This window comes from Chrysemys picta, chromosome 3 (assembly GCF_011386835.1).
Source record: "Chrysemys picta bellii isolate R12L10 chromosome 3, ASM1138683v2, whole genome shotgun sequence".
Taxonomy (NCBI): domain Eukaryota; kingdom Metazoa; phylum Chordata; order Testudines; family Emydidae; genus Chrysemys; species Chrysemys picta.
In genome coordinates, this window is record NC_088793.1 from 163,228,530 (window position 1) to 163,724,619 (window position 496,090).

General features: G+C 40.0%; 1 protein-coding gene and 1 long non-coding RNA gene across 18 annotated transcripts; one reads left to right on the forward strand and one right to left on the reverse strand.

The window, feature by feature from the left end:
* Positions 1–14,685: 14,685 nt before the first annotated feature.
* Positions 14,686–486,309, forward strand: ESRRG (estrogen related receptor gamma). 17 transcript variants are annotated; one of them, XM_042850200.2, is made up of 9 exons: positions 14,717–14,981; positions 16,649–16,809; positions 207,325–207,480; positions 328,664–329,079; positions 343,422–343,538; positions 419,730–419,840; positions 424,794–424,955; positions 469,984–470,253; positions 482,993–486,309. In XM_042850200.2, the coding sequence occupies exons 3-9, from the start codon at positions 207,446–207,448 to the stop codon at positions 483,235–483,237; spliced, it is 1,356 nt and encodes a 451-aa protein (XP_042706134.1). In that variant the 5' UTR covers positions 14,717–14,981; positions 16,649–16,809; positions 207,325–207,445; the 3' UTR covers positions 483,238–486,309. The 17 variants fall into 17 exon arrangements, with proteins under 17 accessions (XP_065445509.1, XP_065445510.1, XP_042706134.1 ...); XM_065589437.1 differs by lacking the exon at positions 207,325–207,480 and having other exon boundaries at positions 14,686–14,981; XM_065589438.1 differs by lacking the exon at positions 207,325–207,480 and having other exon boundaries at positions 14,697–15,846.
* LOC122173684 (uncharacterized) lies at positions 21,932–39,274 on the reverse strand. Its single transcript, XR_010599873.1, has 2 exons — positions 39,168–39,274; positions 21,932–27,388 (listed from the first exon to the last, which is right to left on the reverse strand). It is a non-coding gene; the product is annotated as an uncharacterized LOC122173684 (long non-coding RNA).
* Positions 486,310–496,090: the final 9,781 nt, after the last annotated feature.

The following is a 496,090-nucleotide window of genomic DNA, read 5'->3' on the forward strand; positions in this document are numbered from 1 at the left end:
TAATGCTGCCCGCTTCTTGTTTACAATGTCACTTGAAAGTGAGAACAAGTGTTCTCATGGCACTGTCGTAGCCGGAGTCGCAAGATATTTATGTGCCAGATGCGCTAAAGCAGTGTTTCCCAACCTTGGAATGCCGCTTGTTTAGGGAAAGCCCCTGGCGGGCCAGGCCAGTTTGTTTACCTGCTGCGTCTGCAGGTCCGGCCAATCGCGGCTCCCACTGGCCGCAGTTCGCCACTCCAGGCCAATGGGAGCTGCTGGAAGCAGCGGCCAGCACATCCCTCGGCCCGCGCCGCTTCCCGCGGCTCCCATTGGCCTGGAGCAGCGAACCGCAGCCAGTGGGAGCCGTGATCGGCCGGACCTGCGGATGCAGCAGGTAAACAAACTGGCCTGGTCTGCCAGGGGCTTTCCCTAAACAAGCGGCGTCCCAAGGTTGGGAAACACCGCGCTAAAGATTCATATGTCCCTTCATGTTTCGACCACCATTCCAGGGCACATGCGTCCATGCTGATGACGGGTTCTACTCAATAACAATCCAAAGCAGTGTGGACCGACGCATTCTCATTTTCATTATCTGAGTCAGATGCCACCAGCAGAAGGTTGATTTTCTTTTTTGGTGGGTCGGATTCTGTAGTTTCTGCATTCGAGTGTTGCACTTTTAAGACTGCTGAAAGCATGCTCCACACCCTGTCCCGATCAGATTTTGGAAGGCACTTGAGATTCTTAAACCTTGGGTCGAGTGCTGTAGCTATCTTTAGAAATCTCACATTGGTACCTTCTTTGTGTTTTGTCAAATCTGCAGTGAAAGTGTTCTTAAAATGAACAACATGTGCTGGGTCATCATCCGAGACTGCTATAACATGAAATAGATGGCAGAATGTGGGTAAAACAGAGCAGGAAACATACAATTCTCCCCCAAGGAATTCAGTCACATATTTAATTAACGCATTATATTTTTAACTAACATCATCAGCATGGAATCATGTCCTCTGGAATGGTGGCCGAAGCACAAAGGGGCAAACGAAAGTTTGGCATATCTGGCACATAAATACCTTGCAATGCCAGCTACAAAAGTAGGACTGTTGTCAACAGATCGAGAGAAGCGATTATTCCCCTCTATTCAGCACTGGTGAGGCCACATATAGAGTATTGTGCCCCCCACTACAGAAAGGTTGTGAACAGATTGGAGAGAGTCCAGTGGAGGGCAATGAAAATGATTAGGTGGCTGGGCTACATGACTTATGAGGAGAGGCTGAGGGAACTGGGCTTATTTACTCTGCAGAAGAGAAGAGTCAGGGGGGATTTGATAGCAGCCTTCAACTACCTGAAGGGAGGTTCCAAAGAGGATGGAGCTCGGCTGTTCTCAGTGGAGACAGATAACAGAACAAGGAGCAATGGTCTCAAGGTATAGTGAGGGAGGTCTAGGTTGGATATTAGGAAACACTATTTCACTAGGAGAGTGGTGAAGCACTGGAATGGGTTACCTAGGGAGGTGGTAGAATCAACATCCTTAGAGATTTTAAAGGGCTGGCTTGACAAAGCCCTGGCTGGGATGATTTAGTTGGGGTTGGTCCTGCTTTGAGCAGGGGGTTGGACTAGATGACCTACTGAGGTCTCTTCCACCCCTAATCTTCTATGATTCTAAGAAGAGGGCAACATTATCTCCTGTAAATATAAGCAAACTTGTTTGTCTTAGTGATTGACTGAACAAGAAGGACTGAGCAGACTTGTAGGCTCTGAAGTTTTACATTGTTTTGTTTTTCTACATTTTTTTATTTCAATTACAACATAGAATACAATATATCTGAAAATGTAGAAAAACATCCAAAATATTTAATACATTTCAGTTGGTATTCTGTTTTTTAACAGTGTGATTAAAACTGCGATTAATCACAATTAATTTTTTTGAGTTAATCGCATGAGTTAACTGCAATTAATTGACAGCCCTACAGGAAATATGTAAATCCAAAAAGTGATGAAGTAATAGTAAGCTGACAAGACCTAGCCTGATCAGCTAAAGCTTTGACAACATTTGGCAAGGAGGAATAGTCCAATTAATGGGGTGCCTCTGGGCAGCTTTACCTTACATGACGGGCACTTCTAAAACAAGATCTTAGTGCACTTGGCAGCATTACCCGGGTAATAGTCATATAAGGATGAACAGTTTCTCCAGTATACTAGTCATCTGCAGGCTCTTCTTCATCATTCAGCATGGATGTCTTTCTGTTTCACCTTTTATTTTCTGTCAAAAGTATATTTATTGTGGCAATGTACAGTATAATCTGCTTCTTTGCTTCTGTCTGAGCTCCTTTCTCACAGTACTTCAGGGTATTAATGGAGTACAGGATTCTGTGTTACACATGTGCCTTCTTAAAGATCCCCATTTAAGACTGTGGTGCCCTTGGGCTACTGGTGGTGGTTAATAACTTTCTACACTAGTAGTTCTCTCTTCATCATTACACTAGCTCTTTTTTACCTTGGTATATAAAGATCTTAAGTGTTCCCCTTGACCAGTGGCCCAAGGATTATACAATGGCACTAGCAAGAGAAAATATAAAAGCTACACCTTTTAAACTATTAGAGTGGAAGCTTCAGAAACAGCCACATGAGTAAATTGTACTGAGGCACTTCTTCCCTAACCATCAATATAATATGAATCCAAATAGTTACACAAAGGAGCCTAGAAAGATTAGAAACAGAGAGTATAAATAAATGAGATTAATCTTGGAGAAATAGATATCAGAGGCTGATTTAAGTGATAGGATACAGATCACAGTTAGTAGTTTTGCAATTTCATATCTGAGTTCTTTCAGAACTTTTGACTGAATACCATCTGGTATCGGTGACTTCTTACTGTTTAATTCATCGGTTTGTTCCAAAACCACCTCTATTGACACCTCAGTCTGGGGCAGTTCCTCAGATATGTTAATAATGGCTCAGATGTGGGAATCTCTCTCACAATTTGAATAACATATGCTTGAGGTCTCATGCTGTCATCCTCGGAATTTCTAAATATTGCAGATGACAATTTCCTAACTCAGAAAGTGATGCATTCAACACATTAATAGATGCTCAAAAAATCACAATCTCAAAATCAAGGAAGAAGACCGTACTGGTTAAAAAACTAATCTGATTTAGTGGAGAAGTGAAGACAGCTATAAAAAATTAAAATAAATACACACATACACACACACACGTAAGAAAGGGGAAGTGGATAGTAATGAATGTAAATCAGAAGCTAAGAATTGTAGAAAATGGGTAAGAGTAGCAAAGAGACACAAGGAGAAATCTATGGCCAGCAGAGTTAAGGACAAGAAAACATTTTCCAAGTTTAAATAATATAGGTTCAGTTTAGGAATCAGTTTTTGAAAGTTTGGCCCCAGCCTTCCAAAGGCACACAATCTACTAGTATTGCTGCCTGGGCAATGCCACCTTTCCTTTTCCCTTAACACAGTCCAGCCTCATAGGAGGTGATAGTTGAGCTGATAGTGTGCTTTATGCTTATGAATTTTGTGTTTGTGTGAATGAGAGACAGAACACCAGGGAGACAAGGAAAACAATTGCTTAGTAGAGTTGGCCTTTAACTACAGGCTGAATAAAACTGTATTGTAAACTTGAAGAATAATAAAAGGGGGAAAGTTGAGCTGGGGAATTGCTTACTAGAGATGGTCCTTGATGAAAGTATACTGTACAGATGTATCCCTTTTATAGGCTCTGATGCTATCCTAATAGAAAGAAAATCTCTTTATGCAATTTCTAACCAAAGTTTTGAAACTGTTCCCTGTCTAGAATTCCTAAACAAAAGGAAAATCCTATGAAGACCTGGGGGGAAAGTACATTCTCTATCTTTGAGATATTTTACCCTATCTTTACATGTTGACCTTGTTTATATTTTCAGAAACTGTATATAGAGTTGTCGAGTTGGTCAATAAACTAATCCAGCCATCAATAAAACACACCTTCTTGTTTATTAATACATGATTAAAAATGTATATGATAAAAAGATATTGACTGCAGCAGAGTTTGGGTGACAAGAACAATTATGGTTTTCAAGCCTAATCACTACATGAGCTCTTTAACCCAATGAAAGTCAATAGTCTATTTATGAACAACCATGTTTTTTATTTTAAGTACAGTATTTGAATTTTATTAGGATTCTCATTCTTACTTCATTTACTATTGTAACTTGTACAAATCTCCAGAATGAAACAGACAACTGATAAAGCAGAAATGTAACAAAAGTGTTATGCTTATTGTATGACAAATCTGTATATATGTGCAAATGGTATTTGCTTTCATTATAGTTCTCTATCTGCAATTAAACTACGGTGATAATTCAGTATTTTCCATTTTTCAGTATATTACTAGTTACACAGTTGATAAGCAGGTTTTCAAACCCTCCTAATTTGCTTATAATCCATTTTAATAATATTATTTTAGGCTTAATTTTACTGCACTCAAGTGTAGGGCTTGATTTTTATCTTATTTAAAACTGTGTAAATTGGTGGAGTTACACCAGTGTAAAACTAATGTGAGATTAGAATCAGACCCTGTTGGTTTTTTTTCTGATCAAGTGAATTTCAGCTTTTTTTACTCTTTACCATAGTCTCGTACTTTCTCTTCCAGTAATATTCCATAGAAATCAAACCATTCTGTAATAATTGGAAAATCTAACATGTGAAGGCAGCTAGGGGAGGGATTTTTAAAAACAACTCAAAGAAGCAAGTCTCTACATTTTATTCCTCATTTACAAATAAAACTGAGTCAAAATATAGCCTGCTTGTTTAAATCTGACCCAGGCCAGTAGTGGCCAAAAGTAGTAAAAATCTGAACTTTGTTCTTTGGCCTTTGTGAAACAAGGACACTGTAAGAGACTATGGTGATAGGGTTCAGAGAAATTAGATCCATCTACTTCCTTGTGGACAGGTGCCCATATCACAAAATATTTCATCATGCTTTGTGGCAGAGGGGCCAAGCATGGGATTAGGTTAGGAACCTGAACTATCCCTTTAAATTTTCAAGGTTGAAGGTTCAGGTGTAGGGTTGTATGGGGAGACTTGCACTGCTGCTGCCTGGTTGGTTCCTGTTCTGTAGCTAGAAACAAGACTCCCAGACTGCTCAAGAAAGATGCAGAGTTAAATTCGTCTTTTAAAAAAAATAAAAAAACATCACCACAAATTACTTGTTTGACAGGGCAAAAGGGGGGTGGGTGGGTAGGAGATATATTACCAGATACAAAAAAAGGAATCACATACTGATCCCTGAAGTGGCTACATTTTATTTTATACTACATTACAAAATAAAATATATACATACTTTTAAAACAAAATAATTTGCTACTTTCTAGAAGCTTGATTCAACTCCCATTAGAGATAGGAAGGATGGTCCACTAGATAAGGCACTGTACGTGGACTGAGGAGACCTGAAATCAGTTCTTGGCTTAGCCACAAGTGTACTATGTAGCCTTGAACAAGTCACTTTATCTACTCTGTGCCTTAATTCACCATATGTAAAGTAGGAATAGTGCTTCTCTTCCTCACAGAGGAGGTGGTAGGATTGTGAAACCTTTAGGAAGCATATACAAACATAGAAATACCTGGATAGCTAAAAATAACATTGATAGGAGTCTTTCCGTTGACTTCCACAGGAATTGGATTGGATCCAAGCCACATGGAATAACTTCTTCAGTGAATGCATAATCATGTTGTTATCTCCACTTCTGTCTTAATTTAGGGGCTTGGATTCTGAAAACACTTATCAGGCATGGTGCTTACTTCCATGAGTTTGTCCTGTGGAAGTAAGCATTTCCAGGATCAGGCTTTTAAACTGTAAGATCTTCATTTCAAAAATCTTTTTTTATCACTACTCTAAAATGCCATGAACATCAAGCAATAATAATGACTAGCACTTACATAGATACTCCTTCCACCTATTTATGGTGTCTTCTTAATTCACTCGTTGGGTAATTTGGTAAACACCTCAGTAACAAAACCATTTGTTTGAAAAACTCTCATCCTTTATTGTGCTCAAATTTGTTTATTTTAGGCAATGGGATAATTTGCCATTTAATGAGGAAGAATGAAATTATGAATGAACTGAAAGAGGAAAGCAATCAAGGTACTCACACATTCCTAAATTTTATTCTGAAATTGTTATTGACATTATAAGCACTATTTTGCTACACACTCTGGTATCATCTGAGAGCTGATCCAACAAAACTGAAATCAATCAGCCTTTCCATTGACTTAAATTAGAATTCAGGTCTTAAGTCAATGAGGCGTGGGGCGGACGGGAGGAGGAATTATTCCACATCTTCCTACTGCAGAGTTCTTACACCATCCATTGAAGCATCTGATTCTTGCTCCTGTCAGAGACAGGATATTGGACTACATGGCCAATGGGCTGATCCAGTAAAGCAATTCCTATGTTCCTAATCAAAGATGTAAGAATTGACTCTGTCAACCAAGAGGAAGGCAGGGCCAAAAATAGGATGACCTGACAGAAGGGAAACTGCACCCCAGTCTTTGCTGTAGTCGCTGTTTGGATGTTCATGCTTCTGCTTGGAGCTCAGAGAGTGTTTATCCAACCTATTTTCTGTACAAACATTGAATTGCTCCCATTAAGGATCATCCCTCTTTGATTGCTTGATACAGTAAGAATACATCATTGGCTCAGAAACACACATTTGGAAAGGAACAGTCCATATTAGATCAAAAGGATTCTAAAAATCTCAACATTGAAAAGTAGAAATAGTATGAAGAGACTAATTTTTCCTCTCACTTATACCAGTATAAAACCATTGTAGCTCTGATTTGATACCAATATGAGAGGGAAATGGATTCCAAAGCAGCAAAAATGGAAGAAATAAAATATGCAACCAAAAACACCGAAAGAAAAATAATTCCCTGAAATAAAAGAAAAAATAATTCAGTGCACCTTAACACTAACAGGACTCTATTACCACAAAGGAACATTACCAAACAGAAGTTAAAACTATATATATTTATCAGAAGTTAAATTGAATACAAATGTATTAAATTTGAAATCCCGGGACAGTGATCACTTATTTAAAAATATTATTATTTGAGTTGAGACCTTGCACTTGCGTGCTTATCTTCAAACTCACTTTGACGAGGACATTGCTCATAAGACACTTTGTTCCAGTCTGTGACCTGATTCACTCACATGTTTAAAAATATTAGTACAGTACATTTAAGGAAGTTGGTACATTTGGGTCTAATTAATTATGTACATTGTAGATCTTTAGTCTTTCCGCTCAATGAACCAGAGTTTTAATTCATTTTAGGTTTCAATGTTTTGTTGGGACTCTCTGCCTCTGCTTTAAATCTAGCCTCTAGCATTTGATCGGGTTACTTTACAACTCATGATATTCAGGAACTCCAAATGTAAGGCTCAGATAAATTCTGAAAAACTGACATCCCAGAAGTATTGATATTGAAGAAAATATAGAACAGTTCTAAAAAATTACTCTTCAGGCACAGATACCAGTGATTAAACCCATTGAAATAAGATAGTCGGGGAATGTTTATGGAGATTTTGGAAGGTAATATATATTTTAATTAATCTTGGCCTCATTAATTGTCAAACTACTTCATCATCAGGTTCTACATATGTTCCTACTGATCCTTTATCTTCATCATCACAGTCTCATTCCATCCAAACAGAAGAAAGACCACACTGTGATGTTGCTGAACATCTCTGTCCTGGCCCATCTGTCCTCTATACTCTAGGGTACCAATTTGTGTGTCTCCGTCAATGTGTGTGCTATCTCCTGTTGTGTTGGTCTCAGTTCTACAGTTTATATCACACAGAACTTTCAATAACAGTTGTGTTTATCTGGTATATTTCCTTGGAAGGACTCAGAGAACTATACCACCAATAATTACAGCTGTGAAGTAGACAAGTTTTATTGTTCCCATTACTTTGAAAATGTGTGAACTGAGATGCAGATTCAGTAAAAGGCAGATTTTCAAAGGCACAAATGGCAGTAAAGCACCTAGCGCCCATTGACGGTAGGGTTAGGCTTCTAACTGCCATTTGTGCCTTTGAAAATATTCCCTAAATGAACTGGCCAAGGCCACAGAGCTAGTCACTGATAGAATTTGAAATTGTCTAATCATCCTTAATCTAACTTTGCCTTTCAATTTCTACAAAAAGATGCTGCTTGAATCAAAGATGGTATCCAGCAGGGAAATAATGCCAGAAAGGTGAATGTGACAGAGATAAACTAATAATTGCTAGTGAAGAGTGAGCTCCTCATGTTCAAGAAAGCTCTAATAATAATCTTATTTCTTATACTCTTCTTTTTTCTCTCTTCCCCAGGTTTGTGTTGGAAGGGTCCAAAGCAAAGGCAAGTTTCATTCATGCAGCAATAAAGCCAAGGGCCTTCACACATGTGGTCATTAATGATCCCACTGTAACAGATCTAAACCCTCCACTCAAGTGATTCACTGTAGGCCCTGCTATTGCTTTGCACTCCAAGGTACACCTAGCTAAAGAACAGATTATTTCTGTAGTCAATGGCAATACTTCTGTTGACTTCAGTGGGTGCAGCATCAGACCCAGGGCTCATAACAGTATTCATATTCATAGAAGTGTAGTGGTGCATTATGATCTCCCAGTGGTGTAAGGCAGGTATAACATTGGTGAAATCAGAAGTTACACCAATCTAAAACTCATCTACATGAGATTAGAATCAGGCCTTCAGTCTAATTCTCAGAAATTCAGTAAACTATTTTTTGTTTTCCATGATTTCTTCTTTTAAACAGTTCTTAGAATAACAGATCATTCGTAATAGGGCCTGTAAGATATGAGAAGCCCATCGCATGTCCCTGTAGATGTAAGCCGACCTAAGCTCCAGTGTAGACCTAGCTACCCTCTCTCACGGAGGTGAATAACCTACACTGAGGGGAGAATACCTCCCGTTGGCATAGGTAATGCCTACTCTGAAGTGCTACAGCAATGCAGCTGCAGCTGTGCTGCTGTAGTGTTTCAGGTGTAGACAAGCCTTCAGAGAGGAGGATTTAGTACAGCAATGGAAGAACCCCGGCCGTCGCTTTAGTAAGTGTCTATGCTACAGTGCTACTGCAGCAGCAGTGCCTCTGTAGAATTTCTAACGTAGACAGACCCTAAGACAGGGACGTGCTCTGCTGTCTATGGTGTACCTGATCAGTAGACAAACAGAGAAATACTGCTTCCAGGGCTACCAGGCTAGCACCTTTCATGAGCACTAAACTAAAGGCCAAATTTGAGTGAAATTTCATGCAGCTAGCAAAAGGCTCATGCCTGGCACAAACTCTACCAAATGTCAAGTTGCTTTTCTAATGCATTTTAAAGAAAAAGGCTCACTTTTTAAACAACGTCTCATTCTCAGAAATGGTCGGACCATTTTGGCTGAAATTTTCCAACATATTCAGCCTGAGGCAAACACCCAGCATGGGGAATTTCAGCCTAAACAGTTAACTTTTGGCAAAGTTTAAGTCACTGAAGTCAGGGTCTGACTTGGACATGGAAGTGTCAGGGAACTTTCATAAGAAGTGGTGTTATCATTACTGCCGCTACTGCCCATATAGAACCTCTCCTCTGAGGGTCTCAGATCATTTTTTCAAGCACTGGTTAGTAAAGCCACACACAGAAGCCCCATGGTGGGCAGGTGTTATTAGCCTGTTTTACAAACAGGGATACAAACAGAAACAGGGTTAGTATGAGGCCTGGGGACAGAACCCACCACTAATTCTAAGTCCCCCACTGGAGCAAGTTTTCTCCCAGTAGACTGTAACCTATTTCTTTACTCCTGGGAACCTGGCTCCCTCTGGCCTGCCAATGTATTGTGCTGCTCTGCCCCACAAGTGCATATATATTAGACAGACCGTCCCTTTTTTATTTCCTAGCTCTGCTCTTTCGAATTTTGTGATTTAAACTATTGTTGGGGAGAGGAAAGGGGGAGTCTGAATAATAAACTCATTCAGGACAGCTGCCTACAGTTCAGTTTTGTGGCTCCTATGGGTATGTCTGTACAGTATGGAAAAAAGAATTCTCAGCCTGAACTGAAGTGGCCTAATACACAGCCCTGCAATGGGAGGCCTGAGATGAACAACTCTGGGATTCTGTGGAGACAGAATGTGTTGCCTGTGTGACTAGTTAAATCAGGGCCGTTGACTTCATCCTTGTTTCAAAACCCCTTGCTAGGTGCATTTCATGTGACCGCATAAATTGCAGGGGCCAGGCCCTGAAGCTGCATAAAAGTTCATGCCACTGTCTGATTTCCTTAGAAAAGTGAGAACAATAGTTAAGTGCTAACAGTAACTGATGAGATAGCAGGGACCAGCTGGGAATGCATTGTAAAAAGAGTCCCAGCAACAACACCTTCCTTAGCTTAAAATTGCAGCCATCTTCAACAACCCAGAGTTTTCTTAACCAAACTGCTGACTCCTTTTTTCTTATCAAAACACCACAGCACCCATGTTAACAACCCAGAGTCAATCAAATGCAGGACCAGCTGGAGCTAGCCAGCTCTTGTCTCTCCCTCGATTTCAGGTGTGTGCTGCACTTCAGTGGCAGATGAATTTATGTTCTCAAAGCAGTGTGCGCCCCTAAAACTTTCAAAAGCACTGGGCCGTGCCAGAGATTTCCGATCCAAAAGACAGAGCTCTTCCGGATTGCCTCAAACCCCCGGATGTGGGTATCGGTGATTTTGTTTCCTGTAGTCTTTTGTTGAATTAAACCTCTTCTTCCATCGTGTAAAGACTTAAATCCACAGATGTAAGAAGCACTTGGAATTTGTCAGTGTGCATCTCTCTCGCCTCTTCCCTTTGGATTTGTTTGGGTCTGGCAAGCTCGCCTATAAAACACATGTTTAAAAGCTCCCTTTTAAATACAAATAAACGCGGAGAGGGAAATTCAGCCAATGTTTGTGATCGTAGCGAATTTAAAACAGTTTTCTTCTCAGGTCGTATCTGGTCAGAGGTGATTCTAATGAGTGTTTCTGTAGGATCAGTCTATTCTATTAAATATAAACTTGTGTTGCTATGAAGGGGGAATTAAAAAAAACGCAATACCTTTAATTATTACCTGCAGGGGAAGTTACTATTTAACTCCTGAGTTATACACTCCAGTCTCTCTGGCTGCATGTAGCTACTTCAAATGTAGGCTGGAATGAACGACCAACAAAAAAACATTAGCGAGATAAAAGTAAATAAGCGAAAAGGGGTTAAGATTTCAGACCACTGACCCCTATTTTTGCCTTGCGTAAGTAACACTCTCACACACACACACACACACACTTCAAAAGGTTTTATCAGTCTTGACCCTCTGTAAAACGCTGGTGGCTCAGTTACTACACGAGTATTTCTCATCCGTAGCCCGATCCATCCATCCACCCTTCTTTCCTTCCTGATGCTGCTTCTACCTTTTTCACATTGCTGAATTTCTCCAGTTCCTCCACTCCCACCCCCCGGCTACAATCGCCTATAGATAGCTATGGCTCCTCCAAGGTGTCCGGCTCCAGGAAGGCTGAGCGAAGCACGAAGCCTCTAAAGCTGCAGCCGCCTCTGCCCTCTCTGCACAGCGGTCCCCAGCACAGAATCCTCGGGCTTTCTGTTCACTTCCTTACGATGCAAAGGGAGAGATTTTAAACTGGGTGAAGTTCCAGGTAAAGCTCTTGGCTCGAATCAGGACTTAAAACGTGGACCTGAGCAACTTTTGTATCACAGTCAAAGCTCCTGCACACCCTGAAAGACAGCAACAGGGACCTCAGTCATTCAGGTTCTCGGAGTCCTCAAACTAAATCTTTCATGATTTGGCTGTAATTTTTAAAATCCCTCTTCAGGTTAAGGCTCTCTCTGATTTCTCGTCCAAATGACTGTACAAAAACACGACTACAAAACTCGGCTTCATTAACATGGCCAGTGTGTGTGAAATAACTGTATATTCCCAACATGTACACAAAGACTTCCCCATTTTGGTAATTATCCTCACCAACCTGGTAATTTATGCAGGATGTTTATATTTATACAACATGCACATTTTTGAAGGAGTCTGCTTCTTCATCAGGTCAATGTGTTAATTAAAAGTTGGTCCAGATTGGTCACTTTGCAGTCCCAGATGTGCTTAACAGCATGCAATTAACACGCAAGGAAAATCTTTTTGAAGATACCAGAATGTAAAAACTCAGTAGAAAGCCCTTCGCTTCTTAACATGAAATAGCAATGGCAGCCCCCCAAAAAGTCATTAGAGATATAATTAAATATGGAGTATTTTTGAAGAACGCCCTGCATAATCATCCAAAAATATTAAATAGTAATTTGATTTTTTTTCCTCTAGCACTACAGGTGCTAGCTCTGTTTTCCCTTCATTTCCCACACCATGTATATTAAACAGAGAGAGTACATTGCTCTATTGTTGATGATGACTTGAGACTTGGCTGAAATATTTTGCTTCGCGGTGTAAAATTGCAAAGTGGGTCTCTATCTAAAATGGCTAGCTTGGCTTTTATAATTACCTCGTGGGCTAAACTTCTCTACGGTCCATTTTTTTTAAAGAAGAGAAAAATAAGAGTTTGCCCTGGGTATTAACATTTCTGTGTTCAGGTGCTTCAAGCCAGGCTCCCAGTAACTGCAATGGCAGATTAGCCTAAGTAAAGACTGCAGGATCGGGCCCTATATTTTTATACTCACCCTGGTCTATCAGTCCATTCACAGCAACTTGACTGCCTGCCTGTTCTTGCATTCAACTTAGTCTAACCGTATCAATTTACAGGCCTCAGTGCAGCAGTTTGCCTCCCCTGAAATCCCCCCGCCCATGACCCCCGTATAATGCCTTGTCTTCCTTAGTCTCTGACCCTCGGTTCGCTAGAGTGTATTCCCCACGTATGCACGAGGGAGCTTGTATTTCACACCCCGGGAAATGATTTATCGGATTGTCGTGGCCAACAAAATCACTTCTTAAAATTGTTCATTTATTAAAATTGGCTGAATCTTTTTTCAACATATTCCTTTCCTAGGAATATTTCTCCCCTACGCAATAAAAACGACCCCTCATTTTCTTCTGTTTCATTATAATGATGCAGCACTCGATACCTCTGAACAACAATCTCCACACGACCCCTACCCCTAGGACACTGCTTGCATACTGGGCGCGGGTAGGGCCACGCGATGGCAAAAATACTTCGCTCTGTACCCAAAGACAGACAGACGCACAGAGGGAGGCTACACGGGTCCTTGCAAACTGGCTAGAATTGTAGCTATCAGACTGAAGCCGCAGAAGGGGCTATGATTTAAACCCAGACCCGTTCTCGTTGTTACCAAGAGTATATATTTTTTTCTCTTTTGTAGGATACAGAAGGTGAATAATGAAATCCTTTTGCTAATAGTTTATGAGCCATGAGATTGGAAATGTATATGGATAGACCAGAGCGCCAGACTAAAAATCACTTGAGAGAGTCTCGGAGCCTGATAGAAGAAACCCTTTAATATCCCCAGCACAGAGCAAAGGGAAACAAGGAGCTGCTAATGTCTGGGGTGGTATTTCTTCCCTATCCCCACTACCGGATAACAGCGGCCTTATTCAGAGAATAGCAATGCCCATACACCACTCATGCCATGTATATGTATACACACTATATATAATTCACACTCTATAAAGAGAGTCATTATATATCTGTATATAGTGTGTATACATATACATGGCATGAGTGGTCTTATTCCTTGAATAAGGCCGCTGTTATTATATATATATAATATAATATAATATAATATAATATATAATATAATATTCCTTATAGCTTGTATATACATGATGCACACACTATATATACATTCACTATGTATTTTATATGTGCGAGTGTGTACGTATGAGTGTATATAGTATGTACTGTATTACATGTAGTGTGTAGTTATAGTTTGTGTGTGTGTGTGTATATATACACGCATTTTAGTGGCATAGAATGTGTAGTCTAGGGTGTGTGTGTTATACCATTTGTGGTTCCAAAGTGATCTTTCTTTGGGGTCCCACCCCCCGTGGTGGAATTGGAGGACCTGTGCGGAGTCCCGCAGCACCAGTGTAGAGGCTGCAGGAAACACAGAGTGCAATACGAACCCACCCAACCTCCACCCCCAAAGCCACTTTTTCCTCGTGTTTTGCAGCACGTCACTTATGTGCCTGCTTCAGAACAGGCCGGCTCAATATGGGCGACGCTGCCAGCCCCGCTTGCCACACGAGCTCGCTTCTAGGCGAGCCTTCGCGGAGCCCACACCTTTATAGGAAGAGGCGTTGCACAGAAAGGCTGTGACACACGGTGTCTGGGGGCATCACATACACATACACCCGCTGCAAAAACAAACTCCACTCGGTGTATGCCATGGAGGAAAGTCGCCGCTGCGCGAACTGGCACCATCTGGCCTGAAATTCCCAGAGCCGCAGCACCCCTGACTGCTAGGGGAGCAAACCTCTGCATGGCTCCAAGGACTGGGCTCCTGTTGGACCTCGCCTGCAATTCAGTGCCCCCCCACCCCATAGGTAGTTGTCGTTAGGACGGGAGACCAACAAATGCCAATGCTGCTAAGTGCTAAGTCTATTCACAAAAATAGTGTGTGTGTGTGTGGGGGGGGGGGTTTGGAGCCCCGCCCTGACTAGCTTTTAGGGACACGTCCTTTCCCAGCCCCGCAGCGGGAGTGCGGCCGAAGGGTTGTTCTGAAGCGGAGGATGGAGCTGGAAAAGAGCGGCTCTGCCTAGGGGCTGCTGTCCGACTCTGTGAACTCCGTGTTGCAAGCCGGGGGGTCAACTCGCACAACCTCCCCATAACACCCCCCGCCGGACCTTCGCCAAGCGGGGCGACGGGTGTGAAAGGAGCTGGGACGAGGCAGAGACCCCCCAGCCCCGCCGGACTGGGCAGCGAGGGGTAGAATGGGCCCCTAACGCTGCTGCTGTTTGCTGGGCGACCTGACTCTTGACCCCTCCGCTCTCGGGTTTGTTTCTTCTTGAGTCTTTTTAAATTAGGGGTTTGGGTTTATGCAGGAGTTTTTTTTTTAAAGCCTAAATATATTGCAGAGCTCACGGCTGGGTGAAGGGTAGTAATCCCCGCCCACTCCCCCTGGGGGCTGCGAAAGTCCCTCGGACAGTGCCCGGCCAGTGGCGTACCCAGCTGGCCGGTCGCAGGAGAGAGAGCAATAGCCTGACACAGCCCAGGCTCAGACCATCGTCCTGTAGACAGAGCCCCAGCTCAGAGAAAGGTGGTGGGGAAAGTTTGCCTAAATACCTGTCTGATCCCTAAGGAAAGGGGAACAAACCCCTGTGAGGCCAGGTCAGCTCCCCAGAGAAAGCAGGGGCTGCGCTTGTGTCCTGGGGAAATCTCCTCTGGTTTCCAGCCCCAGCTACACACTGGAGAGCAGGGGGGAAATGAGAGGCACGTAAGGGAAAAGTTTATATTAGCTACACCACCAAACTGTTACCCGGGCTCTGAGGAAAGGGGCATTGGATTGAGGGGGGCATTTTCCTTCTCTCTCACTGTCCCCTTCCAGGTTTGCAACCTGAGATTTTTGCAGAGGGCTTGTGGGGCTTTGGTTGTTTGTAGTATCCGCTAGAGCTTTCAGGGTGGTAGGGATCCCCCTCACACACAAAGCAACATCTTGGCACCAAAGCGAGAGAGACAATCAACCCCAACGAGGGGCATACCCCTGTGCAGCCACAGAGCCTAAACAACAAGGGGGTTGTCTTTGCAAGGAAAGCTGTCCCTGGACCTCACATCACTCCTCTAGCTCAGGCAGGAGGAGTCAAACTGAGGAATTGATCCCTGCTGGGGGAGAGAAATCCAGACTGATGCAGGCAAACCAAGTAAGCAGCAATTTACAGAACAACCCTCCAAGATGCCCTCTTTGGGGGGTATGTCCCAGCCCCCTGCCCGTCAGGCTCAAAGCTGGTGCCAATAATTGAACACGCTCCTGCATTCTAGGATTCCTGGGCGCCTTAAAGCTCCAAAACGAGGTGTTTTTCGGTGGTTTGTTTTGTGTGGGATATGTGTATGGGCAGCTGGTTAAAAGCCCCAGCCAGACACCCCCCCCTCCGTTCCGTCCATTCTCTCCCAAATAAAATCCCCCCTCGAATAATTTCAGGCTGCATTCTCCAGCGTTCCCCTTTATATTTTTCAAGTAAGTGAGGGTAAACTCACTAATCCCCCCCGCCTGAGCCATCACCATCTCCTTCACTGCCACACGGACAGGTATGTGCTTTCTTGACCCCTCCTTCCTAAAAACCCATCAAACGCACCACAGAGACCACTCGGAGTGAAAGTCAGTGCTAATCCAGGTCAGTTTCTCCCAGTGGTTGGGAGGGAGAGGCGCGGGGGGGGGGGCTAATATAAATGTCCTAAGGAAAAAAAAAACAAAAGCAAACAAACAAACAAACCCTCAAACACAATCCCAATAAAGTCCAATTCCTTCCCACACACCCACAACTTTAGCCCTGGCTGCTGCCTGGGGGGTTTTTAATCTCACAAAGAGAAAGGGGGGCTCCATGCGCAAAATTACGCCTTCTCCTCTCATTTGTTAGCTGATTCCATCAAAAAGTTCGGTATTTATAGGCTACACACACGAACCTGGAGTAATACAAACCCTCCCGTGTTGTTCCCCTTGCAAAGTGACCGGTCCTGAAGCATCTGACCGGTTTTGTGTGTGGAAGAGAGCGAGACACAGAGAGAGAGAGACTCACACACACACAGAGCTACAATCAAACCCGGGGAAGAAGAGCTCAAGCTGAGAGATTTATTAATTGCTAAGAGCTGCTCTGCCATCCAGCCATGTGAGTACCTAACAATGATCACCTTTTGCACAGATGGTCAGTGATCAGACGCCGGCACTGTCTTTTTCCCCCTCCCCCTCCGCCTTTCTATTTTTTTTTTATTTTTTTTGCCTGTCCTTTCCCTTTCTCCCTATTTTTGATAAAGTTTTAGTTTGCCTGGTTTATGCCTCACGAAGAGGGAGAAGTAAACGTGGGAGGTGGGGGGGGGCGAAATGTGCTGGAGAAAAGGAAGGAAGGAAGCCGTGGTGGAGAGAGAAGGAGGGTTTATTGAGCGATCGCCTTGTCCCTTGAGTCCGATCCGACTGGGAATTAGTAACAGAAAAATAACGTAGGTTATCCCTCCCCCCTTTCTTTTCCTGTCGCGTTTAGCCCCCTAGACAATCACCCGGGTAGCGATACGGGGTATCCATCGGTATTAATCCAAACCCGGGGATGGGGGGGTGGAAGGAATATAAAAAAGAAGGAGAAGAGGGCTTGGTGATTTCGCATATAGAAGTGACTAGCGGACAGCTCCAAGCGTGATGCACAGACAGGTAGGAAATGCTGCACACAGGAGTCAATGCTCTCTCTGGCTGGCTGTGAATACAGTTTGAAGGGGAGAGGGCGGACACAGATCACACAGTGCGCTCTGCTATCCTGGTCTCCATTATTCTCCCGCAGTAGGTGCCCGCCTTAGAAATCAAATTTCACGTGGAGGGAATAGGGATTTTAGTGGGGTGGCTGAGGGGTGGTTTAGAGTTTGTTCCCCGATCTGTCCGGTGTCTTGCCTTGCCTCTTCCGATAGGTGAGGCTTTTCAGGCAGTCACAAAGCTCAGGGTGACACAATAAGTCAAGTGAAATCAAGCCACACACCGCATGCAGGGCAGAGTATGTGCGTTTCAGATAGTGCACGGATGACTCTTTGGAGCAAAATGCAACCTGTAATAGGAAATGTGACTCTTGAAAAGGTAGGTATGTTGCTTTATGCAATACTGGAAGAACCTAAGGCTGGGAGACCCTCAGCTGGGGAATGCGGGGCGTGGGAGAGTGAATTCGCTTCCAGCGTTTCTAAACCAATACTTGAGCTCCAATCATACACTCCCAGGTTAGTGTGGCATTAAATTAACAGTCGGGGTGATCCAGGGCGTCAGGCTGTGTGCCCGGGGTGGAAACTCTCTTCGTTTAGACACAAAGAAGAGAGCGAGAAGGAGTTACCCTGGAAAGCCAAAGAGCACGGTGAGTGTCTGTATTTGTTCTCCCGCCTCACCCCACCCCCATGATCAAAGTGCAGTGAAAACCAGCGCGTGTTTGTGTTTGAGCCCTTCGGAATCCCCCGATCACTTGCGGGTTTTAGCGCACTCGTGGTCATGCCTGGGCTTTAAACACAGAGGATTTAGACTCGAGCGCGCGTACAATAGCAGGGAGAACTTGCAGTGCCTTGGCTAGAACTTTGCTGCCTCGTGTGGAAAAAGTGACTTGGATCCAAGGCCATTTATAGGTGGCCGTGAAGCCTCCTTTTCAATAAGCAGCCGTGGAAAAGCGGCAGCGGCAAGCCGGCTGCCTTATTGCTTCAAGACGTTGGACCGTCAGATCCCCACTCCCCGCACTGCACCTACAAAGCCACAGCTCTTGTTGGCTGGGGCAACTGTCAAAAGCGGGAGGGCATCATGGTTTGCTGACCCCTAGTTCGGACACGTTTACTTGACAATCACAGGCATAGGGCACAAGAGTGCTAGATGCAAGACTTTCCCCTTGCCTTTCAGGACTACACACAATACAGGGCACCTGCAGGGCTGAAAGTGGGCCAGGGCCACACGGTAGGTATCAGATCACACACAGCAGAAGAAAGAAATTCAGTTAAAAATATATTAGTTCATATCAAAGGGCGAGCTTGATTTTTTTTTTAAACAAAGGTGCACATTAGAACAAGCTAGAAGCGTTTTGTGTCTGATACTCTCTCCACGCCCACTGGAAATAAAGCACAGCCTGCTCTTTCTTTGCGTCTTTTAAACTCCCTTTTAATTAGAATTGCTAAAGTAGGACACCCCGGTGGAAGATGTTTTCAGTATCCACCTACATCTCTGCTACAAGCAGAATTAGTGCCTGTTAAATCCACTGTTTGAAACCCAGCCCTCCTGCAAAACTCTTCCCCACCCCACGCGCTGTTTTGCCACCTTCTCATCCCCACAAATTGCAGGGTATTGAGGGAAAGGTTACTCTATTTAAAACAATCTCTAAAGCAACAATGAGGAGGCTGGATTCAAAAAGCCTTGCCTTGTTGCACGCACATCAGAAAGCCTGCGGTTGGGAGTATCCCTTAGAACTCATTTATTTTTTTTAAAAAGTTCAAACGTAGGTGTGCCCCTTCACACGTCTACTTTAATTTATTTGATTACATCATAAAAAAGATAAAATCGTCTGCTTCTGGTTATGTGCCTCCACCGAACTAAAAGCTGAAGCTGGGCTGAGCTGTGGCATCGGCACTAGTTAACTAATGGCAATGACCGAAATGAAGTTTTAGCCCTTGCTTCACTCGAAGCGGGATTACCACGGAACCTCATGCACTTCTCCTAATTTGCGCATCTTAGTTTCTTGCTACTTCCCCCCCCCCCCTTGCTCTGATGTTTCTGATGATGGCGGAGGCTGATCACATTTCTGCTGATGAAAGTGTCTGCCGAAACCATTCTTTTTGCTTCTGTTATCAATGGCTTCAGAGAAAAAATGAAATCCTTTTGATAATGAAACACCTTGAACGTGTTAAGTTTAGAACCACTGCTGGGCCAATGCAGGCTAACATGTAGTTTACATTTTCTATACCAAGATGACTATTTATTTCCAATGCTAAATAAGTACTAGGTTATATTCGCCTTCAAGGAAAGTTGTCCTTGTTAGAGCGCTAAAAACATTTTTAAAACCTTCCCCTTTAAAGCCTGGATCCCCCTTTAATTATTATCTATGTACAGATGAGTCTAAATTAACCCTTTAATATGAAGACGCCTGTCCACAAAGAATGATAATTCTCTTTCCTTCTTTCAAAGATAATTACAGGGAAGCATGCATTTTTTTACAGTTCATCAGTAATTTAACTGAACTATTATCCCCAGCATTCAGTCTGTTCAAAACGGTTTACCCTCTCCCCTACATTTTCTTTAAATACATTAAAACATGTTTGAAGTTGTGAAAAATAGTTTAGAATGTAGCTTTAGAATTAGCATGTGATCGCAATTACTGATCTGCCCTAACATGATCCGAATTATCTGAGCATAATTTAAAGTCTAACATTTGCTGACACAAATATGTAGCAAGCAAATAAAAACCACCCCCACAACAAATGCATAACAAACAGGAAGGAAAACCCCATCTTCTGCATAGCAACAGGTAACACACCTGCAGAGTTAAAGGGCTAAATGCCGGTCTTTAGCGGGCTAAAAACCGCCGGTATGTTTAAAACAAACAACTAGCGCACTTTCAACCATAGGATACCAACAGAAAAATATAGCTAATGCCCAACGAAATTCAAGAAGTTTTAAGCTACCAGTGCGATGAATAGGAAATCTGCCAGGAAATCAAAAAGATCAGCGAATAGCGACATAGTCTTGTTTGCAACTCACACCGCACCGCTAGCTTGTCAGTCGGCAGGAAGAAGAGGGCTTGCTTTTAAGCGGCACAGACACGTGTTGATAGTGAGCTGTCAAAGAATAACACGGTCTTCATAATGCCCCACCAGGCTAAGGACCCGTCAGGACTGAACCTCATAATGTCCATCTTGCCGGGACCTGGTATTTTATTAAAGCGTCTGTAGCGAATCCGTGGCTCGGCCGTGCTTCCCACGGGGCAGTAATGCAGCAAAGGGGCACTTCAGTTTGAGGGGGCGATGCACAGTCTGTAGCTGGTTACTTAAACGTTGGGGTCAGATGGGGTGGGGCGGGCGCTGAGTAACCCTGACAAAAGTAACGGGTCTCCATCACTGTGCAAACAGACCCCCCCCCCCCAGGGTTTGTGTGCGGGGCGTGCCCAGGTAAGAAATATCGGCCACTCTCCTGGCTCAGCCACCAAAAACTTCCCGAGAGCCGCCCGGTTTAGGGACAGCTCCTTGCTACCAAATCCAAACACACCGGCCCGGGAAATAACTGCCCAGGGAGAGTGTGGGTATTGGCTGGGACAGTGCACCTGCATAGTGGGGCTGATTCTCCCGTCCTTACCCGGCAAAACTGTCGCTGAAGTCAATGGGAGTTTTGCCGGAGTAAAGCCTGCAATCCCTGGCTGCTAGGAAAGGGCCTGAGATGTTCCGACAGGTCTTCCCTCGCCCTCCTTCCTCGCCACCCCTGGCTGGGTTTACGGGTTCACACACTTTGGAGGGCGCTCGGGAATGAAGATAAACGAGCAGCGTTCCCTTGCCTGATTCACTGAACTTCTTCCAAAACTCTATCCCGGCTATTAAAAGTTGTGTCACTCTTGCAAAGAACCGGTGCGCCGACTGGGAACGGGGCTACAATTGCGATGAATACTAATCCAGAAAGGGAAACTGTTTGAGAGAGACCTTAAAGATCCTCTTGGCCACAGGAGCCCCCATTATATATTGTATGCATTTTCTCTCTAATTAAAATCAGTTATTATTGCTGCTACAAAAAGAGAGTGCAACCCACAATAATATCTACAACAGACAGGGTGTATATTTCAATAATGAGCAGAGAAGGCAAGTTGCACAGTTGCCGAACTTTTTGAACATCATACCTTGCATTTTCAGAGTTCGGCTGTTTGAGCTGTACAGAGTCAGAATATATTTGGCCTAATCCGTTTCTTCTGGGTGTCCTCTTGGTTATACATAACAGCCCAATATTAAATGACCATGCAGTTTAAACACTTTGAGGAGATATTGAAAATTCTCATTGAGAAACAGAGCAGCTAAAAACAAAGCCATAGCATTGTTAAGGAGGGATGATGCAGTCCTAAATAACATTGACAATATTAATGTGACTTCTTTGGAATATGGAAACCTTTTCAAACAGCAATACTATAGCCATACTTTGACTTAAAAAATCAAAATTAATTGTAATGATACTTTGCAACTGTATTGCACCTTTCATCCATGGATCTCAAAGCACTTTGCAAGCATTAATTAACCAGCCATCACATACCCATGTGAAATAGGTAAGTATTATTACATTTATTTGAGTGTTGTGGAAACTGAGGCACAGAATGGTTATGTGGGACATTGGGCAGGGCACAATGAGTCACTGGCAGATGTGAGCATAAAACTTCTGAGTCCTGAACCCCAGTTCCATGCTCTGATAGATTATGCTTCCTTCCTTGTAACAAATAATAAAAGACAAGGACATTGTATTTTGAGATTCTGTGGAAATACTAATTTAATTCTCATATTTTATATCACCAGAACCCCTAAATGGATTTATATAAATGTATTACATAGTTACTTATTTTGTGTGTGTCTCTCTAACACATGCACAAACACATAAATATTGCAATACAATATTTTCACAATATTGACATATTATACAAATAATATATAACTTTATCAAAATGAACCAAATTTCATAAAGCCTGTACGGAATTTAATTGCACTAAACTTCCCGAGACAAGGAAAGATTAAATACACAGTATATGACATTCACCTGTTTTACAGTAAACTCTTTTTTTTAATATACATTTATTAATACAAGTTACACTAATGTCTACTGCATATGATAAACTTTGTGGCCAACATTTTCACACTGGCCTTTAGTTATGGGTGCCCAATTTAAAATTTTTTGGGCTTTTTTTCCCCAATGTTGAGCATTCAACTCCAAATTAAGTCAATGGAAGCAGTAATTCTCAGCATCTCTGAAAACCAGCCTCAAGGTGTCTCAGACTAGAAACTCAAAATCTGAGATTGTTCTTGAAAATGTTGGCCTGTGTTATTTAGGAGCCTTGACTCCTAATTTACTCTGAAGTTACAAGATCAGGTCCTAGAAGAGGCTCAGAGAAAGATGCAGGTATCCGATTAGGTAACTTGATTATACTTCACTGCTTCTAGCTCAGTATCTCTCTGCATTTGTCATCTTTATTAGCTTCTTGTTTAAATCCAACCAAGGATCAAATAATCAGTATGATATTAGTATTAGTATTTCAAAAATATTAATATGCCATATCTGGGTAAAATACATTCAGTACAATTTATAAAGGGAAGTCTCCCTTACACAAATACAATAATCAATAATGGCTAGCACAACCGAACAGCTGAAAATGTAAGTTTTGAAAGATGAAATATCATCACAGAAGTTGGTGAAGGTACCTCTTTCATTCTGCTGAAAACTGTCTGAAATAGAAACAGACTTTCAAGGAAAACAGTATACAGCTAGCTGAAACAAAGGGATTAATCAAGACAAACCAGTACCTTGCTGATCTCACAGGATGCTGTATTTAATGAATGGAAGCTGCTTCTGTGTTTGGTTGGGAGACCAGGTAATACTATTGGTGATGTTGGCCCAACAGAGGGTTTCCACAGTTTGGGATAAATTTCTGATGCAAATAGATACAACTCTACTGAAGACAATGGAGTTGCACCTATTTACATGTTGGTTAATTTGGCTCTTTTTGACTAATACCTTTTCATGAATCATACATATTACTTCCTGATGGATGAGAAAGTCATAAAAACTCTGCTCCACCTCTTGGAACCTTTAACATTATCAAATCCAGACATAACAAGGGATTACATCAGGCAATGCCTAAATCTACCACTGATTTTTCTTTTTTCTTTTTTTAAGAAAGGAAGATGTTCATGGCCAATTGATCCCTTGAATGAAACCTTTTATCTCAAGAGTTTTTATTACTTTCATCTACCAATAGATACTCAAAACAAAACCAAGAACCCCCTCACACCTGGGATTAAGTCTGATTTCATTTGCAGTGGTTTCCCATCTGTGTAACACCACCGACCGAGTTCACCTGATTTACTCCTGATTTACACTTATGCAACTGAAAGCAGGGCCGGCTTTAGGCCAATTCCACCAATTCCCCCGAATCGGGCCCCGCGCTTAAGAGGGCCCCGCGCCCAGTGGCAGGGCTGCCCAGAGTGGGGGGCAAGTGGCAGAGAATCCCTTCCCTGGCTAGAAGCATCTTTTTAATTTTTACTCACCCAGCGGCGCTCTAGGTCTTTGGCAGCAGGTCCTTCACTCGCTCCGGATCTTTGGGGGCACTTTGGCGGCGGGTCCTTCAGTGCCGCAGAAGACCCGGAGTGAGTGAAGGACCCGCCGCCAAAGACTAGGAGTGCGGCCTGGTGAGTACAAGCCCCACGTGGTTTTTTTACGTGGTTTTTTTTTTTTTTTTTAGTCATCCCTGTCGGGGCCCCGTCGAAACTGTTCAAATCGGGCCCCGCACTTCCTAAAGCCGGCCCTGACTGAAAGTAATATTCGGCCATAAGAAAATGACATAAACCAGCAACAAAGAGGAAATTTAAAAACTGAGGCTGACACTGTCTGTAACTTTGTTTTGTAATGTGCCAACCAAAGCACAGACACAAATAAACACACTGATCCAAACATTGATACAATTCCTAATTGAGGGAACACAAAGTTAATGACAAAGGTAAACTGTGAGTCATAATATAATTAGCAAATGATGATGTGCTAACTTCAGAAAAGTGTATAGGGGAAGGTAAAGGGGACTTTCCCTGCCTTCCCTATAGAGAAATCAGATCTTAGCTACATAAGAAAGAGAGAGAGAACAGAGAACAATGTGAGCTATTTTGAGGATGTACGGTTAACAGCTTTCATATGGTATTTCTTTTCTTTCATCAGTTTATCTTGGATTCTTAACATTATCAAAACATTTTTTCTATTGAATTTCCTTGTTTTATTGTATTGGAATTTACTCAAAAAACAAAGAGGGCTTCTTCAAAATAATGTAACTCTCTCTCAGACATACAAGCATTACAAGGGCCATATCATGTCATCACTACATATGTAGATTTCCCACTAATGTCAATAGTTAGCATGCATGTTGGCCATGACTCAAGAGCATGATAGTCCATAGATTATTTCTGCAAATACATATGGTCTGTTATATAATTTATCGGCTCTCCTATGTGCACTTTCACCTGAGGGATTATACACACTTTTCTTCAAAATTGTTCCGTGTCTATTCATTTAGGCAATTAAAAAAAAAGATTCTATATTCAATAGATAGCAACAGCTAAACTGATCTCCTGAATAAATACAGAGCTAGATAATTTTTTTAAAATGTATCGGGTGGTCTGGGACAGGTTTCATAGCATACTGTTTTAAAATGTACTTAGGATGTAGCTTGTGCATAGTAACCACATTTAGAAAAATAATTTGCAATAATGGCAAATATCTAATCTGTTTTGAATTTTTTTTTTTCAAAATGGACAGAGCAGTAAAGTCATACTAAGAATTGAAGACTTCCTAAATTTTATATTTTGAAATAAAATATATTTGGGGGCACATTATTATTATAATTTATTTGTAATTTGTTAGTGTCTCCAGGCCCTAATTCACACGCAAAAGAAAAAGACAGTTCCTCCCCTAAAGAGCTTGCAAGAGCAGTAAGCCATAGTCTAGGTGACTTTTTGCATATTTAAACCAGTAATGTAAAAGTGGCTGCTACAGTCATGCAGTTAATGAAAGCTGAGTAACACAAGATGACAAATTAGTATAAGCACCCTAAATAACTTCACTAATTGAGCTAAGGGCTCAGTCCTGCTTCCAATGCCAGAACTCCCATGGGCTTTAAGAGCCTGCTCTCATTGTTGGTTGTATTATGGTACCAGAGCATTGTGGCTCCATTGTGCAGAGCATCATACAAACACATAAATAAGACACGGAAAAGCTTATGGTTTCAGGCTTCAATTTTTCATACACTTTCTTAGTATTGTGGTGCTCTCGTCATGTTACACTGAATGCAAATTGTTAGATTGGTACCATATCTGAGAAGCTGCCAATGACATGTTACTAAGCTTAACATCTGTCAGCAACGACTTTTACATAGCATGGTGTCTTCATATATTGTTCTCGATGTAATTAAAAGTTATGTATATTGTTAAACCTATGAAAAACCCAAGCCCATAAACAAGAAAAACTCACTAACATGGAAACTGATGCCTAAATGAAATCATTCTGTGTACGTGTATATACTTATGAGTCAAAACATTTTCAATAGAGTCAATCACACTCCTTTTTATTTTATATCCCCCCGTTATAAATATTTTAATATTCATGAGAAAAGAACAAGACTTTTAAAAAGAAAAAAATGTAGATTCTAAAATTTGGATGGGGAATGATAATAGTATCGTGAAAGCACAGGATGGGATGACCTATTTTCTATTTCTACCTGGATCAGTAAGTTCTTATGTCACTGTGGGTAATTTCCTTTATCTCGCTCTATGCCTCAGTTTATCCATCTGTAAAATGGGTAGAATAATAGTTTCTTACTTAGGTTATGGCTATAGAGCAGCTGGGAAAGTGCTTATGGTGTGGGTACACAGACGTACTAGCTCTGCTTGAGCTAGCATGGTAAAAATAGATGAGTGGCCACAGCAACATGCATGGCAGCTCAGGTTAGCCACTCTAGTACAAACTCCATGGGACTGTACTGCAGTGTAACCCCATAATAGCTTATATGATATAAAGGAGCCAAAGCAATTTACAGCTCTACCCATACAGTACTATTGAAATGCAGCCACCTCTGGGGTGAAAGATCACAACCAACTGGATACAGTAGTGTAGAGAGGGAAAATTTTAGCCAAGGATAGCAGGAAAAACTCTTTTTAAGGGAAGTGTCATGGAAAAAGACTCCTGTATAGTAAACTGCATGGACCTCAATTTGTCTATGTTGGTAGAATGAAGAAATGGATAAGCCTGCAGGATCCTGCCCTCCTCATGTGTTCGTAATTAACACGGATGTAAGTGAGGATGACAGGTGGTGTGGCTATGTCGATGAAAGAGACCGTAGTACACAGCTGATCACTGAGGTCACACCCCCATTATCCAGCAAAGAGATCTTCATAAGTGTTGAAATCAAACTCTAGTTTTTTAAATACTTAAATGAAATCTTCTGCTTTTCTCTAACAAACAAACACATAAATATGCCGGATGGGGATTATGGGATTATGATTGGACCAACATAGATCTTTCCTAGATTAATACCAGGTGAAGGCCACATCAATTGTCATTAGAAAGGTGAAGGAAAGTCCTTAGCTTTGCAGTGAGGTGTCATTTGACCTCTGACCCTGATGTCATGATAATGTGGATTCTTAAGATTCATGTTCTTCAAACAGGAATATCTTCTAGTGTGTATGACTCTAAATCAAACTTGTTTTTTTATTATATTATCTATTAAGCTAGCCTCAGATGCTTTATAGAAAACAGACACAGCAAACCTGAGACTGGTAATAATACTAAAACACTTACATAGTAAACTTCATCTGTTGATCTCAAACGGCTTAACAAAGGAGGGTAAGTATCACTATCGCCCTGTGTATACAAAGATGCGGAGTCACAGAGTGGTGAAGTGATTTGTCCAGGGTCATATTGTAAGTCAGTGACAGAGCTGGCAACAGAACCCAGGTCGCTTGGCTCCCCTACAAACACATTATCTGTTAGGATTCCTATTGCATCTCAAAGCGCAAGAATTTTCTGGTAACATCATAAACTACTCAAACATTGCTCCAGTTTTCTTCAATGGGAGCTTTGCACATGCATCCAATGACAGCATTTCATTCAGTATCATAGAATCATAGAAATGAGGTCATCAAGTCCAGCCCCCTGTGCTGTGGCAGGACCAAGTAAACCTAAACCATCCCTGACAGTTGTTTGTCCAGGCTGCGCTTAAAAATCCTCCAGTGATGGGGATTCCACAATCTCCCTTGGAAGCATATTCCAGAACTTAACTACCCTTACAGGTAGAAAGCTTTTCCTAATATTGAACCTAAATCTCCCTTCCTACAGATCAAACCCATTACTTCTTGTCCTACATTCAGTGGCCCTGGAGAACAATTGATCACCGTCCTCTTTATAACAGCCCTTAACATGTTTGAAGTATACATCTGTACAGTATATGTATGTGTCTGTACCTGGGTGTTAACTAGAGATGGTTGATAAATTCCCCCAAATATTTTCGACTGAAATTAAAATTTAGAAAATTTCAACCATCTCTAATGTTAACCTCTATATTTCCATGGTTTTGATTATGCAAGCCCTTCGTGGGTGGAAGTACCTTTTGAAGTCAATAGGAGTTGCTTCAACATAGATGGCTTGTTGGACTGAGATATAGAAAGGATATCTAGCATCTGATTATTTGTTGCACCTCCCGGACAGCCCAGGGGGAAGGGACAAAGGTCTGGCTCTGGGGAAATAGCAAACGGACACGTATGTTGTGCCAGCACCAGTAGAAGTCTCCATGGAAGCAACGTATAGGGCTGGAGCAGAGGACAGAATCTGTCCTATAATATTTTAGCTTTAAATAGTGCACTCAGTTAGAGAATGATATAACATCCCATCAGTATAGGCATTAATATATGGGGATAGTTTTCTAGCAACGAGATATTAATGCTCCAGAAAATAGTAAGCTCTTAAATGCAGTATGATTCATACAGAAAAGGTGTAAAAACTAAAAAGGGTCAGTCAAAATGGTGGCCTATTGTACACATGGCCAATATGGCTGGTGATTAGGGATGTGGTTTTATAATGGGAATTTTTGTGAAAAAAATCATTGGATATTCGTTGCGTAAAAGATAAAGGTTTTGGAAATACAGAGGCACCAGGCTAAATCTCATTTAACTGATGTGCAAACCTGATGTCTCCCAGCATGTCTCACTGAAGTCAATGGAAAGGCTCTGACTGACTTCACCTGGGAGCTTGAATAAGCAGGCTCCAATAACCCAGTGATCCCATTTCTTGGCAATGATTTAGCGGCAAAATGCCCATTGAAGTCTCCTCCTAGGTAGATTGCTTTGATTTTACACAATATACAGTAGTGATGATGCAGAGTATTACCTTAAGTAATTAAAGTTATACATGTCAAAATAAATGAACATGGCAGATTGGGCATGATTGTGATCTGACTGGCTCATAAAAAGTGTAACTCCAATGAAGTCAGTGGAATTAAGCAAGTGTGAAAATTGGGGTGAGATCAGAATCAGGTTTACTAAGCTCACTTCTGCATTCCTCTCACATCCAAACACTGATTGACTTCAGTAAGAGTTCTGGGTGTGAGGGAATGCAGGACTGGGCTGTTTCGTGATGCATTATCCCTTGAGTCTTTTTGCTGTACTTGTGAACATAGCCACTAATTCACTAAAGGCTAGATTGTAACTTTACACCCTGAGTAGGAGGCAGCCGGTAGCTGCACTTGCCACCCAGGGCAGACCAGAGAAGGAATACGGCAATAACAGTGTTACAATTCCGCTCCTGCTCCCCCTTTTGCTATGGGGGGGAGTCAAGGGAAAGTAAGTTACTTCACCCCTTTCCTTGGAACAGCTTACTCCCCTGTGTGTGTCCAGCCACTCCGGAGCTCCTTCCACTTCCCATACTTTCCCAACCCTTCCCTGCCCCACTTGATTGCAGCAGGGGAATACTGGGTGACTAGCCCCCATTCTTCCTCCTTGCCCCCTGTGGCTGGAGTTGAGCTGAGTTGAATGAGGAGAGCTGAACGGAGGGGTAGAAGGAGTGGGGGGGGGCTCTACTCCCCTTTGCGGTCAACAAGGGCTGTGCCAATCTAGCCCCAAATTCACAATGGGTCTCCCTGGTATTAAAGTGTATTAGTGAGTTTCTACCATATAATTACAAAAAGGGTCAAAAGTCATGGGCATTATGTTGATCACCAAACAACCTTTATTTTTCCAGTTTTAGTGACATTAATCAGAACTATACTTGTGTGGTTTTGGGGTTTGTTTTTTCCTAATTTTGTATGAAGGAGAAACTCCCAGATCTGACCTGTACTAGAGAAGTTGCATCTGTTTAACTAAACTGATTCCCGATTAATCTAATTAAATGGGTGCAAATCCCTAATCTAGATAAATTTTAAATCAATTTAATTAAACCAGCACAAAAATTCTAATATAAACAAGACCTTGGCTTCTATGATGATGGATGCAGTGGATACAGCTTGACAGGAGATAAACAATTTGTCACCCCAAGAATTAACATCAAGTTGTATGCATAGGTAGTTTATGTAACCAAGCATTTCTGTTGCAATTATTCTTTCCCCCTTACTTCCTATTGTTTGTTACACTCAGTTGTGGCATCTTTTTTTAGCTTGTAGGCTCTTTGGTGCAGAGACCTTGCCTTATCATGCGTTTATACAGTGCCTGGCTAAGTGAGGCCACAAGGTGCTACCCTAATACAAATCAATAATAGTCCGTTCTCAGCTATGTTGGTATAAATCTGAAGCAGTTGCACTGATTTCAGTGGAGTTGCTTTGGATAGACACTGGTACACCTGAGATGAGAATCTGGCCTGGAAAGTTTACTTGTCTGGTCCTTTGTGATACAGGGGACTTGCTGCTAAGTACCTGCTGTCTTTACCTGCTCATTTCTGCGAGGTACTGAGCACCATCTGTTTCCACTTAAGTGTTGGAGTTGAGGGCACTCAGCACCTCAGAACACTGAGCCCCACAAGCCTTTTGTACCACCCAGAAATTACCTTGGAAGCTCTCAAAATTCTCATTAAAATCCCATTGTTTACTTTCACATCCATACACTCACATGTAACTCCCCCTCCCCCCTGCAAAAAAACCCCAACATGTTAAAAATCAGGGTTATTGGTTTTTTAAAACCTGAAAATCAAGGAATCCGTATCACTCATGATGGGGATGACACAGCTGCAGCCCTAATGATGATGTACCAACGACTGAAACAGTAGGGACAGCTAAAATGAGCACTCTTTTCTCTTTGCAAGTTTAACGGTATTCCATCTGGGTGCTGTGCTGAAATATGTGATATGTGATTGTAGAATCTGCCAAAGATTCTGCATTGGTGCTCACTTCTTCCTTCACTGCTGCATAAGTGTTTATTACCAATCATTTTATAGCATTGCTAGTGCTCTATGATTGTCACTGCCCTGGTTCCATGACAGAAACAGCAACTTCTCCATTTTTTCCCATAAACAGTCAGATGGCCAGATCCTCAGCTGGTATAAATTGGCACGGCTCCAGTGACTTCACTAGAGCCACGCCAACTTTCACCAGCTGCAGATCTGGTTCCCAGGCTGTCACCCTGACCAGCAGCTACTGAACAAGCCTCTTCCATGAATGCATGCAGCCTTGCAAATTTGTCTGTTTGTGTCTAGTATAACAGCATATGGGATTTTGAATGGGTTTAATTAGTTAAATATGATTAAATATAGTTAACATCTATTTTATAATAAAGCATTTTTTACTTTTCTCACAATTTCCCATGATACACAACTTAATTAAAATATTTTGCTGTTATTTTCCTTTTTTCTTTAAACTACTAGAATTAATTCTGTTAGAGTCCTAGCGATGTAAAAATCTGGCCCATTTTTTTAACACCCTGAGATGGACCATTTCACATCGGCACCAAAGGCAAATTTACGATGGGAAGTTCCTTGCCAACATTCCAAACTGATGAATACAGCTATGGTTTGTTTGCAGTGTTGTTGTAGCCATGTTGGTCGCAGAATATGAGAGACAAGGTGGGTGAGATAATATCTTTTACTGGACCAACTACTGTTGGTGAAAGAGATGGGTCTGACCTGAAGAAGAGCTCTGTGGAGCTCAAAAACTTGTCTCTTTCACCAACCCAAGTTGGTCCAGTAAAAGATATTACCTTACCCATCTTGTCTTGCAGCTATGGATTCTCAGTCAAACATTTCTTGTAACACTGACTATTAGGAAGCCTGAAACGTAGAGTCAAATTTTCAGTAATGCACATACAGCATTTGCCGTCCATATCTAGGCTTATCCTTGAAAACACAGGTTTTTGTGCATGTCAGTGGATGAGCTTGCAAATTCTGTGGACTAGGAAGACTGGCTGAAAATTTAGCTCTTTACAATGGACTTTTACAATTGCTGAAGATAGAAAATATTGTACAGCCTTGCGAACAGCATGCCTGAGCAGAATATGCCTTTTGTTCTACTTGTTAGATCAGCTTGCCACTTCTGACTTTGACACAGAATCTCTTATTATCTGCCTATTAACCTTTTGTGGGATAGAAGGACAGCTTATTTTGCATCATGGACATCCACAGAAGTCCCATCAGTAGAAATCCTTGGGAGCTGTCTAGTGGGTGCTCTGGCCACACGACCTCTCTAACTGGTCATACCCATTTGCTGTACCAGCTGGTTCTGATACTCCCTGGCGGAGTGGCAGTTTTGGAAAGCTTGCAGGGGCTTGTGCTTTAAACTGGGAATGAGTCATGATCATGGAGTGCTATATCTGTACATGCAAGAACAATATACCTTTGCACATACAACACTAGTTACAAATCATTGTCTATTCTGATGTATGTGTCCTTCACAGTGTGATAGATATCAGGTCCTATTCTGTATTCGTGTTTTAGAGGCTATGTGCTAGTAGTTTCATAATTCAGAACAGCTGGGGCCAGATTGTGACAGAGCCATAGGCTGCTATGGACCCTATGTGACAGACGCTTATACCTAGGGTTACCAGATAGCAACTGTGAAAAAACGGAACAGGGGTGGAGGGTAATAGGCGCCTACATTAAAAAAAAAGTCCCCAAAAAACAGGACTGTCCCTTTAAAAACGGGACATCTGGTCACCCTACTTATGCCAACCCTATGTGCAAAGTCCTTCTTGGTAACCCACACAAGGCCTCGTCACAATTGCAATCCCCCCTGCGCCAAGGGAAATGCAAAGACGACTCCATCAGTGTGTCCCAAAGAGAGCAAGAGGAGGTGGGGAGCTGGTCTCTGCACTTGCATGTGGAATGAGCTGGCCATATTAGGGGGCATACCCTGAGCAGTCCCTGGGCACACCAAGCAGTTCAGGGAGGGAATCACTCACTGAGCTCCCGATGAGGTGGTGTAACATTGCACTGGGCTCATTCTTGGGCCAATGGCTAGATGCCACAATCTGGCCCTCTGTAACCAACATCCAGCTTAATAGCTTGGTTTTCTATTTAAGTGAATTTTAGTGTTCAGGAATGATGCCAGATTGACTACTAGAAACTGGATTTAGAAGAACCATCTCTAGAAGTGGAAACAAATCAGTCTCAGTACCAGTTTGGTCCTCAGCCTATCTGCCAAGAATATCAGAAAGAGTGCCAGTTAGTGCCAACTGGGATAGTAGACTTTGTCTACTATGAATGAGTCCAATACCATTACATTTATGTTGTATTACTACTTCCTGATGGCAATTTGGCAACTTTTATCATTATCAAACTGAGCAGCTTCTAATCTCTGTACAAATTCACTGAGCTATCCAGTTCTCCTAAGAACAGACTCTGTTCTTATCAAAGATGGGCCCAAACTGTGAAGTTTAGATCTGACTCGCAACTTTTTCAGTTTGAGGAGGCTTGGATCCAGTATTTTGGTGGGGGTCCCAACTCTAATTCTGTACTATGATAAATAGTTGCTACAGCATCTGTACCATATTTTTTCACATAGTATTGCAGGAAGTGTAGAAGTCAAATAGCTAAGAAACATGCTTATGTATGTAAGATCAAATGCAATCCCACTCTCTCTGATTTACAGGTATGCTTATTCTGCATATGCATTAAAAATGCATGCATCTCATCCCCTACAGCTATAAACCAAAGTAAATTTGCATGACTCAGGGATTTCTTAATGCCTAGGTGTAAACTCCGGTTAGAGATGGTTATGGCCAAAGATTAAAACAAGACTATACTCTTTAGTATTAATACTATTGTTCTCATTTAATGCGTAATTCACACTATTGGTACAAAAAGAAAAAAAGCAGTCAGTGGTTTGTTATGGCGAGTGTTAGGCATTGGCCTTACCAGCATACCCCTCCAAAAGATTCTTCACTCATTTTATTGCATTGACTGTGTGCTGTGGTTGGTTAGGTTTGTTTGTCTGTATATGTTGTGCCATCATTTCATTGTCTTCGGTGGTCTCCTGGTGTTATTGACATCCATTTCAGCCATGTTTTCCCAATTTGTTCTTCTGTCCTTTCCCTCTCACATACAGGGCTGGCCCTGAGCACATGGATACCCTGCAGCTGCAGGTGGCTCCACTTCTTAGGGGTTCCTCATTGGGAACACAGCTTAAGATAAATCTAGTTGTCATGACCTCATGAACCATGCCAGGGTCTATTCAGTTGTTTGCAGGAAAGCATATGACCTCAGACCAGGCCCACTCATGTAGACCCCAAACTCCCATTGTCTTCACTGTTACTCTTGCTTGAGTCAGGCCAGAGAGCATAGCTGATACCTAAACTGCCCAACAGTAATATTTTGATTCTTTTTCGGAACCCTCTGTTTTACCTCTCCTCCATTACTCAGTGTAGAGAGAAGCTAATTTTCTTCCAGAAAGTAAGGCTGTATGTGGGAGAAGTATCGATAGGTGAAAATCCCTTCCCCTCACCTGTCAAGGTCTAGGGCTGCAGAGCAGAGCCCTGCCATGACCATCAGTCAAGCTTATGGTTTAGGGTACCATCTGAAGGCCATCATTGCCTTTTGCATGGGATGTGGGGCCATTCAATCTGCTTAAATGTGGATCTCTGTCCACGCTCCAGTCTGCTCCCACTGTAGCATCAAAGCAGAGGAGAGACCCTTTTCACAGCATATAGTAGTGGCTCAGCTCCTCCATGCAGGCTGTGTTTTTGTTAGGAAAAAAAACTTGCATTCATAACTCAAGTTAGCTAACTATCCCAGAATGATTAGTCCAGTTCAGGTCCCTGCTCTGCCTGATTTGGAATTCAGACTTGAACCTGCATCTCCCAGATTAATGCCTTAACCACTGGGCTACTGACTGTTCTGGGGTGGGTTTTTCTCCTCCCCCGAGTATTCGTGTTTTAGAGGCTATGTTTTGTCAAAAAGAGTCCCTATCAGCTCTAGTCAGAATGACTTTTGAACAGTTTTCTGCTTAGCATTAAACTATAGGATATTTTGGTTAGACTCTCATTTTCATAATGTTCCTATAAACCAGTTATGCTACAGGTGCCTGATTCTGATCTCACTCACACTGATTTTATACTGACATTACTGTACTGACTTCCGTGGAGTTCCTCCTGACTTAGAACTGTATGAGTTCTGAATCAGAACCTTATTCTTAAAGTGTCTTCTAAATGCCATATTAATTCTGCAACCCATTCTGTGGAAGTTTATTAGAAATTCCTCTTTAAGGTAATATGATTAACTTTTAATGGTGTTTCAGTTAGACCTACTGCTCTAAATGGAGCAGAGAATAAAGTAAAAATGGATCCTGAGTATTTAAAAGGATATGGCCAATCTATTTTTCATAGTTTTAAAATGTTTTTTTTTGCTTTTGTTTCTCATAACCCATTGGACATTCTTGCAGTTAAGGACCTAAGACTGCTTCCAATGAAACCCAATGGCAAAACTTGTACTGGAATTCAAACAGGAGTAAGAATGGGCTCTATAAAATCTAATTGTTTTCCATTGTGGCATATACCTGGGTATGTTATTGTAGAGTTGATCATAAATCCATGGCTGCTATTAGTGATTTTAAGAAAATACATTATTTTGAGAAAGAAAAACCTGCAATGAATTAACTGGGCTTCATAAACAGATAAAAGAAAAGTCGGTCAAATATTGGGCTAAAATACCTTTAGAGTATCCCTTGAGACCCAGTCCTGCATTGTTTCCTTGTGCAGAACTGTCTGCCACTGAAGCCAGACTAAGTTTTACATGTGAACGGTCTGCAGGACTGGGCTAAGTGGAAAAGGGTTGAATTTAACTTCATATTCTAATCACACTGGAGAAGACTTAGTAGGCCTACATTATGCACACATTTTTAAGCTATGCTCCTTTGACAACTGGGTAAACTGTCTGCTGTATGACTCTATAGCAGGGGTTGGCAACGTTCGGCACGCGGCTCGCCAGGGTAAGCACCCTGGCGGGCCAGGCCAGTTTTATTTACCTGCTGATGTGGTAGGTTCGGCCGATCGCGGCCCCCGCTGGCCGCGGTTCGCCGTCCCGGGCCAGACGGGGGTGGCGAGAAGCCGCGGCCAGCACATCGCTCGCCCGTGCCGCTTCTCACCGCCCCCACTGGCCTGGGACGGCGAACCGCGGCCAGTGGGGGCCGCGATCGGCCAAACCTGCTGCGTCAGCAGGTAAATAAAACTGGCCCGTCCCGTCAGGGTGCTTACCAGCTAAATTCTTACTTGCAGAGTTAGACTGAATTCTCTGTTGTTGGTTTAGGAAAGGCCTGATTACTCATTTATTTTATGGAAATTTAATATATTTTAAATACATAGACTTCTTTAAAGATACTTAATTTAAAAATTAGTTTGTAAATATTCACTCCCACAATCACAATCCATCCTTTCTTCTCACAGGGCTAGACAGTGAGAAGTGTTGAGCAACTGCAATTTACCTCTCAGGCAGCCATATCATGCCCTTAATTGTTAAGGAGAACTCTCCACTGCAATCAACTGGCAGTTCTGCTTAAAAACTGATGGCACACTATAGCCAAACATACAATATATTCAAATCCTTTAAGTAATGCATTCTGTTGCTCCAAGAAATGTTACATGCAGGAGAGTGTAGAAGTCTTATTTCAATCAGCAACAAAATGTTTTAAAAAAATAACAAATCACCAAACAAACAAAAAACAGATCCTGCAATTTTAGAGTCTGGCTATATCCTACCATATTCTAAAAATTCTAGGTTTTCATTTAAAAAACCCAATTCTCTTTCTTTCAAATTGAAAGATACAGACATCACAATGTAAATCAATGTGGTGTTGCCCTATTAACCCAGCCTTGCAGAAAATTGTCCAGTCAAACAACAGCAGCAGGAAAAGTGGGAATTTACCTCTGCTTGACCCCATCTTCTCAATAAAGTGCGAATGCCAACACCTAATTAGGACCATTTACGTGCTAATAACATGAAGCACAGACCATTTTTCCTTTTTTTCTTTACATATAAAAAACCCGGGAAATTAAATGGAAAGAAAAGTTTGTTAATCTAATCTTAAGGTTGCATAGCTGAAATCACAGGAATGCAAAAAGTAAAGTTCCAGCAATAACTTTACATCAGCCACATTGCTCACATGCAGTATTTGCGATTCCGGTTTTTCTGGTTAAATGTGACGCTTAGCATATTATGATTTATTATTAAAAGTAGGTAATAAAGCATACAGGAAGGTGCAAATGAGCAGAGTTAGCTCTTCTGTAGGACCCTTCATTTTTGCATTCCCTGAATTCTGCGATTTGAGTGTGCAGATTTAATATGCATTAGCACAGTTTTGGTATTTAAGGTGTATGTGTGTGTAAAATAATTAGTCTTTAGTTCTATAGTGCAAAAACCTAAGTTACTGCTGAGGTTGCAAAGTTAGTGTCACTTCTGCAAACACTTAAGCATGTGAGTAACTTCACAGATGTGAGAAGTTGCTTGAGTTTAGTGTAACTACTTATGTGTCAAGTTGGTCCACCCTTAAAAGTTAGGTTGACATAACTAGGGCCTGGTCTGCACTACAGGGTTAGGTCGATGTAAGCTGCCTTGCATCAACCTCGCTGCGGAAGTGTCATCACTTAAATTTGGCTCCAGCTGACATAAGTGCCTCTCTACACCAATTTAGTAACATAATCTCCCTGAGCAGCGCAGGGTCACGGTCGAGGTAATTAGGTTGACTCAGTGTCAATGTAGACACTGCGTTGCTTATGTCAACTGTTACTGGCCACCAGAAGCCATCCCACAATGTCCGACACTAACAATACAATCGATACAAGCGCTCCAGGTGAGCACGCACACCGTTGACACAAGGAGCCAAGTGTACACACACACGACCGATTTAATAACTGCAGTGGCTGTATGCCAACATAAGTTAGGTTCACACAATTTTGGCCTTCATCGGTCAAGGGTGTCAAAAACCCTGACATAACTATGCCCACCTAGCCCCAGTGTAGACACAGCTGTCTCAACAGAAGAATGCTTCTGTTGATGTAGCTAGCTTCATTTGAGAGGTAGTGTTCCTACACCGATGGAAAACCCCCTTCTGTCACTGTAGGCTGCATCTACATTACAGGGTCATGCCTGCATAGCTACGCTGACATAGCTATGCTGATATAATCACTGTAGTGTAGACACAGCCTAAGTGTTTTCAGGATGCAGCCTAAAACTTGCAAAAGTCAGAGAATGAAAAGCTAAGCTTCTTGTTGCAACTTTAATCCATTCAGACTGCACATATTATGTGCATTAAGGCAAACACTAAACTGACTAAGTAGATTTTTTTTAAAAAGTACATATGTGCAGTGCGAGCAAATTGACTTTAATGGTAGTTGCAGGATTAAGCCTATCTATCTATATAAAACACTTTATTACATTTTCAGAAATAAATAGTTTGGAAGCTTTGCAACAGATGTAGTGAAAGATAATCTTAAATAATAATGACAGGTTTCAGAGTAGCATCCGAAGAAGTGGGCTGTAGTCCACGAAAGCTTATGCTCTAATAAATTTGTTAGTCTCTAAGGTGCCACAAGTACTCCTGTTCTTCTTTTTTTAAATAATAATATTTGAGGAAAATGTTGTTCAAGGCTTTTTTTTTTTTCGAGACACCATTATACTGGTGAATTTTAAAAGTATTGGTTATACCTTCCTTTCTGCCCTGCTGTGTTCACTCTAAAATGAACACTAGGCAATCCCTAAATTTAATACTGTACCATATGGATACACTCAGCTGGGGGCTTTCCCCCTCCCCATCCTCCCAAGGAGCTCTGAAGCAAATTTCTGAGATACAGAAATATCCCTTGTGCAAGGCCTATACACTGTGTGTCTGCTAGAGGCAATTCAGACAGTGCAAAGCAAGAACATTATTGGACTAGCATTTCTGTTGCTCTTTCCCTTTGGCCCCCGATGGCTTAGAAAATGGCTTGTTTTCCTATGTGTGAGTGGGAGAAGCGTCCCGTTTGTTGTAGGAGGAATTTACTACCCAGCATCCGGGCTGGCTGAGGGTTCGCACCCCCTTTCCCCCACCCTTTTTTTTTTCCAGGTGGAACTTGGCGATGATCAGAAAAGAGCACGTTGGCACTGAATGTCACCCTGAAGGTAAAATGAAAGACAAAAAGATGAACGCATGCTTGATTCCTTCACAGCAGCGAAAAACACACACAGCGACTCCATCAACGCAAATACAGCAGAGCCGTCCGCTAACGACCACCACCATATGATTATGTATTTCTATAGAAAGTGTCAATTCCCCCCCCCCCCAATGCATGCAAAGAAACGTGCACATACCAGGTAATGAGCCCAGGGAAAACCTGGCAGCTTCCCCCTTCTCCTGCCAAGTTATCATTGAGAAAACAGACAGGCAGAGTGACGTCCTGGGTCAGACTGAGTGCGGATCGACTCTACCAAGGAAACAGGGAGGCCTCCGCATCCTCCGAGCACCCGCCGCTCCGTGGATCCCCTTAGAACCCGCCTCGCCCGGTGCAGAGCAGCCGCTTAGGGGGCCCCGGTGCCGCGGGGCAGCCCGCTGATCCCCTGGTCAGGGCATGGGGAAATGGCCTGGGCCTGCCTCGGGTAAGCCTCCCCCCTTCGCCGGCTGAGGTCGCGGGAGCCCAGTTAAAGGAGGCGTGTGTAAAGATTTTGCAATGTCCCTGCATGGTGTTGTAGACTTTCCTAGCAAAGAAACCGGCTTCGGCTTCTTTAAAATCCCCGACGACTCACCTGATTAACCTGCCTGCGGTTCTGACCTGACCAGGTAAACCGAGTCCCAACCTTACCATCATGCACATCTGCAGACTGACACCGCATCTGGGGCATGTTTTTGATTTGAGACTAGCAGCTGAGAGAAGCTCTATTACCTCCCCCCTTTCCACCTTCAGACCTTGTCAATTTCACTTGCTTAGAGTCAGTCCCTTAAAAAAATAAAATAAAATAAAAATCACACAACAAAGCCCAGGCCCCAGGGATAATCGATTTTCAGCTCTTTGGCGTTTTTTAAAGACTATATTATATATAGATTGTTATTTTTTCTGCTGAGAGATCCAAACCCGGCAGGTTTTGTCCTGCTCTACCCTCCCTCCCCCCCCCCTTTCCCTTCTTTCCAAAGGACCAAGAGTGCTGTGAAAGTGACAAGGTTTTAACGAGCCGGAGTTAGGGGACAGGGTCCTTGGGGCGGCTTTTGCTTTTGCGAAAGGGGTAGGGGGACTTGACTTTACAGCTGTTGTCACTGTGTGTGGTGGCCGCTGCTGCCCCGAGTGTGTCTCGCAGCCTTCCTTAGCGCCCCTCGCAGGGAGCTCAGAAGTTCCGCGGTCCCCGGGCTTCCTGGCTCGCTGCTGCTTTGCTGTCTCGGTCCCCGGGTTGCCAAGAGCAGCCCCCATCGGCCCAACACGATGCAGTGGTTCCCTCTAGATTCAGCTTCGTTAGGCTCCTAAGGAAAGAGCGACGGACCCAGAGAGAGAGACGCTTCCCTTTCCTCCCCCCTCCCCTTCTTCTTCCTTAAACATTTCTGTGAGTGATTCACAAGAGCCAAACAGGCCTGGTGGAAACCCTGTATGTCACTGTGGTGGGGGGATTCTCGTTGTTATTATTTATTATGTATTTATTTATTTCTGTCTGTAGCCTGGTTGCTTCAGTGATGTTGTGAAATTGCCACATTGGGCTGCTTGGCTAGGAAAGCACGTTTGCTCTGTTTGTGTTGTAGTATGTACCAGAATCAGTGGACATGCAACATGACACATCTATACGCACAAAGAAAGCAAGTCATTTGCAAACAAAATCCGGGGGGGACAAAAGGAAAGTGTGGAACGTGGAATGTAGTTCTCATCGTGGTGGTACCCCAGCTCCAATCTGGAGGGGTTTTACAGAAGTGATCTCATGTTGCTGTCTAAATGTGACCTGCCTGACATTTGTTTTTTAACTTACCATTAATGCTGTAAAAGATAAAGTGGTCTGAGGATATATTTTGAAGTGCTGCAGGGGCAGTTCTCTGACTACTTGGTGTACTGTTGTTAAAAGATTTCGCAGGCTACCACAAATCACATAGGAGGAATACATTTCAAAAAGAAGCAGAATAATGAAAGGGGCAAATAAAAATGAGTAGAATTTAAAAAGAAAGTAAAGTAAAGGAGGAGGGTGGGGGTAGAAAGGATGGAATTGAGGGCCTTGATCCCATTTTATTGTGATTTTTAACCCCAACTGTGTCATTTTGATGTAGTTAAGGGGACTTTAACAAAACATAAAAATTGAGACAGTACCACAGTCTGTGCGAGGGAGGGAAATTTGAATGCCCTTCAAATAAAAGACAGTGAAGAACTATGAACATAGCTCCTTGGTTGTATAAGGGAAGTACATGAGCTGCAGCAGGCAGTTAGTGGGGAAAAAAAGATTTTGGAATCTTCTGTTTTCCTTGCCACCCCCATCCCATTTTAAATGTGAAGAAGTGTAAAGCTTTGATATATCTCAAATTCCAAGCTAAAATGTGAGTACTCACAACATAACCCAAGTTAGATTGTACGCATGGACATTCAACCCTGTATTGCACTTCCACTGAAAACATCCAAGGGCTTGGGATCAAGAAATGATTTGTATGGTTACATTCTTGTTCCCTGTATTTTAAAGTATCAGTGTAACAAGTGAATTTTTAAATGCATAAACTGGAATCTGACAGGTCTCCCCTAGGGGGACTTTACAGTTTAAAATGTTCAAGAGGCAGCAGGAGGTAAACATGGCATTTGATGTGTTCAGTATCAAAATACAGCAAATACATCAATTACAGTAACTGTGTGCAATACCTCATTTATTCTGCACTATTTTTCAGAAATTAAAAGGTTACTATTAGAGTACTATATCCATATCTTAAACCTAGCACCACTTATTACTGCAACAGTATTTCAATATTAAGTGATCTTAAAGATAGTTCATCTTTCATTTTGAATCCTGAATTTGAATCAGCATTAGAATGTCAGTGCTGCAAGATAAGGTATAACAAACTAAGTAGACAGCTGAAGGGCTCCTGGTGAAGGTGTTGCTGAGAAGGATATCTTGGTCTGTTCTCAGTAACCTTGTTTACAGGGACATTTCAGTTGCAACCAGAATTTCAGCAAGAGGCTGCCTAGACTAATGTCTGTGTGTTTGAAATTGATCGTGAGTGTCTTTTTCACTATAAACATTATATATGCCTTAACAGCATACTCATGCAAAACTTTTCTGGAAGGTTATAGTGTTTTACTAAGAGGAAGACACATCTTTGCAATTGTATACAATAGGGGAAAAAAAGTATTTATAAGATTTGATTTTGGTTTTCTGATGTGTCATCCAGAGGTAGTTATACTGGCTTTTTAAACGTTATGTATAGGGGACACACACATATACAGGCTTTGATTTATGAGATTACGGAGTCTTGTGGGTTTTGAATGTATTTTACAGCCCACCAAGTAAGTTTAAGGTAAAATATGAAAATATAGCATTTATGCTGTGATTTACTGAATTTTAGCTAGCTTGTTTTAAAATTGTATTTGGAAAATTATCCAAATGTAGAGACTTGGTGTTAAATGCCAGCAGCCACATTAATGAAGAAAAACGCTGTTGAAATACTTTTGAATAATAAATAGGATATGTAATGGTCAACCGCAAGATAAAAATTTTACAGTGTTTTTATGGCTCTAAATTGGCTGCATTGTAAACCAAGCTTACTATTCTATTAAGTCATCATACTTTTCAATTATTTAACATTTCTAGACAGGCAATCTAGTATGGTCTTCATTGTGCATATCAGAAAATTATATATAAAGTAGTAATTGCTTGTTGTTAGTACATGAGGGCTTCATTTTGGATCAGGGTTGAATTTTAACTTAGGACAAATATTACAAAGTATGCACATAGAAAAAATGATATGGAAATAGTCCTACTCCTATGAAATGGGGATAGTTACTGTGCTGAAATGTACCTAATACAATTTGAGATCCACTCACTAAGAAACCTTGACAGTATCTGCCTTCCAGGTACTGTGCATTTGGAAATACTATATCTCCATTTAAATGCAGATCTTTGGTTTTCTCCAGGGGGCAGTTGGTGAATCTTTCGATTGAACCACTGGTACTAGAAAAACTAACTGAAGATTTCCCCATGAACAAGAGACTCTTTCAAGTCTGCCTGTTTGAAATAATGATTATAAATTTTTCTGATATTGCAGTTTTATATTGATTTTAAATACCTTTCAACAATCAAACTAAGGGAATAGGGCATTTTACTCAAACAAAGCAGTTTTATGTTCCACTCTTATGTGGGAGTCTGAGGAGATATTATAACCATTAAAATAAGTTCTTTGTTTTTACACTAGCATTGTGTATGCAAGCAAATTTCATCAAATGGACAGGGCAGTCTTCCTCTGATTTAGACCTAGATTCCTCTTGATTATTCCTAGAAAACTAATACCTGGTTATTTCCCACTGTGAAAATAGGTGAGCATCTTTTGATGCTCTCTAGGTGTGGCTGCATGGGTAATGGGCATACATGCAGTTAACTCTGTCCCTCCTCAAAGACTAAGGCTGGGTCTACACTACCCGCCTGAATCGGCGGGTAGAAATCAACCTCTTGGGGATTGATTTATCGCGTCCCGTTGGGACGCGACAATCGATCCCCAAATCGACGCTCTTACTCCACCAGCGGAGGTGGGAGTAAGCGCTGTCGACGGGAAGCCGCAGAGGTCGATTTTGCCGCCGTCTCTACAGCGGGGTAAGTCAGCTGCGATATGTCGAATTCAGCTACGCTATTCGCGTAGCTGAATTTGCGTATCTTAAATCGACCCCCCCCCTGTAGTGTAGATGTAGCCTTAGTTACTAGAGCCATGTGAAAAATGGTGCTCCACCCAACCAGGAGGCCATGCAAATATTTTCCTTGGTTTCGATCCATGTGGGTTTGCATCCTTTGGGTGTGGGGTTCAAACAAATCCAACATCTCACAGCCAAACCCTATTACAGCTGCCATGTTTGCTTGAAGCAGAAACCAGCATTACTAGAACCCAGGTCCAGATTCACTCGCATCTAGGCCCATATTCACCTAAAACTCAATGGTCGTTAATGGTCATTAGGAATCAGTCCTACTCCCACTGAAGTTAATGGTGACTACTCTCATTGATTTCAATGGGAAAAAAGATCAGGCCCTTAACAAATGTTTCCACAAAAATGCTCAGAGTTGCAGGGATAGGCAACCTATGGCACGCGTGCCAAAGGCGGCACGTGAACTGATTTTCAGTGGCACTCACACTGCTTGGGTCCTGGCCACCGGTCGGGGGGCTCTGCATTTTAATTCAATTTTAAATGAAGCTTCTTAAACATTTTAAAAACCTTATTTACTTTACATACAACCATAGTATAGTTATATATTATAGATTTATAAAAACGTTAAAATGTATGACTGGCACGCAAAACCTTAAATTAGAGTGAATAAATGAAGACTCAGCACACCACTTCTGAAAGATTGCCGACCCCTGGTTTAGAGTTTCTAATGGAAACCAAAACTAGGCAAGTTTCTTACGCAAACATTTTACATCTTAGTAGGGTGACCAGAGGGCAAGTGTGAAAAATCGGGACAGGGGGTGAGGGGTAATAGGTGCCTATATAAGAAAAAGCCCCAAATATCAGGACTGACCCTATAAAATAGGGACATCTGGTCACCCTACATCTTACTTAAATGTGTGAGGCCTAACTCTCCTCTCACTTAATGCCAGTGTCAGTCCTTGGATACCAGCAGAGTTACTCCTGGTTGGCAAATGTCTGAGTGAGAGGAGGATCAGGCCCAAGAGTTTCACAGCATGTACACTTTTATTAGCGTGTCGATCAATGAAGATGGCCCTTTTCTGTAAACTTGTGGTAAGACTAGCTTGCTGGTGTGAGTTAAGATTGGCACTTATTTTACAAAAGCATTTTTCCTTTTTTAATATGTGGGCACAGTCCCTTATTAAAACCCAGATATTAAGGGAAAAGAAAATGGAACTTTTTTCAAACAGCTTTTCTGATGGGGAATCTAGTGGCAGTTGCTTTGAAGCATGTGTAATTGATTATCATACATTTATTTTAAAAAGCAGACATAACAGGGAATCTAACATGATGTTTTGGAATATATCTGCTCTCCACAATGTTCTTGAGAAAAATGTAAGGTTGCAGGCATCATTTCATGCCCTGTATGTTTTTGAACATAAATCAAAGAAATTGTTGGAGAGTTATAGATGTTGATAGTGACTGTAGCTATAATAAACACATGCAGTATATATTTTCCAAGCTGTTTTGTATGGGTGAAAAGCTGAAGCTGACATTTTGTACGAACAATTCAACTTAATCACTGAAAATTTATTTCCTAGTTAGTGTGGATTACCAGTGTAGCATAAAGTCATACACCTTGGCTTAAGTTCATCTGGTTTTGAAGCCGTGGTTAAAGCCGGGAAAGAATTTAAATTAGATTTAGATGCCTAGAATTATTTATCCCAAATGTCACAGTTACCGTAATGCCTCTGTGGTGGTAGTTATAGCTATGTTATAAGTAGTATTTATATCTATATTGTTGTTAGTGCTATTATTTTATTATTTATACGTGGCTTAGAAGTGTGCTGGGCATGTTACAGAACAAGAAAAATCCCTGAATGAAAAATGATACAATCTAAATTTTATGCAAGACACAAAAAGTGAGGGTAATAAACAAAATGGGGATGATGAGGCAATGGAAGGTGATGTGGGCAAGAATTATAACAATGTTATAGCTCACACGTTTACTCAGTTCAGGCATGTGCATATCATGATGGTTTTATTAATTTTGATTAAATGTTTGTAGCTGACAAGGCAGAAGTGATTTTTTTTTGGAGGAATTTGAATGAGGAGAACGTGGTGACTTGGTTGAACAGGAATTCGGAAGGTATTTCATGCATGGAAGAATATACAGAAGGTGGAGCAAAAGGAAGAAGAGGAAGCAAAGATTGCATGGTGCTCTGATTGCATGGTGATGGGGACAATATAAATACCTAGACTGGAGACAGAAAGACTTATATGAATCTGATTCTGCAGCTCTTATTTGGGCAAAACACGTATTGCCTGAGTAAAAACTATACGATTGGTTTCTTGGGGCCTGGTTATGCAAACACTTACTATTGATTTTTTTTTTATTATAAAGACCTGTTTTTATGGATGCCTTCACACTGTGTGAATGAAATTATTTTTTTAAACTGTTACAGATTAGGGATTTGGGGGCTGGTCCCTGCCTTGGCCTCAAAATAGACTGGTGTCCCCGTGCATGAGCCCCCAGCTCTGTGCAGTTAAGTCAGATCACTCCCACCCTGTACTAATCTAATTAACTTTCCCCCCTCTCCTCATGCTCCACTTCTATATACTATGAAGGTGTATAGCCCTCCTTCACTGCAGGATTCCATTGCTACTGCCCCCAAGAAGGTCTTTGCTACTCTGGCCCCTGTCATGTGCCACTCTTTCCCCATTCCCACTAAAGAGCAGACAGAGGGACCCTGAGGCCCAGGAGCAGGCATTAGTTTACATGTGAGGAGAGGAGAAGTTGCAAGGAGCAGCTGGGCCTGTACGCTCTTCACTGGAGGGAGTGGAACCTCCCAGCCTGTGAAGAACTCAACTGCTCAGGGCCTGCTCCACTCCTAGCTCCCCTCCATTTCTATGATTAATGTAGGGAGCGCGTCTGTTTGCTCCTGACCCAGCTCTTACCTTCCACATATATGTTGGCTCTTACTGTCCCTCCCTGAAAGCCTCTCATCTCTCTCTGCTCCTTGCAGGAGGGGAGGAGGGATGAGAGTGCAGGAGACCCCAGAGCTGCTGGAGAAAGGGTCATCTCCTTCCTCTACCCCATTCCACCAGCCAGCTGCTACCCCTGCCTCACAGGGGGCACTTCTTGAGAATGAAGTGCAGGGACAGGGAGGGAGAGACAGCTGTGATGCAGAGTGTACCACCAATGGGGTACACTTGAGAGGTCTGGGGGAAGATGGGCTTTTGAAATCCCTGTGTGCTGGGTTGTTGGGTTCCATGCAGGCTCAGTATGTGCTGTCAGAGGGAGGAAAGTTGAGGGAAGGGGAGTCTCATTTACACAGGTGGAGTAGCTGGGAAACCTCACATGGGAGACATAAAGAGTGGATGCTAATCCTGGCTGGATGTCCTGCAACTCAGTGACATTCCCCAGGTTTGTGGGGTGGATTGTGTCATGCCCACTAATTTTAGAACAGAACAACTGCATACATCCAGAGTACTGGTCTTTATGCAGGACTCAGGAAGGTCAGTCTTTGTGGATAAGGACTTCTGCACATAAAGGCTTTTGGGCAGTAATCTTGACTCACTGAAATCCTTATCCTCATAAAGACTTTATTATTGATTGATTGAATGAATGAATGAATTAGTGCCTACAGGTCCCAACTGACAAGAGGGTCCCATTGCACTGGGCACTGTACATATGCATAAATTAGAGACAAATCCTGCCCTGAAGAGATCAATCAAAATAGACAGGATAGAGAAATGGTGGGAGAAGGGGATATAACATAAGAAGAATATTGGGAACTGAAGCAATAGTGATTTGCCCAAGTCACAGGGGAAGACTGCGGCAGAACCATGAGTTGAACTCAGAGCTTCTGAGTTTCAGTCCATTGTCTTCCTCCCAAACATTATCCCCATTTCACAGATGGAGAAACTGAGGCAGAGAGACTCTGCTCCCACTGACGTCAATGGCAAAACTCCTTTTGACTTTAATGATGCAGGATCAGAGAGGTAAAGTGCTTTGTTCAAGGTCACACAGCAGAACCAGGTCTCCTGACTCCTAAGTTCTCAGTTAGTAGTACCACACTGACTCTTTTACTTCAGTGCAAAAGAGATTTCTCCCTCCAGCAGGAGATGTTAATTCATTTTCCCAGTGGAGACACTCAAGGAGCTGACAAGCTCCTGTCCTCCTGCAGGAAACTCTGGGAAGGCAGCAATTGTTCGAACATTTGTTGTTGTGGAGGAGGATATATATGTTGGATTTTAATGATGGTCTCTTGATACAGACTGTCTTTTACCATTGTAATTTGGGTCAGGTGACCACTTTCTTAACCAATCAGATTGATTAAAAAAATTCAAGGAACAAGCCGTCTGATTTTTCAAAGGTGCTGAGCACCTCTGAAAATCAGGCCAGTAATACACCCACTAGGGCTGCCAACTTTCTAATCGCACAAAACCGAACATCCTAGCCCTGCCCCTTCCCCAAGGCCCCGCCCCCTTTTCCACCCATCCCCCACTCACTACATTCCCCCTCCCTCGGTGGCTCGCTCTCCCACCCTCACTCATTTTCACTGGGCTGGGGCAGGGGGTTGGAGTGCGGGTGAGGGCTTTAACAGGGGGTGCGGCTTCAGGGTAGGGCCAGAAATGAGGGGTTCAGGGTGCGGGAGAGGGCTCCGGGCTGGGGCAGAAAGTTGGTGTGGGGGAGGGCTCCAGCTAGGGTGTAGGCTCTGGCCTGGGGCCAGGGATGAGGGGTTTGGGGTGAACGAGGGGGCTCCAGGCTGGGGGTGGGACTGAGGGATTCGGAGTGTGGGAGAGTGCCGTGGGTTGAGGCAGGGGGATGTGCGAGGGGGTGAGGGCTCTTGGCTGGGTGTGTTGGCTCTGGGGTGGGGCCGGGGTTGAGGGATTCAGGGTATTGGAGGGGGTTCTGTACTGGGGCAGGAGGTTAGGGTGCGGGGGGGGGGGTGAGGGCTCTGGTATGGGAGTGTGGGCTCTCAGATGGGGCCAGGGATGAGAGGTTTTGGGTGCAGGAGGGGGCTCTGGGTTGGGGGGGGGCAGGGCTGGAGCAGGAGATTGGGGCATGGGGTTACCTCTGGTGGCTCCTGGTCAGCGGCGCAGCGGAGGGTGGAGGCCTAAGGCAGGCTTCCTGCCTGTCCTGGCACCACGGACTGTGCTGTGCCCCAGAAGCAGCCAGCAGCAGGTCCGGCTCCTAGGCGGAGGCGCACGGGTGGCTCTGTGTGCTGCTCTCGCCCGCAGGCACCTCCTCTCTAGCTCCCATTGGCCAGTTCCTGGAGTGCAGAGCCAGTGCTCGGGGTGGGGGCAGCACATGGAGCCCCGTGGCCCTCCCGCCTAGGAGCCAGACCTGCTGGCTGCTTCCGGAGCACAGCGCAGTGTCAGAATAAGTAGGGACTAGCCTGCCTTAGCTGGGCAGCACCACTGACTGGACTGTTAATGGCCCGGTTGGCGGTGCTGACTGGAGCCGCCAGGGTCCCTTTTTGATTGGGTGTTCCGGATGAAAAGCGGACACCTGGTCACCCTAACATCAACATAACCGTGAACCCCAATTTTACATGCAGGGGTTCTCAAACTTCATTGCACCGTGATCCCCTCCTGACAATAAAGTTACTATATGACCCTGGGGAGGGGGGAATCAGAGCCCTGCCACCCTGGGTGGGGGGAAAGGGGACTGCAGGCAAAGCCCTGCCATCCCAGGTGGGGGGAGAGGGAGCTACAGCCTGAGCCCCATTGCCCCAGGTGGGGGTGGAGCTCAGGCTTCAGCCCTGAGTTCCAGCAAGTCTAATGCTGGCCTGGCAACCCCATTAAAATGGGGTCGTGACCCACTTTGGGGTCCTGACCCACAGTTTGAGAACTGCTGATCTAAGTGATCATAAACTATCTTGCAAACGTCCAGAACAAAATATACAATAACTCTTCTTAACTGGACTCTATAATTGTGTTTAAAAATTGAACCATATTACATTTCCTTTTGATTTTCATGTTTGTGGCCCAGAAAAGAGAAAACTGACCCCTTTTTAAAAAAAGCACCTTACATGCTGTTCAGTCATGTTCTAATTGCAATGTATGCATGTTCCAGTTACTATTTGGAACATTATCCAGGGCTAAATGTTACAGTAAAAATCATGATTAATGATAACAAAAATAATTATCCACAAAGCGTGTTGCTCAGTTTGAGTTGCAGCTCCTTACCACAGAAGTCCATATAGCTCCCGCAGACTGATTCAAAATGTTGTTTTTCTGGTATTATTTGTTTACTTGGACATCACTAAGAAATTGGGACCCACATCAAGATTCTATACTTTCTCCTTCCCCAAGTTATGGAGTGTTTGGATCTGAAGTTTTGGTTAAGCCTGCTATAAAAATAGTGGCCAGCTCTGCAGTTTGGCTCTGAAACAGTCTTCTGAATCCTTTCAAAGTTTTCGGTTGTTGGAATCGGAGGATTTTATTCTAGTAGGAATGTGCCAGAAAGTTTGACATAGGACACTGTGTGTGTGTGTGTGTGTGTGTGTGTGTGTGTGTGTGTGTGTGTGTGTAATCAATCATATGCTCTATATCTGAAAAAATGCTAAGAAAAGAGTATGACTGATGAATGAATTTAGGGTCAGAATGAATTTAGGACAAACACAGGTTGTGTACAGCACCTGCTGTAACAGTTCCAACACATAAAGTGCCTTAGGGCACAGCTAACACCTTATCACCTGCAAAGACCGCTATCAAGACAAAGCAAAACATACTTGGACAAATACTACACTCCTTACTCAGTCTTGACAAAACCCCAATGAAGTGAATGGGAGTTTTGCTTGTATCAGGACTAAAGAAGGACTGAAGGATTTCAGCTCATTGTTAGCAAAAGTGACACAGTAAATACACAATTTTTAAAGTCCTCCTGGACATGCAGCAAACCCACTTATTTTAATTGTGTGAAGTTGTCCAAGGTTGCTTTGCTCTCCAGAGCCTGGCACTAGCTCCAGTGAAATGTGATGCCATTGGTTTTCAGTAAAGGTTTCTTTCTGCAGGGCTGCAAACAGAGATCAGCTGCTACTGTGTATACACAACTAGGGAGCAAATCAACCAGCACATTTAAGCAGCCTTTTTAACCCTGCGACTTTCCAAGATTTCTTCTTTACGCAGGAAGTTTCCTTTCTATTGTCAGATTTAGCACTTTGCTCATGTAATCAGATCAGAGCTAGGATCATTGCTGCACAGTAGAAAGACTTCCTTAAGACATTTGTCCTTGAAACTGCACCAAACTCTTGGAAGAACCCAGAACCTGTAAGTATGTATGATTTAGGCAACAATAGCACAGTGCAAAGCTGCAATCAACCATTATACAATATCCGATTAGCAGTGCAGTAGGGATTTTTTTTCCAGACGTTATGTTACATTCATTTTCAATTCGTTCTGAGGAAACAAATCAATTCGGGCTTCTGATACAGTGACTTTGCAGTAGATGAGCTAGTAATATGTTTGATTTAACTGTTTGTTGCTCTCATGTATCTTGTGGGACAATTATTGTAGCCAGCAAGGAGAACTTTAGTATAACCAATACTTTTAAAAGAACTTTTCTTATAGTATTAGGCATTATAAATGTGTGTGGTCTCCATCTTGTAAATAAGTTTTTTTGTTTGTTTGTTTTTTCAACCGCACCCCACAACGAACAATAAATAACAGGGCAAGTAGAATTAGTTCACGTAATCCTTCAGAGCAATAAAACATATTAGTTTGCAGGCTTAATTTACTAGTAAAGAACATTCCACTGTTGTTTTGTCTTAATTGAATTCTACTCAGTACTGTCTATTCTGTGTTTTACTATCTTGTATGTGTCTGTTTAAGTTACTTTGCTGGGACTGCAGTGTGGTTAGACCTGTGTTTAAGCACTATTTATATTCTAGGCACATGCCTGGTAAAATAAGTGCTCAAGATTTAAAAGCTTAAAAAAGGATAGTTTTATTAGCCTTGAAAGCTAGAGAAGGCACAACATGGATGAATGTCAGATGTAGACCATAGCTAAGTCTCCCATGCACTAAGTCAGATCTGAACACGTCCACTCTTGCAACTACAACTAATAAAAGCCTTGAGCTCCCTTTCTATAAATTTTTAATATGCAACAATACTTATGTTTATAAGATTAATTTCTCCCAGGTTAGCCTGATTGATAGCTGGATTGTGGTTTCTTAAGAGCTTTCTCCATGAAACTCACAGAAGAGCTGCATTCCATTTAACTAGTGAATGTAAAAACTGGTAACCATGGATTCAGCCACCACTAACTGCCGGGTGCAATGACTTGTTGTAAACAATACAAATGAGCCAGGGTAGCAGAATCAACCAGACATGAAATGATTTTAATAGAAATTACGGTAAAGGTCATGTGATACTGTATCAGCTTGTATTCAGTATTAAAGGGAAAGTATTTCAATTGTTCAGGTTCAATTTAAATTGTATATCTCCACCAGCCCCACTGTTGCACTAGATCCACTGAAGGGGAAAAAACATTCTCAGGAAATGTTTCTGTTTAATTATATATTATGACTTAGGCCATGATCCTGAAAACACCTATGCACATGGTTAACTCCTGTGAGTAGTCCCATTAAACTAAAAATCAGTGTGTCTACTCATGCTTACAATTAAGGGTATGTATAAGTATGTGTAGGATCAGGCCCTTAGTGGGTAAATTACTATACAAAAGATCTTTGTAATTTAAAGAAACAGTCAATTAATGCTGAAATTAAATTCTGAAATAGAAGTTTTAGTATTTTGACAAGAAGGATAATAGGTTATATCTGTCGTGGAGGTTTTAAGTGTTACGACTTTCATTTCTCATTCACCATTTCCCAATCCCTGGTCTTAGTTTATAGCCTCTGTCTTTTGGAGACCTGATAAACCAATGGTGTCAGCTAGTATAATACTGCATGATGATAGGCACATGCAGATCGTGTGAGCAGTGGTGTGTCTTATCTCAAGATTTTCCATCCCACCAAATCTTTGCTGACTCCCGACTGTCATGTGCCTCATCACTCACAAATTCTAACCATAACCAAATCCCTTTCCATGTATGTATGTGTATACATGTGTGTCTGTATTTTCATTTTCCCCCTTCCAAATTTCAAGCCCTTCTCAAAGCCTAGAACATTCAACTATTATCCTCCATTAATCTAGGATGCTTCTCTTTGCCACGCCTGTGCTAAAACATGTAGAGTTTGTAAAACAACATAATAAATCAAAAACAAACAACAACCCCCAAGAACTTTGCCATATAACAACTCCAATGATTGTAAATCTAAGTCCATAACTGTCATATCCCAAAAAACCCTTCCCTAAGAACTTTAACCCTCTTCTATTGTTTTTGTCACCCCTCAATCAACTCTCTGTGGTTTCTTGTACTTATTCTGTCACAATGTTATCTGGATGAATGCCACTGTAAGCTCCGTGGGCAGGGAACTTGACTTATTTCTATGACTGCAAAGTGTCACAGCTATGTCATATCAGTAATGATAATATATAGAGATTTCAGCCAGGAAGTGTTTTGAATTATTTATCATCACCCTGTTAGAATTGACCAGCATATGTCAGACATACAGGGTTACAATTAAAAAGTATATGTCTAGATAAAGGGAGAAATCCTGTTTGCTTTACTCTTGTGAGTAGTCCCACTGACATCAGTGGGACTCCTTGTGTGCGTAAGGAGAGTGGGATTTAGCCCACATGTAACAATAACAGGCCACTCACTACATATAGGCCCTGTTAGTCTGACTTCTATTGGAAAGAAGTGCATTTGAAAAGCAAGTAAAAGGAGAGCTCTCTGATTAGACAGGTATGTCAGAAAAATCTTTCAAATACAACAAAGACCTTTGTCATTGTATGAATTGTATGTATAAGTGTTAAGATTTCGGTAGCGCACAGAAAAGGGGGGGAAAATATGATTTTATGAGACAAAATAGTATCTTAAAAATGTGCAAATCAGGCCCTAACATAGCTCCCCCCCAAAAGGTGGCTTAACAGTGAAGATACCATACAACTGTTCATACACAGACTGACGGAGATCTAGAATTAAATTAAAATGTTTGGAGAAAAATCAAGACTAATATCCAAATAAATTATAAGACAGTACTGCTTCCCCCCCAAAGTGTGTTAATTATTGAACAAAAAACCCGGAAATACATACATATTATTGGGCCTGGCAGAAGCAGTGATCTTTTGAATGTATCAAAGAGATCTCAGCCTAGAAGAACAAAGAATTCAGGATCAGACATGTGCAGTATGGCTTCAGGGAACCTGTAAACATGGGTCGAGTGGCAGCCTTCCTCTGTTTCAAGTGGCACTTACTGACTGTGACACCAGTTTTTCCTCTATCTATTTTGAATAAGAGATTGGATTTATGACCTAAAATTTTGAGAAGTTAGAGAATGGGATGACAAAGCACTTTTCCCAACAGGCAGAATTGGAAAGTGAGTTTTCCTGTCTCCGATCCAGGATTCATAGACTATAGTTGTGGGCACAATATAAGAACCTACACAGAAAGAGAAGTCTATTTTGAGCCGAAGTTACCAGAAAACCTCTCTGCATGCTTGAAACTGAGACGCAGACACATAACACTTAGTGAAGATTCAGGGCACACAAGTTTTTTTAATTTTTTTAAAATCATATAACACAAGATAGAGCACATTTTAGGACACAGTGAAAGTAATCAATGATTACCATTAAGTATTAATATAGTTGATGGCAGCCTTGCATCTTGTAAACATCCCTATAGCTGATCTGCAATAAGAAAAAGAAACAAATCTGTTGGAATGGGCACTCCAGCTGGTTTTTTATTTTAACTGAACTTTTGCTACTTTTTCTAGGTACCAACATGTCTAGGTACCAACATGTTAGCACTTGAGGAATGTTTGTTTGGTTTTTGGCTTGTGAAAATACCAGATGGACAGTCCTGATAACTAAATTCCTGGTCATGTTAGTGTAAGCTTCTGCAAACTGAGTCAAAATAGGTTTGGAAGTACCACCTGAAAGGATGAGAGAGTGATTCAATATCCAAGCTCACTCAGTACTTGGCCTGTTCTGTTGAGGCTGCCCAAAGGGGTGAAAAATGTGTTGGTGTCTTTTATTAAATGGGAGCCTGCCTACCAGGGACTGGACTGAAGCCACAAATTCATTTCATATGGACCACTAAGCAGCCATCACCAAATATCTAGTCATCAAATATTTCAGAATATTGCTATTTAAATTCCTACACATGTTATAAATATTGTTAATATTTGAAACAACACAGTATTTTTAGATTCGATTTCTAATGTGGTTTTACACCACAACTAGTATGGATAACACAGGCCTTATCCAATTGAAGTCAGTGGAAGGCTCCTATTGACTTCAGTGGGCAATGAATTGGGCCCATACTGATTTTAATTGTCTTTTTTTATTTCTTTTTGCTTTTCAAATTTACTTCTTTCAGGGGTCATCAGAGGTGTTATGTTCTCCAGGACACAAAATTGTCTTGTGGTCTAGAAACAGAGTGATAATCAGAACCAGCTGGATTAAAATTAACTTCTTCTGACTTGAGCGCGCGTTTGATTATGCTGAAATATTCTTCCATTGTTTGTCTGTACCAGATGGTAGACTGGTACAGACAAACCGTGCCAGACTGGCCATCAGGATTCTGCATGCACACGCTTTCTCTTTCCTGGTAAGGCTTTAGTGTTTTGTAGTTAAAATTGGGCTGTTGGACCTGTTTAGTGTTATGCTAAGAATTTCAAAAGTGACTAGTGATTTTTGGACACCTCTGTTATCAGGTGCCCAACTTGAGAGCCCTTTAAAGGGGCTTGATTTTTCTGAGGATGGGTGCTTAGCACTTTCTGAGAATCAGTCCCCTTTAAGGGGTCTCAAGTTGGGGACTGTAGCGAGGCGGTGGGCTACCCCACAGCCCCGCTGAGGGCCGAACCTCCCCTACTACCAACGTGGGCGGAGCCACCGGGTCCGGCACCCGCCCCTCCGAGCATGGCCCCGACCCGGAAGTATAAAAGCCCGCCTGCAGAGCTCAGTGGAGCCTGGGCTGGCGGAGAGAGCAGACGTCCCTGGCCGAGCTCCCGCTTGGGAAACAGCCGCAGGCCGCGAGCAGCCTGCTGACTCACCGGGCCGGTCGAGCCTACCTCTCGCCAGGTACCCCAAGGAGGACTGGCCAAGCCTGCCCTATGCCAGCTACCCCGAGGAGGAGCCGAGCCTGCCCCGTGCCAGCTACCCCGAGGAGGAGCCAATGCTGGTGGAGAGCACCGACGACACTAAGACGGCCCAGGTACCATACGAGGGGGAGTGTGGAAGTAGCCCGGGGGCAGCCGACCCCAGTCTGGCTGCTGCACTGCCAGAGCCAATGTCAGTGTGTTGTGGCCAGGATCCCCACTGACAGCAGCGAGTTTCCACCGCTGCTAGGGCCCTGGCTGGGACGCTGTGGAGTGGCAGGGCCTGCGCGCCCTCCTGCCACCCACTCCTTGGGTGGCAGACTCCCCCTGTTCCCCCTGGCCTAGAGAGGCTGGGTACCTGATTGACTATTTGCTACTGACCCAGCCCCTGCTACAAGGCCTGGGCCGCTGTTTGACTATTGATTATTACCCCGCCCTGACCTAGGGCCTGGGCTGCTACAAACTCTGACCCAGCCCTTGCTTAAAGGCCTGGGTATTTGCCTGACTGTGTGATTACTGCCCCGCCCTGATTGAGGGCTCGGGGCTCTTTTCTGACTAGCAAGGCGGTGGGCTACCCCACAGCCCCGCTGAGGGCCGAACCGCGGCCCAAAACTACTACACTGACTCAAATCACTAGTCACTTTTGAAGATCTTCGCCTTAAGCTTTTTCAGAGCTGTAGTTGGATGATGACTTGGCTTGGAGTGGTGTTTTGTGAAGGCAAAATGAAACAGTGGCTCAGAAGTAGCTGAGTCGGTGATCCTATGCCATCACTAATTTTTAGCTGTACTTGTGCTATTTCATGTGTTCTAGCAATATCTATTATTTTATTTAAATCCAGCTTAGTTTCTTGAGTTATCAGCTTTTCATGTATTTTTGGTCAAATAGGCCCAGATCCTGTCCTGTCCCAAACTGATGTCTCCTTAAACTGTCTTTAGCTAATAGCTTTACCTCTATCACATACTGCTCTGAGTTCATTTGGACCTTCTACTTTTATACATTTTTCTAGCTTTTGTGGTGTCATATATATTGTAATGTCTTTCTCTTTCTTTCTTTCAACTGACACTTTTTATCCAAATTTTTATAAATGTCTTTACTTTTCTCTCCAGTCCAGATTAACAGTAACAGACTTTTTCCACCTCATTTCTAGATTTCAGGTGACCCTGAAAAATGAACTTTTCCCACTCCTCGTGAGGGATCCTGCTTTTTTAGTTCATCTTGAGTAGCTGAACTGAGTAGATATATATATATTTTTCCTTAGGTTGCATCTACACTTCTAGAACTTCTTATAGCTGTGGCCTTGTCTACGCTCCCACAGTAAGTCGACCTAAGTTATGCTACTCTAGTTATGTGAATAATGTATCTGGAGTTGACGTAGCTTAGATCGATTTATTGCGGTGTCTATACTGCGCTGCGTCGATGGCAGATGCTCTCCTGTCGACTTACCTTACTCTTCTTGTTCTGGTGGAGTACTGGAGTCGACCGGAGAGCGCTCTGCCGTTGATTTAGCGGGTCTTCACTAGACCCACTAACAGGGCCGGCTCCAGCATTTCTGCCGCCCCAAGCAAAAAAAAAAAAAAGCCTCGATTGGCGGCAGAAATTGGGGGGAGGAGGGGAAGCTGCAATTGGCAGCGGCAGTTCAGCGGCAGGTCCTTCGCTCCTAGAGGGAGTGAGGGACCTGCCGCCCCCGAATTGCCACAGGTGCTGCCCCTCTCCCTTGGCCGCCCCAAGCACCTGCTTGTTAAGCTGGTGCCTGGAGCCGGCCCTGCCCGCTAAATTGATCCTGCTGCATCGATTGCAGTAGTGACGATCTACCGGTAGTGTAGACCTGGCCATACAGTGTTATTGTTTACTTCCATGGGTATAATCCTGTGAACGATAGTGCTGAACCTAAGAAATTATTCCATTTGTACTAGGGTAGTGCCCGCTGGACTAGAAGTTATACAAACAGACAGGGGTGCTGGAACAATTTGTATAGTGGGATGCTGATAATGGAAACCATGTGTTTGGGGTTTGTTATTACTACGTTAAGTCCGGGGGTGTGGCTGCAGCCCCAGCATCCCTAGTTCTAGCACCACTGCAGACAAATAGTCTTTGTACCTAACAGCTTGCAATTTTACAAAATTCTAGCTAGAGAGATTCTCAGGTAGTGAACAAACTTTACTTGTAATAGCAGCTACTAAAAAGAATTGCACCATTTCTACCGAAATCTAACTGCCTATACATTAAGTTAAACAAAATTTGTAAGATGGTCTATAATAGCACCAGCTGGTGACTTCTAGTTATATTACACATGTATTTCTAGAACAACTGTTTTATCTATCTATCTATAGATCAGTTAGTTTAAGGGGTAGTGTATGTATTGTAAACTGGCCTGTAGATTTCAATTCAATAAACTCCTCTTTACAAAATAGCATATATGAACTCTAATGGGTTAATTTTGGTATCGTAAGACTATGAAAATTGATACGAGTCAAAAGAAATATTTCATTTTTGGTTATTTTAATGGACTAAAGTACAGCATTTCAAGGACAAACTATCTTGTAAAGTCCCTCAGTGTGGTGTGTTGTATGTGATGCTCATTTTAGAATGGATTTGGATTTTCCAAATCACCCCTTTTGTTGGTGAAATACATGCTGCAATTAGCCAAATATGTTTAGACTTTTGTTGCAGAAAGTCTTTTTCTCGTTTTCCCTGAAGATGTTAAAATTCTACATTCAGTGGCACAAATTAGATGGAGTGATATAGATTGCATCAAAACAGCAATTGCAGGCCAAGAGCAGCAGAAATCTGGTCATTGCTTTTAGAATGTCAAAGTAATGGTTAATGTATGTATGGTTAATGTATGTAGCCAACAGAAAATGCATGCTGGTCAGCAGATGCTCTGTCTTGGTGGCTGCCAGAACACTTACTGCAGCATGTTTGCTAAACCCTATATACAGGACCTCTGTTCATTGGGTTACTCATTGAGCTTTTAATAGTCAACTTAATTTTAGTTAAGGTTCAGTTTAGTAACTCTAGAAATTAATGGAAAATATTCTCCGTGTTAAACTGGTAAACTGTATTAAACACAATATGCACAGACACAGTATCTTTGGAGGTAGAAGATAAAAGATCAATTCCTATGGATCTTATAGTCACAAGCTTTTAAGGATAAATTACAGAAACTTTGTAATTATTGTGGGTAATCTTGCAGAAAATTAAATCTTGAGTTTGCATGTGTGAGGAAGTTTGGTCTCCTTTGCTCACCATAGCTGTGTAGTGTAAAAGCAGCTCACTGTAGTGTGGGCTCCTTGGTTACCTGTCAGGCTTTGTGTTTCACTTCACTGCAGGTAAAATGCTGTTTCTAAGACTGGCTAAATCCCTGGCAAAAGCAAGAGGTCTTATTGTCAAGGCATGTTTCTGAGACCTGTAGTTCTTACTTTCTCTGTCTCTTTGAAAGTGGCTTTAGAACCTGCTGAAGTTTACAAGGTAAGAGGGAAAGTCTGTTTGACTCTTTTCAGATATTTTTTATTTATTGGTTGTTTCATGGTTTCAGACTCCTGGTGGAGTACAAATACAGACCCCAGGCAAGACATTTTGTCCTACTTAAATAAGGTCTAATTTAACTGAAGAGGGCCAGTTATTACCCTATAGATTGAAACACCAGGGACTATAAATATACCGTAATTAAAAACTGTTAAAAAAAAAAGACAAGGGTACAGTATGGTAACAACAAAATGCAGCAAGAGGTTTTTCTATTAATTTTAGGGAATGTTTTAAAGTGCTCAGGAAAGATGTCTGATGTCCCTGGAGAATAAAAGCCTCTGTTTACCCACAGGACAGGTATTACAAGGAGATTTGCAGTGCAGACTTTCTCACATTGTCCTTTATGGCCTTGTCTACATTAGGGGTTTTCAGCCCCATTAATCCGAAAAGGTGCAGACCCATTGTGGGAGAGGCATACTATAAATTTGTCAGGGCTTAGGTTTGACCATTCCAAGCTGGTCTAGCATCAAATACTTAGGTTGTTACCAAAACTGAAATGGAAGATATCAAGGAGTTTAAAAATCTTACTAGAAATAAATGTTCTTAGCACCAAAAGAAAGCATATATTAGCAGTAAGGGGTACTCCAGACTTACCAAGGGGTGGGGTAGTCTTTCCCACAATAGCAGATGCAATTCTGCTTCAGATAGCTGAAAAGAGAATTCACTTGGGAAGGGCTGCATGGTCCCCAAATCAGAGCAGCATGCCTTACAAATGCCATAGACAGTCTTCAGATTCTTCTATTTTATAATCTTGCCCATCACATTATGTGATTTCAGCACAGCAATTGAGATATCTGTGGTGATTTTATTAACTATTAAAAGTATTTTCTTTGACTAACAAGGAGAGAATGTGTTTTAGTTCTAATGATCAGCGGATAGGGAGTCAAGACTCTTGGACACTAATCATAAAATAGATCTATAAATAGGGACGATAATAATAATAAATACCTACCTTGTAGGAGTATTGTGCAGTATGTTTGTAAAGTGCTTTGAGCGTCTTGAGTGAAAGGTCTTATAGACATACAAAGTATTTCTCACTGATATAGGGCTCTTACTTAGGCTCCCCTTTTAATCACTTTTATTTATAACAAAACCTTGAATATCAGTTCCAACATGGTTAGCCACCATAAATGATGTGATAATGAGGATGGAGTATAGGTCACAAGCCTGTAAATATGTGTGAGGAGATGGTGAGCTTAACCTACCAGGTGAAAGAAAGGTTAGTATACCAACTGCATGAACACTTCAAAGCATGTAGATAGTTTGCTGCACTAACTTAATTATCTGTGCTATAGATATGTTTGACAAACATATCTATAGCCCAGATACTATTACTTCACAGTGGGAGATAGCAGAGTGCTTCTGTTTGGTTGGCAGTTTACTGAATCCTTCCTTCTGCTTCCCTGCATTACTCTTTTCAAGGACTTTCCCCCCTCCTCTTAATCCATTTGATGAATGGAAACTTATTCCTTTCTTGGTAATGGCAGAAAATATTTTAAGGAAGAGGCAGTGTGCGGCCAGATAGGATGGATTTAAATGATTCTTAACTGAGACTGATAAGATTTCACTCTTTTTTTTATAAAATCCATTGATAACTGAGCACCTAAGTAGAAGCTGTCTCTCTCTTTTTCCTCTCTCCCCCCCCCCCCACTTTATTTCTTCACTGAATTGTGTTTTGGAGCCAGTTTTCTTTCTCCATGAAAGAATGCCTCCGATAATTATATAATGCTATAGTGTGCTTTTGAGCAACTGAATGTTGTGGACTTTTCTGCAAATGGTGTGATCTGAAATGTAAAAAGGGAGCATTACCAACACCACTCATCCCAGCAAAATTGATTGAAGAGACCTGTTCTTTGTCACCAAAATGTGGCCTGCTGTAAGGCTGTTGGTAAGCTGTGGGCTTTAATAGGTAGAGACTATGGGGAACCTCTCAGCTTTTTATCCTTTCCTCTTCTGTAAGGTCTCTTACACAGGAAGGTACAGTTTTTAGATATGGTTATTTTAATACTGATCCTCTGAGGTTGGCAGGTAGATGGGGAAAGAGAGAAGATCATGACGATATGCTAAAAAAAGCCAAAATGTTCTATATCAATAAAAATGGAGTAATAAAACAAATGAAATGAAATGAATTCATACACAAGGGGACTCCATTTTAGGAAGGCTCTTAATTCCAATGCTAGATTATCCATTATGGAAAAATGAAAAGCATTAACTAAGAGGCACTACAAGTATTCCTTTAATTCAGTGAATTCACTTGAATTAATTCAGTTGCCAACACTTCTAACCAGAGATAGCCACAGGTAAAATCTAGATTTTTTTTTTTTTCTTTCCCCTGTACAACTATGCCTTAGTTACAAACACAGACACAGAGGTTGGATATGTACTCGTCTTTGTACATACAATATATATATATATATAGGTTATATCTGTTGTGTCAGTAGCCCATGTATACTTAATACTGAATTTTGTTATTCAACAAAGACTCAAAATCCAGAGACACAGGCCAAATTCTGATCTCCGTTACAGTGGTGTAAATCTGGAGTAACTCCATTGCCGTTAGTGGAATTACTCCAGATTTCCACAGGTGTAGCTGAGACCAGAACTCGGCTAATGATCAAGTCAGTAATTTTCTGATCTGAAGATGCAGTTGATAAGGCATGTTTTACTTATATGTTCTGTACTAAATCTAGTGCCTGCCAGTTCTTAAGGAAAGCCTCAGCTAAAATGAAAGTGAAACTTTCAGTTTATCCAAGTTTTTTTTTATTTGTTGTGGTTTTTTGTGAGATTGAATTCATAAAGAAACTATTGTATTGTAATAATTCCTACGAGCTTTGGCTATTTCTTTGGGGGGAAAGTACTGACCTTTCCCTATTTTTAATAAAACCTTTATGGTTTTCAGTTTGCCTCCTCTATGATAGTGCAGGAATTTTTATTTTGTGTTGATGGTCAGGGAAATTCTATTTATTTCTTCTGTATATAAGAGATCTGAAAAGTCTTAGGGAGGAGGAAAGTAAATCAAATTTATAGGCCTGATTATCCTCTCACACTTGTGTAACTGAAAGGAAGATTATGTCTTATGTACTATATTGCCTATACATGCAATGTTACATGGAACAAAATAAGTACATTGTGATCTATTAATTTAAGCACAAGACATTTGGAACAAGTTAATAAAAGCAAGCAGTCAATGGTAAATTTATGAGGGGAAATATTGCCCTTTGGTGAACATGTGCCTCTTCCCTTGCCAGTTAATAGAAGATGTGCATACACCTAAAGGAAGCAGTGTGGTCCCGTGGATGGGACAAAGGACTGAGTTGTGGTTCTGCCACTGATGTTTTGTAAAGGGCTTTGAGCTCTCTGGATGAAAAGCATTATAAAAGAGTTAAGTAGTATTAAGCCTGCTTTGTTAGATGGTGGGCTTTATTGGTTTTATTTTTTTATTTTATTTTATGGTTTGTGCTTTGTATGAAAAGAGACTACTAGGAAAGCCCTTTGAGCTTTAGCACTGGCATTTTCCTTTGGCCTCCTTTTTCTTTCTCATGCCCGAGCTACTGAAAGTTAAAGGACATGGCATTTATTTACACAGAGTAAAGTTACATAAATAACCAGCATATTGTAATAGATCATCATTAACATGAACAAATAATTTTATGGATACCTTCAAATACCTCTGAAATAACTCCAGTCCCATCCAATGTCACTATGCAGATGTGACAGGAACAAACACTCTCCCCCCCTTAGCATTCATTTGTCTGGGACTACTCCTGTGTACTGGAAAAGATCCATCCCAGTCCCTTTTCCAGATCAAGGCTACTTCAGTGACAAACAGACAGAACTTCATGGAGGTGACATAAAACTAATGGATAGCACCTAAATTCCATCCACCACAGATCTGACCAGCAATTCCTTACTGTGTCACCCCACATGGCATTGAAAAGCATAATCTCCAGGGAGTTCTATAAATACAAGCTGAGATCTCTGAGAGCTGATCACTATCTGGAAGGAATAATATGTGCAGTGTATTGTAAGAAATTACCAGCTCCCTGGAAAGCTCACAACACAATCTTTCTGCATAGATTTCTCTTCTGTTCTTCTGTATGAACCTTATGCACTTCACCTATCTCCTTGTTTCCTACAATATGATGTTGTTGGTCAATGCAGTTTTTTCAAACACCTTCCTAGTAGTCATAGTTTTCTTCTCATTCCTTCCTTAAATGTCAGCCATCATGTCGGAAGATAGACTTAGAAAGCAGTGTGTATAATTGATCCCCCATCATTCCCCCTTTTCCTGTAGTTTGGTTTTCTCCAGCTGTGCACCATCATTTTGAAAACTACTTTTCTATTGCACCCAGGACTCAAACAAATGCCCACAAATCTATTTCTGCTTCCTTGCCTATTGGGTATCTGCTGTAGAGAGAACATAAACATGGAAATAACTGCCTGACCTTGTTCCTATTCTGTGCCTCCATTTGTGGTTTAACATTGTATAAATTCACCAGAATGCCACCTGTTTTTGCTTAATCCTCTCTTTGGCAAGTCCAGCTGTGAACTTGAGGAACCAGTATTGTGCCAAAATCTGCTGGGTCAGAACATGTATGGGGGAAAAAAATCCTTTCCTAAAACATTAAATATAAGAACCGGATATTGTTCTGGTTCTGACTTGCAGAAGAGGGCCATTCTCCTTTTTAGAATTGCTTAGGAATAGTGAATGTGTAGGCTAATGAGTCATTGAATGTTATATTATCCTGCAGTTGCATGAGTTCAGCTACTCATTTTTGAAGGAGGCAGTCCATATCAGTGGTCAAGTAGCTCCTCCAAAATGCTATTTGACTAATCTGAAAAGAAATTGGTCTTGAAAATACCCTTGTCCAGAGTTTCCAGAAAGTCCATAAGCACTTGATGCATGATGGATTCTTTCTTTATCAGGCATCTGCTTCCCTTTCCTAGCTCAATTCTCCAGCAATTTTTTTTCTTCTGTAGTAAGAGACAAGCAATATATTCCATATGCCACCAAGCTTTGTAAAGAAGCTTACTGCTGACAATCTCACAGCTGCTAAGGAATAGTCCAGGCCTTGCTTGTAAAGTGACACTAAGCACAAGAGTATGTATTCCATTGGGATTGACCATGTATTTTCATTCACCTTTTTTCCTTCTTGAAGGAAATATGTTAGTGCCTCCTAACTACATGCCTAACAGATGATGGCAGCCACCAATTTCCATAGCAAAGCCCCTTGGCCACAAAGCATCTAAAAGAAATCTGGAATTGGACAAGTTCATCTTTGCTGCGAGCTCAGCAGCAGATCATCTCAATCAAGAGCAGTGGAAATGACAGACTGAGCAATTGGCTTAGCAACACTTAAAACCTGTTTGGCCCCGAAGGAAATATGCAGGCGTAAACACTTCAGAATCTAAAACCTTTGATACTTAGGGACAGGTTTCAAAGGTGGTCAGTGTTCTGGGTGTTCTGCACCTCTGAAAATAACATCCTTAGTTTCTGACCACGGATTGCTTGAACAGCTACTGAAAGAGCACCCTTCAAAATATGCAGAATGACCTCCAGCTGAGACAAACTTAATATAGCTCCTGCTGGCTCAGCCAGGTGGAACCTTTCCTTTTGGCTCACCCGATTTGCTGCCCACAGACCATGAAAGTCCCTGGGACTTGGCTGTGACAATGTGCGGGGACACATGACCAATACAGAAACAGGATGGGACACCCTCCTAATTGGTTAAGTCTAGTCTAGTGTGTGGCCACAAGTTGTCAGATACAACATATTCCTCAGGTGATTCCAGTGGGTGGCCAAATTTGCTTTATAGACAATAGTTTAACGAACATAATGTACTTCAGATACGCTCTTTTTAAAACCGTAGCCAGGCCTCTGCATGCTATGGATGCCTGAAATAAACAGCAATGCTGCTTCCTCCTGAAGTATTCTCACATAAGTTCACTGATAGATTTTTATCAGCTCCTACAATGCCCTATATTGGAAAGTAACAGTAGCTTGTGAAAAATATGGTTGGGGCTTGTGTGACTTCCAGGAGGATCTCCCCTATATATGGGATATGAAGAGATACTTGCAGAACCAGCAGGTTTCATGCACATTTTGTCAGAAACACCTACCAAAATATAGCATGGTATCACATCTCCAGAAGCACAGAGCAGCTGGAAATATCTTCTTGTATATTGACTTGTGTTACTCTGATTAAAGGCATTGTTTCTCTCCTGCTGTCAAGCCAGCTAGCCCCCAGCAGCTGACAAAAATCTCAATCTGCAGCACGTTACCAATGAAGTTAAAATGACCACATGCTTTAAAGGAAAACCTATTGGCTGTTACAACCTGCACCAGCAACTGCTTGAACTCACTGGTCCAAGCTCACCCCTAGTGTAACACAACTGAAGTCAATGGTGTTCTGGCAGGTTGAATTCAGTCCACTGAGTTTATCCATGGGGAGGTTAGAATTCATTTTCCAAGAAAGAACTCAAGACCCTAGTGTCTGTGCTGGACTTGGACCATCTGTTTTTATTTTTTTACTCCAAATTCATTAGCTACTTCACCAGTGTCTTCTACTTCACTTTCTGATGTGATGGGCCCTCCAGAAACTAACCCAAATTCAAGCCCCAGAGTTGTATACTCTGATAAAAGAAGTGGTTATAGAAGGTGCTGCAAAATATTACAGTCCAGGAGTCTGTTTTTATCCAAAAAAATGTAGTTTGTAAATTCAGATTGTCAATGCAATCCTGAGAACTAAAACCATATACGTGTTCCAGCAGCAATTGAAAAGCAGATTCCATATGGACCCTTGTCCTGATTGGGATGTTTGACTGCAAGAGCATGCACTTGCTTGATTGGAAAGATGCATATGAAACCGAACTCAAAAGAGAGTCGATGTAATCATTAACTGACTCACCTTCTGGATGTGACAAGTGATGAATCAGCGTAAACTTGCCTGAAGCTTTCTTCGGGACAATACCCACAGGGGAAACCCTCATATGCTCAAGTGGAGCGTTATCAAACAGGCCCATTATTCTCCCCACATGCCAGTTCTTTTCTATCTTGCCTCTAACCACCTGAGGACATATAACTGCTGATCTCAGCTTCCTTGCCAACATTTCATCTTGGGGCCTGAGTAAGATGGTTTAAACCCTCCACAAAACCTGTACACAGCAATTGGGTGTGTTGTCAGCCGATTTCAACAACCAGGAAAACATTTTATCTGCCCTCACTGGAATTTATGCTCTTTGCAGGCCCCTTTAATCAACTCTTGGCTTTTTCCACTGTCTTGCTTTGATTTGGATGACTGCTTGAAGCACCTGCTAATGGCCTGGAGCATTTATGCCTAAATTTGCAGTTTCTGTACCACTCACAATCAAACTGTTAGTAAACAGCCTTCTGGAGCACCTGCTGCATTATTTGGGGCTAGGAGTCTGTTCTGTTTGCTGATGAAAGCATTTTGTACAATGCTGTCTTTCTCTACCCCATCCCAGTCCATCCCATCCTCCACCTAAATTGCACGCTGTACCTCAGCCACACATTGGCCTTAAAAGTAACATCAGAATTCTTGATCTTCTCCAGATACTTGAATAATGCGCAGGATTTTTCCAGGATATTAGGGTAATGGGAGTGGTACAACTATATAATAACAATCTAGGTCTTATACTTGTCATCAGTAGATTGCTAAGCACTTTACAAAGGCGGTCAGTATCTTTATTCCCATTTTACTTATAGGGAAACCGAGGCACAGAGCAGAGAATAACTTTCCGAAGGTGATGCTCTAGGCCAGTGGCAGTTCCAGGAACAGAACCTAGATCTCCTGATTCTCAGTTCATTGCTCTATTCACTAGGCAACACTGCCTCTAGATAGACATGCAGTGAAGGAAAGAAAAAAAAATCCTAGAAGCCTATAGAAAATCCCTGGTCTCTTTTCCCCAGGTAATGATCGCTCACATCAAAGCTGCTGTCTATTGGTGATTATCTTCACTGCTTTTGGGATTCTTTTGTGCCAGTCTCCTACATGTATCTGCTAGATCTTTTACCTCCTCTTTATCATGCATAAGCAAGAATATATGGTTGAGCTGCGTACACTGTATTTTCTCATTCATATCACCTGGCAACCCTAAGTTGGACTAACTATGCACAAGACTTCACAGGTATCATGGTCCAACAGGGCAACTGAAACTGTGCTCCTTGTTCTTTCTCTAGTGCATCAGGTTTCCTAGAACCCTGTTCTATGCCTACAACATTGACATGGGATTTCTCCCTCTAAAAGAATCATTTATTTCCTCTGTTAGAATAACTGCTAACAGCAGTTACTGAAGAAGCACAAGCATTGGGTTTGTCTGTTTACACCTACGTTACCTGCCAGTCTCATTATCAGAAAGATTATGCTTTTCCCCATCAAGTTTTATTCCTTAATTCAGTCGCATCATGCCTGCCTCCTACCTTCTATGTTGATGGAAGTGCCATTAGTGCAATGTAGGAGTCCCCTCAGTACCTACATAATATCTTCCCACCTTCTTGTTATTCCTGGGGGAATTCTGCACCAAAAAAATTAAAAATTCTGTGCACAATATTTTAAAATTCTGCATATTTTATTTGTCAAAATAACAGAACATCATCACACTGGTTTCAATTATTTTGGAAATTTATTTCAAATACTTGACATCAAGTATGTCTGTAATAATAAACAACAAAAAAGATTCAGAAAATGTTTTTTTTTTTTTTTTTTTTTTTTTTTTTTGATAAATGGATTCTTTACTAGGCATATTAATACAGAACTTTGAGCAATAATTCATTTAAACTACAATACAGAAATGTATTTTCCACATGCCTCAGAAACAGTGCAAAGGCTTGGGGGAGTCAGGGATACAGGGCCGGCTACAGGCACCAGCTTACCAAGCAGGTGCTTGGGGCGGCCACTTCGGAGAGGGGCGGCACATTCAGCTGTTCGGCAGCAATTCGGCGGACGGTCCCTCACTCCTGCTCGGAGCGAAGGACCTCCCGCTGAATTGCCGCCGCAGATCGCGATCGCAGCTTTTTTGTTTTGTTTTTTTGTTTGTTTGTTTGTTTGTTTGGCTGCTTGGGGCGGCCAAAACCCTGGAGCCAGCCCTGCAGGGGTAATAGAGGAGCTGAGGGAGAGGGAAGTAATTGCTAGGAAGGAGCCTGGGAGTGAACCTGGAGGATTGTTGGGTGTGGGTGGGAGAAGTATGGAGCAGGGCTTTTTTGGGAGGTGGGGAGGGATTCTGAGGGAGTTAAATAACCTCCCCCATGCAGACCCTTGCTGACCCCTACCTTCCCCCATTCTATCAGGTGCATCTGCCTTGTCCCCATGTGGTCCTGCACCCCCATTCAGCCACCCTCTTCCCCCCCCATTCCCATGTGGCCCTGTACCTCTACTCCCATTCAGCCCCGGCTCAGTGCTGTCACCCCACTAGTTGTTCTGAACCTCAGTTGATGTGCCCCCTTCCCCGTAGCCCTGTGTGCCTCACTCTGTCTATCTTCCCCATATCCTGTGCCTCCTCACCTGGCCCCGTGAGCAGGGCGCTGTGAGGAATGCAGCCACTGCCCCCTCCCTGTCCACGGCTGGCTGCTCTGGCCAGTGAGCCAACAGCCCTCTCTTTTGGTGACACAGCAGCCCCTGATGAGCGAAAAGTGTAACTGCAGCATCTCTCTGACAGAATCTATTTTCTGCAGAGAAAAAAATCTGGGGTGGGGTGGGGGGACGGACATGAATTCTGCACGTGTGCAATGGCACAGAATTCCCCCAGGAGTATCTTGTGCTGCAGACCATGTGCTCCTCCACAGTAGAGGTATCTGCTCTCATAAGATAAGGCAGCATCCACCATGCTGTTTGATTTCTCTCATTGTTATCTGCTGGTATTCTCAAAATAACCTTAATTCATATTGTTGAAAAGGAACATGTTGTCTACTCCCCTAGTGGGATTGCCCTCGATGTTGATCTCTTACATGTCTTTTGGAACACTTTGTGGCCTGAGCTTGATGACTATTGAGTTTCTCATCCTGTCTTTGACACTGTCTTCTGCTGTGGCTTTGGGTCTTTTGGGGTTTGTTTCCCTATTTGTAGAATGGGGATAATATTTACCTACCTATCTCACAAGGATATTGTGAGGATTAATTAACATTTAAGGTGTTTAGGTCTTAAATATAATTTCCCCATATCTGTTGTATATTTCTGGTGGTTTAGTTTTAGAAAATTACTCTGTTTTAACCACCCTTAATCTCTTTAGCCAGTTCCTCATCCTCATGTGTATAGGTCTGAGGAAGAGCATAAACTCCATTACTTCCTGTCCCACTCTAGCTCCCTTCCATCATTTGCTGACTGGACCCTCATCATACTTTCCGAAGTATCAGGTCAGCCGGTCTAGTCTTCCCCAAACCTTATTCTGAATGTCATTGATTCTGTATCAGCCATATTGCTGTCCCTGCAATTGATCAACAGCCTGAAGCTTGGACTTATAGTACCCCATCTAAAGCTAGTTTTATCATTCCTTTACTGGAGGAGGGCAGAGGACTGCTCCTTAATCCTTCACCTGGTATTTTTCTGCATCTTTATCCAGTGCTTGCTTGCTGCTGCTAAGGGATTGCATTGAACTGGGCTAGATTTGGATCTTTTTGACTTTGCCATCCTTCTTCCACAAGGCATTTTCTCTTTGTCTCTCTTGTGTCCTTAGCTGAGACCTTGTTTCTTGGCTTCTTAGTGCTGTGAATTGTGGCACAGCCACCCCAACTCTTTCAGAGTAACTTTTCCTGCCCTAGCCCGTAGGCCCTTTGGCAGGCAGGGCATCCTTAAGTCACGACATAAGTCTACTCTGGCCATTTAATCAAATAAAGAAAAGGGAAGTCCCCAGGATAAAACATCCTGCTTTCAATCCCTCAAGAGGTATGGGGCTGAGAGGAAGAGGACCTTATTTTTTTTTCTAAGATATTGCAAGTCTGTGATCTATCCTATTTGTGAATGCTAAAATCCTTTTACCTTAGGATTTAAAAAATGATCTATTACCAAATTCTAATTTCCCCCCTTATAATAGTTTAAATACTCGCCCCCCAAATCTGACTCTTAAAAATTAAGATAAATATTTGTCAAAAGAAACACTGTGTAATATTTCTCTGGAGGGTGGGTGAACATTCTTGTAGTTGAATCTCTGAAATGTAACTGCACCAGTCTAGTTGGGGAAAATTTTGTTTGAAGACGTATTACGTTCCACGATCAAATGGAAAATATGGCACCTGTCATCATATTTAGAAAACAGCTGGGTAACATGGCCAAGTGCCACAGTCTCTTTTCACATGGCCTTTATGATGAAACCATCCAAGCTCCAGTCTCAGCAACTGGAGAAACCCTGTGCCTTTAAATGGTTACAGAAACATCTACTTAAGGGACAGCTCTTATTGCAGCAAAGTTTGCTTCTGATGCTTCTAATTAGCAGTTAATGGCTTACACTTTACTTTTGTAACCCAGTAGGCTTTCTTCTATGGTCTTTTTCAGCTATTTGTGGCAGTCAGATATATGCATTTTGTGCTGCTTTCATGCTCTCAGAATATATTTGAAATCCGTCTCAAGCCAAGATTTCTTTAGTACTCAGATATTTAATTTAAATGAGTCAGAATTTCCTGTGTGTAGATTTTTCTTTTATCTAAGATATTAAAAAAACAAAAAAACCCCACCACCCTCTAATGGGTTAATTGCCCTTGCTGATCTAGTCTTTGATGCAAAATCTCCTAAATACATACATATATTTTTAATTAAAATATTTATATACACAAAGAAAACCTTGGCCTTTTTTTATATTTGCAAACATAGCTCCAACACAATCTCATTTAAGAAAATATTTTTCCAGCTGAACACAGTAAGGGAACATGCTGAAACTCCATTGCTATTTCAAAAAGCAGGTGTGTTGGTAGAGATTAGCAGTCTTCATACTGATTTTCAATTAAATGACAATGGGATTACTAACAAAGAATATATATTACAGTGTCTGAGTGTGTGTATATCATGTATGATAATGCATCTATAGCTGAATTTTAAAAAACCCTTTTTTAGAAATATCGCTTAATGGCATAATAACTTCATAACTGAATGAATCTTTAAAGGTGCCATTTTGCTGTTCCTTTCCAGCAGCAAGCCTATCCCATTGACCTAGGGTTCGAACCTGCTGTCTTTACTCACTTCCAATGAAGTGGTCTTTAACACAGACTATACTGAATGGAAGGGGGAGCTTTCAATGCACCAGCCAAGGAGGAGGAGCTGTGGGGAAGCACCTCTTTCCCAAGCCAGGGAGAAGAGGGGCAGCTTCCCTCTGCTTTGATCAGAGGTAGGTGAGCTGTGCTCTCACCCCGCTCCCTGTTACTGTAACCCCTGCATTGAAGTCATAGGGCCCAATCCTCCATCTCTTACTCATACAGGTAATCACAGGGTTCGTAAGGAATTACCGGCATAGACTCATTTGGAGGAAGTGATTATAATGCTTTAAAAGTTATTGTCATTTAACTTCTTTAAAGAAATCATGTGAACATGGAAAGGACCAACATGTACCTTTTTACTAAAAATAATTATGCCCCTGATTTGGATGAGAATGCTCAGTTAGAGATAAAATCCAGCTTTTCACCTGGCCAGCTCTCTCATGACACACGCAGGGCTCAGTCACAGCTGTGCAAGGACTACAGGATCAGCCTCTATCTGATATGTATCTCTGGGTATGGCTCCACAGGAATAAAAAACCCACAGCAGGCCCCGCTCAGCTGACTTGGGCTCATGCGGCTTGGGTTCCTGGCAGAAATATTGCTATATAGACATTCAGTGGCCCAGAGCTTGGTCTCTAGCCTGAGCCCGAACAGCTACACAGCAATTTGTAGCCCCACAGGCCAAGTCAGCTGATGGGGCTTTTATCCCCATGTAGACATATCCTAAGATGCAAATCCTCTTGCAGCTGCATTTCCAGGTATGGGCTGGAGTGGTGGTCACAGGCCCTCTATGCCACTTATTCATTGTGTTGGGGCCACCAAGCCCACATCAATTTTGAATTCCATGACCCGTCCCTGGTTCCATCCCAGGGAAGTTATGCAGGGCCAGCCCCAAGGTAGGATACAGTGGCTTGGAAGGCCTTTTGGGAGCCTTCCACGTCATAGATGAATTATACCCAGACAGAATCCCTCTCATCCACAATTTACCAAAAATCTTACCGCGAATCTGTCTTGTGGGATTAATTTCGAGCTCCGTATCCACAAATATGAGGCTCCCTCAAGTCATCTGTGTCTCCCAATGGATGGTCAGATTCATTAGTGAACACTTCATAAATAGTTCTATTTGTTTTTTAGGATTGCCAAGAAACATTGGCTGTTCAGAATCAAAACTCAACTTGATGCTGGAGGCAAAGAGAAATTCAGAACTTATGAGAGTATATTTTTAACATTTCTAATAGAATATATGGGAGAAATGAGGCCATGAATAATGGATGTCTTATTAATATCGCATGTCAAAGTGTACAGCGTCCTAACACGAGAGCGGACTGAAACTGTGACTTTCTTCACGAGCAAATAAAAAGATAAGTCATTCTAGAGTGGAAAGTCTGAGGGAGAGCAGCACATCACTCTGTGTCACAGGAGTGCTACTCTTGCCATTAAATTAAACCCCACTGACTGATCTCACTTGATGAACCCTTTTGGAAGTTCTTTTTTTAAAGCTAACAGATTGGACTTCTAATTTTAGTTCTGATGGCTTATAATTAGAAATATTTCCAAACTTGTTTACAAACACCTGCACTGGGAGCGTGTGCCTGCAATTTTAGAAGGACTCACTTGTCACCTCTAGCAGGGGGTGAAAGTGCATTTCAGTTCTCTGTGCTTGTACAGTTGCTTGACACTGGAGCAAAAGTTGCTGCTTTAAAAAAAACAAACACACTCTTACAGTGACGTTTTGAGTGGGATTCTACACGCTGAACTGACATCAATTTTTTTTTTCTTAAAGGAGCTTTTTACTGCTTTGAGATCAAAAGGATGGTTGGTCAGTGGCTAGATTTAAAGGAGAAAGTCCAGTGACTAATTTTAGCAGCTCTATTCTGCACTGGAGAGGATGATTTTTATGTTTTTTCTCTATTTATCCATAATATAAACATATTCCTTCCTTGGATACAGTCTTTCAGTAACGGGTTTGGAAACAGTTGTAAGAGACCATACTACAAGAAGCTGAAGATTAGAAATGAATACCTGTAGTTGAGCATGCAAAGCAATGATATCCTAAGATCTTGAGTGGGGCTTCAGCGGCATGTATCTCCTTATGTGGAATTTCTGTGCTAGGGTGAATTTCATGCTTGGCTCACTGACAACCATTTTTATCTTTCTAAAGAACAAAAATTTAATTTTGCCTACTGAGGACGGTATAAAATAATCAAGAACACACAACATTAACATTTATAGAATCACTTACATTGGCATTAGAACTGCGAGCTTAGCATGGCATATTGTGACAATAATTCTTTGGCTCATCATTCTTGCCCTTATACCCATTACACATGGATGCTAGCGTCTGTATTTAGATTTAATAATGTTGCTGGTGAATTTTCAAAAAAACAAAACAAAACCTGCCCCATTTTATGTGTCCCCAAGGGCCTTTTATGCTGCTAAAGGGGGCAGAAGGAACTCTGAGAAAATAGCCCTACTATGGGGTGGGGCAGTGATGGCATAAGCAGCCCTATTGGCTGCTCTCTGCAGTAGCTATTCCTAGCTGCTGTGCAGCCCATTGTTAGCTTTGGGGAAGCACCTATCCTGGGAGCCACATAAGCCCTAGAAGGAGCATTTAAACTGGAAGGGGTAAAGGTGCCATAAAGCAACTTTCCTTTACTCCCACCTCCTGTGCTGTGCCATATGAGTGGCCCAGATCCTGTGCTGAGCCTACATGTTCATGTTTAACACAGTAGAAGCAAGGTGAGTGTGGTCAAAGAAGTTACTTAGCCTTTCTGTATCTCTAGATCCATATATGTAAAGTGGGGGTGATAATTCTCACCTCTCAGTGGTGCTGTGAGGCTTAATTATTTAGTGTTTCTAAAGCACTTTGAGATCCTGGGCTAGAGGACACTGTAGGATACTCTGAGTTTTTATTATTTATTCTTGCACCCTTACAACAAATGTGCTTGACAACTGTTTTCCAACATGCTTTTAGGTGACATCATTTTAATAAGGCTTCCCTGTCAGTGTTGGACAGGTATTTATTTATTTATTTTAAACCATACTAGCCACAACTGTGCTTCAGATATGGCCCTTAGGAAGTCTAAAGAATAGTTTCTTAACAAGTGAAGATGCAAATCATGTTACAACCTTATTAGGCTGTGAACGTGTTTGAAAATAGCTTCGAACACGATTACAACCCTTAATGTGGTCAGTCTGAGCTGATCAGAATTAGAAATAACTGACATTCTAGAAATCACTGCTTATGATTCAAGGTTGACTGTAGACATTAGAGAAAAATAAAATCTCTTACCTTGCTGGAACTCGCACTTTTTGTATTTTATTGAGGGTTCCTCTGTTCAATGGGAGAAAAGAAACCACCTTCCAAATTGATGCGTGAACGGAAATGTTGCTTCATTCCAGCGTTATCAGTTTTCCTCTATTTTTGTTTGCTTGTGTCAGCTCTGTGCCCACTTTACTAAGTGTTAATATGTAGAAATGTTTCCAAAAGGTTAAGGGAGGCTCAGAAAGCCAGAACTATGCAAGTATGGAAAAATCCACCTCGCCAGCATGGTCTTTTTTTAAACAAAACCATACACTAAAGCTTTAGGCGTTCTTTGAGATTATGAGAGTAGAATGATTACAATTAAAATGACTGGCAAGATCTTAGATTTGCAAGATAAAGAGGAAAATAGGTGACTGAGATGCAACAGTTGCAATGCTATCCCATCAACTTCCCCTTCAGTCTGACCTAGTCTCTTATATGAAGGCTCATCATCTTTGGATGACTGAATGGACTGTGTGTGTTTAAGCAGTAACTTTTCCGGGGACTCTCATTCTGCAAGATGAGCAACCTTTCTTATGTGGTTTTCCGAGAGAGAGAGAGAGTGAATCTAGGAAACTATTAATTGAAATGAATGGAGTAGTCTCTAAAAGAAAGAATAAGCGCTTCAGTGTTCTGTTTTGGTTCTGTGCTCAGAATATCTTTTAGTTCCTTTTGTAGATGGGTTCTCTTTCTATGTTTAATAAGGGAAGGATTGCTATCCCTAAGAATTATGTGTAACTGAGTGCATAAGCTTGATGCATGTTGTACACTTGCATTCATATGCAGCTACACATAGGAAGCTTGGGGGAGGCAATCTGTGGTTGTTTTAATATCAAATATGATGGTTGCCAAAGGGAATTCACACAGATTCCCAGTCTGTGAAGTACCAGTATCTAAGCTAGAGCTGCATTCTCAGTGCAAGAACGAAATATCAACATGATAAAAAAAAAAATGGACTACCTGATGCAAATCCACTCACCTGTCCCATTTTCCATACCTGTTAACCAGTTCAGCTTTTTTTTTTCTCTCTCAAGGAAGTAAAGAAGAAAGCTAAGCAATTTTATTTACTGTAAAGAAGCAAAGATGAAGCGGGTCTCAAACTTTTTTACTGGTGACCCCTTTCACATTGCAAGCCCCTGAGTGCGACCCCCCCCACCCCCCATAAATTAAACACACTTGTTAATATATTTAACAGCATTATAAATGCTGGAGGCAAGCGGGGCTTGGGGTGGAGGTTGACTGCTTGTAACACCCCCGCCATGTAATGCCCTCACAACCCCCTGAGGGGTCCCAAGCCCCAGTTTGAGAACCCCTGGACTATGACAACCTGTTACCTATGAGAGTGACATTGACTACTGGAAATGATCATAATTTTTCACCTTTAATGCTTGGCACCTTCACATTATATATAGGTAAATGCAGTCATTTAAGAAAGTATTTGCATCTTTGAAATAGCTCCATGCTATGGTAAATACTCATTTTTGTTTGTTTGTTTTGTTTTTGTTTAATTGCATGTTAGATACTGGTTGTGCAACCAAGCTGAAGGGATAGTGCATGAGGTTGGGTTGTTCTCAAGCCACATCAGCACATATGCCTCTAGTTCACCAGAAATTTAAGGCTGAACTTTCCTTTCTGTGCAAAAAAGCCAGGACAAGACCCATGTATCATTTAAATCCAACTCAAGTCCTATTTGGAGGGCTTAAGTGGTACACCCTTAAATGTGAGGGTGGAGGGGGACCCTTTGTACAGGGTATGGATTTCACTCTCAGTGAGTACCAAAACCACCTCTGTCCTTAGCTTGGCATAAATGTGTGGCTGGAACGGCTTTTTTTCTGAGTAAAGTGTGGGAGTACTTTGGCTCAAGCATATGTACTTTTTAATGAATTGGCCTTGCTATAGTAGCGGAAGCCAAATAAGGTGCTCAAGCCTAGAACACTGGGGAGGAAACTGAATTGACACAAAGCACAGTCATAGTTTTTAACTTTATATAATGTATTTCGCAATATATTAGAAAATTAACTTTGTGACAAGTGGCAAGACCTGTTATGTAAGTAATCCAACTGTAGAGCTGGTTGGTGTTCTTACTTTCATTTGAGCTTCCCTGCAATGTGAGTCTTGAAGGAATGAATGCCTGACACAGTCCCTGCTTGGTTCTCTGGTAAGTCATTTGAATCTGTCTTTCCACATAGTCACTTTCCAAGCTACTGAATAAAAAATAAGGAAATTTTTCATGGAGTACTTTAAAAGAGAGCTGTTAATCAATTTTTCTTATTATTTTATGCCTTGTGATTTTTACACCACCCCCACCAGCTGGTTAATCATGCAAAAGCTGAACACTTCATTAGCCAGAACATGTTTGCCCATGGGCATTTCTGTAGTAAATTAGTTCTTTCTATTTATACAGGTAAGTCATGGCCAAAAGACTTTAAGGTGCCAAAGGTAAGGGTTGGAATTAATTCCTTTTCTGAGTCTTCAAGAGAACTTGTTTTTACTCTGAGCACCAGTGGTTTGAAAAAATTACTTTTGAATTAAAGATGATATGGAGAAAAGATCATTCTCAGGCTGGTCCAAAAAAATTGTGTCTTTCTGGATGTCTAATGTGGCCTCTGCTGCATATTCTCTCTCTCTCTCTCTCTCTTTTTTTTTTTTTTTAAAGTGTGTGTATGTGTGTGTGTGTAGGAGGCAGGGGGGCATATTGACCACTGTTAGAGCACTTTTTTTTTTTTCATAGTAGGTGCCTTTTAAACCATTAATTGAAAAGATGTGGTTTATAGATGCTTTGTTCCCTCGAATCAAATGATACTGTCTGAAAGCATAGAATAGCCCAACAATGAATTTAGCTTTCAGTCAAAGGCTGATATAGTCTTGCTGTATATCACCATTTCCTGGAATCAATGTCATTTTATGTCCACCTAGAATAGAAAGTCTAGATGGTGGTTGCCTTAATTTAACCGATCATCACATTCATTACAGAGCCAATCATGAATTCCTCACATGCCCACAACTCCCATTGATTTCAGTAGCTCCTTTGGGTGGATAAGGTGTGCAGGATCTAGCCCTAAGCCTCTAAAAAGTTGCCATTTTTTGTGACTAGTGAATAAACACTAAAATTCCTGCTAAGTTTAAGCTGTGGCTCATGTCAGCTTCCTTTTCTAAATGACTATAAGAGCATCCCAGAAATATATATTTGTCACCATATCTCTTGGGCTTGCTTTGCAGTATTTTACTAAAGTTTTGCAAATGAATTTGGTGCTTGGTACGCAGAAGGTGAAAATTACATTGTTGTGGGGGCGCCATTAACTCCTAGCTGGTGGGGAGCCATTTATAAAAATTCTGGGATTGGGTGATGTTTCAGTCAAGTTTGTTTTGTTGCATATTTACTAATTAAGGTGCTATTCTTACTCATGCTGAATAGCACTATGTCATGCAAATAGTGTGGCCCCCGTGGGTAGAGTGCCTGACTAGGACTCAGGAGGACCTGGGTTTTATTCCCAGCTCTGCCCCGGCCTGCTGTGTGAGCTTGGGCATGTTACTTCTCTTCTCTTCTCCTCTCTTCTCTTCTCTTCTCCTCTGTTTTCAGTTTACATTTCTGTAAAATGGGGGTAGTAATACTGACCTCCTCTGTAAAGTGCTTTGAGATCTGCTGATTAAAGCGACAAATTGTCCCGTGGCACCTTCTAGACTAACAGACGAAATTGGAGCATAAGCTTTTGAAAGCTCATGCTCCAATACATCTGTTAGTCTATAAGGTGCCACAGGACTCTTAGTCTGGATCTGTAAAAAGTGACAAACACGGCTACCCCTCTGATACCTGATTAAAAGTACTGTATAAGAACTAGGTGGTGATGGCAGTGTTATTACTTGAGGAATAAGGTATCCCTCAATATCCGGAACAACGGCACAATCTTGGCTTTGCAGATTTCTAAAATAAAATGAAGTATCCGAGACTGCCACAAAAGCACCTGGGCACTTTACATCGGTAGTTCTCAACCTTTCCAGACTACTGTACCCCCTCCAGGAGTCTGATTTGTCTTGGGGACCCCCCAAGTTTCACCTCACTTAAAAACTACTTACTTACAAAATCAGATATAAAAATAAAAAAATGTCACAGCACACTACTACTGAAACATTATTTACTTTCTCATTTTTACCATATAATTATACAATGAATCAATGGGAATATAAATATTGTACTTACATTTTCAGTGTTTAGTATAGAGAACAGTATAAACAAGCCATTGTTTGTATGAAATTTTAGTTTGTACTGACTTCACTAAAGCTTTTTACGTAGCCTGTTGTAAAACTAGGCAAATATCTAGATGAGTCGAGTACCCCCTTGAAGATCTCTGCGTACCCCCATGGGTACGCGTAACCCTGGTTGAGAACCACTGCTTTACATCAATAAAGCAATCAATTTTAAAATTGTATAGTGGAATTCCCTGCTCACTAAGAAAACCCCCATTCCCTGTTATGCCTAATGGTTGGTCCAATGGCTGGCCGAACAAATAGGTCTTACATTGTGCCTGTAAGCTTGGCAGACTTGGGCTCTGGCGGAACACCACAGGGAGCAGGTTCCAGACAGCTGTGTCCTCTACTAAGAATGTCTTGCCACTGCCCATGGAGAGATTAACTCCTTGAGTGTGACTCAATGGACTGCTGGACCTTGGCTGAGAGAGATTCGCTCAGATGACTGGGTCCCAGTTAATAAGGGGCTTAACCCAGTTGTAACCAACCCACTGAGCTGCTTCTGACGTCACACAGGCAGGCAGTATAAAATGCGCTGCCAGAGTTTGAATTTTGCAGTGTAGCTATAAAGACCCTTGTACTGAAAAGGGTGTAAAAGGTGTCTTTCCCCGAGAAATGTTATTGATAATAAATCTCCTTTTGGGCAGCCTGGTGAATCCTCTACCTATAAATCTGCCCGTGTGTGTGTGTGTGTGTGTGTGTGATGCTAATTTCAGTGGTTCTTATGCATTAATCCTGCAACCTGTGAGTAAGAACTGCAGGATTTGTTCTCAAGCAGTCTTTAAAGATGGATATTGGCTACCACTAAGAAGTGAAATCACCTACTTCACCTTCCTCATAATATTACACAACATTTTGGTATTACGAGATTGGATTTTTTTCTAATTTTTAAACGTTATATTTATTTGGTTATACAATGCTGCATCTTATTTTCACTTTTTATGCATGTTTATATCTTTGGGGCAAGAACTATGTGTTTGCAGTGCCTTGCACAGTGGGCAGTGGTCTTGATTTGGGGATTCTGGACACTGCTGTAATATTTATATTAAATAAAAATAATATATCTTGATGTCCTCAAATCCACTTGAACTCAAGATGAGCTTAAAAATCCAGGGTCTGATTCAGGAGAATTCAGTCCCATCTGGTTCGTGGGTAGCAGGTGTGTGTGAGTTTGTACACACATGTGTGGTGGGTTGACGATTACAGGGACTTTTGCTTTACACGTAAAGATTTAATTCTGATTTAATACTGTGGTTTCAGGCTCTCTGGTTGCAGCTTAAGTTCCTCTTTAAGGGCCAAAATCTACTATTTGTCTCCATATCTAGACAAAATAATTGTGTTGGCAAATGGCAGGAGCAATTAAGTGTACACCATTATGAAGAAATAAAGGTTCTAGGCCTTAAGATTTGACTTGATTTCTAATTCTACCCAGTCATCTCTCTATATGGGTATATGATTCTGAGACTTGAAGAATGTGTATGTTACAGAGATCAGGGGTATATAAAAGACAGGAAGATGTTTCATGTGGACTTTAGTGTGCAGATCTATTGTGTTATCGCACAGCAGCATAGTGAGAATTTCTTCTATTTATTTTTATACTATGGGCAGAATATTTGTAATTTCATCTTCATCGTCAGCAGGTGGTAAAAGAATAGTCACACTTTTTTTTTTTTTATCATTCTGATTTGGTACAAGGAAGGAATTTTGTCATTTTAAACAGCACCTTAGAAAAGTAAGTAAATCTAATAAACATAGCAAGAAGCATGACCACATTAACCCACTGGTTCCCTGTTCATTTCTTGTATTTCGTATAACCTTCATACATTTGTTCCCAGCCATCAGTATGGACCCTTTCTTTCTTTCTTCTTTTCTTTTTCTCCTCCATCTGCTCAATTTACATCAGCCTCCTGGTCTGCTTCTTCCTATCATCTGTATGTTTAGCAAGTTTAAGAACTTCCTCCACAACTTCTAGCATTGGGGGAACAGATTTCCTGTGTGTCTCTTTCAGTGATTCCATCTCTTTTAAAAAGGTTTACACTTTTATTTTTCTGTTTGTTTTTGCCACTGTATAATTTCAGTTTGTAAAGTGGTGTGTGTGTGTGGGGGGGGGAGGGTAAAGTTTGTATGTTGCACAAAATAAAAGGTAATAAAAAAAGCCCCCACATGCTTTCCATATCCTATCTCTATCTATATATAATTCTACCTCATGCAGTTTTCCTGGAGAACTGGGGTATGTTTGTAAGGAAGAGTGGATGAGGATGGAGGCTGCATTGTAAGGGAAAGTCTGTCTGTTTGGCAGAGTGAGCAATAAAGTGTTTATCTGGACATCTCTTTAAGGACTCCTCCTTTTATTTGTTTGCCTTACAAAGGTGAATGGGGAAGGCATCCTCTTTGACAGAGTAAATTTTTTCCAGTAATAGGACTTTGCATGAAAACATTTTTTTATTAAGCAGGTCATCCATACTGCACTGTAGGCTGTTTGAGAATAACAGTATGTTACAGACTGCAAAGTTAATGCAGTTAATATTCAACTGAACTTTTGGGGGGTTGCTAATCCCTTAGGCGGGCTTAGCAGAAAGGGCAAACATATTTATAGCACTTTGAATCAGACTGCAGCGAGTGAACAACAGTGTGTGTTATACCATGCAAATGTTATACAATTTCAGCAAAGCTCAATGCAAAGTAAGCTGTTGACAGTACTTAAACTGCTGAGGTATCCCTTCCCTAACAGACAAAGTTGGATTGGACAGACAACAGATTGGTTAAAATGGGGTTATCGAAAAGGTCTTGAATTTCTTCTTCTGGCACTAAATCTGTTTGGAACTTGCAGATATTAGCTCCTAATTGAACAGCCCATAACTATATCTTAAAATTCTGTCATTTATATTATTCCCTATTAGGATTTCATTGGACTTTGTCAAATATCGGAGTATGACTTAGTGCATGCAAAGATGTAAATGTTCTATTTTATATTGCCGTGTCTTATTGGCTGTGTGGGAGTCTGAAGGCCATCCTCCAATTATAGTACAGGCTCCTGAGTGGGAGGTTAGTAGTGGGTTGAGTTTGCTGGAGGTCAGTGCTCTGTACCCTGGGCCAAATGAGGGAAGAGTTAAATTGTGAGTGGCAGGAAGCTCTTTCAGTAGAGCAGGTAAAAGAGGTCCGATATGGAAGGGACAAAAAGAAGGACACTTCTGGCGGGCCAAGTCTATTCACGTTTACAATCAGTGGCAACTCTCCTTGACTTCAGTGATGTAGTCAAGCCCTAAATCACTAAGCACTGCTGACCCAGTGGGAGTCCCAGCAACAAGGGTCCTGTTCTGGCATTTTACATTTGGAACTCAAATTGTCTCTGCTAAAAAAGAGACATGCGACCTACCAGTCAGCAACAAATTCCTGCTGTATTTATGTTACTACAGACAGACAGACTTAAGATGGCTGCTGCTGACACATCCTTAATTTTTAAGGTAGATTTTTAAGGTGGACTTTTCAACTACACAAAATACCAATTTTAAACAAAGTGGCTACACCAGTACTCTGTTCTGTTGATTATGCTTTACAAATATTTTACTGTGTGGCTATTCCCTCCATTTTCTGTGGACATTATTTATAAGAATAAAATTAGACGCCTATGCCCTGATTCAACAAGGCACTTAAAGTCAATGGGACTGCTCATAGGGTTGAATATAGGAACCTGCTTAAGTGCCTTGCTGAGTTACAAAGAAAATGGAGATGGACTTTGTGTGTGTTGTTGAAATTTCAACAATCTAAAAAATTATGATTGACTCAACTCACATGCAGGTATACTAAATTTTTGTCTGAAATATAAACAAACTTTATTACACTAGATTTTCAAAGGTACGGTACATATTTTAAAAATATTAAATACAATTATTCAAATTAAATGTCTCTCTCACGGATTATATTGTTTAATATACACTTTAAAAAGCAATTTGTTAACCAGTTGTTGTCAAAACATGACTTTTAAACTTAAGGTTTATTGCTACTTATCCTTATGCCTTAAATCATCCAGGATATCCCATGAAAGTATATTTATATGACCCACTAGATCTTAGCTGCAGGATGTGCAGCAATCTTGAAGCTTAAAAATAAACAGGGCCACCTGCAGCTGTGTCAGGCAAATGAGGAGCTTACACACCAATTACATTTGTTTGTTGTAAAGATTATTACTTTGTTTTACTTCAAACTCTGCTGTGGTGCTATATAAAAGACTAATGTAAGTTTATTAATTGTAACAGTGGCACTCTCAGGCCCCAGTCAGGACTGGTGCACCATTGTGCTAAATGCTGTACGAACACCTAAATAGATATGGTCTGGTTCTTACCTTGAACTGGTTATAATTTAATTACACTCACTCATTCCATCTTGTGTTTAACAAACAATGGCAGAGGAGGTGTTGAGGACAAGAGTAATTGTGATGAGATCACTTAGTGCATATAGCTACCCTGTCCAGCTATCTTGTGGTTTCGAATGGTGTAGATATCTTTTATTTGCTCCATTCAGTTTGCATCCTCCTCAGAAAAGGGCCCTTAGGTTGACTGACTATTTATTTTGTATTATTATGTAAATAGGAACATAGGAATTGCCATGCTGGATCAAATTTAAAGTCCATCTACTCCAGTTCCTCTGTACAACAGTGGACTGCACATGATGCTTCAGAGGAAGCAGTAAGAACCCCATAATAATCACATGTGGGGTAATCTGCTCCCCACCTTAGGTCACATCCTAATTTTTCATTATTAGGGATTGGTGTAAACCCTGAAGCATAAGGTTTAAACTTCTGTGTTTGTTCCCCCCACCTTTTCATATAGACTATCCCCACAAGTACTCCTCCACTTCTCATTCCTTGTTTAAAATATATAGTATCCCTACAACTCCCACAGATGATGGGGCTTCTCTCCCTGAATAAGCCCCATGGCCCTTCTTTGGAGTGCCTCCTTTGCAGGGAGTTAGGTTATTGGGATTCTTTCACTTTCTCACTGTCCAGGAAACAGGGGTAGCTCCCTACATGCATGAGGAGCAAAAGGCAGGAATCCATTAATTATGGCCTGTATACTCGGATGTCACTGTGCACCAGGGCTGTGATGGCACTGCTGGACCACTCTAGTATTTTTACTGCCCAATTTGCAGTAAAACACAATAAGAAATAACCATCAATAAAGCTGCGAATCTTGGTATTAATTTTCTTTGCTAGCTGTGTTCATATGAGCAACTTGCCATTTGCATATGTGAATCTTGTCATAACAATTTCAGGAAGTGATTTGTTAATAATCAAGTTCTCAGAACAGCTCTAAATCAGTAATTGATGCAGGTCTGGATAAAGCAAACTGTCCGCCTGCCTATTTTGTGGAGCGTTTTTTGGCAAATTTCAAGCCTGCATGAAAACTAGCCATCAGAATAAAATTTAGGACAGCTGGGATGCTTTGCAGTGAAGACTTTTGGCTCCACAGTTCAAATAATCACAATAGCAGCTCAATTTAGCCTTTGGCTGGGTAGGTTTGGCAGGGCACAATGAAAAATAATTATTTCATGGCCTGCTTATTTGTCCCTTAACAAATAAACTCTCTGACCTATGCAGTCTTATGTAAAGATGTTGCTGTATGTAGGGCTGTAGAACACTGTAATATCCCCATTAGAAAACAGTTTTATTTCACCCTCATGTCACAATATTTTTTAGAAGTCTGTTTGGGAACCAAATAAAAGGAGCTGATGGTGTTGGAAGTTGAACTCCAGCCAGCCAAGCACTGAATCTAAAAGGCCATCAACCAGTGTCTTCCTTCTGAAAACATGTATGTTAGTATGCAGTATTGTCACTACTGTAATAATAACAATATAAACAAGTCCATCCCTTTACAGCCTTACCTCTCAGGATGGGGAAATGCAGTTCTTAAAGCATTTGGTTTTTGGCCTAAATGTAAGCTGCTTAACTAACCATGTTTAAACTTCCTTGTTCTCTTCTTCAGTTTAAATGACATCTTAAAATGTGCGACAGAGGAAGAATAAAAGCTGAGCAAAGTATTTTGTAAGGGAGGAAATATATATATCGTACTGTCCAGAATCACACAACCCCTTTTCCCTCTTCTCTGGATTTCTGTATCTGTTCTCTTTGAAATGAAATGCAGCCAATCCATGGCACTCTATTTCTGTTTCCCACTCTGGAGGAAACAAAACCCAAAACACATACACAGAAGCATTCAGAGTGATGTGGTTTCCTCCACTCCTATCATTTGTTTCTATAATAGTGAAAGGAAGCCTTTTTTCCCCCCCTCCTGATCCAAAAGATCTGTCTAGAATGTCTGCTGCATGCGGACACACACACACGCACATACACGCAAAAACAAAAATCAGACTCTCCCTATGATCATCATGATCTGTTTTTAATGAGTGGCACTTCTTCTCAAAGTGTCATTTAAAAAAAATCAGCAGTCATGTCATGCATCGGGATGAATTTCTAAATGTAAATGAGATTCTCTCAGTAATTTATTTACATTTGTTTTCAGCACAACAAATGAGACATCACGTAGCTTCATAATTTCCCATGACCGAGTCACCAGCATGCGGTGTGTAATTTACCATGATTTAAGATGCTTATCTCTAGGTTCTTGAAACAGTACCTGGTGGGTGGGTTTTTTGTTTTTTTTTATAATACTTTCCCTTGTAACCACCTTCTGTACCCCCTTCTGATGTTTTCAGCTGAAACAAAAAAAATATAAATCTGTTTTTTTGTTCTTGCTATCAAATCTTTTGACGAATAGAGCTGAGTGAGCTCTTTTTTTTTTTTTTTTTTTTGGTTCATGTATTCCCCCTCCTCCTTCTCTCTCCTGACCCCAATCTATTGGATTATTGTTGCTGAGGTTTGTGGAACTGGTAAAATTAATATTAAAATTTTCAATAGCCAGAGTGGACACTGCAATGGATTAGAGACCATTATAAAAGAGGGATATGCCATGATCATCAACATGCCTTGACTGACAAATGAGTGCCCAGTCATGTGATATGAGTGGAAGGGTCCTGCTGTTTGTGGTACTTTCCTTATTAATAAAAATACCAGGATTCTTAGGCCTATTCTCAGCTCTATACTGACTTTCTGTGGGTCTTTGACCTTTTATGACTTACGTTATACTCAGGTAGAGAAGGATAGAAATCTAAATTTTCAGGTATTGTGGGCACAATCTCATACCTCAAAACTCATTTAATTTGTGTCCACAGTTGAATCCACTTAGATATCTAATTCTCTGCTTGTCCATATAAGGCAATTAGATGTTTCAGTGGGTGCCAGTGTTTGCACAAAAATGTGCATGCAGTTTTGTGCCACTAATCTTGGAGGCTACATTAAGGCATGGTTAAAAAATCAGGGACATAGTATTTATTTTTGATATTGTGCTTACAAATTAATACAGGAGAACTGTGAGGCTTGGATGACCCTTACTATAAAAGTTCAGTAATCATCCAAAATACCACATCATACAGTTGTCTTCTTATAGTGTTCTGGGTCATCTCTCTTTAAAAAAATGATAATTTTATTCAGCACTTCCAGATGTATATGTTTATATGGAGATCTGCAGTGTAAACCATATGTGAGTAACAATTTTCTCTTTGAGAGGGAGTATGGAATTTCTTCTAGTTCATTCATAACATCAGAACTGAGTAAGCAAGTTCTAAAAAGAATGAATATTTTTGGTTTGTTTGTAAAAGTGCGCTGCAGACAATATGGTCTGGCTCAAATTCTGAGTGATCCATTCTGGTTGTCTAGGCATTTCCTTAGTATTACTTAGGCCTAGCAGTAAATTATGCCAAGGGCCAGTTTCTGACCAGATAATTTACAGGACTGCCTTTAAATTACAAAAATCTTCAAGAGGGACAATGCTGTGAGCAAATTATTTCTTCAAGGTTCCTTTACAGAAGACATTTGAGCAAGAGCTTAAAGGGGCTACATGAATCTTATTCTGGAAGGGGAGGGAGGCGGGAAGAAACAGCACACTTTTTTTATAAGTGTCAGGCTTTCTTCCTGAAACAAAAAGCAACAGACCTGTTGAAATTGCTGAGGTTTGTGGTGATTTCTGCTCTTGGAGACAAATTCTCAAAGTGTGAAAGGTGCACTGATAGGAGCAGCAGAGGAGCTTCAGCTCATTTATGTCATGGTCCCATTCAAGATACTGGGGCACAATTCTTTTCTTTAGATTTATGGGTATGCATCTCTGTTCACCTCATAAAATCAGCTACTGCGCGGTTGCATGCAGGTGCAAGCATATCAGCTGTTTTTTTACAAGTACTTTCTCATGTGCAATCCACCAATCCAATCCGATGGACTGATTTTTTTACAAGGGGCCGTGTGTGTGTGTGTGTGTGTGTGTGTGTGTGTGTGTATCTGAGAGTCCTTGGCATGTCACTCCCGGGGTAGTGTGATTCAAGCAACTATAGGGTTATCAAATGTACAAACAATATATTTCCCAGTGTCTAACCAATTCTCTATTACACTGTCATCCCTTCAAACTTCCACCCCCCAAAACATTAAGCATATTCCTATATGGAATATCTGTATTTGGTCTTATTCACAATAGCCATGCCCAGTGGTTCATTTAAAAAAAAAAAAGAATTTGAATAGAGTACTGCTTAAGGGCTCTCTGTACAATGTTATGCCTATCTGGAGTATTCTGTACGCTTGCATTTTTGTCAGTATTTTTTTTAAACGCTTTCATACTGTGAAACAAGAATGCCTTTTTGTGATGCCTATTTGAAGTTGGGAAAGCATAATGCTATGTGTTTCTGATTTAGTGAACATAGCAATGCAGGCTTGAAACTAATTCCCATGCACAGTTCCTTGTGAGGCTAGGGGGTACTTGAAAAGTTGAACTTTTGGTTTTCTTCTCATTTACATTCAATATGGGCCCTGCCTGCTGCCAGACTGGTGCGTCATCACAGCATGAAGTGTTGGGTCTGGATTTGAAGAGCCCACACTGTCAGAATGCCGTGGAGCTCAGTTCCATGGAGACTCCTTCCCCACCCACTTGCAGTGGGATTTGGAAAGATGGGCTTGGGGAAGGAGCAAGTTTTGAGCTTATGAATTGTGTAGAGCTGGCTCCACTGCACCCAGTGAAGCAGGCAAGTAACAGCAGAGTCTATTGCAGCCTCAGGGACTGCAGTGGTAGCTGTGTATAACTTAGGGGTAGAATTCCTCCCCCAACCCAATTATGGAATCCCCCATGTGTCATACTTGGTTTGATACAGTTTGGTCAATTGCAAATGTAACCCCTCTGGTCAGTGTGTGTGTGTGTGTGTGTGTGTGTTAAGTGTCCCCTGTTTCCCCCTCCTCCCCCCTCGTTCCTGATTCACCGAAGATGTGTGTGTCTCATCATTTCCTTGTGCACCCTCATTGGTCTGTGTGTATCTATCTGTTGTCTCTTGTCTTCTACTAAGGTTGTAAGTGCTTTGGAGTAGGGACTGTCTTTTTTGGTTTTTTTTGTTCTGTTTGTACAGTACCTAGCACAATGCAGTCCTGGTCCATCACTGGACTTCTAGGGACTGTGTATTGTCAAATAGTAAATAATTAATAATGAGCATTACAGCTCCCTTCTACGAAGACTAGCTCTTTAGCTCAAACTGAAGAGATGTGATTTTTAGCTCTCAAGGCCCCGGGTTCCAATACTCATTATGCCAAGATGGTTCCCATCACACAAACACTGTGACTTAAGTTTCTAAAACAACAAGAAGTTCCAAATTGTAAGTGCTTCATCCTCCCACTTCTAATCTATATCTCACTTATTGCTAGAGTCAACAGTCTATTAGTAACAAAAAACAAAACCTTTCATCATCTATCGATTTGCAGTCTTTAGAAAATGCCAATAAGCTATTTTTTGTCCAATTTCTCAATAAATAGGAACATTTATTGGTTTTTCAGTTTTACTGTATTGCATGAGAATATATTTTACTGTGTATTATGGGTAATGCAGCATCTGGATACATTTTTTTTTGTTCTGCAAGCAAATTCTGAAACCGCATAGCTCAATTGAGAGGTGTAAATATATTTGTAATATTTAGTTCAGATTAAAATGCAACCAATAATCAGGCTTGAGTTAACTCTTCTATTTGTCCTGTTTGATATTTTGACTATAGACTAACGGATGAGAATTAACATTAGAAAGGAATTACAGTAAAGGGGGACATCTACATTGCTCCTCATACAGGACAGAAAAGGGATTTTCTTATGGCTAAATGGTAGTTAGAAGATTGGCGTTTTGGTGATGGCTCCACCACAACCTTTGTATGACCTTGGGCAAGTTCTTAGCCTCTTAGCCTGTGACATACTGTGTTTCAACCTAGATGGAGTAAATTTTCACTTGAAGTAACACATGTTCTTTCTCAGCTGCCCATTCTATAGCTCTCTCTTTTGAGCATGGGTAAACAAATCACAGTGAGTTTCAGCCATGGCGGATCTTAGGATCCCAAGCCCTGAGTTGCCTGCCTCTCCATTCCTGCTGCAAAAGGGGAAAAATCACACAAAGGATTTTCTCCTCCCCCACACCCACTACTGGAGGTGAACAGTTGCCTCTCACTACCAGAAATGGGAATCTGGTGAGGTTTTCCTCCCCTGGTTGTCCCACTGCTGGAAATGGAATGCAGGCACAGAGTTGCCCTCTCATGAAATTCAGCCCTACTCCCAAAGGCAGTTAAGCCCTACTCCTTCTATCCTGTCATCAGAGAAGATGAGGTGAAGATCTCACTGCTGAGATGGGATGTCAGGAATAGAATTCCTATTTTTCCATTTCCACTGCTGGAAGTGGAGATCTGGGAGAGGGTTACCTCCCGCTACCATCCTGCTGCAAAGGTAGGCAGAACTCTCTCTCCTCTTGCTTCTCGCCAGCAAGGACCATTCTGGAAGACCCCCGAACTGGAAAGACTCCTTGGGCCCTGAAAAGCTTAGGACCATGTGCTGTCTCTTGTACTGTATGGGTACAGGATTAGCTCTGGTCTAAATGGGTTTCATGGAGCATAGGATTTATATTGAAGGATGGGGAGAACTAATTATTTTGTGCATAAAGCGGCATTTTCTGGGTATAGGGACGGATTCTGGGAAATGAAGAATTTCCTCCTGCAAGTTGCTGAGGGCCCTTAAAGGCACTGACCTCATTGGGAACTCAGCATTTCACTGGATCAGGCCCATAAAGAGTAAATAGATGATTGATGAGCAAAGCTGTTTATACTCTGGGCACAAAGATAAAGTGGAACATACAAACCTGGAAGGCAGAGCCAAGACTGAAGTTCTCGAAGTTTGTGGGTTTTTTTGTTTTTGTTTTATTTTTTCATTTAACTTTCCCAGGATCATTAATTTAATTCGTCCCCAGTTGTTTTAAAGCGGATGCAATACCAAACAACAACAGCATTCTTTTGCAGCAGGAGTCTAGATGACAGCATCCAGCAAATGCAAAATTTGACATTCATATAAAAGTGAGCTGAGCAAGACCAATAGAAGGGGGCCAAAGATTGACTGCAGCAAGAAGAATAAAGAGTGCTATAAGGAATCAACAACTGCACTATTTATTGAAATACCATTGCTGACCTTTAAGGTGGCAGTGCTACAATATAGAGTTATGCAGAGTAGCACAGAGAGAGATGGCTAATATAAAGGGAACATATGATTGGATGAAGGCTTGTTGCAAACTAGGTTTAGAAAAGGGTTGCCCTTCATTATTTGAGCATATTATACAGCAGGGTTTATTTCACTGTGCTGTTTGGAAAGGTTCTATTTTCAGGACCGCTGTTTGCTGTGCCTGGTAATGAATTTCTGAAGAGTTTAGGCCTGAACATATATTGTGGAGATGCTTGTGGCTGATTAGTAGTTGTGTGGCAGAATATGAAGCTTAGTTTGTTATATGCAGTATTGCTCTCAGTGAGGCTTCCTAAAGTGCTATATTCCAGTAATAATAATTAATTTTGAAGCTAATTGAACTCCTAAGCGTCAGATTCACCTCCCCGACAAAGACCATTCAGGGCAACATGTCACATGGTATTGTTTCTTTTCCCTAACTGGATAAGTTTTATAAGCTACCTCCTCTACTATCCAAACCAAATTTCCTTTAATCATGAATAAAGCTTTATTTTGTGATTAAATAAATCTAATTTGCAGGCTTGAAATTTGCTTTCCAGAAATATTTGTATGAACAAAGTCTCTTGAATGTTTGCAAAATGGGCAAAATGTAATGGAAGAGAAATTCTCTAGAATTCTCTCACTATCCACTCAGCACCTCAAATTCTCACGAGCAGCAACAGATTCACATTGCTATGATGTAGCCATGGTGGCAGATAGAATGGACTTCCATCTTGAATGGTCCATTGCAAGTCTTCTTCCTTCAGCAAGAGTTAGTGCAGGAGGGTTAAGGCTTCATCAATCCTCAAAAGCTGAGAGGGACATCAGAGATCCTATTGCAATTTTAGTAAGAATAGTGGTTTTCCCTGGTGCCTGGTATTTCTTCTCCTAACACTATTGTGAGCCTGCTGTGCTCCGCTCCAGAGGGTGCTGAATTTCTGTGCCAAAGTGATTCCTTTCTCTGTATAGTTTCATTTGGGATGGATAACACTGCTTACATTTAAGATGTAATTATTATAAAAAAGAATCACAATGGGAATATTTTTTTTAAACTTCAAAGAATTGTAGGGTACATGTTTCTGTTTCAAAATGCAATAGAGAATCCACCATGAAGGAACTCTAAAGGTGTAAAATAAAGTCTTAGGACTGAACTTACCCCAGAGTCTGTGTGTCCAGGCAAAGTGTTTATACATGCTCACTGCCATAGTATCGGAATGTCTGTCTTGATGTAGGCCCGAAGTGGTGGAAAATAACCCCAATCATTTCTATATCAAGGGGCTCTAGGGGGATAACGCAGACCAAAGAGCATGAATCCCTTTCGGAGAGAGACTGTGCTGGGAAATAAAATCTCTCCCCATTCTTCTGTGTATGAATAGTGCACTCCCATGGGTTGAATAGCACTGGGGGCCCAAGGGGCACCACTGCCTCGAAGAAACGTGATTTATACTTCTTTGTACTAGCTTTCATGAATCTGTCGCTCTAAATTTGCTACTGGTGTCACTACACTGAAGTCCTTGGAACTACACCAGAGACTAAACTGGCTCTTGCACTACACACATCCATTGCCTCAGACAAAAAAAATCATCACATGGTACTGAGTAGAGACTCTGGATTGATGGTTTATTACAACAATCTGTAACCCACTAACCAACCCCTGTTTCTCCTCCCCCTTCTTTTTCCTCCCTATGACTGGAGAAGTAGTAACTGGCCACTTCACCACAAATGGTGACATATATGTTAACTCCTTATGCTAAATAATCTGTTCCACCTTGTATTTAGCTCTGACCCTCTGAGTATATTTCCCAGATCTATGTAAGCTCGAAAGCTTGTCTCTCTCAATAACAGAAGTTGGCCCACTAAAAGATATTACCTCAGCCACCTTGTCTCTCCCTAGTATCCATTGCAACTAGAATATTACTCAGCGCCTGTGTCATCCTCGCACTCCATGAAATACTCTCTTGCCTCCAAAAAGCAAATATTACAATGGTCTTTCATATTGTTTCCAAATTTGAAACTAACTTTGATATGAGCTCTTAGAAAGTAAAAGTAAAATGGTGTTTTGAAAAAAGAAACAGCTAGAATAGGTGAAAGGTGGAACTGAAAGGGGTGGTGGAGTCAGGGTAGCTCTTTGCTTTACATAGATCTTAGAAGATAAAAAAAAGAAAGTATTATGGATCTTCTCCCCTTCTCCATTGTTTTCTGATCCAGCCCATCACACACATGAGGACCCGACACCTTCAATCATTTCATATCAACTCTGACACTTCTGAAGCCAGACTTCACTCTCACGCCTTTTAGCACTGTGTTCACTGACTGCATTCCCTTTGGTATTCTCTACAGTTATTTCTTTCCTCTCTCAACTAGGAAAAAGCACATTCTACTCACACACCTAAGTCAAAGGCCATTTGAGATCGCTTATATTTTTCATTATGTTCCTAAAGTAGTTGGCAAAAGGGTACAATAACCATTCTAACTGTTTGTTTGAGCTCATGGATGGATTCTGGCTTACTTGGTAGTTCTTCAATGGCCTGTCCTTTTTATGATTAATTATATTAATTTAAAGTTTCCCCCCGCCCCTCACTGCTCATTATATTCTTTGCCCAAAGTCTATGTAATGTTTGGCCCTAAGTTATGGCATATTATATATTTCTATTAATGAAAAGCATCTTTCAAACACCCCTTTGCTATTCAAAGGTCACACCAGCATGTTCAGTAAATTTGGTGATGGCCTCTACAATCTCCTCTACTGGGTCATCCTTCTCTCAAATGCCTAATGAGCATAGGCGCTGACTCTGTGGGTGCTCTGGGGAAAAATTGGTGGGTGCTCTACATCCATTGGCAGCTCCCCGCCCCGCCCCAGCTCACCTCTGCTCCGCCTGCGCCACCTCCCTGAGCGCACTGTGTGCCCGCTTTCCCCCCCCGGCTCCCAGGGCTTGCGCCGCGAAACAGCTGTTTCATGGCGGCAAGCGCTGGAAGGGAGGAGGAGGGGGAACCCGCAGCGTGCTTGGGGGAAGAGGCAGGGCTGGGGCGGGGATTTGGGGAAGGGTCCAATACGGGCAGGGAGGGGGTGGAGTTGGGACAGGGACTTTGGGGAAGGGGTTGGCATGGGGGCGGGGCAGGGCGGAGCAGGGGTGGAGTCAGGGCAGGGCCAGGGGTTGGGGTGTGTGTGTGCGAGCACTCACCGGCACTGGGAAAAATTGGTCCCTATGCTAATGAGGATGTAATACAGTGTCACCCAAGGATATAAATGCAACAATGTTCAAGAGAGAGAGAAGGTGCTAGAATAATCTAGAAAAATCCTGCGCTTTTTTGGGGATGTTGTGATGAGAAATCAGGTGGTTTTGTTCCTCTTTATCACCTAACGTGAGTAATTCAGGACAGTTTTTCTTGGTTGCTGATGCTCTCAGTCCATCAGTGCTGCTGTTGCTTCTTCCAGTGTTTACCACTTATTGTGTGACGTCTAGTCAGTGTAAATATAAACTTCATATAAAAATCTATGTGAAAAGATTGCTATTAAGGTTGCAAAGTGAAGCTTTCAAATCCCCTTGGTAGTCTTATTGCCAGTCTCAACAGAAAACCCAGTGATTGAATGGCTATGGAAAGCATATTTCCCTCTCTCACCTAAAGATGTTCATCTCTTCAGAAGCATTATCTGTGCACTTTTGATAGGAAACAGGAGAGAGGTTTGCATTCTGTTGCCTGTACTGTAGCTGTTCTGTGGATAAGAACTGAATTAAGTTTCCAGCTCTAGAATCTTTCCTGAGCACTATATTCATTGTGAAAATAACACAGGACATTTTATTTCTGGATGGGAGTGAATTATTGTCATTAGACGCTATGTAGTTTTGTGTCAAGGGGAAAAAAAATCCTGTGTACTGCCTTTCTGGAGTGTTATTTAATGTTCCATGCCAATCATTGCTGGGAACATGGAGTCCTTTTTAGTGCTAGTCAGGTAATAAGTCATTTTCTCTGTAGAAACTCTATGCAGCAGGGACATGAGTTATTTATTTACATAGTTATCAGAAGATCATGTGGTAATGCTAATGCAAATCGCCACAGAGTTCCCAATGCTTCCAGTGGAGTTTTGCCCCCTATTGGCAGTTTTATTGTAATTGAACAGAAGTAAGTCTTCATAGAAATTCTGCTCAAATGCAGATCTCTTTAACATATGTAACTCTGTTTATGCATGCCTACCAAACAGTAAACACCCTTCCGTTTTGGACATATCTACCAATTAACTGCAGCTTGGATTAACTGCAGCCTAACGCCATTTCCTGTCATCATTCTGCATGCAAAATTCCCATTGAGATTCGTGGTAGCTTGGTGTAAAAATAGCTAGGATACTAACCCAAATTAGACTTCATTGTGTGTAGTGGGAACGAGTCTTTAAATACATGCAGTTACATCAAAACAAACATTTTTGGTAGTTTGCTAAAGAAAGATGTGGCCCCATGTTTCGCAATGAAATGCATTCAGTTGACCTTTATAGCCATGTCCATCTCGTTCTGTAGACCGATTAGATGATTGGAGACCAGAGACAACGTAAAAAGGTAAGTTGAATTTTTAAAAAAGCATATTAGAGGTGCCATGTAGTTAAAAATGCATAGTTACAGGTTTTAAAAGTGCTAATCTCCAAGATGGTGCATGGATTGTATTAGAAATTTAGAGTTAATGAGATCAAGTTGTTACATCTGAGCCTAAAACCACTCAAAACCGCATTGGCAGCAGATATATCCGCTTCATTTTACAAATCCGTCAGTTTCCGAGGTCTGTTGACACTGCATATTCACACTGAGTCATTTTGGCTGAAGAAGTGTAGGTGTTTTTCCCCCCCCCCCCCTTCCCCTTTTCTCAGCTGCAATGATGATTGTTTCCAGTACTGCTAAAATATAACAAAATATGATTATCCCTCATATTCAGAAGCTGCTAGTGGCTTTCCTGAGCCCAGGAGGCCCAACAGGCAAGAGCAGGCATACATGAAAATGTTGAAAGAGTCCGATAAACTCATCGGAGACAGAGTTAGTGACAGCATCAGCCTCTATAATTTCTGAGTTGTTGGATATATCCTTCTTTTTCTGGTCAGTGTCTCCACATGGTGACATTAGTGTTTTCCAATAAATCAAACTAACCAAGCCCTCCATAGGTTTGTGGGGAAGGAGGTACAGTAGTTTCACTTAAATTCAGCCCAGATTCTCTTGAAAATCAGTCTGGCTGTATCAAAAGTTGATGAACCAGGGCAGATTTCTAGGTTTGTGACTAATTGTGATAGATGGGCAAGTTTTCATCTGCTTTTGTTATTTCCTATAAGCATTTAGCACAAACTATAATGTACACATGTAACTCCCGTTAATCAGCATCTCTTTAACATATGTGGGTTAATACCTATGTAACAGATATTAATAAATATATTTATAGAATATAAGCTTGAAAAGTAGCCTTTGGTTTTTATACCCACAGTTTTGTTTCTAGGATTAATTGCAGTCACATGCAGATGGCTGGGGATGCATTTTATAGCATTAGACATCTAATTTCTTGATATGTGATTGCAATCAGAAAGATAGCCATGTAAGTGCAACAGGATGGACCGTTAAAATTGCACCTGTCATTTCTTACGAGCTCAAAATAAGAGACCACTTTTGGAAAACAAACTTGTGATGGTTTAAGAGATCTCATTTCTACTCTAAAGACTACACACCACTCTCTGCCTAAAGTATCAGAGGGGTAGCCGTGTTAGTCTGAATCTGTAAAAAGCAACAGAGGGTCCTGTGGCACCTTTGAGACTAACAGAAGTACTGGGAGCATAAGCTTTCGTGGGTAAGAACCTCACTTCTTCAGATGCAAGTAATGGAAATCTCCAGAGGCAGGTATATATCAGTGTGGAGATAACGAGGTTAGTTCAATCAGGGAGGGTGAGGTGCTCTGCTAGCAGTTGAGGTGTGAACACCAAGGGAGGAGAAACTGTTTCTGTAGTTGGATAGCCATTCACAGTCTTTGTTTAATCCTGATCTGATGGTGTCAAATTTGCAAATGAACTGGAGCTCAGCAGTTTCTCTTTGGAGTCTGGTCCTGAAGTTTTTTTGCTGTAAGATGGCTACCTTTACATCTGCTATTGTGTGGCCAGGGAGGTTGAAGTGTTCTCCTACAGGTTTTTGTATATTGCCATTCCTGATGATAAATGGACACAAGTCAGATATCAGGAATGGCAATATACAAAAACCTGTAGGAGAACACTTCAACCTCCCTGGCCACACAATAGCAGATGTAAAGGTAGCCATCTTACAGCAAAAAAACTTCAGGACCAGACTCCAAAGAGAAACTGCTGAGCTCCAGTTCATTTGCAAATTTGACACCATCAGATCAGGATTAAACAAAGACTGTGAATGGCTATCCAACTACAGAAACAGTTTCTCCTCCCTTGGTGTTCACACCTCAACTGCTAGCAGAGCACCTCACCCTCCCTGATTGAACTAACCTCGTTATCTCCACACTGATATATACCTGCCTCTGGAGATTTCCATTACTTGCATCTGAAGAAGTGAGGTTCTTACCCACGAAAGCTTATGCTCCCAGTACTTCTGTTAGTCTCAAAGGTGCCACAGGACCCTCTGTTGCTCTCTGCCTAAAGTCAGTCTAAACTACACCACTCCAAGATTAGTCCCAGGAGGGTTTGTGATTCTAAGCCAGGATCCTGAGGGGTAGTAATTTACTAGTGGCTGATAGCAATAGTAATCGCTGCCCTGTCGCTCTTCCCCACCCGCTCAACTAATCCTGCCAATAAGTGAGGGGGGAACAGCAGTTCCCTACCCGCCTGCCGCAAAGAAGCGAGTAAGGGGTGAATAGCCCTGCTTGTTCCTACTCACCTGGATCCAAGGTAAGTATGTAAATTCAGCTCAAGGACACTTAGTCTTACTGTAATTTGATGCCATCCATATTACCTACCCTCTGTTCCTACCCTGTTTGTAAGTGCACTGCCTTGTATTATTATTGTTAAACATTTCCCAGTAAAATTTTAATGCCAAAAAAAAAAAGACTTGCCCAAAGCCGTGCATCGTCAGAGCATGGATTAGAATTTACGCGATCCTGACTCCTTGTTCTGTACTTGGATCATTAGGCGAAGTGTTTGGAATTCACTCTAAAGAGAATAAATGGTGAAAGTTTTCCATGTCATATCAGCTGCTCTTCAAGAATGTTAATGGTCATTTTTCTTCAAAGGCCAACCGAAGTTTCAATGTATGGTGTAGATGTCCGTTCCCCGAACCTATAACTGCCTTGCTCTTGGCCATTTCTGGAGTGAAGTGTACTTATAGCTGCATGCACTTACAGATATTGGGATTTCCATTTCAAAGCACAAACAATTCTAATATTAAAAAGCCTATCTCCCCAGTGGGAATATGGGTTGCAGGAGCTTCTTGACTTTCCTCTTTCATCTTTTTATCGTATGTAATAACACCTTTAGATCTCTTCATCAGTTTTTTTTGTCAACATCACAGTGGACAAAATGTCAGGTAAAGTTAAAGTAGAACATTTCCCTAGAGAAATAAAGACTCTCGCCTATGGATTATTGTTGCATTGTTTAACCTGCCTATATTCAGCCATGGTTTCCCCTGCTAGGGCACTTCATTGCTTAATCTGAAATTTACATTTCTGTTATAAATTGGTAAGAATTTTAGCTACCCAGTACATATAAGAATGGAAGGAGAGAGAGAGTGGGATTTCTACAGTGGTTCTGTATGTGTTCAAGACTTAAAGCTGTGAAATACCTGACACTTAAACTAACATTCAGTTGTTTTTCTGTAACTACTTTTATCAATGAGCCTTAAAAGCACTGATATTTTCAGGCTTTATAGCTGATAACTGCAGTGCCCTTGAACTATCCAGTAGCTAAGGGAATGATATTCCCAAATTCAGCTGGTAAGCTGCCACTTGCTGTCATGTGACACCTCTCTCTCTCTCTCGTGTTAGACTGGTACCCGAACCCTGGCTCATTGCACAGTGCTCATAGGCTTACCTGGCACTATTGTCAGGTGCTGCCTGGATTCTCTGTCCTCAGAAAATCTGCTCGTGTACTGCATCGTGAAGCTAATCCTTTGTTTAATTTTTTTTTTTTTTTTTACATTTCCAAAGGAAAGTAGGGGTCTTGCTCAGGTCTTTCCATTTTTGCATGATAGTACAGTTGAACAACATGTACATGTGTTAATTAAACATCCCTTCTTATCACTATTTTGGTAAGTGTCCTGTAAATTTAATCACTACGACACCTCTGTACACATTACAATCCTTTTAAAGATCTAGAGAAAAATCCTGGTGGATTATTCAAAGCACTAAATCACACAGAATTACAGTAGTTATTAGAGGCATTAAAACCTGTGATAAGAAGCTTTATCATGCATTTTGGGGGAGGCTTATTCTTTATCACAAATGACTGTAAATAGAATTGAACAGTAAAAAACTTGATAACACTTTAGTTTACAGTACACCGATAATCAGATACTGTAATTACAGTATAATTACATGATAACTATTGGGTAGTAAGGTAACTACAAAATATTAGAGTTTCCTTGTTTTTCCATAAGTTACAAACCTTCAGGGCATACGTAAACTAACATAGGGCCTGATTCCCCTCTCACTTACATTGGCTTTGCATCTATATTCTGATTGACATCAGTGTAGTTGCTTCTGATTTACACCAGTGAAAATGAGAAGAGAAGCAGGACCATACAGTGCGATTATTTATCTCTATATATCTGCATCTGTATATAGATCAGAATAAAGCTCTGATAATTTCATTTGGGCTGTGTGTATGCATGTTTGTTTACATATTAGCGGTAGTAACCTTAAATGTGTTTGGCTTTTTAGCGTTCAGTGTGAATCATGATACCAAGGTAAGTATGTGTTCATACCATTTACAGTGTTAAAGGTTCCAGCTAATTAAGACCGGCTGTGAGGTTGGCAAGAGCAATGTTGATCAACTTGAACTCATCAGGTTTTCTTGATAGTACATGATGAGTACATACTGATAATTTTTTAAAGCACATTAACATCTAGGAGGCTTTACTGGGGGAAGGTGATATGCCCTCTATTTGATCAGAAGTGGAGCAGGAGGAAAAAAACGAGATGCTTGGGTATCTGAAATAAAAATTATAAACACTAAAGTGGGTCATAAATACCAGCACCCACATAGGTGTAGTAAACTGTTGAAACCAATGAAAGTTTCAGGTGGTCAACATCTTTCAGGATTAGGTCATTTATATGGGGCCCAATCTTTTCTCAGTTGAAGTCCATGGCAAAACTCCCACTGGCTTTAGTGAGAATGACTCCTTGATTTTTATACTAGTATAATCCCTATGATCATGCTGATTATATTATTTGTGAATAACTAAACCACACTTGTGAGGTATGGATTATACATTTTAATAAGTAATTCTAGATTTAGCTAGTAGTAACTCCAAATGTAGTGACCCTGTCATTTGTTTTAACTTTGTAATTACAATTTCAGAGTAGCAGCCGTGTTAGTCTGTATCTGCAAAAAGAAGAACAGGAGTACTTGTGGCACCTTAGTGTCATAAAATAAAATTTGTTAATCTCTAAGGTGCCACAAGTACTCCTGTTCTTCTTTTTGTAATTACAATGTAGCTGCAGTGTCTAGAGCAGGGATTGGCAACCTTTGGCACGCAGCCCGTCAGGGTAAGCCCCTTGCAGGCTGCTTTGTTTACCTGCCATGTCCGCATGTTTGACCGATAGCGGCTCCCACTGGCCACGGTTCACTGTTCCAGGCCAATGGGAGCTGCGGGAAGCGGCGCGGGCCGAAAGATGTGCTGGCCGCCGCTTCCCGCAGCCCCCATTGGCCTGGAGCGGTGAACCGCAGCCAGTGGGAGCTGCAATCAGCCGAACCTGCAGACATGGCAGGTAAACAAACCAGCTCGGCCTGCCAGGGGGCTTACCCTGGCGGGCTGCTGGCCAAAGGTTGCCAATCCCTGGTCTAGAGTCTAATTACAGAGTAACTAACTGAATATTTCCTAATATAGACAGAAAAACTCTTCACTACCTGTCCTAATTGCTTTTTTTGTGTGGCCTTTTGACTAAGATCGTGTGGAGTATCAATTTAATATTAGATATGTCCTGATTATGGGACTATATCCTGTATTTGCAGGTGAAAAGACTCAGTAAGCTTGTAGGGCTTTCCCATCTATATCTTGTGTGTTACCATGACCTTAATGAATTTCAGTTTAACTTCTAAAATGCCTTCCTAATTTGCCTAGCCGAGGGCCTTGTTTAATTTCTGATAAATGTTGACACTTAGAGATCATTTCTGTCTGATTCACCAGAATTTCTTCCTCTAAAAACTGGTTTTCAGTTCAGCAGCAATGAATTAGGCTGGTTTGCACAGATTTCTGTAGAGAGATTTTTCTTCTGCATCAATGTATTGCTAATGATTACTGTATTTCTAAGCATGTAACTGCACTGAAATGATCACACACATTCTCAGGCACATAGAAAATGTGCATTAAACAGTGGTCCTAAAATTCTATGTCCCATTGCCCTGAGAGAAGCTTACAACTCGGATCTTAGAAACTCCCTTTTATGTACAGGTGAAGCTCACAGCCTCTGATCCACCTAGGCTGTTGTTAAATAGTGTGCAAAATGCCAGAGTGATAAGTAACATGGCGGAAGCACTGTGCCTCCAGGACAGAAAAGTTCAAATCCTGAGGATTAATGTGGAGGTTGCTGGGTTCATTTGTAAGTATTTTATCAGGCAACATGAGGAGGAAGGTGCTGAAATTGCTGTTTGTAGCTGTGGCTACTTTAGTGCAGTCCACTGAGTGTTGTTTGCAGTGCTCATTATACTGTTAGAATATCAGGGTTGGAAGGGACTTCAGGAGGTCATCTAGTCCAACCCCCTGCTCAAAGCAGGACCAATCCCCAGATTTTTTTTTTTACCCCAGTTTCCTAAACAGCCCCCTCAAGGATTGAACTCTCAACCCTGGGTTTAGCAGGCCAATGTTCAAACCACTGAGCTATCCCTCCCCCCCCCAGGCCTGGTCTCTGGTTTGGAGAGAAAGAGTCTCTAATGACTATCTGAGCACAGTGTGCGGGGGAGCCCTTTCCATTTCTTTTGAATCTCATTGCATTTTCAGAGTTAATATTTTTCATGGTATGATTTTCACAAAAAATGGTTTTATTTTAGGAAACATAATTTTATGAAGGCACATCATAGAGGAAAGGTTAGGATTATTTAAGGGAGGGGAATTAATTGAGTCACTTCTATAGGCATTAGGCAAATTGTCTCACTTGGAGTTAAGCGGCAACCTGGGAGTGTTTAAGTATAGGGTGCCTGCGACTCACTTTATGATAGTCTTAGCTTACGACCTTATATCATTTTATTTCTCTATTAAATCAAGACATTCCATACTGAGACTAGAATGGTGCATGGTGCAGTGGTTAGCTGCTCATGTTCAAAGGATTGTGCAGCATACTGTGATGAAATAATAAAGTTATACAGTATACATGGAGTTTGTACAGGAGCCCAAAAAAGAAAAGCTGCTGCAAGGTTAGAATATAGAAATATCCACACCACAGAATATTGTCACATATGGGGAACGTGTAGTGCCTGCTGTATGTTGTAGGGCTCAGACCTTTGTAAACGTATTCATCCTTGCGACTTAAAAATAATTAGTCACATCCAGAAATCTTTACTGGGCCAAGTCTTTGGCTTCAGTGGTAGTAAGGATTCAGTCCAGTAAAAATACTTAGCACTTCTCTCATCCTTTACTTTTTCACAGGGTTGTACAAATGTTAGCCAAGTAATATTTAAGCAAGTAGAGCTTTATTCTGTGCTGGGCCAACATGGGATGAGTTTCCTGACTTGGAGTATTCACCGAGCAGCCTCTGCAGGAGAGGCTCTTTGAGTGCCTGAGGGGAGGATGGTGGGGCTACTGAAAAGGGCATCCCTCCGGTGCAAGAAGAGGGTGAACTGAGCATATAAGATATAAGTATAGTATTAGATCTTCTTTTTTCTTTAAAATAAACCCCAGCCCTCTTTTCCATTCCTCTTCCACCCTTAGAAAGCTCCATGACTCAAAAATGTCTGTACTTTTTTCCACTTACATTTGCACTCAGATTAATTCAGTAAAAATGGCACACTAACTGAGCACCTGCTCGATGCAGAACATTTATGACTATCTCCATGAGTGGCTTTTAGGGTTGTGTTACAGCCTGGTCCTAGGAGGTGCTGAAATAGCCCCCAAAATGTGAACTGAATGTAAATGATGCAGTGATATTTGCCTCTATTTGCACAGCCAGTAGCTCTGAGAGGTGCAACTGCCCCTTTCGTTTTAGTGGGTGCTACCTTAGATTCCCAGTGATGATCCTTTAAATGACAACATTTGTTCTCTCCAGCAGAGAAGTGGGTTGTGTCATGGAGTGGTCCACCCAAATACCTTGAGAGAACCTGCTTCAATAAGAATTAAAATCCCCTCCATCTGGACAAGCCTCGTTGTCACCTACTGCCCCACACTGGAACCCACACAGGGTGTCATTAAACAATTACAATTGGGATCACATCCTGAAAGAAATCTTTCCTGAATCCCTTCTTCCCATTCTCTGAATGGCCTTCAGAGCCCCCAGCCTCTCCCAGCTCATCATAGAATTGTATGACTGGAAGGGACCTTGAAAGGTCATCTAGTTCAGTCCCCTGCACTCATGGCAGGGCTAAGTATTATCTAGACCAGTAGCTCTCAACCTTTCCAGACTACTGTACCTCTTTCAGAAGTCTGATTTGTCTTGCATACCCTCAAGTTTCACCTTACTTAAAAACTACTTGCTTACAAAATCAGACAAAAAATACAAAAGTGTCACAGCACACTATTATTGAAACATTGCTTACTTTCTCATTTTTACCATATAATTATAAAATAAATCAATTGGAATATAAACACTGTACTTACATTTCAGTGTATAGTATATAGAGCAGTATAAACAAGTCATTGTATGAAATTATAGTTTGTACTGACTTTGCTAGTGCTTTTTATGTAGCCTGTTGTAAAACTAGGAAAATAGCTAAATGAGCTGATGTACCCCTTGGAAGAGCTCTGCATACTGCCATGGGTACACATAATCCTGGTTGAGAACCACTGATCTAGATCATCTTTGACAGGTGTTTGTCTAACCTGCTCTTAAAAATCTCTAATGATGAAGTAAAAAGCTCCCCACAGACTAGGACCCATCAGCTCAAAGCTGCGCCAGACTCTCTGCCATAATAACATATGGAAAACCTGTAGACATATCTCCACTGCTACAAAGATCAATACCAACCCCCCGACCCCAATATACCTTTCAAGATCCATGGATCTTACATGGGCAAATCACAACATGCAGTGTTACATCATCCAGTGTACTAAATGCACCAATAACAACTATGTGGGTGAAATGAGACCACCATTATACTCTCAAATGAACTCACACAGAAAAATGACTAAAGACAAAAACACCCTATCACCTGTATCACTGTGTATCCGACCTCTCCATCCTCATCCTCATCCTCCAAGGAAACCTGCACAATACCTTCAAAAGAAGAGCCTGGGAGCTTAAATTCATAACTTTGCTAGACACTAAAAATCATGGACTTATTGAAGACACTGGATTTATAGCTTATTACAACAACCTGTAACCCACTACCCCCTGCCCTTCCCTTCCCTTCCCTCCCCCCCTCCACAACACTGTAGAAGTGTTAACTGGCCATTTTACTTTGAATGGTCCCTTGAAATGTGTTAACTACTTATGCTAAACAATCTGTTCCACCTTGTATTTAGCTGTGATGCTCTGAGTACATTTCCCACACCTGAAGAAGAGCTCTGTGTAAGCTTGAAAACGTGTCTGTCTCACCAACATATGTTGGTCCAGTAAAAGATATTACCTAACCCAACTTGTCTCTAATATCCTGGGACCAACGTGGCTACAATAACACTGCAAACAGTATTATTAACTGTTTCCTCACTCATCACAGTATGTAAGAAAAGTGAGGGAGGGTCATATTATGAAGAGCTGCACAATCAACTGTGAGGTATGGGAAAGTACCCACATGCCAAATCAAGAAGGAGCCTAGCAGAGCCAAGTGGGGCATCTGAACTACTTAACAGGAGACAAGCTCAATAAACCTAGTGGGGTATCTGAGCCTCTCCAAGGGCAAGCCAAGCCAGGGAGCCCAGCAGAGACCATGGGGTATTCTCGCCCCACTGAGGAAGTACTGAGCGCAAGGAACCCAGAAGTCTTGTGATCATTTTGTGGATGTTCAAAATATTGTCTGTAAGCAGCCTCTCATGTGCATGGAGCTTATTTTGTGGCTGGAGCTCAGAAGAGTACCACCACCCTTTTTATCTCATTCAGACCCTGATAGGAGTCAGTTTAGAATAAATTTAAGACAGCTGGTAAGCAAAGTGCAGTAAAGGCCTTGACAAAGAGAAGGAAGAACAGTGTAGTTCTTTAATTACATCTGTCTTTTGATATGCTGCTGCTAGCATATATAATGTTTTACTTGTTTGTGGATTTGGCACTGTGATGATTTGCAATTGTCTTTTTAAATGTGTGTCATTATGTAATTCAAGTCTAGTGAGAAAAAACCTGTTCCCATTGCCTCTTTAGGTGAAGCAGAGATAACTACTGCTTTTGTATCCTCAAATTTTCCCTGGTGGTTTGTGGGGCGTTAAATAAGAAATCCAAAGGATTTCCCAAAAGGGTTGGAAAAGAAATTTTAGAATGTAGTTTGCAGCAGAAATCATTGGAAAAACCACACTGTTCCCTTCTGTGGAAATTATATTTCCATTTCTGAATTCTCCCTATAAAAAAACATATTTTTTAATAGAAGTTCTTGCCTTCCGCTGTAGTCACATATGACTTGTTTTTTAGGGCTATGGTGTCCACCTGGGAGACTGATTTCTGTGGGGGTGAAATCCTGAAGTGTTTACTCAGCCAAATTGCCAATGATCATGGTGCTTTTTAATTGATTTAGACCTGTTTATTGGGAACTGGACAAAGACACCAACTTCAGTTCACATAAGGCTTCAAGCAATTGTTAGGTGGCAGTGAGTTTTAATTACTATCTTCTGGGCTAAGTTCAAACTGTTGATCTAAAAGTGAGCAACTCTGTGTCCCAGATGAGCTACCTGAACCGTCCAGTTATTCTTAGTGAAACATTTTAAATTGCTCCCGTTGTTATCAATGTGTAAAAGATCTCAAATGCTGTCAGAGATGCACATACAATTGTATGGTATGTGCAGTGGGCCAAAGATGGCTTCTTTTTTTGTGGCGCAACTTATGCACTGCAATTTGGCACCTATGTTTGAGTTGCAAGCACATATCTCAGTACTTGTCCCTGGCACTGCACAGATACTCAGACAGAATAGGTAATTAAAGGCACAAGTACTCTGATCTGCAACCACCTTATGGGTGCAAAATTACAGGTGCAAATTTTAGAAGCACAAACTGTACCTGGAAAAAGTAAAGACACAGTCTAAGCCCGGCTGAAAATGTGTGTATGCAAATAAGTATCTAAAAGGAGCGCACACATGGTTAATGCTTGGTACAATTGAATGTTCCTATGTGTAATTAAAAATATAGATCATCGGTTGTTTTCTCCAGATAACCAAAGTGTAGTAAAAGAAGAGTCATATACCATCATCCAAAACTTCAACCAAGCAACTCAGCTTCCTGAAATGTGTTGAAGCAGAATTTTGTTAAAGGCCTTGACTAAAAAACATGATTGTTACCTATTCTGGAGGAAGAGCTAGAGTGAGTTCTCAACACCTGCAGTATCTTGTGGTACAAAATCCAGCAGGGTCTGAGTTGCTCAGTAAGGTATTGCACATAAGCTGGCACTTTTAAATGTAAATAGCCTAGACTAAAACAGAAGAATAACTACCTTCATCTTAGTCTTACAACAACAAATGTTAGCTGGTAACCTCACACAGGTTAGTTGTTATGATGACTTCTGTGCTCAGTACATCTGTTATGAGAAAAAAAATTAATCCTAATATTATAATAGCTCATTATTTTTATAGTGCTCACTGAGGTCCTGATCCTAAAGGTATTGATCTCGGGCCCTTGATCAGTCCTGTTTCCATTGAAGTCAATTAAATTTTGCCATTGGGAACAGGATTTGGATAAAGGCTCAATCCTACAGTCCCTGTCCAGGTCAAAGTCCCCATTTTTCTCAAGAGAATTTTTGCAGGATCAGGCCCATTGCCTTTCAGAAAGACAGTTTACTTGTTTACATGATGATCCACAAGGAATCCTGTAGGATGAAGAATTAAAAAAACACACATTCCAAATAATCCATATTGGCAATTTTGTGTTTTTTAAAAAATAGTACAAAGAAATTTATACACATTGCTTATAAGAGTGTGTGTGTGTGTGTGTGTGTGTGTGCACGCTAAGCAATCCATATGTGGATATTCCTCTTTCGGGGCACAATACAAATTGAACTCTAGAAGCTGTTCAAGCAAATTTTAGAGCAAACTGACACAGGAACAGTGATCTTGGCATCCAGCATTTCCACCCCAAGTGACATCAAGATATGTCCATGGTGGAAGACTTGCCAACATCTAGTTCAAGTGGAAGAGAGGAATCCAATGGAAAAAGTAACAACCCCAGAAAACCGACAGCGGCATGAACAGCTAAATACGGTCTTTCAGAGAACAATGAAAGCTATGCAGAATGAGACATCAGTGAGGCACATTGCACAGGAGAATGAGTGCTGGCAGTACAGTGAAATCATATGCAGAAAATTGAGATTTTATTTTCGTAAGCATCATGATCATGCTTTATGAAACAAAAACTATAAGACGGTTTAGACCCAAAGTTTACGGTTTAAAAAGATTACTACTTTTTATAGAAAACCTAATATGAACAGATATATTTTCATGATATAAATAACAAATCAAGAAAACAGGCCTATTTCAGATTTATTGAAGTGCAAAAAGTCAACAAGCAACTTAAATGATGAAAGGCACATTAGAGTTGTATAATTATTTGATTTTTATTAACACAGAAAAAGTGTTTTTTTGTTTTTGTTTTTAAATACTTCCGTTTTGAGTGAGTCTCTATACTTAAGTAGGCCAATGGGGTCAATTCTTCTTTCTGATGCTAATGATACTGTTTTTTCCTATGTTCAGGAAAGAATAGATTCTTGAGAGATCTATTTGAAGATAAAACTGCAGATTACTGGAAATTTTGCTAGATCTCTGCATAGAACCAGGACAACAAAACAAATACCATAGTCCTGCCTTTTGAGTCAGTATGACGGAGGACAGGGTTTCTGTATTTATGCTTCTGACGAACATGGTCAGTGTTAAACCTGTGCCTATGGCCATGGTGTATGGATTGCTACTTAAGAGTTTCTTTATCTACCATCTGGTCTATCCACTTCAGAATCAGATTCCTAGTTACTTCTTTTTCCAGGCCATCTGGCTATTCATCTTCCACCCTGTGGCTTCAGGGTCTCTGTGCTTTTGGAAGGAAAAACAAAGCTCATATCACAAATCCATAGTATGAATTTGATGACTGAATAGGAGTTTTTAGCCTGTGTGCTGTATTTGGAGTAATACTTAAGAGACAAGTAGCAAGTTAGACAAATACAATTACTTAATTATGGAGAAGTGAAGTTCTGGCTTATTTTTGAATCCTAGCCACACAACTCTTAGACTGTGGAGTGACAGGGAATTCAACCAATGAAACACATCAGAACACTCCTGTTGCCTGAACATAGCCTCAAGGCAAGATACTTTTCTAGCAGCTTCTGAAAATTACTTCCTTTTGCCAATTAACCCATTAACATGACAGAGTAGATTTAGAGGAGTGGGTCCCAGTTTTGTTTTACCCTGGTGTAACTCCATTGACTTCAGTAGAGTTACTTTTGATTTATAATGGTGTAGGTAAGATGAGAATCAGAACACTGGAGTCCTGATTACTAGTCCTGCACTCTGACCACTAGATAATGTATCATCCTAGTTGTACATACAAAAGGCTGAAAGATGCTTTAACAACAAACAGCCCCCTCTCCAAACACCTCTAAGTTTTATTAAGAGGAAATTGTAATATTTGTAAATAACCCCTCTATTTAACAGTTTTAGAGCTGCCTAATGGATTGTTAATCCAAAGCCAGACAGACCTTGAGTGCAGCTTGTGCACCAGTAGGGTGACCAGATCACCCAGGTCAAATATCGGGACGTGGGGGGCGGGGCGGGGCAAAAAAAAAAGGTGGCAGAGCAAAAAACAAAACAAAAAAACACAACCCTCCTCCACAAGCGCTGGAGGGAGGCCCTGGAGACGCAGGGGGAGCGTGGTGCCGTGAGTGAGTCCGGCCTGGCCCCGAGTGCAGGCAGGACTCAGGGACTCAGTCAGGCGGTAGGGAGAGTAGGGGGGTGGCCCGCGGGGCCAGGCAGCGGCTGTTCTCCCCCCCCGGGCAGCGGGACTCGGGAGCAGCTGCTGCTGCAGCTCCCACTGACGCGGGGAAAGGAAGCGGCCGATGGCCAAACTTGGCGGCTGCGGCTCTGGCGCCCGGGCCCGAACCCCCCGAGCCTGGGCCTGCTGCAGGGACCCAGCAGTGCGCACGCTGTGCCCAGCTCCTGGCCAGTCGCGTCTGGGCTGCTGCCCAGCTGGTGCAATCCTACGGCAGACCCGGGGTGGGGGCAGCAGGCCCCAGCCCCCCCGCAGGGGAACGAACAGGGCTGGGCTGCCGATGCCTCCACCCCGGGGCCACTGCGGGATTGCACCAGCTGGGCAGCAGCCCAGACGCAACTGGCCAGGGGCTGGGCACAGCGTGCGTGCTGCTGGGTTCCCGCAACAGGCCTGGGCTCGGGGGGTTTGGGCGTGGGCGCCAGAGCCGCAGCCGCCAAGTTTAGCCATCGGGGCCAGGCCGGACTCTCACTCACGGCACCACGCTCCCCCTGCGTCCCCGGGGCCTCCTTCCAGCACTTGTGGAGGGAGGAGGAATGGCGAGCCTGGGGAAGAGACGGGGATTCGGGGAGGGAGCCAATGGGGGAATGAGGGGGCGGAGTCGGGGCGGGGTGGGGGGGTTTGGACAAGCACTTCCGGGCTCCGGAGCATTTGCTTGTTTGTCCAGTGTCCCGACTTAACATTGGTCGGGACGCGGGACAAACAAGCAAATATTGGGACAGTCCCGATAAAATTGGGACGTCTGGTCACCCTATGCACCAGAGGGAGCTGCACTTAAGTGCTGACGTTCCAGTGGAACATAAGTACTTTGTATAACATCACTGTGTTGGAGACATCAGCTAAATAACCTCAGATTTATGACACAACAGTAACAAAGCACCTCTCATTTCAAAGGATCTCAAAACATTTTACAAACTTGATAAGAAACCACTTCACCTGCCATTGAAATGCAGCCACCGATGCAGGCACAGAGTGCAGCAGCTGTTCAGCAGTGCCAAGCGGCACTACACAAAGTTTTGGAGGAAGAGTGTAGATGTGAAAATGCCATTTGCCAAGACACTGAAACTAACATCCCTATGCTGGCTAGTTGATATTGATATTCCATCACTTTTTCCCACTTCCCCCTGATGCCATGAATTAAGATCACAGGGCTCAAGCCTTTCCTCTCTGATATATTCTCATATTATAATAATTGTTTTATGTTTGTACAGCTCCTAGCATAATAGGGCCCTGGCCCATGACTGGGTCTCCTAGATGCTAAAGTACTACAAATAGATGGATAGTTATTCTTAATTAGTAATAATAAATACTTAAAGTTCTCAGAGTACTTTATAAAAGTAGAGAAATATTATCACCATTTTATAGGTAGGGAAACCAAGACACACAGAGGTGAAGTGACTGTACAAGGCCCCAGGATAAATCTGTGGCAGAATTTGGACTAGAACTCAGGTGTCCTGATTTTTGCTTTGGTGCTTTAACCAGAAAGACCACAGTATGCAGGCACATCTCAGCTGATACCTTGTAAAAAGTGGCTGCAGTGTTGAGTTCCCCAGCTTGGGTGGTAGTTAAATGGTTTTGTATTTTATTTATATGCTTTCATTTGCCTGTTGGGGAGTATGGATTACATGCTTTCTTTAGCTTATCAAACTCAGAAATGTGTTTTTCCCCATATCAGTAGGTGAAGGATGTTAGAAACCTTCATGTTTTTCTTTTCCAAGTAAGTAAGTAAATCAAATGGTGTGATTGTTTGCAGTCTGGCATCCACATATCCCAATGCACATTGAAGTGCTATTTGAAATAGGTGAGTCGGCCCTAGACTTTGTGACAGAACTCTAGACAGAAAAAATAAAATGAAACTCCTAATGTGGGGAAAAAACAAAAACAGCCCACCAGGCATTTTGGGCAAGTTCTGCTCCAAAGGAGGAGGGCTGGGGGGGAAGATGGCGAATAATGAATTCATCAAGCTGAAAATGCACAAGCCAATGGAGCGCTCAGGTTTCAATACAAGGCAAATGGAAAGAGAGCCCCCATTACTGTTGAGATATACAGACACTGCTCCACTAATCGCTTGGTCATGCTTCAGAGACAGTAAGTCATCACAGACCATGACATGGTGAGAAAGGGGTTCTGAGGCTTGTTAGAAAAAATTGTTTATTTAACATCCATAACCAAGATCATCCCACTCTGCTACCTCCTTTCCCTGACTCCCACTCCACATGTCTCTGCTGGGAAATAGTGAGTCAGAAAATGCTTTCAGACTCCTTTGGTAGAAAAGAATTTGGTAGCTATTAAAAGCAGTGGACCATTCCCCCTGTGCTGCAGAAGCTCAAGAATTTTGTAATGAGATGTGGAACTGGCCACTAGTTTGAATTGAGCCCAGGCTGGTAGTGACTAAAGGTTGTTACTATCCGGCAGCTATTTTGTGACTTTTTTTCTAAAATGAGCTGGTGGTGTCAGCCTAGTCCACCACCACAAGTAGCACTTGTTGGTAGTGTCGGCATTGAGACTGAGAAGATTGAGCATGAAAATTGTAGGACAGTATAAAGTCAGGGCTGGTCAATGTGGGGATGTTTTTCCCTGCTTCTTCCTGTGCTGTATAATATATTCTGTGTCACAGCTTCTGTCCCTTGGGCTGCCAATCCAGTACCTTTCACAGAACTAAATTAGTCACTCGGGTACTACTACATAAGAATCTAGCTAGATTTTCGAGAAACTCATCAAGGTTCCATAGTTAAGGCTACATCAGGCCTTTTGCATGGGACAGGACCGTAAAACCTCCCTAAGGCGGAAACAGTGGACTGCTTAAAAAATGAAAAGTAGAAAGGGGTCTTGGAAGGATCTGTGGATTTTGGAAGGTATTTGAGTCATTGGTAATTTTTCCTGCAAAAAGAAATGACCAAAAATCACACTTTTCAGATTTTGCACCATCTCTCACCAAATTTTGTATCCCTTTTGCTGAAAAGCTACAGCACCCTCCAATTTTAAAATTCATGTAGCTGTCAACATCCTCCTCCTTTTGAAGTAGAAATTGCCTTTTCTCAAAATCTCCTAAGCCTTCCATTTGTTTTTGCAATTTGTTTTTTTTTAAATGATTAATGTGTTGCATTTCTTTTCTAAAAGCAATCCTCTAATAGAAAAAAGAAAATAGATCACAATATACACAGTAATTAGCATTTTGATGGTTATATAATAATGCATGATAAAACAAAACTGCTACACTTTTTTTTTTTTTTTTTGTCTTTTGCTATATAATTTTGAGGTCTGTGCTCCACAGTTAATCTTTCAAAGGTTGAGCTTTTCTATTACATCTGTCTCCCCCTCCCAATCCCTCTCCCTGGAAAATAATACAAAGTTTGTTCTCTTTAGTCCATGGTTACAAAATAAGTACATTGATAGGCTCTTTGATATAAGTCTCCATATCATCTTTGAAATAACTATGTTACATGGAAGTACACATAACTATTATTGAAGGGGAAGGGATCTAAGTGTCCTTTCCACTTAGCCCCTGCATGCAGCTTTAAAACACAAGGAAATTCCCAAAGGAAAAAACTTATTGAAAAATAATCAAGGAATGGAAAGACCCAGCCACACAAACCCTTAAAACCAAGAAATGTACAGTTAATATTGCCTTCCTCAACATACATTAGCTCTCACAAATAACATTATTCACTTTCGCTGGCAAACTCCACCCCTCTATAAATTAGCCTCATCCAGTTCAAGCATGTACCGAGAAACAATATCCACACCACATTCCTCATGAGTGCAGTGTAAGACCAACCTTTAATTCTGACCCTACACTTCAGCATGAGAAAATACGACATCGTACGTTTTACTTATCTTGGCTGTTTTGTAATGTTGCTGAGGTCAGTTATGGTTTTCTTATTTCTTTAAAAGTTCTTTCTTAAAGTTCAGAGGCCTATGAATACTCTAAAAAAAACTTAAGTCTAAAATATAGAATTTTGATTTGCTCTGGGGTGTTCCAGTATGATTAAACTAAATTAGGAGGGAAGAGGTGGGGGACCCAGAAGCTACATTTTTTTTCCCTCCAGTGCACTTGAATTAGGCAGAATAAGGAACTGAAAATTCTTTCTTCTCCTCTTTCTCCCTTTCCTTCAAAAAAACTATAAGGATAATGAGGAAAGGAACACTGATTTGAGCTCAATCTATTGCTTAAGGACAAAACACAAACCTCCTTATTGAGTTAAAAATGAGTCTGAATAGCAGTTAGGCTCACGCACATAAAAATTACCACCGCTCCCGCAGTCCTTATTCAGATGAGATGAATTCTTTTCCTGATAGGAGATGAATACTGGCTTTGTTAAACGAGCCCGTAATTAACAGACTTTTAACATCTACAGCTAAAGTGTCTTAAAACCATGTTGCCATGAGAATGTCAGACCTGTGGAGACAGAGTTATTAAAGTTACAGTTGCTGAGGATAAACTTTACAAAGTGGCTACTGTGATTTGGGTGGTTGCCAGTCAAGTGAAAAGATGACCAGCAAGGTATCAAACCTTTTCATTATTAATGCTGATTGCTTTATCCTCTGGAGACCAGGGTTCAAGTTGTGGGAAATGGAATTAATGTGGTAATCTTGTTCTAGTGCCAACTATTTTATACCATCATAAAGCCACAGCACAGTTTGGCAAGATTGGCGATCTGTTCAGAAGTGCATGGACTGGGACAGCAAGGGTTTTGCGGGGCAACATCAAAGCAAACAGTCAGAAATTTGTGAAATAACTTGTAGAACACCTGGCCTCCAGAAAAACTTGATCCTGCATGGTTCTGAGTGTCCTCAAGTCCTATTAACTTCAGTATCAGGTGTGCAACACCTCTCAGGATCAAGCCCTCCCATTGGCCTGAGTGCAGACTGTTTATTTATCTACCTACTTGTGGAATTGGCTTGATTAGCAAAAGTTTTTTGCTGCACTTAGTTAACACAGACAAAGCCTGACTGTGTATATATCCATCTCAGTATTTAGACCATGTCCATCATCAGGGTCTATGCCTATCTCCTACCAGTGGTTTCAGCCATCACTTAAAAAAAAAAAAGTATCTAGTCTAATTTATTTGGAAGAAAAGAATTGACACTCTCCTTCCCCGTCCTTGTTTGTCCAGATGACACTGATAACATAAAAGATAGGTAAAGGGTAGGTCATTCAAAGAATACATAATATAGTAAGATGGTGGTTCTTTCAAGTTCATATAGCAATCTGATTTCATTTCTGAGTCCCCAATTGATGTTTGTTTTTATTTAAAATGTCTGTAAGGGTAACTGTTCTGAATGTACCATCCAAGATAATAGCATTAACTGGCATGGCTGCAAAATCAATAATAGTATCAAAAATATACATCTACTGATGAAGAGTGACATAAAACAAATTTGTTAACTAAAACAGATGGAGTCAACAGTTTAAACGTACACCATAAATGTTTAAACTCCATTCAGATTTCTTGTTTGTTTTAACTTTTAATAAATCATTTAAAAAACAAAGATGCATTGAAATACATACCAAAGAATGTGGAAAGGAAAGGAAAGGTCACTCAGACAGTGCTTTCCTACCTCCCAAAGGGGAGGGTAAAAAAACCAGTAGTAGACTTCACCCAGAGAAAGTAATTGAAAATGCTAATTTAGTGTCCATAGACTTAACTTTGAAGGACAGGTCTTTGTCATTTGGCTTCTTGAGAAACAGCAGAGCAGAAATAAAAATAGATCATTGACCAAAAAATATTCCTTTCCAGCTGGGATGTGTAAAGCACCACAGTATTTGTTCATTTTTAATCCTATATAAAACAGCTATTTCAAAACGACCCCGGAAGGAGACTAAACGACCAAGGTCAAGCACACAAGAATTTTTTTAATTGAAATGTAATTTGCCAAAATATAGAAAACCAGATTCTTTCTTTGAGCTCATAAAATAGTGACAAGGAATGGGAAAGCTGGGCCTGATCACCCCGTCTCTTCCAAACCGCTCTGTAGGCGTGCGGAGGTCTTCAGTAGATTGATCCTTGGTGGGGGCATTTGGAGACTGAGCCTAGAAATCAGGGGGCATGAACCACATTCCCTTGTGGCCCTCTATTAATCCTCCCTGCTTTGATTATTTGTATTCCTAGCATGAGTAATATGAAGGCAATGTGGGGATACATGGGGACTGCATGGGCACTCCCTTGCCAGTCAGCATAAAGGCACAAATTAATGCTGTAACAGTTTAAATTTCATTTTGAAGGAAACCGTGAAAAGACTCAGAATTTGGCTCAGAGGCTTCCATGCTGTTTGAGATTTGTTTTTTCTTGGAGGGAACATGGGGATAAAGTCAGATTTGGTTGTATCAATATTCTGTAATACTGTTGAATATTGTAGAGAGGCCCAAACAGTTTCTTGAGCCTAAATTTATTTTCAGTTTCTTTATTTTAGCTCTGGGAATCAGACCATGAGAGTACTGCCTTTCTCACTGCTCACATAGGTGGAGAGTGCCCTCAGTACAATGGAAGTGGGGTGGCTTCACTCTACACAGGTGACAAGATGTAGTAGGGATGTAATAGACACAAGTAGTATGGATCAACCCTTTCCTGTGTACTGTTCAAGAGTATTCTGTATGAACTCCTTGTAGCTCACATACAGAGGAGTTTGAGGATTAGGTGGGAAGCCCAGCTTGTGCGATGGTGGACCCATGACTACAAGGATCTACTGGCCAATGCTTACATCCCTGAAGCTGTAGTAGCAGAAGGGGCTTAATTGCAGTTCTGCAACTTATAGGAGAGGATTCCTTACTCCATAGAAGTCTCAAGTGACCCATGGGGCCAGATTTTCAACTACAGTACTGTAAATCCTCGTAGCTTCGTTGAAGTAAATGGAGCTTCAACAATTTGCACCAGTTGAGGATCTGGCATATTTATTCTAACTGTGAGCTGGTGATATAGCTGCGTTTTGATTGTGCCTCATGGCACTGTAGCATGGCGCATACAGAAGTATTTGGAAGACTTCCATTGATGCACCAGACATTGTGTAGAACATTTATTCCTGGCTCCTTTCTTGATGGACTAACACAACTCGGAGCAGAAATGTGGAGTAAAACTGAGCACTGATGGAAGACACAAAAATAAGAAGCTACTAATTCGGGACTATCAGAGGTAATAATATCTAAACACCTTAACCTCAAACTCATTAGTCTCACATATCTCAATCAATATGGATTCTCTCAGAAATCAATTTTCACCCGCAAATATGATTGTTAAATAATTCACAAGTTACAGGCCTTCGGGCAGGAAGAGGTTAGAGAAGCAGAAGGAAAATGGTGATCTCGACCTCAGATGCAATTTCAATTAAAAGAGGAGAGCATCTGTAAAATATAGTTTTATGTTTAAGGTGTCAGCCCGTTGTTTAAAGTGGGGGGGGGGGGTAAGGTTATAAATGTGCATGATATCACTTCGCAATGTGATATTTAAAAACTCAATTTTTACACATTAACAGAAAAGATGCTATTATATTTATCAGCAAAGAATATTTCATTTAAAACACTCATCCAGTTATGGTTGTGTCTTTACTTAGATTTTTTTTTTTAATTTTATTTTTGGTTTACTTTTGCTATCAACTGGTCTTAAATTACACAATTAGTTTATTATGATGTACCATTTAAAGACAAAGGCAGCAGACAACTTTAGGGGATTTTATCAAATTCTATGAATATTTTTAACCAAATGATATAGAATTTATACTTGGATTTTTATTTTTGTTCTGTCATCTGCTTGGCCCTATTTGTATATTTTCATACTAGGTATTGTCATAAGACATGCTAGCTTGGCTATGTGATAGCCATCCACAGTATAACTAGTTTATGGGTATAAAAAGCAAGAATGGGGACTTCTTCCTGAGGGTAGTATAAGGGGCCTGATTCTTTTCTGAAGTCCTGATTCAATACCTACTGCAAATCAGTAGTAAGATTCCCATTGACTTAATGCAGTGGTCCCCAAACATTTTACCTCACGCCCTCCCTTGCCCCTGTCCACGCCACTCTCCCATCCCCCGTAGCCGGGCCTGAGAGTGGGGTGCGGCTCTGGGAGGGAGGATGGGGACAGAGGTAAGGGGGCCAAGGCTGTGAGCTGGGGGCGGGGCCGGCAGCCCGGATCCTCATAGGCGGGGCTGGCAGCCAGGGCCAGGAGTGGAGCCCAAGCCCCAGCCACACACCCCCTGAACATTCCTAGGCACCCCCGTAAGGGGAGTGCCCACAGATTGGGGACTTCTGGACTTAATGGGTCTTGGATCAGGCCTTAGTTACATCTGTGTAAATTCAGAATAACTCCACTAAATTCAGTGGTGTTAAACTGGTATAGACTATTCAAATTCAGGCTCTGAATCCTCAGAATTTGTGGTTTAGTTCACAGTTGCCAACTTTCACATAGTAAATAAGCACCCCGACTTTCACAAAAAGCCAAAAATCAAGCTAATCCCTAAGAACCCCAACGCTCTATGTAACTAGATTCCCCCCCGGCATGCAGTCTGGGACTGTGGTGGGCCCGTTGTGCACCCCTGACTCTCAGCCCCTGCTTGCCCCCCCTTGCTCCTGCTTGCCAGGAGCCGATCAAAAAAAGAAGTAACAAGCTACAAGCCAAAAACTAGCCAACAATCAACTCACAAGCCAATTAAGCCAAAAACAAGCTCAATTTCTGCATTTTTGTTGTGGGTTTGGCATGTCTGGTTTAGTTATATCTATGGATGCAAACTGTAGCTTTAGCAACATTTTAAAATCATGATGTAATGCAAATTTATTTACTAACTTAATTATTTCTGTACTAGACATCACTTAGAAGTAATTACAATGATACATTTTAATTTGCTGTTATCTGTATTCTCCCAGGGACTTTTCAATGGACATGATCTGGATAAATATCAAACATTCCAAATGCATTTGAACTCAGCCCAGGTCAGTAATGACCAAAAGATATTACTTTTGGAAGGCCTTCCTCCAGTGGCTAAGTTAAATGAGCTGGTGATCTCATTCCATTTCTAAAGGCACTCACACACTCCACTGATGGATGTGTAAGGGCTTGTATAAATAGATTCTAAGTGAAAAGGCGTCCATGTAAAATACACAACTGGAACTTATTGGCCTTCTCTATAGACCTAGCTACCTTCTGACCCCTAGAAGTGGTCCCTTTAGGTCCAAGTTAAGACACTTTAGTGTGTGAGATATTGCGTGGTACCTAGGCTGTAGTTCTGCGTAGGGTCTCATTCTCAGGGATCTCAGTTTGGCACCTTTCCCCTGCAATAAATTTCCCCAAAGGTAAAAAAATAAGGTTTCCTTAAAAAAAAAAAAAAAAAAAGGGGGGGGGGGGCGCTCTTAAGTCTGTGGAGTAACATTAGGTATCGGCCGAAGATGTATTTCCCCTTATGAGAAAAATTCTGAGGAATTTAGCAGAACCATTCTATCAAATGTTATCCAGAATTAATTCTCTCCTATGGAATTCTATAGCAGTGGTTCTCAACCAGGGGCACACATACCCTTGTGGTTATGCAGAAGTCTTCCAGGGGGTACATTAACTCATTTAGCTCTTTGCCTAGTTTTACAATTGGCTACATAAAAAGCACTAGCGAAGTCAGTGAAAACTAAAATTTCATTCAGACAATGGCTTGTTTATACTGCTCTATATACTAGACACTGGAATATAAGTACCGTATCAATATTCCAATTGACTTACTTTCTCATTTTTACCATGTAATCATAAAATAAGCCATTTTTCAATACTCGTGTGATGTGACACTTTTGTACTTTGTCTGATTTTGTAAGCAAGTAGTTTTTAAGTGAAGTGAAACTTGGGGTACACAAGACCTATCAGCCTCACATGGAAGGGGTACTGTAGTCTTTAAAGGTTGAGAAAGGATGAGTCAAAACACCTAAAGAAATGATATCATTCTCTATTAAAATCTATGACTTGATTAAAATGGAGGTGAGGGAATCAAATAACTACACCTCTACCCCGATATAACGCGACCCGATATAACACGAATTTGGATATAATGCAGTAAAGCAGCACTCCGGGGGCGGGGCTGCACACTCTGGTGAATCAAAGCAAGTTTGATATAATGCAGTTTCACCTATAACACAGTAAGACTTTTTTTGGCTCCCGAGGACAGCATTATATCGGGGTAGAGGTGTATTGTTTTCCTCTCAATCAAATTCTATAAGACTTTTCCTAAGGGTTCTACAAGGGGATTCTAATCTTCATGGCAGTGGATAGTGATTGCATTGTGGTCAGAAGTGAAATGTGGCACATTGTTGAGAAGTAGTATAATATTAAGGGGTAAATTCATTTGCGCCATTATGACAGCGAGGGCAACTGATCCCACTTGTCCAAATCAGTCTGAGAGACGGGTATGTTATTCTTGTGCTTAGGACCCTTATTTCTCTCCCCGCACTCCAGCCCCTCCCCCAAAAAAGAAAGAAAGGGAGGGGGAAGGGGGAAATATTTGCATTATGCTGAAACAGAATAATAGCCAACCTTATTTAATATGATAAGTTGTAGAATTCAGTCAAAATGGGCTAAGAGTAACACACACACTGCTTTTCTAAATCTGGGTCTGGGTTGAATGAACTTTCTTTTAAAAAATATATTGTGAAATGTGATTAGTGCCAAATGTCTGTGAAATTTATTGTACTATTAAAATCCTATTGGGTCTTTGTTTATGAAATGTATTTTCCTGTATTTGAGGTTTAGGAAGGCTTGATAATGAGGCTCTGAAGATTCATGGCCCCTTTTCTGCAGCTTAATTTAGGCTCTATATCAAATATGTAAAATAACATTATATCTTCCTGCAGACTCAGTGTGTGTGATACATTTTTGTATTATTTCCCTGCCAATGTTATTTCTTTTATAAATGCAGAGCTGGTAAATAGTGACAAACTGACAAGAGCTTAGCTTTCTGTTATTTTCTAGGCCAGAAGGAGTAAATATGGAAGGTATTCCTGTCACTTTTCCATAACTTTTGATTAGGGGGGTTCATATGCCCATGCGCGCACACACACACATACATGCACACATAAGAACAGCCATACTGCGTCAGAGCAAGGGTCCATCTAGCCCACTGGCTGGTCTTCTGCCAGATACTTCCAAGGAAATGAACAGAACAGGGCAATCTTCAAGTGATCCATCCCCTGTTGTCCAGTTTCAGCATCTGGTAGTCCGAGGGTTAAGGACACCCAGAGCATGGGGTTGAATCCCTGACCACCTTGGCTAATAGTCACTGAGGGACCTATCATCCGTGGATTTATCTTGTTCTTTTTTAAACTGAGTTGTACTTTTGATCTTCACAACAATCCCTGACAGCGATTTCCACCGGTTGACCATGTATTGTGTGAAGAAGTATATCCTTTTGTTTGTTTTAAACATGCTCCTATTAATCGCATTGGGTGACCCCTGCATTTGTGTTTTGGGAAGGGCTAAATAACCCTTCCTTATTCACTTTCTCCACACCATTCCTCATTTTATAGACTTCTATCCTGTTACCCCCTTAGTCGTCTCTTTTCTAAGATGAACAGTCCCAGCCTTTTTAATCTGTCCTCATATGGAAGCTGTTCCATACCCATAATCTGTACCTTTGCCATTTCTAATATATCTCTTTTGAGATAGGAACTGTACTCAGTATTCGAGGTGTGAGTGTACCATGGATTTATATAGTGACATTATGATATTTTCTGTTTTATTATCTGTCCCTTTCGTGATTGTTCCTAATATTGTTAGCTTATTTGACTGCTACTGCACATTGAGCAGATGTTTTCAGAGAACTATTCACAATAACTCCAAGATATTTCTTGACTGGTAACAGAACTCTTAGGTGAATACAATCTGGTCCATACACATATGCACATACACTAATGTATGCTCAATTTTTGATCAGGCATGGGCAATGGAACAGCACCCAATGAAAGCAGTGAGGGAGATTTCAAAGGCATAAATGTGAGTTAAATGACCAACTGCCCTTTGTGCCTTTGAAAATCTCCACCCACGATGTTAGAACATTTTAAAATAAATTTTCCCTTTATAAAAACACTATGGGTGTTTCACCACAAAGTTCCAAAAAGTAGTAGCGACATAATTGTAGTACTGGAAGCATTAGTGAAGAATACTCTAGTATTTATTTGTATAAGGGCTGCAAGCTGTGATCAATTTGTGGGAATGGTTATGAAGGTCATGATGAGTTACCTTGATCTTGACAGAGTTGATCTAACCTCAGACAAGGGCTTGATCCAGCAAGTCACTGAGCACCTCCTGGGAGGTGCTGAGCTCCCTTAATTCTCAGTGAAGTCAGGATAAGATCAGACTCCTAATGATTTCAGTCTTTTGCAATGACATTTTGTGTCTCTCCAAGGGAAATCCTAAGATGTGTGATTTATGGGAACACCTAATATTGCTCATTTCCATGATTTAACTAGAACCTTTTATTCCTGTCTCATCTGAATACAATGCAGTATTTTCTTAATGCTCAATTCTGGCCTCGGATACCCTAGTCCGTGGAAGCTTCACCCAGGTATCTGAGGGCAGAGTTGGGCCTCTACTCTGGAAATATCTTATGATATTGACTCAGAAAAATGACCATCTTTTGAAAACAGGGTGGAAGATAGCTTTCGGGAATGTAGAAGAGGAGAGAGAATGAGGGGGAAATATTCACCTTTATTGTAGAATTTTTTTTAAAGCTCTCGGACAACGGCATTACTCTAGATTTACATTGGTGTAACTGAAATCAGAATCCTGCCCCACGGTCTATATTAAAACTGATAAATCAGTCATTGCCCAAATGAGAATTGAAAAATCAAAGGCCTGATTCGCCTGTTGCTCACACTGGTATAAACCAAGAGTAATCCTGTTGAAGTCTGTGGAATTACCTGTATAAAACCAGTCCCAATTCTGGTTTTCTAATCAAGCCCAAATTCTTTAGAAGTAGAAACTGCCATTCTCAAAGACATTTTGGTTACCTAGTGCTGGTTAAGATGTGACATATGGCATTATCAATCTCTGATGTCTCCAATAAAAACTCCTCTAAAAAATTAAACATCAGTATAGAACTGCTACATAAGTGTATCTTCCTTTGGTGTCTTCCAATCCCTCTTTGCGTCTAATTTCAGTATAGCCAAGAACACAAATCGTTGGGGGTAGATTTTCTTTTTCAGAAATGTCCTGGGAAGTCAAGAGAACAAAGCCCTGTTAATTGTTCTGTATTCAAGACGCATAGCATAATGTTATAATACTCAAACAATATTCATTAGGCAAAACAATTGCAATAATTATCTTATACAAAGTCAGACAGGGTAATTTCTTTTAAAATGAGGAAACTCTCCAGAGAAGATTCTGCTCCAGTTTTGTTTTTGTTTGTTTGTTTTTGGCCAAATGGTTTTAGATAGCAATTACTGAAGTGTCAGTGACCTCTTGGTTCAATTGAATTAGAAAACTTAAATGAAGTTTAACCAATATTGGTCTTTGTTGTCTTTAAGATAGAGGAAATTGGAGCCTGGAAAGATGCTATTAAAAAATCACCAATAGCAGCTTTGCTTTGAACCTGTGTATAAATCAGGGTGGTGCTGAGTCCTTCAGACAGTCCCCTGAAATTTGCAGGGACATTTTGTCCTTGGACGTCCTCAGGAAATGTTCTCATTGTATGTTGGATGTTTTTGTTTCCTTTATATATGGTTGGTTTCTGCGTGTATCTTTCAGATGGATGTAATAAAAGTGGTTTGCTGATCTAGAGACAGTCCAGCCAGCAACCTCAATACTTCGTAATTCTTCTGCTGCTACACTACCTGTACGCTACTACCAGGCTGAATCCAGGATCTTGTGACTGTGGCACATTCCTTCTTGCAGGCACAGATGAAGGATATGCCCAGTAGTTGGAATAATCTGCAGAAGTAAAATAGCAGTTTTTAGTGGACATTGGATAGAAATCAATCAAAAACTGGGACTATTCCTAGCAAGTCCAGGTTCTTCTTTTTGGGACCCTCCAATGTGATTTTCACATCAGACCAAAAACACTGTAAGATTAAATCCATATTAGCGTGACACTGCATTGATCTTTCTGATTTCATTACCCTAAATTATTCTAGACTACAGTTTAAAAATACAATTCTAGAATTCTTATCAACAAGAGCATGATCCATGACTATTTCTTTCCCATTCCAGTCATGAGACAGTAGACTAAATTTATGCTTTTGACAAAATACCAATGTATTGACATTAGGTTGTAAAAGATTTGTAATGGTTGAAAGGGACGCTTGATAAAGAAATTAGGTCACAGAAATAGAAGAAAGGACTAATAGCCCAGTCCTATAACACCCCCTATTCCCCTCCCTCCACACACTCCTTAAATCCATGAATAATCTTTACTCACAAAAATGGCCCCACTGAAGTCCTTGGCACTTCTTGTGTGAGTAAGGACTACTCATGCCAGTAAAGGTTTTCAAGACTAGGATCTATAATTTAATGTGGAATCATTTCCTGACAGACCATTGGCTTTTTTTTTTTTTTTTTTACTATTTCTCTTTGCTCACTAATTTTATGGGTTCTTTTTTTCTGCCAAAAAATGGTTGTTGCATCATTAATGATGGAGCTTATTATTGCTTTTAATATTTGAATTATATCTGAAAAAGCATGAAGATTTATCCATTTCCCTAGGAGCATTTAAAGTAAGACATAAAAGAACCTTTGAGTTATACTTTGTATAATTTTAAAGTAATTTTGGCATGTTTTCCCTCCTGGCAAGCGAAGTCTTTAACCTTATGGAACTTCGATTTGCAGTGACTTTCAAAGGCAATAGTATTACATCAGTGATCCTGAAATGGTAAGGTCAGAAACACACAAAAAGTAATTAAGGGATCAAATGATTATAGTGGAGCAAACAGAAAAATAAATGCCCCAAATACTAAGGGCCATATCCTGCTTGCCTTGCCCAAATAAATTGTCCCACTGCAGCCTATTCACATCTCATTTACACAAGTGAAAATCCAGAAAAATCCAAAAGAAGTCACCAGTGTAACTGAGATTAGAATGCAGTTGAGACAGAATTACTTACACATGAACAAAGCAAGCAGGATTTTGCCCTAAAGATACACTAAATGTGAATGTAAGTAGGAGGAAAATGAAAACATTGGGCCGAATTCTGCTGTCACTTATATTGATGCAGCCCTATTGAACTCAACTAATTTGACCTAACGTTGGCACAGATAAACGTCTGTATTTACTGTATAAACTGTTACATTTGAAACAATGAAATTGCAGCATGTGGCAGACAAAAAATAATTAGTTTCCATGAAAAATCCAGCAAACCTTTGAAACTTTTCTTTTTCGTCTTACAAGAAAAAAAGGAGTGGGGAATGGTTGTTGTTGGTGGGGTTACATAAATGAGAGCAGGTGCGGTCGTGCAGAGGTAACTATTCAGCATATGTAAGTGCAGTTGGAAAATCATTGTCTTGCAGAGAATACTCGAAATTGGTCCCTAATGGCCTTGGTTTTTGTCATATGGTCTTGATTATCAGCTAAAATTGCATTGCCAATGCCTTTAGTGTGAACGAGATGGATGAATAATTATTACGTGCATTGAATACCTTTCCGCAAGGAGGAACCAGGACGTCCCCTGGTCACTGTAGCTACCATTTCATCCTGCTGTCAGGATGACTATAAGCGGCCAATTCATCACTTCCTTATTTCTTTTTTTTTTTTTAATATGTAACATGCACACATAACTGTGCAAAGAATGGGCAATGTAAAATCCAAAGTTGGGAGGAATAACTGCAAGACACAATTGTCTCTGAGATTACAGATTAAGGAGAGACAGACTCATGGTGCCTTATCCTGTTTCTGAAGGCTTTACCTTGTCTTCGTATGCTTATAATCTCCTGTGAATGTTATAGGAATTAAAGAATGTCTAGCAATAAAGGAGGCACACACAGGATAGCAAAAAGAAGTGTGTGTACTGACTAGTAGGATACTCTTCAGCTATGAATTACTCTCCTTATGCCTCTTAAAAGGGGTACCATGCCCCATTTCACTTCCCTCTGCATTCATTTTGCTCCATTATGCATTAACCAATATAATAACTGAAGGTTCCAGTAATGAGGTTAACAAAAATCTTTTTGCTAGCACTAAGGATAATTCTCACTGGTATTCAAGAGTTCATCCCATCCCCCACAGAAGGAAAATGTGCTTGCAGGATCAGAAATGATAAGGTTCAGAACCACTCTAAGATCCATGACCATGACCACACTGCTCATTCATCACTGGCATATTTATTGTAAATCATGGCCTTGTGTGACTGCTGCTTACCCTCTATGCAATCCTTTGCAATCCTGGCAATTAATGATTAGGGCCACTAGCTCCTAAACAGGGTACTTTGAACTTCATTGCAACACAAATAAACACGACAAATTGCACTTCCTGTTGGAGCATTCTGAGTATCTGATCAGAAGGGTTATGTGGAGAGAGAGAGAGAGAGAGAGAGAGAGAGGGCACAAGCTTCTCAGAGCAAGATTTTCAGTGTCTGAAGATGTCCTGATTAATTGCTTGATGTCATTTGCCACTAAACCCTAATGAGGTGCCTAAAAAACAGTTTTGATTAAATAATCACCCAATCACCCCAACTATTCAGGTCTACTGATTATCTTTAACCAGCTGTTTTAACTGTGGGTACCCATATTGGAACTGAAGAAAATATAAATAAATGTAAAAACTTGCATTGTATAGTTCTAAATGTAAAGAAAAGAACCAAAGGTGGAAAAAAAATTGCGAAAATGCTTTATCTGTCTCTCCAGTCACAGTTTTAGCACCGTTCATAAACATTTCTCCAAATACATTATAGTCATGAATAAATTAATCCTTGCTGTACATTTACCCTGGAAGTTATACCCATTTTACACAAGAGGAGCTGTCAGTGACAGAACAGAATGCAGGAGTCCTGATTCTCACCCCCTGTCTAGGGTGACCAGATGTCCCGATTTTATAGGGATAGTCCCGATTTTTGGAGCTTTTTCTTACATAGGCTCCTATTACCTCCCACCCCCTCGTCCCGATTTCTCACACTTGCTGTCCGGTCACCCTACCCCCATCATAACTACTAAACACCGTCTAGACAGATTAAACATGTAGTACCAAATTCATCCTTGATGTAAAACCATTTATCAGTGGCATTGCATCAGAGAAGAATTTGGCTCTTGTAGAGTCAGCCAGAACAATACTATAGATATACGCCCAACCATATATAACAAGGATATTAGTATATTTCAGGATCCTATTGATATAAAAAATCATGATCTAAAACTTGAGTACTTTATGATGTCCGTCTCCTTTTAACTTTCATTTCTAATTGAGAAAATTAAATTGATTGCATCATATGAGTCCCAATTGAGCTTTTTAAAAAAACAAAAGCTAAAAATGGCTCAGCCAAGCGACTGAAATGTGATCACAAGCCAGTGAGATCAATAATTTTAAAAAAAGAAAAGGTTTTGAGTGACAGTTTAAAAATGGGAAATTTAAATATATATCACCACATTGAGTTCCATTGTGTATTGCATAAAATGCAATGGCAGGTTTTTTTAACAGTCCAGAAGGTGGTTTATTAGTAATGCTGAATTTGTATTTATGTTCCACACTGTAAACTACATTTATAGCAATATATCTGTATTAAGATATTAATGCTAGAAGTGCTACCTAAGCTTAACTTTACAAATATAACTCAAAATGTAGTTTATAGTGCTATAAGTAGTAACATCAGTATTGACACTTGCTGCATCATCTATGTCCCTAGAAAACTGTGACTGATTCTAAATGAAAATTCAGGCAGCTGACAGTACATAAAGCATAACAGTGAATACCAACAATATTTCATGGCTCTCACTGTTGAGGCTCTCTTGTGTTCTGTGCTGAAGATTTAAATGAGGGGTGACACTTCCAAATATTCCTATTTACAAAAATTGTGTGGATTATTTGAGTTACTGGCCTGTAATTTCATGTTAACTTTGTGTATGAGTACAGTACATGACACTACACAGTATAATGCACATTGTTTGCTATTTGTTAGAGATTGTTCATGAATGACAGCTTGTGACTTTACTTCTCACTGGATCCTGTATTGCAAGGTGTAGAAGAGTCCCTTGCATGGTACTCCTAAGCTCTCTGAACTCCCGTTGATTTCAGTGGGAGTATAGGACACTCAATATATTTCAGGGTATAAGAAGTGAGGAATTGAGCCCTTAATTTACTAGTGAGTTATCTGGTTATCCCTAACTCAAATGTATTCTTTGCTTACCACTGTATATTCTCATTCTCTCTCTTACACAAACATACACACACAATATGATGGTGCTATAAAAATTTATATTGGCTCTTGTTTGAGATGACCTGCATAACTCATTCATGTTTCCTTCTCTTGTGATTAATGTGGTCACCACAAACACAAGCAAATGGAAATTTCATAGCATCTTACATCATCACTATTTTCCGTAACACTCGCGTGAACTCTGTAAATATTATGATACATGTATGTAAACTGAGGCTCAGAGATGTTAAGTGACTTTTCCAAAATCACCCCATCAAGTCAGTGACAGATCGGGGATTAGAACCCAGGATTGTCCAACCTTTGCTCTAACTAGAGATGACATTGAACCAAATTCTGCCCTCAGATACTCTATTTTAAATCCCAGTGAGAGTCCTGTCACCTGCATTATTCACTTATGGCCCCATCATTTATAGCTAATACAGTCATTCCAATATGGTCACTATGATAAAAACAGCCCTGCTATTTTGTCATTGCTACATAGTTTGATATTTTAGTCTCCCTCTCCCTTATTCTCCTTAGAAATACAAAGTATGAGGGGAAAATATTATTGATATGGCTGGATATTAGTGACCTCCACAAATGCAGAATAAAGGTAGGTAGTTAACAGGACTACGTTAATGCAGACTAGATACTTTTTAGTTCATGCTAGCAAGGCCTAGCATGGGGGCAGTTACAGCGCAGCATTTTAGTGTACTCTGCATCTCACATCCCTGTAGCCCACAATATAGGGCCAAGTAGACAAGCCCAAAGATATCTTAATGCAGCACCGTTACACTCCTTTTTAACAGGGTATATGTCGTGTCTTTATTTTGAAGCAAGCACTTTAATTTCCTGTGCCCTAAACCCCACCCACCCTGTCTGTTAGTAGCACCATGATGGGACTGTTTGTGTGAGTTCATTGAGCAAGATTTGGTCCAGCATGTATTTGTTTGAGAGAGTTCTTTAATTGCATAGTATTAAAGGAGCTTTATATCATGCAGTGAAATTAAAGATGTAGGTTGTTTCCAGAGGAATCAAGGTGAGAAGCCCATTATTGTGTTGCCTCCTTTTCCTGCTCTTTCTCATCTTTTAATCTGTCAAGCTGCTGTCTGGACTGGAGCACAGTTTGGCTGAGAGAGAAAGGACGTGGCTCAGGTAGGCCACTCTGTGTGAGAAAGATAATGAAGGTGGGTCTGAGCAGCCCAGGCCCAAGATTATAAATGAGATTGGGGGTGGGATGGCAGTGGTGGTTCCCCATTATGGTAAGTCCTTGTGTAGTGCCTGCCCTGAAGAGTTTACAGTCTAATTATCTTTTCCTTTCCCACAAGAGGCCTTTTGAGGAGTTTTTAAAGAGATGGGTTCAACTTTATGAAAAGTGATAAACAGTGGTGCTTTTATGATGGGAAAGGTGGTTCAAGTATCAGCTTTAATGGAGAAAGAGTTATGTAGAATGGTTTTCATTCTGAGAGGCTTCCCCTCTCTCCACAGCATAGGCTGACATAGATGCTTTTGTTTTTTCTCCCTCCCCCCACCCCTGTCTCTAGATTTGACTGTCTGGGGCTCTGAAGGGGTCCTTCTTAGTGTAATGCTTTCTATTCTGAAATGTGCTTCCCATTTTGGTCAACCAGAGCCTGAGTTTGTTGACCGTCAGGGCCTGGTATAAGTTCTATCCCATCTCTCAGGCTTTTCCCTGAAGCGGTGATTGTAGGATGGTATATTCTTTGTTTTTTACACTGATCAGTATAATCTACATGTTGTTGGAACAACAAGTTTGAAGTTGTTAGTTGGTGTCTTAGCTTTGTGCCTTTGTCCACCCACAAAGGGAGCCAATGCTTAGTAATGCATACGCTGGCATGGCTCATTCTCGTTGGAGTATTGCGTCTTCATTTTAGATTTCATTTCAAATATCTTTTAAAACTATTTTAGGGCCTTTATGAAACATTTTGACAAAACAGTTCATAATCAGATGACAAGAAAAAGGTATGGGAAAGGCTAGGAATGCCCTTTCTTTATTCTTTTGACAATATTTATTAGATTTTTATTTCTTAGCCCAGGCAATTTTTAAAAAAAATAGTTAATAACATACCTTCCCCTCCTTTTTCTCCTAAGAGCCTTTTCTGCCTTTCAGCAGAAATTTGTGGTCCAGTGGCTTATTTGAACTCTCATAATTTAGGAATATTAAAAAGCACGTAATTCAACTGGATAACATAGCAGCCAGATTTGTGACTAGGTGATTAATATCCAGGTGATAAGGAGAGAAAGTGAAGCCAGGAAAGGCCAGAGGTAAAGACCTTTTTCACTATTATTATGTCACATCTCAGCTATTCATCCCTTCAAGTAATAGACAAATGGCAAAACTCGCATTGACTTTAGTGGGAGTAGGATTAAGCCCCAAATGAACAGCTTTCTTACATGGCTGAAAGAGTGAGGACTCAGGTGTTAATTCACAAAAAAGATGATCACAGATGGAGAGCGAGATGGCATGTGAAAGAATAGCTGGCTGAAATGCAGTAAGGGCCTAATCTTTTGGGTGCCATATGTTGACTTCAGTGGGAATTGAGGCCTTGCAGAACTGGGTCCTAATTTCTGCTGGAAATATATATACCTAGAGAGAGCTAGGAAGAAATCCCCCTTCTAACATGAAATCCTATATATAGGATATATGGGATAATGAACTCCATGAGGCCCCTATGCATGGATCTGGAGACCTGTTTTGTTCAGAATAAAAGGTAGGAAGATGGCATCCAGAAAGACAAAAGCATCCAAGGCAGCCCATCTGTAGTCTGACCATATGATAGACTTGGACAAATCTAAAGCTGCCAGCACAACTGCCCACAGAGTCTGCCAAGGAGCCAGATGCTAACTCTACAAGGATATTTTCCAGAGTTTGGCATTGAGGGTCTTATGACTAGCATCCAGGGAGGTGAGGAAGGGAAGTGGAACCATATAAACTTGTCACCTCACAGCATCAGCTTTAACATTCATTTGAGCTATATATTTCTATAGTTCTTGGGTAGAAGTAAAAAAAAAAAAAAGTAAAATACCATAAAAACTGAAAGATTGATTCAGGTTTTCTTGTAAAAAAAACAAATACAAAATCTTAGTTTGTTTAAATGTAGGGTACATGACCATTTCTCTGCTCAGCAAAGAGTCCACAGAGACATCGGGTGAGTCCCTGAGATAAGAAGCCAATGGCCTACTTTGAACTGAGGGTGTACGAAATAGAAAGTTAATTTTCTGAGATGTGATAGATAGATGCATTTTAGTGCTATAATATTTTTGTGAATTTTTGTGATTAATTGGCATGTAGATATCTCCACTAAGGATAATATTTACATGTTGAAATGTAATGAATATTACTAAGATAAGCCCAAATGCATGTGTACAAGTTGGGGATTTGGATGCGAGCACACACTTGTGCATACAAAGCCTGACTTACATGTGGAGATAGGGCAATTGCACACAAGCAATTCAGGCATGTGCAAAAGTTTATATGCAATTTAGTGTGAAAAACTGGGAATGGTTGGCTATAGTGGTTACATTTCCAGTGCCCGATCCTGTAAGTGAATGTTAGCGGAGAGAGTTCTGCACCCCTAAGAAGTGCACGGCACCTCACAGGATTGAGCCTAAATCTCTTCTTGCAAAAAGGAGTGTACCTAGAGTGTACAATGATTTTTCATAAGTTAAGGGTCTAGTTCAAAAAGAGTCTTTCCAGGGGCACTCCACATCTTACAGGGTGAGGTTCAAAGTGGGATAGAATCTGTGCAAACTTCTACTCCCCCAAGTTTTTTCAGCGTAGGTCAGACTTGCAGGGTCAGCAACAGTCCTCCATTTCAAAGGGCTTATTTTCCCCTTCAGACTTAGACTGAGAAATAATGTTGTTTTTCTTTAATATGGAAAAATATCCATTGGGACTAAGCTCAGAGACCCACCAAACTCATTTCACTTGTGAATGAAATACATTTTAATCAAGGCCAGCCGGGGGGCAGGAGGGGGCAGGGAAGTAAAAATCCCAGAGCATTAATCAACTCTTGGCCCCAGCCATTATTTTGTTATGGGTTTTGTTTGGGAGTCAGAGGAAAGAAAAAGAAAGAAAGAATCTGACACTCAATAAGTTGACCTGGACTACTTGTCCCCACAGGGAAGTTACTCCTGCCCTCTTTATACCTGGGTACTGACTACTGGACCTTTGGTCCCTCCCCTTGTTAACAAATGGTCAGGGAGTAGAAGGAGCCTTGGCAAAGACCAGCAGTAATTCACTACCTCCTGGAGTCCTGGAGCAAGATGGCAGCAGGGAGGGAATTTGTATTCAGAGGGGTGTGTCTGAGTCACAGTGCTCCGTGAGGCAATGCAGCTTACACACCACCCCTTGCTCAAAGCAGTGACCGAAGGCACAAACTAGCCAGACATTTGAAGGGGGGGGGGAAGGGAAATTTGCCCTGTGCTGCTGCTGGGCACCACAAAAGAGCATTGAAAATGATCTAAATTCATCATTTTCCTGGAGTGAAAGTTGTGTTAGCAGACCTTTTGAATGAATTCAGTGCATTCTTACTGTGTGTGTGTGTGGGGGGGGGGGGGGTTGTTTTTCCTTTCCTGCTAGTCTCCTTAAAATAGCAGTTGAAAGCAGCAGGCTGTGCAGCCTCAAACTGCTTCCTTTGTAGTGTTCAATCTTCTTACTCAAGCCCCAAAAGTTATTGGCCCAGGTAAGAACTTTCTTCTTTCCCTAGGTGTGATGCAGATCTAGGAACTGAGTCATTGGTTTTGATGGACTTTGAGTGCCAGCCCCACTGCATTGTAGAAACTCAAATGGGGGTGGTGTGCCAAAAAAGAGGTCTTGTACTGGTTTTGGCACCATTGGTTTGACTGGACCAACGACCAGAATAGTAATATCCTAAGCCACAGTAATTGAATCTCATTTGTTAGGACTGAAATATAGCAGCCAAAGCAGAGTTCCCTGTCTTGCTGTTTTTATGTGTCCCTGAGTCTAGAGTCATTTTTAAAATGTGAGTGATGCAATTTCTTGCACCTTTCATTTAATATGCTGCTTGGTAAACAGTGTTTTAGATTAGTATATTTGTAATTTAAATGAAGACAATACATCAAGTCAAGTCAAAGAAGAAGGAATGATTGATGCCTCTTTCAGTGTTATGCCCTGTTTTTGAAAGAAAGAAAGAGCGAAAGAAAGAAGAAAAGGGGTGGTGTGCGTGTTGGGTATCTAGCGGGAGGAAATAAGAAAGAAACTATCTTTCATGGGTAGAAACACACTATTTTTAAAACCGTCATCAGCCCTGATGGCTGAATCTGTTTTCTTCAAGCGCACTAATAAATTCTGCCTAATTCATTTTTTATTCTCTCTTGGGGTCTGCTTGGAGATTTGCCTCAACAAAGGAAGCATCATGTTACTTCTTTTAAATAATTGATGGCTCTCAGTCCAAGCCAGCTTGAAGGAAATTCTGAAAATAGGTACTTATTGAGTAAATACCCTGCCTTCCCCCCAGCCTCCCTCCCTTTTATTTATTTTTGCACTCTGGGTGACTGGCAATAGCCGATGATGTCACTGAAGCTTTGGAGATGCCCAGCACTTAGCAGCTCTGATTTCATTTATGTATTTATTTATATTTAAGAAAAGGGGAAGCTGTTAATTATAAACTGTCTGAGGCAGCTAAGAGCTCTTAATAAATCATCGGCAGTGTTACGCCATAATAACAAGTAGAGCTGGACTTGAAGCTTGGGCTTGGAGCTGGTGTCTATAAAGACACAAGGGGAGGAGGGGTGAGTTGAAGGCACTCAGTCCCTATTCTGGCAGGGAGGCGAGTTATGTGGCCTTTTCAGATGAAACAGTGGGTTCTACCATCTTGGTTATTTACATTCCCGGAAGTGCTGTCGCCTGGTAGCAGCATTATTTGCAGGAATTATGTCATTTTTTTGGGCCAACATTGATTTTCTTGAGGCTCTGTGCTTTCATTTTTAAAGTATTGCCTTCTGCCTCTGTGAATGTCGCAAAAACATGATGGTCTCCACAAAACATTACTGGACGGTAAGGGGGTTTCATTTTTTTTTGTATGATACCTGCTGACACGCAGGATCCCCAATTTCAGCATGACTTTCCTCTGTTCATACTGCATATATATATCGCAACATAAAATAAATAATAATTAGTGTATGGGGAAAAAGTCAGTCACCTGAATTTCCTGCTTTATTGGCGATCCAAAGTCTAGAAAAGTTTATATTCGAACTCTGGTTTTTAATCTGTTTCAATTTATGCCCCATAAATGTCTGATGTTGCTGTGTTAGACAAATGGAGAATCATAGAAATGTAGGGCTGGAAGGGACCACAAGAGGTCATCTAGTCCACCCCCCCGCCCTGTGTTAGACCATTCCTGACAGGTGAACAGATAGGGCAGAGTAACACGAAGAATCCCCAACCCCCAAGAGCTGAGTTCATCATCTCTGCAGCACTCCCATCCCCTGCCAAACCAGAGAGCAAGAGAATGGACCTGAGAATAAAACTTGAGATCAAGATTTAAAAAAAACCCAACAGTTTAAAGCAGGGCATCTAAATCTATATTAAGGTACCTAAAAAGTGTCCCGAGCATCCAGTAGTTCCCTTTGACTGTGTTTTGCCCACATAATATGGGGTGCATTCTGGTGATTGTGCATGAAAGAAATGCAGTGTATGAAACTGCGCACATCTATAGATGACTGCATATGCAGTTTTGTGCATGTGATTGCATTATTTAAAACCCAGTTACATATTTGCTCCCACGCATGCAAATTCCACAGATGCAATTTAGAAATTCTCCAAATTGTTTCTATCTGTAAAAAGAGCAGGTGAAATATAAATCCAATAAGAAGAAAAGTTTTTAAAAAAGACAAGGAGATGGTAGCTTACCTTGTGTGTTAATACAATCCTCCATAGAGGGAAATCAAAGAAATGCTGAAGGCACAGCATACTAAGTTATATCTATTAGTGTGTGCTTAACTCTATTGCCTGGGAGATTTTATTAAATGCAACGGCCAGGAAAATTGACCTCACTTTTTAAGGCGGGGGTTGGGGGGAGAGGATCTGGGGTGGAGGGGAGTTGGCTCCCTGCTCATGTCATATAAATGAACAGAGCTGGCAATTTACTGATTTATCGATGAAACAAATGCACGTGTGTGTGGGGGGGGTAATCCTGTAAGACATTGTTGCAGTTGATATGGTAAGATGCTCCCCACAAAATCAGGAGAGACTAATGGACTAAAGAACTCCGTAATATTATGTAATATAATGCCATATAATAAATATCACACCATGAATTGATCACCAGTTTCTTTGATGGGTAGTCTACCAAGGTTATAAAGTGCTACTGTAAGCATTCTGTTTAGGAAAGGAAGTTAAAAGCCTCTCGAGGGTTCACAGAAAATGCTGATACTGAATGTAAAAATGGTCACATTTTAATCCCTACGTTATTAATTATTACTCATGATTAATTATCTTTATTTTATTGCTATACCAAATCCTTAGTCAACTCTCACATTGAAGTGAATAAGAAATTCACCTAAGAACCTCTTGATTTGATGCATTCTTGTTATGTACCATCTATTGATTATTGGACATTATCATTTGTGCTAAGTATACCATCTGGTATCATGCTGTCAAATTACAGCATGTATTTGGGTTGCAGGTATAACACAATTTCTTCCTGTACCATCTGATCTAAATCTAAATGTAACACATGGAGGGAAGGGGCAACAACAACAAAACCAACACACACACAAGTTTCCCTAGATACAAATTGTAACTCGGCAGGTAGCTTACATGAGTTGAGTGTTCAGATTTGATGGACTGATGAGTAATTTAGGATTGGAATTTATTATTGAAGTTTCCCAGTGGAAAATCTTTTCATTTACCCCCGTCCCCCCACTTCAGATTGCATAAAGAAAGGTCTTCTTGAGTTTCCAGAAGAATCCCTTTTCAGAACATATAGCTCCTAATATACATAAAAGCAGTTTGCTTTGATCCTGACAATTAAACATTTATTTTTAAACTCAGACTGGGCTGCTATCCAGCAATGCTCTTTCCTTTGCATCATGCATTGGATCTAAAGTACCCAGTCAGCCTCAGTGCAGCAGGAAGTAGTTAAGAGTGAACTGTCTTGATGGGTGCTGCTGGTTCTTCCCCCCCCCCCTTTCCCCTCCCCACTAGTTTTGAAATTCAAATTGAATGCAATTTTCAGCTCATTTGAGCCAGAATATACTGTTGCTGAGCTTCAGTGGCTCTTAAATTCAAACTTGCAGGAGAAAACAGATATCATCTGTCACTAAGGGTGGGAAAGAGAGTCTTGCCCACATTTTATTCATGGGAACCAGGGCTGAACTGACTAATTCAAGCACTGGCAAACTAATCAGCTAATCAATAAGGCTGGTTTTCTGCAGTTTGGTCTCTTCTGATCTTTTTTCTTCTTCTTTTTTTTTATTGCTCCCACCTATTTAGTATTTATATTAAATGTCCCAATGCAGTTCTAGACAGAATGTGCAAGTGTGTTTGCCTCTGACTACCTCTGCTTATTCCTTTCCTTATTCTCTTCAAAAAACCAAAAGAAGGTTTGACAGAGAAGGGATGATTGGGGGTTCCAAATGATGTTAAAGGATTTGGGTTAATTAAAAAACATGCTTCAGAACTGGTGTTAGTAAAAAAAATCAATATTTAAAAAAAGAAGAAAATGGTTTTTATATATATATATATATATATATATATATATATATATATATATATATATATATATATATATATATATATATATATATAATAAAACCATGCACACCTGTGGCTTGCACACCAGAGCAGCTTCTATACAAAATCTGCCACATATTTTAACTCACAAGCCAAATATCTTTTGAGTCGTATCATCCCATTCATTTATAAACTGGCATTAGCGACTTGAAATCAGTGGGGAATTCTGCTTAAAAAGCCATGGTGAAATAAGGCCCCCCATTTAGCCTTGCTGACATAGCTATTTGAAACACAAAGGTCATCCCACAAATGGGATCCAATACTGTTACCATTGAAAGTCAATGACAAAACTCTCTTTAATTTTAGTGTGAGCAAGATTGGACCCAAGATTAGCAAATTTCTTTTTAAAAAGAAAAAATTACAAGCAAAGGGAATTTGGGTAGGCATGAGGGGCAAAGCTAAAGTATAGTCTGCACTACCTGGAGGGGAAAGTGGAGGGAATTAAGCTCATACAGCTGCATGATAGCAAGTTAATGCTCTTTTGAGCAATAGCAACTTGCTATTGGCACAATCCACACCATGGCTTAGCAAAATGCATATTACAAGGGATATATAGGAAATGGTGGAGAAATCTGTGGTCTTCAGGTCAGACTGCAAAGGATGGATACAAGATTGTGGCACATCTACTATTTTATATGCTATGGCCCTTGGTACGGTACTGAACCTGGCATCTCTCTGGCAGCACAGTGCTTTCCATCTTCCCCACTCCAGATTACTACAAAAAACTTCTTTTTTTCTCCTGTCTGGATGGCATGATATGTATTCATTTAGGGGCCAGTCCTCCAAACCCTTATGCATGTAATATATTCATCACAAGTTTATGCCACATGTCTTCAACCTGTTCCATCACTGTTCCATCTTCTCATCCTAAGGCTATTTTGGGGTGACGTAGTCTTTTGCATGCACTAAGACGATGTAACCCGATTAATAAAACAACAAAATAAAGATGCACACTAACATTTTCTGTGGTACAAACAAAAAAATATAAATGTGGTGGTAATTTCAAAATGATTTGTTCTGATACCAGCCAGTCACTTTGCCCACTGGTGGCTCTTGTCATACTTAGACGCTAAGCTGCAATACTGGTACTACAAAGCCTTAGAAAGGAACTTGATACTTCCAATGAGGTTCTAATGATGCATATAAATCAGCTGCCACATCCACACTGTCACCGCTTCGGCTGAAAAGAAGGGCAAATAGCTTCCTCAGTAGCTGCTGGAACAGTCAGCTATGCTGTGATTGATACCCCACCCTCTTTTTCCCGGAAACTTCGCATGTCAGCTCTTTCGTGTACCCTTTCTCTTCCAAGAATATATCTTCCCATTCCTTCAAATTAATCTGGAGCTGGGCCCTCCCATCTGTCAGTTCATTTTTTTTTTCTCCTTCAGGCCCAATAGACTCCCTCCCCCCCCCTTCCCCCCAAAAAACCCACCTTTTTCCAGATTCTGTTCTAGTCTATATAGGTTTTATATTGTGATCATCACCAGAGTATCTCGGCACCATCCAGCAGATTATTAAGTAATGTGACTAATATTCATCACCTGCTTTTTCTCTCATTGTCTCCCCAGGGGGAGACGTGTGTACGGTAGACTGTTTTGTTCTGGATATATAAAATATGTGTTTGTTAGAGAAGGCAAAATCAAATCTATGCACCTTGCACTTAAAGCAGCAGATGGTGAGGTTTGTGATGGGTCTTAATTCTTGTAAGAGTTCATTCCAGAAATCTAGGACTGCCTCCCTGAGAAAGCCCTGTCTCCTGCACCGACAAGCTTTGCCTCTTACTGCAGGAAGTTCCACAGTGCCAGAGGAGTGTAGTTGTTGACCATGGTCTTCATTGCAGAGCTTTAGTTGATTTTCTAGATATTCTGGGCCTGAGCCTTCAAATGCCTTGAAGATAAGGACCGAGACCTTGAACTTGATTCAGTATTCTATGGGAAGCCAGTGTAGGGAGGAGAGGACAATTTGGAAGTGTCTATGATAGCCAGTGTTGCTGGGGAGATGGGCTGTAGCATTCTATACTAGATGGAGTTTCCTAAACATTGAAGGTTTCACGTGCATTGCTGTAGTCCAGCTGAAGGGCGATGAAGGCGTGAATAACTGAGGCCAGGTGGTTGTTTGCTGCTTTCCTGATCTTTTCACTCTTGCTGATTTTGTGCAAAGTCTTTCTCATACATTGGAGAAAAAATCAGCTCCTTTTAGCTAAGATTTGAACAACTAGATAAAAGCAATAAATAAATAAAATAAAAGCTTATCTCCAGACAGAGAAAAAGACTGTGTATATGTATGTGTCTGCAAAATGCTAGTATATTAATATGAAATTAGTAAATATTACTGTCCTATCAAAGATATTTCACCAAAATTTGTCTCTGAATCCTAACCCTCCAGTACAGATCTCAGTTGCTTCAGTTAGCGTTACATCCATTTATGACATGGTAAACTTGCCCACCATTTTGTATAATCAATAACTGAGGTGATTATTGATAGTTGTTCCTTCCCCCCTTGCCTTTCTCTTGGTCATCCACTTCCACAGACGCTTCTATTATTTAGGGCCTAATTCTGTGATCTTAGGGTACATCTACACTACAGGGGGGAGTCGATTTAAGATACGCAAATTCAGCTACGTGAATAGCGTAGCTGAATTCGACGTATCGCAGCCGACTTACCCCGCTGTGAGGACGGCGGCAAAATCGACTTCTGCGGCTTTCTGTCGGCGGCGCTTACTCCCACCTCCATTGGTGGAGTAAGAGCGCCGATTCGGGGATCGATTGTCGCGTCCCATCGGGACGCGATAAATCGATCCCCGAGAGGTCGATGTCTACCCGCCGATTCAGGCGGGTAGTGTAGACCTAGCCTCAGTCAAGCTAAATTCCAGTTAATTTCCATGAAAATGACATCAGTGGGTGTTTTTCCTTGACTGAGGGCTGCTCAACTTGGATCTTCCTTATTTTAGGTGTTTACATATGAACATCACTCCAAAAAGTAAGTTAGCAGTTCTGCCTCTAGCCCTGATTCTGCAGCTTGTTCCCTGTGAGCAGACCTTGTGCCCAGCAATGCCCCATTACAGTTAGAGAGTCGCATGTGTAGAACAACTTGCCCGAATGGAGCTAAGTCAAAAAATGAGATTGATGTTTTGGGTGTGTGTGGGTGAGTTGGGAGGGGTGGTACATGGTGACCTGGATATCTTACTTGGTTATAACCTTCTAGTTAGATGTGTGGGAGATTCAGATGAAAAAGAAGCCTTCATCCTAAATGGGGAGGATTAATAGTGTTGAATAATATATATATATATATATGAATACTATATAAATAATATCACACTATTAAGATCAGTTTTCTTGTATTTTAATTTCATATTTACTGGGCTATCATTATATATTTGAACATTTGCCACTGTTTGCTACTCCTCCAAAACTAAATTATCATAATCATAATTTTCTGTTTATAGTCCACCGAGGAAGTTAATAGTGATCTCAATGACGTTAATGACAAAACTGCCACTGATTTTAATAGGAAGGATTAGTGGTGAAGGAGGAAAAACCCTAGAAAATACCCCTTTAGCAAAAGCACCAGCTGATTCTCAGATAACAGCCTTCATAAGCCAACTGTTTGCCAGAGTCACGTTTTGTTCCATCCTGCCACAAACCAGACTGGGACGACAAATTGTATCAACAAAGAGGCATGACATTAGCCTTGCGTATATTTTCAACAGCCTTTGTATTACCATGGCAACAATAGTTTTAATTATGGAGAGCCAAAATGATAACTTGTATATCAGATGTGGCTCAGTTTTCCCTGTGGACAAAACTCTGATTAGACATTTGAGGAAAGCTTTGTATCTTGGTTTTCCTCCCAGGCTGGATTTTATTATCTGCTTTAACAGAGAGCTGTTTTGCTCATGGTATGAACTTAGTGAAGCTGTAGCAGGCGGAAGAGCTGCTGGACAGTGGCCCTTTAGTTGATGAACTGACCCTTTTGTCTCAAAGGCAGTTTGGTACAGTAGTAGCTGGTGCATTTAAGAAGAGTCCTCTCACTAAAGGGCTGCTTTTGGCTTCCCTTTCAACCACTGGGAATCTATATATTTGGGAAAAGCCCTGTGTGAAGTGATGTCTAATAATCATCCTTGACAATAGTCAAGATTGTGCTGGGGGGACAAACAAGTAGTTCCATTATTGCAGTAGACATGGAAATTCACAAATCAGAGCCACATTCAAATCAGGGCTGTAAAGTGGAAATAAATGAAGTGTATAGTATGTGTGTCTGGGTGATGGCATGGGAGGTCAGGAATGGTTTTCTTCACTGATGCAGTTCTTAGCTTAGTCAGTTTTTAAGACCTGCCCTATACTGCAGATGATCGCTAACATGTACATAATCCAGAGATCTCGCATTGACCCCAGTATAGCAATGCCCTGAATAGAATCTTGCTGGTTTCTTCATTTTTAGGATAGACAGAAAAGATAATTAAATTGCCAGGTAGGTTAATGCTAATCACTACCTTCATTTTTTTTAATTTTTAACCACTTGAGTAGATCTTTGACATATTCATGAATTTATTACTGGTGGACAGTGACACTCGGTGGTTATGGTGGGATTGACTTTTCGTTGTGAACTTCATCACAGTGGTAAGGAACAGAGAAGTCAGTAAATGGATAGAAGAGAATCCCAAGCACCCTTTAACCTCATCTACAAATGGTTTGAGAGACTGATATTTTCCTGTAAATTTACTGAGTGAGGACCTGATCCAGTATGGTGCTGAGTGCCTACTGGGAGGTGCTGACTGCCCCCACCTCTCCTCCTAATCATTGAGAAATGGAGTTCTCAGCACCCACCAGAAGGCACTCAGCACCTTGCCAGCTCACATCATTCAGTTATTCAAATTCTAGTTTCTGAATGCAAGAGCATTGACAAACAAGTAGGCTGATATTTGGACTCAGTGAATCTCTGATCTTCTCTTTGACTCTGTTGAAATTGATTTTAAAACATAAATTCCCATACAAGTATTTCACTAGTAGCTGAACTGTTTGTTTCATTTGTACTTTGCTAAATTTAAGAAGCCTTGCCTGTAAGATTTTGGAATTTCAGATAATTAATTAAGCATTTGTGTGAAAGGAAAGAGGGTTTTTTCATGGGGGAGCATTACTGTTTGGTTTAATAAGATCTCACTATAAGAGTGGCATTGCAAGTCTGTCAGTCCCAGCTTTGCCGCATATGTGTAGCTCTGTGCTTTGAGACCCTTGAAATGTCTGTTTTTAGGACATCAGCAGGGGGCTAATGAAAAGGCTTTGTTGATTTTAACGAATTGCAAGTCACTGTAGCCAAAATAAATATAATCTGCTTTTTGGATTAGTTGTCACAGATGATTTTACCTACTAACAGTGATTAAAGGACCCTGGTGGACCAGAAGCATAGCTGTTCTCTGGTGACTCTTTGTAAAATAGCAATAAACAGAGTAAATAAAGACTTGGGGCATTAGTTATCTTTAATAAACAGTGACACTGCATATGATGTTTGATAGGACTTCAAAGAACTGCATCGTGTATAGGAGTGTCAACCTTTCTAGCGCGTAGAGCACTGGTCTTATTAGATGACTGTCTTATTAGTGCCGGATAGTATTTTCAGTGTCTCATGCTTCTTTTGTTAAATTATCAAGACCTAGAGTCACCTGTCTAGAACTGCCAAACAAACTGAACACCTTGTGGAAACATTTGCCACTGATCCACTCTCATTCTGCAATGGACGGTAGGAGCAAAGTTAAAAATTCCTGCAACTAGAGGGATTACAGCAGGAAGATGAAGGAAGTGTTAAGTACTTGTGTAATTACGTAACCTTCTAACCACTGTAATTCTATCCAGTTAATGAACAAGACCAATACTGTTTCCTTTAACCTTAGTGTTTATAAGCTGATGAAAAGAATTACTTGCCTATGCCGACATCTTTTATCCCCTGTATTTCCCCAGAAATAGTAAGTGGGTGAGTTCTTTGATTCCATTAACATTTGCTGGGAGAAGCAGGGGTTATAGCTGAGGGCCTTCCAAAACTACTTCATGTTAGCAGCAGCTCTTCCTCAAAGTACAGATGTAACCAAACTGGTACAGCCATCATTCTCCTGTCCTCTCTTTTATGACAAAAGTTTTAGTAATACTGAGCGTTGGTGTATAACTAGGACTAATGGAATGAAACTGTGCAGGGAAACATTTAGGCTGAATACTAGGAAGAACAGTGAGTCGAAGCAATCAATGGAATAGTCTCCCAAGGGAAGTGTTGGAAGCCCAGTCTCTTGGGAGTTTTACAGTTAGACAGCAAAAAACAGAAGAATGTGTCCTGTAGGGAACAATCCTACTACAGCAGGGAGATGGCCTGGATTATCTAACGGGTCTTTCCATCTTAAACTTGTATGAATCTGTGTAGATTCTGTTGATGTCCACAGCATCAGCACATACTATTCTGATGAACGGAAAGAATGCTGCTAAAGATACCTTTTTATATGACAGGCAAGGAACCCATAACTCTTAAGAGATTAAAACACCCTGAGGGCTGGATACCCATCTTCACTTTAGTTTTTCATAGCTTTTGTTTATTTGATTTGAGTTTATGGCTATAGTTTTTTGATGCATAGAGCCAGATCCTCAGCTGGTGACCTCAGCTGATTTACTCCAGCTGGGGATCTGGCCCATATACTCTACATAAGCCTGAAAAGTTTTGAGACTTTCTTGCTCAGTGCCTTAAAAAGTATATTAGAAACACATATTATTGCTTTCTTTTCTGGATGAGATAATTTAAAAAATATGCTTTAGTTCAAACAGGAATTAATTCAGAGAAATCTTATGGCCTGTGTCATGCAGGAGATCAGATGAGATGGTTACAATGGTCCCTTCTGGCCTTTAGAATCTATGAATCGATGGGGGAAAAAAAAATCTCATGATTAGACTTGTAGTGACACTCATCAAAAGCCTAATCCTTCAGTCTGAAGTCAATGGAAGTTTGGAAAGTTGCCTGATGGCAGAATTCAAGTCCTGACTGCACATCTTCTTTGTTAAAAATTAGGACTAACTCCAGCTCATCAGTTTTGCTAATAGCTGAAGAATCTATTAATTGTAATTAGTGAGTTTAAAAAATAATTAGCTTTGGTGATCATTGCTATCTTTAGGCCAGATTCTAATGCCCCTACTCATTTTGGATACCATCTTACTCTACCGTTGGGTCCATCTGTGGTGTAAGACGCTACTCAGCATGAGTAAGAGTATCAGAAACTGGCCCTTTAATTGTTGAGTAGCACAGTGGTAGAAAAGCTTTAGATAGATCAGGGGTCGGCAACCTTTGAGAAGTGATGTGCCAAGTCTTCATTAATTTAAGGTTTCGCGTGCCAGTAAAAAGGTTTTGCATGCCAGACCGGCAGTGCGGGCGGCAGACGGAACCCTAGTAAAAGGTTTCGCATGCCAGGCCGGCAGCAGGCTGAGCGGGGCCAGTGGCTGGGACCCTGGCTGGCAAGGGGCCAGTGGCCGGGACCCCAGACCAGCAGCAAGCTGGGGTCCCGGCCGCCAGCCCCGCTCAGCCCACTGCCGGCCCGGGTTCCGTCCATCCAGGCCAGCAGTGGGCTGAGCGGGGCCGGTGGCCGGGACCCTGACTGGCAGCAACGTGCCACTAAAAATCAGCCTGCATGCTGCAGGTTGCTGATCCCTGAGATAGATAGACAGACAGACATTGCTTTGGGCAAAATCATTGGGCTAGATTGTTCCCAGTCCTGTGCAATGGAATATTAATGTAGGGAGGGCAAAAGGGCTTTCTCAGATCCCTTTGCTCAACCGTATTTTCAGTCCTAGTGCTTCTCAGTTTCAGGGGCCATGATCCTCCTGATGCTGGGAATCTCAAAGGCTTTTTCTGTGTCAGCTATCTGAGCTGAGCTAGCACTTGGTGGAATACACGCAGCCCCCTGGGAAATGGGGGAAGCATTGTTTGCTGCTGGTGTGTGTATTCCTGGAGGCGTAGTGGCACAATGTCTGCAGGATTGGCCACCAGAGCATCCCTTTCTGTGTGTTGTGGCTTATAAACCATAACCGAGTTTTCAGTCTCTAGGTTTGGTTTGGTTTTTGTTTGATTTTTAGTTTACAAACAGTTTTACCCTTACATAGTATTTATTTGGGACATGCCAGCATTACCCGCCTCAACTTGACATGCTGGCAGTGACACACATACAACAGTACTTATTAAAATAAAAAATATACAGGTGCTTTGTGAGATTCCCATGTTTTATGTGGGAGATGTGTACATCAAATTGGAGTCTCATTATCCTACCAGCTACTGACATGTGGGCAGGGTCTGTCTGGGCAAACACTTCATGCTTCTTCCAATTCAAGTGAAACCATGAGTGTGTGTGCTTGGGAGAGGGAAGCATCCCCATTTTCCTCTGCTAGTGGTTGATCCTGTATTCATAGGTGGAATTTATGAAGAAACTCACTCACTGAAGTGCACTATAGTGCCAATGCAAAAACTTCATGGTAGCACAGATGGGATGAGAGAACTGCTGCAAGCCTGCATCACAATCATGCCAGTTTTGAAGAGCTCCAGACTGATTTTATTTTTTTGCTTTAAAGTTTAAAGAACAGAAAATAAAATGACAGTTTAATAAATGGACAAGGAAACCAACTTTTGGCTTGTTGTTGCCTTTTGAGCCACAGTCTGCATCAAAAAGAGGATGTAGGGGGACTGTATGGCAGTTGGAGCCCCCAAAAGAAATTGGGACTGACGTAGCTAGAATTTCTTCTAGGGAGATAGGTACCTCTATGCCCAGCTAGCTCCACTGGTTGCTGTCGGAGGAAAGAGGGGCTGGACCATTTATAGAGAGAATCTGTGATGGGGAAGTGTGGATAAAGGTTTTACTGGAATGAGTTTCCAACAGCTACGCTTGTCACCAGTGGTGAAGCCATGAGTGAGTTATGAAGGCCATCCCAGGCAAATGCTGATAAAACCTTCATACTGCACCAAACCATCTTGCATTCCAAGTCACACATCACCAGAAAAAAATGATTTCAGGAATGTTTTGGATAGCTTGTAAAGAAACTGAGACAATTTTTTTGTATCCTTCACCTTTGTAATCCAGGCTCCCTTTGTTACCATGAATCCAACTGTACAGGGTGCAGAGGGACCCATATAAATGTTTAAAATAATCGAAACCACTTGTTTATAGCTAAAAATGACATGGTTTTAAGGTAGGATATCTTGGCACCTTCTAGAGCCAGAAGTGAGTGCTGGGGACCTCACTGGAAAGATTAGTATCTCTTTTTAAGCTTCTCATTTCTAGCTCGCATAGCTGTGAGATACAGTTATCTATCGATGGATTGTACTTGTATGTCCCACATTATAGTAGTATCTGAGCACCTCACAAGACCCCTTTGAGGTAGGAAAGTACTGTTACTGTTAGCTTAAACCTGTCACTAGTCCAGAACTGAATATTGTCTGTCTTCAACTTCAGACTAGTGTAATTTTGGAGGGAAATTCAATATGTGGCTGAAAGAAGGGAACATTTTGAGAGAAGGTTTACGTAAAATAATTATTATAATAGTGCATTGCTCACCAGCCACCATTATCTTGGAATGTTAGAAGCAATCCTGGTAGGAGATGGATTAGTGACATACAGCAACTGAGATGGTCAAAAGTGCCTCATACATTTTATATATCACATGAATACCAGCGTTCTATATGTAGTCTGTTGATCGACTGAGTGCCAGATGATTGTGTGTGTGTGTGTATAGAGAGAGAGAGAGCTACGTAGTCTCAAAAACTATCATTCTTAACACTTTTCTTAATGAAGGTCATGGGAAATCCAGGTAATTTTTGTGCTAATATTTTGTTGATCATTCAGATTAAACTAATGATGATAATGCACGTATACTTATTCAAGCCCTTCGCTGGAGAGTTGCAAATGGTACGCTAGCAATAATTTGAAGCGTGCAAACAAAAAGAGAGAGAGATGCAGGGCAAAAAGCACAAGGGAAGTTTTTTTTTTTTTTTTTAATAAAGGATAATTTTATGATAAGACCATGTTTGAAGTGATGTCACCTTTTTTATTCTTTGAATTCAATTGCCTTTCTGAAGCTCGATATATGTATTCTCATGTGCAGCAAAAATGTTACATCAAAGGTTAATGTTTGAATCCAGGCTATTAAAAAAAAGAGGGAGATAGGGCATGGGGAGAAGGGAGAACCCTCAAATGACTAAAAGTTCTTAAAAGTAAGATATAAAAGAAAATAACTGTCTTCCTCCCCTGACAAATAGTTCAAAAAGTAGCCAGCAGTTTGAATCTGGTCTGTCACATTGCATACAAATGAATATACTGTCACTATCAGTTTCCTTTGAAAGTTTGTGATCTTATCTTCTGTGGTAAAGGGCATGTGACACGATCAGGGCTCCTATTCTATTAAATGTAGTCAGAGTCCCGATCTATTAAAATAGTTGTGACTGATTTCTTCTCTCAATATTACCTTGCTACTATTTTTTTCACTCCCCTTCAACAATTTTCTCCACTATGGGTTTATTTCTCCAAACTGATAGATTTCTTTTCTAATAACGAAGGGAAAGTTAGATTCCTTACTTGGGAGTATCTAGCTAATGCTGTACATTAGTGTTTCCCAATCAGTAATACTTGTGTGCATATTTCCTCCTCTCTGCCCCCACTTGACTTTGTTCTAGTAAAAAAATATGAGTAAAATTGAAATATTTAGGGAAGGAAGTTTTCACTGGACCTGAAATACCCATGACAAGTTACTTGATGCATTCTGGCAATTAGTTGCAGCTTCATTTCTTTCCTGGCCAACTTTAAACAGGAGAGTCAGAGGTGCAGGGCCAGCATTGATAAGGGATAGTAGAGAAAGGAAAATATTTCCCCCCACCCAACACGCCAAACCCCGTATTGTCCCTAGGTCAGAAATTCAGGTGCGTGATTAGCTACAGCAGTGGCCTGATCCAGCACTACTGAAAGCAATGGCAACTTTGCCACAGACTTCAGTGGTGCAGGATCAATAAAGGCTTAACCCTGCTCCTGTTGCAGTCAATAGAAAACTTCCACTGAGTTCATTGGTGTAGGATTGGGCCCTAAGGGGTTGGCCATGAGGGATGCTAAGCATCTAGAACCACTTCAGTGGGAATTCTGGCTATACAGCACTTCTTGAGGTCAGGCCAAAAAAAAAGTTCCAGTCCTGCGCTGTCGTTGCTGGGCTGTTCGATGAATTCCTGCTGAAGCCATGGAGCCCCCATTGGCAAATTGGCTTTAGTGTTTGAGACAACGGAGTAGCTGTCCCTGGGAAACTGGTGGTCATGCTTGGGATGGAGGGAAAGATTTTACACTGATTTTATTTGTCTGTTTTTCTGAGTAGGTGGGGTCCTAATGGCTGAATCATCACCGCCTTCCTGTGAAAAACAAGTGCATAAGTTATGTGCTCAATACAGGGGTAACTGGGTGAAATGTACTGGCCTGTGATATACGGGATAGCAGATTAGATGATCTAATGGCCCCTTCAGTCTATACGCTCTCTGAATCTATGAAAAAGTGAGGTCTGCTTTCCCCACAGCCTTTCAAACAATGAGCTGAATAATAGAGAACCATAAATAACCCCCCCCCCTCCAAACAAATAAAAAAGTACCCTGTCAGCTGCCCATAACTGGAGTCCCATCAATGCAAACTGTGCACTGTTCGTTACTACTAGAGGACTGACAAGTTGCATGTACACATTTATAGACCGCTTGTTGGCCATGCTTTTGTCACCAGTGCATAGTCGTTACGCTGAACATGAGTAACAAACAGAGAGACTGAAAGAAAGCCTGGAGCATGCCGGCATGTCTGGGCAGTACAGCTGGTTTAAGTGAAACAGCAAGTCATTCGCAGTGCTTGTAGTGAGAGCCATTTCATAGAGCAATTTTGTTCTTCGGTGATTTGTAACACTGCCAGCAATTAGACCTGTTTACATGGTAAAAATCCCTTTACATGCTAAGGCAGCTTATGTGAGTTCACCCTGACAGAAAAGTATGTAACTGTTTGCATGAAAGTGGCTTAGGGGCCCTATCCAATTGCCACTGAACTAATTGGGAATGTTTCCATTAGGCCTGTGGATCCCGGTTTAGCAAAGTACTTAAGCACATGCTTAAGTGCTTTGCTGATTTGTGGGCCCTAATGAGTAAGGTTTTATTGAATGTCAGTATAGTGTACAGGAATTGGGTAGAATCCCTTTAAATAGTTTGTGAGCCCCCTAGTGGCCCTCACTGTCTTCTGAATTCCAAATGCCACCAGAACTCTGCCGGAGCAGCAGTGTGCACAAGATAGGCCTTGCTTATTGAATATAGTTTGTAACTAGGGCCGTTTGGACCCCACTGTGCCCTTGTGATTCTTCATAAAGAACAAAAGACACAACAGTTAGTAATGAGTAATGATGGCCGAAAAGCCTTGGATTTGGATAGTGATTGTACCTGAGGATCCATCCAACTATTAGGATCTTTTAATATGAAAATCATCCAAATCAGAGTATCATTCACGATCTCTCCAAAAAGAACCCTCCAATGCGTACACACAGAGGCAGTGTCTTCAGCTGGTGATCACACGGAAGGAGATGAAAAGTTGGGTCCGTTGTCTCCTTTCTAACAGATCCATTAGCTCAGCATAGCCTGGGCTTTTTCAGCCCTGAGGCATTAAAGGACCAGTAACAGCAGGACCAGAAGGTCACTGTCCTTCTGAAAAATGTGGAGAATGGATACGGCCTAGGATTTCCCCAACGTTCCTTACATGGATTTAGTAGGGAGCGGGCCTACCAGTCAACCTTAAAACAAAGCAGGAGTGAGAAGCGGGCCCGCTGACTGGCCTGAAAAGATCTGTGGGGGGGAGAGAGGAGCCAAATGGAGGAGGAATCAAACAGGTGGGGACATGGTAGAAGATCATTGTGATGCCCCTCCCACAGTCACCACTGAACACTACTCAAGGTAAATCTGTGTGTGAAGAGCCCAGTCCTGCTGGGGGAAGGACAAATGGAATAACATGAGTCTTCTCCACTTCCTGAATGCACATCTCTCTTCCCCATTGTAAAGACCGGGTAAGGGGCTACTGGATCCAGAACCCCTCCTTTCCTTTTCAGATCCACTGTATGGTGAGCATCTTTTCACTCCTCCCCTATAGCACATGGTTCCCAATCATATGGGTAGGATTTTACTTTTTGGACAGAGAGAAATAAGAGAAGATGGGGGCAGGACTTGGATGGGGAAAAGAGTTATATTAAGGATTTGACAGTCAGACTACCTCTTGGATTTGATTCTCTAAATCTGGCTGCTTTGCATGGAGCAGGCAAGATACTGGCTATTTGGAAAACATTGGCTATTTTATTATAATAATAATAATTTAAATATTTTCCAGCTGTTAGCCAAAGGGTGCAATTTTTCTTTCCCATGCCATTATATATGCAAGTCCAACTGATAAACTGAAATGTATTGGTCTATAATTATTCTCCCCTGTAGCTTTAATGAGGAGATCTGTGTGCTCTTTGATGGGAGAATATATGCTACAAACAGTAACGCTGAAAGTCAAGACAAGTGTAATCTGCTTACTATAGTCTGTGAATCCTCACCATGTGGTTATGTTATCTGCAGTGCATGTTTATATAAAGATGTTCGTAAAGGGATTTAATTTAATAGAATAATGGTAACTGACACAATATGAAGGTGCTCAGATAATACGGTGATGAGAGTCGTATAAATACCTGGCTGGATGATAAAAATATGAGCTACTACATGTTTCAATTAATAGTGTATATAAGTGAACTACAAAAAATAAATACAAATTGAGAGGTGCTGTGCATTTAAAGAAAGTCTTCTGGTTATTACCAAACTAGTGTCGACCAGTAGGCTTTGGAGACGGCGTAGTGCTTAGAATTAAGCACATGCATAAGTCTTTGCAGAACTGAGGTCCCCATCTTGAAACTGCCTCTTTGTGGGAGACACCCATTAACATCAGTGGGGCTCTGCATGGCTGTACTTGTGGGACTAGAGCCTAACTTAGTCAGAGACCATACGAACAATCTCTTGAAGGCCAGGTAGTATGCTGAGCTTTACACTTAGAGCAAGGTATACTACATCCTTCCCATGTGGAGGAATAGTCTTCTGTGAAGGCATAAAACCAGGTGTGAGGGGAACTGGGGTCTATTCAGAGCTCCACCGGGCACTTCTCCTGTAACTTTGGAGGAGTCATGTGCACTGTGTGCCTCAGTTTCCTTACCTATAAAAGGAGGCTAATGATACCTACTTCCCAGGAAAGTTGTAAAGCTAAACTAATTTATGCTCCTAAAGCATGTTGACAAAAAACAATGTACAACAGCTGAAATTGCATTAGATTTATTATGAAAAAGAGTGAACATAAAATTAAGATAAAAAAAACTTTAATACAAATGTGAATCTAGTATTTAGTATTTCAAATGATGAAAGAAACAGAAATAGATCTCTCTGTGGCCATAATTTATTAGTTCTCAATCAGTCTAATCCATCTAAGGAACATACCACTCTAGTGTCTAGGTGCAGAGGGAAACTGGTCACCCTTTGGAGTTTACTATCTAACAGAACATGTATACTTGTCCTGGCTTTTCCTATCAACCTGTTTTTAAGTGCATGGTAAAGTAGTGGGCTACAGAGCCAGTACTCGGGTATTTTTTTTCTGATTCTTTGTGCCTTCTGTCCTTGAGACCGGAATGTGAGTGCGCAGAAGACAGCAAAAAGTTGATAGCAAGTAATATGCTAAGTGACATTGCCCTCCTCACCCAATTACTTGAAAGCCTTTGGGTTACAGAGCTCTGACATCATGCAAAGTTTATTTATTTTTTTAAATATTTAACCTTTTTGAAGTTAATGTATGTATATCTGATTTATTATCCATACCAAGGATGGTGAAGTACATGGTTCAAGACTCTGATATAAAATTCCAGTATCAGACATAATCTGCTTTAAAAAAAAAAGGAACTTGTTCTTCAGTGCAGAAAGACTAAGGTGGAGATGAGGAGATATTCACAGGATATTAGTATTAATTATTATTTTAATGCTGGTCTCACTCGTATTTTGAATCAAGTGACTGTACTGATAAAGGATTAGCCTTGACTTCTGTTCATACCTTATGGTTACTAGTAATACTGGGCTCACAAATTGCTTAGAAGCTTTTCTGTTCTTCTATTACACTTTCCTAGTTCCAGCAGTTTCATCACAAATGCAGCCTCTCCCTCCTAATGCTGTGCAGGTTGATAAAACAGTTGCCGAGCTGGAGTCCCTAAAGAAATTATTAATTATCTGGTTAATGTGCATCAGGCTGTGGGAGTGTGAGATTAATCACCAGTGCTGGGATGTGTTGCTGAAGTGGATTTTGGTTTTTCGTCTCCTGTCACTCGGTAATGGCTTTTCCTTCCTTCACCATCAGGTGAACAGGTGCGGAGATGCTGTATTTTCATTTTCCTGTAGTCAGTAACAGCCGGTGGCCAGGAGATGCCTTTTTCAGTCCTGCTGCATGAGCAGTTTACAACATGGAGTGCTAGCTGCTCAGAATGTTCCAGCTGCAGGAGATTCTCCTATAGCGACAGCAATGATCCCAGTGTTCTCAAAAACACACATGCATACGCACACATAAGGAGAGGCACCAGAAATCACCACAGACCAGGGACTGATTCTGATCTCCCTTATCCACATCTATGCTGGTGTAACTCCACTGACTTGAAAGGAGTTACTATGAGTTGTAAATTACACTAAGGGTACTTCAGAGCACAAACAGGCATCTGAAACATATGTGGATGCTGGATCATGTCTGTATTCAAATCTTATATGTATGTACTGTACTTCAAAAGGAAGTTCACCAGCACCTCCTTATGTTTAATGAAATAAAACAAAACTCTGCTCCTCCAAAGGTAGCTATCATACCTCTGTACTGGAAAGAAGAGACAATGGGATTATGAGGAGCTTTTTTCCCCAAGTCACCGACTGAAGGAGGTTCCTTGATAAACCTTATGTGTGTGTCTAGTGGACGATATAATCAGCATTAAAGAAAGTATGTTTAGTAAACATTAACCTATGAGTGAATGAATCAGACTTCTCTTCCCTTGGTGGGAGAGTAAATGGGGGTCCTAAATCAGAATGTTAGATTAGGGATTAAGGCACTTCAACTGCACATATGCTCATTAATCAAGAGCGGTGCCCAGGCTACATAAGGAAGTTACTTTGGAGCCCCTTGCTGGATAGCACAAATTTGCCCCACACCTGGCAGTGTCTTGAATCTTTCAGCTGGAGTAGCTACTCTTTAAAATTTAAAGTTGTGAACGGTATATAAAATTGGGTTGATATTATTTCCCCCCACACACCTTTTTTTTTTTTTTAGTGGAACAGTGATCCAGGTGCCTTCATGGCAGACCCACCAGGGGGAAGTCCTTTTTTAGTAATAGTTGACGATGAAGGAAGAAAAAAAGATGGTTGGAGACAAAGCCTGCTTACCTTAGAAGAAAGGTCCTTCGGAGGTCACTGGAACTGCTTGCATTAGGAATGCAAGAAAGGATTGTCCCCCTACTTAGGAAGAAAGGGAGGTTGGGGACAATAGCACAGCACCCATTCAAACAGCAGGTGCCTGATGGATAAAAGCAAAAGCTCTTTTCATAAAAATCTCTTTCATGGCCCTCTACCCCTAATTAAATAAGTTATAAATTGTATAATTAATAATGATTAAATAGTCCCCAAAACGCTGCACTAAAACAATTTTAAATTCTAGTAATTTGGGGCTATTCCTGCAGAATACTGTAAACATTTAATGTAAAGGTTCCCAGTCTTCTCCGCTTCCCACACCTTAAGTAATTGACCTAGCTCTACTGACATCAGTAGAGCTGAGAATCAAGCCCCATTTTTAACCGTCCCCTTGACGAAGCTGCAGAACACCCTTTTGGGATGGGTAAGTATTCCCCTGTAGGCTTTTCATTTTGATGGCTATATATCCTTTGTATTGCCTTTCATCAGCACAGATGTTTGTTTTTCCTGGGCTGAGCGAGTGGCTTTCTCCCAGGTGAACTGAAGCCTTTGTATGACCTTGCCATTATAAGCAGGTAGAGACGCTATGTGTTTGAGGTAGCATTACATTATGCCATCATACAGCATTTGCTGTTGGTATTGCGCTGTCCTTAATCTCTCTGCAGCTAACGGTGTTACCTTGGGAGGCGAGAGAGAAGGTGAACAGTATTCTGTACTGAGTGTTCTTTATATCAGATCAGTGCTCGAGGTTGGAAACCTTTTAGAGCCCCATTATGTTCATAATGACATAAACATCCATTTGTTTAGCAGGCTAAGGTATAACTTAACATAAAATGTAGATGACCCATTTGTGTTTAAAAAATCCTAACCAGCCAGTCAGCATGGCAGCAGGGGCGTTGTAAGCATTAAGCAGTCCTCAGGGCTTCATGTTCAGTATTTGCATCCCAGTTGTTTGGGTTCCTGCTCCTCATAGAGCTTCCTGAGCTCATTCTGATAAGTAAAGCCAAGTTTACTTTGTTAAGCTCAGCAGTTCCCAGCAGTCGAGAGATAACAGGGGGAAAAATAGGATCTTTAGAAGACAAGAAACAGCTTTCTGTCTGTACCGGGAGGCAAGTAGTCTTTTGAATGACTTTATTTGATATTAACATGTGCATTTGCGTGTATGCGTGTGCACACACACATGCCCAGAAAGTACTTTTAAGGAATGTTAAATTTGACAGCCTAAACCATAAAGGCAAACATTAACCCACTAGAGTCTTCTGGCGCCATTGCTGTTTGATATATAAAAGTAAGTTGAGGCATATTTTTCACCTTGACCATTAGCACAAATCAAGTAATTGTGCATGCAAATAGCTAATTAACAAAAAATTAGCTGATCTGATGCAACCTCAGTAACTGTTAGCGTATATGAGGCATGTAGTTATGTGTGTATTTGCAAACTTATTTTATGTGGAAAATGACCCTTTGTATTTGCTAGCAGAAGACGATTTTTTTTTTAAATGTAGGTTTATTGTGGTTTAAGGGTGGGATTTTCAAATGCATCAATTGATTTAGGAGCAAAAAATCTCATTAAAGGGCAATGGAGCTGGTGCTCCTAAGTCACTTAGGCATATTTGAAAATCTCACCATTAAGCCTCACCCATCTTGGTATTTGGTGTGATAAGGAGATGTACTTCCCCAGTGGGAGCTCTGGGCAGCGTTGTACCTCAGGCAGATTAATTAGGCTAGTAGCATGTTGGGTGCCTCTTCAGGGAGCACAAAGATAAGAGTTATAAGCAGTCCCATGTATGTTGCTCCTCATGGCCTCTGCCCTGTGCAGGGCCAAGCACAATTTGATCCTTATTGTTTTGTAAAACAATATCTGTGGACAATATTTATGGTGGAGCAAGTTTGTTTGTGGGTTTTTTTGCCCTGCTCTGTTCTTTCCCATCCTCAAACATTTACATTCCTTGTATAGACTTTGATTACATGATTCTTATTCAGAGAACCCAGAGTACTCTAGAAAGTAATGAGTTAGATCCTGATGGTGCAGTGACTTTTGTTGGCAAAAGGAACAGCTGTTATGCACTCAGCATTAGCTCTGAAGCAGCCTTTGGATATTAAAACCTGTATTATGAAGAGAGGAAAACTTGGCCAGGGCACTAGGGATCTATCTTCAAAAAGTGCCATGGATAGCCATTAGACGGAGACAGAAGGGACCTCAGTTTAACATCTCATGCAAAGTACAGCACTTCTAACAGCGCACTACCCACCTAGTGGTACTTCAGTGTAGTATCAGAGAGTGTATTAGTCCTGGTGTAATAATGGAACCTTCTGATTTGGAGGTCAGAATGCTACTAAATGAGTTGTCCTGGGTTACACAGGAGGCCTCACAAACATGAGAAGAAAATTTATTTAAAGATACATTTTTTTTAAAAAAGGGTATGAAGGCCAATAGTGGGGAAGTCTCCCACATTTCGTGCCTGAAAAGCATTCAGTGTGCAGATCCCCTGTTCTGTTTAAAAATCTGTGTGGTGGCTATGTTGAATGTGGGAATTCAAGAAGCAAAGTGGGATGCTTGCTGTGCTGCTTGCATGCCTATACCCAGAATGTTTTTCAAAATCACAGCCTGCTCTTATCAGCGCTAGTGTCCGAGCTCTGGGAACAAAACTGAAAAGCTTGGGCACTGCAACTGTTTACAGTTTTCCCCCCTTCCCCTTCAATGTGTGCTTTGCAATTTAAAGATACAGAATTAATTGAATGACAAATTATGATTAGCAGGGAGCTGAGGCCTAACTGCCCCAAAGGGAGACTGGGGGGGGGGGGGGGCGGGGGGAGGAAAGGGGAATGTGTGCTTGGTCTATTTTTGGTCATGCCAAATTTTCACCTCTCCTTCCCTGTCACTCTTTAAAGGGACAGTGAGAGGTTAAGGACCCAGCTATTGGTTTTGCTAAAAACTGTTTTGCACGACCAAATATTTTAGATTTTCATGCACACTTTTTTTTCCCCAATGGTATAAGTATACCTCTTGCATCTTTGTCAAACCAAACATTGCTGCATTGACTCTGCGGGTGCATGAGAAACTGAAAGGGGAAGAAATTAGAAACTGACTGAAAACAGAAATGAATTTGTTTAGTCTGCTTTTATTGTCTGAAGGGCAATTCTAAATAATAGCGAACAGGAAATCAGACTTCAAAATTCTTTCACTCTGAGCAGCGTAGGCCCCAGATTCTGCAAGTATCTCCAAATGGGTGGACCACTATTCCCTTGCGGAGGCTTATTGACCGTATTCAGCTGGTCTCTGTGGGGACATAGGTATCTGGCTGCATGTAGTTGCTTGAGGAACAAGACCTAAGGCAGTGCCACAAGTGAACACATTTCTTCTAACCTGACGCTGTCCTTATGTCTGATGTCATCCTGAAAAAGAATGGACTAGATAATGCATCCACTACAGTTTTAGAAGTGGGTTAGGAGATGGGGTGCGGGAATGGAAGAGACTGATGAATTTGGTTGTGGAAATTAAAATTACTCTGATAAATTTAGTTAAAATCCTATTTCACACACATGAAGGCCTGTTCAAAAACCTTCTCTGAAATAGAGGAATCATCTGTCCCTTATTTTAAAGGACAGTTCCCATCCCCACCCCACCCCTTTTTTGGAAGTGATCCAACTTCCACTGAAGTCAATGGAAAGTTTCTCATGCACCCGCAGAGTCAATGCAGCAATGTTTGGTTTGACAAAGATGCAAGAGGTATACTTATACCATTGGGAAAAAAAAAGTGTGCATGAAAATCTAAATGGAAAGGATCCCATGAAGTTCAGTTGGAGTTAGATTGAATTGTACTGTACACCTGTGACAAGATATAGTCACTTTGGCATGTAAAGGGTTCCTGACTATTTCATGGGTGACCTGGGCAGGATTATAAGAGGAAAGGAGAAGCTAATGAAGAGGAGGTTACCACAGGGGAAGTGTGTGTCCTCTTTCCTCTCTGCTGGCTGAAGCTGGCAAGGCCTTGGGGGTGTTTTTTATTTAGTAGTATGAGTTTTGTTTTTGGAAATAAGCAAGTCCTGAGGATAGTGATCTGTAGCTGGGATTTACATTTTTGCTTCCCTGACTGGTGAGTCTGCACACTGACTAACACCCTGTCAGTTCAGGGTGCTGTGTTTTAGCAATAGCCATGCAAACGATCAAACATTGGGATAGAGAGAGATGGTCTTATACTATGGCTAAAATGTTGTGGAGAGGTGTCCCTTAAAAAAATGAGCTTTGTCCTATATTTTTTCATATCCTTGTTCTCTATTTCCTTGAAATATAGGCAGTGACACTCTTCAGAAAGCAAAGCAAAAGTACCTGGGACTAGCAGTAGAAGAGTAATTATTTTGTCCCATAACCTCTTTATTTACAAAGTTTACATTGGGAGTTTCAAAATGTCACCAGTCTTAACACCAAACTTACTACACAATGATTTATTTTTTTCCCAGTAAATCAACAAGTATGCTGTATTGACATTTAAGTTTTGAGATCTTTGTATATTCCCGGTGCAGGAGTTGAAGCTTCTAGATTTGCTGCTGCTGGCTAAGAGACACAGATGCATTATTAGGGATAAGTTGGTTTATCTCCTTTGACACTTTTCTGATATCTCTTGATCATTAAGGGCTGGATTAAGTGGGAAAAAACATTACTTACATGGATGTTATGTAGCTTATGCCTCAGATCTTTTATGAGAGAGTTTGGGTGCTTAATGTCTTCCAATTCAAAAAGAAAAATCGAAGTCTTGTGTGCGGCTTCTTTCTGTCAGGTGGTGAGACAAGGTTTAGGTTAGCACTTAAAGGGAACATGTCAATTTGAAAGTCACATTTCCAACTGAAAATTTTATACCGGTTTTTAAGAATAGTAAGACCCGGCAGGACTTTAAATGAAAGAGATTGGAGAAGAATTTTTTTCAGTTTACTTAGTGGATTTGATGGAGTTTTATGCATACTATAGTCAGTTTCACTCTGGTCACTTGCACTTCTTGTGCCATGAACACGAATGATGACATCACTCTGATATACTGCTCTACTGGGAGCTTGTTGCATGTTCCTGCCCAGGCCCTGCAAGAGGGTAGTAGCACCAGCAACAGTAAAGCTGAAACAGAAAAAGAAGTGGAAGTAGGCAAGTATGTGCACAGAGAAGATATGAGAGGGCACTGGTAGACCTGAGCATGTTTGGTGGTTCTGTGAGGCTCTCCTGGAAGACCTTTCTGAACTTCAGCAAAACCCTTATAATTGTTGTAAAATTAATTAATTAATTTCAAAGTTAGGGTGCACTAATTAAAGTGATCCATTTGAAACTTGATTTTAGTTTTTTAAATTAGTCAATTTAACCTAGTCAATTAGTCAGTTGACCCTTTAACTGAATGTAGATCTCAAACATGTGTCCTTCTGGCCCATCAGAGAGGCAGACCGTGTAAGCCCAACAGGTATTTATGGCATTCCTCAGTTGATGGAGAGGCAGGGAGGCTATTGCATTGCTTCAGTCAATTAGTAGAAACCAGACAGTAACACTGAAGAGAACTGGCCCATGAACAGATATATTCTAGCTATTCAGAGCATCGAAACCTTGATTCTCCCTTATTATAACGGCTTTCCCTTCTATAGCACCTTTTCACCTGAAGATCTCAAAGCACTTGACACACACTAAGCTTCACGATACCTCTTTGAATATGTGTTACTATACTTATTTTATAGATGGGGAAACTGAAGCATGGACAAAATAAGTGATCTTCCAAAGGTTGTCCAATGAGTCATTGGCACTGCAGAGACAGCACTAGAAACTAAGAAACCTAGCTTCCTGGCTGCCGCTTTTACTCATGCTTTCTCTAATCATGTTGGGTGAAATTCTTCCCCATGCATGGTCCAGCACAAGGCCTATATACCATTTAAATAAACTTAAGTTCTCAAAATAGGCTCCGTGCAAGCCCTCTGCACACTGGTCAATTTCATTCATAGTCCATACTTCATTGGGTGTTTTGCATTAGGAAAGACAAAGGACTGCATGTGTGAAGTTGTCCTGTGAGGAAAAATAGGACTTCAATATAAATGAACTATGTAGCAACATAAACATTGGAAAATAGAGGCCTGGTGCTTCTTTTTGTGTATCACGGTAAACTGTTTTAAACCTGGCTTACATCAATGTAGAGTGTACACACAAAGTTTCATCAGTTTAATTAAATCAGTACAATATTATACTTTTATAGACGACCCACTGTCAGCCTATCCTAAAACATTTATTTAGAATAAATGAGGGTTCCCTCCCCCCACCCAGTATATTTGTCATGATCACCTTTACTTGTATTGACTTTGTTTGTTTCCTCTTTATTTTTCTTGCTGGTTGAGTACTTGGATCATTTCATCCTTTTACTTGGATGTGACTATAAGGGTGTTATGAACTTCACTCAGATTTTCTTTCTTTTCTTGAACGTGCTTTCACCACCTTAAAATAAGAATAAGGGTAACTGTTGAAGAAAAAGAAAATCTTGTTAAGCACCTATACGTTTCACTATTAGTAAGTTACAGGACATCTTAGTGAGGATGGTGGTTTCATTTTTCCTTCCTGGAATTGCTGCTTTAGCTCAGCACTCCCTACCAATGTTGATCAACAGAATCAGACATGAAAGCCTGATTTAAACTTAGTCTCTTTTCCATCCTATAGTTGGAAATGTCTTTTAATCTTTTAGATGTTCCTAAACATGGCAACAAGCTTGGCTCTGCAACAGATGCAATTCTTTCTAGGTCTCTAGGTAACATTTTAACCTGTGTAATGTTCACAGCACAGCATCGTAAGTAATATTCCAGGAAATACGCTGCTGCTTGTTAAAAAGGATAGGACCCCAGAGATGCCTTTAAATATGCCTGTAAAGTGAGAGGTGCCAAGAGAAAGATAATATGGCTGATTATAGTTATTTACCTTACATTTTCATTCGCCCTTAACTGGGTGTAATTTAGGGGCATGAAATCTCTTATTGGAAGTGTATTTGCATTAAACAGCTCTAAGCAACCATGAAAGTGCAGAAGCTGAAAAATTGACAGACTGGGTTCCTAGAATCCCAAAGTAGCATTTTTGTAATAGGCATACAAACAAATCAAATAAACATGTTTTGCTTCAATGATTTAAAGAATATGGTCTTTGGAGTAATTTGTCTTTTTTTTTTTTTTTAAACTATCATTTCTAACCTTTTCATTGCCTATCTCTAGTTTGCAGCTCCTCCTAACAATCTGCAGCAATTTTCAAACCAGCTGTTGGGGTTGCATAGCACTGTGCCTTTGTTTAGATTTCCATGAGCTATCAAATCAGCCTCTAAAGGGGATTACCTGGACAGTATTCTTTTTCAGGTCTGCATCTTTAAAAAAAAAAAAATGTTTCATGTGTGTGGTTTCATTTAATTAAATAAAAAATAAAAATATTCTAAAAATAATCAGGCTACACAAAGACCAACCCTGCAAAAAAGGTACTTTCCCCCGCTTCTTTACCGAATGATCATAAATAAACTGAAAACTGAGGATCCATTTAAACAGTTTGTGCTTTTCTGGGAGAAGTTTAATATACAGTTGCTTTTAAAAGAGGTCTTTAGTCCATTTCACTGGTATATGGTAAGCCTGAAAAACTTCTGGTGTACTGTTAAACAGCTGCCATCTTCTATCACAGAGGTGGCTGCATTTCAGTGGTGAATGAAATGATCTGTTTGTATCCCTTACTTACTTCACAGGGAGGCTGGGAGTTTTGCTTAATTAAAGTTTGTAAAGAGTTTTGTGATCTCTGCATGAAAGGAACTATTGAAATGAAAAGACTTATTAGTATTTATTTCAATGTATTATGCATTTGTAAATGGAGGAAAATTGGCAAAACTTCCTTTTTTTATAGATATAAAGTACAGTCTTTAAGAAGTCACAAAAGTAGCATTATTATTTAGACATGCAGATGTGTACTTGGGTTTGAAAATCTCGGCTTATATGACTGTAAATTATTAGTTGCAGTGTTAAGTTTACTTGTGTTACATCTCATGACCCTGTAAATATCTTACGGTATTCACATTTTTATATTGTATATGCTCCCCTTCATGGAAAGTAATTTAGGGGCATGAAAGTGTTGTATGTAAGTGACGGTCCGCTATTTAGCTCTTTTCAGTACAAAAGGTATTAACTGTACTTGGGTTTCTTCATTTTTTTGTTCCTATTTTGCAAACACAGTATATTTGAATTAAGGCTTGTCAGTCCAGATCTAATGAATACATTTACATCTTCATGAGCTGAACTTTACTTAGAAATTGTCCCTGTCAAGGTGTGGCTTGTGATATCGATTTTAAAGACTTCTTATTTTGTTGGTTTAAGAAAGTTTCTTGTGGTTTGTTCTGCTCTTACTGGAGGTAAGCCATCAATATTATCCTAAAGGATCACTATATAATGCTTATTAAAATGTATGTATAGGCAACAGATAATAAAATTCCTAAAAAGAGACTGGGTTTCTTCCTGAATATATAATCCACTGTACTGGTATATGACAGTCTTTACGTGAAACAGTTTCAGAGATGGCCTGTCAATTAGTTTATATCAAATAAATCAAGAAATCACCCTCACCCCTTCCAACATTTAAAAAAAAAAAAAACACTTTGCCAAACCAAATAATTAACTCAGAAAATTGGGTAAAATTCAATCCCAACAAACCCTAATTAAATCAGTCTTTTGCTCATGCCCATCTCCACCAGGACAGATGGGGACAGACTACCCCCAAGCAATCAGTGGACAGGCAGCAGGCTATGACACAGCACAGTGTTGCCAACTCTCAGGATTTTATCACTAATCTTGTGATAGTAGGCGTTTTTCTTAAAGCCCCAGCTCTGGCTGTCAGGGCAGAATCTCAGCTTTCATTTAAGAAGATAAAGTAAGTTTCTAGCCCTCATGGTTACAGAGAGAAGCTTTAAAATGTGGGCCTTAAAGACAGTGGTGGATTTAGAGTTAGTGGGGCCCTCTGCGCAGGTTCATTTTTGGGGGGCCCCCCAGGACCCAGCCAAGAAAAAGAACATTCTCTCTTATCTCCTTCTGCTTTTCATTCTTTTTTTCTTCATCCTCCTCCTATATTATTTTCATTTACTTCCCATTACTTATAAATTGAGGTACCTTGATTGGGGCAGAGGGTTGGGGTGCAGGAGAGGGTGCAGAGGTCAGACTCTGGGAGGAAGTTTGTGTGCTGGATGCAGGCTCTGGGCTGGGGCAGGGGGTTGGGGTGTGAGAGGGGATGAGGGGTCGAGAGTCAGGGGCAGGTTGTCAAATGAGATTTGTGCTGCATTTTGGGGCCCCTCTGTCGTTGGGGGTCCCGTGCCACCGCACAGTTTGTTTCATGGTAAATCTGCTCCTGCTTAAAGGTTCAAAAATCAGAAGGCAAAGAACCAGAACCCAAAATGTAGGGCTTTTAAAATCTCATGATTTTTGAATGCTTGAGGTTGGTTATATTGCCAGCATTGCAATCTGTGGCCTTGATCCTGCTAGTGCATACATATAAGCTCTTAACTTCAGCGAGACCACTCAAGTGCCTAAAGTTAAGTATAGGAGGACTTGTGGCACCTTAGAGACTAACAAATTTATTAGAGCATAAGCTTTCGTGGACTACATATGCATATGCATCCGAAGAAGTGGGCTGTAGTCCACGAAAGCTTATGCTCTAATAAATTTGTTAGTCTCTAAGGTGCCACAAGTACTCCTGTTCTTTTTGTGGATACAGAGTAACACGGCTGCTATCTGAAACCTAAAGTTAAGTATGTATGTGACTGGTTTCATGATCAAGGGTTATGTGCTGAAATAGTAGTCAGTTTCCCTTAGTCACGTGTGGTGGGGTCATTTGTTCCTGGGCATATGTGCATCCACTGTCTTATCCATTTTAAAGCACTTTTATATGGCCTCCATCACCACAGTATCTGCACACTCATCATCTTTAATATATTTATCCTCACAACACCCTGTGAGTAGGAAGTACTGTTAGCTCCATTTTCCAGTCTGGAACTGAGGCACAGAGAGGCCAAAACCTAAATCCTCAAACTGAAATAAATGGGACTTAGGCATCTACAATACCTTTTGAGAATCTAGGCCTGAGTGACTTGCCCAGGCTCCCACAGGATGCCGGTTGCAGGAACTGATCCCAGGTCACCCAAGTCCTACGCTAACGCCATAATCATTTTTCCTCTCTAGCTCCTTCCCTAGCCCTCCACTCTTGATGTAAACCTAGCCAGATCGGAGCATGGTGAGAAACTACTGCACTGCTCATGCAGTGAGGAGGGACTTGAGTGGGCCCTCCACAAGGTGGGGGATTATGACTAATGACAAGCATGTGCCAGTAATAGGTACAAGCTTCTTTGACTTGTCTTAATTTTCATAGTCAAGCCTTTAATTGACAGAGAAAGATATAGACAAAGGCAATTAAAAAAGCCAAACAAATCAGAGCTATATCAAGGCTTTAAAAGGAAATACATTTTAGAAAGTTTTTTTTCTTTAATTAATAGGGATTTTGTTGTCAGGCTAAAACAGACTAAAAATAAACAGCTGTATAGTACTTCATTAAGCTGCCTGCTTGGAGTGATTTTCCCATTGATTAGTCTCAGGGCTAATGCTGGTTCATTCCTCATTTCATTGCTAATTAACATCAGCTCTGCTCCTGACCACTTGACCGCACTCTTTCTGTGAACATGTGCTGGTTTGGCAAGTAATAACTACTCCCTCCTTCTTAAAAGACGGAATTAAGGGGGGGGAAATAGCTATCAAGCATGGATCTTCGGCTTCTTCTACTGTAAACAGAGCAAACTAAAGCCACATCAGACCCAAACTAGGGGTAATAAACATCCTTTACTGTACAGAGGAGTTTGATTGAGGGACTATGTAAATACAGATGATGAGCTCAAGCTGCCATATGAATTGACAGGCTTGGCTCATCTACTGTCAGTCTAGTTGATTCAGGCTCTTCCTGAATGTTAACAGTGCAAATTACCTGACCCCAAGGGCTTACAGCAGCAGGCCTTTAGGGAACAGAGTACATCGAATGGATGGCAGTTACTTTCTCAAGTCTCCACAATGTTCTCTTGGTCTGAATAATGAAATTCATTGGTGATAGGTAGAGTAAGAACGGGAAACATCGCACCCTAGTTATAGCTTTGTTAGGCAGCTCCCATGCAAGCGGAATATAGATGAAAATAGAGGAATGAAATACTAGAATTGGCATGGAGGCATTCTGAGAAAATCTCTAACAACTTTAATGAAATTAGCTGCTTCTGTTCTGGGTGAAAAGGTCAATTTTTCCATAAAACTCAAGTAAACGGGCATTTTGGAAAACATCTACTAAACTTGGCATGGAATAAATAACATTATCCCAAAGTCTTGGTTTGAGTCCAGATCATAGCATTTTCTTTTAATTTAATTGAGTATTGCATTTCATTTTCAGAAAGTCTTTTCTCATTTTTTTTATTCTTACATTTTGAAGCATTCATATCTCAGGACTAATCACAAAGTCAGCCTTATACAAATCTATCAGTCAGGAACAGTCACTGGAGAGAAACCTTGCCTGAATGATGATCCTCTCTTACCTTTGGAGTGGAAACCTAATTCACTTGTTCATAAATGATATGATATATTTTATATAGTTCCACAATTAATTCTATGAATTCAGGGCTCGAGTCTGCAAATTCATAGGTATGTGAGTAAATTTACTCATGCGAGCAATCCCATTGAAATCAATAGGACTGCTTGCTTGTGTGAGAAAAGTTAATCATGTGTACATTCTTACAGGATCAGGCCCTATAATAACTAGTAATTGCTTCATTTTTATTATTTACACTCTTTCCATGGTCTTTAGTAAAGTATATATTTTACTCAGATGAGTAAAATCTGTGTTTTAGCAGCACCTGCACAAGGATAGTTATGATGGGGGGCATTCTGCTTCCGAACATAAACTAATCATCAGATAGGATCAGGAAGAAATGATGATACTGATAAAGTATTGCACAATAAGTTGCATTATGGGGCATTCTCAGAAGCCTCTAGCATTGGAAACTGACAAAGATAGGATACCAGATGCTTTTGGGCATTAGCCTGTTCAGGTATGGCAGTTCCTCTGCTCTTCTGTCATCCAGATTGTTGAAATGGCTAAAGCCACACCACATCCCAGATTTTTAGTGTCTGCAAAGCTAAGCTGGCATTTTGTGAGGACAAGCTCTGTGTATTCCCAGGACATTTCTAGTATCTCCTGCTTCAAAAACAGCTGCTCTGGTGGTATTTTTAGCTCTTCTCATGATATTTTCATTTCTGGTCCTGGTCAGAAGTGTAGAGGCATGTGAAAATGAAAAATACTAGGAAAAATAAATAGTTCCCTGAGTGTGTTTGAGTCTACAAAGTGTTCCTCCTGGGCCAGAGATTCAGGTCGGATCTTACTTTTTCCAAATCCACAGTTACCATTTCCTGTTTGTACCCATCATCCTCATATTTTGTTTCTGCTGGGGGAGGGTATCAAAAGAGATGGTAAAATGTGGATTAATGCTAGATATAAAAATAATCCCAATGTTGTTTCACTCTCTAGTCACCATAGCAAAATGAAAATGTTGATTTTTTATATGTACATAGGATTAAATCTTGCCCCCACTTCCCTCTATCATAGTAATGGGCATGAGTGCCATGGAACAAGGTACATTTATGTTGTGCAGGCAGAGGTGTCCTGTAGAGAACGTACCTTCCAAGCACTGCTGTGGTCCTTCTACTCCAGTATGTTGGGGAGTGCTGAGAGTGGGGCAGGTTGGGGAAGGATCAGAATTGGGGCCAATGTGAGTATATGGCCATATTGCCGGGGTGTGGGGAGACAACAGCTGCGGCTGCTACCACCATAGTGGCTGTGGAGCACAGCCTGGGAAGAAGAGACTGGTTATTTGGATTGTACACTGGGTCAGGAGGCTCTCCAAATAGAGTAATTGGTGAAATGTAAACACAAAATAAATTAATAAGGATCCTAACTGCTCACAGTCGTTAGAAGATCCCATGATTCTTTTTGCAAAAGGGTATCCTGCGTATTTGTGTTAGGCTGAACTCTCCTGACTTTTTGATCACAGTCTCGTGTTCACAGCCCCAAACAGCTGGCTTGGAGGAAAGAGAGAAGGAAAATTTGTGGTCTTCTGTCAGTACAGAGAGAGCAGCAGATTTAAGGCAGACTCCCTCCTCTCTGCTTTAGCTGCTTTTCTCTGTTCTAGGGTCTCTGTGATTTATTTATTTATTTGGCATATGCAATCTGGTCAAGCCAAGCCACAGTGTTCTTATCAACGATGCTCAAGGCACAAAGACCTTCAGGAGTCATTTAGCAGTCCTAAACAACATGTGTCATGGTTTGTGGCTGTCCACTGACATAGTGGACTATCTCTAAAACGCCACTGAAATTCTGCTGCAGCACAAACTCCATGTCCAGTACGAAATCGGTTCAGAAGGCTCCATTGCCTTCGCGGTAAATCAAACCCAGGTTGATGTTAAGTGGTGACCGAGACAAGATAATTATTTTTACTTTTGCTGCAGAGCATGAAGCTCGCCATGCGCCCTCTACTGTAATTCTCTCTCCCAGTAACTTATCCACAATGGACATCATGATTGCAGAGCAGAACACAGAACACCAAAGGCAAGATATAATGCCTTACCGCCCACCTGCACAGTCCTAAGATGTTGAGAACTCCAAAGATATTGGAGAAGGAGTAGCAGGCCACTGGGCCTCCCACCAAATAGACAAATAGAGGTAAAGACAGGGTGTTTGGGGATGGAGGATTGTTGAGGTAGCCATAGGTTTGGATAACCACACAAACTTCTGATTACATATCTGGACCTCAGTTTTTGAGGCCATGATAATAAAGTTCACCAAAAGGTGCACAACACCTTCCTGTGACTCTTGGGACAGAGACCCCCCAGACTCTCAGCTGATTTATAGAATTGTTCCTGGGAACATTTTTGAAACATAAGTAGCTCTGTGTTCTCCTGGCCAAATACCAGCTTGGGTAATGGCATTTCACCTACTTAAAATTCCCTGTTATTTCAGTCAAAGGAGCTATTCTTCCCTTCCTTTCTTAAAAACTCACTCGGTAGTATTGCTGTCATGGAATGGCTGTTGCTTTCTACCCCCGAGATAGCTGCATTTCAGTTCCAGTGTGTGGGAATAATTTATCTATTATTCATGATTATTAATAGCAATTTTATATTCTTTACAAAGCACCCACAATGTACTGGGCTCTCAGCAAGCAGAAAAGGAGACAAAGTACCTTCTCCAAGGGTCTTGCAGCCTAAATAGACAATGAGCAGAAGAGAGATGGGGGTTAAAATGTAAGACCAGCAAGTAGTATTCAACATAGATAAAAGTATCAAAAGCACGTACGTTCTGTGACTTAGGGTCAGATTTTTAAGGGATTTAGACACCTAAGTCTCATTGGTTTCCATGGGAGTTAGGTGCCTAAATATCTATCTTTTAAAAATCTAGTCCTAAAGCACTGGGTTCATTAGACTTAGGCTCCTAAGTGCTTAAGAGCCAGATGTTTAAAGGATTAGGTACAAATGGGAATTAGGTGCCTAGGCATTTTTGAAAATCCAACTAGGTGTCTATTTGCTTCTTTAGGCACCTAAATACCTTTTAAAATCTGGCCCCAAGTCACTTTTGAAAATAGGACTTAGAGTCTTAAGTCTCTTAGGCCCTTTTGAAAACGTTTCCTCCAATTTCATTGAAAGTTAGTCCCTTTTTAATATGGGACTTAGTCACTTCAGGAAATGTTACCCCACGTGTCTTGTGGTTCCACCTTTCAAAAATATTAGAATGTTTTAATTTTTCCTCTCTCCATGCTGCACTCACTTCACCTCAGTCTCTGCATCTCAAGGGAAGGAGCTAGGATAGAGGTTAATAAGCCTTGTAGAGGCACTATGTTTTAAGGAGGAATTTGAAAGAGGAGAGGATGAGATGTGGGAATAGTAGCAAAGGGATCCCAGTCATAAGGGGTAACATGGAAGATAATCTGGAGGTGAAGGTGGGAGATGGAGCAATAGGACAGCTAGCTGTGTGAACATCCCTTGTCCTCCCTCATCACATTCCCTACCTAATGTTTTGCTACTCTTGCTTGTTGGTCCTTGTCTAAAATTAGTTACTAAACTCTGTGGATTGGGGACCATACCTTTCTATCTGTGCTGCAAAGTGCATAGCACACAATTCGGAGCAGTACAAATAATAAATAGTGGTAATAGTTAATTGCTATGAAAAGCACTTTGGGATCCCTTGGTATGAATTGGACCTCACACGTAAGTTATTAGTAACAATAATTAATCATCGTCTATGCATCCAGCCACTTAGATTCTGTGCAAAAGTTTTATAGGAAATAATGAAGCCTGGTGTAAAACCGTAAATAAAAAAGTAGATATCAAGCCCCGTCATATGCAATTTAAAATGAAAACTTTATGAGAGATGCCTTTTCTGACCTCCTTCATCCCCACTCTTCAAAAGGAAAAGGACAGTAACAGTTCAGAGTTGAGAGCAAGTATGAGGGTGTTTTTGTGATTTGAACTATAAGTTGGCATATCTTGTTAAGCGAGCTCCAGTGGCTTCTTGTTTCACTACAGGCTAGAATTTGGTGAGGAAAGTCTGATTAATGGCTTTTACAAAAAGTGGATGGACACCCAAAGGAGAGGAATAATACAGTTGTAGCATTACAAGTCAGCAGCGTATTAGACAATTTTTTTTTTGTTCGTAGGAAAGGATTTCCTGTTGAGGTCTTGGAGAAAAATAAGTTTCATCAGTTGAGCGTGGAAAAGAGAGAGAGAGAAACACGATTGACTGTAATAAGCCTCTCCTTTTTACTGAAAATCCATTACTTTCTGAGCTATTAAGTGATGAAAGGGATTAAGAGAATAAAAAATATATATATAAGCGGGACTGTATTCGTAAATCTAATAAAGATGATAACAGTAGGGCATTTTATGAAATTTACATGTGAATGTATAACATCCTAATCCACTGGCAGACTGCATTGTACTGTGGAAGAAGGAGGGGTATGTATTGAACATATAAGGATCAAAAATTCAACAGTAGAATTTCTCGCCAAGAAATTGTTTTTCCGTATGTACGTCCATCTGGTTTATCACAGAATCCATATTTTTGTCACCAGAGCCCATATGTTTAGTTTTTGCTCACATAAAAGTGAAATCACTCTCCATTATCTCATTTCCTAGAAAGTGTTTTGTAGGTGTAACCAAATGTGGAGTACACTTTGTTCTGTAGGCCTCAGATGTTGGAGGCATAACCAGTTGCTGTACACCTGGCTCTTAACAGAGGTTTTTTAAAATCAATGCCATTGGAGTAAAGTGGCCACTCTCTACTGGCATAGGGTTCATTAATAATGCTATGTGATCAGCTGACATAGGGATTGGGGCCAACCCCGAGAATCAGGGAGTTATAAGCAACTTACTGACATGCTCTGGTCTCTCTTGCACCAGACAGAGTTCCTGATCAGAATAATAGAATCCTAGGACTGGCAGGACCTCGAGAAGTCATCTAGTCCAGCCCCCTGCACTCATGGCAGGACTAAGTATTATCTAGACCTTCCCTGGCAGGTTTATTGAACCTGCTCTTAAAATTTCCAATGATGGAGATTCCACAAACTCCTTAGGCAATTTATGCCAGTGCTTAAGCACTTTGACGCTTAGGAAGTTTTTCCTAATGTCCAACCTAAACTGCTCTTGCTGCAGTTTAAGCCCATTGCTTCTTGTCCTAAAGAACCATGCCCAATATACTTTTTTTTTTGGGGGGGGGGAGCGAATAAGTGAATGTAATGCTGGTGAAAGGTGCCAGATTGATAACCATGTTTCTCAGTTAATCCACAGAACCGGTAGAGAATAGGTAGTGACAATGAAAGCTTCTGCACAGTATCTGGTGAGCCTCCTCCGTGACCTGGACATTCAGTCCTTGACCTTTTTGCTGAGATTTCCAACGAGAGATTCAGTGACAGCAAAAAGAATTGGACTTAGAACATTGACTTATTTCACACAGCCCCCAGATGAAAGAGTATTTTAACCAAATGTAACTGTGCTGTATTACTGCATATCGAGGGAAGCAGGAAAGCAGCAGTGGTTTGTGTCCTTATTATACGTAGTATATAATGGAATTGACTGCAGTAAACAGGGATGCTCTGACGTTGCTATGTCTATAGTATTTGTTAACTTACACAATGGGCAGGGAACACCCTATTCTCGCATCCGGGGGAAAATTCTGTCACCTATGTCACTGGATTTATACTGCCCCAAACTACTGGATGTGCCACAGGAAAAAAGGCAGCAACGTGAATGTCTTATTCGAATTTCTCTTCTCCAGTTCATGTAATGTAAACTTCAGGTGGGCATGGATTCGTGCTTTATCCTCTACCTCCGTAACAATAATGTAAATTATTGTGGGAGGTTAATAACCGTTGTGCGTCAATACTGTATTATCTTCTAAATCACACAAAGAAAAGGCAACTACCTTCCTTAAATAAATTTAGCAGCAGAATCTTGGGGTGGAGGCAATAGCTACCATGCCAGCTTCTTGTAAACAATTATATTTCAAATAGACTCATTTTAACCCTGCTCCCATTGGAGTCCTAGAGAATTTTGCCACTGACTACATTTGGAGCAAGTTCAGACTCTTTATATTACCTGCGGCACAGGAGTGATAGACAATCTTAGCCTTGTAGAAGTATCATTGGATGCAGGCATTTTGTGTTGCCTTTTGGTGGTAGCAATCAATCATTTTCAGCACTGCTTTTCCTCGACAGGGTTGCAGCTCTGGAAGGTCAGTGGTAGGTGCTAGTGGGTTGCTACCTCATGGGTCTTGATTGATTGGGTACCGAGTCACTTTTCAAAAGCGATGGCTCGTACAGTGTGCCTGACATGTGCAGACTGTCTGCATGTGGCAGTTCCTGGGTACAATGGTCATACGTTCCTGGGCAACCTTCTCTGGCTGTCTGGTCAGTGCATGCATCTGAGCCATCTCCGCTGGAGATTTCTCAGTATGAACAGTCAGCATTTTGACCCCCAAGTTGGCAAAAGGTTGGCAGTCTCTTGTTTTTTATAGTCGTAGGGAAATATGCTGAGAATATGCTATAAATACTAAATGTAACTTAGTGAACAAGGAAATGGCAAGTGCTAAACACTTTGATTTTCATGTGGAAATGCTGGTTTGTTTTCTTTTTTGGTATTAGAATGTAAGATTGAATTTATTTTAAGATTCTTTAGGGCAGCATTACATTCCTTCCACTGTTCTATTCCTTACCACATTACCTCACCACATTAGCAGTTGTATCTCCCTCTGATGGCATCCAGTTTCCATTCCATTCACAGTGGCCAGGGATCATATCTCTGATCCACTTAGAAACACAATGATCTCTACCCCTGAGAATGCAAACGCTTTCTCAGTCAAATCTATTGATCTACAGGACTCTATTTCTGGCTTTCCATTCACTCACTTGCTGTTTCGGATACTGGATATTCTTTCTGGGGGAAGAGTTAACTTGGTTACTAGGAACTAGACGAAGAACATTTCTGTAGAATCCAAAGATAGAAGTGATCTTTTATATACATTCACGTGAATGTGTATGTTGCACGTGTATGCACACGTGGTACATTTCTTCACTGAGCAAAATTAAAACTGCAGCCAGTAATGCACTAAGCTTGGTGACAATAGTTGAACTCAGGATGGAGCCAAGAGGGGACAGCCAAGGTAAACTGCATTTGCATTCTTATGTTGCAGTCATTTAATCAAGAGTGGCAATGTTAAGGTGACATATACAAGCATAAGTTGGCTGCTGGAAAGACAAGAAGTGGATATTCAGGGGTAATACAAGGAGACTTATTAGTGCCCAGGGAGGAAAAATATGACTTTTCAGCACCCTTTTAGTGAGGCACAAATGTTTGGGGATAATAAAATGCAAGTCCAGTGTCAGAGGGCTTTCTGCAGTGCTGAGCCCTGGTACTTCCATACCACTCTTTGTAAATCACAGGAGCCCTATAGATGGCATTTTTTGCCATCTCTGCGACATCCGGGCCCCACTGTGCTGTAGAAGCAAATAGTTTAAAAGAAACAGACTCTGCCTTAAGGAACTTATAATCTAGAGAAGGCAAAGAATAGCAGAGGAAACAGAGCGCAGAGAGGTGAAGTGACTTACCAAAGGAACACAGCAAGTCAGTGGAAGTGCTGGAAATATAAAGTACAATTTTCATAGGCTCCTCAGATGTATATAGGGGCTTAAGTTCCATTGAAAATCATGGGACTTGGCTCTTAAGGACTTGATTCTGTGTCCATAGAAGTTAATGGCAAAGGTCCCATTGACTTCAGTGTCACAGAACCAGGCCCTGAGTGCCTAAATCAACTTTGAAAGTGGGATGTAGGCTTCTAAATCACTTTCACTTTTGAAATGTCACCCATAATCCATGAGTCTCAGACTAGTGCCCTATCCACTGTATCCTGCTGCCTCATGATACTCATAGATGATTAATTAAATTACTGCGTAGGCATCAGGCATTCTTATACAGGTAAAAGTCTGCCAGATGTATTGATTGAACAAACAGAAGGACAATTATTATTATTATTATAACATATTGTAGTAGTGTTTAGAGGACAACCAAACTAGGGCCCCATTATGCTAGGTGGTGAACAAACATATAGTAAGACCGCCCCCGCCCCCCAAAATTTACAATCTAAAAGCCAAGAAAGAACAAGTAGATGAGACAACCAAGTGGGCCAGAGTGGGAAGGTGGAAGATGAACTCTCATTGGGGTGGTTCATTTATCATGATTACACACAGTGGTAACCTATCTCAGGATATCTGTGAAGAGTACTTTGGGGTAAGGATGAAAGTTGACTTTGGGCAGAATATAGAGTGTTTTATCACAGTTTCATTAATCAATAACTGAAATTACAGCAGAACCAATTCCTTGACCTAGACCTCTCTTGTTGCTATTGGATAACCATTTTTTTTAAAAAGGCAAAGAATCTTAAAAAAAATTTCTACAGTCATAATAATGAATAGATGCCATGAAAAAGGTACCTCCATTAGAGGCAAAGCAGCTGTTTGTCTGAATAACAGCAAGCGTTGAGCAAGGTGTTGATTCTGCTGTAATTCCATTTTCTGGTTAGTCAAAGAGCCAGAGTGAAAAGTCTATCCTGAAATAGAAGTAAAATAAGAAAAAAAAATCACATTTTTTCTGGCTTAATTTGATGAAAGATTATTTTAAACTGTGATTACATAGTTAATAAACCCTAGATATCTTTTTTGTTTGTTTAGAAGTTTTAAAATTAGTTGACTAGTAGCTTAAAGAATAATTAAGATGATAAATGGTGTGGTTTTCTTTAACCAGTCAGGCACTAGGTGTAACCAACATAATAATAGATGCTCAGAGGGAGCAGGAGCTGAGTTATGGCACACATTATTTTCCAGAAGTGCAGACTACCAGCATTTCTGAATTTAAAGAGGGTGGGAGGAGAAGGCGACTTACTGCATCATTTGACCAAGAAAGAGACTAGTGTAACATATTAATACTATGCATGTATAAGTAATATAATATAATACAATCCCTTTCATTTGAAGATCTTAGTGCTGTTTACAATAACCAGTTAATTTAGCTTCATAGTGCCCCTGAAGTGTCATAGTGTAAGGATCATTCTCCCCATTTTACAGATGAGAAATTTGAAGCACAGACAGAGAGATTCTAAGAGGTGTTGAGGAACTTCAGTTCCTACTGAAGTCAGTGGGAGTTGCAGATGCTTAGAATCGTTTAGGGAGAGACCTAAATGACTTGTCCAAGGTCACATAGGAAGTCCGTGATAGAGCCAGTTCCCCTGACTCCAATCCCAGTGCCTTAACTGCAGGGTCATCCTTCTTCCCTCTGCAAATGATACAGATTTGGGCAGCATGGCATAGAACATTATGGAAAAAATAGTTGAACAGGAATGAGCAATTCATTTGAGGGCTTAATTGGATCTGTTTTCAGCCCTTGGCCCTACTTTACCGCACAGCCAGATCCTTTTCACCCTGACCGAGACTTGTGTTGAACTCTTTCCACACTCCTAAACCCCCACACTTCCCAGAGAACTGACAATTTGTGCTCAGGGCAGGTCTACACTATGGGGCTAAGTCGATCTAAGTTACGACGTTATGCTTCTTGTTCCAGTGGAGTACTGGAGTTGATGGGAGAGCGATTGGTGGTCGATTTAGCCGCTAAATCGACCCCCGGGGGATTGATCACGTTGTGTCGATCCCCCGGTAAATGGAAACAAGCCCTCAGACAGAGAGGGTCTTTCTAGAGCAGGTTATTTTAATTAGCCTCCATCGAAACGTTCCTATGTACTTTTGGGGAACTACTTGGCATGAATTCATTTTCCCAAACACTCTCTCTTCCATCCACCCCAACTCCAAATAAAGATCTTTTGGAGGGTGAATGAGTTAACATCTGTAGAAATGCAGCTACTCTTATTATTTTTTTTGCCACTTACTTCACATTGTTTTATGGATGGATTGTGTGACTATCACCAAAAGACTCAGCTAATGCTGTTGTCATCTTTTATCAAGGACATTTTTGAGAAACCACAGTAAAGCTGCTGTAACCCCGGCAGTGCTTATAATTATAGCCAAAAATAGAAAGGAGTACTTCATACATTTTCTTAATATAGGGGGTGCGGTCCTTGACACTCAGCCAAGTTAGGGCTTGGCTGTAAATGTTTAGCACAAACTTCATAAATAGCCATTGGTTTATGAAGTTCTTGATGACAAAACAGTTTTTTCTAGGAAGAGCACCCTCTGCTGGCTAGGTCTCCCACAAAGTAGTTCACTTAATTACCTAGGTGGACCGTACATACCTGATATACAACAGAATATTCTTAAAAGGCCTTTTTAGGGACCAATCATAAGAACATAAGAATGACCATACTGGGTCAGACCAATGGTCCATCTAGCCCAGTATCCTGTCTTCCGACAGTGGTCAGATGCTTCGGAGGGAATGAACTGAACAGGGCAATTTATTGAGTAATCCATCCCCTGTATGCCAGTCCAAGCTTCTGGCAGTCGGAGGTTATGTCTCTATCCTGGCTAATAGCCACTGATGGACCTAACCTCCATGAATTTATCTAATTCTTTTTAAGCCAGTTATACTTTTGGCCTTCACAACATCCTCTGACAATGAGTTCCGCATGTTGTATGAAGAAGTATTTCCTTTTGTTTGCCTATTGATTTCTTTGGGTGGTTCCTGGGTCTTGTGTTATGTGAAGGGGTAAATAACACTTCCTTATTCACTTTCTCAACACCAGTCATGATTTTATAGATCTCTGTCATATCCCTCCTTAGTAGTTTCTTTTCTAAGCTGAACAATCCCAGTCTTTTTAATCTCTCCTTAGGCGGAAGCTGTTTCATATCCCTAATAATTTTTGTTGCCCTTCTCTGTACTTTTTCCAATTCTAATATAATTTTTTTGAGATGGGGCAACCAGAACTGTACACAGTATTCAAGGTGTAGGTGTACCATGGATTTATATAGTGGCGTTATGATATTTTCTGTTTTATTATCTATTCCTTTCCTAACATTCTGTTTGCTTTTTGACTGCTGCTGCACATTGAGCAGATGTCTTCAGAGAACTATCCACAATGACATCAAGATCTTTCTTGAGTGTCAGCTAAGCCATGGGTGCATCAATGTAACATTCCTCTCTCTCCTTTGGTATATGGTAGTGCATCCCATTAGATGCTGAACTTCTCATGTGAGATCCCATTGGCTTGAATGAGAATTCAGGAATGCTCAGCAGCTTTCAGAATCAGCCATAACTGTCTTCCTGGTATATTAGAGAGACAAGGGTGAGGGTGAGGTAATCTATTTTATTGGAACAATTTCTGTTGGTATGAGAGACTAGCTTTCGAGCTTACACAGAGCTCCTCTTCTTCCTGGCATGTTGTTCTTTTTGCTTACAGACACAGAATTCATTTGGTTTTGTAAGTGCCTCTATAACTAGGTTTTGCTCTCCCTGTACAAATATAAAACCTTGGTTTATTTGCCAGCTCAAACAAGAGTTTACAAATCCAGCTACTCTCCATAGCACAGAATTTGGCCACTAATGTGCATAAAAAGACTCTATGCTGGAATCTGTAGTGTTCCCGAAAGGCAGGAGAGAGAGATGAGATGAAGTAAAACTTTGGGAAAGTTCAGTCAACAAGATAAGAAGTACAGTCATACTGATTTATAAAGATACTATAACTTTTAAACATGTACTTTCAATCTGAAGGACTGCAGTGGGGATTTAAAATATTACTATTTAATTTTTAAAAATTACATAAATTAAGTGAACAGCCCATTAACAGGATGCCATCAAGATCACATGGCCAATTCAGATCAAGTTATATTATCTTGCCTGCCGGATTTGAATAAGAATTAAGAAATTACTATTCCAAAGTAGTATTGGGCATTGATCCTCATTTACAATGAAATTCGTCACCATAACTACCTGGAATTCTACCATTTTGACAGAAGCATTCCACTGAATCGTCTTCGTGGTGCAACTATTAGTGAAGTATATTAGTAGGAGGAAAAGCTTCTAATTAGTTGTTCTACTTACATGTTCAAAGAAGTCTTGTCTTCAAGAGAGTTCACTTGTAAGCAACAAGACCTGTCTGATGAAAGGTAACCCAGATCTGACAAGCAATGCACTTCCCTTCTTTGGCACATATGACTCTGGCTGATGGTTCATATGTGTGGTTGGTGTCGCACCAGCAGCATGTATTTCGCATTTCATTGCTGGCTCCTCGTAGTGTAACCTGTCAAATCAAAGATTTTTATTTTAGCATATGTGTCCGGGGTAATCAAGCTGCGAGGACTAATCTATGCTTGGTAAAACTGAATATATTCCAGTCTTTATATTAAGCTAAATAAACCGAGATTCCTGTGTGTGTGTGTGTGTGTATATATATATATATATAAATAATATTTAAAACTCCTTTGTTTTGGAAGCCAGTTCAAAACCACCTGATAAATACTTTCTTCTCAGTTCAGTGCTAAATTGTGTCTTTATGTCTAAATCCATATGCATTTGGAGTCTCTTTTTATTGAACACTACAGAGTGAATGAGAGGGCCTGATTCTCCTCTTGCACTAGTGTTTTACTGCTATAACTCCAGTGACTTTTTATGGAATTACTTCTATGAGAGCAGAATTGGACTGAGAGGGTTGCAGTATGCCAGGATCAAAAGCTTACTACCAACAGGGCACACTAGGGAAGGCAGGTGTTTAGCATTGGCATTCAGTTCTCTCTACAGAATGTGAGGTAGTTATGTCAACCCTAAGAATTTTTTTAAAAACCAGCAGATAAGCAGCTCTGGACAGCTACTAAAATGATCACTCTGGAATTTGCAATAGACTGAAAATGGAACGCCAGATGCTAATATATATTGCTATATCTCTTATTCACCAGATGTGTCACACAGCAGCATGTATCTCTGGTTAGACTGATGCAATAGAGATGCATTTCCCTTGAAAGAGTGGCTAGAATTTATTAACATTTCTTTTTTCTGATAATGTCTTTTCCACATCTGGGCTCCCTTAAGGACACAGATCACAACCATGGTCAAGTGTTCTTGTGCGCTTCTTTATATCCAGTACCTGCTGAGAATATTTTAGTAACTACATGTCTCAGAGAAATGAGGCACAAACATCAGTTTCAACAGTCATTTTAAATACACTCTCACAACAGTAGAAATTGCTGCGTTGTGAAGATTGAGTTAAACCTCCCACCTCTCACCAACGTCATTGTACATATCTAGGTTGGAACTTAAGCCAAACATTGTTTTCCATAAACTGTGAGGTGCCGTTACATATTTTCTCATTGTGAGCTTCTGGACAAAACTGGCCTGATAAGATTTCCAGGTCACATTTTCATACCCAAGAGGGTCTGATAAACTTTGGAAAAGCAGCTGGTCTTTTGGGTGCTTACCTGAATCGAACCTGAATTCCAAACCTTTCATTTTTGCTTGTCAACAGTGTTGACCTAGAATTATTCTGACAAAGTGTATTTCTCTGTCACTGCTGGTTTTAACTGTGGTTTAACTATTTCTGGGATTATAATGGAGGAGTATTTTGTGCCAATGCTATGGATGTTTTGAAATGTCAATTCTAGTAATAATAATTAAAGCTTTGCACATAGTGTTTTCCTTCCAAAGACCTTAAAGTTCTTTAAAAACATGAATGAATTCATCTTCACAACATCCCTGTAAGTTAGATGCTTATTTTATTCCCCATTGTACAAGTGAGTTTATCTCCCAGCTTCCATTGAAGTGGATTGACAAAGAATGGAAATGGACTTATGCCATGCCATGCCATGCCTCTCTGAAATGACAACTGGCAACATCTGGGGGAGGAAACGCTTCTGCTGGTCTAGTTTAACCTGGTGGGAGCTGCAGCCAAAGACTTGGGAGACTAATGCAAAGAAATTCCATTACAACTTAAAAATAAATTTGCTTTGTCCATCCCTGCTTCCCTTTTGTAATCACTTTCCACAGACATGAGCAGCTGGAGCTTTATTTGGTCAACAGCTAGCAGAAAATGAATTCTCTGCTAGTGTGTATGCTCCAGTATGCAAGCTATGGTAGGATGGGACACTGCTTTGGCATGTAAAGTGAACAAAGTTCCCCAAACCTCCTGAGAGAGTCCTGATAGAAGAGGCAAGGAGAGGAGTCGGAGAAGAGCCATGAGAATGATTAAAGGATTAGGAAACATGCCTTATAGTGATAGAGTCAAGGAGCTCCATCTATTTACCTAAACGAGGAGAAGGCTAAGGGGTGACTTGATTACAGTGTGCAAGTATCTAAATGGGGAGCAAATATTTTATAATGGGCTCTTCAATCTAACAGGGAAAAGCATAACACACTCCAATGGCTGGAAGTTGAAGATAGACAAATTCAAACTGGAAATGAGACATAAAGTGAAAGTCATTAACCGTTGGAACAACTTACCAAGTGTCATGGTGGATTCTTCATCACTGACGATTTTTAAATCAAGATTGGATATTTTATTAAATGAAGTGCTTGAGGAATTATTTTGGGGATGTTCTATAACCTGTCTTATACAGGAGGTCAGACTAGATCAGAGGTTGGCAATGTTTGGCATGCGGCTTGCCAGGGGAAGCACCCTAGCGGGCCGGGTCAGTTTATTTACCTGCTGACGCGGCAAGTTCGGCCGTTCGCGGCCCCCACTGGCCGCGGTTCGCCGTCCCGAGCCAATGGGGGCGGCGAGAAGCGGCGTGGGCGAGGGATGTGCTGGTCGCGGCTTCCCGCCGCCCCCATTGGCCCGGGACGGCAAACCGCGGCCAGTGGGGGCCACGATCGCCCGAACCTACCGCGTCAGCAGGTAAATAAACTGACCCGGCCCGCTAGGGTGCTTACCCTGACGAGCCGCATGCCAAACGTTGCCGACCCCTGGACTAGATGATCACAAAGGTCCCTTCTGGCCTTGGAATGTAGGAATTTTCATGCCCTCCTCCTGATTATAAAGTTATGCTCAATCAGGGAACAGAAACAATTCCACGTGACTTATGTGACCAAGCACAACAAATCAATACAGCCTGAACAGCCTGGTTTCAGGTTCAATTACATTAAAAGAAAAAAACCCAGCAACTCCTCCAAAAATTGTCTAAAAAATATCAGGAAGTTGCCATTCTGAAAGCGCAAAAAAAAAAAAAATTGTGTGTGTGGGTGCTACATTTCTCAAGAAAATCACTCATTTATCTTTTTCATTTCTATACAGTATTTATTTGTGTGATTGTTAGCAAGCACTGCACCTGTGCCTTAGAGTGGTTTCAGGTGCTCATGATTTCTCCTTACCTGCCATCTCCCATTTTATCATGGTGAGACTATGTAGGTCCCAAGGTCTAAATTCTGTCCTTGGACATGGTGCAATGAGAGTAGTATTTAGCCTCATATGTTTTAGGAAATGTTAAGGGAGGAGCCCAGTATCATACATGGGTACCTAAGGAGGGCAGCATATCTTGCCTTTTGGATTCTCAGATAGGCACTTGGGTGGTTTCAAAGTTCAAACGTGGGATTTGGAATCTTAATGTTCGCCCTTGGAAAATTCACTGTGAGCTAGTATTTTCTTTTTGCCATCAAGCCGTGTGTTGAATCATGTAGCTCCTGAGATGGGGAAAAAAGGACTTTGAAATTTTGCTTTCCATTTATTCCTATTCTGTTATTTTGGGCCCCAGTTCAGGAGAGCATTTAAGCACATGCTTACATCCTATTCAGGACAGTACTTATCTATCTGCTGACCTTTAAGACCATTGATTTAATGTTAAGCATATGCTTGTATGTAGTCCTGAACAGAGATGCTTTCGTGAATCAAGACCTTGGTTGGGAGAGGGATTGGGACATGAGGGATTTGACTGTACTGCCCAGCCTGTCTTATATATGTTGAGGGAGCTGTGGAATAATTGCTGCTGGGCCCTATATTGTTCCTCAGTAAGGTCCATAGCAGGGCGTCCTTTAACTCACTAAAGGAGGAAAGAAACAACCCACAGTAAAACAGGGACGGTGCTTTCACTCCATGTTGTCTGCATTAATACAGCATTGTAGCAGCAGCTACTTTTTTTTTTTTTTAAACAGCTTTATTTTTTCCCCTGTAGAGTAAGCTGACCAGATTTGCAGTTTATAAAACTGGGACAGCCTAGCAGGGGACAGGGCTGTCCATGAACCATCTTCAGGGGATAATAATATCAGTAATAGAATGACTGCCATGACAATTGCCGGGAAAGGTGAATTGCAGTGTATGTGCAGTAAACATTTTTTTTTTTTGAGATTGTGTGTGAGAGAGAGAGAGAGAAGCTCACTTGTTTTCTGAGTTCAGTGCTGGTTTTCATTAGAACCAGGGCGACCCACTTGCTAAAAAGTTGAACTCTGGTCAACTCCCCTCCTGTAAACTCTTGACCTTGATGTTATTTAGAGAGAGAAAGGGCTAAGAGATTTGGTTTAAATAAATAAATAGAGTTAGCAAGGAATCTTCCAAGCTCTCCTGGCTCTGATTTTCAGTTAGAAGTAAAATATTATTAATAACAAAAATAAATCACAATATTATGAGCAGCGTGTTTCTGTATGCACTAAACATCCCAGGCATTCAAGTGTGGATCCTCTGATTTGTTCTGTCTCATCTGGTCCAACAGAGCTCGAGTTTGTTGACTTTGAAGGCACGCTGTAAGGCCTGTCTATTTTCTCAGGCTTGTCCTGAGGCAGTGGATTAGTGGGGGTGCACTGCGCTGAGGGAAAGCAGTGGAATTGGGGGCAATGCAGCCATTGGTGAATGGTGGTTTTTAAGTTTAACATCAATCTATACAGGCACCTACATTTTAAAGTGGAATAATTTTTGTACAAATTTTAAACTTATAATAAATAAAAACATAACACGAAACAATCTGTTTCTGTTCTGTTGGGGTCTTAAGGACAAAGAACAATAAATACCAGAGAATCAAATAGACATGTGTTTGAATAATGGCTGTATTTAGGAATCTGTTAAGTCAATAAAGTAATATTTACTTGCTGCTCATGCAGCAACATACCCACAACTATAGAGATCTGCTTTTTAGTCCACTGATGCTCAGTTGTTCCATATGGTTGACATCATTCCAAGGAGGGCTTTTAAAAAATAAATAAATACATAAATATATTCCAGTCACCGGCCATATATAGAAAGAAGTTTCTGTGAAAGTTGGTCAGAGTATATGTCTCAAGTTCTCACACCCTCCTTAAGCCTGGGTCCAATTTTCCCTATTGTAGACCCAATTATGCTTCTTCCTCATATTTCGGTAACACATATATACAGTATCTTCCTGCAGCCACCCAAAGATTGAAACCTGCTCTGGCAGAAACCGCTCCTCCAGCCTCCCTTAAACAAAACCTTCTGAAAACGTCTCCCCTTTCTACAGTGCTTGCTGGAAGTCCATAGGTCTCTTCTGAGATCATTGGGTCTGTCAATCTTTTTTAACTATTTAAATACCCAGATACCTGTAAAAGATTTGTTCAGCTGTTTAATAACTTGGCAAATGACATGAGCAAGCAGGCGCATTTAATTAACAATTTTTTAATCCTTAAACTCTGAAAGGGACAAGAACTGAGACAGATGGAAACAGATTTACTTTTTGTTTGTTTGAGTTGGAGCAAAAGAAGTTTAAAGGAATGAAAGGATATTTATAACCTTTTAAAATCAGGAGCATACATTTAGCAGACCTAATTTTCCCCCTCCTTTAATTTCTAGAGAAAGGTAGGCTGATAAAAGCAGGAAGCAGATTGTTTGTTTGTTAAAAACCTCTGAGAGCCTGAAAGCGATACACATCCCTCCATTTCTCTGCCTTCAGTTCTAAACAATTCAGCGACAAAGATTAATTGACTTTGTGTGCACATGTGATTACCTATCCACACATATGTGTGTGTGTGCATATGTACATATGTATGTATGCCTGTGGAATGTTATTTTTGAATAATTCCTTTTAACTCCTAGATTTCAGCGTTTGACCCTCTACTTCAAAAGCGAGAGATTAAGCGGGCCCCATTATTTTGACATCAAATGCAAGCCCTATTCTGTTGCTAGGATACAGAATGTGGGACTATAATATTGCCTTCTTGCAAGGTTATATTGCCTAAGTGTTAGTAGCAGGCCATATTATAAATCTAAGTAAGTTAAGACAAGAGATAATGATTGCTGCTTTTATCATATACTAATTAAAAGGGAGGGTGGGAAGTCTATACAACAGTTACACCACGCACTTTTTATTCCAAAGATCTTCTGATATGGGAATCACGATTAATGCACAATTTAATAAAAGTCCGTATGAGCCAGGTTCTGCTTTCCGTTTCTGCCTGTGTAAATCTGGAGTAACTCTACTGATACCAATAGAGTTATTTCAGCTTTATACCAGTTTAACTGACACCAGAATCTTGCAGCAACATACCCACAGATGAGCCACGAACCTGGTATATTGTGGATAAATGGGGTTTTAGTCTCTTTTTGTACAATTACATTGACATTGTAGTGGCACAGAAGCTGTATTTTAGTAGGCCAAAGCCAGTGCCTGATTGATTGCCACTACTCAGGAAAAGGGGATTACTCATGGTTTTTTTTTTTTTTTTTTAATTGGTGTAAATGTCTCTCTTTTCGTTGGAAATGTCAACATTGAGAAATTTCAACCAGCTCTATACAGGAATGGCTGCCGTTATGTATCACTTCCATCCCAATCCAGTTCGATCATGTAGAGTAATATCCTGTACCCCACTGTGGAACCGTTCACTCAATGTCTGTGCAGAAAGGAGAACCATTAACTGCATAGGCCACAGAAGGGGCAGAATGTAAGCAGAGAGTAGACACGCTTGCCTTCATTAAAGGCTGTGGAAGAGCATGCTAACTGCAGCTTGGGAAGGGTAGTTTAAAAAAAAAAAAAACTCTTGAGTTGCTATGTAGCAGCATTAGTGTTCTCCTGTGCCGAGATTTTTCTTTTATAGGTAGGGGTCAGATGACCATACCTCAACCAATGGCTAAGGAGATATTTGACACTATTGATTAGTTAAGAGAGCAATTCTGGAGAGCTGATTTAGGTCTCAAAACTGTGTTTCAGCGGGTGGGATTGTGTCTGGCAATTATTGAGTGCACAACATATATGGCTACATGGTGTTTTACCATCCAACAGCGGTAATATGAGTCTCAACTCAGTGGTTAAGATAGAGCCTGAGCTTTGTACTCTGGTTTTACTTTCTGTATTGTATAGCTTTTATTTTAGGTGTGGTTTAGTTTACTCTAATAATTAAATACATACTTTGTACCTATGTCGCCCCTTCCATATGAATCTCAAATATATTGTCACAATACGTCTTTCACAATAGTTAGGATTATTACCCTTATTTTACAGATGAAAATGCATTTTTCCAGAGTCTACTAATTTGGGTGTCTCCATGTGGGGTGCTGCAATTTTGGATGCACCCTCCCCAGCTCTGCTTGATTGAAATGGAGATGTGCATGAAACAGCGGAAGCAGAGAAGATGGACTGTCTTCAAATTTTGGCCAAAATTACTTCTCCAGGGTCAGACAGGAAAGCAGTAGCAAAGCCAGGAATAGAAGCTGTCTCCCAGCTCTCTTCCTTACCCAGAAAACAGTATATGATGCAAGATATCCATATGACAAATTGCACAGTCATGTGATGAATTGCATTACTCATGTACCTTTTATGGCCTCTTCCTACTAATCCATCTGCCCTGGGGTATATTCTAATGTTCCACAGTTCTGAATAGCCATTAAAAATTCCTGCTTTTTTCCCAAATGCCCACAAAATTACACCGGTCTGAGGTGCAGACCTGTAATATTCAGTTCTGCACAAGTGATAGGTTTAAGGCTGAATATCTCTCAACACATGAAGGCAAGAAATTGGAGACTTATACCAACAAATGGGAAGGCTTCCCATGATTTCTTTTTGAACGTAGGACTTGCTTCTAACCCTAGAAGGTTACAAGATATTGGACTTTAAAGATGTGACATCTTTATACAATGGTGTGATTGCTGGTTCTGGAACAATTTCTATAGCGGGAGTGCTGAGAGCCATTGAACCAAACTGTAAACCCTGTATATAATGGAAACCACTTCAATCCTGGGGGATGCAGCAGCACCCCCAGCACCCTAGTTCCAGCACCTATGGGTGTGATGTGGTATAAGGGTTTTATTTTGACTTTTTTTGGTAAGTCCTGTATAACTCACTAAGTGCTGCATAATTCACTCATGGCTTCACCACTTATGTATGATGCTTCTATCCAAATTCATGCCAGTAAATCTATATCCTTCACCACACAATCATTTGTGTGTCTATAATAGAACATCCCTATATCACTATATAAAATATGTATATATTATACTGTGCGTATGATTTAATAAATTCTCAGAATAAATATTTATCTTATGTATTGTGGTGGAGTATGTGACAGTGGGTTGTAGAGGTTAAACCAGGAGACAAACAGTCAGGACATTTGGGGTCCTAGAAAAGTACCTTTAACCAAGTTAGCACTTAAGTCCTTTTGAAATCAACGTGACTTAAGCATGTGCTTAAAGTTAGGCATAAGTGTAAGTATGTGCTTAAGTGCTTTTTTCAACTGAGGCCCTGTTGAAGTAAGTGGAAAGTATTCATAGGCTGCAGGGTGATGGTTGGGTTTCAGGATCCTACTGCTAGCTCTGCCACTAACTTATTGTGGCCTTGGACAAATCACTTAACCTTTCTGTGACCCAGTTTATACATCTGTAAAATGGATGTAAAAACACCTACCTCTCAGAGGTCTTCAGAGAATGTATTAATGTTGAAGTACTTTTGAGACCCTTGGATGAAAGGCACTTACAGAAGTGTAAAGTATTATCATTATATATGTCTGTAATAATATTTCACACCTATAAATCCAGGTGTAATATGAGCACAATTCATCAAGAACAATATAATGGGTTTCATGGTGGAAACTTGGGCATATTCCTGACAAACTGAATCCAAAGCTACAGGACATAGGGTGGGAAAGATAGCTCTTAAAACAAGATAGTTTCACTCTAAATTCACAACTCAGATGTACTTAATTTTCAACAAACCCCGTGACCCCCTCCCAATGTCCCATTGTCTCTGGAGGATTGTGAGAAATAAACTTGTTACAGCACTATTTTTCTCTTTCTCCCTCAGGCATTTTATATTGTTTCAGAAAAACACGAACTGGGATTTTTTTAATGTTTATTTTTAAATATGAAACTATATGGACAATATTATTGGTGCATTTCTTGAAATGTGTCCAGAATTCAAACCTGGAGGCTATAGAAGTGCTGGAGTGAAATTGGCCCTAGACAGTTAATAAATTCTGAGCAGAGATGCATAAATCAGCAAAGGGTATCTTTCAAACTTTTTTTTTTTTCCAAAGGGTGGGCATGGGGGAGGGAAATGTCTTCGGAGAATTGTTTTCTATCAGTTCAGAAAATAGAGAAAAGAATCCAGCAATACCCAGTGCTGGTTAGCAGATTGTCATTTTTGGGTTTGATGTTCCTGGGTTTAATTGTCTTTCATGTGAACAATGGCAGGAGCTCTCTAGTGTGCCATGCGAGCATGATAAAAGGGGGCCGTTCTTGCATAGCAATGCCTTTTTTTTTTATTATTAGCGTAAAAAATTAGCAAGCTGGAAGTCGTTAGAAGGAGTTCCACTGGCATTAATTGTAATGCAGCCTGAATTTGTTTGCAGACCAGTGCGGCAAGACAATAGCAGCAGGGTGAAAAAAAGCAATATTAATAGCCTTTTACTTATTGTATCATTTTAGCGAGCCTTAATAAGGTGTCTGCTGTCAACTGGAATTTATTAAAAAAAAAAGACATGGTAATTGATGTATTGCAGTAAGTATGGATGAGGGCTCAACTTGATTAATGTATGAGTTGGCTTTTTAAGGCATTTTAAAAAGGCTTCTTAACTGGGTCTTAAGAGACTGGCACAAGCCCAGTGTAAACTACCTCATTGCAGTTGGAAAACAGCCTGACAGCTGCTGATGTCTCTTGGGCTTTGCTTTTTTTTTTTTTTTTTCTGATCAGAGAAAACTGAAGTAATATAGTCCTCGTCAATAATTGCAGTACTTAAAAATCTTATAAAGGGATTTCTATTCTTCCCTCCGGAGATAACTTTTCAAAGGTTAAATTAGTTTTACTTGCGTGTGCTTCAAATATTTCAGGTCCCAATAAGGATCAAGTTTTGTTTTAAATAAACTGCTAGTTTGTGAGTTGCATGGGATTAACGCTTTACTGAATATCTACTGTTTCTAATAGGAGTTGGATATTACATCACATCCAAGTTTGGCTCACTCTGTTCCCCAAAACAATCTACTGCACATTGCTCATTGTTACATTCATGTTGCCAGTTCGTTTCACAGAAGGGCATTCGTTCTTTATTTTTTATTTCTCTTGAATTTCTCAACTCCTGTTTTGAGACCTTACCTACTGAGAGAGTCTAGCAGACCTGCATTCAAGCTCAAAATAATCTAGAAAGACAAAAGATGGGATTTTCATAGGGGCCTATGAGAGTTAGGTACCCAACTCGCATTGAATTTCAATGCAAATAGAGTGCCTAACTTCTTTAGTCTCCTTTTGAAAATCACAATCTAAAATATCCTAGATGCCTGGACATCCATGGGTCCCCCCGAAATACTGAAGTACAATCCAATAAGAAGACTCTCTTCTGATTCCTAGTATGTGTGAACGAGGCATTCTGTACATGAACAAGCTACCAGGAAATAAGAGTAGCACGAGTAAAAATATGCTTCTTTAGCTATGCTGTGGACTTCCTGTATGCCTCACCTGAATTCCTCACCTATTGTGCCCTAAGTCAAACAACTGATATATGGTGTGCTGTGCTGATGGGACTGGCAGCAGCATAGGTACATCTGTGCATATTTGGTACACTGGTGTTTCTGCTTGTAACTGCAGCTAGCCAGTGGGCAAGCAGAGAAATATGTTGAGAGGAATCATAGAGAGAAATAGTTCAATTACTTGTCTCCTGGGGTCACCATGATCTTGAGGTGTAAGTTAAAGGGGCAGGCATTTAATTGTATTAAAAAATTTCCATATTTGTCATCTAAAATAAAGAACAACTCTGTACTGACTGGACTAATCAAGTTCCCGTCTGCTCTGTAACGATACCATCAGCAGTGCTGAAAATGTCATATGCGTGTATACAAAAATCAAGTACAGAAATGCAGACTTCTAATTTCCCATAATAGTATGTGGTCCTTCCTGATATCTTTAGATCTTCCCCAAGAGAAGTATTCTTCCACCTATATAGATGCAAACTTAATTTATAATTTGCCTGTATAGGCTTCATCAGTCTTGGGAAAAGCTGGCATGTATTTATACACTCTACAGAATTTGGAAATGCAGGTGCGGTTGCTGTTACAAGTCGTGTGCCAATATGGCTGTTCTGTGTTCCTAGTATCTTCTGAACTTCCTGGTGTCACCTGGAGATATTCTGTGTCCTGAGATACACCTGCCCTTCTTCTTAGCGTATGCACAATGTACCTCAAGTGGCACGTGACCAGGATTCATCACCAAATTTGGTCCAACGATTGGATCATTAGCTTCTCTGGCTGGGGCCGGGTACCGATGGGGAGCACCACCTGAATGCTGATCCATGCCCCCCTGCACCTGCCCTGAAGGATAAGGATAAGGACCAAGATGTGGAGCCTCATAGCATCACGTCCTGGAGTACTTTGTTTTTCATAAGTTTTTGTTGTTGTTGTTGCTAGGAATGGAAGTTTGTGCCAGACACACCAATCAGAGCTATTTCTGGAGTCTGTGTGCAGCCTAAAAGTTAGCTGTTCCACCAAATTGGCTTAAATTGGTATCTCCCAATAATATCAAATAGTTTTCCTAGTTTCTTCTTAGGGTTTCAGTTACCAAATACTCAGTAGCAGAAGGTTCAGACTCGCAATATTTTAGCTGCTTCCCTGCATAGTCATTGTACTATTAACTGAACTGGTCACCTAGTTCCAAGGAGTGTGATTTGTAACCTTTGTTTACATAAGGTATCATATTGGTAAAGTTTTTAGTAGAGGGGTGATTTGCTGCGAACTTTCTTCTTGCGTTTGTCATCGTTTCTTCTAATGCCATTTGTCTTGTTCCAGCAGTTCATTTCATAATGCCCTATTCTTCCTCAATTACAGAAAAGAAACCAGAATTAGTCTGCAGGACTATGAAATTGCATTAGTTGCATCTGTTGCTTTTCCTCACAGCTAGTCTCATGCGGTCTCTTAGAACCCAGACTGTGTTTCCAAGGTATTTTCCCAGTGGATTCAGTATTCCCTTGTGAATAGCATTTAAACATAGGTGTCTCTGAAGTTTACTCTTCCTTCCTCTAATTACACCTGTGTGGCAGATGGTGCAAATGGCCTAGCATACATTTGTGTGATCCTGTGCATAAAAAGATGCTATACCAAAAGCTACTTCCTTTCCCCTAACTCAGATTTCTCAGAATTCTTTTCAAAATCCAATTTCACCAATATTATTTCCTCCTTCTTCATGTATCTTCTTAATTTCTAGATATGGCCTTGAACCAAAAACTCTGGATCTGAACACTCAGAAAGATTAGGGGTGTTTGAAATCCAGACATAGATTCAGATCCAAATTTTGCAAATGGCCCCATCTTTATAATGAATGTAACTGAAACCCTGGATCTGAGCAACCCTAAAATGTTAGGTATTCACAACCCAGATTTGAATATTGTGGCTTCGATTCCATCTCTATATATTATCCAACTTATCTGTCTATTCTTTTTCACTAGATTTGTAAGCCTTTGCTTTCTCTTTCCCTTCCTGAGTCTGACCTATTACCAGGTACTCAATACTTTCATCTATAAGTGGGTCTGGTTGGAATTAGAGGGGTCCACCCCACATCTGCAGGTGATAACACCTGCACATTCTTTTCTATACACAGGAACCTGCACATCATGCAAGAATGGGAGGGAGATTGGTGACTGTGATCATTAGTTTGAGGTTTGCCATGTGCATACAATATTAAGTTCATATGCAACCAGAAATTTCCAGAATTCTCAAGGCCTGTATTAACTGTATTAAGCTTCCTGGCAAAATTCTAGTCACCGCCTCACTTGGGGTTCTGAAGATCTGCATTCTGTCCCTGGCATTGCCATAGACTTTGAATGGGACTTTAAGATCACTTATGCACCGTGTTTGCATAATCTCTCTAAGACTCATTAGCCCCATATACAAATGGGGAAACTAATATTTATCTAGGTAATAACAGGGCTGTTGTGAAGCTAACTAAATGAATTAATGTAAGTAAATAACATTGATATTGCTGGAAGGAAACAGCCGCATAATATTTTGCACTTATTAATTAATAGAACTGTTCAGTAGTTTTGATTAGAAATGAAACAGAACTGGAGCCTTACAGTACCATGTTTCTGACAAAGTGAAAGGCATTGTTACTCGCTTTTAGCAAGCCTGAACCTGCAGCAACAAGTTTTTATAGCTAGAACACTGCAGCTCCTTCGGAGTTGCATGTGAAACAGGCTGAATTCACAAGTGATATGCTGGCAAAGTGGTTTCATATGTTTTTGTGGGAGAACTGGTTTGTATGAGCTCACAGACACAGCGTTTTTATCGAAAGGTATGCATGTGAATAAGCCCAGTTTTTTTGTGGTCAGATCTCATTACCAACCTGTTAGCAAGGTCCTCTCACTGAAACTGGAAAGGGAGCTAGGCCTAACTCTGATGCCACAGCAGAACTCTGATCTCAGATCCTCCCTTCTAAAACTGGCCTATAGTTATTGCATGAGTAAAAATACAGAAGACTCCACCAGAAATACAGACTAGGTATCTCTGCTGACGCTGATCATACAAAGTATTCTGATCACAGGGAAATTTACCTTTCTGAAAGTGGACTAAACTAATGTGAGACAGAACATACAGCTAGCTGTGTTACCTTGGCTCACATTGGATATGTCTACAGGGTTTTTTTCCATCTCATTATTTGATTGCCACATTGATTACAAAGGTTTGGAGTTTACTCTATGAATCTATCCAGGGTAAACTACAAACATCGGGGGAGTGTCCAGACTGGTCTTTATTAAAAAGGTGTTGAGTAATATCTTACTACTCAAGGTGTCCCATGATTGCGCTATTAGTACTACTTAGCATGAGTACTGGTGACAGAATCTGACACATATTTAGGCAGTTCCTGATAAACGGAGGGATTAAAAAGGCATGTCAAACATGTTTACCTAAAAAGATTTTGAATTGAGAAATGTTTCCAAAAATAGAAATTGGTTTAAAAAAAAAAAAATTCAACATTTTTGAAATTTTTCTATTTTGGGGTGAAATCTTCCATGCTATTTTTTTCCCAAAAAGTTGCCAAAATTATCAAAATTATTGAATTTTTTTTCATTTATTGAAAACTGCATCATCGTACAAAATTTTTTGGTAAAGACAAATTTGGAAAATCATGTTAAAATGTTGTGATTAAAATTTTAGTAAAAATGACCTCAGAAAACTTGAAAAATGGTCCTATTTCAAAATGTATCAAATGGAAACCACTTAAATGTCTCATAATATTATCTTAAATTGTTAACACCTATTGTTGTCCAGTTCTGGTAATAACACACTAAGCCACTATTTACAGGACGCAATCAAACACAAGTGCTTGAAGAATGTATTTCTTCCTGACTTTCTCAGCTATAAATCATATCCATATTGCCTGAGAAACCAAGTGAGAATGCTTCTATTGAGTAGGGTTTCATAGAATATCAGGGTTGGAAGGGACCTCAGGAGGTCATCTAGTCCAACCCCCTGCTCAAAGCAGGACCAATCCCCCAACTAAATCATCCCAGCCAGGGCTTTGTCAAGTCTGACCTGAAAAACCTCTAAGGAAGGAGATTCCACCACCTCCCTAGGTAACCCATTCCAGTGCTTCACCACCCTCCTAGTGGCTGATTATATGGGATAGACTCGGCCAGTCATGGACACAGGAAATATATCATGTGACTCCTTGTGGCTCAGGGCACAATGGTGGGGCGAGGCGAGGTGGCCTAGCTGGGCCAAAATTGAGTGGTGCTGTGATCCCATGTTCCAGATCGCAAAACCACTCACTCAAATTTGGCTTGGCTGCCGCTGACTTAGGTCAGAGGGGCAGCTGGGCCAAATTTGAGTAGCGCTGCAACCCTGTGCATCTGCTTGGCCTCCCAACCTTCCAGTCCTTCTGGTGCCTATGGGGACTGGGCACCTCCAGCCTCCCATAGAGAAGCAGGGCAGGGGGCACCAGAAATTCCCAGTGCCCACGAGGGTGGAAGGATTGGATCTGGGTTTTTGGTGCTTCTTGGGAAAGCAGGGATGCAAGAGGAGGCAGAGGTTGGGATTCCCAGAACTGCCTGTCCCTTGGTGAGCATAGTACTCTTCAGCCTGACGACTTCTCCAGGTAAGAGCTTAGGGCTGGGTGTGAGGCAGGGATACCATGGGGTTGGTGAAGGGGGAGACCTTGGAGCTGGGTGCAGGGCAATGTGAGAAAAAGAGCATGGGGCTGAATGTGGTGCAGCAGAAGGAGTGTGTGAGTGGTGCTTGATGCAGGGAGGAGAGCGTGGGTCTGGGTACAGAGTGTGGGGCTGGGTGTAGGAGAGGCGGGGAAGGGAACTTTGGATCCCCTAGGAAAATTCTGCTTGTACCCCTGATATGTCAAAGTATAACACAAACTACTGCCACTTTATAGATATCTGTCTGAAGCAGAAATTTTTTCAAAATATTCCTTTGGACAGCTGTGTACATGGACACTGTCTGAGTGAACCGCTGCAAGTACGAGGCTGCTTTTGAATAGGAATTGAGGATGACTTCTGTTTCTTTAATAATTAGAGACAAACGCTTTGCATGGTTCTGTTTTAGCATGTGCACTTGCGTATTTTAGAAATGGGCCTGTACCAAATCCCCGATTCTGCCATTTGTGGCTCAGCACCAACTCTAGAAAATGTGTGCATTACCTGGCATGCACAGGCAAAAATCCCTGCTTTTGACTTGGAACTGAACATAAAATACCTGACTTCATGCATGTAATAGTGCCTTGTATGTAGTGGTGAAATGTCACAGTTAAATTTATATGCTCAGAAAGGTTATAAGGTAAAGCTAAGTGCACCCCACAACATTTTTATTTACCCAGGATGTCAAACTGAAATGTTTTTAAACATGCTAATGAGGAGTCCTTGCTCCCCGTTAAGAAATGTCATGAATTTAGTGCTGTACAAGATGCCATTTTGTGCAGTTGAAACGAAGTTCCGCATCCTATTTTTAAACCTTGACATGATCTGAGATTATGGTAAGTACAGTAGTGATAGCTTTGCTGTTTATATCTATAAACTTTAACAGAAGAAATCATGTTGCAGCCTTATGATGGGGATACAATAGACTTTTTATTCACGCTGTGGGTATTTCTCGGTACTTCAGAGACATGGGTTTTTTTTCTTATTAACCTGTTTTCAAAACAATCTTCCCATATCAAAGCATGTTTAAAAACAGATTGTTTTTGATAGCAGTAACTAAAATGCAATAAGAAGAAGCCTTTTGATCTGTTGCAAATAAACTCTTTTGCAGATAAATATGTAACAAGTGTATTTTTGTTCATTTGCTATCAAATTTAATAATAACCAGTGGAATTGAGTTCAACAAAAATGGTTTCATATCAGTCTTTGAATACATACTTTTAAATATTAAAAGATAATGATTTGTATGGCATTGTTATATAATGCATTTCTTGTCTTCTCTTGTGTGCATGTGACGAATTCCAGTCGATAAGCCCAGGACTCTGGAGTCAGTTGTCTGGCTAGTTATTAAGATTAAGATAAGTACTAAGAACGGAAAGATACAGTGCATTGTACTACCCTTATGGGACTGGGCCACCTAGGATTCCAAGTGTAAACAATGAATTAGTTCTCCCTGGCTCTTTTCAAACCTGAGGTGTACACTGTAAATATTGGTGAAATCTGATGGAAAGAGTGTGCAGAGATTATTATTATTTTACCCTTAAATGTTGCTTAAAAATAAGAGACCACTTTACCCCCGCCCCCCAAAATTCTGAACTCATTCAAATGTGCCTATAAAATACTGTCCCAGAATTAGGCTATGTTTATAGGAAAGGTCATTATTTTTCATACAATAAGTAAGAAAAACATCAACACTTCACCATTAGAAACTTCATGCTGAATATACTGCAAAAATAGCAACATATTTATATTCAGTACCATGAAGTGCAGTGAACACTTAAAAAACCTAAGGGTCTGATCCAAAGTCCACCGAAGACTGCCGGAAGTCTCCCTGTGTCTTTAACAGGCTTTGGATCAGTCCCTAAATGAGAGTTTAGTAAAATATGCTGTTTCTGGGCATTTTTAAGCCCTCGTTGTTAATGCCTTCAAAGGTAGAGTCTTCAGGCCATCACACTGTCTTGTCTAAAGGAAGAAGGGGGGGGGCGGGGGAAGCCCATGCCTTTTATTATTCCATGCTAATGAAACGTTACCGAGGTACACGAAACAGAGGCAAATATTTTCTGAAGTGCAAGCAGTGATTCATAGTAAATATAGTAAATATGAGCATTGCCACAAATTGGTAGGCAACATTTTCAGGACTGCAAAGTTTAACTGTCTATAAGATCACTGGAGGAGTGATAGAAAGGGGTAATTTAGCAAGCATATCGCAGCAACATGCTGTGCGATGTAGAGCACTCGGTAGCAATTAATTTTTGTTAATGAATTTAAAACTAGATGTATGGAAATGGTTATATAAAATGTATACACTGCTAAACAGCTAACTAGTCCTTGGGGTTTGCGCTTTAATTATCTGTATGTAAATCATTTCAACCAGAGCAATCTAATGAGTCAAAAACTGCTAGGAAATGTGGATCTGGATTTGTAAGGTCTGTAAGACACTTCTTCCCCCCCCCCCCCCCCCGCCTCCTCCCCACCCTGATGCCCTACTTCACTAAAAGGCCTTTACATATAAGCAGTTACTATCCTCTAATTAAACACCTCCTATGAAAAGGATGGTTTATAAAGAGAAAATAGGATTTAGTGATGCTTTCTAAAGTAGTATCAGTAAATTCTAAGGATGCCCACTGTAGGAAATGTATGCTAAGGAATATTGAAAACTATCCAGCTGCTACAGAGGTTATACTTAGATGACTCATAAAGATCTCTCCCAACCCTAGTATTTCTAATTTGATGGGAAACAAAACATATATTTTCATTCTGTAGAAAAGGAATGAGATAACTATGCAAACTACTTTTTCTTGCAAGTCTGAATGTGTCTCTTAGAATCAGAATGTGTCTCATTCATACTGCAGTTAAATCATTGTGCTTCCTGAACTCCCTCACGCATGGACTAAGATTTCCTCTTAACCGGGAATAAAGATAAAAAGCTGTATATATTTTTTTCTGTTTACAGTTATCTTAAGCAAAATTAAATTAAACCAGAAGTTATGATGAAATCACAATTTATAATTGAATTACTAATACTGTACGGTATCTGATGGCCTTTGATACCATCAAAATTTGTATTTATGTGCTGTAATTGGCCATATTAAATATACACAATGGCCTTTGGAATGCTTATAATACCACACTACTTCTCTTTTTTAAGATGGGATCTTTATAACATGATAACATACTTCACAGTTACCTACTAGAGGGAAAGCGCTACCTGGGCTATTGATGTGAATATATGCTGTATAAGCAGGCAAAGAAATGGTCCAGATTCCTAATGATTAACACTTAACTTGCAAAACTCATATTATAGAAGATAGGAACACACATCTATTGTACCCTACACGTTGTAAGTTAACATAGTTGGACACACATTTAAAAGTCCAAACATAAACCTTGGGAACAATATCCTAACATAGTTTAGATTTTAATTGTTCCAAGGGGGGGGGGGAGGGAGCAGGTGTGTATGAGTTTAGCCTCTGTGCAGACAGCTCTGTGCTGTATATTCAGCGAATGCACTTGGAACCAGCTGCTTGTTTTAAAAAGCTCCTTAACTCAAACTCCGTATGGTCTAAAATATCCAGATAGTTAGCATTCTTTCCAGTTTGATATGATTGAGACCTTTACTTGAACTGACCTCAGAAGGAATAGAAGACTAATTGAGGCAGCCCTAGTTCTAGCTCTCTAGAGGTGCACATGGTATCTGGTGCATGCATAAAGAGGTTTACATAGTGGAGGGGGGAATGGGAGAGGGAAGAGGGTTTTTCCCCCCCTCTCTTTCTCTCTCAGTACTATTTTTTTTTCTTTCAGGAAAAAATAATTTCAGTTTCATCTTAATATCGCTGCATAGTAAGATAATAAGCACAAATGTAAAATGCACCCAAACAATGGGGAAGGTAAAATTAGGACAGTACTCAGGTGCCTCAGGGCTGTAATTAAAGCACTCTGGATAAAAAGAGATATTGTGCCTCAGATTTATGTTCTGAGGAGGGAAAAAAAAGCGGAAAGTGAAATACAGCAAAAGAAACCCTTAATTCCAATGTATTTCAACTCACCCATCAGAAGAAATGGCATTAATTCAGGTACCCAATTACTGTAATGTGGTTCAGAGCACCTCAATAGGTGTTTCAATCTCAAGCCAGGACTAACATTTGTAATCCTTTAAATGCACTTAAGAAATTGATGTTACAGCCCCACAATCTGTTAGGGGCCTTGCTTCCTGGCTGATTGCAAAGTATCCCACCATTAATTGGATCATCAGAATGTGATCCGCGTCTTGGTCCTCGGATTATGTAAGACTGACTTTGCTCTGACGCGTTGAACCAGAGGCTTCTTTTGCTGGATATTTTGACCCTTAATGTAGATAAGTGGTATTTTTCATCAATCTTAGCTTGCATTAAAAAAGGGAAATGTCAATTCAATGTGGGGCGTTTAACTTAATTCAACATCTTTTAATTTAATACCTTGGAAAAGTTAGTCTGTCTCCGACCTACCTCATACTTCGGCTGATGGAATATTTTGTAAGACACTATTGGAGATACATTGTCTTGTTCCTCAAATAAAATCAAGTTCCCAAAGTCTTCACTCTTTGTCTCTCTATGAAAAAGGGGTAAAGGGGAACAACTTCTTTTACTGCCTGCAGTTGTAATGGAGTTGCTTCAGTCCCTGCAGACAGTTGCGCCTATCTTTGCCTGGAGAAAATAAATTCTACATTTTTTTTCCCAGTCTTCACTTTGCTGTTTTCATCTTGGACTGTATATTTCCTTCAGGATTGTGTGTGTTGGGGTGCTGCTTCCTCTTCTCACTCCTGTTTGCTGAATGGAGTTTTAATAAAACTCCTCACTTTGATTAATTTGCTGAATATATTTAGTAAATGTTGGTGCTCAAGTAACAACAGTGGATTTGGACATCGTCTGTTTTGGACCAGATCTAAAGCCCGTTGAAACTAATGAAAAGACTTACACTGATTTTCAGTGCACTTTGGATCAGGTCCTTTATCCCCAGAGCTGGTGCAGGACAGGCAGTGGCAGTGTATCCTTCCCTGTACGGCCTTACCAATATGCCTCCACTCTGACCTGGAGGGACCATTTGTAAGTATGTGATTTTTCTGCACCAGTCCTCTTCCCAATCTCCTCCACCCCCAGATGCTGAAAGTATTTTTCCCACTTGTATGGACATAGTCCAAAGTCCATTGCAGCAAAGGTTGTTAAATACCCAGTAGAAGGGTACCCTGGTGCTTTGCCACAATGAACACTGAGTACATTTGACCCTGATAACATCATTGGAACAACCATTTTTAACACAAGTTTGAGGGATGCTCCCATGTTTGACACTTAATCGTGACTGTTTTTTCAAAAGTAAACAGAGACTAAGAGTAAGGGGTTCGTTCACTATCCATGCCTTATCAGTCCTTGACATATTTCCTGGGGCTGCCAGCAAGGCTGCCTACTAGTCCCAGTTGTGGTGGTAATTTCTGTGATGTAGACAGATGTTCTCAGGAACTCTCTCCAGAAGAGTGGTCCAGAAGAGTTCTGTAGGGCGTGTTTTTGCTGTTTCCATGGCAGGGGAGAAGTAGGTTGTTTTTTACCTCCATTATGGCAGCATTATCTGTGTCTGAGTCTGTCAGTATCAGACCTCCTTTTTTGCCACTGAAGTTCAAATTTCATTCCTTCCTGCTTTTTTCCTGTCTGCTTTTTGGGCACAGTTTTCCGTAAGTACGTTTTTTGGAATTTGGCAAGATCCAAGAGTTTTCTGGCCAGATTATGGAGGTGGCTTTTTTCTTGTCTTGCAGTAGAGAGAGTTTCCACCTCGAGGAGGAAGTGGGCTGACCAGCTGAGGAGAATGGTTCTTGCATTTCTTATGTTTACGTGCAGTCCTACGAGTAAGGTAGATTACCTGTGAGAAATCCTATCTTAGCAGAGGCATCATCTGAATGATTGTTGAAGCTATCTACAAGAGTTGTATGACGTTTATCGTACGTTAGGCAGTGTTACTGTGAGCTGGGAAACCTTAGCGTCTGAGGTTTGATAGTGTTAATGCCCAGGTTAGTCAGCTCTCTGGACATGCAGATTTGGTGAATGCAATCAAAGAATTTTGATCTGAGTGTGTTTTCTGCGTTTAACCGCAGAAAGAAATGGAATGTATATGTTACATCCAGATATGTACTTCTGGGTTTGTGGTAAGAGGTGGGGAGCAGGGGAGGAAAGGAATGAGGTAAGCCAACCCCAGGCCTGTATCATCAGCCAGCCAGGTTTCTGGGATCCAGACCAGGTGACTTGTTGATAATAAGATTACAGATCATTAAGGATTTATTTACCATATATCTTGCACTGGTCAACATGAGTCTCAGGTCCTGCTCTTTGTCAGTTTTGGGTCTATGTGAAGTAGCTGTTTGCTTTGAAGCCAATAAAGTTGTGGTTTCACTTTACACCAGGAGTGTATTTGGCCCAGATTCTCCAGAACTAGAACATCTCTCTCAAAACCAGCTCAAGAGCAAGAAACAAAACATTTCCCTGATAGCATTGCAGTGTCGGGGCCAGTTAAATAGCTATTGTGGCTGTGGTATGACCATAAAGGAGAAGCTAAACCGTTTGGAGTATTTGTGGAAACTCTAATATCCATAGCACTTGTATAGAAGCAGCATTTACCAGCAGGTTTTGCACTAGAATAAGAAGCTTTTGAGTATTATTCCACTGTATGAAGGTGTTTTGTAGCTTGTGGCAAAGCCTTCCTGGACAACTGATTTTACACACAGCCAGTGTATCTCAGGGTGGTCTGTGGCATGGGGTTACATTGTAAGTGTGTCGCTTACAATTTATTTAATTGGAGTCTTGGGTGACATTTCCCTTCTGCTGCATCTCCAGATAGAAAGCCGATCTACGTTTCTTGCTTTAAGTACACTACAAGGTTGGAAAGGAAAGTTGAGTTTGTGATGAAGTAGATATATTGGCTTCCCATGCTTTTGAAGACAAATGGAATCTCATCCATCGCTGCTGTACCAGTACGCTGGTGCTCCGTTTCAGACTGCTTTGGGTTAGGATTTCAGTTTGCCCTTCCTTCCTAATGGGGTCCCTTGGTGGTGAATGCCATCCACACACAGGATGGATGAGATGCCCTAAGGACCTGAATCAGGCTTGCCTTTTAAGCAGTGCCTTGCTGAGCTGCGAACTGGGGTTTCCTTGAACTGCTCTGTGAGGATATGAATTCAACTTTGAGACAAAAAGAGAGCAAAAATATTGTATACAGAAGCATGTGTCAGTTAACAGCACATGGTGTTCTGTGGCAGTCTGAATATGTATTGAAAACGATTTCCTTGTGGAGTCTTCAGTATTTCTGTGAGTCTCGTTTTCCTTTGTTCTAACTCCCACTGGGACAGGTAGAGAAAAATGGCTGGTGCATCTGCTCTGGCCACTGTCAGACAGAAGCTTGCAGCAGAATTAATTCCGTCTTGTCTAATGATCAGCAAGTTACCTCATTGTCAGGAAATGGCCTCTTCAGTCTAAAGAAACCATCACAACTCATTCTCATTGTATGCTACAACACCTTTTTCTAATGCCTGCATCTCTCTTACACCAAAAAACATTCCCACCTACCTTTTAAGTTTAAGGTCAGAATGGTTTCTTTACTCCATAAGTCTGGGTGTTCCCAGATATACTATGTGTATCAAAAAGTTTTCAGATTAGAGGCCTTACATTTTATATCTTTTTCTTTTCTTCCAAAGAGCAAGCTCTGCCTTCCCCTTTATGTTGGAGGAAAGGTTAAGACATGATTGCCTGATGAAACCAGGCCTGCCACGCTGTATCCATCTTGTTAGATCAGATTCTCACCTGGCTTGCCATACTGTGTTGAGGAGACATGTTTGTGACTGTCCAGTGCAGACAGCTGAGTGCTTCCATCCTGTTAGATCCCTTTTCAGATGGATTGAGCGGTAGTTTTTACACTGAGGACGCACAGCTTTGTGCAATAGGAATCTTGCTCAAATTCTTATGCCCACGTTTTTACACAACTTGTCTCTCCCCAGAATAATTTGCAAGACAATGCTGAATAAGGAATACAGTCATCCCAAACTCCTGGCCTCCAATGGGGGAAGAATCACAGGCACAATTATTAGTGCCTGCAGTGGCACCCAGTTTGAGCTCTCCTTCTGTGGTTTGCTGGATGCTGTGCTCAAAAAGTAGGCCTATAGTGTTTATATATTAGTTATATATTGTATATTTTCATTCTTTCTCTGAGTGGTGGCACATACATATGTGGAGTCAGATGTGTGTGAAGCTTAGCAAGTATGTTTGAAATGGCTGAGTTTGGTTTCAGAGTTAAGTCCAGCTGTTGCTTTAAACACTTTGTATAGTGCAGTGATTTATGCTGTACCAGTCTCATAGAAGCAGGCTGATGTGAATCATGAATGAACTACTTTTGAAAGATGAAAAGGATGTGAGTATTCCCTTTCTCCTTCCCTTGCCTTCCCTCATCCTACCCTTTGCTCCCCTCCCATCCAGTGCAAGCAAGCACATTCCTGTGTGATGCAGAGGAACTTGCTAGATACTGGTTAGTCTAGTTCTTGTGTCTGGTTTTAGTACTTCTTTTATGTGTCATCTCTCACACTGTCTCCCTGTCACCTCCCCTACCATTTGAAACCCATATATGCTAAAATAGTCTTGAATGGATCAGTAAATGTGTGTCATAGAATGGGACCAAACAAATATGTTCACCCAAGATCTGGGAAGTGGTAGGAGCTGACCTTTTACACTTTTTCTACTTTTCAGGTCTGTAAGCCCTGAGCCACCCTAAATCTCCTGTCCCTATAAAAAGCTGCATTTTAAAAGGCTTTAGGAGGCTTGCTGACCTTGCAACCTACTTTGTAAGGAGTCTGCACCCACAGCTATTAAACAAAATTAATTTCAGCACTTTTAAATTGTTAATCTTGCAAAAGACAACTCGTTTGCTCTCCAGTGATCCCATAGGTCATCATTCTGTGTGCTGTAAGCCATCACCGGGGTTTGTGGCTCTGAACATCATCAGTCTGCTTGTGGTTTTCCAAATGCCTTTCCAAATTAATTCCCTTGCTCTCCACTTTCCCTCCCTCCCAGCTCTTTGAGATCTGGGAACTTGGTGAGCTATGTGGATTTAGCGGGCATTCAAAAATAGCCCACAACATCTTATTTTCAATTTAAGGCTACTCTATCCTAAATCAGTGCTTCTGACTCCTCCACCTTATGGTAATGAACGTTGGGCAACAGGACATTAATTCAGGTAGGAAATGACAGCTTTAGTGTTCTGAGTGTTCGTTTTTCTATCGAAAGGGTTACATCTCTTGTAAGTTAAGTATCTCTTTACCCATGGGGCAAATGTTTTATCATGTATCAATTTATTTTGTATCCCTTTTAAGTGCATTTTGTCTGCTTGGCTGTAGAACTTGGAAATGTTACCTTTTCCCTCCTTGTGATGATTTGTGTGTGTGTGTGTGTGAGAGAGAGAGAGAGAGAGAGATCTGGGATTATCATTCTCGGTTGTCCCTGCTCCTTCCACATCTTTTGTCTCTGCCACTCAAACCAATTTCAGCTATCCGCCGGCTTTCATTTGGAATAATAGCCTCTCTTTTTACTGTTGTCTTGTCATGTTTGATTCGGCAGCACAAGGGTTTTAAATTAGCCAAAATGTTTGCATGCTGGGCTTACTCTGCTGCCACTACCAGTTGTAGATCTACTGAACCACTTGATGCTGAAATTGATGATTGCTCGGAAAGAATAAGAAATTGTTGGTGACTACCGGGAAGATTCGTTCACGCCGAGCCCCTTTTAAACAACATAGAGGGAGGGAGAGAGAGATTTCCTTCATTTTCCTGCCACCTGGCTGGTGGTTGTATTGTGCTTGTGCCAGGTTCCTGCTGAGTGATTACAGTCCTGCTAGGCTGGGTAGTTCCTGTGATTTCAGAAATAAAAACAGAAAAAAACCCTCAAAAGATGTGCAGTTAAATTCAATGACTTACAGCTGCTGGGTTTTAACTCACTGGTGAGAGAGCACTTTAATTTCTTTCTTATTTTATTCCCTCCATATTGAATTTTACTTGTCAGAAGTTTTAACCAACAGAAAGCTACCTTCCCTGGCTGCTGGAATTTGTGGTGCTAAACCACCAAATGGGAATTGAGCAGTTTTTTTGAATATTTTTCTAATCAACAGGGATTGGACATTAATGTGATTTAGTGAGCTCTGGAATCACCAGGTAAAACCTGCCAATGATCCTCAAAATTTATTATTACTGGTGTTGGTATTGAAAGAGATTTGTGACCAGAATTAACAAGTGGCCATCCTACCTGAGAAAGTAGGTATTGCTGTCTTATGCATAACTTCAAAATAACCAGAAACATTTTGACAGTGCTAAACTCTAACCAGTGAGGCCACAGAATTAAATGACAAGTGGCTGGAATATTACTAGAGATGCAATTGTATTTTATTATCTAGTACATTCACATCTACAAAGGTAGATGTGCCTCTCCCCCACAACTCCACTGAATGGCTGTGGTTTGATGTAAATCGTCTTTGAAAGATGATACATCCTGGTGTTATTTTGAAGCTTTATAGCCCTACCTATCTGGACCTGGACTTGCCCCTACTGGTAGCTGGCACTACAGGTCACAAAATGAGGATAATAGGTCAGCAAGTGTTCTGTGTACAATAGCTCTTCATGGTATCCAAATCTATATGAGGCATAGGAGGGTGTGTTATGTGACCCATGTCTCTATCAAACCTTATTGAAGGAAATTTGGTAATCGGAACATAGGATTTGCCGCAGTGGGTTAGACCATCAGTTCTGGCATCCTACATTTTGGTAATGGCTGGTACCTGATGCTTTGGAGGAAGGTGAATAAACCTGGTCACACCCCTAGCCAGTTGTGCAATGGACTATACATGGAACTGTGTATGTGTGTGTGTGGGGGGGAGCGGAGTGCAAAGAATAGTAAAAATGTGATAGAAATATATGTCACGTGATATCAGATACACACATAGGCACTGACTTACTCAAATCCCAGGGGGTGCTCGACCCCCGCTCCACCCCAGGCCCCAGCCCTACTCCATCCCTTCCTCCAACTCCCCACCCACGCCCTGCCTCTTCCCATCCCTGTTCCACCCCAGGCCCAGCTCCCACCCCCACCCTGACTCTTCCTGACCACTCCCCACCTCTTCCTGTCCTGGCTCCTCCTCCCCCCCGGCGCCTCCTGCATGCTGCTGAACAGCTAATCCATGGCGGGTGGGAGGCGCGGGGAGGAAGGGTAAGGAGCTGATCAGCAGGGCCGCCAGCGGGTGGGAGGCTCTGGGGGGAGGGGAAGGCACTGATCCTTGGGACTGCTCGTGGGTGCTGAGCACCCACTATTGTTTTTCTGTGGGTGCTGCAGCCCTAGAGCACCTATGGACACACAGGAGCCAGGCATGTAGGATGTGTGATTCCAGACACACAGAACACTATTCCTCAAGATTATAACCAAAAATTGTACAGTGTCCTGGATAAGACAATAAATATCACATATTCAGTAATAGGACTGTACAGCATCTAAACTTATGATGTTTGCACTTGCATTGTTACAACTAAGCTAATTCCATCATCCAGTTTTTCTGGTTATTAAATTATATGTTGTCATTTTATAAGCTATCATTTGTCTGAAAAACACACCGTGGCATAAATTTTAAGGAGTTCCTGTAAGTCTTTGTTTTCTCCTTGCCCCCCTCATGTATTTAATAAATTTTGGGGAAATAATCTGAATGAATAAAATATGGATCTAATTAATGGTATGAATCTCCAGGGCCCAGCAATGGATAACTGCAGTGTAAATCTAGCACTGCAGGCTTCAGTTTCCACCCAATAACAGCAGATTGAATGGGGAGGCAGGATACCATTACGGGTCTAGTCCTGTTATCTCTCTCTAACTGCTGTAATGTTCCAAATTGCTGATTTCTCTGCTCAATCAAGACAGTTGTATTACAGGAAAATATATTGGTAGAGGTGCTAGTGAGGGAGCTAATGCAAAGGATAATGAGTGGCTGTAGCTATGTCCTCCAGCAGACTTTGATGAGTTTTGATAATATATGGGATGGGTCAATCTGCCCTATTAGCAAATGTAGCCAGTTTATGCTCTACATACAAACTAGAGATTTGATAAAGCACTAAATGAGTTTTCCGGCTCTCATTCACAAGGTATTAGATGTTAGAAACTTAATGGGATCATCACGCTTCTGCCACACTTTCGTTAAAATGTGTTCTGTAACGTAAGCACGAGGCAGCATGACAGCTCACCGGGAGAGGAAGGGTGGTCTTGTCGCTAAAGCACAAGGCTGGGGACTTCTAAAATCAGAGTGTGGCTCATGCCTCTGCTTCAGAATCCAGTGTGATTTAACATCACTTTTTTCCTCTGTTTCCCCATCTGGTTAAAGTTGGAGCCCTTTGGAACATTTTCAATTGAAATGAAATTTCAGCAAAGCCAAAATGTTTAGCTGAAATGTTTCAGTTTCAACTTGCATCTGAAGAAGTGAGGTTCTTACCCACGAAAGCTTATGCTCCCAATACTTCTGTTAGTCTCAAAGGTGCCACAGGACCCTCTGTTGCTTTTTACAGATTCAGACTAACACGGCTACCCCTCTGATACCAGTTTCAACTAGACATTTTTGAAACGGGGCTGGAGAGGGAGGGAGGGAGTGTGTGTGTGTGTGTGTGTGTGTGTGTGTGTTGAGGAGTCAGGGAGAGATGAGATAGTGGGATGTGAGACCAAGTGACTCAGGCCTGGTCTACACTCTGGGGGAGGGGAGAGATCGATCTAAATTATGCAACTTCAACTACATGAATAACATAGCTGAAGTGAACGTATTTAGATCTACTTACTGCGGTGTCTTCACTGCAATAAGTCGATGGCTGACCCTCTCCCGTCGACTCAGCTTGCGCCTCTCGCCCCAGTGGAGTACTGGAGTCGACGGGAGAGCGCTCAGCGGTCGATTTATCTAGACTAGATGCGATAAATTGACCCCCGCTGGATCAATCGCTAACATTGATCCAGCGGGTAATGTAGACAAGCCCTAACATTCACACTCATAGCTTGGTGGTTAGGGCGACAGAGGTTCAAGTTCCTGCTCTGCCTGAATCAGAGTGAGCTGGGATGAAAATCTCTGTGTTACAGCAGGACCTTGTATTTGGGTTCCCCACAACAGAGACAGGTGCCCTAACACCAGGCTTCCCACAGCCTCTCACTGGGACATTTGGATGCATCTTTCCGAATCGAAAACATTAGCTTTTCAGTTTGAAAACGGGCATTTTGACACACATCTTTTTTCATGAAAACATTTGAAAGGTTTCATTTTTGTTTCAGTGTAGAGTGAAAACAAATCCGAGAACCTCAAATGTTCCTGTGGAACAGAATGGTCATCCTCCAGTCCACTGTAGTTAAACTTCTCCCCGTCTCATGAGTTTTTATTGTGAGGCTTAAGCTCCTAATGTTTGTGAAGTGCTTTGACTTTCTCTAACGGAAAGTGCTGAATAAGTGAAAATAATAATTCAACCCCCCGTTTCTGGTTTAAGAGACCAAGTAGCGTTTTATTCAGCAGTTGCTGGGAAATTGCCCAAAACGAAGTGGAAGAAAGTACGGGTCCAGGTGATGCATGCAAAACTGAGCACAAAAGAATGAAGTTGGCTAGATAATAGAGTGCTTTTTTTATTCTTTTTAATGTTTCACAGATATCACTGTTCTTATCCTGTGCCAAAATTTTACTAGTGTTGAGGAGATAGTATTGAAATAGCACAGAAAATTCAGTAGACAGGGTGGGCAACATGGCTGCCAAGCCAAAGACCTTGTATCAATACATGTTTCTGCATATTAACACAACTGGGCCAAAGCTTGAATATTTGCAGCACTCCTGGCAGTCAGGGAAAGTATTGTTATCCCCATTTTACAGCTGGAGAAATTGAGACAGCAAGTGACTCTCTCCCAAGGCCACTTACTGAGTCAGTGTCTGGAGTAGGATTAGAACTGTGCAGTTCCTAGGCCTGTGTTCAGGCCATTAAACGGCATTGTTTCTCTGATCAGATTATAAGTCTATTTATTCCACTATCAAAGAGGACAAAATTTTTGAAGCTTTGAATGTTTTCCTCTCTTTTTAAATAAAGACCTAAAACTGGTGGCCACAATGCACACTCACAGTGGCCTACAGAGAGCTCTGTTTTAAGATTCACTAAGCAGAAATTATTGTGAATTAGATAGTTTTGCAAGGATTTTTTAATGTATTTTTTTGCTAATGCTCTTAGTTTTGGTTTCCACCATATTTTCAAGTATTGTTCTTAATTTTAATTTTTAAAATATCGCTTTATTTTTACTAACAACTTATTGCTAACAAAGATCGCCAACTCCGATGGCGTGTTTCTAGCCTTAATCCGTTTCCTAGCACTAGGGAGGCATTTTTACCTTTTTTGCAAAAAGTAACAAGAATGTCATATATAAAATTACCCTGTTTGAAAGAATGGAAGCTGCATCCCAATATAGATCACAGTGGAAAATGACTCAAAATTACATGACAGCTTCTCCCCCTTCTTTTCTCCCCCTTCCTTTTCTCAGTCTGTCTCTAGTGCAGCTGCAGCCTGAAACATGCACAGTGTATTGTGACATTTCAGTTTACTGTTACTAATAATTCCTATGCATGTTTCATTAGTCTGTTATTTATAGAATCATAAAAGGGTCTCTTCAATATTTAGCCTCTGCAATGTTGATGATGACATCCTAAAGATTGAAATGTTCTTTTAAAAGAAAATAACATGTAGGTGGAATCTTCACTTCACCATCATATTTATCGATTCTTTTGTCATATTTAAACTCTCTCACAATCCCTCTACAGAGAGGTGGCTTTAACTATATGAACAGTCAAGGAAAAGTCCAGGGCTGAAATCCTACATCTTACAACATGCAGTTACAGAGGCTGCGGAGAGCATGAACTCCAGATGCTTGTATAAACAAGACTTACTAGAAGTCTTTACCTCATAACTCCTCATAAGCTTACACCTGACAAGCCACTCAGCGCTAGAGGACTGTGTTTTCCCTAATAAATTCCTTTTTGAACCCACTTGTTAGTCAAGCGTTGTGCACACTAACTACAGAAAGGGCCCTGTGTCTTGGGCATAAATTACTCTTGTGTGCCACTGTCTCTGAGCAGCCCCCCAGTTATGGATTACTTTGTTCTCGACTTGACAGGAACATAATTAGAACTGTTGATGAAATCTACCAAATTGTTCCTCCGTGGCCTCAATGGTCAGGAAATTTGGTTGAGTCGTATTTGTCACCGACGTAAAGGCTCTAAACACTTCATATTAACTATGTTATTAATGTGCCCTCTAATCTGTCCATGAATTGGTAACACTTGAAGTGAGCTGAGCTCTAATAGCACCTTGTGATGAATACATTGTAATGCTGTTAAAAAGTTTCTAGAGGGTGAAAAAAATGTTAATAAAAAGTGGATGTTGCTTTTTTTTTTTTTTTTTTTAAATGGAGATTCATTTAGGCCTTACATTGACAGACCGTTTTCTGTTCTATAGGATTTGCTGACATTTTGGCTGTTTCATTGCCAGAGGAGGCTCTGTGTGTCCCAGAGGAAGTGAGCGATCTGGCCATAACAAAACCCGCCAAAATATTTAAACACCGTTCCGATCTTTTCTAATGCAATGCATAGTGAATGTGACTAGAAAAGGATGGTGAGTTCATGAAGGGGAGTCATTTCCCTCTGGCCTGCAAGTGTCTGGTGAAACATGCACAAATGAGCCACTGGGGGTGGGGGGTGGGATGATTAGAACCAGGAACATTTACTTTGCTTCCTTCTCTCAAATATATTGCTTCATAGAAACATACAAATATTAAATATGGGTCCCAGCTAATGTGTTTACATCTGGATTCAGATCATGAACTTCCTAAGAGTTTGGGGTGTTCAGATCATGTGTTTTGGTTATCAGCCCTTGTCAAAAAAATGTAGTCACTAATCACGGACTTGTAGATGTTTTAATCTTGCAATAAGTTATATAGAAGAAACATTAAGACGGGACAATTACTGTTGAAAACCCTGAGCCTGCCAACCATGGTGATTGGTTGAAGTCCTAGAAGTTACCAAGCAGGTATCACAATGCATTGAAAGGGGAGTTATTTGTTATGGTCCTGATTCATTCGAGTTGATGTGTTTTGGATCAGGCCCAAAAAGCTAAAATATTTGGTTGCTCAATAAGATGGCTTTTGTAGAGGGAAATGTCTTCAGAACAAAAAAATGATCTCCTACTTTAATGTCACTTTGAAGAACATTGAGATTCTTTTTACCTGGATAAGTAATTGTGTTGAGACAAGTAGTTAGAATACGAAAATGCTACAATAGGGGTGTTCACATGTAGGGTTTTACGGGAATGAAGACAGTTCTGACAACATAATGTTTAGAACAGAGCTGGCAGTATAGAAAAACAATAATTTTATGTCCTTTAGCTGCTCTGCAAAGAATCAGGTAAATTGGCCTCCATTGCTGCAGTACCTTTGGTGATTTGTTTTTATTAATTCTCAAACAAAACAAACAAACAAATGGAAGGGGAAAAACCCTCAAACCATGCAGCCTGCATTAAGGTAATGCTTAGTGTCTGATTTTAAACCCACAAATATAGAGAAATATAGAGCACAGCTGAAATTTTGTGTTTATGCCACCTGTAAATATCACATTAGATCACCTCCTGCTCAGAGGTTACCGTCCATACCAACATAAGCTAAGGAGAGAGTTTCCATCCTACCAAGCTGTATTTTCTTGCTCATCTGGACTTAATTCACATGCTTAAGAATGTCTGAAGAGGGTAAATACCTGCACTGAAGAAGACTATGTAGCGGGGAAGAACCTAACAAGAGGCTGTGAAATAAGTCGGCTATGAGCCCTGTTTTGGAAGCTGCTCTGCCTGAACTGACCCCTGCAGTCGCACAGAACTGTTATGAATTTAATTGGGGTCCCGGGTGGGCATCGGGGAGGGGTGTCTATCTGTGTTGCTCCAGTCGCAAGATTGTGACCTATGATAGCAAGATGCTGTGTAAACATAAATTTTGGGTCCCTTGTCATGATTTATGAAGTCTTTTTCTTAGCTTCTTGTCAGTTTGTCATTGAATACTGGATAGAAGAGAAGGTTCTGATCCTCGTCTTTTAACATCGGAATCCATGGTGCTGATGTACTATCTCTTCCTCCCTATGGCCAGCCTATACCACAATAGGTCTGTTTGCAGGCACAATGGGACTGTTGCCTACAAAGCTGAGACACATTAGTGTGGGAGGTGGAGATTTTTCAGACACTGACCCATGGTTTCCTCCGATCTCAAACATCTTCCCCATAAAATGCAAGTCTCATCTTTAACCTCTCACAATAATGAATATAATCATAAATAATAAACCATTTAAAGTTTAAAAAACAAAAATTGCCATTTATTTTTTTAAAAGAGGTAGACCCCCAGAAATGCAGGATGTTAAAACTGCATGTGGATCTTTGCAATTTTGTAAGGTGCTCCAATACCTGGTTGATGGCTGCAGTATAAATACATACAAAAAGATCTCTTTTTTTTGGTCCCACTCACTCTGTCTTTGCCCTTCTTTTTCTCTCTTAACCCATGTATTCTGAACTTTTTATTTTTCTCTCTTCTCTTTACTTAAGTGCACTCAAAATCACAGGATCTTGGAGAGCTTTCCAAATAATTAGCTCTTGTTGCTTGCTTGCAGTGTATTCCAAACTCTATTATAGTATCTTTTGTTGTATGTGTGCTTTAGAATTCTGTGTCATTTGGGATGTTACTATTACCCAAAGGCACATATTATGTCCTGTACCTACTTCATCTCACTTTCCTTTTAGTATGTATTTGCTACTTACAACATTTTTATTAATGACTATTAGATTATTTTTCTGATACTATCGATTTTCTTTTTGCTTTCAATCTCCAGTGGGAGTGTTGTGATATATACTCACTCATTCCATCTATATATACATTTCTATTTTCATTCCCCAGATGTGTTAAAGGCAGATACGAAAAGGGCCTAGTCTGATCTCACTTGCTATTTACCAGTGTGAGCTTGGAGTAATTCCACAAAAATCAGTGGAGTTGCACCAGTGTAAAAACAGATTTAGATCAGAGTTGGACCCTTAAATGTCAATTTGGTAAAACTGTCACTCTACAGCATCAGTTGTATGGAGCATATGTTAGTAGATGCTCATGTCTGGAATGATGATTCACAGTTAATCGTTATAAGAAATAGGCTTACCACTCCATAAACTCTGGGAAGGACTGTTTTCTTTTCCAAACATTTAAATTACTCAGCCATTTTATGCATTAAAACCCAATTATAACTTAGAGTATCAGAGAATTTCAAAAGCTATTTTCTTCAGCAATTGTGCCTAGACCTATATTTTATCACGGAAAGTTCACACTCTTAAATGCATATTTTTTTTTTAACGGAACTAGCAAGACATTTGACCAGACATCAGGTGTTGCCCTAAAATACTAACAGAAAAACCATATTTTGTCATTTCAAAGGTTGAAATTCTACTCTTGGATCAACATGTTCTTGGCTTTAAAAAAGAACATAAGGTTTTTGTAGGCTGAAACACTGAAGCTTATATTCTTCAGGACTGATTACCAGTTGTGCTTTTACCGCAGGTTAGAGATAGGCCAGTACCAGAATACTAGATCCAAGTTCTTTGCAGCTAACTCTCCCTCCTTCCTGACCCTCCCACCCCCTCTCTTCTTTTAAGATGTATATGGTCAGATCGGAAAGCCCTTGAACTCTGGGAAAGTTGTGATTTATGTCCAGACTTCATGGTTTGGGTCCATCTCTATTCCAGATAGCCATGTCTTCTTCATTTCAGATGGCAGAGCCCTAAGCATTTGACTCGAGGAGCATGAATACCATAATAAACCACTCCTGTTGTTTCTACTATTCTGTATGCACAGAACTAATTGAAGTCTGAAGAACCAAATAAATATACATTAATGACCACCCTACTGTCACTTAAAGGAAAACTGTATCACTCAGACTAGCACTATGAAATTTCAGTGCACCCAAATGAACTCCAAAATGTAGCCGAATAATCATTGACCAGCTTCCTTTGAAACTGCAATATTTAGAGACCAGCAAAGGCTGCTTCAATTAGTTTGCTTTAAGTATCTTATGGACACTGCACATGAGAGAACAAAGCCAGAAGGAAATGTCCCACTCCCACAGCCTTATCCACAATTTGAGAAGGGATTTGTTGGATTATGAGGAATGATGTATACTTGTTTTGGAATTGAAAGATGGGTCTCACGCACCAGGTTTTGGCTGTCACCTACTTGCATTGACATGGTCTATCTTGGCGGGATTCTATGGCTAAAAATCAGCAATGGCCATGCCACAACATGCAGAAATCCCTACTGTTTCATTTTGGAATACAACCCTTTGTGATAGTAAACCTGATTTGACAGTGTCCAGCTGAGAAGATGCATGATATATGACCTATTTGGAGTATGTGCAATTTTTTTAAAATATTGTCCAAGACAATAGAATAATCTTTCAGATTATCCATTGGGAGGCTGATTTCTCAGCAGAAATGTATATGTGTCTCAGATTGTATTAGTCTGGGGCAGGAAGGTGATCATTGTAATTGTAGATAAGGCAATACCTAGGGAGTTTCTTATGTGTTTGTAAACCCAAAGAGAAGCACTTAGAAACTAATAAAACACACTCAAGTGCAGCCCTAGAAATGTGACTATCTATTTGTTGAACATTGACCATGTATTTTTGTAATGTAGCTCACTCTCAGAGCCTTATGCACCCATTGGGAATTGATAGGTAAAAATTAGGTAACAATTATGCTATCTAGATCATGGTTAAAAATCCACAGGTAACCAGGAATTCAACAATTGAAAAATTTCACGTGTAGGGCCAAGTTCTCTTTTCATTTATGGCTGTATAGTTCAGGAATAACCCTGAGGTACTCTAGTATAAGAGAGAAGAGAAACCTTAGGCCATATTTTAACATTAGATATGATCAGCATAACTTGGGCAAAAAACAAATTATATTGTAATATTTTCAGAAATAAAAGTACTGACTTGCAATAGCATAATGCCTTCAAAATTAATTTTGGAGATGCTTGTACTTATCAAAAATCTGTTCAGTTGTATCTAGGATTGCCATCTAGGAACATACACATTCTGTATCATTTAGAGAGAAAGGGAAAAAGCAATTTTACCACCAAAGAATCCGATTTCAAAACAAGGAATAGCTCTGTTGACATTAACGTGGGTCCAGGGATGTCACGCATGAAAAAGTGAAGGGGGCGTGTTTAAAAAAAAAAAAAGAGAAGAAGAAATTAAAAGGGAACAAGCAGCTGCAGTTCTGTTTTGATCTATTGTGAGTCTTGTATGTGGAGCCTAAGCTGAGATAAGAGCCTAGTGTGTCGCTTCATGTAGCGCTGTAAAACTGTATGAATTAAAGTTCCCAATGATATTAAGATTAACGAAGTAAAGTTATACTTGTCAATAGCTCCTCTTGTTAGATATTTAAAGTTCAAGTGCTTGTTTGCTTTAGTTAAGTGCTCTGAAGTGCTTCAAAAGGCATTGGCCCATTTATATAAACAAACAGAGAAACTCACTGATAGTCTACTCTACCCAGACAGAGTGTCTTACCCAATAGTAAGAAATCTCTTACTGGAGTCTGAAAAGGATCTACCCTAGTGGCCTCCAACATACTTGAGCCTTCATTTTATATTCTTTGGTCAGGACTTGCTCATCATTGCTTACATTCAAACACAATTTTCATGCTGCAAATAACATGAAAAGAGGGAGTCAGGTTAGAAGCCCAGGTGCTTATTTATCCAGGGGACAAAAGTGACTAGTTATCAAGAGTACCATGGAAGACTGGTATTCTTTCAGATTATTGCCAGACTTAGTATTTATTTGTGCCACAATATTTTGTTCTCCTTTTTGCTGGAATGTGCTAATTCAGTAATGTTTACTTTTTAGTATCCTTTCTTGCTTGAGAAAATCAAAGGAAAATAAGGCTGGGCTGGATCTAGGTGGCAGGACTTCAGAAAACTTTGAATGTAGTGATATTTTGTTACTTGTTACATGGACTCAGTTCTAAGAGGTCATGTAGCCATAGCTCAGACATATTTTCAAATCTAATACTTGGAAAATACCCATTTCAGTTGGAATTTTTCATGTCCGTTAATAGAGAAAGGGAGAAGGAAAGAAACTTGCTGATACCGAGAGGCTTTTAAGCTATTTACATGCTTCCCACAATGCCTACCACTTGTCTTCATGATGACAACTAAGCTACCTGACCATTGCTTCTGTACATTACATACCCCTTAACCCCACAATACCATTCTTCATTCAAGGGCTTGAAGCCCAGGCACTTCATTAAGTTATTTATTGAAGGGTAGGGAAGTTTATTAAGCAAGTCTCTCATTTGCACAGGCTCATGCTTACAAATAGGTGGATACAAATTATGAGTAGTTACCTATTAAAGTCAAGGCAGTTAAACCCTGAAGTGAAGGTGAGTTGCACTCTGTGCAAGGTTTGATTGGCAGAACGGAGTCTCTCATAAACAGCAATACATGGACTCTTTGTTCTTTGCTGTTGCCCTTTAGAGAGACAGAGCAGCTTGCAAAATCAAAGATGTCCCAATAGGGACTGATTTTTCCCATGCAGGATATGAGTGAAGAACTCCATGAACTGTTCATCAGAGACTCCAGCTCTTCTGACCAAACTGTGCAGGGCTTATTTGTTAGATGTGGGCTGAAATGCAAACCAGAGAGCTGCCTTAAACAACACCAAACCTCTACCAACCTCCTTCCAGAATGCAAAGTACTGTGAACAGAGGGATTTACCTGAACCACACCGTTATGCTGAAATGAGATAATTTGGCAACCTGGATGAAATCAGTATGTTGCGGTAATCTTGATTTGCACGTGTTTTCTTCTATGTGATCCAGGTGCTGTCTGTGAGCCCCAGGGGCAGTGCTACTGGTAATTTAAAGTTCATTTTAAAAAACAGAAGTTTGACTAATCTTACAAAAGTGAACCATGGCATAGTTTGAAGATTTTTTTTTCGTCAAGTTTGATCAACTCCAAAGGAAATCTTTTCTAAATATTAGTTGTGAGATGAATCAGGGAAGGTAAGAACTTGTCATTCCTCATCACAGGAAAACAGTGTGTTATCTCTTTGTTTCAGTAGTTCGGGAAATATATATTTTTAAGGATTTATTTGTTTTTAAAGGTCAGAACAAAAGAAACAGGCGTTGAAACAGAGTCAGAATCCTTTCCTTAAATTTACTGTATTGTATGCTTATAGTGCTGCCTATAGCTAAGTTGCTCAACACTTTCCATTGTAAGACCTTGTGTTCAATTGCTTATAACTTTGCCAAACTTCAACCATTTGGATTGAAATTTCCCATGCCAGGTGCCTAGCTCAGATTGATTTTTTTTAAAAAATTTCAGCTAAAATAGTTCAGCCATTTCCAAGAACATATTTCACCATTTGCCAAGTCTTTAAGATGTAGTAGGTTTGGAGCTCAGTTTTGCTCCAGAATCCAACTTGCAGGCTGCCCATAAAGCTTTGAAACATATCTATCAGTCCTTTCCAAGGTTTAGTTCCCATAATAGACTGTATTTGTCCATCTTATTTTCTCGCTAAAGTCTGATGCTCCTTTGCCATTTATTTCCTTAGACAATTCACTATGCCTTTGTTATTGTTGATAAACTGGAGAGGGTTCAGAGAAGAGCCAGGAGAATGATTAAAGGATTAGGAAACATGCCTTATCGTGATAGACTCAATGAGCTCAATCTATTTAACTTAACAAAGAGAAGGTTAAGGGGTGACTTGATTACAGTCTATAAGTATTTACATGGGGTACAAATATTTAATAATGGGCTCTTCAGTGTATCAAAGGAAGGTATAACACAGTCATAAGGCTGGGAATTAAAGCTAGACAAATTCGGATGGGAAATAAGGCATACATTTTTAATGGTGAGAGTAATTAACGATTGGAACAATTTACTAAGTGTTGTAGTGGATTCTCCATCACTGACCATTTTAAAATCAAGAGTGGATGTTTTTCTAAAGGATATGCTCTAAGAATTAATTATTTTTGGGGAGTTCTATGGTCTGTTATAGAGGAGGTCAGACTAGATGATCACAATGGTCCCTTCTGACCTTGGAATCTATGAATAGTTGCTTTCCTTCCGTAGAATTCTCACTATTCTTTTTATATGCATTTCAAATATATGAAGTAATGGGGTGAAATTTTGGCCCTATTGAAGTAAATGGGAGTGTTCCCATTGATTCCAGTAGGGCCAGGCTTCATTCAAATTGTATCATTGTTATATGGCTGTGTGTGTAATATTCACATACAGTTGCATAGTGTCTGTAGATAGATACTCCATTACAGACAGGTACCAGTTCCATGCGGACATGAAAATCACAACGGGGTCTAATAATAATACACTCCTCCTTTGAGAAGCTTTTAAATTTGTTGTTTGGAGTTCATCAAATTAAAATATAAAAAAGGGCCAAGTTGTCCTGAACCTTGATGCCACTATGAGCTTGTGGTTTGGCTAAACAACTCAACGAACATAGTTTGTAGAGGCTTGACTTTCCAGGCAGGGCCAGCTCCAGGCACCAGCGCAGCAATTTGGTGCTTGGGGTGGCCCCATGGAAGGGGGCGGCATGTCCGGTTCTTCGGCGGCAATTCGGTGGTGGGTCCCTCAGTCCTTCTCGGAGGGAAGGACCGGCTGCCGAATTGCCGCCGAAGAATGAAGTGGAGAGCAGCTGCCGAAGTGCTGCCAATCGTGGCTTTTTTTTTTCCCGCTGCTTGGGGCAGCAAAAAAGCTGGAGCCGGCCCCGTTTCCAGGTGCCTCACCCAGGTACGCACCCCAACTTCCGGTGGACATATAGGCAGTTCCCCTGGTAGTGGTCCTTCCCAACGGGCTTTCTTGTCTCTCCTATCCTCTTCCCCCTTTCTTTACAAGACTGGTATAATCAGGTGCAGTAGCCTTTAGTGACTCAGGTTTCTGCAGGACCCTATGGGCCTCTCCCAACATCCCTGAGCTGAGGAAGGGAGTTGGGTAGGCAGCAGAGTGCCTCTCATGCCCCATCTGCTTCCCTTTATTAATTACGTTGTGGCAAGGAATGTTATGATACCTGGGGAGAGTCCCCTTCTGGGGTCTGATGGAACCATACAGCCAATCATATCCATTCTGTATGTGGCCATGATAAATGTCACCTAGACTCCTTTTATTTTACAATCCAAGGTGTGCATTTCATGATCCATGGTATAAACCGCAAAAGATTACATATATTCACTTCTGTATCTAAGCTCCATTGACAGTAGTGATGATCTTGGAGCCAATCTTGCAAGGCCAGTGCTTCTTCCAACATGCTGAGTTCCCTCAACACCTGTTGAAGTCAATGTGAGTGGTCCATTGTTTGTCTAGCAACATATGTACGTCAAATGGATTCAAGCAATGAGAGAGAAATTTTATGTCTTTCCCCAATAAAACTAACAAAGGCCAAATATGACATAACAATATGGGCTTGATTCTACTCTCAATCACACTGATGAAAATCAAAGGTACCTCCACTTGTGTAAAAGTAGTGTGATCTCAAAATCAGGCCTGATACGTCAGTTTGGTGTGGTATGAAGTTTGTCTTGTCACTTGTTTAGGAAGACCATAACTCATTTATGCCTTTGCTACTTGCAGGAAATGCAGTCATCTCAAACCCATGGCAACAAAACTTTTATCCCACAACACATTGTCACTCATCCTCTCACACATTTTACATATGTATCATTTATTTTCATCAGCATCTGTCTTTCCACTGTTGATTTATTCCTTTCTAGGCCTCTGCTCTTTTATACAATATTAGATCAAAAATCATGTATGTGTAGAAGAAAATGCATGATTTCAAAGAATACTGGTTTTAAGATTTTTATTGCCAACATGAAAGCAAATGTGAAGTTGCATTAAATTAACCACTAATTATTTGCCATGAAACAAGAGAGTTAAAAAAAAATCCTCTCTCTATCCAAACCAGACTTTTTATTCCCACTCCAACAAAACTGTTGCAGGAGGTTTCTGTGGTATGAATAAATGTATTTCTTTTAACACTTTAAGGTGTAAAAATGCTATTGTTTCATTTGAGGTGTGAGAAGATGTGCTAACCTTGTCAACGTGGAAGCAGCAGAGCAGAAATGATAACTGTATATACATTTTTTTTAACAAAATTAGTGTGTGTGTGTGTGTGTGTGTGTGTGTGTGAGAGAGAGAGAGTGTGTGTGTGTGACTGAGAGACACAGAGAGAGAGAGAGAGAGAGAGAGAGAGAGAGAGAGAGAGAGACAACTTATTTAAATCCTGAATACAGTCAGACCTCATATGCATTGTTAAAAAAAAGCCCTAAAGAATTGCATATGGATTAGGGGGATGAATATTCTATTATTTCAGTCTGTTCTGCTGATCTTCTTATTGTGACTTTGCGCTTCAGAAATCTGCCAGGAATTTGGCTTTGCCGTACTAGGCAGTAATTTTAAATGTGTATCAAGCACTTGATAGTGTATGATTTGCGTGCTGTTGCATTCCCATTCCCTAAATTTTCCACCAATTTATTACTTTTTTCATACTGTTTTAATATTTCAGGATGATGAATATATACAGCATCATTAAAGGTAAATAAAAAATGCATGAAATTAAAAAATGGAATATTAGATGTTTCTTTCCTGTAATCCCTAGGTCCAATAGGAATGAAATGTCTCTGTTCTGTCAAGTAATCCCTAAACATGATTAGGGACCTTGTACTTTCCACATAGCCCACATAATATTTGTATCATATAAGCCTATTTATGTAAGGTTTGAGTAAAAGTTGTTATTAGAAGACCTATAAACCTATTTTACAATTCAGAAAGATATGCTTGCCTCTTAATCTCTCTACTTTTATTATTTTGCTGGAGTTGATGGCAGTGCGTCCTTAATTCATTTTTCAGAATGCTGTTACATCTTTTGGGTACTTATATCATGCATTAGCTAGCCCATTGAAATGTATTTTTAAGACACAGGATTGAGTTCATCAGTTCATCTACTTCTATAGCTTCTCCTTAAATCTGAGCTAGGAAGGATGTGTGACTCTTTCCTGGGTCTTTTCTGCGACGTCCAGATTTAATCTGGACCATGGGTCAGGAAGGCACAGGAATCTTTCCTGTTGTGCTTTTTTTTTTTTTTTTTTTTTTTTTTTTTTGTGGGGGAAGGATTAATTTTCTATATCTGAATCACATAAGATATGTTGGAGATGTTGATGTTTCCGACAGCATCACATTTTGAAATCAGCTTTTGATTTGGCCAGCTGATGGAGTGGTTTTAGAGGGAAAAGCTGCACGTAGGAAAAGTTTTAATTGAAATAATAATAGGTAGGAGAAGGAAGATATGATAGTTAGTTAGTTTTATTTTATTTATTTTATTTTATTTAGTTCTGGGTCGATTTTGTTATTTCTTCCTATAATGCTGATCTATTTGGGAAGCAATAATGCAATATTCCCTTCTTGGGAATTGAGTCTTATTGTTAAACATCTTCCATTTCCATTGCAAGGACATAATTGTGCCCATTGATTGCAATAGGCGTTTCTCCGAGTAAGGAGTACTGAATATAAGATTTTAACAAATCGTTTGGAAGTGTACCGAGTCAATCTGCTCCATATTCCTGGCTCTGCCACAAATTTCCTCCTATGATTTTGGGCAAGTCTCTTAATGTCTGAGTGTCAGTTTTCCATCTCTAAAATGGGGATAACAGTACAGGATTGTTGTCGGGCTAAATTCATTAATGTCGTGAGGTGCTCAGATTCCATGACAAGAGGGAGTCTTAGAAAAACCTGTTCATAAATAAAATAAAAATAGTACTTTGTGTGTAGTTTAACTGGCCTTTCGCAATAAGAGTATTTTCAGTTCATATTTGACGATCACCCGTGATAATTTTGTGTTTCACGTACTTTGATTTGAAATTACATAAATTTTAATATTACCTAATTGTTTCTTTTAAAATAAATACTAATTGAAGATGACTTAGTACTATTTTCAACCATATCCCACTGAAATTGTACTTTTAGTCTGTTTTCAGCAATTAAGGTAGGTTTCCTGAGCAGTGGCTCAGTGCTTGTACTTATGAACAGCAAGAAACGTAAATGCTCACTGCTGAGCCACTCTTTCGGGAACACTAAGATCAATAGCTGTTATTTAGTCTGCATTTATGGGGTGTGTTAAATGACCACAATTCCTGATGTTCAGCATGAATAGGGCATGTTTAAAACTGTACTCTATATTGCCCAGAAAAATCTAATGCAGTCAGAACCTTCAATCCTTACTCTCATTTCAAGTAGTCAGTTTAGGTGATCGGGTCGTTTTGTTAGCTTGAGACATTTTAATTATTTTAGTGTAAGTAGGTGAAGGAGAATTGAGCTTTTTGCACACAAGCCCTCTTCCTCCTGCCAGCATATGGAGTAGAGCTGAGATACCCTTATGTCATGCTGATCCTCAGCCTTTGTTTTATCTCCTTGGTGCTATTAGCAGCTGCCCTTTAGTTACAACAGTTTATGTCTGGGGAGTTGCCTTGCATACAGGGGAGCCAAGGTCAGAGAAGTACAAAGGTGAGCTTTATGTCTTTCAAATTGAAATGTGCACACACCCCCAACTTGCACTGGGTGCTCCTGGCCTGTACGTGAGATCTAGCCATATATGCAAAATCAGTTTCAGATGCCTTTATTGCTGCAGTTTAAGTGGAAGATGGGAATTGCAAAAGCAAAAGCTTAATTTAACCAAATAATATTGTACTCTCAATCCTTAAAATGAACTAATTCTTTAGAGTACTTAGGAAGATAACATATTTAAATAACATAGGTATTTACGATGGAAAAATTAGATACTGAGACTATGCAATGGCTGCCTCTCATGGTATTTTCACTGCTTTTACCTCATCGGAAGTAATATCATTATTGCAAAATTTCCAAATTGCTTTTTACACAAATCCACAGAAATTAAATCTCCTCCTTGTTATAAATATGAAGTGATGTCTTGAGACACTACTTTATTAGCACAGATCTATGGAGACAACCAGCCAAATTCTGCTTTCAAATACACCACTGTAAATATGGAGTAACTAAATTGAAATTGAACTCAGTTGAAACTTTGTGAGGCCCTGATTCAGCAAGGCACATAAGCATGAGCTTAATTTTCAGCATGAGTAGCATTAGAGGACTTTAACAGGGCAACTTGTGCTTAAAGTTAAGCATGCACTTCAGTGCTCACTGGGCTGAGGGGAACTACGCTTAGTCTATAGAGTGCCGTGTGATATACGAATAGTGGTGAATGATGTACATTGGAAGTCTTTGGAGATCAATGTCAAACTCAAAGGAAATAATGTGAGTACAGTTCTTTGTAGATCATGTCAAGTTATTCAGATGACAAAGTAGCATATGATACAATACATATTTGTGTCTGCAGTGGAGGCTTTGAGCCAAATTCTGCTCATATTACTGCAGTTTCAATCCAGAATAATTCCAAAGAAGGCTACGCATTATGTCAAGAAGAAAGGGTGAACCATCAGTGCAAATTCTACCACCAAAAAAAAAGAAGAATTTGAGCTGCGAATTGAAAATTCTGCATAACAGCTAGCATATCACCTGTACAATTGTGCCTAGGTATTGCTGCATACAGAAGGCTACATCAATGAGTCTCTACTTAGGCAACATAACCTTTTGATTTCAAGGGGAATTTTACCTGATTAATAACAGAGTAAGAACTGCAGGATTTGGTCTTTGCACTTTTAGAGGGTTCCACTGCACTCTGCAGTGCCATATACCGGACTATTGAGGAAGTGTGTATTACCACATGGGTTTACTAATCTTTCTCTGACTTATCATTAGTATCACAACTCAATCTCTAAGCACTTATCAGGATATATAGAATTATTCATGCTCATAGAAGACCCAGATTTACTACAGTGCCTGCAAGTAGAACCAGCAGGACTCAGTAGGAAGCAATGGGAGACTTAGCTGACAAGTACCTTGTTTTTAAATAGATTTATGTCAGGACCATAATGGCTTTTTTGAGCTTAATTTAACCAATATCTGAGCTTTTTATGTAAAGTGGGATAAGTTGCACAAGAGAATAAAAACAAGACTTCTACCAAGTGATATAATCGGTTTTACTTGCAGCGTCAAACCTATTTTATGGAGGAAATCATGATGAACCATAATTTTAAAAACTGGAGGCTACTCATGGTTGTAGAATTAAGCACTTAAGTAAATGTATATAAGTTCAGGGCCTATATGTGCATCTGCACTAGCATGCTTAACAACTTAATTTGCTCATACAAATAACCGCTTGCAATTGTCATTAGCTGATTATCACAGCCTTATATGTGCAAAATGCAAGTGTAAACCAACTTCTAGTTTTTAAACATTTGGGTTCCTGCGTTTTAGGGTTTGAGCCAACACTCACTGAAGTCAATAGTGGTCTTTCCAATGACATCAATGGGCTTTTGCATCAGGCCCTTGGTGCTATTGTCATAAACCTTTTACCCCATCAACTTGTGGTTACAGTAAGGCTGATTATTACAATCAAGATAATTGGAAATATATGGTACTCTTATAGCCATGTCATGTTGGTTTGGATGAAACATTCTGAGTCCAAGTTGACGAAGGTTCCCCAGGCCTACAGCTAGTAAAGAGGATCCCTCAAACAGATCTGTGTGGGATGTTCTGTAAAATGTGGTTAGTTTCTGTTTTGAACTTTTAGAATGATTTTTGTTGTTCAGTTTAGACATCTTTGAAATCATAAGGTTCAGACTGTTTGTTAAAATCAGTGGATTAGTCCATGCCTACGTAACCGTGCAGTATGTTTTTAAGAGTGCCGGCAGGTGGGTTTAAACTTCCACACACTTTTTTTTTTTTGAGAGAGTATGGACTTTTATAAATAACGCCACAGAAAAGCTCAAAACTAAGTTGCTGGAAGGTCAATGGTCTCATATGCGTTTTATCAATGTTGGAATGCAGTATATACTGTATTCTTCGAAAGGATCTAACCCATTTCTGTACTGGCCTGTCAGCATTCATCACCAGTATCTGTTTTCCCCCTAAAAATAAATAAATAAAAAGTCACATTTCATTCTCAATCTCATTGCAGTATTCAACTGGATTATCAATTCTTGAAAGTGTTCGTGCTTGCTCATTGTTTTAACAGGAACATTTCTGAAATAGTGGATTTTCGAATGCATTAACACCCATTTATCCCTTTCCTTGATTATACAGACATCACAACCAAAATTAGGGGAGTTGCTCTCACAGTTTCTCTCACTCCTTATCCCTCTAAGAGCAAAATTTGCTGTCTTTTCATAGTAACCTTTAATATGCAGTATTGCTTTCTGTTTTAATGATCCCCAAATAATGTCATAGTTACATGAAATAGTTTGTCGCAGCAGGTTTCTTTGAATTTGTGAGCGTTTTTGTTTCATATTCCACAATAATAATATATCAAATATTTACATTTTTACTGTTTTCATTCAATGGTTTAAATACCCATTTTTCGGAGACTTCAGATTGCTTTTGAACATATTTGAATGCATTTTTAGCCATCACCAAGCTTAAAATAGGAACCCTTTTTTCAGCTTATCTTTATTAAACACCTGTAAAAATCAATGGTATTTCTTTTTCTTATAAAGCTCTCTTCCTTTAACGAATGCCAGACATAATGCAGTTTTTTCTAGTGTGGATTTGTTTGCTTGGCGTTAATGGGCAGTAAATGGTCCAGTAATGTCTGTACTATACAGATACTTGTTATATTATAGATAGGCGTTCGATGTTAAAATACGACTAATCTGATCATTAACCATAATCAATTAGAAATTATTGTTTTATTGAGTATCAGTTTAAAGAAATTCTATCCATAATGAAGCTGTAGGAATGGATCATTCTTTACAAATGCTAATGTCTGCCAATCCAAAGAGTGTGAGGTAGGGTTTCACAAATGATATTTCCTTACCAATTTTTCCTTTTCTTCAAATAAAATCAAATATTCATTTTGTATTTCTTAAGTTACAGTTTAGTTAGATAAACACAAGTTTAATTGCACTTCTATATCTTAAGAGTGGAACACCAGCCTTTGCTCTCAGGAAGTCAGTAGCAAAAGTTCCGTTGACTTCTACCTATCATCTAGGTTCTTACCTTGGCGGGGTGAGGCCTTCAATGTTGTTTTGGTAAAATATGTTGAAACCAAATTATGCTCCTGGAGTGAGACATTGTTTGTCCTAGAACCAAATTTCATAGATTTAAAAAAAACAAGAGTTTGTTTCTATTTTAATGTCCCTGGGTTAATTTGATTAGGCCTGATGCAATGCCCGCTAAAGTCAATGGGAATATTTCCAGTGAATTCAGTGAGCATTGGATCAGGCTGTTGTGCAATAATATGTTAGGCAGCAAAGTCTGTATATGTGTCTGTGTTCAAAAAAATTCAATAAGTATCTTTTTTTCCAACTAAAAAAAGAGGGCGGTTACAATAGAAATGTAGCCAATACAATCTCCAGTTTAGCAGTGTGGAAGGCACTGCTTAGAATTAAAAACCCTTGATGTGATAAGTAGAGACTCATAGGAAGGTACTAGAAGAGATGACAAAACTTAATATGCTCATAAATAATTAAGTGCCATGATCAGGACTAAGAGTTTGATCAGGAATCAGAGTTTATTTTTGAAGAATGTTGTGGAACATTTGAAAAGGGGAAAATACTCTGATGCAATTAGAAAGTGGGAAGGTCTGGTATGCTGGTTGCTGCTGCTACTGCCTCTCTGATAAGATTGTAAGAGTTGCCAATATCAGTATTCAGTCTTGTAGTGTGTCACAGTGCTTTCATGTGAACTGAACTGAACTGTCTCTTCACACTCCCTCCCTCTCTTTCTCTCGCTCTCATTCCCTGCACTCATCGCATTGAAGTCAGGGGGAAGAAAAAAGATTTGAGGATCGCCCAATTTGTTCTGACATAAAGAGATGTTTAGCTCTGTGAAAGGTGGTGGAGGCAGAGTGCCTGACTGACACTTCAACAGTGTGTCTGCTGGGATTGCTCACTTCATGTCCCTTCATATTCCCGCTGTGTCCTGCATGAGTGCTCTTGTCTAATCTTCACAGTGAGAACACCAACAGTCCCTTGGGCTTTGGTGCTCAACACCTTGTTAGACAGGGCTTATGGTGCCATAGCTCTTGGTTTAGCACTTGTTTTTACTCTAACATTTCAGGTTTGTTTAAGGTCCAAATAAAAGATTTTTCAAGTAGTTTCCTACAAAAATGCTGTATATCTCCTAATCGCTTTGGTCTGCTTTTAACAATTGCTGGATTTGGGTAGTATCAAGTAAAACCATGGGAGAGAAAAAAAGGAGAAAAAAAAACAAAAGAAAATATAAAAGGACCTTGCTAAGTCAAAAATGTACTGCTTCAAGCAATGGCGTGCTTTGTTTTTGTTTTTAAATGAAAATGTGTTGGCCTGCTTTTGTAAGTCTAGAAAATAGACTAGTAAAATATGCATTGAAGAACTGACAGCAGTAGTGGCAAATTGATGAGAAAGTCAAGACCACATCTGATCAGTAGCACCTAACTCTGTGCTACTGGTTGCAAAAGAAGTTTAATTTAGTTGTTGTGCTTCTATTTTTTTAAGATTCTGGACACGTTGTGGTACATTCTAGCATGCCACATCCTGTTACAAGACGCCACATCTGGTTAGTTTGTGATGCTGAATAGCACTAAGAGCATGAGTTAATGAGATGTAATGCTCAGCTCTTATTACTGGAGCATTAGTGGGTACCCTGTTAGCTACAGTTACTACCCAAATTCATCCTCTACTGTAAATCAGACACAAACCAGACTCTTTTTTTTAACAGATGAATGCTGTTGTTAATATTAGCCTTCTAAAAAACATTTTCCTATGCCTTGCTTATACATTTTTTAAATGCCTCCCATATTCCTTTTTTAAAGGCAGTTATTTGCCGCCTAGATCCCTAAAACAGTTGCCTGTGACAAACAGCAGAATAGCGTCACCCTCTCTGCTTCCTGCATAGTTGGTGTCCCAATACCATTAACCCAGAAACATGCTGCACCAATTCTCTGACACCTGGTTGCTCTTGTATCTTTCCTTGGACCATTTACATTCCCCTTCAGCTTCAAAATTTGAACCCACCCCTTCAACATCCTAACACACTTTCTGTGTCTCCCGGGAGACTGAGGAATTTGTGGCTCACCTGGTAAGTGATTCCTAATGCAGACTGCATTCTAAGAGCAAAAATTTCAAAGTTGGGCACCTAAAGCTAAATAAAAATCAAAGCTAGTGCTGAAATGAAAAACAAAAGCTCTCCATGACTCAGCTCTTAAACATGGAATCAATAATGCATCCTTTAAAATACATAAAAAGAAACCAGTATGTCTTGACTTGAGTCTTGGTTGGAAAAATGCCACAGATGTACTCTGGCATATATAGACTGATCTTGTAAATTGCTAAGTGCATCCTAGAAGTCAATGGCTGAGGAGGGTGCTCAGCACGTCACGGGGCTAGGAGTGAATTCCATTATCTGGATTTCTCTGTAAAGAAGATGGCACCAAGGCAATAGTTCCAATCTCATCTATCTTGATTGTTCTGATGGGCCATAGTACCGCAGACAGTTCATCAGTTAGAAATATACTCCCTAAACTTTCAATGGGACTACTTATGCTTAAAGTTAAGCACATGTTCAGTACTTTGCTGCATTGAGGTTTTAAAGGTAAATTTAAAACCATGAGGTTCACTGAATAGCTAAAGCAGACTGTATTTTATGAGTTTAGCATGAAATATAGTTCATATATACACATTTTAGTAAGCGTTTTATTCAAAAAATACATTGGCACAAACCAAGAGGAGCTCTACAGACAACACAAGTTGATCCAAGCATTTGCGTACTTACGGAAGTTCACAGACAAGAAAGCCACCAATTTTATATTAATTTAAACGTCCGTTTAAAATACAATTGTAATGAGTCGTCAAATTAATCCATGGTAATATACCCGCTAAAAAGATGGAAGGTCTGAAGGGAAATTCCAGATCCATGACAGGAAGAATTCTCTTTTGACTAATATAACCCAAAACTTAAAATAAAATGGCATGATCACCAGAGGTGAATACAAGAACCTCTGTCTGAGCAACCTTTCTGTGAGCTATATATATCACACAAATCCAACATCACACAAGTGAACAAGTATGAGATAAATATTCTTTTAATATTTAAAATAGATTTAGGTTAATGTTTTAACTGTGGGATACTCTGAGGTAACATCAACTTCCTAATATTGAGTAACTGTTCTATATGTGCCCAGGTTTGTTGAGCATAATGTCTATATGTTAAACAGTTTTCCGTAGTATTTAAAAATTGACATTTCAAAGAGTGTAATAGCATAATGAAATGTAAACTGAAAACAGGAATGAGTTAATCAGACTAATGATCCCTTGACTCCTTTATTAGCCAGCTTTTTAGAAATTGGGATTAGCTTTGTTTTCTCTGCTGAATAAAGACAGGAAGGATAATGTTGATTCTAGTAAATGACAGCACCAGAAGAAATGAGTGTTTTCCTGTTAGTTATGGGTTTCATTGTTTAAGACAAAAATTTTGCTTTCATACACACCTACCTAATTTATTACACTTTGAGTTAGGCTTAGACTAGAAGAGAGACATCAGGAAAGCATTTTAGGAATGCCTAGTGGTTGTTACTTTAAAAGTGATCTACTGTATTTTACATCAATACTGGATTCTATACATTAATGGGGATCTTCAAGACACAGAGCCTTACGTGAGTTGAAGAGAAGGCTGGTCAAAGGGACAACCTGAGGAAACTTGACGACATTGGAAGTTGGGCACTTTATTTGTTCTTGTGAAAAGAATGAGTTATACTTTACTATTACTTGTGAAATAATCTAAAGAAGGGTGAAGAAAATCCCAGTAGACGTGTAAAAAAACATTTAAAAAAAAAAAAGCTGTCAGGCATTCACAGAAGAGGAGAATTTTTACAACAATAGCAGGAAGCACAAGACTATTCTCATGTAACCATTTTGCAGTCAGTGGAATTAACCAGGGGTAATAGAGGGCATAAATTTGAGCAACGAATACTAGTTTTTAAATTAAAATGCATAATCCCCATTTTAATCCCATGAAGTACTGAGCTCCTGCCAAAGGGAGCAGTAGGGGCAAAAAACCTAACAGGCTTCAAGAGTGAACGTGATAATTTTATAGAGGGGATGGTATGATGAAACTGCCTACAATGGCATGTGGCCCATCTGAGACTGCTAATAGCAAATATCCCCAACGGTTAGAGATGGGGAGGGCTCTGAGTTACTACAGAGAATTCTTTCCCAGGTGTCTGGCTACTGGGTCATGCCCACATGCTCAAGGTCCAAGTGATCACCATATTTCTCCCGGGGTCAGATTGGCAGAGACTCCGTGGGGGTTTTGTCCCCCTCTGCAGCATGGGGACCGGGTCACTTGCAGGTTTAAATTAGAGTAAACGGTAGACTTTCTATAACTTGAAGTCTTTAAATCATGATTTTGAGGACTTCAGTAACTCAGCCAGAGGTTATGGGCCTATTACATGAGTGAGTAAGTGAGGTTCTTTGGCCTGCAATGTGCAGGAGGTCAGACTAGATGTTCATGATGGTCCTTTCTAGCCTTAAAGCCTATGAGTCCGAGTCCTTCCACTGAAATCTATCAGAGCAGAGGGCACCCAGCACCTTGCAGGATTGGGTCTTTAACAAATGCCTGTGGAATATAGAATTTATAACACAAATGAGCCCAAGCAAGGGACTTGGCAGCGGCTGAGTTATGAAGCTTTTTACTTCATTACTATTCCCCCACACCCTCATTAAGCATTCTCTCTCTGTACACCACAATGAAGTAAAAGTAATAATATCATTTGTTTATGGATTTAGTATTTTCAGCTTTCAAGAGTGCAGTTGGAAGAGTGCAGATGAGCAGTTTGGGGTTAGCCCGGCAGCCGCTCGCACTTTTTGGGTATTGCAGGGATTTTCGCTTCTGAGAAAGAAAGGATATAATATTGGTTGAGTGCCGTTAGTGATTCATTAGGTGCGATTCAATGGCTCTTGGGTATGAGATTCACTTGGTACTTAATTTTACTCTGTGCCTGGTATAATATGCAGTCTGAGCATTGCCTGGAAAAGAGTTGAACATTATTGTAGTCCAACACTATGCCTGACCTTGCAGCTCAGTATTAATTTGAAGTAGAGGAATTAAAATTTTCCATTCTTTTGCATTGTCATGCCTCACATTGATAAGCACAAAGAAATGTAAATAAAAAAGACCTATTTCACAACCCTAGCTACCACCTTTTTGTTTTATGACAAAAGACAGTTAATTAGCATACTAGCAGTAAGCAGCCTTCCCAAACTCGTGCTAATTATGTATTCTGTTGACCGTGACTCCAGTCATAAGGTAATTGGCTTGCAGCAACATGACATTTCAAATCATCTCTTGAAATTACATCAAAAAGCCAGCCTGTTTTGTTTTGATAGGGGAACAATCAATTTGATAAGTGGTAACACAGCTCATTGTTTCACATTAATTAGACTAATTGCAGCATGTTAGCCTCTGAAATAGACAGAACTTGGAGAAGACAAAGGCTGCGGCCTTTAGCATGCAGTGCATGTGATGGTTCCACTTGCTTGCACATACTGTAGGCAGAAAACAGAGTTGTTAGAATTCAGCCTTGCGGGAGGCTGGGTGTTAACAGTGGTTTGATGTGTTGTGCTTAATCCACTGGCTTTCAATTATAAGATCTAGGTTCAAAAAATCCCAGAGAGAGAGAGAGAGAAAAGAGGAGAAAAGGGGGGGGAAAAAAAGAAGACATTTCGATATTAATGGTGCCAAAGTTCTCAGTGCTCTTAAGCTTTCTGTCTCCTAAAACACATAACATAGAACTGGCAGCAGGATCTCTTAGACATTTACAAGCTGTCAGGCCTCAGTTTGAAAAGGTTTTGCTTCTACCTCCGCTGTTCATGCTCATTTCTATTAATATTTGTTTCTCTGTATTTATATTAGTTTGAACATTTTTCTTTTAACTTTTATACTCCTGTAAGCACAACATAATAACCACTCAGAGGCTGGGTTACTGAGGCCAGATAGTACAGACATATTCCTCTGTTATTGAAAGTGCCAATTGTACCTTGCTATGTGGCGATTTTTATGATGAAGATGTATGTCATTTGTAGATAGAGATGACCAAGTGGATTCATTTGTGACCTAACTGAAATATGAACTGAAGTTTGAAGAGATGAAAAGGTGAGAGTGTTATCTCAGTACACAGAATAGGCTCCCTTTGTTGTTGTTTAGAGCCTGATACACACCACTGGATGCTCTGGGTGCATAAGGAATGCAGGATTGGACCCATGCATTTATTACACATTCTTAAAGGATGTCTGATTAAATGGAACTCAGAATTCAGTAAGTGATATGTGACATCTGTAAACTTGAGATGGAATGAGTGAGAGGCAAGATTCCAAACGTACTCTGTAGGAGTAACGTATGCATATGCACAAGGCCAAATCCTGGTTCCCTTCCACACGAGTGGTCCTGTTGAGTTCACCAAGCAGGATTTAACCCATAGCCAACAGAGCCCAAGCATTCCAACTCTGCTGATGCTCTCCTCCCAACAAGATGCGCACTAAATAATAATAAAAAAAAGAAAACAAAACAAAAACTCCATTAAAAAAATCATGGAATTGATAATACTAATAGTGTTACCTGCCAATCATTTTCCTTGATTAATAGGATTTTTAAATGAGTGTAAGGAGGTTAGGCACCCAGATCTGTTTGAAATTCAATGGATGTTGGGTGCCTACCTCCTTTGAGCTCCTTTGAAATATCCCAGTCTAAATTGTTCCCTATGCCCAGTGTGTATACTGGCTGTTTAGATTGTAAACTTTTGTGGGGGCGGATTCTGCTTGTAGATACACCACTGTAAATCTGGAGTATGGTAGTTCCAGTGAAATTAGTGGATTGGTTTTAATAGCTTTAAAATTATCATTGCTAGTTGAAGCTTTTTATTTTTATTAGTTTTGCATATGTTTTATGTCACCCCCTTAGCAAATGATCATAAACACTGTTTTAAATCCTGCTACCAGTGACTTAATACTGCAGACTTATTTCCATCAATTTAATGGCAAGAATAAATTTTAAAAATTATACTCCAAGCAACTCAATTCCCTCACCTCCTCCTCCCCCCCCCCCCAATAATCCATTTCTAATAGCCTTTCGTTAGGTTTAAAAATTTATATGAGGATTAGTGATGTAACTGTCCTAATGTGCTGGTTTTACTAAAATGTGCTGGGTTTATACAGGAGGTAAATTAGCAAAAAAGCACAAGATTGAAGCCGTTTAGCATTCAGTTTAAGTGCTGGTTCAACTTGCCTGAACACAAGCTGGAAACAGCATTGTTAGAATTCAAGTCTACACCCTTGCTGTCACTATTGGTTCTTGTGTAGTCAAGTTCCTGCTTGGAGCAGAGCAAATCTTTGCTCAGTTAAGCGAGCGTCAGTCACAGGCAAGCTTGGCTGCCAGCCCAGGGTGGTTAGACTTTTCCATGCTACACCTGAATGAGATATTGATGAGACATTGCTACCTAAACAGAGTCAAGAAACGCTAGATAAAAAAAATATAATTAAATTGTCATGGGGCTGACAGAATAATTTTAAGAATATAACTTACACTTCCAATGCACAGTCGGAATGCTTACAGTAGGGAACCCATATTGCTGGTTTGGTGATAGATCATGTACAATCTTGTTGTTTAAGTACTTTTTTCTTTTTTCTTCAGCATTAATCTTTAGCCGTGGATTTGGGTTCTGCGTGGAAAATAGAGGCACGGACAGATCACATTGGGATACTCTTAAGGGACTGATACTGCAAGGTGCTGAGTTCCTCTTGCAAGGTAGTTAAGCTCCCTCAACCCCTACTGGTTTCAACTTATATTAGTAGAGGACACTCAGCCCCTTTGTAGCATTGTGCTCTTACCTTGCATAGTTATTATCCATAATCCAAAAATCTATAGGTTTTTTAAAAAAGTATTTTATGGTGATCTACAGAAAACACAACACTGAGAAATAAAGTTACAAGGTTTTGAATTGCGTAAAGACTTTGACAGTGGGTATTTTGCACAGAGCAGAGAATAAAGGAACATTATAAGAAAATCAGGGACAGAGAAAAAAGGAGATAAAATAGAATAGTTTTTAAATAGGGATGGCTGGCAGTGCTATTAATCACACAAGTCTCTGAGCTCTAAGGATTGCATAAGTGGAGCTAATACTAAAGAAAAGAGATACTTTGCAGATATCTTGGAATACACTATTAAAAGTCACAAGCTAAATTAAGAGATAACAATGTCTGAACAGATTAATGAAATGTAATAAAAAAAACAACTCAAGTATCTTAAATAAACACTTAAGTCCCTTGTTGTGTGGTTGTCTTCAAAGAGAAAACAAGATTTTAATAATTGATTGTGCAAATTGCAGGTTTTGTCATACATACCAACTTCTAGGATTTGATTCTGATCCCACTTATATCATGACCAATCCTAAGGAAATCCACTGAAGTCAATGGTGTTGCTCTGGTTTTGGGCTGTAATTGTGACCGGACCTGGCCGCTAGTTTTTGTTAGATGCTGCAGTTTTAATGGGAAGTTCCACAAAGCCTTTGAACTGGGTTGGGATATGAGAAGGGAGAGATTTTTTCCTTCAGTTGCTGAGGTAGATCAATGTCTTCCTACGTGGATAGGACAGCTTTGGTTCCAAAACCTGTTCCTTCACGAAGTGTCAGATCAGCTTTTTTTGAAGAACCCGAACATCTGAAACTATAAGGTAAAAGCTTTGGTAGTGGCTTTCAGTACTGGTGCTTTAATTTTTCAGTTAGCTGATCATTCCCTTTCAAATGATCCCATCACATTAGTCACTACAAAGCATACTGGATGCACAATTTAAGAATATTCTATAGGGAACAATCCTGTCCTGGCATGGGATTGTACTAGATTATATAGTAGGTCTTTTTTTATCTTTAATTACTATGTGCTATGACTTCCAGTTCCTAACACACAGTTGTACACTTGTAATTTAAAAAAAAAAAATATTCCAAATTCCGACTTGAAACCTGAGAAAATAGCGCTGACTTCAGTGCAGACTGCATGAACTGTATAAGTTAGTGTGGAATTTGGCTCAATATTACTTTCTCATTGGAAATGGGATATATGATAATTTATAAGGTTTTGGATGATCATAATCAAACACCTCATAGTAGTGTGCTTCCAAAAATTTTTTTAAATCATGATTATCTTTCTTCTCCTCTTGCAGTGCAATTTTAATCGGTTCATTTGCATGGCAAGGTATGCAGTGTTGCTAAAGAGAATACAGTGAAACAAGCACACTGTCTTTGCCTGATTCTGGTCTGATATGTGTTTTACACCCCAGTGTAATCACATTGACTCCTAGGCAGTTACTTCTGATTTACGCTGAGAGGGTAGGATTAAGCCTTTAATTCTACTGAGCGTTGCTATTTACAACTGTCTATCTGGTTTCTTTTCCAGATCCTTTAGAGCTTTGTGATGGAGGAAATGTAGGTTGCACTGAGTGAGGTGGCACCAGAAACTGACTGTTCTTTTTACTACAGTGATTATATCCAAAGGAAATTGTCAAACATCTGCCCTGCAAACATTGTTGGAAAAAGTTTCGAAGGATGTTTATATTAGTTGCTTGCAGAACTGTAGGTGCAGGATTTCTGTGGGACTTTTGCCCTGTTCATTGCAGTTGTATGGGGGGTGGATCTCAGGGGTGGCATGGCTCTTTGTAAAAACAACTCTGCTGCAGTGCTCACCCGTGCAGCACTCTGATTTTTTTGTACTGCTGGCTGGCTTCCTTCCTAGCTCCTGCTTCTGCCTCTCTCTGAACGGAGTGATTTGTGCCATCCCCAGTGTAGGAACTGAGTGCCTTGAGCTGCCCTTAGTTGCCCTGCTTCTGCCCTCCGCAACTGGAAGCTACAAGGGGCCTGACCATGCCTACCACCTGGGGTGCTCTCACCAGCCACTTTCAGCACATTAGCACCTCACCGCACTGCGAGTGCAAAGCAAAGCATCTGGGAAGCTTGCTGATGCCCCATAGGGAGGGCAGAGGGAGGCGAGAGGGAGAACTTGGGAGCAGACAGCATGGCCTACAACTGCAGGGAACAGAGATCAAGGGGGCAAAGACAATATGGTGTGTGGCAAAGATCTGGGGGCCCCAAAGGGAGAAAGAACTGTGTGTAGATAGAAATTGGGGTAATAGAAGGGCAAAGAGAAGTGGAGGAGGCAAAAGAAGAGCAAAAAGTTTGGGGGGGGGAGGGTTACGGGGGTGGAGCAGAGAATTAGGGGATGCAGAGAGAGGAGGGTGAGAACTGGGGTCAGAGAAATGGAGACCCTGGAGACAGGAGAGAGAGAACTGGATGGGGAGAGCAGGGGAAATCTGAGGGAATGTAAGGAATGTGGTGGGGTAAAGGAGGCAGAAGTTAAGGAATGGGATAAAAGGGAGATAGAGACAGAGGACGTAATGTGTAGAGGGAGGATAGATAGAGTGATGCCAAAGGAGTTTGGTGGAGGGAGCAGAGCCTGAGCAAGAGTGGGAGGTGTGCATGTATGGCTGGGGGAGGAGCATATTTTTACATATGAAATAGTTTCAGGGGCCGAGGGGTTAATGTCACGTGTTAGTGGCAGGTTGTCTCTCCAAGTGCATTTGTATCACCTAGCCCAATCTCTGGGTCAGGCTTGAAAGGTCTTTGGGGGTAAGGATTGTCTTTTAGTCTTGTGTTTGTACAATGTCTAGCACAGTGGTCCCTGGTCCATGACTAGCTTTCCTAGGCATTATCGCAGTACAGCTAATAATAATTTCCATAAAATAATAGTTTCCAGTCTAAATAAGCAAAAACAGGGTGGAGAGAGGTATGCTACGTAAAAGCTGACTGTGTAGTTACTTTGGGCAAATGATTTGTTAATTAAGCTTTTTTTTTTTTTAACATATCTCCTAAATTGAAGCATTATGTCATGAAGTCATAGCTGGGTGGGTTTCTGGTCAAATCGTAACCCCCCCCCCCCCCAAAAAGCTCATGTGTAGAAAGGATGGGAGTTGGGGAAGGAAGGGTGTTCTAGGCATAGGGAGAATGAAAAAAGTATGGGACAATTAAAGTCTGTGAGAGATGAACAAAGAATGATGTGCCCAAAGGTATTGTTGGGCTTATTTTAATTAAAACTAATCAAACAAATTCACGAAGGGTCTGGAATGAGAGCCAAGATGTGCACAGGAGTTATCACTACGTAGAGCCTTGGGCAGTGAGGTTAAGGAGTTTGAATTTGCTGAAGAAGGAGACAGGAAGAATCAAGAGTGGAGAGACATGAGAGGTGGGGTGGTAGTGACATGCTTAGAGGAAGAGAACTTTAGCTGCAGCCTGGTGAATGGAATAGAGAGGGTAGAAACAATAGATGTGGAGTCTGGGGAAGCTGAAGCGTTATTTTCTTGGCATATATTTTATAACTGACGGGGTGCCCAAACACTGAGGGCCTCTCCGTTCATTTCCCCACTGGACCACCCCTGAGTCATTGGTTATGGATGGATCTCAGATTTCACAACTGCATAGTAAAATGAATTGAATCATTCACACTTCCTCCCTTGCTTTAGAGAAAGGGGTTTTTGGTTCAGTGCAGGTTAAATGTAAGGACACCAAATATTTCCAAACTTGAGTGAAATGCACTGAGCAGTTTTCCCTCCTCCTCCAGTCTTCTCTATCAGTGTTCCAATTGTTCTACAGGGGCTTCTGTTTCTAAAATGCCTGCTAGTTCTTGTAGCACAAGTGGAAAGATATGGAGACATGTTTTCAGTTGGCCACTTAGTTGTGCATGTTTGTTTTTTTGTGTCTTCAAAATTCATATTTTTGCATGTTAAGGGCTTTTGTGACAAAGTGATAATGGATTTCTGGCCGAGCAAACACCTGTGTCGAGAGGTGTTAAATTTTCATAATGCGCCTTGTCTTTCTAGCACCAATTGCTTGTGTTGGCTTGTATATATCTGGAATCCATTTCATTCATTTCATTTCCTTCCTTACTAATGAGAGTTTGATTAGGGAATATGATGAACTCCCCTGCCGAAAAGTATTGTACTTCAATCTATTTTAAAGAATTAGTCACTGGTATTCTTTAATCATACAGGAACAAGGGAGCATATGAATAATAAACAAAATGTTTAAACTTTTGGATAGGCAGCCCAGTTTGAAAATGTTTTACAGTTCATACATTTCTGTATCTTTGAACATATGTAAGAGCTAACATTTTCAATGGAAGTAGAGTGTAAGGTATAACACAGATGAACAAGAAAATTGGACAATTTAACACAGAGAATACCAGAGATTCTCAAAACAGGATCTGAGCAGTTCTTGCAGGTAGTCTGTGGGGAGTTGGCAGGTTACGTGGTGCTGGCGATCGTTCTTGTTTCCAGCTGTTAAACTGCATGAAAAGACAGATAAAAGTACATTAAGTCCTTTCTTAATACGACTTTTCCAAGTAACCAATTGCTGTAGCTGCTACAGCTTTATGATTATGAATGGGAGGAGAATTGCAGCCTTGAAAGAGAGGTAAAGCATTTGTGAGACAATCTCTCTGTTGGGATGCAGTCCACATTACGAAAAAGATTGAGAATTCCTTCAGAATATTCTTTCTAGGGTATGGTTACTTATGGTTGCAACTGAGAATCCCTGTGTTCCTGGGAAGGGGAAAAAAGAATAGTTTATTTTTTCTTGCATTCATTTTTCTGTTAGTATAAATTATGTCTTAAAGAAGTGATACATTCTGTGGAGATAGTTTTGGTTACTGTGTTCCTTGTCTCACACACATTTAATGCTTCTTTGGCTTATTCTAGTCCAGTTTTGTGATCTGGAGAAATGTGATACAGTTCCTGGCCGTATGGTCTGGCTAGCAGCTAAATCTTGTGTATGCAGTTGAGTTTGCTGGTTCTTGGCTGATGCCAGCATGTGTTGTTTATTATATGTACGGTAGTTCTTTCTGCTGTATAGCAATACCATATTCATCACTACAGTTTCTGTAATATGCTTTTTTTAATGGGGTGTGGTTGAACTTTAGTGAGGGTCCATAACGTATAACTCCCCCATATAGTTTTGCAAATTGGTCTATCCTTTGCATTTCTCCATATTTGAAGAAGTGGGGGAGACAATTCCCAATAGTAGGAGAGAACCACTGGATTTGGGAGACTTGGGGATTGGCTATGTGCAGAAGTTGAACTGATTTACAAATTTATTTAGTTAAACCTATGCAATTCCTGTGTGTAGATCTGGTTTAACAGGTTTGCCGAAGGGGAAAATATAGATGTGCTGATTTAAATGGCTTAAGCCTAAAAGGATATAAGAAGTGAAGGGCTCCTTGTCACCATTAGAATACTCTTTCTGCACTCCAGGTAAGTCTTGCACAGGCCTTTTAAACACAATTTTTGCCTGTCCACCTAGAGAGTTGTGAAAAAGAGAAGGACAAGCAAAACACAATAGAGTATATGAATGAGAATTTTTTCATAGCACAAAAGTGTGTTTGAAATGTAGAACAGACTAGATTCAGAGTCAGTTTTCTCTATCACAGAAACTGCCTTTACCAGAGCACTTGCAGTATTTTTCATAGTGCTCCAGAGATAAAGACTATATCAGGCTACGAAAAGTGATGATATCTAAGTCTATACATTTTTTTCAATCCCTTATCCAGACAGATCAGCTGAAACCATACCGTACATGTTTATCCTTCCCCATTGATAGGCATGATTCATGATTTTGTTTTAACTGTTCTATAATCATTTTCCCTAAAAGGAGAATGTCTTAATCTTAATGTCTGATATTAAAGAAGGTCTGATATCTTAAAAAACCCCAAATCCGTCTATGACTAGTGCTTTGGAAAGAATGGTCTGGGATTCCAAGAGATGATATATGGATGCTTTTAGTTTCACACTCTGTGTGCAAGCAGGAAAAACAGGATTTTTATTGAAATTGTATATATTTTTTCTCTTTTATTTCATTGGGGTTAGTATCTTTTGTCACAGCGGTCTGAAGTGTAATATAAAGTGCTTGCTCACTTGTAAGTCTCCTGTCTAGCCCTGCGTAGTGAGTATCCAAAGTAGTAGTAGTTGCTTTACATAAACAGGACTGCATCCTCAGCTGTGCCCCACTGGGTGTAGTTGAGGGGGAAGCCACAAAGGAGCCATTTGAAACTCCCCAATGCTAGGACTGGCTCTTCATGAGTCCCAGCACTGATGTACTTTGGAGTAACTTCAGGGCTGTTCTACAAGTCAGCATGAATTAGCAGCCATTATGCTGCCCAGGGATTTCTGGAGTACAGAGCATTCTGACTATTTCCTAGCAATGGGGGCAGCATGCAGGCTGTATGTCAGCCGAAGATTTTGGGACATCTGGCCCACAGTCTTTACACAATCAAATTCACCTTTCAGATACATTGCTGTGACAATTTCAGAGTAATTCCATCGTCCTCCATTAAATTACTCCAGATTTACACTGGGTGTAGCTCATAGCAGAATTTAGCCTTCAGTGTGTTCTGGAGAATGAGATAGATATGTTTTTTTTTTTTTTAAAGTGCTTTCTAATGCATTTCACTTGGAAATATTTGATGAATGCATATGCACTTGGTCTTGGTTTTGAACAATCAGACAATTTGTAGCTGGTCAAAAGAGGAAATGAAAAGGCTAATTTCTGCACATAATATTTCTATACATTTAATCTGTATTTTTTTAAAGTGTACAATATGTCAAAAGATTCCATACAGGCAAAAAGTGGTAGCTTCATCCTTAAAGATCTGGGATACATCCAACTTTGTTCCCAAATGAGTTTGGCTGTCTTAAAACTCAGACCTTAAAGGATATATTAGTTTATGCCTCTGGGTCAGTGCTTACAGTTTCGACAAGTAAGCAATCTTTGCTCAAGTGAGGCAGAGAATCAAGGATGCATTTCCTAAGTGGAGCCAAAGTGCACCTGGGGGCCCTATAAGTCTGATTCTGTTAAGTTCTGCAGTGACTTCAGCGTTCTTAAAATAAAAATTATATAGGTGAGGCTGATGTTTCAGAGTCAGCCACAGAATAATTTAACTACGTTAACTGTATACGTGAAGGAAGGTGGATCCACTGGCCAGTGGTATGATTATATTATCTCTGGGGTGTGAATAAGCAGTGATTCACTTTTATGAGTATTCACCCATACAATATTGGATATTAGGTAAAGTATCCCAAGTCAGTGATGCACCCGGTAAGGGGTTTCTGCCTCCGCAGAATGTCCTCTTAATGGAAAACGTACCATGTTAGTGGAGGGTGCCATAAGCTCTGGGCAAGATCTGTTCACTCTGACCATCATCGCATGAAAGACCAGAACCTGCTCTCAATTAAATTCAGGCCAATTGCACTGTCATCAGTGAGGTATTCTAGATTGATGCTGCTGCAAGCAGAATCTGGCCTATTGTAAAAATTCTGTTGATACTCCAAACACAGAGGATTTATTTATAATCTTATTCAAAAGTTGGTTGCTCTGCTATGCTCAAGAAATCTTTTGAAATGTTCCTCTCGCTTAGATAATATCACTCTTGTTTACCCTTTTCTTCTGCATCAAGAGTTAGGAGTGGTCTCACTGGTACTTTCTAGCTGCCTTGCATAATTCTGGAGAAACAGAATAGTCAGGAACCCAATTTTGCCAGTTACATTGAGTTTACAGCTGTCTTGCGTAACCAGAGCAGAGCAAAACAGCTGGAGCACACCGGTAAATCTGGCCCCTACTTGTCTATTCTCATTTTTTAGGTCTTTTCCTGCCTTCACCTCTTCTCTAATTCCTTCCTACTTCCCTGATTTAGTCTTTCCCATTTCTCATCTTTGTCTCCTACCAAACTCTTTTACCATTCTTCTCTGACACTTGGAACAATCTCTCTTATTTTGTGTGCCAAACAGCCAACTTCCCTTCCTTCAAATCCCCTCTTTAAAAATACTCCTTGCATAAGACCTCTTAATAACCATCCACCAAAGAAATGAAAAGAGGGGAGCGTGAAGGGGAGACAGTAAGTTTGAACTGTTTTGAAAATAAAGTCTTCGTCTTCCACTCGAAACTGTATGGACTGTAATTTTGATCATAACCTGCCTGGGGTACATAGCGTAAGCAAGCCTATCCTATCACTGCCTTACAACCACCATAATAGAATAACAAAAAAGAACCAAGAGAAGGATCCTTTCCCTTATGTGGCTTGTTTTTTTTACTCATCTGTTTCAAGGTGTAGATACTATCCAAACAACCATTGAATTGAAATATCAGAAGAAGAAAATGGGATAGCCAGATGTATGTTTGTATCTTTATACCAGTCTCTTGACTCCTTATGCAGTTGAGGGAGTTCATGTGTGTGAGTTAGGGATTTTTAATTATATTGTAATATGTCACTGTAATCTATCTAATGTACCTAAATTTTTATAAGCAATGGGTCATATGGGCATGGTGTATTTAATACTGTCCCATTTCCCATAGAAAAATCTTGAGTGCCCCATGGATCGTCTCTTTCCCCCACCCCTCAATTGTCTTTTATCATTGTCAGAAACCCTGAGTCTTTTGTTATCTTGTTGTCATGTCATTACCGTTTATGCCTAGAAAGTTAAGTGCACAACTATGAATGCATACAAGGCCTTCTAAATAACTCAGTGAACCTCATTGTAAATTTATATTGAACTACATAGTGGGAGTTAAATATTTCACCAAAAAAAAAAAAAGGCATTTTAAATTGAATTCAGTGTGATATCAATGAGTAATCCTATTACAGTATGCATTCACCTCCATTCCTTGAACTTTCTTAAATATGTTGAGGAAAAGTGGTCAAATTCTACCTTCACAGTCACAGTTGGGCTAGTATTCAGTCAGAGTTGCAAGTGTGTAGCCTGCTTAAAAAAATATTAATATTTGGTATTTGCAGTGTATGCAGTCCTTCCATCCGAGGATCTGAAAACATTTTACAAATCTTATTTGATGCAGTCTTGCAACACCTCTGTGAAGCATGTACATATTTTTCTCTCTCCTTTTACAAATTGAAAACTTGAGAGACGGAGACGTTAAATGACTTGCCCAATGTCACAAAATCAGTCACTTGCAGAGTCAGGAAGGAACTAAGGAGTTCTAATTTCCAGCCCCTGCTCTGACCTATTGATGATATTGCCTCATGGCTGCAAATAGAACAATACCAGGAGATGGTGAGAGAAGGGCAATTCTGAGTGTGATATTCACACCAATATTGCTGTAGAGTGAGTTCAGAATCAAATAGAGCTGAGTACATTTCTCTCTTTTCCCCCCTCACCTCCCTCTTGATTTCCCAGATTACGACAGTGATGTTGAAACAAGCGTTGGGTGAAATCCTGACTCCATTTAAATCACTGCCAAAATGCCAAAACTCCTATTGACTATAATAAGACCAGGATTACATCCTTTTTAAGCACATGTATGTGTGAACATGTTACAGGCTTTGTGTAGGAAATTCTAAGATTCTTGCAGGTTGGCTTACTAATTGTGAGGCTGCTTTGGGTTGCTTTTCACATTATTGCCTGTAGCTTTGGTCTCAGGGAGAGATTTTACACAGCAGAAGACTGTTAAATATCATTTATTTAACCTTCGAAAATCCACCGGAGAGCTGTATACAAGGGTTTTTTTTTTTTTTTTTTTTAAAGCTTACTTTCAAATTTACAGGCAGTACCCTTGCCCTCATCCTTGGCATATTTGTTTCTGAAACTTTGGGTAAAGGCTATAAATAACCAGCAACAGTATCTATTCCTATCTCCCTCCCCCATTCACTCTACCAAAACATCCTGGCAGCAACCTTGGGAACATATTTAGAGAAATAGTAAGAGAGGAGGATAGACAATAAATTACTCTGGTATCACTTACTTTTTCTGCACTACTATTAAGACTTACCTCAGTCCTTGCTTAAGCTAGGGATGGACCAATGAGGAATAGTTATGGGATATGATGTGAAATTAGAGATTTAGCAAATCATGTGTGATAGCTCCACAGAGATCACGAATAATACTGACAACATGCTCATTGTAAGTCTACCCAAAACAGTTCTTACTCTGCTGAGCTTTATGGCAAATCTTCTGAATGGGGGAGACGAGAGTTTGGCTTTAAACATAAAAATTAGAATGTTGTTGGGTTCTATCATTGTCCCTCACTCTTAAAGCATGGTCACATATGTTCACTATTGGCTAAAATATATAAATTTAGAATAGCAATAAAGCCTCTGTTTGACACAGTGGTGAAAAACCACTTTTCCTTCCTGTAGTCCAAGTCCTTCAGTAGAAGTTTGCCTAAGTAAGGATTGAGTAAAAACTGGGGCTAAAAATGTCACAATTTGACCTGTGATTAAGATTGCCTCAGATTTCTGAATTTACCAGGATTTTTATTAGCACCCAAACTCAGGATAGTACATTGGCCTTTCTTCACTGGTGCGTGTGTTTATTTCACACTGCTCGTTGTTTTCTCCCACCCAATTCTCTAAACCGGGTGAATCATTGGCATATGAAGTCTCTTTCATTGCCATGCTGACGACCTGGATTCTGGTTGTCATGAAGACAGTGGTGAAAATGACTGTTCTAGCCGATGGGCCAGTTCCTCAGCTGGTCTAAATTGATGTAGCTCCATTGACTTCAGTGGAACCGTGCTGATGGACACCAACTGAGGGTCTGGCCCAGGGTGTTGACATGGTATGTTTTCCTCAACTCCATTGAATTCAGAGAAGTGGAGCCAGCTGACCTTTGCTTGAAGCAACTGTCTTAATCCCAACTATACATATGAAATGATGGGTTCTAAATTAGCTGTTACCACTCAAGTAAGAGATCTTGGAGTCATTGTGGATAATTCTCTGGAAACATCCATTCAATGTGCAGCGGCAGTCAAAAAAGCGAACAGAATGTTGGGAATCATTAAGGAAGGGATAGATAATAAGACAGAAAATATCATGTTGCCTCTATATAAACCTATTGTACACCCATATCTTGAATACTGCATGCAGATGTGGTCGCCCTGTCTCAAAAAATATATATTGGAATTGGAAAAGGTTCAGAAAAGGGCAACAAAATGATTAGGTATATGGAACGGATTCCGTATGAGGAACGATTAATAAGACTGGGACTTTTCAGCTTGGAAAAGAGATGACTAAGGGGGGATATGATCAAGGTCTATAAAATCATGACTGGTATGGTGAAAGTAAATAAAGAAGTATTATTTACTCCTTCGCATAACACTAGGGGACTAGGGGTCACCCAATGAAATTAATAAGCAGCAAGTTTAAAACAAACAGAAGGAAGTATTTCTTCACCCAACGCACAGTCAACCAGTGGAACTCTTTGCTAGAGGATGTTGTGAAGGCCAAGACTATAACAGGGTTCAAAAAAGAACTAGATAAATTCATGGAGGATGGATCCATCAATGGCTATTAGCCAGGATGGGCAGGGATGGTGTCCCTAGCCTCTGTTTGCCAGAAGCTGGGAATAGGCGACAGGGAATGGATCACTTGATGATTACCTGTTCCGTTCATTCCCTCTGGGGTACCTGGCAATGTCCACTGTCAGAAGACAGGATACTGGGCTAGATGGACCTTTGGTCTGATCCACTATGGCCATTCATATGTTCTTGTCTTCATTGTTGGTGTGTGTGGGGAGGAGTGGATGCAGAGGACAGGAATGAAATCATGCAGGTCTGCATTTGTGGAGGAGTTTGATGTGGGAGAGATGTCAGGAGAAGGGTGCAGACAAGTTAAACCTGAAAGGGGACATAGCAAGGAAAGGAGGGAGAGGAAAGAGGACAGAGGGGAAGTGATGAGCACAGAGGGACAGGGAAGAAACAGAAGGGGAAGAGAAGGACACAGCAAGAAAGATAGTCTTTAAGTTAAGCACTTAAGGGGCCTAGTCTCTGACCTCCAGAGGCCACATTCTGGTCTCATTTACATAGGTGAGAGTCCAGAGTAACTCCATCAACTTCATTGGAGCTACTTTATATTTACACTGAAGTAACTGAGATCATGATTGGGTTGATCGAGTTGTAGCTGAGATCAGTTTGCTGTGCTCCTGGGAAAAGGAATATTCAGGTTGCTATGCAGCAATTCCTGTAAACAAACTAAGAACTGAATTGACAGACTCCCAAGTGAATCTTACCTGAGTGTTCTCAAAGTGAGAGAGGAAAACTTAATGTGTGCCCTAAGGAAGGGAGAAGCCCTCGTACGGGGAGGAAAAAAAAGACTTGCACTGGAGGAATGACAAGTCAGAAATTTTCTTTTCCTTTGGAATAATACTTAGCTCTTAAATATAGCGCTTTTCATATGGAGATCTCAAAGAGTTTTATCAAAAGGAATGAAGTGGTTTGCCAGAACTCGCACAGCAGGTCAGAGTCAGAGCAGGGACTAGAACCCGGCTCTTCTGTAGCCTATCCACTGAACCACATTGGCTCTCAAGAACAAAAAGTATACTTACCATCACTCCTTAATGGATCTTTGGCTGCATCAAAAAATGAGCCTACGGTTTTGTGCCCTGGTTGCTAAAAGCTAGATTCTCCCATCTGTTCTGTACTTAGTGTAGAGAACTTCCTTCCCCAGATTGGGATAGCTGCACTCGCTGATGTGTTGATGGAGTGAACGAAGTTTCTTGCCCAGCCCTTGCCTGGTTTACTCCTGCCCACTTGCACAGGGATGGGAAGTAGCAGTCCAACAGAAGCTTCTCTCTTTGTGCTGCTGCCTGCTATCTGGGTAGCTAGTGAAAGAGAGCGTATTATGCCACATTACTCCTTGTGTTGCCATGCAAACTGGGCCACACTGTGACCCTCAGAAAGCATGCTGTTTTATTTCAGTGTGTTGGCATGTGGAATAAGGCACAGAATCTGGCCCTACATTTGGAAACAAGTACAGCTAGTGAAATGTGGACTTTTCAAAACTGGTTCAGCTGTCAAACATTCATTGTTTTAAAAGTATTGAACTGATGTTCTTCAAACTTGGTTTGTTGTGTATATTGGACTGAGATTTAAGAAACAAACCTAGTTTGAAGAACATCAACCCCACACTTTTGAAAGTCTGATTGTTTATATTCAGCAAGTGGGAGATTTTGCCTTCTTTTTAAGACTGATTGAAGCTAGATGCAAAAACCAAAACATAAGTACAATAGTAAGATTGAGGTCAGTAAATGTGCAAGTTCAGAATGAATGCACTACCTAATTCTACCACTTATACATATGATCTATGACAGTCTTGATATACGCTGATAATGCAATATTGTATTCTATTTTATTTTTTCTATAACTTTGGATGTTATCTTTGGGTTTTCTATATCTTAACATGATCATATAATTATAAGACTATCATAATCCATATGCAAAAGAATAGAGTTAAGATGATAGCATGTTTTCATCTTTACATTAAATTCTGAGTTTCCTGTTTTTGTGTGTTTATACTATATTAACACTAATGTATAAAATATGCGATTGATATGTTTTTATGTGAAGTCCTGTGAGATTTTTCTCAAGAAAGGTGTTATACCAATTAAAAATATTGTTTCATCTACACCCTGTACCATACCATTGTATTCCTCTGTCTCTGTGGTTTTCTCTCTATCCTTTACTCTTTCTCTCCATAAAAATGTCTAGTAGTATTATTTTGTGCTGTTACTTTGTGATTTATTCGATATCATTACCACAGTTCCAAAGCCAAGTGAAGTCAATGGGGGTCTTTCCATTGAATTCAGTGGACATTGCATCAGACCCTTAACAGAATAGATACTTAACAAAGGCTGAATTTCAGCTCTGAATGGGATAGATGTTTAATGAATGCTCTCCTCATTCTGAGAGATGGCAGCCAATACAGAAGGTGAGATGAAAGTTGAAGTTTTGTGGGAAGGATACTTCATTTTAACTAAACTTTGTTTTTGCTCCCCTTTTCCCCCTTTGCTTAAAGCAATGATATACACGAATACTCAGTTAGATATTCCTGTTCTGCATTAGAATAGCCATCAAAGTCAGCCTAGACCATTTGGATCATGTCACTTGTCTTAAAGTGTGTAGCTGTTTTTAAAGAAAGAACATGTCATGTTCTGTACAGGGATCTTTAATGCATGAAACTTGTTTTAAGCATTAATAAATCAAGTCCTTGCTGTTAAAACCTATGTCTGATTTTCATTCATGACATTCTGTATCTTTGTGCATGAGACCTGGAAAGAAAAATATATCCAGGCCCAAAACTATTGCAAATAGTTCTGGAAGATTTAAAAAATGAAACATAATCAAATAAAAAGCATAGGAAATATAGTGTTCTACATCTGCTAGGAAGTTTAATAATGGTGCTATTTTTGAACAGCTATTGTCATAGGAGGTTGTGAGCTGCGTAGGGCTATTTTCATTATTTATGCCGGTCTGTTGAATAGGTTGTTTTTCACACATTTCTCCCCCACTTCCCCAAAGCGGGGCATAATTATATTTGAGTATATATAAACATATACCCAAATAGAGTATTTGGGCCTTATTCTCCCCTCATTTACACTATTTTTACACACACATTGCTCCATTGGTTTCAGTGGCGTTACTTCTGATATCAGAAAACATCAGTCTTTTGTGTTTCTTGCTCGTCAGCCCCATTTTTGACCTTGCTTACCTATAACGAATGCAAAAAAAAGTCAACTAAAAAACCCCCCACATTTGTATCAAAGTAGTATATCTCTGAAGTTACAAAAGTCTCTTGTAAGAAGACTGCATGAGTCTGAATTTGGGAAAATTTTGGTAAATTCGGCAATATATTCCATAATCTTTAATAACTGTAGCTACTGGTGGGACAAGCGTTGGTATTTGGGTTAGATTTGGGGCCAGGGTTCATGGACCTGATTTTCCGTTGCTTTGAACTATACTCTTACTCTTTTTCCCTCCATTACAAAGATTCACATGCCTCCTATTAGGACATTACATTAAAAGTAGGCAAACTGTCCTTTTTCTCATTTAAAAAAAATCCTTTAGTGGTGACGAAAGGTCCCAAATTGATAATCTTGGGAGTTGAAGTCCCATATGGAACAGATATGCTGCATGTAGAATCAGTGCAAGCTTTCTCACTCCACCTGCCATGGTGCCTCAAGTCTGACTTGGAGATACAACTCCAAAGGTGTTCAGGGAGTTCCGTCTCTGTGCCCACTCAATTCTTGGCTGAGCATGTCAACAAAGGCGCCAGTTGAAATGGTGTGGGGCTTTTTTTTAAGTGTGTGTGCTCCAGTCCACTAGGGACTGCAGAGAGACCAAAAGTGCATTTTACATAAGGCTGCAATTTGAACAGCAATCAGATGGTAATGACTTTGAATTACATCTAGAATGAACTTGATTTGAGCCAGTGACCTTGAGCTGAAAGAGTCCATAGGCCATTATCAATGACCTGTGCCCTTTTTTGTAGTTTTAAATGATTTTGTTTATGTAGATTGGTTTAGTTTTATTTATTTTTTAATCTCGGTACAGCATAATAGAGGTGACAATCAGTTTATTATAAAAACAAATAAGCCCAGGACATTTTCCTGTACCATTCTGTTTGCTTTAGAAAGCTGAGTTAGCCACTGGCTGTTGTGTGGTTTTACTTGCTAAGCTGCTTAAAAACCTCAAATTTCCAACAACTCAACTCTTTGTAGCAAACTTGAGCGTGCAGCATAACACGCAAAGTGTTGTGATTTGTTGCCATGCTGACAGTGTCAACTTAACTACAGCTGACAAACAGTTTTTAAATAGAACATTTCAATTCATTATAGTATTCTCCATCTGTTTTTTTCCCCCCACTCCACACACATGCAAAACATCTGAAAAATGTTACCACAATGGTTTGGTTTACACATCCAGTCACTAATATAAAAGATTTGCTAAGGACTGCATTTTAGGAATCCAGTAAAAAAGTGATAGTCTTCAATTTTAAAAAAGGAAGCCCTCTTAATTAACTAAAAAATATCTAATAGATCTGCTTACTTGTGTATCATCAGTTTTCCATATTATTTTTGGAGGGGAGGAAGTATATATTTTTATCTCTTTATAGGTTTTCTCATGTTTTCATTTTCATCTATTTTGGTAGCATTTTACCTGCTTCTTTCCAAAATGGCTGCAATCACTGTTACTAGTGTAGTGTCACTGGCAGGAAGGGAACATTCATTATCCAGTGGTTAAATCAGGCTACTGGGAGTCAAGTTTACTGGGAGTTGTTCCTGGCTCTGCCACTGACTCACTGTGTGACCTTGAACGAGTCACGCAACCTTTTTGTACGTCAGTTTACCCGTATGTAGAACAACATTGACCTACCTCAAGTACATGTTGTGAGGCTTCATTAAGTGTGTGTAAAGTTCTTCGAAATACTGAGGTGAAAAATACTGTAGAAGTACAAAGTATTATAATTATTTATTATTTATTTATTAATTGTGTCTGACTGCACTACTTCCCACAAACCTGCCACTAAAGCGGTTGTATGGATTGGTTGCTGAGTGAACTATGAATCCATCAATTCATCCATCATTCTTTCTCTTGTAGATTGAACCCAGCTGGCTAGCATTGCCCATTAGTGACTTTTAATAAATCAAATCATATTTGCTGTTTTAATTGTATCTTAAAGGGTAATATGGGCTGTGCTTTTAAATTAAAAATACTGTGTGGCAACATGCATATTAGAAGTCCTACTACTCCAGTGGCACACTTTTGCTGCTACAGTGTTAGATCGTTGGTTTAAAGCTAGATTTAAAAGTGTAAGGAAACTTCATAATTATAAAACATAGTACTTCCAAATTCTGCCAGAAGGTTTCCTCAGCGTTTCTTTTTCAAGCTTTAGGCATGAATGTTTGTACAATCTGCTAAGAGCATCTTCTCAGAAGGCACATTTTGAAAATATAATCAGCTCATTCACGGCACTCCAAGGTGAAAACAGCTAAGGACTGTTGTTTAGTGACAGACACAGGAATGGCCATTTAAAAAAGAGAAAGATGCCAAAATAATGTAAAATCAGAGCTCATGAATTATTCAGTGTTCACTTGAGTGAGATTTTTATTTTTATTGTTAAATGATGCGGGCCAAAAAAGCTTTTCCCCCAAACTAATAACATAGGGAATAACAAACTGGAATGTTTATATTATTATTAATCTGGGGTCAAAAGTAATAAAACTATCTTATAAATCTCATTAAAAAGGAGTATATTCACTAAAACATTGATAAAATAATCTCCTTTGTATATGTCTGCCTTGGATATAGGAAAAGCAAGGATTTTGCAAGGAAACGGATGCTCTGGGTGGAATCCTGACTCCTTTGAAATAAATGAGTTTTACCATTGATATTAGTGGGGCCAGGATCTCACCCTATGACCTATTTGTTTTTAGACCACTGGACAAGTCCTTGAGGCTTCATGGAGTTTACCTTCTTCCTAAATTCAGAAATGTATAGTTCATTTGTTTTGCAAGCAGGAAAATCAACACAGAGGTAGCTAGTCAGCAATTTCAGACTCTTTAGAGGAGATCAAAGAAGAAGGCAATAGTGAGGAAGAGTATCCTTATATGAAAAGGGAAATACCGAAGTAACAACTGCGAGACTGTGGTGAGGAAATAATAGAAATCAAAACCATTTATTAATATAACAAACTAAGTAGTTGTGCGAGATTTCAATTGCTGGGATACGAACTGGGACACACTAAATGGAGCAAAAAACTGAGCAATACATTTGTGGGCATGGTGACCTGAATCTGAGGCCACATGCTACCTTTCACCCTTGAAAGGGGTGGGAAGTATAGACAGTTTTGTAGCCTCTGTGTTTTTACCATGTTTTGGCCAATGTCCCTTCTAAACGGGAGGACTCTGATGTTGTAAACTTAAGAGGGGGATTCACCTGCAATAATTGCAGAACCTGGAACCCACAAGGGGAAACGGCATGGATTTTGGGGTTTCCTCATGTCCAGACCCTGTCTCCACACATTTTCCAGCTCTTGACACACCCAGGGCGTTGACTGGTGCTTACTCCCCTGTGTGGACATACTCTATCTGCAGAGTTAAAAAGCAACATATGGGAATTGATTGACACTGCTAGAGTACCAGGGTCCTCATGAACTTCATGGGGAACATGTCCCATAATGTGACTGTAACAGTGTTCATCTTTCCCTATGGCCTTGCAAAGCAGGCCTCCATTTCTGTAGATGCAGAGAGGAAAGAAGTTTCTATGAAATAGCGGGGGACCATAATGAGCAGTTGCTTTTCTCCTTTGCACAGTCACTCCATTCCGTCCATTTTGTGTGCTCAATACCCCAGAGTTTCTATGCCCCGTTGAGTATTTCCACATCTAGCTACTCTTTTTCTTTTTTTTTTTTTATTTCCACTCACAAGACTTACAAGATACTACTGACAATGTGGCCTGGAGTGATTCAGGGAAAATTGGTCCAGGTGAATTTTGGAGGAAGGCAGGAAGTATCTGATTAAATAGAAAAAATATCCAAAGAAAAGCCACAGAGAAGAAATGGCAGGTGTTCAAGGAAAATATGCACCCAAGGACTGTATGAGTAGCCGCTGGTAATAAGTTCAGCAAAATTAAAAAGAGATAAAGCAGCTGAAAAGTGCAAATTTGTCATCCAAAAAATAGGAACAGGTAACAATGTGTACAGAATATAAGAGCCTAATCCAGTGAGGTTCTGAGTGTCTTCAACTCTCTTTGAAATCAGAGGGAATTTAGAGTGCTCAGTCTCTTGCAAGACTGCATCCTAACGCATCGGGTAAAGGGGATTGGAAAGCTAACATTAAGAGTTTAAGAAATTGTACGAAAAGCAAAGGTAAAACTGAGAGAAAGAGTAAACAAAGAGGATATGATAAATATGAAGATGTAATAAGAAAGGTCAGCAAAGGAGACATTAGGTCTGTAAGAGAAACTTTTCCAAGGAATAGAGTGGATAGACTCTACAAGGCAATTTGAGCTAGTGTCAAACACAAAAACAAGGGGGCACGAGCCGTAGCTAAGGAAAGGGCCAGGCGCTCTAGGAATTTAGGCAGCATTTCTTTAGCGAGAACAGTTAATAATGTATGTGGATTGAACTACTAAGGGCAGTAATCGGAGCAATAAAATTATGAAGGAAAATATTTTAGGGTGTATATGCTAATGTTCTTCTGTGCCGGCTCCTCTCTTAACATTTTGTATTAGTTCGCCATAGCACATTAATACTATCTTCAGAGTTTGTTTTATCATCTTCCAAAGTGAACAACCTCCTCTCTCCCAACCCGCTGCTATAAAAAAAAAAATCTGAAGTATTTTTTTTCCTTTTATGGAAAATTTCCTTTCACTCTCTTTTTTTTCTTTTTAACCTGAATTGTTGTCTGAAGTGACTTCCTTCCAAGATCCCAGTGTTTGATAAAAGGAATAAAATACAGAAAGATATCTTTCTAAAATCACTCTGAGCTTTCTTTAATGATAATCATTAGCCCTGTTCTGAACTCTATTGACAAAATCAATCTTGGAATATTCTTAAAAGCAGAGCCAGTGTTCTTTTAAAGAGAGAACTACTTAATTAGAAGTTCTAATGAAACTGACCTAATTCTTCAGTTATACACTAACTTTTTTTAAACAAACAGTAAAATAAAGGTAGTTTGGAAATGATGCATATTGATTCCAGTAAATGAACAGGTCAGAACCTTGACTGCAAAACTAATTTCTCAGTAGCTGCCTAAAATGTTCTTTTTCTTTCCTAAAGAACACAAGATACTGTTTGCATGCATCTTGATAACCAACATGGAGATTATATATTAATATATACAGGCGAAGACAGAGACAGAGAGAAAATACTTAACAGTCAAAGAATGAGGGAATCATGCCATTACTCATAAGTGGCACAGTCGTGAATGAGTTACTCAGTCATCTTCTAGCAAGTGCAATGTTCTTCGCTGTTGTTTTTTTTTAAAGGAATTTACCTGCACTTACTAGCACCACTAGAGTTAAGGATCTGACACTGTTGCTAAGGATCTGTAAGTGTTTCCATCATAAATCAAGGAGTTTAAAATCTTAACTATGAATATTAATGTCAGAGGTCTAGGCAAACAACACCTTTAAAAAATATTTGAAACAACTGGCTTTAAGTTTCAAGGCTATATTAAAAAAAAGGTTTACTTGATGTAGATGGAGTATTTTGGGCCCCCCCCCCCAGCTTATAGGCCCAGGGCCAAGACTAGCAGGGTTAAAAATTGACTTGCCAGGCTTGTTTTGGTTCACTTTTCCTGTGAAGGGGGTTTTGGTAAATTTTGCTTTCTGGGTTGTGTATAAGAGCTGAGCTGAAGAGGCAAATTGAACAGACAGGGTAATGTGGATACTTGTGTCCAAATCAGGTGCATGCAACACCCTGCAGTATTATCAAAATACGCACCCTGAGTTTATCATGGGTGGTTCAGTAGATAAAAAGGCTTCCATCTATTATTTTTGTCCTTGACAAAAGGACATAATTCCGACACTCTGCCATGGTGCCTCATTAATCTGTTGTGAAATCTGCCCTTTCATGAAATGAGATTTGTAAGTACATGAGGACATAGTGTCAGTTGGTTATGGCGCATTGACGTGATGTGATGAGGTCATGATGCAATATTGTTGTGTTGCAAAGCTGTGTAGCAAGGCAATGTTATGGCATTGCAGTGCTCAGAATAAATTTTCCTGTATGGTCAATTTGCAAGATGTGGAACGGAAACTGTGAAACAGATTAGGTGGAATTTGGACCATGTCATTACCTTTTGTCTCAGATTGACTGATGGCATTTCTAGGATCAGGACCATAGGTTGGTTGTTTTGTTTTGTTTTTTAATACTGTTTTTAGATTTGATTCTGTTTTGAGCCTGTCAACCCCTTGACACAGAGACCCTTAAAAAACAACTTTGTTTTTTCAAATAACATCTCTTAAACTTAGAATTCCTTACATGGGCCGTAGTCCTCTGTGGTATTTATATGAAAAGTAAAACTGCCTAGCTGCATCCCGGGCTGGAACGCGAGCAATGAGGAATTTTACTGTGAATTGGATTTTTTTAGATCATGCTATTTTGCTATTCATGTACATGTTATTGTGTTAGGGACCGATTCTGAAGAGCCGTACATCGCTGCACAAAGTGGGAGCGGGATTAAGATCCTACTACCCCTGCACTGTTCCTTGTGCCCTTTACTGGAGAGCACGAGCACAGCGCTAGGATTATATGGCTAGTGGATCTAGCCTTTCCAAAGGGAGCAAGGAGCAGTGGGGCTGAGTCAGTCAGAACTGCTCCTGGGGCTCCCTCTGCAAAGTGACTCCCTCCACACACCCCTCACTATAGACCTTAATTAGCACTTAATGTTCACATCCACAGTATAACAATTGATGCTGTTTGTCAGAGGGTGGTGATGGACGGCAGGAGAGAGATCACTTGATCATTACCTGTTAGGTTCACTCCCTCTGGGGCACCTGGCTTGGTCACTGTCGGTAGACAGGATACTGGGCATGTATGGACCTTTGGTCTGACCCAGTACGGCCATTCTTATGTTCTTATGCTGTGAAGAAAGCATGTTAGACTAATACATAAAATACTGCTAACTTGTAAGGGCTCCCTTGACATGATGCAGTGCCTGAAGAACTTTCATATTCTGTAATATGTCTGCAGCACGTTTCTTTCCCTTTTCATTTTTATTTTATTTTTTGGTCATCCTAAAGCATCTTTCATGCAAATATATTACAAAATGCCACACCACTGGTTATAATCCATGGCTCCTGTCCTAAAGTCCTTACTCAGACAAAACTCCTGTGGGAGTTTGCTTGAGTAAGGAGTGCAGGCTTTGGCCCTGTAGGTGAAGCAGAAAGGCTACGAGTCATAGTGGTGAAATATTTTGATATGGAAGTGCAAGGATAAATAAGTCTGCGAAGTGTTGTTGGATAAACTTCTTCAAAAGATTTGGAGGTTTGTTTTTGAAATAAGGGTACCAAAGAGTTCAGATGCTAATCTGAACCTTTTGAGGTTCCTTATCCCTCTTCTCTGCAGTTTCTTTAATAGACCCTGGCTTCCTACTTTCTCCCAGAGAATAGCTCTATCCCCAGTATTCCTACATTCCCTGCTTCGCCGCAGTCTCTTAACTTCAACAGAAGGCAGCCTTTCCTTCAATGTCTTCCTCCCACCAAACTCTAACCGGATTCCAACATTTTCATCCCTCTCTGCAACTTGTTATTCAACAACCCTCCTGCCATCATATCTGCAATAGACACTTTACTCAAAACCACCCACTTTCCCAACTGGGCCATTAAAATTCCCTGTCTCACTAGAGCTCCCAAACACCTGGCCACTCTGTCTGTGTTTGTACAGTTACAAGTCTCACCAGATTTGGCAGCTTCTCTCTGCACCTCTATATTCAAAATGTCATGTGCGCTGGAGAATGTACATATTCTTTCCTGAAAGGCACCAAGGTATTTTGTGCTTTTAAGTTCATGTGGCCCCCATGGGCCTTTCCCAGAAATCAGAGAGAGGCTGTTGGGCTCCTGCAACTTTAAAAATGAAGATTGCAGGGGTCTTGTCAGGGGTACATTAGGGATTTGCCTGACGTCTGGGCTGGTTTTTATTTCGGGCTAACTAGTTAGCTGCTCCTTCATGAAAAAGACCAAGCTGCGAAGAGAATGACCGAGCAGTGCAGAGAAACCAGTTGTCCTAGGGAGGATAAATGTTCTGTTTTCTATCAGAGCCTTTGATATTGCTACTAAATTAAGTGAAACTATTTCAAATGGATAATTTGTGGGAGTCGTTTATGCAAAGCAGCAGAGCTAGTTGAAAAAAAGAAACATTTTTAAAATTTCAAAATAAATGAAATCTTTAAATCAAATCATTTCCCCCAAATTTAGGAAAACAGTGGAATAGGAATACAAGGTAACTAATATTCAGTGCAGGCTACTATTAGCATTTGATCACTTAGTTATGTAAAACAGTGTGATGAATTGTAAGTGACACAAAGTGACGGTGCAACTAAGATTAAACTGTTACATCCACCTGATCCCTACTCCACAGCCCACAGCTTACTCTAGTTCTATGGGGTATCAGTCCAGGGAGCAGCTTTTTGACTTAAAATGAAACTAGCCGGGGAGTTGAGGGTGCAGGGTTTTGGCAGTGAGATATGGGTAAAGCAGGTGCAACTCCATTGGGACAGATTTTGATTTCTCTTACAGTGGTGTAAATCCTGGTGTAATTCCATTGTCCTGAATTTACTCTGCTGGACTTACACCCATGTAATTGAGATCAAAATCTGGCATGTTGATTCAGTGGGCGTACGCTCTTCCTCCAGCAGACAGTGTGGCCTATGGAGCCATTCACCTCTTCATTTGAAATTCAGGACAGGTTGGTAATGAGGGGACATCATTGCCAACTGAGGGCTTTCTAGATGGGTGATTGTGTGAAGTGGTCCAATTTGTGGCAGTCTCAGAAGAGAAGCCAAGGACTACAAGGTCACGAACATTAAACTGCCTTCTCACCCTAGAAGATGAGACCTACAGGCTAGGATTGGGGCATGTTGGCAGTAGAAGGAAGCTGGTATCTCTGTATTGTATTTAACATATCTATAAAAGGGGGTGAGCAGTGAGATGAGAAAATTAGCAGATGACACACTATTAGGTTAGTCGACTGCGAGTTTTAGAAGAAGACTGCAAGGAGTTTTAGAGAGACTTATCCAAGCTAGGTAAATGGCAACACTATGACAGATGAAATTCATTGTTGATAAATGCAAAATAATGCACATTGGAAGGAAAAAATTGCACTCTTCATCTGCCTGATTGGACTCTAAATTAACTGCATCAACTCAGGAAAGGGACCAACCATCACTATTGACAGCTCAATGAAGACCTCCGTTCAGTGTAGAGCTGCAGTTAGAAAAGCAACTGAAATTTACGGATACATAAGGCATGGGATGAAGAATAATATGGAAAATGTTATAATGCTATTATGTAAATCAGTGCTATAGCCTCATCAGTACTGGTCACACCATCTCAAGAAAGATATTACAGATTTACAAAAGGTTCAGAGATGGGCAAAAGTATGACGAGGGGTACGGAAAAGCTTGCATATACAGAGAAACCGAAAAGAATAGGATTGCTTACCTTAGTGAGAAGATGACTAAAAGGGGACATGATAAGAATATACTAAATAATGAATGTTAGAAAGTAATTTGGGAACTTCTTTGCTGTCTGTATCGTGATACAAGAACATGGGGAAATTTAGTGAAACGTGGCAAATGTACAAGTGGAAGGAAATGCTTTTTTACATGATGCATAACTAGGCAGTGGAACGCATTGTCACAGAATGTTGTTGAGGCCAAGAACTTAGCAAGGTTCAAAATAGGGACTGGGAAGCTATATGGATGAGAATATCCAGAGTAGTTAAAGGGATACAAACTTCATGCTAATTATTAGGAGGACACTTTCCTAGGGGGCAGATTATCCCATTGCTGCACACTGCAAGGTTTCTTGCACCTTCCTGTGGGGGAAACTGATTCTGGTCACACTCAAAGATGTGATACTGAACAAGTAGAACAAGGGTCTGATCCAGCATGGCCATTCCTATATGCCTGCTAGTTGACTAATATTGAGACTTCAGTTGGTATTGATGTCCTGCAGGGGCTCACATTGATGTTACGTTGTATACGGTCTTTGGGGCAGGGTCCTTCTCTTTGTTGTGTGTTTGTACAGCGCCTAGCACAGTGGGGTCCTGGTCCAGGACTAGGGCTCCTACATGCTACTGCAATACACATATTAAATAATAGTAATGTAAACATAAAATCTTGGAAAATTATGAAACCAGCAAAGTGAAATGTCAATACTAGGTTGTGTTAAGTGTGAATTTTTTATTACCCACAGTTGTCACACTTCTCCCTCTCTCTATACTGGAAACAGTTTGTGAAAGGAGAGAAAAGAATACTGAATAAAACATTTCACCTCTGGGATCGAGAGTTCAAGTCCACCTTGAGGGCCTAAATAAAATATTTGTCATTTTAGCCTAATTCCCAATGGACGGGACCCCCCATCACATGCATCATGTGGCCCAATTTACCGTTTCTGCTCAGGAGAGATCTAGGTCTGGAAATTGAACTGTCTCTGGAGACTGTCAGTGTTATACTCACCCTTTGATGCATGTGTAACTCTTAATAACACTAATGTGAGCGTGCATCATAGAGGGGAGAATATACCCCTCACAATATTTGTCCCTGTGTTGTTTTTCCCACTAACTGCTTCCTTTAGCCTCTGCAGCAGCACTACAGAACTGCCTGTAGCCTATAAATAATTATCATCTTCTCTCTATATATCTATCTATATATATCAGATCTGAAAATTCTCTAAAGGAGGTGACCACCCCCTGCTGTTGAAAATTCTTCAAGGGGACTCAGAGTGCCGACGAACAGTCCCAAAATAAGGCGCTGTAAATCTAGGCAATCCTAGGAGGTTAATAAAGTTCACTGATGCTTAAATTAGATCAGTGTAATTCACTGCATCTCTAGTGGAAATTAAATTAGCGTTTAAAACTAAAGAGCAAGCTAGCCAGGTTCAGGAGCACATTTGGGATGCAAAAGGCATTAGGTCTATTGCTGACTTTTCTATTGCTTTGGTGCCTTGAGTTCCTCAGATGAAAAGTGCTGTATAAATGCAAGGAATTACTATTTCGGTTTATTGTTACGTATGTTGTTATTATTTATTTCCTGTTGCCACTTACTCATCCTGCCCTTTATGGCTTCTCTTAAAAAAAAAATCAGGAATAATGTCATAGTTTCTTTATTTTCCATTATTATTGCTACAGCAAATTAACTACATTTCCTTCAAGTAGCTCAGACTTTAACCAGCAAGCCACACCCTGATTCTCGTAACTCCCAAGTTCTCCCTGATGATGGCAAGTTTGCAGTGTTTCCTAGACTTAAAATATGGGGAAAAATACCATGTTCTTCTATAGGTCACAGGGACTAACGCCTCTGAAGTAAATATGGACATTTCTTATTTTTACAGGATACTGTGTCAGGGTGGTGACTGCATTCTGGAAATGGATGCATAACATGACTAAACATGACCTGTTCCTCCTTAATGTGTCTAATTAAAGCTTGCCTCAAATATTAACTATGGGACTGATTCTGTACTCCATCAGTCAAAACTCATTAACATCAATCTTAGCTCCTTATCATTGTAGTATCTTAGCACCTGTGAGAGTTTTGCTTGATTTAAGCACTGCAGAATTTAGCCCCATGTTTTCATACAGCAGTCTCTTTTTATGGCATGAGGGTTTAGTTTTGGAGCTCTGAAAGGCTGGCTGTATTGCAGTAGGCAATTGTATACAGTTAAATATTTTAACTTGGTTAGAAAATCTGTGTGTGGTTCTGAAATAAGGTACAGGGGGAAAGTATGTAACTACTGTGCATCTCTTGTTCAGATTTAGAATTAAAAAGTATAAAGGAAGTGTGAAAACAATAGTAACACACCTTTTGACATTTTTCTGAGCGTTTTTTCATTCCCTAATTGGAACTTTGGTGTTCTGGATCAGAACTTTCTGGAAGGCACCTATTTTAAAAAACAGAACGCTCCAATTTCCAAATACTGACAGATATTTATTCCTGATATAAAACACCACTCCACTGGATTGAAGTGTAAAGTAGGAGATGGAACTATTGCAGAGAGCCAAATACTGGACTGTCACTCCTACATGCTTTCTGGGAAACTGTTGTACAGCTGTTGTACAGCTGATTTGAAAGTAAAATCTCATGAAAGTAAAATCAACATAAAAGTCAAGTTTGGACTATTTTAATTCATATTTATGAATTTGAAAAACCTCCACCATGATCTTATCTGGAGCTGTGGTAGCAATTGACAACAAATGTGCCCTTGAGAATGCTGCCTTACTGCAACAGAATAGATTCATGAAAAATCCCCTCTTACTTCCACGCTCTCGTTTTGTTTTAGTTATTACTATTAACTTGTATGCCACAGTAGATTTCTGCTGTCCTGGAACTCTGGCTTTGTACCAACTACTGTGCAATGGGCCCACCATGAGCAGGAGACACTTAATCCTCTTGGACTTTTCTGTTCCTTAGCTGCTGGAAATTCTACATGATTAAATATGTTTCTCTGAAGTTTATTATACCGGTGCTGTTAAGGCTACACTCCTTTATTTATTTAGATTTCTAAAATAAAAAACTGACCCTCTCCTTTGTGCTTTAGGTATTTGCACTCTAAAATATTAATAACTTTTATAAATAAACAAAAACAAATTATAAACTCTCCTTGCCCCTTTCAAGAATCAGGATTCACAAATGCTACACCTTTTCCCTTCCAATTTCTGCTTTGGTTTCTCTTGCCAAAGCCGGGTGCTTACAAGGTGTACAACAGGAAGATATTGAAAAACATGCCACATTGTCAACACTGTCTGATCCTTACCAAAGTTGATGTAACCGTATTTATTGTGAGCATCAAGAAAACCTGTCTCTGGAATTATCGGAAAGCAAACTGGCCCAGCTATGCACAATTCACGATCACTGTGTCACCTGTATCCCACGCAGCATCTCTACTGAAGAAGCATACACGCAATTCACAAAAGCTAATTACAATGCTTCCATCAAGTCCATTCCAAGAGGGGGTTATGAGATCTACATTCCCTGCATAGTATCAGAGGGGTAGCCGTGTTAGTCTGAATCTGTAAAAAGCAACAGAGGGTCCTGTGGCACCTTTGAGACTAACAGAAGTACTGGGAGCATAAGCTTTCGTGGGTAAGAACCTCACTTCTTCAGATGCATCTGAAGAAGTGAGGTTCTTACCCACGAAAGCTTATGCTCCCAGTACTTCTGTTAGTCTCAAAGGTGCCACAGGACCCTCTGTTGCTATTCCCTGCATAGTTAAGTGTGGAGAACTTATCAAGCAATGTGACGAAAGTGCTGACCCAGGCATTGCTACATATCATTTAGACAGCTTGAACAATTCTAGAAGAGCATGATGGGAGCAGGCTACAGTGCAACTAAACATCTCAAGATCCAGCCGCAAAGCCTGGACAGTAATCAGAAAACTTGGTGCTGTTCAGAAGCCTCCAGCACCATTACCCAGTCTCTCCAAACAGCATTGCTATCCACTTGATAAATGGTGCAAAGTCAGATAAGGGCAAAAAAATTGAAGGAGAGATGGAAAAGAAATGGTGACAATACAAACAGTGCATACCTAAACTCAAATACTTCCAGCCTTTCACCGCAGATGAAATAGAAAGGTTGATCAAAATACTGAAAATAAACCTGAGGGCTTGATAACATCTCCTCCTGAAGTCTTGAAGAACTTGGGGAAACACTAACAAATACTGGCTAGCCATCTTTCTATCTAGAGTCATCCAGGAGAATAAAATACTTAAAATTTAGCACAGAAGAAAAGTAATAGTCTTGCCAAAATCTGAGAGAGACCCCCAACTCGTAACAAGTTATCACCCCGTATCTTTGCTAAGCTGCATGTATAAATTACTTGAAAGGCTTATGCTACAAAGAATTGCCTCTACCATTGATAATAGCTTGAGTGTAGATCAAGCAAGGTTCAGACCAAACTGCAGGACCTGTGATTAAGTGCTGGCTCTGACCACCTAGGTCAAGAATGACTTCCAGATCAGGCAAAACACAGGCGCAGTAGATCTTACTGATGCATATAACACAATCGGTATACAGGCCTACTGGACAAGCTGTCATTGGTCTTATTGAACTGGGTTGTCATGGCTGTGAAACTGTTGCTGGGAGGCCACCAGTTCCATGTTTGACTGGGGAAAAAAGCTCTTGGAGGTGCCAAAACAATTTTCTATCTCAAAGCGCAAATGTGATACCAACATTTTTCAACCTCTTTTTATAAATGACCTTCCCGACACCATTACCAAGCATTTTATCTATGCAGACAACATCAGTCTGACACATGAGGCTTCTCGTCACTACTGCCGCTAAATCGGTGCCAGTGCCATCAATGTGGCAGCATCAGTTTAGGGAGTCTGGTGAAGACGCACTAAGTCGATGGGAGAGCTCTCTCCTGTCGACTTCAGTACTCCACTTTAATGAGAGGCGGAAGCTATATTGACAGGAGAGCATCTCCCATTGACATAGCGCAGTCTAGACACTGCTTTAAGTCGATGTAAGTTACGTAACTTATGTAATGTAACTAGTGTAACTTATGTCGACTTACCTTGCTAGTGTAGACAAGGCCTCAGCATGTGTATTTTAAAATAGTCTAAAGGGGACTGTATTGTGGTTTATCGGGCCCACCTCCAGTCTTCACTGAGACAAAACTCCAGTTGGCGTTCACTGCATGAAAGACTGAAGGTTTTGACTAATTGTGCAGACCAGAGGGAGCTACTTCTCAGAAAAAACTGCAGTAAAGAGGCTGTTTGACCAATGGCAGGAAAGTCATAGAGAAGGAGCATTTCAGAGCACGCTTCCCTTCCTAGATGCATAGTGAACAAGCTGTTTTCCTGTGGGTATTCCATTCCTCCGTGTAAATTACGCATCTGATTAAGTAAACTGACCTGGTGTTAATCAAAAGGGTTCTATTTTCCATGTTTACAATATTTCAGAAATCAAAGCCAGCGGCTGATCTGTATGGCCACCTTTGTTACATAGTCCCAGCGTCTACGTTATTTAAACGACTTGTATCTCATTGTTTAAACAGGCCTTTTCATAAGAGTTGATAGAACAGCATTGGTGATTACATTAAGATTAGCATATCAGGGTGACACTTTAGGCAGCGGTCTCAGGTCTTTCTTTGCCTGCTTGATACCCTTGTTTTAATAAACAAACCATTGATGTCTTTGAAATTCTAGCCAGCTCCTGTGCCTTTGTTTTTTTTAAAATTATATATATGCTGACTTTCAGGTTAGTTGGTTGAGTCAGTGCAGGTTGTTAATTAGGCTATCCCTGGTTCAGAGTTAATGAAAGTTACCAGGTAGCCAATGGTGGAACCACATAGATATGAAGCAAGAGAGAAGGGGTTCACTGGAAGGGAGAAGGCTAAGGAAAGGAGGACCCAGATAGAAAAAAGAGGGGTGCAAGAAAGCATGAGGGAGCAAAGGGGAGCCAGCCATATGAGAAGAGGAGGATAAGAGGGGAAGCCACATAAGAACAGGGAGAAAGAGGGGAGCTACGAAGGAGGGAAAGTGTGAGGCAATAGGGAGGCCACACCGGAATAATGGGAGCCATTAGGAAGGAAAAGAGGGTGGGTATAAACACAGATAGCGAGAGAGAGACTCACCAAAAAAGGAGACAGATGGCACATGGTTATGCAGTCATATAGGAAAGAGAGGAGGAGGAGCAAAGAGAAAGGAGCCATCAAATGAAAATGGAAAGGTGGGCCTTTTTTGTACAACTGCCAATTCCTGGGCTCTCGTAAGCCAGTTGTTTGATGGCACAGTGGCCTCTGTGAAGACTAAGAAAAAGCATGGCATAAATTATTGCTTTGTGTTTTCAGCATCTTCTAAATGAGTTTGTTTCGTTACTAAAGTAAATATAAAACTGAACCCCCTGGTCTTTTAGGCATTCTTCATGTTGCTGCCCACACAGGTAAAACCCTCAGTGTCATCCTTCTATTTCACCTGTATGAACAAGGCCATCACCATAGATTTTTTGTTTGTTTGTTTGTTTTCATATTGGAGGGAGAGATATAGGATGAAATCCTTGCCCCACTGAAGTCAATGGGAATTTTGCCATTGACTTCAGTGGAGGCCATGATTTCACAGGTAAATAGCAGTTGGAGAAGGTGAACCACCAGAAGGGGCTGGTGTGGGGAGGGCAATCTGTCCAGTTAGCATGTTGAAGGGGAAGGGTCCACTTCCCCAATTTGAGACTAAGCAAAGTCTGAGTTAAGTATGGAGATGAAGGTCATATCTCTTCTTGCCAGATTTATGTTGTTAGAACTGGATGATCCATCCCTAGTGAAAAAATGGCACTTTATTGTTAATGTGTCTTTCCACATATTTTTATCTAGTCTAGGGCCCTTTCAAAATTGAGGGATAAACATGGAAACAATCTCTCTTAAAATGCATACAAGATGAAATAACCATCGCTGTGTATTGGAAGAATCTCCTCAGAACAGTGGCCTGTATTTTTAGTTATCTGCAAAAGTACTGTGTACACCTGTAGCAGTATAAATATACAATACTACTACTACTACTATACACACACATTTATAGGAGTATACATTTACCCATAGATGCAATCTCATATCGAGTGTAAAAATATGGCTTGTAATATTAATATTATATCCCTCGTTATCAGGAAATATTAAATGTTGTAGAGCATCTAATATTTGTGTTTGTATGACTACAGATTTGAGTATCTTTGATAAGCACTTCAAAAAATAAATCTAGGGAAAGAAAATAATTTGTTTTTAAAAAGCAACAAGAATCAATATTGATAGTTGATACTGACAATAAATAGTGCCACCCAAAAGTACAAACATTCAGTTTACTCTGTATAGTTTAAGCCATACTATAACTATACTCTGTATAGTTTAAGCCATAGTTCAATAGATATTCAAGTAGCAGCTCAGAAAAGCCATTCAAAGAATCACCTCCTTGATAAAAATGCTCTTTCTTAAACGAATTGCTGTTATTTAAGAAAAGTGTGTGTGTGTGTGGGGGGGCAGGGGCAGGGGGAGCTGTGAGCTAGAGAAATCTAGAGAAAATTTGTAATTTAATCAGGTTAGGAACATCTTTGCCACATAAAATTCTGGTGCATGGAGTCTGTATTTAACAGTGTTTTCCATTTACTGATACTTTGCTAATTGATCCTCAATGGTGCACATGAAGAGGTTAAAACAGAGCTCAACATGGCCTCTAAATAGAGTAAGGGGAATACCTGCCAGTATTTAAAATCTATAAAAAAGGGGGGTTAGGAGAGAAATAGCCAGGGAAGCAACTTCTGCAGTCCATGGATTAGTAGAGATTTCTTGCAGGGTAGGAGTGGGATTGGAAATATGGCAGATACCTCCCTTTTTAAGATGAGCTATTCTAAACCATGTTGGCTGGCTTGTGGTGGGGAAAAAAAGCAACCTACACGTACAAGAACATGCTATGTGAAATCAGCCTGGCAGGTTTTGGATCTGAACACAATCTCACTCGCTCTCATGTTGTTTGGCACTCGAACAGGAGTGACACGCTTTGGTTCCTTTATCAAATAACTCAGTGTATCTATTTTTGTAAGCCGTGTCATTGGCTGAAAAATGCAGGTCCCTCTACAATTATGGGGCATGACCGGGAGGAGCACACGGCAGCCGGGCTTTACTTGGATTCCTACCAGTTAATTGAAATTCAACTCCATCCAGTTGAGATGGGAAGTGATATGAAGATGTGGAAAAACCTGAGTTGAATTGATTTTCCCCCTCCTCTTTTTCTGTACCAAAAAAGAAAGAGAAGAAAAGACAATTGCTCTTTTGTTTATCGAGGGACTTTGATACAAGAGCTCAGGGATAAACTGCAAAGGAGCTAGTGCTCATGTATAGAACTTTTTTTCTTTTGTTTTTTTATTGCTACCAGAAAAAAAAATTGCTGCATCCGTTCTGCACATTGACATTTGTCTATAGCCCTGCTTGTTCAGTTTAACTTGGGGAAGGGGGGAAGCTATGCATAAACTATATAAGCATAAGTATCATCACGGCATATTGCAAAGTGCTCCCAGTATATACAGCCCACCATTCTCAGTTTGCTGCTGCTTTTGTTTGCCTCTAAGAATTTTCGAAGAGGTGAAGGCTAATCCTACTTGACTTTTTTTTCCCCTCAGCGAGTGAAAGCTCAGTGTCCGTCCATCTTCAAGGGTTTTCCTCCTCAGGACCAAGAGGACAATGCATTGGTAGCATCAAGGCCATAAAACTGCTTCAGGCTTTCCTACAGCAGGAAACCATTCTTTCACTAGTACAGGCCATCAGAGAGGTGTCCATCTCTCAGACCGACATATCTGGATTACACTGGCTTCAAAAGAAAATGGTTTTTTCCTTTTGCAATTGCAAGACCACAGCTGTGCATTTGTTCCAATTTTTATGAATTGGTCATCTGTTCTAGACTTCAGCAAGGTGTATCAACTCAGGCAGATGTTTCAAAAGTCAGAATAGAGCTAAAACAGATGTTCTATATAATTCTTTTACATTCACAAATATATTTCTAAAGCGCAATAGTCGTTCTGCTCAAGATGTTTTGTGTGTGCTGGCAACCTAGTGTGTGCACCATCGAGCGCGATTTGTCCTGTATCTTTGTTCATATTTTTGTAAAGAAAGAAAATTTGATGAGGAGGCTTGGGAAATTGCTATGAATTCATACATAGGGTATGTCTCCACAGCAGCTGGGAAGTGTAATTCCCAGCTCACATAGACATAAACATTCACTCTGTTTGAGCTAGCGTGGTAAAAACAGCAGCGTGGCCACGGTGACATGGGCAACCTCCCTTGCTTGGTTAGCCTGAGCTGCCACACTGCTATTTTTAGGCATGACCTTGAGAGGATCTAGCATATGTATGTCTACCAGAGCTCAGAATTATACCTCACAGCTGCTGTGTACATGTACCCTACACTTTTCTTCAATAAATGCTGCCTTAGGGTTTGCTCCTAAGAAGTGCAGAGCACCATCTGCTTCCAATGAAGCTGCTAGAAGTTGAGTTGAGTCTATCATCCCCTAGATAGCAAAGAGTCCTGTGGCACCTTATAGACTAACAGACGTATTGGAGCATGAGCTTTTGTGGGTGAATATCCACTTTGTCAGATGCAAAGTGGATATTCACTCATGAAAGCTCATGCTCCAATACGTCTGTTAGTCTATAAGGTGCCACAGGACTCTTTGCTGCTTTTACAGATCCAGACTAACATGGCTACCCCTCTGATACTTGACATCCCTTAGATGGATCAGGTCCTTGGCTAGCACGGGCTGGATTATGATAGAGGTTCCCTTTATGTGGACTCATTCTAGAGTGAATGATTTTCCAGCATAATAAGCTGGTAAGTCTTTTGAGGCTTGGAAGTTACTGTAGTGTAGTTCACCTGCCTGAACAAGTACATTGAAACACCCTTGTGCACTAACCTGTAATAGTTTGACTTTGCTAGCATTGAAAAATATTCATAAACTAGCACCAGCAATAAATAAATATGCCTTAGGCTTTGGGCCATGTTTTGAAAAAAAAAATCTTCAGGAAAAGGCCAGAAGCACAATATTAACTGGGTTTGGTTTAGTATTTGGACAAAGAAATCATTGCTCTGAGCTGAGCAGAGAGATAAGCGCCTTGACTTGCAATAGATTAAGAGACCTGCCTTGGTTAGAACAAACCATGTTTGAGACTCTCCCGGAGTGCCGCCACGTTTAGATTTAAGATTAACTGCAGCAGAATGGTGGAGCGGCTGTTTGTTTTATGAAACAATCACTAATGACATTAAACAGACGGAGCCCCTTCCAACATGATTGTTCATTTGCGATAAACTGAGAGAAGCCCACAAGAGATTGGAAAAGAAAACTCATAAGTGCTTCATTTTGAGGCTCTTAGCATGTCCTATTGGAAGTGACAATTAGTGGACGAGAATAGGAAGCTAACTCCAAACACATTTAGATTTTTTTATTTGGGAAATAATTTGTAAATATTTGCACGGGTTCTATCGTTATACCAAGGAACTGCGGAGTAATAATATAATGACAAGGTTTTCTATGCCATTTTTATTCTGTGCCCTCTCCCTTCAGTCCTGTCTGTCTGCAGTGCACACTAAGCATTAATAGTATTAAAAAGTGTTATCTTTTAGTTCAGTTAGACATCAGACATTTACTTTTCAATGTATTTGAAGACTGACTTGATTTGGGTCCAATCATTTAAAAATAAGAGAGCAGAGCTGTGTACAGAGCTGTGTACAGATATCTGTAGCTCTGAAGTCTTAATTGCAAATTCAGATAAGGATTAGAAGGGGCTATATCTCTGTAGACCAAAGGTATTTGCTAATACCTGAGATATAGAAGTAGTTAAATTCAATATTTACTAATTTAGGATTTCCACTTTGGATTTTGATTGTACTTTAGTCTTTTTTGGTTGAAAACCCCACATTATTAAGCAGTGATGGGGAAAAATAAAACCTTTTGTGAGCCTCATTTTCACATTTTATTTCAAATAATTTAATATGGATCTTCTGAAAGCTGAGGGATTTTTTTTTTTAAATCAAAAACTGTCGAAGGCCTGGTTTTAGCATTAAGCTTTTGTTTTATACACAAAGAAATATATTAATGAAAAGCGTTTTAAGTGCTTATTACAGAGATGGTTTGTTTTGAAACACAGCCTTTTTCACAGCAGTTTTACACTTCATTGTGTACTATGAAAGACATACTAAGTAGAGGTTGTCAGGATCCCATCTGAAGTAGACTACTGCTGGGGAATGGAGCCATTTATGATGCCATTCAAGCAGGACTAATCTAGAGTAGATATCTTATAAATAACCAGCAACAAAAATACTAAATCATTCCATTTTCTGCCAAAGCAGATAAAATTGGTGTTTAGAAGAAGTGGAAATCTTTATAATAAAGACTTACCATCTGAATTAATAAATAAGTTGGAATAATGTTTTTAAAAGTGAAAAAGACAACCTTTCTGTAAGTATCAAAGAAGCTGTTTCATGCACACTAGGGTTTTGCGTAGTCTTTTCGGCTCTCATTTGGAATGGTGGAGATTTTGTTGGGTTTTATTTGTTTTGGTTTTTGCATGATATGTTTTACTCCACTGTAAATCTTCTGTCATAAGGTCTTGTCTTAAGCTCAAGTTTGGTTAAGCAACACCATGTTTAAATGTGCTATAATCAGCCTCTGCACCCAGTACATTGCACGGTTTTGTAAAACAATTTCATCCCTGCCTAAGCGTTACTGACTTAGCACCCTGCTAGCATGGACTAAGTTTAACTTGCACTTTTTAACTTTCAGACATGGTTTGGCTAATATGGAACCAAATCTTTAACTATCATTTATGTGAGTTGCCCTGTTTGGGACACTGGTGGGACTACTCAGGTGAGTAAGGGTTTTCAGATTGATCCCATGGATTCAGTTTATGGCTATATAAGACGTGTTCCTGTAAAAAAAAACACATTTTTGGGTATAGACATGTGGTTTTAAAGGCAGGAATATTTATAACTTTCCAGGTTGCAACATTCTTCTGTGTTTGTTGTAGATTGCACCAAACCACAGAAGGCTCAGGCACCAGGAGCTCATAAAATCTATAAGAATATTTATTATATATCTTTGAAATGTATAACTAGAAAGATGGTAGAAGAGTACTTTTGACTCTAAGGATGTCTTGCTTCTGCTTTTGAAAACTTACAGTTGCTTCTATGATTCATGAAGTCTAAAATACACTTCCTAGTACAGTGCTGCAAGTCTTATTGCTACAGCTAGTACTGACCACCTGACTTAAGTAATACAGTATCTTTGCGTTGCAAAGGTCTATCTTCGTTCACTCTGTCTTTTCCCTTCTGAAGGAGGCATCCTTATTGAGGCTATATCTACACTACATTTTAAGTTGATATGCCTTATGTCGCTCAGAGGTGTGAATAAGCCATCCCCCTGAGTGACATAAATTACGTTGACCTAAGTGCCGGTGTGGCCAGTGCTATATCCGCGGGAGAGATTCTCCTGCCAACATAGCTACTGCTGCTCAAGTGGGCTGGAGTCATTAAGTCAACAGGAGAGCTCTCTCCCATTGGCTTAGAGCATCTGCACTAGCTGCTGTAAGCTCTGTAGTGTAGCCGTAGCCTAATCAATCTGAGAATTTAAGAGCAGAAAATATTATGATCACCCCAACTGCAGACTGCATAAGTAGTCCTAGGTCTGATGTCCACCCAGCTCAGGACTGAGAGATACTTTGCTGAGTTTACCTTTGCTTCCATCATTTACCCATATGTTCAAAACTAGTTATGTTATTGCTCCTTTAATTAAAGGACCTCAAAAAAGAAGATAAAAGATACAGTAAATGTTGAAGGGTAAGTCCCATAAAGACAATAAAAGTAGCGACTAATGTATTTCCTGCAATAAGATCAATGAGTAATGTCCTTGTATTTTGCAATATCAGTTTGTTTTTAAGAATTTAAATCTTTTCCATACCACTTCCTTCTAATACAAAGGACTAAAAATTACCATGACTTTTGGGTGGCTTTTTAAAGTTGCTAATGTGTGATTGTATTTTAAGCTGTTATGAGTAGCTATAGTTGAGATGGGTTTTACACATTTCCTAGGTATTTTGATGGCTGCTTCTGGCAGGCCCAAGGAATAAAAATGACCTTGCTGGGATTGTTGCTTGGGAAAGGTTCCCTTTAACTTTGTTAGTTTTTTGGATCAGGCCCTTACGCTGGTATGACTCTATTGAAGTCAACTCTTTCCAAGTCCAAATTTACACTGGTGTGACGGAGAACCGAACTGACCAATATTTACAAAATATTTGTAGAGTTAAATAACAGGAACTAGAGAATTCTAATACCTATATCAATGTGGCCTCTGGATCCCTTTGCATCCAGTACTCTCTAACCTGGTGAGTGAAGGGAAAATAATGTTGAAGCAGACAGTGATTGAGATGGAAGAAGACAGTCAGTCTGTATGTCAAAGTGGTGGACAACACCTTGGGGGAAATGCAGGGATGGGGTCAAGTGGCAGAGATGAGTCATCTCATGTGTCCTTCAAAATATTTGGAATCTACATTTTTATGTTTCCAGCAGTTTTGTGATAAAATTACTTTCTTACAATACTTATGACTTAAGGGGAAAGAGTAATACTAAAACCAGCATAGTTTCTGACCTGTGTAAGGCTCCAAGCAACAACTGCAAGACAGCCAAATGACATACAGTATAATAATAGTGATAGCCGTCATCACAGAGCTGCTGAAGGCCAGGCAGGGAAAATTTATGATGCATGGACAAGTGGTAGAAACTTCAGTTTTTATGTGATATTTTTTCTCTTTGTTTTATCCATGGGTTTAACAGTGATATAGAGCTGCTAACTCTGTAATAAAGCAGCAGTGAGTTTGAATTACCCAACATCTCTCTTTAAAATACATCCTTCCATAGGTTAGCTGCTCTCCTTTAATCTCTTTTTTTAAATTTTCCAAGTTGCTAATTATCCAACATATTTCCTTTGAAAGAAAGCTTTTCTTTACACTTGTTGGCCCGCACTGAGTATTTTGTAGTTTTTCTATGTATTGGCCTGACAGATGAGATCTTAAAAACAGATACTCTACACACTTTTCATAAGAGTAGGAATTTGTCTTTGTCTCCCTGGCCAGAATTCTGTTCATGTACTGGTTATCTGCCATGCCTTCCACCAGAGGTGGCTCTATTTCAGTGTAATAATACTATTGAGAGTAACTGGAAAAATCACTGTCAGACGATCCCTCCTCCTGGTGACTTGTATTTTACAAAGTAGCTTCTAATGGTCTCTTACTACTGCTTAAGAGAACCACATTGAAGCCAGCCTCCTGCATGCCCCCAAAATCAAATTAAAAAACACATAAGGCCTTATCCAAAGCGCACTGGACTCCATGAAGGAACTCCCTCCTCACTTCAGAGGACTTTGGATCAGGCCATAGAGCGGGTTATATGCTGGGACTACCATTGATTTCAATGTGTTCAGTATTAAAAATAGTTGTCCAGTGTCGGCATGGTCTTTTCCAGACCACGGTATGGGAGCAAATAAAACTACTGGAACAAAATATATCAAACTGTTGAAAGATTTCATGCTGGTTAAGGCCAAAATTTTCAGATGTTTTTACTAATTTTGTGTATCTTAATGTTGGGGTTTGAGTTGTGTCTGACTTTCAGAGTCCCATAGCACACATTTACATCAATTTGAAACTCTTTCACTTGACTCAAATAAGATGCAGAATGGTTTTATCTAATATCACTGGGAGCTGTGTGTGCTTTGTACCTCTGAAAACCAGGCACAAGGGTTCTGAAGTTGGGAAGTCGCAAAAATTAATGAAAACGTTGCAGATTTTGCTGCATGTGTAGAACCAGCATGGATATGTGGTTGGCTTTTCACTTACAATATACGGACTGGAGCACCAAGCCATATTAATATTGGTTATGTTTAGTAATGGTCATCCTGAATTCATGGTTTCTAAATAGAAGAGCTTTATTGGTTTTAGAGAGATATGTTGCCCTTTTTTTTCTTTTAAACATGTTCAAAGCCTAAGAAAAAACAATCCATTAGTTGGTGTTCGGTACATTTTAAATCTGTCTTGCCAAAATTTCAATCTCCGGAGCTGAGAAATAAATCTGCTTCTTTGAATAGCAATGAGAAAGACTGGTAAGCATTTTAAAAGGGTAGATGATGCTCAGCTACTAGCAGTGCTAATGAAGTTTTATGTTCTTGGGAACTATTCTGTGCAAAATGATGAAGTGTTTTCTGACTGGATGATTTTAACTTTTATGGAGAGAAAACAGTTAAAGGTGTAGAACTTTTCCAAGACATTTGATGTACATGCATCTCTTATTGAAAGCACATCAGGGAAAGGAATGCTGCATCACCTTTGAGACAGGTGAAACTATTTAAAATATTAGAGCTGTGTAAAAAGCTAAAATAAGTCTTTGTAATGAGAGCAGTATTCAAAACCAGATGCCTTTCAATTTCCAACATTTGTTAGACATTATTTCTATATCAGTTTGCTAGGAACATGTGCCACACATGTTAAATGGCCCTTGCCTACTGCACTTATCAGAAATATTCAATGGGATTGGTTTATCCTTAAATGGGTGTACAGAGCAATGGATAAATAACCAAGAATTAGGTGAGAAAATGCTCAGAAGAAATCTCCATATGAGGAAAAGTGGCTTCTGCTTTATGCAGTGAATAAAAGAAAATGCCACTTTGAAAAGCTGCAAGTATTAGTATGTTGTTATCACATCCTACTTTCTATGGCCGAATAAGGAAATTTAAAGGAGAAAGAAAGCTTTTTTTTTTTTTTAAGAGATGGACAGAAATCCTCTCTCTACTATATATATTTATCATAGATGATGGTGTTTGTATCCTGCAAGTAGGATTGCTATTTTGTTCTGTCTGATATGTGATGCTTTTGCCAGATTAGAAGCATTAGTGCCCTCTATTGTTCATTGAAGAACTGCAAATATTTTTAAAGATTAGGTCCTGTATTATCTGTCATAATATCAAATAGATTTTGACAAAAATAATGCTATCACAGAATATCTATATAATTTACACTGTTTAATAAATAAGAATATAAATGTTTATGTACCATATCAATATTTTGTCAACTTTTTTGTTTTATGAAATATAATAATACAAACAATGTAAATTATAGGAAAATGCCTATATATATAATCTATAGATATATATACACATACACACACTTATATACTTCTGGGAAAGTTCACTTTTTGGTGCTTTCTATATTTTATGAGGGAAGGATGGTATTTGTAGCCAAAGCTTTATATTTAAAGTACCTGTAAAGAAAATGTTTTGAAATTCATATTTGAGGCTATCCTTCTTTTTATTCATTTATTATATAGCAATCTTTGTTTGTCTCTGTTTTAAAGAATAACAGAAGATGTTATTACTTTAGCAGGCTAGGGAAGCATAAGAACGTGTAACTTTACAAAAGAACAATAGAAAAATAATGTGACCGAACTGGGTTTTTTTACTATATTAAAGTGCACTGTAAGAATGACAACTTCATTCAAGCAGATCATTTGGAATTACATTAAACAGCTGCTATTAAACAGCTGACAACAAAGGAGACCATTTTGATCTCAACAGCACAGAGATTCAAGCAGCATGCTCCCTTAGTGATGTTATGAAGAACACATTGTGCTCTTGTATACCAATACACAGTGTACTCCCCACTGTGCTTGTTGCCAAACACTGGTCTTTCTAATCACTTTGTATTCAGTCAGGGATCCAGGAAGTCCAAATCCAGCCAGACAAATGCAGAACAGCTTAGTTGAAGCAGCTTTAACAGGTGCCATTGGTACAGACTTGTCGAACCAGAGAGACAACACAAACAAATGTGTAGCATTGGTCAATAGGGTATGATTTGCCCCACTGCACATGATGGCACTGGTTACTAAATAGCAGTTTGCGATAGAGGATGGTTAATGGAACTTCTGTAAAGGGGAGAAAATGGAAAATATGTGTTAGCACCTTGCAGACAGAGTCTGCTAGACTTTTATACTCACATTAATTTGTTCTTCTCTATAGTGCCAGACACAGAGTGGACTAGAATAAAATGAGCATACCTATAAAGGCATATACGAAATGAACGTAAGATTGATTTAAGAGGGTGCTTCCCGTGCTTGAAATAGTTGACTGAAGGATGAAGAATAAAATAAGAATAGAGATAATTGGATGGGTCATTGTCTTGTGCTGTCCTTGGCTGCCAGGGTGTGAGATGCATTCCTTCATTATATCACTGTGATCTGCCATTGTTCATGATTTGCCATGTGTTGCCCACTATGCTGTGTCACCCATTCCTTGTATATTGTTACCCTGCCACTTTAGCCTTCTTTATAGCCGTAACCTTGACCCACTCCCTGCTGACAACATTCTTTCCTCTCATGAATTTTTACTGGGTGGAAGAGACATTGCTAGAAATTTGGCTAAAATGGCTCCAATCTTATTTTAAGCAATTTTATTTTTTTAGTATTTTCTCTGAGTAAATGCAGGATATTGTGTAGCTGCCTCAAATTAAGCAGTAAGGATATTGCTGATTTTAGAGGAAGGCAACATACTTTTAGTTCCTTTTGGCAAAGGAGTGGAATTCTAAGGAAAGCACTGTCTGAAGGTTTGAATTAGAACCTCAGATTGTACTTGCATGATATTTACAGTGTTGGAAGAATACAGGAATTTGCTGATATAAGACATTTTGCAAGGAGAAAAACTGAACTTTATTATTTGTGGCCTGATTCTTATGTTCTGCTTCACATGAGTAGATCTGTTGGCTTCCATGGAACTATTTGTACAGGTAAAGACCACTCAGCGGTGGATGGTTTCAGGATAGGGCCTTGGAATGTCAGTCAGCATGCAGTTTACAGGCTCGCTTTATAGAATTGATAGTGTTGGTTAAGAAATCAATTTAAACAATGTCTATAGAATGGAATTGATAGCAACAGTTGCCTGGTGCAGCAAGTGGGAGACATTTTTCCATATAGTCTATTTTGCAATTATTATGTTAAATATTTTTGTCATGCTAATGCTAGATAGGAACTTGGAGGAAGCTAAGGCAGAGTATGCATAGGTTCAATCCTTTGTAATATGGAATAATCAAAATGACTAATTTTGAAGCTGGGTATGTGTAATTCAGTACAGTATAGATTCATTAAGGCCAGAAGGGGCCATTATACTCATCTAATCGGACCCGCATAACACAGGCCATAGAATTTTAGCCAGTTATTTCTGCATCAGGCCCATAAGTCCTGTTTGAGTTATAGCATATCTTTAACTTCTATGCTCAAGCTCTGTTCACTATTTTTTTTCTTTAACATCATCTTAATAAAATTTTTATATCTTTAAAAAAGATACCTAGTCTTGATGTCAAGTGATGGAGAATCTACCACATACCTCAGTAAGTTGTCCCACTGGTTAATTACTCTCACTGTTAAAAAAAAATGCACTTAATTTCTACCCTAAATTTGTCGAGATTCAGCTTCCAACCATCAGATCTTATTATATCCTTTTCTGCTAGATTAAAGAGCCATCGTCTAGCTGAAGTCTCTTCCCTTTACAGGGGATCATGTAGACCATGATCAAATCACCTCTTAATTTTCTCTTGGATTAACAAAATAGATTGAGCTATTTTAGTCTCTCACTGTTAGGCATGTTTTCCAGACCTCAAATCATTCTTGTAGCTCTTTTCTGAACTCTTCAATTTGCCAACATCCTTTTGAAGTGTGGACACCAGAACTGGATACCATATTCCATAAGCTGGGCCGACTCTAGCGTTTTTGCCACACCAAGCAGCAAAAAAAAAAAAAAAAAAAGCCGTTATTGGCGGCAGGTCCTTCGTTCCGAGAGGGAGTGACGGCCCCTCCGCCGAATTGCCGCCGAATGGCCGGACATGCTGCCCCCCTCTTCATTGGCCGCCTCAGGCACCTGCTCGCTAGGCTGGTGCCTGGAGCCGGCCCTGTCCATAAGAGTTTGGTAGGCCAGTTTTTCCAACAGCCTCTTCTGTAGGGCTATAAATTTCTAGTTCAATAAAAGAAAAGCTTGAGAAATGAAGGGCATTTGCCACTCCGTCCCACCCAAATGAAAAAATGATACATTCACACTTTTAGTTCATCCACAGCAAAGTCATGTGTACACTACAAGTTTTAAATTGTAGTAAGGAACAAAAACCACACTTTTTCCATTTTTTAAAAAGTGAGTGTGTGAGTGCGGGGTAGGGGTGGCAGTGGTTTTGATAATATTGGAACATACCATAATTTTGAGGATATGCTGTAATTTTTATTTTCCAGTAAAGTACCACTTGTAGGGGAGAGATAGTAGTTCAGACTCCATGCCTATTCATTCTTCAGCCTTACTGTGGACACTGTCAAGAGTTTTTTGAAATGTGAAAACATCTGATAGGAATTCATCTGAGATTAACAATTCATTTTATTCAACCACCAAAGCACTATCAAATGACGGGGACTTTTGACCAGGTCAGCAGAGATCAGAAGTTGAATGGGAGACCTAGAACTGAAAAGCAACATGCCTATTACCAATACTCTGAGCCAGCCAGTCCACTCAGCTGCAGCATTTTGTTCAGGCAGGCTATTCAGAGCACATGCGTTCTCATTGTGTTTTCAGTGTACATTTTACAAGGAGTTTTGGCATGTTTGTTTGATGCACATATATACAGTCAATTAGTATGTTGATTTCAGAGTCCTATAGTCTTCACTGTGCTGGCATATGGTAACAATTCTCAGGGATTTGAAGTTGAGATGAGGTCTGTCAGGTCAAAAAGGATTTTCAAAGCTTTTTAAAAAAACTCTGATTACTGTCCAGAGTAATTGGGAGCGGCAAGGGAATTCAGCATTTAAATGCTGAATCTTACTATTTAATTACCCTAGTGGTGCCTAGTTATAACAGATGATGTAAGCTTGAATTTTGCTGTGGTGTAACTGTTGAGTTGAACCTGCTTCTCCAGCATCATAATGTGGCCCAGAATCTTTTATTTGTGGAGCTGAATTATGATAGTCAGCCTGTGATGTTAAATATGGTAGGCCCGATTTTGAGTGGTAGTGAGCATCTAGTTTTCTTGTGATTGGGTCCCATGTGAAGCAAACTCCTTAGATATGTTAAGTTATTTAGAGGCAGTGGGTCAAGCTCTGCCCTCGACCACCCTGCAGCAATTCAGAAGAATTCAATGTAACTGAGGGCAGAATTTGGGCCAATTTGTCAGCCTTGGTTCTGAATTATCAGCACTGTGGATCCAAGACACATTTTTTTCAAATGGAATTAGTTGTTAAGCATGTGTCTATAATAATATGCAAATGAGAAACAGATGTGTAAACCAAGTTTTGGGCAAAAGTACAAAGGTATGTAAGTATGCACTACTTCTAGCATTGTTATGGATTGAATGCACTTTTTGGCACCAAGTATAAAATGCTATAATGTTAACAGCAACAAAACTCAGGAAGTAAACAAAAGGAAAGGAAAGTAAATACAGAAAGAGATGAGAGTGAGGCTGAAGAAGTGTCTATTGACTTTAAAGCAGCATTGTTATCATTGTGTACCTTAATTCACCTTAAAGTGACTTATTTGGAACTGATTCACACTATTCTAACCATGGAGTTTAAAGTTAAGAGCTGAGACTGGATGGTGAGCCATAAGGAGGCTGGAAAGGCAATATCATGAAGAGTGAACTCTCTCTTGCTTTTCTTGACACCTGCGTAGTGCATACTGCCAGCTATGATAAATGGAGCAGAAACATAGACAGTTACTAAGAAGATGGAGCAGAAGCTAAAGGCTGGAGAGAGAAAGATAGAAAGATGTATGCTTGATCTCACACGGAGAGAGAAACAAATGGGTATGGTAGCAAACCAAGTTGAATGATATCTTGAAGAAAGACTGTGAAGTACTGAGGTTGATGTGGCAGTGGGCCAGCAAGAAGAACAGATGGAAGGTGGGACAAACTTATAACCAGACGGGCCATTGGATAGTAACACAGCACATATTGCTAGAGACACAGATGAGGAGGTGATCTGGTGATCTTTACAGATACTATCTCTTTGTGGCTCCCATTCAGATTACATAAAAGTCAGAGTACTCGTTCTTTGGTTTGGAGCACTTGTTGAAAAACTTCCTAGTTTCAAAGGAAAAATGTGCCAGGTAATGTCTAGAAAAGGGAAGGAAGAAGGTAACAAAAGGAAAGGAATTAAGCTAATTAAACAAGCCACATCGATTTTATCTTTCGGAATATTTTTCTGTATTGAAAAGATTGGATACACAATTGAAAGCTGCGCCTTTAATTTATACTTATAGTAGCCAGTTAATCAGCACAAATTTCACTGACCTAAGTGGCCTTACAATGGGCATATTTTCAGAAAGTCAGATTGCCTTGAACAATTCTTTATCAGACAGCAGACAAAGGAATAACATGTTGTTTGGCATGGTGGCATAGGCAACTGAATTTTAACTTATTGCTTGTTCAGTAGGCTCTTAACCTGCTCCTAAAAATCCTGGATCCATTGACAGACCAACACATCTGATACTGACCTGATGCTGAAAATAAAAACTTACCCTGTAAATGCCCCAAAGAACACAAGAAATGATGTTTTGCCTGCAGGGCTCATTAATTAGTTGAATTCTTCCTCTGGTCATGCTGAGTACTGTACTTCACAAATAATGTATGTGATGACCAACTAGAAACCACAGTGATAGGTACATTAGAAATAGAGAGAAATTATAGGTCCTGCCACAGAAATACCGCCCCGGTTGCCGCCCCCCAAATTATAGCGCCCTAGGTGACCGCCTAGGTTGCCTAATGGGTTGCGCCGGCCCTGCCTGTTGTCACCCTTGCAGCATATCAAGGCTATGCAATATTTTGTCCGGTATCACAGAACAACTGGTGGTTTAGTTCATCTACAGCAATAATGCCATTTTCGGTGGCAGGGATAATAAAGAGTGTCTGACTCTCACTAGCACGTGGAGAGCCAGAATACACCTTTTCCCCTTGCTCAAGTGTGTGAAAGGACAACAGCATCATAGGAAGAGAAGGCAACAGTTTCTCAGGCATTCAAGTAATCAAAATTAGGGATAGCTGCAGGCAGTTTCAAAGAGAATCCAAGCAGCCCTTCTGCATTGCTCACTAATGGTGACTGCCTTATTTTGGCAGTAATAATATTTTGGGTGGGTGGGCGCATGTGTGTGCACGTGCATATGAGAGAGAGGGCATCTGTTAGTGCCCAGTACCATTACCTAGCAGTTTAAGTCAGGAATTTAAATGTTAACCTATCACCTTGAAACTGCATTATGCTGTGTAAAATGTGTACTGTGCTTTAAGACATCTACACCAGTCAAATGTGGACACCCTTCCTCTCCACCCCCCCCCCCACCCCATGTTAGAAATCTGTATATTCAAGTACATCACTGGCTAAACCTTTCCCAGAGTGGGTTCTTCGAACTCCAGACTGTGTAGACAAAATGCCTGTTCTGTTGAGCAGAAGATCTGAGGATAGGGAAAGGGAGTGGACCAAGGAGACAGATTCAGCAGGTATGTATTTGTCACAAAATGCCAGAATAAAGTCCAAATGTCTATAGAGCTGTGTGATTATAATTTTTTCTTGCAGTTTAAAGCCCTAACCTGTATTATAACAGGCTTAAGTCCTGTCATAATACATGTTTGATCTGGAGATTTCAGCTTGTACAGTTTTTGAGTCATTCTTAACTTTTAAATGAGAAGATATTAATTTTGAAGGAATTAGGTTGACATTTTCTCAGACTGAAACAAATCTTGCACAAGTTAGCAAGACTAGCTGCTAAAGGTGCCTTAATGAAAACTAGTGCAATGTGGGAGGTTTAACACTTCTATTGAATTCGGTGTATTAAAAACAGTCAAAATGGAGCAGGGAAAGTAGCTTGGTATTGAATCTCCCCTTTAGATTCTTGGGCAACTCCTCAGTTTTCAATTCTGATGGAAATAATGCTTTAAAATCTTCAGATTTGGGAATATTTTTCTCTGAGGCTGGCATATCTTTTGAAAGTCTTGCTGGTGTTTTTTGTTTGTTTGTTTTATTTTTTTAACCAGTTCATTTTTTGATAACATGTGACAGTTCAAGTTTTTGGTGTGGACAGGGGTTATGTGACTGCATTCCCCACAGGATCTTGGGGGGCTGCAGTGGGAAGTGTTGAGTGTTGAATGTTAAGCTTGTTCCTTTGTATGGCTTAGAAATCTCTGTTGTCCAGAATTGTACAGATAAGGCAGACCCATTTGCTTCATTGTCAGGCAATGTAGCTGAATAGAAATGCAAATGTGACATAAGGGGTCTGTGCTGGGGAGGCTTTTGCTGCTGCCTTCTGTAGCAGTGCTCCTGGTTGTAAGAAAATTCCCACAGAATCCAGGATTTTGCTTTTCATTTTTATTAGCTACAGGTTACAGAAAAGACTCTCTGAAAGAAAACGTATCTCTTTTGCAGATGCCTTTATTTTTATGCAGTGGAACGGCTCAGTTTTAACTCCCTTATCAAGAGCTGCATGAACTGCCCAGACTAAATTGGGAGCATCTCCACACTGTTTGACAAATAGATTTTTTTGTAAACTGATTTAGCCTTTTCATTGTTTGCGTTTCATTATATTGCAGACTTCATGTCACAAAATCGGTATTCATTCAAAATAGAGAATTTAGAGATCGGACTGTAGCCAGATTAAAAAATATTGCATAGGTCAGGTCTATTAACCATAGAATAATAGCAAGTCAGTGATCCAAGGGGTAGTTCTTCAGCAGAGAAGGGCTAACATAACTGAGGTCAGGAGTCAGACCTCCGGACTTCAAATGTGGCTGTAGCCAGATTTACAAGTAAATCTACAAGGAAAACAGGAAAAGTGAAGGAACTTTGCAGTGTATGTGAAGAGAGAGGCAACCCAGCCCTTTTATCTTAAATCTCAGCTTTCTCAATGAGTGAAGAATAAAATTCTGATTTGCTTATATGCTTTACTTTATTCAGACACTCTTAACACAGTTCCTTGTTCCAAAGCATGATCCAAGAATCTAAATCAGGTTTTAGAGGATTTATTTAGAAAATATATTGAAAGACAAATGATTCTCATTTTGCTGCTTTGTAATATTGAATACAAACTGAGAGCATTTCGAACATACATGTAGCAAGTCCAAATGGTACAAAAGCATATACATACTGCTCTTAACGATGCGAAAAGAGTTTAACGCCTCAAAGGCTGATAATCTGATGTGAGAGCAAGGAGTTCAATCTGAGAAAAGTTGTGATTTGTATTCGAATTATGTTTTGTTTCTAAAAGATGTTTATGCATTTCACTCTGATCTCTGACAGTACTGAAGAGATTCTTGCATCCCTGTAAACAACGGTGTCCTAATAGCTTCCCATGGAAGCCACTTCAGATTTTCCTACAATAACACCTCCTTACCATCATTCCCATGCTAATGAACCAGAGATAGTTGGGCTAGGGTGACAAGATAGCAAGTGTGAAAAATCGGGATGGGAGTGGAGGGGTTTTAGGCACCTATATAAGACAAAGTCCTTAATATCGGGACGCTGCCTATAAAATCAGGACATCTGTTCGCCCAAGTTGGGACCAAACTAGTGAAGTGCTGAGCCATCTCTTTGAGCCATTGACAGCAATGGGAGTTAAGGAGCCCAGCACATTAGGAGAAACTCAGTATTTCTCAGGACAGCATTATTTGAACTCAGGGGAAGAGTCATCACTTCTGTTTTTGACTGGGTTGTCTGTATAATTGAAGATCGTGATGAAATTTATTTGTTACCAGTGTAATATCCGATACATTCTCTATCTAGGGACTATATCCTGCAAAATAGTAGAGGTCTGTAACCTGTAACCTCAAAATTGTAACTTAGAGGTTTATTCCTGAAGGCTTTACTCAGGCAAAAATACCAGTGAAGCCAATGTGAGTTTTGGCTGAGAAAGACCTAAAAGCTCAGGTTCTAAGAGGGAAAAATGTATTGTATATTGAACACATTAGTATGTTGACATGATTTTGAGGTCAGTTGGCTTGGATGTTCTAGGTGGAGAAAGCTGGACTTTGTGGCAAAGTTAATAAAGTGACTCCGAGGTAGCCTCAGAAGTTGAACCTTTAATTTTCTGTGTCCCATGTCTTGCTTCCACATTTGTTCACATTTACCTTTTTGTGCACAAAAAACTTGGATGACCATATGGAGATGGTCAGGTTTGAGTATATAATGTGTATATATACACATGCATGCAATATAATTGATAGGACCCAATTTTCAATGCTAAGCGCAATAGAAGGGCACTGATTTGTAAGTGCATATGTGGCATTTTGCAGTAGCATATATACATTCATTTTTGCAGGTGCGCACTCATTGGGCCTCCTTTAAAAATGTGGCACTATCACTTTCATTGCTTTATTTACTATTCTAGTATTTAATAAAAATAATTCATTGTTTTTTCTGTTCAGGCACGAAATATCAATTCTGTCAATGTAGCAGAGTTTAACCAAATCCCTGGGAAATGCAAAGGCTAAAAAAGGTGATAGAACTGGTGAGACGTAAAGACTAGTTTCAGAAACCTAGTTTTGCTTATCTATAAAGAAGGAAACCTCGAAATCTATCTAAATTTGCAGGCACATGAATTAAGTTGGATAATGGTAAGCATAATGTTTACATCTCATAGAGCTAAATTTATTGATTGAGATTGAATAATTGAATAGGACTAACTGCCTGATCAATAGAAATGAGGCTGGTAGTGGGACAGGAACGCAGGCAATAATGGAAAGCTCCAGCCACAAAAATATCACATTAGGACTATATTGTCTCATTGAATCTTCTTTGCTAATACAGGTAGAAAAAATGTGAATGTTTTCATTGCATTAGCCACAACAAATAAAGGCAAGACCCACTGTATTTAACAACATGATTCTAATACATTGTAGTCAAAAAGTGTTAAAGTGGTCAAATAAAATGAAATTGTATAAGCACATTAGTGACTGCAGAAATACTATACTGCATTAGTGCCTAGTGCTACCTGGTACATTTTTTGAATGAGTTATCGTGCACTTTACAGCCATGAGTATGTGGCAAATTCTTTTGGGTGTGGAGAACAGCATCTCACCTGAGCTCAAATGTGTTATCTCAGGACTTTCTTTAACCTCATCCAAGTTCCAATGTTCAGGTGGGCTGGGCTGCAAGACTTGGGGTAAGTGTAATCAGTGGTGAAACACGATTTTCTTTAGACCTACTCAAACCAATTCCCCATCTGGAACCTGCATGTTCGTAACTCACTTTAAAAACAACAACAACAACAACAACAAAAGTCTTTGTATTACATTCATGGGGAAAAGCACAAGAACCCCACAGAGACTTTGTGTATGTATGTACCTGTGTGTTCTCAAAATTAATTTGGCTGGCAGCCTGGACAATGTCAGTGTTTTACATTTCAGATGTTAAGGGCCCAGTCCACGTTCAAGTAGTCCCACTAAAATCAATATGAGGGTTCAAATAAATAAGGACTAGTTGCATGACTTAAAGCTTTGCTGGGTCAGGCCTTAATAATGGGCCTTCATGCTTTATTAAATGTTGTCATTTTAATATTTAGGATTCCAATTTAGAGAAGGGAAAAATAATCTAATATTCCCCCACCCCACCACCAATACCAGTGAAAATTCTCTTTGATTTGTTTAGCTTTCTATCTCAAGAAGTATTCCAAAACTGATTAAACTTACCCCAAATTCTTCCATCTCAATTGAACATCAGAGTTAAGATGGAGAATATCACCTAACTTCTAAATTAGTGACATACTTCCATGTGAAATTTGCATTCTTTCTTAATAATAGTAAATAACAAAAGTACAATGTCCATGTGGACAGTCCCTGGGGTGGGAGGACAGTCTCCCATTTTTCAGTATGCATGGTAGGTGCTTTTTTTCTTGTCAATATTTACTGTGGCTAAAGGTTGAAAGTTTAGTATAGTGTTCTGTGCATCCTTAAAAAGTGCAAGCACTTTAAACTATTGTTTTAGAAATGTGCATTTGATGTCAGGAGAGAGCACGCAGAGATGACCTTGGTGTAAGTGATGGTTCCAGTCATCTAGTGTACGGACAAAAGATTTCTGAGGCTATGTTACTTGGCAGTTCAACATGATCTGGCTGTTTGTTCTTCTCATGTTCCCTGATTAACAAAGGAGAGAGAACACGAATGTAGTAAAAGTGCTGCATAGATATAAGATGTACAGTAGGACCACTACCGTTGTGGGAGGACTGGATAATATACAGTGAGTGATAGAAACTGAGAGTGGTAGGAGGGTGAAATTTGTTTCACTTTGTTCCATGTGACTTGGGTTTATTGGGAAGGGGGGGTAACATTTTTGTATGCAGTCAGAGAGCGTGTTCCGTAAATCTCTTCAGTTGCCCGTTCCCTGGGTGTCGCAATAGATTAAGTCGCTGTGTGATGATATGACACCGCCATCACTCGTCTTCCTGGGATATTGCTGGAGGCAACAACAAACCTGTGTCTTTGGCACATGTGAAGGAATTTAGAGCTTGAGGGGTTAAATTACACAGGCTCCCCTGTGGATCAGCTTATGCTTGGACAGTAATAATAGCAATAACATTAATAATAAAAATGCCAGAGCAAAGGGAGTGGAGGGGGAGTAGGGGGAGAAAGAGAAAGAAGAGTGATGGAAGACGGGCTGGGATAGTCAGGATAAAAACAAACTGCAGATAATGTGTTTTTGTATGGCAGGTGTATCGGCCAGAAGTCAAATTTCATAGGGGCGCCTGCAACATGCACATGCACAAACACATATTACAATAGCTTTGAGGATAGCTAGTGGCTTTTGTGTGTGTGTGTCTGTGCTGTCGCTTCAAGCCATGATATCCTAGGGCAGTGTAACAAGCAATTCATGTCAGCTCACGGTAAAGATTATTGGTGTTTTCACTGGGGAAATATTTGCACTCCATCTTCTTCTTTTCTATTTTTAGCTCCTTGAGCTTCCAGTCAGGTAGGGAGACAAGCAAAAAAAAAAAAAAAAAAAAAGATGCTGCCGACCCATCAGCTCTTGTACCTCAATTAGTCAGAACTAAAACCCTAATCTCACTTAGGAATGGCTGTTGATGTTAAGTTTTTCTTCTCTGCCGTCTTGTTTTGTGGGATCCTATATTTCATGCAGGTTGCGGAGGGGAAAGAAAGACTGAGAATTAAATGTTTTTGTTTTTTTGTTCTGTTGGCAAACAAACCTTTTTTGTGGAAAAATGTTTTCTCAAATATAAGACCTTTGAAAAATAAAAGGTAATTCAAAAGCAGAATAATGTGGACCCTTCTATTTTATTCCTGTATGGAAATGCCACTGTCACAATAAGGAACAGCAATTCATTGCTTTGGAAAAAAAGAAATATGAATTTGTGCTCTTTCAGATTTATTGTTTATCATAATCATCTTTCTAGTGAAAAGGGCTAATTTACTCTTTCTATAGGAATATTTTAAGTGTGATTATCATAATACCACAGCTGCTGAAAAGGTCTAAAATAGGACATTGACCTTGAATGTGTTTCTGCATTTAGCATTTGGTGCTTAACATTCAGGAAACAATATAACTGCAACTCATTTATTAACGTGTAATCTCAAAATGTTAACTCTTGCTCTGTAAATACATGCCATAAGGATTGTTGAAAGCTTGCGGTATCCCATGAAGTACATGTGGTATTTTATCAGTGTAAATATGTATAAGATTTTCAAGATTTCTGCTGGGAATACTCAATAACTAAAGTAAGTTTTCCCTTTGGTACTGCACTAGTTTATGATTTAATTTTTACAGACATTCCACCAGTCATATTATTAGCTTCACAAAATGAAAGTGAAATAATCCTGTATTAATTAAACAGAGCAACTGAATTCCCTCAGTCATCTTATCCTTGGCTGTCTGAGACAGTAACGCACTTCTGCTTCTCTGAAGAAACTTACACTAGGATAAGAGCTTGGTGTAATCGAAAAATATCAATATTGGCGCGGATGCTCCATTTATCTCTAATGAGAATAGACTTTTTTTGGATGTTACGCAATGGGTGGGCACTTTTTTTGGCTTTGGAAAAGGTATTTTGTTCAGTAGAACGGTTTTCACTTACAGCAGTATGAAAGGGTTCTGTTCTGTATCAGGGAAGGCAGTCATTTAAATATCAATGCCCATGTCCTTGAAAATAAAAGAAATAGAAAATATGCCGTGTTTTATTAAGATCCGGTGACTTGAATGTACTTTGGTAATATGGCAAAGTGATTGCTGTGATTTCTTAGAGAAGAAATTTTATCTGCTAAAGTTTTAAAAAAATAACCAACCAACCCTCAGCTTTGTGTATAGGACAATTCCTGGTCTATGGTGAAGTTCTAAAGCACATTTTGAGATAGTGTTGGGGTTTTTTTGGTCTAAGATCAAAGCAAGGAGTGATTAATGCTAAATACAGATTGAAGTAGCAGATGGTTCTAAAGTAATTACCTGCTACCCGTTGCCCAACTATATACAAACGTGAACAAAGTTTGCAACTTTTTTAGCACAAAGGATTTTTTTCAACATTAACAGTGTGTCCAGAGATGCACTGTGTGCCTTCTAAGAAAGAGCACAAAAGGCAAAACTCCAAAATCAAAACCAATTATGTGTCTAAGACAGCAGCAGAGCGGTTTTAATGCTGGGCATTCAGTAGCATAACACAAATGTGTTTTTCTTTGACAGTAGCTCACCCAGTTACTTTGCAGAGGGGCAAAGAGGGAATAACAAATACACACTACATTGGTCCTCTCGTAGTTCATTTCAACCAACCAGTGATATTTCAACATTTAATTCAAACTTTATTGAAAATATGATAGATTTTGCTGAGGTGGGGAACATCCTTCCTAACTAGAATAGGTTCAGAAAGAGTATTTGTTTTAAAATAAGAAAAATCTAAATCAGGCCGGTGCTTGAATTTTTGATTTTTTTGTCCCTTCCCAACTGTCTTTTCCCTCATTGCTCTTTTAAGTAAATATAATGCACTTGGCACAACGTGCTGTGCTGCTTCTGTAAAGTGCCACTGAATCTTTACTTCTTCGGTTGCCTTGAGGTAGCTGTGGTTAAGGAATCTGGCTGCTTGGGTGCCTTGAAATGTCGATTGCTTTTAAGTGTGAAGACGCTTAAAGATGTACTAGGGATAATTATACGCGCAGAGAGATGTGGAGATGCAGACACTGCACAGTAATTCTCATTGACTGGTGCAGACACTCATGACAGTTCCTCCCCCTCCTTCTCTTTGATTCCATTTCTACTGTGTTTTGTATACTCCTTGTGGTAAGATTTTGCACTGTAGATTTTGATAAGTTAGTTTCAGACGCGTGAGTGTGTACATGCGGGCTTGTTCTTAATCCATACCCTCTGCTGAAATTTTGTAAACCAGTGGCTGCCTTGATTGTATTCCTCCCCCCAGTGCTTTTTATTCATTTCAAATGTTGTGCAAGAAAGTTTACTGAGAAAACTTAACTACACACTTGCCTCCGTTATCTGCTGTAGTAGCCTTTCATTTTTTTTAGCTGAACAGTAACTGGGGAAACCGAAGTTCAAGAATGTAGTTGGAATTCCAGACCCTGACCTGGTGGAGGTGGCACTTTCAGTCCCAGGGGAGGAAGCTAGCTGCTTTGTTTATCAACACGTAAAGTATAGCAGCACTGTGTTTCTGGTCATCTAAGGAGCAGCACAGCAGTGAAGGCAGCTGCTTGCCTGGATGAAAGATGGTTGGTGGAAAGGTAGTGATGGTTAATAGGGGGAGAGAAAGATTGGATAGGGAGGGAAAGCAAAGGGGTAGTGGAAACTATATGAACATGAAAAGGATGGAAGACAGACCACAAGAGAAGGCATAGACTGTCAGATTTTCAGCTGCTGAGTATAAATATACAGTCTAAAAGATAATGAACAAAAGTAAACATGAGGTAAATTTTGGTCTGATAAGGTTTAAGATGGCTTAATAATCATATTTCAAATGATATATGTTCCAGTAAAGATGATGATACTGTACTTTAAAAATGACTTGTATCAAATTACTCATATATATAGATCCTTCATGGATTATTTTTTAATAATAAAACACACACAGGTACAGGGTCTGAAGGAATTTCAAATCCAAATGCCAGTATAGTTAGAAAATAGCTACTTTATAGTGAGCGTATATGTATATTCAAAGTTATACATTTAAACTAAAGACATTTATTGGTTTATATGTTGTTGGAGATGTGCATGAATAAACCAGTTAGTGGGATTTGGACTTTGGATTTATATGGAAATCAAGATTCCTATAGCATAGAATAAATATTTAATTTTCAAGTGCTGATTTGGTTCCCACAACCACAGCATTTCTTTTATCAAAGTGCTTTTTTAAGAAGGGGTTTTAATGCCGTAAAATGATATTCCTCTTGTTTTAAGATTTGATCAAAACTAATCTTTTTTGTCTGTATGATGTGTCTGCAGAATGCTTGGGCTTTACTCTACATCTCAGAGCTCTTTTAATTCACTGCTCACAACTGAATTTACATCTTAATTACAAAGTTCACATTTAACAATATAGACAGCATAATGCTACTGGTAATTAAGCTTTTACTACCTGCTTTTATACAGTAGTGAGAGCCATAGTTTTGCTGTGTGAAGTCTGATCCTTAAACTTGCATGTATTTTATGCCGCATATGTAAGGAGCAGGCCCATCCTTTACATCTGGTTAAATACATTACACTGGAAATCACTCTCCGTCACAAAGAGCTTCAAACACATCTATTGCATTTATATATTTTAGACTTAATTTCTGGGGTTTCTTTCCCCCAAAAGCTGTGTAATAGATTTGAAGAGGACATTTGTGTTCCCATTTGTGAATGGTATTAATGCATTCTGAGGGTGTGCACTGGTTTGTTTTGATCTTAAAGGTTGTCATTTGCATCATGTAGAACCCCAGTCACAAAAGATTTGTGCACACTAGAGCTGAATTATAAAAAATTGTGGGTTCTCCACTCTTAAGAAGGTAGCAGTCATCTCCTTGTCATAAATAGCTGGTATTTATTTCCACTGCAGGCTAGTAGAAAAAAATCTTTCTCTGAAACCAGAAAATAAATATATTTTAGCTGTAATGTTAATAATAAACTGTAGCTTTTGAGGGAAATTTATCATACCCCCATTTTTCAGCTGCTCCTTTTAAAATTTGTATTTTCAGTGTAAACAATGTCTGATTTTGTGTATGATCACTTGTTTAAATTGGTTTATTCAGTGAGTTTTCTTTATGAGGTGGATGACTATGACTTATAAAAGCAAGTGGTTTGGAGCTATTAGGTTCAAAGATGATTATGTAGGCAATGGCATATATACAAGTAATGGGTTTGATATATTTACTTTCCTTCCAGTTTGGTAAAATTTGCTTTAAAAATAAATTAAAAACCTGCAGGGGTACGTATGCAGACCTACCACAATGCAGTCTGATCTTGTTAAAATGAAACAGGCTGAGTTTAGTCCATTATAATCCCTGCTCAGTTACAAAAGAAATTGATCAGTGCAGGAGCTTTTCTTTCTGTTTATGAACAACATCTAAATGTTTTGCATTTGTGGCTAAAGTGTTAAATATGCCCATATTAACATGTATCTACTATAGGTATATGTACACGTATGTGTTCTCAACAATGTGTGCACCTGTGCTGTTAAAACAGATGCATTTTTAAAATGTAGTTTTTCTGTCAAGTCTGTACTGAATGAGATTTTCAGTTCTAAATATATAGATATACAATTGACAACAAAACTTACAGTTAAAAGTTCAATTACCCAGAATCTTTAGAACAATTAATTTTGAGTTTAGGTGCTCAGTATGTACCAGAAAAATTAGAAGATAAAAAATAATTTATGCATGAAAAAAAGCAAAAGCACTTAAACCCTTCCCCCCCCCAGCAATCCCCTCCTCCAACAACAACAATAATGGAATAAACAGACAATGGCAGCACAAACTTAGTTCTCTACCTTATGATGAATTCTTCACAACATTAACTGAGAGTCTGCATGTATTTCTTCCATTCAAGGTACCTGGCTAACAGTGTTTTAAGTTACAGAAAACATCTAGTGCCTAGAGAGTTATGCTAATTAGTTTTTCTTTGTAGCCCCTTAGAAAATATTGGTAGCATTTAAATTTCTTTTTATTAACTCCCTACTCTGTTTTTCAGTCTTTCAGTTTCTCCACCCCTCTCTACCTGCCTGGCTCTTCTCAATCTGTGCAGCCTCTGTTCTGCACACATCTGATTGGCTAATGTGCTACCAATCCAGTATCTGTCTGGGCCAGTGGGACTGCATATGTAAAGCCCTACTTCATATTAATAAGCTCCAATCGGGGCTTTAAGTCCTTGATTAGGAGAGTGTGAGAGCTTTTGGTCCCAACTGGCTGTGCCTATAGGCTTGTCACCAGGAGAACATTTGTGTTAATTGCACTGTGCTCTGTCAAGGAAACTTTGATTTATTGCTGGGGTGCACAAATAATGGTTGCCGAGCGCACATGGATTCGGTAGAACTTTGCCTTCCTGAATCTTTTTCCCTTCACTACGAAGAAGAGTAGGTACCTTTCTTCCTTTCTTTTTTTGTTCTTTTTTTTAAATGAAAAAATGTAAACATTGATTCAGGTAGTGCTCTGTGGCTTCTGTGTGCATGAATGGTCGTTTGTGTCTGTCTTGTCTTTTTTGTGCTGAGGGTGATCTGCTAATTCAGTAAGTGGAGAATTGTTCTCTGACTACAATGTTACCTTTGAGTCAAAGCCCTGTGACTGTCAGTAAAACAGCTGTGTGACAGTCACTTCTTATTCAGGTACTAATAATAGGCACTTGGCACAAATGCTTAGTGAATTGTTAAAATATGCCTTGAAGTAGGACACATTTTCCCAGGGAAAAAAAGGTTTAAAAATAATATATTATGAAAATGATTTATATTAGTGCCTCTCGTGTATTTTCAATATGATAGATATTTTGGTCTCCCTGTCATTTCTGTCTATGCAGAGTTAGCAGGGAAAATAACAGAACTGTTAATACCTCTTTAAGGATGAATATTCACAACTAACCTTCCACAATTCAGGTCTAAAATACTGTTCAACCAGCACTTCACTGACATATCAGTCTATTTAGTAACAAGGAAATGGTGTGCCTTTTAATAAAGGAGAAGAAAATACTGAGGAAGAAAAGAACCAAACTGGTTTTTAATGTTTTGTACTTTAATAGAGAACTGGTGGAACGAAGTACATTTGTTCCAACTAGCCTGTAGTCTGTTTTGTTTTATTTTGTTGCTTTTCCCCCCGAAAAAGACATACTTTTTAATGTATTTATATATATTTGTAATTTATTGTCTATATATGAGAGAGAGAGAGAATTGTTTCATCTGTACCTATTAACTACCTAGTTTTGTATACATTCAGGTATACATACTTGGATTCTCTGAGATAAAAAGCAGAAAACCCAAACAAAATCCAGCATTGCTGATGAGTAGCTTATAAACTTGATTTCAACGTATACTCAGGATTAAATATTAGTATATCACGGGAGCTGTCATTGATTCATTTTTCTTTATGTCAAGCTAGTTATTTTGCTGTGCCTTCATATTACGCTAGCAATGAATGTTTTAATACTGAAGAAAAAACGCTAATAGTAAATATAGCCCTAGATATACTGTGTGGGAAGGCTGTATAGAGAGGTGACAATGTATTATAGGTAGATGCCCACTAGCTGTCCTTAGTGTCTGCATATTGCATTGCTATTTGTAATTAAGCCAGAGATGGAAAGTGACTTACAGTGACTGTATGTTGGTGATATAACATAGGAACTAAAGAGAACAGCAGTAAATAGACTTGCCAATGGGAAAACAGTTTGAGGTGAGAGAGGGAAGAACCCCCCTATAAAACTGCAGAGGTAAATAAATGAAAATAAGCAAAGGTAGGATGCCCACTAAGATATGGTTTATAGGTCAGTGCTCAGTGAGCTGCTGTATAGTGCAAGAATGCAATGGCCATAGCTTTCACTTCATGTTTTAAATTTTCTGTAGAAAATAATTAAAAAAAAAATTAAAGATAGGAAGAGGTTCTTTTTTAAAGGAGCTTTCCTGAATTTACCTTCTTACAGCTAATTTGAATGATTAGTTTAGATAAGCCTCTTAAAGTAGATGCATTTAAATGAAATCAGGGCACATGTCTTTTTGGCTCTGCTGCAAGATTTAAACTAATTCTTTTCCCCCCCCTTTGGCTCAACTAAAAGTCTTCTTAAAACAATCCAATTTACTCTCCGGATGTAGGGTATGATGGGTGTGTGGTTGAGTGGACAGACAGAAATATCTAATGCTCAGAAACACATCTGTCTCTGTCTCAATTAATAAACCCCAGAACTATCAATATTCATAGTAGTTGTATTTTGACTGTCATGTGCACATGCACAGGAAACCACAGAGAAAGCTATACAGATGAAATAAACATCTCTACAAGTGGACAATTTCTACAGTAATTATTGTGTAGAGGAGGATCCATGCTAAAAATTGACAAAACATTTTGGGAGTGCACAGACATCTGTCTGACTATCACTAGGTATGCTTTGATTTTAAGACAGAGCATGTTAAAGAATGCAATAACTTAAAGCCATCTGCAACCTTGGTTTTTGCTTTTCAGCAGTAATAATAATAATAATAATAGTTAATACCCTAACAGATGCAATAAATATATCTGCTCATTTTGACATATGTGTCAGTTTAATCATTCTAAATGAATCATTGTGTTCATAACATGAAATCTCCTACAACCTCTGATTAAAATGTAACATTGACTACAGGATTATAGAGCGGACTTAATTTTACTGACTGTTTTAACAGTTGTCACAGCTGTTGGAAGAAGGAAAGGCAATTGAAACACTCCAAAGAAGGGGAGGAGGGGGAGGAACTAGTTTAGTACATTTAAACATGATCTCTGAGTGCCAAACATAGAAAACTGAATAGATTTGTGACTCCAGATAGCTTCTGTGCACTGTACATTTGCCCTTTGTGGCTCACTCTATCTGTTTCATGAATTTGAACCCCTCGACCCCTTCTCTACTTCCCCCATTCAAAAATATGCAAAAGAATTTAATTGAAAATTAACAAATGTGGCTGTTAGTGTTGCATGGATTTTTATTTGATTCTACAGTATGAGAAATAAAATGCACAGATTATGAGCAGTAAGATAAGTGTAATTTAGATAATGAAAGTGGGTCTAAGTCTGGAGTCACAGTAAAAAAAAATATTTTAATATGATGATAGCCAGTGTACATATTTCATATTATTTTTATAAACTGTATCATGTTTCAATCTGGGAATGGTTTGTGTGTTTACTTATATAATATAGTGTGTGTGTGTGTGTGTGTGTGTGTGTGTGTGTGTGTAATATATATCTGAGAGAGAGTTTGTCTTAGTTTCATTCTTCCCCTATCAAAAATTTTTGATATAGCTCTTATTTCCAAAGAATTTGATCTGGAAATACCTGCAATTTGTGAAGGTGGGGGAAGGGTGGACTATAGAACATTTCTTCATCAATTAGTGGGAAATGACAACCGACTTCACTCTACAGTTACTTTCCTCAAGGTGGAGGTTTTTAATCTCGCATATTAGAGTCGTTAGTTATCTTAACCTTTTTAAAAAATAAAGCAAGCAGTTAGAGTTCAAGTCCAAAACTATAGGGTCTCAGCTGCCATACCATGCACACAATGTAGAACCAAGCTTTCTGGTATGAAGTAAACCCAAAAGTGTGTCTGAATGAATAGATTCCTTTTGTGTTCTCCCCTTGGACAGCAAATGGGCCTTCTTCCATGTTTCCTTTTTTGTTTTTGCTTTTAAGTTTTGTTTTTTGTTTTTCATAGACTTCTTTGGCAAGTTTTCAAATCCTGCGGAAAGTGTAAAGGGCTTGTTCTGAAATGGCTCTTTGACAGCTTTCCATTTACTGGGGCTGGCCTCTCTTTTAGTGATGGTTGCTCATTTTAATGTGTTTATGGTTGTGCTCTTTTATTTACTGAGCCTGGTGCGTTGCAGTGGTAATTAACCCATGTTATTAGCAAAGCCCTTGTGGATATCCATTAATTCTCTTGAATGGCTGATAATTTTCTCCACTGGTTTTTTTTTTTTCCTTTTCCATGGCATGCTGTCCTTTTTTTGAAGAGGTCCTCTGTTTTAAGACCTTTTATAGATTTATTTAACTAAAGTCTCGACATATAGAAGGCACTGTACCTATAATTCTACACTAAGGAATACCTCCACTCTTGGCAAACTGTTTTCAAAGATGCTAATGGGAATGGAAGCAATAGAGAGAAGCGACAGGAATTATTTCTTTAATTATTATTTTCAAAAACACATGCAAAAAACAAGGAATAGGACTAGTCTGAGCCTTTACTTCCTGGAGCTGCGCTGGACTGTTGTGACAGTTCAGGTGTTGGTTTTGTTGTTTTAATCAGATTTCAACTTAGCTAATAGCACTTTGGGCATTTAAAAGAAAATATTGAGCCAGCAGAAAAATACTTGTGCTTGCACTGCTGAGAAAAGATAAGGACTGCCTCATTAGCCAAGCCCTACTTTTGCAATTAATTTCAAATACATGGTGCTATTCATCAAATACAGAAGGTAACTTGTCTGTGATTATATTTAACAATACTTGAAGCATACTTTGCTGAGAGTATCTAGAGCTATAGTATGCCCACATTTCTTAAAGCTATATATGCTAATATTGTATAGCAATGTCACAGATTATACAGTGAAAATATGATATTAAATCCTAATTATTTTTCAACAGGGTGATTAAATATGATAGTCATTTTACTGAATATTTGTAAAGGATAATGACCCTTGACATTTGGGGTGCTGTTTTTGCCCCATTGCAAGTATAAGTAAGAATGAACTTATTAGCACCCTTCAAACAAATGGCCCCAATTATTAATAAGTTTTGCTAATATTATATCAGTCATTACAATGCTTAAGATAGAGATAATACATTTAGAAAGAGCTCTTGGTCAATGTCCCTACTGAAGTTGAAAGTAAGCTCTGTCATGAGATAAGCTTTGCTATGAATTCGTGCCTCATAGCAAATTCATGGAGGAAAGAAACAATAAAATGTTGATATGTTACAAGTGCATATGAGCCTCATGCTAGCGAGCTCTCTGGAGGAAATCTGTGATTATGCTGGGCCAGTTTGTTCAGTTTTTATCTCTTTTACATCCACTAGTCTTGTATTAAATTGTCATTGTCCTAAAGCACATGAGAGAAAAATGAATTGCACTTCTCGACATGCTCTGACAGTGAAATATTTAGCCTCTCTGTCTCCAATCATACTCATGTGTATGTTTGATAGTGCAGGGATGACACCAACCGTCTCTGCAGCTTGACATTCCACTTATTACATGTTCTTTTACATTTCGTACATCTTCTTTTGCTTTTCGACATCACTGAGGCTTGGTCTACACTACCCCCCCTAATTCGAACTAAGGTACGCAACTTCAGCTACGTGAATAACGTAGCTGAAGTTCGAAGTACCTTATTTCGAATTAGTTCAAACTTACCTTGGTCCACACTCGGCAGGCAGGCTCCCCCGTCGACTCCGCGGTACTCCTCTCGGCGAGCTGGAGTACCGCAGTCGACGGCGAGCACTTCCGGGTTCGACTTATCGCGTCCAGACTAGACGCGATAAGTCGAACCCAGAAGTTCGATTTCCAGCCGTCGAACTTGCCGGTAAGTGTAGCCAAGGCCTAATGTAATCACACACATCTGTACATTTATTTATATGTATAAATCAATTATCAGTCTACATACAACAGATTGTGTCAAACATGTGTGCATGCTACAGTCATACATTGTATGTAGTGTGTATATACAGAACACATGCAAAGATCTCTCTCAACTTTTCTGCATGTAGTTACCTTTTTAAGAATTTGTTGCTTTCATCTATTGGTTTTGCTTGTCCTAGAAGAGGGAGTTAGCTGAATAAATGATAATGTACATATTAAAGTTCTTGCTTCTGATTTTGTCAGATTCTTCATAGATTCCAACATTTCTAATTTTTGCAATACATATTGTTTCCATAGAATATGCCACCCTTTTATATAAATAATTTGAACTTCCTAATAATTTATATAAGTAATCATATTTAGGGGCATTCTTGTAATTTTTGGCCTTTATCAAAAAATTTCATTATAAAACCACACTTCCTCTGACATATGGTATTGTTTTATTAAAATATAATTTGTTTTATAGAAAAAAAGTACATATCCTTTTTAATGTAAAGTCCAATGCCTTTAGAAACCTATATACAATTTAGATTCAATTTCAATTTCAGCTCCATCTCATCCCCCAAAAAGTAATAAAAAAATCAAAAAAACATCCTTTGGTAAATGTTTTAAATTGCTCTTGGCAAAAAGTAAAAGTATAATGATACATTAATGCAAAAAAAAAAATATTTTCAAACTGAATTGTGCTTTTGCGGGATCATGTGTGCTCTCCCTTTATTTCTTACAGGGATAGCATTTCTCTGTTTCTGTAGTACTTTGCAGAATAATTCAGATGCAATAGATATTATAAACCATTGCCTTTTGATGATAAGTGCTCCTTAAAACGACTCCTATTTTTGTAACATTCTGAATGATTTAAACCTCTTAGCCTTATTTGTTTATGTAATGCATGGAATATAATTACATTATTCTGTATTTGCTTCCTTTGTAACAACCAAGTGTATCTTTCCTCCTCATTGCTCTATCGAGTAAATTAGGGTAAGCCCACTGAGTTAAATGGAGAATTTGGCCCGAGTTACTTTTAAACTGATCGGTACCATGTAGCAATTGAAAAATGAAATGTAAAGGTGGATTTATGTAAGCCATATAAGTATATAGACAGAGAGTTCATGGAATTTTAGAAGACATTTTAAGTTTGTTTGAACAGTTGATTAAAACAACAAAACCAACACCTGAACTGTCACAACAGTCCAACGCAGGAATTACCAAACAGTGAACTGCAAGGGGGGGAGGAGGGGCAGGGCGGGAATTAAATGAAAGCAAATAACTATAAAACATAATGGTTCAGTCCTTTCTGTTGCATTTTCCAAATAAGTTCTTTTAATTACGGTATCTTTCTGAATTATGAAGCTGAACTTTATCATCTGGTGCAGCATTTTTTGAGCACTTCCTTTCAGATGGAAGTATAATTGAATTTTTTGTTTCAATTTTTTCCTACATCGTTGGTATGTAAAACTCTGATGTCCTGTACAGATCATTTACTAATGAAACTTTTAGAATTGGTTGGGGGTGGGTGCTGTTCTACTCAATATGTGACAAATGTACAATCTGCTTGATTTCTGATCTTGAGACAGATGACAGGATTTTAGATTTGGGCAACATTTATGTAGAATTTCCTTCAAAAATAATTTGCATGCAGACCATCTGATTTGTATCAAACAAATATACAAACAAAAAATGTTACTATTAAAAATGTACGTCGTATCTTCTCATGACACACCCTGTAACACAGGACATTACACATGCAGTTGTGGAGTGGTTCATCAATATACTGCAGTAACTTAGTTTGGCCCGGGTTTATTAAACAGAAATTCCTTTCCCCCAATCTAATCAATCAGTTTGTAATATCCTGTGTAGAACTGTGCACATTTACTTATGCATGTAGTCATGTATTTTACTGAAACTATTCATTTTTTCAAGTAATAATCTGAAATCTCAGCAGAGGTTTTTTTATAGGTGGGATAGATGTAGTTGAATAAAGGGTTGTATTCTGAAGCCAAACTTCAAAACAGAATACTTTTTAGTCTCTAGACTATTGCTTTGTAATAATCCCTTGTATCTCTTATTCTCTGTCTTTTCATGTTGCTTTCAGTGAAACAAAATCGCACATCTCCTTTTCATCATTTTGATTGGAACTGCATACCATATATAATGTGTTTTGGCAGCACTTACCTAGCCAAAGAAAACAAATTAATATTAGCCATGCTGAGGGGTGTCAGAAGTATCACAGATGTGTCGATTTAGCTTTGCTCCAACACACACTCTTTCCTTAAACAACTGGTCAAGCTGTCGCAAGATGTACTGTGGGCTACAAAGAGATCCTAATAGGTGTGATCAGAGATTGATGGATGTAGCTAGTTAGAATGAGAAGATATTGATGATTTGCTGATGCTTATTTCGAACATCGTCCAAAAAAAAAAGCCAGAAATTGACAACCTAAAATCATACATTATCCCATTAAAATCTTGCAGATGTACTCATATGTAAGTCCATATGAAATGAAGATGCTGACTTGTCCCTAAGCACTAGTTAAATTCTTTCCCATATGAAGGGTTGGGTGGGGAGGGGAGGAGAAGGTGGCTTGTTTTATTAAATCCATCCTTATCCATCAGATTTCTGCGTCCCCCACCAGCCCGGCTTTTGGTTTTGTCTACAGAAATGTTCTTGGAGAAAACAACTACTTTTGTATCTCACATCTGAAACTTTTTAAGCATATGTAAAACTGGAAAACTGAATGAAAAACAATACTTAATATAATAGTGAAATCATACACTTCTTAACCTAGCAGAGCCACCCAGTTTAGTCAGCTGTGTGTTTTTGATAATAATTCTCCACATATTGAAAATGCAACAGAAAGGACTGAACCATTATGCTTTATAGTTATTTGCTTTCATTTAATTCCCGCTCCCCCCCCCCCCCCCCACAGTTCACGTTTGGTAATTCCTTCCTCAACTTGGCTGTAGGGTTCAGTCTTTTTGGAGAGGATAAGTGTTATTGTCCTTGTATGTTAAAGCTGCTGTTTTCCTTCTTAAATAGTTCATGGTACAGTTGGCTGACAAGTGTCATGGCTAAAATAATTGTCAGAGGAATTAATTTTGGAATGCTGGTGGACATTGCTTAGTGAAATAATTTGATCATTTTACTACAATAAAGTGTGGCCAAGTAAAAAGTAAATGCCATTTTAAAAACAAGACATTTTGGTTACAATTCTGAAAGCAAGCAATGGGAATCACTATCAAAACAATTTTTAGTGAAATTCTCAAAAAAAAATTATATAGCAAAAGATTTTTTTCACTATAGTTGTTTAGTGGGCCATGAATCTAAGATTTCCACTACTAAATTATATTCATTTTTCCAGCAGTGAAAGAATTTGCTGGCAATGTTCTCATAGCAGCCGTTAACCTAGTGGGACAGATCAGATGTTTTGAAGTGGCATGAAATGCCATGTCTTTAACCAACTGTTCCCATGAGCAATAAAGGGGTAAAGCCAGAATTCCTGATAACTGAATAAAGGCTTATGTGCACCACATCATTCTTCTATCAGGAGCTGTTTGTGTACAGTTGGTGCTGGGTCATATTAAAAGAGCTGAGCTGCCACTGTCAGTGGTTTACATTAGTATGAATGACACCTGTCCCATCAATCATGGGGCCATGGTGTCACAGATGGAGAAGCAACAATCGGCTGAATTACACAGCATTGCACACTTGGCTTAATTCATCTCATTGTTCTCCTACAAATCTAGGGGATGGCTCATTCAGTTCCTGGAGTCCAGACAGAAGCACAAGATGGGCTCAGGTGGTGGCACGTGCCTGCCCTTTTCTGTTTTATCAGAGGTATTCAGCAAAAGTCAGTGGGTGGGTGTGGGAAGACGGTGCATTCATAGACAAAAGCTTAAGCAGCCGATTCTTTCGTAGGGGAGGATTTTGTAATTAATCAACTGTTCAAACAAACTTAAAATGTCTTCTAAAATTCCATGAACTCTCTGTCTATATACTTATATGGCTTACATAAATCCACCTTTGCATTTCATTTTTCAATTGCTACATGGTACGGATCAGTTTAAAAGTAACTCGGGCCAAATTCTTCATTGAACTCAGTGGGCTTATTCTAATTTACACTGATGTACTGTACGTGAGAGGAGAATTTTGCCCTGTAAAAATGTGAGGTTCATTTTTCCTATGCCTTACAATCAAACAAACTCTTACAAGGATTTCCCTTTCTGAAACAGAAATTATAATAAAAGATCTACTGTGTATTTACCAGTAAAAATATCAATATTCTGTGATACTTTTTTTTAAATCTTCAGTTTGCATTTTAGGAGTATTTTAACAAATTCAAGAGGAAAACTAAGGCTGGATCATTATGAGTGGCAGTCTTGGTTTCAATCTTGTCTGCAGCCTGGGATGATAAAGGTGCTTAAGTGCCCCTTCACAAATCATTGCAGTTTTTTCTACAATTATAGGTAGCTACTAGAAATAAATAAATAAATAAAAAGGATAAATAATTAGTAAGCCAAAATATTTTTCAAATACATTTTTGTCTCAGCACTTGTATGCTGCTTCCCAAATAGCTGCTGGACTTAAATGTCCGTGTGGTGTTTAGCGGGAGATGTTCTGTACTGGTTTATTACTTCAAAAGCATTCATTTTCAACTTCTCCTATTTTCCCCTCATCCTTTTTATGTTGTATTTTAGCTGTATGCTTTTATACTTTTCTTTAAAATTGTTGTCAGTCAGGGATACTCACTGCTGGTATTTTTGTTACACTAATGTCAAGCAGAAAACCTATGGCATTCTAGAATCAGGCTACAGTGCATCGAAGACACAGCTTATGTTTGATTGTGTGTAAATACAGTTAGTTAGCTGGGTTTATCTGATAGCCTGGCAGAAAGAGAGAGGAGCAGTACAAACTGTTTTCAGTAACTGTGCTGTTCATACTCCTGATAAGATTGAGAGTGCTTTCAAACTGCTGATATGCTTTGAATAAGAAAAGAATAATCACGTCCACTGGCACCGGCTTATCGGGAATGAAGTAAAATGCCAACACTTTTACATTAGCAAAAGTAAATGTTTTAGACACTTTGTGCCTTTTTCCATTTGAATTAAATAGGAGTGTCCATTTGAGGGGCTATAATGAATGGAAGGATTTATTACCTTGACAAAATTACAGGTGAATATGTTGAGAAAGGAGGCCTCAGCAACAATAAGAGCTCTTTTGATAAGTGGGTACAGCTATTTCATGCATTCTGTAGAGAAATTCGGGATTTTTATCCTTTCCCGTCCTATTAAATGCAACTGCTAAACTTAAAGGTGCAGTTACTTTGTATTTCAATATATTTGTCTTGTTCTTTTTGAAAGTACCAGTGACACACATTTGAAATTCAGTCAGAATACTATTTTTATAAAATAATGCCTGAGCATTTACTACTGTGACCCACCGATGTTCTCTCTTGGTGTGTATTTTCACATCCAAGAGAGAAAATGTATCTCAAAATTCACTCTAGGTAAATCTGGCATATTTGCAAGGAAAAGTGTGAGTCATCATCAACTTACAGACACTGCATGGAGGGAATGTTTGCTTACATTATTAGAGAGACAAGACAGGCAAAGTAATATCTTTTATTGAACAAACTTCTGTTGGTAAGAGAGACAAGTTTCAAGCTACACAGAACTCTTCCTCAGGCTGGGAAAAGTACTTAGAGTGTCACAGCTAAATACAAGATCAAACAGATAGTTTATCTTTCATTATTATCCTCACTGGGTTTTCTATTTTTGTTTTAATTCTATTACTGTTATTTCTAGCTTCTTTTCTCTTTTTCATGCCTGCAAATAATTTTGGTGGATTCAGATTTGATAAATGATAGTTCACGAGTAGATTGATTGATTTTGGATTATTATTGATTACTCTCAATGAGATCACTGTGACACACTCAGATCGATAGTATTCGATTAACCAAAGCACCACTGTTCTATACATTTAGCAGCAGTGGGGAATTTAGGAACAGAATGTTCACAAGCTGATAAATTGACAAAGCATTCAGCTTTAAATAGCCCTTTGTTTGGTATTAGCTTGCCAAAATATGTTTCTTTGGAAAGTTCGTTTTCACAAGTCTAAGCTTTCAGTAAAAGAAAGGTCATTGGTTTAAGGTTTATTAAATTTTAGCTAAAAACAACTGGCTCCATTTGGGTGTAAAATAATTTAAGTACTTACTGCAGGCAACCTTCATGCTTTAGAGCTGTAGCTCAAAGGTTTCATTCTTCTATGAAGATGTCAACTGTAAATATAAAAATGCATCACTGAAAATGTAATGGGTTTAAAGATTCCAACTGAAATAAAAAATCCTGCCTGGGGAAAGCACTATAATCAAAATAAAGTAGTCTTAACTTTTTCCTGAAGAGGGCATACTTGGAAGCAATGCTTGAAGGCAGGAGGTAGTGAGGTTGGCAGGGTTACTCTTCTCCTCCCCCTCCTCCCCCGCACATAGTGTAGTTTTGAATCAAAAATACACAGGTTAACCGCTAATACCATACAATAGGTAAATTGCTGCTGTTGAAGTGGAATATTCCATCATTCAAAGCAACTTTACAATCTTGCGAAAAGCATCTTGCCGTATTAAAAGCCAGGTTCTGAAGTACTGTATTATTGGAGGCTTTTTTATATCTTTTTAGTAGATATTAAATTTCTTAGGAGATAAGGGGCCAAACTTACAGATGACGGGGATTTGAAGTGCACCGTCGTTGCAGCCCTGGGTTATTGCTAAGCAAGAATGTTGCAGAATGCAGATACAAATATTTCACCAAAAGAACAAGGGCTTTGGATCATATTGATATTTTGAGAGTGATCTTCAAAGGCACAAAAGGGAAGCTACACTCTAACCTCTCATTTGTCCACTAAAAAATCTTCCCCTTTATTTTTCAGCAGTTTGGGCCTGATCCAATGTTAACTGAAGTCATTGGAAAGATTCCCATTGTCTTCAATAGGCTTGATCAGGCCCTATTACTGGGGAGGGGGAACCTCAAAAAACGAATGACTTGGTGGCATTGTAGAGGAATGAAATCTGTGGAGAAGCCAAGCCGAAGCTCAAGAATTCGTCTCCAGGATGTGACATTTGTGCCAGTAAAGAGTTGCCGAAGGGAGGCGAGTGAGTGTGGCCAGGAAATACTAAGATCACTACCACATTTTCTGTATCTTCTTAAAAGCAGTGGTGGCATTATGCCAGCCTCCTCAGCCCTCGATAGTCTAAGAAGAAGGCAGAACAACTCTGAGGCTGAAATGTCAAGGCTAAGTAAGAATGATCCCCTGTCCTTAGTTTTGGCATCTGAATTACAAGAGCAGTTAAAGTATTAAGCTTGTTTAGGTTTTTTTTTTTTTGCTAATGAATTCCTAACCTTCCATTACAACCCGGGGGAAAGAGTTACAGAATATAATACACAACTGTCTAATGCATATTATCCTGACATACAATATAGCTAGAATATCATGAAGACTCCTTATACCATATAAAAGCTGCTAAAGAATGTCATAATCTTCAAGTGAATTTTCCTTCATGAGATGTAAAATAAATTTTAGTGGCTAGAGAACTGCCTGGATTGGCATCAAACCCACATTCCTTTCTTTATGAAAGAGATTTATATGGGTGTTTTAGGAGATGTAGGAACTTGGCTCTTAGACAAGAAGCATCTTGGGCTTCTCTCCTCCATAGAAGAAAGGTTACACACAAGGTGGCACAACAGGAAAAATCAAACATCGAAGGCCTGGTTCCCAGTGACGCTAAGTGCAATAAACTTGAGAAGGACTAGTTGGGAGAAGAAGTAGTTAAGAAGCACTGGATATCTATTACGGTGGGAGGAAGGGGGCTGAAGCTTGACCCCTCTCACTAGTAGTAGTACTACGTAGTTTCAGACCCCTTTCATTAATGAGTCCTTCTGTTGTCTCCAGAATATGATCTATCTGTAATAATAAAATTAAAGATGAAGGTATTAGTCCAGCTCTGCACCATTAAAGTCATAGGGATTTTTGCCATTAATTCAAGTGAGAGGAGATTGGGTGTTATGGCGAACCTTTTTAAACACGAGTGCCTAAAGTTGGGCACTTAAATACACATGCCGGTACCGCAGTAAAACTGGCCTGATTTTGAAAGATGCTGAGTACTTGCAGCTGCCATGGATTTTGCTGAAATCCAGGGTGTCTCAGCACCTCTGAAAATCAGGCCAATTTTAATAGATACTTGAACATGGATTTATGTGCCCAGTTTTACACATCTAAGTATGAAGATGTTGGTCGTAGGTCTTTATTTCCAAGTAGGCATGCCAAGTGCCTTCTGCATGGGAGTTGAGCACCTTCAGTACATCACTGGAGGTGCTCAGAAACTTCCAGGATTCAGAAGAGAGAGAGAGAGAATCCTGTCGAATTTCTCCATGTAAAACTAAGTGCACTGGCTACTTGCATTGTAGACTCTTTTAGCCTGATTCTGATCTTACTTAAGATGGTTTTACACTGTGATAAAAGATATGATTTGTATTGAGTTGTTCTTTATTTACACCAGTATAAGTGAGCGCAGAATCAGGCCCTTTGCATTTTCTGTAAATGCTCTGAAGAAAGTTCCTCAGAAGCAGCAAAATTCCATTTATATAAAGGTTTACAGAGGATGTTTTAATAATAGTAGACATTTCTGCTCAGACAAATCTATTTATTTTAATACCGAAAGGAATAGGTGAGTTGCACAGAGAATGTTTAAAAATGTTTTGTTCTCAGCATTTTCAGCTAACATTTTTATGAGTAGAACAACTTCTAGAGAGGTTAGGCATGAGGATATGTTTTAGCTTTTTGTTGTAGGACTAAAGATAAACATGTTCACATAAAACTCCATGTTTATTTCTAAACAGTTGACAGTGGAAAAGTAATTGAAGATGAGGCATATTTTACAGCTCTTCCTTTTTCAAGTGTTCAGGAGCAATCAGGTCTTTGTTTCCAGTTTAGCAGAGCAGCTTTTTGTTGTAGAGCTGGGTTAGTGAGGATTCACTGAAAGCAGCACAAACCACAATCCATCAGCAGACTGCTAGTCAGCAGCAGGTGTGAACAACATAAAACAGGATTAACACTGAACCAAAGTGTGCACTAAAAACAGAACCCCTGCCTTGCTTTTACAAGGAAAGCAAGATAGAAGCATGCTAGCACCGTACACGCCCTGTTTACTAAACAGTGGTCAAAAGGCTATGTAAATGGCTCTGGATCAGCTGCAGAGAAGTAAGTACAAGAATTATTGTGTAATTCTGATTTTATTTAAAGAAGCTTTTATTTTCTTTTTCTTTTACTGAATTGCATAAATGGGTTAAGACTGTGTTGGAATTCAAAGTTATGGCTTTAATTTCTGTTGGTGGGGAATGGGGAAATAAGAAATACTTGATGTTAAGGATGACAATGTCATCTTTAGTTTTTAATTTTCTGGCTATTGATGCAGGGGAAGGCAGTCTGTGCCATAATTTTAAGAGTGTACATATATATATAATGTGTGATTTGAGGCTTAATTTCCCGGTGTTCATTTCTTGGGTACATATATTGTTTTAAAAATTGTTGAGACACAAACACAGATCTACTGCAAAATATATTGTTTATAGTCCCTATATGAGCACCAAATTCTTCCTTCACTTGTACCCATGCAGCTCCATTAAAGAGAAGAGGTTGCATCTTAGGGAGAGGGGGAAGCAGGGGGAGAATTGGTCCCTTGTAATTTGACTGTTTCTGAGCCACTCTCATCTCCCTGTTAATTAGTATTTTATCTGACCTGAGCAATTTTGGTCTTTTAGGAAAACCCATATTTAACTTGAAGTTGTATTTTTATAAATATTGTGTGTAATTTCTTACTCTCTTTCTCTGAGTTTCTTACATGTTCATTACTCTGGCCATAGCTCAGCACCTAACAGCTCCCATTTAGACACCAGAATATGTAGCTAGATTTTAAAAAAATCCTCCCTTCTCACTTAGACACTTGAATGAAGTGAGTGGATTTTTCAAAAGAATTCAGCTCCCAACAACTCACCCCTCCGTGGAGAAACAATACAGACTGCTTGCTGCTGAGGTATTATAAAAATCTGACCCTGAGCACTTTTGACAACTTGGCCATAGTCTCTAGGTTGAGTACAATGAGTTTAGAAGTTTAGGCCTTCTTTCCTACACCACTTTCATGGGAATAGGTTTAGGAAGCTTTAAAAAATATGAGTTATTTTCTTGATGGGACATAATTAAATATGTATGTATTTATGCTTTTAAAAAAAAATCTGTCTCCAATAATCACTTTTTAAAGATGCTATATTTTACTGTATATATGTGTATTTAGATATGCATGAATTTTCACTATAATTTGCACACACTGCTTTTCAGAGAGTCAAATTCTCCCCTCAGAGGCACATGCAGAGCTCCTATTGAAGGCAAGTTCCCAATAAGCATATGCTTCACTGAAGAAGAGTCCTGTTACTTTAAGGGGATACTGCTAAGGGCCCAGTCCAGCAAACGCTACTAGGGCATAATGCTTACTATTCTGAAGTCAGTGGGACTTCTCAGGACAGTAAGCAATATGCTCAGCCACAAGTAGTTGTTCAAAATTGGGCTCTAACGCACTGAGATTAACTTTGAAGTCAATGGGAGCTGAACAGGTTTCTGTGAGAGCAGAAGAGGGCCAAGAGTTTACTGCCTTGTCAGTTTAAAAACTCTTCACCTAAAGTGCCCAAAACAACTAAATTAGATTATGTACCAGCAAGTTTCTTAACTCCATTGTTTAAAAATGAATTATTTTTGAATAATATATGTGTCAGCACGTGTCCATAACCAGAAAGGGTCTAGATATTCTTGCAGTCCTGCAACCTGAACTATTTTTTCCACTCTTCTTTTTTTTCTGCACTTAGATGAAAAGATTAGCTTTTGGTGGTGACCTTGTATGACAGTTTTCATCCCAGAGGGAACATTTCTAGCCTAGTTATGACTTCATGAAAATAGGAAGGGTTTTTTTTTCCCAACGGTGGGCTAGCACAACTTCTAGCAGATCTAACAATCTCTAGCAAGGCAAACACACCACTATAATGCAGGTTTAAAAAAAAAAAAACAAAAAAAACTACAGGTTAGTTCCAGAATTATGGTATTAAAAAATGGTCAATACAATCAACTGGCAGTAGCACAGTGTGATTGTCTCTAAACAGGATGTTCCTGAGTGTTCAAAGTAGTGAACATAAATGTTATTGAAAGTTGGTTACATAATAATAGTTAATGAAGTCAGGGCCTGTGTGATACCACTTTTAAATTGATTCTGAAGTGCACTATTTTTACCATCTTCCTGTTATGTTACAGATCGGTTACTATAACTGCATCTGAAGAAGTGAGGTTTTTACCCACGAAAGCTTATGCCCAAATAAATCTGTTAGTTTTTAAGGTGCCACCAGACTCCTTGTTGTTTTTGTAGATACAGACTAACACGGCTACCCCCTGATACTTTTCTGAAGAGTATAGTCCTCAGTTCATCATTTTTATCATTTCTATAAGTCACTGGCACACAACTCTGTTTGATAACTCTGGCAGCATGCCTATACAATCCCTGAATTCTTCCATCTTTTTTCCTTAGTATAATGATGGCCGAACCTTAAAAGGTTCAGAGGCTCGAGTCAGTACACATAAGCATATAAAAGTTTGGATACTTATCTGAAGCTTATCCAAACTGCTTAACCTCTCTGGCCTCAAAATCAGCCAGGAAATCCCATGGCAACAGGCTGTCTTGTGAGATTTTCAGTAATTCCTGGTTTCTGCCAGGTTAGAAATATACCAAGAATAGCCTTTTTGATGATATTTCAATATTTTCTTCCTGTGCCAGCTGACGCTAGAAGGTACATTAAATATTTCTTTAAAAGAATCTTTTCAAAACTCAAAATAGATTGAGGTTTAGGTTTGGTTCATGTTTTGGTTTTGGGACAGTTCCTAACTTATCCAAATAAGTTTAATTTAGGGTCTGAAGCTGTTTCCACTGAAGTCTATGGTGAGTTATGCCACCTTTTTCAGTTGGAGCAGAATTGGACACTTAAAATGATACCACTACCAGCTTTTGTGATAACAATATTAGAAAAAGAATGCACCTTGTTTTTGTTAGATTTCGCATCAAGTATATACATCTTCTCATAAACACTATTTTGATATTTTTAAACACTAGCTAAGCCCAATTGCAATTCAGCCACATAAGAGATTTTCCATGTTATTGTTGTTTAATATTTCTATTTGGTGGTGCCCAGAGGCCCCCATCAGGAATAGGATTTATGATGCTAATTGCTTCATGAATATAGAGGTAGTACACTTTTCCTACTCCGAGAGCTTTACTGTCTAAAAAGATGAATCATATACAAAAGCTGGAGCAAAGGGAAATATATAAAATTCATATATAGGGAATATATAGGTTTCTGTGAGTGTATGCATCTGTGTGTAGGTACACTTTTTCATTGTGTAAATAAATATTGACTTCAGTTGCCCCTCAGCCTAACTATGAAATGTGGGATAATTTCTTGTTGGTGGTTCAGCAGAAGTGCACCATGAGAAGGGATTTGAAGGAGGTCAGGGTGGATTCCTTAGATCAGTTCAAGGAAGGTGCATTTGATGCACAGGGAGTGTAGTGTGAGAAAGTATGCAAAGGTCCGTGGGAGGAACAGACATGTGGTCAAGGCTGGTATCATGGGCAGAGTGGAAGGCCTGGGGAAGGATGCAGTAAGGAACAGGTATGGATAATGAAAACAAAACAAAAACAGTTGCGTCAAGGGTCCCGGGCAAGTAACTACTTACACCATTTTATCACGGGCAAAAAAATTTTTATATGTGTATGTGTGTGTGTGTGTATATATGTGTGGTGTGTGTGTGTGTATATATATATATATATATATATATATATATAATTTTCCTGGAAACATGAATTTTTGCTTAACATACTAAATCAGTTATCTACAGGTTTGAAAAGTTTATAGTCAGATAAATATTTGTTAACCGGTAAAAATTTTGGGGGCACCAGTGAAATTTATAGAGAGATTAATGTTGTGATATGTCTGTATTAGTGCCAAACAGAATCTGCCAGAAATATTTCCAGAGGTTTTTAAAAACGGTTTATTCCCAATTAAAATGCATAGTGCTGTTTTTTCCTCGCTGCTCTCTTTCCAATGCACTGTGCAGTGAAGTTTCACAGTGGAAAAAGCATATTAAAATGTTCATTTCCAGATAAACAGAGACTTTGTGTTTACTGCTTCACCTATTGATTACACTTCTTTCATAGGCCATAATGTTTTCAGAAATAAACTATTACCTCTGCGCATCTCTTGAAACTGGAAGCAAAATAAGTGCAAAGAATTAGGGGTCTGATCCTGTATATACATTGAAGGCAGAGTGGGAGTTTTGGGTGTACATGTAATGAGTGATAAGGTTTTGTGTGGAAACCATGACCGTTTACTCTGAAGATCTTTGTTCTAAACCAAAGAATAAAAAACACTTGTGTGCAAAAGGGTATTTAAAAGTAGAAAGCTATGCAATGGGTTGTTTGGTTGACTGACTACTTTAACTTCAAAAGCATCAGCTGTTTTAATGAATACACTTTTGCTTTTCCAAGTTGTTTATAAGACATCAGGTATTCCTTTCATTTTACATTTACTTCTCAGTGATTTCCTGGAAAAACGGAAATAGTGAAACTTTTCTACTGTAGGAGACTGGAGATCTCCTACAGGAGAAATCTTTATTTAACTAACTCATATATAGTAGTGTAGATAAAGTTTCCCCCCCCCCACCTACTGCTTTCTGCTACACTGATGATAATGTACCTGGAAGGAAAAAGCATTCCAAGCTGAGACAGCCAGCCTCAGACAGGGCAGTCTGCCATCTGTCCCACCTGCTGCATTCATGTGTCCATCTGGTTACCGCAATAGCTCATTGCAGGCTTCAACAGAACATTTAGGCTGAAAAGAAGGCAGTGTGAATTATTTAGGTAGCTAGTGTAAATAAAAAGAGGGGGAGAAGAGGAGAGAAAAGGGGGGAATGGAAAAAAGAGAGAGAGCTCTCTTACTCCTAGATGCTTTGGAATGTGTTAATGCATGAGAGCATTTGATTTGCATATAGATTTAGATGTATAGATCATTGTGAAGATTACAAGCCAATGAATTTTATCTAGATTTAGATAGCTCTCAGCCTGGTTTGCACATAAAATATAGCCAGTTTCAGGAGGAGACTCTTTTGGGACTTTTAACCTAAGTGAAACTGATGAAATGTAATGCTTTTAGCTATTAATTTAGCAGAAATAAAATATTTCCTTTTAAGAGCTTTTTGTGCCCTTTGTTAACCAAGATTTTATAACTGCTTTACATATTTGATGCGTTATACACTGTGTGTGGTTTTGATTTGGTTGTAGTTAGTTACATTTATAGTCATCTACATTTTCGTCTAGGAAAAAATGCAGTTAGAAAAGTTTTTTTTTTTTCCTCTTTGGATTTAATTGCTATTGAATAAAACACATCAGCAATTGAATAATTTTAAAACCAGAAATGTCGTACACACACATGCACACACAAACACAAAATATGTATATATGTATGTGCGTATGTATACACACATACGTATGTACATATTCATACAAAACACCTGTATCTCATAGATATTTAAAATGGCGATGAGTAAATAGTCATGCATTAATACAGTAGCCTTCCAAAACAAACAGGTAGATTTAAGGCCTGCTTAGGTTAATTTTAAAAATCAAGCAACAGAAGGGTTGAATTGCAGTAGATAAGGTCATCATTATTATTCGCATCTAAAAATAAATTATTTCTAGAAAAGATAAATAGCAATCAGGTTTAAATTTAAATGCAAGAATGCAATCTGAATACCTAGCACATTAGCTATATTTCTGAAGCTTTTTAAAAATAATCCTTCCATGTTATTTTTTGATATATATGAAACTCTTTAGTTTATGTCAATACTGCATTTTATAAAATAGAAAATGATATTTTATTTCATATTAGGCTGAAAGGGAAGTATTTTTCAGTTTCACAAGTCTCTCTTCCATTCTATTTTTAAATATCTGAGCTTTTCCTGAGCCAGGCAATAAAGGCAGGAACCTAATAAGATGAATCCTTGAAAAGGTGGCAGGGTTCGGTGTTATTGTTTTTCCTGGTTTTAGATCTGTGCAAGAAAGGGACATAGCATCTTGAAATCCCAACAGCCTGACTACTTCTGTAAGATTTGCACAAAATTCAGCTGCAGCCATCAAAGGGATTTGAGTGGATTGGATTCTTTAAGGTTAGTCCATGTCAAACCTATTAAGTTCAATTCACATGCAAAACCCTTTTTACGTTTTTTTAAGCCAATAAGGCTCCAGCAACTATTAAGGCAACATCATGTACTTGCAGTAGAATATCCATGGTAATGGATCACCCTACTGGCACGTGGAGCTAACCAATAATCCACTTTGTCTTCTTTCAAATTAAAAGGGGCTGCATCTTCCACAGTAGGCAAATAAAAAACGGTTTGAACATACAAAAGTTGAGATACTTGAGCATGTTAAAGAACCTAAGTTGTACATTCTGAATATATATCTTCTGTCTACAACATGATCAACAAAATTATTGCTAAATGAAGATTTGTATAGCCTATGGGTGCAGGTTAGAAAGTTATTTAGTTAACTTCCCATATAGCGTTTTTCTTGCTTTTGAATGGTTGTGATCCCTGTAAATTGGCTCTATTGCTTAATGCTGAATAGATGTACAATATGTGTTTGACAGTAAGCAGAAGAAACCATTGTGTTGGTGAAGGTACTGAGCAGTACATATGTAGTGGGCAGTTGCTACTGCAAGGACATATTTTCAAAAGAGGTGCTTCATTTTCAATTTAGAGACTGACATGGATAATTTTAGGGTTTTCACCTGTCTCAAAAACCCAGAGGAGGACATCTGTCTGTGCAATATTGTGATGATTCTAGAAGTTTACCAGCAGACTGTACAAGGGGAGCATCACTAAGACACCTTGCCTCTTTTATACAGGCCCAAGTCCTGAACCAATCCGAATTTCCCCTTTGGTGTCAGTGGGAGTTTGGATTAAGGACTAGGAGCCCCAATCCCTTGAGGAACACATAAGTGCTCAGTCATTCCCAGGAGTTGCTTTTCATCCTGCAGGATTGGGCCCCAGATACTGTGAATGACTTTACATGCATATTTTTTGTTTCAACTTCAACTCATAGTGACTTAAGTCTTTATAAAATATTGATGGCTGAGCCTACAAGTCTTTATTCAGAGAGCCAAATCCAGAAAGTTATGTAGGGCTTTCTGTCTAAAATTGCACACTTCCCATTTTTCCAGTTATTTCACTGGGAATTGAAAATGCTTGGCACATCATAGGAATTGTGAAATGCGGTGGGACTATTTTTGCATTTTTCTTTTTTCCTCCTTAGTTTACTGTTTGTTTTGTTTTTTTATCACATAACAAGGGTAGATGGAAATAGTCCTTGGTATTTATTTAGGTTGCTGCTTTTTTGTGTGTGATATTTGAAGGTATAGAGTGCTCCTTACGTAAAACATTGCAAACACCTGTATACATGAGTAACTTTGTGTGAGTAGCCCCATAATTACTTCTTGAGTATGTTTTTGCAGGATCCAGGACTTAGTTCTTAAAAGGTCAGTGTTTGAAGCTTTATTGTCTTAGTGGAAAAATATTTTTTTGGTATTTGGATGAAAGCATCATTCGGCAATGTGAAAAAAACTCACAGGCAACCTAACAGCCTGATCCAGCACCCCTTATTCAGGGGTTTTGCCTGAGTAAGAAGTGAAAGATCAGATTCATTTACTAATAGTCATCTCACTTATTTTGAAACTTATTTTGAATTCTGACCTAAGTTACACTGGCCTAAGACCAGAGAAACTCTGTGGCGGTGTAACTGAACTCAGAAATTGCTCTCAGTTCTTTGTTCTTTATGGCCTAAAAATCCTAGCCTCTGTAAAACAAAATAAAAAATAAAAGAAAGTTTTAACAGGTAAAGACTATTTACAACCTATGAAACATTTTAGTTATAATGTAAATTTTTATTTAGTGGTTCATCTAACCACAATTTATAGCTGACAGTCCAGTCTAGCTAGTTAGATTTATATAGCGCTTGCAGCTTTTAATACTGATGCCTGATAGCATTAATATGACTATTTATGCCATTATTAATTATATCAGCTAAGTAGCAAATAGAGCATCCATGTTGCTACTTAATAGCAACACATAAAACACTCCATTATCCCATCTGCAGCATGGGGGAATGGTGGTGGTGTAAACTGCATGAATTTTTCATTTATTAATATTTGGGGGGGGTAAGGTTAGTATTTCTTTGGGGAGGGAAGTGAGGGGAAGGAGGTAGTTCAGAATTCTGGGTTGGATTCTCTTTTGCTTGATGCCTAAAGATATTTTGTTGAGAAGAAGATTATGATTGTTTCGCTGAACAGCTTCGTCGTAGCACAAGAGTTATGTATTTGTTTGTTGTCAGACACCACTTCTGGCAAAAGTGTGCTCTACTTTCATATTTCTTTAAAGTGTGTAGACTACAATGCAGCACTGTGTCATCATGCATATATTAAGATAAGATTACAAGGATTCTAATAGTAGCAATTGTTCTATTTTTAGAAATAGTGCACACACCAACCCCATTTGGCAAAAGTAAGGATAGGTTCACCAGGGATGTAAATTGTGGCCTTCTAGCTTTCTTCTTGGTTTTTAGCAGCATTTGTATGAAGGGGGGCAGGGGAAGAAGCAGCATTTGTTTGAAGTGGGGCGGGAAAGAGCAAGAAAGACTGAAGTTCGTTTCTTAGAGCGGCTAAATTATCGTATTGCCTCAAATTACAAATTCTTTCCACAGCAGAAATGAGTCATATTAAGGATTAGTTTGGGAAGGCGAGAGTCGAACCCACTTCTCTGCCATCCACATATTGCATCTCTAATGCTGCCAATCTCTTACTTTTCATAATTGCTGAATTCGTTTTCCAAAATTAGCGAAGAGTATGGGGAAAAGTTAAGGAAATGAAGTGGTTTTGACTAGCTCTGAGTGCCACTGGAGATTTAGCTGTGTTGTTTTATTGTGAGGTGCCTAGAACACTACAGCAGATACATCATAAAAATAAAATGTATTATTTGATTATTATATTATTACTTTTGCAAGCCACCAGAGAACTGTTGCAGAAATGAAGAGATCACAGTGTACCGAGGGGAAACATAGGTACAGTGAGATATCAGGCTCTAAATGAAGCACTCTCCACCTGTCTTTTCTTGCCAGTGGAGTAGCTTGTCACCAGCAAGAGCACAGCTCTTGCAATGCACTGAGAATCCTGCGTGCTTTCAGCAAGCCTTAAAGATTTTCCTCTGAAAAACCGCACCATATGAGCTTCGATTCCAGGAGGATGTGAGTGCGGTCCCTGTTCAGCAAAAATGTGCTCAATCTGTTTCAGGCGAGTTCCCTGAAAGATGGGTTAAATCAACTGATTGAGCTGATTTTCCCTCTTGAGGTGATATTTTATTTATATGATAAAATGCTTGGAAAGTGATTAATTTGTCAGGGGAACGTCTTGTTACTGTAAATTTGCCGAATGTGTAATAAAATTGCCATAACACAGATGGGAAAATGAAGATCTTTTAAAATGAAATAACTGAGCAGTCTGCCTGCATTTTCACCAGTTAATTTTAACTTTGTTAAATTTCTTCACCATTTTTTTTTTCTGAAGAAAGCAAGCCGGGGAGGGTCTGTGCTGAAGGGGGGGGAAGAGAAGAGGGGTAGAGGCTCTTATAGATGTATAGATGCCCTTACTCTCTCCCTGGATCAGAGGCAACTGATACATTTATCAAATTTCTGCCTGGGCTGATTGATTCAGTTAATGTATATAAATTACACAGGTCATACTCCCCTTTCTAGTAACACAGAAGTTAGAAATAGAAACCTCAAAGGAGACCATAGCAGGCATGTGCTTCTAGTCAGTAAGAGGCACCTGAAGCAGTTCTTCCCTGCCTGTTTTTGCAGGATCACTTTCAGTCAGCATCCAAATAGTATAACACTCTTATTATTCTTTTACAGCAATTGCTTAATGTAAGGGAGTGGAGAAGTTTGATCATGTAGAGGCACTCTGTAAAAAGTGAAAGGCAAAGAATACAATACCTGTCACTGAGTTTCAGAGTGTAACTAGTGAAAATAGCATTAGTGAAGGAACAATGCCTTTTATTCATACTTATTTTACTACCGCCTGTCCATCTGTCCACTGGAATGAGCCACTTATCATGCTTCCGGGTTTTTCTCTTTCAACTTAAAGAATTATGAAAGCAAAATTCCAATTTTTCCTGTCCCTTTATGACAGGTAGACTGAAGATTGTGGTCATTTGGATTAAAAACATATCCATCACCACCAGCCGACAGGTTATTATTATGTCTCCTTTGAATATATAAATTTCATCCACTATGTGTTGGAAGTCTAAGAATGCCAATTTTTATATAAATAATTATCCCACTGGTGATGTACTGCATACTGTTGCCATATTTTTTCACTTTTACAGCATTCTTGGCCTTATCACCCATAACATAAATTGTGTGCTCTCATATTTAATAAAACCCATATGATAACAATCCCTGTATAATGTACAATCAGCCAATCACACATCATCATTTGACTATCGTTATTTGTTTTCCTGTGACAGATATTCCAGTAGATATCCCAGTTTAAATTTGACAGCATGTTTGATACAGGGAAATAAGAGGGTGACCTTATTTATGTGCTCACGCTGACCTCAACACACCACCCGCAGGTAAGTTAGGTTCCGTGAATGGACAGGCAATGTTCTGAGTTACCTGGTTTTACTATCTCAGCTTCCAACTTTGATTGGACGAATTCCTGGAGATTTCATCACGTGACATAATCTTTCATTAAAAATTAATTTTTAATTCCTGGAGACTCCAGGACAATCCTGTAGGGATGGCAACCTTAGATGGGGCATATTTGACTTAATGATGTATATTCTGTCCCGACTCTGAGTGAAATGTGGATTGGTGGTCGCTAGATGTACCATGTACCATAAAACATAAGGCCTGCTCCTGCAAGCCTGCTCCATGATGCACACTTTTTTTTTCTTAAAGATACCAGTTGTGTATGTCTAACATATCAAAACTGCAATTGAATCCCAGTTGGCTTCAGTGGAAGTTTGGGGTATAAAAGACATGCATTTATATATATAGACCTTATACGATTGAAATAATGTTACAAAAATACAAGGGGGGGAGGGAGAGCTCAGTGGTTTGAGTATTGGCCTGCTAAACCCAGGGTTGTGAGTTCAATCCTTGAGGGGGCCACTTGGGGCAAAAATCAGTACTTGTTCCTCCTAGTGAAGGCAGGAGGCTGGCCCCAATGACCTTTCAAGGTCCCTTCCAGTTCTATGAGATAGGTATATCTCCATATTTTTTTAACTGGAATATATGGTTTACAGTATAAGATAAATGTTGCCAGCCTAATCTTGCATCCTTTTCTCAGGCAAGTTCTCCAGTTGAACTCAGTCAAGATCTTGCCTGAGTGATAATTAAGCAGATTCAGGCACATATTACCGTAATTAACAATGTACCTATGTGGTCATGTTAAAATTGCAAGTATTTAGCATCAACAGTAATCCTGCCCTGAAGGCAATAAATAGAATAGCAAGATGCTTCACTTCCTTGGATAAATATTTTCCAAAGGTACCAAATTTCCTTCCTTTTTTAAAAACACTAAAAGCCATATCAGTAATTCATAAAGAAGCTTATCCTGTAAACTCGCTTGCTATATTCACGCAGACTGTGTAGAAGTGAAATCCATTTATGCCAGTTCCTTCCTGACCTTTGCTGCTAATATCCAGAGGCAAAACTCCAGCATATAAACCCAATGGCATAAATAGCTTTGAATTACACATAGTAGTATGTGAACAATGTGTAACTGTGAAAAGCCAAAGATTGGGGGGGGGGGGGGGATTTTTATTTGTTTTAGGAATTATAATCATGCTTATTAAAATAAAAGCTAGGATAGATAGATTTTTCTTCCATCATTTCTATCTGATATACATTATACAATGTATCTTAATGTGTGAGGATATAGTCTTCAAGATCATATACAAGTCTTTTTTTGCCCCCTTAATTTTCAGAATGTACCGGGATCAAAATAGGTAAACAAGCAGTGAGGCCACTTTTCTTACAGGTTTCATTAGCGATTTGCAAATGTTAGGACCTTACAGCGTAGGCGTTTTGTTCTATGTTAACGACTAAGGCTCTGATTCTGCAACCATTTATGCGCACCAGATGTGGGTGGACTATTGCACCCACACTGAGTCCCTTTGAATTGGGTGGGGCCCGGCACAGTTGCAGTAGTCTGCCAGCACATTGAGCCTTGCAATATCAAGGCCTTAGTCCCATTGAATTCACTTGCTGGGTTAGGTAGTTCCTCAGCGGGTGTAAAACGTCCTAGCTCCATTTAAGCCAACGGAGCTAGGACAATTTACAACAGTTAGGAATCAACCCCTGTACATCCAAGCTTTTGGTCCATGACTGGTGGCAAAAGTTTTGTCCTGCTTGAAACAAACTCCATGCTGATTTTGTTCACTTTTTCTATTAAGGGGGAAAAAACGTTTATTTTAATGCTCCATATATTTTACTTTTAATCACGTAAGAGTCCAGCAGTAAAATCAGAGGAGACCTCTTCAGATTTCATTTACTTGTTTTATAATGTGCATCTCCTTTCACAGATGTTCCAGTGTAGCTGTACATTTGTGGTCTTTCCTTCTGTTAGGAATTCTTTTATACATTCAGGTTTCATATAGTGCATAATTCATCTTCAATCTACATGTTGCAACATATTCCCTTTCTATTTATATGTATTTTTTTGTATTGCCTCCCTCTTCTCTTTTTATTGCAAATCCTTTTTAAAAAATACAAAAAACCTTGGGCTATTCACAGCTACACATTGCTCACACATTACTCTGTGTGTTGGCTAAAGCTGTTTGTGCCACAGGCTTTATTTTTGGGAAGTCGGCAGACAAAGAAATAAGATTACTTTTTGTCAACTGAAATATATACGTTTCAACATTGAGGGGAAAGATATTTTATTTATTCTATAACTCCTTACTATGAGTGGCATGAAAATAAGCCCCCCTTTTTCAAACCCTATGTTTAAAAGTGACAAGTGCCCTATTCCTATGAGTTCAAGACACAGAGCCTCAATCTCCCATTGAAATAAATGAGGAAAATCTCTGGGTGGAATCCGGGCCCCATTGAAGTCAATGGAAAAATTCCCGTTGATCTCAATAGGACAAGGATTTTATCCTCATTGATATCCATGGGAGCGCAGGGGGAAATCCAAGCCCTGTAAGCCATTAATTCATATAAGACTGTCTGTGAGCTATGAGGGCTAGAGGTGACTCAATTTCTGAACCTTCATAACTGCAATGAAGGCCCACTCCTGTAGTTCTTATGGAGGCAAAATTCCCATAAAAGAGTTGGATTTATGCTGCCCCAATATGACAGGGCACAACTAGAGAGTATCAGAAATGTATGCATTTGGGAGAATTTGCCCCAGTAACAGTTTTAACCACCTTTCAGCTTTTGTTTGGTATCTTGGGTGTATTTGCATCTTATAATTTGAAAGAAGTATTTTCCCCTTCTAAAATATTATACCTCACTCTACTCAGTTTCCTAAAAAAAAAAAAAAAATACAATTTCAGGCTTTCTGTATGAGACCATGACAAAGTGATTTTATAGCCAGTACTGAAAGTGACTAAACTTGACAACAATTGTATTTCATGACAACCTTTGCTTTCATGTCCCCAGCCTGCTTTCCTATCATCAGGGTGTTTTTTTTCCTTTCTTCCCTCCCTCCCCCCTCCCCCCGAACCCTCAAATGTGAGCTATTCTATATCTCCGCATTGGCTGGAAACAAATCCCTTTACCAGAAGTGCATTTTAATGGAGAGCATGCTTCAGTTAAGTCACCAGAACCTTAACTGTATAATATTCAATTTCTTACCAACCCAGAACCAAAGCTTTTCATTGAGAGCCATGTTCATAAGGGTAGTGGAAGAATTACTATTACAGAACTAAACCAGATTAGGGGGGAATGTGAATTAGATTTGGTAACAGATGGTGCTGTGGAAATTAAAGGTGCTTTGCGAATGGAAGCGACAGCAGCTTGCCTCTTTTTCTCTCTGTCTCTTTTTCATGCACTTGATAGACGGGTATAAATCACAACAATCCCGTCTTGACAGCCAATTTCGAGAATTTGATCTGGTTAAAGACATGGCTTTCCTGCTCCACTCACCGAAACCAGCTTCTATTTTATTTTTATACAGCACCTTGTCATATTTAGGAAAATGGAATCACCTGCCTCCCTTTAATGAAATTTTCTGTAATTACAGTTTTAGCTCTTTAGAGTTAATTACTTTTCCATTCAGCCTGAGTTCTCAGACTGTCTCACTGTTTTTTTCCCTCCCCCCACCCCACTCTCATTCATATTGCTTTAATTTTTGTAAAGATGCATTGTTAGAAATTGTTGTCAGATCCATTATAATTAAATCATAATTATCAAAATCATTATTGTGTAGGGAAAAAGCAATGCAAACAATTGTTGAAGTTATTGCATCTTTTTTGACAGTGGGGAGAAGCCTTTCTGGAAACACTCTCGTGTTCAGGATTTTTTTGGTTTGTTTATTAAACTAGATCCAAGAAGCACATGGAGAGCTAGATAACAAATGCTTTTCTTGTAAGTGAAAGCCACGCAAATTGATGTGGACACAGTGGCAAAATGAGGACAGACACATTCATGGAATTAAGCGCAGGTTGCAACTGATATTAAACTAGTGGAGGGGCATGACCCACCCATCACCCATACTCTCCAGGCATTTAATTGGTTTCAGTGCAGGGGTTACAGGGCTGCTTACTATATAACCCGTAACACAAGGTAGGCTCTCCTCAGCCTACCCCCCAGGACTCCTCTTTCTTTGAGTCCTAGAACCCTCCCCACCATGAGGGGGACAGAGGGTATAGCAGGGTGGGGATCTCAACCCGTTAAGACCACAAGGTCTCACCCCATCACAGAAGCCGAAGGCCCATCACTAAAATCCCAGGTCTTTTACTGCTGGGAACAGTTCGTTTTATTCTCTTAACCACACTGGGAACTGGGTGCAAGTGGCAATGAATAAACAATAGCACACCCCAATATCTCAGTTAGGTACTAAGTGCATTCCTACTTAACCCACCGAAACTTGAAGGTGGTGCAAGGCAGGCAAAAAACTCCCTGTTCCTCTGCCAATGGGCCCATGGAGAAAAAAATCCTTCCAGACCACCTAAACAAGCGAACCACTAGACCCGCCGCATCTGTCAGTCTGGGTTCACATTGCTAGTTTGATTGGATAGGGTGGTGCTGGTGGAATGGAGCCAAAAGAGGATCCATATGGCTGTTGTGCTGGGCTAAATACTGGGCGCTGGGAAATCCTGGCCCATTAGCACCCCTCTCCAACAGCTGGCCAATGGGTACCAGAGTCCCAAGGAAGGAGATACCTACTATCCCTTGGATAAAGTTTCCCTCCCTTGCTACTGGGACTGTTCCCCTTTCACTGCTGGCCCCATCAAGTTCCCCCATCCGTTGATGTGGCTGGGGGGGCTTTTATCTGCCTATAGCTATTTCTGCAGCCTCTGATACCACATTTTTCAGAAAACATCAGGATAAAATTCCAGAGCTGCTGTTTGTTTATGTAAACTTGTCCCATATTCTAGGGTCCAGATTTCAAATTCAGGCCTCTGGGTGCTGAATATAATTCACTTTTTGCAGTTAGGGTGGCAAATTTGAAAATGAACAAACAGACTCTATGCTTCGTGACTTGGAGATTCCTCACCGTATGCCAAAGGTCTCCAAAGTGAAAAAGGGGACAAGAAAAGAAAATGGGGGAGAGGGGCAATTTCTGTCAGGAATTGAAGAGAAGATTCTCAGAGCTGGCAACTAACAGTTGGTAGAAATAAAGCTTCCTACTGGCAGTCAAATCAAATGTAGTAACAACTCAGCGACTCCCTGCTGCTAGCTGCCAGCATGGTGTAACACACAGGGACAAACATTCACTTAAACACTGATTGCAGGAAAACGTCATTTTCCAACTCACCAAGTATTTTACACACATACACACTGTGGTGTGTGTGCATGTAGGGAGAGGAGGTGGGCAGGTACTGGGACCAACTGGGTCATTTACTTCATAACTTTTCATTCTAACTCTTTAAGGAACTCAGGATCTGATATCATTCCTATCATGCTCTTTCTAATTGTTCTTCAATAGCACACTGATTTGGGTGAACGAATTATAATTAATCTATAGAAAATCACTGAGGGAATTGGGTAATGAGATAGGCCCGGATGTACATTTGAGCGCGCGCACATACATACACACTCTCTCTCTCTCTCCCTCTCCCTCTCAGAGAGTCAGCAGAAAATCATTGAGACAAATTGTGGAAGCTATGATGACACAAACTTTGTCTGTCTTGAGACTTATGGCCATTTTCTTCTCATCTTCCCCCTTCCTCCCCCCCCCCCCCCCCAGTGACAAATGACAACTAGGTCCCTGTGATCTGTAGTACTGGCTTTCTGACTGGTACAAGTAACTGCTTTTGATGCTAAATCATTTCAAAATAATCCTTCTTTGGAAAGCCTGTTACGTTCAAGAATAAATCTTTGGTTATTTTTGTAGTTTGTGGAGGTTCTTTTCTTGAACTAGACGAATGCAGTGTTGATTTTCTTTTACTATTTCAATTGATTTCTTTTAATTAAAAAGAATTCCCAGAATTAATAGTTAGGAGATGCCTTGTCACTTTAACTTCTCCTGAGGCTGGAAACATCAGGTGAACTCCGCCTGATATCAATAGAGAATAATCTCAGATATTTAGATCACAGAAAACCAGCTGGATTTTTAACCAGCTGGTGTTTCACTCTGTCCTAATGTGTGACATTAAATAAAATAGTTTGCTCATAATTTGACAATAAAATTTAATAAACGTGTTGTTGTTCCCAGTCTTTATACTTACTCTCACAGAATGATTCTTGGCTACCATTCTAGTAGTCATGTTCCAGCCTTCCCACTATACCTCTTTGCAGCATAGACAATCTCTTAATATTAATTTGTACAACTCCTGGCACAACAGGGCCCCAGCTTACAGTAGTGCCTATAGGCCTCAGCTAATGCAATTATAAATAACAAGATATGGGATTTAAAACCAGCAAACAAACAGGGAAGTTAAATGTAAAAACCAGCATTTGAATAATATCACAGTTGTGGCTGTAAATAACAACCATATTCCTATTTTATAGGAACAAAGGAGGAAGGAGAAAATTAAGAACTGAGAATCAACCTTAACTTTTTGCTTGTTCGCTATTGTTGATCTGTGTCGGAACCTTCATACATTTGTGTACATCAGTACACACGCATGCGTTCCCTTATGGATATGAATTTCAGACGCCCTGGAAGGATTTTCATTTAGCTGTCATCCGCTTCTCATGTTGGTTTCTCTTCAGTGTGTTCCTTCCTTTGAGTGCTTGAAAACTGAATTGTCTGAACACAAGAAAACTTTATTGATCCATATTTCTATTTGAAAGACTTAAGATTTGTAGAAGTGGGCGACTTTCTTTTCTGCCGAAAGCTTAGTACAGAGGAGGTCTGTTAGTAGCATAGTAAATCTCAACAGATGAATAAATGTTACAGGCGCATATACAATATTAGACTTCAGTTTGTGACATATAGCTGCAGTTTTTTGCTTACATGTTAGAGGCTTCCTGTGTGTCATAGTGACATACACTGTTGCCCAGTATCTCCAGTGTAAGTTGACCTGCTTCTTATCCAGACACCTGGTGTGTTGGCTCAAAGGTACAAGGTCATTTATTTTTCTTCCCTCTGAACTTTTTGTTCCCAAGAGAGTGCCTGGTGCACAGAACAGTGCTTGTGTGGTGTGATAAAATTTAAATTTTGCTGCCTGCAACTGCTGCACATTTAAACCTTACAAGTAATTTTAGGATTCATGTCATGGTCTTTACGATCTGTGGGCTCAGTATGCTAGAGAGACTGTGCATGTCTAAGGATACATTTAATTAAAGCTGCATTAGCGCATATATACAGACTTGTTAAAACACTTGGTTTATCTCAATAATATTGATTAAATAGCAGTAGTTTGTTTAATCTAAGTGTATTTTTGCTATTATTACATTACTTCAAAGTAATCAGGGTAATAGTAATCATCAGTGAAATATCACGTTAGTTATAAAGTAATGCCATAAGAATTGATTTGAACTTGGCAGGAAAAGAAAGCTCTTGCGCATATAGTGCCAAAGCCTGGTTTAGATTATTAGAACGAGAGTTTTAAGCATAATCTCAGTTTGTATAAACAGTATGTATTTTATAGGCTTATAGGTTACTTTATACTAGATCAGTATCCATTATATCAAGGAACACCTCAGGTAGTTAATTATGCAAAACATCCTGTATGTAATTACACAGTATTATTATGCATTTAGCAGTTTTATTGATTTGCCAGTTGCTCGCCTACAGTATTTAGAGCTATAAGCAAGAGATGCTCACCCTAAATTGAAATAGGTCCAAGGAAATGAGCTAAGGATAAATTACACTAGTATGCATTACTGCATCAGATCTAATCCTTAAGCGCAAAAACTGTCAACAATGATCATTTGCAACACGTTGTGATATCACAGGACCACATGCTTCCCATTAATAAAGTTTATCAACCAGGAAGTGCGGGGAATCAACTTGCAAGAGTGAGGAGCAATTGTGATTGCTTTACATAAATAAAAAATGTAGGGAAAAAAGGTTAAAAATATTCTCCCTAACTTTATAGGGCATAGAATTATTACATTTGAGTCGATAGTTGGGAAAATTTGCAGTTTTTAAAAATAATGCAGTTCTGGTGAAGTTGAGAGTCCTGGGATATTGGCCTTTGAACTGAAAATGAATGATTGTGCATTCTTCTGTGGTGTGGCTTAGTAGGTTACATGCAGATTCATGATACCGGTTGGGAAGCTGGAATTTGGCTGCAGATTCTTGATCTCCAGGTAACATGGGCTGCTGCTTGCAGCAACTTGATGTCTACATATACTGCTTCCACAGCTCCAACAGTCAGCAGTGCTGACATCAGCCCTGGAGAGAGCTGTTTGCTTGCTTCAGCACGCTTTTAGTGATGGAATGATGGAAACTGCTAGAAAAATTTAAAAAGCAGAAGAAACTTAAATTTTAGAGAAGTTGCTCAAAATTTGTAAAACAATGTAGAAAGTCATATCCATCTTTTTGGCGACTAAGTACTCCTCAGTAGGCCATGCGTGGATGTTTGTTAATAAAGGCCTAATGCATAACATGGATGTGTGTGGTGGTGGAGGGGTCAGGATTAGCAATGCTTACTTTGCAATTAATGATCTCATCCATTAGGTTAACCAGGCAGACCTTAAGATATTTCTTATTAAAAGAAGGAATCCTTTCTGTTCCTTCCCCCAACTAAGCCAGTGCACCTTAATGCAATGATGATATGTTAGACCCAGCAGTTGTCAAAGCACCGTATTACTGTGATGCCATAATGACACCCTGTCTCTGTAAAGTAGTCATGTTTTCTAAAATCACACGTTGCACCGTTGATTTCTGACATGACACTTCATTCAGTCGCTTTTCCTTTCTTCGACATCACCATTCTCTGACAATAGCAGCTGGTGCCCATTTTCCTACTAAGTGATTCACATTTTGCCACTTTACTAGAGTGCAATTAGCTGAAGCAGAAAAAAAATGCTCATTGTAAAGTAGTTCAGCTGAAATTGTAACTCAGCTCTGTAACAAGAGCTTGTGAGAGAGTCTCGAGGTGACTTGGGTGTCACTGCAAGAGGCAACATTTTGGTTTCCTTCCACACACATACTTTTTCTCTTCCATTCAAAGGAACAAAATATAGGAAATCTCTGGTGCACGCCTCACTGTTCTCTGTCTATTGATTTTGGTACAGAAAGTGAAACGTTACTAAAAGGCAAACACAGCGTATGAGAGGAAGGCTGGTCTGTGTGGTTAAAGTGTGGCCCTGGAAGAATGGCAAGCTGGGTTCTATTCCTGGCTCTGTTAAAGACTTCATGTGTGATCCTGGGCAAGGCTTTCTTGCCCACTACACGGGGGATACCCCTGCCTCACGGGGGTTTTGTCAGTCGACCACAATTGATGTTTGAGAAGCATGTTGGAAGATAGTGGACGGATGGCATTCTTAAAGTGCCTGTGTATAAGTGTGTATAATAATTCCTATCTCACTGGCTTGTTTATAGAAGTTACAATTAACACAGTACAGTGTGTTACCAAAGAAAATCTCCTTTACAATAGAAAACAACTGTGACATCTCATATACCATTATGTAGAATCTTGGTAAATGTTTGTTTGTTTGTTGGTGACCAGTGCAATTACTGGGACAAAGGGTCGCTCTGCTCTAAGTTACGGCATCACTGCAGCACCGTTGAAGTCAGTGGGGCTGTGCTGGTGTAACTTGGAGCAAAATTTGGCCCATTTTCCAATCCCAGGATGTCATTATTTGTTTATTTTTATTCTTTTACATATGTCAAATAAGGGAAGGATGGAGAAAACAATATTCTAACCAAATAGCCTAATCCTGCCGTCTTGGTTGTGGAAAAGCACCCGTTGACTTGAATGGTGGGAGAGTTTCCTCCGCTAAGACTAATTGGGCCCAATTATTTTATACGTTCCACTAGGACATTGATACTGATTTAACCAGTGTCAGCATTGTCAATATCATTAGCAGTGTAGCAGGTAGATAGCAATATAAATGTAATGCCACTAACACCTTCATTAGTGATATTTAGAAAATTCCTGGCCTTGTAGAAAAATGTGGCATGCAAAATATCTAACATTGTTTTATTTAAAATGCTATTTTAAGTGGTTTTAAGTGCATTTGCTAGCATTCCCTCTCTCTAACTTTCTACCAAAAGCATTGGGCCAAATAGCTAAACTTTGCTCAGATGAAGGATTTTTGCATCTTGGCATTATAGCAGACGTGAAGGGATGTAACTTAAGATGTAGTATTAAAAGTTTGAAGTGGCCTGACTGTTTTCCTAAGAATCTGTTCTCCCTTGGATGGGACTATTGTTAGAGCAAACTGAAGTTGCTGTCTTTGTGGGCACTGAATGGATTGTGAACCCAAAGTCAGCAATGTCGCCAGTTTTGTTCATGAGTAGCTGAGAGAGGTTTTAGAAAGCACATGTGGGTATACCCTGTACGGGAGATTTTGGCAAACCAGTAAAGTGCTTGAAACCACTATTGCTTATTGCTAAAAGCAGCCAACTCAGAAAGAACACCAGGTAACATATCCCACCTCCAGTGGAGCTATCATTCATTTGACTTAAAATAATAAAGAAAAAACAACCCCACCAAGACTTTAAAATAAATATTGTACACTTTCATATGAAACATGTTATTTCCATTCATACAACTTAACTAAATTTAGGTTTTTATTAATCCAATGTGACCTAAAAAAATTCTGCATTAACAGCACAATCTGGAATTGGGCTTATTCTCTTTGAATGCAGATAAAGCCATCATCTTGAAAATAGCTCTTTCTGACAAAAAGGTGTTCTTTTGAAATAAAGTCTTATTCACTACATTCCTCTTAGAGTTAATGTGAATTTTAGTGCCTCTAATTTTAGATTGAAGTGAAGTCTAGAATAAAACCCACGAGCTGACAATTGAATTTATAGATAGTTGTGAATATTTCAGGCTTGAATAATAGAGCTGTAGACTTTCAGAGACATAGAGGAATAGAGAATTAAGCTCCAACTGTAGTTTTAGAATATAATGCAGTTGTGTCTAGGAAGTCTTCAGTGTAATGAGCTAAGTAGTAATTAGGAGGCAACATTCTTACTGAGATCTGGTTTGGGCATTATTCCAAATGTTTAGTGAGATGACTTGATGATGGCCCAACCTGTCAAAGGTGTAGATCAGCGGTTTTCAAACTTTTTTTCTGGTGACCCAGGTGAAGAAAATTGTTGATGCCCATGACCCAGCGGAGCTGGGGATGAGGGGTTTGGGATGTGGTAGGGGCTCAGGGCTGGGGCAGAGGGTTGGGGGTGCAGGGATGAGGGCTGTGGGGGTGAGAGCTGCGGGGTGGGGCCAGGAATGAGGGGTTCAGGATGTGGAAGGGGGCTCTGGGCTCGGGCAGAGGGTTGGGGTGCGGAAGGATGTCAGGGCTCTGGGCTGGGGCCAGGGATGAGGGGTTTGGGATACAGGAAGGGGATCTAGGTTTGGGGGGGCTCAGGGCTGGGGCAGGAGATTGGGGTGCAGGGTTGGGGCACGGGCTTACCTCAGGCGGCTCCCGGTCAGCGGCGCAGCGGGGGTGCTAAGGCAGGCTTCCTGCCTCTCCTGGCACCACGGACCACACTGCGCCCCGGAAGCAGCCTGCAGCTTGCAGCGGGACTTGTCCTGCTCCTAGATGGAGGCACACAAACAGCTCTGCATGGTTTTCGCCTGTAGGCACCGCCCCCTCCAGCTCTCACTAGCCGGGAGCCAGTGCTCGGGGCAGGGGCAGTGCACAGAGTGCCGTGCCCTCCCTTCCCCCGTCTAGGAGCCGGACCTGCTGCTGGCTGCTGCCGGGGCGCAGCACGGTGTCAGAACAGGTAGGGACTAGCCTGTCTTAGCCGGGCAGCACCACCAGTGGGACTTTTAACAGCCCAGTCGGAGGTACTGACCAGAGCCATCGCGACCCAGTGCCTTACATTCCGCGACTCAGTACTGGGTCGTGACCCGCAGTTTGAAAACCACCGATGTAGACGGCTCTTGAGTCTCTTCCATTTGAAAGTGGTGCAGTAATGGAGAAATAAAATCAGCAGGAAACACGTGCCTGTTGTCCATGCACTGCCAATGTCACAGATATACATATATCCTTTCTTTGGTTTGCTTCTTCGGGGAGTTGAGCAACTTTTCATCCACTGAAAGCTACTATTTTCCTATCTCCTTGCAGTGGTTAGTTTGAACTGTACTTCTGTACTCCTGTGCACCAATCCAGTTTTCACTACTGAAACTGCAGCCAAGAGCAGATAAACCTTGATTAGTACTAGAAACTGCCAGTTCAAAAACCAGCATAGTAGCTGTTAACCTATACCGCATTGGAGATCAGATCTTGAGCTTGTGAAGAGGAGAGATAATATTTTGGTTCTGACAGTATACTAGGAGAAACCCATTTTTTCACCAGCTAAGACATGCATTTGGACAACTAATTAGTTGTTGACTTAATATTAAGTAATCAAATAATGATTCTGGGAATGGGAAGGTGACATCAGAGTTTGTACTCTAATAAATTATTCCCTAAACTAGAGCAAATTCACCAGTAGGAATCTTGCAGAGAGAAGAATGTGCCACCAGCAGAGACTAGAGAATATATAGTTGTGCTCCTATGGTTGTAACAGTGATTATTTTATGCATGGAATCGCAACAAAAGGAAGGCTAAAGAAAGGCCAGGCACTTGTATTCAAGAAAAGGACCTCTAGTTGGTAGATTGTGAAAGAGTTAATTGATATTTTTTATCATAGCTGTATAAAATTCAGTGTCACAGAACGAGAGAGAGAGAGAGAGAGAGAGAGACCATGTTTTAGTACCCTAATAACTTCTAACTCTAGTCTAAGATCATAATGTATGTGAGAGCGGTCCAGTAATTATAAGGTAATAAGTGGAGTGGTGGTGTAAGTGCTCTAAATTAAAAGGAATTTGCAGAGCTGCTGTAAGTCAGTGCCGACCCGCTTTCTTTCAAACGTTGACTTGAGAAAAGTGCTTAGCCCAGAGTGCAAGTAGAGAGACAAGAGAGAGCTATCTATTAATTACAACACTCATTAACAGTGACGGGTACAAGGCAGCAGATGCAGAAGGAAAGGCATGCACTAGTGCAGGGTGGCAAGGGGATTCTCCGCCTCCCCCTTACCCCCACTAGTTCTTGAGAAAAGGACAACACAAGCAGGTGGTCCAAAGCAATAAGGTATTTTTAAGGATTTAACCTTCCCATTTCCTTGGTTTATGTGCTGACACAGAATGGTTTTGCTCCCTCCCCATCCCAAATAAAAATAGTGTTTAGGTGTAGTGAGTGAAGTTTCCAATCATCAGTCTGTTGTTTGTTTCATATTCACATGCAATTTGTTTTTGATATTCTTTTTGGTAAAATTCACCCCAATAACCAAGGCCCTATGACCACCTAAATCCCACTTTGAATATAGGGTAAATCTTACTCTAAGTGGACATTTCTAGGGAGGGGCCAAATTCTGATCTTGATTACTGTGGTGTAAGAATAAACTTAAATCTAGTTGCTGAATTTCATTCTGATTTACACCAATGAATTTGGCTGCAGAGCTTAAAGCTGCATATGAATTTTATTATGGCACATAAATGTGAGCAAGAGAAGAGCTGTAACATCTCAAAACTGATGTGAAATTATTTTAAGTCTGCCAAATTGCCTGCTGCAAACGCAACTACACTTGATTTTAATGTGGTTGTTTCCAAAACAATAGTGTATAACCACATGTGTGTGGGCTTATATAGTGGTTGCATTCAACTGAGAAAAAGTCATCAGAGACTTGTTCGTTTGTGAACTGGGAGTGACAAAGGCTTTGCCCAGCATGCCATTTGCCACTGTGGCTTAGTAATCACAGTAACAGACAGCGAAGGTAATATCTGATCATAACCTTTCTAAATATTATGCTATCCTCCAACCCCCTTCCTCCTGCCAAAAAAGGACAGTTAGCTTTACATACGGGAAAGAAAAGGAAAGAGGGTGTGTTTTTTTTCTTGAGAGAAAGCTAATTTGTCAGATCAAGTGTCTTGTGTCTCTGCTTCACATGCTCAATTCTGAAAACAAGAATTAAGAAATAGGGCAATCAAAGATCTCACCCTTTGAAAGATAAAACTTTTATCCATTTCCTCCTTTTTTTTTGTTAACCCAGAAAGTAAAATGTAAAATGTCAGCTCCTCTAGAACCGTAGATATATGGGGTGCTGGCATAGTTATTACTGGTTAGTCTGAGGATAATGGCTAGAAAGTAATTGCAGCCAGAGATGATGAATCATCCCACTTAGATTTTGTGAAACTAGTGTCCAACCTTAATTATTTGTTAGAATCCTGAGATGATATTACTTCATTACTAAATAGCTATACCTAATAAAGAAATTTTAATAATAAAAAGTAATTGGGAGACTTATTCTTCAATTCCATGGTCAGATCAATAGATGATGCAGTTATGCTTTATTGAAAAGTGCTGACAAACAGTAATTACTGAGCACAACATTTATCACTTCAAACTCAGAAATGTTTGATTCTGTCGATAGTGGAATTTATGCAAGGAAAAATGCAGTGGGGGAGGGGAAAATGAAATAAATTCTAATAATCAAATGGGTTTCTGAATTCCTGACTCACTGGATGACAAGTTCAAAATTTAGAGAGTTGGTTTGAAATCGACACGCAGTCTAGCAGAAAGAACGGGGAGAAAAAAGGGTTTGGTCTCTTTAAAGTTTTTGTTTACTGCCTGTCTGAGGCTTTGATAAAGCTCTGTCATGCCCTTATGCTGATTACCTTCATGTAGAACAAGAGGTATTGACTAATGAATGAATGATGTGCGGTCCCTAGCCCTTGCAGAGCAATCTTAAAGAGCGCTGTCTTTAATACACAGATTCTTCTCTCTCCCTCCCTCCCTCCCTCCCTCTCCCACAATGCAGGCTTCTCTGCAGAATGTCAAGCAAAGATCGACACATTGATTCCAGCTGTTCGTCATATATCAAGACGGAACCATCAAGCCCCGCCTCTTTGACGGACAGCATCAACCACCATAGCCCTGGTGGCTCTTCAGACGCCAGCGGGAGCTACAGTTCAACCATGAATGGACATCAGAATGGGCTGGACTCACCACCCCTCTACCCTTCCGCTGCAGGGCTTGGGGGCAATGGGCCCGTCAGGAAACGATATGATGACTGCTCTAGCACCATTGCTGAAGATTCACAGACCAAGTGTGAATATATGCTGAACTCGATGCCCAAAAGACTGTGTTTGGTGTGTGGTGACATTGCGTCAGGGTACCACTATGGGGTGGCTTCATGTGAGGCCTGCAAAGCTTTCTTCAAGAGGACAATTCAAGGTTAGTGCTGATCACCGCTTCTCTCTTGTCCAAAGTAAAACTTTACAGCCCTGTCTAACTCCTGTTCCTTCTCCCTCCCATAAATTGTTTCTTTATATTTACAGTATCTGGTCCTACAGATTTTACTCATGCAAAACTCCTTTGTTCTTCAGTGGGAGTTTTGTCTGAGTAAGGACTGTAATTCTGGGCCTACAATCGTTTCTCTTTTTACTGTCAAAGGTAGGCAAATCTATCTGGCACCCTACGCATTTTCAGATTTTTTTTTTTTTTCCATAAGAGATCCCCATGGACACTGATAAATAATTGCTGTTAAGAAAACTGGTTGTTTTCTGAAGGTTGCCATGGCTACCTCTTGAGTGGGCCTCCTTCAACATACCCTTGTTGTGCATAAGCATCGTGTGGCACATCTTGCTTTGAGCTGTAGCACTGCAGCACTTAAATTGTTAGAGAAATCCAGTTTATTTTTTTTAAAACTATAATCCACTTAAAGACAAAACCAAATGTAATGCTATAGTGTTTTGTGTGCTTCAGTGGATTAGTCACTGGCCTTTCACCTCTAAGATACTACTCCAGCCTTAACCAGATTCACCAAATATCTGTCAGATTACATCCTAAGTGAAGTAAGTTAGCAGGCTTTGGTCTCTGCCTAATAGCCCACATAACAAACTTGTTCCTGATGCTCATTACATATTTTGGCATAAGTAAGTATGAATGGGACAATTTGCATGTCCATTGTTCTATCTGTGGAACCAATGGAGTCCAAATAACCTTCTGTCCTCCTTTAGATATCATCGTCTCAAGCAGAATTGCAGGTGCTTTGTTTAGAGAATGTGAAGCCATGCCTGGTCTGTAGTTATTATACAGGAACTTAGTGTCACATTGAATTAAGGTCAGGCTTGGGTGCCTAAAATTAGGCACCTAAAATCCCATATTTGGACACCTAAATAAAAGGTGCTTGATTGTCAGATGTGCTGAATGCTCAGTGAAGGCAATAGGAGTTGGTGGAGAGAGGCGGAGGCTCAGTACCTTTGAAAGTAAGGCCACTTTTCCTGAAGAGCTTAAATTTGGATTTAATTACCCAACTCCGGGCATTTACATTTGAAAATTTTCGCTGAAGTGTCTCAAATATGTAACTAATTATTTAATATAAAATTGAGGGACAGATAATATATGTTGTTTCGATTTAACCATTCCCAGAGGGTGGTTCTTGAGCCCTTTAGGAGCCTTGAGAATCCCCCTTTTGTTTGTCTAATTCCCCTTTTGCCTCTCCCCTCTTCCCCCCAAGACTTTGCATTATTGCAAACATACAATCCCTCTCACTGAGGAGTGCCAGATGCTGCTGCTTCTGAAGCCTTCTGGAGGTCAGGTGTCTTTTGCAGAACAATGCAAGACACTGCGTTCCCTGATGTGGCTGAGTGGTGGCTTCCACTTGTGTCTCAAGTGCCTGCTTGTGAGCAAAGAACACTGATGTGGATCAGCAACATTGGGCTCTCAGGCAAAACTCCTGTTGAAATCAATGAGACATTTTCACACTAGAGAATCAACTGGAAGTTTTTTTTGGATGAGGAGTACTGGATTGGACGTATAACAGGACATTGTATTCCTGTTATCTAGCTAGATACCAGACAATGATTAAGAATATGTTACTGGAAGTTTAACATCCCTAGAGTAAACACCTACACCTCTACCTCGATATAACGCTGTCCTCGGGAGCCAAAAAATCAAATCTTACCACGTTATAGGTGAAACCGCATTATATCGAACTTGCTTTGAGCCACCGGAGTGCACAGCCCCCCCACCCCCCCGGAGCACTGCTTTACTGCGTTATATTCCAATTCGTGTTATATCGGGTCGTGTTATATCGGGGTAGAGGTGTATATTATTGCATACTTGTTCAACCTTCAGTAAATATATCCCTGATTCAGGAAAGCACTTAAGCATGTGATTAAAGTTCAATTAAAGTCAATGGAACTTAAGCATATGCTTAAAGTTAACACGTGCTTAAGTGCTTTACTGCACTGGGGCCTATGTTAGTATAAGACTGTCATTGGATGTTAATGAAATAGCCACTGTTTGGTCCAAATTCCAAAGAGAAACACTGGATTGCAGTTGTCATGGGTCTGATTTTCAGAAAGTTGAGGCCCAAGTTCCCTAAACTTTGCAGGCACTTTGGGCAGTTATCATACATGTGGTTAGATCCATTTGTTCATTAAATAACCAGCTTGAGTGCACAGTTTATGGCAAGTGCACATGTAGAAAGTGCATGCTGACCTCAGGCCTCGGCTTCGTAATAATCAAACCTTTTGAGTGAAATAATTTCCTTTGACCTTCAAGAATGTTATCAGCAAAGCTCAACAGTTTATACAATGGAGGAGCAGATATTCTGTAGATGTTAAACTTCAATTAACATGGCTTTAATAAAGAACTGCTATTTGATTACCATGCAATAACTATCCTACAAAACAGATATACAATTATTTTAGATTTATCGTCATTAATAAAAAACGCCACTAAAATCTTTAACTCAGTCAAGTCTTGACTTCAGTTTTACACCACACCATAGACAGCAAGGTGCTGGGTCCTGAAGCATAAGTCACAGATGTCGTTCTCCAAATTAGCTCTCTGGACCTGTCCACCTAGCTCGAGTTATAACTGGCAGCTGTGCAAAAGCTTTCAGCAGGGATACAGCACTAGCTGCATCAGCACATATCACTGCACAGTAATATAAAGACAAAAAATGCAATGGTGTAAATAAAGGCATTGAATGGCACAGTAATAAAGGAATTCAAAGTAGGGCTAGAAAGGTGCCACCTTCTATGACAAGGCGGCGCCTTCATTCAAGTTATTGACTAAAGGTCCAAGCCAACAAAGTGATGAGTGCTTCCAAATCCCGTTTAAGATAATGGAAGTTGAGCACTACAGTGGGTCAACCCCCTAGCACATTATAGGTGAACTTAAGTAACTAAGGCAAAGGTACTCTTTATAATTCTAGGGGCAAATTTTACCTTTGAACATGTATGACTGGCTCTCTTGATTTCTTTGGCAGTCGTTTGATACAAAGGGCAGAATTTGTCCCTAATATTCCCAAAGGCAATTTTTCACTGTATAATTTCACTTTGTGGTTCACATCACACTTCGCCGCCTCCTCCATCTGTTTAAAAAAATTAGTTGATAATTGAATAAGCATAAATAAGAAAATAAATATGCACAAAGAGGAACATAAATAGAGAATAGAAAACAGGGGTGCTTAAAGAACCAACTACTAGGACTGAGTATATAAAAATTGCTTATCTCAAATGAAAGAATTGCTCCTTTCAAATGTTAATATTTCAATTCTGATGGGAAATTAATCATAGATTTCAGTGAAAAAAAAACCATGTTTCACTTATCAAACCTTTCCAAGTTATCATTCATAAACTATTAAATTAGCTCAGGCTGCAAAGCACAATGCCGCTCCTCATTGACATCACTGACAACACTCCCATTGACTACAATGGAAGCAAGGCTGAGCTTGATAAAGTTAGGTTGAAGGTGAGCATTATGCTCACTTACAGCCTGATCCACTTTCCATTTTCCATTGCCTTTAGTGGAGCTGGATCAGCCCTAAGTAGGGGAATTTCACTTTAATATGAATTGTTAAAGGACAGTTTCACGAGTAACAAAAGTGACAGCTCCTTGCTTTCAGACAATAACGGTTTGCTCAAAATTTATTTTTCAGTTTGAAACATTCCATACTTGTCCTCAGTCTGAGCTAATTTTGTTCTTAAATTTGAGGAAACTGCAATTAGTCTTTTTTGTGTGTGTGCGCTTTATAAGATTGGGGGGGGGGAATCTATCCTGAGTCCCTTTTTGAGTTTTTCAGGCAAATAATCCAAAACCAGCTGAATTTTGAAAAAATGTGTGGAAATAATTCTTGATGAGAGGTAGCAACTGTTTCTGGAAAATATTTTAAACTAAATAATTATGTGATTGATTGAAAAACCACAGTTGAATATACACAATGTCCATCTGCTTATAGCCTGAGTAGAATTAAATGAAGTTCTGCACACACATACACCCCCCATCTGACATCACATAAAGGAAGGGAGAACTGGATGTTCTCTCTGTTCAGCCGAGCACTTACAGGGTTGCTGCTCTTAGGTTGCTTCTTGGATAATTTACACGAGGGGTGACTGCAAATGTCTCAGAAATACATACACGCAGCCAAATCCACCGCCAAATTGGCTTAACATCAGGGACACTAGAAAATAGCAAGTGTTAGACTAGTCACAGGTCCATTGATTTTTTTTTTAGGGTCTCTATGCAGTTTTTGATGCATTCTGTGGTATCTTGAAAACACACCTTTCATTAAAATAAATAAATAAAGGGGCACATTTTCAGCCTTCAGGTAGCTGCATAGGCCTTGTGCTGGGCCCCTGACAGTGTTGCACGCCCTGTATATTTTGTAATTAACATTTAGCATCAAAGAGATCAAAAACCCATTTAACAAGACAAAAATTTGAATAGAAATTACTCCATATGCCAAATGTTGCCAAATTATTCTTGGTGTCGGAACATTAAATTTAAATTTCCTGACTCCTATTTGTTGTACTACTTCAAATTACACATTGTTGCATTTAATAATATATAGTTGCTCTGCCATCTCTTTGGGTGAAACTTTTATTAAGTTACATGCACAAAGGTCCTGTTGGTTTCAATAGGAACCGGATGGGGTCCATGGGCTTTGAAAGGTTCAAGTGTTTTCCTTTTTTCTCTAAATTGATTAACACCCCACCCCCATCTCCTAGGTGATTGTCATCTTCAACCTAGCATGAAAATACAACAAAAAAATACACAACTGTTGAGGCAGCAGCCTGGTGGGAAGATCTGTGGTGTAAAATTAATCATTGACCAAAGGGAAAATGCTACAAAAGTGTAAATATTTTGGAATCACAATTGTCATATTTCCAGATTCTAGGGTATTTTTAAAATTTATTTTTCATTAAAGGTGTTGGATGGACAGCACTGGAGACTGCAGTCTTCTATTAATGCATAGATAGGTAAAACATAGCTATTGAGTCCCTATTGTCTTTTAATCTCTATCTCATTTATGAGCCTTAACCCTGTTCAATCCTTGTCCACCTAAGGCAGCTAAGAAGCATTCCAATGTGGTCATCATCATTGCCTTGTGGACACGTTTCCATTAGGAACTGGACTGAGACTTCCTTCTCATTTCACGTTGATTATTGACGACCTTTCAGCTCCACAGTTCTGCAGTAGTAGTATAGTATAGTTCCTAAAGTACATGTCAAACCTTGTTCAAACTATAAGCCAGACACCTTGGGTTGACCTCTTTAGTTATTCAAAGTTGTTTTTACTTTGTTAACGATCAGGTTTTTCAACCCTCTTTTGAATGCCATGTTTACACATTGCTGAGCCAATTTGATCTGCAAATCTATGAACGCTTTACAGTAAACTTTTTTTTTTAATCAGCGAGGTAATCAGGAAAGATACAGCTACTTATGTAAATTCAGATATGGTGACATTTAAAATGGGTGACATAAAGTTTGGTTCTGGGTAGCATGTGACCAAAGTGGCTTCCAAAGGTTAATGTACACACTGCTCAGGTGACTCCATCTGTAATGTCCACATAACGTTTTCTTGAGGAAATGAAAACAAATTAAATAAGACTTCATTGTTTTCCAGTATCTTAATCAGGATTGTGATTTTTATTAAATGGTAGAGGTGAGCGCTAGGAATCTTGGTGCTTACTTTTGAGCATCACCGAGCCATGGATCTTGGCTTTAGTGCAAAATGGCAGCCCGCCAGTGAACCTAACACTGTTACCTGAATCCAGCATTACCTGATTAATTCATTCACCTTCCTTATATAAGTAAAAGTCTTTGCGTCAGCATTTCTTTCAAAGAATATTTAAGCCAGCAGTGAAACTATTGAGAAAGTATTTTTAATTCCCTTCCTATACCTTCCTTCATCCCATCATCATGTAACTGCACGACTGTGGCAGCAAAACAAAATGAGACAGTAAAATATAAACATGCTAAAATCTGGGAACCAGAGAGAAATTTAAAAATGTAGTGCAGGTTCTATCATTTTTACTATCCCTGCTTCCTTTATGGCATTGTAAATTATATGCTGCATTTAGCTTAGCTGAAAATGGGAATGAGGACTGTTTCTGCCTGCTGTTTAAAACCTGGAAAAGGAAGAGACAGATTAATAGTTCTAAGTACGGGGCACCAACAGGTGCCATTATAATTAGGGCTAGTTCTCCATTTGTGTTATGAACTTGAATTTCTGAAGGTGTTTGACTCACCTGTAAAACAAAGTATAGATTAAACTAGGCACACGAGGTCTTAGCCAGCACATGATTATTATTTTTTTAAATATCTGTCTATATACATTTTCTAAAGTTAATTTTTATTGCTGGTGAAAGTTGCCAGATTGACAGCCCTGGAGACTGAAGTTCTCTGTGTATCCATGGACCAGCAACAAGGCAGGAGAAGTGCAAGCTTCTGTACACTTCCCTATCAATGTATTTCAACACTGACCTGGATGGAACATCACTAGCTTTGAGAGAAAACTGTCCTACTCAGAGGCCCAACCCTAGACCTATGCACCTACCTAAAGGCTGAAAATCTGGCCCTTCATTTATTTAGTTTAATGAAAACTTCAAGTTTTCAGCCTCCATGCTCCTTAGACATCTATGCTATGACTGCCAAGGAGGTCATGATTCAGTAAGGTTCAGAACACATCTTGAGATGGCCTGAGTGCACTCATTTCCCACTGAAGACAGGTAAGTTGACTCCAGTGGGAGTCAACGACACTTGGCACATCTAGGAGGCATCAGTCCCATAGTGCCAGTTGTGGTGATCTTTGTGATGTGGGATACTTGTTTACAGTAAAATTAGGCAGCTGAACCCATCATTTCATGTAATACGACACTGAACAATATCTTTACATTTTCTTCTCAAATCTGCATGTATGTTGTTTACTACTGGTGCTACAAAAAGTTTGAAAAGAATCTTTTTCAAGTTTTGAACATTTTGTTGGTTCTTCTACAACATTATACTGGCTTCTTTTTAAATGGAAATTTAGTGAGGGTCACATCCTGTAGGCTGGATCCCTTGGCTAAATGTTTTGAGGTTGAGTATAGATGTTTCAAAATCAGCCACTCTTTTTGTTTTTCATTTTTAACAGACAAGGAAACTCTACTATTATGTTTAAGTGGTTTTAGAGACTTTAAAACTGAAGACCTTTAGAACCAAAATTATAGAACAATATCTAATTGTGCATGCGCAATTTTGTTTTCGTGGTCAGCTGGGTGAAAAAATGTGGACACATCATTTGTCGGCTTAATCAGCTACAGATGAGACATGACAGAATTTAGACCTCTAACTACAACATTAGAAGTGCACAGTTAGAGGCCTGGTTGAGGCCCCCTTAAGAATTTGTCAATTGGAGTTAAACTTAAAACTTCATACTTGGGTTCAATCTTTCAAAACCTTACTCCTGTGAGTATTTTTTTTTTAGTCATGCAAGTAGTCACTTTGACTTCGAGTTCTATGTGCATGAAGAATTCAGACCTTAACCTCTGAACAAATCTTATTTGGTTCCTCAGTTCAGTTTTGTTAAGGTGTCAAAAATTCTGATGTATTTAAGTTAAGGCCTTCTTCCCCTACCCTGTTCCTAAGTCAACCTGGTACTTTTATAGTGCCCTTCTTCCCTCAGAGTCTCTGAAAGTATTCTGTTCTGTTCAGATCCTTATACCATGCTCATCACTATGGTGTCTGAGCAGCATAGTCTAATCCACTCTCTCTCATAGTCGGGATCCTGTGACTAGCATTCCCCTCACTGCCTTTCTATGCTTCTTCTTGGTCACTGATTCCCAGGCAGTTCCTCCACCCTCCCTCTGCTATCTTTGTTGTAATCATGGCTAGCTGCTGTCTTCAAGGGCTTTCCTGGATTACAGAGTCCACAGAAAAGCGTGGGCAAGTTTTGAAGATGGCAGCCAGCCTAGGAGAGACCCTCTTGAAGGAGGAATCCAATGATATTTTTAATTGGGTATCAGCCAATGTAGGGGGTCCTATTAAGGATGAAGAAAACATTTCTCCAAGCTGATCCAAAACTTTAAAAAGAGTTTAGGTTGCAGAATTCTGCAGGAACAAATAGAGCATACAGTAGGAATGCTTTTTGAATGTAAATAGAAAGGACATGTCAGAAGGGTACATTAGATGGTTGTAATCAGTTTCAGACCGAGCCATTCCCTGGATTAGATCCCCTGATTTTATTCTGCTCAGTTTTCACTCCTCATTATTGACTCTACTTTCCCACCCAATAGAATTGTTACCTCATATGCCTTTAGAATTGCCTCTGCTTTCTTGCCTGTAGGTGGACTATTTTTCCTTCCAAACAGATTTTCCTCTTCTCTCTCAACCTGGATCTTCTTTTACATCTGTTGTTAGATTTCCTGAACCCCTTTATTCTTTCCTTTCCAGTCTGCAGCAGTACTCTAATGCCTTGAGTATTACACCTTCAAATGCTTTGAGTATTGCTTCACGTGTGACTGAGGGAAATAAAACTCTGTGTGTGATTTCCCCCCCTCCCCCCATCTTGTTGCATAGGGAATTATGGGTTCCATTCAGTGAAGGATTTAAGCACATACCTAACTTTAATTAATGGTATGCTTAAAATTAAACATGTGGGTAAGTGCTTTCCTCAACTGGGGCTTATATGCATAATTCCAAATGCATGGAGATCTGAGCAGGCCTCAAAGCATTTATTGGAGCAACTGGCTTCAGGCTGTATGTACTGCACTGTTTGCTGCCTCTGAGATTCATGAACCATGGCATCTGGAGAAATGAAACAACAGAATTTGTGCAGTTGAGAGTTTAAAGGGGGAAGTACTTTTGGTTATACAAATGTTTTCCTCAATATCTAACAAGTTTTATGATCTTTAAATTTTAACCAATTAATATTATTTTCCCAAAAAGCACATAATATTTTTCTCTGTTTGTTTGAGTATATTTTTATTACTTTGAAAAATACATTTTCAGAAAAAAGGACAAAATAAGTGATCAGTTGGATACAGTGATATTTGGGAAGGATGTACCTAATCTCAGGTGTAAAGGATGACATAGATATGGAATATGGCTACTAGTTCAGTTCCCTTGTCCCACCATTTTCTGGCTGTTGAAGAAATACAGCAAAATGGTGGCCAACTATTACTACCTATAGAAGAAGACTTATATACACTACATCTCTGGCTGAGTGATCTGTCTTTCCATGAATAAATCAGTGGGGTTTGCCTATACTTTGGATTAATTTTTGTATGTATATATTTCTGCCCTGCCTCCTTGCCCACCAGTCTGAAATATGCTCCGCGTATCTTTCTTAGCGCTCATCTCCATTCTTTCATCTTTTTTTCTTTGAGAGCTAGGGTGGTCCAGTGGCTACAGCGCTAAAGTGGGAGCCAGGAGGACTTGGGTTTAAGTCCCCCTCTGTCACTGACTGGCTGTCTGCCTTTGGGTCAGCCGCCTCACTTCCCTGTCCCTCAATTCTAGCATCTGTAAAATGGGGATTAATGCACTTTGATATATACTGATGAGTGCTATGTAAAGGTTAAGTATTATTATCTTTGTATCAAGTATTCTAGTATTTCCAGAAAAGTGCATTTCATAAACCCTCCTCCCTTGCCTCATCCCACAGTTTTGAGTCTGTTTCCAAAGCCATCTTCCCACTACTGATATTCATGAGGGTTACTTTTCATTTTTGAGGATCACATGTGCTAGGGGGCCATTGCATATGACCCTGCACTTTTAATGGACCTGTCTTTGTCAGCACTCTACCTTCTTTTCTGCTGTGGCCCTCTATGCCCTGAATTTTGATGAAGGTCCAAACATGTTAATCCATGTCTCCACCCACCAACCAGTTGCCAAAACGATCCCTAGGACCTCAGCAGTGCCCAATCACTCCCAGTGACTGAGAAACCACCCTTTCCCCCACAAAATGTGTTTTATTAATTGTCAAACTCATCTTGGAGCCCCATACGTCACACAGGAGACCTTAAAAACCTTAGGGTATTTTGGGCCATTTTTATCTTTGTAACATGAAAATATGATGCCCTTATCCATGCATAATTTGAGCCACATGAAGAGATTTTATGATTTGGGGCATTTAAAAGCAGACAGACTGCAGATTATGTACTGTATGTTTTAACACTCTAATTGCTAACTCAAGAACAGATGCTATTATTTCAAAGTAGTTCCTTCTTTTTTTTTTTTTTTTTTTTAAGGTTAAATTTCGCTTTTAATGCCCTCTGTGTCATTTATAGTTTCATGCCTTTTGGCCCAGCTAATAAAATTAAAATCATTAGCAAAATAAGCAGATGCTCTAATATAAAATATTCTGTGTCTATATGGAAAGAAAAGGAACTCAGCACTGACATAAATCCCAATGCATTATAACAATGCGGGGCAATGTGTGTGGGGAGTGAGAATTTGACATATATTTTTATTTTGAAACGTCATACAAATTTACATTATTCAGCCCTTTAACTGCCAAACTGTGAAAGTCCATTAAGCTACTGAAAGGAATATACAAATTATCCACTGGCACTTCAGGCAGGAGTTTTACATATACCCTGTTATTCTATCAGCCAGCTAGCTGCAAGATTCTATTAAGGAGTAAGTGAGAAAATTATATTGCCTGCAAACTAATTGTACAAAAGACTTTAAAATAAGTAATCAGAGCCCAGTCCTTTCTGAAAACCAGCCAGGAGATATTATAAATTGCTCTATCATTCTTGTCAGCCCAGTGTAAAAACCCTGAGCTGCCATGTTGATTTTGTTCCTTGTATAAAACAGCTACCTCTCCAACTATTGACAGAACTGGGTAAACTCAAGTTATGCCATTAGTAGCTGCCCAATTCACCCTCTAGCATTATTTAGCAACTCTAGATAAGAAAATGGTAAAGTATCTTTCTAACATCATCTTCTCACTGAAATTTCAAGTCAGATCTGGAAACCCTTGACATACGTATGCAACCCCTTCAATAAGTGTCTAGCATAACCATCTACTGGTAGATGCCTGAGTGCTTGTTGAATACATTTTTGACTCTTTTGTAGTTTTTTTAGTGCATTGAAGAAAAACAAGTGAATACAAGAGACCTCATGACCTACAGGGTGCAATAAATTTGAACTGGTACCAAAATAGATGTAATAACGTTAGTGAGTGCTTGGGACAGCACATTTTTAGCAATAATATACTTTCACTTACAGAACAACAACAAAATTCAAGGAGGATTTTCAAGGACAGTTCACTAGTAGAAATAGGCGTAGATCTATTCATGTAGGCATTCAGTAGACTACTGCAGCCATCTGTTGAACAGAGACTTTTTGATTCCAGTGAATAGATTTCACACACTGGCCACACTTTTTAAAATATTGCTTGCTGTTGCTAAATTGTGGGCCACACAATTCTTGTGGAGCCATGCAAGGTTCTGATCTTAGTTACACCAAAATAAATCCAGAGTAGTGTTTCTCCATTGACTTCATTGGAGGTACTCCAGGTTTGCAGCAGTGAAATTAAGATCAGAATCAGTCCTATGATATAGAAAATGAGTTATTAAAGCAAAACGGCCTAAATGGATAAGGAAATCTTAACCATCCAACTAAATTACTGGGATCTAATGATTGAATAATGGCAAAATATAACCCTATTTAACCACCATCTCGAAAACCAAAATTTCTGGACAATCAATTGCCTATCATGCCACCTGACAGCCATTTGCACTGGGTTTTATCTCTCCTCTTCCACCCAGTCTTGTCTCCAGTGGTGTTGGATATGTCTGAAACCTTCAGGCTAATGGGTTTGAACTTCATGCTGTGGAAAACGACTCCATTTTTTACCATCTCCTAGTTTTGAACCCAACCTTTTTGTGTCTGCATCTACTTCTACACCTTCATACAAGGACCCAGCAAGGGGTGAATCTGGAAAATTAGGTGCCTGAAAAGAGAGGCATGGTTTAGTGGTGTGAGCACAGAACCCTGACCCAGAATTTCTGAGTCCTTATCCTGCATCTGTTCCTAGCTGCTTCTGAAACCTTGGGTAAATCATCTCGCCTCTCAGCCTCTGTTTCCCTTTACTGTGGTGTGGTGAGTTTAACTGAAGTTTATAAAGTCCTTTGAATGGCATATATTGGTAGGTGCCCGTGTCATCTCACTGAGGGAGTATAATGCAGCATGAGAAAGGAAGGTGTGGATTTTGGGATAGTCTTGCTGTCACCCTTTCTTCGCCTCCCTCCACATATCTCAAAAATATTCTTTACCACCTCCATTATCTAGTATCAAGCAGAGGTCATCTGGAGAGCATCTTTCCTCATTTACTGTACAGGCAGACTCTCTAGCCATATTTATTAGGGAGTTTTCTGCTTAGAAGCTATGGAAGGGACCAGAGGGTATATTCAACTTGTAAGTTGTGCCAACAGATCCTGTAGTGGTCAGATATGTCCTGATTCCCTGCCTTTTTGCAAGCATTGCTAATTCAACTACGCAATAATGTTCTAAATGACCGAAGCCTGCACAGCCCTGAAAAGGTTGTGCAAAGTATGTCAGTTTTATTGGCATAAATGCATTAAGTTACAATGCTAATTTAGTGAGAGATTTCTGATGGGTTTATCTTGCATATGTTGCACCGTGCAGACCTCTCTATCATAAATACTTAACCAATTTTCAATAGATATAAGTGGTTTAAGTAATACTTCCTGTTGAATTAGCAGTTGCTGAGCATTTGAGTCTTTGTGCTATCCTGCAATCCACTAATGTGATATTTAATGAGGAGACATCAGTCTGGAGAAAGGTAGTCAATATAAATCAGTGTTTACAAAGTGTGATTAACTCTGAAATATTTCATCAATGCTGTGGTCCCAGGCAGACTCTATGCTAATTACTAGAATCTGCGCATGTTTCAGGGGATTTTGACGGACCCTGAGTGCAACAAACATGGAGCAGCAAAATTGCAATTATGCTCGGACTGTCTCTGATGACAATTTATTCATGTGGTGTGATGACCCCTCGCTTCCCAAGAGGGCAATAAACAGAATGCATTTTCATTAAGATACTAATGCACTTAATCACAGGGGAAAGGGTTAGAAAGTAACGAAATACCTTTAAAGCAAGATGTGACAGGGCTGATGGGGGAAGATGCTTTATTTAAAAGTCAGTTTCTTTGCAAAACTACTGACTACCACAGACTCTGTCCTATTGAATTGAGTGGTGAACAATAGGATGCACGGTTAGGGAGACATACAGCAGAAGCCTTTTATGAAAAGAGATATAGCATTGGGACAAAACTTTCCCTCATTTGAACTCAGATACTTACAGGGATGGGGAAATTTTGGTGTAATTTTTAACAGTATTTATTTCGTGTGTATCTGTTTTTTATTTATTTGTTCAGCACAAACAATATGCTCAGTGTTGTATAAAACAAAGATGAAACACTGCTCTGCCACCAAAGAACTAGAAGCCCCAAAATGGGGTGGGGGAGGGAGGAGGCAGTGACATGGATAGCAGAACTGGCCTAGAATAGTGGGAAGTGTTTGCTGTGGCCTTCACCAGGTGTGATTGTGGCTGTGCAGCCCTGCCCTTTTAGAGACATTGTGCCCCCAGTTCTGGAGGGAGAAGGATGAGCTGCTGCACTGCTGTCTACTGCAGGCTTTGCCCTAAAGTCACAGTGTAGTCCTAAGAATGCTTTTAATTCCAACAGTCACCTCCTAACAGCCATAATAAAGCACTAGAGGCCACCTTTTCCTCATATGTCTACAGAAGAGAGGCAGATAAGAAAGGTACAACTGTTATGTCTCATTCTGAACTTCTCCAAACCCAACACAGTTGACATTCTGAAGATTTTCTACGGCCCAGGCATGGAGGAGGCATTCTGGATGGGGGTTCTTGGATCAGGGACATGGTCTTTGTGATTTAGTGCAGATGCTTCCTGACCCAGCTTCCACAGATTACTGTTGCCCCTGGCAGGAATAATCTACATGAAGGAATCTGCTTGGGGATACAGTTGTATCAGGATACAGGCCCATATTAATAAAGCTTTTGCAGTTTTTGTGTACAGTCATCTGAGCAAAAAAAGTCAAATAGGGTCTGAATTTGGCTGTTTTTTTTTTAATTTAATTTCAAAGCCATTTACACTGGCCAGCCAGTAACAATTGCTTTTAATTGCATGCTTGTATTCTCCTAAATGAAATACACTAGGAATGTTATGATTTCTGTTCATATAGTGATGGTATTTGTCAGTTAACAATTCTCAGTGGCTTCTTTTTTCTGAAATCTGTACCACAGGTAACATAGAATACAGCTGCCCAGCAACAAATGAATGTGAAATCACAAAGCGCAGACGCAAGTCCTGCCAAGCCTGCCGCTTCATGAAGTGTCTAAAAGTTGGCATGCTGAAAGAAGGTAAGGCTGATCTAGTCAATACATATCTTGTTGACAAATACATGTAACAATTGCAGGTCAATCAGGAAAGAAGAGAGACAGTTTTTAACTGCTTGCTGAAGATTCCGGGTATATCCAGGTAAAACGCATCTTCTCTGGTGTGGAATATATCAGGTACGCCCTAACATTCCATCTGTTTCAATGGGCTGCTAGTAGAATAATCATCACAAAACCCCCTATCTGTTTCCATAAGATTGTTACCTTGTGAAGTTTCAAGCCTGTGTTCTCTCTCTTACTCTACACTGTTACTGGTACAACAACTACATTCTATGATTTTCTGTTTCCACATTGTACTGATTATTGATATCACCAGGAAAAGTGAAGGGGTTGCTTCTCCTCTCACGGCATGCTGGTGTAAACCCAGAGTAACTCCACTCAAGTCAATGAAGCTACACTGGTGCAAAATTTGGGGTAAGGGAGAAGAGAATCAGATCCTGAATGTTAAGCGCGCACACAAGCTCTCACCCCCTGTCTTTAAAGCTTTTTTATATTTTTTTGGATGCATCAGCTACATCTCTTTTTCCAAATCAAGGCACTGAATCACTGGTAAATGTAGGAAAATATCTCCAAGAAACCATCCTGACAGGCCCAGGGTTTAATATACCCAAGTAACAGCAATATAAAACAAGCAGGGAGACTTGGGCCCTAAGCTACAGAAAAAAATACATTCTTTACATGCCAGAAACCCTACCAGTCTCTATATTGTCAATGTTTGAGGATGTCATTTTTTATGCGTAGATTTTATTCACTGAATTTTGATTGCGTTGTCGCCATCAAGAGAGCGTAACAGAAAATAAAATAATTTCATTGACTTCTGCACTAGATAACAATTTAAAATAAATACAGTGAAATCTGTTCTAACAGTTGCATTCAATGGGTAATCCCCAGCATTAAGCAACCACTTTAGAATATCTCCATACAATTTCCAATGCAATTTTGTTTGAACGTAACTTAAAATAGGCAGCTTTAATTGATGACCGATTTTTACAAATCCCGTAGATACCCTGAAACCGGTTTTAAAAGACTATAGTCATTCTGGTAATGTCTAAGAAGAATATAGAGCAATAGAGAGATGATGGAAAAATTAGGCCTATCACACACCTCCAGACATATTCTTATTGGATTATGCTTACTAAGAATAAACCTCGTTCTGTGCAACTGCTTTGGCAGACGCTATGATCCTGTGAGCCAAATCCTGCTGTCCTTAGCTTCACTCAAGCAAAACTCCTGTCAAATTCAATGGGGATTTTGCTTCAGTAAAGACTGCAGGATTTGGCCCTCCATTCTGGTGCGGCTTGGATTTCCTTATATGTAGAAAACCTGACTTGTTTCAGCCACTAATAGCCATTGCGCAAAGGCCAAACTGGAAACTTTAGACAAGCTGGAAAATGAAAGGAACACCCGGTAATGACAGCTTTTGAAAGAGACATGGTGCTTAAAATCTTTGTCAATAGGAAAAAAAGGTCTTGTATTACTAATAATTTAAAATACAGGCATATTGAGGAACTTGTTCTTAATAGGAGGGAATGGAAAGACACTACTAAGTGTTCAGATGGGTGAACTGATTGATAACTTGATTCTTAAATGTGACATGCACAATTACTTATGCATAAATATTTGTAATTGCATGCCTAGTTTGTGTGTGCAGCTATTGTGGCTGTATGTGCAAATCAGGAAATTGCTTCTGAAAATGACTATGTTCAGTTTCCCAATCTGCATGTGCAATCACAGTAATTGTGCACACAGTTCAGGTGCAGATTTGTTCACCTGTTTTTCTTGCACAGTAGTTGCTTAAAAATCAGCCCCTTAAAATGCACTACCCAGATTTCAAAATAGAAGTTGAACAGAATCAGGCCCATTTGTTTTAACCAAACTGCAGCTCAGGTTATCAACACTTTATTGTGTCTAATTTTTCAGTAAAAGAGTGGGATTTTTTTAAATCCTCTGTTTCATAGAAACGCTATCTGAATCTCCACTGCCTTTTCCCACCTTGTGGTCAACTATATTTATTCAAAATAGGTGTTACCTCTACTATTCCAATTTGGTGTAAGTTACTATGCAGGTACAGACAGGGCAGTAGAAAATCAAGAGAAATATTACAGTTGACTGACCAAAATTTGACTTACCTTCCAAAGTGCATTTTTTAAAGTATTCTCCTGATTATAAAGCAACAAAAAAGGGGTGGGGAGGATCTGTGTGTGTTGTGGCACTAGGGAGTAGGGGTTCTGTGGGGGTGCTGGGAAGTTGTGGTGGGGCTGTAGGCGGGGTGGTGTAGTGCAGGGTGCTGTGCATTTGTGGGTGGGTCTGAGGGGGTGCTGGGCATAGTGGGTCCAGGGGGCCTCTGGCCATAGGAAGTCATGGGGTGTTGGGTGGGGGGCTGTGTGTTGTGGCATAGGCCCACCCCCGAGGGCAAGCGGCATGCTGGCAGCACAGGGCTGGGCAGGCCACTGTGTGTCTGGCAACTGCCGGTTTGTAAATAGTGCCCTCGCCCTGTCATGACATGCCCTATTGCCTCTGGCTGGCCCCTCGCTCCGGGGACTGACCTCCCCATGCCATGCTCCATTGCCTCCATGGGGGCCCACAAATATGTTTGGCGTTGGGGCCACAAAAGGTTAATCCGGCCCTGTCTAGGGAGCGGAAGGAGAGTTCAGTTTCTTTGCCCCACTGATGGTGGTCTTTGGCATTTGGAACCAGACTGATACACGACATGCTGTTGGAGCTTTGTTTTTAAGAGAAATTGTTTTTAACTACTTAGAAAACATTTGAGGATGCGCTTTTGTTTAGGATGGATTAAATTGTGGATTTGTCAGTCTTGACAGTGTCCTTTATGTAAAGATTTTAATGATAGATGATAATGTTTTGTTTCCTTTAGGTTAGATGTATGCAGCTGATTCCTACTGTATTCCCAGCACCCAGGGAAAATTAGATACAGGGACAAGTGTATCCTTAGTATAACTCCATTGGTTAGAATGGATTTACAGCAGGAATGAATTTGGCCCCCTATGTCTTAAACATGTCTTTATGTATAGACGAGGATTTCAGTCCCATTCAGCATGTCAGAGATCATGCTGCAGTAAATCTATTCAAATGTAAACCTGTTCAATTCAATTACCAGTCTATAATAAAATTTGCTGCTACAGCCTCCACGTTGGTCACAGCAGTCTCTACCTGCTGATGGCACAGCATGCCTGGAAATTGACAGCCTAAATCTATTTACTAAAAAATTTAGTTGCAGACCCTGAAATAAAATCAAGTTTCAACAGCTTTGATAGGAACATCATATTCTTTACAGGAACTTCTGCACAACTGCCAATGTGTGTCTCTGATAGAAATCTGCACCAGGGTGTTGGGGAGCTTTTCTTTTTAGAACTTTTCTTGAAATTACATATATATCAGTCACTTCATTTCTTTTCACAGCTTGGGAAGTTTATTTAATTTTAGGATGTTATCACTTTGTGTCATCAGCTTTGATGACAACTGGCTAGAAGCGTCAACTTGTCCTTTGTCTTTGAGAAACAGGTTTACCCACACCCCAGACTTGTCTGGTAAACACACTTCAGTCATGATTTCAGCTTATGTTCATAACTTTTACATATAATGTTGCTACGTACATTTCACCAGCAAGTTATTAGTTTTCAAATGATACCTTACAAGGTATATTTTGTACAAAGATTATTACAATAGTGTGTAGGGTATGAATACAGGGGCACATTCCGTCGCAGAGGGTCCATATACTCTTCATCCCCTCATGCACCTGGGCCTAAGTAGCCATAATCGGAACCTAAATATTTAGGCCCAACATTTATGTACCCAGATTCAAGGGACCATGTGGTTTAGTTGAGAAATTTCTCCTCAGTGTGAACAGCATATAATCAAGATCCCAGTCCCTCTTGGGAGCTTAATTTTTTCCATATATGTTCCACTAACATTAGAGTCCTAGACTTTAGGGCCAGAAGGGACCATCATGATAATCTCATCTGACCTCCTGCTAGGGTTGCCAACCCTCCAGGATTGGCTTGGAGTTTCCAGGAATTAAAGAATAATCTTTAATTAAAGATTATGTCATGTGATTAAATCTCCAGGAATACATCCAACCAAAATTGGCAACTCTACCTCCTGCACATTGCTGGCCACAGAACCTTGTCCGCCCAATCCTGTAATAGACCTATAACCTCTGGCTGAGTTATTGAAGTCCTCAAATCTTGATTTAAATACTTCAAGTTACAGAGAATCCACTATTTACTCTAGTTTAGACCTGCAAGTGACCCCTGCTCCATGCTTCGGAGGAAGAGGAATACTCCCCAGGGTCTCTGCCAATATGACTCAGGGGGAAATTCCTTCTTGACCGCAAATATGATGGTCAGTTGGATCCTGAATATTTCAGCAAGATCCCACAGCCAGACATATGGGAAAGTATTCTTTACAGTAACTCAGAGCCCTCTGCATCTAGTGTCCCATCCCTGGTCACTGGGGATGTTTGCTACTAGCAATCACAGATCAGCTACATGCCATTCTAGGCAGTACCATCATACCATCCCCTCCATAAACTTATAAAGCTCAGTCTTGAAGCCAGTTACGTTTTTTGCCCCCACTGCTCCCCTTGGAAGACTGTTCCAGAACTTCTCTCCTCTGATGGTTAGGAATCTGTGTCTAATTTCAAGCCTAAACTTGTTGATGCCCAGTTTATATCCATTTGTTCTCATGTCAACATTGGCGCTTAACTTTAACTCCTCTCCCTCCCTGATATTTATCTCTGATGTATTTATAATGAGCAATAATATCTCCCCTCAGCCTTTTTTTGTTTAGGCTAAACAAGACAAGCTCTTTGAGTCTCCTTTCGGAAGGTAGGTTTTCCATTCTTCACATCATCCTAGTAGCCCTTCTCTGCCCCTGTTTCAGTTTGAATTCATCTTTCTTAAACATGGGAGACCAGAATTGCACACAGTATTCCAAAGGAGGTGTCGCCAGTGCCTTGTATGATGGTACTAACACTTCCCTGCCTCTACTGGAAATACCTCGCCTGATGTATCCTAGGATTGCATTAGTCTTTTTCACGACCTCATCACATTGACAGCTCAGAGTCCTCATGTGATCAACCAATGCACCCAAGTCTTTCTCCTCTTATGTCACTTCCAATTGATATGTCCCCCGCTTATAGCAAAAAATTTTGTTGTTAATCCCTAAGTGCATGACGTTGCACTTTGCACTACTAAATTTCATCCGGTTTCTATTACTCAAGTTTTCAAGGTTGTCCAGATCTTCTTGTATGATATTCAGGTCCTCTTCTGTATTGGCTATACTGCCCAACTTTATTTGCACACACTCACTTTTTGTGCCAAGGTCCTTAATAAAAATGCTAAAAAAGATTGGTCTGAAGACCGATCCCTGAGGAACTCCACTAGTAACCTCCCTCCAGCCTGACAGTTCACATTTCAGTATGACCTGTTGTAGTCTCCCCTTTAACCAGTTCTTTATCCATCTTTCAATTCTCATATTAATCCCCATCTTCTCCAATTTAACTAATAATTTCTTATGTGGAACTATATCAAATGCCATGCTGAAATCCAGGTACATTAGATCTCCTGCATTTGTTTTGTCTAAAAAAATCAGTGATCTTCTCAATGAAAGAGAAGATCGGGCATGATCTACCTTTTGTAAAACCATGTTATGTTTTATCCCAATTATCCCATTGAAGGGCTAACTAAATGATAAGGAAATTTAATCTACATGACAGATATCTGGTTTTAGTATTTTCCTTTACCTTTCCAGGTAATGGTTATTAATAGCATAAAAGAAACAAACTTTACACAGAGGGCCAGTAATTGCGGTCCATATAGTGTTTTCATTTTTCATTTCTGGGTCTTGAAAGGTTAATTATTCAAAGACCACTGTGAAATACAGTTTTTTTTTTTTTTCCTGTTGTAAATGAAAAAGTTTGTTGACGTGAGTGTGTGGCAGTGGTGGTTAGACTGGTCAGATTCATAACAGATGGAAGGGCATAATCAGGGCCGGCTCCAGGGTTTTGGCCACCCCAAGCAGGGCCCCCCCCCCCCCCCCCCAAAAGCTGCGATCGTGATCTGCGGCGGCAATTTGGCGGAAGGTCCTTTGCTCCGAGCGGGAGTGAGGGACCGTCTGCCGAATTGCCGCCAAATAGCTGGACCTGCCGCCCCTCTCCGGAGTGGCCACCCCAAGCACCTGCTTGCCAAGCTGGTGCCTGGAGCCGGCCCTGGGCATAATAACTCTTGAATAACCTGGGGATATTTAAGAGGACACCATCATTTAAAAATCATAATCCTGTTTAAAATGTATTGCCTATCGTTGTAAGCAATAGCTAAGATTACTAAAACAGAAAAATAAAAAATATTTTGTCAGGGTGTTTTTTAGAAATGTTGTTATTGTATACATTTTATCGCACTTTGACTATAAAACAGGGAAACAGACGAAACACAATCAGTTAGGCCCAATTTTGCGAACACTTCCACATGTGCTTAACTATAACCAGGTGAGTAGTCCTGTTGATGCATTGGGACTATTCACATGAATAAAGTTAAGCATCTGCTTGTTTGCAAGGTCTGGTCCTTAGTTTTTGTTGTTGTTTATGTGGTGGATCTTTCACACAGCAATTGGTAGGGAGATAATTTTAAAAAAAAATAGAAATGTGTGATTGTAAAACCACATGAATTGACAGAGGTATTCATGGGCAGGTATCAGACCTGAAACAGCTTCTAACTCATTTTTTGAAAATGACTGACAGGTTTGGAATGATCTCTTTCAGACCTGTACCAGCTCTACAGAATACATTCCTTTAAACTTCATCCAAAAGAATGGGGCTTTATAACTCTATGTATACAAGTTTCCACAAATGTCTAAAAGTCTCTCTTGCAGCCCTTGTATGAAGTTGGTTAACTATAAAGCTATGCTGCCCTCTGCTTACAGGCCATGCTCTAGTTTGCAATCTAACTCCATACAGCTCCCCAAAAAGGGACCTTCCTTAGGGCTTGTCAACATGGGGCAATTACTGCATAGCTATTCTGGAATAATTCTGCAATAACTATTCCAGAATAGCTCCTCATGTGGTAACCGTAATCTGGAATAATAGTGACTAACTCCACTCACAGATTGGAGTATTCCAAAATATAGGGTCCACATAAGGGAGTTAATCCGGAATAGCTAAATTATACTGGAATAGCTATGCTAATCAGTTTTTTTTCCATGTAGACAAGGCCTCGATCTGAGGCTAGGTCTACACTACCCGCCTAAATCGGCGGGTAGAAATCGACCTCTCGGGGATCGATTTATCGTGTCCCGTCGGGACGCGACAATCGATCCCTGAATCGACGCTCTCACTCCACCAGCGGAGTTGGGAGTAAGCGCCGTCGACGGGAAGCCGCAGAGGTCGATTTTGCCGCCGTCCCTACAGCGGGGTAAGTTGACTGCGATACGTCATGTAGCTGAATTTGCGTATCTTAAATCGACCCCCCCGCTGTAATGAAGACCTGCCCTCAGTTATGGCTCTACCTGCATAGGAGCAAGGTTTAAAACTCTCATTAAGAAGTCAGGTGGATGGGTCAAGTGGAGCCTAAGGTAGTTGTTGAGTATGTGAACAATAGGAAAGCCTTCTCTTGTTAGTGTTGTGCTCTGCAGTACTTGTATAAACTCAGCAAATGACTGGTAAAGACCAAAATGCTTCCTATATGTTAGTGATCTTTGGAGCGGTAATGTTTTGTTTCAGTGTTTCTATTCAGCTGTCTTCTGAGTTTTTTGATGTCTGGTTTTTAGTGGCTGGTCAGTGTCATTTGTTACCTGGGACACTGATGTATATTCCTTAATTGGCTGACAGACCACTGATTTATCTTTTTTTTTTTTATTTTACCATGTAGGGACACGGGAGAAGTAGGTTTGATTCAAAATTATTTTTGAGTTTTCCTTGTGACTGGCTGGTCGCTCCTAGTCGGTATCAACTGCTCTGTGACCAGTTAGAATGGAGAAGATGGCAGCATTTTAGCTTTATCACTCTATTAAAACATGGAGGGTGTAAATCAAAGTCAGTAGACCCACAATCAATGTACACCACTTGAAGATCTGGTCTGTTATTTTTAGCCTAATAATAAAGTCTGTTTACCAAGTGAAGGGTTATTGTTAAAATCTACATTTCTTCAGCATTTCTCCCGGAAGAATTGAGTGGGACTATTTAAATGCTAGAGAGCTAAAGCCTTTCGGAACACATTTGCAACCGGTGCTGTAGTAATTTGAGATGTATATCGTGAAAGATTTGTGGGTCCTCAATCTAGGTGAAAACAGCCCATTATCCACATGGTGACATGAGCACCCTACAAATTCAGAAACCACCACTGTGCAGTCCTAGTCTGCTCTTTCTGAGTGTGCAGATGCTAGCATGGTCATCAGCCAGCCAACCTTCAAAAATAACTAGTAACTCTCTCTCCCAACTGTGGACTGGCAATGCAGAACCCATACTCAAGGGGAAAAAAAAATCTCTCTCCAATATAGTGTTAGACTGTTGTGCTCACACATTTCCCAGAGTAGCTCTAACTGTCAAGATACACTGTCACTTAAAGTTTCTCACTTATTAGTTTGTAGTAGCCTATCAAAAAGTGAATACTCCCTTCAAAATGTACATTACTCTGTCTGTAGGCAGTGTCATGGAAGCAGCCAGGAATCCATCTGCTGTATGGGTCAAGGACTTAAGAAATATTTTTTTATAGGGTTGCTTCCTTTGCTCCTGGCTTAGCTATATTCTTGGAAGTTTGTGCATTTCCTTCAGATGTCCAGTTGAGATCACAGAGTTATAGCAAACTAGAAAATTGTAGTTGTTACATAAACTCTTTCCTAGCATATGTTAGCATTCACAGCTGCTAAAGTATGGGTCCATAAATATTTTTGGGTCAGGAGCCTTCGGGAATTTCATTCTTTCAGAAAAACACAAACCAAAACAACCCCCCCCCCCCCAAGCTTTTTAGGGAAAGATCTAACATTCTGACCATAAATTGTTGAGCTCAATACAGGTATTACTGGGTGAATTTTTCTGGCTTGTGTTATGCAGGAGGTCAGATTAGATGATCATAATAGTCCCTTCTGGCCTTAAAAATATTTGAAAATGAATCCTGCTCAGCAAAGTGTGTATTTAGGCTCATGCAAGTAGGTACATAGCATCAGCTAGAAACAGATTAAGGCATGCCCTCAAAATCTAATAAATAAAACTAAGTAACCTCCTTTATAACTAAAAATGTGTTATCACCAGAAAAAGCCTGCTTACTAAAATTCTTCCTAACAACATTTCCTTTGAAAAGACCTGTTCATAAGACATTGCCAAGCTAAATTTCTTTCACAAGTCTAATACCATTAGTCTGCCGAGTAGAAAATAGAAATTATTGTGAGGCAAGTTTTAGTTTCTACTGCCTTCAGAAATTAGAACAAAGGGAAGGGGAAAGCTTTAATAGTATTCAAGGAAATATGTCTGTACTGGGTGACAGTTAATAAAACTGCATTGACCTCTGAGATATTTCTTATACTTTCTCTTGCAATATTATACTTAAGGAGTTTCTTCGTTAATTCAGTGTATTGAACAAAGCTCCTGTGTTGTAATATCAAGAGATGACACAGTGCATCTTCTGTTTGAGTCTCTTCTTGATATTAAAACTTTTCAATGTTTTTAATGTGTTGTAAAGGGTTTGATTTCTAGTGCAGATATTGCACTAGACTGCTTGTTTACCTGGGCTTGGGTTTAATGCAGTGATACTCAGACTGAGACTCACAAGTGGCAAGTGTCTCCTGCAGCTCTTTGCAGCACATGCTATTAAAACATTGTGTGATTTAATTATTAACCAATCAGGATGTTTTTACTATGTTATTAACCAATTGTAGTTGATAAAATAAGAATACTTGGTAAGTCATTTTGCTGTGAGAATTACATATAATATAGTAAATGAAACAATGAATTCACACTACTGTGGTTCTTTTGGGTAATGTTGATCGCTAATTTGGTTCCTGAACCACTGGGATCTGAGTATCAGTGGTTTAATGTATATACCAGGATCTGTTCAATCTCATTGGAAAAAATGGAAACCAAGTGCTGAATATTGTTGGTATCTTAAGCAGACCTCTTGCTTTCTAGCCAAAATGTCATGGCCAAATTAAGACACTCAAACTGAGAAGCTAATTTGTCTGTCCTAAAATGTGCCCCATGACCATCGCCCTACCTGTAACTGAAGAGTAAGGACAAACTGTTCTACTGCAGGTATGTATTGCTGTTCAACTCACACAACAAGCAGATTCTATTCATCCATGAAAGAAGACACAAGTACTTGCAAATATTATAACTGAGGACATTCCTTTTGGGTTTTGAAATGATTTAAATTTACATGCAAATTAGGTCCAGTGCTCAGACTCCTGCTAAGTTGTTATTGTAGTCCTTGGTGTTGCAGAGTTTGGGCAACCCTGATTTAGATCCCGATTCTGCAAAGTGCTGTGCATCTTCCATGAGGTGTTTTTCAGTCCTATTAGCTTCAGTGGGAGTGGAACTGAGGCGGCTTAGCACATCACAGGGTTGATTCTTTAGAACCCAATTTAACTCCTATTAAACTCAATGTCAGTTTTTCCACTGACATTAATTGAATGGGCCAGAAGTTTTAAATGACCATATGACCTTTCATGTGCATATTGCTTTCCCATCAATGTGAGGGAGAATTCAGTATGCATATGGAAGGCAATGCAGTTTATGGCCCTGAGTTTGGAAATCAGTTGCATTTACAGGAGTTTTTTAAGTTTCAGCGTTTGTTGATTATGCATTTTTAAGGGTTAGCTTCTGGAGTTTTGGGGCCAGAGCTACTGTTGGCTCAAGCAGGCACAGCTCCACTGGAATTATATACAATGGGTCTGATCCACTGGAATCAATGGCAGAATTCCCAATGATGCTAATGGTTGGAGATTCGGGCCCACTCTCCCCAGCAGTGAATGTGGCACATAATTGATTCCGTGTGTTGTTTTGTATGGAATTAATAACTTTCAGAGAAGACAAACACAAATCATAATTAACCCCCCCCCCACACACACACACAGTAGTTCTCCTTGTGGTTACTGCTTACCCTGCAGTCCCACTACTTCCCTGGAATTAGAAGGAACAATATCTTTAGATTCACAGGCCTGCTCAAATTGGAATACCATTAAAAGTTAATGAAAAAATATTAGCCCAATCGCAGGCCTTTACCTGAACAGTCCCATTTGTTATTTTTTTTCTTCTAAACCTTAAATAAGAAACCAGCATTTGTCTAATTTACTGGAAATTATTATTGTCTTTTTTTAAATATTCAATAGATTTAGCCTAAGGAGAAAAAACTGTGAGAACATTTGCTTATGCACTGGAAGTACTGAGACAGCAGTGTAAGTGATACGGGGAGGTTGAGACAAGCCTGAAGGATGTAGGACTCTGTTTGATATGGCATCTTTTCCCATGAGCCCTCAGACAAATGGCTGCCCTTTGTTTTTGCTCCCTGCCACCCATCACACATATATCAATATGGCACTACCATTTGTTGCAAAATGTTTGAATTTTATATAAAAGGGTCCTGCTCTACATTTGAATAAGAGTAAAATGTTTCATCAGGTTTATTTTTGTTCCTTATTCTTTTCCATTTCTGTTATGCAGATATCTGTACAATTCCTGCTCAAGGGGAGTAGGATTGGCATCCTGTGTATAGTATACTGAATAGTTTTGACACTGAAGCATATGCAGCCTCTAAGCATAAAATGCTACTCTGGAGCCACATCCTTTCTCAGATTTTACCCAGCCCTTACTCTGGAAAGACTCTCATCAACTCAATAAGAGTTTTGCCTGGATAAAAGCTGAATAAGAACTACAGAATTTGGCCCAGGATTATAAGGACATGAAATAAGTGCCAATGAGTACTTCCCGCATGATACATGTACAAGCAAAACTTTGTTGTTTGGAGTGGGATTGGCACCAGTTTTGTTGGAAGTTCAGGAACTCCGCCTGACCTCTTCAGTCTATCAAAGCAGCCAGGGTATCGAGAAACACTAAAATTACAAGCTGTAAATATCACATGTGATCTCATATGGCAATATCCCTCAAGTAATCCATGGTTATAAATCTCTGCCTTTCCTCAGAAAGAGTTCCAAAAAACATTTCATTGGGCTATTGAATGCCGCACCCCCCCCCCATCCTATCCTATCCTATCCTGTGCTAGCCAATCGACCTTTGTTTAGCTGCGAGGGTTTCTGCCAGTGTGCAGCATCTGTCAGTCCCACTCTCTGGGTCACTGTCTCAGGGCAGATAATAATTTCATTTGCAGTTTGTATCATGATTGTCATGGTCGAGAGTCAACAGTCTTACGTCTGAGCTACATCCACAAAATGTACACTGCTAGTTTGTTAGTTTTCACAGTGGTCACTAATTAGTACCAAAAAGAATGTTTATGTGCTAGGTATACAAAAATAGAGCGCAGCTAATAAATGATGGCAAAGTAAAAGCTGTGGTAATGCAATTTGAAGTCTGTTTCTTTACTAATGCATAATATGCCTTTTAATCACTACAAATGGAAGGGCTTGGTTATATTTTGAGTCCAGAAAATCTATCACAAGGTCCACCAAGCTTTTAATCCTAAAAAAAGCTAAAATTACTGATGCTTTAACATATATTCACATGCAAACGGACTATTGAGGGAGTGATGGTTCTTATTTTTAGCACAATATTTATCATATTCCCACTTTGTTCTTCCAAAAATCTTTCCTACACCAACATGCTGTAATGGAGTTAAAAGGCTAGTCTCTATTTTTAGTCCTTTGAAGTCTCTATTTATAGTTCTCAGATGTTGCCACATATATGCCAACTCTCATTTTAATACACCCTGGCATACTTTAATGCAGCAGGTCTACGGTCTTTAGTCCCACTCTTTGCACCCGAAGTTAGAGTTGGAGAATGCCACCACAATCCACAGAGTTAATACATTTATTTAAATGTAAGGGGACTGTTGCCCCCTTACTAACATTCAGTGGGGGTGTTTTGGTTGGCTAGCTCCTAGCACTAAAAGGGGAGAGGCCAATGCTCCAGATCAGCCTGATTGACAGGGCGGGCAGGCTAATCAGAGAGTCAGGAGGCCGGGGGAGGGGGGTCCCGTCCTCCGTGTGAGCTGGAATGGCCTGAGTCAGAGAGAGTGGGGCCGAGCTAAGGAGAGAGCAGGGGCCCGAGCTGAGCTGCTGGGAGCAGAGCTGCAGCCCCAAAGCCAGAGCACAGCCCAGAGAGAGCAGCCCTGCCCTGGGAACAGAGCTGTAGCAACCAGAGCCAGAGGGGCCAGACAAGCAGCCAGGAAGCAGGTCAGAGCTGGGAGCAGAGTCACCGAAGCAGCCTGCAGAGCAGAGCTGTCCTGGGGGCAGAGCTGTAGTAACCAGAGCCAGAGAGGCCAGAGAAGCAGCCCAGGGAGCTGAAGGCAGAGCAGCAGCAGCAGCCGTGCTGAGGCAGAGTGGAGCTGGAGCTGGATCCGGGGCTGGAGCAGTCCAGAGCTGGGGCTGGGGCAGTCCGGAGCCGTGTGCAGTCCGAGTGCGGTGAGCAGCTGGGGAGAGTGAGGGGGACCCTGGGCAGTGGGCCCAGCACAGGGAGACGCCTCAGCCAAGAGGCCTTGCAGGCCAGACTTGCAGGGGGATCATAACCCCGACTGGGCGGGGGCGATGCTGGGAAGAAGGGTCCTGCCACCTAGAGCCTGAGAGCGTGTGGCCACCACCAGAGCAAGTGTCCAACCCACAGCGTCCCTGCAGCACAGACAGGGCCTGAGAAGCAGGCCTGGGACCTACAAGGAACAGACTGAACTGCCCTGACGTTCCAGAGACACTGTTTGTAATGTTCCCTGCCACAGAGCAGGGTGATGTGTTTTCCTTTAACTTTTCCCATTTTTCCTTATTCTTTTTTAAAATTAATTGTTAATTAAACAACTTGTATTTGCTTTAAATTGTATGAAATGATCAGTGGGTCAGGGAGGTGCCCAGTACAGAGAGAGTACCCCGGAGTGGGGACACCCTAGCCCCTGTCCTGGGTAACCACAGCAGGGTTGGGGGTCGAGCCCCCCAGGAATCCTGGGCCCAGCCTTGTCGGGGTTTACGAGGACACTGCCAGACAAAAAAGTGGAAGGGGAGTCCTCAAGGGCAGGGAGGCCTCTGGGTAAAGGAAGTGGGAGCGAGGACTCGGATCCTTTCGCTAGCCCACTTCACCGGGGTAGTGCAGAAGCCAGGAAAGTTCCCCACAATAGCGGGACCATTCCCCCGCTTACATAAAGGAAACCTACATGTGAAAATTCTTAGTGCACTTCCACCCCACTAGAAACATACCAACAGGGAGTAAAGTGCTAGTGGTGGCTCCTGTCTTTCTTCTACTCTTTTTCCTCCTCTCCTGACCTAGGCAAGAGCCAGTCTATAATTCTGTGGAAGGGTGGTGCTCCAGCAAACATCTCTATAAAGTTTAGTTTGAGTAAAAACTATATTTCTTGGGAATTCTTCCAGAACTCCCCCATAGGTTCCCCCGGGGACTTGCGATACCAATAATCAATAGGAAGCTCTACTGTTATTCTTTAGCACATCAGCACTCCCCTTTCTCCTCTTATTCTCTTATTCCTTGTCATCTGTATGGATGGCTGACCATGGGGCTGTTATCCAAAGAAGGCTTTAGCAAAGGGGTGGGTCTTTGCATTTTGATCAGGCAAGAGATCAATCTGAACTCCCATGGCAGGGAGTTCTGCTGCCAGAGTCCCGCCTTTCCTGGTATTGTACAAAATCCATATAGGGATTACCACCTGGTCTGGTAAATCTTATTTGCATATGTCATAAACTCTGTGTCATGCCTGGGTCAGAGACACCCAAGAGGTCATAGTGTGACTCTGATCCCAAGGAAGTACCAGAGTGCATGAAATCTGAAGATGGATGCATGTTTATCATACACTACCAGAATTGTTGAGCTGCTGGATGAAGTTGGTGGAATATTAGCAGTGGTAGGAAGCAGTACTAAGAGGCAAAAAAAAAAAAAAACCCAACCCAAAAAAACAAAACGTACCTTGGCTGCAGTGTGGAAATACTTACCCCTATGGAGCAAAACATTTTAAAATGTTACTCTTGGTTCCGGGTTTCAGCTGATTCTTATTTATGATTCTGATCCATCTCTGTCCTTCCCTTTATTGAAGCACTCACTTTTAGCTGCAAGAAATGTTAAACAAGTCTAAATATTGAACAAAGAAAGTGAATGTGTTTCTAGAACATACAAATACAAATGTTTGGGTTTTTTTTAAATCAGTGTAGATGCATTGGCTTTTACTAACTCTTATTGAAAGATGTATCTGGAAAGTTTCCCAGATTATACACCAACCCTCTAATTTACACCTCAGATGGAGAATAAGGCAGGCTAGGAAAGATGTGAATATGACTACAGTTATTCACAGGAGGGACCATACTCCCTTTCTCCTGAATTGAACCCAGAAGCATCCCCACTAAAAACAAAAACTTGGCTGTGTAACAAACAAATACAAGCCGGAGCACCTGGGAGCCTGGTATACACAGCTGTAGGCATTGCCGATGCTGCTCCCTCTGCAAAGCGTACCTCATGTCAATTGCTTGATCTCAGGTGGGATGCAGGGGGATTCATATGACAGAATGCAAATCCACAGCACAGTTAAAATGACTTGAGTTTCTTTTCACTTCTTCCTTTATCTTCTCTCCCTTTTATGCTTGTTTTTTGTTCTTTTCCCCCCTTCATGCTATCGCTGTGGCACTGAACACTGATGAGAAAATACTTAGTGCAAACACCAGTCCTGTAGGCAGTCTTTTTTCTTGGCTCGGTGGAAGAAAGAGGCATTAATTTCTTATGCACCTGACCTGCACTCTATATGAGCAGGACTGCACTATTCAGGCAGGATGACTCTATTTCCTCCTGGGCATCCTGTTTTTTGCTGAGGATACCCAGGTAGTTGAGAGAGTTCAGTAACAGCTCGTCTCTAATTAAAATACTTGTTATGAAGGGTTCTTAAACACAGCTGCTTAATGAAGTTAGAAAAAGCATTTGGATGCAGAGTGTGAAAGGCTTCAAATGCTGGAGTTTCTCTCTAGGGAGAATTGTTCAGTCAGAAGGCATTTTGAATTGCTAGCAATCCATTCCATTTTGGTCCCATTTGTTTCCTTTAATTTCCTGCCTTTTTAATGCTGGTCAGCTGGAATAAGCCCTCTTTCCCTCTTCCTCTCCCCCCCCCCCCTTTTGGTCACAGAATGGACTGTGACACGTGCCTGCAAAGTGGCTTCTTGGGAATTTGCAAGTCTTTGAATGCATTATCTGATTAAAGGGATGTATGTGTCTTTAATTCTCATCTGCAGTTTCACCTTTGACCCCATCTGTTAAAGTGGAGAGGAGCTGAGAGTCAGCAAAGTCCCATATTCAACCCAGATAACCTGAAGTGTGCAGATTCAGATGCTTTAACCCTTTTGGTGGCTCCAAAAGCTACATGCCTAATTAAATCACAGGTTCGATAGCAAAATGTGGCAAGTCCAGTGTCTGAAACAAGTGAATTGTTTGGTTCTTTTGAAATGATTAGCATGAACCAGTCTAGTCCCGATTTCACCTTTATATTAGGAAATCAAAGCAGCAAAGAGTATTTAGCATCAATAGCTGTAAATGGGTGTAATTATTTTTCTTAAATATAGCTTAAAGAACAGGAGTGGAAGTCCAGAACCCTGGGTTCTATTTCACAGGCTTCTGGAGCATGATAAACTAAATTGTGCGTTTATAAATCCTTGTGTAATTCTGGGTTGGATTTTCAAAAGCACCTAAGTGACTTATGAGCAAAAGTTCTATTGACTTTCAGTGGGCCTTGTGTTCTTATGTCATTTAGGTTCTTTAGAAAATCCCATCGTCCAAGTCTAATTTTTGTGAATGTAGTTACTACTATTGTATTTATATAGCAGATCACTTGTGAGCACAAACTGCCCTATGTGCACATTTTAAATTGCAGTAAAAATTTGCACAAATTAGATGAACATTTGCATGTTAATGTATATGCATATGGTGTAGGTCTGAGACCTAATTTTATTATTTGTGAAGCAATTTAAGAACATTGCCCAGATGGTGCCATAGAAGTCCAAAGTATTATTAAAGTGGTGGTGTTATGCTAGTGAATATTGCAGAAGGGAATGTGAGTGTAGCTTTTTTTGCTAATAGTATGTATTTACAATAGGAAGATGTCATTGAACCACTTAATGTTTCTGGAAAATGCTTACCATAACAGACTAGAATATCCCTTTGCATTTGGCACTTTGGGGCATTTTTAGATCTCATCCAATCGTTTTAGCTTTAACTTTTTTAACATTTAGCAAATCGTTGGAAATACTGTCACTATCCCATGCCAGTTACCATTTTTCAAATGACGAGAGCCAAAATCTACCCCCGTTTACATCGTTCAACTCCATTGATTTCACTCACGAGTGCAGAATTTGTCCCCTAATTTCACTTTTATTTTTAAAACTAGTATATGCTTATGCAAAGAGATGCATGCTACATTTTTCTACTGTAACTAGAAAAAATACATATCGATAAATAGCACATGGATAGACTGATAGTATTTCTGTTGTAAATAATATTGTAAATAGGATCTGGCTGTGCTGGAATCTAGGCAATATGAGTTCAATACTAAAGTGTTCAGGTTGCACCTGAGTTAGCTGGAGCCTGCCAGTCTCTGCAAGCCCACTGAGAGCATCTGTCTCGCCACCACCTTTCTCATGCTGTGTCCTCCGCAGGCTCTCTCATTCTTCTGACTATGAGCATAAATCATCCACCTGTCAGGAGCTCTTGCTGCCTGGATTATGCAATGTAGCTTTCATTTGAAGATGGTGTGAGCAGAAGATTGCTGCAAATGGTTTGCATTCATTTTAATGCCACTCCAGAATTTCCTTAGCTTTAATGAGGGATCAGGGTGGTGACGACTCTTTGAGACAATGGAAGTCCTAGAGATCCCAGGCTTGCTTTGTATATTGTATGGCCTAGTTTAGATTTCTTTTTTTTTTTTCTTCTTTGCAAATAAATGAATGGCTTGAAAATTCAGGCAAAGAACTGGTGTTGCACAATGCCAGCTGTCCACAGTTCTGTTTATTGGCCTAATACTACTTCCCCCCAGCTGAGCAATGAAGAATTTAAAAATCAGTCATGTTTAATGTTGATTGTCCATTTATGCTGTGTCTAATGCTGTGTAATATCAAGTTTTTTGCCTTCACTTATGTTTAGTTTAAAATCACAACCTTTGCAATTTGCTTAGTTACAGATATATTTGGTTACTTCTATACTGCTGACAAGCATAGAATAACATACTGTACCTCTAAATTTGTGTGTGTGTGTGTGTGTGTGTGTGTGTGTGTGTGTGTGTGTGTGTGTGTGTGTGTGTGTGTGTAAAAACTGAGAACCACAGCACTTTACCTTGTAATGAAAGCTCCCCCAAGAGTGGTTTTTCTTTTTTCTTTTATCAGTCCCATCTATATTGTCTGTCTGCATCTAACCTAGGCCAGCACCCACTGGGGGCACCCAGCACATTGCAGGAATGCCCTTTAGACTGTAGGCTCCCTGGGGCATTGACCTTGTCTTCTTCTTAGTCTGCAAAGCAACAGACATTATATAAATAAATATATTTATTAGAAATTATATTAAATGATCATTAAAAATAATTAGTAGATTCCAGATGAAATCCCTATATTTACTTTGTTATATACTTATCATTCCAGGTTTTTATGAATATGGTAGTTCATTAACACTAGAACTGACAATTGAATGAGTTATATTATAATACAATATGGAGTGATAATACTTTCCCACTTGCTGAATAAAGCACCTTAAATGAGTTTCTTGAAGTGCTTTATAAACTTTATTCATTAATTTATGTATGTCTCAGAGCCCTGCTGTGAAGCAGGTAAGGGGTAGTATTCCCATTTTACAGCTGAGTAACTGGAGACAAAGAAGAACTGAGGGCAGGTTTACACCACCACTTAAGTCGATCTAACTTACGTTGCTGAGGGATGTGAAAAGGACGCCTTGAGCAATGTGACCTAAGTCCTGTCTACACCGGGAGACGCTGTCCTACCAACATAGTTTCCGCCTCTCATGGAGATGGAGTAATTATGCCAACAGGAGAGTGCTCTACCGTCAACATGGAGCGTCTTCACCAGATGCACTACAGTGGCACAGCTGTATTGTGCAGCTGTGGCAACTTCTAGTGTAGACCTGCCCTAAGTGACTTACCAAAAATCACATGTGGAGTCCATGGCAGAGTTGGAAACAGAACTCAGGCAATGATTGATTTAACCCCTTTCCCATATAGTCTATTCTACATAAAGGTAGGAAGTAAAAAAGAATGTTCCCTTACCACCCACTACCGGCCCTTTAAGCTCCTTGGTTGTGGCACTGGATGCAAAAATACAAAAAGTATGCAGGGATGCACTGGGCTTGGTATCCAAATGATCAGAGACGGGGTGCTAGAACAATTTGTATAGTGAGGGTGCTGAGAACCATTGAACCAAACTGTAAACCCTGTATATAATGGAAACTACTTCAAACCATGGGGTGCAGAAAGCTAGCAAATGTAAAGCAAAAACTAAGCAACATACATTGTTTATAAAAATTATATACTTCTTTTACTCTGTCTTTTGACAGCTAGATGTTACCTCTTGTTTACCCACTGTCCCAGTGCTTAGCCCATCGCACTTAACAGCCAGTATATCACTCAACATGGGAATTCTAAATTCCAGCCACTGCCATCCTGCTCTAAGCAGGAGTCCCCAAGAGATAATGTGTCTAAAATCTTTTGTTACTCACAATTTTTTACATTTGGCTCTTCAAAATAGTCTTTCCTGTCTACATGTATCCCTAGCTCTGGTATTCAGAAACATATAGTGATGAAAGGATTCCTAAAGAGGAAGTCAAATTAATGCCATTTGCCACAGGAAAGGCAAAGTAGTTTATTTCAGTGCATATGCACAACAGCTGTTGATTTTAATGTGGGTTACCTGCACAGATCAATTGGAAAATGACCCGCAATATCACTTTAAATCTTGCCCACTCTGTTTTTTCCCTTTCATGCAGAAAGTACCCCATTCTGGACATCTCACCAATGCAAGAGAGTCCCAGAAAATTCAGGAAAAGCTTTCACAGATGATCAGTGACATTGGTGGCAGCTAGACTGTGGACATATTGCTCTGCAGCCTGTCCACCGGTCACAAATAATTACTGTGCTTCTCACTTGAAAGCACTGCATGCATACATGTGCTTCCTCCCTCATTTTCAAAGGGACAGAATTTTATACAACCCCGTCAAGCTTAACTAGACCACACAGAGGAAAGGAGATTTTTAATAGGCTATTTGGAAAAGAGTGAAGACCCTAACTAGTGAAATGTGTAGACTTTGAGATCCTTATTTTGAGCCTTATTTGCTTCTGGTAACAGGCTAACCTCCCATGCCATTCCCTCCCTCTCTGTTTTAATTTGATGGAAAGCCTGCAACACCACACCTCCAGTGCACTCAACACCGAATAAAAGATTTGGTTTTTTTGCTTTGACTTTACAGATAAGTTTAAATTCTTACATATGAAGGAAATGGGAATATTTGAAGACAAAAATGCAACACAACACTGACAAAATCAGATGAGAAATCTCACTCTTTTATCTATGAACAAATTAGATTTATCATCAGAAAAGCATTCTCTTTTCATTTTCTGAAAGGTGGTTTTTGACAGACCCTTTGCAGTGGACGTCATGCTCACAAAACATGCTGTCACAGGGCTATTTGAATATGGTGACAGGCTCATTATCATGTTGAAGACAACTGACAACACTGCAGACTAGAAATGGACAGGCTTGCCAATCAGCTGTTGAAAGGATTGCAGTTGAAATAGGGTTTTTTTGTTCCAAGAACAGTAGTACAAATTGACTACATTAATTCTTTTTATTATAGTCGCGTACACTGTAGTTAAGGGTCCGTCACTGTTTCCATTATAAATCCCTGTTTTCAAGGGTTTATTAGTCGGCCATAAAAAGAATAAAAAATAAAAAAAAAATTGTTCCTGCTGAAATTTGGCCTTGCACTGGGAGAACAAAATTTGTGTGTAGTGGGGGAGGGTACATTTTCATAACTTTTTTTGGGGGGCGGGGAATGGCCTGATTTTTAATTGAAAATTATATAAAGCAAAATTTATTATATGGTTCTGTAAAAACAATGTGTCCAAATAGTTTTATAGATAGGTTCCTGCCTGAAGAGCTTGTCCTTTAAGGACCCAGTCCTGCAAGTACTTATTTCAGGACATGATGCTTGCTACTATGAGTAGTTCCATTGGTTGCCCTGCTTTCAATGGGATTAGTACATTAGCAAGCACCATGCCCAAGAATAAGTGTTAGTAGGTTTAGGTCCTGAGCGGTCTAATAGTTTTGGACATTCTTTTCTCTTTTAATAATTAAAAAATTCCATATTTTGCAGTTATTAATCCAGAATGGTAACTGGGGGCCTGAGGTTGTATTTGATCGATTGTTGTGAGTCTGGTATATGGATCAACAATCTAATGTGGACTACATATTTAAAGTGAGATACTGAAAAAAGAGGTTACCATGAATATATGCCTTATGTATGTTATGTAGTTTTCTTTATTGCATGCACTTCAGATCCTTAATGTATTTGCATGATATTCAGCGGGGCTTGATTTTAAAATTACACTCAGTCTGGCTTCCCATTTTGTGCACAGAACTTTGCAGGTTAAAATAACTTTGGTTGTAATTTTGTAGGTACAATTATTTGCAGGCACAGTTGATGCCTATCTGACAACCTGGTTTCCAAGCGCAATCGGGTAGTTAGATGACTGTCAGTTGTGCACACACATACATATGACTGTGGATGCAAAAGTGAAAGACGCTTTTGAAAGTCAGGCGCCCAATCCCATTTGCAGAGTCAGAATCATACGTCATATGAAGAATGCCAGTTCACAGTAGAAGGTGACAGTGTCTTTCAGAGCCATTACAATCTATCAGGTCAATGTGCATTTTCAAACTCCTTAAAAATGTATAGTAGTTCCCTGATCAGGTCAGTCATCTGTGTTCCAAGAGGGGATTTATATGGATTCATTAGTTAATATTATTTACAGCATGTTTGAACTAAAAAAGTGCTGTTCAAGTTGGAATTATTAAGAAGGATTGTCTTACCTTTTTTTTCTTTGGATTAAAAAGGAATGGAACCACAAAAGCTACAGGTGAAGTCTGTGGGAATTTTTGCCATTGGCTTCAGCGAAGCCAGGATTTCACCCCTCTAAAGGAGAGTGTAAGTCTAATGCTTAGAGCAGGGGACTGGAAGTCAAGACTGATTTCTATTCCCAGCCACTGACTGGAGCAAGTCACTTCATCTTTGTGTGCTGCAAGAGAATGAGTAAACTAATACCCCTCTAGCTACCCCTGGGTGCATGCCATTATTATAAAACACAGAAAAACAAGTCAATCTAGAGTTAGTCTATTTCATCCTGTTATGCTACTTAGCATATTAAAAAAGAAAAGATCCACAAAGCTTTACACCCTCTGAAAAGCACTCAGATATTATAACATATAAAACATGTTCTGTTTTAATATTTAAATCTCTTTTTATTTTGTATGGTGAGGGAGCATGTCTCCATACCCATTCAGATTCATTATTGGATACAAGTATAATGTCGTCATTGAATATTATTTGGAAGAGTAAATAATTAATATTTTCCTATTGAACCATAAGTTGTTTATAGCAAACAGTCCATATCTAATCTAACAGAGGAGTAAATAGCATTGTTTTTGAACCATTGATCCTTGTCATTGTTATAGTATGAACTGCTATCATTGATTCATTGATATAAGTTTTTACTTTTGAAAAGAAAACAAAATAATCTTTTTGCCAACCTTGGTGGGAAATAAAAGCAACCCTGGTGGGAATAAACTACTCATGAGTAGTTATCTGATTTTTACTCTCAGCAGTTGAAGTCACTACAGTGAAATGGTTCTGTGAAGAATTGGAGAGGGTAAGAGGATCATTCAGTCAAGAAAGCATTAAAATAATGTTGCACAGAAAAGGCATGTATATGTAGAGCAGAGACACTGGTTAAATCAAGAAATTTGCTCCATTTAAGCACAGCAGGACAGCAAAAATATAATTTAATTTTATATTTTACCATGTGCAAGAAGTAAACTTTCTGATAACTAGGTTATAAAGCCTGGAGGATATCACACTATTATCAAAATGGAGAGCCAGCATGGTATTCTTTTTTCGCAGGGATGACCTAGTAAAGTATGCTACCACCAGGATAAAAGTTGCCACCTGTCCTTTATTATAAAGGACTATCCCTTACTTAGTCTATAATAGTATTATAATTAAATGACACCATTATCCCATTTATGTTGAACAAATATGCTGCCAGAATCCTATAGTCTTATCCAGGTACTCAGGAAATTGACTTAATTTGTTCCATCTACAGCCAAAAAATAATAATATGGTCTCTCATCCTAATCTCTAACCCTGCCTGGTGTTCTAGAATATTAATTTTTTTATGGCACACACTGTGAAACTCACTCTGCTCCATCTAGTGAATTATTGAAAGTGGAAAAGCAAAGTGGAACATGGCCACTGAAGTCTGAATCTGAGAGTGTAGGGACAAAACAAAATACTAATACTTCCATAGTTCCTTGATCCAAGGATCTCAACAAGCTTTGCAAACATCAGTGGATTAAAAGTCACAATGTTCCTCGAGTGGTGTTATGCCATTTTATAGGTGGGGAAACTGAGGCATAAAGAAGTTAATTGAACAAATGTGTCATAGGAAGTCTTTGAGAGAGCTGAGAAAAATACCTAGATCTCTTGTGCCCCTGTTCTCTACTACAGGAGAGCAGAAGATGACAACAAACAGGTTTTGGGAAAAGAGAAAAAAGGAGAGGGTTTTTTTTTTAAATCTTTATAATGGGGAAAGAAGAAATATGAAAGAGAACTAGAGTGAGAAAAGATAAGTTTGGGGAGGAGGTGAATGAAAGAAGGACAATGGGAAGTTCTTCAAATAGGACACAAAAACCTCTTTTGGAGCTGGAAAATACCAAGAACAGCTTTTCTCAGTATGCTTATCATTTCCATTCCTGATCCCTGTTACAACCTGGATGCAAAGATGATCAAACATTACTAGAAAATGTTAGCCAAATATTTCAGAAACTCAAAGTTCTATATAAGTTCAGTTCTGTTTTTTTTTAAAAGTGTTCCACGTGATTTAAGTGCATTGTATTTTAGATAGCATGAAGATGAATGTGAGATAGATGGGTAGGACTGGTTCACTAAGCAAATCTGGAGTTTTTGCATCATTTCATTCTCCAAATTGCTCATCTCTAATGATAACAAAGTATCGGTGCCAGCATGACTGGCTATGTTTTCTGGCTTCCAACACTTCTTTTCTTTCCATTGTAGTAACATGTTTTCCTACAACAGGATCAGATTACAAATTTTACTAAAGCAGTGGTTCTCAAACTGTGGTCCGTGGACCACTGGTGGTCCACGAGCTCCATTCAGGTGGTCCACGTATAGTTCCCTCTAAGGTGCGCGCTTGGGCGGCCGCACATGAGAGAATGAAGGGCCACCCACCTAATTAGTGAAACCACACAGGCGTGGCTCCACTAATTAGGCGCCTGGACTCTGGAGAAGACACACATGTAAGGTGAGGTGGTGGCCTTAGGGAGGGAATAGGGGGTAGGTGGGAGGGGGCAGTGGGGTGAGAAGACAGGGTGAGGGGAATGGGACGTGCAGGGCTGCGGCGGCCAGAGAAAGGCGACTTTCCCCAGCTCCAGGTCTGTGGCTGCCAGGGAGAGATGGCCCTCCTTCCCAGCCCCAGCTCAGGGGCTGCTGCAGCGGGGGAAAGAGGGCATATCCATCGTATTAGAAAAGTAAGACTACTGATAATAAAATATGAGTTGTGTGCTTTTATTTATAGAACAAAAATGTTAATTATTAATATTTTTTTTGTAAAGCGCTTTTATCCAAAACGCTTTTCAATAGTTAGCTAACGGTACAAACATTTGGAAAGATCATTAAGTGGTCCGCCGAGACGTTAAGCAATTTTCAGGTGATTAAGAGTAATATGAGATTTAAAACTGGTATTGTCAGGAGTACACAGCTCTCCTCTGTTATTTTCCAAACATGTACATTTAATTTTTATTATGGATAAACGAAATGCTTATGAATATGGAGACACTGGCTGGAAAACTGCAACCTTTTTCACATGAGTATTCCCTTCAGAGGTGCTCAGAGGCTATGATGATGAAAGTCATGTAAGCACACAGATTGATAGAGGCTGCCGCACAGGTTCTAACAGCATGGTTGAACCAATTTCTAAAACAGCCCTGCCAGTTCACCTCAGAACTAGTCCTCTCTTATTCATTCCTGGGTCTCTTATGAACAGAGGCTGCCAATTATGCCAATGTGTGGTGGTTGGGTTTGATGAAGACAAACAAAAGAAGGGGTGTTTTTATATTGCTTATTGCCAGGGAGACACGTGGCACTTTATGAATACAAAATAAGATGTAGCCAATCCTTCAAGGAAAGTGCTATCAAATTTGGACTGCTGAGACCAGTAAATATATCTCTGCATGTTACCTGAGGAATGCTTTGAACCCAAGTCTCCAGAGACAAAAGTCTAAGGCACTATCCTACTGCAGTATCTATTTAATAAAAAGCGTGTACTTAATAAAAAGCTTTAGATGCAGGTGAACATGATTTGGTTGATATTGATTGTTTTCCTCCTTTGAAATGGGAATTGTAAAAACTTTGATAAATGAATTGAAAAGTTGTCTAGTTTCACTGTAGCTTCTAAGGATATCTGTGTAACCACTGTTGAAATGCTGTTTTGGAGTTTCTTATAGCAATATCCTCAAATCATAACAAATGTCCTTATGCCTCCCTCAGAAGAGTAGGGTGGAAGTTCATGACTGTCATAAAGGTTGTTCAGTATTGTATAAGAAGCTTATACTATATCAATGTATACCAGTTTCTGCCCTCAAAGGGCAGTTCTAAAAGCAAAACCCTTGACTGTAAATTTAATCTTAAGAATAATTAAAATATTATATAGATGAAAGTTTGCTTAATAATTTCCAGAGCTTTTCATATTTTTTTTCAGTTGAAACATAAAACCAAGACAGTAAAAATTGTTACTTATTAATAATCCCCTGGTCAACTTCCCTGTTGCCCTGGTCACATTCCACTATGAGCAAATATCTAAAATTTCCACTTTTTCTTGAGGAAATTTTCAATTCAAATTCTAGCTTTAGTTGTATCCTTGTTTATTCCCTGTCCTAACCTCCAGGGCAACACTGCTCTGCACGGTTAAAGAACTGCTGCATTTCTCCCTGAAGTGAAGATATTTCAGTGATGGGTGATTCATATCTAGGTTAGTCTGTGTAAAATACTTTTGGATCTTTCTGGAGGAAAGGTGCTATGTGAATGCCAGGCATGACCACTAATAGCCATGGTCTCATCGTCTGTCAGAAACCTGCATTTTATTGCATTACTATATGTCCCCCTTGCTTTTTGTTATACTTCACAACACCTGTATTAGTCTTATCCATCAATGGAACACTTTTATTTTTAATTTCCTCCGAGGGTTCAGGTGCATATTTCAGTAAAAGGCAGCACATTACACATAGAATGAATATCCAGTTTTGTTGAAAAATCAGTTTCAGTCAAAATGATTGATAAGCATAAACATTTTCTGTCATTGAAAAGTTCTTCTGATCAGCTTGTGTGAACTGAGGAGCTATTAGAAGCCTAATCCGCAGTCCAAAAAGAAGTGGTGATTTTCCGTATCTTTAGACTCAGATCAGTGCTTCCCCTTTTCTCCTCTTCTTGATTATCCTTCCAAAAGGTTGTATTAGGCCAGAACCTCAGAAGGGGCCTGAAGCTGTTCAGAAAGGAGGCTCCTATTACTTTTGAAATTAGCCATGATTTTGCAGGAAATTAGGAGTCATATGCTCTAGAATTAAAATATGTCATACCAGCTAAAACTGTCCCTTATCCTTCATAGGGTTTTAACAAAAACAATGTGTGAGCCTGCCAAGTCGTTCGCCCTCCTGCCCCTCCCCCCATTAATGTGACCATGCCCTCTTCAGTCAGGTCCCACAAACGACCACTGTGGCAGAATTGGTTTATCATTCTACTGAAATGCTGTGGGCGTGTATACTCAGGGTGGTCTGAGGTAAGCCCCTTCAATTCCTCTTTCCTTCCCCCCCACCACTGTCCACTTTTCACGATTTTAGGGCACACAAAGGGTTAAAGATCCAGGGAAAGAACTCCTACCTGGCTGGTGATGAATCTCAACTGAAGCTTATTGTCAAGGTCATGGGCTGAAGCAAGTTTGGGCTCTGAGTAAAGTGCATTCACCTTTCAGTGTTTGGCAGGGAGGCAAATGTTTTTGGCTGTACTGAGGGAAGAACCAGACAATTCTTTGTCTGAAGAACAACCAGGCAATAACCAATTAGTTAGTTATATGTTATTAGTTTGAATGTGTTTGTTGCTGAACTTGGGAGTTTTACCCATTTCTCCAAGTGTGATCAAGTGGGCTGCAGATGGTGGTGTCACGCCCAGGCTTGGAGAAGAGCCAAAGAATTTCCGTTAAATAAATTTGTCAGTGGGTACAGCTGCATCACAAGTGTACAAAATTGCTCCTGTATATAAAGGGGGGTGTATGGGAATTAGTCACACAATACTCATGAGCATGGATAACATGTTTACCTTATATGTTAGGGGCTGCACTGGATATACAGGAAAGGCTAATGCTGTTTCAGTCTGACATCTTTGACATATTTACTTGTGCACAAAAATATCTTTTTTGCAAGAGATGAAGGTGCGGGGGATTCATTCAATTTCTGCACAGGATGGAAGGAATGACTACAGCGACAAAAATCCTACTGTCTTATGCAGACAGAACTGATAGTAGCATAAATGGGGGCCCTAAAGATATGTGCTGCCTTGTTCAGGACCTCTCTTGAGGAGTTAGGATTATACTTCATGAGATTTGCTATTGAATTCTCAGGAATGCTTCTATTATTATAATGTATCTGAAACCACAAGCTATGAGAAAGAAAGAGAGATTAGAAACTTGGCAAATGCACTTAGAGGATCTGGGGCTAGGATTTTTTCATCTATGCAAACATCACAAATTATAGTCCCTGAGGGCCTTTTGTAAAAGAGCGTCATCAGTGTCACCATGTATCCAATCCTGTATTGATATATGTATTAGTTATTTATGCTTACAGTGAGCTTGGTAATGTAGAATGCACAATATTGAAGTCTTTCCCTTCCTTGAATTGGTTTCTGTCAAAAAGGTAGAGACATAGAAGCAGGGGCACTGGAAGAGGGTGGACCAGGGGGCCATCCCCCCCACACACTTTTTACCAGCCGTAAGGGTGACCAATGGGAGGAGTGGCCGGAGATGTCTTTGGGGGAAGAGGCTGTGCGGGAGCAGGGCTTGGGTAAGGTGACCAGATCTTCCCATTTGATAGGAACAGTCCCAGTATTTGGGGCTTTGTCCTGTATAGGCGTCTATTACCCCCCACCCTCTGTCCCGATTTTTCACAGTTGCTGTCTGGTCACCTAGGCCTGGGGGAAGGGCAGTGCCAGGGCAGGGACTCGGGGGAATGTGCAGCATGAGGGCATGGGCTTTGGGTGAAGGGGCGGTGCGGGGCCGGGGCTTCAGGGGGAAGAGGCAGGGTGGGCGCTGGGGCTACGGTTCATTTGCTGGTGGCCCCCCACACAGTTTTAGGGACTTCTGCCGCTCCTGCACAGAAGACAGGATGAACTGGGAAATCCAGAAGAGGTGGGGGAGGAGGAACGGAATTTAGTTATAAATCACAAAACTAACTTTATAGGCATTATGGGAGAAGTGGATCTTGAATGAGAAGAGGTGGCTGAACAAACTGGTTTAGGGAGGGCATTCCATGGAAAGAGATGTGTTAAAAAGCACACATCAATGGAGCAAGTAAACGTCATACTTACATTTCAGATTTGCAGTTATTTATAAATAATAAAAGATTTGGTGAAGAAAAGCCAAATGTACTTGACTTTGGCAGTCATGTATCGTCAAGTAACCAGTTGTACAATATTGAGGGGCCTCAGTTTAGAAAGCCGTTTTGTAAGATTAAGAAAGCCGCAAAAGTATTTTAAAGGATCTTCCCTCCCTGACCGGAAAAAAAGTTGAAGGTTTAAAAAATAAGATCCTATGTTCCGTTGTTCACAAGTCTGGCAATTGCATCTGTACTATTGTTCAACGTATATTAATAAAACAACAGCAAGGGTTCATTTCAGACTATGCTTAATTTTAGTCCCACATTAAATGCAAGCTCATTTTACTATACAGCCTTTATTATATGACGGGTTAATAGCAAGAGCACTACAGTGTGTCATCTTTTTTTTTTTATTATTATTATTATTATTATTATACCCTGACTTGGCCATCAAACTTTAATGGCTATTGTCTCTTGTACAATAATAACCATATGCATGAATTATTTTGTGGTACAGTACAATTTGTGCATTAATTTCAGTATCATGTTTCTAACTGTTGATTTTAGTATTAAAATTACTATAGTAAAATATTCATGCCATTAACCATCAGTATTGATAGTCCCTGGAAATTCAACCACAAGTTTGAACTTCTAGGAGGTTTAAAGTCTTGGATTTTGGTTCAAATGAAATACACTTAAAAAGCACAACAGACCTGATTCAAAACTCATTGAAGCTGATGGGAAGACTCACCTGGTCTTCAGTGGGCATTAGATCAGGCCCAATGAGAGCAGAAGTGTATTTATGGTTCCTTTTTAATTTATTTTAATGAACCAAAATACATTTTAATTGTACTTTTTTGTTTAAATGTTACATTGTAACATTTTCATCATAAACACCAACATTGCTGTTGGTTTGATCATAAACTGTTGAAGTTAATGAGTGTTTCCCTTTTGACCTCAGTGGGGAAAGTGTTAGTTCTTGTGCCACGGTAAGAGAACCAGAAAGTGAAATCAGCGGAGAGAAGCGGCGCTTCCCCTTCAAAGCGCCGCTTCTCTCCGGCCGGCTTTGAAGAGGAGAGCGCCGCTTCTCTCTGGCCGCTGGCTGTGCAGCTGCCTCTGCTCCTCCTGAGTCCTCCGGCCCGTGCTTGCAGGGCCACATTCCGAAAGGGGCTTTAGAGCTGCAGGCCAGGGTCCCAGGGCCCCCTTAGCCCAGGGCCCTGCAGCCCCTAAAGCCCCTGCGTTCCTGGTGGGCCTGCCTGCGGGGGGGGGGGGGGGGGCAGCTTCCCCTCTCGCTCCCTCCCTTCTTCCCTCCCTCCCAGAAAGTCCTAAGTGCTGCCAAACAGCTGTTTGGTGGTGGGGGAAGCGCTGGGAGGGAGGGAGGAAGGGGGGGGAGGAGGCGGAGAAGAGGAACTTGTGCAATGCTCCCTTGTAAAGTCAGCCAATCGAGCATTGCACAACTTTAAACGAGCATTGCACAACTTTAAACGAGTATGTTCCCTAATGGAGCAGTGACGTAACTTTGAAGCAATGTTAAGCGGGAGGACGTTAAGTGAGGAGTTACTGTAGAATGAAATGCAAATAGTGAACAAACAGCATGATTGCCAAAAAATAAATTTGATTTATAATATTTTTCAGTATGAATAAGTGTAAGATGCTAGTTACACAGCTAAGGAGATTTATATACTTATTTTTTAAGATATGTGGGTGAAATCCTGGCCTCATTGAAGTCAACGGCAAAACTTCACCCCTGGTTTTTAACCCTGACATTGTCTCTTTAAATGAAAGGGTACCTCTTCCTCCCTTTTAATGTTAGAGCATCATCTTTCCCAGTAGAAGCTAAGAAACTTCTGTTGAGTCCTCTTCTGAAACATTTCCACTGTGGTATGTGAAAGACTGGGTATGCTATTGTATATGATCGGCATTCTTACAAGGTCTTAGACATATTTTTCATAGCACAAACACTTTGCTGTATGTTAACCATTCAGTTGAGACCCAAATGGCTTGCACAAGCAAAGCACTCATAAACTGTTGCTAAAAACAATTTAACTCCAAGACCATTGGGCTCTTTACAGTCTAATTTTGGCCATATTATAAGGGCTACTTAAATACAGAGATAACATTAATCTTTCAGTAGCAACAAGTGCTGGCTGCGGTTAAGACCAGGAGCTTAGCATTCCTGTAATCAAAATGTTGTTGCTGGACATGAGTAATACAGTATGCGATCATCTCTGAACATTAAATCTAACCTGGATTTCGTTCAGCTCTGCTACTTGACACTGTGTTGCCTCACAGGGTACTGTTTTTCCCCTTTGGTTCCTAAAGATATGGAACAGCAATTAGTGAGTGCCTCATTTAATTGACTGGGCTTGTATGATGCCAGCCAGTGCCTTCATGAAGCTTGCGTGAGCAAGTATTTCTATTTTTGTAGACATTAGGCATTCAGATAGGGATTTTTTTTAACATTATAACTGCCTGGGCTTAGTGTTTTAAATCATGAAACATTTTGTTTATGCATTATAAATAGTGATAGCTATTTATAAACCAAAGCCACTATGTTCTCACTGTATTCCTAGGAGGCCTTAAGTTGTGTTAACATTACCCACACACATGTTACTTCCATTTTGTTGCCTGGGAAGCTAAATGGAAATATATGACTTTTAGCTGGCCTCATTAATGAGACAATGGGACACTGTTAGGGTGCAGAATCTGAAGAAGTCATTGAAATGACATAACAAACAGGGAGAAGAAACAGACTGGACACATTTTATGTTATGAAAAAAAAGTTATTCATTAGGAGCAAAACAACAGTTTTATTTGGGTGGGGAGAAGCAAACCCAGGGGTGGCAGAAGGTTTCTGAAGGGTGGAGAGCAGCTGATCTCTATCCCAGAGAATCTTAGAGGGGCAATTTATTCTCATCTTGGAAGAAGAGGAAAGATTTTTAAGTTTAATAATGTTTCTGACACCTTACTCTCCCCTCCTACCATGCTTTCAGCCAAAAGAGAAAGCCTGCCCTACATCACCTTGTGACTAGTATAGAATCTACATCAGAAACAAGAGGGGGAGGGTGAGGGAGTAAGAGAAGGGAGGGAGATCAGCTCTGTGCTTTGTGGCTGCCTATAAAACCAGAAGAGGCTTTACAAAAACAGGAGCCAGACAGAACTCATAAAAAGCTAGTAATCTGTTCCAAACATGGGCCAGTTGGCAATCCCGAGCGATGGTTGTTTGTCATCACAATAGGATGTCTTGCTGCAAATTAGCAAATGATTTCTAATACATTTTTATGTGCATACAGAAGCAAAGCACTCATTATTATTATTTATGATGTATTCACGTAGTGCTGACAGTGCTTAGTGCTGTGCAAGACAGAATAACAACAGTCCCTGCCCCAGTGATCTTGCAATGTAAAAGAAAAAGATGCTAATCCAAAGAAACAGGAGAATGAACTGGTATCACTGACACCCTTTAAGATGTGCTCAGGAGGCTTTATGATAGCAAAATTGTCTTAACATTTACATACATTAACATTTAACTCATTCATCTGTGTAGCCCAGTGTAAACGATAACACCACATCAACACTGTGATATTTTCCCATCATTAATCAGTTAACAGCAAGAAAGACAATGTAGTAGGCAACAAGGCTGCTATTGCATTGTTGTTATGGTGTTAGAGTTACAAATGTCAAGCATATTGGATAGGTTTCTATATCTGTTGGCATGATACACTGTATAGAGACATAAAATGGGTTTCTACTATAGCAAAGCACAGCTGCAGCCATCAGCAACTGCAGACACCTCTGATGCACTCCTGACATAATAAGCCTGATGACCCTAGGACCTTGCAGCCCTTCTGTTAGGGTGAAGTGCCATTTTGCTGGCTACATAAACTGTATACATGACCCCTTCTGACATGTCAGACAGCTGCAGAGACCCTGCCTTTAATAGGCAAGGTTAGAAGGGCAGTGTGTGGCTTATGGGCTGAGTTTTCCTTTTTATAAATGGGTAACAATAGGGTGCTGACAGGCCTTGAAGCCTGGACAGGCTATAAGGGTCATCACGATAAGGGTGGATTAGTGTATATAATTTGCCAAATATGGGGGCAGCCTCTAGCTGGGTTTTTCTGCACGTGGTGGATTATCTATCAAGAAGCTGCATGCGCTGCACCTGTAAAATGCATTGCTGCTTGGCAGACTTATTGAGTAAACTAGATAACTGCAGATCTATCAAGGTTGCAGTGTACATTATGCCAAACCTGTAACAGAAGACTATAGACTAAACATAGACAGCAAAGAATAAGCAGAGAGAACTTTTTCAAGTTGTCTAAAGCCTTCTAGAGTAAAGGTTGAATGTCCTGCAAATTAAATCCAAGAATTCTAAACTGTGTTTTCAGTGTTCCATATCTGTTCTCCCCCGCCGCCCCCCAGATTCTCACTTGAAAGATTTTATACACATCTTTATCCATTGTAAGTAAAGCTGTTTTTAACTTAATTCCCTAACTACTATAGTTATCCAGTCCGAAGATCAATGGTCAACAGAAAGCCTAAAGAGCCTTCTGGATGAGATCTTTGACTGCTTTGAGGTAGATAGCTAAACTGCCCACTCTAAAAGGTTAGGAGAATGATAAATGCTATAAATTCTTGGCTGTAGTAGAGGAGAACTTGTTAACCCCAGAGTTACTGGAGTTAGATATGCTCTGAAACCTATTAACGTCACATTGTTCTGGATGTTATTCCTTTCTTTCTCCATCCCCCCTTTTCAAAACCAATAAATATTTTTGGGTTTCTATTTCATTCTTGTAAATATTCTCCAAACCAAATTTTCATTGAAGAACAGAAATACTGTGTTACTTTACTTTTTAAGCAATTTGGGACAGAGTTCACATCTTTAATCTTCTCTGAGCAGTATCATGCCCATTTACGGCACCGCATACAAATGTTTAAAAATAATATGTTTTCCCTTTGGTTTGTTGTGAGGACTTTGCTTCTTAGTGTGTCAATTTCTTTAAACTAAGATACTTCATTCCATTTATTGTTTCTGCTTCAGTACCTTAGTAAGCTCACCCATTAAACAAAACCGACAGTATTAATAACTTTTTGTGAGTCATTTAAGGGTTCAGCTAAGAGACGTTATAATTGACTTTTTAGTCCATTTTTAGAACAAACTCTTTCAATGCTCTTTTTCTCAACAAGACCACTTCCCACTGCACTGGTACTGACAAGACTGTATGCATTACTTTATTTTGATACTGACATTTAAACAATAAAATAAAGCCATTTAAAACAAATAGTGGTGCTTTAAGTGTCTGAGCTGTCAAGATATCAAATTATATAACTTGGAAAAAATCAGAATTCATTGTTAATGGTATGCACTTAACACAAAGGGTCGCTGGAGTACTAACCAGATGTATATTCAGCTACCATGCTGGAGCTAACAGGCTGTATTCCTTTAGATAGAATTGACTATATTCACTTAAATGGACTTGACTCTGGTACAATCACTGTATTCAAATGTCAAAAAAAAAAGAGAAAGAAGATGTCACGCAGGGTCACAAATTATGTTGGATTTTGACAGATTGTAGCCTTGCTTTACAAGAGCAGTAACATCTCATTTGTCACCGTTTGAGCTGTAAGTGCGGGAATGAGAGCGGAAGGCCCTCCATCTCCACCGCAATTTAATCGCTCTGAGGCCGACAGTGGTGGCTAAAGCCACCTGCCCAGGCACTGTACTGCTGATCTGTTTTAATTTAATCGTCCGTCAGCTGGGATGAAAGCATAAATCGTCTCCCTTTGATCTGCAAACGGTGTGTTTTTGTAAAGCAGGGTACAGAATCAGGGAGACAGTTTTCACATTTAGTGCAACATAGACAACATGGGCTTGAAAAGCCTTGTAAGTGATATTTTATTGTAGTAGTAAATCTAGAAGTTGCTTTTTCTGTAAATTGATGTGAAACAGTGTAGGTTAGAAAAAAAACTGTCCATGAGTAAAGAAAGATATTGATTAATAACTTATTAATTATTCATGTTGGAAAAAAACAAACCCAAATCTGAATAACTAAAATCTTTTTTGCACCTTGTAGCCCTTAGCTGCCATGTTAACACAGTGGGAATACAAAAGAGTTTTGCTGTAAGACTCGATAAATTTGTTCATAGGCACATATCTGGCACCATATTTAGTTGCATTGTCTGACATCTGAGTGGCTAGGGAAGCAGATTTTTTTTTCTACGATTATTCTAAAGAGCTCTGTTCTTCATCCATTGTGGATATGGTAACCCTCACTGATGTTATTGGGAGTTTCATGCAGGGCCATAAAGTGTAGAATATGATTTGTGTATTAAATATGTCTGGCAAGCCAAATTATGCTCTCAGCAGAAATCCAGAGTCCCTTCACAGAAGTCAATAGAATGACTCCAGGTACACTGGTGAGGCTGAGTGTAAAATTTGGCCTAACTGACAAATTTATATCAAATTCTTTCTATCACCTTATTTTTACACAGAGTATTTAGTGAGCAACAACAACAATTAATAATAATTAATGGAGATATCCCATCTCCTAGAACTGGAAGGGACCTTGAAAGGTGATCAAGTCCAGCCCCCTGCCTTCACTAGCAGGACCAAGTACTGATTTTGCCCCAGATCCCCAAGTGGCCCCCTCAAGGATTGAACTCACAACCTGGGGTTTAGCAGGCCAATGCTCAAACCACTGAGCTATCCCTCCCCCCATACAATAATAATAGTTAATTAATCATTTGCATAATTTAAAAAAAAATTCCTAAACTTTATCTTCATGACTAGCTGTGTAGAACTGATTTTTAAAAATTATAATTTTTGTTATTGAAAGTTGTGTTAGTAAATGAATAAACAGGATAAGATGCAAATGCAGAACTTGTACTGAATCAGAATATGTTACAAAGAGAGAGTTATTTGCTCAGGTCTGAAAGAAAACTTTGTAATTAGAGTGAGTAGATATTACAGTTTACTGGGATTGTCCAGGCCAACATCCCAGCCAGTTGTATGGAAATTGGGTTTGTGTCTTGGATTCAAATATAGTCAGTCAAGATGGCATTCCCTGTGCCTTCTCCAGTTCTGTTTGTACTGCTGACTGCTCTTCTCTCTCCAGCTCCCCATGCACTTATCTCTAACCTTTCTTCTTTAGTTCCCTTCGAAGCTACCTATCTGAATCATATGCTGGGTTAGGCCTCACAAGGTTCAGTTGGCCTTGAGCAGGGAAGTGTGGTAAAGAAGGAGAATCTAGAAGGGCAGGATGTGGAAGGAATAACTACAACCTTCATCACATGACATATTCTCCTATCTCCTCATGACATGCACCTTCTACCCTAAGCCCCTCTGACTTCCTCCATGTCCCAATACCCACATTGCTCCCTCACCCCAATCAACTCCCTCTTGGTCTTCCAATGAAAAACCCCTTCAAATCCCATTTATCTACTGCTTATCCTTCCATTTCTCATGACAGCTTTAAGAATAGTTTCCAAAATACAGGCATTGTATTTGTAGCTCAGGTTGGACATTGCCTTTTCCAATATTATATCATCTCATCTGGGATATCAGAATCTCGCCAGAGCTCAGAAACTGTCCCAAAATGGAATGAAAACTCACAGGATCATACAAACTCCCATTAAAGAAAATTGAAAACTTCTAAGATTCTTTGAAATGCCCACTAAAAGCCCTACAGAATGCACAGATCAGAACTGCCAGTGTTTTTGGAGCCTATTGTGCTTGAAAGATAAACTGCTTTGCACCCTAACTGCTAAAGTTTTACCTGTCTGTAATTACTATCATGGACAGAAGGGCCAGAAAAGACCACCTGATCCATCTAATGTACCCCATTGCATTTCCCAGTTTCTTCAGCATCTCAACTAGTTTCTTCAGCATCTCATTAATGTCCTATATATGAGGCAGATTCTGATCTCTACTCATGCTGAATAGCACTTTACCCAACGAGTGGTCCCATTGGCTCTAGTGCCTTAACTTTCTCTATTCCAATGTTGTTTTAAGATATGAGGTCCCCCAACTACTGGGAAGAGGGAGGGGAGACAGAGAGATGGGGCCAGGCTGGGATCTCCAATCCCACCCCAGCAACCCCTGGATGCATTAATCCATCTTCACTTTAGGATAACAGACTTCTTCTGCTACAAGCTAGTGTAAGAGAGAGACAGGATGGGTGAGGTAATATCTTTTATTGGACCAACTTCTGTTGGTGAGAGAGACAAGCTTCCGAGCATACATAGAAGAAGTGCTATTGTACAGGTTATACAACTAGCATAGGTAACTCACATGCTTAACTACTTTCACCTTAAATAGTATAATGAGAGTGAGGGGGAAGGCACAAATAGTATGTACAACAATGATGTATTTGTGTAAACTGCAGTAACAGGGCTGACCAAGCTCCTGGCAAGGGAGGAAACCATTCCAAAGCATCCATAGAGGATCCCACAAGTCAAATGCCCATTGGTATGCACTGTATTTGTGGCATTTAGCTTATTTTTGCCAGAGTGCATTACCTTGCATTCATTCATGCTATCCATTCTCATATGCCAAGGTTACTTTGGACTGCAGTCACCAGAAATTATTGTTCCCATTGCAAACAACAGCAACCAATTATTTGAGAATAGTTCCATATTACCTTGTAATAATGAAGAGTTAACATGTGGTACCTCTGCATGTATTTTGTGTCCTTTTGGTGTATTTGTTTATATATAGTATAGCTTGGTATATACCTTATTTCTCAGTGTGTATATAGTTTGTGGTACATTTACATGGAGAAGAGGTGGTTGTAGCTATGCACTGCACAGTACATGGGCATAGTTGTAACATCAAGTGGCCAGCTTTCATGGAGAGCTATGTTGTTATTTCTGTAAAATTACACCATGCCCTCTGGTATATTATACCAAACTCACTAATACCATTTTGAATTATTTGTACAGTTCTTTTTTTTATTTTGCCAGTCATAGAACACTGTATGTTACTTCTTCAGAAAGGTCTCGATGACCAGACTGGCAATATTATATATTTATCAGAAATATATAAACCATAGTAGCTAGAAATGTGCAAATAATTCTTCACAGGAAGTATTTTCAGAATGTCTGCAGTGAAGACAAAAGCAATAAAGCAAGGATATTATTTAAGTTGATAAAAGATGCAACACAGCTTCATTGGGTTTCCAGATTCAAATTAAAAGAATAAATATTTCATCAGTGATACTAATTAAAGATTGGTCAAAGATTTGTCTGTGTCTCATACTGCAAATACCAATCAGACCTGATTAGGAGATGTAACATTTATAGTACTGTCCACTGGTTGAAAAAAAGATTAATACAAAGCCCGCTTCACTCAGCAATGGCTATTTTATTGTGTCCTAATTTTTGTACAATGTTATCCAAGAATTTGAGCTGCTGGTTTAATTGAAAAAGTCAATGGAAACCCAGTTTTAAAACCCAGGTCTCTACAAAAGGAAACTTTTTAGCATAGGACAACTTTTAATTCTAATTTTCTAATTAATGTCCATGTGAAAAGCAGGCATATGCTGAAGCATGGAAATATGTGGGAGTGGGGATAATAAGCCAGGCAAACAATGAATGAACCCTAATGCTAATATGGTATCTCATCTGTGGTGTATCGGTTTACAACTACACCCGATAAAAAAAGGGCCTAGAAATATATTTTTATGGGAACATGCTACAATATAATAATAATAGAAACATGGAATGTGCCTTATTGGATCAGATCATTAATCTATCAGTCAATATCCTGTTTCCATCAGAGACTGATTCTTTTGAGATATGGAAAAACCACGTATAAGTCATTTGTGGAAATATGGCTGTGATTGGGGAGGTGGTGAAAATTCCCTCCCATTATGTTCTTTAATTCAGTACAATGTTAAAATAATAAGGCTTGAGCTTATAATTAGGGCCCGACCAAATTCATGGCCATAAAAAACATGTCACAGACCGTGAAATCTGGTTTCCCCTGTAAAATCTGGTCTTTTGTGTGCTTTTACCCTATACAATGCAAATTTCACAGGGGAGACAAGTATTTCTCAAACTGGGGGTCCTGACCCAAAAGGAAGTTGCAGAGGGGTTGCAAGGTTATTTTAGGGGGGGTCACAGTATTGCCACCCTTACTTCTGCACTGTCTTCAGAGCTGCACAGCTGGAGAATGGTGGCTGTTGGCTGGGAACCCAGCTCTGAAGGCAACGCCCCGCCAGCAGCGGTGCAGAAGTAAGGGTAGCAACACCATACTATGCCATCCTTACTTCTGCACTGCTGCTGCTGACGGCGGCACTGCCTTCAGAGCTGGGCTCCCAGCCAGCAGCCGCCTCTCTGGCCACCCAGCTCTAAAGGCTGCACCACCATCAGCAGCAATGCGGAAGTAAGGATAGCAGTACCATAACCCTCCTTACAATAATCTTGAGACCTCCTTTTTGGGTCAGGACCCCTACAATTACAGCACTGTGAAATTTCAGATTTAAATATCTGAAATCTTGAAATTTACAATTTTAAAAAATCCTATGACCGTGAAATTGATCAAAATGGACTGTGAATTTGGTAGGGCCCTACTTATAATTATTTCTCCTTTTATAATACTACAAGATTTCACCTACTGAATCCATCCAAATCCCTCTCTGTCTAATGCTGCCAGGCTGTTAGTCTTGCTATTGGGATGGAGGGATAGTTCAGTGGTTTGACCATTGGCCTACTAAACCCAAGGTTGTGAGTTCAATTCTTGAGAGAGCCATTTAGGGAACTGGGATAAAAATCTGTCTGGGCATTAGTCCTGCTTTGAGCAGGGGGTTGGACTAGATGACCTCCTGAGTTCCCTTCCGACCCTGATATTCTATTCTATGAAATTACTTTGGGAGAGGGAATCAGTGACCCCCTCCCAGCCCATTAGCATCTTCTACCATTTTCTGTGTAGCATAACATCTCCCCTATCTTCCTTGTGTAAGAGGACTACCTACAGATCTGGGTATCCATCCAGAGGGGCAGACCAGAGGAATATAACTCATCATTCCACCTATTAGACACTATCTTTAAAAAAAAAAAAAAAAACTAAAACTGCATTAACATTTGCCTGAGCACGGGGGGGAGATGGATTTGGAGATGAAACTTGTCCTACACAGCAAAGGGGAATCCTTCCTTGTTCCCAATGGAGCAATTTAGCCTTTAGCAGAGCCTTTTGGAGCCCCTCCCGTAGATTTTTGCACAGAATGGGGCCATTCCATTTTAGGTGGGAAATTATTATTATTAAATAATGCACATATAGGGCCATATCTGACAGTCTTTACTCAGTCACAATGTCATCGTAGTCTGTGGTGATTTTGTAAGGACTGCAGGTTATGGCTCAAAATGTACTAATGGAAAGTAGTGGCTAAACGGATACTGCAAATGCTACTGCTGTATCCTCCAATATTCTCCAGTGCTTGAAAACCATTTACGTTCCCTCTCTTGGATCTGTATTACTTCTTTCCCATTTTAATTGAACTTTTTTGTTTTTAGAACAAGAATCTTAGGGAAATTGTGTGTGTTTGTAGCTGGGAGATAGAGAAGAGTGTTTTCTTCTATATTTTCCACTTTATCTGTATTACTGACAATATGAACTCTTTATATTTTACTCTACTATACTTTTACTATTATATTAGTGAGGGATTTCTGTTTGAAAAATATCTGTCCACCAATCCCCAATGAATGTACAAATCAATCATTCAATGTATCTAATTACTCCTCTCTGTAACCGAGAGGAAGATTTTGAAACTGTGTAATACCTGCGCTCCTCTGAACACTGGGACTCTTTATTCAGTGTACACTTACTTGAACCTTTTTCCATTAGCACAAATATTAAACAAGGAACAGTTAAAATAATTCCTGTAGTGACCTACTCGCACTGTCGCTGTTTCTCATTTTTTGTTACTTACCAGGTACATTAAAATTCACATTTAAATTTCAAATGAGCTAAATATACCATTGCTTTCAAATAAGTGACTGATTTTGTTCCTCTCATGTTATATTAATATTATGGAGTCTTCTGCACTCTTGCTTTAGTTTCTGACTGTCTGATAATTGGGTTGTGAAAGCATACCCTGGGTCATCTTGTTTAGCTTATCTGCGCAAGAGAAAGAACGGCCAATAATAAGGGAAAGCAGCCATAAAATAGTGGGGAAAAAATTGAAAGGAAGATTTAATCTTTGACCAATTTGAAACATATCCCAGAGAATCCATGAAGAAAAAGATAAAGTGTGACTATGAGTAAGTTAACTAAACACATTACAGTGTGTGAGAGCAAATGGAGTTAGTCCATTGTACATGTTTAATTTCCTATTAGTCTCTAGCGTTTACTACTACGGTCTGAGTTGGGGCATCTGTAAATTCAGTTAAATACAGTGCATTGTCTAAACATATCACAGCTCCAATCAGTCACCCAGGCTGGTGATAAGAAGCCTCTTGTATTATTGAATCTACAATAGGGAGGCTCTGCAGGCACAAAGATAACAGCTAGGTATTTCACTTTAAGTATGAGAAAAAACAGTGACCCGCCTTTGCAGCTATAGCTCTGACATTTATTATTGCCTTCTGATTTGCTTTATACTACTGAAGTGAATTTGCTTTCAGGTGCTTTATATCTCTTCTTATTTCTAACGTAAGACCTCTATCTGGAAACAGTAAGGAAAACAAATAAACTGAAATCAACTTTCATGCTATTACATAGATAACTCGGGCCCCCTTTTTTTTACTGTTTTAAAAACGCATTACTGATTTCCCTTCATAAGCATGAGCCATGGGCTTGTGTTTTAACATTTTGATTGTTCTATGTTAATGTTGTTCTGATAAAGACCCTTCATCAGAGCCCTTTGAACTCTCGATCTGTAGCTGAAATGTAAGTCTGGGTTTTCCAATTTTTTAATAGGTAAAATAACCAGTGTAACCAGTGTGTCATCTTTTCACTAGACCAATGGCATGGAAAAACAAGTACATTAAAGACAGGTTTATATACTGTTATCTATAGATACCTATGTAGACCAGGAATACGGTATTTTGCCTAAATATACAGTATATGATATGCAAATATACATATAAATACTGAATATTATAGGGGGAGCTGCTGGTACTGATTATTATTAAGATTGCCCAAAACTTCCCATTATAAGATCCTGTTTGTTGCTTATAACTTTGTGAAACGTTAACTGTTTGGGCATAAATTTTCTATACTGGGTGTCTGTCTGAGGCCAGGTTTTTTTGGAAAATGTCAGCCAAAATGTTTCAGCCATGTCTGAGAATGAGGCCAAAGAAAAATATATTGTTTTATTCATGTTAAAAAATTCTGGAGACCACTTCTTTGAAAAGCTCTATCATCTCTGGGCTTTGGAGCAGGGACTTCAATTTTGGTAGGGGGTGGGGCTTCAGTCAGGCCAAGTTATAAACCTTTGAAAAATCACAATTTGCTCATACTCAGTAGAGACTTCTTGGATTTCAGCAGTTAAATTCCCCAAAGATTCTGACCACATTGGACATGCTCCATCCTGGGTCTAAGCAGGACTTTCCCTGCAATTGCAGCGCTGCATGCCAGGTCCAGCTACCTGACTGAAAGCAGGGAGCCTGTCTCTCCTGTCTTCTCACTGACCATCCTGCTAGGTCCAGGCGATGTGGAGGACAAAGATGCCTGATTCAAATACAAAGAAAAGAAGACCTGGACCGGTAGAGGGCAGATCAGCAGAGTGGATTGAGGCAAGGAGCTAGGGAAGAAGACGAGGACTATAGGCTGGTGGGTAGGGGGACTGGGTTTGAGGTCTTGAGAGAGACTGAGGCTGGCTGGGCAAGGAGATTGAGATTGGAGCCAGGTAGGGAAATGGAGGTGTCCAGGAACCAGTAGATGGGGTGAAGACTGAGACCCAATGAGGAGCCAGGGTGGGGAGACTGGGACCGACTGGACAAAGAGACTGGGACAAGGAGGCAAGAGGGCACACTGAGACTGGATGAGGAACTTAAGAGGGAAGTGGGGCCTGAGAGCCAATGGGAAGGGGAAACATGGAGGGTGATCATGGTTGGAGGCCATGAAGGGATGAGAAATAGATCATAAGGAGCCAGGCGGGGGGTAATTGGAATTGGCTGAGCACCTATGTGGTTGTATGATAATACATGATGGAATTTTTGTTTTTTTCTGTTTGCTTTTTAAAAAACTAGGAAATTACATACAAAAAAAATCGATTAAAAGACCATTATTAAGATTGAAAAGTGAAACACTCAAAAGTTAGGAAATGCTAGATTTAAAGTTGCCCTTACAGCCTTAATTTGGCCTTATTATGTGTCTGCATTATGACCCAGTCTTTTAGGAATTGCCTCTAAGATGGTATTGAATGCTTTGGTACTCTTACTATCTACTAGAAATATGTATTGGTCATATTTTAAAAATATATTTGATGGTTATTTTCATTCCTTTATGGCTTTGTGTGTTGTTTTATTTATTTGTTTGATAGATCATTGACAGGACATAGGTTAGTGTATTTTTAGCTGTAAGCTTAGCTTACAACAGCTTGATATCTTATGTGAGAGACATAAGAGTTACTTTCCAGCTGTGTCCCCTGATTCAGCAAAGTATGTAAGCATTCAACTTTAAGCACATGTTTAAGCCCACCCCTATTTAGCAAAGCATTAAAGCATGCTCTTAAATGTCTTGCTAAGTTGGGGCCTGTATGGTTTTGGAATGACAAGGATTGGCTTCTCTGGGAACTGTGTCCAGTCATCCATAGTAAGTGGAGGATGGCTCTAATGTAGAAACGTGAGGAAAGCTGGAACAGAAAGGAGCAATATAGAGGGGAAGAAATCTATTTCTAGGCCCTTTGTAGTACAGTACCTAGAATGGGCATGGATGATAAATTAAAGATACTACCCATCACCATAACATTTTGAAATGAGGGGCATTGTTATTTCCACATAGTTTTGGTCTGTACCATTGAGCCTTCGGAATGCTAGTGTTCATTCTAGTTTGCAGGATCACCATACTGAAGCTTATTGTTTCTGAAGTGATGGGCATCAAAGATATGACTAACATGGCAGGCTAGTGTATCTGCTCAGTGTGTTAAAGGTGCACTTAATAAAAGAATGAGGCTCCAAGTTCCAAAGATAGAGATAGGAAGAAGAAAGCTTAAAGGGATCTCAGATCAGAAGATTGTGAGGGATGGGGATGTTGATTGTAGATGAGAAAAACAAGGCCTAAGACTGAATGGGAGGGAAAAAGCAGAAGATAGGCTACTACAGAAACAATACAGAGGGTGGGAAAGGGTTCAAAATATGGCAGAATTCAGAGACTGACTGTTCCCACCTTTGAAACCATTGCTAGTCCAGTTAATAAGCCCATTCATTTTAAAGGACAAAAGCTCAATTCACCTGTATACACACGGATAAAATTTGTTTCCAGCAAACAACTCAAGTAACTAACTGGACTGTGTGCTCGGGAGTTTTGCTGGGATCAGGGTAGATCATTCGGCTGTTCCAGCAGGAAAAATCCTGTGTTACTATATATTTTTTATATTGCTCTTAATCTGCGCGCTCAGTTCCCATTGATGTCAAAGGCAGTATATGGCCCTTAATCTGAAAGTTACACAAAGGAATTTGTCCACAAAATGCAAATTCAAATGACAAGCAGAGAAGCACTATGGGAAGAAGAGATGATGTTCTTGGAGGAGTGGGGGGTTGCCTAAAAATTAATGAAACCAGCCTTGTTAAAAGGTGGAGAAAATTGCACATCAGTGAACTGAGGAAGCAACTCAGAGTCCCCACCTACTACCTGTAAATCAAAGTTGATTCCAACATCTTTATAGAAAAGGAACACCTTAATCTCCAACTTGTCGATGAGGATCAGAGGTGCTAAAATATATTGCCCATCACAATTCTCTCAGTTGATAGAAAAGGGAGCTGCCAGGTTAATTCTGAGACCAGATGGAGGAAAACTGCAGTGAAGATTCTTCAGTGTACCTATATATTAGCTTTGAAGTTATTGTCCTTGTTTGACTGCATGTTCAGCATAATTAGTATTAGTCCTTTAAGGCTGCTGTTTAAGTTGGAGGGGCTAGTTGTACTGTGAGTTAACTTAGGGTGTTTTTGCAAGTGGTAACCTGGATCCAGATGTGGTTATGAGAAGTGAAATTAATTTGGTGGTTCTAACCCAGCCCCTCTTGTAAGTCTGTCCATATCACAAAACCAGCATCCAGAGTGGCACATTCCCATACTATTGGCATTCTCTGCTCCAGAGAGACCCAGGACTAGATTAACCAGCATGTTGCATGTCAGGACAGAGGTTTACTGGCAGAACTGTTTGTGAAGCTTGCAGAGCATCTGTCTGAATTGGCCCAAAGTTTCTTTCATCAGCCAGTTCTTAAATTCTCCAAAACCCAATTCCTGATCTCTGGCCAAGCCTGAGTAAGTGGGCTTTGCACTGGAATTATCCAAGGGGCAGGAGCATGGGATGGAGAAATCTCCTTTCTAAGGATGTAGCTTCTGTCCCAGAAATACTCCCCAATGCGCTCTCCCATCCACCCACACATGGAGGTCTACATAGAAGCAGACCATCTAGCCTCACCCTGCTCTCATCCGTGCTGCTCTAGAGAAATCCACCATGAAGCAATGCCGCGCTGCAAATAGAGGATATTCAGTAGAATCCCCTTGTGCAGCCTCTCTGTGGCCTTTTGTACATAGCTCAATGTAATGGTACCAGTCCACTCTTTGGGCCTTGTGTTGCAACACCACAGAGACTGGTGAGTGCTAGGATTGTCCCCTTAACATGTAATAACTTATAATGCCAAAACAAAAACCTGAAAATCCTTGAATTAGAAAGAGTAGTCTAGCTATGCTGCCAAATGAGTCCAACAAATCCAGTAAATGCTAGAAGTCAAACGTACTACTGCCCGTTTCTCAGCCTAAGACATGGCAACAACTTTCCATTGGTAGGTTAGTGCCATAATCAATCTTCCTGTACAAAGTAGCCAAAGTTTTCTGAAAGGATAGTCATGTGAAAATAAAATTGACAGCTTGGATACTGTTGGAGAGGAGGAAAAAAATAAGGAGAAATTCATAACATTTTGAAATAAATCAGGGTCAATGGGGCAGATTTTTGTCACCTTATACAAGTTAATATAAAACATTGCTTATGATGTCTAACATTCTTAGGTTACCATAGCAGACATTATTGCTTTTTAAAATATCAAATAATCAAGAAGTTGCTTTTCCCAGTAGAAACCCTTCAACTAACTGGTGGTAGTTTTTGGCTGGTTAAATTGTTCTTTCACGGTTTAGGTTTTGTTAACAGACACAATTATTGGTACTGTATGCTTTCCTAATCCCTCTTCAGTAGTGGTGCATCTCCAACCTTACCAGTTTAATTAACACTGAAATTCTCATATTATTTTGGTGCCGTGATTACAGGCAAAGACTAAGTGGAAGTCAGTTTGTATCCCAAGAGACTTCAGAGTTAACAATGCATAGGTTTCCCCCCCCCTCCTTTTTCCTCCTTCATGAACTCCAGATAAGCAGCAGTCCCCAGCTAGATTTCATTACTATCACGCACTCTTCATGGTCATCTTTTAATATTTGAAAGGATCATTTGTTAACTGGAAATGGTCAATTTTTTCTCCTTTGGCTTTTGAAATATAATTTTCAATTTTTAATTTGATTCATTTAGATGAAATCATTAATCAGGGTTGAAACTGAGTTAATTTTCTGGAAAATAAATGAGGTTGTTAGAGTGAACATTATTAAGTGGGCTCTTTGCAAGAAAGGGATAATAGCTGAAAATATGGAAGACTTTGAGAACTATAGCAGTTGAGGGATAAAAACAGAAGTGTTTTCCCCCTTGCTAAGTGCAGTAATTTATTTTTTAAATAAGTTAGGCATGGAGGGGTGTTTTAAAAGTAACTATTAAAGAAGCGTGGCAGAGTAAATATCCTAAATTTACAGCAGATTTAAAATACAACAGATCTCTAAAATCCAAGTCTAGATAGTGAATGTTTTAGGTCCTTGGATGCTCTAACTCTTTTGACAAACAAATTTAGGACATCTCTTCTAAACCTCAATATTCATTGTGCTATCAGTGCCATTCTTGATTTAGAGCCTGAGAAACTGTATCAACAGTAATACAGTAGATAAATAGCCATCAAGCTACGAAGGTTCACTAGGCACTGAGCAGGACCCACTAAACCCATTTCACAATCTGACCCAGATTCAAATTCTGGCCTTTAGAGAAGAGAGTCTGTCTTGTTCACTCTCTGCAGTGCACAGCATGACACAAAGTGATTAGGATAGCCAGCAAAATATCTTACAAGTAGAAACTAAATAAGGGAGGATTGGGGTAGACATGCAGCATGCTAGATTTACCATTCAAGTATGATTCAGTTCGCTACAGAAATTTTTGTTTGCAGTTGTTTCTTAATGCAGCCCACTTTCTGCTAAAATGTGCCCCCCCAATCTTCCATTAAAAGCAGTGTAATTTTCTTTTAATAGCAATAGCCGTCTGCTCTGTTTAGATAGGTAGGGATTTTCCCCTATGCAAGTGTTCCAGTCTTTGCTCAAGAGTTATTGTAGCACTAAGCACTTAGAAGCAGCTATAAGTCAAAGTTTTAGGTGGGGCACTATAATTCTCTTTAGAAGCTTCTTCACTGCACATGCGCTCATTAATTAAGGGCACTTTTGAACGTGTCCCTTAGACCTTTCCTGTGACTGAACAGTAAAGCTTTTTGGTTTCTGATCCAGCAAAATGCTGAGTATTCTCAACTCTCATTGACAATGGGAGCTGGGGGTACACAGTTCCTTAGAGGAAAGGGTCCTTTGGTGGGTGAATTAAGAGAAAGTTGTTGGAATGGAATGAAAGGTCAAACTTAAATGGAAATATAAATTTGAACTACTATTTTTTCTTTCCTTTCTTGGTGTGAATTTTTATGTTCAGAAAGAATGGAATTAATAACTTGAGTTGAGTGAATCATTCTTTTTCATTAATTCTTCCAGTTTCAAACTTGAGGTGTTTACCAGGTCAATTTCCCATTTTTTGTCTTGCCAAAGTATTTAAAAAAAAAAAAGACATTTATACTCACGCCGGACAATATTTGGCAAATAGATAGTAACTGAGGGTTTTTTGTTTTGTTCTGTTTTTTTGGTTTTTTTTCTAGCTCTAACATTGAATTTCAAAGAGTCATTACTGAAAGAGTTATTTCGAGGCAAAGTAAAAAAAATCATTTACTTGTTTTATATTATTTCACTGTTATTACGTTAGTGATCACTGTGACATCACCTGTGTGAGGCATAATGAAAGAGAGCCTCCTGAATTCAGAATTCTCAATGTGCATCGCGTTAGCCCAACGTGGAAGCTGTGTGGTAAAAATGTTCTTGAACAATAGCATACTTCTTGTGTTGTTTCATGAAAGAAGCACGTCTTTTAAGAAATGCAAGACTACCTGTTTCATGGAATACCAGAAACCTCCCAAATCTCTCCACATGATTACGATCAGCCACTTGTAGTGAATTAGTCAATTGCAATTAGTTAGTACTAATAGTTTTTGTATCCAAGCTGCATTATAGGTGCTACATGCTAATAAGGATAGATTAATGGAAGGGCCAGTGAGGCTGGAGGCCTCAATCTCTCCTAATACAATTGATTATAATAGTATTATGTTATGTAGATGTTATGAAGTGACATTTGGGGCCACTAAATCTCTATTGTCCCTATCCTGCACCATTGAAGTTGATGGGCTTTAAGCAATTGACTTTGGTAGAAGCAAGATTAGGCCCTCTGGGGGCATGACACTAATCTTGAATCTAACCCAGCATACAGGTCTTTGTATGGGTTTTTTTGGTCTGTTTTAGCATTCTTTCTTTATAATTTTTTGCAAGAAAAATACAAAACCCAAGCAAATAAAACAACATGCGGTACAATGAGCAAGCCATTTCAATGACTATGAGAATTGTAATTGCCAACATCAGAATGAAGGGATGCACACACATACATAACAGTTACTTCATGCTTTCTGGCTATGCAGCTATTGTTTCTATTAGGATATATTTTGGGGCTTCATTAAAGGAATTTAAGCTCCATTCTAGGTAATCTTAAAAAATAAAATAAAACCACATTTTAAAACTTATCCATTGAGAAAATATGTGAGCTATTATTACAGTGTGACTGTGTTAATTTTTCTGTTTAGCACTGTTTATAAAAATGACCATTTTCTAGAACTGAGTTAAATGTTGACATAGAATCTTAATCTCATCTGAAGTCAGGTTCATTTCAGGGCTCTTTGACAATCTTACATATTGGCGAGATTCTTTAACATGTCTCAGCACTGAGGTGATGCTGTTCATAAAGTCATCCTCTGCCCTTAGCCAGCCCATTCCCCAGAGTGCATGACACCATCCTCTGCCCACCCTGCTTTTGTTGTCTTCCACAGTGCTCAACTGCTTCCATGTTCCCCCCTGAAGCCAGATGACCCCTTCTGCTCTGTGATGTCTTTAGAAGGTGCCAGGTTTTTCTCCTATTTGCCCATCATGACAGGGTCTCCAAAAGGAAATGGACTTTCTGGAGCAAGATTCTGCCTCACCTTTCCCCCTCTCCACCACTCTCCTCACCCACAGGGCAGCAGGAGTAGGAAGTGGTAGTCATAGTAAAGTTAGGGTCATGGATGAGCTATAATCTTAATACAATAATGTAGAGGGGATTATGCCCCTCACAGCTAGTGTGCAGTTGCTAGGTAACACAGAGATTGCTTCACTACAGCATTCATTGCCCATAGTCAGCATCAGGAGCAAAAATGTTTCCCTGCTCCAGCCGTGCTGTGGAGTGGGGTTTCAGGTCATATCCTGTCCCAGGAAGATGTTGGGAAGTGGTGGGTGGCCACTTCCCCAAAGACTTTGAAGTATAGAACTGGTTCAAGGTACCAGTCCCTTGAAAACAATAGTGGTATGGCTGGGAAGTTTCTAGAGTGTTGGAGAATGGGTCTATATGGTAGAATCCTTGGGGAAGGGATCTTAGCATCTAAAGCTAAGAACTGCGGAACTGATCCCCCATTGATTCTGACAGAGTCTGTTTTGCATTGTGTGTGTCCTTCTCACCCATGGTTCTGCAACAGTGTGTCTCAAGCTCGATGGGGAAACATCTATGCCTTCTAGCCCGGAGCTTCCGCTGAACAAGGAATGCCAACTGTGGTGCTTTTCCTATGTGGACAAACAGATACTAGGGGGAGACTAGCAAATCACTGTTACTTGAGCAGGTATTTGAACCAAAGGCTTCCAATGTTGGAATACTGAGACCTGAGCCACTGTGTAATCTGTTCTCCTTCTAGCCAACTCCCTTCATAGACCACCAGGTCATCTAGTCTGACTATAATGGAAGAGGAAACAGCAATATTTTAACAGTTAAGTGGAAAGGGGAGGAAAAACTATGACAAGTTACATTTATTTTTTGTTGCTGAAGGGACATTTAGTGTGGTTCGTAAAAAATCCTGGAGACTTGTTGAAGGATAGCTTAGCAGCTAACTACAGAAACAAGATAAAGCGGATTCCACTGGATATAGCTACAAAAACTCTTTAAAATGGTTAATCTTCCTATCTTCACGCTTTGCAGCAAACTTAATACTATGAACTATATGGTCACATAGTACTTAGGATGCCACTGACTAGAACCTGCCAGTTTAGGTTTGGCCCAAATCATACTGTAGACAGATGCAAACATATTGCCACTGATTGCAAAAAAATTAAATTTAGTTACTATTTGGATGAGCAAGCTAAATCTGTGGTTCACATATTTTTGAATTGACTGTGGTGTGATGGACCAGCCATCTGTCCTGCATGTGAGAGGTTCAGCTTGTGTCTAGATACCATTGGTAATAATGGCTAGCAGTGTTGGCTAAGCAGCGTAGGAAGGTTTGAAAGTATTCAAATAATAATTGATCTTAAATTGCTATTAGGAAAAAAACCTTCTAAAGCTTTTAAAAGGAAAATAGGGCTAGTAAGTGTAATAACCCTGCTTCAGGTTCCTTGTTTCAAGCTAAACTTCTTAGTTTAATTTTAATCCTTTTCAAAGGCGTTGCTGCTTCTTTAAAGATGGAACACCGCCCCCTCACAGCTCTGAAGCTGCGGAGCGCCCCTTTTTGTTTTCACAAGCTGAAAATAAAGTGTTCGCATGAGCTCATTTACAGAGAGTGGAGTTGGCAACCTTATCAGGAGAAGAGAAAGGAGCTGTGAAGATGAAAAGCTATCGCAGTGACAGAAGTCTTTATTAGGTTGGGCAGTAATGGAATGTGGTGTACACAGGATAAAGTGACGGCTATCTAGAGCATTTAGGGAAAACTAGAACAGTAATCATGTTTTATGTTGTTCCTAGTGTGGCGTCCTTGGTGATCCCGTTGACCCTTGGGATGTTTGGAGTAAAAGGGTGGACTCCATGTAAATAGCATGCTATACCAAGGAAGAAACTACAGTTATTGTTAAATAACTCACCCATGCTTGCTCTTTGAGACACGAATTGTCTCCAAACAATGGATTCAGAAATAGAGACAGTAAAAATATGCAAGATTCACGATTCATTTTTTTAATTATGATTAATTTTTTTTCGAGTTAATCGCGTGAGTTAACTGCAATTAATTGACAGCCTTAATAACATTTTAGCTTTGCATTCAAACCAAGGGGCAAAAATCACCTCTGTGATCTGCACTGCAGATCTCTATTGTATCAGTGAAAGTTTTGTCTATAGAGTATACAAGGGAGATATGCAGGGCAAATAATTGGTCATTTATGGCCCCCAATCCAAAGCCCATTGAAGTTAATGGAAGTCTTAAAAGTACCAAGAGCTACAAAATATATCACCAGAATATAGACCCTTCATATAATTATACTGAGCCAAGTTGTCAGTTTCACACAGCAGATTTCAACTGTGTTCTGTATGTATATGGAATTCCCCATATAATGTAATTGCACAATAACCTTACATGGGACTCCATTTTGCAATTGGCACTCAGCAAAATTCCCATTGCCTTAACCCACTTAGCACACAAATGCACATCTGTTGTCCATGCAAACATCTGTTTCTTGGAGCAGCAACCATTGTTCACACGAACGTGTGTTTGTGTGGGCAACAGCCTGCTTTGCACGTATTTTGGAACAATAATTTAAGCGCTTCTTGAATGTTAAATCCATTATGGATTAAATTCAGGCAGACCCTTCAGAATTTTTCTGCATGCTGTACTTTTGGCGGAAGTGCTTGTATGAGCACATACTAGTCCATTCAAGTAAGTGTGGGACAGATTCAGCAACTGAGTTCACAGTCTATAGGTCCTCAACAAGGAAATGTTCCAGGTGGGCCCTGGAATCAGAGCGTCACTACACTTTAGCTTGTGCACTCCCTGGTCTGGCTGCTTTGCGTCTTGAACAGATCATTCCTGCCACAGATAGGAAGGGAATGCGCTAAAACCCATTGACCAAATCCCATTGTCTGTAATAGGAACAATGTTGGGCCTTTTTACATAATGAATCAACTTTGTATTGATAATAAGCAAATAATACATTTCTACAGAACTGCTCCCTATCATTGAGAGACCTTTATGGTTTTTATTTTCATTTAAGGTGGGAGGCTTGTTTGGGTTTTCATTCATTCTGTTGTTTTTCCATCTTCATTAAGGTTTCTTCCTCTTACCAGTCCTGGATTAAAGCCATGGCCCTTTTGTTTAGGAAATAGTATACTCACAAAAAGCCCTTTAGAATTAGCGTTACTTTAACTAAGTGGAAAAAATGGATAGCTAATTGTTATTCTGATACTTATACATTTCATAGCTCCTATGAAATTAAAATAAAGACCTGCAGTGCTTTTAGAGTCATCTCTGGCCCTCCAATAAAAACAAAAAGGCTTCACTTGAAATGTTGAATTGCCTTTTTAAAAAATGCTTTTAAACAATAGATCTATCTCTCAATTTAATTAAAACAGTAGAAGTTGTGCCTCAACCATACAGATCCACTGAGAATAGTAATTGATTTGGCTCATTTCTCTTTTTTTTTTAATCACAATTAACAATAAAACACTGCACGTTTTGGTTAAAGAGCTGAGAAATAACAATGAAAAAGAAAGATAAATGGCTGTAATGCTGCTTACATTTATGAGGTGGGTACCTTGAATATTATTCGTGCTGGAAAAATTCTGCAGTCAGGACTTCAGTGGCATGAGTTCAGTGAAAGTTTTGTCTGAGAAAGGACCGTAGGCATTAGCCCATCAAGCAAATTGTACAAAACCAGTTCATTTCAATAACAGACCTTTTGTTTGTATTTTGCAACAGGCAGCTGATCTTTTTGTACACCCACATGTAGCCTGCCTCTCAATAAAGAAAGATGGAAGGAATTTACTCAGAAATCATAGAAGATTAGGATTGGAAGAGACCTCAGGAGGTCATCTAGTCCAAACCCCTGCTCAAAGCAGGACCAACAACAACTAAATCATCCCAACCAGGGCTTTGTCAAGCTGGGCCTTAAAAACCTCTAAGGATGGAGATTCCACCACCTCCCTACATAGCCCATTCCCAGTGCTTCACCACCCTCCTAGTGAAATAGTTTTTCCTAATATCCAACCTAGACCTCCCCCACTGCAACTTGAGACCATTTCTTCTTGTTCTGTCATCTGCCACCACCGAGATAGACTTACCTAAACCCTACATGCCTGATTTTTCACACATCATGGGCTTGGTTCAGATCCCTTGGTTAAGACCACAGGGGAAAGGCAGATTTCCACTGATGCACATGCAAAATGGGATTTGGATGTAATACAGATGATAAAAACATTAAAGCACCCACATTTGAGAATTGGTCTGGCCCTATAAAACTCTTGAATTTTATGGAATTGAAAAGAATAGAAAAAACATTTTGAAGTTTCTGTTCCTTCTAGAGATGAGAGGGAGAAAAAGCAATGTGCCATGCAGTAGATGGTAAGCACCTTACATTTTTGCAATAGATGGTAAGCACCTTACATTTTTGCAGAATGACTTCTATTTTGGCTCCTCCCATCACTAATGTATGTTGTTTTAAATTAGGTATGAATAGCTACATATAACATAAACTTGAACTTAAATTCCATTCTTTTGGGACATATATTGATCACTGGAGGAGTCATTCAGGAATTTCTCCCTCCCTCCCCACCTATGTACAGTATTGCACAATTGATTAATTGCATTATGGGAAGGACTAGCTTTCCCTAGAAGCACATTCCCACAGGCAGGGTCCTAATGGACCCGTGTTGCAATCTAATGCAGTAAGGCACATTTTCTGTTCCTATAATCCTATGTACATTTCTGATTTGATTTTGTTTTTATACTTTCAAAAGTCTAAACAACATTAACCACTTAGTGTGAACATTGTTCCATTGGAATCTCAGATCACATTGTGAGATGTGAGCCCTATATGCATAATATAGATGACAGGGCCCAGTCCAGTACCCATTTGAAGTAAATTGAAAGACTTCCATTCATTTCACTGCGAGTTGGATTGGGCCCACGGAACTCAGAACAAACCTTCATTTTTTTATCTTTGCCAACAAAGGCAAAACTCTTTGGATTGCTCTTCTAGATCCTGTCTAGGAGTAGTTAACCCCTTCAGTTGCTTGGTGACTGCTGCAATGTATGCTTATGACAGAGACTTTGTTCCATTTCCCCATAAAACTCAGCACATCAAGCCTTCCCTTCTGACCATATGCTGCCACACTAGGATTTTCTCTAGATACATTATGGCTTGTCTTTCTTAAGCAGGATTCAAGACCTTCACCTGCAATTAAGTATAGCACTCAGCACTTGGAATCCAAATCAATTTAGTTCATTGCTACATTTGAGTTCTGACAAGGATTGTGTACCTTTGCGGTAATGCTTACCTTGTGGCACACACAGTTTATCATATAAAGTGGATGTGGATTTCATTATGAGAGTGTAGAAGATGACCCAGAGTAGCAGCAAGTGAATGAAAAGGGAACATTTTAACAAAGGTGTACAGTGAGCATCTTTTATAACATCTTAAGTTTTGATGTCACTAGAAAAAATAAGAACCCTTAGTAAAGAAACATTATTCTCCAATTTAAGAAAATAAATAAATTAAAAAGCAGAGCATTTTTTCAGTTTGCTGTTTAATATATAATCAGGGTTTTTAATAATCTTTTATAGAGATAGGTTGGGACCCAAAAGCCTCTGAATTTGGGGAAGATTTATATCCAAATTACAGTTTTCTCTCTAATGGGAAAACCAAAGTCCTGACTCTGAATATCCCCTGAACTCTACAAAAGTTCTGATCTGGAACTTCATAGCTGGTCCCATGTTCTGTAGTGGGTTGAAACAAACCCCCAGCCTGAATCCTGCTGATATCTGAACCCCCCTGAATTTACACTGGTAAGAACTGAATCAAGATATTAATCTGGGGCCAAACTTTGCAGCTCATGTCCTTTGTTCAGTTTTTTGTATTTAAAAACACAGAAATCATTAAAACACAAAAGTACTGTGGAGTACATAGCTTGTATGGCCAGGTCCCAATGAGTACATCTACACTGCAGCTGGAAGTGAGTCTCACAGCCCCAGTAAACAGACTCATGCTAGCGGGTCCTGAGCATGCACACTAAAAACAGCAATGTGGATGTTCTGGCTCAAGGAGGAACTCGGACTCTGAAGCCCACCCATCCTAGGCTTTAGAGCCCAAGCTCCAGCCTGAGCCAAAATGTCTACATTGCTCTTTTTAGCATGCTAGCACTTGTTTGACCCTTGCTAGCACAAGTCTGTCCACTCAGGCTTGCACCCAGCTGCAATGTAGACCTACCCAGTAGTGTCCACTCTTTAATTACTCGCCAAACCAGCTTCAGCAAACACCTCTTCTCAAAAGCTTAATTTCTACAGCTGTGAGAGTAATAGACTGCACAAGAGTATGACACAACATGGCGAAATTTGTTGTAGGGCCATACTTTTGTGGGCAGGGGAAAGAAGAAGGGCCTGAGCAGATGGAAATCAAGCCCATGAGTTGAGGAGAATAATAAAGGGACATTAATCCACAGTACCACACCATCTCTGACACGGTGGCATAAGCAATAGAAAATAACTTAACTCTGAGAGGTGGGGGAAAGGCAGTAAAAAATGAATTGTGTTATAGTTTCTAAAACCTGCCTCCATTAAAAAAACAAATGTGCCTAAACAATGGCAAGGTGTGTGATGCTCACATAAATCTCCCACTTCAGCAGATGGGAAACATGTAAAACCTTAGCAAACAGTATCAGAAAATACTATAAATGTTAAGACGGCTGAGATCATAGATTAATAAAGATCCAACACTCAGTCTCCAGGGTCTTCCTCATCGGATCCATCCTCACGGCCGTCTGCTTTGATTTTCTCCAATAAACATGTGGCTGACTCTTTATTCCCAGAAAACTTATTGATGTTCCTTATAAGTGACACATAATTTTGCTGGATATAAGATACTTGCAGGCTTGTTCTGCAACTGCCAATTCCTTCCTTTTCTCCAGGATGATCAGGCTAAGGCCCAGAGGGAGCAAAATCAGTTTGTATCCCTCTGTTCCCTTTCATGACATAGTCAAGACCCTACCCCTGTCATGTGGCTGTAGTAATGTAATGATAAGCCATCTGCTGCCTTCTCCAGACCTCTGTGCACATTTAAGAAGAAGTTCAGTGTTCTATCGCATCCTTCTGATCCTCCTTTAAATTCATACTAAGTAGTGTAATGAGCATTCTAATGAAGGTAAATGGATCCAAATCTTCCCACTGGGATCAGAGCTGTTTTCTGGCATGAGCAGAGCTTATGGCTGAGGGACGGAAAGAGAGGGGGGCCTGATCCATTGGAGGGGGGATGGGGCAGTTTAAAGGACAGTACCCAAATTTAATATAACACTGTGAGGTTTGCTGCTATTCCAGAGCATTGATCAAAGAGGGAGGGGAAGGACAGTGTCAGGGAATGAGGATTCCCCAGAATAACCTTACAGGGGAGGAGTGGAAGGGCCATAATCTTGAAGCCAACAGTGATCTAAGGATCCCACCACTCAGTGATCTCCTTTGGGGCCGATCCCTGCGGGCTTTTCTTAAGTGTTTTTAGTGCTTCTACTCTGGCAAACTTCCACTGTGTGTCAGAGACTGAGTTCAGTAAGAGTTTGCCTGAGTAAGGAGCAAGAAAAGACTGAGTAAGGACTTTTGGCTCTTGGCTTTCAGTAAGCATTAAAGAGAGCTTTATAACTGATTAGGGCTAGATTGTGACATTTAGGCACTGGGCAGCCTCTAGAATCAAAATCCTTTTCTAAATGCAGAGGGAAGGGTACACCCACTGCAACATCATTGCTTCCCTCTGTAACCATGGCCACCTCCCTTCAGCATGAGGGACTGCAACTGTCCCCAGCGCTTGCATGGGGAATAAATAGGGTTCAAAAGACTTCTTGCATTGTGCTCCATGCAAAGACCAGGGCCAATCTGGCCTTTACAGTCTTTAATAATTATCTCACAGTTCTTAATATACATTTGAGTGTTGATTTTTGGTTGTGGTGTTTTAGCTTCAAGCCATTCTGAGTGTTTTTCCACAGCTCTCTTTACCTTCATGATCAGCTAGGTTAAATGGGTCCATAGTTTCTAGTTTGTCTAGTGCTGCATGTAACTAACTTCGCATTTTTGCAATGGAACAAATCTAGTCGAGTCCTACAGGAACAACACGATCACAACTCTGCTCTTCTAACAGGTGATTTGAAAGGTCAAAGAGTATTTATGGTCAATGTTTTTAAAGTTAAAATATACATTGCAGAATGAAAGTTTTGTGTTTACTCTCACATTTGTGCTATTTTCTTCCTTTGTTTGGGGTTTTTGCCCCAGGAAGGAGAAAGGATTAGTAATAAAAGATACATTCCCGTGTATCTTTCCCCCTAAATATAGATTACATTCTTTTAAGCTGGCTTTGAATGGAAATAAAGAAGTCTTAAAGCTAAATGATGATTATGCTAAGAACATTTCTGGCATTGTTGGCAATAGTACCATTCAGTTACATATTTTCCATGTGTTTTATTTACCCTTTTTGAGCATCTTCTAACTGGTAATTGTCACCTCCTGACCTAATGAATTTTACATCTTTAATATTGATGGCAAAAATGTAGAAATATCCTCTTGTTTATGGAGGTCAGATAATTTTAGGATTCTGACTGGGATGATGCAAAAAGTATAAAATAAAGATGGAATACACAAATAATTAAAAACTATGCTCTGGGGAATCTGTATATTGCATAAAGACATTAGCAAAACTAGCACTGAGATGGATGATTCCTTTCGAAGGGAAAAGTAACAGTATTAAGAATGCCTCAAAATCATCAGTGGTAAAATTAGACAAAGAAGGAGAAACTCTGCCTAAAGTATCCCCTGTGTAAATGTACAAGAGAAGAAGGGGGAGGCATGTGAGATGAGAGGCTGAGAAACAGACACTGCTTGTTTCATGTAACAGGCATTGAGAAAGTACATGCAGGGCCGGCTCCAGCATTTCTGCCGCCCCAAGCAAAAAAAAAAAAAAAGCCGCGATCGGCAGCGGCAGCTCAACGGCATGTCCTTCGCTCCTAGAGGGAGTGAGGGACCTGCCGCCCCCGAATTGCCGCAGGTGCCGCCCCTCTCCCTTGGCCGCCCCAAGCACCTGCTTGTTAAGCTGGTGCCTGGAGCCGGCCCTGAGTACATGTAATGATTCGTTTGTAGTTCTTTTTACTTGAAACTTTGGATGCATTTTGAACATTGAATTAAAAATCAACTGTTGCTGGCTTTTGTGATGGTGTGATCTGTAACCAGCAAAGCAGTAGCTTCTTCCCCACAGCTTAATGAGACTGTAAACAGGCGTGACTTGAAAGTAGTCAGCCAATCAAATAACAGAATTCTGAAAAGGTTAAATAAGTGCAATGCTGTATTATAATATATAGCATATAATATAGTAGATGAACTATTACAACTCTGAAACTTTATTTTGGTCACTACGACTGTGACCAGGGTAAAAAAAAAAAAAAAAAGGCAAGGCATGAATCCATTACACTTGTGTCATCTGCTCTCACCCTGGTATAAACCTGGGTAACTCCACTGGCTTCAGTAGCGTTATTCCAGATTTGAACTGGAGTGAGAGAACAGATTTTGGCCTCTTGATTTTACAGTGCTATGTATGTGGCCTCAGTCCTGCAAAGACTTCTGTGTATGCTTAACCTTATGCACAGTAAATAGCTCCATCTTAAATTGGGCATAAAGTTAAGCAAGTGCATAAACCTTTGCAGGGATAGGGCCTATGATAGACCGTGCCTTTCAAGAAATATGTTGATTTAACCAAAAAGAGAGATCCCTATTGTTAAGCAAATGTGCATAGAATTCATTCAGGATACAGAGCTTACTCATTTTAGTATCTTTATTTTTTAATCATTTTTTACCTTCTTACCTAAAAGTTTTTCTATGTTGCCTATGAAATTACACTGAAATCTCATTCTAACATTCATTTCATTCTAACAGTTACTCTTACTGTTTAATCTAAAATGTTTTCCTTACATGAACATCTTTGTGTACAGGGCATCTTGAATAGTGAAGTGGAGCCTCTTTGGTGAAAAAGAATATTTCTTATGACAACATTTTTGTTGTTAATTTAGTCTGGCTAAAATTACATACATATTCATGCATCTTAATAAGAACAAAGCTTTACTCTTGGATATTTTCCATAAATTTGTCCTCATAAGCAATTTGATAGACATCTACTATAACTGTAATGGTGGAAGTTTACAGTAAATCAGTCTCCCTGGTTTAAAAATCTATAATTTATTAACCCATTCCCCAAAGGTCCAACACTTCATATAAGATTACAAGAAAATTGTCACTATTTTTTATTTTAGAGCAAGGAGCATTTTATAATCGGAGTATATTGTCTAATTGTTATAAAATTTATTGTGTTTTACTAATGTAAAATCAATTTAGCTCTTGATATTAATTGAGCGTAAGATTATGGATGGCCAAAAAGGGCTTCAAAACATGAGCTCATTATTATAACTATGTTTTTCAGCTAGGGTTTTCTATATTAAGTCTGATCAACATTTAGCTCTGACACTGTTGTACAATTGCCATACTGGCTATGTGGGTTAACCATGGTAGTGGTGTACACAAAGCTTAGATAACTTAATTCAAGCTGTAGTATTGGTAATGTGATATCACTAATAAACTTCCCATTAATCACTGAAGTATTAGTCTGAGAACAGATGCAGATGCTGCAAGTAGGATAAAGTGTCACCCCAGAGTACTGTGACAGACAGTATCACAAAGGGATGAGGGTGGCACCATACAAGTTGACTGGTAAATCTGTTGCCCTGTGGTCAAAAATACATTGTTAAATATATTCCCTTACAAATAAAGCTCAAGATGAACAGTAGACTACATTTTTGTTTCCGTTCTCAGTACTTTTATCTGTATTATTTAGCACAGGTTTTATTAAGAACATTGAAAGGTTAACTCGTTGTCTTTTTTATTTTCTTATTTGCTATTTTGCATAGGTAAAACATTGAAACTCAGTGTTGACAGCTTCTGTGGTTTTATCATAAGCCTTGTGAAATTGAATGTTTTCTTAAAGCCCTAGCTGCTGGAGTCAGGTTATTACATGAGAATCTCAGCCTGCATTTTAAAAAAAGTAACTTTCTAGCTTTCATGGCTGTAGAGAAAAGATTGAAGATGTGAATCCCACAGAATCAAAAACCGGAAAGTAAACAAAAAGAACACAACATTTATTATTTTTTAAATCTCGTGATTGTTGGGGACCTGACCTTTAAACTAATTAAAGAAATACCATTACCAGAAAAAAATGAACACTTTTTTTATTTTTAAAACCTCCTTCCCTAAACTACTCTTAGTGCTTTAGTAACGTAGGCCCTGGCCTTACAAGTAGTTCCAGGTGTCCGCTTCCATGCTTCCACCTGCACATAACACCTCTGAAGTCAATGGGTTCTGCACAGGTGTGACGGTCTGGCCATGTGAATCCAAGTGTAATGACGGTGTGTAGGAATGGAACCTTCTACCATAAACTGAAAGCATTTTAAAATCTAATCTACTTTTCATTATTTCTATGGTTTACTTCTCACTCAGCTTTTACGATTGAGCTAGACTGGTCAATGTCACCTTTGTTTCAGTTTCACTTTCTGGTTCTTATGCATGTGCAGAATGTTATGGTTCGGTTCTTAGTAGCACAGGGGAATGGTTAGCTAGAAAGAAAAATCTCTGAATTTATTGAAACATTTTTGTTCCTATTAAGTTTTGTAAATACAAACATACCCTTTTACAAATGTAGTGTCTGAACTGCGTTGGTGTTGTCCCTTTAACCAAATCGTCCGATGACCTCATCACAGGGTTCTCATACCTGCTGACAATGTCAGCATGAATGTTCATATAGTTTGACACTTCCTATAAAATGTTTATTTTATTTCTCACAAAGACTTCTGCTGACATGGTATCAGGCCACGATATAAGCATTTTTAAAATCTCTTCCAGGCACAGCCATTTTGAGTATGGATTTCCCCACAGGAGCTGCAAAATAGGCACTCTGTAACATACAGAACAGTTATGAAGGCCCCAATCATGCAAAAATGGGGGCATTTGCTGAATTTTGTGCACGAGTAGTGCCTAGCATTCAATTGGACTCCTCATAAGTGTAAAAACAAGCAGTTACACAAACGTTTGCAGAATTGGGGCCTGAGTTAAAGCACTTTTATCTTGGAAAAACCACTACTGGTATACCCCAACTTCAGGAGATGTGCTGATCCATGAAGGCTACATATCTAAATTTAAAACTGAACCCCCAAAATCACAGGCAGATTTACCATGAAACAAACAGTGCGGTGGCACAGGGCCCCCAATGACAGGGAGCCCCCAAAATGCAGGACAAATCTCATCTGAAAACCTGCCCCTAAGTCCCGGCCGGCGGCGCAGTAGGGCTCAGGCAGGCAGATTGCCTGCATTCTGTGGCCAGGGGCCCCACGCCACTCCTGGAAGCCGCTGGCACGTCTCTGTGTGCCCCTGGTGATGGGGGAGGCTGCTCTTCACGCTGCCCCGGCCCAAGGCAGCGCACGGAGACCTGCTGCCCCCTTCCCTCCAAGGGACGCGTAGAGATGTGCCAGCAGCAGCACAACAGAGCTAAGGCAGCTCCCTGCCCATGCTGCCTGCCTCCCTCCGTGCTGTGCTGGTCTCGGAAGCAGCTGGCATGTCCCTGCAGCCCCTGGTGGGGAGTGTCTCTCCGTGCATTGCCCCTACCCCGAGCACCGACTCTGTAGCGCCCGTTGGCTGGGAACTGCGGCCAATGGGAGCTGTGGAGGCGGTGCCTGCTGGCAGTGGCGCACAGAGACCCCCCTGCCCCACCCCCTACCTAGTAGCCACTGCCAGAGGGGTGTGCCGGTCGTTTTGGGAGCCACGCTGCCTCCCTGACCTTTGCAGCACGCCAACCCACTGCCCCAGCCCAGAGCCCGCACCCCACACCCAAACTTGCTTCCAGAGCCCTCACCTCCTCCCACGCCCCAACCCCCTGCCCCAGCCCAGAGCCCGCACCCCACACCCAAACTTCCTTCCAGAGCCTGCACCCCTCACCTCCTCCCATGCCCCAACCTCCTGCCCCAGCCCAGAGCCTGCACCCCACACCCAAACTTCCTCTCAGAGCCTGCACTCCTCACCCCCTCCCACGCCCCAACTCCCTGCCCCAGCCCAGAGCCCGCACCCCTCACCCCCTCCCATGCCCCAACCTCCTGCCCCAGCCCAGAGCCTGCACCCCACACCCAAACTTCCTCTCAGAGCCTGCACCCCTCACCCCCTCCCACGCCCCAACTCCCTGCCCCAGCCCAGAGCCCGCACCCCTCACCCCCTCCCATGCCCCAACCTCCTGCCCCAGCCCAGAGCCTGCACCCCACACCCAAACTTCCTCTCAGAGCCTGCAACCCTCACCCCCTCCCACGCCCCAACCCCCTGCCCCAGCCCAGAGCCTGCACCCCACACCCAAACTTCCTCCCAGAGCCAGCACCTCTCACCCCATGCCCCAATCAAGGTATCTCACTTTATTTTCATTTACTTCCTAGTACTTATAATATAGGAGGAGGAGGATGAAGGAAAAAAAGAATGAAAAACTGTGGGGAGAGAGAATGTTCTTTTTCTTGGCTGTGTCCCAAGGGTGTGGGGGGCGAAAAATGAAACTGTGCACAAGGCCCCACTAACTCTAAATCCGCCATTGCCCAAAATGATCTTGGTTTATATCATCCCTGAGTAAAGGCTTGAAATTGACACGGGGGAGGGATTCATTTTACATGTTACTACTTGGAGAAGAAAGAGAGCGTGTGCTGCAGCATATTCCAGAAAAAAAATTCCTGTCTAAATTCAATTCTGGGACTGATTCTGCAGCCCTGACTCACATGGGAAGAGCTGGTAGAATATTATACCTAAGTAGTTTATCCAATTAATTATCTGTGGAATACATTATTTTCCTACTCTTCTACCAGCTATATAGACTTTCATATGCCATTCGTGAGATACATTATTCACCAACTTGTTTTTCAGAAAAGGAGAATAATTTATTTGCAGATAATTTTTTCTACTATTCAATAAGCTGTGGACTTTGGAGCCTTTTACGTGAGACCGCTGCAAATAAAACATATCCTCCTTCCTGGAAGGACATACTTTTCTTCTTCCTTCCCACCGGTCAACAACAGAATATTTCAAGCCACAAAATAGCCAGTATTAGTAAGCAATACCAGTAAGTTGTCATTTCACATGGTGTCATTTATTTTATAATGGTATATTTTGATTTGATGTCTATCTGACCACAAAATCTAAGAGTTTTGGCTCTGAGTTGAATGGGAGTCTCTTTAATTCAGTGCAACCTGTGTCTTGAAATCTAAGATATGTTGCTAAGGTTCATTCTTCTGCCTTAACACTGAGCTTTTTCTTTCATGCCATGAGCAACACTGCAAAGGAGGATGCTGTGATATGGCCTGGCAGCACCCTCCAGTGTGAGCATATCAACCTAAATTAGACAGATTTTTTTTCCTTCTAAATGCCAGGTAAAGAGTCCCATTATAAAGTAAACAACTGCCCCAGAGAGAAGGAAGAAGGAGGGGGTATAAACCTGAGATCACAAAGTCCTTGCTGTCACAACCTGTGGCTATTTTTATCACGAATTGGTATAAGCCACCACTGGCCTTTTCTTTTGTAAGAGGAAGCATTTTAAGATATAATGGAAAATGGTATATGGACAGGAAGAAGAATGTACAGAGAAGTGAGGGCATTTGCTGCAGGTCCAAGTAACTAGTAGAGTGTGTGAATATTATCTTGCTGGATGCTATAATTATTATTTCTATTGCAGTAGAATACAGAGGCTCCAATTGTGGCCCCAATTTTATAGGCATATATGAACACTTAGAAAGTCATGGTCTTTAGCCGAAAGAGCTTGCAATCAAAGACAACAAGCAACACACCAAAGGGAGGAGGAGAGGAATACTATCAAAACATGCATCAATTTATATACATTATAGATCCCATTTTCAAAACCACGGCACTTAACGTTGCATAAAATGCAACCTCATCTGTCTTGGGTCCAAAATCCACATTTGCATCTATAAGAGGTGTTTATGTCAGTCCATTTTTGTGTGCAGCTGGCGTGCACGCATTTTTGTGGGCCAGTTTATTGGGAGTACACTCATTTCAGCATGTGGCGCTCGTGAATTATGCCAGTACATTCTAACAAGGGATAAGATTTTATCTATTCAGAACATAATTCTGACATCAGAAAATGCGTTAGTGGGAAGATGTGGGTTAAGCTTCCTGGTTTATTATTTCTCGCGGCAGCAAGTGCTGGTCTTTGTAGGGCCTTAAAAATGGGGAGTAAGAAGGTGAAATGAGTGGATTTCAAGACTGTGACAAGAAGTTGGTGTATCCTTGAGGGCTGAAGTGCAAAGTTTGTAGAACCTCCCCCTCCCCATGTATGGTATGGTTCATGAACAGTGACAGAATGGGGAATAATTATATAGTGCTGCAGCAACAGAAGTATGGTTTGTAAATGTATTGCATATATGGGAAATAATTGTTTAATAGCAATATGGCTTGGTAATTAAAAATCTATCCTTTCATTCACTTCATTGTATAAATAATATTTTTCCCCATAGGCCAAGTACCCAGATCTGAAAACTATCATTTAACATTTTGTCGACTTGTTCCAAAATTAGTATCTCCTTTTGTGTCAACAAGAAGCTTAGAAACCTCTTTGCAATCCAGGGATGCTCAAGGAATGAAAGAATTAAGAGTTAGTCAGCACTATTAAGAGTGATCTTAAAATGAAAAACGGATGAAAACTATATTGCCAATGAAGAGACTTAAAACAGTTGTAAATGAGAATCAAGCCCATAGTGTTTCAATGAAGGCCAATTTAAACTTATCTGGCAGAGTAAAGGAGCCTTTAGGTGGGCATAAATGTAGTGGTCCCTTTTACACTGCCAGATGAGTGTAAATTGAGAATTAAGCCCCAAATCTTTAGAATCCTGTTCTGCTCACTTTATTTGTCCAAGTAGTCCCATTGAACTGTCCTTGATGAAGATTAATAGAATTTGGTCCTAAAAAGAAAAGGCATTTACATAAACATAAAAGATTTAAAAAAAATAAGGAAGGAACATTTTGTCTGGGTTCTTGGTGTAAACAGCTCATGTTTTTAAATCTATAGGGTATAGTGAATAATGCATCCATTTAGGGGTCTAAATTTTTGATGGTGTTCCTTTAATTTACTCCAGCTCTGTTCCAAGAAAAAGAAATAACTTCTGGGCATAAGTTGTAATTCTAAGCAAGGTTCTTCTCAGTCTCAGCAATACTGAGATTCTCACTTTACGTAACTCTTTCATCTTATAATATTTGGGACTTTGCTCTGACTTCTGGATCCCAAATTAATTTTTGAATCCAACCTCTCCCAAGTCACCAGTTGAAATATTGCTAAACTGAATATTATTATTTCTGAAAGGGATATTGAGATCCTGATTCATGCTATCAATACTTCACAGTTGGATTACTGTAATGCATTTCATTTCGATCTTCCTGTATCTCTTGAGAGTTGCCAGCAAATGGTCCAGAACTTAACAGTTAGACTTCTTTCCTATTAGAGTTGTCACTAGCATATCTCTTGAATTCTTTATAAGCTTTGCTGGTATGATCTAGAATAAAAGCTTGCTTGTGACTTTCAAGCATTGATATGGCTTTGCTCCAACTTCCTTTTTTGACCTTCTTGTTTCCTTGTATTCCGTGTCCATTGCTTGGATTGCAAGATAGCTGTTTCTCTCCCCGGGCTTGTCACCTTAGAATAGTGGTTGCAAGTGTTTTTATCCATTGGTGTCACAACACTAGAAAGTTCTCTCTCATTAAAATTGTCTTAATTTTGAATTCAGGAACTTGAAAGCATGCATGTTTGATTTCATATTTAAATAGTTTTAACTAAGAATTGTTGGTATTTTGGGATAAATTGCCCTTGTGTTTTGTTTTACTCAGTTTTGTCCCATGAGGTCATATGTATAATAAAATCATAATGTATATTTAATATGGTAATGATATATATGCACATCAATATAGCATTTAACTGTGAAATTAACACTTTTCATGTTATTCATAAATGTCTTTGCAGTATTTTACATGTCTGATTAATTACTATCATGTACTCAATATGCTAATTTAGAAAGAGACCATATTTGGTGGTGGTGATTATTATTTCATAACCAGTCACATAATAATTTTGCAGTTTGTGTGCTCTTGCTTTTAGCTTTCTTTTTTGCACAAATTGCAAAAGTTCCATCTTTGCTGAAACACAGCCCCTTTCCTTGTTTTTAACAGGTGAAACAAAAGGTATAAACATTGTTTGGCCCTTCCTTAATAGCTTATTTCTGATCTCCCTAGTATCAGAATAAATTTGGCATAATTCTAGTGAATTTCTACTGGTGTCAAATTGGTGAAAGATCAAACTTAGGCACCCAGTGTTTGGTACATGCAGTGTAAATCTTCTGGATAAGAAATACATTTAGAAAAAGTGCCTATTTGAAAAGGAGGTTTCCTTTAATTAAACTGGGGAGGTGAAAATGATGAGTATTGAATGTTTAATGCAACATTTTAGATGCCCTGGTTTTTTTTCTCTTTTCTTTCTTTGCACATTCACCTCATCTTGAGCAGAAATAAAAGGTTCAAGGCTTGTCACCATCAGTTTATAGATAGCTGTTTAAAAATAATGAGATATTGGGTATTGTAAGGCTCAGGGCTGTCTTGCCAGACTCATTTATTTCCATTCACCTTTGTCAGAATTGCAGACAGAAGACATTCAATTAAAAGTTGTCACCTGTTGCATATGACCTAATTTGTACTTGTAGGTGTCACAGTTTAGGGTACTGTATTCATATGGAGCCATTTATTTATTTATTTTAAATGTAAAACAACAGTTCACTTGGGAAACATTTTGGGCCATGTTATAAAATGTGACACCATTTCTATAGAGGTTACTATTCACAGCAGTCACTTGTGCAGAAATAATGGAATGTATTTGCACAAAACTTCATTTACATGGGAAGATTGGCTTTAAGTGAGTTTTATGCATAAACATTGCTTTGTTTTATGCACAAATAATAGTGCACACAAATTCCACGTGACGATTGCTACATGTAAGGTTAAAACTTCTTGCAAAGAAGGAGAAGTATTATCCTCATTTTAAGGCCAGGAAAACAACTTGCCTGCAATTATAAAGTAAGTTAGTTGCATAGTAAAATAGAGAACATAAGACTACTGACACCCAGCCAGCTGCTCTAATCATTAGACATGCTATATTCCCAAATTAGAATGTTACGAGGATGTCTCTTGTAAATGGTAAATTCCATCCCTTTGAAAAAAATTAGCAAATATCTTTTGGGTGCTGGCTAGGGGTGAAAGTAACTTAAAAGTATTAGTGGTACGGAGGCCCGGCTCTGGGCCCCCGGACGGGGCTGGCCTCGGGCAAAGGGGTGGGGCCTCGGGCGGGGCTGGGGGTCAGCCTCCCCCAGTCAGCCCTTCAGCACTGCCCGGCCCGCGCTGCCTGGGGCTCCGGCGGCGATTTAAAGGGCCTGGGGCTCCGGCCGCTGCCGCGGTAGCAGCAGCAGTGGCCAGGAGGCCTGGGCCCTTTTAAATTGCCGGGGCCGGGGCAGGTGCCCCTTTTGCCTCCCGTCCTCGGCAGTCCTGGGGAGGGGCCAAAGGGGCAGTGACGCTAAAGCACTGCTACTGCAGTGCTTTAAAGAGGGTCCTTAAAGCACTGCTGCGGCAGCAGTATCAGCTGTGTACCAGCCCATACCGGCGGCCGCTTTTTACCGGTACTCTGTACTGGTCTGTACTGGTCCACTTTCACCTCTGGTTCTGACTGACTGTAAAGTAGGAGGATGATTTTTAGACTTCATATGCAACACTAAATAATGTGTTCAATAGTGCAGGTTGCTATCAGGAAACAAAAACTCTGCAGACTTTCCCTTGCTAATTGTTAATTTAGCTGTAGAGCAAGAAAGCTTTAATATGAATCATGGCTTTTATCTTCTTTGATGATTTAGGACTCAGTTTTCAAAAAAATAAAAATAAAAATCAACGCCTAATGGCCATGCATTTTGCATCTCTGGCTGCATTTTCAGTTTTACCTCACATGCTTCCAAATATGATACCAAATGATTTCAAACACTCACAAATTGGCAACTGCGCAATTCAGCACATACACCAAATGTACAGCAGTAGCAAATAAAGATAGCTCATGTTATCCTATGTTATTTATTGCACATTTCTAGTATACTGTGCGTGTTTTTCCACTGCAAATCATTTTGATTTCAGGATTAACGGGCCTCACACTATTCTAATCCTAAAGTATAGAAATTACTGACCTGTCTTAATCTAAGTGTTGTTGCACACCTTATCTCCAGATACTTTCTGTCTGCAGTTATGGAGGAAAAAAATAAATGTTTACTCATTTTGGCAAATAAATGCACAACTCAGTGTACATAATATTCACTCAACTTTATTCAGCAACCTTATAAATAAGCACCGCACGTCCAGGTTGAATTGGAACTCCCTATCAGAATGTTGTCCCGAAGGAGAACTGCATCAGAGTCTGCCACTAACATTCCTTCTGCAGATTCTGATACTGCTAATCTGGCTTTTGCCTCTAATACTGATGCTACTGCTCTTTCTGATGCTGAGTGAGGTGTTGTTCCTTCAGTTTCCTCTCTTGTTAGTCTCACTGTACAATCTTAAAACAATTTTGGGAGTCTTACAAGCATCACTTTTATAAGTGGGACTAATCCAATTTCTTATCCATGCTGTGGTGGAAGAGGCCACAGAGTACAGTAACTTCTATTGCACATCTTGAGCACATAATTGGAGGGAAAGCCTACCAAGAAGACATGGGTGTGGAACAGAATCCTGACTGCCACAATTCTCATGGCTACTGTAGGGGAGTTATAGAGGAAGCACAAATGCAATCCACAACATCCCTAAGGATGTTAAAATGAAGGGTTTGATTCTCATCTCCCACCTGTTCTTCACTGCCTTGACATGAGGGGAGTTAATTTTGATTTACTCTAGTGTAAGTTATTATTTACATTAATTACAGTAGCACCCACTGCATGCTAGGTGTTTTTCAGAAGCAATCCTGACCCCAAAGCATTCACAGATGAAGACATGCAACTTAAGGAAGTGGGGGAGAGGGATAAAATCTACTTTAAACAAAATAAAACCCTACATCTCAACTATTGTTGGCAATTTCTTGTAGGCAATCAGGATACAAGAGGGCCTTGAGGAGGGTTTGAAGGAGATGGTAGGGGCCTTGCAGATCAGTTCAGGAACTGTGTTCTGTGAATAAAGGGCACCATGCAAAGAAGCACAAAGATCTTTGTGGGAGAAATGAACAAATGGGCATCCGAGGCTGACATCATTAGTAGAATAGAGGGGGTGGTGACGGGCAACATGATAAAGACACAAGAGTGATTAACAGGAGGGATAAGGTCACAAATAGTTTAAACTCCTTTCTTAATTTGTGCCAGAGCTTTCCAGGGCTGAACCCCAGCATTTCTGGGCTTGTCACGTCAGTTATGAAAGTACAAAAATTGCTTGAGCCCCGGCACCTCTTTCATTACAAATTAAGCACTGCTTAAACTTGAGCCAGTGGAGGGGTTTAAAGAATTGAATGATGTAGTCAGATGAGGAAGAAGACCTTTGGAGTTGTATCTCACATGGACTGGAAGAGGGTATATGAGTGTTGGGGAGACCAGAGAGGATGAAGTTGAGATGAGAGCCTGGGCAAGGGTTTAACGATGTGCAAAGAAAGCAAAGGTTAGGTTTTAGAAATGTTAGCGGGATAAATGGTGTACTTTGGACATGGCCTGGACGTGTGGGGCAGGGATTGTCTTTGTGTTCTGTGTTTGTACAGCACCTAGTGCAATGTCATCCTGGTCCATAACGAGGGCTCCTAAGTGCTATGGTAATACAAATAATAAATCATAATACCCAATGGTACATATAAATGCAGGATTGGATTGATGGAGAAAAAGCAGGAATGCAAATATAGAGTATGGCTTGTCGTTACAGAAACTGGAACTGAAATAACTAAATTGGTTGTAACTCACAATGTAAGTTATTTCAGAGCACGTCTGTGTGTGGACATTCTTTATTTCAGAATAATAGTGCCCTGTTTCATTATTAGTTGAGTTGGTAAAGAATTGGCTTAACATCACACAGGAAGTTTGATAGGATCGGGAACTGAACCCAGTTCTATAGAGTCCTAGTCGGCATCAGACTATTCTTTCTGTAAGGTCAGCTGAAGAAACCCTTATGCCATATTGAACTGTGTAGTTACCTCTTCAAAAAAGTTTAGTTACTGCATTTATTTTTCTGTCTCTCCATATATTCTAGCCTGTGACTAATCCTTACCATCTGAGTTTTGTAAATCACGTCTAAGTGTGTGATTTCCCTTCCTGCTCTAACAGGTGATTTAGTGTTTGTAATTAGAGGCGAAGTGGAGTGTTCTGTTAGTTGCTTTAGTGTTGACTGCTGAAATCATGTTTTAATTGGTAATTGGCCCATTCCTTTAGTCCATACTGAGATAAAATTCTCATTGACATCACTGAGATATTTCCTGTTTAAGGATTTCAAGACAAAAGCTGACATTAGGGGCCAGATCCTCTGCTGATGTGAGTTCACTTGGCTTATGTTAAGCTATACCCATTTGTACCAGTGGCCTCAGAGTATTGTAATAATAGAAGGCTTTTCATTGAAAATCTCCGATCACTTTAATGAGGTGGGCTAAGTACCATTATTTTCATTTTATGGATAGGGAAACTGATGCAATGACAGATTGAGTTGCCAAAGACACACTTGCACAGTTAGGGTTAGAACAAAGGTCTGCTTACTCCCTCTGTACTCTAAATATGTTCCACTGTGGCTCTGTTAATATTATAATCATACTATGTTTGCTTACACTAATTAACTTTATGACCAGGATATCAGATGTTAATATTATTCCCCGAAGCTGAGTCTTTTAAAAGCAACTTCATGCATTGTAATAGTTTGTTTTGGATAGGCAAAGTAGAGCAGGCGAACACAGAGGAGTGTATAGTTAGTTATAATGTCCCAAACAGGCAAATATACCTTTTCTGTTGTGACGACTCTCACAATTGCCATGGTTTACAGGTTGGGAGGTCAGGAATTGGGGGAGAATATATATATATATATATATATATATATATATATATATATATATATATATATATATATACACAAAATAAACTACTGGATTCCCATTCACCATGAAAAACCCCAAATAAACCACTTTTCACTAAGGGTCAGACTCTGGTGTGCTTTCTCACTTTTGAGTAACAAATTACTTTGCAAGTAGTCCTTATAAGACTCCCAATGTGAGTAAGAGTGTCAAAATTTGGTTCTAATATAGTTATTTGTTGTTAGGATTAAGCTAAAATTTAAGGACGCATAATGGTAAATTCTATGTCTATACTAGTAAAAGGTCCATAGAACCCCAATTTGCTTTTCCATTTATATAATGGTATGTTAAAATCTAACATCTTGGGGGGGAAATTAAAAAGTATTTTTACACTAAAGTTAGAAATAATTACATTACAAAAGTATGTCATTTTAAATTGTTGTTGTTCAGCAATGCATTTCCCTAAGATATTAAGAACTACACCTCTACCCCCATATAACGCGACCCGATATAACACAAATTCGGATATAATGCGGTAAAGCAGTACTCCGGGGGGGCGGGGTTGCACACTCCGGTGGATCAAAGCAAGTTCGATATAACGCCGTTTCACCTATAACATGGTAAGATTTTTTGGCTCCCGAGGACAGCATTGTATCGAGGTAGAGGTGTATAATGCTCGCACGTTTGTTGTTGTTGTTTGTAAAAGTTGTGTATATAAGGATATCTAAATGCATGTGCGAGTGAATATATAGTTCTGTGTATGATTTTGCCACGTTGATACTTGTCTGTATTTCCTTCCCATTGAACATGTGAACAGTTTGAATGACCACCCTGCACCTTTAAGCACGGGGGGGAAAGGGGTGGCTTGGCTGGCTGGCTGAATGGAAACAATGCTTTATGGCAGGGGGAGAGGGGGATGAAAAACTTTTGCAAAAGGGGACAGCAGTGGTCGCTGACTCATCCCCTAGGAATGCGGGGTTTAAAAGGGACAGCTCTGGAGTGAAGCGTCCCTTTTACACAAAGCCATCTGAAGCAGGAACCACCATCCTTCCTCTTTATGTGGGAAAATACCAGGTTTGGTTAAGACCTGCTGTGGGCATTACACTAGCCGCCCCTTTTTTGTTAGGAGGGCTGGGAAGGAATTTTTCCCTTGCCACCATATTGACTTGGGTGTAGTTGGGGGGGTTTTCGCCTTCCCCACAGCGGGCTCAGGAAGGGCTCTGTTCATGCATGGCATGAAGGGCGGTAGGCCATATGTCACAACTCATTATCTAAGTGTGCGACTGTCCAGTGCAAGTACTCCATAGGAAAGGTATACAGTGACCAGATACATGGCTTGGAAAAGGACTTAAAAAGAGGTGTTCGTTAAAGGAAGGAACAGGGAGTGTTTGGGGACTCCTATGATTGGTATGGCAGAGAGCCAACCCCCTATTCTTATAGCCCACCTTAACCCTCCTATGAGGGAGGTGGAAGGTAAGGTCCCGGCAATGGATTTACTGGAGGGACCTGGATGGAAAAAGAGGGGGAGCTGGTGGGAGCCCCCCGGATATGGTAAGGTCCCAGCAATAAATTTGCTGAAGGGGCCTGGATGGAAAAAGAGGGGGAGCTGGTAAAAGTCCCCCCTGGGTAATTACAGAATAAATAGGGGTTTCCTGCACTGTACACTTTTATCCGTCGGGTAGTCCCAGACATCTAATAATAAAGTTGCGGCCTAATTAAACCCATGTCAAATGTCTCCTTCTTTCGGTATAGCCAGACAATATGTATCTGTGCAAATGCAAGGGAGGAAAAATTGTTCTTCTTGGTAGATTTCTATTATTTTAATTTAATCTTCAGTTCCATTACTTTTTGATTAAACATACTTCTGTCCGATGCGATCCGTCTTTTATCTCTATGAAATCTGCTTCCAAGCAGAAAGAAAGATGACACCTGAATTATGCAGAATTCATTTTCTGTCTATTTTTCTTAAAATGCTGGGCAGTCTTTTTATAATTCCACCAATCTCATTTGTGGCTTGCTCTAATCCCCTGCCTTTTTCTGAATGTTCAACCAACAAGCCATGGCCTTTTTAATGTATTTTCTGGCAGTATAGTTTCTTGAATGTCAGTTTTCCTAGGTGGAGATCAAGCTCTTTGGGTGCTTATGGACATTTATTAACCATTAATTAAAAATTCTCTGTCTAATAAACTGTAATAACTTGTGCTAATGAATGTATATGCTTAACTTGAATTACAGATAAGCATACACATGTTGTGTTAATCTAATTCTGTTCCCGGTGAAGTTACTCTGGGCTTATACTATATAACTGAGATCAGAATTTGGTCTCGTGTGTAATATATATACACACAAATATGTTTATGATAAGGATATATGAACACACTGTAAATACATAGATACATAAATACATAGAGATTTCATTTGTAAGTATGCTTTGACCTCTCTGGGTACATGATTGCTTTATTTTATGATTTATATAGTGTGATTCATAAATGTATATAGATTAGATCGGTAATTAATCAGAAATGTGTTTCCTGTGTTTAAGGAAGTGAATGTACAGTTTCAGTTAAAACCGTATGATCTCCTGCAACACTGTCCAGGCTTGGAGATCACTACACAGTTTCATGATTAGCAAAGAGCATGGAGAACTCTTGCATAGAATTGTAGGTTGTGTATTGTACTTACTAACTTAGGGCTGAGTTTAATATAAATCTTTCCTCATGCTAGTAACCTTTACTGACAATAGTATTGAAGTCAATGAGAGCATCAAGTAAGGCGTCTACCTGTGTAAGTAAGAGTTTGCAGGATTGGACCCTTCACTTAACTTCTTCCGATCCTCAGTAACCAGTGTGTCGAGAACCTAGGCCTGGTCTACACTAACCCCCCAATTCGAACTAAGGTACGCAACTTCAGCTACGTGAATAACGTAGCTGAAGTCGACGTACCTTAGTTCGAACTTACCGCGGTCCAGACGTGGCAGGCAGGCTCCCCCGTCGACTCCGCGTACTCCTCGTACCGAGCAGGATTACCGGAGTCGACGGGGAGCACTTCTGGGTTCGATTTATCGCGTCCAGACAAGACGCGATAAATCGAACGCAGAAGTTCGATTGCCTGCCGCCAAACCAGCGCGTAAGTATAGACAAGCCCTAAGTGTGTGAATAACAGAAAGGAAAGAGAGGGAGAAATGTCCAGAAGAAATGTAAACAAGAGAAGAGCTGAAGAGCTGGCTGTGGGATTTTTGACCCTTCATCAAAATATCCTTCTCCCACCAAAATCCATTTAGTCTCTCTCCTCTTTTGGTTGAAAAAGGAGTGATAGATCTTCCCTTGCAGTTAGCTTCTTTTTTTTTTCCTTCTCACCAGACAGCACACTGACCTTGCTCTTCTAGCCCTGCCAAAGGTGCCCCCAGACAGCAGTGGATCCCAACATCCCATGTTAAGTACAGGACTGGCCCTAGAGAAGGGGCTTTCACAAACTGGAGCTCCCATCCATTTGTAGATTTTTCTGAGTTCAAGCCAGCTCTGGAAAGAAGAAACATGAAGAAGGAAGGATGCAGAGAAGCAGCAGATGATGATAATGGGGAAGAGAGAGGAAAAATTAATCAGATAATGAAAAGAGAAGTGTGCAGTGAGGATATTGTCACATGTTGAGTTCTTCAATAGTTAAATCTGTGTCATCAGGGCAGGCACAAATGTGCTTGGCGTTGGTTTTCTTGTTGCATTACTTACTTGCTGAGGTTTTCTACAGAAAGGATGTGTTGCTGTTGGGTTATACTGACACTCTTTCTGGCTGCCTGGAATCTGTCTGGATGATTCAGAATGAAATAAAAATAATTTGTTGTTTTATGCATGCCACCTACTTTTTTTTTTTTTTTTTTTTTTTTTTTGTGCTAGAGCAACTCCAGCTTGTTTCAGGAAGTTCAGTTCATATAAATCCCGTGCCTAGATATCTCAAGTAACACAAATGTACTACTTAAGCCATATATAATGTGACAGCAGAATGCAAATGCTGATTTGGCTTTACTGATATCCAGATGAATGCAGATCTCTGTCCTTTGCAACCCCAACGTAACCCCTACTATTGAGTCATTTCAGAAGGATTTTAAACCATGTTTGTATCCCTATAATACTTCAAGAGGTTACTCTACAGTTACTGCAGTCAATTCTCTAGGCTATGTTAATTAAATCTTTTCTGTTGCTTTTAATAATTATGGTTGTGAGAAAAGAAATTTGCTTTGACTATGCTACAGAAATCTCTCAAAGTGCTATGTAGAAGATTGTCACGTGAAATGCATCACAACGAAAGTATTAAGTAAGTGTGTGTTTATTTTTCCCATTTTAGGGGTCCGCCTAGACAGAGTACGTGGAGGTCGCCAGAAGTACAAGCGCAGAATAGATGCAGAGAATAGCCCATACCTGAACCCTCAGCTAGTTCAGCCAGCCAAAAAGCCATGTAAGTACATTGGATGTATCCGTTTTTTCTCTGCATCCAAACGTCAATAACTCCTGGACCCATTTTAAGCTTCCATTGACTTCTTTAGGACAAGCATTTGTCTCTAAAAGGCTACAGTAAGCGCTACATATTATCCAGTTAACATGAGCATTTAAAAAAAAATCTTATTAGTTATCTTCGTCTTTTCTCAGACTGTCAGATGAAGCATTTTACAGGTGGAAGCATATTAATGCATGGTTTATGCAGTGCACATTTTTCATTTACAGGTTATATTTATTTTCATTGGTACATAAAACGGTTCATACTGTGATCATTAGTTCATTGGAGCTTCTAGTTTCAGATTTCACAAGAAAGTGATTTTTGTAGTTTTCACTAACTAAATGAGTTTGACTGCTCAACCTCCCAATGAAAATACATTAGGAGCCTCATTAATTTATAGCTATAGAAGGTTAACACACTAGCTAACATTAGATGAAAAGAGGAATGTGCTGCACTAATAACAAGCATAGGTTGGTAGTTCTGTCTCTGATGCCCTTATGGGCATTCTGGTTTTTTTTTTTTTTTTTTAAGTGTCCTTGGAAAAAAAACTAAAGAGAGCGAGAGAGAGATGATCATTCCTTTGCTAAAATACAAGTTCCATCCTCTTTGCAATTAACAATAAATAGTAGGAGGTTTTGCTCTGCAGCGTATACAAAGTCAAGCAGCAACTACTAATTCCATAAAGTAAATTTAATTGCATTATATATCTAGTGCAAGAGACTACGGAATTAGCCTACAAAGGTATGAATTTCCTACCAAGTACTTGTGAACTCTTCCATATTTAGATCAGAATTCCCATACAGTTGTCACTGTCAAGAAGGCTATTTTGCTATCAAAGTGGGACAATCCTTCTTTTTTTTCCCTCCCCCCCATTTAGGGAAAAATAAAAGAAGCATGGAGGTTTTGTGCCTGTGACACTATCTAGCGTGTAGAAAACAGTGTCTATTTCAGCTCATGTTCCCCAGTAGGGGACACTGCTGCGTACAATACACATGAGCATATGGGGATCTGTAGAGCAAATAAACAGTCTTTGAACTGTAAGCGAAAGGGCATTTTAGCTATGTCAAAGGAAAAACAACCAGTTTTACATAAAATTAAGGCTTAAGTGAACATATGGCATAGTTTCCTTTTGCCTTTCCAAAAAACATTATGCTGATTATACCTTCAATTGTCCAATCTGGCATCTTCTTCTCAGCCTGCATAAGCTGTTCCACCATTCTGTAAATACAATCTAGGGCTGCATTAAGCAGATTTTTCACATTATAATAAAAACTTTCTGATAATACAATAAAATTTAATAAACTCTAAGGCTTAATTTCATTAGAGGTTTAGTTTTGCTGGAAGCACAGATTGCCAGTTTTTTCATTTATTTTACATTGTCATTGAGTTGAAATGTTGATAGCTTCCTAGCATACAAAAAATATTCCAGTCCTTTAATATAGGCATAGGTTAACACTATTGTGCTGAAGTATCCAAGAAACTGTGTAAACCTGAGAGTATTGGGAAGTAGTGTATTACAATACCTTTAAGAAGATAACCACCAATTTCAGTAAACTCCATTTGTGTGAGATAAACTAATCTCCTTATTAATCATTATTACCTAAAGGCTTCTTTTAATTTTCCTTAGTTCACCCAATTACAGACATTTTTGTAACGAACACTTATAAAACTTAATTTTTGGATCCTGACAGATAAGTGTCAGGAAACAGTTGAATTTGTTTTATTGAGGAAGTAGCCTGGGAGATTTTCTGGACCCTGACTGATAGTTTATGCATAACAAAGGCACAGGAATGAAAATTGGGTTCTATTGATTCTAATTAGGGAAACATTAAATAAGATTTACCTAGAAATGGTGCTCATGGCTATTCAATTTCCTCTGTGATGGGGCTTTCTGAAAACATTCAGAATTTCCCTATGCCTTGTACTAAACCATGCTTCAATACATGTAGCCTTTTTCTCTGTAGTGAAATAACAGGGATTAGGAGGTCTCTTTTAGACAGACCTCTTTCTGCCCTTTTTTGCATTTCCTTTCTTATCTACAGAATCTAGTGGCCTGCCTTCAGGTCTTGTTGTGTTGTCAGAATAATGAAAGTGGAGATTTTGTGAAGCAGAAATGAAAATGTACACTATTCTTGAATCATCTGCAAGAAGCAAACATTTGATGAAGATGCTGTTATTAAAAAAAAAAAAAAAAAAAAAAGATTTCCAGTCTGTTCCTTGTGTGAGTCTGAAGTGAGAACAACTGAATTTGTGGACATTTACCTTAGCAATCTGGAGCTCTTGTTCACTAATATACTGTAATTTTAATTAATATACTATAATTTTAAATACATGACTTATGTCCCCATCTTTATGCATTTTAATATGAATGCTGGGTCCATTTATAAATTTTTTGAGAACAAGTAGGAAGAAAAATAGAATTTAGTTACTTTGCTTTTCACTGCATATGGTTTGTTGTTAAATTCTTGAGAAAATATGCTATAATCTTTGACTTTTGGAAAGAATTATGTTTTCTAATAAGTTAAACAATCAATAAAACATCTGTTCATTTAAAAAAATAATAATATTATGTTGAATAACTATTTGCCACTACACCGCTACCCTGATATAACACTGTCCTCAGAAGCCAAAAAATCTTACCGTGTTATAGGTGAAACCGTGTTATATCGAACTTGTTTTGATCCGCTGGAGCATGCAGCCCCGCCCTCTCCCCCTCCCCCCCCCAGAGCGCTGCTTTACCGCGTTATATCCGAATTCGTGTTATATCGGGTCGCATTATATCGGGGTAGAGGTGTATCTGTTAAAATTACCAAATGACATCTTTAAATAAGATTATAATTCCCTGTTAATCAATTTGATAATAAGTAGAATATTGAAATAAATAATGATTCAGTTGGCATAGCTCCTACAGGTCATATAAACATGAATCCATCCCCTTGTAATAAAACATACTTGGTGGAATGCTTTCCAGCTGTGTCTTGCACTTATTTTATGAAGGACTTACATGTACCACAACTTTACACAAATTTGTAATAAGGCTAAAATACTACTGAAAATAGATCAGAATCAAGGAGTCAATGTCACAAAAGAGCATAAAGCATCAGAAATCAGAATCAAGGAAGGATATTTAGGGAAATCTGACATGAGCACGTATCTTGGAACCTGTCCTGCAGTCGCTATGCAAGTCAAACTCCCATTTAGTTCAGTTGTAGTTTTTCCTGTGAGGACAGTAGGACCTAGATCTGATATTTGGAAGCAGGAAAAAATATCAACTCCATCAGCTTTCAGGGCAGTCAGAGGGAGTTGAGGGTGCTGGACAATCTTCTCAGGATTGAACCCTATATATGTCAAGCCCCATGACTGTTTATCCCAAGGGACTGAAAGGATTAGTCTAAGTCCTCTAAAGGGCTACTGTTTGGGCTCTAAGAACATATGCTTTATGTCTGGCTGATACATTTCAGGTATGCTACAAGATGTCCCTATCATTAAAAGGTAGGACATCTGGCTGCATATATTGGGAAAAGTATAGAAGACTTAAGGGCCCAATCCATCTCCCACTGATGTCTTTCTACTGAGTTCTCTGGGAGGTGGATCAGGCTCCTAAAGAAGAAAAAAGGCTTCTTTTTGCACCTCAAATTAAAGCCTCAATATACAGTGTAATACTGACAGCTTTTATTTGTTTGCAACTTGTATACTGTAGAATTGCGGGCATCTTGTAATTAGCCCATACAGTTTTTCTTGCTGTTTCTTTTTTTGACTGTTCATTCTAATATAACTGATTTATCCATATAGATCACATGATTCAACTGTAGGCAAAATAAATGTTAAATAAACGAAAATGTTACAGATATTAAAAAGCATTCCAAAATAATACAATAACATTTTTGTGCACAAAAGAGCTTTCTCAAATAGGGCCTAATTCTGATGTCACTTACACCAGTTTTACGTTGATATATTTCCATTGATTTTAATGGAGTTACTCCTGATTTTATCTATAAATTAAAGGAGTATCAGCCCCCTCCTGTTTAAATAGGGGAGGGATAGCTCAGTGGTTTGAGCATTGGCCTGCTAAACCGAGGGTTGTGAGTTCAATCCTTGAGCGGGCCACTTAGGGATCTGGGGCAAAATCAGTACTTGGGCCTGCTAGTGAAGGCAGGGGGCTGGACTCAATGATCTTTCAAGGTCCCTTCCAGTTCTAGGAGATGGGATATCTCCATAAAAAAAAAAATTAAAAGAAGCTAATTTTGGGTGAGATTCTGAGGTTCTGCATTACACAGTAGCACAAATACAGGCAGTAGCCATTTTGTTCCTAGAATACAAGCCCCTGGGACCACAAATCTTAATATTATCATTTTAAAAGAGCAGACTTATAGGTACTATAAGATATATAGGGTGATAGCTGCTCAGAAACTCTTGCGATTACATGTTTTAGGACAGTTTGACACTGACATCTGAGATAAAGAATGGCAACAGAAGTTTCAGATTTTAAGGATTTAATGATTTGTTAATTGTCTGTGTTATTTTTATTCAAGCAATGTGCAGCTGTTCTTAAAAACATTATTTCCAAAAATATAAATAACAGAAAATGTCTCAATGTGCAAAACCTAAAACTTATTTCAGTCCCTAAAAGTTTTGACAATTACAATTTTATTCCAAATGTTACGATGTAATAATTTTATGTGTGCATCTCATATTATTTTATTTGTAATTTATGTATAATAAATTAGTCCTGTTTGCTGAAAATGTTTATATCGGGCCCAGTTAATCTCTGCTGTAACTCCTTGGTGGAGTTAATAGAGTCACACGGGGTAAATTTGGTCACTGTTTTTAAGTTAATGTGAAACTTAATTCACCTATTAGAAAAATAGGGTAACACTATTGGTGATCTTGTAGCATTCTGGTCCATTTTTACAGATAACAAGATTGTCTCCCATTTGCTGGTTGCTGAACCAGAGAAGATCTATGCCATGCCTGACCCAACTGTTCCAGATAGTGACATCAAAGCGCTCACCACACTTTGTGACCTGGCAGACAGAGAATTGGTGGTCATCATTGGATGGGCTAAACATATTCCAGGTACATAATATATATATATATAGTTGTAAAACAATGACCGCCTGAAAATCAGCACACAGATTATTTCATTACGGTGACAAAATTTATAAAGTTTTATGTTTAAGACTGCAGAATCATTACAGGAATGTTAATTACAATATATCCTGGTCTGGATATAGTATCATTCTTACTATTAAATGGTACTAGTGGAGGTAAAAGTGAATTAATGTTTTAACGTGGTTTTTATTAAAGAGGACCAGATCTCAGGTGCAGTTGAACTGCACAGGGCATTAGTGAGAGATGTGTGTTGAAAGACATCTTAAAGCATGCTCTTTAAAACTCTATACAAGGCTAGTTCCTCTGCACCAGATTAGAGCAATCTGAAGGCTGCACTGTAAACACCCCAAACTGGTAAAAAATGCAACTAAAGTTCAGTGTGAAATAGGGGAATCCTGGCCACTATCCCTCTCCCCTGCTATGCCAGCAGGAGTTGGGGAAGTGGCATAAGAACACCTACATTAGCAGGCAGATCACCTTATACTGGGGTTACAGTCCTTGGGAGAGTTAAACTGGTTTTAGGGCCAGATTATGCCAGCAGTAGGGCACAAGGCAACCAAACCGTATCTAAATATTTCCTTGGTCAGTGCAAGATGGACCAATGTCCACATCACACAATGACATACCATAATTAAAGCTAATTAGCAATCTCAGCAGAGACAGTGGTTAGCAGAAATAATCTCTCAGAGCAAAGATTTGTGGATCTTCCAGGTCAGGTCTGAAGCATGTTTTCAATGCAGTGTTTGAGACACTCGTACCTGTTGTCCGGCTGTGCCAGGTCCAGGTAAAAGCAGGCTTCTCTAGTCCGGCATGTGCCTATGTAACCTCCCCTTTCTTCCGGTCACCTGGGGCAATGGGTCAGTATACCCATGCTGACCTGCTCTGCGGCTGCTGCAAACTCACTCTGTGCCTCTGTATTCCTTAAAGACGTATGCACCTTCCTCTAGCAAGCCGGACAAAGCCCTCTCTTCCACCCCTGCTTAGCCTGTAGTGCGGTCATTCTATGGGTTAATAAACACATACACTCTCCAGGGCTGTCAGTCTCTCACCTTTCACAAACATATGAAAAAAAGTGTTAGCTTTTTATTTGTTATTTATTTTATTATATTCGTCTTGGTATTCTAGCAGAGATATTTGTGCATTTCAGTCAGCTAATTGTCACATTGGAGCCTCAGAATACCAACCATTCACAATGAGGACGGATGTACTTTAATTGCTATAACCAATGTAGCAATGTCCTTTTAGATTTCATTTTACCCCATGGAATTTTCTGATTCACCTTAATGTAAATGCGTAATCCAGGCAACTTTCTGTTTATCAAATTTAAAAAATAATGTATATTTCTAATACCATCAGAAATTGCACCTTTATTATAATATTAATAGACTGTATAGACTACATATATACATACAGCAAGCCAGAATACTGGATTTTATTTATGCATGGAACAGCAGACAGTAAACAGCTACATTTTAGTATGTTACTTTGTTCCTGAGACACTTTTGTTTTAAGCATTTCTTGTGGTAGTGACTCAACACTTAAGTGTTGGGTTTTTGTCTTCCTATATGTCAAAAACAATGGGGCCCCAATTCTGCTTGGGGCTTCTGGTTCTACCACAGTATAGATCATAAATAATAATAATAATAATAAATAATCAATATTCTTCTAAAGCATAATTTTACTTTTGTAGGGAGACAGTATCCTACACATGCTGAAATATTTCATATTCTGCCCAGATTAAATGTATTTGTTCGAAGTTTGTACCACAAATGGTTTATAAACAAGCTTTTGAATCATGAGCAATGTTTTTCTGGTACAGTTAACTTATTTCTGTCTCCTTAAACTAGTTTGTCTTTATGCTTTGAATGCTACAGTAATTTCTTTAATCAAATTGATGGAAGTCCCTTTCCCAGCCCACACTGAAACCAATTTATTGGTCATGATACGCCAGCTATGTTGCTAACAGTCGTAACGAACTGTCAGGCAATATCGCAGTGAAGCTAATTTGAAGTCATTAGGTGTGCAGCGTTCAGGCAACAATTTGTTACAGTGGTTAGGAACACAGCTGACATTTCTGAATGGCTTTGTTCAGAGCAGTTCTAGATGAGCCCAAGCAAATTGTAAACTAATTTAAACATCACTCTGTATTATACTAGCTACTTTGTCTTACACTGGTTGCTAATAAAGCACCCCAAATTAAGTCAAAACTAGTTAAATAGGTGAGTTTGAGCTTCATCTTCAGAAGATACCTACATCAGTCTAACTGAAATAGAGCACTGGAGCTAGAAGTCAGTCACACACCACAATGATTGCCCCAGGACCTTTTATCAGTTTGATTTGTGAATATGTTACATAGCTTTCTTTTGGAGTGTGGGGTGTGGGGGGAGTGGAGAAACTGAGCAATCTTTTAAAAACAATCTTTTAAAAACAATTCAATGCCTGTAGTTAGCATGAAAAGCTATTGGACACTGTAAGATGGCATTATAAATTTAAGACCCACAATCTGAGCTAGCGGAGGAAAATGTCTATATAGTAGGCCAGCCCTGTCTTACGAGACAAAGTCAAAAACACACCTGCCGTGGTAAAGCTGCACTATCTAAGGTTACTTGCTTGACCCCATTTGGGTTAAAAAAAATAACCTAAATAGTAAACAAAGGCAATCCTTTCCTAAGCTTTCTGATAAGCCGAGGTCAGTGATAAAATCTGTGCTTGCTGCTTTAGATCACAAAAATCAAAATGAGGAAGAGCTTGACATGCTAAAGGGCAAATGTGATGAGCATGATCAGAAGGTTTTTAGTTTGGTTTTGAATGATGGAGTGCTGCTGAACTTGGGCTGCCAGAGCTTAACTAATGACTGGCATTGGCACAAAACAACGGTAGAGAAGCCTGCAGTGGTGCTACCCTGCTGTTGCCTATGCCAGCGCATGTTATTCTAGGCAGTGATACAGTGGAACTGGGAAAAGGGACAAGTCATAAAAGGAACAAAGAGCAACAAAGGGATGAATTGTTATATAGCCATAGTCAGCCAAATAAACCTTTGGTGGCAGTCCATTGAATGCAGTGGCATTATATGTGAATTTGGCCCATTATGTGGGCTACACCAGATCTTCCTTTATTGCAGTAATTTCTTCAGGTGTAACATGATTAAAGGCCCTTTCATTTCAGTTGTATTAGAACCAATAAAAGACTAAGCTGTAATGCATTGTAATTCAATGGAAACCTCTATATTTTGAAAGACAACTTTATTGTGGAAGAAAATAACATTTTTTCAGCCATTATAAAGAGGATTATTTCTTGAAGTTATCTACAGAAAGTAATGTACTGTACGCATTTGATCCCTCCATCTACACCGTTCTCTGTGGAGGTCATCTCCTAAAATTTGCTTTAAATTATATTAAATTCATATGCTATCATAAAATCATTAGGACTTCTGAATTATTGGGAATATTCTCTAACAGCTGCTTTTTCTGAACAAAAAGTGTACAGTTCTACAGAAGGAAATATTGAAAGAAAAATATGTCTGGAAAGGCTTTATCAGCAAATAGAATTAGTCTACTCACGTTAATAAATCAAATAAATGGGAAGTGTGTTGTTATGAAACATGACCATGTCTTATCTGAAGAAGAAAAAGAGCACAATGGTATTAAGAAATGTTTGACTTTAGTTAGAGGAGCGTAAGGGCACAAGAACAGATGATGGTGCCCTAATAGCCCTTTTTAAGAATGACAGGGCCCCGCCATTAGCATCCTTTTATATCCTTGAAATTGCTCATGCCTCGCTTTTCTGGTTCCTATCTGCCTGACTCTTTTTTATTTCTCTTTCAATTTCGTCCGCGCTCGGATAAGCGCATGCTAACACAATATGATTGAGCTGTAAAATGGAATGCTGTCGCCTCTAATCTCTTTTATGTAGATATGGAGGTACTTGCACACTCCACTTCATTCTCTCTCTCTCCATTGTTGGCCTTTTTAGAATGGGTTGCCAAGTAATGGAGGCTCAGTCAAATATTAGAGCTAGGTTTCACAGGGTGTGATAAGAAGATTATCAGCCCTGCAGTCAGATCTATTGTTGTTCTTTCTGTCAGATTAAAATATTCCTATGTACTGTAACTTCGTTAGCAAAATGCTGAAGGTGCTTAGGGAGACACTGAGGCTGCTTCATCTCCTGCCTGATGAGACAAAACCCACATTAGTTGACCTATATAAACGGCCTAAATATATTTATGGAGCTGTGCTAGACATTTTTTTTTACATAATAGACAGCTGTTTCACTCAATGGTTTACTTGTGGTTGGGGCCCTCCCCTTTGCTTTGGGTTGGGGGGGCATTTTATTTTGGGCATATTGAATTAATTAAGCTATTCTCCAGTATAGGATGGAATTCTGCTGATGTCTAGTCACAGTTTCAGAGTCACTCAGGCACCATTTCTGTAATGTAACTGTCTCATTGACATTCAGCAAAAATGTGCAATGTTCTCTTATTCTAAGTGGAGGCAGGAAACATTAAGCTCTTAAAACTGTGCATAACAGGAAGCTAAAGGGACGAAATGTTCTCTAAAAAAATTTGCATGCATGAAAAAACACCAACCAGACCATAGAAATCAAGTTTTCGCACTTAAAATGAAAAATTTGGTTGAAATCACTACATTGGGCTAATCTATCAAAAATTAACTAGTTACACAATTTCATAAGTTAAACTTGCTTGCTTTCAAATGTGTTCATATTTTGCCAGGAATTAACAATATTCCATTATAGGTATAGGTAAAAATAGGCACTATCCTGGTATTTAAAAGGGGTACTGCATGAGGGTATGATTTTTTGATGGAGCAGATCCAAGAATGTTTTGAATATTTTAGTGCTAATGTTAATGTTTTATGAAACATTATTGTTCCAATACACTCTGTGTAGAGGACAATATTTAAGCTTTTCTTTCCAAAGCAGCTCTCAGGGGTGTAGTTTAACATTGTAAAATTGAACAGGAATATGATTCGCTGTAGAGTTGTCATTTTTAAACTGTCCTTTACTCATCATCTGCTCCAGAAATGCCACTCTGTGTGATAAAAATGTGGGTAAAGACATAAAGAAGAAGCTGGAAATAATCACTTTAAAGTGTTCCAGCAATGTATCCTATGTGTATATGTAGATGGAAGGTGTGTGTATATATGTATTTATGCACATCCTCTCACATATACTAAAGTGTGTGTGTATATTCTATATAAATCATTGTGTTATATAAAGTGTAAATGAAAAAGGTTGAACTTCTGTGCTACTTCACAATAGATGGAGTTTTACAGTACTTAAGTGCACATGCAGAAATAACTCCACATAGACCCAAAGGACTTTGGAGACAGGCTGGGGTTTTGTGTGGAAAAATTACATGGGGCTGCATGTAGTATGCACTTCACCTCCCACCTTCCAGGCAGCATACTCTTAAACCTCTCCACTGCCTTTACTTCAACCTCTCTGCAGCACTTTGACCACTGGGTGTGTATAATCACATATACATTGGCCAGCCTCCCAGTCTGTCCCCATAGTCCTCTTTCTGAGGCCTTTGTGGAGTTGATGCAGAGCCTAGCTCTGCCGTGTGGAGTGGTTACAGAGCCCCACTGAGCACCCACTCCAAAGCTACTCATTCTCACACAATGTAATCATGTGGTTTTGTTGAGTTTATGGCCTTCCACAGCCTATTATGCTCCTAGCTGAATTCAGAGCCATTTTAGGCAACACTTCCAATTTTGCAGCTGCACAGCAGTCCCCAGGTCCTGGAGTCCCTGTCCCTTCAGAAACAGGTGGAAATTCTAATGTGGTGTTTACTCCTCATGCTACATGGTATGGAGTATGAGCTACTTCATGCTGCCTGACAGCTCTGTAGTGATAATAACTTGAGCCTCCTGGGGAATCAGGACATCTTGCTCTTTATCCCTGCACTGTCTTGGATACTTTGCAAGTTCCCCCTGTCTGCTGTTCATCAGAAAAACACTATCCACTCTTCCTTTAACCCCTTCCACAAGCATGCACACTGGATCTGGACATAAGAACTATTTCCCTATGGTATTTTACTTCCTCCCCCAACCCACAGTTTAAATGGCATCTGAGTCATGGGAGAAGGTCACTGATTGGGCCCTACAGTCAGGGATCCAAGTCAAACAGCTTCTCACGAGCCCCAGATTTCCTTGAATGGTCTCTTCCTGAATTTCACCATATCAGAGGGTTCCACTGTGACTATTATAGAGAACTGTGGAGATACATTTATATGAATATATGCTTATATTATGTGTTCATATGTGCACTCAAGAGTGTTTCTCTTACCCCCTTGGAGGACACTAACTGGCAAATTCGAATCTTGGAGCCTTAGTGTGGATGGGTTGCCAGCTGGTGCCCGTGTTTTAAGCACCATGCTGAATAACCCTGCTCCAACACTGTGCTTCCAGTGCCAGCAGCTTATCTACACTACTTTGGTACATCAACATTGCTAACACTGGTGGAACTGAACTAGTGTTAGCAAATTGGGGGGGGGGGGGGGATTTAGAAGTGCTCCTAAAGTGGCCTGCACCACTGCCAGTGGCTCTGTATGAGAAGATGTATTATGAGGCACGCACATTAACAAATGTACCCAGTATTTTCAAATAAAAATAGGGAACTGGTAGTGGTGGAAATGACAGTCATGGAAAGGTCTTTTTTCTCTCTTGTATGAGATGTTTATTTTAAAAGTATTTGGAATATTCATCTGAGATCCGTGGATCTGGCACAAAAATCTCTAGGGACCTGCTTCCACTCCTCCTGAAATCAACCACAAAACTTTCATTGACTTTGACGGGAACAGGAGCAGGCCAAAGTGCAAAAACAGATACATACAATATTAGCATGTCTACTGTTCAGGGAAGATTGGTTCCAGGTAAGGTTGAGGCAAACTGGGAGGGGGGATGTGAGGAAGTTTGTCCTACTGGTGTTCTGTGCCTGTCCTGTGGATAAACACAGAACTTCAGTTTCTTATATTATCAATTCTGACATCTATGACTAGCATTAAATTAAAAGAAAAGAAAATCTTGCATGCCCAGCCATTTTTATCCATTCCAAGTCTTATGGTTGAATATAAAATAAATATTCTATACGACTTGAAAGAGCTTGATATGAAGACATCCAGTAAAACTCATACAAGTAACTCCTGCTGCTTTCGGTTTTAACATCTGTTGTCTGTCCACTGAAAGAACGTTGTAAAAAACATTGTTCAGTTGATCAGATCACAGAAGAACTTTCAGCTCACCACTTATTTATTATTTACTCTTCATTAAAACAAAGCCTTTAAAAAAGCTTAAATCCATCAGTAAAATCAGTTTTTCTCAGAATCCTTTCCCATTTTTTAAAGCAAACCCTACCCACCAACACATTCACAGTCTGGTTGTTGCACTTTTTCCCCCCAGTGTCCCCCTTTATCTGCCTCAACCAATCTCCAAATGAATGCATGTCTATCATGGCCTTAGCTTTGACACTCTGGATATATTGATTAATAGTTGCCCTAAGCTCCTTTTAGCAAATCAAATTTTCACTTTTAGCAAGGATTTCGCCTCTGATTTATTCAGCAAAGTGAAATGCACTAAATTGGCTTTGACATTCAGGGAATATGGCTGAAAAACAAAGAGGAGAGGAAAGAGAGATAAATTGTGTGGCAGCTGGAGACTTGAAGCATAAAAAGAGACAGTTTCTATAGAATATCACAGGCTAATCTGAAAACATATGCATTTAAAAAGGAAGTGGAAAATTATTTTCTTATATTGCAAACTTGGAGAACAAGTTTTACATAGCAAAATGCAAGATTTCCATCCAGTATTCATCACATTTTCTTCATGCTACAAATATGGAATCCTGTTTTATATCTATTGATAATAATTATATTAAACAAAAGATATAAAGGTTTCCAAATAATTTTATAATGAAGTACGAAATTGCAAAATATGTTTCTACCTCTATTGCTGCCTATATAATGCTGTTCACTTCTGTGGCATTTTAAAAAAATAATAAATGGTTAATGAAATGATAAATTAACACCAAATAATTGTATTTCTTTAAATAGAAACAGACATTATTTGGATCTTAAATGCCAGAGTAAAAAAAAAATGGAAATATTTTTCTATTCATAATTTTCATAACAAAATCTGGACAAGTATGTTACCTTAGGTGACATCTGGACTGACTTATACAGCCTGCTTCCTTGTTAGACAAAAGCTGAATTACTGACTTGTCCATTGGATTGAGAATACACAATTGCATTTTTCATATTTAAAAGGGTTTGAAGTCGTGGAGTAGAGATGAGAGGGGAAATTGAACAAACTTTAATCCCACTACATTAACACACTGGGTTTTGGATTTCTACTGAGCATTTTAGGGCTTTAAGATCACCAATAGACTAGATACGGGGTGGCCAAATTGTGGCTCGCGAGACACATGTGGGTCTTTTACAGTTAAAGTGTGGCTCACGGAGTCCCCAATGTCCCCCCACTCTCCGTCTACCAGACTGTGGGGGAGCTCAGGATCTCTGCCTTGCAGCAGGGTGGTGTGGTAGGGGTTTCAGCCTCGAGGGGTGCGCCTGGCAGGGCATGGAGTTTCAGCAGGAACAGGGCTGAAGCCCCGAGCCCTGGCAGGTGCCTCCTGTGGGGCTAAAGCCCCAAGCCCCAGCAGACATACCCTGGCTCTCGAACTTCTGAAGATTGTCACGTGCAGCTCGGAGAATCAGTAAGTTTGGCCAACCCTGGAACAGATTTTAAATGGAAAAGAAGAACATAGGAATAGTTTATACTTGTTAAAAAAAATTGAATAATTAAAATGAGAAATTCTAGAGGAAAAAATATATATACACATTTATAAAATTAATTTAAAACATACACACACTTCTATGACCCAGGTAGATGGTGTAATTTGGCGTAACTTAACTGAAGTCAGGTGAGCTGTACCCTATACTTCATCTAGGGATCGACTCACATCAGTAGTCCCTATGCCAATGAGAGCTGAGAACTGCGGCACCTTGCAGAGTTGAGCCTTAAGCAGGTAGTCCTGCTTATGGGACCATAATATTCACATTAGTACTGATTATTTGTGTGACTAAGGGTTCAGTAGATTAGATCCACTCTCACTGCAGGTGACTGTCATACAGTTTTCATTTTTCCTAGCCAATACAGAATTAACCTTATTACCAGAAGAGAGTCTAAATGTATCATTGTATCCTATTTCCTTTCTTATTTTACTACACTCTACATTTTTTCTTCCCTGTAAGAAAATTAATCTGATATCTGCAGCACTAACTGACCTCAGAATTGACCTGAGACTCAAGAAGCAGTGGAATTTATAAATGGGAGAGCATCTGGATTGCCACACATGAGATGCCAGGGCATGCTAGGCATTTACTGGCATATTATTTCCTTAAAATCATGCTGTTTCCCCCATAATTTAGTGCAATTTCCAACCATTTTAAATGACTGCTAATTAGGAGAGTGCTATAAAATACCAATTTAAATTCCTGAAATAATCTTTTAGGGTGCTTCATTTCCCAAACAACTTACAGCATACAGTCAATAGACAAGGAAGGCCAATTCTTTCTAAGATGAGCAAATGGAGGTTTGCTTGCTCTAAAACAGGCTAAGACACGTGGGCCTGATCCCACAATCCTATCTCGGATGAGTGAATATTATTTACACGAGTCGGGAGGGTTGCATTATTGGACTTTTTATTTGTGGACAATAAATATCACTTTTGTTGCTATCTTCCCCTCCCTGCTTATATAGAGCTATTTCAACCAGAATCAGAAAGAATGTAAAGGCTTCCAAACACAGAAAGATTTTTAGATGATTTTAAAAGCCTAATGCAGTCCCTGATCATTTTTTCCCATAAGATCACAAGTGCTGTATGTTCAAACTTGGTTATCAAAATGATCAACTCACATACTGGATTTGAAGTGGTAAAATCAAATCAATACATCCCTCAACATATTGCAGCCTCTCAGTCTAGTTAATTCTAAAACCAAGCAGGTTACAGTTAATCATCTAGCTTTGCCTCCAACAAAAGTATATTTACTTTGATATGGGTGGGGAAGAGGAGGCTAGCTTTACAGCCATGTGTTGTTGACACTGTAAATCCAGGGTGGGGGGAAAGAGCCAGTTGGTCAGACTGGATTTAGAGCAGACAGGTTTACACCTGTATGACTAGGTCAGCAGCACAGACTGGTCTAGTTTCCTGAAGTTATCTGAGCCCAATTAAATACTGTAATTCCAAGGGTGCCTCTAAACAGCATCTACTTTCTCTCTGGATGAGGTAGGCTTCACACCTGCTTAACCTACATTAGAATAGGATTAATTACCTGAATTGCAAGGCCCCCTTAGCCAGTCAGCACGTTTCTGGCAGGGCACATGGTGACCTGGGCATGAATATAGGGGGAGAGAGGAAAAAAGAGCATATGGGTGCTAATGGCAAGACTTGGACCAATCTGATCAACAGAGTCAGCAGTTTTTAAAAATCAGTTGGCTGTAATCTCCTTCTGCATCAGCTGGATCATACAAGAGCTTTGTGAACTTATGTTTCCAGTGCTAGCAGTAAGCTTCTTTTTGAGCAGTGCTTGATATATGTATATAAAAAAGAGAATTAGCCTTACATGTTGGTCCTAAATACTCCTTTATTTAATTACCTAAAATGAATACTTACTGGGCAGTAACTATTAAGCTTGTTTCCCTTGATATTTTTAATTCACTCTCTCCAGGTTTAAAACCCTCCAGAGTTAATTGCCCACAGTAGTATTTAGAGAGGGTGGGTTTTTTGTTTTTTTTTTTACTTCAAAGAAAAACAAAACCCTGTAGAACTTCCCCTTTTTATTTGAAAACATGTAGACTGTGCCCAACATGTTCTGAACATTGAATAACATTCCCAAGAGCTTTTGCTCCCTAAACTTATGAGACACTTTATTGTAGCCAGACACAAGAGAAATTTCTTAATTTAATAAGCAAGCTGTGCTACTCATTAAAGGCTTCATTCTGAAAGCAGTTGACAGCCCTCAACTCTCACTGACTTCAGTGTGTGTAGAGCACTCCGCACCTTGATGCAGTGTTCAGCACCTTATAGAATTGATCTCTCCTTACGTGAGGTGTTGAGTTCCTTTAATTCCAATTGACAGTACTGAGGGTTGAGATTGCTCAGCAGTGTCAGGTGTAAGAAGGCCTCCAAATCCAATGTAAATAGCACTTGAAGGGAAGAGCCTTCAAAGCTCTGCAGTTGCTCTCTGTGCATGAGCATATTGGGAAAGAGTTATGAGCAGGTTGAGGGAATGGCAGGGCAAATCAGTTGGTTCACAACTCTGATGCATCTAGCTGCTGGGAAAAAAACCCAACAACAGAGATAGCAGCATAGCATTCCAGGGGATGGCAAGCAGAGTAGAGAAGTGGCTCTCAACCTTTCCAGACTACTGTATCCCTTTCAGGAGTCTGATTTGTCTCGCGGACCCCCAAGTTTCAGCTCACTTGCTTACAAAACTACTTGCTTAAAAACTACTTGCTTACAAAATTCCGACATAACAATACAAAGGGCTGGTCTATGGGGGGGGGGATCGATCTAAGATACGCAACTTCAGCTACGCGAATAGCGTAGCTGAAGTCGAAGTATCTAAGATCGAATTACCTGGGGGTCCACATGGCGCGGGATCGACGGCCGCGGCTCCCCCATCGACTGCGCTACCGTCGCTCACTCCGGTGGAGTTCCGGAGTCGACGGGGAGCGCGTTCGGGTATCGATATATCGCGTCTTAACGAGACGCGATATATCAATCCCCGATAGATCGATTACTACCCCCTGATCCGGCGGGTACTGAAGACGTACCCAAAAATGTCATAGCATGCTGTTACTGACAAATTGCTTACTTTTTACCATTTAATTATAAAATAAATCAATTGGAATATAAATATTGTACTTATATTTCAGTGTATGGTATATAGAGCAGTATAAACAAGTCATTGTATGAAATTTTAGTTTATACTGACTTTGCTAGTGCTTTGTATGTAGCTTGTTCTAAAATAGGCAAAAATCTTTGAGTACCCGCAGGAGTATATGTACCCCTGCTTGAGAACCACTAGAGTAGAGGGTGTTGATCATAGGCACCGACTTCCCCTTTCACGTGGGTGCTCGACCCCCCTCTCTGCCCCTGACCCGCCCCACTCCACCCCATCCATGAGGCCCTGCCCCTGCCAACACCTTCAAATCTACCCCGCCCCCATGCCAACCCCTTCCACAAAGTCCCTGCCCCAACTCTGCCCCCTCCCTGCCAATATTCCAACTCCTTCCCCAAATCCCCGGCCCCGTCGCCTCCCCTGAGCGTGCTACATTCCCCTCACCACCACCCCCGAGCGTGCTAACACTGCCAAACAGCTGTTTGGCGGCGGCCAGGCAGGAAATTCTGGGAGGTAGGTGGAGGAGCAGGGACATGGCGCACTTGGGGGGGAGGAGGATGTGGGGTGAGGGGGAGGGGAGCTTGGCTGCCGGTGGGTTAAAGAGCACCCACTAATTTTTCCCTGTGGGTGCTCCAGCCCTAGAGCACCCACGGAGTCAGTGCCTATGATGATGATAGAGTGTTAATATGCCTGCTAACTGAACAATGCCATCTACAACCACGTAACCTGTGGAGATCATGTCTGCAATGAGAGAGAATAATCTTTGAGAGGGACTATGAAAGGGCTTGTTGGGGGGAAAAGATGTATGTGTATATATATATTGCTATGGTGGCATATGTTCCTGAAGCTTTTTACATGGTGGGCTAAAATTTGCCATAGAGAACTTCACTAACAATTGAATGCACTATCTCTGCAGTAGAAGCTGATAACTTTTTACAGCAACACTAAACAACAGTTTAGGACAAGCAGTGAAGTATACCTAATCCAGTTAAAAATAGAGGGGGAATTTTAGGCAGGCAGAATATAATTATTGAATTGGAATTTGACCAGGTTGCTTTTGCACTGTTGGGATATCTTTATATACATTCAAATTGCACTGGCTGTGCAATTTTAAGTTATGGAAATATTTTGAGTCCTTCGAGCATGGTAATTAATTTCATAAATTCAACTTTGTTTTTACCTAACACCTTGTAATGCCTGTTTCCTTAACGGTGTGTGATGTCAGTTGATACTTTTTACTGCAGCAACCTAGTAACCAATCCTGCAAACACTTAAGTACATGAATAAATTTCCTCACATGCACAGCTCCACTGAGCAAAGTTATCCATTTGCTTCAATGTGCAGGATCAGACCCATAACTATCAAGGTTCACATGCCAGTCTTCTCTTTGTAAGGGTCTGATCCCAAACCCCATTGAAGTCAATAGAAAGACTTTCATTGACGTCAGTGTGTTTTGGATCAGACCATAAAGATGTATGTCATGATCAGCTTTGCAGGCCTTAAAGTTTATTATTTGCCTTCTACTTTCGGTGGAGTGGGGTGGGGGAGAGGGATGGGATGGGAGACTTATTGCAGTTCCCTCATGCTAAGCTGGAAGAAGGACAGGAGTCACTGGATGTGGTTTAATTAGGCCACAACTTCATTCCTGAATGTCTGGGAGCTCCCAGCTGATAAAATTGCACAGTGCAGATAATTCCATAATCATTTACATATATTGGGAGGGGTCAGGGGCCATCCCTACCCATACGCAAAGTACGCAATTGCATAGGGCACCAGGAAATTTGGGGCACCTGTGCAGCTGCGTGCTGCTCCAGCCCCTGCTCCGCCTCTTCCCCATGGCCCCAGTCCCTTCCCCATGGCCCCAGCCCCTTCCCCAAAGCCCCTTCCCCACTTCGCCCCAGTCCCGCCTCTTCCAGCTCCTGCTCCGCTCCAGCCCCACCCCCCACTCCCCTGAGGACTGCAGCAGGGCTGGGCCTGCACTCGCCGGCAGCGGGAAGTGCAGCAACCCGGCCCCAGCCATGCCCCCGGTGAGTGCTGGGGGATGGTTTCCTCTGCCCCCCAAGCCAGCCCCGCCCCCTCCCCATGGAGGTCTGGGGCCACCTCTCCCCCCCACACGGATGCCTGGGGCCCCACACCCCGCCCCCACAGGTGGGCTGCGTAGGGCCCCAGAATAGCTAGGGATGGTCCTGGGAGGGATCCCTGGCCAACCTGCCCCTTTAATAAGGGTTAAGGGGGGATATAAAAGACAAAAGAGGGGGTGTTGACTCCCTGTGATACCAGTCATAGGAGCTTTGCCCCCCCCCTGTTTCCACTCCTTTAAGAATATCTCCTTTAAATCCTTTCCCAATCCATTTTTTCTGATCAGCGTATCTACTCTCTATGGAGTACCTGCACTGGACACACACCCCACAGTTACGTAATGAATTGCATCATAACCTAACTCCCCCTTTTTTCCCCCCCACTGAGCCCCCAACGTGCTGTGGGGAAGGTGAAAAACCCATCTTGCCCTGGTGGTGAGTGAAAAATTCCTTCCCAGCCTCCTGAGAAAGGAGCGACTAGCTAATGCCCACAGCAGATCAGAACGAAACATGGTATTTTAGCTACTTCTGTGGGTGAAAGGGTGGATGTTGCTCTGCCTGGTCCAGGTAAAAAAGGGGGCTTTTACTGCACAGACATGGGTATAAATAGTCCCCTCTCTCTTCCTGTGACTTGGGGGATGGATCAGCCTCTTCAGGCTGACCTGGTATGGAGCTGCCTGCCTCTGTAACAGGTAACTCTCTGGCTCTCTAGCCCTTAAAGGGGCAACACACCTTCTCCAACGAGCCAGACAGAGGGCCCACCACTTATTGTGCGATGAGGTCATTAATGAGGAAAAGAGCCCTGCTGTGGGGAATTAGGGTCACTTACTGTAAAGCAGAATAAGAGTCTGTTCTTAGCTAGAACCATATTTCAGCCCTTACAGAAATACCAGCACGTGGCCTGCATGCTAGTGTGTCTGTAGTGGAACTTACTCCTTAGCTGATTATGTTATCAATTCAGTGCAGGGAAAAATCCATAGAAAGTCTGTATTTATGATTTGAGAGGTTTTAAAAACACTATGTGATGGTCCTTTGAAACTGTTCTCTTGTCTTCTGCCCATAGGTTGTGATTCCAACTGGTCAAACTACTTTCCCAAACTAGTTTCCTATTCTAATAATTTCAATAATCTAATAATAATCTAATAATTTCCCAAACTAGCTTCCCATTCTAATAATTTCACCTGCAATTTATTGCTTTTGCACTGGTGATGAATATCCCTCTGGGATTCCCTTAATTAAAACTGCTACGTTCTTCTGGGTTTTCTTGTTCTATTTGGATGGATATTGTTGAGGTTTTTTAAGATGATAAAAGTCACAGCAAGTCCTAGGCTGGTACGCCTATTAGCCCATTAATGCAGCTATACTGTTCTGAGGTATAGGCTCCTTGTTCCATCCATACTTGGCTTGTTATCCTCTTATCAAGCTCTCTGCATCCCTTTGTTTATTTGAGGAGACAGGAAGGCTGTGTGAAGGCTGCTTAGTCAGGGATATCAGCGTTGTTGGCAGGGGAGTGATTGCCAGTTGAAAAACAAGGCATTATTGCTCATTTTTTCCCTCTTATTAGTTTGATTACATTTGCAAATCAAATCAATCCATCAGACATGATCAGGCCTCGTCCGCATTTTAAGGAATAGTAATCTCCGTCTAATAAGATGCAAATGTGTCACATCGGTAAGTAACCAATAAATCATCGTCTTGTCTTTGGCAATCATTAAATATCAGAACCAACAGTCAATTTTTAGTATTTTCAATTTGCGATATGCCGCTGGAATATAAAGATAGATGGACGTAATTACACAAACCAAACACTATTTCAGTTCATTCCAGACAGCAAATTTAGTGGAAGGTATAACTGGCTTGTCATCACACTACATTATTCCTGGCGGTTCATGCAAAGTTCACAGACAAGCTTCAAATGGACGTTGCTCGTTTTACTTCCCTAACAACATCCCCACCACCATGACCAAACTTCAGCAAATGACTGAAACACTGAAGGGCATGTCTTCCATGGGTGCACAAAGAGGCATGGAAAAAAGAACATGACACTTTTTCCAATACTGGCCCATCATGCATAACTAAAACTGCAATCTAAAAAGTTTTCTAATATTTATCACATGCCCCCCTACCTCCTCTCCTGCCTTTTTTTTTGGATGACTGAAACAAGTTGTTTAAAAAAAAATCTTACCCCAATTAAAAAAAAATAACTTTTGGATTTCCTACATATAACTCTTCTGCACAAGTTATTCAGCATCTGGCTGAATGCAATGAAGACACAATGCAAATGTGAAAGAGTTTTCAATAACTGAGTAATCTGATTTTTTTTTCCATTTAAACAAGTGGAAATTCAAATTCTTTTTCTTCTTTCTTTCTTTTTTTAATTGATTTGGGAAAATTGATTGCCTCATGTGCATCCTGTGGATTAATTGATATGTGTATTGTCTTACTTGTAGAGTGTTGTTTTCCATTAATGGCTCTATTTGTATGCAAAGGCTTGGATAGTTTTCAAAGGGGGGAAAAGAAATAGACTGCTATCCTGACCCCATTGGAATCAATGGCAAAACTCCCATTGACTTCCAGGAGAAAGAGATTTCACCCATAGTGTCAATATATGCATCATATGTTTCATTAAATGTTTGTACATATGTTGAAAATATATTGTATCAATGATGTAAAATTAATTTTAATTATGAAGATATGCTCCATAATTCAATATATTCAGGATAGGTCTGTACACACAAGGGTGCTCCTTTATGAACAGTGCTTACTGTATTCTGAACTAAACAACGTAGACCACTGCTTTACGTTCACAGACATTGTTTTATGAGTCTGTAGAATGAAGAACCTAAAACTGCAATCCTATACTTAGGCAAAACTCCCAGTGAAGCCAGTAGGAGTAAGGACTGCAGTATTGGACCCTATGGCTGCTTCTATTATTATGATACGATGGAAGGGCCAGATTCTACAAAAAGCTGGCTTTCTACTAAGCCATAAGTGGCTGTGCAGAAATCAGAAAAGAGGATTTTGGAGGCTTGTGTCATCTTATGTAGGTTTCCACTGCACCAAAGCCGGACATGGGACTTAATTGTATCTGACCTTAAAAGACTTCCCTATGGTACCTATATTTGGACCTTCTGTTGCTGAACTCTGTCAAGCTAGTTCCAGGGCTCCTTTGCCATTATGCCTGTTTCAGCTCTCCTTCTTCCCTTCCTCGCCTCCTCCCCCTCCCTCCCCCAATTGAGAAGGGGAACCTCATATGCTATGGAGTAACTGAGGAGAGCACTAGTTGGAAAGATTCTTCAGCAGCCTAAGTAAGAATAATTTTTTTCATGGCAGCATTTTGATTTGATTTTATAAATAAATTAAGTGTAAATTAGGTAAGAGGCTTCTTTGTGGGAAGGCTCTACTTGCTTTTGGGTCTGCATCACTTTGAATCTCTTTGCTGACAGTTGTCTGGTGAAAGAGAGGTGAAAGGGTGGGGGTTGACTTTGCAAACATGAAAATGTGAACTGCTGCATGACCACCACATGGAATTCATTCTTGGCATGAAAAAGTCTTGTTCTTTTTTTCTGGCAAAAGAAGTGTATGAATGAGATAGATTATAGAATATTGCAAAGTAATGTTAGTTAGCTGTGTCTACATGCCAAGCATTTAGACAGCTTGAAATACAGCATCAATTTATAAACAGTTATTGCTGCTTTGAAAAATATAAAATGTTAATATGCATGCGCCAGTTTTTAAACTCACTTACACTAGTGTAAACCTGGAATAATTCCATTGATATGCAGGGATTACTCCAAATTTAAACTGGTGTAACTGAGGTAGATTCTGGCCCTGTAACTCCAACAGGTTCTAAACAAGAGTCTGCCATAATACACTCCTAGCACTCTTTTTCTAAAGGTCTGTATGCCATTTTAGCATATTCCTTTATATGTTTTAAACCTCAGCTGCTGGACTAATCCTGTAGTGGTCTTTTGCAAAATGTCCCTCATGGTTGTAGGCAGTCACCAGAAATCTCATTGAGGTAAATTTGATAAAGCCATTTTCAGTAGCCATGTGACTTATAAAATCAGTACCAGAACCTTATGCTCTCTCTAACCAATTTACATACCACCATGGTATCTTTAATTTGCTTTTAGATCAAATCAATAATGGATCTAATTGAAAAAATTGGCAGAACTACATACAATCTAACTACCAATCTCAGTGTTTTCAAAATATCAGAAATGTTGCACAGCTACGCAAGTGACACCTGTGTTAGTGGTGCACTTCTGTTACTAATATGTACAAAAACAAACATTACTACAGGTGCAGCATCTGTACCAATTGATCACTGCGCTATGAGAATTAATCATCTAGTATTCAGCTCAGAGAATAAAATTTACATCTTAATGTATGACTTTTATTACAACACACATTTGCACTACTAGAAACAGTATAGTTCACTCCAGTTTGAAATTGTATGTGTACGGTCTCAGCCAAAGTTCACAAGTTACCATTCTTAATTAACAAATTTCACAACAATTATATGGTTGGGATTTTATTTTAAGTTCCAACTTAAATGCCAACACTCATTGGGCTAGGTGATGTTTAATAGGGATGTTTTATAGGGTTTAATCTTTGGAGCCCTAGTTTCAAATCCTGTTCCCACTTTCACAACTGAAAAGGATTTGATGGTCTTATCCCTAGTTCATTGTGGACAATGCTCCGTGTGAAAAAACATCATCCAATTTGGCATATATCATGCTTGGCAGGCCTTATTCAAGAGGGCCCGGCAGTGTTGCAGGTGCATTGGCAAGCTGTGTGGAGAAGCTAATACAACAACTGTCCCCATTACACGTAACTCTAGCAAGTTGTATCAGTTCCATACCTTCGTGAGTACTAAATTAGCCTGGCATGCTGCCAATAGAATCTTGCTCTATGCAGAGCCATGTTGAAGTCAGTACGGCTGGGTATGAGGGTCTGCACAGGTGAATCCGATGGCAGGCAGCATTGAAGCCATACACGGTAAAGTATAAAATAAAGAAAATTAGACTTCAGTAATTGGGATACTTTTTTCCCGACCCTCTATATATAATGGAAAAATGTGTCTTACTCATTAACCTAGCTTTTGGTATTTTGAAAAACAAAATTAAAACAATTGTGTATTGACACATAGAAAGTTAATGTTTTCAGGGAAATTTTATGGGGTTGTTTTATTATGTGGCTAATTACATATTTACGTGTAATGGCCCTGGCAGAGCCATTACAGTCCATTGGGTAAATAATATGTTTTTAAAACCATTTATAAATATGTATTTACTTGACAGACCAGAACGGCTTTTTCTCAGTCATTCTCAGCCACTGAGTAAATAATATATGGATTGCTTTTAAAAATAAATATGTATTTCTCCGACAGACATTCCAGGCAATTGGGTAAATAATATGCATATTTTTCAAACATTTAAAAATACATGGGCATATATAAAAATTCTGGCCTAAATATGTATCTTCTGTGGAGATCAGAATGACTCTAAAGGTGTCAGACTTCGCTTTGAAATTTCTGTTTTAAATTGCTTTTGTCAGTTTGTGTCACAACCTTCCAGTTAATTAAATGTATTTTTATGTATTTTCATACAGACAGTATAATATCAATGTTGATTTAGAGTTTTATAACACTAACACACTTGACCCTCTTACTCAGTGGTATAAACTATAAAGTCAGCACTGTATAGTTATTTAAGATCCTAGTTTTAATTTTTCATCATCAGAAAGTGAAAAGACTCATACACTGGTCCAATCCCGCTCCCAGTGAAGTCAGTGGAAAAACCTCCTGTGACCTTAATAGAAGCAGTATCAGTCCCAGTTGTACCAATCAGCTGAAATTTCTTGTCCACTGAAGTCTGTTTATGTCCCCTGACTCTTTTTTAAACTGGTTGGTTGGTATGTATAGCCATGATGTCATTGGGACTCTTTGGATAGGTTTTGGATCAGGCCCGATATTAGATCTGTGTTATGCTTCAGTGGACAGGGCACAAGAATGGAAGTCAAAAGACCTCTGCCACTGGCTCTTTGCTGTGTGACTTTGGGCAAGTCACTTAATCTCTGAGTTTTATTTCCCTCTCTGAAAAATGTGAATTATACCCCCAATTTTTGAGTGCTTTGAGATCTATAGATTTAAATTGCTAGATATTATTCATGGCACTCTGGGGCTCAGTGACTTAGCACAATGTGTTATCCAGTTGTTTCTTCTGTGGGTACCTCTACACTGCAGGTGGGAGTGTGCCTCCCAGCATGAGTAGACAGATTTGTGCTAGTTTTGCTCAGCTAGCACACTAAAAATAGCAGTGTAGCTAGGGACAGCATGAGCAGCGGCTTGGGCTAGCCACCTGAACATGTACCCAGGGTGTTCAGGTGGGTTTGTACTCAGGCAGCCCTTGGAGACACTGCTATTCTTAGTGTGCTAGCTTGAGCAGAGTTAAGACATGTCTGTCTACTCACACCAGGAGCCAGCTCTCAGCTGCAATGCAAACATATCCTATGTACTACATGAGTAGCGCCTGTCTATCCTTTTCATAGTACTTTGGTCATTTTCTTCCAGTATCCTTTTCAGGTATCTTTCAAGACTTTTGAATAAACTGGGTTCTATTACTACTACTAATTAACAAAGTTTTTTTGCCACTTAACACAGCGTTACGGTTGCCTAGCGATAGCTTGTGCCGTTCCAGAATGTCAAGTGCAGCAAAACTCAAACTTCTAAAAAAAACAGGAAATACAAAAACACAAGGGCACCATTTCAGATTTTGGTAGATGGGGGCAGGGTGGGGTGGGGGAACTTTAACCGTGATTCCTGGGGCTACTTAGGCACTTGAAAACTCTAGTTTTTTTGGCAGATAACTTAGCAATTAGCTGTCAGGAGCCCTGTATCTAATTCCTTTATAAAAGAAAGAAAATTAAATAAATATTAGACCCACTCAGCTCTAATAACAATCTGTTCTGACATCTTGTGGCAGGTCACTTAAGGGACACTGGTTAGGTTTAAAATGTATATTCTTACTTTATTACTAACTCTGTAGAGAGAGAGACCCCATCAGGACTCCTGGGTTCTATCCCAGCTCTGGGAGGAGAGTGGGGTCTAATGGGTTACAGCAGGGACCAGATACATCTGGGTTCTATATGAGAACATCAGAATGGCCATACTGGGTAAGACCAATGGTCCGTTTAGCCCAGTATCTTGTCTTTCAACAGTGGCCAATGCCAGGTGCTTCAGAGGGAATGAACAGAACAGGCAATCATCAAGTAGCCCTGTTGCCCACTCCCAGCTTCTGGCAAGTGAGGGACATGCCGAACATTTTGTTAGAGCCCTACCCACTCTGTCTAATAGCCATTGCTGGACCTATCCTCCATTAATTTATCTAGTTCTTATGATAGTCCTGTTATAGTTTTGGCCTTCACAACATCCCCTGGCAAAGAGTTCCACAGCTTGACTGTGAAGAAATACTTTGTTTGTTTTAAATCTGCTGCCTATTAATTTCATTTGGTGACCCCTAGTTTTTGTGTTATGTGAAGGAGTAAATAACACTTCCTTATTCAATTTTTCCACACCAGTCATGATTTTATAGACCTCTATTATACCCCCCCCCCAGTCATCTCTTTTCCAAGCTGAAAAGTCCCAGTCTTTTTCACTCTCTCCTCATACAGAATGTGTTCTATACCCCTCATCATTTCTGTTGCCCTTCTCTGTACCTTTTCCAAATTCAATATATCTTTTTTGAGATGGGGTGATCAAATCTGCACACACTATTCAATATGTTGGCATACCGTGGATTTATATAGAGACAATCTGATATTTTTCTCTTATGATCTATCCTTTTCCTAATGATTCCCAATATTCTGTTAGCTTTTTTGATTGCCACTGCACATTGAGCAGATGTTTTCAGAGAACTATCCAAGATCTCTTTATTGATGGGTTCAGCTAATTTAGACCCCATCATTTTGTATGTGTAGTTGGGATTATATTTTGCCATGTGCATTACTTTGCATTCATCAACACTGAATTTCTTCTGCCATGTGTTGCCCAGTCACCCAGTTTTGTGAGATCCCTTTGTAACTCTTCACAGTCTGCTTTGGCCTTACAAAATTACTCAAGATAGTTATCATCTGCAAATTTTACCACCTCACTGTTCACCCCATTTTCCAGATCATCTGTGAATATGTTGAATAGGATTGGTCCCAGTACAGACCGCTGAGGGACACCACTATTTACCTCTCTCCATTCTCACCTTTTATTCCTACGCTTTGTTTCCTATCTTTTAACTGAAGTGCCTGGCAATGCTTTCAGGATCATCGAACGATCCTTAATATACTTTAATGATAAGCTTTTTGTTATCTTTATTACCCTGCCTCTGTTTATAAATAAACTCCCTGCCCCAAAGGCTGTGCTGCTCCCAGCTTCTGAACTCACCGCGTATCACACTCAAGCTGTTGCAGTTAAGAGCTCCAACTGGGGTTAGGGTGAGTAGACCTCCCCTACAAAACTTGGGGGGAGGGTGTAGAGCCTGCCACTCCCCCCCCAAATGGCGCCCCTGCAGAAACACCCACACAACCTTAACTCTGCCCCCACTGGAGCTGGCAATAGCTACTGGGAATTATCTGCATGCACTCCAGCTGCATTCGCTGTTAGGAGTAGATATATTGAGTGGTGGAGGAAGAAGTTGGAGCAGCTTAGAAGAGCTGTGATTGTCATATGGGGAGATCTGGGTCTGAGTCCCCCCATATATGCTATCAAAGGAAAGAGGTACATGTGTATTTGGGGTGCCAGTCTGCATCATTTCAGTACAGACTTGAGTAGGCTGTGTCAGCAGCAGGGCACTGGAATCTTCTTGCCAGGGGTATTGTTAGTAGTGAGGCAGGATATGAGGATTTCACGATGGGTAGGGGAAAGTACAGGTTTAGGTGGCAACTTGTGTGCAAGTGAAAAGGGTTGTAAAAGGGTACAAAGTGATTGTTAAATGTTGCATTTGTGGTATTCCGTTGTGGGAATAAACTCAGTGTTTGAGCTTAGGGCAAGTTTATGTAATGCCTGCCCATTACAGTGAAAAGGCAGAGTGTGAGGATGTGTGTTATAGATTTATTGGGGCATCGCTCACTGAGGCCAGAGTTTCTGGGTGTTAACCGTAACTCTGTGTTTTCTGGTTTTCAGAAGTTTGAGTTTTGCTGAACTCCACTTTCTGGAAGGGTGCGAGGTATCACTGGGCAAACTTAACTCTGCAGTAACTAAGTTTTGATCACGTAAATATACTACTTTTTTAAACAGAGAGAGAGAAATGTTTGTTGCACAGAGTTAGTGGTCATTTCGACAGTTGTATTTCTCACTTAGGTTTGCAGTTGATAGACTACTGTGGCTAGATAATAATCAAAAGATCTAGCTTTTATATAGATCTCAAGGAACCTGACATCATTATCCCCTGTTACAGAGGGGAAACTGAGGCACTGAGGGGTGAAGTGACTTGCCCAAAGTCACCTAGCAGGCTGGTGGCAGAGCTGGGAATAGCCCCAGTTCTCTGGTCTTTCTATTAGGCTACACAGTTGCTATGTGATTCCTCAATGATCCCCCCTCTCCTGTACATTTTGTTATAGTGGAATGGGGATAATGGTCGTGCATTGAAATGTTAGCAGTGTGCAGTTGCTAACATGGCCAGTGAGAAAAATCTCATCTGAGGTCTGTGTCCCAGAGCCTTGACTGTTTTTAATTACACGATTGTTGCAGTGACTTTAAGCATGTGAGAGACGACTGGTATGTCCTTCTCCTCTGCCCCACCACAACATGTAGTCTCCTGCCAACATTTCCAGCTCCCCCGCCATCCCATTAAGCCATTAGTCGGTACAGTACAAGCCATTAACATGTAAGAAGTTGCCCCTTGCTGTCTCCTGCCCTATGCTGTTGCGTACACATATCACAGGTAGCAGCTTGCTAGAGGGCTGCACAGAATCTCAGTTATCTGAACCGAGCTGCACACTGAACTGGGCCCCTCAGTCCCACTATCCACCTCCAGCTGGGACTCCCGCCCTTGCTTCAGCCATGCCCCAGGTTCACCCAAGCCACCCCTCTTGCAAATGGGGCCCCTCCCCCCACCCGCAGGGGTGATGTGCATCTTAGGTATTCATTGTCTAGATTTCAGATTTTTAAATTTGTGTTACTTTCAGTCCCCTGCCCCAAATCTCAGCTCACATGGAGGTACAGGGAGAGGGGCTCAGACACCCCAAGAGGAGCGGAGTCCCCCAAATCCCAGAGCACACTGTGGGCAGAGAGAGAGGCTCAGATCCCAGCACATACAGAGAAGGAGACAAATCAGGGCTGACATGCCTCCCACATTTGTAAACCCGCAATTTTCTCTGCTACCCCATATATTCTCCAGCCTTCTTCATCTTCTCCTCTCACACTCCCCAGATCCCTACTCACTCCCCCTTACCTGAGCCTCCCAACCCCTTTCAACTGCCCTACCACCAATTCCCATTTGTCCCCCTCCCCATGATACCCTCTTCCCTCGATGCAGACCCAAACCCCTCATCCCCATTACCACCTACTCATGCTTCCCAATCATCCTCTCCTCCCAGAGAGCATTCTCATGTGTGATTCCTTTTTTATTCAAAAATAGTTTCAGCACTTTCTGAATATGCTGCTGTACTCAGGTTGCATTTCTCCACATAAGAATAAGAACAATAAAAACATCCTTCTCAGGGGCAGATTTTTCCCTAACCCTTGAACATTGGAGACCCTGGAGCAATGATCTGAGCCCTGGTTTGATCTCTGTCTGTGAGGGGGGAAAAAGTTGCCAGAATCTCTCAACTTTAAGAAAAGCTTTTTTATTTTGGAGTCTGTATCTCAGGAACCCCTTGGTCAAGTGTCCCCAAATTCATATCACTAACAAAAAAGTCCATGCCCCCATGAGACACACCAAATTTCAAGGCAAGTAACCATGTAAATTGTAGAGCACTTAGAATCAAGCTTTCAACAGAAAGCTGGTCTTAACCTTAAATGTAGGTGAGCTGTCCCTCTTCTGTAATACTACATTATAGAGCCTTCTATTTCAAGATGTAAATGGGTTTCAAACACAAATAAATAAAGTCTTACAACAGCTTTCTGAAGTAGTTTCCTTATGTCTAGTTTACAGATAAGGAAACTGAGGCAAAGAAAGGTTCTGTGACTCCACCAGAGTTATACAGGAAGTCTGTGGTAGAGCTGGGAGCTGAGCCCAGATTGCCTGATTCACAGTCCTGTGCCTTAACCACTAGTTCAGGGGTCGGCAACCTTTCAGAAGTGGTGTGCCGAGTCTTCATTTATTCACTCTAGTTTAAGGTTTCGTGTGCCAGTAATACATTTTAACGTTTTTAGAAGGTCTCTTTCTACAAGTCTATAATATATAACTAAACTATTGTTGTATATAAAGAAAATAAGGTTTTAAAAGTGTTTAAGAAGCTTAATTTAAAATTAAATTAAAATGCAGAGCCCCCCCGGACCGATGGCCAGGACCCAGGCAGTGCAAGTGCCACTGAAAATCAGCTCGCGTGCCGCCTTTGTCACGCGTGCCATAGGTTGCCTACCACTGATCTAAATGGACGGTCCATATAGATTTCGCCCTTTCTGGCTCCCATCTCTCCCTGCAATATTGATCCACACAAACACCCCAGATACTTTTCAAGTTCAGAAGATGGTAGCATGTGCGTTTAAGAGGAAAAGCAGCGACTGTGCCAGCAACAGGGCGGGAGGGGGATGGGGGGACACTGCTACCACATAAAGCAGCATTAGGAGGTTCTTTCAAAGGAACCTGTGCACCAAATACTCTTATTGACACCGTGCCCAGGGGAGTTTCAGCTTCTCCCTTTTGGTGATGCCAATAGCTCAGAGAAGCAGCTCAGCTGCAACTCCTGACATGACACTGACACAGCAGGGACTGGAGCTCTCACAAGTGGCCCTTAAGACCTGGGTCCCTGTTCCCCAAAAAACTCATTTGGCTGCTTCTAGGGACCACTGCACTCCCCACTGCCTTCCCCTTTGAGATGCAGATCCCCTGAGATGCAAGACTTACCCAGATCACTCCGCAGTTTGCACATTTTAAACCTGAACTCTCCTGGGGGCTGAAAGCTCCCAGACGGGGGGCCATTCTCACCCGAGCTGAAGTGCCACTGTGTTAGGATGCACAGACACAGCAAGAGCCTCCCTGTCTCCATCTGCTCTTTCCAGAGGCTGCAAAATCTGTCCAACTGCACCGCTGCCCGGCCGGCTCAGGTGTGCCAGGGGCACGGCCCCCTCCTGGGCTGATGCAGTGCCAGAGAAGGGGAGAGGAGAGTGGGAGCATGAGGCGTCAGCAGGGCTATGCAAAGAGGGGGACCAGTTGCAACTTGCACCAGTCAAAGCTCCGCCTTTAAATTCCATGCAGCATCTGGGAGCCCTAACGCAGCTGCTTCCCAGAGCCCAGTCCCCCCAGTGCTCCCCGAGCCCCGTGGGCAGGGGCTTCGGAACTCACATCCAAGATCACCGAGGTGCTATTCCGCTGCCCCGCGGGGAAGAATTCCTGGCCGGCGGCTGCCTGCCCTTCCTGGAGGAACTCCCTGTCGGAGAGCTGCAGGCTGACTGGGGCCGGCAGCCGGGACCCCAGACCGGCAGCGGGCTGAGCCGCTCAGTCCTCTGCCTCTCTGGGATCCCGGCCACCAGCCCCACTCAGCCCACTGCCAGCCTGGGGCCCCGGCCACTGGCCCCGCTCAGCCCGCTGCCGGCTTGGGGTTTCTTTCACCCAGGCTGCCAGCGGGCTGAGCGGGGCTGGCGGCCGGGACCTCGGCTGGCAGCAGCGTGCCATTAAAAATCGGCTCACTTGCCACAGGTTGCTGACCCCTGCACTAGCTCATCTTTCAGCCAATCTTTCCCTATTAGTTTGTGTATGTTACTATATCAAACTCTTAAAATCCCACACGTTTCAATAAGCTAGAACTCAATGCTTCAACAAAGGTGGATTTGGCAGGTGCCAAGAACTGTATAATATGCAGGCTCTGTGATGGTCAGTATGGCCAAATGGAATCCACTGTAAATGCAATCATGACTTTGATAGTGAAGGAATTAAGTATATAAATCCAGAATAGTAATGTGTTCCAACTAGAGGTTTATTATTAAGACAAAAAGAAGCAATATTGAATTAATAAAGGAGCAGTATTTGAGGCCGGCTCTTAAATCCAGAGGTGGCAAAACATGTTGCCATGCAGTTGACCCAGATTCCAGACCTTGGCTGATCTGCTGCTTCGGATCCTGACTTGAGAACATTGCCAAAATAATATTCTGGCAGTGTTGGTGAGGGAAGAAATGAACCCTTCTGTATCACACACTGGTTGGTATTGATAACCTTCAGAAAGATAGCCACATCAAGTACTGGTCAACAAGAAGGAGAGTTGCCATGACACAGCATATTAGAGGTACATCATGGAAAAATAACGGGCTAAGAAGATGGAGGAGCAGATTTCCCAAAATAACAGCATTTAAGTGGCTAACAGTTTCAGGTCTTACTCCAGGTTGCACATCCTTAGCAAACCTTGCACAACCAAGTTCTGCCCGTTTACACACCTGCACAAGTATTGTTTTAGAGGATTCACAGCAATATGTGCTTAAATATTAGAAGCTTGGATCGAACTCTTTGTGGGTCTTCCTCAGGGAAAGCTCCCATTGACTTCATGGGCATGGATTCAGGAGTGCAAGATAAGGCCCAAATATACTTTCATCATCAAAGTAGTTTTACACTAGAAATGCATAACAAAACATTATCATTCGTTAATTGTGTGTTACAATAGCATCCATTCAGATCAGGGTCCCACTGTGTTAGGCACTGAACAAACACCCATGTATCCCTAAGAGATGACAATCTGAATTAAGTAGATATAAAAAACAGATGGAGTGGGAATGGGAAGGCCAAGGGCAATAGTTAAAAGAACATGTGGCTACACAGACTAGCTATGAGCACAGTTATGATTCTTTTTGAAGCATATAAATAAGTGAGATAGTTATGACCACCTGCATTGACATTATCAGTTGCCAATTTACTGAAAACGTAGTGGTAGGGATGGATCTTGATGTTTAATTTGAAGGAGAAGGCGGTGGTATTACAAATTAGCTGGGGGAGAGTGTCCAGGCATTAAGGGACGGGAGGCTTGGAAGAAAACCCAAAAATGCTTAGGGAGAAGATAGCACAACTGGAGAAGAGATAATATTTGTATCTTACCCGCTCTGTGATCATACTGAATTTGACTGTTAAATTCTCTGTATAATTAAAGCAGATAGGAGCATTCATACATTTTGTCACAAATTGATATGATCTTTTTCGTCTGTGATCTGAATAAGATTGCTCTGTAGTTTTTAATTTAGCAGATTAAGAAGTACAATTAAAATATCATGAAAAAGATTATAATCTTAACCTTTTTCTGCTTTTCCCTGCCAAGTTGATAACCAGGGCTGGTATATGTAACAATTACCTCCACTACTGTAAATTTGTTCTAGTTTGTGAACTGAAGTGTTAATAAATACCTTACAATATTCCAGAGGGAAAAGCTTTCCATCTAATTAATAAATCTTGGAAGAATACCCAGGACACTGAACCATATCTTTCTTATTAGTATTGGCTCCTACAAAAGAGAATCCCTGACTCTCAACACATTAGTAAATGTCATACTCCTTGGTTGCACAGAGACCTCTTGAAAAACTGTTGATTTGCTGTAGGAAAAAAAAAATCACCATTAGAAACAGTTCAGTTGGGGAATACCAAGTGTAGAAAATTAGAGTAAAACATGGCATGCGTAACAGCAGCTACAGATTTCTGCAGCATTAAATGAATCTTAACAGAGAAGACATACAATTATGCACCATTTCCTTTCTGGTTTTCGTCTGTATGTATGGTAATGTTTTTCCCTAAGCCAATGTATATTCTTATTACAGGTTGTCTTTAAAACACTTAACAGAAGCTTTCCTGTTCATGTAACCTAAAACAGATTTCTTAGAAACATCTTATGCTAGTGTGCCATCTGCATGAGAATGTTCTAAAATTGAAAACTGAATGGCTTACATGAAAAAGGAAAAAGATACAAAAGCAATATTGAAAATCTGTCTTTGATCAAAATATATACTATTGGTTCCCTTTTGTTTGTTTTTTAATCCATATATGGGAATGATAAACTTCTCATCATTTCAATGTGCTGGGGCAAGTTCTACCTCAACCAATATACAGTAAGCCATAAATTAATTGCCTGAATATTTGTCATGCAGAAATTTCCTGTCCTCATTTAAAAACTGTAGTTGAATTCTCACGTTATGGAATGTTTAGTATGTACGTACAATTACTAATTGGACAGTTACCAAAGTGCATAAAAATTCAAGCAATTCTTTTGTAAAACAAGAAGCACCGGAGAAGATATACAGGTTTTATCCAATTTTTAATGTAATTTAGTTTTTTTATATTTTATTAGGCTGTTATTGCATGTTCATTGGTATTACCTTTCCAGATAGAACTGAGAATCACAGCCTCTTTGGGGCTACATCCTTCTTGAAGTTTTTCCATTGAAAAATGCTCCTGCTGAGCATATTTGTATTTGCTTTTCATCCTAGTGGTGTGAGTGATTGGGTGGGAGGATGAAAAGAAACAAAGCTAAGGGGCTCTTGCATGAGGCTGATGCTAATTTGGCTAAGCACAAGTCAACTGGCTGGGAGACGGTGGGGGTGGAGGATTTGACAGTTTTTATCAGTCTACATCAAATCTTCCCAATTGTATATAGCCCTATGTTTCAGCTAAAGCATCAGCTGAATTTTGGTAACTTTTTACAGTTTAAGGAAGTGATTTAAATGCTATCCAGGGATCAGAGTCCATGAGTATCTCTATAGTCTAGTGTTTTAGATGTTTTAGTATGCTGTATATGTTTAACGTTTACGCTGGGCTTTTTCCTTTCTTTTTGTACACTGAGAATGTTTACGATGCTTCCAAATACAGTACAGGAATAGATCAATTCACACCATGTACAATGAATACTGTCCACACATACACTTTCAATAAAGCATGCTAACAGCACACCCTGGTCCTTAATAGACCATATATCAAGGATTGCCAATGTTTATGCTGGAAGAAACCAGAATCACACATCTCATCCCTTCCCTGAACTTGCAGACCTGCTGACTAGTGACCCTCGGTGACTATGGAGACATCTCTCAGACTTAAGATGTTTGATTATACTATTATGTTGTCCTTATAATTCAGCCGGATTATCTTTTAAAAAACCACTTTGTAATGAAACTGGCCAAGAAGGCAAAATTACTGAGAAGCTAATCTCAGTAGCTTTCAGAGTGCCATGAGTTTGCTTAAAGCAAAGTACACAAATATATACACACACACATACGTGTGTATATGTGCAATTTATGTGTGAGTAACGCAGATTTCTCACCCATATTTATTTCTATGGAAGTAGCCTCAAGCCTCAGAATGTGGCCTATCCATCCCTGACAGTCAACATGATGCATGATTTTAGGAACCTATACAGACAGTGAAAGTCCAGATGTTGTGATATTGAAACTCTGTAGCTGATGTCCATCTCCCCAACATCTATTTTTTTTTAAATTCGGTCGATCTTCTGGTGCCATCATTAATTCCATTTTTAGGACCACAAGAATTGCCAGACTGGATCAGACAGTTTTTGTAGTCCAGTATCCTGTCTCCAACAGTGTCAATACCCGATGCTTCAGAGTGAGGTGCAAGATCCCCACATTAGGCAGATGTGTGATAATCTGTCTCCATGAAGATCTCATCCTAATCCCTAATGGTTAGAAATTGGTTTAAACTCTGAAGCACAAGGTCTTTATTACTTAGAAATAAGCAAGTAAGTGTGTGTGTGTGTGTGTGTGTGTGTGTGTGTGTGTATATATATATAGAGAGAGAGAGAGAGAGCTTTAACTGTTACAACTCTGAACATTATTGTTCTCTATATCAACGTGCAATCTCCCTTTAAATCTTGTTAAATACTTGGTCTCTGTGACATCCTGTGGCACTGAGTTCCTCAGTCTAATTATGCACTGAATGAAAAAGTAGTTCTTTTTTTTTCAGCTTTGAATTTGGTACCTTCCATTTTTATTGAATATCCCCTACTTCTGATGCTGTGAGGCAGGTAGAACAGAAACTCCTGATCTGCCTTCTCTGTATCATCTGGTTTTTATACTTTTATCGATGCTTCCTCTTATTAATCTCCTTTCTAAAGTAAAAATCCCATTTTTTTCCGTATGTCTTCATAGGATTCTTGTCGCCTTTCTCTTAACCCTATCTAAAGCTGCAATATCTTTTTGAGTGACCAGTACTGCCTACAGTATTCCAAATGAGGGTGCACCATTGTTTTTAGAGCAGAGGTTCTCACACTTGTTGGCGGACCTCTTTTCAAATTCAATATTAATTATAGACTCCCAATTGAGAAAATGATTGACAAAAGTATATGCGTACATCATATAAACATGTACTGTTAGTAATACTTTTAAGAAAAAGAGTAGAAGAGTATTTACAGATATCAGTGAGATGGGTGTGCCTGCTTTCAAGGACACCCGGCCTGCCTGCCTTTCTTCTGGCATGTTCTTTCCTTTTAACCATTAATTAACCTGGCACAAGCTCCAGGACTACTCGTTGAATGGTCGTGGGTACCGTAGAAGGAATGTAATTGGTCATGGTGATGTTCCCAAACTTGTGCATAGTCTCCATCACGGTAGGGCAGAAACACTGCAGCCCAGCCTTTTTTTTCTCCCTAGAGAATAGCCACACAAACAGCACTTACCATCCTGCCAGCCATAAAATAATTCCATTTCCATCATCTCCATAAAATGCCTAGATTATGGTGACCCAGGTACCAACCAAAGAGGGTCCTTTGTTACAAAAGCAGGTAATGCTAATAACTAAGCCTGTTACCTGTTCCTTCAACTTTCACTTTGTTCTTCAATTTGAGAATAAAAACTAAAGTCATTGATACCAGGGACTAACTTGCTTCCTTCCTAAACTGTGCCAGGGAGATCTCAGGGATCGGCACCGGTCCATGGACCAGTCATTGAGAAACACTGCTCTATGAGGATGTTGCATGACGTTAAGTTTCCTTACCTTATCTTCATTACTGCCTACAGTGAAAGGCTAAAATCTAACTAAATCTCATAACATATATTCAGAATGTTGCTTTTATGCATGTAAAAATTAATTTATATTTGCTTTTCTTGATAGAAGGAATTGAACTGAATACATTTTTAAATGTATAAGATGAAGGGAAGGAGAACAGAAGGCTATAATTTACAAAACTTGTTGACTTGAAATTCTCTCATCTGGGGCGTGTTAATTTGCCCATTTAAATTCCTTTCTTCAAACTCTACCGAAGATTAATGCAGCATCTTCCCTTCCACAGAAAAATGCGCCCCCCCCCCGCCTGTCTACCATTATTTGATTATTTTCTAAAACAGTGAGGCATTCAACAAAGGTTTTACATCTTTAAGAAATCAAACAAATTCCAAATTGAATAAGAGAAAGAGCCACAGAAGGTTGCCTTCATGCAAGCAGCCTGCTTTCCCAAGTGTCTCATCCTCTCCCCTCTGTCATCCTGAGGCAATGTGCCTGCATTTGTGTGTAGATTTATAGTTTATCTTTATCTATGGCTTCATCTGTAGGTAGCTATTATAGCCGCCTTGCCTGGATATTGTTTGGGCCTGATAGATCTGTCTGTAGTTCATCAAAGGGGAGCTGAGTGGCTAAAAGCCATTGGGTCCAGCTGAGGATGAAATACGAGCCATCAGCCTTGGTAATGGCTGTAAAATTTCATAATTACACGGCCTTTATTACATTGCATAATGATCCTGAAGCAGTATGGAACAATTAATTAAGATTTTCAACCGTGGCTCTTTCAGAAATTAAAAGGTGCTAGTGGCTGAGAAATGGGGAAGTGTCTTGTCCTAAAAGCATTAGGGATGCTTAAGAAGTACTTCCTGGGTACTTAAAGAAAAAGAAAGAAGAAGAGGAAGATCAACTAGTTAGGCAACTAATATGAGGATCACATTTCTGTACTTCACTGTTACATTTTATGTCAAACCTATCTCTAAGACTCTTAAAAATAGACACCATCACCAAGCTTTACTTTTTCCTTTTTATAAAAATTCTATTTGTCGTCTTTTTTAGCCATTTGTTGCATTCATAGATGTTTAGCTCTCCATGCCCTAAATAAATAGATGCCAGGACACAGGAGGGCTAGTTAGCTGCATACTACAGTGTACTGACCAAGTATTTTCTTTTATGCACTTTCTCATATCTGGGTGCATTGAAATTCTGTCAAGATCTTTACAATTTGACAGACATCCCCAAGGAAGTCTTTTCTTTTAAAAACTCTTTTCATATTTGTTTCCTTTCTGTTTTTCTTTGTGCATGCAGCAAGTCAGATTTAATATATGTATATTTTTTCATAATCTTGACCTCGGACCTGCTAAGGAGTAATTAGATTTGGTAAGGTGCTTCAAGAGTAACTCAATAGCCTCTGATGTAAATACTGAAGGACAGAAGGAAAGAAAAAAATATACCTATCTTAAAAAGAGGGAGAGAGCGAGAAAGACATGCCCGCAACCTGTTGTTTTCAGTTTCTGGCAACAATTCCAAAGACAGGCATATTGCAGTCCAGATGAGGCAGTGTTCATTGGACTAATTGTAATAAAATGAATGAAAAGATAGCAAAAATAAATCCAGGATTCTTTGTGGTCAGTCAAAACTTTTGTGAGGTCATTTAACAGGAAGGAAACTCCTTTTACAAGAAGTGCCAGTAGTTTCCCATTTCCCCCCCCCCCCCAAACTATTTTGATTTATACAAAACTGTCAGATATTTGCCCATTTGGAGTATTGTTGTTTTAAACTGACCAGTCATCGTATAATGTCTTACCTTTCTAAATATCTCACGTGAGGCTAAGGTTTCCCTTGGGCATCTCTAATAATAAACTTTCCCCAGAAAATTTGGAAGGATTATGTGTTTCAAAAAGGAGCTGGCTGCTTGGAATAAATTCTCTTGTTGAGTCATTTATTCCCTTAATAGGAATTTTCTGATCTGCTGTCATTCTTGTTCACACACTGGGTGTCACTGCCTCTAAAACACTTGTCATTCTTTAATGGAAACAAAATAGTCATTGCAGTCAGAGCCGCAATGTCATTCCACTACCCCTTGCTGCGTCGGCAATAGTGAAAATGACAGAGCGGCTCTCAGTAGGGGTAATTAAAATGTAAATATTGATATTTTATTATTTGAAATTACTTTCCAGTGCGGCATTTAATATCTCTCCATCTGTGCGGCTCTGTTTAGCGGTCACTTTAGTGCAGCTCTGGGATGCCAAGCGGCGGCTTGATCCCCGTTATGTCAAAATGCTTGTTGCTGCTTAATTTTGATATCTAATTAAGTGGAAAAGTACAGTCCACACTGTAATCCATGGCATCTTAACCAGCTGCTTGGGTATATTTAGAATTAATCTCCACTATGGAATCATCCTAATGTATGCAATTAAGAATCTGCTGATGGCTAATTAGGTGTATTAGAATCAGGCAGCTTTTTTCTTTCTTTATTATTTGGACTGTTTCAGACTTAAGACACTCTGCCTCCAGAGGTAGTCTTAATGGTACATACACACTCAGCTAGGGCAAGTGAACCCTCTACATTCATACAGGAGAGGTACCAGTCTTCCTTTTTCTCTCCTCCCCTCCTGAATCCCCTGAGAGCAGGGCAAATGCAAATATTATTTGAAACATTCCATGGCACCACGACATTAAGGAAAGAAACTAACCAGTAGAAGGAAGCAAAAACCCGCTCAGGAAAAGATATGAGGCGGAAAGTTTATAACACAATGCTCTGATGTGACTTTTTTTGTAAGGGGGAGTGAGGGATACATTCATCAGAGATTTTTACAGCCCTGATAAGTTTTTATTCTGTAGACTGAGTTGGGGATTGGTCCTGCTTTGAGCAGGGGGTTGGACTAGATGACCTCCTGAGGTCCCTTCCAACCCTGATATTCTATGATTCTATGAAAGCTTTTCACACACAGCTGTCACAGCACAGGCAGGCTTAATTTATGTACATTGATTGTGTTGTAAGCATAGCCATTGCTGTATGCTAATACATTCCAACACTGGCTTCATAATAACCAGATTGGGCAATTCCTGGAAATTTGACTTTGCCAGATGGAAAGATGGAGGGACCAGGGATTGCCACTGTTCTCAATGAGGAAATGACTGGTTGCTTCCCTAGAGAAGTGAAAGTCAGACAGTAATGACCTAACACTGTTTGAGCCAAAGAGCACTCAAAGTAGACCCAGTAGAGTTTATCAGTAAACTGTGGCTCATAATACACATATACAAAGCCCCCTCCCCTTCTAACATTTATAATCTGATTTTGAAAGCGGATGAAAAAGCAAGCAAACAAAAAAACACTAAGAAATTCAGAGAGAAGGCTTTTCATGCCATCTTCAATTCAATTCATTGTGCCCAGTCTTTGCAGCACATATGAGTGCCATGACCCCTAATTATTTTCAGACCCTACAATATCTGCAAGTCTGTGTGAATGTAGGAAGGTTTAAGAAGCTTTAATTCTGAATATTCTAGTTTTGTTGCCTGTCTGTTAAATTTGGAACCATTGTGATGCTAACTAAGGCAATACAAATGTCTCCAGGAGATGACTTTTGTTGTTCTTGTTTTGTCACTTTCTTCAATTTTTTTTCTCTTCATGTTCTTTTTAGGAAAATTTGGGAAAGTCTATTTGTAGGGAGTCAGAATTACTCAGTCTCCATGCTCATTCAACACATGCTGAGACTATGAGCAAGGGAGCCAGCTCTGGTGCTGGTTTGTGTGTATCTGTTTTTTCATTATATCAGAATGGCAACATCAGAACGTTTGCAATCTTAATGGAAGTGGGTGTGAGTTACTCCCATTGTCTGAGGATATATGACCTGATCCCTTGCCCATTGTCGCACCAATGTGTACTTAGATAGTCCTGAATCAGTGGGACCTGTGTGAGTGTGCAGTTTAATTCGGGCAAGTTGAAAACCATATAAAATGTTTCGTTACAACTTGGTGGGAAGTGCATATACCGTAATGGCTTTTCCATGTTAAACAAATTGGCCATTTTATGGGCAAAATTTTCAACGAGGTTTCAACCCAGCTTCTAATTTTGTACCTGCATTTTTGCATCTACAATCATTTATAAGCACAAAAGATGCAACGGTGATATCTACATGATTTGCAGGCGCAAATGACATTTGCACCTGCAAATCTCTTAGTAATGTGTCTGAATTCTAATACTTGCATCCACAACTCACTGAGGGAAAATGAGTGCAAAATTAGAGTGTGGGTTTCAAAATTTGGGCCTTTTTATATAGTAGACTCACCCAAAGCAAACTATCAGCATCATAAATATAGACTTACTCCTTTCTCTCTCTCGTTTAAATGCCTTAGCCGGAAGGGTAACAAGCTCAGGCTGTCTTGGACTATTTAGAGAAGCAAATTCCACTGAAAATGTTCTGCCCCTGGTTCACACCTGTTCATATTTAGAAACCGATATGGTAGTAGGAGCACATAAATTGATCTCACCTGCAGCAGCTTTACACAGATGAAGAGACACTCTTTCAGGTAGCCGGGACCCAACCATGTTTAAAGATCATGAGTTGAAGACCTGCAAATGTTAACTTTAAACAAACAAATCAGATTGTACATACTGGTGTACTCAAAAACAGCCATACCCAGGACTCTTTACATTAGGATTGCTCTCCCTTCAGGAGACCTACAACTGTAGTAGACCACACTGTACTACTCACCTGAATGTTCGAGTTCTTCCATTGGCGATATCTTAAAGTTAAAATCACCAGCGTAGAAAGGTAGCACACAAGTGTTTTCACATACCATCCTGCAAGTAGGAAGGAAAAATAATCCCTTTCTTCTTTACAGTTATTTTTCCCCTTGTTCTCATAGCACTCAATGATGAATCAAAATGTATGCGTTGGACCTGATTCTGGTTTCATTTCATGCTAGTATAAATCTGGCATAACCCTGTTTGGAATCTGTAGTGTTCCAGTGGTGAAATCAATGTGAGAGGAGAATCAGGCTCTTTAATTGTTTAAACCTATTTTTTTTCTTAATTTTTTGAGATCAGAATACTAAGATAGTATGGTGTGAAATTACAGGTGAGGGAAATAGAGTCCAATGTTGCAAGCTTTCTGTGTGTGGAACCCCCACTAAAGGGAGTGCCACACATGGAGGGATTACCAAATCTGTCCCCAGGCAACTATGGCTAACTTGTTACATCTAACTTGTCACATTGCTGAATGTTAGCAATTGAAAAGGCTAGTATGGAGTCAGATAAAAGGTTCCTTTCTGTGACACTTTCAAGCTGCTATTATGCTGTTAGTCTTAAAGAAAAACTTGCAAGAATTAGTACTGTAACTGGAAATAGCAAGAAACTAAAAGATATATAGATATGGACACATTTCTTTTCTTTCTGGGACATAATTCTGATTTAAACAACTACATGCTTGTGAACTACAATAAGTTACATGAGGAATGCAGCCTTCTGTGTGAAAAAAAAGTACAAACTTAAATTGTTCCTCTTTAGAATTATTATGTAAGGTTTGATAGAGAGTAGACAACAAAACTGAAATATTTCTAACTGGCATTTAAATTACATTAACACCTTCTTGTACAGTCTGAGTGAAAGGTCACGCTAGACAAGAAGCATCTTCACTGTTTGTAAATGTCTAATTTGCTGCTTTTAAATTGCTGTGAACCTCACTTACTTAGTCCTGCTGAATGAATCCAGTGTTGCAAATACTTCTGACAAGTGAATATTTGCTTAGTGAGAATCCATTGTTCTTAATGGATTGAGATGGACACGCAGTGTGAATGCATTTTTATTGCCAACCCATCTATCTGCTGTTGTTTCAGTGAGATGAAAGTAGCATTGTGATAAAAGCCCAAGGTTTCTCAATCTACTGTTTGGCACTTGCCATCCTATCAGTAAGGTTTACTCAACAGTGCTTATGGTCAGCATTTTTCTGTGTTATAAAATAAAATAAATTAATATTTTATAAGAACTTACATAAACAGATAAAAATATAGATGTATATTTAAATAAGAAATAGAAAAATGAACAGGGCTGGTCCAAGACAACATTAGACTCTGAAGATACATGGGGGCCTTTTTTAGGAGACTCAAATTGGCCCCCAGACACACTTGTTGTGAAATCTATCTATCCGCTGTCCTTGCCCCAAGGCAAAACTAGCAGATGGCAATCAGAACTCGTAGTGCAGACACTATAACTTCCAAACTGCATGATGAGATGGAGGGTGTGGTCAGACAAGGATCTGAGTTTACAGATGCCGAAACCAGTTCTTACCTTAGCACACCTATTTTCCCCATTATATTCATGAGGGAGAAGCTCAACTTATCCTCTGTAACAAAGCATCAGTTGGACAAACTGATCATTTTTTCTTAGTTTTGTGCAAAAGTCATGGGGCCAAATGCAAGTGAGAGAGAACTTTGGTCCATAATGCTACAAACTAGTCCCTAAACATACAATGTTACTGTGACATTTCAAATTTGTCCAGAAAGGCAGGATAAAGTCTGTCTTTATGCTTGTGTATTTGGTCTTGACTTACAGTTTTGATATGTTTGTGCTTTTAGCTTTATCTGATATTTACCACATGAAAATCTTCAATAGTTGTCAGACTCCATCTTGCTGTGGCACCATGTGCAGTTGCTTACCTTCAGTACCAAGGGTTTGTTTTGAAGACTGCCATGAAGCAAACAGCTGTGACAGATATTTTCAAGTTGAGGAACCAACATGTACTGTTGGGACCCAAATTCAACGCTGGTGTGATGAAATTTAAGTCTTTGGAAGTCAGTGGAGTTGTACTAACCTGCCAGGAGACAAACTGGGGCTACAATCTATTAAATATAGGTGGTGACTACATGATATCAGAGTGAAAGTACTGCAGCTGCATTTGGTGATCTGCTTAATGGCCAAAATGTTTATAGACTACAATGAGGTAAATTTGTGCTTTTAAAAATGGGATTACATGAATTATGCGATTCAGGAGCCTGGAAGTCAGGGGAGTATTTACTCTAAAGGAGAATACTATTAATGCTTCCTGCTCTCCGTGGGATTTCCCCAATGGGAAGAGAACAGCTTTAAGTTGGAGTCAGTGCTACCTAGGTACCTTTCTCCAGCTGCCCTAGTCGTGTCTAAACAACCCCATGTTCCTATAGCAGAAATGTTGCTGCTGGAGTCCTCTGCCAGGGTTTACATCCGTGGGAGTCCCAGGGTGAATCTAGACAAGTATTGAATGTATAAGAAAAGGAGAGAGGACAATAGTCCTACAGTAACAAAACTGGAAACCTGTTAGGCCAGATTCGGATTTCAGAATGAAGTGGAACTACTGCAGATTTACACTGGTGCAACAGACATAAAAATCTGGCCCACCATTGATAGTTTGAATCCCAAGCCGAGCACACTAGATAAAGTATTCTGCTTTGCAGGAAAAGAGAGTGAGAGAAATAAGCCATAGCTTTGAAAACTTTGGTTTTGTTCTTTCAGCCAATGGTGAATATGCATCATTTTTTGAAATGAGGAAATTGCACTGGAAACACCAGTACACACAAAACATTTAGAAGGAAGTTAATCTATCAAAATTAAGTATAAATAATTTAAAAATCCAAACTCTGATATTTCAACTGTGGAAATATATTGAATTTGCAACACGCTAGTGAACATGTCATTTTAAAGCACAGCTTTGATTATAAAAAATGTAAATGAAGTTATTTGAAGTATAATACATTGGAAACTAGAGGAATATTTTGCTCATAGACACAAAAACATGGAAACAAACGGTGAAGTAATTGGGGCCAGATTATCAATAAACATCAGTAACTTCCAGATTTGTCAATTATTTTGGTATCCAATACAAAAAAAAAATCCTGGTTTATAAACAAATACTATTGATGTAATAAATCTAGTTTAATGTGAAGCAAAAGAAACAAGGGTTTAAGAAGGAGTAGCCTGGGTTAGGCATCAAATGCTTAATGCTGAAAATAATAGCAGGGAGAACGGTCGACACTCTTTTTGTAAAATAGTTCTCATAGTGCTCTGGATATGCTACAGATCTTGCTTTGGCACTTGACCATCTGCAGCTGCTTCACTCTAGCCCCTAGTGAGTTAGTGTCCACGAAGTCCATCTTAATGAAGTAGAGGAAAGGGTCTTCAGGAATATAAAAGATTTACCTTGCTTAGCATGGAGCTGTGTGTGATGTGAAATAGAAAGGAAGTGTTTCATGTGCCGGTATTTGAAGAGAGCAATGGATTAAATAGCCCCATTTAAAAGTCTGCTAAATCTGTATGTAACCGTGGCTTATAACTCCCAATACTGTGGATAGTATAGTTCAGCTTCTTGTTAGTGGAAGGACACATAATAAAAACGCTAAGGCCTTTGTTACCTATTTATTCCTCACTTCCTCTAAGCACTGGGTTTATTGGTATGTGAAAGGAAAAATCAAGCATATGCTAAGTTGCTCAATCAACCTTCTCTCAATGCACACTTAGTGATCGCAGTGAATCATTATGGCATAATTACAGTTTGAGTGTGATATACTGTGTGTTGAAAAGTCGCTATTTTTAGAGGGAGAAACATTACAATTCCCCACCCACCCCCCCAAAAAATCCAACAACTGTAACCAGCAAATCAATGCCATTGCTAACTGATATTATGAGACACCCTGTAGATTTACAATGCTTGCACTCAGCTTTATAAAAATGGCACTGAAAAGAATGCCTAGCAGGGGTTAAATTCATATGCCTGCACTGCAGCCTATTTCTGTCAACACTCAGGTCAGGAAATAAACATTTATACTTTCTGAAATGAAAGTGTATTTTTGAAGACTAGCCGTCAGATATTTTTTGCCCTTCACACTTTCAAATGCTTAGCCTTTTTTGTAAGTTGACTGCAAAGTGCATCAGTTTGCCAGGCAAAAATAAAAAAAATCTTGACAAGTGCCCATGGCATCATTGTCAAGCACATGAGCGTCTAGTAGAAGATGGCAGGAGGGTTGGCACAAAACATGCTTCCTTCAAGCTTATTACCTCGGGGGTACCTGACTCTTGAGAAGCTTTTCAATCCTTCCAAATGACGTTATTCCAAACTGTCATCTGGTTTATTTGGAGCACACTGTATTGCAGATAAACATGCTATTTAACTGCAGGTCAAGGTACAGAGTCATTCTGCTAGCAAAATGCCTGAGATACATTAAATGGCACTGACTCGGGGAAGGAGATGAAGAGAGATCAAAGTTGTCACCAATATGCATGGAATGGTCCAAGCTGGGAAGGAGGGAGGGAAAGTACCACAATATAAGTGCATTTTTAAAAGCCATAATACAGCTGAACATTTTAAACTATGACCTGTCAAACACCAGGGATTAAAGACCCATGCAACGCACTACATAAAGTTCAGCAACACAACCATAATGCAACCTCTTATATCTATTTGAAAAGAGTTTGCTATTGTGAGCTAGAAGCCTGTAACTAGTCCAGATAGCTTGACATGTATTTATACATAGTTTGGGGATTTCTTTTCAAATAATTACATTTTGAATAGAAAATAGTCACTTGTCAGAAAACAGGGTTAATATTCTTTCAGGCTAGGACAAATTATTATTTGGGTTATTAGTTTAGGTTAGTATTGCTAATGAAAACACTTCATATATCTATTTATTGTGACTTTAGTTAGTAACACTGGTGCTGTCACTACATCTGGATATTAGGTATAATTAAAATATATTTTTCATAAAAAATGTTCCTATATTTGCAAATAGAAGGCCAAATTTTGGAACGTCTGCTCAAAATTTAGAACGAATTTTGGTCCTGATTGATTCATTGAAGTAGGAGTTGGAACATAAATAGAGAGCGTTCATGCGGGTAAGGTTTGTAGGGTCAGGACCAGAGTTCGATGAGATAGCGGAATAGGGATCTCAATTTTAAAAAGATCTCACTATGTAAACACATATCCCTTCTTAACCCCGTCATTTACTGTGATATGCTGAATGTCCAGTGAAAGGAAAATTGTATTGTACTATAGGCATGTCTTACGCTTCCAAATATTCTGGCAAAAAACAAAAACAAAAAACCACTCCATAGGTTAGATACTACAAGATTCAACTTTACTTCCCGTGAAGGGTTGTACCTAAGAGTTAAAATAGGCTTTCACTGAGCAGACTTTCAAGCAAAAGTTGCTTTTAACAGAGGAGGAAATGACCGTGCATATTTGTTTTATTAGTAAAGAGTAGAATTTTGTGATTTATATTTGTCAGTTTCTTTGATATAATAATTTGTGTTGATTTTTAAACATTTCCTGTGAAAAACCTTAGCATCTGTAATGCCTCTGCAGAAGATGCATTCTTCATAAGTACTGCACAGTAAATCACAGGCAGTGTCCTCATTTTTTTCATAAAGGTTGTATGTGGTTTCCTTTTATTATGACACACGATAAATGTGGTATCGAAACACACTGTAATTTGTAAAAACTCTTGTACAAAAGTAGATAAGTAAATAAAAGAAGGTTTCAGAGTAGCAGCCGTGTTAGTCTGTATCCGCAAAAAGAAGAACAGGAGTACTTGTGGCACCTTAGAGACTAACAAATTTATTAGAGCATAAGCTTTCGTGGACTGGGCTGTAGTCCACGAAAGCTTATGCTCTAATAAATTTGTTAGTCTCTAAGGTGCCACAAGTACTCCTGTTCTTTTTAAATAAAAGAAGGAAGTTGAGAGCTTTGAGAAAAATAGAAAGGAGGTGAATGCAAGTTAAACTTTTTTTAATCAAAACTGATTTTATTGCATTTTGCTTAATTAAACCCCTCAGAAGTGTGTGAAACATTGTTATGGCTAAAAAATTGGTCATTTGTAAATCACAGGGACAAAGGGGCTCTACTGCAACTTTAAAGTTTCCATGCACGTAAATGTCAATAGAGTGCCTTCTCCATCATCAGCACTAAATTCACATTGATGCCTCTTTTCTTCTCTGTATTGATCCTTCCATGAGAACGTAGATTTGTATCTGTTAATTAATGCGTCCTGAAACAGCGTTTGTATTAATCAGGCAGATAAGAAAAATTGGATGCCTGCACCCTCATGACAACCGTAAAAGTGCTGGCCCTGATAAAATCGTGGATGGACCTCAATAAAAAAGTTCCTCCTTCCACTCAATAAACTAATCATCCTGCTTTTAATTATTCGGCAGAAAGATGTGTGGAGATTGGAGAATGTGTAAATCTATTTACTAACAGCAGTGTCTGGAAGGGAGAATAGGGCTGTCACAGGACGGTGCTGCAGGCTACATTCTCTGTCCATCTGCTACTGCAGAAAAACTGGTTCTTGAGAGAAGGGAAAGGAACAGAAACATGAAAGCTAATTGAAAGCATACATTCCTCCTTATGACTTTTCAAATGATTATTTCCTTTCCCTTTCCATCCTATTTATTTTAATCACAGATGTGGTGTTCTCTTTTTTCACCTCTTCAAGGTTTCTTCTTGTTTGCTATTTTTGTTGGATTTGTTTTGAAGGCAGGGAACTACAATTCTATCACTGTGCACAAAAGACAGTATGAGAAAATGAAAACGAGAGAGAGAGCAGCCAGTTTTGTGTTTCAGTTTTTATGGATGCTTGTTGCTTTAGATGCATTAATAAAAAAAAATGTAATAGGTTTGTTACTAATTTGTAGCAGACACCTGTGTACATTTGCCAGTTTGTTATATTCTTACTGAAATGTAAATCCAGACTTTCAAAACAGAAGGGAAATGCGTTTAAGTATAGTCGAATGACAAAGACTCTTCTTGCAGCAGGAACCCTGTCAAAGAACATGTAAGCAGCTCCATAAACAACTACATGAAAGCTTCAGACATGTCTTAAGACCCCCTTAAGAAAAGCTTGACTAATCCCCTTTGATGATTTTATTAAGTACTTGTGGTTGATGGTGCCAACTGGCAAACTACTACATTTCACCAACAGGCCAGGAAATCACTTCCTCTCCCATATTGTTCTGTAGCTCCTAATGTGATTGGGGATATTTGATATAATAAATTAACAGCTACTGTAAACAAGAGCTTGAAAAGGTAAGACAGTAAAGATACTTGCCCTTTGTGATCCTATTAGGAAAGAGAGCAGGAAAAAAAAGATGGCAAAACTTAAATTCATTAAGAGGCATTATTAAATTTTCTCTCTCCCTCTCAAAAATGATGGTGTGATTACTATTCACTTGGCACTTTAATGTGCCATCCTGTTATTTCAGCAACCGTAGTAGAGGCAGAAGCCATTACAGAAGTAATTAGCGTCTTTTCTGAAGAGGATAGGCCTTACTTCTCTTTCTGCTGAGGTTGAAGTTCAAAGCGCTCTTTGCTCATTGTGATAATCACCTTAATTCTATTAAGGCATAAAATCTTTCCTCTTAAAAAAGTTTTTTCGAAAACATGCTCCTTGGTTTAAAGGGGGCCTCTGAAGACATTAGTTCATTCTCTTTACAGCAGTGATGAACAGAACTAAGCTTCTGCTAATAAAAGCCCTTTGAACCTAGGTTTTTTATTATCTAGCTTGTTAGATGCCATCAGATCAGAGCCTCATAGCATTAGATTTTAGAATGTTTCTACTGAGAAGAGAAAGTGCAAACCATTTTACGTTGCTGTTATAACTCCTCAGAATTAATACAACTCCTACAGAAAATGCATACAAATTCAGGCTTGCTTCTAACTTTTACCTTGATTAGAAGCCCTTTAATTTTATGCTGATTGATCTTGCAGAGGGGGAGAGTGGAATCCATATATATTGATTCATAACTTACATAAAAACAAAACAAAAAGGGAAAGTTGTAATGCAGAGTTATGGTGCATTTGAACCTATTTAATATTTTTCCCCTGCCCTTCTTTGCTGTTTAGGATTCTCCACTTTGTCTCTGGCTGACCAGATGAGCCTTCTGCAGAGTGCTTGGATGGAGATTTTGATCCTGGGCGTAGTGTACCGATCACTTTCTTTTGAGGATGAGCTTGTCTATGCTGAAGATTATATTATGGATGAAGACCAGTCCAAATTAGCAGGCCTTCTTGACCTCAACAATGCCATCCTGCAGCTGGTAAAGAAATACAAGAGCATGAAGTTGGAGAAAGAAGAGTTTGTGACCCTCAAAGCTATAGCGCTTGCTAATTCAGGTTGGCAGTTTGTCATGATGGTTGCTACATTTTTTTCACATCACTTTTTTCCTTCCCATAGTATCTTCTGCATGGTTGTTCTAAACAATGTTTAGGAATAAGTAATTCTTAATTGGACCTTCAGTTTTTGTGGCTCTTATACGGAAAGGCTATAAACAAGGTAGTTCAAATTAAGGAAGTTCTTTACGGTTTTAAGCCATTGTGGAATATATTCCTAATGCAGTAAAGAATAATACACTGGATAATTTGGAAGGTATTACACAAGCAGAGATCCTTTCAAATGAATATAGACGTTTATTCTACTAAATCCATTTCATAATCCAGATAAGACTAATCATTTCACTTAAACTGAATAGAATGGATGGATGCATGACTATATGCATTATATGATTTCCTTGAATACAGCTATTAAATGTATTGGTAAGGTGAATCCAGAGTTGGTTGCAGGGGGGAAATTCCCATTCTCATCGTACAAGGGCTACGCTTTACCATATGAATCCTCTATTATTCTAGTAAAGTTTCACTAAAAGATATTACCTGTGAAGAAGGGGTTAAGAATTGCAGAAAGTATTTTTTTCTCTAAATTTGAATGTAAAAGTGCTGAAGCAGTGAACAGTGTCTGATAAGTAAAAATCGTTTGTGCTTTGTTGTTTTTCCTTTTGTCTCCCTAATGCTTTATTATGGTCTTAAGTCCCTTCTATCATTTGCATAAAGTTCAGGATAGATCCCTCTTTAATGACATGCCGATCATTAGATACCTGTGTGTCAATAACGTGCTCTGATGCTATGTACCATTGACAGTCACACCGTGCCCCTCCATCTGCTTTTGTTTTGACCCTATCTTTGAACTTTATCTTGGTTGCTGGCCAGTAGTTTTCCCTTTAATTACAAGAAGGAAACTGTCAATAAAATCTGTTAAATGGGATGCAATGAGTGGCTTGAATGGGCGGACGGCTATTTGTTCAAATTCTGCAGCATTCAAGGTATTGACAGTTTGTTTTCTGGGGCCATATGTGACGATCAATCTCAGGCTGGGCTCAGCCGCGCTGAAAAATGAAAAACCAGATTGCTTTTGCTTACTTGTGGATGACGACTTGTGATTTGGCGCGGTCCTAGTGAGATGAGACCTTCTGCCCAAATTGCCCCCCTGAGAGTCAGGACGCGTGACTGTTTTTAGAAATAATTTTTTAATTGATTTTGTAATTAACAGTTCATCTACAATATTGATGCATGAATCCTCAGACTGATAGGAGGGAAATTGTTTTCAACAATGAAGTTGTAATTTCCTATTTGTCTTTGTAATGTTATTTAGCATTTTTAATTGGAAATATAATTCAAAAAATGCAAAACCAAAACACCATTTGTTTCTTTATATAATATCCTCCATCCCCTTATTGAATCTTCTTAATTTGTATGTGTCCTTTTTATTTACCCTACACAGAATGGTTCTGGTATGCCATTCAGTGGTCAAAGTCTCTTTTTGGAAGATGATTTATTTTAGAGCAAGCTGAATATTGAGTTCAAAATACTTCATAGCTATAGGAAAGGTTTCCCCCAAGATTATATTCCAGGTGCAAAACACCAAAATTATGGTCATTTAGGGGTCTAAATTGAGAAGTTTTATTATTTTATTTATTTTTGCTATTTTATAATTCTTAGCCTGTTTGGTTAAGAAACATTTCTATAGGTTATTCAATAAAAAAGACATGATGGATAACTGCATAAGATATCATCCAAAAAGTTTAGTTATACATGCTACATATAGTGGACCAAATTCATCTGTAGCTTAAGTTACTCCAATTCCCATCAACTTCAATGGGAATTACATCCAGGGTAATGTGAACAAATATAGTGCAGTGTAACTTCAAAGCAAGTTAAAATGAAATCATTTCCTCTCCATATTTTAATAAAATTATATGTTGACTTGAAACTAAACTATTGTGAAAAGGATTTAAAATGCATATCAGCTACCTAATACCAATTTGGCTTTGTGTTAACGGTATTTATATTGTTAGTTACATTTTAGTTACTAAGGGCCCGAATCTTGATCCTAGAAGCTCTTTAGCATAGTAGTCCCACTGAACTTTTTACTTAAGAAAACACACATTGACATAAGCAGGAGTTTTATCTGAGCAGGAATTCAGGATTGGATTCTTCGGTATCATTTTCAGGAAAAGGTCAAACCAATCTCTAGTTTTAGTAGGTTGCACATGCAACTCAGGTAGTTAGATGTCAAACTTCTACCAATTGCTATCACACTAATTTGTAGGTGTGAATTGCACTTACAAAATTACAAGTCATTACAGAAAATCAAACCCTTAGTGTTTCGATTGCAAATTCTACTAAAAGTACAGTATAAGCTTTTTTCCTAGACAAAATAGAGTAGTTCAGTGTTACGTAACCATGACCTTGATTAGTGTAAATGCAACTATAATAGATATCCTAGAGTGAAATGCAATTCTAAGAATAATCATTTAATAATTTGGTTTTAAATACATTTTGTTGTTATCACCTCTTCTTTCTTCAAGCAATTCTAGTGTTATTCAGATATTTATTCTCCCAACTTAACATTAATGGACTCATATTATATATCTGTAGGGAAAAAAGATCAAGTACCACAAGGAATCTTACAGATTTCATATGTTTTTGGCTCATCTATCTTGTCTAAAAAGAATCCCAGGTTAACTCTAATGTAAATAATAGACAATAAGGGGTTTCTGACACAGTATCTGTATTTAGTGATTTATGATTCAACATCATACCATTTTCATTGCTGGTATTCAGAAGCAGAAAACAAATTTTGGATTGCCTTAACCTTGATTGGATTCTGTTTTTAGTAAATACCACAAGCTATTTGTGTGGATTGACAAATCTAAGTGTCATAAAATACCAAATCTTTCAATCTTAAATTCTCCTACAGTATATGCCATTGATACCATTAAAATTTCACCATTTTCCAACAGTTTCTGTAGAATGGTATCTAAGATACCACCATTATTTCCTATACTAAGAGCAGAGGGAAAAATTTATATTTCAGGTAGTGCTGTGTGGTAACTATTAGCAAGTTTTCACTTTTGAATGACCATTATAGTTCTGCTTCTACAATTCCCTAGAATCATACTATGTCTGTACTTCTCATTTAAAGAACAATCTTTTATAAGTATTGGTAAGAACAGAATGCATATAAAGTCTGGGAAGAGTCTATAGTTTATCTACATAACAGCATAAATGTTTTCACATTTTGTACACACAGTTCAGCATGTTTACAGTCATGATTTCAGTAATTCTTTTTTGACCTGCAGTGCTTGATATGACATTCATCTAAATTAACAGCTTAGTTTTCAACATCTGGCTTGATTCAATAATAATTAATGCACTCTTTATGCTTTAATACCAGAGAAGAGACTTACTATTAATGGTTGTCCTATCGATATCACTGTTCCCTTCCTTCCTTCCTTCCTTCCTTCCTTCCAAGCACACACAAAGACGGACAGGTACCTCAAAATGACTGCAAGAAAATTCCCTGTGTTCAACTGTACACTGCTCAGTGGAAACAATCTGGCACCAATGAGCACTTTGTTTACTCACATAGAAAAATAACTGTGAACATTTTCCAAAATATTCATGTTCCAATTAGTTTCTCAGATGTTAGGAGAGATGAAATGTTTGTATCGTGTTTGAGAGTGTATATACACAGAGTTACTTGTGCATACACATACACATAAAAGGTGACCATGTGGTAGCATGATGTGCTTTTGTGTATTGATTAATACCAAATAGAAAGATCCAGGAGAGCAGTTTTTTGGAATTGCTTAACCAGTAACAACCTCAACTAGACTGTACCTTCAGGTCAGACTTTTCCAGAACAGCTCAGCTCCCATTTAAGCACCAAAGTAAGTGGCCAGCTTTTCTAAAGAGTTCAGCAGGATTGAAAAGCTGGCCCTTATTTAGGTGCCTAAATGAGATTTGAGCCCTGAAAAATCTGAGCTCTGTTGAAAATTTGCCCCTATATCTCAGCACTGGGTGCATAGTTGCTCCATTTCAGAGGCAGCAGAGGGACCTTTTCTGCTCCCCATCATGATCACTGTTCTCCTACTTGATCTAGCTCTAAAGAAGAGCTCTTTTAATACACCCCACCCCAAAGAGAGAGAGAGAGAGAGAGAGAGAATCAGGGAGTCTGTTATACATCATAACACAGACAAATGTTGATATCAATGAAGTTACACACCCACTTATGCCAGTGGCAAATTTTGCTCATATCTAGGATTTAACTTGTCAAACTTTACCTTCACCTAAATTACATACTCTGAGCAGAGGCTTGTTAGTGTTAACTTTTACATGGGAACACTATTTAATTGGAAGAACAATATAAATTTCCTATTCCATTGAATCTATATCTTCTTTTATGCCCAATTTTGACACTAGCTATATGGTATACTGTAGCAGGCTATATCTAATTTCTAGTGATGCCATCTTTTGTAGTTGTATTTTGTTCATTGTATTATTATTTCCATTAATATTGAAATTAGTTTGGAGGAAACATATAAAATCTGTATTTATGTCATTGTTACTATACTAGTATTTCTTCTGCTAATAAAAATACCAAAATTTGTGGGACACCACTTTAAAAAACATATTGGAAATTGCTAGTATAGTAAGCGTTTCCTGATACATGAATGCCTTTTCTGCCTCCAGTTCATCTTCCATGTTCTCATCTCGGTGCCATTCACAATTTGTAGAGAAGATGTCCATGTTTGCCACCATTTGCTAGAATTTTGTTATTTAATAGACTTTTCTCTGGCACTTCAGTCTAGTGTCCGAGCACCTCGTGTATGTTAATGAGTTTTTCTTCATATCATTATGAAGTAGGCAGGCATTATCCCCATTTTACAGATTAGGAAACTGAGGTACAAAAAGGTGAAGTGGCTTGCCCAATCCTATGGCAGCACTGGGAATGGAACCCCGAGTTCCTTACTCCCAGTCCAATGCCTTCACTGGAAGAGACTATGATTCCTCTGCCAAGAGTCAGGTATATTGGCCAGGAAGCAAACCCAGATCAACTGACTACAAAGCAACGATATTAACCACAGTAGCAGAAATAGAAATGCTTATATTCACCCTATTTTTCCACTGGAGAGTACAAGGAACTCTCATTGGTTATTAAAACCATTATTTGTATCCTGCAGTGGAAGAATAGGACCCTTGATGTTATCCACGCAGCTTTGTCTTTTTTTTAATATCTTGTCCTATTACTCAGTCTTGCAATCACCCCTTCTCCGGACGCTTTGTATCTCTCCTTGGTAGATGTCCCGTCTACTTATTCATTGTCCTTACCCTGTGCTTCCTTTTGGAATGTAGGTAAAAGAAAAGACAATTTTCCCCCTTTTAAAATTTATTTTAATCCTAAACGTACTGTTTTTTCATGACACCATAAATCCGCACACACACCCTAATTACCATTAATTAAAGTATTTCTTGAATTCATTTTTACACTCTGTGTGTTACACTGTCACCATCTTTAAAATATTCTCTCCACTGTACATCAGGGGTACATCTATATGGGGATCAAAACCCTGCTGCGGCTGGCCCAGATCAGCTGACTTGAGCTCACGGGGCTTGGGATGTGGGGGTTAAACTAGGGTGACCAGATGTCCTGATTTTATAGGGACATTCCTGATTTGTGGGTCTTTTTCTTGTATAGGCTCCTATTATCCCCCGCACCCCTGTCCCGATTTTTCACACTTGCTGTCTGGTCACCCTAGGCTAGACATCGCTGTGTAGAAGTTCAGGGTCCCAGAACATGGGCTCCAGCCCAAGCCTGAAAGTCTACACAGCAATTTTTCAGCCGTGGAGCCTGAACCCCATGAGCCTGAGTCAGCGTTATCTGGGCCGCATGTAAACTGTCTTGAGAATTCAGCTTTCATGTCTCTACTTAAAAGTAGGCCAGATCAGTGCATTCCCGACTACCTCTGTGTTGATTGAAATTCTTTTTTCTCTCTGCTTGTTATACATGCCCTAGCTGTCCTTCGTTGGATACCAGAACTTCTTCATTTGTTTCTCTTTAATTTCCCTTGTATATTCTGGCTGATAAATTCTGCTTCCCAATGTTATAATCAGATATAATCCTATCTTCAGACCATTTTTGCCCAATCACTTTAGCTGCAGAAAGTATTCTACTTGTCTACATTCCTATATCCAGCCTCAGGCCTCAGACTCAGGAAATCATCTTTATTCAGGAAGGGTGCTTAATACTCAAAATTAAGCACAGGTTTAAATCCTAAATAAGGATGGATTGAAGCATGTGTTCAAGTGCTTTCCTAAGTCTTAATTATGAAGATTTTTATCAGAAGAGGCCAGATAAACAAACCAGGAATATAGTTTGTTTAATGATTATAAAGAATCTCTTTCAACTTTAAAAAAAAAACTTTCTTTTTTACATTTTTGGGGCTATATTACTTTTTTTGAGTAACAGTACTCATGAAATGAAATATAAATAATGCAGCGGGCAAGCACTTAGCAAAGTTTGCAAGTTTCCCCGTGCAACTCTATCATGCATTTCAGTCCCAACATGCAGTAATTTTTCAGTTTCAGAACAGCGCACCCCTAAGTAGACACTGCAAATTGTGGGGATTTGTGCAATATTGTTTTGGTTTATTAATTCCAGTTAGAGAAAAGAGTCAGGCCACCAAATTCATTTTATTTGAGACATAATCCAAATTTGGATTGTGCTATCTAGAGTTGCATTAAAAGCACTATAATTACTGTTCTACTTGTTCTTGATCTCATCAAATTCTGTCAGGATCTTACAACTGCTTAACTTGATTGTATCCATTTTTGACTTGTGAATTACTTATACAGAACCATCAGTATAGCCCGGTGGTTGCTTTCAGTCAAGTTTCTCCCCCTACTTGTTGATGTTTTCTTCTGTATTATGTCTTGTGAGCATCTGAACTTTTCTGCTCACTGCTGCATAATCCCTGTTGCTTTATTCATTCTACTATTTTCTTGCTTTAGATTGCCTCTATTTTTTGAAATGCAGAAATGCTTCATTTGAGGTCCATGTGTTTCATCTGGTCCATGTTTTCTTCCTAGTGATATTAAATACATAAACAGTACAAAGTATCATTTTAGAGTGGTCTCTTTCCCCTCATTTTAGGTTCATGCCAAACATTTGCTAGTTTCCATGCTCTGTGGTGTGTTTCGGATTATTCCTGGGTGACCAGATGTTTGTTTTCTGCATTTGAGATGGAACCTGAATTTTAAACAAGGTAGATGGTAATCTGAGTTGGTATCTGGATTTTGTAGTTTTTCTCAGGTGAGAGATCTAGTTTTCTCTCTTTTCTGCACAATGATATAATCAATCAAGTTTCCGTGGAGCTGATCAAAAGAGGTCCAATTGTATTGTCCCTTGCTGTGATGGGGAAACAAAGCATTTGCAAGGATAAGATGATTCTCAAAGCAGAGCTCAATGAGTCGATGTCCTAATTTGTTGATTTCACCTTCTTTCATTGCGACACTCTGATCAACAACCTCTTTCACCCCTTTAGCACTGAAATCTCTTGCTCTGAGTAGCACATAGTGTTTGATAGAGTACCAATGAGTTCCTGTGCCTGGCTGTACAAATCTTCACCCTCACCAATCTGTGCTGCTTTTTTGCAGGTCATTTAAGATCAAAATCTGCATACTTCTGAATGACAACACATCCTCATGTCCCTGTTTAATTTAATTGTTAACCTAGGCACTGGTTTGAAAGGATTTCACATCTGGGTGTAGATTTTTACCATTTCCCTTTGGAATGGTAATTGTAAGATGTTCAAGGGGGGGTCTACTAGGAAAATGATTTTTCTAATCTTATTTTCACAGGTTCATTTACCTGGCACAGGTAGAGTATTTAAAATGTTTATACTTAACATCTAACTATTTATTATGTTATCTGATATATTAAGCCTTTCTGGGTCTCTACATAGCCTCTGTGTTCCCTTAAATTATAATAGTTCTTATTGACCTCACCATCCCACTAGCATAGACAGGGTTTGTCAACGATAAATGAATCTGTTTCTGGATTCAGTTGTAGTTTCTGTATCTGCCACTTTATATTTATTGAAGATATTTCTTTTTACTTTTGCATGGCCAGTGCAACATTCTGGACCGTTTTCCTTATTTCCGGAAACAAATGCCAGCCTGATTAAGATCTACATTAATTTAATACCAGGAACGAGACATAGAGCCAAACAGCAAGGCTGGAACATGAAGAAGGATCTTAATCGAGATTAATATTTTCCTGAGCAGTCTGCCAGCTGAATCATGGTCTAATTAAATAGCACAGATTTAGTGAGTTTGCATTTAAGTGTTAGCAGACTCTAGGATGAGTAAAGCTGAAATGATTTTGCATCTTTTCTCTAAATGGGAAGTTAAATTATAGTAATTCAATTAAATCATTTTAAAATCTTTCAAGCTAAATCAAAGAATTTAAAGAAATCTTAATAGCTGTTTGTGAACATCTCTCGATACTATTTGTTCTCACCTCATTTCCTGTGACATACTTCTATATCTCCCAAGGCACAGCTGCCCAAACTCTGCCCATGAACCACTGGCTGTCTGCGGAGTACACGCAGGTGGTCCTTGGAGAGTTGGCTGGTCACTTTGTTTCCCACTGCCAAATTGATTTAAAAGACAGCAAAAAATACATTGCGACTATTACTTTTCCATGTAAGCAATTGCTCTGTGTACCCCAGGGATGCTATATGATCACCGATGGGAAAGGAGGGGAGCTGCAAGACAATCCCTCTCTTAAGATGTAGTCCACACTGTAAAAAAGTTTGAGAACCTGGGGTGTAACAGCTGTGTGATGTCACAGATTCTGATTTGCTTTCCACCTTCATTTTTTCTGTCTGTTTTTTTTTTTCTTCTCATAATCAAATTCAGTGTGAGGGAAAAAATGTACAGGCAGCATGCATTCATAAAGTCATATGGCCAGAATTTAATCTGAGCTGCACTGTTACAGATCTACAGGATCACCATTGATTTCAATGAAAGTCTTCCACTCCTCTGAGGAAAATATTACAAAACCCATATATCAATGCAGACTGCCACCCATCCCTTTGAAATTCAAACTTCACATCTGCTGCATAAAACAAAGAGCTACCCAGTTAGGAATAATCTGGACAATTTTGTAGAGGGTAGAAATTGGCAAACATTTAGTGCCAATTTCTAGAATGTTATTGCCTCTTTTTGCTCCTCTGTTGGCTGGAGAACAGACAGATTTGGCAAGCTGAATTTCTCTGACATGGAAGAGCTCTCAGCTGGCACAGAGCCAAAATACCCAGCTCCTACACTAGCCCCTAAGCATAGCCCTGGCAGAGGGCATGGTGGGGCATAGTCTGCACACACTGTGATTTAGCAATCCATGGTTAATAGACATTTCCTTGCGGACTGTTATTAGCCAGCAGAGTTTAGAGCAGCCCCCACATTGCTCTAAAACTCCATTAGGAATAGCCCAAACCCAACCAGAGAATCAGGGATCTGTAATTAGAAACTTGGCACAGCAGAGAACCTGGCTTTTGAAATGCAGTGTAAATGTTTGCAAAGAAATCACTTTAAATAGAGTCCAGTGGATGATCAAGAAGTGTTTGTTTATGAATGTTCAATTCAGTAGAGCACTCTATGTTTACACCAGTATAATTAAGATCAGAACCTGTGTGTGTGTGTGTGTGTGTGTGTGTGTGTGTTCTATACTCAGGGATTTACCTTTCATTGTCCCAGGTAAATAATATTAACTAACTGGTTCTATACTAATACTAAGAGGTGAAAGTTGAAGTTGTTACAAAAGTAGCAAAAAAGGCAGATTTGGGTGATAGGAACTGTGCTAAAATTTTACTGATTTTCCTTTTTAAATTTTTTAATCCTTTACTCCCTCCTTTATATACTTGATTTTTGTTTTTCCCTTTTAATTTTTTTAGACCTGACTACCTTGGTGCACGGTATCTAATCTCAGCAGTGTGTGCTTCTTAGGGCATGTATTCTCTGAGACCTAGAATTATTAAACATGTAAAACCCCCATAGGACTCCATTATGTGTAATTAACAGATAAACTGTCATCAGAATCAGTAATACGTGCTAAATGATCCAAACTTGTATATAATTGTCTGTTTCAGAGCAAGAGCTATAACTTTTTTTTTCAGTTTGCAGCTTTCTTTCAAGATGGAACATTAACCTTTCTTTGTTAACCTCTTATTTACCTGTGTTTGTCATGTTTTTTTCACACTGTCTTTTTAGTAAGAGGTGTATTTCCCATATGCTGAAATTATCTGAGAAAACATGAATTAGTAGGAAATTTGTATCTTATCTCTAGGATTGTACTTCAGGTTCCTGGGCCTAATCCTGTAATTGTTACTCACTTGAGTAACTTTTACTCAAACAAATAGTCCAATTAAAGCTAATGGAGCCACATGCTTCAACAAAAATTACTTTGATAGGTAAGAGTTGCAAAAATTAAACTCATGGCACACAACCTGATAGACTGTTATTTTCTGTAGGATAAAACTGACAAATCAGGTGCTGTGTCAGCCATCAGGTAGTGATGCTGCTTAATACAACAGAAGAAATAATTATATAAGTGTATTTTGGCTACAGGAAGAAGTTTCACTTAATCATTGTTCCATCTGAAAAAAGAGCTTTGCTAAATAGTCAAAAATTAAAATCAAAACTACAGTGCTATGAAAATGGGTTTTATATTGAATGGGCCTCTTGAGGAAATACTCTTATAATGCAATGGACTCACTACCCCACAATCAACCCTAGTGTAAGTTTGCACAACTTCACTGATTTCCTTGAGTGTGCACCCATCTGCCGTAGTGTTACATGTGGTCCATTCTCTAACTGAATAGGCAACAAGGCCACAATTTGATTGAGTTAACCCTCGTGATAAATAGTGTATAAGGCTGTGGTACTTTATCAAGCTCTCTTAAGATGATGCACCCATCTATGTGTTGGTAACTGGAGGGGAGTGCCAATGTCTACTCTTTCTTTCACCACACTTTTGACAACTGTCCTGGAGATCCAACTGGTCTCCCCATATAATCAAAGAATGCTTGCACACTAAGGCCTACCATACTTTGGGTTAGAAGCCCTGGCAACGCCACTCATTCTACCTTAGAGAGTTAGGGAGTGTCCCAGATCAACCTCCCATAAGTCCTCTGGTGATGGTGGTGTTGATACATGTTACAGAAGAAAAAACATTTCTTCCCCCCTTCATCTCCCATCTGCTGGGGAGCAAGGGAGAAAAAGTGGCTATTAGGTCCCTGTGCTAAGTATTGAGTTGCCTTAAGTTTCAATCCTGTTAGAAGATATAAGAAAGCAACTAAGAGCTAACACAGACAAAAAGAATGAGAAATTATTATTTTATTATTATTATGTAACAAATTTCATTTCAGAAACCATATCTAGGCAATTTAGGAGAATGACTTTTTGACTTCTAGGGAAGGATAATCAATTGCAAATGATGTACCCAATGCCTATCATTGCCCTCAAGATAACATATTAGGTTCTCTCAACTTTACATACTCTGAACCACTTCTTTCATGGACCACCTTCCCCTTCCCCTCACCCCAAAGCTCCCATTATTTATCTCTGACCTTTCCTGCGGTATTTATAGTTAAAGGAAATAGTCAGAGGATTAGGACTATAAATTTAAAATACACCCATTTTGTTGCAATGCTTTGGTTTCTTGATTACATCTCCTTGCTTTGTATCTGTGCTGTTTGGGACTTTACATTTGTTTGGACTGAATCTCCCTTTGTTGCCTGCAGCTTTCACTGCTCAAATCTTTCCAGGTCACTTGGCAGTTCAGTTTGGTTCCTCCTATGTGTTTTGATTAGATCTCCTATTCAAATCTGATAACAGCTGGCAAAGATAGATATAGAGTAGCCAGGCAAGATGCAGAGAGGCATTTGGTTTGTTGATTTTTTTAAAAGGTTTAATTGGCAGAAGTAACTCTATAGGATCCAAACTTTCTGGGCGGGCTACATCTAACAAGATATATCAGTGTTACAAGGCAGAGACCGCTCCAAGTGCCACCCGTATGTGTTCTGCAGACCACAGTTTGAGAACCACTTCATTAGAATCTATGTAAGGATGACTGGCTGAGAGGGAAATTTCCTTGCTAGCCCAAGAGGGAGGAAAGAAGTCGTCACATGCACACACACATCTTCTTTGTGTCAGCCAGTGCGACAGACCAATGGCTCTGTTTTTCTGATCAATGGCATCTCGGTCTGTAACCATGGAGATTGCCATGGATTGGTGCCACACTTTTTGAAGGGAGTCATTCTTGCAGACCTAGCAATATGGGCTGTGATTGAGAGGGGCTCTGCCCTTTCATTTCTATCATGTCTGTGTAGCTAGAAAATGACTGTATGAAATTATTTGTGTAGTTGAATAGATAGTTTTTAACTTTTTTTTTATATATACATAAACTTAGCACCTTTACAGATGGCAATTCCATGTGTATAATTACACAAGGAGACACAAATATTTTCCTGAAGGTCAATATAGAAATAAGTGGATAATTATCTAGCTTATCCCTAAAACAATATGGAAAATACAACGTAAATCCATGCAAATCCATCAATAATTATGGTACGGTTACTTACTACAGTGCAAGTTACAGTCTAGAGCCGTTACACTGTAATTCAACATTCTGGCACACTGAACTGAAAACTGATGTCGCTCTTTTGTTTTGTAGACTCAATGCACATAGAAGATGTTGAAGCAGTTCAGAAACTTCAAGATGTCTTACATGAGGCTCTACAGGATTACGAGGCTGGGCAGCATATGGAAGACCCACGCCGAGCTGGCAAGATGCTGATGACTCTCCCACTTCTGAGGCAAACCTCCACTAAGGCCGTGCAGCATTTCTACAACATCAAACTGGAAGGCAAAGTCCCCATGCACAAACTTTTTTTGGAAATGCTGGAGGCCAAGGTCTGACTAAAGCATCATGGGCCTTCCCATCATGCTCATTGAAAAAAAGGGAAAATAAACAGGATAATAATGGCAAAGAAACTTAGTGTTTAATTAAGGAAAAAAATGACTGCACTGATATTTAGCAGCAAGACTGTGAAGCAGCTTTCAACTCTTTTTTTCTGTGTCTATCTGATGCAGTTTTCCTTTTTCCTTTTCTCTGCTTTCCTTTTCTGTTCTTTTATTTCTTCCTTTTCCTTTTTTTCCCCCTTTGCTGCTGAACTTTTTAAAAGAGGTCTCTAATTGAAGAGAGATGGAAGCCAGGCCTGCCAAAGGATGGAAATCCATAATATGGATGCCAGTGAACTTATTATGAACTATAATGTCCCCAGTGACAAAGGAATCAAAGAAAGAACCATCATACCTTGCAGTACAGTACAACACGACGAACTGACTGAATGCAGTATTAGATTTCATAGGAGCAGTCTCTAATTAGACAACTAAGCAACGATGCATCGGCTGCTTCTTATCATTGCATTTTCCATCTAGATCAGTTACAGCCATTTGATTCCTTAATTGTTTTTTCAAGTCTTCCAGATATTTCTTAGGTTAGCTACAATGTAACTTTTTCAGGGAATAGTTTAAGCTTTATTCATTCATGCAATACTAAAGAGAGAGAAAAAATACTGCATTTTTGTGCTGGCTTGAACAATGATGAACAATAATGAAGGACAAATGAATCCTGAAGGAAGATTTTTTTAAATGTTTTGTTTCTTCTTACTAATGGAGATTTTTTTGTACCAGCTTTACCACTTTTCAGCCATTTATTAATGTGGGAATTTATCTTACTAAAGCAATAGTTGAAGGGAAGGTGCATATTATCACGGATGCAATTTATGTTGTGTGCCAGTCTGGTCCAAAACATCCAGTTTCTTAACATGAGCTCCAGTTTCTAACTAAATGTTCACTGACACAAAGGATTAGATTACACCTACAATATATCTGAGTAGTCTAATGTCAAGTACAAATCTATAAAGATGGTAAGAGAACGTGACTGTACAAATGTACAGTTGCTACATGATTTCTAACTGATTCAGTTGTAAATGAATGAGATACTGCCTGTTACTTGCAAAATTATAACATTCTCACACAAAGATCTGTGAACCAATACTAGCTTAGAGGCAATACGGCAAATGCCAATGTTTGCAAAATTAAGAAATCAGAGTAGTAGACTTCTGACCAAATTCAAGAATTTAACACTTCTACACTTTATTAATTTAGACTTTATTTTGTAAATTGCAATTTTTAACAAGTAGCTAAATCAATATATGTGCTTTTCAACCAGTATTGTCACAGCATGAAAGTCAGTCAGTTTCAAGACTGTTAAGAGGTGTAATCTAATGTATAAGCCAATTAGATGCCCCCAGAAAACTACAGTCGCTAAATAACCAATAAACAATAACCTCCATCAAATGCTATACCAATGTACCAGTGTTAGTAGCTGCTCCCTGTACTATGTGAACATCCTTATTCTATGTACACAGATGTAATTAAAATTGTAATCCTAACAAACAAAAGAAATGTAGTTCAGCTTTTCAGTGTTTCATGTTTGCTGTGCTTTTCTGAATTTTTATGTTGCATTCAAAGACTGTTGTCTTGTTCTTCTTGTGGTGTTTGGATTCTTGTGGTGTGTGCTTATAGACACAGGGTAGAATTAGAGACAATATTGGATGTACAATTCCTCAGGAGAATACAGTAGTATATTCTATTCCTTACTGGTAATAAGGTTCTTCCTAGTAATAATTAAGAGATCAAAACTCCAAACAAGTACTCATTATGAACAGATACACATTGAAATCATAATATTTTCAAAACAAGGGATAATTTCTGTAATAGTTTATTATAGAATACCAATGTATAGCTTAGAAATAAAACTTTGAATATTTCAAGATTATAGATAAGTCTAATTTTTAAATGCTGTAAATATAGCTTTTATTCAATCATCTCTCAGATGTTGTTATTAACTCGCTCTGTGTTGTTGCAAAACTTTTTTGGTGCGGACAAGTTTCCAAAACTATTGCTACTTTGTGTGCTTTAAACAAATACAGTAGGCTGATGGTGCATCAGCCTTGTGCTAGAAAATACTGTGTATCTATCATTAGCTATATGGGACTATATTGTAGATTGTGTTTTCTCAGTAGAGAAGTGACTGTAGTGTGATTCTAGATAAATCATCATTAGCAATTCATTCAGATGGTCAATAACTTGAAATTTATAGCTGTGATAGGAGTTCAGAAATTGGCACATCCCTTTTAAAAATGACAAAAAAAAATACAACTCCTGGGAAAAAAGGTGCTGATTCTATAAGATTATTTATATATGTAAGAGTGCAAAAATAAAAAAGTTTATTTTCCAGATAGTTTGTGCAGGGTTTAAGTTACTACTGTTCAATTACAGTATATATATATAAATATATAATATAAATATTGTTTTTGCTGTATCACATTAAAGAACTTGGGCTTCAGGGTCAAAAGCCAATCAACTACAATACAAAAACACACAAAAAATGGAGATGTGTTAAAGGCACACGGTGCAAACATTAGTTTTCATTTTTAGTAATTTTTTAGAGCTGCAAAAGAACAAGTATCTCAAGACTGTAAAAACTTTAACCGAAATATGGCTAAAAGAACTGCACAGGCTTTATAATAATGTTCATCCTAAACCTAGCTGGAGGAGAGTTCTTTCAAGACCACTTACTTAATGTGAAGTGTTGGGAAAATTTCAAAAGGTGTCTGTTTAGCCATAATGATTTAATTTCTATTTTTTGCTTCATTTTTTTATTTTTTTCTTATTTAAAGCAATATGATTGTGTGACTCCCAGAAGTTACACATTTGTTTCAATCAGATCAGATTGTTGTATTTATTCCACTATTTTGCATTTAAATGATAACATAAAAAAGATATAAAAAATTAAAACTGCTATTTTTCTTATAGAAGAGAAAATGGGTGTTGGTGATTGTATTTTAATTATTTAAGCGTCTCTGTTTACCTGCCTAGGAAAACATTTTATGGCAATCGTATCGTGCAAAGATCGCAAAAGGACAAAAAAAATTAAACTGCTTATAATAATCCAGGAGTTGCATAATAGCCAGTAGTAAAATAACCATGTCAATAGCTGTAGATGGGCTTCACATCTGTAAAGCAATCAACTGTATATTTTTGTGATGTGTATCATACCGTGTGCTCCAACCAATGTCCATTTGTGTAAATGTATTTATTTTATATTGTATATATTGTTAAATGCAAAAAGGAGATATGATTCTGTAACTCCAATCAGTTCAGATGTGTAACTCAAATTATTATGCCTTTCAGGATGATGGTAGAGCAATATTAAACAAGCTTCCACTTTTGATTGCTTTTATTTTATTTTTTGTGTTGTGGTTTTGTTTTTTTGTTTTTCGTTTTTGTTATAAGAGGGAAACAAATCAATAAGCATTACCTTTTGTTACTTCCATTCAAAGAGTAGCAAGCATTATCCCTTTTCCCTTAAAGTAGAGTACAAGCATAAATAAATGCTATATAAAGCCTTGTCAAAATGAATTCCAGTGTGATACAAGACATTTTGCATACTCTTAAATATGCAAAATGTCTCATAGCACATTAGAATTCATTCTGACAAGCCTTTATATAGCACTTATTTAATCTTAAAGCATCTCCCCATCAACCTGCATTACTCAAAAATCATTGCCTCTCTGTCAATGTCATAAAAGAAAACTTTCCCACTATTTTAAGATCATATTAATACCATCTAGAAGCACTTATTTGATTTCTCCATCAACAACTAAATCCATCATTCATTTCCTATGGATGGGGGACTCCTTTTACATGTTCTGGGTTTGTTTGTTTATTTGTTTGTTTAAAAAATATATTATTTGAACCAGCTTTTATGAATGGAAGTAAATAGTCATGGGAGCAATAATATAGATTAGTGTTAATAAAGAGTTCTGATAAGTCTTCAAGATCCAAAGGGGTTAAACAGCTTGGTTTAAAACTGACAGTAAATAGCCTCTCAGCCTTTTACAGTCTGAAAGGTTATAGCCCTTATTGCACAGGGTCAACCTGTGTTTCCTGTGGACCCTTCTGGAGCCATCACAGAAGTGCTAATGTGTGCTTTTCTTGCTTTTTAGCCTATCTTCTTGATAGTATTTTGTCATTGTATGTGCCCAACATATTTCTCACCTTCAGTGCTGGCCATTCTCTGGAGACTTTGGCTGATGACACAAAGGCTACTAAACTGAATGGTATTCAGGGACAAGAATTGTTTCAGCCATTAAGACAAGCTATCAGGATAGTTCTTGGTATTTTTGTATTGTGCAATCTTTTAAGAAGTAATATGCCATTGAAAGACATGGGAAGGGGGAAATGGTACCTTCTACATTTTAACAATTCTAGGAAATTTCTCCTTGAATAAAGGAATGACAGAAAGAAATCAAAATATTTTTAAGGGTGACCCAGTATATAAAACTTTTCCTGGTTTGGCTTTTATTATTTTATTGTTTAGTTATTACACACTTCAGGAGTATAATGCATCATCACAGCCTAAAATGGAGAGACGCACTGTTTATAAAATATCACTCTAAAAAAATCAAAGCGAACTGTAATTTGCCATGTGTAAACAACATGCCACTCTCAGACTTGCAGATGCTCCAGATTTGAACAAAATGTAATTGTATCTATTCATTGGCTTGAAATATTTGACTGTGAACATTTCCACATACAGTTATAATCATAATTAGCACTTCTATACCCCCTTTCAGCTAAGGATCTCAGAACACTTCACAAGCATTGATCGAGCCTCACACTTTCCCGGAAAGGGGAAAAATGGGGTATATACCTTTCAGAGACCATTTCACACAACTGAAATGCAGCCACTTCTGGGGTGCACCATGGCAAACGTTTAACAGCAAATAACAACATTACACAGCAGTTTAGTTGAGGAAGTGGACAGCTATCCAATTGAAATATTTTAAGTAGGCAGAAATATTTTTGTAAGTACCCATGGGGAAATTGGCCAAGACATATTAACAACTCTTAACTGTGAAAATAGCCCCTGGAAGTTTTCAGAGGAAAAGTGGTCAGGATCTTGGTTTTTAAATCTCATCCAACAGGTGTTATCTCCACCAGCACAGTAGCCACTGCTAAAATGCAAAGGGTTCAGTACCAATTCTGGAGAAAAAAAATGCTACTATCAAGTACACTACTGAATGACGCTCTATTTCTGATAGCATCTTGGTTTTCCTTGGAAACTCCCCTCCAAGTAATAGCCTGCCTCTTCTTAGCTTTTTATGATCTCATGGATTCACAGTACAAGGTGATATGGAACACCACCAAATAAGTAGCCTATAGTCTCTCTATATGGTCCTTCTGTACAAAAGAAAATCATGTAACAATCAATAGTTACATTATACATGCACTTATGTATGTTTGTTTAGTATGTGGTACTATTGTTATGGAAATACTAGTACCGATTAAATAGATGTAGGAAAAGAATGGCTTCCTAAAGATAACAAACATAAGGAAATATGGTGTAGATAGGGACAAAAATACATGATTCATAAATCTTCTTTTTAGGTGCTACCCAGCTGTCTCTTCTGGTAATGCCCCATATAAGATATTTTCTTAGAGGCTTTTGCTGCAGAATATCAAACCACTCCTTAATTTTTCACTTAACCCGTGTTGGCTCTTCAGACTAAACTAAAGAATGGCACAATTTTAATCTGTTCTCTGAATTCTAAATCAATTTTTGACTACCCCTGTTTATTTTCCTTATCAGCTTTTTCACTTGCACCTTTACTTTACTTTGCATTAGGTCTCTCTAGTGTATTGTAGTTCTCTTTGATTTCACATGGCTCTTTGTTAATTACTATATCCTTGTTATATAGTCTGGCTGCAGTAGCTACATCACATAGCGTGTGTTTTTTCCTGTCTGATAAGATGTTGATTTTATGTGTCCAGAATACCTCTCCTCTAACATATTCTACAAACTTTCTCCTCTCATTTGCTACAGAAATGTAAATGTAGAAAATGACATTGGTAGATTTGTTTGCCTTTTTTACATTTTATTCACAAGCATTTAAAGTGTTTATAGGTGGATTGATATATTTTGGTCATGCTAATAGTTGTCTTTGTTAAGATTTCTGCCCATTCTTTCCTAGCATTCAAATTCCGAAGCCTAGTTTCTTACAATGTTAATATAAAAAAGCAAGTAGCGGTAGATTGATTACACACAGCATCTTATTATTAAGCAGAACAGAAAAGAAGGGCATTTCAAAATATAATCCTCCTTTCCCAGGAGTATTTGTCTTGTTCTCCATGAAGTTAAAGGTCTGAAATAATGTGCCCATCAGGAGCTCAATGTTGCATGTCCATGCCAGTTGGTCCAAGGGCTTGTTATGATGGTAATGACCTGCTGAAACGTGAGCTTTGATGGCAACAATACAATTGCTACCAGCTCACCCGCTGGGAGAAATATTTTATTATTGTCAAATGCCCTCCACAGAGATTTGTTTTGCCTGTTCCTGTTTAAATTAAATTCAGAGCCGAACTGCATTATTATTTCTCTGGAGTATATTTGAAATAAACAACTAGTCTTCAAATTTAGGATTCCTGGCTAGTTTAAATTTTCTTATTAGCAGAAAAATTACAAGAGGTGACAACATAGCTGCAGGAATATGATTATGGCAGCTGTACAAGAGATTTACACACTGAGCACATGGCCTAAAAGCACAAGAACTCCCTTCTACTTTACAGATGCCAGCCAAATTAATAATTAACTGTGCCATAAACTCTGCAGTCTCAAAGAATGATGTCCAATAGGAACAATGCTTTTGTGTGTCTTACTATAGGAATTTTGTCACAAGATTAAGTGGAAGATCTTCACAGGGCGTGTTACTCAAATGTAAAAATCAGACTAAGAAACCAATATTTGCCACTCCATACCATAGCAGCTCAGTGAGTGACAGCATAACTTCTGAGACCTGAAGAAGAGCTCAGTGTAGCTCAAGAGATTGTCTCTTTCACCAATATTAGGGGGTCCAAAAAAAGATATTACCTCAGCCACCCTGTGTCTCTAATAGCCTGAGACCAACATGGCTACAACACTGCAAACAGCATAATTTCTGAGTCGTTTATTGCTGGCTGCCTGAGGCATAACTGTATCGTTCTGCCAGCCCTGACTCACTGTGAGTTTTGCTATAGATTAAATGGGCCAAGTCATCCACTCCATGGACTAAACTCACATACAGGAAACTCGGAGTTCCCACTCTTGGAATTTAATTCAATATTCTTCTACTGGGAAGTGGAGTTCCCATGCACACCTGTGGAACTGCTCAAGGGATTGATGGCACTAAAATGTGCAAATGTCTGAGAATTTAGGACATTAGTCAATGACACAGGGCACCATACCGCATCCTGACTCCATGGCACCACAGTGTGGTAGCTGCCAGCAATTCTTCTGCCAGTAGAGTGTCTACATTGCAAAAACATGTGTTCTTGCATCAGCTAACTTGTGTTAAAGTAGTATGGGGAGACATGGTAACTCGGGTTAGCAGCTCATGGTCAACCCCAGGCTTCTCTATAGATTTTAATGTTTGCTGCTAACCGGTGTTAAAAACCAGGTTGATGGCTCTTCCCTGTGGTTTTATCTGAGTTAGCTAACCTGAGCTAAGAATACACGGTCTCGCATGATATTCTTATCAATAAACTAGGCAAATACAACTTAGATGGGGCTACTATAAGGTGGGTGCATAACTGGCTGGATAACCGTACTCAGAGAGTAGTTATTAATGGTTCCCAATCCTGCTGGAAAGGTGTAACAAGTGGGGTTCTGCAGGGGTCTGTTCTGGGACCATCTCTGTTCAATAGCTTCATTAACGACTTAGATATTGGCATAGAAAGTAAGCTTATTAAGTTTGCAGATAATACCAAACTGGGAGGGATTGCAACTGCTTTGGAGGATAGGGTCATAATTCAAAATGATCTGGACAAATTAGAGAAATGTTCTGAGGTAAACAGGATGAAGTTTAATAAAGACAAATGCAAAGTGCTCCATTTAGGAAGGACCAACCAGTTTCACACATACAGAATGGGAAGAGACTGTCTAGGAAGGAGTATGGCAGAAAGGGATCTAGCGGTTATAGTGCACCATAAGCTAAATATGAGTCAACAGTGTAATGCTGTTGCAAAAAAAGCAAACATGATTCTGGGATGTATTAACAGGTGTGTTGTGAGCAAGTCACGAGAAGTCATTCTTCCGCTCTACTCTGTGCTGGTTAGGCCTCAACTGGAGTATTGTGTTCAGTTCTGGGCACCGCATTTCAAGAAAGATTTGGAGAGGGTCCAGAGAAGAGCAACAAGAATGATTAAAGGTCTTGAGAACATGACCTATGAAGGAAGGCTGAAAGAATTGGGTTTGTTTAGTTTGGAAAAGAAAAGACTGAGAGGGGACATGATAGCAGTTTTCAGGTATCTAAAAGGGTGTCATGAGGAGGGAGAAAACTTGTTCATCTTAGCCTCTAAGGATAGAATAAGAAGCAATGGGCTTAAACTGCAGCAAGGGAGGTTTAGGTTGGACATTAGGAAAAAGTTCCTGTCAGGGTGGTTAAACACTGGAATCAATTGCCTTGGGAGGTGGAATCTCCATCTCTGGAGATATTTAAGAGTAGGTTAGATAAATGTCTATCTGGCATAGTCTAGACAGTATTTGGTCCTGCCATGAGGGCAGGGGACTGGACTGGATAACCTCTTGTGGTCCCTTCCAGTCCTAGAATCCTAGAATTTATGAAACACGCAGGGGTTTTTTTGTTTTTGTTTTTTGGCAGAGTAGTCATACGCTGAGTCAGGGCTGTTAGATTCAGGTCATGTAATTCTAGAGTGTTTGGAGACGCAGGAGTAATAGCGCTACAGTGAGCCACACTTTCCCCAGCACTGCCCTGCTGGAGTCCCAACAGCACATCTCGCTTGCAGAGGGAATCCCCCTGTCTCACAGTGAGTGACTATACCAGACACACACACACCCCTCTCCCTTCCATAACTGGAGGGATTTTCTGCTCCATTTTGCTTCCCTCTGCTCTGAATAGGGGCCCAATAGCACGTGATTTATTGTTCTTTTCTAAATAATTTTCCTAGTAAACTCTGATTAGAGACCTGTAAAATTATAACTCTCAGCCTCTGCACAGTGTTAGCAGGGAGCTAACAGAAGTCATGGAGTAGTCTGTATAAATAAGGTTTCCTAATAATGACTATTTTCATAGTTTGCATTTACTGAGCACCTTTTGTCCAAAGAAGTCAATGGGCGGGGAGGGGGAGGAGGCGTGTTGTTATTTTTATTTGCTAGGTGGGTAAAGAGAGGCATTGGAAAGTTAAGTGCCCTGCTCATAATCAGACCCCAAGTCAATGGCTGAGTCAGGCCAGAACCCAGCTATCTGATGCCCAGTTGTGCAATCTAAGCATTAGCTTACAATGTCTGTACCATATACAAATGCTGAACCTCTAGTACATGTACTGCACATCTCCGAAAAAGTGACCCCACACCGTTTAGTGGTCCAGGTCTGGAAAGGACAGACCAGCTACCATTGTTCAGGTTGACTTTTCAGAGAAAGTGAACAAGGGTGATTGAAAGGGGTTAAAAGGAAAATATTTTTGTAGGGCAAGAGAATTAAAATCACACTCCTAACACTCTCCAGCTCAATCTACCATGCTCTAGCTAATTTCACAGCTTCACTGGGAATGTCCACAAGGTGAGGGACTGTCAGTAAAAGGAAGTCAATAAGGAGGACACACTTCTGGTATGTGGCCTCCAAGGACTTGCAAAAGTGCCAGTTTAACTTTGAGCCTTTAGGAATCATAGTTTCTCCCCTCCTCATCCCATTCTCCCAGCCCATGCTACTTCGAGGGAAGACTCTGTGTAACAGACGGATGAGCTTTTGAGTGACAATTATCCACTGAGCCCACCCTCCTGCCACCCAGACACATTATTTCCCAGCACCCTCACTTCCATATTCTCCAGAGCCCCGTGGCATAATTCGAGCTACCCACTGCACTGGGAAGAGAACGGGCGAGGTCACTACATGTTCCCCACCCCACCCCCATCTGAACATGTGCTGCATAATTTGTCCCTTAGAGTTCAGTTATTTAAAACCTCTCTATTAGTAAATTGTATTGGACACACCTGAGCTTGAGTTACTGCTCAGTAATACACATGGCACAGCCTCCTAGAAGTTGGGTTGTAGCCGATAAGTGCCTGTATGTTCCTCCCTGCTTCATTCCCCATCCCCAATCAAATACTGAACCAGTTTGCACGGAATGCTAATGATTAGCCATTAAACACCACCATTTAATTATTTTGTAGCGACTATGTTTTGACCCACTTATAAAAGCTGCTATAAGCACAAATGATTTTTTCCCTCCACCCCCCAATAGGGAGTTGCTTTCTGTTGCCATTAAGAACCTGCGCTTAGCAAGAAACAAAACCAAAAAAGTGTGTAGCTACTTCCTATGAAAGATTTTAATGATGGGGTTCCCTAGACAGGTTAGGGCCCCAACCCTGGCCTGTGCTGAGGGCTTCCTATGAGGTACTGTGTACCCTCAGCGCCCACTGACCTTAACGGGAGCTGGAGCTGCTGAGCACCGTGCACCATTCAGCACCTAAGGGTCTTGGGCCCATGCCAGCCTTACCAAAGTGCCGGAAGGCGTTCGTGCTGGGACTAATTGAAGAGTTCCTACTGCTTATAGCTGTGCTCAGGCTACCAGACCACGCCTCTCTGGTGATTTAGAAAAAAATGACCAGCGCAGAGGCATAAGTGTGTAAGCAGTACTGGCACTAGCGAAGTGCTGGAATAGAGGTGATGTGTGTCACTACGATGCAAGTAGCAGGGAAAGGCTGATACAAATGCTCTAAGGCTAGGTCTACACTACCCGCCTGAATCGGCGGGTAGGAATCGACCTCTCGGGGATCGATTTATCGCGTCCCATCGGGACGCGACAATCGATCCCCGAATCGACGCTCTTACTCCACCAGCGGAGGTGGGAGTAAGCGCCATCGACAGGAAGCCGCAGAGGTCGATTTTGCCACCATCCTCACAGCGGGGTAAGTCGGCTGTGATACGTCGAATTCAGCTACGCTATTCACGTAGCTGAATTTGCGTATCTTAAATCGACTCCCCCCTGTAGTGTAGATGTAGCCTAATCTCTGCCCCTACCTGGGGCGCTGCCATCTACAGCAGTCTCACTTGACGCTCTAAAACCAGCCCTTGTTAACAAAGGCAATACAGGGACAGGCAGCTGATAAAAATCTGACACAGTCTTGTTTCATGGCAAACGTACAACTTTAGAGAGGGGATTAGTGCAAACCTACAGTGTGTGTTTTCAATTGTGACTGGTTGAACCCCTTCACTGCTGCCTGTCACTGCAAGCCCTCTGAGGCAGAATTGCTTGTCAATGGTTCCTGAAGCAGGAGGGCCAGATTCGCTCATATAGCTGAGTTGTGCTCTTGTAGTTTTAAGACACCTTTGCTTTTCCTTAAGCCCAAGGCAACTGTGTTGGCCCAGTCCTCAGAATCTGAACACCTGTGGCACTTGGCTGTCATGCCAGCAGATTGGGGATCAGCCACATGCAACAGCAGTTTGATGGAGCCACTTTGCCCTCCATATGAGGCGCACAGGAGCAGCGTGCTGCACTAGCCCTGTGCGCTTGGGAAGCCTCCTCAAGTAGCTCTTTCAGATGAGTTTACATCTACATTGTGCCACAGGACCAGCCCAAAGCAACCCTAGAGAGGCCAGTGATTAAGCCCAGCGTGTTTTCTAATGATTAAAGAAGGAGCTAGGGAGCCAAGATTACTGATATGTATTCTCTCCTCTGCCCTTGCCTAGCGGTGTTATCACTTAGTGTCTCTTTATTCTAGCTTGCCCATCTATAAACTGGAGATAAATGGGGAAAAAAAAGTGTCTCTGTTTCCCTTTGCCCCATGTATTGATACCCACTGGGGTTATTGCCTTCGGGAAACAGGAAAAGCAATGCCATGCCTGGCGGAGGCATAAGCATATAAGCAGGAAGCAACTATCAAGGACTGTCAACCTGTGAATGAGCTATAGAGTCACAGAATAGTCAAAAACCATTGTAGCAACTTTATGTGTTATATGTATGGCCGTACCGAATTCACAGTCCATTTTGGTCAATTTCATGGTCATAGGATTTAAAAAATCATACATTTCATGATTTCAGCTATTTAAATCTGAAATTTCACAGTGTAGTAATCGTAGGGATCCTGACCCAAAAAGGAGTTGTGTGGGGTGGGGTCAGAAGGCTATTGTAGGGTGGGGTTGTGCTACCCTTACTTCTGCATTGCTGCTGGCGGTGGCGCTGCCTTCAGAGCTGGGCGGCTGGAGAGTGGCAGCTGCTGGCCAGGAGCACAGCTCTGAAGGCAGCGCCGCCACCAGCAGCAGCACAGGAGTAAGGATGGCATGGTGTGGTATTGCCACCCTTACTTCTGCGCTGCTGCCTGCAAAGCTGGGCCCTTGGTCAGCCTTCGCCACTCTCCGGCCACCCAGCTCTGCAGGCAGCAGCGCAGAAGTAAAGGTGGCCTCGTATAGTATTGCCACCCTTACTTCTGCACTGCTGCTGCTCTCCAGCCACCCAGCTCTGAAGGTAGCATAGAAGTAAGGGTACCAATACCGCAACTCCCTTATAAAATAACCTTGTGACCCCCCTGCAACTCCTTTTTGGATCAGGACCCCCCCAGTTTGAGAAACGCTGGTCTCCCCCATGAAATCTGTACAGTAAAGGGTAAAAGCACACAAAAGACCAGATTTCATGCGGGAAACCA

Bases quoted from the DNA above. Each gene is read 5' to 3' on its own strand.
- ESRRG (XM_005288736.5), top strand. From the start codon at position 288,605: ATGGATTCGGTAGAACTTTGCCTTCCTGAATCTTTTTCCCTTCACTAC. The intron at 329,080-343,421 runs GTTAGTGCTGAT...TCTGTACCACAG, and splicing joins CTTCAAGAGGACAATTCAAG to GTAACATAGAATACAGCTGC. The intron at 470,254-482,992 runs GTTGGCAGTTTG...TTTGTTTTGTAG, and splicing joins TATAGCGCTTGCTAATTCAG to ACTCAATGCACATAGAAGAT.